The sequence below is a fragment of the Rhipicephalus microplus genome, chromosome 3 (assembly GCF_043290135.1).
Source record: "Rhipicephalus microplus isolate Deutch F79 chromosome 3, USDA_Rmic, whole genome shotgun sequence".
Lineage (NCBI taxonomy): Eukaryota > Metazoa > Arthropoda > Arachnida > Ixodida > Ixodidae > Rhipicephalus > Rhipicephalus microplus.
This window is the reverse complement of record NC_134702.1, coordinates 248,844,984-249,412,590: the sequence shown is the minus strand read 5'-3', so window position 1 is coordinate 249,412,590 and position 567,607 is coordinate 248,844,984. Positions and strand designations below refer to the sequence as shown.

General features: G+C 46.0%; 3 protein-coding genes and 2 long non-coding RNA genes across 7 annotated transcripts in view; 3 read left to right on the top strand and 2 right to left on the bottom strand.

Annotated features, from left to right (window-relative positions):
• Window positions 1–8,998, top strand: part of LOC142803542 (uncharacterized) — a 21,308-nt gene extending 12,310 nt beyond the window's left edge. Inside the window, exon 2 of the long non-coding RNA XR_012894160.1 lies at window positions 8,872–8,998. This is a non-coding gene — a long non-coding RNA (uncharacterized LOC142803542). The remainder of the gene's footprint in view (window positions 1–8,871) is intronic.
• LOC142803543 (neprilysin-1-like) overlaps window positions 1–50,156 on the bottom strand; it is a 153,934-nt gene extending 103,778 nt beyond the window's left edge. Inside the window, exons 1-4 of the mRNA XM_075888670.1 lie at window positions 50,016–50,156; window positions 36,312–36,455; window positions 16,622–16,903; window positions 12,482–12,619 (exon numbers count right to left, since the gene is read on the bottom strand). Coding sequence (XP_075744785.1) covers window positions 12,482–12,619; window positions 16,622–16,903; window positions 36,312–36,455; window positions 50,016–50,018 — 567 coding nt within the window. The 5' untranslated portion in view covers window positions 50,019–50,156. The remainder of the gene's footprint in view (window positions 1–12,481; window positions 12,620–16,621; window positions 16,904–36,311; window positions 36,456–50,015) is intronic.
• Window positions 50,157–81,375: 31,219 nt separating this feature from the next.
• On the bottom strand, window positions 81,376–331,563 carry LOC119159841 (uncharacterized). 3 transcript variants are annotated; one of them, XM_075890890.1, is made up of 7 exons: window positions 331,427–331,563; window positions 263,357–263,399; window positions 226,484–226,557; window positions 184,657–184,764; window positions 182,358–182,396; window positions 105,691–105,741; window positions 81,376–81,530 (listed from the first exon to the last, which is right to left on the bottom strand). In XM_075890890.1, the coding sequence occupies exons 3-7, from the start codon at window positions 226,523–226,525 to the stop codon at window positions 81,477–81,479; spliced, it is 294 nt and encodes a 97-aa protein (XP_075747005.1). In that variant the 5' UTR covers window positions 226,526–226,557; window positions 263,357–263,399; window positions 331,427–331,563; the 3' UTR covers window positions 81,376–81,476. The 3 variants fall into 3 exon arrangements, with proteins under 3 accessions (XP_075747005.1, XP_075747003.1, XP_075747004.1); XM_075890888.1 differs by lacking the exons at window positions 263,357–263,399; window positions 331,427–331,563 and adding an exon at window positions 228,422–228,538; XM_075890889.1 differs by lacking the exons at window positions 182,358–182,396; window positions 184,657–184,764; window positions 226,484–226,557; window positions 263,357–263,399; window positions 331,427–331,563 and adding an exon at window positions 137,585–138,088.
• Window positions 205,387–228,911, top strand: LOC142804210 (uncharacterized). Its single transcript, XR_012894513.1, has 2 exons — window positions 205,387–205,578; window positions 228,398–228,911. It is a non-coding gene; the product is annotated as an uncharacterized LOC142804210 (long non-coding RNA).
• LOC119160982 (glycoprotein-N-acetylgalactosamine 3-beta-galactosyltransferase 1) lies at window positions 331,340–374,325 on the top strand. The gene is made up of 4 exons (XM_037413318.2): window positions 331,340–331,675; window positions 341,645–341,984; window positions 367,767–368,121; window positions 374,070–374,325. The coding sequence occupies exons 1-4, from the start codon at window positions 331,408–331,410 to the stop codon at window positions 374,226–374,228; spliced, it is 1,122 nt and encodes a 373-aa protein (XP_037269215.2). The 5' UTR covers window positions 331,340–331,407; the 3' UTR covers window positions 374,229–374,325.
• The last annotated feature ends 193,282 nt before the right edge of the window (window positions 374,326–567,607 follow it).

The following is a 567,607-nucleotide window of genomic DNA, read 5'->3' as shown; positions in this document are numbered from 1 at the left end:
TGCTGTTAAGCAAGCGGTTGCTAACGCCGTGCTTCTCATTCATCCAGGCAGCAACGCCCCTACTCGATTGATGGTGGACGCATCCAGCGTGGCCGTCGGAGCCGTCTTACAGCAGTGCATTAACTCCGAGTGGAGACCCTTGTCGTTTTACTCTCGGAAGCTACTTCCCGCTGAGACCCGCTACAGCGTCTTTGGCCGGGAATTACTAGCCATCTACGCTGCAATACAGCACTTTCGGCATTTCCTGGAAGGATGCTCGTTTTACGTGCTGACTGATCATAAGCCACTGGCGTATGTTTTCCGCAATAACTCATCCAAGTACGTGCCTCGTGAACGCCGCCATCTGGATTATATATCGGAGTTCACGACTGACATCCGCCACGTGAAAGGAGCTGACAACACCGCCGCAGATGCCCTTTCTCGTATAGCCGCGGTTGACTCTCCACCGCCAACCATCGACTGGGCCTCATTCTCCTCGGCACAGCAGGATGATAGAGAGCTTGCCGCTTTTCGACTACGCCTGGTGCCTCATCCATTATCATCTGAGCGCTTGTGGTGCGATGTCTCAGCTGACCTTCCCCACCCCTTCGTTCTCGCTTCATTACGACGCACCGTTTTCCACTCCTTACACGACATCTGTCACCCTGGCATTCGGGCTACTCAGCGTCTTCTCACCCAGCGCTATGTCTGGCACGGAATCAACGAAGATGTGCGCACTTGGACGCGCATGTGCCTGCCCTGCCCGATGACAAAGGTCTCCTCTCATACTAAGACGCCGCCCCAACCTTTCCTTCCACCCGGCCGTCGTTTCGACCATGTTCATCTAGACATTGTGGGCCCTCTACCAGAGTCTCAGGGGTACCGTTATATATTGACCATGGTCGATCGCTTCACACGCTGGCCAGAGGCTGTTCCAATTCAAGATATCACAGCCGAGACAGTTGCCCGCGTTTTCATTTCTACGTGGGTATCCCGTTTTGGCTGTCCTGGCACCGTGACAACAGACCGTGGACGTCAGTTTGAGTCCTCGCTGTTTACTTGCCTTAATTGCATCCTCAGATCCAGACATTGCCGTACCACGGCTTATCATCCCTGTGCCAACGGCATGGTGGAATGCCTTCACCGACAACTGAAGACCGCCTTGACTACCCGCCCCAATAGAGCCATCTGGGTTGATGCCTTGCCACTGGTGCTCTTAGGTTTACGAGCTGTCATACGGGCAGACCTGCAGTGCTCAACAGCAGAGCTGGTGTATAGCACTTCTTTACGGCTTCCGGGAGACTTCTTCACGTCAACGAAGCTACCAGACCGGCCACAGCAATTCCTACAACGCCTCCTCGACTGCGTTCAAGACCTCCGGCCCACTCCACCCAGACCTTCCGAACACAAGACCATATTCGTCCACCCTGATCTGGCCACTGCAACTCATGTTTTCGTGCGCCACGACGCGGTAAGACCACCTTTGACACCAGCCTACGACGGCCTATTCCGCGTCCTTCACCGCACCCCCAAAACGGCCACTCTACTTCAGAACGGCCGTGAAGAGACAGTCAGCTTGGACCGACTCAAGCTGGCGTACCTGGAGACCGCCCTAGAAAGCCTCTCATCTACGACTAATCTTCCGTTGGAATACCACAAACGGCATGTCACACATTCCGACTTCCAGTCTACACGGGGGGCCCTGTGGCGCCCTCGTTCGGGCGGCGCGCAAACCGGAGAGCGCGCGATGGCGACAGAAGAAAATAAAGAAGGCACTAGGCCGTGGCACGTGAAGCCACTCCTCACGTTCCGGGCTGGCATCGGTTATCGTTCAGGCGTGTCTCTCTTTCGCTCCTGTGGCATAAGCCTACAATACCATTAGCCTGCTGGACAGTGCCATGCGCACTGAGTTTGGCGTGCTCCTGACAACCGCCCGTTCTGCTATCTCTGCGGGGAAGCAAGCCACACCTACTGCTGATGCCAGTATCATCATATGAGCCTGTGTAGATTTGCTGTGAACGCACCCTCTTCCCAGCTTGGCGAGAGACCACATCACATCGTCAACTACCTCGCAGGGGCGCAAGGAACGCCCCGAGGATCTTTACAATCTCCTTCGCTAGGCCACTACGCCTCACCACATCGCAGCCAGCACGCCTCCCCTGCTCGGGGCCGATCTCCAAGCCCTTATTCAGGAAACTAAGGTCAGAAATTGATGAACGTTCCGTTGCTGTACGTCGAACTACCTAAGATCCTCTACCGCTGACAAGAAGGACGTAAGGAAACCCCAAGAAGCTGCCGGAACGCAATAGAAGCTCCGACGTCTAATTTTCACAGCCAGAAGAACTGGCGATGCAACATGGAAGCAGCGGAAAAAAAATTCACATAGCCGTGATCAAAGGCCACGACCCACCCGCAACGCAAGACGATAAACAGGCGATCTCGACGTTCTTATTGACGGTCCCAGCGTCAACGCTCCCATTGACACTGGGGACAACTATTGCATTATCATTGCATCGTTTAGAGAAACTAAAGATTGCTTGAAATTCACCTGAAATCCAGACTGCTGGAGGACACCTCATCATGCCGGTTGGAATTCGCACGGCCAGAGCCTTAATAAACAACGGCATTTATCCTGTGGGCTTTGGTATCCTACAGGGCTACAAATATGCCCCAGGAACGCGCTATTATAATTAGACTTCTTAACTCATTATGGTGCCATCATCAACCTGAGATCTGAAATATTACAGAAACCTTAGACAAAGCGCTGCCATACACGGCGCCAGAGAACAACGCAAGGAATTAAAGAAAAGAGCATCTCATTGTGCCTACTTTCTCAAGCGTTGTCATTTCCGTCAGGACCGATGAAGCTGAATACCTCGAAGGCGTCATCGAGGGTGATCAGTACCCACTTTTAAACAGTCAGATTTGCGCCGCAAAAAGCAGAGCTGAGTTGCGAGGCAAGAAAGCAAAAATGGTGCCGACAAACTTCAGCCGTGAATACATGCACGTCAACGTTGGTACGATAGAAACCTATATCAACAAATTCATGGATCCAAGCAATTCTTTCACCCTCTTCAGCGCTGCCGAATTCGCTTCAACAAATCCAGGTCCCGAACTAGATTTTGACGTGAATCCGAGCCTTTCGAAGTGCCATTAAGACAAGCTCAAGTCCCTGCTCTTGCAATTTAAGGCCTGCTTCTCGTCAACATCGAGAATTTCCCAAACACCAGTCGAGAAACATCGCATCATACCAGAAGAAAGTGCACGATCTGTTCAACAAAGCCTGGGTTACGAGTGAGTTTCGACGCGCGAACGCGACGCCGTGAAGAAACAAGTCGACGAAATGCTACGTGACGACCCCATTCAGCCATCTATTTGTCCGTGGGCGTCACACGTGGTATTATTGAAGAAGAAGAACGGGACACTGCGTTTTTGCGTCAATTGCCGCCACCTGAACAAAATCACGAAACACGTGTGCCCTCTCGCACGCATAGATGAAGCCTTGAACCGACTCCACAGTGCGAAGTACATTTTGTGGAGTGATGTCAAGACCCGCTATTGGCAAATCGAGGTTGACGAAAAAGATTGAGAGAATACTGTCTTCATCAGACCACATGGCCTTTTTGAGTTCAAGGTCATGTCGTTTCGACGTCGCTCGGCACCTGCAACGTTCCAGTTTGGTATGGCTACCATACCGGCTGGATTATAATGGGAGACTTGCCTCGTGTTCTCAGATAACGTCATCGTGTTTTCTTTAAGCTTCAATGAGCATCTCCAGCACCTTGAAGCGTGGCTTCAAGCTATGAAGACCTCTGGACTTACCCTGAAGCCAAAAGGTACTACTTCATGCCGAGGAGCTCTTGTTCGCAGGACAGGTCATTGGCAAGACTCAATACTTTCTCAGTACGTCACACCCCGTGGAAAACAGCCGCCACTGCTGAATTCCCACGGCCCACTGGCAAGATGGCTGTGCACCGATTTTTTGGATTGTGCGCCTAATAGAGGAACTTCGTAAAAATAGTTTCACAGATCATGAACTGCTAACTCACCGCACGAAAACCAGCGTAAAACTCATGTGGGAAGCGGCACAAGAGGAAGCATTGCAGCAATTTAACAGTGCCCCCAGACACCACCGGTACTACTACAGTTTGACGAATACACAAAAAAAGTACACTCTGACGATAGCAGCATAGGACTTCGTGCTCTTCTTGCGCAAAGGACTGACGGATTGGAAGGGGTGATGAGTTATGCTAGCCTGTCGCTATCTAAAGCTGAACCCAACTATTCCACAGCGGGATAGTAGTGGCTTGCTATTGTCACAGGGTCGTGACGTTGACAAAAAAGCAGACAGTACGTTGAAGGTTTAACGGTTCATTTTGACGAACTTATGCCCGGTAAACAGAAAGACGTATCACAGTAGCAGACCTGCACTGATAGCGGTGAACGGGTCGTCAGCCGTCGATCAAGTGACAAGCAGCGAAGCTCGTCAGCATTTATACACTTGCCATGAAATGTTCTAGCGTTATCACTAGCGGTGACGTAGGCTTCATAATAATTTGTATTGTTCGTGGAGTGGGCTGATCCTATAAAAATGACCTACCGCAGTCCTAAAGTTTCTCGAAGACCGAGGGCGCGGTTTGCGCTGAGAATTGCGTAGTGTATTGGGGCGATGACAAAACTCTCGAAAAGGAACGTGGCATTGCCCACCTCTGAAAAAGGCATCGTCCCGATGCTTTACCGGATGATCAAAGTACAACAATAATGCAACAAAGTACAAGCAATAAATACAACACAGCTTTCATACAGCAAAAAATTACACTGTATAAGTTCGTTAACGCGCATGAAACTGTTTGAGGCGTGTGACATGGTCGACTTGAGTTCAGGATCAGCGTTGGTGAGAATTCATGATGCTGTCGGGGACAACCTCAAAATTCAGTGAGCCGAGACGTGAAACCACCCTGTACGGTCCGATGTATTGTCGCAGAAGCTTTTCACTGAGAAGCTTTTCCCTGAGTATCCGCGTCCACACCCAAACACGTTCACCGGGCTGGTATTCCACGAAGCGTCGTCGATGATTTTAACGGCAGCTGTCAGTCATATGTTGGTTCTTGATACGGAGGCGCGCGAGTTCTCAAACTTCTTCGGCGCGGTGAAGGTACTCACTAACATCGACGTTTTCTTCGTCGGTGACGTTGGGTAACATGGCGTGGAGCCTAATTGCCGAGCTCCTTCCGTAAATCAATTTGTATGGTATCTGTGTCGTCTCCTGCACCACCGTGTTGTATGCGAAGGTCACGTACGGAAAAATGGCGTCCCACGTCTTGCGTTCGACATCGACGTACATCGCCAGCATGTCGGCGATGGTCTTATTCAGCCGCTTGGTGAGGCCGTCGGTCTGTGGGTGGTACGCTGTCATCCGGCGGCGGCTTGTCTGGTTGGGTCAACGTGCATGGGTCAAAACAACACAGAGCGATGCGCACCTGCGAGTATTTTTCTTTTTTTATTAAGAATTACCCCTCATCGCGCTTTTGCGTTACAGCAGGGAATTTTACAACAGATACAAATAAATTTTCATATACTCAACAGACTTGTCCTTCAGAGATCTTGTTCCATTCGGCTACACACTTCGGAAAAATTAGAATTCGCAAACATGCACGTCCTGGGCCAGTATTGACGGATTTTGTGTTTGTGATCATTACGTATAGAAACAGAGGTAAGGTGTATTCAAATATTTATCGTTGTCTATGCCTACCTTGTTATTATATATTTAAAAAATTGTTTTAGCCTTAACTTTCATCTTCGCGCAGACAACAATCCCCAATTCAATTCTTTTTTTCATCATTGTGACACTGTCCATCCTACTGTACCTGCCTAGTACGTACCTGACTATTCTGTTTTGGATAGCTTCAATTTGAGAAATGAGACTAACTTCCAATGGATCCCATAGTTGGCAAGCGTACTCAAATATAGGTCTAACACACGTAGTAAATGTATTATTTATCTTGTTTGCATTTGTGACATATTTTTTTCATCAATTGGCGTCACGTAAAACCAACTATGGGATATGTAAGGCTAGCGAAATGGCTTCGAGCGCAACATTAGTGTAGTATGTAGTCATGTTGTTAGATGACAAGCATGCCGTGATTATGATGTTTGTATGTTTATTTACCCGAGTCGTGCGTTCGCGTCACGTATTAACGATTTTGGTACATGTAAAGCTTTTGAAACGGCCGCGAGCACATCATGCGCGTAGCATGTAGTCACGTTGTTACATGACAGGCATATCATGTTCATGAAGTTTGCACCAGTATCATACCTTCGTCATGATGGTGATATGTGGGGTTTAACGTCCAGAACCACCTAATGATTATGAGGGACGTCGTAGTGGAGGGCTCCGTAAATTTTGACCACCTGGGATTCTTTAACGTGCCCCCAAATCTGAGCACACAGACTTACAACATTGCCGCCTCCAACAAAAATGAAGCCGCCGCCACCGGGATTTGTTCCCGCGACCTGCGGGTGTGCAGCCGAGTACATTAGCCACTACACCACCGCGGTGGGGCTACCTTCGTCATGTAATATTGTCCGGTAATAAGAAAATTGGTGCAAGTCAAGCTAGTGACACGGCCGCCAGCGCATCATGAGCGTGACATGTAGTCCTGTTGTTACATGACACGCATCTTATGATTATCATGTTTGCACCAGTCACATGTCGTCGTCATCCATTTACGTACCGTAATACTCAATATGGTATATGTAACACTAGCGAAACGCCCGCGAACGCATCATTGATTGATATGTGGGGTTTAACGTCCCAAAACCACCATATGATTATGAGGGACGCCTTAGTGGAGGGCTCCGTAAATTTTGACCACCTGATATTCTTTAACGTGCCCCCAAATCTGAGCACACAGACTTACAACAATGCCGCCTCCAACGAAAATGAAGCCGCCACCACCGGAATTTGTTCCCGCGACCTGCGGGTGTGCAGCCGAGTACATAAGCCACTACACCACCGTGGTGGGGCTACCTTCGTCATGTAATAATGTCCCGTAATATGAAAATTGGTGCAAGTAAAGCTAGTGACACGGCCGCCAGCGCATCATGAGCGTGACATGTAGTCCTGTTGTTACATGACACGCATCTTATGATTACCATGTTTGCACCAGTCACATGTCGCCGTCTTCCATTCACGTACCGTAATACTGAATATGGTATATGTAACACTAGAGAAACGCCCGCGAACGCATCATTGATTGATATGTGGGATTTAACGTCCCAAATTGACCATATCATCATGATGGACGCCGTAGTGGAGGGCTCCGGAAATTTCGACCACCTAGGGTTCTTTAACGTGCACCCAGATCTGAGCACACGTGCCAACAATATCTCCGCCTCCATCGGAAATGCAGCGCCGCAGCCGGGATTTGAACTAGCGACCTGCGGGTCAGCAGCCGAGTACCATAGCCAGTAGACCATCGTGGCGCGGTGCGAGAGCATTATGAGCCTGCCTTGTAGTCAAGTTGTTACGTGACACGCCTGTCACAATATTCTTGTTAGGGTCTGTCGCTTGCGTTCACCATGCAATCATGTCATACTATACCAGTTTTGAAACAAGACATGTGAACGAAACCACCGCGAGAGCATCAGGATTATGAAATGTAAATTATGACATTCACGACATGTATGTCATAATTTTTATATTATGATTAGTCAAATAAGCTCTTAATACAATCCTGATATGCCATGCCAAGTTTGGTATCAATAACATTATTGAAACGGCCAGGAGAGATAAAAGTAGTAGGCCGATAGATAGATAGATAGATAGATAGATAGATAGATAGATAGATAGATAGATAGATAGATAAATAGATCGATAGATAGATAGATATATAGATAGTTAGATAGATAGATAGATAGATAGATAGATAGATATCTTAGATAGATAGATAGATAGATAGATAGATCGATAGATAGATAGATAGATAGATAGATAGATAGATAGATAGATAGATAGATAGATAGATAGATAGATAGATAGATAGATAGATAGATAGATAGATAGATAGATAGATAGATAGATAGATAGATAGATAGATAGTTCGACGGCTTGGTGCCCTGGATTATGAGGTCGTCACCAACAGCACGAACTCTCAACGGTGGCGTCCGCAACCTGAAATCATTCATGTCGTACGGTTTCCTGCGCGTCCCCAACGACTATATTCTTGGTTCTTGCAGTGATTTATTGCTTGTACCTAAGACTTTTCCTCTTACATTATACTTGCACTTTTTTCATTGCTAAAACATTTGAACGATAGATTTCTCCAATGGGGGCAAGGTCACTTAGAAGTGTGGCAGCTTGGGCTAGTTGGTATGGCACGCCGATAGTTATAGCACGAAAACAAAACGACGACACAGAGACAAGAAGGGCGCGAAGGCCCTTCTTGTCTTTGTGCTCGTGTCCTTCGTGACCTTCTTGTCTCTTTGTCATCGTTTTGTTTTCGTGCTATATATCGTCAGGCAAGGTCACATTCCTTTTTCAAGACTTGTTATCACCTCGTTACAGTGTCACTACCATCATGAGCATGAACACGCCCTCTAAACGCCAAAAGTTAATTTAAAATATCACCAATAATTCTGGTACTGTGCTTGCAGTGGCCACGTTATACATGAATAATTCATGATGTCATCCGCTTGCGTGAGTTTATAATTTCACCAGGCGCATTCGCTTTTTTTAATGCAATGCATTACCCCTCATGATCAGTGAGTATCATGACATCCGATGCACGCGCTGCTCATACTCAAGCGGTATTTACGTTGACTAAAGCATGCGTTTGTCCCTCGACCTTGTTTTTTTTGTCTTAAGGTTTCACCGACCCTCTTTCTTTCCAGTAATTACTGTGGCGTGCTCAATCTACGCTTTGGCCTCTTCGTAAGCCTGGGCGTTTGTGCTGCTTCATAGAGCGCTTTCAAGATACATTGTTGTATACCTTTCTAATAAAAGATATTTGAAGTCCCATACATGACTTGAGACTGTCCGCCAAATTATGCTGGACAATTTCGCCACGTCTCATATAATCTCCGGATTACTAACGGTTACCTATTTGTATGCACTCTGTACCGATAGTTGTACAAAGAGTTAGGGGGGATTCAGCTAACGCCTTTATTGGTGCGGAGGACGTGCGGACGCGCTTTCAAGGGCGTCACCCCATAGGAGCTGCTTCACACTCGCGACGAGCTGAATTGCACATGGAAAAAGACACATGCAGGCAAAGCTAGGACACACACTAGCGCGAACAACTGTTTATTCGATAGAAAGATGGAAATATGTGTATAGAGTGGAAGAGAAAAAAAAAGAAAGAAGGCGTAAACCTGCGCAATGCCCACAATTAGAAAGCAACTGTCTGCGTGACGTTCAATGCAGCCTTGTCAATTATACAAAATTTCCATGTAGAAAAACGAACCCGTCGTCACACAATTGTATAGATGGCTCACTAACACACCTGTCTTCACCAAGTGTGCGCATCGTGAAAGCTTTACTGATTTCTCTTTCCTTCGTGTCCTTGCTCCAGCAAGTGTCACCAAGTAAACAGCAACAATCAGAAGGCAAATTATACATGTTCTTTTAAGCATGTCAACAAGCTTTTACCGTGGAAAAAATGCTGTTTCTTTGTCGTGCAGAAGTTGGAATGCTGTACAAACGGGTAGGTGTCATAACGTTTACGCAAGCAGGATTACAACTACAGCCTTGTAACTTAGCTACCCATTGTAGAAAGTGCCATTGCAAACCAAATTTCGAAAACACCACTGTATCAAGACCTAAAAATACTAAGCAAAAAAATCATTAAAACTTTAAAGATGAGCAGGCTTCAGGAAGACAGGTGCGTTAGTGTGCAATCTATGCATTTGCCGAATGATGAAGTTTCTGTTTTAAATGAAAATTTTAGATAGTGGACAAGGCTTGATTTGATGTCACGCAGATTGTTGCTTTCTTGTTGTGTGTAGTTCGAAGGCTTGCGCTTACTTTCATTTCTTTTTCCTTTCACCCTATACATATTTGTCACGTTTCCATCGAACAAACCGCCGTTAATTTGCACTCGTCTGCGTCGTACCCTTGCACCGAGTGTCTTTCTTCGTCTGCAATTCAGCGCGTTGCTAGTGTCAACCATGTACAACTAACTAGCTCCTACGCTGGCCTTTCATAGCAGCTGTGTTGGTTAGCCTGCTCTTCCAGAGAAGGAGCAGAATTTGAACCAAGGACAAATGCATGACACGCTGTAATAAACGCTAAGTAGTGTAGTAGGGACGCGGAGCACGTGTGCCTGTGCGGCGTCTGTGTCGTATCGCGGGTGAGCCACGCAAAAGTTCAATTTTTTAGCTTTTCAGAAACAGGTTCACAAGGGCACAGGATTGTCTTGAATTATGCACATGCTCCTGTCGCGTCGCCAATCCTGAAACCGGCCAGCGTTCCGTCGCAGTGGGGTTTTGTAGTTAAGCTTCAATGCACAAGGAATGCCTGCCCCCCCCCTCGTACTTATTGGCTTATCTTGTAGATCCGAAGCAGATCGTTGACTAGCCTCTGTAACTCTAAATTCTATCTGTGTGTCCGTGCCGGCGCACCACACCGCGTAGCCTCGTTGTGGTGGTCTAGTGGCTAAGGTACTCGGCTGCTGACCCGCAGGTCGCGGGTTCAAATCCCGGATGCGGTGGCTGCATTTCCGATGGAGGCGGAAATGTTGTAGGCCCGTGTGCTCAGATTTGGGTGCCCGTTAAAAAACCACAGGTGGTCGAAATTTCCGGAGCCCTCCAATACGGCGTCTCTCATAATCATATAGTGGTTTTGGGGCGTTAAACCCTACATATCTATCTACCACACTGCGTACTTCTTGCCAAAGTTGTTGGAACGATGCCAAGTAGGTAAATTCACTGTTGGGAGTTGCCGTCACTCTCTCCCTCACCCACAGCACCTGCTGGCTCCTCCGAACACTCTTAGGTGTTGTTGCTCCTCTGCCCGCTCACAACACACTTCTCTCTCGATTCACCCTCTCCACCGCCCTCAACGCTCGGCCGCACTCCGAGTGGAAACACTTTTTCGGCTCGTTTGTCTGCGATGAACCTTGCACGCAGTACAACCTGCCTCACGTGTATTTGCTCTTCAAAGAAAGGTTTATTCGAGTACAGGCTGAACAAAGTCTCGCTTGAAACCATTCTTTCAGCACCTGCGCCGACACCTGTTTCAGCCAGATCAACAGCGTGCGCGCCGGTGCCGCTTCGAATTCCATGATGGTTATCTTCATTGAAATTGGTCTTAATTTTTATGAAATAGGTTCAGTTTTGCGCTTTTACCGCAAAGTGTGAGTTTCACCTCTAGGGCACATGACTTACTCTTCGCTCACTGCCGTAGCTGCATTTTCGAAATGAGTGAGGTGCGAGGTAAAAGAGCTGAATTAGTGGCTATTCGAAGAAATTTGTTTCCTTTTTTGAAATGATTATCCAATCTAGACTACGTGCATGAGCACGAGATATTTCATGACCAGCAGGAACAAAAAAAACACATCGCAAGCAGCAGTAGGATATGAGATGTAGTGCGTAGGCAGCACTGTGAGGTTTGGAATTGAGCAAATGTTTCTGCTGTTGTTAATCTCGTGGCACAATAAGCAATGCCTTGGCTATATTTCGCGTACTTGTCTACTTGATATGAGCCAAATAATCTATCTCGAAACGCTGGCATTTTCATCATCGAAGCCACTGTATATGCTACACTTTGAACGTACTGCTCCTACACAAGATTCTTGGGTAGTTGTCAGTGCGCATTGTTCTTGTGCATATGTGTGCTGAAGTAAAGTGTGGGATTGGGCTAGTTGGTAGTCCACTATTGAATGTCTTAGCGCAAAAAAACTTCAGACAACAGAAGAGCCTCTTTTGTTCGTTGTCTGAAGTTTTTAGCGCTGAGGAGTTTATTAATATATGTGTGCATTTTACATCAATCTTTGTGTTCTAGGGCCCTGCTACAGTTGGTATGCAATACAACAGTTGCTAATCGGCAACAGTTGCGTTGGTATACATTCATCCTGTGCGTGTTTTTCATGCCTGCTTTCTGATTGAGTAGCTCTTCTTTTGTCAAAGGTCTTCTATTTTTAATAATTCATTGCTGGACGCTTCCTCTAAAACTCATTTCTTTGTTCGGTTCGTGTCACGAGCAAGAATCATCAGCAGCCACCCACAAGCTCATATAACAGATTAAGTCGGCCAATTTAATCGACGGTGCCTTACTACGTGTTTCTTTACATATGTTTTTGGTGTTTATAGCTACAGGCACGCACTCTTTTGTATAAGCAACGACGTGTGTCAAAAAACATTTCAAGATTTCGCATGTTCGCATCAATTGAACGGCCTTCAAAACAAAATAGCATTTAGAACTTGATACTTTCTACCCCTTCTCGCAATGTGGATGGCTCAAACGGTGCACGTCGTTGAAGGGTAAGCTAAGAATCACTCTTACCTGGTGTTGGTATGAGGAGCCGAGAGACATGCAGGATCGGTACATTGCCGCTGCTTTCTGAATCGCAGTTTGATTGGATGATGGTGCATCTAAAGAGACGAAGCTTGTATAATCGCCAAGCCGTGTGGCAGTTTGTAGCTGAAAGGAAAAGAAAATGGCATGACGTGCTGTGTTTACGGAATTCTTCTTCTCATGTGAGTAAGAAGCTGTTTCTCAAGCGAGATTAGTTAATACCATTTATAAGGGCGACTCAAACCTTTTTTTGAATTGCATCGATGTCACATACATGCCAGTTTAGTCACGCCCGAAATGCAGCCATGCTAATTAGTGTGATGCGAATGATTCATTTTTAGTACAGTGTGAATATTTCCCCATTCTTCATAACAATTTTCCAAGACAAAAACACGTGAGTGTCACGCGCGAAATAGTTCAACGAGGAAAAAGAAAAGTGGCAGTGAGCCGAATATTCATAAAAAATATAGGCGGATCTACGAAATACTAAAGAAATTGATAATAAAAGTTGTTGCTTAACGTCCCGAAAGCACAAAATAATTATGAGAGACGCCAGAAAGTTGTTTCAAACTCTAAGTTCACACAATTGCCTATGGCAGATACTGTCATGAATGTAGGGCCGAACTGATAGCGTGTATGACCACTCGGGTGAAGTCAGAGGGCTCTTCAGAACATTACTCTACTTATCCATATACTATAAAGCAGCCAACTTGTCTCCGCTGAGATTTCTTGAGAAGTCATGAAAGACTTCTCGTCCTGGTTGAAAAAAAACCCGTACAGATAAAAACGAAGGCTTCTATAAACTGTAAACTGCCTAATAAAGTCTAGCAGTCATGCGTAGCACAGATTTTGCAAGTGGAGCTCAAAAATAGCCTCCTTCATAATGAAGCATAGAAGAGAGTCTCCGATTTGTTCATTAAGATGACTGCAAAATCTTCACCAAATGCTTCATACAAATGATTGATTATGTTGCCTAATAGCTGGCGTAAAACAAGTATGCCTTTATAATGAGATGCGCTTTTCGCTCCGATCGTTTGCAACGTACCGGACGCCATCTCTGTAGTGAGGTAACATTATGCAGTGGCTACCCTCGCACGTGCAACAACTACAAATGGAGACCTAGATTACATTTCATAATGTGCATGTAACGCAGAAAAGTGGATGACGGCTTCATTTGTGGCAACAATGTCCCACCCGGAAATGAGGTGATGGAAGCACTAGTGCATGCCTAAAAATTCAAGGACGTAGACTTTATTGCTTATCTTGACGCGGGCTAAACATGTGATGACCGACGTGATGCGGTCTGCTCTGGTGGTACGAAGCGCTATGTTTGACATCGGCATCGTAACTTCCATTAGTGAGCGACAGAGTTCAGAACTGATACCTGGAACTGCGGAACCAGTCTCGATAAGCGTGAGTGCCGCAACACTGGTCACACACCTATCAGTAACATTCGTCGAAGAAGGAAGAGGCCTCATTCTTTTCATCGGGTATTGTCGCGGCCTTTGGCACTGCGACAACAAATTTTTCTGCTGCGGTGTATAAGAAAGATGACGCATCGACGATGGCGAGTGGCGTCGAGGTGATGCCGATTATTGCTTAGTGTGAATGCTATAGTCGGCATACGGAGACACCTGGCCGGGGTTCAGAAATGGGGATAACTATTGGTACGGTGATGCATAAGGGTCAGTTCGAAGCTTTGGTGGTAGGGACGTGGTCGACCACGGCAATATCGAGCGACGTGACCAGGAAGCCCACACGCAAAACATATTGGCCAATTGTCACATGTGCGCCCTGAAAGTACATTCCCTGATCGACACGGGGAAATGGCCAAAGTTGCACGGCTGGTGGTAAAGGCGAATCGATTTGAAGTGTTGGCCGCGGAGCAACTGCGGCGTAGCGGAAAAGTGCGTTCACCTTGGCACATAGAAGTCGGCGCCGGTGAAGTTTCCCCGACGGAAGGCACAGCAGCGCAAACATGGTACTGTATCATCTGCAAATGTTCGCTGTCAAAGGCTACGGGGGTCGGCGGGTTGTGAATAGCGTCAAAAGCTGACGAGTTACCTCGGCACGAACTGATTCCTCGACCTGGCAAAGTATCTTATCAAGGTGAGGGGCACTAGCGCGACTCGGGAAAGTCTCGTCCAATACTTGTTGGCGACGCCTAAGAAGACGCTGTTCACGGAGCACATCAAAACACTGGTAGAGACCAATGATCTCTGAGAGAGTGGCAGGTTTAATAGGTGGGCATGTAGAATACCACTCTGAAATGCCCTCAATAATGGGACACACCTTGTCTGCTACCACCATGGTCTGGTTAACTCGCGTCATAAGGAGAGAACGTCATCACTATAGCTTGTGAACGTTTCACCCGCTTCCTGGAACCGGCTTCGTAGACTTTGTTCTGCCCGATGTTTGCGCACAACAGGGCGATTTTGAAGGTTGCCCAGGCAGGTATATCAGTCTTGTGGTTTCTCTACTGCAGCATGGTGGGGTCCCTCAAATAGAACATGACAGTGCCGAGGTTCAAGAAATCATTATTATATTTGGTAACGCCGGCTCTTTCTTGGGGTTCAAGCTATTCTTGACATCTTTTCCATCGGTGCCACGGAAGATGCCAGGTTCTCGCAAGAGTTGGGCACCGGGATTTCCCCTGGGCGGCGAAACCATGGAATAGTCGAGTTGCCGCCGTCAGGCATGACGTGTGGCAGCGTGTAACTCTGTAATTCCAGGGCAGGGAAAACAACGGCAACCTACACAAAAAATACAATGAAAACACTGGGCCGAAACGAATGCTTCGTCTGAACACTAGCAGCAAGCTGGACAGACGCAAGCAGCGTTGCAGGAACCACTGACTAGCAGCTCGTGTGAAGCCACATCGCCAGCGCTGCGCGGGCTTGTGCTCCATGCAGCGCTGGCGATGTGGCTTCAGCACTGGAAATTCTTCACTATACTCGGCAACAACTTTTCTTCGCATTGGAGCGAAGGCTACAAAGCCGAATTGCGGGCATCCTACCGCCATTGAATGTAGTTCCAAAATAGCGCCCATTTTTCACCATGAATTATAGAAGTTCCCCGTTTATTTTCTACGTGAGTCTCTTTGAGACAGGGCGCAGCTCCCTCCATTAAGACAGTTGTGTCTACTTTAAGCTATTCGTTGTGCTTTCTCATTTTTGAACGCACGAGAAAGTGCCGCCTTTTTACGTGCACCTCAAACGCAAAGCGGCGTCTGCGTCCACATGAAACACTGATGATCCACTCCCGTCAATTTACATAGCTTTACTAAAGTTGCGCCAAAATGGACTACTCGCGTTGTGCTACTTGTGCAGAAGCTCCACCTCCGTACCTTTCCCTTCAGTACTAAGGAAAGTTGTCGCCAAGTATACACATACTTATTATAAAAATCACATCATATACATGAAGTAAATGATGATGATTGGGGTGAGGCGTCGACCAGTCTGCCCACGCTTCCGTCCGTGCATCCCTCTGTCTATGCATCCATCCGTCCATGCATCTGTCCATGCGTTCTGCCCTGCATTCGTGCATGCGTCCGTCCACATGTGCATCCGTTCGTATTCTACCAGAAAGCCACCCCAGGTTTTGGAATCAATTTTCGAATAGGCCCTAATATTCGTGAAATGTCTATATGAGTTGCAATGCTGGCTTTCCAATTTTATAACTATTACGTATGTATTCCTTCAATGCAGCTGTCACGCTGGGTCACATCAATAATAGTTAGGCGCCATCAGCTTAATTTTTATTTATGTAGAAGTGTCAAGGGCTACCGTTCTCGCGACCGCCGGCGCTACATATCAGCTTACTGCTTGCGGTGCTGCCGATATCTATGTTTGTTACAATCTTTACACAGCTGTGAACCACTGTTTATATAAAACATATGTGGCTGTTTGACTTGTGTGTATGCGTGCAATAGAACATATCATCAGCACTACTCAATGAAAACTTAGAACACAGTCACCTTGCCAACGCACGTTTTGCATAACATTGATTCTCAAGGTAAGTGGGTCTGCCTAGTTTTGTTCTTTTCGTCCCACTTTCTAGGCAGCTCACTATTAGTAGAAAACAAGAAAGGCAGTGCTAGCTCAGAATTGCCTTGAAAATGCGACGTACGTCTGTGAAGGTGCCCCAGCCTTGGAGTTTGCCGCAGACATACTGGTAGAAATCAACGCAAGGGTCAACATCAGAGGAAAGTTTGGACCGCAGCATATTGGCCACATAGCGGCAAAGAGGTCCAATACATTCATCTCCCTGTAGGTGACGAAATGGAACAAGACCTCTCTGTTCCGGCGGGGTAGTTGAAGTATTCCAAGGCAGCGGTGAACGTTCTCCGGTTGGTCGTGTCACCCTGGATGCCAAAGTTGTCGGGACCTGCAGCGCAGCTAATGTGTCCACCTAGTGGTAAAAAAAGCACAGAATTTAACACAGAAGCAATCACTGTGTTTAGCGATTCTGCACTTCAGGTCTAACGCTGAAAGAACGTTTGAAATAAGTACTGCCTCACGAGAGCAAAGCAACCTGTCCGCCTATCATTTGCGAAGAACCTAAATGCTACACAAGGTTCACGTGGTTGAAGTAGCACGCGTCAGCAACGTGGCATGTTTGCAGCTATCAACATTGACAATTTTCAACTTGACAGGTTGTTCATGCTGTTTTTTTCTTTGCACAAGTTTATGCCTACATTCCTCGATGTGTCAGTTTCGGTACTAACCTGACCCTATTGCTTTACAGTCATTCTCATCATACCCGTAAGCAATTGTTAGGATGTTTTTTTCCCCAAAAAATGTCACGAGTTACATGATAATTTCCTGCACCCCTACAAGCACCCCTTATGGCTATTGAAAAACGCAAAATGTTTCCTAAGAAGATCTTGTTGCTCAATCCTCCACTTTTATTAATTTAAAGATTTTTCGTGTTTCTTCGGAACTACAGCTGACAAACTCAAGCAAAATTGAAATATAGACTTCCGTTTCCCTTCTTTCGCATTACCCAAAATTATGGATGTTTAAAACGTGAAAAATGTTTGTGCTGGCGAAAGTGCGATAGAGCAGTAGTGAGCGTAGTGAGCAGTAGTGAGCAGTAGCGAGCAGTAGTGAGCGATAGAGCAGTAGTGACCATCGCAGCACCATTTTCTTTCTAACGATACAAGTTGTTGCGTTTTATGAAAGCTAGCTAGCCATATGATCTTCTTATCGTTCTTAGTAAGTGTGGCAGCATAATTTAAGCGTAGGATATAGGTAAACTAGGTATGCCAGATAGCACTTTCGACTGAACAATATGCTTCTTACATTTCGCACACTTCCACAGACATATTGCTGTGCATGTTAAACTTTATGCCATCTTCAAGATGGCATAAACTTGAACGGAAGCGCGAACGGACTGATAGATGCTTCGCTCCACTCACCGTCATTCAATTCATGGATATGCTGTGATTTTTATTACTTATCATTATAAAGTAATGTCATCCAGTATCGTACCATTTGCATTTTCAGCGTATATGTATTTCATTATATGTATAAGTACCGCCCTCTACGGACAGTTCAAGAACTAACGAGCGGTGGCTACACACGATTACGACGGGATGCTCAACCCACGCCTTGAGGAGCATCGCTACTAAAAACAAGGTTGGTCCTTGCGTCATTGGAATTGGTACAAATCGAAAATGTATAGTGTCTTTACAAAGGTACGTGCCTCAACTACTTCTGTAATGACAGAAGTAGTTGATGCAATGGCTCATCAGGTCATAATTTAGCATAAAAAGCTACTAATGGCACTTACTTTCCTATATCATAACATTATTTGAACATGCGCTGGTGTCATATAACAGCGTATTTATGGGGCCCGCAAAGCTCCAGGCAAACCTTAAACGTTTTCAAAGTATGCCGTTCGTTGTGTAGACACGTCGTCTCAACAGCTGAGGGATCACCTTGTGAGTAATACTGACAACTGAGACAGTGAGTAATACTCGCTGTCTCAGTTGAGCACTTCGCGATTATAAGGTTGCCCTTTTTTGTTCAGAAAATTATAGGCACTAGCTTTCCCCGCTCCTCCACTCTATTTACAATACCATCGCGAAACACTAGACAAGCATCGAATGGCTATTTTAACTTACCTACAAGCTATAACTTATATGGAAAACGCTTATTGGAATTTCATGGGACTAAAATTTGGAACCGACCACCCTTAGAAGTTAAGGCGGCAGGAAACTTTAAGCACAGTGTGAAAATATTTTGCTTGCAGCATCAAGACATATAAATAGTTTTTTTTTCTTATGTATGTAGTATGTATGTGCATATGTGAATAGTTAAACGTATAAATAATTGTGTATATATGTGTTTATTGCTAAATATGCTCTGCTTAGCTGCTTTTATGTACTCTAATATGGACCGATCACTAGCCAATGTAGGCTAACGGTCCAGGTATCTTGTAGTGTTTTTTTTGGTTTATCAATAAATCAGATTGATTGATAAAAAAATACTCCAGTGTTTTGACAATCTGCCGGTCAGCAAGCCCGTTCATGAAGTCATATTGTAGTTAAAAAAATCGGCAGATCCCACGTACTGTTGCAATCGATGATATGCGAAGCACGAATGAGAAATGTTCATATGTCACTGTAAAATCAGCACAACGTTACAAAGTGGAAGTAAATGATGCCATACATGACTTTTGTGTCGTGATTATCATGTTCGGTTGTGTCATTTACCTTCGTCGTCCATTCACGTCACGTGATACCAAAGTTAGCCTACGTGAAGATAGCAAAACGCGCGCGAGCACATCTTGAAGGGCCTAATTTATTTATTTATTTGCAATACTGTCGACTCCAATGTTGGAGTCATTACAGAGGGCACATTGCAGGTAGTATACATTCATGAAGAACAAACAATAACATTCCAAGTGACATACATAAGCCTCACCCAGTACCTTCTGGCCTGCTACAGCTAGGGTTGCATAACACCCTCGAGGAACTCGTGGAGGCGCAACAAGTTTCCCAGCTCGAGCGCCTATCCAAGACCCGCCCAGGCCGACACCTACTCGAAAAACTTGGCATCACGTACCATACGCAGCACGGCATCAAAGTCGAAATTCCAAGATCGGTACGCGAGCAAGTATACGTACCCCCATTGCCTCGCAACATGCACCCCCAACACCATACGGGACGGCGTAAAGCCAGGGCACAACGCATTACTCAAAGCTACTCCAACGACACTGAAGCGGTTTTCACTGATGCTGCGCGTTATACCAATAAAAAGAGTTTCGTGGCGGTAGTTACCGGCCATCGTGGCAAGTACATCACAAGCCTCACTGTGAACACGGCACACGCTGAAGCGGCAGAGGAAGCGGCTATAGCACTGGCCCTCACACAGACCAATGCCACATACGTGATTAGTGATTCGCAAACAGCAATTCGCAATTTCGCCAACGGACGCATCTCGCAAGAGGCGTTTCACATACTCCAGCGACATCCCATACATCCAGGAGAGGTCGACTTCGATAACCGAAGGCACCTGTTATGGATCCCGGCACATACCGGACTGAGCACCCCCAACGAAGCGGCTCACCGCGTTGCTCGAGGCCTCACTCACCGAGCATCGCCGGAGGACGACGAGCCCCCGCGGGGAACTGCAGACATCTGGGCATGGGAGGATCGTATGACCAGGTTTCACGACATCACCACACATTATCAGTTACAAAGACGCATATACCCATCTCCTCACGAAAGGCTAAACAGAACGCAAGCGGTACACTTCAGACAATTACAAACAGATTCCTACAGAAACCCTAGACTCATGCACGCCATGTACCCAGACATATACACTGCAAACAGATGCACGTCATGTGGCGAAGTTGCCACACTTAGTCACATGCTGTGGGAGTGTCAGGGCCTAATAAACAATTCGAACAGTGCCGATTCGTCTCCCTCTTCCACCGCCAGCCTCCACTCGCGTTGGAAGGCCGCACTGCTCAGCTCGAACCTGACAGCACAACTCTGGGCCGTCCAGCGTGCCGAGGAAGCCGCTTCGAGACAAGGTCTCGGAACCGCATCCGCGGTGGGTGCCCAGGCCCACTAAAAAACGCCGGACTCGAATCGCCTGGATTCGACAAATAAAGTTTATGTTCTTCTTGATAAAAAAATACTCCAGTGTTTTGACAATCTGCCGGTCAGCAAGCCCGTTCATGAAGTCATATTGTAGTTAAAAAAATCGGCAGATCCCACGTACTGTTGCAATCGATGATATGCGAAGCACGAATGAGAAATGTTCATATGTCACTGTAAAATCAGCACAACGTTACAAAGTGGAAGTAAATGATGCCATACATGACTTTTGTGTCGTGATTATTATGTTCGGTTGTGTCATTTACCTTCATCGTCTATTCACGTCACGTGATACCAAAGTTAGCCTACGTGAAGATAGCAAAACGCGCGCGAGCACATCTTGAAGGGCCTAATTTATTTATTTATTTGCAATACTGTCGACTCCAATGTTGGAGTCATTACAGAGGGCACATTGCAGGTAGTATACATTCATGAAGAACAAACAATAACATTCCAAGTGACATACATAAGCCTCACCCAGTACCTTCTGGCCTGCTACAGTGCGCCGTGCAAAAAAGAAAAAGAAAAGAGGAAAATAGCAAAGGTATGTGAAGCATTGAAGCACTACTGTAGATTACGCATGGTTTCTAACACTGCGGTGAATGTGGATAGAGTGTCGGCATTAGTAGCATTTGCATTCAGTTTATTCCATTCGCGTATTGTTAGTGGGAAAAACGATTTTCCAAAGACGTCACTGAGTGAGGAATATTCTTGCAGACTGTATTTGTGCTTATGACGAGTAGGGCGTGACTGAAAATGTGACGTACTTAGACACATCTACTTTGTAGTGGCCATGTAACAACTGGTACAAGAACCTCAGGCGTGCCTCTTTTGCCCTAGTAGCTAGTTTTTCAATGCCAGAAGAAGCCAGAAGGTTAGCGGGAGAATCTGTACGTTTGAACTTGTGTATAAACCGTATGGCTTTGCGTTGTACTCCCTCTAATTTATTAATACCACTTAGCGTATAAGAAAACCAAATTACGGGGGCATATTCTAATACTGCTCTTACGAACATAGTATAAGCCAAGAGTTTTGCGGGCGCTGGTGCAATTCTAAGTCGTCTTTTTAGGTAGAAAAGTTTACACAGTGCGGCCGCAGTGACGTTAGCTATGTGTGTATCCCATCTCAAGTCAGACGTTAATGTAATGCCTAAGTACTTATGCTGCACAACATTAGTCAGTGGTGAACCATGAATGGTGTAGATGAATTGCGATGGATTCTGCTTACGTGTTACCGCCATAGCTGCGGATTTTTTCACATTGATGGACATTTGCCACTTAGCGCACCAATCTGCTAGCTTGGTTAGACATTCATTGAGATTAATGTGGTCTGTGTAGCTGGTTACCTTCTTATAAATAATGCAGTCATCTGCAAACAGTTTGATATTACAGTTATTGTTTGACGTGAGGTCATTTATGAAAATTAAAAATAATAGTGGTCCCAAGACGAAACCTTCCGGGACCCCAGAAGTTACGGGGACTATGTTTGATATATGACCTTCATACTGCATGAACTGTGAGCGATTTGTTAGGAAATTTTCTATCCAAGAAAACAATAACCCCTCTCCTATCGCACTTTTCAGTTTAATAAGTAACTTTCTGTGACATACGCAATCGAAAGCCTTAAAGAAATCAAGTAAAATTATGTCTGTTTGGCCACGATTATTTATTGTAGAAGCTAGATCATGAACTACCTCCGTTAGCTGCGTAACAGTGGACAGGCCACTACGAAATCCGTGTTGATTAGGAGACAAAAATTTTATTGTCTCGAAAAAAACAGTTATGTGTTTGAGGATGATATGCTCTAGTAGCTTACATGAAATGCTAGTGAGGGATATTGGCCGGTAATTTGAAACCAGTGACTGTTCTCCTGATTTATGAATAGGTATTATTTTTGCAATCTTCCATTCATCTGGCAGCTGGGATGAAGTAAGCGACTTTCGAAAGATTAACCCAAGAAACTTGCTACACCATTCCGCGTACCTCTTAAGGAACTCGTTAGGAATATCATCTGGACCACTTGATTTTTTAGGATCTAAGTTAAGAAGCAATTTCAGTATTCCTGTATCTGTGACTTCTAGGTGATCGATGCTTGGCGAATCGAGGGATAATACTGGAGGAGTGGCACCATTATCAGTCGTGAACACTGATTGGAAAAAAATGTTGTATTCGTTAGCCTTTTCCGTTTTTTCCCCTGAATCCGTGTGCGACTGTGTATTATTGCTAGTGCGAAGGTATCTCGAAAATTTGCTTGGATTGCTTTTAATAAAGCTTGGAAGTGTAACACTAAAATAATATTGTCTGGCAGTTTTCTTTTTTTGCTTAAACTCTGATTTTGCACACTGCAGCTTCTGTTGAATGGATGATTTACACTTATGGTTTTTCGCAGCCACACGCAACCTTTTTAACCTAGCTTGGCCTGGATAACCTCACGTGTTATCCAAGGATCATTCCCTGGAGCTTTCTTGTGTTTCTTTGGTATGAAGTTAGTGACACAGTACATAACAGTAGATTTGAAACTTAGCCAAAGTAGATTAGTATCACAAGATGCGTCAAAAGCTAGCTGCAAAAAGTTTTCAAACTCATGTGCGAGATGGGTTAATACGCTGCTATCATCAGCTTTTTTGAAATCAATTACAGTTGATCCACGCTGCTCACATGCAATACTGGAGTCAAGCAGCAGCAAGCATATGACTATGTGATGGTCTGATATGCCGTCAACTACGTCAGTGCGAACACGGTCTTCCGGGAAGTGCTGACTAATCAGTATCAGACCTAATATGCTCTCGGCAGTGTTCTGTAAGCGGGTTGGAGATAACACGATTTGCTGATGGCTAAAGTTCAACATTATGTTTATAAGAGCGTCCGAGACAGATGATGTGTGGTTTAGCGTAGTCCAGTCAATGTCTAGGAGATTAAAATCTCCCATAAGCAGGACACGAGAGTTGCGAACATGACGCTGCATGAAGTCATGAACTGCAGTTATGCATTCGTGTCCGGATGACGGACCTCGATAAACGCATCCAACGAATATAGAAGTGCTATCGCAAAAAATCCGGCAGAAAATTGCCTCAGCATCTGTTACAGCTGGAAGCGATACATATGAATGGCATTTCTTTATAAGTAGAGCGACGCCCCCGCCACGAAAAGGTCTATCCTTACGGATAACGTAATAATTTGGAGGAACAACTTCACTATCGTATATCTCGGAAGAAAGCCATGTTTCAGTGACACCTACTATATCAGGACTGTATTCTAGTAGAAGATTTTCGAGAGCATCTATTTTGTTTAGAACACTTCTTGCGCTAACATTCAATATAGTCAAGGCTTCGATTTTGCGTGTGGATGAGCTTGCCGAGTTTGTGGTCTTGATCGCACCTCGTCCTTTTTTTGGGCGAGAACCTTGTCGTTCTTTTCTTCATCCCAGGTAAAGGCTTGGTTATTAATGAACAATTTGTGAAACACTCTTTTGCGCTGTTCCATAGCTTTCGCCTGATGTCTCGGATTCTAGGCGAAAAGTCTTCTCCGATTGAGAAGCTGGTGTTTTTCAGTTTGTATACGCTTTTAAGTATCGACGATAATATACTGTGATGTAGCGTTGACGCGCACGCACGCTGGGCGCAGCGATGCAGCGTTAGCAAAATGCGAGCACACGCCGATGCGTTACCCAGGCAACACTGCGTCTCCCTCTTTTCGTGATGGAGGGGCGCCGGACATGTTGAAACGCGCATGCGTCAAAGCAACGCAGCGCGGCGCGCGCCTGTGGGTATATGGCAGGACTGGCGCCTGGCATGGCAATACCGGCATCACGCGACGAAATGAACGCCGGATAGCACGCGCACCGCGTCACGTCGAAATGTATGGGCACCTTGACCATGGGTTGTAGTAATGTTCTCACATGACACGCATTTCATTATTATCTTGTGTGCACCAGTCACATACCTTCGTAATCCATTGGCGTCACGTAACACCTAATTTGGCATATGTGCATGGCATATTGCCATGCAAGCTGTCGATGGGAGGTCGCGCCACGTCTTATCGCAGAAGCTTCCGGAAAGGCCACCAGCGTGTCATCAGTATGACATGTAGTCATGTTGTTACATTACACGCATGTCGTGATTGTCATCTTTGCACCAGTATTATACTTTTGTCATCTATTCACGTCCCGTATTAGCAAATTTGGTATAAGTGGAGCTAGCGAAACAGCCGCCAGCGAATCATGAGAGCGGCATGTAATCATTTTGTTACATGACACTCATCTCATGATTATCATGTTTGCACCGGTCGCATACCTTTGTCATCTATTCACAAACTGTAATACCAAATTTGGTATATGTGACACTAGCGAAACGGCCGCGAACGCATCATGGGCGTGACATGTAGTCGTGTTGTTACATTACACGCATGTCATGATTTTCATGTTAGGGTCAGTTGCTTGTGTTCGCCAAGCAATCATGCCATACCATATCAGTTTTGCAACACGCCATGTGAACGAAACCACCTCAAGAGCTGCGGGACCATGAAATGTAACTCATGACATTCATGAGAAACATGTCATGATTTTCATGTTATGACAAGTCAAACACATTCTTCATACAGTGATTTTATGATGCACCAAGTTTGGTATAGACACCGTATTCGAAACGGCTAGGAGAGCTAAAAGTCGTAAGCGGTTAGATAGATAGATAGATAGATAGATAGATAGATAGATAGATAGATAGATAGATAGATAGATAGATAGATAGATAGATAGATAGATAGATAGATAGATAGACAGATAGATAGATAGATAGATAGATAGATACGTTGAAAGTTGTCGAAGTTTACTAGGAAATGCTTCGCATTTAAAAGTGCCTCACGGCTGTTGCCTGCTTAGCGTTATCAATATGACAAATCTAAGGCCGTTTATATCCCATAACCAGAACCTAATTAAAATGGACATCAACCTGGCACTCTCTCACGTCCACAAATAATCACATGATGTGGTTCTCAACAAAAAGGACCTCTACGGAAATGGCACAGGTGTCTGATCAGCAGAAAAGAACCCCACCTCCCCCGTTATTTGTCAATGAATGCAATGTCTTCAAAACACCAGTATACGCTGCGTAGGTCTTACAGATCAGTTCAGAATAAACAATAAACTGTCCACCTAATCTCACGCGTTTCACTTTCATGTGACACTAATTTATATGTTGTAGACATTGATTATGTATTTTGTCAATACTTCTAAAGTGGCGAATGAATATACTGGAATTAAATTCAGTGAACGCGGTCACACTTTTGCTATACACGCGTGATATTCAGTGAAATCAAAACGCTTCATTTTCAGACGTACAGCGTTAGCGAACGTTAATTTCGTATTTTCCATCCCTCTGCGAGAAGCGTCATACGTGTTTTATTGCAGTAATGAGGAAGTCTATGTGGGCGGCGAGAGATTGGTCCGGTGAGCAGGAGGATGGTAAGAGAGGTAACGCGCTATATAACCTTTAAGTGCAACGCTTCTATTGGATTCGCTGTTGAATAGAGCATATGGGAACTTCGTGCAAAACCTGAAAAGGCAATGATTGCACCCCGAAGCGATACCCTCAGTGACACTGAGATCCACCGACGCAACCACCACTGTTTATTTTGCTACATTTTGTGCAAGAATTTCTTAAATGGCGTGGCCAAGCCCTTGGGGATATTTCCAAACAGAAGCGCTAGCTGCGATGTAGTGACTGTATTAGTCAATTCAGACCCAGTTACTTTTGATATTCCAGTAATGCGCGAAATACATGAGAGACATAACTTCAGGGCCACATATCGGCTTTAAACAATCACATTTATTTTAGGAAGGGGTGTCATGGCACCTGCGTTCAGATACAGTGCATTTTCTCGGCTTAATGAACTTGCCAACGTAGCGGTACGTTTGCTGCAGCAACACCGCATTCCTAGATTCTTCATTGTTAAGACGTCAAGATCATCATAACATAACCATTCCACCATCCTCAGAAGCATAGCTTTCAATTAGGCCAGTCAAAGCACCACGAAAAAGCTAGTTGATGTGCTCACACGTGACCACAAGTAGTCACTAGTGACACGTGATTGCATTTGTTCTTCACGCGTATGCTGTAGTTACTATCGGGTCACCTTCTTTCTTAGGGGCGCCTCTGCAACATTGGCCTTAATTGATCTCATATGACGCCATATGCAAGTCTTATGAACGAAATCGTACTAGGTTTATTCAACGCGGTGATTTAGACAGTTTGGTAGGCAATGTACTGATGTGAGTGCTGTAGACAGTTCTCATCCCTATTTTCCGGCTCCTTCCACGAGTTAAAGGACTGAAGTTTCATCACAATTCTATCAGCCCTTATTTCTAATCTAATGGTTGGTTGACACAACGACTAGCAGCGGTCACGCGACTATGTGGGACTGGTCGCAAATGGTCGAGAACGGTCGCAAACGCTCGATTTTCAGTCGCGTGACTGCAGCCGCAAAACTGCTGGAACGAATCAGCGATGCCCAGAAGTGACACTAGCATTTCTTTATATGCAGGCTCATTTTTGTTTTTTTTTGTTTTTACATTGTGCTGACCTCCTGTCGCCGGATACAAACGCGTGCGCCCCTCTAGGTCTGTGGCACCATGACCACCAAGGAGTACTTGGCTTGGAGATGGCAGAACGCAGCAGCTCGAGCAAAGTGCCGAATTTACGTGGCGGCATTCGCAAGAAGCTAAACACCGTAAAATGAAGAGAAAATGAATTGTGCACTATTTTCCCACCTATTCAGAATCATTTTCTGTCTTAAGCTTGAATCGCGACCGCCTTCAATAAAGGGCGTTTGGAATGCCTTTGTGCTTCATACTTTGGCACCGAATAAAGATACCGCGTTCGAAACTCATTTGTGGTCAGTGGAGGCTGAGGCAAGTCAAGTTCAATAGGCCTCTCCCTGTTTGTAAACTGTGTGACGTCATTGAGGGCAACCGCCCACCATAATCTCTCTCGGAGCAGGTGCTGGTTGGCAAGAAAGTTCCGCTGGTAGCAACTTTCTGCATAGCGGAGTTGCGTGTCAAAATTCCCTCGAGGGAAATTTCTACATTGCTCTGGTTTAAAGTCCCTGCTTTTGAAAGAAGGGGGTCGCGGAAGGGTTGCTGCGCATAGTGTGGAAATCGGCTCGTCGTAGATGGATGGATGGATGGATGGATGGAGAAACTTTATTTAGAGTACTGGGAGACGTGACTAGCACGCAGTGTGCTTCAACCAGGTAGATGGCAGCTATAAAACATCTCGTCTTTTTCGAAAGCGAACGCTTTGAATGTACATGGTGACTGGCACTTTGAGAAATATTTGCATCGCATGAATGTAAACTTATTCAATTTGCATCGTGGCATGTGTAATGGAGTTTTAAATGAGGTACATCATTGGCAGCAGCGTGGTTTTGAGCTGCTGTGCGTGACGTCACGGTTATGATTCTCACTCATTGCGCAAAAGTCGGATTGGAGATTAACGAAAAAACAAATGGCAGCATATACACGGAGTGAATGATGGATAGTTGGGCGAAGCATCTGTCCGTCCATCCGTTCTTGCTTCCGTCCATCCATGCATGCGTCTGTGTGGCGGCCCGTGCGTCCATCCGCCCGTCCGTGCGGGCGTCTGCTCGTGCGTCCGCACGTTCATCTGTGCGTCCGTCCCTGCTTTCCTTTATGCATCTGCTCCTGCGTCTGTCTATGCGTTCATCCATCCGTGCAGCCATCCGTGCGTGCGTCCATGCATCTGTCTGTGTGTCAGTTAGTCTACCTATTCAACACTCCAAGTACCGCCACCTCGCATCTTTTAATCCTATATTCCTCATATAGAAGCACCGCCATCCAGCGGACATTACAAGGACTGAACAAGAAGAGGCACACGCACACTTTCTTACGGCTTGCGCTTCGTGTCTCCTTCCCACCTTTAACCACCTCGAGTTCATGGTATATACTAGTTCACTGTATTCATGGCACTGCGGCGCCACGCTCGCTAAACCTTTCTAAAACCTAAGAGGTTACGGCCAGCGAGAATAACGTAGCAACCCTTTCTTGTGTTTTTCGCGTTGTTGAACAATAAAATTTCGCAGCGTGCGCGTTAACTTAAAGCCGAATACTCCTGTCTCTTATTCCCTCTTAGCAGTCATTGGCATGTACATTGAGCAATATTTTTTATTGTTCAACAACGCACAGAAGAAATCTTTCAAAGGCACCATCTTGGAGGTCAAAATGTAATACTTTTTACACACTACTACTACAGCCACGATGGACGAATAGGTGCCGCTATAAGGAGCTGCGCCCCTAAAAACGAAACACTTCTTGCCATGTGTTAGGCTGAGCTTAACATATCCTCGTGAAGGTGGAATTCTGCCGCTGCGTTTCTCAATAACCCAGTGATAATTCATGCGATGTAAAAACCGACAAGTTAACGATATATAATACTATCTGGCCCAGTTACCTTGCTGCATTTGGCACCTATAACGTGTTTTCGTTCCTATTTTGCCCCTTTAGGCTTGATACACAAGCTTCTAATGTGCATTGTCACTTCATAAGGATCAAGTCGTAAAAGTACAAAGTAAATAAACGAAAATCTCTGCTGTGCCCATTACACGTATCAGGTATCTGATAATACGAGTGATAGCCGCGGTGAAGCACCTATGCAGATTCGATAACGCTACAACATGCTTGCACCTCATGCATAGTCGTATATATCACCCAAAGATTATGCACTTTTGTTTTTCTGCACGCCGCGCATACACGGAGATGTACCCACTCGCAGATGATCGCGTCAAATGCATTTTTACTTTGACTGGAAAGTCAGATAGTGAAGTTCCATCGATAACCAGGTACTGGAAGCGGCCCAAAACGAATACCAGTGTTTTCGCAAACAGGACGCATCGCGTTATTCACACTGCACACACCACGCATAATATTCCCAGTTTCACCATCCGTAAAGGCGAACCAATATTGTCGATGCCTTTCAGCGCACACTACACGCCAAAGGCAACACTACACATTTTCGAAGACGATGCCACTGTTCGTCGCACTGGCCGCCACGTGCGTTCACTTATCCGAGATAAACAGCCAGCAAGCGTGGAAAATATTTCATCACTCACTTTACCACACACCTAGTGTTGTCCAACACATACCACAGCTAATGTTGCCCCTGTGAGATGAAGATTAGGCTTCTAAAAAGAAAAAAAAATTGCCCCAATCTCCGAGCGACTGCACTCTACACAGCCACCAGCGGGAGTGTTTTGCCAACCACCGCCTTGCACGATCACCGGTGACGTCATGCTGTAACGTACCCCGGTAGAGGTATATTCAAGGATTTCTATCGAGGAAAGGAGAGAAAAGTAAGCCCTGTGGCTGTCTGCGTCAGAGTACGACACTTCAACATTAGCTCACTAGGGATGGGGGTAAGGAGGGATTAAACGAATAGGATTAAAATGTAAATAGATAGGGAGAGGAAGGAGAGAACGTGGTGCAGAGACAGCGAATGACAGAAAACGACGGAAGTAAGGAGAAGATAGGAAAGAAGGACATGGTGGCAGGAGTCCGCGGGCGGGGCACCACTCAGTTCTTGTCGTCGTCAGCAGATGGCGTAGGGTGAGCCCAGTCAGCCAGAGCTACTCTTTCGTTGGAGATCGCTGGCGCACAACCGGTCGGCACGAAATCTAGAGAGCGAGTCTATTCAAGGAGCGTTTCTGAATACGTACCACTCTCGGGAATATCTATCCCGAGATATTCTATCTATCTATCTATCTATCTATCTATCTATCTATCTATCTATCTATCTATCTATCTATCTATCTATCTATCTATCTATCTATCTATCTATCTATCTATCTATCTATCTGTCTGTCTATCTATCTATCTATCTATCTATCTATCTATCTATCTATCTATCTATCTATCTATCTATCTATCTATCTATCTATCTACCTATCTATCTATCTGTCTATCTATCTATCTATCCATCTATCTATCTGGCTGCCTCAGACATTTAGCTCTCCTAGCTGTTTGAATAATGGTATCGATACCAAAGTTGGTATGGCATAACATCACTGTATGACGGGAATATTTGACTCATCATAGCATTAAAATCATGACATATATGTCATGAATGTTATAATTTACATTTCATGGTCTTGCTGCCCTTGTGGCGGTTTCGTTCACATGACATGAAGCAAAACTGGTATGGTATAACATGATCACATGGCCAATACAAGAGTCGAACCCTAACATGAAAATCATGACATGCGTGTCATTTAACAACATGTATAAATGCCACGCTCATGATGTGCTCATGGCCATTTCGTTAGCGTCACATATACGAAATCGGGTATTACGGTACGTGAATGAATGACGATGGTATGTGACTGCTACAAACATGATAATCATGAGATGCGTGTCATGTATAGCTTATCGTAGAGATCGCGGATCTAGGGGTGGTGGTGTTGCGATTATCTGTAAAAGATCAACTGAGTGCACAGAACGTTCTTTGCCACCTGAAACTGAATTATTGCATGTGACATGACTTTATACGGCAGTTCGTTCACATACATTGCAGTGTATCGTTCTCCCGATTCTTCGGCAGACTACATGCAAGCTTTCAATGACTTTTTACATTGCGAATTTCCGAATTAAAAAAAAAATTTGTAATGACCGGTGATTTTAATCTTCCGCATATTAACTGGGTGTAGTATAAAGCGGGTCAGGTTGATGTATTACCATCCCGAGCTCTCTTAGATGGGGTGTTCTCGCTCAGTATGGTTCAAGTTGTACAGGAGTGCACACGAGTACACGAAAAGGGTGGCTCTTTACTTGATCTTGTATTTTTGAGTCCATCACTGGCTGAACAAAAGTACACTTGTGTAGTGATGGACGGTACTTTAGATCACAGTATGGTGATTGATTGATTGATTTGTGGGGTTTAACGTTCCAAAACCACTATATAATTATGAGAGACGTCGTAGTGGAGGGCTCCGGAAATTTCGACCTAGTGGAATAGTATGGTGATTCTTCAGCTATTGGGCATGCGTCATGAAGCGCAAGCCACAAAGTCTGTACTGGTGCCCAATTACTCTAGAGCTGATGATGTTTTAATTCTGAACTTTTTTGACATTGATTATGAAGATTTTAAGCGCATTGCTGTATGTGATAGTTCAACGGTTGATGATGCGTGGAAAAGGTCTAAAGAAACTGTACACACACTAATAAAAAGTTACATACCTGACCGAACAAAAAAGGTTCAAAGAATGAGTCCATGGGTTTCGCGAAAAATTATTCACATGAAACGACAACTAAGGCGCATGCAGGCAAAACGAAAAAATAGTAAATGAAGTCTCAGATCGGCTGATGTCACGACGCTCTCTTCGTCGTTCAGAGCTGAGCTGGCTTACGCATAAAGGCGAAACATGAATAAATCTTTAACGCAGTTTATTAAAACAGCACCGCAGAAATTTTAGCAATATTTATCGAAAGAAAAATCGAATACTGTGTATTTAAATAAAAAAAACCGGCACTGTTACCAATAGTTTTCAGTTAGCCTGTACTTTTACTGATTATCTGAAATCGGTTTTTACGGGCGATGACGGTGTACTGCCGGAATTCAGCCTCGGTTGTCCTACCTCGCCAATTCCTGATATTGTCGTTACACAGGAAGGAATTTGTAACCTTCTTCTGAACCTTGATGAAAATAAATCAACTGGCTTAGATGGCATTCCTAATGTATTTTTAAAATGTATGCTGAATGGTGCTCTTATTATCTCACTGATATATTTAACAAATCTTTGCGAGGTGGACAGGTTCCTAATGACTGGAAATGTGCTATGGTCATACCGATTCATAAAGAAGGTGCTAAAGACTGTGTAAACAACTACAGGCCTGTGTCTTTAACAAGCACGTGCTGTAAAACACTGGAGCATGTACTTACTAAGCACTTAACAGAATTTCTCGAAGAGCACAAACTAATGCCAGAACAACAACATGATTTCAGGCGAGGTTTCTCGACAGTGACGATTCTCAACGAGGTTTCACATTTCATTAGTCAAATCATAGATGACAGAGGGCAAGTTGAAATTATTTTTCTTGGTTTCAGAAAAACATTCGACAAAATACCACATCCAAAATTGCTGCATAAGCTTAGCATGATCCTGCAGAATGATGAGCTCATAAATTGGATAGCGGCTTACTTGATAAACAGAGAGCAAGTGGTTTGCATTAGGGGCACAAACAGCACGAGCCAGTCGGTAGGTTCAGGAGTTCCACAGGGCTCTGTCATAGGGCCACTGCTGTTCTTACTATATAAAAATGATTTAACAGCGGCTTCTCGCCCGATGTTATCATTAAGCACTATGCTGATGACACAGTCATCTATTCAAAGGCAGAATCAAACTACGACCAGGAAAAGCCTAATGAACATTTGGGCATGATAGGATCTTGATGCAAAAAATGACAAATGGTGTTGAACTCAAGCAAAATAGTTTTTATGCCGATTACAAAAAAACCAAGCCTCTCTTATTTCGTTACGTCATAAATGACGAACCACTCTGCCGTGTGTCCGAATAATAATACCTGGGTGTTTACGTCACAGGTAGCTTGAACTGAAACCGCCATATAGATTATATCTGTGACTAATTGCAAAAAAAGCTTTGGATGCTTCGTCGGAGGCTTGGTGACGCGACACCTGAAGTAAAACTTATAGCACATAAAACCGCAGTACTTTCGTTGCTGGAATATGCATGCCCGATATGGAAGCCATATACGCAAAATAATATCGCTAAATGTGAACAGGTTCAAAATAGAGCCTTAAGATTCATTTTTAATTCCTACCGTAGAACGCAGTCCATATCAAGTCTAAGAACTAGGGCTCAAATTCTTACACTGCCCGAAAGAATGAATATCAACAGCATGAAATTCTTTTTTCAGATATTCCACGGTATCTACAAAACAGAGATAACAAAAAGTTTCACTCTAGACACTTCGCATTCGCGGACAAAGCACACCAAACCCATTAAACCTCTGAAGCATAACACAAAATCGTTCAAGAATTCTTTTATTGTATCCGGTATTGACACATGGAATAAGTTACGAAATGACCTTGCACTGTGTAACAATGTTAAAGACTTCGAATGTGCGTTTCAAATGTTGAACTGAGCTGTGATAAGGCACTCACTTGCTCACCTGTGTTCTGCCGTGCTATGCTGCAGGGTGCGCATTCAATGTTGGATTTTAGATGCGGAGCATCTAATACTCGAGGCTTGTAGTGCGGCGCCGTCCGCAAGCTTCCTCCTCCTTCTTCCATCATCTGTGCATCCCTTCCTCCTCTACACACCGCGCGCGCTTCACTCCTCCACCATCTGTGCACCCTTCCTCCTCTACACACCGCGTGCGCTTCTCCTCTTCACGAACATTCGCTAGCTGTATAATGTAGCGCGCATGCGCCGTCACGCTTCGAGAATATCGGCAGCTGACGCGCGCGCATGCGCCGTCGCGCTTCGAGAACATCGGCAGCTGACGCCCGCGCATGCGCCGTTGCGCTTCTCCCCCTTCTCGAACATTCGACAGCTGACAGTGCATGCGCCGTCGCGCTGTATATATACTCAAGGTCGGCGCTCGCTCGCTAAGTGGCCGCTCGTCGGTTGGTTTGTACGGCGCGTCGACGTCCAAGGTCGCGGTGAAATGAATTCCAACGAATCCACAAACACAATGATCGACGTCCCTTCGACCAGCGCCGCCCTTTCGCATACGTGTGTACGTGTTCACTCATTTAACACCCCCTCCTACAACCACGTTAACCAATTTAGCCATCGACCCAAGTAAGTCGCAATTTACCACCCCATTTCACAACCACGTTAACCAATTTAGCTATCGACCCAAGTAAGTCGCACTTTAACACCCCGTTAACCAATTATATGCTCCGCATCCTCCTCAGTGTTCCCCAGAGGAAAGCTGCGGGCAATTTTTTTATTAATTTTTTGCATGGCTTTTGCTTTGTGTCAAATTGTGAGATGTTCCACTTTTTCATGGACTTTTGAAAATTGTGTGCCCAGATGAGCTACTCCTGTTTTGGCATGTATGCTAACAGTATGAATAAAATAAAATAAAATAAAAAAATGTACCAGCATGGCTGCATGCCACAGTCATAATGTGATCACGGCCGTTTTGCTAGGTTCACTCATGCAGAATTTGGTATTACGTGACATCAATAGATCACGAAGGCATGCGACTGGTGCAAACATGATAATCATGAGATGCGTTTCATGTCATGACTACATGCCTTAGTCAAGGCCCCAATAGTTTTCGACGTGCCACAGTGCTCATGCAAGCTGGCGTTCGTTTCGTCGCGTCACGCCGGCGTTGCGACGCCAGTCCCCGGTCCTGCCACAAGCTCGCACGCACGCGCCACACTGCGTTGCTTTAACGCATACGTGTTTCAGCGCATCCTGCGTCCCTCCTTGAAGAGGCAGACGCAGTGCTGTCTGGGTAACGCAGTGGGTGTGAAATGCAGCATGTCGCATTTCGCGCCAGTTGGCATCGTCCGCGCCGACGGAAGCTGGTCGCGCCAGTCGCGATGGCGTCAGACTATAGAGTTTTCACTTTTTGCCTACGTATAACGTCGCTGTTCCTAGCGTGCGTGCGCGTCAACGTTTCGTAGGAGTATATTGGGCCTTTCATGATGCACTTGCGGCTGTTTCGCTAGTTCCACATATACGAATTTCGGTGTTTCGAGACTTCAAGGGATGATGAAAGTATAGGACTGGTGCAAACATGATAATAGTCACACACGTGTCATGTAAAAATATGACAACATACCACGCTCATAGAGTGCTCACAGCCGTTTCGCTAGGTTCACATATACTAAAGTCGGCATTACGTGACGTGATTAGATGACGAAGGTAACCGACACATCCAAACACGATAATCATGACACGGAAGTCGTATACGGCTTAATTTAGCTCAACCTCGTAACGTTGTGCTGATTTTAAAATGACCTATCAAAACTTTTTATTCGTGCTTTGCATATTATCGATTCCCTCTGTACGTGGGATCTGCCTTTTGTTTTCATTTGGAGGCTTCCGTACTGCCATTATGGCCAGCACAGCACCAGCGCTGACACCATGGCAATCTCGCGTATCAGCGCCATGACAATCTTTTGTTTTTCGCTTGAATCGAACTATTTGAAGCTGCTGGGAACCCTGTGCGAGAAGGGACAAAAACAATAAATGCGGCGCATTCGGGTCGCTGCGCTCACTCAACTGGCGGCGATGAGCTCATCGGCGCCCATCTCCAGAGTTCTTGCTGATAACGAGATCCAGACGTGACTCTAGTTTTGCGATTTGCGGTTGCTCGCATGCAGCCTCTGCCGGTATGAACACCAGTCGCTTTTTGGTCACCAGTCGCAAATGATCGGACGACTGGTGCTAGCAGCCGGTTATCCAGCCTTATGGGACAACCGTTGCCATAGACATTATTCCTCTTTATGCGAGTAAGCGTAAATTTTATGTCATTCGCAAAACGTGGCGAAGCTTTTTGCTTACTGTTGTGTGAACTAGAGACTTGGCGGCAAACGCACCACAGAATGACAGACCGTGCGACAATATAAATGTGAGAATGGCTCTCGATTGTGGTTAATGTTTCCAAAAATGACATTCTCTCCGTTGCAACATGACCTGAATCTTACGTTGTAAGGGTTCTTACCATGGTGTCATCTTTCTCTGTCGACTTATCGGTGACCAAGTAAATGAACAGAAGTGTGCAGCTCAGCAGTCCTAACATTAGAATGATCAGCCCCGTAAGGAAAATGGTGGTCCAGCGGCGATTCTGGCTTCCCGAGCTGTCAACCTGCGGAATTCGGTAGTCGGTAAAGAGAAAGTCAGTGACACCTTGGTCATCCAAGTAAATATCAGGAACCATTGGTTTCGAATCTTTGAGAACTATGTTTGCGTTACTGTGACTTTTGAGTCATCATCAAATAAAATGAGAACATAGGCGTAGATTTACCTCATAATTTAATGAAGTCAGCTCACGAGGAAGCAACTAGGCCCTTTATTAAACCGTTTAGTCATCTCAGCTGTGAGCTGGGACATTCATTTAAAAAATAAGGCGAGCGGTACCTCTGATCGATTCGCTCTCGATGTCGTTACTGTGTGAGCTCGATTGTACTTCGGCGCATTTTATGGAGCCAGAAGCACGCCGACGCAGAGCGCAAGAATAAGAAGCAATAAATGGCCGGCTAGGCAAGGTATCGTCGAAGAAAGCTACATGCCTTCTATCCGTCTATCTATCTATCTATCTATCTATCTATCTATCTATCTATCTATCTATCTATCTATCTATCTATCTATCTATCTATCTATCTATCTATCTATCTATCTATCTATCTATCTATCTATCAACCTCTGTGCTCTAGGTGGTGCAATAAATAGGCATCATAATACTTCATTTAAGAAGTGATGTATATTTGCAAGGTAATGGTAACAAACAATGAGGCGAGTCACCGTATAAATTGATACTTTTGCCCGTAAGAGCTTGAAGTGGCTGAAAAAAAAGTCACAGTTGAGCACATCGTTCTGTATAATATATACATTATTCTCAGACCCCGGTAAATTTGTTGACGCACAGGTGAAAATATAAACACATCTTCGTAATGCACGCTCATAGAGTACTACACAAGAAAATTATGCAACGTTATGGCCAACATCTTTCCCACACCAGTGTGTGCATTATAATGCATAGTGGTTCTTAATGAGCAGGACCACAAGTGTTGATAAAACGAGGTAGTGGAACGAAAGTAAAAAATTCAGACGCTGGTTCAAAACGAAAAAAATGACAGAATATCCACGGAGTGAATTATGGAGAGTGGGGCGAAGAATCCGTCCGTCCATTCGTTCTTGCTTACGTCAGTACATGCGTGCGTCTGTGTCACCGCCCGTGCGTCTGTTCGTGCGTCCGCACGTCCATTTGTGCGTCCATCCCTGCGTTCGTCCATGCATCCGCTCCTGCGTCCGTCCATGCGTCCATTGATCCGTGCACCCTTCCGTGCGTCCGTCGAAGCATCTGTCTGCGTGTCCGTTTGTCCACCTATTCAACACCTCTAGTACCACCATCTTGCATCTTCTCATCATATATTCCCCATATAGAAGCACCGCCATCCGTCGGACATTCCGAGGACTGAACAAGAGGAGGCACGCGCACACATTCCCACGGCTTGCACTTCGTGTATACTTCCCACCTTTAACCACCTCGAGTTCGTTGTATATACTAGTTCACTGTATTCATGGCACCGCGGCCCAACGCATGCTAAACCTTTCCAAAACCAAGGAGGTTACGCCCAGCGAGTTTAACGTAGCAACAATTTCTTGTCGGATAGTGCTCAATGTAGATGTCAATGGCTATTAAAGGGGAATTAGAGACAGGAGAATTCGGCTTTTAGTTAACGCGCACGCTGGTAATTTTTTTATTGTTCAACAACGCGCAGAAGAAATCTCCCACCGGCACCACCTTGGAGGTCAAAATGTAAGACTGGTTACACACTACTACAACTACTACTACTACGAGGGACGAACGGGTGCCGCTTTAAGGAGCTTCGCCCCTAAAAGAAACGGAATGCCGGCAGCTACTGGGCGCGCGCTCTGGTTCTTTTTTTCGTCTTCGCCGCTCTTCAGAAATGAAAAGCCACATTTTCGCCGCAAAGACGGAGCAATAAACGAGATAACAAGAAATTTGAACGTCACGCGACGAATGACAAGTCAAAACGGGCCCCGCGTTGCTAATGCACAAATTACGCACGAAACGTACTCACAGGTACAGATGAACGACTATGCAGCGAATGCACCCATAACCGTTGTGCACCCAGTAACTACAGCAGAATTGTCATGGTGAAAGCCCAAGGCGTTCGATTCTCTCCACCTCGAGCTGCTGCGTCCTGACAATCTGGTGACGCACGCTTATTGCTTCATCTGAATGGTGATGCTGAAAACACAATAGTTTCCCCATGACGGCCATCGCAAGTGGTAAGTGGTTTATATAAATAGCTTGCCGTCTCAACGTTGGAGGTGCTCTTTCGTTGTTCCGTGGCTGACACCACGCCCTCACAAGCGTGAGTTAAGACGAACAATTCCGGATGGCGAAGTATTTTGCTAGATTATTTTTCTGTCTTGTGTTTTCATATATGTAGACATACTTACACACATATGAAGAACAGCCTCGGTCGTCGACGCTGGTGAGGAAATACAGCCAAGAGTGTCCGTACCATTGTTATTGCAATAATATTTAACAGTTCCAGGCCAAACAGCTCGTACGGGTTTTTCTATTTCAAGACAATTCTTCACGAGATATCGACGCTTAATTTGTCCAGCACACGGGTGGGTAAACAACAGTTCTATCGCTCTCTTCACCTTTATGCCACCAGAAGTTAGCACCTCGCAAGACAGAGCTATGTCGTCCTTGTCCTTACGCAATTCCGTAACTGGAGAAGCCTTGCACAATTTTCCCGGCGTGTTTAATTCGTTTACGAGTGCAATGTATCTGTCTTTTTATCCGACTATGTGCTTGTATTTTCATTTACATGAGCTGGACTAAGTCCTTAATTGTATTATCGTCTCCACATGACCCGAGACGACCACAGTGACCGACGCCTTGCGTGGGCGGAAGCCTTGGCTCCCCACTACGGTAACAAATTCGGACTATTCTATGTGGACACCTCCGGCACTTACCACGGAGGTTGGTACACAGCCACAGTCGCTCTCCAAAACACCGGAGAAAACGAACTCACCTTCCAAGCACAAAACAATACGCTCGTGGAGGAGATCGTCATCTAGTTAGCTGTCGCAGATCTAGGCTCGGGGGTCATTATCAGCGACTCCATAGGTTGCCTGCCGCAATATTGAAGAGGGCTGCAATGCTTACTTAGCACATAAAACAATGCAGCACAGCCAGTACCTAGGCGTGCTCATGCACGGAACGGTCATTTCGGCTCCATCTCATACGGGCTCCGATGGTAATGAGTAGAGACAGGAAAATTGGCAAATGCGTATTTTATTTCTTTAATTCCTATCGTGTCATTTTGACATGTGAGCACATATTGAAGGCTAAGAAAAGCTTTCTTAGTGTTTTATAGTGCCAATGAATGACTGTTTTGGACGTTGTTGCCTAAACTCTTATAAGTGTCAATAAATGCCTGTTTTCAAAATTGGTGCCTGTATAAATGCTATTTACCCAGAAATATTGCTTGCAAGTGCCGCTCGAGTCTGGCATTTCTGATAACCTGCAAAATTGAGCTTCGAAACACTACGTGGTGCAACCTATACTCCAACTCACAAGTTACTTTCACCAATGTCAAGTGTACAAGGTTTTTTACACAACAGGAAGGTCGATTAGCCTCTACAGAGGTATTCCTCCGCCCCGCGTCATCTATTCGGCATCTTTACGGCATCAGCTCGCTTGCGTAGAGATGCGGAGGAGTTTTAGTGCAGCAGCAGGGCGATGAAGAACGAATGCGAAACCACGGAGTATCATCAGGGGAAAGTAAAGTGTAGATAGAAAAGGATATTCATGTAGTTTTGTTTTATTTTTCATTTACTTCTTAGATGGCGCTTCACTAGGTCACAAGAGAAACTTTACTTGGACAGTGGAAGTTGTTGCGTGCCGAATGAAAAGCTTTGTATCACTAGAATTTTTTGGATTGGTTCATTACAAGCTGCGAAAACATGATGCGAGGAGGTGAGCTTGAAACCTTCGCCACTCACTCGATGTAGACTTCAAAAGTGAAACTCTTTCCCTGCCCTATTAAGTACCGAAGCAACTCGGACCTGGAGGATCACACGACGTGGACGCATTAGCATGTCATGCACGCGTAATTTACAGCGGTAAGCACTGTTAGAGTGAACCCGACCCAGCGTGCAGCACTGTGTGGAGTGTCAGTGCAGCCAGCGCGGCTGCGCATCGAATCCAAGTTGCGCAGGCGCACACGAGCGTGGCGCTCTTGCTGTGCTACGGACAAGCGAAACCAGCGCTTCAGTATACTACGGAGTGGCTCGCTCAAGCGATGTAGCCGACGACGTAAAGCAGCTACCGTGTGTCCACGTACGCATGCATCATCACGCTTTGATGCGTGGCCACACCAACACACTGGCGCTGCGCAGAGCGCGGCCACGCGCTCGCTTGTTCACCCCAAGAGTGCTCACTGCCGCACATTCGCATAACATGCCTATGCCATGCCATGCACGCAAGCGATGTTCTGTTGTTTCGAGGTTCTCGGTATAGTACGACCTGTTTCTGTGGGATGGATCCCTCTCTGCGCTCTCGTTTGGAGACGATGGCATGAATCACGTATCTTTACCACGATACACAGCATCGCACAGCTAGAACTCCTCTAAGGAACGATGCACCAAAAACACGCGAAGTGTTGTGAATGCTGGCGCCGGCACGATGCACAATGTAAGAGTGGCGACGGCACCAATGCAAACGAAATGAAGGCAGCTTAGTCTCGCATCTCGCAAAAAAAATAAGGATGCACATAGATTCCGTCTGTATGTTTCAATATTTCAGCCGACTTTCATACTTCTATTCAGGCAACACATTGTACAAAATACACATGTCTCAAATAGTTCTCGCAGTGTCACGTACAACTTCAACGTATGCAGGACCATTCCTTGTTGTATACACCACCATGTTCGGGTGCAGACAAGTGAGATGGCCAAGCGGGGTTCAGTCTCACATTTCACCTCAATAAAGCGCGCGTAGCACTGCAAATCTTGGCAGATAAGATCGCGAGTGCCCAGTGTATGCATTTTTGTAGCTTCTCGAAATTTGCAAAGGGCCCTATAAGGTGTTCGAAGACAAAAAAAATTGAGCCTGTGCAGTTAGACCATTTTATTACGAGGCAACAAAAAACTTTTTGCATATTGTGCTCTGACTATTTGCACCTGCGCAGGTCTTCTCAGCTATGCTGAAAAGTGAGACTCGGACGGATATTCATTTGTCGGTGAAAAACTAACTCACCATGCTGGAGTAGAACTAGAGAGACAGTATGCTGCGAACCCTGCGGGAAAAATGCGTTGCTATGTAAAACCATTAGCGCCTCTGTAGTATCATAAATTGAAGCATTTTTGTTTGCTTTCCTGAAGTAGACACAGATCCCAAATTTATTTCTTCGGAAATCCTAATTTGGTCAAAATTTATTGTACCTATAATTACGAATATGGGACCAAAAAACAGTGTTCTGCCTGTCTATTTTTGGCGCCTAAACCTATTTTTTAGTGCCCATAAATTCGGCCTCTAGTCATGAGTCGCTGGTGCCGCTGCTCGTGCGCTCACTATTCAGGCACCATCCGGGCCCCCTTACAATTTCGACCTTGAATCCAATCCCACGTACACATTTAAGGAGGTCACTCAGTTTTATTGATTAGGCCATCAAGTCTATCCCGAACCCTTTAAGGGCCTCACGAAGGTGGAGGAGCGGACCCTCCTTCACCTTTACACCAAAACTTTATTGTGCCCGGCAATTCTGCAACACTTCAACACCGCTTGCACGGGGAAGTGCCCACATTGTGAGGAAAATTTTTGTGGTATTTTCAACATGGTGCGGGCGTGTCAAAGACTCCAAACCTCACCTTTATGTTCAACCCTTCCCGGGAAGACTGAAAGGCAGCCCTGCTCGACCGCTTTAGCCTGTCGGCCCAGCGGGTCTTGGTTGAGGGTGCCCGGGCCGCGGCCAACGCCAGTGGGCTCCCGTAAAGGGGCGCCCACTTAGTGTTTCGACGGGGCGGCCCCTTAAGGACCAATCTCCCCCCTCCCTTCACATAGCTTAAAGACCTAAATGTTTTCCTCCTCCTCCACAATTTCCAAAGATTGTCTAACACTTGCTCTCTGTGCCTGCTTCTTCGATGAAGATTGTTTCATGACGACGAACTTTCTCTGATGGTGTACTCGCACAATCTGTAGGAAGCATTGCCAGTCTTTGTCTTGTGAGAAAATTGCTTGCTGTAAGTGGGGTTCATTCTGATAATTCTGCACACACAAAAGGATTTGGTCACAAATTTATCACTGCTACAACTTGAACGAAGAGAGTCAAAAGTCCTCAATAAAAAATGATTTCGCAGTGTTTTACTTGAAAAAATAATCTAGATTTAACATATCTAATTAGTCATTCCGAAATCATCCCCATGAAGCAGCCTGTTCGGTGATAAATTTCCGGATGACCCCGTGACTAGCGAAATACGATTCTAATTCGACTTGATTAACTCGTGAAGTCGCTTAATCTCCTTTGAGGCCTTCCAAAACATCTTGGCATAGCTTAACTATGCCTCGTCGAGACACAAACCATTTCAAGGCTAGTAGAAAACTGTCTTAAGTAGTACTGGTTTATGAGCTTAAGTTTAGTCAAGCTACTTAGGTCATTGGTCACTGTCAATCTATTTATGTAGCTTATATTTCAACGGAACAGCCAAGCATGTAATTACTGTCAACATAAACAAAATCGAAGAGAATTGAAATAACAATGCCCGAAGTGCGCACACAAAAGATGATATTGAGACTGAGTGTAGACGTTTAAAAGAAACAGCCTATGATAACAAAAACTACTTGCCTATAAGGTAAAATGACGTAATAAAATGATTCTTAAACCCTTCCTGCATATATTTAAACGAGCATTACAATCCAAGCTGCGGCGGCTGCATTTTCGATGGAGGTAATAATGCTGTTGGCTCGTGTGCTCAGATTTCCAGAGTCCTCCTCTATGGCTTCCCTCATAATCACATGGTTCTTTTGGGTACTTTAAACTTCACAGAATAATTTTATTAAACATGAAGAACCTCGTTATTTCGAAGAAAGCGCATAAGCTTCTAAGAAACTATTTCCACGGTTCAACAGTTGCTGAATCGCCGGCTCCTGTGTTCTTTAGACTTCTGCTTCACTCAACCTAACTGAGAAAACGGGCGAAAGACAAGCAATGGTAGAGTTTTAAAAAGACACGACGTACAGGTAGTTGGTTTTGCACAGCTTGAAGCGAAACACAACTAATAAAACAAAAACAAAAAATTAAGAGCACGAAGACTAGTATTACTAATATTAGCGATGTGGAGAGATGTCCTCTAAGTGCATCGCACGATAGCATCGCACGTTTTCTCCTACAACTTAATTTGGCCCATGATACAAGTGCATAAAAGTACAATGAATGTTTTATATGCGCAAACATTAGAAAAAAATTTGGCACAGCCCAGGTACCCTTCGAATCGACTTAATGCGATGCTTGTGGAGGGAAGGTGAGCATGTCGCAATTATGACACGTTATGAAATGACACTAAATATATATACAAATTTCCTACGTACAGACATTTGTTGAAGAGTTGTAGACGTTTAAAAAAATAGTTGTTTGCATTTGTGCAACGATACCAACTGAAATATCCCTATTAGCAACCCCAGAAGCTGATATGAAGCACTGATGCTTGCGAGGATGCTGGCCTGGACACTGTTAAATCATTGAACTTCTGCGCATGGCACCTAACCACATTTGACGTTAACCCCACGTGAGGAATGTATCAAAGCTGTACATATGCAATGGGATAATTAGATAGGCAGCACTGCAACCACTATTCACCCGTCACGAAGATTAGCGTCTGTTTAAAAAGTATCTCTGACACCTGGCATAGCTCTGTGCTTGAATGCTTCATCGCCACGCAGAATGCTTGGGTTCAATTCCAGCGGGAACTATCACATTCATTCTTTACATTAGTCAAGTCGACGCTATGTCACGTATTAACAATCGTGCGTTAAAAATTGCCCATGTGTGTACTCGTAGTTCCTCGGTAGGTACTAAGCGTCAAACACCTGTAGTACAGAGGTGCATAGTAGTGGCACATACACGCCCTTGGGTATGTGCCACTGTCTGGCGGAAAGTGTTTGACGACGTACGCGATGGTAATGTGGCATCATTCCTGTTTTGACCAGCGGGTCATATTTTTCAAACGATCTTACCCTCCCATGCTAATTTTGATTCACGCCAGGTTGAGGGAGTGATCGCGAGAGCACCCAAACGCAAATGGCTAGATAGATGAGAGATACATTAGGGTCGCTGAAGTTTGCTAAGAAATGTTTCGCATTTGAAAAATGTCCCCACCTCCCAAAAGGGAACCATGAGGAAATGTGAATGCATTGCGTGGCATCCACAACAGTGTCTCACACGTGACAACCCACAGTCAAAACAACATTCTATTCTTTTTTTTACACCAAGCAGCCGATAGCGTCCTTGCCTAACGTGGCGTTCTTATGTTGCGAGAAATGCGGTATGCCTTTCCAGCTTTAGAGGGAAAACAGCCTCAAGTTTGCGCAGCGCTGTTCGCCGCCCTAGCGGAGAGAGGGCGAAGCTCCGATCGCTCAGACGGGCCGCACTTGGCATAGACGGGCCGCGCTTGGCCTGGTTTTCCAAAAAACGGGGCGTTTATCCCGCAATGCGCGCGCTATGGGCGTCGCTTCTTCTTCGTCTTGGAAAGCGGGAACATACTCCTGCTGCATTGTGAGCGGCTTCGAAGTTTAAATTGTCTCAGAGCGGAAAAGTGCCCGTAAATTTCTACAATTTGCAATGCAAGTAGTGCCAGCATCAAAGGCGTCAGGAGTAAATTACGGCAGTTCGTCGATATTCCACGGTCTTGTCACATTGGCGAATTTTTCGTGGTGCAGAGCATTACCGACTCTTAACAGGAGAAACGGAATGGTACTTTTGGAAACTTAAGCTACAGCAAAAAGACAGCTGTGGTACATTTCGAGTTTGGCCACCTGCTTTCCGACGCAACCAAGTTGTAATGCTAATGCGGCTGAGCTTGCTAGCTTGATACACCACTGTTAGATTACCGTACCGTGAGCTATGCAAGTGTTTTATTCAGCTGATGGCTGTGCACTTTTCGTCTCCGCTCAGTGCCAATAGATTTATTCTGCTTGTTCGCACTAAGTGTTTAGACGTACAGGTCTCGTAAGCAACACCAACTGGTAAGGTAGCAGTCTTAGGTGTTGCAATGGTAGTATCGAAGTCTTCGATTCCTGCATGAGCCAGTTGCACTTACATGTGAGCAAAACACTGTGCTTAGATTTTAGTGTAAGAATGACAGACAGAGCGTGTTGGTTTTGGATATTTCCAGCGCATGCTGGGATGACGCTCAATGCAAACAGAAGTGGTGCTCAGTGTGGGTGCAACGTCGGTCCGTTGTCCTTGTCGCGCCTTACACATCAAATAGATTTAGGTGAACCATACAAAAAACATTGATGGCTGGAATTATTCTTGCGTCTTACACTACTGCGTGATTCTTAATGATACCATTGTTTTGGCACAAAAAATATTGTATAGCCACATTACCTTCTCCGGTTTTGTTATCGCCTCATTTTACTGCTAGTGATTTTCCGGGCAAACGCCTCGAGTGTTCGAGAAGCTTTAGGACTGCAGCAGATCACTTTGCTAATATTACTCCCACTTCGCGAATATTGCAGATTATTCTGGAACCTACGTCACCTCTCTCTCTCTCTCTCTCTCTAGGCGATTATTATTTAGGTGAAAGGAAAAGTACCACCCGTAATGGTCTATCCTTACGGTGACACCCCAAAATGGTCTGCACGGGGATGGTTTGTGGAGTTAAAGAGTATAGGTAGGGAAGGAAGGAAAAAAAAACTCTGTCTCACAGCCGCAGATCCAAATAATCGCGAGCCGCGAACCGCCCGGAAAGGCTGCCAAGAAGATCAGGAGAGGAAAACCTGCCGAGTAGGAGTAAGTTTAACGGGCCTTCAGGCGCGTAGTTGAAGTGTAAGCGCGGAGGGAAGCAATCGCCCGAGCACATAGCCACACCAAGCTGGTGGAAAAAAAAAAGAGTGTAGATGGCGTCGAATCACCGGGAGAAGTTCGACAAGCCTCTGGGTAGGAGGGAAGAAGGAGGAAAGTTCCAAGGCGCTCAAAGAGCGCGCTGTCCTCAAAGAATCTGCTCAGCGCTCCGAACACACGCTTGATCACACTTCCGCTCGCCCTTGAGAAAAGAAGGTCATCGACGGTGGTAGCGAGCCTCCCGCGATGATAAGCATCCAAGACAGCACAGCGCTCATCCGAGTAGGCATTGCACTGCTGGAGATTGTGTTCGCGAGACTCTGGCCGCATGCAATGGGAGCAGGACGGGCTTTTCTGTGTGGTGAGGGAATGTAGTCACTCCACCGTTCAGGGCCGGCCAATGACAATAACGCTTGAATACTCAATGACACGTATATAAATACTGACGCGCCTCACCACTTGCCAGTTCATCGACGGCCGACGATCTGTTCGCCGCTATCAGTGCCAGTGGGCGTTGCTGTAACCTTACCTTTAATTTGCGGGCCACAACTTTCGCCAAATAAACAGTTTCATCTCGTAATTACAGTCTGCTTCCTTCGTCCACGTAACGACCCCATTACAATATCCTTGCATACACCTGCGATGCGGGCGATATACAGCTGCCGCTATGAAAGTGATTTAAACAGGGGCCAAGGTCGTAATGAAGATTTTTCGATGGTGTCGCGAAATTACACGTGGTTTTATGGGTAAATGTCGGCGTAACCAAAAACATGCTCGATCCTTGTTGGCATTGTGTAGCATGACGAAGACCAACCAAGCTGCCAAAACAACCAAAGTGACATTCGAATCAGTGAGCACGCTGCGTGATCAATGGCAAGTATAATATTAAAGGTGAAACTCCTTATAGCGGCACCCGTTCGTTCCTCGTAGCCGTTGTAGCATGTAACAGGTATAACAAGTCGACCTCCAAGGTGTTGCCCGTGAGAGATTTGTTCTGTGCGTTGTTGAACAATAAAAAATGATGCTCAATGTGCATGCCATTGGCTGCTAATGGGGAATGAGAGACAGGAGCATTCGGCTTTTAGTTAACGCGCACGCTGCAATCCCCATTAGCAGCCAATGGCATGTACATTGAGCACTATCTGACAAGAAAAGGTTGCTACGTTATACTAGCTGGGCGTAACTTCCTTGGTTTTAAAAAGGTTTAGCGAGCGTTGGGCCGCAGAATCATGAATGCAGTGACCTAGTATGTACCATGAACTTGATGTGGTTAAAGGAGGGAAGTAGACCTGAAGCGCAAGCCGTTAGAAAGTGTGCGTGTGCCACCTCTCGCTCAGTCGTTGGAATGTCCGCCGGACGGCGTTACTTCTATATGGGGAATATATGATGAAAAGATGCGAGATGGTGGTACTTGGAGCGTTGAATAGATGAATGAACGGACACACAGAAAGATGCATGGATGAACGCATGAACGGACGCAGAGACGGACGCACGAACAGACGTACGCACAGACGGGCTGATGGACGCATGGACGGTCACACTGACGGACGCATGGACGGATGGAAGCATGAACGAATGGACAGACGAATGTTTCACCCCACTCTCCATCCTTCACTCCCAGAATATGTTGCCATTTTTTAAAAATAAAACCTGCACTGCTGGAAACACGTCTGTTCGAAGTAGCCGTAAAATACTTTATCATTAGGCTTTCAAAGGAGCAGTAAAAAATTCAAGGTGGCATTGAACGTACGATAAGTCATTGTTCAAACACAAAATGAACGTCGGCAAAAGACAAACTCTCATGTAACTTAACAGTGCACATTGCAATAGTGCCAGAAACTCAACAGAGAAAACGCGAGTTTAGTCTCTTCACACTGATGTCCTAACAGATATAAAGCCACGCCAAATACTTGGCTGCCAAGCAATCGAAATTCGAACGCTATTACGAACGCGTGCGAAAGTGTGGTTGTTGTTTGCCGACAACTTTCAGAAGACACGACTGTAAAAAAAAAAGAGCACTGCCGCAGCAAGGGCGCGTTTTACCGTTAACATAGATAGAGAACTCGCTCCGCCACCTCACTTCTAATGTGGTGTGAAAAGTGGCTGTGCACCATTGACTGGCTCACAGCACTCGCTCAAAGAAATTGTGTTTGACTTTCTTGGTACCACAACCGTAGTCAATGAATTGCTCTCGGTTTTGGTGAGATTGGAACCACGAAAGCGTTTTCATAATCTTTTCACACCTTCGGGGCAAGTCACAGGTGACGCTGCCCGAGCAAACACAAGGCGAGAGCGGGGTACTGAGCGACTCGCTTTTGCTGGCAAGGCAGCGAAACGCGCGTGGTGCAGCGCCGCCTGGCTGAGGTTGGGAGGCCGAGTAGCTAGCGTACATGGTTAAAAAAAACTAAGAAGTGAATAATACAGCATCCTGGCTCGACGTTTGCGTTGCAACGCGTTGTCTCGAGCACACATTTCTGGATCATATTGAGAGGCGCCCAGCCAGCAAACAATCCAGAGTGAGGTGTTAGAGGACGGGAAAGTGGGGCACAGGGAGGAGAGAGAGCGAACGCCGAGAGAAGGAGCGACGAAGAACTGCACTTGTAATTGCATCTGACGGCCATATTGTCAGCATTTCATCAACATCAAAAGCTACACAAACGCTGGTAGCACAAATGCTATAAACACGTTGCAAATGCACTGCATTGAGGCGGTGGCAAGTAACGTTCAAGTCAAGGAAGTGGGGTTCTGATTGCTGGGGTCGAGGATCAGCGCACGCGCCCGCAGCCGTTCGTGACAGCTGCCGAAGCCGAAGCATCACGTGGGGGGGGGGGGGGGGGTCAGGTTGCTAGGGACGCACCCGCGTGCAGCCTTGCGATAAAAAAAGGGCGGTAAATGGTTCCCGACGAACTAATAAATGCAAACGGGGACAGTCTTCCCGAACCCTGATTGCTTGCGAAGCAGCTGCGGTGCGCACGGCATTGACCCGGTTTAAACGGGCGCCAACGTGGTGTTAGAAGAACGGTTTCAAGTAGAACTTGGTGTAGCATTTACTCGAGTAAACAACGTCAGTATTGGCGAATGCGCTCGGCTTCGCTAACCCTCGCTACGAAGCCGATCGCCTGGTTAGCTGTAATCGCATCGGCAGAAATTTCAGCGGGTTAAGGTACGGCGTCTTCCGGCGTCTTCTCCATTGCAAATAAATGAGCCGAAAGAGTATTACCAAGTGATGTACGTTCGAGCGTTACGAGTGGTAATGAGGGTGAAGCGAGAGAGTACATGTTTCAACGTGTACGTTTAGGCGCACGTCAGGTTTGTTGAGCATGGACTGGCGAATCGGCTGTGTGGGGAGCGTTGTTTGTAGTAGCGGAGCAAGCTTGCGGCGGGTGAGTGACGCCTGCGCGCACTGCAAGGGAAGCGTGACGTCAATCGTACGGAGGAACAGGGTTACAAAGGCTACTCAAAGAGCTGCTTTTCGTCTAAAGAAAATTCCAAGAACCTCAGCACTACATTGAATTGTTGTAGTGCGGTGTCTGTATTAGCACTTGTGCCTTCGCTGGACATTAGGATAAGTTAGTGAGACAGAAAAGCAGTCACAATACCATGTTCTGTCAGAGTAGGTGTGAACCTTCCAGAAATTAAGCCGGTGACCTTGTACGCAGAAGAGCGAGGAGCCTCCTCAGTCCGAAACGAACGAGCGTTTCCAGCTACTGGTCTTCGAACGACCCTGCTCACGCACCATACGCGCTTTGCAGTTTCTTTTTCTTCACATCAGCAGTGCTGCCCCATTCCAAAGACAAATGCGATGAACTTACTAGAAAAGAGGAAGAAATGATATAGTGGGTCACCCTATGAAATGTTATCTTGCTTTTCTGCCGTAATAGAATAAGTTATGGTGCTCCTCTATAAGGGCGCAAATATCAATTACGAGGCTATGATGCTGAGTCAGCCCAATGATTTTTTTTTTACGTTCGCAGGTCTAGTCTCGTACAGTTACCATTATGCTTTCGCCGCAAAGAAAGCGAATCTAGTCATCATTTCCCCTAACAGGTGTATTATTTGAAAGTCAAAGAATAAGGTTATTAGAAGAACTTCTTTGTAGCATGGCAATAAATATGTTTCTATCGGTGGTCCTCTTTTTTAGAGCAATTGAGAAAAGTTTTAGCCTCAGGAACATGTACGAAGTCTTATGCGATTTTCTAAAGGAAACGAAATGAATAGATTGTTAGGCTTAGACATAAGTTTACTTTATTTTCAACCTTAGTAGCTTGTTTGGTTTTCATATTTTTCATGAATCGTCCTATTTTTCTTCATGTTTGACCAGTGTGTTTTTTTTTTAAATGTCCAACCGTATTCTGCTAGTCAAACAGTTTTATCTTTAAAATAAGCAACCGTCCGCTTGGTGGTCGATGCCCTGTGGGAGGTTGCGCCAGGACTCCAATGAAGAATCATAAAAACAACAACCTAGATTATCATATTCGGTGACAACCTAAGAATAAATACAGTCTCCACCCACGAGGCCTCATCGCCCCTATGTTTCCATGCCTCCACGCTACAAAGGAAGTAGTTGCCAAACAGTGGCCCTAATTTTCACGCTTACAAGTATTACGTTACAATACTTGATTGGTGTGGAAGTACAGAATCTGAAGCTAGATAAATAAACTTGAGAATGCGTGGACTTTCTTGTCAGCATAGTAATATATTTGTTCTTTAAATCGCACCCCCTACTGCGCTCACCTTTGAGTCCACGAAGAAGCAGTGCACATTTCTCCAAGGTGATGTTTCTGTTCGGTAATTAAGGTTCTACTAAACAATCACTGCCACATTTATTGTAATGTTTAAAATTACGAAAATGTTGTTTTGCGGTTTCACTGAACGAAACAGGGGAAATAATCATATTAACTTAGGCTGTTTGCTTTTTTTTTACAAAACTTTCGCTGCCAGGTTTCTTGGCTGTGTTCTGTAACTATGAGAACTATGATGCGAAGCGAAGAATGAAGAAAAAACTTCACAGAAGAATACAGTGGTGTATTCAAGCTAACATTTCTCTTCCAGAACAGATGTTGGCTTCAGACGGCGGCGATGCACCATGGACTGCGTCTTCTACTTACATTTGTAGAACATTAGAGGAGCTGTGGAAGCATGGCTGTTGCGGCATTAATAGATATTAAGAAGGCATTCGACACTGTGAGCCACCTTTCTGTGCTGTACAGGCTTACCTCACTAAGGGTTCATGGTCATATCTTTCAATAGATCGCCAACTTCCTGCGTAACAGACAAATATACGTTTCAACCAATAATAGAGACAGCGATCGCTTCAACTTGAGCAGAGGTGTACCCCAAGGAAGTTTTCTTAGTCCGCTTCTTTTCGATGCTGCAATGGCGGGTATTCCAGAAGTGCTGCCTGAAGTCTTGAACATATTCATGTATGCAGATGACATATGCATATGCACTTCCCACAAATCACTGGAAGTTATCGAACATTGGCTTCAACTAGAACTAAATGCAATAAGTGATTACCTCAAAGAGTGAGGCATGCAGATTTTTCACGCCATATCGGTAGATCTGCCGTTAACGAGAAAGACAGTGAAAAACTTGAAGCTTTTCGTAGATGGCCAGAGAATCAAAATCGTACGAAAGCATTGCTTCCTTGGTGTTACCTTAGATAGCCAACTCAGATGGTGTCAGCTTATTGCTGATCTAGAAAATCTTGTGAACTGCACCATGAATAATATACGTCGCAACCCGGGAACAAAATAGGGCAGTACACCAGCGTCTCTACTCCACGTCAATTGTGCGCTAATCCGACAGAGAATTGCCAACTCTGCACCAGTTCGCCGCAAAATCTCTCAGATGCCTCTACACCGGCTTCAGCTGTTACAAGCACGAAGCATGCGCATATATCTGGGGGTTCCACAGGCAACATCAAGTTCTCTGACATTGGCAGAGGCAAGAGAATCGAACTTTATAGTAGTTAGAAATGTGGGGACATGTCGACAACTCTTTCAAATAGTCACGCAACACCATTCGCATCGGTTCATGTCCAGCATCGTGAACCGTGCTGGAGCGTAAATACACCATGTGCACCAACAGTACATTTCCCTGCTTCCTGTGTCGACACATTGACTACTGGAGCAAAGTAAGTGCCATGCCTGCTTGAACTACCTACTATGTAAATGTCAGTAGAAGGACTTCGCAGCAAACATGAAGTGCGAATCGTTGCCGCACAGCAGATGACATCACATCATCTGTTTGACAGGTACCAAGAATACACTCACGTGTACACTGACGGCTCCGTCACCAAAGAGACAGCGACATCAGCATTTATAATTCCAGAATAGCACTAAGAATAGGCATGTCGGTTGGGCCACCTCTCCTCTTCAACAACGTTGGAACTCGTAGTGAATTTGCTAGCCATAATCTTTTTTAAACTGTCGACGACACCAAGATTATGGGTGGTAATTACAGACTCTCTGGCAGCACTCGCATGTGTGAAAAATGCCACATCAATAAACATTGATGTGCGTATAGTATACGCTATACTTAAAGAGCTTTCAGAAGCTGTGAAGTCGAATCATCGAGTGGCATTTCAGTGGGTTCACAGTCACTGTAAGATTAAGGGAAATGGAATGGCGGATGAGTTGGCGAAAACCGTTCATAATTCTACGCTAAAGTGCCTCATTCCGGTATCTCAATATGGTGTAGATAGAATATTAAGAATAACAAAACATGAACTATGCCTGTCTACGTGCTTTACAGACAACACAAAAAATTGATCCTATATTTTGTTTATCCTAATCTTGAATACCAATTAGATCGTAACCTCCCAAGACATATCGACACACTCATACATCGCCTACGACTCGGAACTGCTTACAAAAAGCACTTCATACTTCTTATTCAGCGTGTAACATCGTCAGCATGTTCATGTGGCCTTGACGACGAGGATATCTGTCACCTCTTGCTCCACTGTCCGAAACACGACACTCACCGAAGGCGACTAGAACAGGAACTCCATATAGGTTAGATCCCGAGCAGCCATTTTCATTGAATAAAATACTATGTCAATGGCCATCTGAAACAAATAGCAAAGCAATGTGGTTGCTACAACACTTCTTCGAAGAAAGGAAGATTTGTGACGACTACTCAGCGGACAAAAGCTAAAAGTGAGCGTGGCGTCTACGTGTTTGTTCTGCCCACAGAACTTCTGCTCTCACCCATGTAGGACTGTACATATGTATATATACTATTGTTTTCTTCTTTTTCTTTATCTGTACCAATCAAGCGAAAAGGGGTAGCCGTGGCCAAGTAATGGTGACAAAAAACTCCTTCGCCTAATTTCTATTTCAATAAAAATAAAAAATAGAGAAGCGATTTGAGATTGATTTCACTAATTTTGATTCTTGTGCTCCCTTAAATAGCGAATGTGCATTTCACGTCGCCGAGCTTTTCATTGTGTTTTAGGAAAACGCCCATGTTTCAATCAATGCTTTCTTTCAACGAAATAAAAGCGCGTAGCGCAGATGGTGCCTAACAGTGGGGATAATTGCACACGTTGTCATTAAGCTAATGGCCAAGGTGATGTACGCGGCTAAAGTGGCGGCGACTGAAAGCCGTAGGTGAAGCTTCTTTTTTTTCTTGTTTCGACAACTTGCGCTTCATGGTGTTTCCATCACCTCTACAGCCTTCCAATATTCAACTTTTTCTAAGCGCGGCCCAGTTTCGCAGCAACAGGGGCCACCACCTTCAATGAATGCGTCTGTTGAAGGTGTGTCTGCGCAGGCAAGGGAATGCCTGCACATCTGGGGAATGCCAGTGAATTGCGTGCCAGACTGCTTTTGCAAGGGAGCTCAATGCATGCATCTTTTCTTTCATGGGGCTCTAATTTATAATAAACAAGTTCTCTCTATGTGTATTGCATGCACGCAATAAAGGCAAAATAAAAAATATATACAAAAAGTAAGACTTCTTAATCTGATATTGGTAAGGATGATACAATGTCCTGAAAACGAGATGTTTATCTTTTTTTTTCACTCAATAATAGTTTTAATGGTGTTGCTTTAGTGACGATCACGATCGATGTAACTGATTGTGATTGATCGTGATCGTTGCATCGATAACGATCGATGCTGCGATATTACAAAGCTCGCGTCATTTCCTTGTTAGAAAAACCTCGCGCGGTATTTTTCATGCAAGGCGTTCGTACTTTAAGCGTGCGATAAGCGCTTGCGCAATAGACACTTTAATCTGTCACGTAATAATGAGCCAGTAGCAATAGACTCCATTCATATGACGCAGCTGTGCGAATTGGCACTAGTAAAAATAAGTACACTAACACACGATGACCACAATTCACTTTTTAATGCATACATCAATGCATATTCTCCCCACCTGGATTGCTTACTCTCGTACTGTGTGACGCCAGCAGGTCCCCTCGGTTGCTTTTTTCTCAAATATCGCCCGCACTTACAACACTCATAACGGTGCACAACACACGCATATCGCAAAGGATCACCAAGATTCTCACATTGCGACACCAAAGTAACACACTCACACACATGCGGCCACGCTGATGCCACATCTATTGCGGGTGGTAAATCACAGACGCACACATTCCACAGAACACAAACACGCACGTTCAAATTTCACTTTCACCTTAGTGCACTCGAATGACCACGATGAGAATCGTTGAGAGTGGTCATCCCAGCGGCGCAGATGATAGGCGCCGTGTTGGTGCTTTACGCTGCAGAACCGACGGAGCGCGGTGAAGCTCTGCCGCTTCAATGCACTTCAAACGCTGCAAGATCATATACTTCAGCATCGAATGAGGGCCGACGAAAATAATGCTGAGGGTGAATGGATGAAATAGCTTCTTTTTGATGAAGCAAACACAACAAGAAACCGAATGAATGCCTGACGATCTCAGTGCAGGGGAACATCGCCTCTCGTCACGAACAGAGCCATGCTGGTTTTGTTATTCGTTCATCGTGACTCTTACGTTATAGTAACTAGGGGCCGCAGTTGGACGCGCATGATATAAATTGAAAGTGGTACGCTTTACTTTTTATTCTTAGCTTGTCACCGAAAACAGTTTGGTGGTCGATAACCTGTGGGTGGTTGCGCCAAGACTGTCAGGAACAACTATCAAAACAACAACCTAAATTAATAACTCTAGGCGTCTGTATGCACCCGTGAACTGACATGCAAGAGACCATCCTGTAAACTGGGTTCACTGCAACCGTGCTATGCCTAGAACTGGTGCGTTGCTGCTAAACCAAATATCGGTCCTCAACCTACTCGTAAAGTCTAATATAACTCATGTACTAATATGCGTGCAGCCAGGCGAAGAAAAATTGAGAGAGTTTGCAGCCTCCTGCCACTGTTCTCATGCATGAAACAAACCGATTTTTGTGTCAATTTGTTAAAAGATGCTCTGAATCAAAACCTTACTTCCATATTAAAACACGAAAATTGGCCGGCATCTGATGTCAGCCTCTGTCGTCGGGGTCCACATGAGCGATGGAAAAATAATCACTTGACGAGTTCACCATGGCATCACAGTTGACAAGAGCTTGTTTTTTGCACATCAAAAAATTTACTCCTTTCGGCTGTGCTCGTCACTGGTCCACTAATGCACTATGACTGCGCAAATAAAAGTCAAAGAGTTCGGTTTGAAATGGCTTATAAACTGCTTTACCGTCAAGAATCGTGGTCATGTGTCTACTACAAGATAAGAAACTTCAGCGCCTTAGTCAATTTCAATGGGACTTTAGCACCGCTTATTAGGCAAACTTAATATTTAGGCAGTAACTACGAACCCTTATGCCATGATAAGCGTAGTAGAAAACAGGGATGACCAAATATACTCAAAAAATTATTTGAGAGTGTAGATATTGAGATGCATAGGTCGAAAGCCTTAATTACAGATACTGAGATACATTTTATTTTGATCCAGCACGTTGTGTTGGTTATATACTTTTTCAAAAAGAAGAAACATGTATTCTGGAATAGCAATGCAGCGATACAGGTCTATTCTGGAGATATTCATACTCCGGAAGAACATCTATTACCGGCAGCTAATTATTGTAAATCTTACAGCGTATAGAAATTTACAGTTTAGGTGCTTATAACTAAACTTCACATCATTAACGTATTTTTCTACTAAGGTACAGCTGCATGTTTAGAATGTATCTCGATGCAGAAATGCAGATACTTAAACGTATTTGAGTATTACTGCGCAGATCTGGTACGAGCTGTTGGCGAGTATTGAAATTCACCGAATTTTTCGCAGGTATGCCTGTTTGTGGTGAACCAGGACGGTGACATGACATGCCGAGAATTCGAGTGGTTGAGGTGCTTCGTCCATAAAATTAGGGCAGCTTCACAGATTAGTCGCCAAGCCTGAAGGAACAGTGTTTCTGGATGGCATTTCTTTGCATACCAGTCAAGAATATCCTACAGATAACCACTTAGGCAGAGATAAGGCCCCTTAGGCTTTTCGAAAAGGACCTAAACCTGGAAAAGTCCATTTGAGCTGGTCTCACTCTTATACTTGGTTCTTCTCTTCCCTTCTATAACTGTGTTACTCTCTGCATACATATTTTATTCTATCTGTTTCTTTTTCTCTTTCGCCCATAGCAATGAATTGTTTTTAGGGGCGAAGCCCCTTATGACGTAACTTGTGCTTCCCCTCTTGTCATGCGTAACCTGTGGCACAACCTCGCATACCAGTGGCGCATACCCACCCTCGGGTATATATCTGCATGTGAACATGTTACGAAAAACGTATCATAGCGTCGTTATCACGCTCTCGGTGTTAACAAAGCGCTGACTGCATAAATGTGGTGCATACTCTCGTTTAACCCTTGAATTGTCCGCTGGATGGTGGTACTTGTATATGATGAGTATATGGTAAAAATAAGCGAGGTGGCGGTACTTTAAGTGTTCACCATATGGACGGACAGATGGATGCACGCGTGGACGGGCAGACCGACAAGCAGACGGAGAGAGAAGGCCACATGGACGGATGGGCGTACGGCCGCATGGACGGATGCACGTACATATGAACTGACGCACAGAAGAAAACAAACGGATTGACGGACGCTTCGCCCCACTGATTATCATTCATTCAGAGGCTATGCTGTGACTTTTGTTCCAATAATGCTTGTTCTGCTATTGTGCCTGGAAAGCCTATAGCTGCGACGTTCGCCTTGGGATCACGGGCACCCGGAATCCAAATTTAACACAAAATGAAATTTTAAATGATTTCATTTAGGGCTCGCCTTATTTCTCTCCATTTCGCTGCCCTAACAGCAGCAATGATCAATTCACTAAGCCTTACTCTCAAGCACCCAACATTCTAACCTCTTTCTTTATTGCTCTATATCCAACTCGTTCGCTTCACTCTTTTATCTCCACGAAAGTCGTTTTATTTTACACCTGTTTTGGATTGTAGCGGGTGTTTTCCTATTCCCCTGGGGCATACCAAACCTAATTTTGGTTTACAAGCTTATGATATGACAGTTAGGTGTTCTTGCGACTTTTACATCCTCGAAATAATCTCTTTTGCATATATTTTCAACAGACCATCACAAAGAGAAGACCGTTCCGAACATTAGTCTGAAAGGATCGGTAGAATATTCAGGCAGTAGTAGTGACAGGCGGTATCTGCTGCAAAAAGCACGGACAATATAATGCAAGCTTATCATTCGCACATACTGGGTATTTTTGGTCTAAGTGGAACTATTGCAAATACTGATCACCGTCACTTGTAGGTAACACATGTACGTTACTCAGGCTTCTTAGTGTAAAGTGAAGTGATGCTCCTTCCTTCAGTGTAATGCGCGCATGACTCTTGACAAGTACGGGCTTCAGAGAGCTGTTTCCTCTATTTTGTGCGTGTACACTCTAAGCCGAAATTCGGCAAAGTTGGAATAACTGGAGTTGTTATACAAATGGACGAATGGTTCGTCCAACAGACACTAAATCCGTGACCATGTGTGTCATGCGCAAACGCCCGGCAATGGAGGGACCAACGGGGAGGGCAACTGTGCCGCGATCGCTTCCTGTCAATGCTGCACTGCAATGCTCGGCGTAGTCGGCGATCATGAAACAAGTTATATAGGTTATACGCCTTCGTGAAAGCGAAGCACTACGAAACGAATACAAGATGTTATGAGAGGCAAGTAGTACAACACACAGTCAGTGCACACAGCAAGCGCTCTTGCATTTCCACCATGCCTGCACGGGCGGGCCGAAACCAAGTGACGCCGAACGCGGGCGATGCAAATAACTCGCTTCAATGTGCTGAATCAGTTTGAACTGCGAAGAACACTGACAACGCTTATAAAAGTAAGCTGTTCTTCAGCGGTCGTGTACCCGCACTGTGACCACAACTTCAAAACAATATATAGAAAAAAATGGCCGCATATTCACGGAGTGAACGAAGGATAGTGCGGCGAAGCATCCGTCCGTCCATTCGTTCTTGCTTCCGTTCATCCATGCGTGCGTCTCTGTAGCCGCCCGTGCGTTCATCCGTACGTCCGTGCGTGAACTGTTCGTGCGTCCGCACGTTCATCTGTGCGTCCGTCCTTGCTTTCGTTCATGCATCTGCTCCTGCGTCTGTCCATGCGTCCATCCGTCCGTGCAGCTATCCATGCGTCCGTCCATGCATCTGTATGTGTGTCCTTTCGTCCACCTATTCAACACTCCAAGTACCACCATCTCGCATTTTTCATCATATATTTCTCATATAGAAGCACCGCCATCCAGTGGACATTCCAAGTACTGAACGAGAGGCGGCACGCGCACACATTCCCACGGCTTGCACTTCGTGTATACTTCCAACCTTTAACCACTTCGAGTTCATTGTATGTACTAGTTCACTGTGTTCATGGCACTGTGGCCCAACGCTGGCTAAAGCTTTCTAAAACATAGGAGGTTACGCCCAGTGAATATAATGCAGCAACCCTTTCTTGTCTTCTGTGCGTTGTTGAACAACAAAAAATTCGCAGCGTGTGCGTTAAATAAAGCCGAATTCTCCTGTCTCTCATTCCCTTTAGCAACCATTCGCATGTATATTGAGTACTATCTTTTATTGTTCAACAAAGCACAGAAGAAATCTCTCACCGGCACCACCTTGGAGATCAAAATGTACTACTGGTTACACACTACTACTATGACTACGAGGGACGAACAAGTGCTGCTATGACAAGCTTCGTCCCTAAATATATGCGATCGTACGTCTTCGGTACCAAGCTGTCCGCCGGTGTGAGTCCATTGCCGGCACTCGCGAAGGAGACGTCACGTACAATTTCTTTCTCAAAACATCTTCCCGCATTGAAGTTCAGACAAACTTATGTCTTTTTCTCCATGCAACAATCGTTATCAAACATCCAGCGTGTAGGCGATCGCGGATACGACTAATCGTGCGGCCGGCGGTACACAGCGAGCGACTTACCAGCATAATTAAAGAATCGCGCCTGCGAACTGTCTCGTTGCTGTAAGTATGCAGATATCTACATCACTCCGTTAGACACCGCGAACATGGGGCACTTACCTACTGTTCATTTGTGACTATAAAATAACGATGACGAAAATTCCACGCGAGCCGGATGTGGCGTTTGCCGGTGGTCGTTTAGCCGTACTCGTCGTAAGCCTAGTGACGCCGTCAGCAAGCCGACATGATATGGCGTCGGCAGGGTGCCTGGCTGATTCACTGTCTTCCCCGCATAAACGCCGCTGCTATATTTGTGTTTGCGGACTCGCGAACCGGGACTGCGAATGCTGGTTCGGCCGGCATGATCGAATTCCAGCTGATAATTCCTATTCTCTGGCTTGAGGGATGTTGAAATTTCGACGAATCCATAATAAAGGATCGGCGCACTTCGATGCTACGAATTACACCATATAAATTTTCACGTTACGGTGTCAATGTTTATTGTTCTTTTAAGTCAAGTAAATGTCGCCCACTGGCACTACATGGGAGGTCAAAATAATGTGCTATATATATCCGACAGCTCATTCTCTGTAATGTAGTGCGGGTGGTCAACATTTGCGGTGTTTTACGACACCAACGCTCCAAATATGACGAATTCGTATGTCACTCGCCTAGTGGAGTACTAAGTACTCATAATCGTTAACCACTTTTTTTAAACACACTTTGAAATACTAGTGCGTATGTATCTATACATGCACATTGGTCATGCAACACACATAGGTGTGTTGCATGACCAATATACCATGTTCTTCATTGCTGAATAAATATAAATAAACATAAAAATACTTCACAAGTTCTGTGTCGCCATTTTTTGCCATTCATCCAGACGGTTCAAGTGTTCGTCTCACTGAAGCATTCTACTGGGACAAGCATTTACACCAAGAGGGTTAAGCGCTAGGGGGTAACAGTTGAGGCCTTGCAGTTGCTGCCGCAGTTAGTCCAAAAATGGTTCAATATCTGTGGCACCACATTTAGTCCCATAAAATACCAATGGTGTACCCCACTTTAGTTCCTTTCGGCTTAGAGTGTAGGATCTCCTTGTGGCTATAAGAAGAATGTAGGACAATCGCACACTAATTTCTGATGCTAGTCTCTTCACTTATCGCAATTAAGCAGATAAATTGTTCCACCAATTATCAGCAGCCATGCAGCGTGGCACAATTTCGCTACTTTGCACCACAGTCTTTACTTTTTCATACAGGTGGCAATAGGAAGGTCATTTGGCTGTTTGGCTATTCTCCGGGTATTTTCGTGTGGCTAGATTTTCACTGAAATATCCATAACACGGGACGTCACAGCCGGTGGTGATCGAGTATAAGGTGTCTAAAATTCGCGACCAAGCTGTGTCTGCAGCTCCCAGAATTAATTTTGGCGCTTGCATTGCACCGAGAAAATGTTGTAGTGACTAGAATTATTATACAGCCTTCGAAACCACTTCTACGTGCTGCTCATCTCTGAGGTCATACACTGATTTTTTTTAACGCGTCATTTGCTTACATCGAGGAGCTTCGTGTAAGCTGCACCGCTAAAGTGGCAAGCACACGATGTCAATGTGTGTCTATGCACAGAATTTAGTTAAAACGTGAGAATCATTGGAGGAGCGAAAACTTCTATTTTCAATTGGTATTTTTGGTGAACACATGTCCACTTTGCTTAACGTTGATAAGCGTGGGAAAAAAGACAGGTTTATTGCACTGCGATACGCAAAAATACAGCAGCCATATAATGATTGTAAATTACAGACAAGAAATAAACATATAGGCAACAATATAACAAGAACCACAGCAAAATAAAACTGCAATAAACACACAACAACTGCACATAAAATGAACAACACGACACAGCAGTAGTTACCTCATCACTTGATCCAGCATAAACCGAAAAAAGAAAAGAAAAATGTTCGCCACGTTTTCTTTCCCACTTGCTGACTAATCTTCTTTTGAACACTGCTTCGCTGTTTTGCGAAAAGCAACCGAGCAGTTGCCGCTGCATAAACAAAGCAATTTTAGTTGTCATGCAAGCCGTTAACGAGGCAGGAGTGTTCACTCAAAGATTACGTCCTAGCTTTAACTAGGAAACACTTTTCTAGATTCAACACTCCTCTTATTGAGCTGACTTGAGCTTCAAGCTACTTGCGAGCGGCACAGATATCAATACTGAGAATAGCTGCACTTTTCACAAACTCTCACTCATGCAGTAACTTTAAACGTAAACATTTTGACAGCAATCTGTCTGGCTGGGTAGAAAAGTTTAGAAAATTGAAATTGCTCCAGCCACAGTTCAAATAGAGTCCGACGTTTCGAGACCGACTCGGTCCCTTCCTCAGGGGGTGACTGTCTTGGTCATGGAAGTGTCGTCGCGTCGTGTTCTCTCACCACGGCTCCGGCTTTCCCTTTCCACCACGTTTCGGAGACCGCGAACGTACACCGAAGGCATTGTTCCCAGCGAGCGGTTCACGTTGGCAGGCGTATGCTGAATGTGCCAAGACTCGAGCAAGAGCCTCTTTCCCAAATTCCGTTCTGTTTCAATAACAGAAGCGCCGTCTAAGTCAATTTTATGATCGTGCTTCTCGCAGTGCTCCGCCAGAGCGCTACGTTGCACTTCCATCTTCCTGACGTCGTTCTTGTGTTGGCGCATTCTTTCCGGGAAACACTTGCTCTCGCCTTTGTAGCAGGCTGGACACCCAGAACACGACACTTTGTAGACAACGCCCGGGTGTAGCTCCCTCGGAGGTCGGTCTTTCGGCCGCGGTAGCAAGCGAGCGAGCGTCGAAACAGGTTTATGGATTACCGTGACCCCGGCTTTTCCTAGGATTCTCGAGAGCTGTTCACTTATGCCCGGCACATATGGAATGGCGACGCGGTTGTTTGGCGTCTTCGTTTCTCTCGTGTGCGGTGGTGTGGCCAGGGCGAAAAGGGGGTCGGGCGGTGTGTCGCTTGCAGGTGTCTTTCCGCGGTGCGGTGGTTGTCGTCTCGACAAACGGCGTGACGCCCGGCGGATGAACGCTTCTGTGTAGCCATTCCTTCGTAGCTCGGCGACAATCCTCTTTTCTTCTTTCTTCCTCTCACATTCCGACGTGCAGATTGCTCGTGCACGTGAAAGGAGTGCCGAAACCACTGAAGCTTTGTGGGCAGTTAGATGACAGGACGCAAAATGCAAATACCTGCCGGTGTGAGTTGGCTTTCTATACACCGAAAAGGTCATGCGCTCGCCTTGTCGTCTAACTAAAACATCGAGAAACGGAAGCGCCCCGTCTCGCTCTCGTTCCACCGTGAAATGTATCGCTTGGTCGATGGAGTTTAGATGTTCGAGGAAGCTGTCTACTGCTGCCTTCTTTATTATGCAAAAACAGTCATCCACGTACCTCACAAATACTTTGGGCCTGTCAATAAAGGAGCCCAGTGCCGTCTCTTCTATGTGTTCCATTGTGAGGTTCGCAGCCGTAACGGAGATCGCCGCTCCCATCGCGGTCCCACTGGCTTGTCTGTAGAAGCTCCCGTTGACGCTGAAATACGTCCCCTTGAGGCAGTATTCCAGTAGGCGACACAGTTCGTCGACGCCCAGGCAGGTTCTTTCATCCAAGAGCTCGTCTTGGTTCAACGCTGCTCGTGCGCTAGATACCGCTAGTGCTACGGGCACACTGGTGAACAGGGATACGACATCGAACGAGACGAAGCACTCATCGCTGCTCACGGTCACATCTCTCATGCGCTCCAAGAAGTGGCTGGCGTCGCGTATGTGGGTTGGTGTTTGCCCCACGAGCGGCGCGAGAGTCCGGTGGAGATACTTGGACAGCGCCCGGAGTGGAGATGTTGTAAAATCCACGATAGGACGGAGCGGAACTGTGGGCTTGTGGGTCTTGGGAAGCCCGTAAAATCCTGGTGCAGAGCCGTTCCGGCAGATGAGCTGGAGGTATGTGTTTCTCGCCTTCGGGTGCGCTTTAAAGATATCCGCCAGGAGCTTGTTCATTTCCCTTTGGACACTTGGTGTGGGGTCCTTCGTCAGCTTTTCGTAGGCCGGACTGTCCAGCAGGTCTCGCACTTTGTCGTTGTATGCCTCCCTGTCGAGCAGGACCATTGCGTTCCCTTTGTCGGCCGGGAGGATGACAACCTTATCATCATTTCAGAGCGCATGGATCGCCTTACACTCCTCTCTCGACAGGTTGTGCTCACGGCGCTTTCCTATTTTTGATAGTACGCCGATAGCCTTGAGACGCACGTTCTCCCGAATGCCGCTGTCGAGTCGCCTTATGCCTTCCTCCGTACAACCAAACAACCGCGTCGCCAAACAACCGCTTCGCCATTCCATATGTGCCGGGCATAAGTGAACAGCTCTCGAGAATCCTAGGAAAAGCCGGGGTCACGGTAATCTATAAACCTGTTTCGACGCTCGCTCGCTTGCTACCGCGGCCGAAAGACCGACCTCCGAGGGAGCTACACCCGGGCGTTGTCTACAAAGTGTCGTGTTCTGGGTGTCCAGCCTGCTACAAAGGCGAGAGCAAGTGTTTCCCGGAAAGAATGCGCCAACACAAGAACGACGTCAGGAAGATGGAAGTGCAACGTAGCGCTCTGGCGGAGCACTGCGAGAAGCACGATCATAAAATTGACTTAGACGGGGCTTCTGTTATTGAAACAGAACGGAATTTGGGAAAGAGGCTCTTGCTCGAGTCTTGGCACATTCAGCATACGCCTGCCAACGTGAACCGCTCGCTGGGAACAATGCCTTCGGTGTACGTTCATGGTCTCCGAAACGTGGTGGAAAGGGAAAGCCGGAGCCGTGGTGAGAGAACACGACGCGACGACACTTCCATGACTAAGACAGTCACCCCCTGAGGAAGGGACCGAGTCGGTCTCGAAACGTCGGACTCTATTTGAACTGTGGCTGGAGCAATTTCAATTTTCTAAAAATGCAGTAAATTGCAATACATGTATAGCGGCACAAAGAAACCTAGAAACGTGAGTGGCTACTCAATTTCTAGAACCAAGAAAGAATGTTCTCGCAAACGTGCTGCGAAGCATTCCACACAATTGTCTTTCGTGTGTAGCGACCCAGGAAAACAGTACGCGAAGTGGAGCGCACGAAAATGATTTCTGCGCCGTCTTTAATAAAGTTATTTCCTCCTCCTCCTACTCCGAACAGTACAATGCCAGAAACGTTGTGTCAACGCTTGAATGACAAATGCAATACGCACTTCTCACGGTATTACCTACCAGTGGCCAAGCTGGTCGGTAATACCTACCAGCGGCCAAGCTGAGAGGGAGCCGAAACAAGCGAAAACCACGACACACGCCAAGCACGTTATCGCACATCTTTTATGGCGTCTCCCTGCTGCTGCCCGTGCTTTTTCATTGCTGCAAATGCCCATGAACACAGAAAGTGACAACATTGCCGTCAAATCGATTTCATGTGCACTTCTCTCACATCCGATTTATGGCTGATCGCAGCCGGACATTATCATACCGTACAATCGCAGACGATAAAGACGGATTCAGGCCACGCTCACATACGCAAGAACACGTATAGACGTATAATGCACCAGAAAAGGTACTGTAGTAAAAAAAGCATCAAGAAGACGCCTGGGAAAAATTTCACGTGTAAGTTCTCGCTTCGTTCTCTGACGATCGCCTGTTTTTTCGCATATGCTGTTAAATTAGAAACAATATGAAAAGTGTGCATGCATGTAGTACACGCGTGTAGCTGTAAAGAAGGTGACTTGAAGCTTTAAATGCTCGCTGATACGAAGTTGTCCATGAATTTAAGGTTTAGGGACGAAGCACTTGCGGTATATGGCTGCACTTATCAAACACTGGAACGAGTAGGACATCTGAATGCCCTTTGAAATACAGGTTTTCTGGTGTTGTCTTACAAGGCAAGACTGACGGCATGCATGAATATTTTTTTATCGAGTGAATAATGAATTTTGTGCATGTTTATCGAGGAATTCGCAAACGTAGAGAATATTTCTTGCCGTGATTGTTTTTGGTACACGTTTCCAAAAAACAGTGTGCTTGTTCTGCTTGGGAACGTGCTATTCGAAGAAATGGTTGGGGGGCTACGAAGGGTGACCGCCTCTGTTTCATTCGTTTCGAAGAATGCGGCTTCGATAAAATGGGGCAGATAACCAGACCGCAGCCTGGCAGTGCACATTCGATTTTTTCTGCTTTACGAGCACATATGCAAATAACTGTTAGTTTTCACCTCCTTGACATAGAATGCAGTCACGAAAATAAGCAATTGCATCTAAAACCATATGAGACACCTTTGAAATCTGTGCTATTTTACCGACAGAATTGAAACCAAAACGACAATAGACAAAGTTGCCAATAGTTAGTGGTGTTATATCAAACATCGAGCTACCTTGTTTCTAAGTTCTGAAGGCTGCGCTTGCCTTGACAAGACGCGTCGCCAACGGAAGTTGATAAATAATATAGAGAACTAATGCCACTGCAATCGTTCTTGTGAACGGTTTATTTGGGGTACGTCTCCTGGAGTTTGTCGGTTGCACGCGACATCAGTGCTTTGGTTTTGGTTCCACTTGCAAATTGCTTAGCATTTGATAACTCTAGAAAAACTACTGGTGACTGCCAAGTTACATAGTTTCCTCTCTTTTCTAACTTTTACTTTGGGTATTTCAACTTCCTTATATATTATCTAGTAATCTGCTAACACACACACAAGTACGTATTTGAAAGAGGCGAGCAAATGTCGCGTTCCCTTTGATCTTGAGTATCTGCAGGCACATATATACTACAACCCTTTTGTACCACAATAATACGCCAGCAAGCTCGACATGCGAAGCATCCCTTAACAACAGATTGATCTGAAAGTGTGTAACTTACAATGGGTCTTCGTGCTTCGTTGGCCAGGGGTAAATCTCTGCTCGCCAGTGCCCGCTTGGACAAGGATCGAGCCTGCTTCGTCGATGCTGCTTCGTACATTCAAGAAGAAGCCTTCTCCTCAGTGGTCGTCGACTGTGATTGCAGAGTCATCAGCTGCGCTACCATTCGCACTTTTAGTTCCAGCGTTGCAGAGCAGGTTGCCATTGCTCTTGCATTGACGGACGGCGTACATGACACAATTTATTCAGACTCCAAGGCCGCTATCAAGGCCTTCCAGATGGGCATGGTGGCTCCCCAGGTCCTACAGATTATTCAAAAAGTCAAAGACCTCAAAAATCACTCATTGGTCTGGTTTCCTGCGCACCTTGGAACCATTGAGGGTGGCTCGCTCAATCCCAACGAGGAGGCGCACTCGGCTGCACGAGGTTTGACTGACCGTGTGCCGGGTAACGCGTCATCTCCTGGGTGACCTGAGCCTCTCTGCTCGTACAACGAGATATGCAAGCACCACTATCTGTCAAGAAGACTGCTGCCTCTACCACACTCCTCGCTATGCAGGGCCCAAGCTGTTACTCTCCGACTGCTACAAACAAACACTTACCCGAGCCCTGCGGCACTCCACACAATGTACCCTGAACGGTTTCCAAGCCCGGACTGCCCCCTGTGTGGTGGTTATGCGGACTTCGAGCATGTACTGTGGGGCTGTGCCTCTGCCGGTCCCCCTTTCTCCCAAGAGGAAATGAAGCGACTCATTAAGGCCCAGGACCAGACCTCTCAAATCCTGGCCGTCCAAAGGGCCCGCGCGAGGGCCGTCAGGTTTAACCTGATGGTCCCCGAGTGGGCCTAGCCAGGTGACGCTGAGTTTACTCGCGTCTATTGTGGACCGAATAAAGTTGTTTCACTCACTCACTCACTTACAATGGGTGCATGAAATAGTTTTTTCATAACAAAGAAGAGGCATTTATTAACCAATGCGCGTATTCCATTGTGTTCTATGGCGGTTGCGCCCTGTTTTTCCTCTGGCCATATGGTCGCCGGCGGCTTCGCTTGCTCCCGTTGGTGGCGGCCGGGACTGCCACTCCATAGGTTCTATAGAACCTTATTGATGGCGAATGATGTAGTGTATGTGCCACCGTAACCGAATTTGGAAGAGCGAACTGTGGAACATGAAAACAGAAAAGAAAAGAGAAATGCATAAAAGCACAGAAAGTTAGGTAGGTTAACGTTGAATAACAATAAAGAGAAGAAAAAAGAATAAAAAAGGCTCGTGATATAGAACGTATGTTGAAACTCCGAAGAAATAAAATTGTAATAAAGGATCATAAAAATTAAATTGGGAGCTTTCCAATTCGGCCAGAGATAGAAGAAAACGATTTTAGGAACAAAGAAATTAGCACGAGCACGCCCGACGCCTTCGCACTAGCCCGCACCCTTTAAATTTGAAGAACCGATAAACTGGACCCTAACAAAAATTCTGATAGAATAAATAATAGGCTATCAGGTTATTGGCAGTTGTATCAGTTTGTAGGTGCGCCAGTCTATTAGTGTATCATTCTATGATTGTATCAGTCTATGAGAGTATTAGTCTATTAGTGTATCAGCCTACCAGTGTACCAGTATAGGTGCACCAGCCTATAAGTGTAGCATTGCACTCTGATAAGCTCACAAGCGAAGCGGTGCATAGCCAGCTGGCAGGTGCACCACTACAGGAGAGCAAGCAGGACACAAACATGAACACAGAAATCAAACAAAATATTTTATTTGATGAGCCATTTTTTGTTAATGTTTTGATTTCATTAGGTCATTCATTCTGTTTGCCAATTCTTTATTGAGAAGCTTCTTTTGCTCAGCCTCTCCAATCGGAATGCTGTGCTTCAAAAAAATGGTTGAAGAAATTTGCATAATCGAAAACACAAGCAAATTATGGGTGTTTGTTAAGCGACAATTACGTACACTCTAAGTAGAAGAGTCAATATGACAAGGAAATAAGTAGTTCTACCAATCTGACTGTCTTTTATCGTTTAAAATTAGTTTGTGGATTCTTCCATGAAAGTACCCCGCTCCAGTAGGCAAAACCTAGACTTGAAGCTTCTATCTATATTTGAAGCTCTCTGAAGATCGATTGATCGATCGATCGATCCATCCATCCATCCATCCATCCGTCTATCTATCTATCTATCTATCTATCTATCTATCTATCTATCTATCTATCTATCTATCTATCTATCTATCTATCTATCTATCTATCTATCTATCTATCTATCTATCTATCTATCTATCTATCTATCTATCAATCTATCAATCTATCTATCTATCTATCTATCTATCTATCAATCTATCTATCTATCTATCTATCTATCTATCTATCTATCTATCTATCTATCTATGTATCTATGGATTAGCCGGTCATGCAATTTCTGCTGTTCATGCAGGTAAGTCACTTACCACACCACAAGAAGTTCGTTCTTTTCCTTTTGCCGGTTCCACCCAAAGTGTTGTATGACTGTGTAAGGTCGCACTCTATTGTACATTGTCGCACAAAACGGCGGTTCCTGTTGTTGAAGCGGTGGAGTTTTTGTTTACTTTTGCTCTTGTTGTGCGGAGATATTGAAGTGAACTCGGGGCCTGATGCGGCAACACTGCAGAAAAGTTTGTACGGACAAAGTGAAAAAAAAGGAACAGCTTAATAGCATGGAAAGTAACGAAACAGCACAAAAATCTGCTCTAAAAGACTGGACGAAGCGCATGTCGTCCTTGGAATCAGCAGTTGCTGGATTTCCAAAAGTAGAAGCAGCAGTAGATGAATGTAAAAAGCTGTGCAGCCATCAAGAACGCAGTATGCAGTCTCTGATGTCAAAAGTACACGACCTGGATAATCGCAGTAGGTGATGTAATCTTACTTTCTACGGCACAGTAAACAGCGATAGCAAGGAACCGTGGTCATAGACGGAATATATGCACAAGCATGCTCAAAATCACACCGTAGTTCATCGAACGAGCGCATAGAATCGGCAAATTCCTCCCGGGAATAAATCGGCCTGTGATCGCTAACTTTGCATCTTACAAAGAAAAACAAGAGCTTTTGAAGAGTCCAAAGAATCTAAAAGGAACTAATATCAGCCTATCAGAAGATTTCTCGCCTCAAAGGCGAACGATAAGGCGACGGCTTTGGAAATTTGCACAGGAACACAAAACTGATAACACACATGCTATAATAAAAAACGACACCCTCTACTTCAACAGAACTAAATATGTTTATGATGAGAGTACTGAAGAAGTCGTACGATGCAGGTGACCATGCAGCGATCTGTCCGGCAAAATATATTTTCTTGTAGTCAATTGCCGCAGTATTAAGAATAAGGTTGATGAACTACGTAAGTAGCCTCTTTGGAACTGTTTAACCGTTAGTCATAATAGGAACAGAGCCGTGGCTTGATGAGAGCGTAGCTGACAGTGAAGTGTTCCCAGCCAACTTTGTATGCTTCAGAAAAGATCAGAACAACGCTGGTGGGGCGTGTCTTTTCTGGTTGACGAAAGCGTTGCGTCATGTCAAACTATAGTGCGGGAAAGCACATGCGAAGCAGTAAGGTGCCAAATAAGTCTTCGAAAAGGTAAATAGTTACCTGTGCGCTCCTTTACCGCCCACCATAGGACTCTGTAGAAACATTATCGGAGCTTACGAGCCAATTAGAAGTAATTAAAACTGATTACATTGTTGTCGCTGGAGATATTAACCTTCCAGATCTAATCGGCACAGCCAGCCTGCTTTTTAAAGAATTTCTGGCAGGCTATATACACCTATGGCCAGTATTGGTAGCTTAGTTTCACTTACGCAGAATGTTCTGAAGCCAACAAAAGAAAATCATGTTCATGATTTATTTTTCACGATTTCACCAGATAAAGTACTGTCCATGGTAGCCATACCAGGAATTAGTGACCACGAAGCTGTTGTGTGTAAAATCAACATGAGCTATTAAAATACTACTGCTACTAACTGACGTATATTTACCTATGCGAATGCAAATACTGATGAAATTGGGGCGGAGCTTGACAATTACTTTGTTGTCTTCGAGACACTTGCAGAATCACTTTCTGTACAGCAGCTTCGGTCAAATTTCAAAGATAAGTTTTTGAAACTCCGTGACGCTCACGTGCCGTCCTCGCTGCTATCTAAAAGGCGTCAAAGAAGCAAGCCATCGTTTACGAAAGAATGACATGCCTTAGCACATATTTGGAAAAGGGCTTATCAGCACCATTTCGCAATCTGTCCATTCAAAATTTTCGTAAGCTTAAGGAAACTGCCTCTCTAATAAATGGTGCTACGACAGCTGCGAAAACTGCATATTTTAAGTCATTTTAATCACGACTTCAGCTAAAAAAATTGAACTATGAAAATATGTGAAAAAAAAGAAAAATGACTCTGTTTCGATCCCTGCGCTGAAACAGAATGGCGTTGTCATTGAAAGTGCTGCTAAAAAATCTGAGAGCTTTAATTCGTAATTTACCTCTGTATTTTCCGTACCAGGTACGAAAACAATTGCGTACCATTTGTCTGTACCTTATTCAGGGGAGACTCAGAATTTATAGCCAAGGAATTGGAACCCTGCTAAAGCGCCTAGGTGTATAAAAGCTTCTGGACCTGACGGACTGCCTAACGCTCTCTTGAAATCCTGTAGGCACATATACACTCTCGGTATTTTGTAATAATATTCAAAAAATCTTTACGCGATTGTGCCTTACCTAGTGATTGGAAATAGGCTGCTGTTGTACCTATTCACAAATCGGGACCACGAGAAATTGTTTCAAATTATCGTCCTATATTGTTAACAGCCGTTTGCTGGAAAATTTTAGAGCATTTCTTGTACTCAACAATAAGGAAGCAATTAGAAGCCAATTCCATGTTAAATGAACGCCAGCATGGCTTTCGCAAGGACCATTCCTGTGTGACCCAGTTATTTGAATTTACTCATCAGGTAGCATGCGCACTGAACAACCAAACCAGTATTTTGACTGCATTTTTTTGGATTTCAGAAAAGCATTCGATTTGGTTCCCCATATTTTATTATTGCAGAAAATGACCCAATACAAAATTAACCCAAAAGTTATTAACTGGATAGCAGAATACTTAAATTCCAGGCAGCAGTACATCGTCGTGAACGGTGAACAGTCATCCACTACCAATTTGACGTCCGGGGTCCCTCAGGGGTCAGTACTGGGCCCATTATTGTTTTTGATGTATATTATAACATCAGCCCGGACGTACAATCATCGATAAGAATGTTTGCAGATGACTGCATCGTTTATAGAGCAATAAACTGCGAAAGTCATCGGGGTGCAGTTCAAGACGACTTGGACGAAATGAATGGATGGCGTAAAAAATGGCAAATGCAACTTAATTTGGAGAAGACAATGTGTATAACGTTTTCTAGAAACAAGAATGAAGCCTCGCGTTCATATACTATAAACAAGAAGGTTTTGAAAATAGTCTATAGGTACAGGTATTTGGGCGTATTTTTCACGCCAACTCTGTGTTGGCCCCATTAAGTTGATTACGCGACAGCTAAGGCTTGTAGATCACCGTAGTTCCTGCGGCAAAACACGCGTGAGTTTTTCTAGTCCACGCGGAAATTACTGTACAAATCATGCGTGTGGTCGATACTTGATTACGCGAGCAGCGTATGGGACCCGCCCACTGCCCTCGATAAAGATAAATTGGAAAAAGTGCAAAACATGGGCGCCCGTTATGTCCTGGGTTAAGAGCCACAAATTCAGCATGACACACTGCAAGCCAGCTTTAGGATGGGAACAGTTGGTCACACGTCGGGCTAAACGGCGTCTGAAGCTTTTCCATGATGTATACTTATCTCGAACTTGTATTCCTCGTGACAGTTACATCTTTCCACCTCATTACGTGTCTGGACGAGTCGATCACATTTACAAAGTGCTGGAGTACCGATGTAAGACAGCAGTGTTCAGTAATCACGGAGGAAGGAAAGGTAAGGAGCGGCCCTGACGTCACTCGTTGTGAAGCCTCGATGAAGCCGGAAGTCGGCCATATTGACTAGGCAAATTCTCCTCTCTTGTTTACATATGAATGCGAAGCAGAAGGCGCCACTCCCTCTCCGGCTCGGAAAGCACGTAGGCTGCGCAGCGCGTGTGTCGTGACGATCCGAAACTAATGGAACTGGGCTCATCACTCTGAGCCAGCGGGACACCTTCAGCGAAATCGCTTTATCCGAGTAATAACAGGGAGTAACAGCTCGCCGACAACGAAGCAAGTACGAGATAACGCGCGCTAGATGCATTGACAACGCCGAGTGCTTTCACGACATTAATTCAGCAACTGTACAGACAACACGATCGGTCGTGCGCCTTCTACGGTTGCATTCCGCCACGCGGCCGACGCAGCGTCCTGCCACTGTGTCCGTGTTCCGCGTGAAACTCACCGGCGTCAGCATTCTGCGACCGTGGTGACTTTGAGCACAGTGCTAGTGACAGTTGAACGTGGTTGCTGTTACGTTGAGATTACATGCAATGCTGCTGGAGAGTGTACTAAGCGGAACAGAAAAGGTGTTTTAATACGCACATGCAAGTTGTTAATGTACACACACAACACGAAACTACGTACGTGCACATGGTCCTCACGGCGTCTTGCTGGGCTGAACAGCGTCGTACGTTGTCACAAGCAGGAGCACTGATCAACCGTCACTGACCTGCAAGGCGTTCGTCGTCATTCAGCTTCGTCATGGTGCCCAACGCAATTTCGCTTCATCCGCGTCATCCGCGTCACTGCTTCATCCGCGTCATCCACCGCACGACACATGAATATGCACTTGTTCTACGCACTGTTGAAACCCCGTGATGGACAAAGGGATTTGTAAACGTTGCTAAGAGTAATGTAACGGAGAGGAGAACACTGCGTAACCAATAACGCGGCGCAGAGCACAGATATTGTCTACCACGGCTCGGCACGAGACCTGGGGAAGCACACATTCCGCCGCCAGCCGCGGCCGCTCACTGCTAGACCAGCTCCACTGCACAACACGTAACCATAACAACGCCGCCATTGTGCCTAGTGAATATGGCCGCCATGATGTCATTTCCGCCACATTTTTTACGCCCTGCGCTGGCTGGGCATGTCCTCTCCTTACCTTTTTCCTTCCTCCGTGTCAGTAACTCTTTTTTCCCTAAAACGATTTCCCAGTGGAATCAATTACCTTCAGCGATCGTTGTCGCTGTTGGTAGCGATTCATTTTTTCCTTTGTTAGAGTCAAGTGAATTGTTCAGTTGATGATGGGTGTTTTGTTGTGTGGTATACATATTGTATTTGTTTTCGTCTTACTGTATATTACCCGCTGACATTTTTCGTACATTTTTGTCAATCTCCGTTACGTTATGTAATCAGTGTACTTCTTACTATCTGGTTAGGCAGTGCTGTGCTTGCGCAAATTGAGCTTGTGTTCTGTCTTGTATTCATGTTGTATTCCCCCCAACTGTAATGCCTTATGGCGCTGTGGGTATCAAATTAATGAAGAAATAAAAATAAAAAGTGTCTTCCTCTAGCCACTTACGTTTGGGTGCTGTCATAGTCACCCCCTTAGCGTGAACGAAAAGTAGCATGGGTGGGTGAGTTTGTTTGACGCGTATAACGCGCTCGTCAAGACATGAATAATGCCACTATCCCGTCGCGTACGTTGTCCAATACTTCCTGCCAGACAGTGGCACGTACCGACGGGCGGGTATATGCCGCAGGTGATTAACAATTAGTATCTACCCAGGAACGATGAGAACACGCATGGGCAATTTTTACGCGTGAGCGTTAAGAAATGTGTGACATCAATAGCGTCGATCCGACGAGTGCAAATAATTAATGTCAGGGTTCCAGTGGGAGTTGAACTCAAGCATTCTGCGTGAAAATGAAGCATTGTATCACAGAGATACGCCAGGTCTCAGAACCACTTTTCAAATAGACTGTAAGATCCTTGAAACGTCAATAGTGGTTGCAGTGCTGCCTCCCAATTTCATAAACCTTACATACGGAGTGACTCGACACTGCCGGAAGGATGCCATGCTTACGGCCTTTGCAGTTTCAGGTCACTGTTGCCTGGGCAACATGCTGTGGGCTGCTGGGCTCCTCCTGGCCTGCTTCGGTTGTTGCTCCTTGCTCCAGTCAAACTTCACCGTGTTCGGCGCCCATTCCTCGCGCAGTGACTGATTTCACCTGCTCGCGAAAGGGAAACGCCTTTTGGCTGACCGACCTCAGCTCTGCTGCGCACAGTGAAGTATCTGGCTTGTCTTGGCTGCCACCCAATTTCTGGCCTCTCGAATGGCGACTGGTCACCCTCGGTTTTCCAAACATGAATGGAAACGACCTTCTCGTCTGGCAACATGGCTTTCCCGTCACGATGTCTAGACAGCGCAGTACTCTATATAAGCGTCAGTCTGCGACTTGCTGGTTTGGGCTCGACACCGCTGGAAGGATGCCATGCTTACGGCCTTTGCTGTTTCAAGTTGATTACTTGAATAATGCTTCTTGCATAAGAAATAGCAACCGTTGCTTCCTTGTGGTGTCGGGCCCACCAGAGCTTAGGAGTGTTTTGAAGCGATTATTATCTTGCATGTACGTATGGGGTGCCATGCGTGAACTTTTATTAATCCTGGCCGGTAATGTGGAATCAAATCCTGGTCCTATGAATAAGACGGAGGCCAACGCATTCGTTCTAGCCCTTACTGAAATACGCAATCTGAAGGAAAGTTACGAAGCTTTGCTCTCAAAACATGCTACCGCCGAGATTGTAATTAAACAGCTATAGCACAAAGTAGAAACGCTTGAAAAAGCCAACGCTTTTCGTATTGCTGATGGGGCTGGTGCGGATGCTGACGCGCTTCGTGCCATGTCGGACAAAATGAAAGCAGCAAACAGCGAAAATAAAAGTTTGAGTACCAAGGTGAATTCACTAAAAGAAATCACCGCTACTCGGTCTGTGACCACCCCTTCTGGCTCTGTTGAAGCTTTGCGCGATGTGACAAACCAACGGTCGAAAATTACGAATAGGTGCGACGATGCAGAAAATAGGTTACGTCGGTCTAACCTTCTATTTGCGGCATTGAAGATGACCCCAATGAGAACTGGGGAGTCTCAGAAGATAAGATAGTGCAGTTTTGTTCAGATCACCTAGGTACTTCCATAACTTCCACAATTAGAGTTCGTGCACAGGCTGGAGAGATTTAACACAGATAGACGAAGGCCAAATATTGTAATGTTCACTTTTTTCAAGGACAAAGAGCTAATTTTGTCAAAATCACGTAAGCCCAAATGAACTAATTTTTACATACGCAAAGATTTTCCCATGAAAACACGACAAGCTCGCCGAAAGCTTCTGGAATACGCAAAGGCTCAAAACAAACGCTTTAAGCTATCCGTTGATAGACTTCGCATTGACACTAACACCTATGTTTTCCATCACTCTAGCAACGTAGCTGTGCTATCTACGAGATACCTAGAGGCTAACATGAGCACGCGTACCGGAGTCAGTTTAAGTCGCCATCTTTATATGTGTCATTTGCTAACATTCGAAGCCAACTTCCGAAGAGGGATGAGTTGTGCTATTCCTTAGATTATAGTGATGCCGACATATCAATACTCACGGAGACTTCGCTCTATCCGGAAGTAACCAACGAGGAACTGTCCACAAATAAAGACAACTTTAACATATATCGACGTGAACGTGTCGATAGAAGAGGAGGAGGCGTCCTAAGAGCAGTAAAAAAGAGAGTGTCATCAGTTCCCCTTGATACTAACCACTCTACAGAGATAACTTGGACTGCATGCTTTACAACTTACGCAACAGTACTTATAGGAGCATGTTATCGTCCACCGGATGCCCATAACTCTTTCCCCAAAGATCTACGCGACAACATAGAACGAGCTACGCAACTCTATTCAGCTGACGTTATATAACCTTTGGCGATTTCAACTACCCGCTCATATATTGGTTTACCATGACTACCTCATGTCACGCCTCATCAAATTTTCTCGAAGTAACCCTTGATTATAACTTATCACAAGTTGTTCACCAATGCACCCCTGGCACTAACATACTTGACCTTGTTTTCACTAATGCACCAGAAACCACTGGAGCGATTTCTTACACAGAAGGATCTAGTGACCACAGGCTCATTAGCTTCCAAATCAACCTACCTCTAACTTTCACAAGCTCATTGACAAAAACAATCCGGGATTATAACCGTGCTAATTTTCATCAATTCAGGACGAACCTGGAAGATTTTTATCAGAAACTTTTTTTGGTGTCGTTTGCCTTTCGAACCGCGAAAGAAAACTGGATTCTTTTCAAAGAAAAATATTAGAGTTAGTTGACCAGCTTGTGCCGCTGATCTCTGCATCCAACGATAAAACTAACCCTTGGTTTACTAAACATCTTCAAACATTACGAAATAAAAAGAAACATTTCCATGATACCGCAAAACGCATTGGCTCTGTGTCCTACTGGCATAAATACAAGGTCTGCTTACAAGACTATTGTAAAGGCTTAGACACAGCTAAGAAGAAATACTATTCGCAGGACTTGCCGGTACTTCTCAAAAATAACCCCAAAAAGTTCTGGCAAATATTTTCACCCTACAACAAGTCTCCTAATCACATTACAATACACGATAATGAACTAATGCCGCTTTCTGATGAAGCTTCCGCTATTGCTTTCATTGAGTACTTCACCTCTCTATTTACACAGGAAGATTGTTCCAATGTACCATTTGTTCGAGATCGAGCTTTCGCTTTAATGGCCCCAATCATTGTCACTGCCAAAGGTATAGCCCATACTCATCACGAATTCTAAGGTTTCTACTTCATCAGGCATTGATAACATTACCTCTAAAATACTGAAGGACACCACAGATATCTCAAGCCGTTTTTTCTGTCTCCTATTTAAGCAGTCGCTATCATCAGGTGAGCTGCCCAAGGATTCAAAGATTGGTAAGGTGAATCCCGTATTTAGGTCCGGTGACAGGCACTTGCCCCGAAATTATCGACCCGTTTCACTTACATGCATATCTTGCAAACTACTTGAACATATCGTGGATTCTCATATCTACGATCACCTTGAATCAAACAACTTCTTCTTCTCCCATCAGCATGGCTTTAGAAAATGCTACTCCTGTGACACCCAGTTATTCGAATTAACGACTGACCTTCACTTTAATATGTACGCTAACGGACAAACCGATTGCCTCTTCCTTGATTTCGCCAAGGCATTCAATACTGTCCCTCATTGCCGTTTAATATCTAAATTGGCCGCACTTCGTATTGATTCATCAATCCTGTCTTGGCTACGAACCTTCCTCGCTTCGCGTGAGCAACTTACGGTGATCAACGATATTTCATCTAACCTTTTCGACGTCACATCCGGTGTTCCCCAAGGCAGTGTAATAGGTCCGTTACTTTTTCTAATATACACTAATGATTTGACCGATAACCTTTCATCTACAGTTAGGTTGTTGGCTGATGATTGCGCCATATACGGCAACATTAAAAGCTGTAATGATCATTCCGCTCTCCAAAATGATCTTGGCCTAACCTTCCAAGGGTGCGAAACTTGGCAGATGTCCTTTAACGCCTCTAAATGCAAGTTAACCTCGTTCACTCGAAAGCATACGAATTCAGCACTTCACTATAAGATTAATAACGCCGCTGTGTCAGCTAGGATCTTTCCAGGACTACGCATATAGCAGCTGTCTCATCGAAAGCCTCTCAATCTCTCGGATATCTCCACAGAAACTTGCGCAACGCTCCTTCTAACGTAGGCGAATTATCATATATTACTTATGTTCACCCACAGCTCTAGTATGCATCGTCCACATGGTGACCATATCAAGATTACCTGGTACGTATGTTGGAAGCCGTCCAGAATAGGGCAGCGAGATTCATCTCCGAAAACTACGACTATCATTCAAGCATTACCCTAATAAACAAGACCTTGCATTTGACTCACTAGAAATGCGCCGCAATATTGCTCTTTTATGTCTGTTTCATAGGTAAATTTATGGTAACGAAATTCGCTGTTTGCCACTTTGATATCCAGCGCGCACTTCCCAGCGCATTCACAATGCCCGTAGTTTTATGCGCATTCATGGTCACAGGCAGGCATTTCACTTATCATTACTACCTCAAGCCATTGCATATTAGAACGGTCTTCCGGATAATGTTGTATTCATTTGTAACCATGAAATTTTTCGTGATAACCTGATTTCGCTGCACTCTAATATTGTATAACGTTTGTGCACCTTGATTTTTGTAATCCTTTACAAGTATATATATATATATATATATATATATATATATATATATATATATATATATATATATATATATATAAATATATATATATATATATATATATAGTCTGTTTTTCTCCTTTATTGTTATTTCGGGTTATTTCGTTTGTATACTGATGCCCCCCTGACTCAATGCCCTTCAGTGGACCTGTAAGGTATTTTGAATAAATAAATAAAAACTTAAATAAATACGGCAGTCACGTCGGGTTAACGTCATTCGTGGTTAGTTGTCATGCGTTTAAGTTTATTTATGTAGCAGGGTCCAGGGCCAGTATAATCACGAGCATCAGCGCTTCATGTTAGCTTCGAGTGTTGCTATTGCTCAGTTTTCAGATGGCATCCTTGCGCTAGTGCAAACAAGTCGTTGTATAAACATCGGCCGCTCTTCAACATGTGTCGGTGCGTGCAACATTTGTACGTATATTTAGCGTAACTTCATAACGTCTCACTCAATAACTAAATTGCAACAATTCACCTTCCATCCGCATGCTTCGCGTAATGTCTATTCCCAGGTACGTGTGATCTACAAAACTTTTTTAGTTCTGTTTGGTTGTAAATGTGTGTGTGAAGGGGGGGGAGGTGGCTTTATACAGAGCTCTACTGGCTATAGCGGTTCTTCTAGCTAGGTCCAGGGTTCCTATTTAGAGAAATCCGTATGGGCGTTCACTATGGAAACACTCTTTCTGCGATGAACTCTGCACACACAAAGAACGCGCCTTCACAGGCTACGAGAGGTGCTCGTGACGCAGCAGGCAGAATCCGCTAGCGAGTTTTGGGTCTCGCGCTGCCGCAGCGTTCACAAGTCACCCTCTATACAGTATCTTTACGGCGTAGGGCCCTTCCTGCGCACCCGGTGCGTCAGTTTCGGTTTGGTCCGCATCAAGCGCTGGAAATTCGATGATGGATCTTTGAAGCTACACGGGTTATTTTTTTTTTAAATTTAGACTGGTCGAAATTTGTGACGTAAAGTGATTTCGCCGTATAAGCAACGAAGATTGAATAATTTTGTCAAATAATCATTTCTGAGGGACTTATTTTTGGGCAAATCTTTCCACTTCGACCTACGACAACAATCGCCCAACTACCATAGTTTTTTTTAATGAAAAACTCTGGATTGATTAAAAAAAAGACACCCTGTATATAGGCACTAGACCGTGACCTGATATGAAGTACCGGTAAGAGATTGCTTATGTGCGTAATTCAATAAATATTTATAGCGTGTTCGTTAACCAAAAGTGGACTCAGCGTTTCTATGTTTAATAGGAGCCTCCCGTTTTGGGGGGCGAATTATCTGAAGGTCTCGGCGTGCTGGTGTGCCTCGTTTGCGGCACAGCATGTGAAATCTGGTATGGTGACGGTTAATCTATTGAATAAAGCTGGTTGCGCCTAACGTAAGGCGCTTGGCATATGGTGAGAGAGAGAGAGAGCAAACTGCACGTTGAAGCACAAGAGGGTCATCTATACCAGAAACACAAAAAGGGGGTAAAGGAGAGAGGCAATAAGTTAACCATATGAACTGAGATAGCTACGTATTGGATGATTGCAAATAAAAATACATTTGCATACAGCTGAAACAAAATCTGTCTTTTGTCTGTCATTGCCCATTTCAAGCGATTGCCATGTTCCAATATAGGAGACCCCAGTTCATCACTGCCTGCATCCCTCTCCAGGTTTCATGCTAATGGAACTCTTTATGGCTTTCTGTTCGAGTAACACGATACTTTGTGTAGCGCTAAAGCGTGATATATCTCACCTCCCCCTCCCTCTAAATATCCAGTGTTGGCGCATCTTAAATCTGTATGCAGGAATGCTTCTTGCGAAGTTGACGGTCGGGCTGATCACTGTCGTAACGATGGCGAATGGTAGAGAACATTTTAATTTTTATTTCGCAGATTGTTTTGTGGCTGAACGGGTGTATTGAAATATTCTCTATCATTGCTGCATCGTTGTTTTTTTTTGTTACTTTCACCTTAGTGCGACGTTAATTTTCTATGTATGATTATTCGAGTCAGAAACACTTATTCGAGTAAAATAACTCCTGCTAAGGGAGTTTACATTTAAGACTTGAGTGGTAAAGGACATGTCGAATGATAAAAACAAAGTATTTTGGCTAAAATGTGTTTACAGTGATCGATGTTGGAGAAGAGATAAAGGTGGTGGCGGCCGAACTAATACAAACCCTCTGAAAACGCAGAAAAGTATTCCGATGTTCCAAAAGTATTTAGAGTCACTTGGAATACTCTCTTCCATCTGGTTCTTCAGAGCAAACGGAGCTTCAAAATGTTTCATTTATTACTGCGGAACAGGAAAAAAAACAATTGTTGAATGGCAATTTCTTAATGAATAACAGCACTCTGTTCTTTTCTAAAGCTACGTCAGGTCTTGCGGCGATTCTTGACAAGGTCCCCGTGGAAATTCTTCAGGCATTTCTGCAGGAAGCAGGAAAGAAAATGAATCGGTTCGGGTGTGCTGTAACAAGGGTCAACGTTAAACTTTTACGGACTTACCATGACATGGAATATGTATTTTTCACACTTATTCTGTGTCGTATATGCCAACCGTGTAACTTTTGCCTTTTAAATAGAACGATGTTCTTTGCGTCCGTCTGCTGTGCTGACGTACATGATGTGGCAAATGCTTGCGCTAGATTTACCCCTGCCTAAATTCCTAGCTACCTGTGGGCAATTGTGTGTAAATGATTACAAGCCAGCGAATTGCCCGATTTCTTCGAAAAATCGTGCCTTTGTGGCCAACATTGTGCTCTAGACATACTCCAAGAGTGAACAGCCGAAATCAGTATTATCGGATGGTTGCAAAGGAGTCAAAAGTGTGGTTACACACTGCGTTCTTCGCGGTCAGTTCAGGAGCCTAACCTAATAACTACTTAAAACTTTGCAATTATTTTTGAGTTGTTCACATGGCATTATCAATAAAAATTTCCACTTCTGGTATTTAAACATCACTCAAAAATACTTGAAGCACTGATATGTGGTATTCACCATTCTTGGGAGCTTCTTGTCGCACTTTACTCCAGTCCTCCTTTGTGACCATCCATTTTCAGCCTTTTAAACTCAATTTTTTGTCGCAATGTTTTTTTCTTTTTTGCCATTATGAGGTGACGGGAGCTAAGACTTATTGCAAACTTAATCCGTTTTAAATGCAAATGCATTTATTAGTCGGGCTATGTCAGGTGTCCGTCGGGGCCCGTACTCCGACATCCTCTTCCATAGCAACAGCTTCGGGTGCGCGCGTGCGCTCGTTTTAGCCACTAGCAACCGGAGCAGGTAGCGCGAGAGAGCGTAGGAGACGGTAGGTGAAGTGCCTCACTGTTTCTTTTTGTCGCCGTTCACTCTCTCCCCTACCTGCTCCACTTCCCCGTCCACTCGCACTTCACTCCCGATCGTTTAATGGCGTGGAGCCTCTTGAGAGCATCTGGTTATGTGTGCTCAAAGCGCCGCTGTGAAACGGCAACGCCGAGCTGAGAAGGCTGTTTTGTTTCTTTCATAGGATTTTCTTAACCATGCACGCTAGCTACTAGAGCTGAAAACGCATATCACGACAGAAAAATGCCACCTGAGGCACAGGCGCTATTGGCTGCAACTTGTAATAATAAAAAAGAAAACAATATTCTTCTAACACTGGGTTTTCACGTGTGAAACCCCTTTATGAATGCTGAGCAATGCCTCCGCATTTTCTCACGATTCCCTTAGGAGAGGTGGGGGCATTTTTTTAACTACGGCGAATTTTAAACGCTTCATTGCAAAAGAATACGACACAACACAAGCACGACAAAAACATATCCATTTTGCTACTATCATCCTGTGTTGTCGTTTGGCGAAGGTCTCATGTTTTGCTCTCGAAATTTGTGTTAGCTTCAGCGTGCCTTGCCAAATATGAAGCTTTATGTATCTAATTTTCTTGTATACATCTTTGCTCGATAACGTAAACAAAGTTATGCAGTGAATGTAATATGGCGTTGGAGGTGTCTTTTCTTATCTCTTGTGTCTGCTTTTGTACTCCCTGCACCTCTTGCACTAGTAGACGTCACACTCTGCCCGTTGCGCTACAAAAATGTCGCCACAAGCGCTCTCACCATTGACCTGAAGCTAACTGGCTAGTGCAAAGAGAGCAGTCTACAATCTAATTTACTAAATAGGCGACGATAGACGCGAGATGTAGTTTCTTGAATGTCATGGACGTGGCAAGCTTGTTCTGTCTATTGACCCTTCCGAAATGGGGAAAGCTAGTGAACAACAAGCAGGTGAAATAAAAAAAAGGCTCTTTTAAAACGAGTGCGCGTTCTCAACAATCATTCACGCTGACAATGGGAGGCCTATAGCTGCCTCTCTATGAATAAGTCATTTTTCTCTTTCGCTCCTCTTGCCCCGCAACGGTGGTCTAGTGGCTAAGGTACTCGGCTGCTGACCCGCCGGTTGCGGGATGAAATTCCGGCTGTGGCGGCTGCATTTCTGATGGTGGCGGAAATGTTGTAGGCCCGTGTACTCACATTTGTGTGCACGTTAGAGTACCCAAGGTGGTGAAAATTTCCGGAGCCCTCCACTACGGCGTCTCTCATAATCAAATAGTGGTTTTGGGACGTTAAACCCAACAAATCAATGAATGTTTGGGTCCTCGTCCGCTTTTCATAGCGTGTATGATTGCAAGAACGTTGCTGGCAGGAATAAACCAAAGAAACATGGCTGCTTCAAGCTCGGGGTGACACATCGATACATGGGGAAGAAAAAAAAAGCAAACAAGGTTAATTCTTTCGTAATAGGAATCGGTATAACACGAAAGGGAAACGTGTCCTTACCAAAGTGGTGAAGTGCTTTCAGTACATCGATATAAGAGAGCTTATACAATGATTGTTGGTGTTCGACAGATACAGCATCGTTTTTCGTAAAGGCATCTACGTTGATGCTTAGTCTGGTTTTGTCGCTAAATCTGATGCTGTCTTGTCATGACAAAAATCTTCTGAAAATTTCTTTGAGTATGATGCCAAACTCTTTCTGCAGATACCTATGGAACACCCCGTATACCAGGGGCCACGGAATGTAGGTATGCATCACAGGTGTCTGACACTTTATATCTACTGAAGAATGGCGAGAACAAACGTTGGCACTTTAAAAGCAAGAGTCTAGAAAATAGATATCTGCAGCGTTCACTGGACTAATTCAAAAAATTTGTGATACTATCTCAGCAGGAATTGAGCCAAAGTAGTCTGCACGGCACTCAAGCCATGCAGAGTCAACTCCTTTCGAATAATCGCCAACGACCATCCTGATTAAACTCGTGCTCTTCAGACCCAACCCGGTATCGCTTACCTTCGACATCTTGGCATTTAAATGTACGCCACCTGCTTCTCCGGCTCTTTGTAACTGCTTCATTATTTAAAAGTAGGCCACCTGCTTCTTCCCTTGTTTGTAATGGCTTTCTTCTTGTGCATCCCATCCGTAGATATTCGGAAACAGGCTTACGCCTTTGTCGTCGGCAACCCTTTGTAGGGGCTGTACGTGGTGACCATCTGCTGGCTTCGAATTTTTAAGCTCTTTCGTTCGTTCCTGTCCGAAGTGGTCACCGCTTTGCAGCATATCGCTCCTACGTTGCGTGTTTTTTTCTTTTCCTTTTTTACCCCTCCTTTCAAGAACACATTGAATCAGTACCGACTAACCGCATATAAATCGAGGACTCCCCTCATCTGCTTTATGATTTTTTTCAGACGGCGATTATCAACAGAGACACGCGCCACCACCAGGAGATGACGTCACTACTAACCTACTTAAAACTAACGCGACAAGGATGACACGGCGCCTTTGACAAAGATAGGTCCTGCTTTCAAAACGTCAGCCAGTTTGTCTGAGGAGCTTCCCGTGTTCACCCTGATTAGCCCACTATTGTTGGGCTTGGCGTCATTCACCTGCTGTACGCAACTGGTTATAAAACATATGTGACCTTGGCACACTTTCGCAGATTTCCTTAACAAAAAAGTACTTTCCTTTTATACACTTTGCATGAAACGATTTCTATGGCACATGAAACCTGGGAATTTTCGGCGATATATTATGAAATCTGCCACCATCATTTCATCCTAAGTTTTTCTCCAATGACTACTATTTGCCACAATATAAAAACATTTGGTACTCAGTCCACTCTCGAAAAAAGCCTTGACCTAATCTTCGGGGTGCAAAACTTCACAGATGTGCCTTAGCTTCTCTAAATGAAAATAATGTCGTTCCCTAGAAAGTGTACTAACTCATAATTTTGATATGAAACTAATAACTCCACTACATATCAGCCACCCATCGTACTAATATCTCCATATTCACTTTTCATTTCATTTTTCCTAGACAAGGCTTATAGCAGATGTCTCATTAAAATCCCCCTATATGTCAGCTGTCTCTGCAGCATTAAGTGATATTTCTGAGAAAGATGGACACACCGTTATTTAACTGCAATCAGGTGCAGCAATCATCTGACATATTGACGGCTACTTCAATTTTTTGTAAGAAAATGTTCTGCAGTGACTTCTGACTGAGTCATAGCACGCAGTCATACTGAAGGCAGGGGTCTTCTGTCGACCTTTCATGTCCAAAAGATTAAAAAACGCAGCCTATAGACGTTTGCCTGTTCATCTAGAAAAGCATATTTACTACCGATATGATCGCCGGTCTGCGATGCCTGCTCTAAATCACTCGTGTGGTCATTCGAAGCTTGTAAAACGTGAAATTATGTGGTTCCATGCCTACGTTGAGCCTTTGATAGATCCTGCCCTAAGTCATGAGCTTCAGAGTGCTCCTGTATATAGTGTACTTAAGGCAGCTCTTAGTTGTTTCATTCTAATTCTCCTCAATCGCATTAGTGTCTGAAATGTTGTTGCGGCAAGTAAAAAATAATGAAAAATGTTCATGTTTTTCTTCTGTATGCACTCAAGAAAACAAATACGTGGTAAATCTTGTACATTCACAAAATTGTGCAAATGTTAAAAATGCTGAAATGTTAGGTAACACATATTCTTACTTCGCGTAGTGTTTAAAATTAGTTTTGAGTTTGAGTGACGATATTGTTTGTCTTCATTTTCTTCCACCTGTTTTGTGGAGGTTTATTCTTCATCCGGTATTTGTTATTACATAGGCTCGCAGACTTTTAGACTAAGCGCAAACGAGGCGTAATGCATCCCTTAGTCAGCCTACAGTGTGGCCCCGCATGAGGACTCGTGATAACTGCTAGCCACTTGATATGATTCATTTCATGCGTATGCCGTAACAAGGAGCAACGTCACGACGTATGGTCTATGCTATCGAAGTGGTCGCGCTGCCTCAAGAGCTGCTGGGATATGTGCCGAGATCAGTCTTGTTGGATAAATTCCAGTTGAGGAAGAGGCCAGTGTGCGATAATCTGAGATTTAATTCCCCCCCTTTGTTTTGCTTTTTGCTAGGAAGGGTGAAATAACTACTACTACACGCACCGCGGAAGCACGGCTTAAGGAGCTTCACACCAAAAACTTTAACTGCGGTGTTGACGCCAAACTTTCGGATGTTACATTATCACAAGTGCCAAAGCGTAAAAAGTCTTACCGGCTTTACCTCTGAACTTTGCTACATTTCTTACAAGTAATTTAAAATGTCGTTGAGAGAGAGAGAGAGAGAGAAAGGAAAAACCGGGAGGTTAACCAGATATTGGCATCTGGTTTGTTACCCAGCGCTGGGGGCGGGGAAATAGGGGCAAGAAAGAGGGGGTATATAGAGAAATAAAAAAAAAAAACACGCGCACTCATGTGAAAACAAAACCGCACACAGGATAGGCATCCTAGCTACAACCGTTCAGTAAAGTCGGTCGATCGCAAAAAGTGTAGTAGCACTTTCAGGGCCTTCCGTGAAGTTGCATCTTGTCGATATTGTAGAATTCCTTGCTCCGACAGAGTTTGAATATCTAATTTGCTGAGTTCCTTGCGAAGGCATAGTCGTTGTTTACTATACTCTAGGCAGTCACAAAGAATAAGTTGGATCGTTTCTTCTTTGCCACAGTGGCCACAGCCCGCGGTGTCGGCCACCCCAATGCGGAAAGCGTACACGTTGGTAAACGCAACGCCCAACCACAGCCTACATAACAGGGTCTGGTCTGCTGGGCAAATCCTCGACGGGACTTGAAGACTTAGCGTAGGGTCAAGCGAGTACAGTCGGGCATGCTTGAAGTGTGGCTGATTTCATTGTGACGTGGTTTGCTGGCGAGCAAGCCTGCGGAGCTTTCGTGCAGCATCTGTCCTGGAAAGTGGTAGTGGTAGTTTATGTTCTTCTGTGGGGGCTGAGCGGGCAGCTTGATCAGTACATCCATTGGCGATGATTGCGCAGTGACTGGGTAACCACTGAAATGTAATTTGGTGCTCTTTCTCAGTCAGGTGGTGCTATCTTTAGTACCAGCGTCTGCTATCTCTGCTATCCAACCTCTGCTATCTCTAGTACCAGCTGCTCGTGTGGTCCACGGCGTAAGGTTGATAGTAGAGACTGCACTGCCGCCTTCGAGTCGCAGAAAATAGTCCACTTGCGTGTAGGTTGATAAACGACAAAATGCAACGTGGCACGAAGTGCTGCCAATTAGGCTGCCGCTGATGTTGTTGCGTGAAATGCCTTGAATTTAATTGTCGTGGCCAACCTTGGTATCACTACTGCTCCTGTAGTGCTGTCCGGCCGAACCGATCCGTCAGTGTATATATGTGTGGAGTCTTGGTATATCTCATACAAGAGAAGTAGTGTGAGCTGTTTAAGATCCGGTGACGACAAATTGGCCTTTTTCTGGACGCCAGGAATGTTAATATTATTCATTGGTTGAGCGAGGCACTATGGCGGAGTCACAGGTCTAGCTGCAGGAGAGAACGAAGTTGGGATCGACTCACCATGTGCAGTCACTGTTTTGCAGTAAGATGTGCATGGTCGGTTCACTGGTAGAGAGGCTAGGCGATGTCGAGAAGTTCGAGCAAGGGGTCGTATATGTGCCCTCAGCACTTCATTAATGTGGGTCTTGATTAAATAGTCCCATGTGATGGCGATAGTTGCCACTGTTGATGCGCTTTGGGGCAAGCCTAAACGAATCCGGAGTGCTTGAGCGTGTACACTTTAAAGCATTCGTGTGCTTGTTTTACTTGCGTTGGTTAACGCATGTAGGCTGTACCGAAGGAATCCAAGGAAAAGAATGCTTTATAGTCGCAACATAGCAGCTGTGGACATTCCCCAGTTTTTTCCAGCGAAAAACTTGAACAAATGACAGATGCCTGTCAGTCGCCTTTTCATGTATGATACATTTGGGCTCCATAATAGGTCTCTGTCAAATATAACACCTAGGACCTTGTATGATCGGAGGTGACGTATCCTTTCGCTGTTCATCAGAACGCTGTAGTTCTGCATTGGTTTGCGCGTAAATGCCACAAATGCACATTTCTAAGAGGAAATTTAAAAACCTCGTTGACGGAGGTAAATAGCAACTTGAGTGGCAGCTCTCGGAATTTGCGCTTGCAGCTGTAGACGTGTTACTGCAGACGTCCAAACGCAGATGTCGTCCGCGTACATTGACAATCTGACAGTACTTGGAAGTTACTCATTGAGAGCTATTAGTGTCAGGTTGAATAGTACAGTGCTAAGTATGCCACCCTGGGGAACACCACGGTGGCTGTAATGTAGCGAAGCGCCACCATTCTCTGTTCTCACGAAAAAGGATCGCTCAGAGAGATAACCGCGTATCCACTGAAACATCCGACCGCCCACTCCTACCTCCTTGAGAGCGGTGAGGACAGCTTCTTGTGTGACGTTATCGGACGCCCCTTTACCATCAAGAAATAAGGAAGCGCAGAGATGCTTACGGCCTTTTTCGTGTTGCACGTAGCTGACCAGGTCTACGATGCTATCAAGTGATGACCGACCGCGGCGAAAACCCGTCATAGCGTCCGGGTAGATGTTGTGATGCTCCAGGAACTATTCTTGACGTCCTAGTACCATCCTCTCCATCCCTTTGCCCAAGCAACTAGCCAGTGCAATCGGTCGGTACGATGTGAGCACCAAGGGTGACTTGCCAGGCTTCAGTAATGGAACCAAACGGCTGGTCTTCCATTTAGGTGGGAATCATTGTACATATGAATCAGTGTATATACGAATCATTGTATAGAATATTGTATATACGAGTCATTGTATATCTCGGGGTGGGCACTCCTCGCACACTCCACACTCACCAAGGTGACACAGTGCTCTGTATGATATTCCATCAGGCCCGGGTGCTGATGTCCGTCTACACAAAGCCAGTGCGGCCTTAAGCTGATGAATAAAAAAATGGGTCCATGTGGATATCGCGTGATGTCGTGCCCCCACTTGAGAGCGGGAAGATGTTGGGTTCTGTGAGCTCACCAGATAAGTTAGCACAGAACTCTTCTACCACGTCGGCCTCCAATCTCTGTTGAGAGAGGGCTAGAGCCTTGAATGGAGACCACTGAATGGGAGCTGTCCGCAGCCCTGTTATTGTCCTCCGCAAGTGTGATAAATGCTTGCGGGGATCTAACGATGCGCAGAAGGCTGCCAAATGTAGTGACTCTAGCTTGTCTATGCGGTGCTGTATCTTCTTCTGAAGACGTTTAGCGATTCGTAAATCGTCAATTGCTTTCGTGCGTTGGTACCTTCGTTCCGCTCGTTGACGGAGAACCCGTAGTCTTTCCAATTTGAGATTAAATTCGGTTACTGTCGAAGAGCATGTGAGGGTGCACCTCGTGTCTTGCACTGTGGACTTGATCTCCTCTTCTAAGTCAAGTGAGGTGTTCTCTTGACAGCGTTTTCCCATGAGTGATTCAAATTTGGTCCAGTCCACTCTTTGGACCGTTTCGCGTACCTTGCAAGGTGATAATCCTCTGATCTTGCAATATGTAGGAACGTGGTCACTTACATGTGTTTCTATGTCCGCAAACCATCCGGCACACCTGACGAGACTTCGAGAAACAAAATCCAAGTCAAGGTAGCTGCTGTATCCCGGGCCACGTAAAAAAGTTGGGCTGCCATCATTTAACAAGCACAGCTCGTTGTCTGAATCAAAATTTATCAGACTTGTACCATTTGCGCTGATCTTCGGGCTCCCCCATAGCGTATGGTTGGTGTTAAAGTCTCCGATGATGACCCATGGGCCAGGAGTGGATGATATGATGTGTCCTAGTCTTCTATGGTCAAATATACTTGATGGCGACAGGTAGGCACCGACAACAGTGACGGTAAGACCCCTTTTCTTCACTGTTAAACATATATATTGGTTATTGTTGTGATGTGGCACAGACCGAAGAATATAAGTCAGGTCACGGCGAATAAACAGCAGGACCTCGCTGTTTTCACTATAACAAGCCGACATAAATGATTCGTATACGGAGAGTCTGATAGCGCTTAAAAAATTTGGCTCGCAGATTATGATGAGGGAAAACCCATTGGCGAAAATGAACCAACGGAAATCTGCATTGCGTGATTTCAGTCCTCGTGAATTCTACTGAAAAATTGTTGATTTTTTTACCTCTTCCCTGAAAGACAGTGGCTGGTGGCCCATTATCTACTCAAGAGCTGCCAGTACTGAACTCAAACATCCAGTACTTGAAGTGCACTTCTGGATGACGTTGTGCGCATGTTGTTTAACACCGTGTGAATGGCATTATTATGGGTCGTAGAAGACCAATCACTTGCATAACCAAGTTCCGCTGCTCCTTTGTTGTCGCAGCTTGCTCTGATGAAGGCGGCTTCTGATGTGGTTCTTCCACAAGTCACGCGCGCGTAAGTGGCGGCCATTCTTCAGTAGAAAGATATCTACTTGTATTCTCTCTTCTATCGACTGCGTTCGCCACGGTGTACCCTGTAGTGGGCGCCGTTCCCAGATGCGTTGACTTACTTCTTGTAGTTGACTGTGTTCTTCGCGAAGACCTTCGATGGTGACGGCGTCGTCTTCGCCGGACTTTTTCCGTGGCCTCTTTGTAGTAGAGCTGTCTCGCACCATTTGTCTAAGAATACTAAACTCCTTCTTTATGCGTGAAAAGTCTTTGGAAGATACACTGTGGGCACCTTGAAAATTAGGACACTTTAGTATGGTTGCGCTGCATTTGTCCTCGGAGTGTGGTTCTGAGCATAGGGGGCACACTTTCGAGTTCCTGCACGCAGCCTGCACATGAGCGATCTTCTGGCACTTATGTCATCGCATAGGTTTTAGAATAAATGGTCGGACCTGATGACTAAAGTGGCCTACCTTCACACGGGAGGGGATATAGTCCCTTTTGAACGTAATTTTCACACAATGTGTGTTAACAAGGCGGCCGACATTCACAATGACGTTATCTTCATTTGCCGGTTTTATCAGCACTGAGAGATCCGAGTTTGGAATTTCAGTGGTGATGTCATAAATGACTCCTGTCGAAGTGGTGCTATTAGCTGGTATTATAGACTTGACATTCATGTTACCCAGTTGCGTTACTTTCTGAAGCGCGTTCAGCGCACGTGGGTTCAACACATCGATAGCCAAGATGTTCTTTCTTGCGTTTAGTCGTACTTCTTTGATCTCATTTGGCGTAATATTCTCGAGATACCTAGAGAGCGCTTGCCTGTTCAGCCCGCGTAGACTGTCGGTAGCCTTCAGTGGCACAACCAGGAAAGAGTGAGGCCATCGCTGAGGGGCAGTTTTTACGGTGGTCGTGCTTGATGCCGAATATGCATAGACGATCTGTCGTTTAGCCTTGCGTTACAGGACGGGTTAGAAGCCGTCGACCGAGGACTCGTCGCTTGATGCGGAGTGCAGCTCAGTGTCCTAACTCTCACTAGCCGCGTTTCCTCTCTTCCTCAAAGCAGTCCCCGCGGTCGAAGCGGACTCGGACGGTGCCCCATGAGGTTGAACATCCATCACAGCGATATAGAGGGCGATAGACCCCACAACTGCAGCGAAAAATTCAGAAAAACACAAAGACGAGTGAGGCGTGTTCTGTAAACGAATCACTTCGCCTTCCTTTTTTGTTGAAATTCTTGTTGCCACCCATACACTTAGGCACAAACTGCGACATCCAATTCTTTATAATTTCACGGTGACTAAACAACTTATTGGCGCCTGCACTGATCTAATGTATGTAGAGTGATGGATTCTTTGGATAGGATGTCCATTGCAGAAACATTGCTTTTGTGGTTATCTGACACTATGCACACGCCCTCAAAGCCCATTTCTTCTGCCTACTCGATGACGTGTCGAATTGATTCAGCTAGGTACAAACTTTGGTGAAGAAGCATGTCACAGGAATCGTAAAGCGGTTGCTTAGGCAACAGAGGGAAAACAAAGTAAAGAATTGATGAGATCGCCATGTTGGGTGACCATAAAACAGTGCAGCGCAGGGCTCTTCTCGACTTGCCTATAAAAGCGGCACGCTGCTTGTCGTATATTAGCCGTTGCTTTACATACCTTTCTACCACGATTAGGCTCTTGATTGAGGAAAAAGTAAAGTCTCCACATCCGATTCAAGCCTGCGTGTCACGACTGGCATGATTACCACTTGCCCGGTCAACATACCAAGGTACCTCTGCAAAGTAGGCCTGCACGTTTAACAAAAGAGGAGCTCGGATCGCATACCTTAATAAGTATTTGTTGAAATGCTACGAAAGCGGGTGGAATATCGCATAGTAGCCTGCGACCACGATGTTCACTACCTTGAATAGTTTTAATACCAAGCAGCTCATTGACTAGCCTGCGTAACTTGGTCCCTCCGCACACCACTCTTCTCACCGCAGGTGTTGAAGAGGTGCCAACTAGCTCACGCCCTTTTAGCCCTGAGCGGTAACGTCTCTCTCAATCGCCTGCCGCGCCTCGCCTCGTGTAATATCTCACTCACTTCACCCTGTTTATCGCTCGCAACGCTCGAGCCCACTACTCACGTGGGCATCATCTCACCCTGGCCACCTCTCTCCTGTCAGTGAGAAACCGTGAGCCGGCGGTTGCACGTGTTGCGCGTTCCTCAAGAATCTCACGGCGCCGAGAATGTGGACAGCGCGCCGTTGCTTACCGCGCGATCGCACCAATGGGCGGGCGCCATCGCGACATGCTTCCCGCTAGTGTGCGCGCACATTTCCCGGCTGTCACCGACGTTGTCAGAACTAGCGAAGCCGATCGCGTTCGTGAATGGCGACGTCAACATCGACGACGCGCTAGCCAGGAAAGCCAAACGCAAGCGTCGAAAATGGAAGACCAGCGACACCAACGACTTGCGAGTAAAGAACACCGATCGCGTTCGAGAACACCAAGGGTGCGCGGGTAACACTGACAAGACGCGAGCCAAGGGAGTTGAGAGCAAGCTTCCCCAACGCGTCCCATCTGCGATGTCTTTGCGTTTCAAAGAAACGTCTACTGGAGTAAGCGCCACACAGCATCTCGCTCTAATCAGTTCTTCCGGCACCCGCATCGAAGCCCGTTTCAACCGGGTCAACGCCGTGTGCATCGCTGCTGCTCCCCATCCCATCAGGGTTCCCTTCAGGGAGATGGTTCATATATAGTCCATAGTTTTAGGAGCGAAGCTCCTTATGACGTGGGTCGTGCGTCCGTGATACATGTAGTAATTATAGTAGTAGTAGTAGTAGTAGTAGTACTGCTAGTAGTAGTAGTAGTAGTAGTAGTAGCAGCAGCCGTTGTAGTAGTCGTAGTAGTAGTAATAATAGTGGCAGTCGTAGTAGCAGCCACCTCTCGTTTAGGCTCTCGTTTAGCCACCTCTCGTTTAGAATGTCCGCTGGGTGGCGTCCCTTTAATACGATAAAAATATGATGAAAAGATGTGAGATGGCGGTACTTGGAGTGTTCACAGGTGGGCAGATGGACGGACGCAAGGGTAATTGCAGGACAGACAAACAGACAGACAAATGCATGGATTGACGCACAGACGGACGCACTGATGAATGAAGGCACGCATGGACGGATGGACAGAGGCACTGATGAACGCATGCACGGGTTGACGCAAGAACGAACGCAGAAATGCACGCATAGATGGACGCACAGATGGACGCACGCACGTACGGATGGACGCATGAATGAAAGGACGCGTGGGCGGATGGACGCACAGACGGCGAATGCACAAACAGACGCACGGACGGTCGCATGGACAGATGGAAGCAAGAACGAACAGACAGACGGAAACGCGGATGCATTCACGGATGCTTCGCCCCACTCATCCTCAATCAGTCTGTAGATATGCTGGGACTTTTTTTATGGGCGAAGCTCTTTTAGGTGTGTGTTGGTCGTCCCGGGTGAATGTACTATGTAGCCACCTCGTTCCAGGATTCACCAACAGCTGACAGTTGTTGGTGGAATAAATTAATAAAGATGTGACAAAGTAGATGGCATCCGTGTAGTTTTATGAGGAACTAGAAAACAAATATGTTATACTTATGCTAATGATTGATTTGTGGGGTTTAACGTCCCAAAACCACTATATGACTATGAGGGACGCCGTAGTGGAGGGCTCCGGAAATTTTGACCACCTGGGGTTCTTTAACGTGCACCCAAATCTGAGCACACGGGCCTACGACATTTCCGCCTCCATCGGAAATGCAGCCGCCGCCGCCGGGATTTGAACCCGCGACCTGCGGGTCAGCAGCCGAGTACCTTAGCCACTAGACCACCGCGGTGGGGCTATACTTATGCTAAGGAGCACAATCAATTTAGGGGCAAAGCATCTTATGCCGTGGTTTGTGCGCGCGCGATGTATGTAGTAGTAGTAGTAGTTGTAGTAGTTGTAGTAGTAGTAGTAGTAGTAGTAGGACTAGTGCTAGTAGTAGCTCTAGTGCTAGTAGTTGCAGGTAGCCACCTTCTTTTAGTACATAGACTGTCCACTGGATGGCGGCACATCGATATGATGAATACTATATGATGAAAAGATGCCTGATGGCTGTACTTGCAGCGGTCACGGCTGGGCTAGACGACCAGCACGGGCGCACTTGTTCACTAGATTTAAGGACTGATGGGCGGACGGACTCGTGGAAGAACGCTGGGGTGGATGCACGAATGAAGGCACGGATGAACAGACGGACGCACGAAAGGAAGCACAGATGGGCAGACGTATGAACGGATGGATGGATGCATAAACGGACACATAAATGGGTGCACGAAAGGTACTGATGGATGAATGGACAGACAGATGGACAGATGCACAACTGCACGGATGGGTGGACGCACGGGCGGTTGCATGGACGCACGAATTAATGGATGGTAGCAAGAACAAACGAACAACGGAAGTGTGGATGGACTGACGTACGCTGCGCCCCACCCATTATCATTCAGTCCGTGGATATGCTGTGATATTTTTTCCTCGTCGTAAAGGAATGCTGCTTGTAGATCATCTCTTTCAGAGGCTTCAACAATGCTCAAGAAGAAGCTTGTGCCAGCGCCCTCTTTCATCTTGCGCATTTCTTTTTTGTAAAGTTCCATCATGGCAATGGGTGCAACAGTGCAAGTTAATGACAGAGAGCACGTGCGAAGTGTCTGATGTGCGTTCTCAGGTCTTTACAACAATGTGAGTTTGCATCGAATAGTCACCAGCAATCGCAATTGTTGCCTCTCTTGACGTACATCTGGGCAGACCAAGGCACACTCTCAGTGCTACGGCTTGTACTGCCAGTAAAACACGAACATTAGTCTTGCAGGTATTGCTAAGCACGGGCAAGCTATGTCTCAGGAAACCGAAAAATAGGGCTCTGTAGAGTTTCATCATTGCGTTTACTGACATCCCCCACGTCTTCTGCACCAGAAACTTCAACGATTGGGAAATAGCGGTCAGGCACTTCTTCATATAAGCTACATGCGAACTGCCACAAAGGTCCTTATCAATAATAATGCCCTGAAACCGGTGAGTTCTGGCGTAAGAAATTGGTCACCCACAGATTAAAATGACATAAGGGATCATTGCTTTGCGAGTGAAGGCCACCAGCGCGCATTTTTCTGGTGATATGCTAAGACCTTGTATTAACAAGTAGTTGGCAATCATAGTTGCTGCTCCTTGAAGCCGAGAATGTATCTGAGGACGTGTGACTACCGAAGACAAGACACAGATGTCGTCTGCGTATATCGAGATTTTAATGCTACTTGGCAAGTATTCAGCAAGGCCAATTAGTGCAAGAATGAATAGCGTCGGGATAAGAACTCCGCTTTGAGGAACACCCTTGGAAGTATAGCATCACGTAGTTGGACTATCTTCTGGTAACACAAAGAATGATCTTTCAGCCAGGTAACTCTAAATCTACCGAAAAACTCGACCACCAAGGCCAACCACTGCAAGAGCACCCAAAATGTCTTCATGTAGCACATTATCATACGCACCTTTCACATCTAGAAACAAAGCTGTAGATTATCGCTCACGGGATTTTTCGTGCTGAACGTACAAAAATAGATCAACGACATTGTCAAAGGAGGAGCTTTTGCGTCGGAAACCAGCCATGGAATTTGTAGAAATCTTGTAGTGTACAAGATAACACTCAAGGCGGCCTTGTATAATCCGTTCCATTGTCTTCCCTACGCAGCTGGCCAGTGCTATTAGGCGCTATGAGGCGAGCTTGAGTGGGGATTTACCCTGCTTCAAGATGGGTAGCAAGCGCCTTATTTTTTAGTGGTCAGGAACGCTGCCATCCTTCCTTGAGACGTAGTAAAGGCTTGACAGTTCTCTCCTTGACCCTTCCCCAAGGTTGCGCAAGGCTCGGTATGGAATACCATCTGGGCCCGGAGAAGTTGAACGCCTGCACAGACCTAGTGCCACCTCGAGCTTCTGCATTGTAAGAGGGACGACCATGTGGTAGTCACGGCAACAGGGGACGTCACCTTTCACTGGAGATTCTGGACGAGTGGCTTGGTTGGTGATCTGCGCACAGAAATCTTCTGCGACATCGATGTCTTGCCTCACTTGAAACAGCGCGAGTGCTTTGAATAGAAAACGCTGTCCCGTAGGGTGACACATACATTGCACCGTTTTCCAAATGTGCGAGAGTGGCTTGCGGTGGTCTAGCGACTGGCGAAACTTTGTCCATCGTAGTGACGCTAATCTATTCATGCGACGCCGAATCATCTTTTGCATCCTCCTTGTTGCCCTAAGGTCCTGAATTGATTTTGTTCGCCGATACCAACACTCTGCCTGGCATCGAAGTGCTCGGAGTCGCTCCAACTCTGTCTGAAAGTCGTTTCGTGTGGAAGATATGGTCACCGTGCGAGTGGCGTTTTGCATTGTGCTCTAAATTGTTTGCTCTAACCCAGATCGTAGGCCATCGCTTCAAGCATCTCCCATGTCAGATTTGAAGTTGGTCTATTGGACGGCTTGAATGGTCGTCCGTGGACCACAACCAGACAAGCCTTTGATGTTAAGGTAGATTGGAAGGTGATAATTTCCTCGTGTCTCAACATTTGGAAACCACTTGACGTATCTCACGAGGGAGTTGGAGACAAGAGCAAGGTCGAGACAGCTGCCGTCTGTCAACCCGCGAAGGAAAGTGGGGCTACCATCGTTTAGGAGAGTAAGGTTATAGTTGTAGGCGATTTTTGCTAACCTGCGTCCTCTTGCATTTGTCCGCGTACTTCACCATGCATGATGGTCCGCATTGAAATCACCTATGATGACCCATGGTGCAGGACACACTCTTAAAATATCAGCTGATCTCCTGGAATTGAGATTATTTGACGGCGATATATAAGCGCCTATGAGAGTAAACATGAGTTTTTTTTTCACAGTGATGCAGACATACTGATTGTCATTGTGAGGCGCAATCGGTTGCACAACATACGTCAGTTCACGACAAAAAATACGATGGTCTTGGTGCAAGCACCTTTTGTTGAAGACATGACAGCTTCGTATCTTGAAATTCCTATTGGTTACGACAAATTGAGTTCACAAATGACGATTAGTGGAAACACGTTCGTGAACACAAACTGACGAAAATCTGAAAGGCGTGATTTTAGTCCTCTGGCGTTCCATTAGATGACAGAAGCAGCCTTGACTACTTCACAGAATGATGAGGTGAGAGTAGCCATCTTCCTAGTTGAGAGATTAAAGCACTGGGCTTAGGGCGTCCAATACACCAAGTGCGCTTCGAGCAGATGCTGCGTTCATGTCGAACAATATCGCTCGGATGGCTTCTATGAGGGAACGCAGCACCGAGATCACTTGACGATCTGTTTTAGGCAAGTCTTTCATGGCTGGAGACGGCTCTGGTGTGGCCGCAACTTGCTGAGGTCCCTTGGCAGAGGAGTGGGTCGGGAGCGTGGGCCATTCCTCCAGACAGGGAGGCTTCTCCGCTTCTTTCGTAAAAGTGGTGGGTCCTTTCGCGGTGCTACTGGGTTGTGCCACTGACGAGTGAGGACTAGCATTTAGAGAATGTGCCTTCTTTGAAGACTTCCGATGATGCCGACATCGATGCCGTCGCTGGACGACTTCGGTTGCCTCCCTGTGTGTCGAGTTGTCTCGGGCCATTTGTCTGAGAACCGCGCGCTCCTTTATGATCCGAGGACAATTTTTCGACAAGGCAGCGTGAGGACCACTGCAGTTGGCGTACTTCAAAGTAGTCGCCTGACAGGCGTCTTCGGCATGAGGTTCAGCGCAACGGAAACACAGTCGTGAGTTCGGGAATACGCCCTTGACTTGTCCTAGCCTGAATCACTGATGACATTGAAGTGGCTTCTGGATGAATGGCCGAACCAGATGTCGGAAATGTCCAACTTTATCGTGGAACGGTATGCAATCTCTTTTGAAAAACACTTTTACGCAGCTCGTTTTTCCAAGGCGCCGCACTTGCTTAATGACAGTTCCCTCTGTTGCAGGCTTGATGAGGGTAGGCAAGCCAACATTAGAAAAGGCAATGTTGATGTCATAAAAACACCGGCAATTGATTTATCATCCATCGGGATAAAGGGGCACATTTTAATGCCACCTAGCTCAGTCGTTTGCTGCAGCTGTCCTAGCGCACTCACATCGTGGACATCAATGGCGAGAGTATTGTTTCTCGTGTTTACTCTTACGTCCCGAATTAGATCGGGCACCACACATTTCAGAGCAACGGAAAAGACGTGGATGTTCAGAATTCGCAAGTTGCTTGAGAAATCTTCCGCCATGAAGATGATAACGTGCGGCCAGCCTGCAGGCCTTGACTGTACAGTCGCTCTACTTGCAGGAGCTGATGCTGATGCTGATGTATTGGTAGTCCTTCTCCTCGCCCTTTTACCCCGGACAGGTATAAAGCCGTCATTGGATGTATCGTCTTCCGACATCGAATACAAATAAGCGTCATTGGTGTCCCTTGGGGAGCCAGCTCGCTTCCTTGTGGTAGAAGGGTGTGAGAACCTCTGATCAGGCGGGCCTCTGGCACGTTCCGTGGCTATCACCGTAAGACGGGGAGGCGAGACACCTCTAAAAACCGACGGTTTTACTAAAAGAGTACATACCGCAGAAATAGGAGTTCTAAAAAGACACTTATTCTTCCTCCTTATCCCATAAATAGGGAGGTTTAGAATAATGTTCGTGGTTGTTGCGGGCATTGCTTTAGTCGCGGGCGCCATATGAGTTTCAAAATAGCGTTTGGTCCCCCTAAAAAGTCTAGGGAGTTTTGCCCGACCGCAAAAATGTACGAAAATTATACACAGCACTTCACGGACCACGATCGCCGCACGCTATTTCGAGCTTTCTGGGGTGGCACGTGAAAAGGCTTCTGGTTCGGGCAGAACACCCCGCAGGCCCTTGTGGTGCGACCGCGGCCGGAGCAACCACCTCCCTTTCAAGGCAATTACGTGAGAGGCCAGCGTTATTTCCTGGATGTGGATGGGGCTGTAATTTTTACGCCAGTTTTATATCACGAAAAATTGGTTGTTTTGCTCGCCACAAGATTACGATTATGGAGGCTGTGGTTGCTATCGCTTCCGCTTGAACACGGTACAAGTAGCGGTCGGAGCGCTCAGGCCACGCGTTCGCGTGTTTCTTTTTATGAACAAATTGGCAGATCCTACGTACCGTAAGAATCGATGATACAAGAAGCACGAATGAGAAAGGTTGATAAGTCATTTTAAAATCACCAACAAGTTACGAGGTGGAGGTAAATGATTCCGTTCATGACTTCTGTGTTAAGATTATCATGTTTGAATATGTTGTTATTTTCGTCATCTCATCACGTCACGTGATACCAAATTTTTTATATGTGGAGCTAGCGAAACGACCACGAGCGTGCTATAAGAGTGGTATGTTGTTACGTTCTTACATGACACGCGTGTCAGGGTTATCATGTTTACACCAGTCTTATATTTCGTCATCCATTGACGTCACGTAGCACCAAATTTGGTATATGTAGAGCTAGCCAAACGGCCGTGAGCGCATCGTTAAGAGGCCATGATACTCCAATGTTGCCTTGACGCGCGCGCATAGTGGGCACAGCGACGCTACGGTAGCACAACGCGAGCTCTCTATAGCCTGACGCCAGGCGTGACCGGTGCGACCAGCGTCCGTCGGCGCGGCCCGACGGCAACCAGTGCGAAATGCGACACGCTGCATTTCGCACCGATGCGTTACCCAGACAACACTGCGTCTCTCTCTTTTCGTGGCGGAGGGACGCCGGACGTGCTTAAACGCGCATGCATCAGAGCAACGCAACGTGGCACGCGCCTGCAAGTATATGGCAGGACCGGCGCCTGGCGTCGCAACGCCAGCGTGGCGCTTTGAAAGGAACGCAGGCGAGCCCACGCACCGCGTCTCGTGGAAATGTCTTGGCGCCTTCACAGTGGCATGTAGTCACGTTATCACATGACACAAATCTAATAATTACTATGTCTGCACCAGTCACATACCTTCATCATTCATTGACGTCACGTAATACCAAATGTTGATTGTGTGAAGCTAGAAAAACGGCCGTGAGCGCATCATGAGTGTGGAATGTAGTCATGTTGTTAGATGACACGCATATTGTGATTATCATGTTTGTATGTGTCATTAACACATGTCGTCCGTTCGCGTCGCGTAACACCAAGTTTGGTACACGTGAAGCTAGCGAAACTGCCGCGAGCGCATCACGAGCGTAGCATGTAGTCATGTTGGTACATGACACGCATCCAATGTTTATGATGTTTGCACTAGTATCATGCCTTCTTCATCTATTCACGTCTTGTAATACCAAATTTGGTATAAGTGAAGCTAGCGAAACGGCCGCCAGCGCATCATGAGCGTAGCATGTAGTCGTGTTGTTACATGGCACGCATCTTATGATTATCATGTTTGCATCCGTCACATACCTTCGTCATTCATTCACGTACCGTGAATTGGTATATGTCAAACTGTTCTGCACTCGACTCGCAGAACAGTTTGGCACGAAACAGCGTGCAGTCACGTCTGCACGAACTAGAAGACGGGTCTAGGCGGCACAATTTATTCGTGTATATTATTCCTGATTCTCGGGAAACATGGGACCAAACCGAGCAAGAAGTTTCAGCAGCTTTATCAACTGTCCTTCACAATGAACTCTTTTGTGAGGCAATAGAACGCACGCATCGTATATGTGCTTACTCTGCATTCAAGTGTCGGCCTATAGTTTAGAGTTATTAGGTTTTCTTCGTAGAAAACAAAATACAACATATTATCTCCGAAATCACAACTGCGGTCTCGCAACGTACCTGTATTCGAAATTTTCTCGCCGAGTACTCCCCTGTCAAGAAAATATTTGCGGGAATTGGAAAAAGTTTTACCCAGTGTCCTCGTTTTCGATTACGATAGAATAAGCTGTTTGTGGACAGGACATACTATGTGTATGATGCCGATATGAATGGTGTGAAAGTTATCAACTGACCTGCTAACAACGGTCTGTTACATGATGCATCAGCTGCTACATCTTTATGTTTCGCTCAAGATATAAATCCCGCCTTATCATAGGGTTTTGCGGGGGGGGGGGGGCGTGATGTATTCTCACTTCATCACAGTGCGTCCTTATTGTTGTCAAATGCTAGAAGCGTAATTAACAAGCGCGATTCATTACATTCCTTATTAGATACTGCTCGCTCTGACATTATCGCCCTAACAGAAACCTGGCTCAACAATGAAGTGCGCGAAGATGAGATATTTATTGATTCATGTCGGTTTTCTATTTATCGCCATGATCACATTGACCGTCATGAAGGAGGTGTTCTACTTGCCATATCCAACACTTTCAAATCATTCCCAATCAATGTTGAGACAGAAATAGAAACCGTCTGGGCATGCGTTGTATTCGGGTATCAGAAAATAATTGTAGGTGTTTGCTATCAACCACCCAATAATTCCCCTACCTTTATTTCAGACTTACACGATGTTCTCGGTTGCATTGTGACACAGTATCCTTCACCACCGATACTAGTACTGGGTGACTGTACCTCCGCGAACATATCATGGACTCTTGATCCACCTGCATTGTCACCATATTTCTCGCAAAGTAAAAAATTTCTGGACTTGTGTTCTTTTTTTTCTCATCTTAACTTGCCCTTCAGCCTACTCGCATAACTAATGAGAGTGCAAATAAACTAGACCTTATTCTTTCTACTCAATCTGATCTTTCTCTGATTGGTCTTACTTGCCTAGATTAAGTGATCATTAGGCTATTTCATTTGCTTTTTTTGTCCCCACTAAGCAAAAAAATAAAACTAACAAAGCGCATTTGGAAAGTTAACAGAGCTAATTTTGATGCGATTAACGCCGAGACGATCCATTATTTCAACTTTTTCACGATTGGTTTTGAAAACGGAAGCGTAATGTCAAATTGAAACCCTTTTCTGAGTAAAATACATAAACTAACGGAGAAGCATACTACACTGCATAAAATTTTATGTCGTTCTGGCTCGCAATGGTACACCAGTCATCTAAAAAGATTGTCTAATAAAAAAGCGACTCTATCACCTTGCAAAGAATTCGTCATTGAGCAATCGGTGCAACAATTATCAAACAGCAAATATCGCCTATGTAATGGTCCTCAAACAACCGAAAGCTAACTTCCAGTAACATATTTTACCATTCATTTTAACCGACAACCCAAAAAAGTTTTGGCGCGTCAATAATTCTAATCACAACAGCATGTTGCATTTAATTGATAAAAATGACATGTCTATTGCCGAATCGGATTGCGCTGAAATATTGAGCAACGTTTGCTGCAACAACTTTACACGGTATACTGACGTGGCAACTACTCATCAACCAAGTTACAACTACTTAATCATGGATCCTATTATTATTTCACCCTCTGGTATCTCTAAGCTTATTGATTCACTGAAGACAACATCATGCCCTAGCTCTGACTCAGTTAGTCCTTAATTTTAAAAGCACCAGTGCCATTTCGTCATTGTTTTTTGCACAGATTTTTCAGCAATTCATCGATAACGGTGCTCCCCCGCAGGACTGGCAGGTCGGAAATGTGGTTCCGATACACAAGTCAGGTAGTAAAATTTCACCCTTAAACTACCGCCTCATATCATTAACCAGTATTCCTTGAAAAATAATAAAGCACATTATTTCCACTAACGTCACATAATTTTTGGAAACACATTCCTTTTTTTTTCAGACGCGCAACGTGGTTTCCTCAAAACTCGATCTTGCGAAACACAACTGTAATTCTTTATTCACCAACTTCAAGTTCCTTTAGATTGTAGGTCACTAACTGATTCTATTTTTATCGACTTCTCTAAGACTTTCGACAAAATAAGTGAAAAAAAAAACTGCTCTTAAAGCTCAAACAACTAAACCTTGATAATAACGTCATCAGACCGATAGAACATTTTCTATTTAACCGCACGCAGTTTGTAATTGCAAACTGGTGTTATTTTTCATCTCGTGCTGTTCACTCTGGAGTACCCAAGGGTTCGGTCTTAGGACCCCTTTTAATTCTAGTTTACATTATGATTTGCCTTCATGTATTTGTTCTAACATAAAACTGTTTGCAGATGACTGCGTTGTGCTCCGCGAAATTAACATGCTAAATTACATCACTGCCCTTCAAAATTACATCGACTCGATTTTTAACTGGTGCACGATTTGGCAAATAGAACTAAATATTTACAAATGCAAGGTATTGCGCATTTTCTGAACATCATCTTCTGCTACTACTTACTCACTTAACAGCATCCCACTCGAATCTATTATCTCTTACCATTACCTAGGCGTACACATCACCACTTATTTAAGCTGGTCACTCCATTTCCGCTACATTGATAATAATGCAAGCCGCACGCTTAGGTACATTAGTCGTAACTTCTTTTCCTCACCTGTCTCACCTAAAATACTATAGTACAAGACGCTGATTCGTAGCAAGATAGAACACGCCACTGCATATGGTATCTGAGTTCAATTAATTTAATCAATGCTCTTGAGCTTATCCAGAACAATTCTGTTCGCTTAATTCTTCACAACAACAGTCGTCACTCTAGCATTTTTGCCATGAAAAGTTCACTCTAACTACCCTCTCTTGCCTCTCGTCGTATGCTCTCCACCTCTGTCTATTTCACAAAATTTATCATTTTACTCTAACTCTTGGCAAGGAACATAATTTTCAGCTTTCTTACGTGTCATATATAATTGATCATACCAATAAAGTTGACGTCTTGTCATGTCTAACCAAAACATGCAGTGATTAATTTATTACCCAAACATCAGTGGACTGGAACTACTTAGCCGGATATGTGTCCATCTTGACTGATAATCACTTGTTTCGTTCTGCGCTAACTAACATTGTATAAACGCCCACACTTACCTACTTGTTCCCTTTGTGCACAACGCCTATATTTTGTTCTTTTCCATTTGTTTTTATTTAATTTATAAACAGCTAACATTGAGTAAAAAACATGTTTCACCCCCTCCATAATGCCTTTGTCCCGTTGGGTATTACGAAATAAATAAATAAATACAGAAATAAATAAATAGGTATGTGACGCTAACGAAATAGCCGCGAGCGCATCATGAGCTTGGCATGTATTGTTGTTACATGACACGCAGCTGAACAGCCATCGAACGCATACAGCCCCAGGCGTGCTTCTTTAGAAGTGGTGCGGCCATGTCTGCGTTTTCCCCGGTAACCTTTCCCTCTACCTAAGTTTTTCAACGCAATCGGCCCGTGAAGTTAGCAGCTGGCTTTTGTTTTGTGAAGCTAAAGCTTCGCTGTTTGCTTATTTTTTAGTGGTGCCTTATATTTCATAGTGAGAACACATTCACGCTATTGGTGTTTTCAATTTATACTATTTACACAGAGAGCCTGTACCTCTCTCAGAATGTACTCTTTTCTTCACGGAGGTTGAAATATCACGTCTGCTTTGGAAATCACCTATGTGTTTCACGTCTATACTCATTTTGCGTACCTTCATTCTGCTTGAGAAATATACTATAATACTGGCACCGGCGCTTCTTCAATCGATGTTGTTTCGTGAGCTATGAGCGCTTGATTGCACCACCACACACATATGTATAATCACATTCTGTAGTAGTCGCAGTAATTTTGTTGCTCTATAAATAGCTAAAAGATACGTTGTTCATTATGTCACTTTTAAGATAAACTACGCAGTCAAAGGTTCTGCGTATCTAAGTCAAGGAAAGTTGAGTACTTACGAATACAAGATCTCCACCTTGTTTGTCTGCAGGAGCAAGGTTCAGCTTTTTCTGTGAGGAAGCAATTACAAAGTTCGCGTCAAGCAAGTTTCTTCTACGCACGCACTATAATTTCAGTAAAGTAGTTTTGAACATTGGTAGACTTGCCACACAATGCGTAGGCGAGAACCATTCAGGCGTAGGAGCACTTATGTGTGCTTATCACACTTATGTGCCTGTCACTTGCAGTCTGAAACTAGAGCACCGTAAGTTATGCATGTGTGTTGCCTGCAGGAAAGGAAGAGGGGGCCGTGGTTTACTGCCAATGCCCCGTGCAAGCTATTTTCGCTATTTTAATTCCACGCTATTCTTGTTGCAAGCTTCGGCACCTACTATGGGCAAACAGCTAAAAAATAATTCACAAACTTAGAAGACTTCTCAACTTTGCCTACAAGCGTAATACGTGGAAGCTCACTTTCAGCGAAATGAGCTTTCTAACACCCTCAGATCATTATCGAACATAAACTGCGATAATGCTTTCGAGGAATGCAGGTTGGCCGTAAACAAATATTGATGTAAATAAACATGGTACAGCAGAAAAATGATTCTCTATTTGAAGATGTAGAATGCGAGGGATAAAATGCTCTTATATGTATTAAAACAGCTTACATCAAAACATTTTCCTGGTGTATAAGCATCACATATTATTCTGGGGTGGCCACAGAAAAGCATGTATTTAATATATTTACGCAGTCACCGCAACTTGAGTTAAAGAACCCTAAACGGCGAGAACAGGATCCACCCACTCCTTGCTTCATCGTCTTCTAGGTATGCGGCAGATAACGTTCCCCTCCGGCGGTGACAGCACCGACTCGGTGCAGTCAGACAAAGATGGTAATGTGAATGTTCATTATATACATGCGTTGGTGCAGTCCGGAGCAAGAGAATGCTTCAGGCGGCCAACGTGAACAATGTCAGAGCGAGATTGAGTCATCGAGGATAAAGACATGAATTTCATACTTAACGCCGGTCACAAAACAGCGCACACGGTATGGTCTGGTGTACGGCGACAGTAGGTTTTCAGGAAGTCCAAGACGGCGTGCTATATCTCACACGAAAACAAGAGATCCAAGAATAAAGTGTTCGTTTCTATGACGGTCGCCATATTGAGATTGTTGGCCCGCTTGTGAGTTGGTTAGATAAACACGGGATAGTTGACGTGCCTGCTCAGGGAAGGATATGTTCTTAGGCGTACTCAGTAAGCGGCTATGTCGAAGGATGCATCATTACGTCTAATAAAAACGTTTCATTTTGTCCGAATAAAATAATTGCGAGTTATAAGCTGTTTCCCACTGGGACGTATTATAGACGAACGCAACTTATAGAAACGCTGCATCACAATTCTATTGGTTGGTGGAAACGTGAATTGCTGGCATGTCAGTATTGGTTCAGTTCATCGGCTCCGAAAGGAGATTCGTCTGCGTAAGGTAAGCCGTGGTAATTCATGTTTGGTGGAGCAACACAATACACTATGAGTGGTGACCCTATAAAGAAACTGCCTGCCTTGCTTCGTTAGGAGCCGAAGATGTGTTGTATGCTGAAAGATGATGTTTGGGAGCAAGAAGTCCGCTACGTCGGTCGTGCTACTGGTTCGACACATGCAGGTAATTACAAACTGAGTCCCGCGGCAATAGCTATCTATCAGTTTTCTGAGACTGACGTAGGTAACTGATCAACAAAGTAGAAGTCAGCCAGGTATAACGGCTCATTGGGGACTTTGAGTGACTTTGGCAGCAGCAGTAACTTCAATTTCAGTGTATGTTAAAGAAAGCCAGATGGTCGAAATTTCTGGAACCTTCTTCTTCGTTACCCCTTATAATCACGTCGTGGCTTTGGGTTGTAACACGCGAACTATTAGTATAAACACTGTTTTCATTATCCTCCATGGCATCGTGTTTTATGTTACAAAGCTGTTTCTTACAATGTTGTATTGCTGACTCTTGTGGTAAAGAAAATATTATATGGGAATTTTTTTGTTTTCTTATCAGTGTATTGCACAATATACTGTATCTTAGGTGCGCCTATGTATAGTGAGGAAAACTATCCCCTCTTTTTTCGTTTGTGGTGGGAGGGGGCGTGTGTGTTATGGATTGTATATTATCAGCAGTTGTGTGCAATGTACTAATACCACCGTAAAATAACGTTGCCTTGTTTTTAGGATCTACTATCCTGCAAGGACTTACTATTCGTTCTCTAAAACCGTTTACAAGAACATTAAATAATAAAATTAAGGCGACATCGAAGATAAATCAACCAACGTACCAAGCAGGATTTTGTACAGGCTACTTTACAATAGACCATACTCATACTACCAATCAGGTAATAGAGAAATCCACGGACTACGATGAACCTCAGTACATAGCCTTTATGTACTGCAAGAAGGCGTTTGCCTCAGTCGATACATAATGAGTGATACAAGCACTAGAACACCAAGGCATCCACGGAAGTAGGTAAGTTTATTTACAGTAAGGCAGAGAGGTCGGCCCGAGCGATAGCTTGCTCTAGCCTGCTACTCTACTCTGGGGGAAGGGAAAGGGGAAAAGAAAGAATAATGAATGACGATGGTGAGATAGAGAGGTGAGTATGTAGTGTTCTTTCTAGCTGAGACACATTTCATAGCCGCGGACATAGTCCAGTTGTTTCCAAAAAGGTTATAACTGCTCTTGTGACCGCAGTTGCACTGTTGGTGTCTGGCCAAGGGCCCAACACGGTCTCATCATTTAATGAACTATTGCGATATAGTTCAGTAGAAGAAATCAGTGTTTGTCGTTCACGTGAGTAGGCTGGGCAGACACAAAATATGTGCTCAAGTGTTTCTGGCACATCACACTGTTCACAATTAGGACCGGTGTCACTGCGACCGATGATATGTGCGTATCGTCTGGTGTACGCTACACCAAGACGAATGCGGTGGATCATACTTGTGAGTTGCCGTTTCAATTTAGGGGGCATGCGGAACCTCAATTCCGGGTCCCATTTGTGAAGTCGCTGGTGTCACCGTTCCGGTTTGGTCCAGTGCTGAAGTGTGTAGCTGCGCATCACGCAGCGAAGCAGGGCGTTCGTGTCAGCGCGTGAAAACGCAATGCGTACTTCAGGGGCACTGCTTAAGGTATTTTTAGCTTCAGCGTCTGCCTCTTCGTTTCCCATCACGCCGCAATGAGCGGGAATCCACTGGAAAGTTATAAGATGACCATTTGTTGAAGCAACTTGAATAGGTTCTGTAATTTCTATTGCTAAGCTGTAATACGGACCTTGCTTCATGATGCAATTAATGGTTTGCAAAGCGGGTTTGGCATCACAGAAAATCGTCCAGGTTCGAGGTTGCTCTCCGCAAATAAATCTTATTGCCTCCCGGATAGCGACAAGCTCTGCGGCAGTTGATGTGGTTTTATGGTCCACTTTGAATCGTCGAGCGATATCTATGTCTGGGATGACAAAGGCTGCGGCGTAGGTGTTTAGCGTGGTGGATCCCTCGGTGTACACGTGCAGAGAATCACTGTACGTTGTGTAAATGTGATATAGGATCAGCTGTCTGAGTCCAACAAAAGAAATGAGCGACTTCTTCGTGATTGCAGGTATCGTAAATGAAACAGATGGTTTAGGCAGGACCCATGGAGGCACTGCAGGGGCAGTTGGCGGAGAAAATCTTGATGGTATAATGTTTTCATGCCGGGATATTACTCTTGAGAAACTGCAATCTGGGTGAGTGGCGGGTAGTACTGACAGTGGGTGCTGTCTGTGTCTGCTCAGCAATCGGAGGTGAACTCTAAATGGCTCGCAGAGTATGTATACACTTTTGGGACAAGCCCGAGCCTCTGCGATTGTCCCATTTGTTGAAGTACAGCGCGGTAGACCCAAGCATCTTCGTAAGCATTGAACTTGAACACTTTCTAACGTCTTCACACAACTAGGTCTCATATTGGAGAGCACCGGCATGCTGTATCGAATGTATCCCACAAATTGAGCATTGTACAATCGAAGTAGCGATGATTCTGACGGGCCCCATCTTACTCCTGCTAGGTGGCGAAGAACGAGAGCAAAGCTCTTCAATTTCGATTTAAGTACAGCGACATGCTTTGTCCACAATAGATCTCTGTGTACGACAACCCCAAGGAACTTCTGGTGTGTTACAGCAGGTATCGCTGTCCCATTAATGAATATCGGGTATTTTGACATATGCTTGCGCGTGAACGCAAGCACTGCGCATTTGTCGGTTGAAAGAGTGAGCCCCTGACGTCGTAGATATTTGTATGTGATCGTCACTGCACGCTGTAGTCGAGCTCGTAATTGCGTACGAGTAGTTCCGAATGCCCATATGCATATGTCATCAGCGTATGCACTGATCTTCACCGTGCTGGGAAGTTCTGCTGCTAGGCCGATCATTGTGACATTGAATAGGATCGGGCTGAGAACTCCTCCTTGGGGGAACACCACGATGAACCTTATATTGATCGGTGTCTCCGTTATTTGTCGTCATGTAAATGGTGCGGTCCCTAAGGTAGCTAAAAATCCAAGCGTACAGTCGTCCACCGATGTCAAAATGTTCCAGTGCGTCAAGGATCGCATAATGCAGCACATTATCGTAGGCACCCTTAATGTCTAAGAAGACCGCCGCCACTAGTCTGCGTCGGCTTCTTTCCTCTTCAACGCTGGTGATCAAGTCGACCACACCATCAATGGCAGATCAGCCTCTTCTGAAGCCGTTCATAAATTTAGGAAAGAAGTTGTTCCTCTCTATAAGCCACTCTAATCTTGACAGTACCATTCTTTCCATCACTTTTCCGACGCAGCTGGCTAAGGCGATTGGTCTGTAGGAGGAAAGTGCATAAGGACACTTCCCCGGCTTAAGCAATGCAATAATGCGACTGCATTTCCAATGAGTTGGGACTTCTCCTGACTCCCTAGAGGTGTTATAATGAGATAACAGGATACGTCGTGCTTCTGTATCAAGATGGTTGAGTGCAGCATACGTGATTCTGTCAGGTCCTGGTGCCGATGATCGGCGGGAGGCAGAATTCGCAGCGTCAAGCTCATGCATTGCAAAACGTACCTCAAGGCGCTCGTCAGACGATGGAGGTGCAACGGTAGTGAGAGGCTCATTAGTGGCAAGACCATCAGTGGTGTCCACGATGAGGCTACAGTATTCACTGGCTATCTCAACTTCTGTCCGTCTCTGATGTGGAGCAACAGCTTGAAATGGTTGATGTTGTTGGGGAGTGGTCCGCAAACTTTGTACCACCCGCCAGATCTTAGATAGAGGTTGCCTGGGGTCCAGAGATCCACAGAACTTTCTCCAGCGTTGCTTGTCAATCTTGTCAAGATGCCGAAGAACATGTCGTTGAGCTCGACGACAGGCGGAAAGGTCTGAAGGTGACTTCGTTCGTCTGTATCGGCATTCGGCACGGCGATGGATTGCACGAAGGGCCTCGTATTGGGAGTCAACTGCTGATCTCTGCATCGGTAGGTTAACCTGTTTGGTTGTGTCACGCAGTGAAGAAGCAATGATGTTCTCTACTTCGGATGGATCAGTAGTGTGCTCACAGCCAGACTTGACAGATGCCTTGAACAGTGTCCAGTTGGTTTGATGGATGTAGCGTGTGTGTGTGCGGCGAAACCACCTGAACTGAACATAGGTTGGAAGGTGGTCACTGCCGCGAGTGTCCCAATCTGTGCACCAACATGCGGAAGACAGGAGGCTTCTGGAAACGAAACAGAGGTCAAGGCAGCTGCTGTAGGACGTGCCACGAACAAATGTAGGTGATCTGTCGTTGAGTACGCTTAGTCCATAGCTGCATATAAAATTGGCCAAGTCCCTTCCGCGATAATTCGTTGTAGTGCTACCCCAGAGAGGATGATGTGCATCAAAATCGCCGATCACAATGTGTGGCCTTTGTGCTGCTTGGAGAATGGTCCCCAGGTGGAAGCAGTCCATCTGTGCGCTTGGGTGTATGTATCCTCCTATTATTGAGAATGTCCGCTTTTTATGTGTTATAGTCAGGCTCACGTAATCGTTGCTGGTATGCGACGCGACTTCATGTCTCAAGAACGTCAAATCACGGCGTATACAAACGAGAACTTTGCTCGTACGTTGATCACTGCGGGACCAAGTCTGGATATATCCAGATATACGAAAAGATGAAACCATATTCGGTTCACATATAACAATAACAGGAAATTGATATTTAAAAACCCATTGCCTGAAGTCTGACAGACGGCCGCGTAGGCCACGAGCATTCCATTGCATAACAAGCGACTGGCGCATGCGTTCTTCGAATATCAATGCCATGTTCACTTACTGAAGAACCAGTAGAAGAGGCTCCAAAACCTCAAGTAGCTGCAGAGCCGCCTTAGCAGCGGGAGTGTTTAGGCTGCTTAGAACCTTACGCATCGAACCCATCAAATTTTTAAGCATAGCCTTGACATCTGCGTTGTCCATCTTCTTGTTTTCTTCATTGGGGGTAGGGGCACTATGTGATGATGGCGCTATCGTAGCTCTTGACAGTAGTGAAGGCCACTGAGTCTCCGACGGGAGGAGAGCCAATGACTGGTTACATTGTACTTGCGTGGACTGTATTGGCATTTGAGCATCCGTATCCTCCTTTCTGGCCGACAAAAGTAGGCTAGTAGGTGGTGAGGGCACGGTTTTGTGTGTAGAATTCGATAAGCTATGAGCACTGCTGCTTCGTTTGCGTCGGTGTCGTGAACGATTTTTACGGCGCCGTACAGCCCTTGCAGCTTCTCTGTGTGTGGAGTGGTCTCGAACCATCTTCTTCAGGATACTAATTTCATTCCTCATTTTGGGACATTCCTTTGATGTTGCGTCATGGGCGCCTGAGCAGTTTGGGCATTTGGCCACAGCATTGCAGTTATCACCATCATGAAGGCCGCCGCAATGCTTGCAGGTTACTGCACCCTTGCAAACTGCACTAACGTGCCAAAATTTCATGCATTAATGACATTGCAGAGGTTTTGGTACGTAAGGACCTACCGAGAGCCTCACGTACCCAACTTTTACACGTGTGGGTAACGTCTTCGACTGAAACACTACTTTAACACATTGCGTGCGTCCAAAGCGGTGGAAACCAAGCACGGGAGCCGACGATGACAGCAGTTTCTCGAGACTCGAGTCTGTTATCTCTTCATCCACATCGTATATAACTCCTGTTGTCGTGTCTTCATCATACGCGGAAAATGCGCGCACCGGAATGTTTCCTAATCGAACAATCGCTTTCAACGTGTCAATAAAGCCTTCGTAGTGACCTCTACGGACAGTATGTTCTTTCGAGTATTTATGCGTATATCTACGACTTTCCCTGGAGTGACGAGTTCAAAGTACTCTGACAGGCTCTGCCTATTTAGAGAGTTCAAATTGTCTGTCATCAATGTCGGTACATACGAAATGGTGTACGACCGCATGCTACTCCCCTTTGTCTGTGCTGGCCGGCCAGTCGGCGATGTCCGGCTGATTTTTCTTTTGAGGCGTCGATTGGTACGACCACGTAGTTGCTGTCCGAAGCCATATCTTCAACGGAGGAGTCATCAGAACTCTCAACGTGGACCACGCTTGGGCCGGGGAGAAAACTTGTTCAGACGCACTATGATGTGGTCGGCCCGGTCCCGGTTGCTGGAGGGGGTTTTGATCCCCCATTCTAAGGGGGAACGCCCCTCCGAGGTGTGTAGATTATTGAAAAGTCTAGGCAAAAGAACTAGAAAACTCACAGAGCTCGAAGCAGAGGCTGTTCTCTGTGACAACTCCACCAATCTTACATAAACATACCGTAAGAAACCTGCAGGGAATCCACCGTCACCGAAATTCTCCATAAAGAAAGCGAAAAAATTCTAATAAAGAAGGGTGTGAGGCAGGAAGACGTGGTCTCTCAAATGCTATCTTTATAGGAGCTTTTCAGGGCCCTAGATTGGGAAAAGTTAGGAAAAAAAGTCTATGGAAAGTTTTTAGTAACCTGCTAATCACTAATAGCATTGGTCTTGGTTGGTAACTCTGGGGACATGATTACTGAACTGTACGAGAAAACCAGAAGGGTATGCCTGAAAACAATATGCACAAAACTAAAGCGATGTGCAACAGTCTCAGCAGAAAACGGCACGTTGCGTTAAGCAGAGAGACGCTGGAAGTTGTAAAGGAGTATGTCTACTTAGAACTGGGAGTAAGTGGGGAACCTAACCATGAGAGGGAAATAACTTGAAGATCTAAAAATGCAGTGGATCCCATTCGGCAAGCATTCTCAAACTATGAGTGGCAGTTTGCCACTAACTTTCAAGAGGAGGATATATAGCAGCTGCGCCTTGCCGGTACCTAATTACGAAGGAGAAACCTGGAGATTTAAAAACCTGGTTCAGCTGAAATTCAGGGTGACCCACCGAGCAATGGAAAGGAAAATTATAAGTATAACCTTATGATACAAGAAAAAGTCAGAGTGGGTTAGTGAAGAAATTGGAGTTAAGGACAAGACAGTTGAAATCAAGAAGAAGAATTGGACATAGCACTTAGTCAGATTAACTTCTGGCCGTTAAGGGTAACCGACTGAATTCTAAGGGAAGACGAACGCAAGAAGCGGAGACAAAAAGTTATGTGGCTCGATGAAATGAAAAAATTCCCAGATATAACGTGCCACAGACAGCACAAGACAGGGTTGATTGGTGACCACGGGAGAGGTCTTTGCCCCTGCAGTGGGCGTAGTCAGGCTGATCACGATGATGATGTCCAAGATGAGAATTGAGGAATCACCAATTGACATATCGACTGAAGAAACATTATTGTGGCTGCATCAAGAGAGGGCTCGATTACAGATCTTGGCTCCCTCTTTTCGTAAATTTGTAATAATCGGAAGTGAGCAGAGACGCTTTCAATATAAACGGCCTTCTATGAGCTAGACTATACATGAATTATTATTTATACACGTAATCGATAAACTTACGTGCAATAATGACTTTAACGGTAAATTTGACGATTTCTGCTTTTGAGGTATGTGAGTAATAAATTGTGAATTCGTTTAGAATGGTTCACAATTTTTGTGTTTTGTGTGTCTCTGTGATTTACCTAGCACAATAATAGTTTACCAACCTTCATTCGGTCTCTTTTCTGACTTTTTCTTTAAAGTAACTTTTGTTTAGGCACATAGTCATCCACACTTTCAGAACCTGTGTTCTACAGCGCTTGTTCAGAAAATTCGAACAATGTCCAATAGTGAAAAATATTTATGACTGCCAATTTTAATTTCACGGTCATGGTAAAAAACTTGTAATTTCGAAAATATTTAATTATGGGTTTCATTTCGGGCAAAGATCTCCCCTTTTCAGACGGTGCCACCGTGTCCTGTTGAACACTTCAAAATCATAAATAGAAAAAGCGCTTTTGGTTTCCAGCAGAGAAGAAATCTGGACGAGTAGCACGTGTGTTGTCACATATGGTGCGCGTTTATGATAGTGCTTTAAGTGAGTTAATAGAATCACACGCGCACAACCCTAGCGGCAAAAGCAAATTACTGCGAATCACCTTTTTACTGGCTGTCATGCGAGACTCACCGTCCTTCATATGCGCAAAGTTACAGCAGTTATGGTATGTTACACATATGACTGTACTTAAGGAGAAGCACGATACTGCTCACCTATTGTATGTAGGGGCTCTACTCACTATAACCACTGTAGCCTTTGTTCACCAACCCTGCTTTCGTGAAATGTCACGTATGTGCCTCTTTGCTCTTTCGGTATTCTTTCTGCGAAGCAGGACACCGCTAGGGGGCCACGGAGTGCGGACGTGTTGCGCGTCGGCTCTGCAACTTTCCTATGTTTTTGGTGGATTGTCGAATTTATCGTGCAAAACGCTTCTCACCATCGATCGGCGGCAGTTTGAAGGACTTCCTTGACACCAAGTTTTACCAGGTGGGACCACTTTTTAGCTACTTATTGGCGCCTTTTATTCCACCACGAAAGCAAGAACGCCAAGTCCAGCGTCTCTACGCACGACGCCATAGGCCGGCCGCTGCGGCGGTGGGGCCTGCAAGCCTAATGTGTCGCCGGACCTCCTCGGAGCTCCCGATCCCCGACGGCAGCGTACAAGGCCTTTGCCAGGGCTAAATGGATGTCGTAGAGGTAGAAGGAGAGGACATTCGGCCGGAAGGTTTCGGCGAGGGAGCAGGATGGTGCAGCGTAAAGAGAACGAAACAGGCCGACGGCGCGTCCGAGTCAGCGCAAGACCAGAAGACTGAGACGCAGCAACAGGCGGCTGCCGCTGACACTACAGGGATTGCCCCGGATACTGACACAGCGGCGCAGAATAAAAAGAAGTGTGCTCGTTACTTGCAGCACCTCGCTAAGGCGAGCCGAATGCCAGAGCTACCGCCCGATGACTACAGGATCATTGTGCGCCCCCGCGGCGGATTCAACGGGGCTGAATACAAGATAGATCGCATTTACTGCTGCCTTCGTAACGCGGCAGGTATCGGTAGAGAAGCGGCTAGAGAGGACAGCATCTCCCTCAACGTTAAACAGAACGTCGTGGTGCTCAGCACTCCGTCCGCGGACAGAGCCAAACGATACGGAGCCATCAGCAAGCTTTGCATCGGGAACCGAGAGTTCGAGGCGAACGCCTATCAGGCCGCCCCGGAGAACACTTCCAAGGGCCTGATTAGGAACATTTCCAAAGACGAGAGCCCGGAGGACATCGTTAACAACCTAGTGACGCAGCGCAACCCCGGCGTGCTGCATGCCAAGCGAATGGGCACCACGGACAACATCATCGTATTGTTCGACGGTTTCCATGTTCCCAGACACGTATACTATGGACCTATGCTTGTGACATGCTCCCTCTACAGAAAGCACATCGACGTGTGCTACGCGTGCGGGAGGCTGGGCCATCGCTCCGACGTGTGTCCCAACCCTGCCGACAAGATTTGCCGTGGCTGCGGAAGCAGTAACCCACCGTCTGACCATCGCTGCGAGCCGCGGTGTCAACTGTGTGGCAAGGATCATCTCACGGGTGACCGCGTCTGCAAGGCGAGATACAAGACTCCTTACATAGTCAAGCGTCGCCGCCTAGAGCGAAAGCGGCGTGAAGAAGAGCAAGCGGCCGCAGCGTCCGACAGCATCTACAACAGCGGCATTAGCACCGAAGGCAACGGAGGTTACTACAATCATTATCCGGCGTTTGACAGTCATTCATCCAACGCCACCCGAAGAGGACGCTCGACAAGCCGAGACGCGAGAGGCGGCGGCGGTAAATCCCGGTCCCGCTCTCGCAGCCGGAAACCAAGGCCGAGAAGCATGTCGAAGACGCGTGGCGGTGCCGTTCCGGGCGCCGCAGCTGTCAACCAAGGCACCCAACAAAGTCAGCAGCATCAGACGTGGCGGCAGCCGCAACAACAAGGACCCATGGGCACATGGCAGCAGGTGAGATGGGCGGATGTAGCCGCCTTTCGCGCCGGCGGCGTTGTTTCGGCGGGACGTCCTGGCGGTCCCGCCGTCGGTGGCGGCGGTGGGAGCGAGCTCAAACTAGCGGTAGAGCGAGCGCTAGAACAACGCCTAGGACCATTACAATCGATAATTTCAGAGCTGAAACGCGAGAACGCCGCCCATAGAGCGGAAAATTCCAAATTGAAAGGAGAGGCTCCACGAATGCAACAACCGCAGCAACAGTCGACGGCGCCGCCACCACCAACGCCTCGGTATTCGACTCTGTCGAGACCCGAGGCGGCGGGGATGGACACGGATGACGAGAGCAGTTCGGGAGAGGGGGCAGGCGGACGCGAAGACCGCCCGTGTATCGCGAAAAGGATAGCACTAGATCCTGCCAGGCACGAATCCACACAGCGATTTGGCCGTTATGATAAGCTACAGAAACAAATCGATACTATCGAGACCAGCCTCGATGAACGTTTTGCTAAACAGGTGGCACAGATGAATGACATGTTCAATAGTGAGATAGCTAAGCCCTCTGAACAAATGACACAAATGCTCACCGCGCACACGGCGCGCATAGAAAACATTGTAGCGCGACTCCCGACATCTGCGGGCAGACCGATTAGAACGGTGAGTAAGCCCTACGCTAGACAGCAACAGAGTCAGCAGCAGCAGAACGCGCTGCCAGACGCCGAGCCGCAGATTCAGCCGCACCCCAGTCACCTCGACGGCGATGGGCTAAATTAAACACAAGCATCACCATGGCTAGACACGCGCACACTCACACTAACACTCACAAACAACAGTACACGATCTGGCAGTGGAACTGCCGGGGATATAGGAGGAAGCGGGGAAATGTCGAGCAATTTATTCGAAGCCGTGAGACGAAAGCGGACATTATCCTTTTGCAGGAAACAAATTTTCCGGCAAAACTAGCTGGTTACAAAGCCATAAATGCGGGCGCGGCGGAAAACAGGCGGCAAGAAAAACGTGCTACACAGCGCTCGGCGCGTGGTGGGGCGCCGGGGGCGGCCGTGGGTTGCCGCGGGTCGCCGAGGGCGGGGCGATCCGCTCTCGTCGTCGGCGCGACCGCGGTCGCTGCCGTAGCCCCCGCCGCGTCCGGCGCCGGTCGCCGCCGTGCTAGTTAGACGTAACATCACGGTGGCGCAGCGCGAACTTGAGTGCGTAAGGATACCGCATGTTTTTGTAGAATTAATTCCTAAGCGCGGCCGAGGCCTGTTTGTACTTAACGTCTACAGTAAACCCACGCTACAGCACCGATTTGGGGAGATGCTCCGGAGAGCAAGCACGGCCGCCAACGGCGCACCTCTGCTAGTTGCGGGTGATTTTAATGCGCCCCATGGGGCCTGGGGATACACGCGTGAAACGCTCAAGGGCAAACACCTTTGGGAAGACTCGCAAGACCAACGGCTTGAACTGATCGCGAACCCCGCCGATCCGACGCGCCGGGGTAACAGCGTGAGCGCAGACACGCTACCGGACCTCGCGTTCGTGTCGAATGTCACAGCGGCGTCTTGGCGAAACACGCAGGAGGACTTAGGGAGTGACTACTCTCTGATAGAGATTACGGTAGACACGGGTCCGAGCGTTCGTAGAACATACTCTGAAAGCACAGGCCGTAAACTCAAATTAGTGCAGTGGGACGCGTTCCGCAAAAAGAGAGCAGAAGGCGGGCGGGGCGACGAGCCGATCACGGATATAGACGAGTGGGCCGCGACGCTCAATCGGGACGTAGACGCGGTAACGTGCCACATCCCGCCCGAAGCGAAGCTCGAAGTAATCGACAGCAGGCTCCTACACATGTGGGAAGCAAAGCACGCCCTACTCAAGAGGTGGAAACGCCAAAGACATAACCGGGCGTTGAGGAAACGCATAGCACGGTTAGACAGAAAAATTGAGGAACATGCGTTCCAAGTCTGTAGGTCACAATGGGAAGACCTGTGCAACGGCCTCGAGCGACAGATGCGCGGGGCGAGTGCTTGGCGCCTTTTCCGGCACCTATTGGATCCGGAAGATACTCGTGCCGCTCAAGGCCATAAAACTCGGAGACTTGTGAACGATCATAAAGGCGATGACTTGCTCGGTGCAATACGTGACCGTTACTTTAAGTCGGCAGAGAGCGTCCAACACCCAGATTATGACGGCGTTGCTAATGAGCAACTAGACGCCGAATTTAGCGAAGCGGAAATTCGGGCAGTCCTTTTTGAACTAAACACCCGATCGGCGTCCGGCCTGGACCGGGTTTCGAACAAGGCTCTCCGAAACTTAGATGACGAGTCAATCTCCCGATTTGTGACTTATATCAACGAGTGCTGGCAACGCGGTTCCCTTCCTGAAGCGTGGAAAAGAGCTCGAGTTATCATGATTCCTAAACCGGACAAGCAGGTTGCGCTTGATAATCTAAGGCCAATTTCGCTCACGTCTTGTGTAGGAAAAGTTCTGGAGCACGCAGTCCTCAAACGCGTGACTGACTTTCTCGAAGTCCGCGATGCATTTCCGCACACCATGCTAGGATTCCGCCGCAATCTCTCCGCACAAGACGCGTTGCTTCAGCTGAAGCACCACATTGTTGATGACATTACCAGCTCAACCAAGGCGATCATTGGCCTAGATATTAAAAAGGCCTTCGACCGCGTTAAACACGAAGCAATTTTAAACAGAGTTCAAACATTAGGACTAGGAAAAAAAACATATAATTACATACGTGACTTCCTTGCCGGCAGACGCGTACGCGTCGTCGTTGGAAATGTGGAACTGCAAGAATTTGAGATGGGCTCGAGGGGCACGCCACAAGGCTCCGTAATTTCGCCATTACTCTTTAATTTAGTGCTATTGGGGCTACCCGAGAAATTATTAGGCATACAAGGATTGTATCACAGTATCTACGCGGATGACATCACCCTCTGGGTTCCCGGCGGAGGTTGTGATGGTCACATCGAGCGTACGCTCCAGGCAGGTGTAGACGAACTTCAGGAGTACTTGCGAGGAACGGGCCTCGAATTCTCGGCAACCAAGTCGGATTTTCTAATCTACAAACCTACAAGTAGAGGTCGCAAAACCCCGCGCGACGAGGAAAGGGAGTGCTACAAAATAAGCGTTCTATTGGCAGATGACACTCCCATTCCACACGTAGACAAAATTAGAATGCTGGGGTTACACCTGCAGGCAAACTGCCATAATGGTGAGACGGTGCGAAGACTACGTCGTTCGGTGGACGACACGATCCGACTCCTACGTCGTATGACGAACAGACGTACTGGTATGCGCGAACACTGCGCGATCTGTCTAGTGCAGGCGTACGCAATAAGCCGTATAACATACGTTGCCCCCTACCTCAACTGCTAGGCTCAGAAAAAAACAAGATCGAATGTATAATACGAAAGGCTTTCAAGAGAGCAATTGGAGTTCCACTGAATGCGAGCACTGAAAAGTTACTAGAACTTGGACTGCACAACTCACTCGACGAGTTAATTGAGGCCCATGTCGTTTCGCAAAACGAACGCTTGTCGGGGTCTAAGACGGGTCGACACATCCTCGAGTCACTTGGCATCCGGTACCACACTCAGCAGGGAGAAAAAGCGGATGTTCCTGCCTCGGTTCGCGACCGCCTAATTGTTCCGCCGCTTCCTAAGAATATGCACCCGACGCACCACGTCGGGCGCCGTAACCAGCGAGCTAGTGACCTTCAAAAGAAGTACGGCACTAGCGACGAAGTTGTGTACGTAGATGCCGCGAGATATGGTGACGGGAGACACGCACACGCCGCTGCGGTCGTTGACCGTGCGGGCAAATGCCTCGCGAGCGCCACGGTGACCACGGGACATACGGAGGCGGCCGAAGAAGCCGCGATAGCCCTAGCAATCGCCACGGTGCCGAACGCTACGATCGTAATCAGCGACTCGCAGGCAGCAATCCGCGGCTTCGCGCGCGGCTGCGTCTCGCGGGAAGCGGCCCGCATCCTTAAGAGGTGCAGTGATGGTGACTCAGCGTCGCGATCGCCACAACAAAATTTAACAGTCTTCCTTCTTTGGACCCCGGCACACACCGATGTCCCGCTTCCGGGCAACGAGGCGGCCCACGCCGCGGCTCGAGGTCTCACTCGCCGAGCCGCGGCACATTCCGTGGCCGCCGCCTCCGCTCTCGAGAACGGGGCTTCTGATCTGCCGGATCGAGACACCTTGACAGCCACGCAGCGACAACACAGACCACAATGGTCGTGGGGTGATCGTCTCATCACGTTCCGAGATATTACGCAACACTACAGACTGGAAAGGCGAAAGTTCCCGCCACCGCATGACAAATTAAACAGACACGATGCCGTAAGCTATCGCTTACTACAAACCCACTCTTACCCCAGCCCGGTCGTCTTACGCCACTGCTACCCGCACTTACACATTACCGATTTATGTAAAGCATGCGGGCACAGAGCAACGCTGCGCCACATGCTCTGGGAATGCGCCGATAACAATGGTCGAGAAACGGCCGCCGTTCGCGATGCGCCTATGGCGGCTGCCAATACCAGGCAACAGGACGCCTCGAGCTCACTCGTTCCCACCGCCGTCCCGTCTGCGGGTGCCGCGGGGGACCTTCTCCGTCGGCGACGCCGCCGCTGGGAGGCGGCGCTCAGAAGCTCGGAGCTCAACGACCAGCTCTGGGCTGTCCGGCAGGCCGAAGATGCCGCCCGAGTTCAGGGACTCAGCGCCGCCATCTGAGGCCACCAAGATCAAGCTGCCGGCCAAGTTCTAATAAAGTTTCCTCTCTCTCTCTCTTCTGCGAAGCATTCCTGTCTGGTAGCTATGCACACATGATCGGCGCAGCCAATTGTCGCCGAGCGAGGGAAGCGTGGCTAGTCGTTTACTGCTTCTTTCTCTGCACGCGTAATATTTCGCACTTCTTTGTGCGGCTGTATGATGCAGCGTACAAATATGTACACAGAGTGAAGAGAACTTTCACGGAGGATGTCATGTGGTGTGGAATTTTCTTAATGCACACGCTAGAGCTGGTGAATAATTCTAAAACATGTCTGCTTGTAGCAGGACAGTTGCAGTACAAGCTTCGCTTGTATTGCAAAGATACAAGCGAAAAGATTTCGTATTTTTTCGTTGAATGAGCAGGAAAAAATAAGAAATAATGTCCTTTAGAGCTCGTTTAGAGCTTGCATGCATCATACGCATTTCACACCTACGACAACAAGCATAAAGTCGTTCACATGTGGTGTGCACCGAATTCGATAATTGAAAAGACCAGGTGTTTAACAATTATTTTTACTTCAAGTTGTGCCATGTGTGTCGGCAAAGTATCCTCTCTTGATCCAAGCTCGAAGAAGCGTTTCTGCGCTTCACTTGTGCTTTCACAAACATTTTAATTCTGTGCATGCATATTTATTATTTACAATTACTGTGTGAGTTTCGATTAATATTTTATAGAAGTAAAGTGAAAAAAGACGAAGGGCAAAACCAGCTGACAGGTGCCAGTCAATACATCCACCCTATTATCGTTTGGAGCCAGTCAGTTGGGTGTGGGCCACAGTGCTATTTTGTCAGCGCTACATAAATTCATTCAGGCAACCGGAAGGATACGCTGCTAGTGGTACTGCCAGATATATCCAACTCTTTCTTCCCCTTCCTCATTCTTGTTAATTTGCTTTATATATTCTGGTTTATCGTATTCTTCTGCAATTTTTTCACGTTTTTTTTTCTAAAGGAACATTATTAGTGTTCCTATCTAATTTCTCTTTATTATTTTTAGCAAGCGTTGTAGAAAATGATCTATTATGAGGTACAGTGTAGCCAATCCCCCATGTGGGTATGAGCCAAGATCTCCTAGGAGAAAAGACAAGACAAGACAAGGTGCGCGGGTGAATCCGCCGACTGCAGTTAAGCCTTAATATTTATAAGTGTGCTATTCTGGTTTTTCGGTTAACGATCCAGTGAGAATATCTCTGACTTACAAGGTGCAGGATATCCCACAAGTGGAATCTTTAAAACACCTCGGAGTGGTATATAACGAACAACTATACTGGCAAGCTCATATTAAATATACCACAACTAAAGGAGCATGGGCAATGGGTCTATTGCGCCGGCTGAGCAGCCGCAGATCGGGTATGAGAAGAAAAGCACTTTTGATGGCCTACAAATTGTATGTACGACCGGTATTGGAATTCGGCTGTGTTCTTTTTCCGGTGCGCCAGCATACCAGCTTCGACCACTAGTCCGATCAGAGTGAGAGGCTTTACGCTGTGCTTAGGCATCCCAAAACGTGTGGTGAATGTAGTATTATACCTGGAAGTGAGAACACCACCCCCGTTAAAATCATTTAACCTACTTACGGTGCAGACTTTTCTAGGGTTCTACGAAACACTCAATAACCATACTCGAGTAATTTTCATCTCCAATCCCGATATCATTTTCTCTGAGCACTGGCCTAGATTCCGCAAGCTACAAATCATATTTGCACAAACATTACTCGATTCCCTGAATGTACAAATCCGTGACGTGCGTCCTTTGACCATAGAACCTAAATTCACAGACATTGTCTACCACAATATTTTTCCGAAACACGCAAAATAATTACCTCACGGAATTTTAAATCGACTATAACAAGAGCATCAAGGTAGTCTGCCGAAGAATGTGGTTATTGCAACGGATGCATCGCAAACTGAGGAAAAATCTGGCATAGTAATATTCTGCCCTCATATTGATAGGTCTTTTTTCTTAGGACTGCAGGATTTCATCCCAGTTTTATAGCTGAATTTATCGCCATAATATTAGCTCTCCAAAAGTTAAGCAGTTTAAATACAGTAGTAGCAATCATCACTAACTCATTATCTGTGTGTTATTCTCTCTCTGCATCTGGTGAAACACCTCTTCTAAATATTTTCAGAATACTAGTTCTCGAGCACCTGCATTGTCTCCACTTAATTTGGGTACCAGGTCACAAAGGTTTGCTTTTAAACGAAAGCGCTGATTCTTTAGCAAAAGCGGCGCCTTTATTGCCAATCATTCCGGTTTTCCCACAAACAACATACATTACGATTTCACGATATCGAACCTTAACTTTAAAAAATGCTTATCGAACCCCGCCTTGACAGCTTCTACAGAAAATAAGCACCTATTATTTCTCTGGAAAAGTGAGTTATCGTGGTCGAAAATAATTGAAGTGACCAAAGTCAAACTTCTACCGGGTACCTCCCTCAACTTTTACCTGCACAGAGCATGTGAAGCGTTGTCTCCACTGTGTATCTTCTGTAAGGAGGAAGAAACAATCAGTCATTACTTTTCTATTTTGTCACCGCTATACGTCATTAAGAAGAAAATTCGTAGCACCACCTCTTCGAAACATGGGTCTGGAAATATCCGAATCAGTTGTTCTATCATTCGGCGCCTCTCTTCTGGGCTACAGTCACAGGGATAGAGACATAGAGGATATAGTCACGCATTAGAGGAATTTATCAGTCAGACTAAAAGAGTATAGAGGTATACTCTTCATTCTTTTAAACTGCAAGATATTATTATTTAGTAATTATTTGTCGTGAAACCTATCCCTAGCACATACGAGTAGTATTGCGAAGAAAAAAAAAGAATTCATCTAACACTCGGCCAATTATGTGCATTCCGTAAGAGCCATGAGATGAGGAGAAGAAGACTAACAGGAATAATAATAAGAAGAAGACGTCAGCGTCTATATCGAACACGGAGTCATCATCGTACGTTTTCACGCCCCTTAAGGATCCCGGTACATCCTGTGGGACTGATAGCGTGGACGTTGGCGATTGGTTGGCCATCTTCGAACGCGTGAGTGGGCCGAACAAATGGAATCTCACACTTCAATGGGATACTGTGCTGTTTTACTTGACAGGCACGGCCAAGGTGGGGTATGAAAACAACAAAGAGCAACTCACAAGCTGAGGCCAATGCGAAAATTTGAGAGGTATTTGGCGAACCCGCTGGTCGTAAGATCGCCACCAAAAAAAAAAGAATTTGGCTGCCATGCGAAATTCCCCGTGGAATCATACCTCTATACATTCAAGACGTGCTGATCCTCTGCAGCAAGCACGAGAGTGACATGCCGGAAGCTGAAATGATCGGGCATGTGCTGGAAAGGATCGCTGACGACGCATTGAATCTCCTGATGTGCAGGGTTTGTTCACCGTGGAGAGAGATCATCTAAGAGTGTCATCAGTTTGAGCAAGTGCAAGTCACCGCATTTTGCAACCATTCACTAGACTGCCGAAATCCGCTGCAAGGTCGACTTGTGAAGACCAGTCCACTCCATGACGTTCACCGCTGCGGGAAGACCTGACACGCACTGTTCGTCGAGAACCGAAAGTAATTGCGCCCCTCATCGTTCTATTCGCGCCACACTGATGCCACTCCTGTTACTGTTCTTGTTCAAGCCATCGTACGCCAGGAGGTTGAAAACATCGGAGTGCATTCCATGCGCCCTGTCACCGCACCCAGATCCAGCTAACGCCCCATTCACGACGCCCTCCTCCACTCGACGGTTTTCTCCACGTACTCGCAACCCGGCTGAGTGGCGACTTGCAGATGACCGCCCCATTTTTTTCAATTACCAGTGCATTGGAAACATTGGTTGCTACTGCCGAAACACAAGGTCCTCGGCACATCACGGAGCAATCAATATGACCCGTTTAGAGAATACCACCAGAACCTTTTCACCTGCCCTTGAGTCCAACTTTATTGACCATTCTCGGAACAATTGGTACAGCCGCTTGCCTGCACCACGCGGGCGCCAATCTAATTCGCCGCAAACACGTCGACCATCGTTCCGTTCGCCGCAGCCACGGCACTTCTCGTCCCCCTTGGCTTCCAACCACCATCTTGGAAAAGTGAGAATTGTAGCCCCGGAGATAGTGCTGCATTGACGACTTCCGCAGCAAATCCTCCCTCTGTTCCCACCACACGAAGTGTAATAAACGTTAAAGTAGACGGTGTACCTGTAGAAGCACTTGTCGACACCAGCGGAAGCATTTTGGTAATGAGTTAAAACCTATGCGCGCGTTTAAAAAAAGTTCTGACACCAGCGGCTGCACAAATGCTCCATGTGTCCAATGGCGGCACGTGGATGAATTTGTTTACTGCCCGCTTAAGTATACATATAGTCGACCACACTACTTCTGTCCTTTTCGCCGTGATTGAAAACTGCCCTCATGACGTTATTCTAGGCTTCATTCTGCTCTTATCAATTGAGCTACCAGCGTCCTTCAGCTAGAGCTGCCTCAGAAAGCCATTGCTGTGTTCTTTTCAGGATGTGCGTCTGCCACCTCAGACAGCCACCCACGTCGTTTTGACCACATAGCCACAAGTTCCCGATGGCCAATATGTCTTTCTTCCTCTCGCCGACGTCATTTTGAGTTGCAAGGTTGACATTCTTCAAGCGCTTGTGGCTATCATTGATAATAGCGCCTCGCTCCCACTTTTACATTTCAGCTCGTGCCCTCAAGTGGTTATTCAGGGTATTTTCTTCGCCAATCTATCCAATGCTGACGAATTGAAAACTGTGTCTCTCACCAGCGGGATTGATTTACTTCAGTCTCCTGTAGCTAAGAGAAACTATTCTCTGCCAGATTGTTTCTCAAAGAGGATTACACCTGACCTCTACCTTGCGCACGCCAAAGTCATTCATCGCCTTCTAGCGTTCTATATCGACATTTTTAATTTGAACGACAGAATTCTTGGGAAAACACCCTCCCTTTAGCACCGAATGAACACTGGTGACGTCAGTTCTATTCGCCGACTCCCCTATTATGTCTTCCATACTGAGCGCAGAGTTTTTCAAATGGAAGTTGACAAAAACTTCAGCCAAAGTGTCATCGAGTTTACGTGCACCCTCAAGCAAACGTTTCATACGCAGAGTTGGATGCAGTGTGTAGATCTGACCATGATCCCACAATTAAATGTAGTGATTTTAACGCACACCATGAATTGTGGGGTAGTGAGCGTTGTAGTGAAAGGGGATCTGCTATAGTAAAAATATGCGAAGATTGTGGTTACACTATACTAAATGATGGTTCTCCAACGTTTCTACGGGGGCATAACTACTGCAGCGTACTAGACACCACTGTGTGCTCCTCTGAATTAGTGGCTTGAGCAGACTTGACTGCAGACGCTGATGCAAGAGAAAGTGACCACTTGCCAGTATTCATATATCACCGAAAGTTGAAGAAAACGAGAAATAACCGCACAACAAGAATTAGAAATTGGGCAATCTTTCGAGAACTACAGAGACAAAATCTTGAACCTTGTTCCGACGCAGAAACGTATGCATCGAAGATAAAAAATTTTCTAGCAAAAGCAACTCGTGCAGTACCCATTCCAGATGGGTATTCGGGTGTTGTCGCTGAGTATGAGAGGCTTCGGGCAATACGACGCCGATCTGAAAGAAGATATTGCAGGTCGGGTAATTTAGAAGATTTCAAGGTTGCACAGAAAGTACATTCTGCAATGCATAACCAACTGCAGAAGCTTTCAACCAAAAGGTGGCAAGATTTATGTGCCTCACTTTCTCCATTTACCTCGGCGCCTCAATTGTGGAACATGGTACGCGCCCTCCGACAGCCAGTAGTCCACTCGAGACCACTGCAGGCTCTAGCGCTGTCTCAAGGCGTTAGCGAACGTGTGATTGCCAAAGAATTTTGCGATCTTGTACTGAGAAATGGAGAGACCGCCCAAACTAGCGACTATAAATCCTCAGCATAATCAGCTTCGGTGGTTGTAACAAAGTTCTCTGTGATCAGTTCATCAGATCTCGATGACAGCTTCACACCAGAGGAGCTCCAATATGTGCTGTCTTCAGTAAAACGAACAAGTTCACCAGGAACAGATGGAGTTACATACGCTGCTCTTGGTAATTTGTGCAAAGGGGAAAATTACACCTGTTGGACATCTCTAATAAAAGTTGGCAAGAAGAAAAAGTTCCGGAAAGTTGGAAGGTATCAAAAGTAGTACCGTTGCTAAAGCCAGGGAAGAGCCCTATGCAGCTGGACTCGTTTAGGCCGGTTAGTTTGACAAGTTGTTTTTCAAAAGTGATGAAAACATTTATCAATGAACAAATTTTATGGTGGCAAGACTTAAAAAAACTACTATTAAAAAGCATAGCTGGCTTCAGAAGAGGTAGATGTGCATTGGACTGTATTCTGGATTTGGTCACAGATGTGGAAAACCAACGAACGCAAGGAAACACCACTGTCGCTGTATTCCTTGATGTCCACCGAGCATACGACACAGTGAGTCACGTTCACGTTCTGGAAGGTCTGGCGTTACAGGGATGCAAGGGCAAGATACTGCGTTGGATCGCTAACTTCCTGAAGCTCCGGAAAATTTTTGTAGTTATGCAGAAGGGCCCAACAGAACAGAAGATTTTATTGTGTTAAATGAAGAAGAATACATGTGCATGATATACAGAAAGAGGTCCCATAGTCAGAGACTGCAAGGGGACCTCTTGTACAATGTACAATTGATAATGATTGTGATGTACATAGCAGGGAGACAGAGCTACAGTAAAATGCAATTGAAACAAATAAAGTAAGAATATACCCTTGTAATATCACAGAAACAAAAAGTAAGAATAACGTGCTAACTTCAATGACAAATGATTACAGAACACAACTCACAATGAACAGGAATCAAACAGGCTAGTTAGTTGACATGATATGATTTTTTAACTTCGATTTAATTTCCTTCAGGGATCGACATACTTTAATGTCGAAAGGCAAACTATTCCAAAAAGAAATTCCGGAAAAATGAATGGTTTGTTTGCCATAATTGGTGCGAACTTTTGGCAGTAGAAAGTTATTGTTAAGGGCAAACCTAGTGACATTGTTATTTGAGAGAATGGTAGTGAAATGTGGAAGTTGGTTATTTATAGTTCTATACATGTAAATACCAAGGTTATATTTAACTAGCTCAGATACAGTTAATATATTGTTTTCGTGAAGTAGTGACTTAGCGTTAGAGAGATATGGGCTTGATGTGAGAATTGTTATCGCTTGGTTTTGAATTGTCTGAACTGAAGTAAGATGAGTGGTGTACGTGTTGCCCCATGAAGTAATACAGTAAGAAATGTGCGAATGAACAAAAGAAAAATACAGTGACATAAGGATTGATGGATTGAAATAAAGACGAGATTTAATCAGTAGTCGAATGCCATACGTCATTTTTTTCCTAATATATGCAACATGTCGGTGATATTTCAAGTTACTGTCGAGTTCAACGCCTAGGAATCTACAGCCGTCGCTCACAGGGATGTCATTGCGCGCAATTATCACAGGAGGGATAGAAGGCAAGGGTTTTTGTGGTGAAGAGAAGACAACAAATTTTGTCTTAGACGTCTTAATTTCTAACATGTTATTACTGCACCACCGATTGAGCTGTGCCAGATCAAAGTTTAGTTTTCCAGTTAAGGATGTAATACTGATAACAGAGTTAAAAATTGTGGTGTCGTCGGCGTATAATATACAACTGGATGAAGAAAGGCTTTTCGGCAAATCGTTAATATAAAGTAAAAACAAAAGGGGCCCCAGAATAGACCCCTGGGGTACACCAATATTAGTTAATTTGGTTGAAGAATATGCATTAGAAATTACCACCTTCTGTGTCCTGTTGCAGAGATAACTACGCAATAATAGTAATGTTGGGCCAGTTATACCAAATGCTTCAAGTTTATTGAAAAGAATGTGATGATTGATTGAATCAAAGGCTTTAGTTAGGTCGATGAAAACACCGCCCGCATAGTAACCGTTGTCAATAGCCTTTTTTAATTGGTCAGTAAGTGAGATTAGCGCAAGGTCACTGGAGTAGCCAGAACGAAAGCCAAATTGACAAGGTGATAGTATATTAAATTTGTTTAGGTAATTTGTGAGACGTGTACAGATCAGTTTTTCAATTACTTTGCTCAAAAAGGGTAAGATGCAAATGGGGCGGTAGTTATTCAATAACGAAGCATTTCCTTTTTTATGTACGGGGATTATTTTACCCTGCTTCAGTTCATGCGGGAAAACACCTGTTCTAAACATTAAATTCACAATTGAAGAGAATACATTTGATATAAGGTGAGCTACCATTTTTACATGGGAGGGGTGAATGCCGTCAAGGCCAGCACTCGTCATTTTTAGGGCCCCTATAACGCTAATTATTTCATCTGGAGTTGTGGGAAACAGAAAGAACGAATGGGGTAAGCGATCTAAGGCCATTTCATTTAATAAAGGTAGGGTGTGCTCGACGTTAAAGAAGAAGTTTGCAAACTGATCGGCGATGTCAGCTGGATCACTATAAGTGACATCATTATGAAGAACTGTAGCTATTTTTTCCGAACGTGGGTTCCTATTTAAAAAGGAATTAATGATGTCCCATTTTTTCCTCGTACTATTTCCGGCCTCAGTTATCTTTTGCGCATAATACTTTCTTTTAGCTTCCTTAAGCTGGGTGTTTATTAGGTTGCAAAATTTTTTATAGCGAACAAGCAAATTCGTATTAAACGGTTGCCTTTTAGTTTTTTTGTAGAGGTTGTCACGTTTGCGCATTTTTGTTAGTAATCCCCCCGTCAGCCAGGGATTTGCTGGTGATGCGATTATTTTTTTGCATTTTTGCTTATCTGTACAAGATTGAACATGTGATAGGAGCAAAGATGAAAAGAGGGTGAAAGCTTCTTGTGCATCATCTTTAAGATAAACTTCAGACCAGTTAGTGTTAGCAACGGTATCTATATATCTCTGCTTGTCCAATATATCACGAATAAAGGAAGGTGAATCACGTTTTGCAGTGGAATCGAAACGCAGAAATATGGGATAGTGGTCAGTAATATTAATTTCTAGCACTCCAGCGTCTGGTGCCGTGAGTAGATTTGAAAATGCATGATCAATGAGGGACCCATTGCTAATGCTGTTTGGTCTAGTTGGAAGACTGATTAAAGATTCATACCCGAAGCTGTTTAGTGCAGCTAGATAGTTGATTGAGTAAGGTGACAAATCGTCTAGTAAATTAATGTTTATGTCACCCATGATAATAGCATTTTTATTTTCAAGGTAAATAACATTTAGGGAGCGTTGCAAGTTTGTGCAAAATTCAGTAACTGGAGAAGACGGTGAGCGGTATATACAGCCTAATATGAATCTTTTGTTATCTATATTAAGAAAAGTATGCTCAAACTCAAGCCAGACCGATTCACAGGAGAGCGTGTTTAATTCGAGATCAAGCCTTCGTTTACAGGAAGCGTTAGAAGATACGTATGTGGCTGCGCCACCATGATTACTTGATAACCTGTGACTGTAATATGACGTATAGGAAGGGAAACCGAACAGATTTCTATCGTCTTCTGATAACCAAGTTTCTGTAACTGCAATTACTGAGAAAGGGTTGGTAAACGTGGAAAGAAGACTTTGAAATTCATCAACATGCTTTCGTAGGCTTCTGGCATTAAAATGAATAAAAGAGCGGGAGTTACTCCCTAAAAACGAGTTTAGTTGCACAGGTGACAGAAGAGCCGACGAGGAAGGCATGGCTGGCGCATGCGCATTAAGTACAATGGGAGCCAATTAGTTTATTTTAGCCAGATCAGCCTCATCGCGTATCCTGTATACTTTACTGTCGGTTGTCTTGCGAGCTTTGATTTGGCAGTTTGTTGTCCACAAAAACATCCATTTTTTCTCTTTCTTTAAAGCCAAAGCCTTAGAAAAGAGAGCCTTGTTCGCAGGGGTCAAATGCTCATTTACGTACACGGGATTGTCAGGTGTCTGTGTTATTTTGATGTCCCTCAGGCAGAGCTTAGCTTGTCGGGCCTTGCTTATGAATTCAGTCTTCTTATCTCTTGAACAAAATCGCGCAAGAAGGTTTTTGTTGCATTCCTTTGCTGTAGGAACACGGTGAACGACGTCAAGGTCAGAAGGTGACACCGGGCATCCGATCTTTTCACCCACCGTTTGCAAGATCGCGACACAGTCCTCCCCTTGTGTGCACGGTACGCCTCTGATCTCGACGTTGTTGAGCCGTGAATATTGTTCGATTTCAGCTAGTTTCTTAGACATCATGCGGTTTTCAGACTTCAGTGATTTGTTTTCGGCCATCAAGGCAGCGTTGTCTTGCCTTAATTCCTCAACAATTTTTTCCGTGAATTTTGCACTAACAACAAGGTCATCAACTTCTTTCTTCATTTGCACCACATCGAAACCAGAATGATTTAGCTTTAACAGAATCCTTGCGAACACCGACTCCACTAAAACCTCGGTTTTCAGCTTCTCCTCGAGTTCCTCTAATCTCTTTGCCAGTTCAGCATTCGTTGGCATTTTGGACACAGTTAGAAGACACTCATACAAGCTCAAAATGCAAACAACGGCAGCAGCGACAGCAAATTAGAAACGAAAGAATCGCAAATGGCGTGAAAACCAACCTGCAGTAAATTATACGGTAATCTCGGTCAGTTGCTCAGTGCGCTGCCGCTGCTGCCAATGACATCCCGTCGACAGTGCCGGTCCTTTATAGCGTTGCTTGACGATTCCAGAGCCGCCCAGTGGTGATATCACCGAAAACGCAGCCGCAGTTAGAGCTGTGCAGTCTCCGAAGGCGCCACTAGCAAGGTAGTCCGTGGCAGCAATCAGGGCGTCCGGCGATGAAGCAGCACTTCGGGAAGCAAGCTTGGACGATCGGGCATCGGCCGAAGTAACTGCAGTAAATTATACGGTAATCTCGGTCAGTTGCTCAGTGCGCTGCCGCTGCTGCCAATGACATCCCGTCGACAGTGCCGGTCCTTTATAGCGTTGCTTGACGATTCCAGAGCCGCCCAGTGGTGATATCACCGAAAACGCAGCCGCAGTTAGAGCTGCGCAGTCTCCGAAGGCGCCACGAGCAAGGTAGTCCGTGGCAGCAATCAGGGCGTCCGGCGATGAAGCAGCACTTCGGGAAGCAAGCTTGGACGATCGGGCATCGGCCGAAGTAACTGCAGTAAATTATACGGTAATCTCGGTCAGTTGCTCAGTGCGCTGCCGCTGCTGCCAACGTCAGAACATGTCGTCAAACAAGGAGTGCCACAGGGCAGCGTGCTAAGCCCTACTCTCTTTAATGCAGTCATGGCGCAGCTCCTGTATAATCTTCCACCTAACATCAGATGTTCAGTGTATGCTGATGATATAAGTATATGGACGTCTGGTCCATCGTTTTTGGATGTACAACAAACTCTACAAGAAGGATTGGATTATGTAGACCGTTTTCCAAAAAAAGAGGTATGGCACTGAGTCTGGCTAAAACAGCCATACTTCCGTTTACATTAAATAGACCTGGAAATTTCCAGATTATCCTGCAAAATCAGCGTATTCAAATGGTTAAAACTCATGAATTCTTGGGAGTAATTTTGGACCGGAGACTAACATGGTCGCCTCATGTCCAGTCCCTGGAACAAAAAAGTGAATCAGGCAATTCGAATCCTCCGGCATATCTGCGGGGCCAAATGGGGTGGTACTACAGAGTCGTTATTAGAGCTACATGTTGCCTGGATACGCCCCATCGTAACTTACTCACTGCCTCTGCTGCACAGACTCCCAGCCTTCACCGAAAGGAGACTTCACTTGTTAATGGCAAGAAGCTTGAGGGTATGTCTGGGTTTACCACGGTCAACTTCCAGTGCTTTAGTGTATGCGGAGTCTCGACAGCCACCTTTGGCAGTGCTCCGAGCTAAATAAACATCTCGAAATTTATTTAGAATTTTCACGCAACATGAAAGTCATTTTTTATCTAGTGCACTAACACAAAGAACAGCAACGAGGCTACAGGATACTATGTCATCATTTCAAGCAGTAGTACCGGAATTTAAACAATGGAAACCTTCAAAACCACCTTGAACGCTGCCACTTCTCAACGTTATCCATGAAGTAGACGGCATAGAGAAGAAAGCAGACATGACACCTCTAGTAGCCGCACAGTTGGTACTTCATCAGCTTCATGTAATGCGTAATGAAAAAACGAAGATATATACAGACGGATCATGCACAGAAGAAGCGTCAGCCTGTGCGGTCTTTATACCCGAAATTCAGAAAAAGATGTACAAATTATCGCACAAATCTTCATCGATGACAGCAGAAATGGTGGCTATCTTTGAAGCAGTTAAACTTATCTGCGAGAATACTGAGCCATGAAAATGGGTGATATGCACTGATAGCAAACCTGCTCTTCAGCTAATCAGAAATGTGAGATCACCTTACAAAAATGGTGAAATAGCACAATGTATCACAGGAACTGTGGAATATGCCTCATCGCAGGGTCACATCTTATTCCAATGGATACCCAGAAACATTGTATAAAGGGAAATTAGGATGCGGATAGTCTCGCGAAGAAAGGATTGAAGGAAGGACGGGATTGCGCAATCCCTATGTTTGGGGTGGATATTCGACATTTTTATCGCAAGGAGCTAACGATTGTTCGATAGAGAAGTGGTTTGAGAGCCCTAAATCAAAGGAAACGGTACTTCATGAAGTTGATCCACACAGAAAATTTTCCATAGCGACAGACCTCCCACGACACCTAGGACATTAATCCACTGACTTAGATTGGAAACAGCATACACAAACATCCTCCTGCACAAGATACATCGATCCAACTCACCGGAATGCCATTGTGGTCATGCAGAAGAAAATGTTCGCCATATTCTTTTGGAGTGCGTTAAATACGCGAATGAAAGAGAAAAATTAAACAACAAATTAGCAAGTTTGGACAGACGGCCCCTCACAATAAATAAACTACTTGGACCATGGCCTGAGATGCATCTCCAGAAAAAGGCAATAATCTTCCTGACAGACTTTTTAGTGGAGACCGGACTGGACAAGGGTCTATGACTGACAGCCAGAGATGGGTATTATATAAAATGTGGTCATGTATATACTGACATTAGATTAGTAAGGTGTGCGTGTAAGTAGTTTATGACTGTGTGAAGTGCGCGAAGAAAACTGTGTATTGGCATGATATTTGAACTAGTTTCAGTGTGCTATTATGTTTTTTTTTCTTTTCCGTATTGTTAACTTTTAGGTACCGTTCTGTATTATTATTTTATTTTTCGCTGCAGAACTTTGTGATATGTAGTAGCTGAGGCAATAGGCACCTCAACCTCTCCACAGCAAAACAGTTAAAACAGAACAGAACAGAACAGCCATCGAGTCATTAAGCAATAATTGGGCCTCCCCTGTCGTCCTCAAGAAGAAAAAAATGGCAGCATATCCACGGAGTGAATGATGGAGAGTTGGGTGAAGAATTCGTCCGTCCATTCACTCTTCGTTCCGTCCGTCCATGCGTCCGTCAATGTGACCGTCCATGCATCCATCATCCCGTCCGTGCGTGCGTCTGTTCGTGCGTCCGTCCGTGCGTTTGTCCATGCAGCCGCCCCTGCGTCCGTTCATGCGTCCATCCATGCATCTGTCTATGTGTCCATTTGTCCATCTATTCAACACACCAAGTACCACCATCTCGAATCTTTTCATCATATATTCCCCATATAGAAGCACCGCCATCCAGCGGACATTCCAAGGACTAAACGAGAGGCGGCACACGCACACTTTTTTTACGGCTTGCGCTTCGGGTCCACTTCCCACCTTTGACCACCTCGAGTTCATGGAATATACTAGTTCACTATATTCATGGCACTGCGGCCGAACGCTCGCTAAACCTTTCGAAAACCAAGGAGGTTACGCTCAGCGAGTATGACATAGCAAATTTTTTCAGTCAGATAGGGCTCAATGTACATGCCAATGGCTGCTAATGAGAAATGAGAGTTGGAGAATTCGGCTTTCACTTTCTTACGGCTTGCGCTTCGTATCTACTTCCCATTTTTAACCACCTCGAATTCATTCATGGTATATACAAGTTCATTGTATTCATGGCACTGCGGCTCAATGCTCGCTGAACTTTTCTAAAGCTAAGGAGGTTACACCCAGCGAGTATAACGTAGCAACCCTTTCTTGTCAGAAAGTGCTCAATGTACATGTCGATGGCTGCTAATGGTGATCGCAGCCTGCGCGTTAACTAAAAGCCGAATGCTCCTGTCTCTCATTCCCCATTAGGAGCCATTGACATGTACATTGAGCACTATGTTTTATTGTTCAACAACGCACAGAAGAAGTCTCTCACCGGCATCACCTTGGAGGTAATAATGGTATACTTGTTACATACTACGGGGGACGAACGGGTGCCGCTATAAGGAGCTTCGCCCCTAAAAAGACGGTACCGGACGCTTCTGCACTTATTATCGCCCCTACAACAATATCTTGCGAGAAGACGCATACCCGCTACCACGCATTGATGACGCGTCCGACAGCCTGAATGGAGCTACATACTTCTCATCTATTGAATTTCGGTTTGGTTACTGGCAGGTTTATGTCGACGAAGTGCACCGCAAGAAAACGGCTTTTGCCACACCTGATGATTGATATCAGTTTAAGGTCAAGCCTTTAGGTCAATAAAACGCCCCTGCGATATTGAGCGGCTGACGAACTCTCTACTGCGCAGTTATACGTGGTTCTCTTGCCTCTCGTACGTAAAAGATGTGATATTCTTTACATTTACAATAACAGCCACCTGATCCGTCTCGCTATTATTTCACAGTATTCACAACAGCTGTACCTTTTTTGAATTAAAAAATGTCAATTTCGCCCCCGTCAAACAAACCGTTCGGCGTCTTTTTCAAACGCTGTTGGCGTCCAACCTGATCCCGAAAAGCTCTACGCCATCCGTAGTATTCTAGTGCCTCGTTCTATATCTGGCGTCCAGTGCTTTCTCGACTTACGCCCGTCGTTCAACTGTTTCGTAAGATATTCGCCGACGATGCTAGGCCACTCACAGGTCTGCTGACGAAGGATACCGCATTCTCATAAGGCCCAAGCAGGTTTTAGCGATCAACGCTCCCATCGGCTGCCTAACTACGCGGCCCATACTTGCTCACTTTCATCGATCTGCTGCCAAAGAAATTCGCACCAATGCGATTGACCGTGGTATTGGCGTAGTTCTCCCTCAGCGACAGCACGGTAGACAACAGATCTTGATAACTTACACCAGACGTCTGCTTCCCCCCTATCCGAAAAGAAATTGCTGCATCATCGAGATAGACGGCTTATCTGTAGTTTTGGCCATCACCAAGTTCCGGCCTTTATATATATATAAATAAATATATATATATATATATCGCCGTATATTATCTACAGGTATTGTCACGAGTATATGCTGAGGCCTGGTTCGCTCGTCGGACGTTGCGAAATGAACCATAGAGGCTGATGGTACCAAACGAACACTACCACTTCATTACCATGAAAATCACAAAACGAAACAACAACACAAACAAGCACACGTTGAAAAACACAGAAAAGAATATGTCTTAATGACGCGCGTTTCAACGTCTGATTCCGTTTGCGTTCTCTAGTTCTCGCGCTTACAGTTGTGGCGTGGCCTCCGGTCTGCTTGGAGTCCCTTTCAGGCGTGATGACACGCCATATCGATGCTCCACGGTGGCGACGATGTTCAAAAACCACTACAGCGGTAGCTCCAGTGGTTTCTCGCTGAGGCAGGTGCTCGGGCGGGATACACTGCAGGCCAGGATCGGCGGTGGTTCCGGGGCTGCTCGCCGAGGTCGGTGCTCGGGCGGGAAACTGCAGCCCAGGATCCGCGGTTGCTCTGTAAGCTGCTGGTTGAGTCATGAGCTCGGGCGAAAAAGTGCCGTCCGCGATCAGCGGTTGCTCCGTGAGCTGCTTGCCGAGTCAGGTGGTCGGGCGAGAACCATTGCCATCCAGGGACAGCGGTACTTCCTTGTGCTGCTCGCCGAGTCAGGTGCTCGGGCGGGAGCCTGGAGCGAAAGCCAGTCCGAACTTCCGCAGCCCTTGGCCCCTCTAACGCCACGTCCCGGCTTTCACGTTCCTCACTCGCCCTGCGCTCTCTTCTTTTTCCTCTTCTTCTCCCTCATTCCAGCATTTTAAATTACCTGTTCAAGACAACTTCTTTCTCTTCCTCTTTCCGTCAACTTGTCATTTATGACAGGTATGTATGTGCGTATCCAGCTGTGCCCTTCATCGGGTGGTAGCTCACGCCACCTAGCCAAAAAGCTAAGCACTATCACTGTGTACGTTATGTTGGGCTACTTGGTACATAATAGGCTAAAATAAGCGACGCAAGGTTGACAAAGAGAAAAAAATACGAGACAGAAAGAGCGCCAACTCACAACTAAGTTTATTTTCATGAAGAATTCACAATATATAGGCTCTTGGGGGACATGCGCCGACCATTTCATTCCCCGTACTTTCAGGCATGAATATTTTGATGATGTAATACCCGATAATTACAATCATGATATCTGGGAACCAGCAAGAAACAGATATGCCTAATGTAAAGCCGTCAAAAAAACCAAACACACCCAATCCTGCGCAAAAAAACGAGGCAAAAAAACAGCAAAAAGGACTGACAGACACTTCGTAACACCCATCTAAAGTACATATAGATCCAACAGTTGGAATTCACTGATATGCAATACAAATGAAGGCACGCTGACGCACGAGTCACCTTTCTTCATTATGTGAAAGGCTTCGAGTAACTCCCGCGCCAGCGCATCCCGGCTCCTTCCAAGTACTCGCGTGCGATTGAACTGTGGCGTGCTGCCACACGAAGCACAGTGAAAGGGCAAATGAGGCCCTGTTCCATTCCTAATTGATAAGGAATGCTCCCTTAGACGGTCATTTGTGCATTGCCCTGTCGAGCTCTATAGACCTTGCCACAGTTCAGGGGAATTTCGTAAACAGTGCCCACAGCACAATGCAGGAACAGATTTACATGCTTCTTATCGCACACCACCTTGGCACCTCTTGAAAAAATGCGGGCACAGAGCTTCGAAAGCTTATTTGGAGCAGAGAAAATCACTGGCACATGGTGCCTATTTGCAACTTTTTTCAGGTTGTGGTAGATTTTGTGCATGTAGGATACAACACGCGGTCTTTTCCTCTGTCTTTGCAATGGCTCTGGCCTCCTGCGTTTTGCCTTCAGCCTCTGCAGCAATGTTTTAGACACACTGACTAAGACCGAATACAGAAACCCGGCTGCAGTGAACCGCGATACCTGAAAGGAAAAACTATCAAACACTGTGTGATGGCATAACTTGGACAGCGTAGAACAAAAACACAAAGCAGCTATAGACCGCTTCACCACCTTAGAATGTGCAGAATCATAAGGAAGAAGTCCTTTTCTCGTTCTAGGGCTGAACTGTCAACAGACATGACCCTCACCCAGAGTCACGTTAATATCTAAATACTGCAAGCTTTCGTCAGCGAACAGTTCATACATAAAAATCAAGCCTTTTCCATGTTGTCGGAACAGGTTCAAAATCAAATCTACCTCGCTAGAGTGCGTGACAGGGTTAGTAGAAGTTAACCCCACGAAGAAATCATCATCATATCTAAAAATCTTAGGGACTTTTCATGGATCAATAGCATTTTCTAAAGTACGGTCAATAGACGCCAAAAAATGCTACAAAGGACAGGTGCAACGCAGAAGCCAATACAAATGCCCTTTCTTTGAATAAACAACCCACTATTAAAAGAGAAAAAGGTGCTACAAAGGTAAAATTGTAAAAGTGACATGAAGTTGTAAACAGATACGCCAAAGGTATTGATAAAAGTTGTGCCCCCATGTTCCTCGATACAGTTCCTTACACAAGATAAAAGTTCATTATGAGGCACTGAATAAAAAATATCCTCAACGTCAATTGAAAAAACATAACCGATGTCACTTCTGCTTTTCAAGAAATCTAAGACGTCTTAGGAGCTTTTCGTTGCAAAAGGATCTACAAACGCTAACGTATTTAAATTTTTCAACAAATAGCGACTCACTTGCAGCTGTCAAGGGCCATTTTCTGTGACAATTGACCTAAACGGCATGTCGATTTTGTGCGTTTTTACATTGAAAAACGCTTCCAAGGAAGTTTTCTTGCATTCCAAAACTGATTTAGCCAGATTGGCTAAATTAAAACTCTTGCACGATTCAACAGCACGACTTTTTACCTTTGACGCTTTTACAGTTGTAGACTCAAAATTCTTCTTAATAGCAGAACTGGCTTTGTCCTGGAAACTGGAAGTAGACATCACCACAAATCCGTCTTCTTTTTCTGTCTGAAGAAGAGAAAGTTCATGCTCCTTGAAGTACGAGACAACTCCGCCTGTGGTCAACTCCGGATGGTCATTTCTACGGTTCCGCAAAAGTGAGTCCGCACACTAAAGCAGGCAGCGCTCGCGATTTTCCTCGTCAGCACTGCGGGAAACGCCTCGGTTCAGGGCAAGCAATTCGTAGGCTGATACCGTAGGAACAACGCTGAACCTTGGTCCATTCTTGAGCACCAAAGCAACCTTCTCAGGAAGAAACCCGTTCCCAAGAACTCTTAAATTGTCCGGCATGGGTCTCTTGGTCTGGAGCTTGGGAAGTCGAAGCAAGATGCACTGCCAAGAGTACTCTGTTGTGTCTGCTGCTGAGCGATGAAAGAACCGCAGTTGTTCTTCAGCTATTATTCCGGGAAACTGGAGAAACACCACAGTCGTAGCAGGTCTAGTTATAGGCGTACCTGCTTCAAAGTTACAATATCTAGGCTCTTGGAGGACATGCGTAGACCATTTCATTCACCGCACGTGCAGGAATGAACGTTTTAATGATGTATTAACCGATAATTGCAGTCATGATATCTGAGAACCAGCAACAAACAGATATGCCTAAGTAAAGACGTCGAAAAACCAAACACTCCCAAGCCTGCGCAAAAAAACGAGGAAAAAACAGCAAAAAAGACTGACAAACACTATGTAGCACCCATCTAAAGTACATCTAGATCCAACAGTTGGAATTCACTGTTATGCAACACAACTGAAGGCACGCTGATGCACGAGTCACCTTTCTTCATTATGTGAAAGGCTTCTAGTAACTCCCGGGCTAGCGCATCCCGGCTCCTTTTAAATACTCGCGTGCGATCGAACTGTGGTGTGCAGCCACACGAAGCACAGTGAAAGGGCAAATGAGACCCTGTTCCATTCCTAATTGATAAGGAATGCTCCCTTAGACGGTCATTTCTGTAGCGCCCTGTCTGGCCTATATAGACCTTGCCACAGCTCAGGGGAATTTCATAAACAGTGCCCACAGCACAACGCAGGAACAGCTTTACTTGCTTCTTATCGCACACCACCTTGGCACCTCTTGAAGAAATGCGGGCACAGAGCCTTGAAAGCTTATTAGCTGGGACCTTAGCTGAAAGCTTAGCTGAAGCCTCTGAAGTATCTGTTTCCAACTTCATGTCACTTTTAGAATTTTACCTTCGTAGCACCTTTGTCTCTTTTAATAGTGGGTTGTTTATTCAAAGAAAGGACATTTGTATTGGCTTCTGCGTTGCACCTGTCCTTTGTAGCATTTTTTGGCGTCTATTGATCGTACTTTAGAAAATGCTATTGATCCATAAAAAGTCCCTAAGATTTTTAGATATGATGATGATTTCTTCGTGGGGTTAACTTCTACTAACCCTGTAACGCACTCTAGCGAGGTAGATTTGATTTTGAACCTGTTCCGACAACATGGAAAAGGCTTGATTTTTACGTATGAACTGTTCGTTGACGAAAGCTTGCAGTATTTAGATATTAACGTGACTCTGGGTGAGGGTCATGTCTGTTGAAAGTTCAGCCCTAGAACGAGAAAAGGACTTCTTCCTTATGATTCTGCACATTCTAAGGTGGTGAAGAGGTCTATAGCTGCTTTGTGTTTTCGTTCTACGCTGTCCAAGTTATGCCATCACACAGTGTTTGATAGTTTTTCCTTTCAGGTATCGCGGTTCACTGCAGCCGGGTTTCTGTATTCGGTCTTAGTCAGTGTGTCTGAAACATTGCTGCAGAGGCTGAAGGCAAAACGCAGGAGGCCAGAGCCATTGCAAAGACAGAGGAAAAGACCGCGTGTTGTATCCTACATGCTACAAAATCTCTCACAACCTGAAAAAGGTTGCAAATCGGCACCATGTGCCAGTGGTTTTTTCTGCTCCAAATAAGCTTTCAAGGCTCTGTGACCGCATTTTTTGAAGAGGTGCCCAGGTGGTGCGCGATAAGAAGCACGTGAATCTGTTCCTAAGTCGTGCTGTGGGCACTGTTTATGAAGTTCCCCTGAGCTGTGGAGAGGTCTATATAGGCCAGACAGGGCGCTGCACAAATGACCGTCTAAGGAAGCATTCCTTATCAAGTACAAATGGAACAGGGTCTAATTTACCCTTTCACTGTGCTTCGTGTGGCTGCACGCTGCAGTTCGATCGCACGCGAGTACTTAGAAGGAGCCGGGATGCGCTAGCGCGGGAGTTACTCGAAGCCTTTCACATAATGAAGAAATGTGACTCGGGCGTCAGCGTGCCTTAGTTGTGTTGCATAACAGTGAATTCAAACTGTTGGATCTAGATGTACTTTAGATGGGTGCTACGAAGTGTCTGTCAGTTCTTTTTTGCTGTTATTTCCTCGTTTTTTTTGCGCAGACTTGGGTGTGTTTGGTTTTTTCGACGCCTTTACATTAGGCATATCTGTTTGTTGCTGGTTCTCAGATATCATGATTTCAATTATCGGTTACTACATCATGAAAATGTTCATGCCTGAAAGTAGGGTGAATGAAATGGTCTGCGCATGTCCTCCAAGAGCCTATATATTGTGAATATTTCATGAAAATACTCTTAGTTGTGAGTTGGCGCTCTTTTTTCTGTTTGTCAACCTTGCACCACGTATTTCAGCTAATCGCTGTGTGTTTAGGCTTTGAAATTCACTCGCACCTCGATTGTAGCCAGCAATCATCAGCTCGTCTTGGTTATTACTACCCGTTTAAAGTCTATTTTGTCTTCACTGTCCCTAAACCCCAATGCTTTGAAAAATACGGCGCCATTATCTTCGACTCTACGGTGGAGCCCTTCACAGAACAATATTAAATGTTCAAAAGCTTTCTCCTCCTCTCCGCACGCAGTACATACCGTGTCTGTGCCTTCGTACTGTGCTCAGTACGCCTTGGTCCGCAATACTCCCGTTCTAGCCTAGAAGAGCAGAGAACTGCCCCGAGAATAATCGTAGATCTTTTCCCTTGCGATTTCCTGTCAAAAGTTCGGTAGGTTTCCAGTAATGGTTTCTTAAGCATTCCAATCTTCCACATGTCCCTCTCTGTTCCCTTCACCTTCTTTTTTACCGATGTTTCCTTTTGGCTTGGTATTCTGCTGTTGTCTATATACATGCTTGAAAGTTTTCAAGTTCGCTTCCTCGATTTAGTATCAAACTTTTTCAGGTACAAGCAGGTGAAAACTTTCTAGCCCAACGCTCCTCTCCCATTTTTCTTAATCCCTCTTCAAAGTCTATCTTGTTGCTAGCTTCGCTGCACTCAAGCGATTTCTTTTCCATGTCACCCTGTACCCCCTGATTTGGGGTATTCCCGTGTGCTCTCAAAGCAAGTCTACTTATGCCACGTTGTTTATTTCCAATCTTGCTTGAACTTCTGATTTCATGCACAAGACCGTATTGCCGAACATCGAACCCGGGACCACGACACCTTTCTAAATCCCTCACACGACACCATGCCTATTGTATTTTCATGGTGCCCTATTCTTCATTACAGCTGCATTTCTGGTGCCGTTTGTCGTTACGCATTTTTCGTGCTCCCTTAGATACTCAATCCCGTTATTTATCCATATGCCCAAATATTTGTACTTATCCACTATTTTTAGGGTGCCTTCCTGTATCTTTTGCTCACTGTCTTTGTTATCATTGAAAATTATGATTGCCGGCTTTTTTTCTGCTGAACTTCAAATAAACCTTATGTCCCTCATTACCACAGATATCAATTCCTGTAGATATTCGTTATGGTCGGCTACATTACTATTTCATCTGGATACATCAAAGCTAGTAATGACTGTTCATTGCGTTTTCCTTGCTTGGAAAGAGAGGCTGAAGCCGAGTCGACTCCCCTCTAATTCGGCTTCCAATCCGTGGAGATACATCATAAATGACAAAGGTGACAAAGCACATCCCTGTCGAAGCCTGTGTTGTATCTTTCTAGGTTCAGATACCTGTTGTTCTCATTTGATAATTATCTTGTTACTTTTAAATAAATTCTTTAGTAGGTTAGTTATTCCATCTTACACACCTATTGTATCTAGTATTCCCCACAAGTCTTCTTGAATCACACTATCGTAAGCTCCCTCGATATCCAGAAATGCCAGCCGAAGGGGCCTGTGTTCTTTTTCCACTACTTCAATAAACTGCATCAATCAAAACAGAATGTCGTCCAACCTCCTTCGTTTACAGAAGCCATTTTGTAGTTTTCCCAGCACCCCTTGACTCTCCTCCCATATTTGCAGTCTTTCTTTTACTATCTGCATCACTATCCTGTAAACTACTGATGTCACTGTTATAGGACGGTAGTTGTTGACATCGGCTTTATCCCCCTTTCCTTTGTAGATTGTGCTCATTCTGCTTGGTTTATACCCATTGGGAGCTTCAACATCCATTATTATTTTGTTCGCTGCCTGTCCTGATAACTATTTAGATTTCGGTCCTACTTTCTTTGTTAGCACAAATGGGATGCCGTCAGGGCCTGATGATGCGCTGTTAGGGACCCTTTTCTCGGCCCATTCCCATTCTCGTTGGCTCAGTAGAGCCACTGAGCTAATTGGTTCATCGTTATCTGGTAAGGTACAAGCAGCGTTTTCTAGGTGTTTAACTTTTCTGTCATTACTGATTTTATATATTCCCATGCCTCATCACCTTCTAGCCTGGCCCCTTGAACTGTGGTTATGAACTTTTGCTTCATGCTTGTCTTTTCACTGAGAGAATTCACATGGTTCCAAATCTTTGGAGCTGCATTTATAACCTTATTCATTACTACCGCCATTCAATGGGCCCCCTTTTTTCTAATCTTGTCACTGATCAAATCAGTAGCTTCCATTTTGTGGCTCAAAATGTTATTCCATTTTCTTCTGATAGCATCTTCTAGTTCACCACTCTGTTTTGCATACCTTTGTTCTCTGGAGGCTTCCTGACGTCTTACTATGGCTCTCTCAGCTTTCTCATCTCACCAGCTTTTGGGTTTGTGTCTGCTTTCCCGGTTGAATTGACTAGTACCTTAGAAAGCTCCAAGTCAAACAACCGAGTTAGATTCGTGTACGTCCACTTTGTTTTAGTAACCTCGATGATTCTTTTCTCAATCTCTTTAGTAGATATTTCAATTTGCCTTCCTCAATGAAAATTACCGTGAGGTTGCTTGTAATGATACCTTTCCAATTTTGTTTCTCTTCGAGAACTCATCTTGATATGTTTGTAATCCCTCCTAAGCTTTTCGACCCATATTCGTCTATGTTCATCACCCTAAGCCGATCATACATCGTATGTGACATTATTACATAATCAATCGTCGGCTTCAGTTTTCCCACCTCCCATGCTGTCTGCCCTTCGCGTTCCTCGGTGCTGTTGCAAATGATTAAATCATGCCATTTACACATATCCATTAGCATTTTGCCTGTTGATTCAGTATATCCATCCATATCTTCTATGTAAGCTTTCCTATATCCTGATATAATTACCTCGCACTTTTCCCTTAGTTCGTCAATGTAATTTTCTATGCACTGCACAATTGTTGGTTTTTCTTTCTTGCTTTTGCTCCTGTCAACAAGTATACGAAACTCAGGAGCGTCATTTGCGCTGCCACTTTTTCTTTTAGCCAAAAAAGTTCCTTGCACTTTTGCTTGACCTTTGCCAGTCTACTTTTGTGAAAGAATGCCCCAATATCACCCCGTTTTCTGCTGTCTTCTGTTCTAATACAATATTTCCATGCGTATCCGGATGGTTAGGTGGTTGTTGCATGTCTCTGAGAAGTTTTTCTACAAAACTATATACCATCGGCCTCTCTTTTCTTAGCGGTTCTTCCATCTCTTTCTACTTCAGCCTATTCCTGCCACTCTGCTTGTTATTATAACCTACGTTTGAATAGGCTCGGCCCTCGTGGCTACGTCAATTTCTGCCCCGGACTTTACGTGTCTTATGATATTGGTGCCACTTTGGAATCGTAACTGTCTATACCACGTGTCGAAGAGTCCCCCTGGTTGTTTTTCTTGCTGCAAGCTATCCTGGACCCGGAAGAACCCATGTGCCCTCTAAAAAAGCTAGTGCGCGTCCTGGAAGTCGCCAACCCACCTCATGACCTAGCCTCCCATCGAAGTGAACTCTGTCTTGATGAAAACCATCCCACCTCTGCACCACTCTGTTTATTTTCACCACCTCAAAGCCTTTATTTCGCCTCATCCGCCATATCTCTTGGTTTGCGTTGACAACCGCTCTTTGCAGGTTGCCACTACGTAGCGGTACCTCCGGTATTGTGAATATCGCTACCTGTACCTGGGTACAAATAGCGCACATGTCATTGACCTCTTTCGCCAGTGTAGTCGCTGGTCCTGCTGTATCTTCATTTAAGACATCGTTTCAACCGCCTGCATACACGACGAAGTATCGTCCATCAGCTGTAGTTTTGACGATAGTTATAGCGCGAGAAAAAAACGACGACACAGAGACAAGAAGGACACGAAAGACACGAGACCTTCTTGTCTCTGTGTCGTCGTTTTGTTCTCGCGCTATAACTATCGTCATGCCATACCAACTAGCCCAAGCTGCCACACTTCTATGTAGTTTTGAGTTTTGCGCTCGCTTGGCTCATGACTGCTTCCATCTTGCGTACTAGGGCGCACCTACTGCAACCTTCTTGTCTCCTCTTACCCTCTCTTTGATTGCTTCTGCGCATTGATTTTATTTCGAGTCCCCGACGATTATCACGTGCTGTGACTTATCAGCTGGAGTGTCCTGCGCCTGGGGGTTACTTGCACTTGTGGCGCCGGCTGCTTTGTCCCCTCCCAAACCTACCACTGCTTCACTGAAGCTTGGTCTCGCAACCATTGAACCAGCTGAACCTGTTTTTTCCTAACTTGTTTGCTCTTTTTTTTCGCCGTTGTAGCTGCCGTTGCCCCACCGTTCTCTCCATTGGCCACTCCTATGTTCATCTTCGCTAGTGCCTCCTCGGTGGACCTGAGTCTTTCTCCCATAGCCTTCATTTTTTTCTTGCTCTGTCGCCAATGCCGTCTCCAGTTCGGTGATTTTTATCAGCAGTTCACTCTGGGCAACCATCAATTTCTTCACTTTTTCCTTGACCTCACATTGCCTACACTTCAAATTAGCCTTCTCTTCATACGCGTCTGCATTTGCGTTCATTTTCAAGCCCACCCCTATCCTGAATATTTTACAGTCTCTTTAAGTATGTCTTTTTGACACCAATCGTCCTCATGAATTGTCCTACTAGATAATTACAAAGCATGTCGTACGACAAATCTTGCCCTACGAAATAAAGTCTAAGCTCTACCACAAAAGGTTGCCTGTTTTTTTGTACGCGCACCTCCCCCATGGAGTGCCCAGAGAAAAAACACAAACAAAACAGACACACAAACAAACAATTAAACACCTGGTGACTGATCCCGCAAAAAGCTGTACAATGTAATAAGTGCTACAGAGGTTTAAACTGCTGCCTTAATAATTATAAAAGCAAGATCGAAACAAGCAAAGCCACTTATCTGTGCTGTAGTTTGGGAGCGCTTGAAAAACACGTCTATCTACCGTGTCATTCCAAACTGAACTCGTCATTATGGACCGCCGCGCTCTCTGCTGGCTGTCTTATTTGAAGGACCTGACAGGAAGTCAGGGTCGCTGGGCTCTGAGCCTCCAGGAAATTTCATTTAGCGTTAGCTACAAGTCTCGTCGTTTGCACAAGGACTCATACTGCCTTTCCAGTTATCCGGTGGGTCCTCCTGATTTCGTTGCGCCTAACCCGAACAGCTGTGTATTGGCGTTTACTGACATAATTGATATCCTTTAGATCACTGCACGATATTGCTGGATTAGGCTTGGGCTTAGACCCATGAGCTTCAGGATGTGGGCGAGTCTAGGCCTAAGTCAGGGCCATATTAGTTTCGAGTCTCATAGACAGGGTGTTTTAAGAAATGGCTCCAATATTTTTAATTACAGAAAATAGGAATGTGCGTGACCCCTGTGGCATTCCCTTTACTTGGCAGAAGCGATCTTTTGATGTATACCAACATTCAATACGGGAGAAATTAAACAAATTAAAACAATGAACTTTTCAATGACTGTGTTGTAGAAATAAATGGTAGATGCCTTTGTGTGGTGCCTCGGTTTCGGTTTCGCCCGCTAAATGAGCAAAATTTCATCGCTCCGCGGTGAGGCCGAGCGGCTACCTTTCCAAAATTTTGAGATGACAATAGACCATGGCAAGAACTTTAGTTCACACATTGACCTCATTGCGTCACCTCATTGCGCCATCTTGCTGGTAATGCGATAGACCCCCTCCCCCCCCCCCCCCCTGAGATGCCCTTTAGAAGAGGTAAGTGGTAGATATAGAAGCTTGTTGTTTGAACGCTAAAGAACGTACTGCTTGGTGGCTCACTGGTTAACGCCTCGCTTTCGGGATTCAGAGGGCCCAAGCTCAATTTCTGGTGCCGGAGTCTTCTTCTGTCTTTTTATTTCTTGCATTTTCTTGTATAGCCCTTTCAGCCCTGGTTTTTTTATCTTAGTTGGATACACTTTTTGTGCGCGTTTTTCTTGTAGTTAGGACCTAAGAAGACCAAAAACGAAATATTGAGCCACTGGTACGAGCATTTTTGGATAATTTAAAGTGTCATCGAATTAGATAATTAAGACACAGTGATTGGAAAATTAAAAAAAATGGCTTCTTTTAGGTGCGGAGCATCTAATACTCGAGGCTTGTAGTGCGGCGCCGTCCGCAAGCTTCCTCCTCCTTCTTCCACCATCTGTGCATCCCTTCCTCCTCTACACTCCGCGCGCGCTTCACTCCTCCACCGTCTGTGCACCCTTCCTCCTCTACACACCGCGTGCGCTTCTCCTCTTCACGAACATTCGCTAGCTGTATAATGTAGCGCGCATGCACCGTCACGCTTCGAGAACATCGGCAGCTGACGCGCGCGCATGCGCCGTTGCGCTTCTCCCCCTTCTCGAACATTCGACAGCTGACAGTGCATGCGCCGTCGCGCTGTATATATACTCAAGGTCGGCGCTCGCTCGCTCAGTTGCCGCTCGTCGGTTGGTTTGTACGGCGCGTCGACGTCCAAGGTCCAAATGAATTCCAACGAATCCACAAACACAATGATGGATGTCCCTTCGACCAGCGCCGCCCTTTCACATACGTGTGTACGTGTTCACTCATTTAACACCCCCTCCTACAACCACGTTAACCAATTTAGCCATCGACCCAAGTAAGTCGCAATTTAACACCCCATTTCACAACCACGTTAACCAATTTAGCCATCGACCCAAGTAAGTCACACTTTAACACCCCGTTAACCAATGATATGCTCCGCATCCTCCTAAGTGTTCCCCCGAGAGAAGCTGCGGGCAATTTTTTTTCTGCTAATCAATGGTGCACACAAAATGAAAACCAACGTCTTACTTTTCAGCCTAATACCCCCTGAAACAGCCTCGATACGTCGTACCAAAAATTGCGCTTACACACCTCCACTTACGCGCCTCGGCTTCACGGAAGACCTCGGTCGCGCTTCTTCTTCATTGTGGCTGCTACCTCCACCAACGTACCGGAATATTGGTGTCACTCGCAGTGGAGATTATTGAAGAACTGTGCCCCCAAGAAAGAGAAGTGTTGGTTACTCTTTTGAGAAATTACGAGAAATGCTGTGCGGTGGTGTCAATTGACACCGCGAGGGCCGAAAGGGATAGAGATGCGTATACATATACGGTGAGTGCCGGCGAACCCACGTTGACGTCTATGCCGATGCTGGCGGCAAAATGTTGCCGAGAAGGGTCCTATGATTGTTAACGTGACTTAAAACAGCACCTAACAAGGAGTCGCTGGCCCGGGCTAGGCCTCCAGGGGCAAACAATATACGTCACCCTCGCCTAGTGACAGTGGGCACTTTCTTTTTTCTTCAAATGCGAAGCTTCTTCAGTGTGATCGCGTACGCACGCGTGGACAAGTGACGCTATATCATAAAGGTCATGATTATAATGTTGATTTACTGCTGTAGGTTCTGAAAAAAAAACGGGGGTGGCGTGTATAGGCAACGGGTGTAATGACACCTATTACCACATATATATAAATGTACAACGACTCCTGTGGCACCCCGAGTTCGGTTACGCTCCACATTTTCTAGCCCACCATTGTCGCCGCTTTGTGCCGTACATCTCCTTCTCGTACATTCTCACTGCCGCAAGCGGAAACCCTGCAAACACAATAGCACTTCGCTGCTCTGCACACCCGGCCGAGCTGGGGCGGGCAGGAGCAGGAAATTTTTGGTCCGGGCAGGGCTGAGCTCCGGCCGGAAACACCAGCCCATCGATTTCTCTCATATGCGCACTGAACGTCGGGATGAGTTAGTGCGTACCATATATCCTTGACGCCATTCAGTATGACAGCCATGACGCGTAATCCCGTATGTTCGTGTTGCATGACAGAATCTTTTACCACTGCAACGTCAGCACTGACGACCCCGAGCTTCTCTTTGTCAATAAAAATATGTTTATTGGGTTTTAACATCTGAAAACCACCATATAAATATGAGAGGTGCCGTAAATTGCGACCAGCTGAGGTTCTTTACCGTGCACCCACATTTGAGCACACGGAACTACAGCATTTTCGCCTTCATCGAAAATGCAGCCGCGGTAGCCGGAATTCAATCCCAGGACCTCCGGGTCAGCAGCCGAGTACCTTTCTGCTTGTAAGTCCTCGTCCTCTAGGCCTGCCATAATTGAACCTCTCGACGACGCACCAACGGTGATTCACCTCGGCGTTTTCCGCACATACCACTGGCCTGGACTGTACCGCAGCGTACGTCGCTATGTCGGCACTGGTGACCTATGCAAGTGCAGGAAAAGGCCTTCTATGCTGCCAGCTGAATATGTTCACCCAATTAAAGTGCCTTCTGAACCTTTTCATCGCGTGCAACTAGACATTGTTGGCCCTTTTTGGACGACGACACTGGGAAATAAATGAATCACCATCGCCACAGATTATGCAACCCGTTACGCGATAAGCTCCGCCACGGTGGTCTAGTGGCTAAGGTACTCGGCTGCTGGCCCGTAAGTCAGGGCATCGAGCTTCCGCTGCAGCGGCTAAATTTTCAATGGATGCGAAAAAACTGTTGGCCCGTGTGCCCAAATTTTGGTGCATAATAAAGAACCGCAGGTAGTCAAAAGTTCTGGAGCCCTCCACTGTGGCTGCTTTGGCAATCGTATGGTGGTTTTGGAATGTTAAACCTCACATATCAATCGATTATTACGCGATAACCGGCCATGGCAGCAGGCTGCGCCCCTGACCTCGCGGATTTTCTTCTTCATGACGTCATCTTACACCACAGTGCACACCGACGACTTCCTATGGACCGCAGCCGCTATCTTTGGTCCAGAGTTGTCGAAGACCTCCTTCCATTGTGTGCCACAGAGCACATGCTGACCAACCGTAAAGTGACGGCCTAACTGAACGTCTCAACCGCACGCTCACAAAGATGCTTAGATGTACGTCTCCCAAGATAATCGAGACTAAGACACCACATCGGCCTATTTGACTTTCGCATACAATTCCTCTCGATAATATAACGTGGGATTTTGACCTTTTCATATTTTGTATGGTCCCAACCTCATATTTCTGTTTCAACCCACCTTGCCTCTCGTGCGATCTGCTACAGTGTAAGCCATTGATCAGGTTTACGTGGCTCATAAAGAAGCCCAGTCTCGTATTGCCAGTTCACAGGTAATGCACAGGTAAAGCCCGCTATACGACTACCGGCATCGTAATATAAAGTTTGCTAAAGGTCATCGCGTTCTCCTCTGGTCACCGGCTCGCCGTGTAGGTCTCGTCGAAAAACTCTTGTCCCGCTACGCAGGACGTTACCTAGTCATATCCCAAATTAGTGAAGTGAGCTGAAAGCTAGCGCCATCACACTCTGGTACGTGACCAAGTTCGTCACTTGTTGACATTGTCTATGTTCCGCGCGTGAAGCCCTACTTTTCTCGCACTTATGTGGACTCACGCAGAGACAGCGCTCCAACGCCCGGGGAGCCTGTTATGGAGATGAAGTGCATAAAGATGAAAGCAAGAAAGAGCTGACAAGTGCGTGAGTGTGTCAATCAGCCATCGTGACTCTTGCCTGTGCTTTTCCTTTGTAAATATACCTTGTACATCTGTAACCAATCCCGTAACACTAACAATAAACACTCGTCTAGCAAACGCAGAGACATACCAGATCAATTTATTGTGTGACAATATCAGATATTTCACTCATTTTTATGAGAAGTATATGCAAATCTGACCTAATGGGGCATATGAAAAGTGGTTTGTATATTGATTCTGTCTACTATTTTCCGCTATGAGAAATGGAATGTATCCGCACAGTTCTTCAAAGCTTTACCAACTTCCCTGACATGTCACGCGTTGTCAGTATCTGACTTTTTAATTGAATATCATGCATTTGTTAAGAAACAAAATGGCAGATAACCCCGTAAAAATTTAGCAACTGGTATATATAATTGCATAACACCTTGCCCGATCACCACAAATCCCACAGTTATTGGAAGTGCTAGAGCAGGAGTGAAATCACGCCGAAGTCATCCTTCAGCTGCGGAAAAGTACGGCCAAGAGAAGACAGCATGACATATACGGCATGACTATGTTACAATCTCTCACATCTTGGTTGATACTGATGTTTCGACCGAATTTATTCGCAATTGTAGTTGAGGCATATTTACTGTAGTGCATGCTAAGTCCACGTCGCACTCGAATGCGGGAATAGTTTTATTTTGTTTCCTTCTTTTAATGTTTGAAAATCACTCGTTTGGCCTCGGTCATGGCGATTCTGTCGTTGTATAGGCAGCTCAGCTATGCACTTGAGCTTTTACACTGCTCCAAAAGTTTTTAGTAATCTCTCACTTGAAAGCCAATATGTGCATTTTAGTAAAATTGAAAATACTGCAGGGTTACAAAATCGCTTTCACTTTGTCGGTGCACAAAGTTGTGAAAATGTGCAGCTTTAGTAAACGTTACCATGCTCAGTGTGTGCGCACGAGTCTGTCACAAGAATCATGCTGCGTGGCTTGAATGTGGCTTCAGTTTATAGCACTTATTATATTGTACGGCTTTTTGGGGGGTCAATTACCAGGTATTTACTTGTTTGGGTGTGTGTTTTCTTCTGCCACTCCGTAGTAGAGGGGCACGTAAACCGACCACGCAAATTTTTGTATTAAAACTGAGACATTGTTGCTTAGCGCCGGGTTCGTCGTTTGCAGTGTTTTGTAACTATCGAGTGGGACGATTCGGAAAGACAATAGCGTAAAAAGACATAGTTAAAAACACTGTAAAACTGTTCGGAATGCCTGTGGGTTTGAAAATCGACGTTATTGTGGACGCATATGCTAGAGAGGCTGACGCCGATGTAGGCAATGTGAGTTCAAGGAAAAAATGGGGGATATGATGGTTGCCCAGAGTGAGCCCAGAGCGGTTGCCCATATGAGAATCGCTGGCCTGGGGACTGGGTCGGCGACTGAGCAAAAAAAAGAGGGTTATATAAGAAAGGCTTAGGTCAGCCGAGGAGGCACTAATGAATGTGAACAAAGGAGTGGTGGATGAATACAATGGTAGGGCCCTGGCAACCGGAACGGCAGAAAAAAAAAGAGAAAACATGTTCGGATAATCAAGCTCAGCCGGTTCAATGGTCAAAATACCTAGCTTGAGCGAAGCAGAGGTAGGAGTAGGAGGAGAAAAAGCAGCCGACATCACATGTGCAACTAACATCCAGGTGCGAGACACTCTAGCTGAAAAGTCACAGCCCATCAATATTGCCGGTGATTTAAATTTAAATCGATGCGCAGAAGCAATCAAAGAGAAGGTGTGAGGTGACAAGAGGGTTTCAGTAGGGACGTTTCGAGGACATAAGCTGGAAGCAGTCATGAGACAAGTGGGCACAAAACTCACAAATAAATCTGATGGACAAAACTTGGTGATTATTGCGAGTGGCTTAAACGATGTCCTAAGTGAAGATTCGGCTGGACAAGTGACCATGATGACGAAAGGAGTCGATGACATACGTGTCAAGTTTCCTCAGGTACAGGTGTTGATATGCACAATACTGGAGGTACTGGTACGTAATGGCAACCTGCAAAAAGGGTTTTTCAGCACAAACAAAAAAATATGGCAGATGAGTTGAGAGAAAGGCTTTGAGGTAGTGGAAACAGAGAAGTGCATAGGTGGGGGGGTTGTCATGAGACAGAATTAACTTCTATAAGAGCCTATGTGTGTTTGGTGGTGTTCAGGACCCACAGAAACGTTTTGGGGGGCACGTGAGCCCATCGGGGTCCAGAATAGCTTGTAACGCGGAAAACGAGGGGTACTATTTGACAGATGGCATAGGCAGATACCATTTCAAAGCGGCACCAATATCTAAGGCACGTTCAGTCCCAGAGAGAATTAGACGTAGACATGATGACCTAGCCAATTGAGACATAGGGTATATCAACATGCAAGGTGGCAAGAATAGGATTAGGTTGGGACAGACAAAAAAACAGCCAAGCAGAGAGAAGCTGATAGTATATGGGTTCGTAGAAACGCATCTTAGGAACATGGAACAACCACCTAGCAATACGGACTACCCATGAGAATATTGTAGTATAACATACGGCAGCAAAAGGGGGGTGGTATAAGGGCACTCATTCATAAAAGTACGGACAGGCAAAGAGTCAAGCAGGAGCGCCAGGAACATTTATGCGTAAAAGGAATAGTGGCAGGGCGGATGACGCTGCTGAGTTTTTTACATTTGTTGACAGGAGCAAACGCCAGAGAGGAAAGACCAAGTAATGATGCAATGCATGGAAAAGGACATTATCAAACTAGGAGAACAGAGTGAGGTAAATATATTTACAGACATGAATGCGCACATAGAAGATATCAATGCATACACTGACTAAACAGGCAAAATGCTAATGTATATATTTAAAATGCGTGATTTATTATTTCGCAACAGTACCGAGAAATGCCAAGGGCAGAAAACAGGGGAGGTAAGAAGGCTACAGTTGACAATAGCTTACACAATGATGTCACGTAGGATGTATGATCGACTAAAGGTGATTATCATAGATAAATATAGGTGCAGAAGCTTAGGTCGTGATCAGAAACGTATTGTCACGACGCAGACACAGCAGGAGTCCGGTATAGTAGTAGTAGTAGTAGTACTTTTATTTACAGTAAGCCGGCTACAGAGCTCACTGCAGGGGCAAAGGGCTAAAGGCGAACAGCCTGACAAAGGCCCTTGTCCTTCCACCGTCCGTGACAGTGCAAAGCTTAGACATCAGAACTGACAAACAATTTATATAATCAATACATTAATTTCAAGCAACTTGCAATTGTAAACACAAAATTCAAACATAAATAGCATAAGAAGTTTACATAACACAATTTAAGAATTAGAGGTCACTCTCGTAAAAATTCACAACTAAACGATATCAATGAAACAACTCAAAAACAGACACAAAATGCATGCGGATACAATGAATTGCGCTGTATACGCTCGTATATTTGTCATAAAAACTTATGAACAATTTAAGCATTTGCAGAGGCATGAGACTCCATCAGGTAGTTTCGATAGTGTAGACTGGTGGTTATGAATAAGTTCTTTATTTGTTTCTTGAAAGTCGCACTACTAGCCCTAAAGTTCAATTGATCTACAAGGGTAATTAAAACCTGAGGTACCTGGTAAGCAACACTTTGTTTTCCATACTTGGTTCTTGTTCTAGGAGCTTGTTTCTTTTGTTCTCGCAGACTGTAGTGTGGTCTTTCGGTGCAACTTTCTTCATATAGCTTAGTCTTTTGTATTAACTGAAGCAATTTAAAATGATCTAACTGATCAATTCTGAGTATGGAATACTTAATGAATAGTAGAGCAGTGCGCAAGTCTTGTGGATTCTCCCTGTATTTTTCAAAGCAGCGCAATATATTCTTTTGTATAGTTAGTAACTTATGGTAATTCCCTTGTGATGTCGTTCCCCAGACTAACATCCCATAAGTTACATTAGAATGGAAGAGTGCATAGTACATACTTATTTTTAACCTCAATGTGATTTAGTGCATTGTTCTAAAAAACAACCAACTATTCATGCTAATGCGGTGATCAGATGATTTACATGTGTGTTCCAGTTTAATTCCTCCTGAAACCATACACCAAGAAACTTTACAGAAAAGCTCACTTTAATTAAAAATGAAAGGCGCTCGTAAAGAGGACCAGGCAAGAGCTTCGTCTTCCTCTCTCGCTGTGCGAGCTTCCCTCTGCAGGTTGAATGTGGCATTTGCCTCCCTCCAGGAAGAGCATCGACCCGATGCTCGGCTACAGAGTACGCGGTGTATGTAGCTGACGTATTACGCAACTGGCTCACTGCAATATATCTTCATCCGCGCAACGTGTACGATTTCAGATTTTTGAGCTCGCGAGGAACTGTCAGGGATGACTTCATAATTCACGTCACTTAGGCGCCGTATAACATTGTAGGGACAAAAGTACTTCTTCAGTAACTTTTCAGAAAGGCCTCTTCGGCGAATAGGGCTCCAGACCCACACTTTCTCGCCTGGTTGATAAGTGACGTATCGTTGTCGCAGGTTATAAAGTTGTGCGTCGTAACTCTGCTGCCGGGCGATTTGCACGCGTGCTAGCTGCCGTGCCTCCTCAGCTCGTTGTGTAAAGGCTTGAACATCGGTGTCTCTATCCTCGCAGTTGTGCAGCAGCATGGCATCAAGCATTGTCGTCCCTTCGCGGCCATAAAAAAGATTAAATGGCGTGCTCCGTGTAGTTTCCTGCGGCGCCGTATTAGAGGCAAACGTCACGTATGGTAGAACGTCTTCCCAATTTTTATGACCCACGTGAATGTACATACTGAGCATAGCAGCAATTGTCTTGTTGAGGTGTTCTGTTAAGCCGTTGGTTTGTGGGTGGTAGGAGGTAGATTTTCGATGCACTGTTCCACTCAACTCAAGCACTAACTTGAGGAGCATGGCCGTGAAAGCGGTACCTCTGTCTCTTATTATGATTCTAGGAGCACCATGCCTCAGAACAATATTTTCAATGAAAAATCGTGCCGCTTCTACTGTGGTTCCACTTGATAAAGCCTTTGTTTCTGCGTAGCGAGTAAGATAGTCCGTAGCGACAATTACCCACTTGTTTCCAGTATACGAAGTCGGAAACGGTCCAAGGAGATCCATTCCGATTTGTGCAAAAGGCATGGTGGGCATTTTAACTGGTTGCAACATTCCGGCTGGTTTTAAAGGTGGCAATTTTCGTCGTTGAAAATCGAGGCACGTGCGGACGTAATGCTGTACACTGCCTGGAAGCTTCGGCCAGTAGTACTTCTGTTGGATTCTGGCCAATGTGTGCGTGTATCCGAGGTGGCCGGTGGTTGGCTCATCGTGGCAAGCACTCAGGATCTCATCGCGAATGGATGTCGGGACGACAAGTAAGTGGGCATTTCCGCTGGGGGCAAAGTTCTTCTTGTATTGGACATCACTGCGAAAGCAGAATGATGGCAGGCTCCTTGCAATTATCTTGGGAACGCTTGTAGACTGGCCGTCAAGAAAATATTAGGAGGGAGCAACTCACTGTCTTCTTTCTGCTTAGACGAAATAGTGACTGTGTCGACCACTCCTAAAAATGCCATGTCATCATCTTCTGAGACATCATCTTGCTTTATAGGCAACCTGGATAAGCAATCAGCATCAGAGTGCTGTCGTCCCGACTTATAGACGACCGTCATATCAAATTCTTGTAGGCGTAAGCTCCAGCGCGCTAGCCGACCGAATGGGTCCTTCAAGTTGGTCAGCCAGCAAAGGGAGTGGTGGCCGCTGACTACGTGGAAGGGACGGCCGTAGAGGTATGGGCGAAACTTCAGAACTGCCCATACTACAGCAAGACATTTCTTTTCCGTTGAGGAATAATGGGACACGGCACAGGAAAGCGTCCAACTTGCATATGCAATCACTCTCTCGGCTGAGTCTTGCCACTGGACGAGTACAGCGCCTAAACCTACGTTGCTGGCATCAGTGTGGATCATGGTTTGAGCGTCCTTCTCAAAGTGAGCAAGCACAGGTGGTGTCTGCAGGCGCTTTCGTAGACCGTCAAATGCTGCTTGTTCCTCTTTGCCCCACAAAAATGGAACATCGCCTCTCGTTATGCGTGTTAAAGGCAACGCTATTTGCGAGAAATTGGCGATAAACCTGCGGTAGTAGGCGCAAAGGCCAAGAAAACGTCTTACGGCCTTCTTTTCTGTTAGCACCGGTAATTTTTGGACGGCGTCGATCTTGTCGGGGTCCGGACGAACACCTCCATGGCTCACGACATGTCCTAAGATTCGTAGTTCCTTCAAACCGGAATGACGATTCTCAGGTTCCAGCGATAAGCCAGCGGACCGTATTGCTCGAAATACTAATAGCAGCCGTCTTAGATGTTTCTCGATTGTTGGTGAGAAAACAATGACGTGGTCGAGGTATACCAGACACGTCTGCCACTTAAGGCCTGATAGGACTGTATCCATCAGTCTCTGAAATGTTGCTGGGGCAGAGCACAATTCGAAGGGCAAGGCTTTACACTCGTAAAGCCCGTCAGGCGTAACAAAAGCAGTCTTTTTTCTGTCCCGCTCATCGACCTAGATTTGCCAATAACCGCTTTTCACGTCCTTCGACGAGAAGAAGCGTGCATGCCTCAGCCTGTCAAGTGAATCGTCAATACGCGGTAGTGCGTATACGTCTTTCTTTGTCACGCGGTTCAGCTTGCGGTAGTCCACACAGAAGCGTAAGCTGCCGTCTTCTTAACTAGCACTACCGGTGATGCCCAAGGGCTTTTTGACGGCTGAATGATGTCATCATTGAGCATTTTCTGGACTTGTTCTTGGATTGCTTCGCGTTCTTTCGGTGCCACGCGGTATATATTTGGTCGAATTGGTCTTGCCGTCTCTTCCGTTATAATTCGGTGCTTTGTCAGTGGCGTTTGATTTACCCTCGAGGTCGACAAAAAACAAACTTCAAACTGGCTGAGAATATCTAGAAGACTCTGCCTCTGCGCTGGCGATAACTCTGTGCTTACGTCGACAGGCAGTGGTGTTGAAGCGGCCGGCGTCTCTGCCTGTTGTACTGCGAAGCGCTCGCGGAAATCTACAATTTCTTCGAAGTATGCAGCTGTGGTACCCTCTGTAATGGGTCGACGCTCGTTGTTGAAGTTTGTAAACAGGACCTCTGCTTGCCCAGACATTACACTGACGAGACTTCTGGCAATAGCGATTCCTCGAGAGAGTAAAAGCGTCGATATTTGTTCCGTGACACCTTCTACAGTATGCTGCGTGTAACACGTGACAGAGACGAGGCGGCATGACAACGGTGGCATGGTCACGTCGTCAATCATGCGCGTGGGCTTGCGCTGCAGCGCTGCGATATGGTCCGCTGAGAAGGTCAGTACACCGTCCGGTATATTTATGATGGCACCGTACTCCTGCAAGAAATACATACCCAAGATGGCCTGTTTACAACACTCAGAAAGAATAGCGAAGGTTGCCACGAATGATGAATCACCGATCTTGATTCGTGCGGTGCACTTGCCGGTAGGCGTCAGCAGCTGGCCTCCGGCTCCTCTAATTTGCAGCCCCGTCCATTCCATTTTTACGTTCTTGAGTTTGTCGGCCAGATTCGCACTCATTATTGAAAAGTCCGCACCAGTGTCGACCAGTGCGGTCACGTCGTGACCGTCAATTGAAAGTGTATTGTCGGCGGTGACAATCTAGTCTTTAGTCGGTTCATTCGAAATGTGCGGCACTTCGTGCGGCGGTAGTGGGGGATTTTAAATCTTCGGCAATTCGTAACCTTCCCCCCTAAGGTCGCTGCTTTTAGTTTCCCCGGCGTGGACTGGGAGATGTTCCTCTCGCCATGTCCATGGTGCTACCTCTATTAGATTGGGGAGAATGACCAGGGGAGGGCGAGCGTGACCGGAACCCAGGAGAAACGTCCCGCGGGATCGTCGTGCTCGTTTCAACGTTGCGTCTTCCGTCAAAATAGCGCCGAGGGATAGTGGACGGAAATCCTTGATACCTGGCAACGCGATGAGGGCGATACCGCACAATGTGGCTTGCTTCCCCACAATGGAAGCACAGGGGCCTGTAGTCAGGGGTACGCCATATGTCGGTTTTGCGGAGTGGGGGTCGCATCGGCGTCGACGTTTCCCTGTAGTACCAAGGCACTGTCGGTGGCTGTTGCTGGTGGTATTGATGAGGTGGCGGCACGTTAGATCTAGGCTGTCGACGGAGAATATCTGCATATGTTGGCCTAACTATTTCAGTGTTCGTCTCGGGAAGTGAAAGCGCTTGCCTTATTTCTTGGCGAACAACTTCTGTGACTGACGCAATCGCGCTGTCATTCGGTGTGGTGGCGACCTTCTTCACCTCTTCTTGCACAATTTCGCGCATCAGGTCACGCAAAGAACGCTCGTCATGTGTCACAGTGGTCACGGCAGTTGCGCTGATTTGTCCGCTGTTGTTTGGACGGTCGTACTGGCGGTGCCGTAGCTGTAGTGCGCGTTCGATGGCGGTCACCTCCTTCGAAAATTCGTCGACGCTTGAAGGTGGGTTCCGGACGAAACCAGCAAACAGCTGCTCTTTAACACATCGCATGAGGTGGCTGATCTTTCTGTTCACGGACATATCAGGATCGGCTCGATGAAAGAGACGAGCCATGGCCTCAACAAACATAGCAACAGACTCGTTGGGCTTTTGAATCCGTGATTCGAGGAGTCGTTGTGCATGCTCCCGCCTTTCGGTGTTTGCGAAGGTGTCCAGGAACTTCCACCGGAACTCGTCCCACGTTGACCTAACGCAATTCGTGAACCACGTGCGAGCATCGTCTTGAAGAGGAAAATACTCGTATCCCAACTTCTGTGCGGCGTTCCACCCGTTAACGTTGGCTGTGCGCTCGAACTCCTCAAGCCAGTCATCTGCGTCCTCATATGTGTTGCCATGGAAGTCCACAGGAGTTTTAGGGGTGAAAACTGTCACCTGTGTCGTGCTTGGGCTCGTCATGGTGCGGCAACTGCTTCCCGGCGCAGTCATGTTTTCCGTCCAAGGACCGAACTCTGGGCTCAGGCCTAATAGGCGGCGGTTGGCTAGGTGAACGGGTGTTTCGACGAGCGAAAGTCTTTGTGGACTAGATCCCGGGCTGTTAGAAGGTGTCCTGTGCATGTACCCAGCGCCTCCACCAGTGTCACGACGCAGAAAACGAGGAGTCCGAAATGGAAGAGCTCACTTTAATTAAAAATGAAAGGCGCTCGTAAAGAGGACCGAGGGAGAGCTTCGTCGTCCTCTCTCGCTGTGCGAGCTCTCCTTTGCAGGTTGAATGCGGCAGTATCAACCTGAGCTTCAAAATAGAAATAAAAAGGGCAAAGAGGCATTATGATCAACCACCCGGAAATATTTATTCGTAAATGCTAACAGAAGTGGCAACTGAAGAGATTGAAACAAATATTTAGCCAAGATACTAAATCAGAGTGGACGTGCGCATATCTAACTTGATTGTTGGGGTTAGAACTTGCTAAGGTACGAGTTCAATCAACCGGAGAAAAGAGACACAACCCCAAGAACCTGGGGGAGGAGGAAGTTAAAAGAGCCATACTAATGCACCAGGACGCTTACAGTGGAGACAGGCATGCTAAACAGAAGGATGATCCGGAAGGTGATGCCAACAGAAAATGGGATACCTTTTTGAGCTGCAGAAGAGAAGCGTCCAATCAGATCAATGAAAATATTAGAAGGGGCCCAATTAATGGCGGAAGTAAACAAAAAGCATAAAAAGACAGCTACAAACTTTTGGAACCATCTCAATTCTCTGAGTAATGAGACAAGCATGGAACAGAAGTTTGTAACTACTGTTCAAGGAGTTAAACTAGAAGGGTAGGATGAAATGTAGTGGAAAAAACAATGGTGACAGAAAACTTTAAACACCAAGAAAACGCTGTATGCACTTTACCAGATGAGGATGAACGAATTAGCTCAGTGGCTCCACTATGACAATAAGAGTGAGAAAGCGCCGAGAAAAGGGTTCCTAATAGCACAACAACAGGCCCTGGCAGCATCTCAGTCATGGTAATAAAGGCCCCGCCATGATGGTCTAGTGGCTAAGGTACTAGAATAATACGGAAAGACGGGCTAGTTGGTACTGCTGCATAATTGAAGTTTTTGCGCACACACACAAGGACACAGAAGAAGGGAACACAAGGACCAGCGCAGGGAGAAAGAGGAAAGAAGCCAAGATACAAGGAAAATTTCGGTAATCCCCTACGAGCATGGTTTCTCTCATAAACTTAAGAAGGTGGCAGCTAAATATGGTGTCAAAGTTGTATTCTCGGCAAAGAACAAACTAGGGGGCGTGTGTCCGGCTGTAAATAATCTGTACGAGGAAAGGACGAGAGATATCGGAGGCAATTGTTCCAAGCGTGCAGGTCATCAGGTGGTTGAGTGCAAAAGAAAGGTAGTTTATAAGACCCCTTTCAGTTGTGGGAACTTTTATGTCGGTCAGACTGGCCGATGCTTAAATGTGAGATTGAAGGAGCACATGACCAACTTGAAAGGGAGGCCGGAAACACATTTAGCACTGCACTGTGCGCGTTGTTCTTTTAGTGCATGTAAGCCGTTGTTTGATCAAACTGAGGTGGTGTATGTACACCCAAATCAGACAACAAGAGAAATAGTAGAAGCGTGGCACATCTCTAGACTTAAAGATATGTGCGTCAGCCATCCGTCGATATCGCTTAGTGAAAAAGAAATTGAATTGCTGAACAACATGTGATATTTGGTTTTTAAGATTGTACGATGCCGTTTTTGCTCATGCGCGGTGATCATGATGAAAAAAAAAAAAAAAAAAAAAAAAAAGACTGCGCTGGTCCTTGTGTTCCCTTCTTCTGTGTCCTTGTGTGTGTGCGCAAAAACTTCAAGTAAGGTACTAGGCTGCTGACCCACAGGTTGCGCGTTGGAATCCCGGTTGCGGCCGCTGCATTTCTGATAGAGGCGAAATGTTGTAGGCCCGTGTGCTCAGATTTGGGTGCACGTGAAAGAACCCCAGGTGGCAGAAACTTACCTAGCCCTCCACTACGGTGCCTCTCATAATATTATGGTGGTTTTTGGACGTTAAACCGTACATATCAATCATGGTAATAAAGAAACTAGGACGAAACTCTAAGCAAACATTAAGGAAGGCAGCGAGCAAAGCAACAATGAATGGTGAAGCTCCAAATGAGTGTAAACTAAGCAGGATGAGCATGATCTCTAAGGAAAAGGGGGACAAAGCTGATATAAAGAACTAAAGTCCTATAGCAGTGGCATCAGTAGTTTACAGGCTGGTGATACAAATAGTAAAGGAAAAACTACAGACATGGACGAAAAATGAGGGGATGCCTAGAGAACGAATAAATGGGTTCCATAAACGAATTAGGTTGGAGGGCAAGCTGCTTTCATCGAAGCAGTGCATTGAAATGGCAGAAAATGACCACAGGCCGCTGTGGCTATCATTTCTAGATACCAAGAGAGCTTATGGTAGTGTGCTTAAAGAAGACTTGTGGAGAATACTGGACACACTAGATCTGGAATATGAATAACCCATTCGAAATCCTGCGTTGGTCGATGCTTAAATGGTTGGTAGATACGGTGGAAATAATAATGAATATGTTTGAAAATGTAGTGGTCCTAATGGCTAATGACGACGAGAGTGAAAATTGTTGTGGTAGATGGTGGTGGTGGTGGCGAGCAAATGTTGGTGTCAGTGGAAAATGCCGGCTGATGACGGCGAGAGTAGAAAAAATGGTGGCAGATGGTGGTGGTGGTGGCGAAGCAATGGTGGTGACTGTGGAAGATGCCGGCTGATAGTGGTGATTCAAAACGTGTTCGGTGGATGGCTTGGTTAACTAGCTGGATGCCGGTGGCATTATGAAAGCATGTTGGATGAAGGTGACGTGATGAAAAAAAACAGATGGTAGTATGCGAAATCACTTAATTATTCGTAGTGTTTCACTCTGGAATGCGCAGACAAATATGTTTGCCATCGAAAGAAACAAACGCGACTCATCGTGTTTTTAGCAGAATTTTTTCTGTGGTGTCAACAACTCTTCAGTTTTTGTAATGCGTAAATTGTGGCCGTGAACGTTTGATTTTGTTGCACGTGTACATCAACTGGACATGCGCGATGTGGTGCTTTGTTGTGATGTTGAGAAGGCGAGAGGCGTCGCTGGCAACAGCTACACTAAAGATGTTACATCCACTTACAGTTGTGAAAAATAAATGACCACCATTTCGCAATTACTCCGTTCAACGGTAGACCAGTATAAAGCGGTTACATCATGCCGCCACGCAAGAAACGCAACTCTGCCTATTCTTGATGACCCACTTACTTGAGCCGTATAATAAAGCTACCCAGTCAAAAAATTTCCTCTGACCAATTGGAAATGTCCATTCGGATCCCATTGAAGCCAATTGAATATTTTTGATTGGACCAATTAGAAGCTTCCAATTGTCTTTTGAGACACCAAGTGGAAAATTGAAAGGCTTCAATTGGTCACCCGGTTGGGTAAGAATGGGTCTGACCAACATAACCAATTGGTAACCCAATCAATACCCAAATGAATTGATCAATTAGACTGAAACGTGAACCCAGGTCACCCATTGGAAACAACTTGGAGTTCCTATTGGATTTATGATTTGTGTGAATAGGTCTAAAGAACTCAAACAATCGGTAGCATAAACACCTAATCCAAATGGTTTGACGAATTATCTTCATTGGTCAGACCAATCTCGCCATTCAGAAATACCGTGTAGCTCTGAGTTATAGATCTGATCTATTTTTCTCCTTGGAGATGCATCAAAATAAGAAACCATATTGTTAGATATCATGAACTTAACATCAGTGAAGGCTACCGTCAAATGAAAAATTTCTCCACATATGTGTTCTTCTCTTCCCATAACCTCACTCGACATGTCAGTTATTTCAACCTAGTGAGTGGTCCTGGTCCCAAGAACAACAGGGCATTTTTGTCGCTGAGTGTAATTTGAACAGATGAAATAAATGACGCACCTAGTATAACGCAGTCAAACGCAAAAAATATTTCATTTCAGTAGTAACATTGTAATCCAAACATATTTATGTGAACTATTTTCTTGTCTTACAGCTTTACTCATTTGTGTGATACCCAATTAAAACTAGTTGGCAATCAGTTAAGTACAATGGAAATCAATTGATGGAATTTCCATTTGAACCATATCTGGTGTAAAGGATCCTTAGCCTATTCCCGTTGAAGGGTTTTACTAGGAAACTCTCTATAATGTTTTGATTAACATAAACCTTGGTGCGTAATTCTCTCGACTGGATGTTAAATATAAATATTATCGAGTCAGATACGTAATGGTTCTACCCACATGTCCTATATAAAGCACCAATTGTACCTCCATCAATCCACAATTGGTTATAACTATATATTTATTTATTTATTCAATACTGCAGACTCGAGGTCCAAGCAGGGTGGTAATACACATACAAATAAAATAATTGCGACACGAAACAATAAAGCGCGAAGAAGGTTGTTTGGTAGGTTAGTTCATTCATCACATGGTATTGAGGGAGGCGGCGCAGACTGGCGACATCGCCGCTCCAAGCGTTACACATGGGGAGGGTACAGGTTTGGGAGCTACATTTCTCACGACTGGAAGCCACAGTGTTTTTCTCTAGGCTTAACATGAGCATGGCTTGGATGAGAAATGACAGTTTCCTTCACATATGGTTCTTGGAAAGTACGTATAAATATATAAATGCCAAATCAAATGCCTAATATCACATGGATATGTATAATGATACGCCAACATTCTGATCAGAATAACAATATTCTAATATGGACTGACTTCAAGTTCACAAGCATTTGGATTATCAAAACTTTTAATAAGGTTGCAAAATAAAAATATTACACGATTTTTCTTGGAAATAATATTTGCGATTGGGCCTTCCCATTGAACTTCAAGTCCAAATTGGTTTTAGCCCATACCAATTGGACCCAATTGGTATGGCCAATTGGACTAAGGGACGTTTTGTTACTTTGTTGGAGGACCAATTTGAGAAGGGTCAATAGGCTTTCATTTCAATTGGAAACTTCAGATCATCCAATTTAAACCTATTGAATGATGGGTCACACCGACTGGAACCAATTGGCTTTCGCAATTGGTGTTATTGTTTTTTTGACCTGGTAACAAAGTGCGTGCGATGCTAAACTACATCAACGTCTACCTTCTAAATACGTCAAGACGAGTTCAAGCGAGTTTGACTTTCACCCTTCTGTTCTAGCACCATGATTTCCACCAAAGTTTAGGCCTACCGACCAAGCACGCACAAATGTTATCGGCACTTGTAGGTTTCAGAATAAGCGATTTCGACGAGTAGGAACCTCAATACAGCACAGCCGTAGTGTAATTTGCCTTAAAAGAAGCATTTTGTTATATAGTGTACAGTGTCTGTGCAAGAAGTGACAAACATCGATGCGACGTGGTGCCAGCACTTCCTGCGAACAAACGCCTCCCTTCACCGATAGCCGTTGGTCGAATTCACAGGCACTTATCTGGCTTTCATCCGAGAACACAACCTTGTCCATTCGAATGCTTACTGAACCACAACAATAGCATATTGTTTCCTGCGCACTGCATTCATTTTGGCCAAGCCGTTATGCAGTTGTTGCTAACGATAGAGCTACAGCAGTGGGCTGGCACGACTGCGCTTTACGTTGCGCTAAAAACATCACATTACTGAATCACTTGTGTGGGCTTACCTAATAAATGACCATAGAGGCGTCATAAAGCCTGAGAAAATGTCGCCCTCTTGTACAAGCGAAAAATGGGTAATAAACAAGAGAGTTACCACCGGTGAACTGTGCCTGCTGCTCAGTACACTTGGTTTATTTTTCTTGCGGTGGCGGATTGTAAGAGAAACGTAGCGCTGTTGATATTATTGCTCTGAAAATCGCTCTAGGCAGCAGTAGTTTGTGTTTAATAAATATGCCAGTTTTAGTAGCAGGTTTTATCCCGTCTATCTGGAAAAAAAACAAATAAAACTGAAGTTGAACGGTCAGTTCGTAAGTTCACTGGCGATTTAACAGCGAAGTTCCTACAAGTCGACATGGCGTAGTTGCTAGCGTGTTCAGTTGAAACTGCGAAAGTTGCGCGTTCGAATCCTTTTGGTGAAGCTTTTGCCTTTTTTACGGGTGATTGCTGCAGCGTTTTCTATAAGATTTTTTTTTATTTTTTAGTGGCAGCTCGTCACGGTGCTTCTGACGCTGTTTCGAACTCCGGCATTGCCGAAACTCCACCATGTGCCACCATACACAATGTGCCACCAATATTTCAGCACTATAATCCACCAAAATGGTGAATAGTGAAGTCACCATTCCTGTGGTGGATGTTTTTTCAATAAGGTAACTCTTCTAAAAGATATCTATAAAAGTAACAAGGTAGTTGAAATGCGAATAACAGGTATCTGAACCTATAGGGATACACCGTGGGCTTTGACAGGGATGTCCCTTGTCATCTTTGTTAATTGTGCTGCCTCCACACGGACTAGAAGCCAAAGTAGAGGGGAGTTGACTTGGTTTCCGCCTCTCTTTTGCTAAGCAAAAAAAAAACACATTCAACAGTCATTAGCAGCATTGATGTATGCAGATGATATGGTTTTACCAGCCGAGAAAAAAAAAGATCTGCAGCAATTGATAGACATATGTGGTAATGAGGGGAATAGGTTAAATTAAAAGTTCAGCAATAAAAAATCCGGAATCATAGTTTTCAATTAAACCAAAGGCAGTGAGCATAAGATACGTGTAGTCTCGCTAGAAATAGTGGATAAATACAATTATCTGGGCGTGTGAATAAATAACAGGGCTGAGTATCTAAAGGAGCTCGAAACATACGTAATGACTCAGGGTAACAGGAATGCAGCTGAATAGAAAAATAGGGCACTGTGCAATTTCAACAAGTATGACGTTGTGAGAGGGACTTGGAAAAGTGTCATGGTCCCGGGTTTGACGTTCAACAATGCGGTCTTGTGCATGGAATCAGAGGTTGCAGCATGATTGGAAATTAACAACGTGACACAGGTAGACTTGCTTTGGGTGCACGCGAGAGTAAGCCGAAATCAGGGGGTACTGGGTGACATGGAATCGACATCGTTATAGTGCAGCGAAGCTAGCAGCATGATAGAATTTGAGGAGTGATTGAGAAAAATGGAAAAGGGTGTTGGGCTAGAAATGTTTTTAGCTACTTGCTCATGAAAATTGTCGATAATAAATAGAAGAAGCGAACCCGAATCTTGTGAAGCAACTATTTGCAGAATAGGACAGCAGAATACCAAGCCAAAAGGAAACATCGGTTAAGAAAAAGTTGAAGGAAACAGAGAGAGAAATGTGTAAGATTAGATTGATTACAAAATCAACACTGGAGACCTACCGAACGTTCAAACAGGAAATTGCAAGGGAAAATATCTACGATAGTTCCAGGAATAGGTCTCTGCTGTTGCAGGCCAGAACCAGAGTATCGGGAAACAAGACGCACTAACTCAAATACGAAGGCACAGACACGGTATGTAGCGCGTGTGGACGGGGTGAAAAAACAGCTAAACATTAGATAATGTTCTATAAATAGCTCCATCTCATAGTCCAAGATAAAGGCACGCAATATTTGAGAGCGTTGGGGTTTCAAAATATTGAAGAATAAATAGACTGTAAATAGATAGAAATAACCAGGAGGAGGCTAACTGATTGGTGGCTACAATCAATGCGCGAGGAAAATTAAATCCTTCGGCAAATAAACTTTATGGCTAGGTGGCATGAGCCAGCTCCTGATTCAAAGGGCACAGCCGGATACATCCATCAATCCATCCACCCAGTTGGCGATGAATTCGACGGAGAAAGTGTATTAGAGAGATGTTTTCAAGAGTACGCAGGTGGCACAGAAACCGCAGATCAGTCGCCATTCTAATGCGCAGGGAGAGCCGCACCTGCTTTGACTAGTACAGTGACCATGCGATTCATCAGCACCTCACGCAGGACACGGCCCTTTTTCCGAAGAGAAACGATTGTGCGGGCCTGCTGTTCCACAGCGCAGGACTGTTCCTAACGCAGGCGCTCGTTTTCTTTGCGTACTTGGGATGCCTGGCAGCTGAGGAACGACATTGCCTCTAACGCACCGAGAGGGAGGCGGCGCAGACTGGCGACATCGCCGCTCCAAGCGTTACACATGGGGAGGGTACAGGTTTGGGAGCTACATTTCTCACGACTGGAAGCCACAGTGTTTTTCTCTAGGCTTAACATGAGCATGGCTTGGATGACAAATTGCAGTAAAGAGAGCGTAACCAACAACTAAAATCTGCAGCTCTTCATCAGGTCAGGTTACACACTTCGAGTCAATACGCTTAGAACAACTTTCACAGCGGAAGAACTGCTGCTTACAGAAAAAGAACAGGAGCACAGCAAGCATTCGTCCTAGGTTGGAGCTATTGTGCGGGACTGATTGCGTAGGGTGTAACATCCCAAAATGACACTATGATTATGAAAGGCGCTGTTTTAGAGGGCCCTGGCAATTTTGACTGCCTGGTATTCTTTAACGTGCACCCAAATTTAAGCACACGGGCGTACAGAATTTTCGCCTCCATCAAAAAGGCAACCCCCACTGGCGGGATTCGATACCGCTACCTGCGGGTCAGCAGCATAGTACTAGACTAATAATATTAATAATAATAATAATAATAATAATAATAATAATAATAATAATAATAATAATAATAATAATAATAATAATAATAATAATAATAATAATAATAATAATAATAATAATAATAATATAAAATAATAAATCATTCATTTAACGTGCCCAGGTACAGCCGCAGAGTCTTTGTGCAGGCAAAGGCAAAAATAAAACAATAAAAATAAACAATACAAGGCAGACAGTCTTCAGAAATATCAAGAGAAAAAACGCGTAGACATAGGGACATGAACACAAAAGTGGAGGAGTAAATAAGACAGGACAAGAAATATTAAAGGGGAACAAAAAATCAGATTGCACATGTACAACTATATATGCAAGACGGAGAAGGGAAAATTTTGTACATTGTACCATACTATGTCAAGACAGTGCGAAGCTCAGATAAAAACAATGACTGTGGACCATGAGAAACGTTAAGATCAAGAAAATTAACAATATAGAGACTTTGTATCCTGTGAACGGTAGAGTGTTGGATGAAGCAGGCGAGTACATGAAATGGCATAATCTCTCTTGTTAACTTACGCGGAATTCGAAAGTTAACAGAATTGAGAAGTACAGGGCAGTATATGATACCAAGGACTAGCTTGTAAAGAAATAACAGGTCAGATAGGTTATGTCGGTAGTGAAGTGATGGCAATGATACTAATCTAGCAGTATTTCAACGAGATCCACAGTGATTTCTAGCAAACCGATTGTTATATATGCTGATGAAGTTTTTCCGGACTCGTTCAATGGTGTTACCGCTGGATTTAGCAATGCCACTCCATGTCACGGACGCACACTCAAGTTGTGGAAGACATATTGCGGTGTACAATTTGTGGAGGGCTATAGGAGAACTGAATTCTTGAGATATTCTGCAAACACATCCGAGAGTACGAAGTCCCCGCATAGCAGCACGCTTAACGTGAGCAGAAAAGTTTAACGTGCTATCAACAACAACACCAAGATCACTGATCTCATAAACCTTGCATAACGACATAGAATTGACAGAGCATTTAAATGACACGCTAGATGTTTTGCGAGTGATAGACATGAATTTTGTCTTTGAGGTATTCAGAGAAAGGTTATTGCAGTTGCACCATTCGGAAAAAGAACAAAAATCTGACTGCAGCAAGCGACAGCCACTAACTGAACGTATTTTTTTTAAATATCTTGATATCATCGGCATACAAGAGGCAACAAAAATTGCGAATGGCAAAAGAAACATCATTACCGTAAACTAAAAATAGAAGTGGGCCTAATACCGACCCCTTAGGGACCCCACTAGTCCCTTTATGCAAAGAAGAGGTTTGGCCATTTCGGGCAACATAACAAGATCTATTGAGCAGATAGCTGTGGAGGAGATTCAGAACCGACAAGGTAACATCCAACTGCGCAAGTTTAAACATAATCAGTGAGTGGCTCTGACTACGTCAAACACCTTGCTCAGGTCACAGTAGACTACGTCAACTCGTCTTCTCTGAGAAATAGGCGTGGAGATCTGCGTCATGAAACTAGCAAGGTTTGTGGTAGTTGAGCGACCAGCAAGAAAACCATGTTGATTTAGAATCAATGAGTTTTTCACACCAAAAGACACTATGTTGTGAAGAGCCAGCTCGAAAATCTTTGATGTGGCACATAGTATAGAAATCGGGCGATAATTTGAAACATATGTTTTAGAGCCCTACTTAAATACTGGGAAAACACGAGCAGTTTTTCACATGCTAGGAAGTGTTGAAGTGTCCAGGCCGTTATTAAATATCGTAGTCAGTACAGGAACAAATATACTACCATGAGATTTTAGTATGTTGAATGGGATGCCAACTGGGCCACATGATAAGGATGGTCATAAGCGCTTAATGCATTAACCGATAAGAGTTTTATCTAGCGACAAAGCGCTGGATGAGCTAACTGCCTTTGGATGTTGTCCAATATCAGTGCTAGAGTCTGTGGCCTTAAAAACGGATGTGAAATGCGTGGCAAAACAGTCAGCGACGGCATGCACTTTTACCCCATTCGAGTCCAGCAGTCTGAAGGACTCTCCGCTTGTGCTAGACCGTTTGCGCAAATTATTCCAAAACTCAGCTGGCCTATCAGAGGCGCTTTTTTCTAATAATTCAATACATGAACTATGATCGCGCTTATATAGGCGTTTAGAGAGAGTTCGAAAAAAGTTGAACTCTTCCTTCCACTCGCTGGATAGAGAACATTTAAATTTCTTGTGTGCGTGATCTTTATGCTTCAGTGCACTGATAAGTTCAGATGAGAACCAGTAGGGATATTTACGTTTTTTAGGTGTATAATGGGGAAAAGATTACCCATGCTGCTCAGTACAAGCTCCGTAAACCGATCAACCTGACCATCGACATTCGGTTTGTCAGCAACCTGTGACCACTCAACAGTGGACAAGTATTGATACAGGCTCGTATAATCACATCGCTTGAAAGCAAATCTGGGGGATTTGTTTACGTAACTGCTGTAGCTCGTTGTTTCGGCTGATGCAGATAATCTTACGTTAAGTGGTGGGTGAAATTGGTCGGGACGTACAAGGGAATTGTCGGAGCGTAAACCTTCAAGGGGTTCATCGTTGGACACACGCAGGTCTAAGGCGTTGCCACGTGAATGAACGACTGAGTTATGTTGCAGTAGGGAATTAAATGCCAGAAAGTCCAGGAGCAGGCTACACTTTTTCTCTATAAAATGATTGTAATGAGAAAAGGTGAGCGTGCTCCAGTCAATTCCAGGTGCATTGAAATCCCCAAGAACAATATTTCTGTGCCCTGTATGAGAAGATATCACAAGTTCTATAAAAGACATGATATTTTGAAACGAGGACGGGGAAATGCTGGGTGGTAAATATAAACATCCAATCAACAATTTTTCACGGCGCTCAAGGTTGATTTCAAGCCAGATCGATTCTTCGATAGATTCTAGGTCTTTCCGTCTAACGGATTTCATTGAATCGTCAATGGCCATCAGCACGCCACCGCCTTTCTCTTTGGTTTCACTGAAATCTGGGTCACTGCAGAAGGTTGTGTAGGTCGGGAAAAAAGGTCAGATGAGGAAATTTCAGTGCCTAGCCAGGTTTTAGAAATAGCGATAATAGAAAAAGAAGACGAAAGAACATTAAAGAAAACCTCTAGTGTCTTGGTACACAGAACCCCAGCATTTTGGTAAAAGATGTCTACGTTACACGGCGCTTTCGATTCCAGCCACAAACTCAGAAGGATGAGCATGTCATCGCGCAGCTTCCCACGAAATGGCTTGAAGAGGCATCCGAGGGGCCACTTCGAAAGGTCATTCAGGCATTGTAGTGTTTGCTCCTCAACTTCGATGTAGAATGAAGAATATGACTGGAATTTTGATTGAAGTCGCCGGCAGGAGATGGTAGACAAATCTACTGAAGCATTATGTTTTTCGATGTCAGCAGCAGTGGTGTTCGGGCTCCGCTTCGTAACAAAAAATGGCCTTTGGCCATCGTGGCCATTGTGGTCGTTGAGCTACAAATATAGTTGATGTTTTCATAGCTCCAAACAAGGCGGGTTTCTTCGTTCTTTCACCCTCAGTAACCGATGCAGAAGAGGCTGTCGCTGGCATCACACTGACACGTTCAGACGTGTCTGCGTCAGCTTGCGGCGAATTTCAGGATGAAAGAATTTTGGACAGAGGTTGTGCAGAGTACGCAGGTTGCTTGGAGGTCACAGATCGGTCAGCGTTCACATGCTCTGGGGGAATCACAGGAGCCATCGCTGCCACGGCGGCCGTGCGGCGCGTCAGCTCCTCACGCAGGAAGCGGACCTCCGTACGAAGGGAGGTGACCACGCGGGCTTGTTGTTCAACACCGCGGGAATGATCCTTACGAAGGCGCTCGTTTTCTTCGCGTAGTTGGGACACCTCGTCGCAGAGGAACGAGATTCCCTCCAATGCGTCGAGGAGGCGACGGCGCAGCCCGGCGAGATCCCCATCCGGAGGGGCACATGTGGAGAGAGAACCGGTTTGAGAGCTTCAATGCTCGTCGCTGCACGCAGCCGAGTCATATTCGTTCGGGTTTACAGAAGCACGGCTCAGATGACATAAATTGCAGTGAAATGAGCGCGATCCTGACTTCAGACGCTGCAGCCTTTCATCAGGCCAGGTCACACACTTCGCATGAACACGTATGGAGCAACTTTCACAGCGGAAAAACTGCTGCTTACTGAAAAACGGGCAGGAGCTTAGCAAGCATGCATCCGGACTGGGAACCATGGTGCGGGATGGATGCTTATAATAATAATAATAATAATAATAATAAAAATAATAATAATAATAATAATAATAATAATAATAATACACTTATTTCTTGTACAAGCTGGCCAGTGGGGTCCTTCTAGGGCCGGTATTTCTACAACTATTCTTTTTAATTTACGTTAACGAAGTTTCTTTCGCAGTTTGTCATTCTTTTTTTCTCTTGCATGCTCATTATATCGAGACATTTAAGTGACCTCACTCAGTTATCTCGTTCCAGCACGTTGGTCAACCCAGGTAACCACCTTTTTGCTACTGCCTTGAAATACGTTAGACCCGCGTGTCGGATTTGAAAGCGCGCATATTTTAAAACACTTGGAAATCTGACAGAGATGTTGTTACTTCGTTCGCACTTCAATATGACATGCTTTGTCTGGTTTGTTCCGCTTCAGTAATTGTCAAGGCACGCTAGGCAGCGAGCATGATATATTCTTACAATATATACTGTTCCTACTGTATTGACAAAGGTTGTATGAGTAGCTAACTCTAGGGACTATAGGAATGAAGTGGTGTACTTTCACCGAAAATACCAGTAGCCCATTAACATGGTGATCAGCTCAGGGGACAACCTCATAATTTTTTAAACTAAAATTGCCTTCTTTTTTCTTTCTGGTGAGAAAATCAATTCCTGGAAAAGATTTTCCTATATTCTTCGAAAAAAATGTTTGCCGCCATAAGCGAAGTTCTGTGCATGGAAGAGTTAACGACTGTCACTTGCTGCAGTCAGAATTGTGTTCCTTCTTCGAATAGTTACATTTCTTCTGAGAATAACATTTCCCTGAATATCTCAAACCCCGAATTCATGAGTACATCTCGCAAAAAAGCCATCGTGTCATTTCCACAGTATGTCATTCTCGTGTTGTTAGGTAAGGTTTATGAGATCACTGAGCTTAGCGTTGTTTTTGACTGCTCACACAAAATGTTCTGTCATGCGAGGCCTTCGTTTTCACGACTGTGTTTGCAGATTGTCTCAAGAATTCAGTTTTTCTGCACTCTTACACAAATTTCACGGAAATACTTAGAAATGAAACAAGAATGGAAACACAACCGAACACCCAGTGCTGCTTCGCATCCTCATACAGTTTCCTTTAGTGGGAGATGGTGTTTTGTCTATTGAAGACAAAGTTTCTGTATTTGTAGCGAGTTCAGGCACTTTGAGCATTTTTATCTATCTATCTATCTATCTATCTATCTATCTATTTTTGTCTATATATCTATCTATCTCTATTTATCTATCTATCTTAACTGGGTGCCTTCGTGATCTTCCATTTACCTTGGTATGTCAGGATACAAAAGTTTGAGTTTTATGACCATCTGGTCACGACACAAATAATGTGAAAATCCTGTCATGTATGTAGTCAAAACCTCTCCTTCAAACTCGTTAGCCCGCACCCACATTCTGCGGATTATAGTACGTGGGTATGCTGCACAGTTAATTGTATGTTAGCCTTATATCTACCCTGGAGTGGTGAATGTAAAGATTAGTATTTGAACTGCGAGAGAGTTACATCGGCAGCGTAAATCCAACGAATGCATTGAAGAAAATCCGGATTTCAGGAGAAATATAAACCAAGAATTCTTTATGAAAATGAGGTATCGTACTACGGAGCTATAACAGTCTTCGAAACTTCTTTGGGAAACAATATTATGTAGGCGTAAGATCGGCACAACTTGAAATAGGGATGCAACTCTGGCAATTCTGGCCAACAAAGTGAAATATACCTTTAAATGTGTAATACTCTGCATAGCCTTCATGACGGGTTAACAATTATTGTGGTTCTAATGTTGCAGCATTATAGCGTGTTGTGTGCAATCAGCTTCAATAAAGGAATGATCGACGTGGTAATGATTCCATTATAGCGTTCAATTTACGTCACAGGTATGTGGTAAGGAAAGACCCACTGGCAAGAAGTCACGTCAAATAGAAAAAAAAACCACAGCATATCCATAGAATGCATGATGATGAGTGGGGCGAAACGTCCATCAGTCCATCCATGCTTCCATTGGTCCGTTTGTTCTTGCTTCCGTCGGTCTGTGCATCTACCTGGACGTGCGTTCATCTGTGGATCCATCCGTCCACCCATCCAGTCATCCGTTCGTCTACTTGTCTGTCAGATCATCCATGCGTCCGTCCGTCCTTCCATCTAATGAACACTCCAAGTACCGCCATCTCACATCTTTCCATCGCGATTGTAATCGCGCGATAGTCTGTCTCCTTCCCCTGTGGCACACACCCACTCTCTTGGGTATGCGCCACAGGCAGTTACGCACATTGACAACGGGGAACGCACAAGGCATGCTATAAAGAGCTTCGCCCCCAAAAATCACCAGGCTAGTAAAACACGGAGCACGGTCATAGTGAAATTTGGAAGTGCCACCTTTCTGAAGGCCGTTCTAGACTGCCTGGGGGCCACTCGTACAAGTGAAATCAAGGTAACCAGCAAGTCATAAGGGATCGCAGCGTTCATGAAAAAGCGAAGCACATATTAAGCTGCAAGTCTTTAAGGCATTATGGGCGCTATGTTTGTGGTGTGGCTGATGACCATGGAGAAATATAGGTCTCTTGTAATTTTCTAGAACCAATGAACAAGGTACTGGTTGCACAGTTCAGATTGTTTGACACCTGCTTGTTACTAACCTATTGGGACGCAATTCTGACATGACTTTTGTAGAGGACATTTTCATGAAGGCTTTTCAAGGACCACCATGGCTCGCTGGTAGAATACTTGAATGCCACGCAGTAGACCTGAGTTGTAATCACGTCTCTGCCTGGAAACTTTTTTCTCGACTCACTTTTGCTTATTTCGCGCAACAATGGTTACGGGCCTCTTCAGCAGCGGTGCCTGTAGTGGGCAACTACGGCACAAAAATCGGCTTGTATTGTGATCTCATAGGACCTATCAATAAAGGATAATATAAGTGGCCAAACACTATCACTGACACCGGACTTACAGTGGAGAGCACGCAGTGGCTAGTTAGGAATAGCAATATAGGTAAGTAGGGGGTGCAAGAAAAGAATTCCACGCAGGGTGACGACTTCGCTTGATCTTAAAAAGCAGAGTTGAGTGCATAAAACCATACCAACTGTTGGAGGTGTTCATGCTTTCATTATAATAAAAGTGACCGACGTTCATGGACATTTTTCTCTACCTTCAATTTTTTATATCGTGCGATGGTTTTTTACAGTCACACATGCAATTTTAATTCTGAACAACAGCCCCTAAGCCACTGCAGGTGTGCCTGATGACAGATTCCTTTGCAAAAAAGGTAAACTGTTCATAAACTGGAGTTCGAATTAGTAGAGCGTAAAAACGCAGGCGAAAACATTCACAGGACAAGTGCTGCCTTAGTCTTCGTTTTTTATGCGTCAATTATTCCAAGTGGTAAAATTATTTACCAGCCTGCCCACTCACCACCCTTGTGAAAGTTGTCATTTCTTCATTGATAGTTGTGTCCGAAATGCAATTACTTCTTTTTATTAAATGCTTTTGCCTTAGACGCTCTAAAGAATGTCGGCATTATCACTGAGTACTACCAGTTCACTTGTCACAAAAATCACTGAACTATTAGAAAGTGAGGTGAGTAAAACGCAACTTAGCGAACTATACCTAGTCATTGAATAGTGCTTGCTCGGATGATTAGTAGATCACTAAATAGTTAGTAACCACACTAGCAACTTGATAACCATAGCAACTCTACTGAACTACTCTTAGTCGCACAGAGGTTTACGCCTACTTTGTTACAAGGGCATGTTCGTTGCCTTATGTCAAGATGGAGGAAGTGAAACAGGAGAGAAAGGAAAGGCAGGGATGTTAGCCAGTCTGGAGCGACCGGTATGCTACCCTGGACTGGAAATAGGGATGAGGGAGTTTGAAAGTTGAAAAAAAATGAAAGAAAGGAGAGCTCGCACACGCGTTAGGGTTCACAAATGCTGATGACTTGGAACATGTTAACGCAAAGTAACTGTAAAAAGTCTGAAAGACGCGGTTTAAGTCCACTGGAGTTGCACTGAATGACGGATGCTTCCTTGACTTCTTAGAAATGATGGTGATGGTTAGCCATATTTCTACTCGAGCGATTCAATACTGGGCTTAAGGCGTCCAGTACTTTGATAGCACATCGAGCAGATGTTGTCCTCATGTCCAACAAGATCTCCCGGATGGCATCCATGAGATAACAAAGCATATTTATGACTGCCATCTTTCTTATGTGTGTCATCAGCGGTTGCTGAAGACCCCTGAGTGGGCGTGGTCTGCTGACGTTCTATGATTAGCGAATGACTTGGAAGGATAGGCCATTGCTCTGTACAGATAGTCCTCTCCTAAATGTTCTATGAATTTGTTGGTCCTCTTGCGGCTTGACTTAATGGTGCAGCAGTAGAGGTGGTGCTCTCGTTTCGGAGTTGCGGAGTCTTTGAGGTCAATCAATGCACCGACGCCGCTGCCGACGCCGGGCTGTTTCGGCAGCATCCCTGTGGGTCGAATTGTCTGTGACCATTTGCTTAACCACCGCGCTCTCCTTATTATTACGAGGGCAGTCTTTCGATGAGGCAGTGTGTGAGGCATTACAGTTACCGCATTTAAGAAATGTGGACTGACACGCATCTTCCAACTGGGGCTCTGCGCACCGGGGGCACCATAGCGAGTTCGCGTATACGGCCTTGATGTGACCTATTTTAAAGCACTGGTGGCATTGAAGTGGCTTTTGTACAAAAGGCTGAACACGATGACGAAAATGTCCAACTTTGACATGAGATGGTGTGCAATCGCCTTTGAAGACCAGTTTCACACAGCGTTACTTCCCAAGGCGGTGTACGTCAGTGATTAAAGTTAACCTCATTTGCCGGTTTGATGATGGTAGGCAAGTCAGAGCCGGGAATCGCAATGTCTACGTCGTATGTCACACCAGCTATGGATGAGTTGTCAATCGGTGTAAAGAGCCGCACGTAGATGCCACCTAGCTCAGTCACTTGTTTGAGTGGTCCAAGCGCACTCGCGTGGAATACATCTACGGCGACTTTATTTTTTCGCGTATTCACTCTGATTTCCTTGATTTCATTTGGTACGACACGTTCCAAAAAAGCAGAGAGTGCTTGCCTGTTTAGTAGTCACAGGTTTCCTGAGCACTCATCTGGTACAAAGATGATGTCATTTGACCAGCGTTTATGCCTTGAATTCATAGTCACTGCACTCGCAGAGGTGGGCGAGGCTGCATTGACGATCTTCCTCTTCGCCCTCTTGCTCCGGACAGAAATGAAACCATCGTCAGATGAGTCGTCTTCCGAGGCGGCTGAGTACAGCTCTGTGTCTTCGCTGTCACTGGGTGAAGTTCTTCCCTTGCTCGCGGTGTTTAGCTGAGGTGACTGCTAGGCAGATGGTCTTCCGGAAGGCTCCGCGTCCATAGGCGCAAGATGCGGAGCCGAGGCACCATACAAAACTAGAGGTTTCAAATAAATGAATTTCAAATAAAGGTATAAAATATGAAAACAAAGTAGCATTGTTCTCATACTAACAACATTCGCCTCTAACTAGTTCATGTAACTACTGCGGTAAGTGCATATCGCAGCAACGTACTCTCAAAAACCGATTGCATACTCTCGTGATAACATCATACAAATAATCGTACTTATTTAATCATATTTGAGTATGTGAGCATATGGTTATATGAGTATGTGAACTCATATGAACGGGTCACAAGTGAGAGCACACACACACACACACACACACGCACACGCCCACGCACACACACACACACACACACACACACACACACGCACACACACACACACACACACACACACACACACACAATTTCCAAACTTGGCGTATGGGCTTCTACTCTAGCAGCAGCAAGAAGGCTATGTGTGCTACTACTTTGGCATTGTACCCCATGTGCTGGTTAGCAACCACACAGTTTAGAAGAATTACTGATGTGTTCTGCACACCATAATGTGCTGATCTGTTTATTTATATATAAGAATATTTGTATACGTGTGACATCACGTGACATGAAACTTCAATTCAGAGGTAGTCTGTAAAAATAGGCTTTGCCTAAAGATTGCCTAAAAAGTCGCGAATACGGCAAAATATACTACGGTGCCTACGAAACGTCAGGTATTAGAGGGGGCTTTTTAGATTTTTAGTCAAAAACGCCAGGAAGGCTTCCCTGGCTAGTAAGGAAAAATGTTACTAGCTTTACTAGCTGTTAGCTATTAAAGTTACGCCATAAAGGTAGTAAATTGCGCTTGAAATAAGTAATTACGTGCGTTTACCAAGTGTTTAGTAAGTTTTCTTCCGAGAGTGCATGCTTCGTCCATTTCGCAGATGTCAGCACTTTCTGCACCGGATATCCACCAAATGTTTTTGTTTTATAATAGCTTAACTCTCAGATCTGGGAAGTGCCGTAATACGGATAGCGATGAAGAAATGGCAACCGAACATTTTTTTGTTTCCCTTAGAACTTTTCCTCGACAGCTTAGCCACATGCCGAACGCTTTGCCTGCTTTTATTTTCTGTGGGATCAAGCGATCAGATGCACTCATTGCAGGCGAGCCTCAAGTTCCTTGTTCTGTGCGTCTGTCTACATTTCGTCAGTTTGTGGACAAATATTTTATAATCTTAAGGGTTGTGTAATGTACATACATATGACTAGCGGCATGCGCAGGGTTCTCCTTCCAGAGGGGGTGAAGGGGGGTCGTTCGCATTGCCCCTTGCTTATTCGGTCAATGTGTAGGCCCAAATTTGGATCCCCCTTATGCTCCCCCTTCCCGTGTGCACTATGATTGTGAAGTTTCACTGATTGTGGTTCAATCTGATAATTATGATGTTTCATGCTCGAGATGCGTATGTAGTTTCATGAAGCACTCGAACAGTTGTATTTTGAGTTACGTCTATAAAATCACAGAAAGACAATCAAAGTAGCGAAGCCTATTCTAGATATAAGGGCACGAATATTACATAAAGAAACCTTTATGGGCATTCTTCCACGTTTTACGAGCAAGCTTTTCCTTTCTGTTCCTAGGAGAACAAGACATTTTTCTCCTGAAGATCACAGTTAAAGTGGCCCTTAATAATGTTACCGGATTATACAATACTCAGACGCGCCCTTTTTAGTCACGGCGTGTACAAAAGGAGCTACCATCTTTATTGGCACGTCACGCACGACGTGTTTTATTAAATGCCTTGAACTTGGTTTGCACAATCGTTCAGGCCTACTGAGGAGACAAGTGGTGATTATTTAACCTAATTAGGCTGCTTATTGTTGCAGAGGATCATCTCTCTGGATGCACTACCATGTTCGAAGATTGCTAAACGTGACTTATTTCAAGGCCATATGAAATTTTTTGCTTCGCCTGAAACAAATACAACCAAAAAAGAAACTGCATGCCCTTCGTGCCTAGTAGTGCATTATTTTTATACAAATACTGAAGCTGACAAAAAACAGAATGAGTAGATACTTATTTAAAGATTCATTACATTTATTACTCCATTACATTTATTATTATAGAAAGTTTCTTCATTTTATTAGTTGCTATATATTACTGAATGCCTTGGAATTATGCCACGCAGAATTCACGTGTTTCTGACAGCGCATCATAATATGTGACGAAAGGGGATAGCTATTCTAGTCATGCTAGCACATGTCGAAGAGTACAACGTGTTGCGTAAAAGTGACGACCTCTTTATTTGTATCAAAGGGATTCAATGTTCCTTTGACTGCTATTCATCTTGCGCTTCTAACCATCATATAGTGACCAAAAACATATATTTACAGAAATTTAATGCTGAAAGGGTGGAAATTCAACACTTCGGAATCCTACTGTGTCGTTTATTGGGATGTCGAAGGCGACGCCTGTTTTGATGCCAAGAAACACAGTTCTTGTCAGGAGCGGCAAGATTTTTAAAGCACATTGCCAATTCGCTGCCTCTTGTCCAAAATTACGAAACACATAATGATAATAAATACAAAAGCTCTTGATTTTATAGAGACTTCTTCCACTCACGAATATTGCCTCTTCTTGGTTGAACATGCAATCAGCCGTCTGCGGGCAGAACATTAAATATTAGAGAACCACAAAAAATCAATATTATGTGTATTTCACCGAAAACAATCAGCTACAGGACTGAGGTTTTAGATCGCTCCCAAAATACAACATTGTGCTACTGAGATGCTACCAAAAAGAAGAAAGCAAGGCAAGTGTTGTCAGAAAAGGTGCCAAAATAGGCAGTGCGACTTGTGCAAAGAAACGCAACAGTGGATCCTTGAGGGGATATTGAATGAAATGAAAAATGCCCTTCTGGTCTGTCTACTGTACCTTACCCTCTTGATGAATTATTTTAGTCTCAAAATATTTTCCAGTACGATCAAAAATATCAGTGAAATACGAAGGAAATATATAAAAATATCTAACCATATGTTAAAGCAAAAGTAGGTGCAAATATGAACAATACAGCACAGTTATACCGTTATCAATGCCTCCAAACTCACATGAATGATTGTTCTCAGTGCACAATAACCAATACTTGATTCTTTTCAATGCACGTTTTACTTGAACACCAAACTGCTAATAGTCATCAACGAACAGGCTAATGGCGAACGATAAACACACTGTTGGGGAATGCGATGATTCCTAAAATAACAATATGTTCTATGAAAATGCCCCCCCCCCCCCCCCCAAAAAAAAATAAAAACGCGACAAGCAACTCGCCAGTGAATCAAAGAACTCAGCAAATAAAGAAGCCTAAGTACGCTTAGTAAGAGGGTACCTCGCCAGTGTGACAAAATTAATAAAAGTGGTAGAGAAGGAAAATAAGCCGATAGCTAAGCTCTAGCACTGTCTAAGTTTTAGAAAATTGTTCACAAATAAAAGAAGCTGAAGTCTCCTCATGTAATGGTAATGGCAAACAACGTAAAACCCGCAGTTATTTATGGGCAGTGTATTCACTGCCACGTTCATATCTGTGGAGAGCGTGCCAGCAAGCCGCCTTTCTCTGCGGCGCATCTTGCGGCGGCTGCAGCTCTGAGATGTTGTGCCCAGAAGCATGCGTGGGCTATTGAACATGCTGACCGAGTGAGAACATGCGCTTGTTTTTCCTAAGGTACATTCACGTTTGCTCGGGGTGCTTGGAGCATCTCGATTACAAAACATGAAACATTTTTACTGGTAACAGGCGCCTAACACGTGTTACCAGTAGCGTGAAGGCGAACACCAAGCTGATGTGACAGAGGAGCGGGGCACAACCTTTCACAAAGGCACTGGGAAAGGAATACCTCTTGGGAGGCTCCTTGCTCACACAAAGAACACACGATTTATTTACATATTTACATGCGTCATGCACACTAGGCCTCGTCACGCTCTTTTACACGCGACATGACCAGCCGTAACGAAGGCCGGAGAGAGCTCTCAGCGCACGCCTGACGCTTATTTTATATCTCCCGGTTCATTCACGCACTTTTTGTCAAACTCCAACTGCGTGTACTAGCGACGCCAATGCACGTTCCCTGTAGCTCACATGGACGCAACGCACGATTCTTCGGGACGCGTACGGCGTTTGGACGGTACGCCAATTGGCGTTCCTAGAGGCCATGTTCTTGCTCTGCTGGTCATTACGGGATGCAACTGCGTGCATCGTGCACAGCGGCTCTGAGCTCTGGGCTAAAATATAAGACGCTTTTAAAAAAGTGATGACGCAAACATACGTACGCAGAAGTGTTGAAAGAAGTGTAAGATTTTGGGTTTTACTAATACTCAGTCAAGAAGCAGTGACGCATTTTTTTCGTATTATACTCCCGCGGCATCAACGAACTCCGGCTGACCGAAGAGCCGGGTTCCTTGACGTACGCACTTCTGTTTCATGCGTCCGCGGGGCCTTCTGCAATTGCTACGTTACGGTCTATGAGTATAGTTTAGATATTAAAGAAACATGTCTATGATAGAGCATGGAACGCGTTACCCGAAGGTTGCACTTCCGGTTCTTCCGGCTGCAAATTGCCTTTTGCTCCACGTTAGTTTGTTCGCATATGTATAATACATACTGCAAATAACAGCCCTTGACTGTCTCTGAATTGATTGTCTGTTGGTGGTCATGATTGTTGCGTATAAAAAACAAAAGTAGTCCTAAACATTGCCTGCTCTCAGTCAAAATTTAATGGTGAGTGCCGCTTCTGTCTCACAGAACCTGTAGCTCTGGTAGCGTGTTGTCTTCACGCCAGGAAAAATGGATGGCAAGCAATTTTCTAACTATTGGGTGTGCGGTGCTTTATATTTATGAAACAGTACAACAAAAAGCTTTTTTTCTTACACCATCCAGGTACTTGGCGTCAGAGCAGGCCATCATGAGGAAAACGAGTGGGTTTGAGCTGCCTGGTTGCTCCCGCTCGGCGCATTGCATCAGGAAGTTCTGCACAGTCTGTGCGTACGAGGGCACAAAAAAAAAAGCGGTCAACTCATTTGTACTTTCAGCAACAGCCTAAATAGTAACAGAATCAGGATTTTCTCCGTTCAATGCATCGTTTATGTTAACAATACAAACAATTAAATTTACATCCTCGTTCATGGGACGAAGGGTTCTCCCAAATAAATTATGAACATCACGAGGGTTACCACCGCTTGGAAGGAATATTGCTGTAGAAAGGTAGAAGGTGGCTCCCGAAAAGCGAAGCTCCAGTGAGTTTTTTTAACAACAAGCGAAATATAAGCACATTGAGTTTACAACCGTAAGGCTCCCAAAAAGCTGGCGAGGCTGCTCTCGTTTTTTTCTCTTTACAGTGAAAACTTGAGAACATAATACACACGAAACAAGACAGTAACAAAGACACGACACCCTATGACCTTCAACGAAAAAACCGCCAGGTTTGCGTGGAACGCGGAGCACTACCACAGCGACTGCTGGAAGAGCGGTCTTTCCGAGTCTTTTTTAACAGTTTTTGGATAGCTGCTGCAAGCACACTTCCAGGGAACCAACTAAGCCATAAATCATTGTATTGTAGGCAGGCATTCAATACGCCATCATTCGTCATTCTTCGAAAAAGCGTGCGCCTGAAACCCGCTGAATATTTGCAAGGAATTTTCTTAAGCTACGGCTGGCGAAGATGAAGAATTATGCCAGAAAGTTTTGTTTCTCTTTCTGCTCGTGCTTATGACGCGAAGGGCGCGACTGTGAAAGTGTGACGTACTTAGGCACATCTTCGTCCTAGTGGGCATGTGGTAACTGGTACAACAATCTCAGGCGTGCTCCTCAATTCCTCACAACGAGTATGCGCCCCTGTTAATAGGTGAACAAAAAGAAGATTTTCTATTCGCAAGTTACGTAGACTGTCACGCCGACCCGCGGCCACCAGCGTAATGTTTTTCAAAGAGTATTGGAGTTGAGGTGGGGCAGCGGCGCTCATAGCATGTGCATGTACGTCTTGGCTGGCGTTGCGCCTTCACTGGAACGTTTCTGTTGTAGTTACTGGGCGTACAAAGGTCGTTGTACAATCTCCGTTTGCGAAAAGGATGCGCTTTCCAGACCCAGCAAAGTAACAACTGAGAGGTTTATTCGCGTTCATCTATAAATCTGTGAGTACATTTCGTGTGCCATTTGTGCGTGGGAAACGGGGAGCTCGTTTCGATGTGATAGCTATTCGGCGCGTTACCTTCAGATTTGTTGCTATCGCGCTCATTGATTCGCCTTTGCGGTAAAGCTGTGACTTTTCTTCAGAAATGCGTCGAAACTATCAACATTGCGATAACCTAACGAAATCTTACAATGGTAAGTATCTGCTCAAAACTGAGGACGTGCAACGAAATACAGAATGTTATAACACTGAGGTTTTGCGGGAAAAACAACGCAATGATCGTGAGGCACGCCTTCAATGGAGGGAAACGTGTAAGGACATCACATGGCACAAGAAGTGATGTGTTTGTTTGTTTCTTTGTAGCCTAAAATTCATGGCTCATACCCACTCTGGGCGATTGGCCAAGAGAACTTATAGCCTCATATGGACGATAACTGCACTATTGCTTACAACAAAAAAAGGGAAAAAAGTTGTAAAATGAAGACAGTATAATAAAGAAAAAGAAAACAAAAATTTAGAGAGGGAGAAAAATCAACAAGAAATAAGACACTAATGAATATACCTTGATTTTGGGAGCCGACCAGACAGCTGGTGTTCCGAAACCCAAATCATTTGGTAGGTCGCGGACTTATCCAGATTCAAAAATTGCTTCTCAACCCACTATTTTTTGTGTATCTGTTAAGGTGGGCTTTATGTTGAAAAACGTTTAGAGCCTTGAATAAAATTAAATACCGCATCGAATGCATCTCTGTGGCAATTTCCTGAAATGGAGGCCTTAAAATTTAGAACATTTTCTGTGGTTAAATTTAAACCTAGCTTCAAAAATGGAAAATGGAAAAGCTAGAAGTATTTTCCTGATCACTGCACAGTTTCGACATGAGCCGAAATGATGTTCAAAAGTTTCTGATTCTTCGCAAAATGGACAAAGGGGGGAAGTAAAAGCTATATGTAAAAAACATTTAATGGGGGAACACGGCACCGGAATCTGGAGATGATAATTTCAAGTTTTTGACGGATTCCAATGGGCTGTTCATGGAAATTTAAGGTGCTGATAATCTGTCCATTTTGTGAAAACTATCTGTAAATATAGCGATATCCTTATATCTAACCCCTGATAAGTATTCTAACTCGGTCAGTACCGAAATAACTGGGCCATCAAGTGATGCTTGCGCCAAGGCATCTGCCAATTCATTTAATTGTAACCCGCAGTGACCTAAAACCTACACTAATTTCCGGAGTTTTGAATGCGGTGGTGCTAGTGTGTGCAATGCTGTTAGGGCACGAGATTTTTTTGAAGTTGTTAGAGCTGCACACACCGAAAGTGAGTCTGTTAAGATGATTGCACTCGTCTTGGTCGTAGGAATTTTTTTAACAGCTAAAATAGCTACTAGCTCAGCTTCAAATACAGGAGTGAAATTTGGAAGCCTCACTGATAAAGCTGCTCCTATAACGGCTAATCCAGAATATTAGCAAATTATTAGCGAGAACAAACTCCTCCGTGAGAGCTTCGCAGAAATAAAACGAGAGTTGGCCTCCCTCAAAGCTAACGGCGGTATGGAATCGAGCCAAACGACACTTTCTAAAGCAACCGGCACATCTGGCCAGGTTACGATTTAGTCTAATTCTACGGAAGGTACACTAAAACAAGCTCTGCGGCAACTGAAATGCATGCGAAGCTTTTAGCAGCAAATGTTTGCCGAATTTCAGAACCCAAAAAATTATGTCGACAAATTCATTGCCAGCATAAGGACCACTGTTCCTAAACGGCCTAAAAGCAGCCCGGGTGCTCTATCTATCCGTCGTTCGAAGCGACTCCCAACTTCGGACAGTGACAGCACTATCCATGGCGAGTGAAACACGAGCGCACACCGAATATCTCGAAGTTTGGCAATGGAATTGCCGCCCCATTCACAAACGTGCGGCCGCTCTACAACAATTTATTAATACGGCGCCAGTCAAACCTGATGTCATTGGCCTACAAGAGGTTGGCTTTAAGCCAGTCTAATTGAGTGGCTACTACACGATATCAAATTCAGACTCCTCTAAAATCGCAACGTTGGTTCTTAAGAAAATAGCGACTAGTATAATATATCTGGTAACTAGCAGCATTAACCACCAAATCATAAGTATACTACCGCACAAGCATAGCTAAGCCAAAACCATAATTACGAATGTGTATAGCTCGTCCCCTAGGGAAAAGAGGGCCACTTTGACGCACTCATTCGGTATGCCAAGAGTAATTTCAGCATCCAGGATCGAACACTGTTTCTCAGGGACTTTAATGCCCCTCACACTACCTGGGGGTACCGAAAAGATACCCCGAAAGGCCGGGAACTCGAGCGAGTTGTTGATGCGCATGGGCTCCAACTTCTCGTACTTCCACAACACCCGGCAAGATTTGGTAATAGCGTCAGCGTAGACAAACTTCCTGATCTTGCATTCATAATGAATGTTGACAAGGAGTTCTGGAGCACCCTAGAAGAGAATTTCGGCAGTGACCATATTTTGAGCGTGTCGATTGCCTCTCACAAAATTCAGCAGCCTCATGGCCATGTTGTATTAACAGATTGGGTAACTTATCGTAAACCCCACTGCCCAAACTTTTATCGAATAGCGTGGATGATTGGGCAACACACATACGAGAGGCTCACAAAGCAACTTCTAAGCGGGTTGCGCTCACAGCGGAAACCCCGGTAGTCGATAGCCATCTCATACATATGTGGGAATCCAGGATAGGGTTGACCAAGCGATGGAAACAACAGTGACTGAATAGAAAATTGCGCCATAAGATAGCTGAGATATCTGAGTGGGCAAACGTTTTAGCGCAGCAGTTGGAGACGGCAAGCTGGGCGAATTTTCGCGACTCACTCCGAGGAACCTTACACACCTCCAAGACATGGGAAATACTGCGCAGCGTAATGGAACCTAGTAAAACCAAAACGGCAGCAAACCGAACTCTTAAGAAGCTCACTAGCTCGCTGTCACAGAATGAACACTCAAAAAGAGCGCGCCGCCAACTCCTCGCGACGAAACGCCGGAGTGACGCCGCGAGGTCAACGATAAAAGAAAAAGAATACAGAAAACAAGCTCCCCGGGCACGCTCCCTCTCCCCGCGGAAGCGTGGCTTCGCCGACGAACCTCCTCACCCCACAACGGCGGCCGAGCAAGCACTCGATTTTTCTAGAAGGAAAGGGGCGTGGTGATACTGATGTGAGTCATCCGCCGCGGAGGGCATTCCAACCGTCTCGCCCTCTCCCCAGCCTTCGCTGCGTATCGCGCCGACGAAATGACAAGAACCTTCTGGAATCTCGCGCGGAAGGTATTTAATCGAGCAGCCGAGACGACGAAGCAGGAGAAGACGGAAGTTAGCGCCAGAGCGCAAAGGGTATACCGCCATGTAGTCGGCGAAGGTTTTGTCCGTGGAGACAAAGCAGGAGAAGATGATTTACACCTGAGGGGTGACGACTCGAGCTACAGGCAAGAGTGTGTGTTTACTGCTATCGAGCGAAGACGCGTGGCAACAGCTGCGTGTGTGAAGCCGACGTGTTTCCGGCGAAGAAGTTTGAAGCTTGGAGGGCGGCCTATTGAAGACGCGAGATTTCCTGGAAGAGAAACTTCGGCGAGGTTTCCTGGAAGAGAAATTTCAGGGGCAGCGGAACGACAACAACGCTGGACTTTGAGTGAGTGATTCTCGGAAGAGTATCATCCCGACTTTTGTTCCAAGAACTTTGGACTGAATAGATTTTCTATCTCTTTAGTCTTTACGTGTCTTGGTTGATCAATGCATGCGACTGCATTGTAGTGTGTATTGTTGTCTGTGTCCGTTGTTTCGAGAGTGGCTGATTGTACTGTGTATTACGTTGTTTGATTGGTTTGATTGGTTACATATTGTGTGCAACTATTGTGGAGTGTGCATTCTTGTGTATTGTTTTCGATCTGCCATTATTGAGAATATAATTTGTTTGTTTATCATCTCTCGGCTCTGACTGGTTCTTTGGACCACAGCCGGCGTCCGCTGGCGCGCCAAAAAGGACCACTTCTAAATTGTCCACGCTTTCGTGGTGCGGTTTGGGGGGCCGATATTTCGGCCCTTGGAATTAGCCCGGCGATCGCCTCCCTAATTAACGGGACCTGTTTCACACTCGCTGGGGAATTCCCAGGAACAGATGATGCCCTCCTCGCTAAGCTCCGAGACAAGTACATAGGCGCGTTCACAACTCCCCTGTGCACTTTGGCATACCAAGGCCAGGAAAACGCAGTGCTGGAAGCACCGATCACCAAGGCAAAACTATTCGCGGCCGTGCAAGCAGCAAAGCGCAATGCTGCCCCCGGACCTGACCAGCTAACAAACGCGATGATTAGGAATCGGAGCGATTAACACCTGGAACAACTTACTCGGTATTTTAATGAACAGGTATGGGAGAAGGGCGTGGTTTCTCATCATTGGAAAGAAGCCAAAATTATTCTTATTCCGAAGCCCGGAAAAACACCCGACCTAAAATCTAAGACCAATATCTTTAACATCGTGTCTTAGCAAATTATTCGAAAACGTGATTTACACATGTCTCACGACTTACATTGAAAATCGGAACCTTTTCCCAACAAGCATGTTTGAATTTAGCCAACATTTGTCAACGCAGGACGTCTTCCTTCTACTTCGGGAAGAGGTACTCTGGAATACCACGGTTGGTGCAGAACATCTCGTCGTAGCTCTTGATTTGAAAAGTGCATTTGACACTATGTCCCTTGAGCTCATCTTATTTAAGCTAAATGACATCGGTTGTGGGCAAAATATATATGACTACGTTCGCTCTTTTCTAACCTCTCGCACTCCTACAATAGGCCTAGGTAATACACGCTCAAATTCGTTTCCTATGCCCAATAGAAGCACACCACAAGGGCTGATACTATCTCCTCTTCTCTTCAACATCGTCATGACACGCTTAGCAAGAAGTCTAGACAGCGTTTTAGGGCTAGGGTACGCGTTCTATGCGGATGATATTACCATATGGGCCAGCAGTGGCTCTTTGAGACAAAAAGAGCAAATCCTACAAGATGCAGTGACCACTGCTGACGACTTCGTTTGTCAGAGCGGAATGAGCTGTGCTCCCGATAAATTTGAATTTATTAGAATCCGAGGCAGAGGCCGCCGCATTCGAGAGCCGGTCAACCTCTTCCTATGAGACCACAAGATAAAAGAGGTACAGAAAATGCGAGTCCTCGAACTGTGGCTACAAAGCAACAGGCGAGTGGACCACACAATGAAAACTCTCAGAACAACGGTGAAGCAGATCTCCCGTATTATTTATATAGTCACGTATCACCGAAAAGGTTTCAAGGAAGCTGAGACACTCCGCCTGGTTCAGGCTTTTGTCCTCAGTTGTAAACATATAGTCTTCCTTTCCAGGAGATCAATAAATCTGATTTAAAGGCCCTAGATGCAATGATACGAACATAGCACAAGGCGGCTCTCAGTCTACCACTTTGAACGTCCACAGAACGTCTCGAAGTCCTCAGTATACACAATCATTATGAGGAGTTACGCGCTGCGGTGCTCATTTCTCAACGGGAGAAGCTTAACCTAACCACTACTGGGAGAAAATTGCTACGCCGTGTAGGTTACCCAGCTCGTCCTCAGTATGCAGGAGAAAACCAGCAGTACATGGCTAAACAGCTACGTGAAAAGATTCTAGTATCCCCTATCCCCAAAAACATGAGCCCCCGACATCACAAAGGTCGTAGGAGTGCACGAGCTAGCAAGTTACAGCGGCAATTCGGGAACAATCCGGACACGGTGTACACAGATGTCGCCCTATGCGGCACGAAGAAGTACGTGCTCGCAGTCGTAGGAGTGGCCCCGGGTCAAGGCCGTATGACTTGCGCCACGGCACGAGCCGCGTCCGTGAATAACGCTGAGGCTTTAGCTATCGCGCTTGCTAATAAAGCTAAAGATATTCTGGGACAATCGTCCCTTGTTCTCACCAATTCTATGGTCGCATGTAGACACTTTCTCAGGGGAAGACTACCACACAACACCATTCGCCTATTTGGACCGGACCTAACGCAGAACCATGCTATCATCTGGTGCCCGGGTCACACAGGACTCGATGGCAATGAGAAAGCGGACGGCGCAGCTCGTGATTTAACCAACCGAGCGGCCTACAACTCCGACGACAGCCCCTTTTTACCGCGAGATATCCTCGAAAACCAACAGCTTGAGCGACAAAGGTACAGTGTACCACACACAGCTTTACCCGGCTGGAATTCTTATGACTGGCGCCGTATACAAACTAACACATATCCAAATCTTTTGTTGAAGCATGCCATTCACCCTGCGATGTACAGCGATAGTGTACAGCGATAGTGGGCAGGTCCACTCTCGCCCACATAACGTGGGATTGTCGGAAAAAGCCAACCGAAATTAACTCTCCGCAAATAGCCGGCAAAATTTCCGCAAGGGATTAGTGGGAGACTTTGCTCGCCATCGAGGATCTGGGAGTGCAACTAGCGCTCCTCGACCAGGCGCAGCGGGCCGCTAAAGCCAGTGCAGCGCTGGAATAGGGCCCCACCCACATGCTCCGAGTATCTAATTTTTCTTTTTTTTAAATAAACGTTTTGAGATATATATATATACATATATATATATATATATATATATATATATATATATATATATATATATATATATATATATATATGATTGATTGATTTGTGGGGTTTAACGTCCCAAAACCACCATTTGATTATGAGAGACGCCGTAGTGGAGGGCTCCGGAAATTTTGACCACCTGGGGTTCTTTAACGTGCACCCAAATCAGAGTACACGGGCCTACAACATTTCCGCCTCCATCCTAAATGCAGCCGCCGCAGCCGGGAATCGAACCCGCGACCTGCGGGTCAGCAGCCGAGTACCTTAGCCACTAGACCACCGCGGCGGGGCTATAAATATATATATATATATATATATATATATATATATATATATATATATATATATATATATATATATTGATATATTGATATATATATGTATATATATATATATCGCTGAAAAAGACCGGCCGAGGAAATGAGACGCAATTTCTACGCCTGCGTTTTCATTGTTGACAGAAGCAACGTTTATAGATACTTTTTCAGTTCCGCAACTCCTCGCGCCGCGCCCAGGGAGAAGGCGGCCGGCCGCCGCACCCGCCACCGCAGCGCTGCAGTCGCGCCTTGCGCTAGGAGAGCGAGAGTCGTCTGCTAGCGCGAAGGGTGTCGCGTGAGCCTTTGCGTGCGCCCGAGTGAGAATTGTGCGAACAGTGTACTTGGTCTTTACTCTCGCTATTTAACAGAGGCCACGCGCTTTAATTCGTGCGCGTTGTATGACTCACGAACTTGAAAAAAAGCCTGTACGTACTTCGCAGGCATCCGTTTTGCGCAGTGACAAAGTGATCGCTTCACCCTGCGCCTTCCTGTGTCCATTGCATCAAGACCACATTAGTAGTTTACAATTCAGCGCGCTAAAAGAAATAGAAATCTTAAACTTATAGCACTCGGGGTTACGTAACATGAGGACTTGGCGACTAGTAAATTTTGTTGGATGAATGAAACACTGCTATTCGTCTTTTTTTTTTTTTGCGGTGGGAAAACGCCTCACGAATAGATCGAAAACTGACGTACACATTTCATTACACGTACACGGCACAGATTTGTCGGCAGGTTTACTGCGAAGTTCGTTAAACTAGCTTTGCCTTCTTGCGCTCTCTCTGTGCCCGAACGGCACTGCTGTTCTCCAAGCATTTGGCTCGTGCGAAGAAGTGCATACGAGTTGTTAAATAAAAGTGAATTGTTTGAGCAGTAAGCTGATTAGCATGCTCGGAACAGCCAACAATATTTGTGCCTCTCTTCACTAGAGCATCCAGCACATCCCAAAATAAGTCACCAAAACATGTGCCTTTGCTAGCATGCTTTATAGTGCGTTCTACCGTGCTCACACACGCAAGCAGTTTTTCTGAAGGGTATGCAAGGCTGCCACAGACGTATTCGCGCTCGATGACCAGTATGGCCTCCTTCGACAGTGAATCACGCCTACCAAGGGCATCTTCTTTGCAGACCTCACAGCGTGTAGTTTTCTTCAACTTGAAAGCCACGTAGCCTGCCAGGTAATACAAGGCGGTCGCTTCTGGTGATGGTGCATTGTATTCATGATCGTCGGCATCACTTGAGAGGGCATGGAATGGTATGGACATCAGCTGCTGCCAAACTTTATCTTTCATTCATGACATCGATAAGAGTGACATCGATAAGAGGGCAACCACGGCAAAATTGTTTTGCGTGCACAATTTGTACAATCGCTTCCACATCTTGCGCAGAAAATATGTTAATCTCTGCATCCCAGCTGCGCAACAGTCTTCCATTTGCATGGATGACGTACGTGAGGTCCTCGTGAATCGCGACGCTCTTCAGGATCGCGTAAACATCGTCCTTCATTCCCGCCTTGTAAAAGATAACCTGCCGAGGTTTACCAGTGTCCTCCTCAAGGTCCGCCATTCTCCAGTTTTTCGGAAGCTTTAAAGATGAGCCGTTTTCGACAATCTGTGCGAAATCAATGTCGTGCACGGGATCAGGAACTTCTTGCTGGTACTCATCTGATGGCGTAGCAACAAGTACGACTTTGTTGGGTAAGCTGGCCCTATCCTTAGGCGACCGCCGCCTCTTTATTGTTTTTGACAAATAGCTTGGAACATTCGGAAATTGACACGGCACGGCTTCAGGCTGTAATGCCCAACAGCCGCGGTCTATTTCAACAACCTGGCCGTCAATGACATGCTTGTAAGTCTTCACAATGTCATGTTGCATAAAATGCACGTCACACACTTTGCATGTCTTGCTCAGAAGTTTATCGGCGCGGGGAATAGCTCTCACCCACCTTTCAAGCAGCTGCGGATCGGACGGCGGTGCAAAAAAGTGCCGCTTTTCTGGATTGCTTTTGTACCCGCTGGTGCAGCCGGGCACGAAGCAAGTTGGCATCGTAAAGCTTGGCAGCTCCGAGACGTCCTGTGGCCGGTAGTGCTAGGTTGTCACAATTCACAGATGATCGAAGTCTTCGAGGATAACCACGTGCGCCGGGAAGCCGGGAATCGCAATGTCTACGTCGTATGTCACACCAGCTATGGATGAGTTGTCAATCGGTGTAAAGAGCCGCACGTAGATGCCACCTAGCTCAGTCACTTGTTTGAGTGGTCCAAGCGCACTCGCGTGGAATACATCTACGGCGACTTTATTTTTTCGCGTATTCACTCTGATTTCCTTGATTTCATTTGGTACGACACGTTCCAAAAAAGCAGAGAGTGCTTGCCTGTTTAGTAGTCACAGGTTTCCTGAGCACTCATCTGGTACAAAGATGATGTCATTTGACCAGCGTTTATGCCTTGAATTCATAGTCACTGCACTCGCAGAGGTGGGCGAGGCTGCATTGACGATCTTCCTCTTCGCCCTCTTGCTCCGGACAGAAATGAAACCATCGTCAGATGAGTCGTCTTCCGAGGCGGCTGAGTACAGCTCTGTGTCTTCGCTGTCACTGGGTGAAGTTCTTCCCTTGCTCGCGGTGTTTAGCTGAGGTGACTGCTAGGCAGATGGTCTTCCGGAAGGCTCCGCGTCCATAGGCGCAAGATGCGGAGCCGAGGCACCATACAAAACTAGAGGTTTCAAATAAATGAATTTCAAATAAAGGTATAAAATATGAAAACAAAGTAGCATTGTTCTCATACTAACAACATTCGCCTCTAACTAGTTCATGTAACTACTGCGGTAAGTGCATATCGCAGCAACGTACTCTCAAAAACCGATTGCATACTCTCGTGATAACATCATACAAATAATCGTACTTATTTAATCATATTTGAGTATGTGAGCATATGGTTATATGAGTATGTGAACTCATATGAACGGGTCACAAGTGAGAGCACACACACACACACACACACACGCACACGCCCACGCACACACACACACACACACACACACACACGCACACACACACACACACACACACACACACACACACAATTTCCAAACTTGGCGTATGGGCTTCTACTCTAGCAGCAGCAAGAAGGCTATGTGTGCTACTACTTTGGCATTGTACCCCATGTGCTGGTTAGCAACCACACAGTTTAGAAGAATTACTGATGTGTTCTGCACACCATAATGTGCTGATCTGTTTATTTATATATAAGAATATTTGTATACGTGTGACATCACGTGACATGAAACTTCAATTCAGAGGTAGTCTGTAAAAATAGGCTTTGCCTAAAGATTGCCTAAAAAGTCGCGAATACGGCAAAATATACTACGGTGCCTACGAAACGTCAGGTATTAGAGGGGGCTTTTTAGATTTTTAGTCAAAAACGCCAGGAAGGCTTCCCTGGCTAGTAAGGAAAAATGTTACTAGCTTTACTAGCTGTTAGCTATTAAAGTTACGCCATAAAGGTAGTAAATTGCGCTTGAAATAAGTAATTACGTGCGTTTACCAAGTGTTTAGTAAGTTTTCTTCCGAGAGTGCATGCTTCGTCCATTTCGCAGATGTCAGCACTTTCTGCACCGGATATCCACCAAATGTTTTTGTTTTATAATAGCTTAACTCTCAGATCTGGGAAGTGCCGTAATACGGATAGCGATGAAGAAATGGCAACCGAACATTTTTTTGTTTCCCTTAGAACTTTTCCTCGACAGCTTAGCCACATGCCGAACGCTTTGCCTGCTTTTATTTTCTGTGGGATCAAGCGATCAGATGCACTCATTGCAGGCGAGCCTCAAGTTCCTTGTTCTGTGCGTCTGTCTACATTTCGTCAGTTTGTGGACAAATATTTTATAATCTTAAGGGTTGTGTAATGTACATACATATGACTAGCGGCATGCGCAGGGTTCTCCTTCCAGAGGGGGTGAAGGGGGGTCGTTCGCATTGCCCCTTGCTTATTCGGTCAATGTGTAGGCCCAAATTTGGATCCCCCTTATGCTCCCCCTTCCCGTGTGCACTATGATTGTGAAGTTTCACTGATTGTGGTTCAATCTGATAATTATGATGTTTCATGCTCGAGATGCGTATGTAGTTTCATGAAGCACTCGAACAGTTGTATTTTGAGTTACGTCTATAAAATCACAGAAAGACAATCAAAGTAGCGAAGCCTATTCTATTCGCCGACGAACCTCCTCACCCCACAACGGCGGCCGAGCAAGCACTCGATTTTTCTAGAAGGAAAGGGGCGTGGTGATACTGATGTGAGTCATCCGCCGCGGAGGGCATTCCAACCGTCTCGCCCTCTCCCCAGCCTTCGCTGCGTATCGCGCCGACGAAATGACAAGAACCTTCTGGAATCTCGCGCGGAAGGTATTTAATCGAGCAGCCGAGACGACGAAGCAGGAGAAGACGGAAGTTAGCGCCAGAGCGCAAAGGGTATACCGCCATGTAGTCGGCGAAGGTTTTGTCCGTGGAGACAAAGCAGGAGAAGATGATTTACACCTGAGGGGTGACGACTCGAGCTACAGGCAAGAGTGTGTGTTTACTGCTATCGAGCGAAGACGCGTGGCAACAGCTGCGTGTGTGAAGCCGACGTGTTTCCGGCGAAGAAGTTTGAAGCTTGGAGGGCGGCCTATTGAAGACGCGAGATTTCCTGGAAGAGAAACTTCGGCGAGGTTTCCTGGAAGAGAAATTTCAGGGGCAGCGGAACGACAACAACGCTGGACTTTGAGTGAGTGATTCTCGGAAGAGTATCATCCCGACTTTTGTTCCAAGAACTTTGGACTGAATAGATTTTCTATCTCTTTAGTCTTTACGTGTCTTGGTTGATCAATGCATGCGACTGCATTGTAGTGTGTATTGTTGTCTGTGTCCGTTGTTTCGAGAGTGGCTGATTGTACTGTGTATTACGTTGTTTGATTGGTTTGATTGGTTACATATTGTGTGCAACTATTGTGGAGTGTGCATTCTTGTGTATTGTTTTCGATCTGCCATTATTGAGAATATAATTTGTTTGTTTATCATCTCTCGGCTCTGACTGGTTCTTTGGACCACAGCCGGCGTCCGCTGGCGCGCCAAAAAGGACCACTTCTAAATTGTCCACGCTTTCGTGGTGCGGTTTGGGGGGCCGATATTTCGGCCCTTGGAATTAGCCCGGCGATCGCCTCCCTAATTAACGGGACCTGTTTCACACTCGCTGGGGAATTCCCAGGAACAGATGATGCCCTCCTCGCTAAGCTCCGAGACAAGTACATAGGCGCGTTCACAACTCCCCTGTGCACTTTGGCATACCAAGGCCAGGAAAACGCAGTGCTGGAAGCACCGATCACCAAGGCAAAACTATTCGCGGCCGTGCAAGCAGCAAAGCGCAATGCTGCCCCCGGACCTGACCAGCTAACAAACGCGATGATTAGGAATCGGAGCGATTAACACCTGGAACAACTTACTCGGTATTTTAATGAACAGGTATGGGAGAAGGGCGTGGTTTCTCATCATTGGAAAGAAGCCAAAATTATTCTTATTCCGAAGCCCGGAAAAACACCCGACCTAAAATCTAAGACCAATATCTTTAACATCGTGTCTTAGCAAATTATTCGAAAACGTGATTTACACATGTCTCACGACTTACATTGAAAATCGGAACCTTTTCCCAACAAGCATGTTTGAATTTAGCCAACATTTGTCAACGCAGGACGTCTTCCTTCTACTTCGGGAAGAGGTACTCTGGAATACCACGGTTGGTGCAGAACATCTCGTCGTAGCTCTTGATTTGAAAAGTGCATTTGACACTATGTCCCTTGAGCTCATCTTATTTAAGCTAAATGACATCGGTTGTGGGCAAAATATATATGACTACGTTCGCTCTTTTCTAACCTCTCGCACTCCTACAATAGGCCTAGGTAATACACGCTCAAATTCGTTTCCTATGCCCAATAGAAGCACACCACAAGGGCTGATACTATCTCCTCTTCTCTTCAACATCGTCATGACACGCTTAGCAAGAAGTCTAGACAGCGTTTTAGGGCTAGGGTACGCGTTCTATGCGGATGATATTACCATATGGGCCAGCAGTGGCTCTTTGAGACAAAAAGAGCAAATCCTACAAGATGCAGTGACCACTGCTGACGACTTCGTTTGTCAGAGCGGAATGAGCTGTGCTCCCGATAAATTTGAATTTATTAGAATCCGAGGCAGAGGCCGCCGCATTCGAGAGCCGGTCAACCTCTTCCTATGAGACCACAAGATAAAAGAGGTACAGAAAATGCGAGTCCTCGAACTGTGGCTACAAAGCAACAGGCGAGTGGACCACACAATGAAAACTCTCAGAACAACGGTGAAGCAGATCTCCCGTATTATTTATATAGTCACGTATCACCGAAAAGGTTTCAAGGAAGCTGAGACACTCCGCCTGGTTCAGGCTTTTGTCCTCAGTTGTAAACATATAGTCTTCCTTTCCAGGAGATCAATAAATCTGATTTAAAGGCCCTAGATGCAATGATACGAACATAGCACAAGGCGGCTCTCAGTCTACCACTTTGAACGTCCACAGAACGTCTCGAAGTCCTCAGTATACACAATCATTATGAGGAGTTACGCGCTGCGGTGCTCATTTCTCAACGGGAGAAGCTTAACCTAACCACTACTGGGAGAAAATTGCTACGCCGTGTAGGTTACCCAGCTCGTCCTCAGTATGCAGGAGAAAACCAGCAGTACATGGCTAAACAGCTACGTGAAAAGATTCTAGTATCCCCTATCCCCAAAAACATGAGCCCCCGACATCACAAAGGTCGTAGGAGTGCACGAGCTAGCAAGTTACAGCGGCAATTCGGGAACAATCCGGACACGGTGTACACAGATGTCGCCCTATGCGGCACGAAGAAGTACGTGCTCGCAGTCGTAGGAGTGGCCCCGGGTCAAGGCCGTATGACTTGCGCCACGGCACGAGCCGCGTCCGTGAATAACGCTGAGGCTTTAGCTATCGCGCTTGCTAATAAAGCTAAAGATATTCTGGGACAATCGTCCCTTGTTCTCACCAATTCTATGGTCGCATGTAGACACTTTCTCAGGGGAAGACTACCACACAACACCATTCGCCTATTTGGACCGGACCTAACGCAGAACCATGCTATCATCTGGTGCCCGGGTCACACAGGACTCGATGGCAATGAGAAAGCGGACGGCGCAGCTCGTGATTTAACCAACCGAGCGGCCTACAACTCCGACGACAGCCCCTTTTTACCGCGAGATATCCTCGAAAACCAACAGCTTGAGCGACAAAGGTACAGTGTACCACACACAGCTTTACCCGGCTGGAATTCTTATGACTGGCGCCGTATACAAACTAACACATATCCAAATCTTTTGTTGAAGCATGCCATTCACCCTGCGATGTACAGCGATAGTGTACAGCGATAGTGGGCAGGTCCACTCTCGCCCACATAACGTGGGATTGTCGGAAAAAGCCAACCGAAATTAACTCTCCGCAAATAGCCGGCAAAATTTCCGCAAGGGATTAGTGGGAGACTTTGCTCGCCATCGAGGATCTGGGAGTGCAACTAGCGCTCCTCGACCAGGCGCAGCGGGCCGCTAAAGCCAGTGCAGCGCTGGAATAGGGCCCCACCCACATGCTCCGAGTATCTAATTTTTCTTTTTTTTAAATAAACGTTTTGAGATATATATATATACATATATATATATATATATATATATATATATATATATATATATATATATATATATATATATATATATGATTGATTGATTTGTGGGGTTTAACGTCCCAAAACCACCATTTGATTATGAGAGACGCCGTAGTGGAGGGCTCCGGAAATTTTGACCACCTGGGGTTCTTTAACGTGCACCCAAATCAGAGTACACGGGCCTACAACATTTCCGCCTCCATCCTAAATGCAGCCGCCGCAGCCGGGAATCGAACCCGCGACCTGCGGGTCAGCAGCCGAGTACCTTAGCCACTAGACCACCGCGGCGGGGCTATAAATATATATATATATATATATATATATATATATATATATATATATATATATATATATATATATATATATATTGATATATTGATATATATATGTATATATATATATATCGCTGAAAAAGACCGGCCGAGGAAATGAGACGCAATTTCTACGCCTGCGTTTTCATTGTTGACAGAAGCAACGTTTATAGATACTTTTTCAGTTCCGCAACTCCTCGCGCCGCGCCCAGGGAGAAGGCGGCCGGCCGCCGCACCCGCCACCGCAGCGCTGCAGTCGCGCCTTGCGCTAGGAGAGCGAGAGTCGTCTGCTAGCGCGAAGGGTGTCGCGTGAGCCTTTGCGTGCGCCCGAGTGAGAATTGTGCGAACAGTGTACTTGGTCTTTACTCTCGCTATTTAACAGAGGCCACGCGCTTTAATTCGTGCGCGTTGTATGACTCACGAACTTGAAAAAAAGCCTGTACGTACTTCGCAGGCATCCGTTTTGCGCAGTGACAAAGTGATCGCTTCACCCTGCGCCTTCCTGTGTCCATTGCATCAAGACCACATTAGTAGTTTACAATTCAGCGCGCTAAAAGAAATAGAAATCTTAAACTTATAGCACTCGGGGTTACGTAACATGAGGACTTGGCGACTAGTAAATTTTGTTGGATGAATGAAACACTGCTATTCGTCTTTTTTTTTTTTTGCGGTGGGAAAACGCCTCACGAATAGATCGAAAACTGACGTACACATTTCATTACACGTACACGGCACAGATTTGTCGGCAGGTTTACTGCGAAGTTCGTTAAACTAGCTTTGCCTTCTTGCGCTCTCTCTGTGCCCGAACGGCACTGCTGTTCTCCAAGCATTTGGCTCGTGCGAAGAAGTGCATACGAGTTGTTAAATAAAAGTGAATTGTTTGAGCAGTAAGCTGATTAGCATGCTCGGAACAGCCAACAATATTTGTGCCTCTCTTCACTAGAGCATCCAGCACATCCCAAAATAAGTCACCAAAACATGTGCCTTTGCTAGCATGCTTTATAGTGCGTTCTACCGTGCTCACACACGCAAGCAGTTTTTCTGAAGGGTATGCAAGGCTGCCACAGACGTATTCGCGCTCGATGACCAGTATGGCCTCCTTCGACAGTGAATCACGCCTACCAAGGGCATCTTCTTTGCAGACCTCACAGCGTGTAGTTTTCTTCAACTTGAAAGCCACGTAGCCTGCCAGGTAATACAAGGCGGTCGCTTCTGGTGATGGTGCATTGTATTCATGATCGTCGGCATCACTTGAGAGGGCATGGAATGGTATGGACATCAGCTGCTGCCAAACTTTATCTTTCATTCATGACATCGATAAGAGTGACATCGATAAGAGGGCAACCACGGCAAAATTGTTTTGCGTGCACAATTTGTACAATCGCTTCCACATCTTGCGCAGAAAATATGTTAATCTCTGCATCCCAGCTGCGCAACAGTCTTCCATTTGCATGGATGACGTACGTGAGGTCCTCGTGAATCGCGACGCTCTTCAGGATCGCGTAAACATCGTCCTTCATTCCCGCCTTGTAAAAGATAACCTGCCGAGGTTTACCAGTGTCCTCCTCAAGGTCCGCCATTCTCCAGTTTTTCGGAAGCTTTAAAGATGAGCCGTTTTCGACAATCTGTGCGAAATCAATGTCGTGCACGGGATCAGGAACTTCTTGCTGGTACTCATCTGATGGCGTAGCAACAAGTACGACTTTGTTGGGTAAGCTGGCCCTATCCTTAGGCGACCGCCGCCTCTTTATTGTTTTTGACAAATAGCTTGGAACATTCGGAAATTGACACGGCACGGCTTCAGGCTGTAATGCCCAACAGCCGCGGTCTATTTCAACAACCTGGCCGTCAATGACATGCTTGTAAGTCTTCACAATGTCATGTTGCATAAAATGCACGTCACACACTTTGCATGTCTTGCTCAGAAGTTTATCGGCGCGGGGAATAGCTCTCACCCACCTTTCAAGCAGCTGCGGATCGGACGGCGGTGCAAAAAAGTGCCGCTTTTCTGGATTGCTTTTGTACCCGCTGGTGCAGCCGGGCACGAAGCAAGTTGGCATCGTAAAGCTTGGCAGCTCCGAGACGTCCTGTGGCCGGTAGTGCTAGGTTGTCACAATTCACAGATGATCGAAGTCTTCGAGGATAACCACGTGCGCGCACGGTCACAACAACGAGAAAAAAAAAGCGCGATGACAGCCGCGCACGCGGCCAAGCAACTGCGGGGAGGAGCAACACCGGCAACACGTGCGCCCGCGACAGCGCAACTCGCGACTGTGGCGCCATCTCACTGCCCGGGTAAAACCGGCGGCCGCCTGCGGCGGCGGAGTTACGGAACTGAAAAAGTATCTATAAACGTTGGACAGAAGCCCCTGTAGCTATTAAATTATTTGTTTCTGCCTGTACCATCTAATCTTTTGATGTAGTAGTCAAAATCTAAGAGATTGCAACTTGGCTTGTGGGGGAAGATTTCACCTACTCTATCCTAATGTTGATGGCCGAGGAATTATTGTTTCAATTACCGTGCTAATGTCTATATTTATGCAATCCAGTTAATTTTTAACACAAATTATCTGAGGGGTATGAAATCAAAGCCAATGTGCCAGAAAGAGTCAGGGTCGCTTATAAATGCATATTCTGATCTTCACACCGGTAAACTGTAGAACTTTAAGAAGGTTTCAATCATTAGGATGTGGAATTGACAGAGGAGTGTTGGCAATGGCGCTTCTTGATACAATACGTTATTCGCCATGAATCTTGGTAGTCCCAGGCATATTAGCCGGGCTTCTCTCTCTAACATTACTAGCAGTTTAATATTATACCTAGTGGCTCCCGAGAATAATACATATCCCAATTCCAATATTGGTCGCACATACAATTTGTATATCATTAAAATTGTGTCTCTTCGCAGCCCGTATTTTCTGTTGCTTAGCCTGCGTAATAAACCTAATGCCTGTTGTGCCTTTGCTGTTATATATTCTATGTGTGGGCTCCAATTGAGCTTTTCATTATAGATCATTCTTAAGTACGTGACTGAATCTACTTGTGGAATAGGTTCTCGATTATATAATACGGAATTGAAACAGAATCTTCTATAGGAAACACAAACAGCGCGCTTTTATTGATGTTCAATGATAAAAGAATGGATTGCAAATAATTTTCTAGAGTAGTAATATGTCTTTGCAATTCCTGGTGTAGTGACTAAATGTCGTTCTCTGCAGCGAAGAACGCGATATCATCTGCATAAATGTAGACACTGATATCCTGAACAATCAAAATACAGCTCACCAGTATATTGAATAATGCTGGAAATAGATCGGACCCTTAGAGAACACCACGTATCTTAAATTTATGCGAACAACATTAATCCTTCACGCAGTAAAATTCCCTTGATTTTAAGAATTCTGCTATCCACTCAATATTATATGCGGAAACTTTAGGCTCTGCAAGGTGTTCAGTAGAATAGAGTGCTTGACACTGTCACATGCTTTAGGTATGTCGATAGTTACTAATGCGGCGTAGTGGTTCCATTTACGGGCAAGCTGTATTCAACTCTCTAAATCCTCATGGGTGCACCAAAATGAGCATTCACTGCAAAAACCAATTTGTTTAGGCTTTAATATGATCTTATTTCTCATGCAGAAGTTTATTCGGCCATTTAGGACCCTCTCTATGAGTTTCACCATGTTGGAAGTTGATGTTAGCGAGATGGGTCTGATATTTTCTATGTTAAAACGTAATCCTTGTTTTTTAATAATAGGATTACCTTAGTTATTTTTCAGTCATACGGTATCCAGGCGTTCTTTAATAAGTTTTTTATAAGATTGAGGACGTCACCGAACGATAGCTTGAATAAAAATTTAATCATAGGAACTGTGATTCCATCTGGACCAGGAGCTGACACGGGTAGATTTCAAATTACTTTTGATGCTTAAGACAGCGTTACGTTTTCGAAGTCAGTGCTTATGCTAGACTTTTGCTAGTTGAAAGATATAATGGAAGAAAATCTAACCTTTAGACCTCTGTCAATTGACTCTAAAAAGTTGTTCGTTTCTTCCAATGATAGTTTTTCATAATCAGTATTTACTGTAGGTGGCAGGATCTTGCGAGATCACATATATCGAAAACAATCTTTTTTATTTTTAGGTTTTGAGAGAAAATAAAAATGTCTTTTATCATATTCTACTTTAGCTTGGGCCCTCATGTTTTTACTTACAGCGGCAATAAATTTATGTTCTGACCAGTTCCTAGGGAAGTGATTAAGTATGAACTTTTTCCAAGCTACCTGTCATCGTCTGTGATCTAGTAAACACTCGGAATTCTACTACGGGCTACAGGGTATCCTCTTCGCCAATTCACCACACACGCTACAGGGTATTCTCTTCGCCACACACGCTCAGCAGCAGTGGCACCGAAAGACCTGTTCGCGGTATCCCTAACGTGACCGTCTCCCAACTTGCAGGAATCGACGCGCAGCAGCTTCACTGGAGCAGGATACGAATGAACACGCGACGACCAAAGGACCACGTGCTGACCTACGTCATCAAGGACCGTCTTCAAAAGCAGTGAACATTGAACGCAATAGCACACACGCTCAGCAGCAGTGGCACCGAAAGGCCTGTTCACGGTATCCCTAACGTGACCGTCTTCCAACTTGCAGGTGGGTGCTTGAACGTATTCTTTTAGACTGTTTTAAACGTTAGCGAGAGACCTGGTTGTCGCTGCTGCTGAATGAAATGGCAAAAAACTGCGTTGCCTGTCACAAGTGTATCCCAACTGATTTTGTGTATTTATCATGTTCAGAGTGCAATTATGAGTATCATCTCGGTTCATGCTCAGGCGTTACCGAAAGCACATACAAAAAGAAATCGTCTGAGGCCAGAACTTCTTGGAAATGTCCGACTTGCAGAACCTCGAATGTTCGAGGCGGCCCGAGTAATGCAAAAGAAAAAAATGGACCGTGAAATAGACCTTGCTAATGAAATTGCTGAAATACACGGTAAACTGAACATACTACTGACAATCAAAGAGAAAGTGGACGCTCTAGAAGGCATTATTGCCACCGTTGATACAATTGAAAAGTTCGTACAAGCAATGTCCGATAAGTACGATGAAGTAATAGCACAAATGAAAAAACAAGGTGCAGATATAGACTGCCTAAAGACACGAGTGAAAAAGCTTGAAGAACGCGCGGAAGTGCAGAAAATTGACAAACTCAAGGAAGAAATGAACGATCTAGGCCAATGCGGCAGAAGACTAAACCTTGAAATTCACGGGCTTCCGCAACAAATGAATGAAAATGTTCTCCGAAAATTGAACATACTGGCAAATGTCTTGAAGCTGCCTAGGCTATCAGAATCGGATGTAGAAGCCGTCCATAGGCTTCCGAAAAGAGCAGGGCAAGACGAGGCTGATAAGCCCGCCCCTATATTGGTACGTTTCACATCTCGACTGACGCGAGATATCTGGCTCAAACAGCGACAAGAACTAAGGAAATCAAAGTCTAAGATCTTTTTCAATGAAAACTTAACTGCACAGAACAAAAAGCTGTTCTGGCTGATGAGGTGTAAAGCCCGTGAGCTGCATTATCAGTTTTAAAAAAGAATGGGAAAATGTTCATGCGACGAAGCCCACGTCCTCAAATTGTTAACATAAGAACTGCTGAAGATCTAGAAGGGCTACGGTAACTAAAAAAAAAAACTAGAGAGTTCTGGCCGACTTAATTCATGGCTTTTTTCACACAGTCTCAGAGTTATTATGATGCCTTTTCTTTTCGGCAATTAAAAGCTACACGAAACGTCAAACACCTATCGTTGTTAAATCTAAATGCCCGTAGTTTAAGGCATAAACAAGAATCTATAAGCCTTTTTTTTCGATACACTCGAACATAATTTTGATATCTTGACATTCACAGAAACCTGGTTTTCTGGTGATAACCTTGATGTACATTTCGCTGGATACAAATGTATTCAAATATCGCGAGAGAACAGAAGAGGAGGTGGCCTGGCGATATATATTAAAAACTCCCTCCAATATGAAAATACTTTAGAATACTCCCATATTGAACTTGACTATGAGTGTTTAATGATCCAATGCATGGGCACAATTGTCGTCCTCATGTACAGACCCCCTTCTGGTTCTGTTACTGTGTTTCTTAATTATCTTGAAATTGTTCTAGAATACTGTTGTCAATCTGGATTTCCTGCGATTTTTTGTGGTGACTTTAATATCGACTTATTGGCAACAACATCTAATAGGCAAAACCTCGTTGATATTTTCTGCTATTTTGGGTATCAAAATGTAATTATTATGCCAACAAGAATTGCAGACATATCTGAAACGCTACTCGACTTATGTTTTACAAACTATCAGCCATGTGAATGCGATGCAGGTGTACTGTTAGCAGACTTAAGCGACCACTTGCCCTTCTTTATTTCCTTCAAGTCATACTTGTCCAGACATGACCAAACTATTCAGAATACAACCATTGAATGCAGAATAATATCTTCGGATAAGATTGCAATTTTTAAACACTTAGTTGAAGGTACAGAGTGGAACTCCGTGACAGAGATCAAAGATCCCGTTGCTTCATACCGCCTCTTTCTAAACAATATCAAAGGTCTCCATGACATTGCATTTCCTAAGACAACGATTAGAAAAACCCGTAGGTCTAGAAAAGCATGGATAGATTCACACCTTTTAAAAAGAATAAAAGAGCGTGATAATCTGTTTAGTGTATTTATCAGAACAAAAAACTTGGACACATTAGCTACATACAAAAAAATTAGAAATAAACTTGGCACTGATAATAAACAAGCGCGTTTCGCGTACTACGAAAATATGTTTGCTGGTATATCTAATGACTCCAAAAAAGTTTGGAAAAAGGTCAATGACCTTATGTGCAAAGATGATAAATTGGTTATATCAGAGCTCGTGATTGACGGTGAACCATGCTCAGGTCCGCCACTTGCAGATAGGTTCAATGAACACTTTCTTAGAGTTGGCGATTGTGGGACTACAGCTGGGGAGATAAGCAATCATACTTATGTAACTAGCAACATTTCATCCTCTGTCTTCTTGTTTCCCACATCCGAATCCGAAACATACAGACTGTTGCAAAAATTAAACAATAATTGTGCATGTGGCGTGGATGACTTAAAACCCCAGCCTAATAAAGCAGTTGCCCATACCATAAGTAAACCGCTTTCACATATCGCTAACACAATTCTTAGTTCAGGTGTTTTTCGTGATGAGCTAAAGATTGCGAAAGTATCTGTCATCTTTAAAGCCGGTAAAAAAATGGCCTTAATAACTGGAGGCCTATCTCATTACTACCTATATTCTCTAAAATATTTGAGCAAGTTATCAACCTACGACTTTTAAATTACTTATTGCAAGAAAATGTGATAATACAACAACAATATGGCGTCCAAAAGAAAAAATCTACTAAAACAGCACTACTGGATATTAAAAAAAATACTTGACAATTTTGAACATAAATTACTTACCATAGGGATTTTTCTTGACTTCAAAAAAGCGTTCGATTCGGTTAAGCACGATATTTTATTACGGAAACTCCCTTCATAGGGAATTAGAGGAAAGGCTCTAGAACTTATAAAAAGTTATCTAAGCGATCGGCAACAGTACACCAGTCTTGGCGACACTAAATCAAACGTAGGTAATATCATTTGTGGCGTTCCACAAAGATCAATCTTAGGGCCTTTGCTATTCTTGATTCATATCAATGATCTACCTAACATACCGCTAACACCCGATGTTGTTCTCTACGCGGACGACACCAATATATTCTTCGCCGGTAATTCCCTCAATCACCTTGAACAACAAGCAAACCTGTGGCTGACACATCTATCCGACTGGCTTCAGTGTAATAGATTAGAATTAAACACCAAAAAAACAAAATATGTTTTATTCTGCCCACGCAATAAGGCTATCACAAGCGAGCCTACAATAATATTTGAAGGGCAGAAAATTGAACGTGTCACAGCGCATAAACTTTTTGGGATACTTTTTCAAGAACACTTAGACTGGTCCTTACACACCAACCACGTTCGTACCAAGATTTCCAGATCCACGGGTATAATCTGCAAATTGCGACAACTCCTCCCTCAGTGGTTGAAAAAACAACTATATTATTCTCTTGTTCACTCACATCTCCATTATTGTCTTCTTGTATGGGGTAATACGACTAAAGCAAACACTGACAAAATTCACACCTTGCAAAAAAAGCTATACGACTAATATCAGGGGTGTCATTCAGGCATCATACCGCGCCTCTCTTTAAGGAACATAAAATACTTACGGTAACCAACGTCATGAAACAAAAATTGGCAATGCTTATTTATAAACAGGTACGAACTGATCGGTCAGGGTTTTATCAGAGGCATCTCCCAAGAGATCACAGTCACAACCTACGGCACAGGGTGTATCCATATGAAAACCACGTACAAATTATGGCACACAAAAACTATTGTATCAACTTTCGAATTTCCTGAACGAACAACCGATTGTAGCTTCTCTAATTGACAATACAGTCTCATATGGCATTTTAAAAAGAAGATACAGGAACACTTCCTCTTTACACAAACATATTCACCGTCACCATCTTTGTCTCATATTCCCTGAAGTATTTTCTTGTATATATCACGTTAACGTTTGCTTATGTTATCCAAACTGTGTTTCATTTATCGGTCAAACATATTCCTTATTGATGTTGCTGTCTCTTGATTGTTGAAACCTTGTATTCAAATTTAAAGTTTCTTCGGGTATTTTACACGTCTTACATTAGTGTTTGTTTACGTCCTCTACAGTTTGCTTCGTTTGTCGGACACGCATATGCTTTATTGATTTCATCGCCTGCGCAAATTGTCGCTCATTTATGTTTTCCTGTACATTTTTTGCATGTAGAAACATATTTATGCTTAATTTCTTATTGACTCTTTACTTTAGACTGAGCACTGTGTTACTTTGGTGGGTTTTGGGTTTACAGGGGGCAGGCGCTTTGTCAGGCTTTTATGCCTTTTTGCCGGTCCCCTAGGCAAATTGTACCTTTCTTCTTTTTTTTGCTTTTGCCTGAAATAAACTTCAACTTCAACAGCAAATTCAGCGTTTTTGTATGCTATTTTAATTACTGCGCTTAATTTCATAGCTTTAGAGTCATCAACGTCTTGAGAGGGAGAGTCTGAAGCAGCTTTTGGGCCGTGTTGAAGTTTTGAATAACTTATATAGGTCCGGGCAGGGAAGCATGATGATTTGACAGGGAAAGCGATCTCAAACATCATAGGAAAGTCGTCGCTGTTGGAGGTGCAATCAAGGGCTGTCCACGACCTAGCAATTCCGAACTTACAAAGCTTAAATCTAAGGCGGAGCGTGAATGACCTCGAATAATTGTGGGAATTCTAGCGTTAAGGCACAGTAAATCGTTGTCTACCGACCAGTCCCACCACCATTGTCCACGTTGATCTGTTCTAAAACCCCAGCAATTATGGTGAGAATTGAGGTCACCGACTATAATTTTCCTTTACAGCCTGAATTAGCAGCCATATCTAACAATCTCGTGTCTTGAACGCCCACAGGAAAGTAGACGTTTATTAGCGAGAAAGGCAAGTATCATGGCAAGGTAATATCTAACGCGAAAAATTCGCATTCAGAAGACATGAGAATTTAACTTTTAAACTAATTTTATTGTTTATAAAGAACGCTAAACCTCTGCCTTTGAATGGACGGTCTAGACGAAAAGTTTCGAAGTTGGGTAGGTGAAATAAGTGTCGTGTTGAAAGTCAAGTTTTGTGTATTGAAATAATAGCCGGATCAAATTTGGAAGACAGGTTCAACAGATCTGTAATGACTGAGTGATGAAATCAGCGCTTCCATTGTGTAAGTTTAAGAGACCATACGATTTCGTTAGAATGGTTTTGGCAGCTATTTTAGCTAAAATACTTTCTTTTAGAAAATCGGTTCTTGAAAGGTTGACCTGGTATTTTTTTTTTGCTTTTTACAAGGTACGGTGATCCAGCTCTTTTCGATAAAGGAGATCCAGAATGCTTTAAGCATTTGAGATCCATGTCCATATCTTGTGTATCCTGAGAAGCTGCCTGTGCACCCTCGCTGTGCCTCTGAACGCCTTTTCCAGAGGGCTCTGTAGACTGTGCATCCGACGGAGTTATCTCACCTTCTGTCAAACTTGTTGGATGTGCAGACCCAGCATTTTCTACAGTCGTATTCATATCTATCTGCGCTCCATAGACTTGTGCGATTTGGTTATTTTTAATATGCAACAGCGACTCACACAGGGTGGTAGCAAGGCGTTGCATAGCCTTATCCACAGCATTCTAGATCATTTCCGCAATTGATAGGGAAAATGATGCTTCCATTGCTATGTTATGGCAGGTATCTTCTCCTGCATACCCTTGGGTTCTGGCTTGATTTTCAGCAATGACATCCTTTCGGGAGCGTGGTCTTGTGTCTACAGTTTCAAAAATTCATATTTCACGTGCCTTGGTTGAGTAATTTGGGTTATCAGCACAGTGTGCTTCATGGCAAAGACAGCACTTTTCTATATTACTTTTGCAGTCGTTTGAGTTCTGCATCTAGGTACTGAACTGCACCCTTTCACTGTGTGCCCATAACGCCAACACTTCATACACTGTAGGGGATGAGGTGATAGTGGCTCCACTCTGTATAATAAAGGCCACACTTCGATTTTGGTTGGGCGATTCGACCCGGCAACTACAATCACGGACTTCCTCCGTTAAGATCTTGTTTTTGTCCACAACTCGACTACATCTGTAGCCAGCTATCACACCTAGCTGCTTCTGAAAACATATCTAATATCTCAGTTGGAGTAAAATTGACATCGAAACCTCGAACAAGGCCTTTGACACAAGCTAGGTGAGGTGGAATGAAGGCACTCGCCTGGTTGGTTGCGAATACCGAGCGTTTTAGTAAGTCTCGAATACAGAGCTGGTCAAACGAGAAGCAGAGAATGCCACCCTTGCCGAACTGCCTGACCTCTGTGATGCTTTGCAGCTCTCTGCTCCCTCTGAATCATTTTTGATTCTTCATCCGTATGATACCATCGTTGCTTGGGAATAATGTCACAGGCACAGATGAGATGCCATTGCGTAGAAACAAGTCAACTGGTAATTCCTGCGGAGAAAGGGAAGCAGAGCCGATGAAAGTCCTTGGTCCAGTTGAGGAAAACAGCATCTGCCTGGTCTTACTATCTGAAAACACAATCGCTAATCAAATAAGACACTATAGAAACGCCTATGAAAAAATAATATTATTAAAAATTAATCACAACTACTAAATCCTTGGCCAAACCCTCAGAGCAGGCGAACATCCACCAGGCCTAAACGCTTGCTGCATTCAGGGTCTTCGTTTTCAACGAGGCATCGTATCCGAGTTTCTCAAGCATCTTGGTGGCGCATAATATGCGCCTGCAAAAAGGGTACAGCCATCACGAAGAAAAAAAAAAGAAAACACTGCAGTGCAGGTGGCATATGTGCTCAGCGACTACGATACTCTATGCTGGTGCCATATTGAACCACCCTGTGCGCCTCCTATAAGCGACAAAACTTGCGAATTAGGTTGGAGCGTTGAATGACTCGCTCGTTTCGCGATTCACTTTATTTGGCACCTGGTTGTACTTTTGCTGTTCTGGAACACTTTATTACTCATATAACCTTTTCTAACCCTTGTCGAAAATGAACTTTGTATTATGCAAACGGAATCACCTGGATGCTTTTAATATGTGTGTTCGTGTGAACATTGTACGAGCGAAGTATCATGTCATCATATTTTTTCTTTAAGCAATTTTAGTACTGAATCCAGGTGAAGAGAAATCGCTCTGTTGATTCTTGAACATGTTTCTGTTTTTCAATGTGTATAAATTTTCTCTTCCTTGAAGTACTTCGCCATATTGTAGGGTAGTTTCTTATTGCTGTAATTTCTTGTTGTGTTTCTTGATGCATATGCCAATATGTCAACCAATGTGTCAACCAAGTCGCTGCATTTATTTTCTTCTGACAACTTTTCTTTACACTAATGTTTTATGCCTTCTTTGATCTGAAATTGTTAAATGATCCGATTCTGTTAGTTTCATTCTGTACTTTATCGCGATGTATGTCTTTATTGTGTACCTATTCAAATTTTTATGTTCACGCCCTTCCTGCTAAAATCCCTGATGGGATTGGCAGTATGTCGCAATAAATAAATAAATAAATAAATAAATAAATAAATAAATAAATAAATAAATAAATAATGACGCCAACCCTTTCTCAACATCAAGCCTGACTAAAGCCAGTTTCCAAAGGAGTGCCAAGCACCAGCGTCACTTTGTGCTATAGGATACTGGGACACGGTATAGAATCACAATGCGTTTAGTGTTTTTTAATTTACTGAGTTTTTTTCTTATGTTGTGCGATACTTGTTACGGACACAGGCGGCGGGAGTGGACGGCTACGCGCACGCGACACTTGTTGTTATATCAAACAGCTCTCGCTGTGAAAGAGCATCTTTCCATTTTATGAAATTGAATATCTATCGATGCTGCAGTTATTTATTTTATCAATTATTCATTTATAATTTTTTATTCTGTCAACTTAGTTTTGCACTCAAATCAAAGGTCATGATTTAGATGATCTTTTTAAAGGAATGAAATTCTAAGTAACATACAAATAAATTGCACTATCAATAGAACACATTAAGTTACAAAAAAACGTCACTGCGGTATGCTCTGCAAATTAACAAAGAAATATTGCATCAAACTATGTTAGACAATGGTAAAAAATATGCATCTCGTGCACCTAAAGTCAGAACCGCCATTATGCGCCAGCAAACTGCACCGCGTTTAAGAGTGCGAGGAAGAAAAAAAAAGAAGCTGAAACGAGAGGCGTAAGTATGAAAGGCTTCATATTTTCCCGTATGCATTATACGGATAGAGCCCGAGAGCGTTGGTGACCGAGTGAACAGTTTGCGCAGTTTTCTAGCAGCCTTCTCGAAAAAACTGTTGACTTGGGCGTTCCAAGCCAGGTATAGTGGCGATGGATTAGGAAAACACATATTTTCTCGCTTTGTTTTGCCGCAACAAGGCGGGAAGGCAGGACTGTCCAAGTATTGTAGTGCACTGTGCTAAACGAAAAGGAGAAAATGTTTAGAAAGTCCACGAAGCGTTCACATACTACTTGAGGCGGCGGATGGTTTGCAACACTGTGCTGTATGCGGATAGTGTGTGCATTAGTAACACTTGCATTTATATTATTCTATTCGCACTTTCTTAGTGGGAATACGATTTCCCAAAGCCGATGCTGTTTGAGGAATATTCCGTCAGACTGTGCTTGTCTTTTTGACGCGAAGGGCGCGACTGTGAAAGTGTGATGTACTTAGGCACATCTCCCTCGTAGTGGACGTGTGGCAACTGCTACAAGAACCTCAGGCGCACCTCTTTTGCCCAGGTAGTTAGTTTATCAATGAAAATGAAAAAAAAAATTGTACGAGAATTTGTAGCGAATAAAATTTGTGAGATATTCTCTACGTGTGAACTTGTGTGCAAATCGTATTGATTTACGTTGTAGTACTTCTAGTTTACAAACATAAACCAGTGAATGAGGAAAAAAAATCACAATGACATATTCTAATACTGGCCTTACCAACATGGTGTATACGCCAGAAGTCTTGCGGGTACAGGAGCTGTTCTCTGACGTCTTCTTAGATACATAAGCTTACGCAATGTGGCCATACTGAGTAGCTTTGTGTGTATCAAATCTCGGATCAAATTTCAGCGTAATGCTTAGGACCTTGAGCAACAAAATGTTAGTCAGTGGTGAACTATGAATGGCGCAACCGAATTGCGACGGATTATGCTTACGCGTTACCATCATAATTGGTCATTTTTCGGCGTTGATAAACTTTCGCCACTCAGCGCACATATCCGCCAGTTTGGTTAGACATTCGTAGAGGTCTTGAGACGTTCATGATGTGGCCTTTGAAGCTGTTAATCTCCTTATAAATGGTTCAATCGTATACAAACAACTTGATATTAGTGTCAATGTGTGGCGTCCGGTTATTTCTGAAAGTTAAATATATTAGCGGTCCCAAGACGTAACCTTGAAGGACGCAAGTAATTACGATGAATATCTTTGATGTTTTACTTTCATACAAAACTAACTGCGAGCTATCTGTGACAAAATATTTAAGGACGAAGATCGTTAATTTTCAGGCTCGTCCGTCCGTGGCGTTAGCGCTCGCCCTAGCCGAGCATATGCACGGCACCCACTATGCGCCATGACGACGATGGCACTATTGATGGTGAAGGACACAGACAACGGCTGGCTTGTGCAGTATATGACATCTAAACATGCTCTGCAATATATGAATGGTAGCAACCAACAACCATCAAAGAAAGGGGTAGAGGCCAACTTTTGGCAACTTCAGGCTAGAGGCTGATACCACGAAGTAGTACATAAAATTGAAGGCAAAACGACACTCACTTATTCACCACTGCATACAATTTAAGACCGCTAATTATGGTATATAGCTGTACACCACTCCCCGCTGCCACTAAATAAATACAAGGTGCGGCCTGTTGCGTCACGTCGCCGTTTTGACAGGGTTGAGAGTTCCGGCCGCTTTTTTTTTTTTTTGAGGGCGCTGACTTTCATTCGATAAACGTGGATGACACTTCGTCTTTAAAGGAGGTTGTGGGAAGATTTGTGCGTGTCCGTGTGCTTTTAAAGACGGTAGTCTTTCTTGAGGACCTTCGACGCAAAATTATTGGTCTGTCTGTCTGTCAGTCAGTCTGTCTGTTTCTCTGTCTGTCTGTCTGTCTGTTTCTCTTTCTGTAGATTTGTCTGTTTTTCCATTCTTAACGGCATGGGGTACTTGAAACGGCTGACCCCATCCGGAGCACCCACCAATCTTGCTGAAGATTTAGCGTTCAATATTGTGTAATTGTCATTTGAAAATCAATTATTACGCATATCTGGTGCACCATAACAACACGTATATTATTACGACGTGTATGTGCCGGATTGATAAGAGGGAATAGAAGTGTGGACTTGGGAAGAAGAAGATCTCTCGGCAGTTTTATCCGGTGCGGCCTCGCCATCCCAGCTTCCGTTCAATAAACCCCCGTACCCCTACTTCAGGCGTAACAGAGTGGTGGAAGGTGCTGGGTACAGTATACGTCGACGAACCACGGAGCCACAGCTGTTCGAACTTCGCCGGAGCCGTCGTATTGCCGGTCTGCCACCGACACCAACTGCCATGGCCGAGAGCGAAGGTCACGCCTTCTCAACCACACAAAGGTCAGTGCCAGCTGCACCTCGATATCACTATATGGAACCCCGCCCGTTCGCGGGAAGAGCAGGAGAAGATGTGGATGCGTGGCTGACACAGTACAAAAGGGTGAGCCGGTACAACTGCTGGGATGCCACCGACCAACTGGGAAATGTCGCGCTGTTTCTCACGGAAACAGCTCTGATGTGGTACGAAAACCACGAAGATTCCTTAACAACGTGGGATCGTTTCACTGAAGAGCTCAAGAAATGCTTCGGCGACTCTGATTCAAAAAAGAAGAGCGCGGAGCGCACGTTGGCTCAAAGAGCTCAGACTCCTGGAGAAACGTGTACCACCTACATAGAGGAGGTCCTGATGCTCTGCAAGATCATAGACCCGTACATGACTGAAGAGGACATGGTCGGCCACCTTCTGAAGGGTATAGCAGAGGACGTCTACAACTTTTTGATAGGCAGGGAAGACCTCACTTCCGTCTCCGCCGTCCAACGTCACTGCCGTACTTTTGAGAAGCTAAAGACCCGTCGTATTGCCCCGAAATTTGGTAGGCTGGCAAATGTAACAACGGTCGCCAGCGTCGACGTGAGCCCGCCCGCCGACCTTGCCGCTACTATCCGGACAATAGTGCGGGAAGAACTACAGCGACAAGACACACTGTTCCACGACACCATCCGCCATACGCCTACCTGTTCATCCTACTACCCGGCCCCGTTCGCTCCTCTGCCACCATCAGTATGTGTGACAGACGTTCGCGAAGCTAGGGCTTCGTGGCCACGCCGAGACTCATTCGCGTCTGACCAGCGGTATGACCAACGTCTTCGTCCCGGCCCCGCCCCACAGAGGCGCGCAGCTCCCGTTCAGCAATCTGCTCCACCCCGTTCGGTTAGGCGACCCTACACAGCCCAGCGCTCTCAGCAGTGGTTCGGCGAGCGACCCCTACCCATCTGCTACAACTGTGGCGTCGAAGGCCACATTGCCAGGTACTGTAACTACCGGCAGCCGCCGAGGTACGACTGGCCACCGAGATCCCACCTGTCCGACTTTGCACAAGCACCAACGTTCCCTGGAAGCGCATCTTACGAGACACCAAGGCCGCTGCGAAACCGTTCTCCAGCCTCTGACCGCAGTCTGACACCCCCGCCAGCCCCTCGCTCCAATCGGTCGCCGTCTCCTAGGCGCCGCTACCCTTCGCCGCCTCCGGAAAACTAGGCAGCGCGGCCGCTGGGGGTGAGGTCGCTGGTGATTCGCTGCAAGAAGAGATACCTCCACCGGTGCTTATGTTTAAAAACAAAGTGCAAGTTTTTGTTGATGGTGTACATACGATGGCTTTGGTGGACACTGGAGCCGCCGTGTCGATCATGAGTGCTGCGTTCAAAGCTCGTTTGGGAAGAAAGGTGACCTTTTTGTTGGAGAAAGCGATAACGTTCTGTGGCGTGGGCGGCAACTCGTTGTGTCCGATTGGTGTTTGTACCGCGGCAGTGTTACTGAGTGATCAAGTGTTTGTGACAGAATTCACGGTTCTTCCGCGGAGCACTCATGACATCATTCTAGGCATAGATTTCTTGCGAATGTGCGGAGCCACTGTAGACTGTCGAAATGGCGAAGTTATCATAAGTGACGCTGTTCCTCATGGACTTATCGAGAATTCGGGTACGGAAAGCGGTGCGCTCCGAGTCTATGAAGATACCGTTATCCCGGCCTTCTGTGCTGTGCGCGTTCCAGTAGCTTCTTCGCATATTAACGACAATAAGACCAGTTTCGATGCGCTAGTGGAGCCTTTCCATCTAAGTTGTATAAAGAAGAACACGTTGGTACCCCACAGCATAGTTTCAGTGAGTGAAGGTCGTTCAGACCTTTGGACAACGAATTATTCAAACGAACCGGTGCTGCTACCAGGAGGACTTAAGCTAGCGTCGTTTAAAGAATACTCGCCAACAACAGTAGCTGTCCTCAGTGACGTTCGACGGGATGAACAAGTGACCGCCTGCTCAGACAGTTCGAAAGTTTTACCTATGGTTGATAAGGCGCTGACTGCCGACAAGCGCAGAATGCTTGTGGACGTTTTGTTAAAGTACTTGCAAGTTTTTGATTTCTCCCAGAGTGACCATACGCCTTCCATTCCTCCATTTCGTATACGCCATAGGATAAATACACAAACAGCACAGCCAATCCGACAAAAACCGTACCGAGTATCGCCGTCCGAGCGCAAGATAATAGACAATCAAGTGCGTGAAATGCTCCAAAAGGGCATCATTCAAGAATCATCGAGCCCTTGGGCAGCTCCTGTGATCCTTGTGAAAAAGAAAGACGGTACCTGGAGATTTTGTGTCGACTATCGCCGTTTGAACTCCATCACGAAGAAAGATGTTTATCCTCTTCCACGAATTGATGACGCCTTGGACTGTCTCCATTCGGCGTCATACTTCTCGTCTATCGATTTACGTTCAGGCTACTGGCAGATTCCCATGCATCCAGCGGACAAGGAAAAGACTGCTTTCATAACTCCAGACGGACTTTATGAATTTAACGTGATGCCGTTTGGATTATGTAATGCTCCTGCCACATTCGAAAGGTTCATGGATACCATTCTGCGTGGCCTAAAATGGAACGTCTGTATGTGCTACCTAGATGACATCGTGATCTTTGGGCGCACATTTCGTGAGCACAACGAACGCGTGGACATTGTTCTGGAATGCATTAGAAACGCTGGCCTTGTTCTTAATTCGAAGAAGTGTCATTTCGGCGAGCGACAAACCTTAGTACTTGGGCACCTTGTGAACAAAGATGGGATCAGGCCTGACCCGAGCAAGACAGCAGCTGTGAAAGCGTGCAAACCACCTCGCTCAACGAAAGAGCTTCGCAGCTTCCTAGGCCTGTGCTCGTACTTTCGCCGATTTATTCCCGCATTCGCCGACGTTGCCTTCCCCTTGACCAGTCTGCTACGTCAAGGTACTAGCTTTGAATGGACACATGACTGTGAGACGTCTTTCAACCAACTCAAGTTCTTACTCACATCGCAGCCCATTCTCCGACACTTCGACCCTTCGGCGCCGACCGAAGTTCATACTGACGCCAGTGGCATTGGCATAGGTGCAGTTCTAGTACAACGACACAGTGGAAAGGAACATGTCATTGCGTATGCCAGCAGAACTTTAAGTAAACCAGAACGGAATTACACAGTGACTGAGCAAGAATGTTTGGCACTCGTCTTCGCTGTACAGCGATTCCGTTCATACCTGTACGGTCGTCCCTTCCAAGTGGTCACAGACCATCATTCCTTGTGCTGGCTTGTAAGCCTCCGAGACCCATCTGGCCGCCTGGCACGCTGGGCCCTCCGCTTGCAAGAGTATGACTTCACGGTGTCATACAAGAGTGGCAGGAAGCACGCTGACGCTGACTGCCTTTCGCGGATGCCGCTTACTACAACACTTTGCGATGCCGACAATTTCGATCACCTAATTGCGTCAGTGACTCCAGTATTCCCGGACAAGACCACCTTTGAAAATGAACAGCGGAAGGATGTCAGCTTGGAGCCATTATTTGCTGAAGCACGAGCGTCCACTTTGGCCGGACGCTTTTGCGTTCGTGAAGGATTACTTTACAAGAGGACCTTCTCGGCCACGGGTTCCCGCTTCTTGCTGGTGGTGCCGCACACACTCCGTTCCTCCATTCTGCGCGCCATGCACGACGACGCAACTTCGGGTCACCTGGGAATGACGCGAACACTCCTTCGTACACAGGAGCGATTTTACTGGCCACGCATGCGCCAGTCAGTTGAGCAGTACGTGGCCAGTTGCACTCAATGCCAGACGCACAAATCAGTCACGACTGCTCCGGCTGGACTTCTACAGCCTGTGACGCCTCCCAGCACTCCCTTTGAGCAAGTTGGCATTGACCTCGTGGGCCCTTTTCCACGCTCGGCAAAAGGCAACCGTTGGATTGTAGTGTGCGCCGATTACCTGACCCGCTACTGCGAAACGGCCGCCCTGCCATCTGCGACTGCTGGCGAAGTATCCTCCTTTCTCCTGCACTCTATCATACTGCGCCACGGACCTCCTCGCGTCATAATAAGCGACCGCGGCCGTCAGTTTACGGCAGACGTTGTTGAGGAACTGCTCCGTATGTGTGGCTCGGAACTTCGTCATTCGACACCTTACCATCCACAGACGAATGGCCTTACTGAACGAACGAACCGGACACTGGTGAATATGCTTTCAATGTACGTGGCGTCCAATCACAAGAACTGGGACGACGTCTTACCGTTCATCACGTATGCCTTCAACACTGCCCAACACGAAACCACCGGCCACAGCCCTTTCTTCCTTCTTTACGTTCGACCCCCTCGTTATACCCTGGACACTATCTTTTCGTTTTATGACAATGACGATCCTTCATTAGCTGAAACACTATGCCTTGCAGAAGAAACTCGGCGTCTTGCCCGCCTGCGTACTATAGCATCGCAAGACCGCTCAAAGCTCCGCTACGACAGCAAGCACCGCCACGTCACATATGAACCGGGAGACCTTGTAATGGTGTGGAAGCCTATCCGCAAGCGTGGCTTGTCCACAAAACTTCTCGCCCACTACACTGGCCCATTCGTTGTCCTTGAGCGCCTCAGTGCAGTAGATTATAAAATAGCACGACTGACAGCTAGTGGGAGACGATCAACCAAGACCGAGGTTACCCATGTGGCTCGCCTCAAAGCTTTTAGACTGCGGGACGATGCATGAAACGCGCGGTGCGCTTCGTCTGCGAAGGGGGAAATATTACGACGTGTATGTGCCGGATTGATAAGAGGGAATAGAAGTGTGGACTTGGGAAGAAGAAGATCTCTCGGCAGTTTTATCCGGTGCGGCCTCGCCATCCCAGCTTCCGTTCAATAAACCCCCGTACCCCTACTTCAGGCGTAACAATATACTCTGCATGTGCGTCTTTTACAGGAAAAGGCATACATAAATAATTTTAAGGACTGTAGCACTTATCACGCTGCGCTGACCATGCAACGCTTTCACGAAAAGGTGAGTGTTTCCAACGCTTCGCTAAAACGAGGTCGTGGTGACACCTTCCCGTCGCCTTGCGTTCTATACCTTATCACCTCTAAGACGGGTGCGCACACGCGTCTCAGAGCCACGCGCTTCGTTTTACAAGAAAACTGCCAGATGACGCTCATGTCTCACGTGTGACGTGATTTGATGCGCTCATTCACCTCCGCTGCTCGCTCGAGGCACTCTAACGCAGCTCATCCAAAATACCAGTCACTAATTTTCTTGCGCAGAACATCAAATAAATGTTTTGTTCACTCTCTCCCCACGCAAGATTATAGTCTTTTGACGTTATTTGCTGATTAGCATGCTGATACGGGGCCAATTCTTTCCGTGTGCTTTCTCGTGCTTTGTTTTTGCTTGCGATCGTCTCTGGGAGCAGTTTGTTACATTTTTTCTGTGATCGCGTGCGATTTTTTGGTGCCCGCTGATGAGGCAGATGGTTCTTTAGTGGTGTGTGTTGTGTGCTGCTGAGCAGCTCGAACGTAGAAAAGAGACGCTACATTGAAGCACAAGGCATTCCTCTGCAATCTACAGAGTTAAGAAGCGTATCATGACGCGTGTTATTCGTCACAGAGCACGTATTTTTGTAGCAAATGAGTACTGAAGCAGACGCATGCCACCGCCCCCGGGAGTCAGATTACCCTGCCAAACGTTCACTTCACGGGCGCATGCAATTAAACAAGAAAACAAGCATCATAAGACGCCTAGGGTGTGCTCTTGGCATCTACACACGCGACAGCCAACCATCACAAATGAACAGAAATCAAGATGTCGAAGCGGGGTCCATTTTGGAGGCGACCGTTTTCGCAGGCGATACGGTGAGATGAAACCCTTACCCCTGGCGGCCGCCCTGGTACAAGCTACGCGCAGTACAATTGTTCCAATTGTTCGCGAATTAAAGAGGGATCCAAACTATACGTGTCGAAGGGTAGGACGGATGGTGAACTCGGCCGCCAAGTTTGATGTACGAGCCGTTCTTAAGTTGTGTAGTTCGGTCAGTCGATGTTGAAGAATCGAGGTATGAGGCCGCTGGAGTACTTTGCTTAAGAGTGTCGCCGTGACAATAACCAGCGCTGGTGTTGGTTTCGGTGTTTTCTTGAAAAGAAATACTGAAGATAAGTTCGAAGAATTCTGCACTACACGCGTGTGGTGAACGTTCGGGGCGCAGAGTGTTATTGTACAGTTTATAGTGCGTGAGATTGCATCTGTAGCACAGGAAGTTTGTTCCCGTTGTTTTAAATATTTTCGAAGTGATTTTGGATACCACCATACCTGGCGTCCGTAACAGCTATGCTATGGTGCGAAACAATAACTGTTATCAGAAGTAAATGTCTTGGAACGCATAACATTTGATCCTGGGATATTTTCATTGTAGTCGATTATTATACCACAGAGCCACGCTGGTTCTTGAAACTCTTGAGCAAAAATGACCAATACTGGTGTCATTGCAGACCAGGAACCGTATTAAAGTTTGTCATAAAGCATCGCAGAAGAAGAAGAGGATAAAAAGAAGGACAGGGGGTTTATTGAGTCCTCAGACAGGCTGGCTACCCTGTACCTCGGAAAGATGTAAGGCGAAAAAAGTTGACAGAAAGGAGACGTAGAACCAGGACAACATTACGACCGATGACCCTGATTGCAGACAGCTCTGAAGCCTCTTACCCGCAAGAACCAGTTACGATGATTTACGAGGTAGAGAATAGCTTAAGGTGTGGTTGCATTGCTCGCCCCATTATTGTCTACAACGAGATCTCGAAAAGACGTTGATCCAGTTTTCGCTGCGACTGCCCTGCGTGTTCTGCGGAGGCGTCGACATTTTTTTCGCCATAGCATACCTAGTACAAAATGACACTCGACTGCATCTGCCTGCCCGGCCCCCACGTCTGATCAAGATGGTGCACCCCCGCCCCCCCCCCCCCCCCCAAAAAAAATAAATGTGCCTACGCCTTGACTGGCTTGTCACGCAATTCACCTATCTTGCCGCCTAGTGCGATTATAAATTCATTTTAAGAGTCCTTGCACTACGACGCATTCTTATAGTGTTTGTTTTCAAGCTAGTTCTATAAAATATTTTGGCTCAATTCTAGAACACTTTTTCGCCACACCGACAGCATGAATTCAGTCTAATTAGGAGCCTACAATCTTTATTATCTCATTTTTGACTGTATTGGTTGTTCGAACGCGGACAAAATATTTCTTCACTCACAACTAACAACGCTAACGCTGGCTCCATTGGATAAATTTTTGCGAAATAAGCTCTTGACGTTATCGCTTTAAATTGCTGTAGAAAGACCATTATTTAGCTTTTTTTATGACGGATGTGCACGTTCCACCCACGTTCGGCGCTAGAACTAAAATTTGCTTGAGCGTCTACTTGATGTAAACTAAAAAAGCGGGTACTTTTTGGCAGTAATGCTGTGCAATACGAGTGTCACTTCCTGCGTAGCGGAAGAGATCTGTTCTTAATCATGAACTAGCATAAACTCTCTTCTTCGTGCTCTTCCTCGCTCCTAGAATACATACCCTGACTTAGCGTGCGTGAGAGGTAATTATTTTCATGGGTGTTAGAACGAGTACACTGAGAGCGAGATTAAAAAACAGGGAGAAAACAGACAGAATTGTTGAGAAAAAAACAGATGTTATTGGAACGAGAATTATTTGAGAGACGATATTCGACCCGTGCACCCACTATACACAGGCGAGTGCCTTGAATCCGCGGTTTTGCTGACATAGCATAGTCTTCTATACTATCGGTACACTTTCTTCCATATAGTACCGGTAGGGTGGTACTGGGGAATGAAGATGAGAATGCAGAGCTAACAAACAGGAGGAGGAGAAAAAAATAGCCACCATATTCACAAAGTGACTGACGTTGCAGGAATTTAAGTAGAGTTGATCTGGTAACGCGCGGATCCTCCATACAATTTCCAACCGTCCTATATAGACGCGACACCGTTGCTGAATACCTGGCATACAAAATATTTGTGATTCACATTAGGATGAAGTATATAATTTCAATGAACTATGTACATTAAAAATACGCAATAGATGTATTTTGCAAAGTACAAGAAGGGCGTCTCCTAATGAGCTCGAGTACTCATTTTCCTTTAAAAATTATTTCTTTATGCCTAGTAATGTATGTTGCCAAGGTACCATCAATGATTGAACGCAATGAAAAGTTTGAGAAGGCAACGTCAATACATGTGCCTCTGATAGTGGTAGGAAGTTTTCAGTCGTACAATACGCATCGCAGAGCCGAAAGTGACAAGGTATTGTTGTTGTAGAGGCACACGTGCCCAAATACCTTGCAAATTTTACGTGCTCGAAGCGCACGTCGGCGCCACCACCTTTACGTCGGGTAGCGACCGCTTTTGGCGCTTGGCCGCGACTTAGCATACACCTTTTCAGGGTTTTCTTGACACCTCTTTCGTATTGCTATTGCTCCGCGACTTCTGAAAACCGAGTTACGCCTGGTACGGCTATGGGGAATGCCAACGCCACCAATGAACAAGTTTCAACCTTAAGCAGCTTCACCCCTAAAACACGGCGTATCCACGATGTAAATCATGATTATATAGTGGGCGAAGCATTGGGATAATTAAATTTTACCATAAATAAACCGTGACGTTGAGCCCTCAGGCATGTAAATTAGTAACAAGCCGTGCACTGTTACATACAATGTTTATTGGTCATAGCTCGATTTTGTTGTGTTGAGTTGTGAATTCTGTTTTTCCTTCAATAATACTGCTTTGTCGTATAGAATCTAGCTTCATGTTGGCAGTGACAAGGTCTGGGCACATTCCCCTAGAGACTATTGGTTATTTACAGTCCTACGAAACGAATCATGAAGTACATCAAGACGTTATCTACTGCACAAGCCTTTCCTTGTCTGTGATCATGCTCATCGTCATTGTCATCATTTATACTGAATTGCATGCATGTGTTATGCCAAGATAGCAGCAAGAGACTGTGTAATCTGGAACGCGCTTTTTCTGCATTGTCAAGAGCGCCATCGGGATCCTCAATACGTATAGTGGGTACCTTGCATGCGCTGTGCCGTAATCAGTGAAATATAATGTGTGTGAAGATATTTTTACCGTGTTTTTAACCCTCCACTTATGTAACGGCTGCGCGATTTCACAGGCGTACCATTATGGAAAGCTCAACAGGCACACCACTCACAAATTCGACTGAATATCGGCACCTATTATACCACTGGTGCCGATCCTCTTGCGACACACGTAAACTAGAAGTCGCAAATACGGGACTGCGCTGTAGAGTGCCCAAATTGAATTTCTACCAAAACAGGTCTGGTGATGCTCTTTCTCTAATGTGCGCTTTTTGTGGCGAGCTAAAAACTATGGGTCAGTACAATTTTTGACATGTAGACGATTCACTACAGCTCGTAGATCCAAGTTAGAAAATACTTTACGTGATATTAGAATGAATTTATCCATACCCGTGATTCTCTCCTTTGGAGCCTCTATGGGTTCGCCAGTGCGAAAGTTTCTGAGGCAGTGCGGAATCATCTAAATGAAACGAAAAGACTAACAAAGTGTTATTATACTTCTGTGTTGACATACGCATAACTTCTCTTTTTTTTCTTTTTTAAAGTTAGATTTTATTTAAGGTTATTATCTATTATTATTACAAAACTTCGTAGTAAGTACAGATCAGGGATTATCAAAATTTCTATCAAAAATTTGTGATGGTTTCAATTGTTAGTTTTTTTACTCTAAAATTGATTTATACTTTATAAGACCACTCAATTATTGGCCGATCCCCCACAGTGGGTATGAGCCACAAGTGAAAGGCAACAAGAACAAGACCATATTGTGTGGTCTGAAACGGCATTGTTATTTATTGTCATCAGCATCGTCGTCAGTGGCAGCTACGGCGCACAGCGCTAACAGACAAGCTTCGACCTTAAGAAGCTTCGCCTCTGAAAATGTCGACATAGCATATAAGAGAAAGCAAGAGGCAAATGAACCGAAGCAAGTGAAACCAATGTAGAAAGGTGCGTAGACACAGTCAGAAATACGTAGGAAGGCGTAAGGAACAATGAGGCACAGCCAGGGGCAAGAAAAACCAAGGCTAGAGTGTAAAAGCCTAGCCCAGATTAGACCAGCTAGGTATCCAACAGCTCTGCTTTGCCCCAGCTATGCGCGTGTTAGTTGAAGCTGCGCGAAGTTCATGTCCACTCACGTCATACTCCTCGTTCTTGATGGGACGGCCCATTTTGGTCATGCAACCATGTGCTTCCACCACAGCATCTGCCACTGGGCCCAAAACAGAGGCAACACTGTTAACACCAATAAATACTTATGTTACAACTGCATGTGATATAAATGATGGAACTATTTTAAACGATATTCATATTCAAGGTGTGTGTGTGTGTTCGAGCCGGCGTTTTTACAAGTGGACTTGTCTTCTTCAATGCGGATAATGATTTCCTTAGCGCTTAAGTACATGCTGTGTGTCCCATTGCTTTTATTTTTAACAAGGGCAATTGTGAAGGGGTCGGGTACGGTCGGGGTCTTTCATTGTGTATTATATCACTCAAAAAAGAGGTGGGTGATTCCACGAAAGGTCGACACGGGTCGGAAAGTTGCTATATCAGAGTTGATTGCTTGTATTGTAATTTTTACACATACCACCCAGTAGCTTGAAACTGATTGATTGATATGTGGGGTTTAACGTCCGAAAACCACCATATTGCCACAAACCATGCATTGGGTTTGTTTATTTGTGTTTTGTTTTTTCGGCCTGGCTGCGCCGGCCTGTGCTATCACTGTTTTCACAGCGTTTCGAACAAACGCTATCACAGCGTTTCGAACAAACGCTATCGAACAGCGCTTCGAGCGTTCCGAACAAACAGCGTTTCGAACAAACGCTATCACAGCAATCTCGATACAATTCGACTATTCGAGAAACCCTCGCGCCGAGGGATATAAATTCTCGCTCAGCCGATGCCGCGACATTCAATCGCCGACGCTCACTAGCGTGCACGTCGTTTTGCCGACCACTGCTTCGCCGCCTGTGTATTCTTTCAGTTGTTAGGGGAGCACAGGTTCGCTCCAATAAACTTGTTTTCCTCATAGACAACTGTGTCGTCCTTTGCAGCGGGACAATATGATTATGAGAGACGCCGTAGTGGAGGGTTCCGGAAATTTCGACCACCTGGGGTTCTTTAACGTGCACCCAAATCTGAGCACACGGGCCTACAACATTTCTGCCTCCATGGGAAATGCAGCCGCCGCAGCTGAGATTTGAACCCGCGACCTGCGGATCAGCAGTCGAGTACCTTAGCCACTAGACCACCGCGGCAGGGCAGCTTGAAACTGAGCTTCATTTTTTGTTAATGGCATAGTTTAGGAAAAAATATATATTGAGCCTATTGTACAGTGAAACCAATTTCGTCCTTTTTGAATTTCGGAAGTTAACGACGATATAAAACACATATACTAGCTCAATGAATAGAATTTTTTAATACATGTACGCGTAACGAGGAGTGAAGCAGCATTGTTTGAAGCTTGTATACTGAAGCAAAGTGTTTCAGAAAAATAACTGAACAGGTGACATTTTCTGAAAATAGCTTTATTAGAGTTTTTTTCTCCTAGGCTAAACCAGCTACTGTTTTATAACTTGGTGACCAGTTGCAACATATTGTTTGCAATATTTCCTGTTGATACTGCGGATGTATCTTAAAAAAATAATTTTATGGATGACCTCAAACTTTCAAATTTGTAGACAATAAAGGCTACTGAAAAATCAGTACTTACAAAATCCATTTTATGTTTTTCTTAAAATTTCATAAATTGTTTCTAACAGATGATAAAAAAACAATATTCAAAAACATACTGCATTTTTTTATTTGCAGCGACAAATTTGCAGGTGGAAATTCCAGCTTTCTCCTTCCGTGTTTTGTCTTTGTGGGTTGCTTCCTTAATATTTTTTCACTTCATGTTGAGGAACACCAGATGGTCTAGATTTTGGGAGCCCTCTGTTACATTGTTCGTCATAATTCTAATGTGGTTTTAGGACGTAGTAACCCAGATAATAATGACAGTACTACTATTTTTTCAAAAAAGAACCTATGATGGCTCCGTGGCTTTGCAGGTACAAAAAACAAGCAGCACTCACATGGTATGGGAATGGACGGGCAGTCCATTCCATTCGCCAGCGTCCAAGCAGCGGCAAGCAGCACCCAAAATAGAGCACGTCCACGCATCACCTTCTAGCACACCACACTGGCTTCAGTGAACCGCGCTTAGTCGATTGCATTTTTATGAGGCAAGGCAACAAGAGGTAATTGCCGCAGATGATCAAATATTCCTTTTCGTGGCCTGACCCAATAATTATATGAAGACTCCTGCTATTCTGTAGTTATTGAAATTGCGGATACAGGTTAGGCTGTATTTTCTGCACTCCTGGCTGAAAAAACAAAAAAAAACTGATTTCTTGTGAGGTCTTATAGGTTGCTGGCTGCCATAGCTGTACATTTATTATTAATTGTTGCCGAAAATAGTATTAAAGTTGTGATTGCTTATTTCTTGTGGTCATCAGCAGTACATGTAATTTTTATTTCCATGCACATATTCCTGTACCCGATTAAAAACGTTGCAACAAGACACATACAGCAGTCATTCGTCCGCGTCAACACACTACACCTACGTCTCAAGATTGAGCCCTTTCCAAACGGCACACAATCTGCTTTTTCTTGCACTGCCTTATTAAAATAATGGATGGTTTTTTGTGTATTTAGTGAAATATACCATTTTAAAAGACGAATCTATGAAAAGCTGTATAAGGGAATTCGAATCGAATATGTCCCCATCGTCACTACCACCTGCAGGCGAATGCGTATCGGAAGTTTCTCTAATCCAGCATGTCCTGTGCGAGTTTCATATGTTATGCACTTGTAAATGTCTTAAATAAGTTGGTACACAAGATCTTTTCCCATCCTCGGCAAATAACGCATCGTTATTAGTAGCAAAGAAAGAAGTGAAAACAGAGATAGGAAAATTTTAATAATTGCTGAATGCACGCTGGACTAGGCTCCCACCTGTAGGTTCGCGAAGGAACCGAGTCTCCCAGCAGCTTCCGCGGCCTCTTTCATGATTTGGAGTTGTTCATCAACGCTCGAACAGTGCAGAATAGTCCGCTAACGTGCCCGACGGTATTCTTCAGAGGCCGTGACCAGTGAATTGCAGAATAATTCAAGAAATGCCCTTGAAAAATGGTCAAAACTGACTCTGGTGGCACAGTACTGGTATAGATTAGTGATATAGACAACATTTCGTAAAAGCATAAAGAATATTTCCTCCTTTTTCAAAAAAAATAATTAAACCGCATAAAAGCAAGCCATGGCACAATTACAATCACTTTTGTGGAACCCAGCAAAGTGGAAAAAAATAGGAAATTGACAGCTACCCGTTTGAAGCACGAAGCCGCACTGAAATCCATCGTGGCACCGTACTACAAACACGCCATTGGCAACCATTCTTTTTGTTGGCGCACTGCGATCAAAGTGTTTCTGCTTATACGCTCATTAGGAGTTATAAAGCAAAAACGAACTGTCTATTTCTCTCGCGAATCAATACGTGCTGCAACTCCACGATTGACAGAAAAAAAGAACTTTCTTCCAATCGCAAAGTGACTTTCAAGCACTGTCATTTGCATCTCCACAGATTTGGGATGTCTTTGTGCAACATATTTGAGAGCTATATTGTGATATTTGTTCATAAGTTGGGAAAGCGGAACATTTGTGTGTAATGCACCACAGAAAAATCTTGCTGAAAAATAGATCACCAAAACCGACCAGACCAGATTCTTTGAACGTCATTCACGCTGGACCCGACGTATGGTATTGGTATGCAAGAAAGAGACGACAAAACTGTCACGGAAGCGTCTTTACTAAACGTTTTCAGCTGGTGGACCAGCCTTCGTCCGAGTATTGTGACAAGAGTTCATACATGGCTTTAAAAGCTCCTTTTAAAAGCTCCTTGATAACCAGTTTTGACGCATCTAACGCAAATACACCTGCAAGGTACCCACTAAGTCCCAAGTAATCGTATTCTTTTAGAACTTAGAAGCGGCCACTGCGGTTATTTCTGCGTACAAGCACGGTACCCGCTACACATCTGCAAGGCGGTATATGCACATTGCACATTGTTTTTGCGGCGGCTCACGATGAATAGGTGGAATATTATATCACAGTGCTTCTAACTTAGGGCTGTTTCACATGTCACGATTGCAGCGAAAAAATTGTTCCGTTCGCTCCAATCACTCTGTTCGCAACCGTCGCTGATGGCGGTGTCGTTTCACATGGCCTCTGAACGGTCCGTGATTTTCGCTTTAAATTCTTGTCACCACTCATTGTGACAGACACGCATTCATTCATTCACAAAACTTTATTTGTGTCCTGAAGCCCGCTCCTTTCAGACCGACGCGAGCCGCGTCCACGTCGGTACCATCAGGCCGAGTTTTGTGGCGTCATCGTGGACCTTCTGGACTGCCCATAGTTGGTCTTGATAAGACGCGCTCGCACCATCGTCTGCCAGTAAAACCATTGTTCTTCGGGGTCGGCGAGAGTCGCGGGACAGCCCTGAAGCATGTGTGTGATCCCAATGATGTCATCGCACGCGTCGCACTTGTATTGAATTTCACTGTCAGGGAGAATTTTATGTAGAAAATACGGAGTGGGCTAAGTTCCGGTTTGCAATAAACGTAGCGTGACTGCCCGAGCCCTGCTCAATTTTGTTTGTGGCAGTGGGAATTGCCTACGCCCCAAGTAATAATATTTTGTTATGTCGTCGTAAGTGATTAAATTATTTTTACAGCCCCCGGAATGGTAGTGGGCGTCGGGTCGGGTCTGACCGGCACGGCAAGCAAGTCCTCGTGCCAGGTCCTTCGTCACCTCAATGAGGTTGACCCGAGTTTCGCCCAGTTGTGCCATATGCCCAGGAAACCATCGAATTTCACTATCGATAGAATTTACTTTGTTCAAAAGTTTAACCACAGTTCCAGTGACATAGCCCTTGTCGAAGCTCGTATTGCTGCTTTGGAGTTGCCACAGACGTATGACCAATTTCTGTTCCTAATAGCTAAAGCAATCGCGGCTTGTTCCGCAACCGCGGAATTCTTAGTAAGTATAGTCAGTACGTCCTGCACCTCTTCCTGGCTGTCGACCACCACAGCCGTGTAGGCCTCTTGGCCTTTCACCAAGGCTGCGTCTACGACGGCCGCCTGTTGTCCTACCTGTTTGACTTCTTTCAATAAAGCTTTCGCTTTCACTCTTCGCCTGCTGACATTGTGTTCCGAATGCATGTTTCTCGGCAGGGGAGATGTTCTAATCACGTCTCTAAGCCTCGCGTTCAGTTCGACCTCGACCTCTTTTGGGTTCTTCGAACTATTGGGGACTGACCCGATTGCCCTGAGTATCAGCCTACCCGCACGTGTCCTCGTTAGTTTTTCCTGCAGCGCGATCTGTTGCGCTTCAGCCATTTCTTGCCTAGTATTGTGCACGCCTAAGCTCATGAGTTGCTCGGTATACCTAGGGCAACTTTCACTAACTTTCTGATAATGGTGTTGAGCTTGTTCAGCTCGGCCTGCGACCATTGGAGGAGACCTGCCACGTAGGCGAAGTGACAGAGAGCGAAGGCGTGTAGTAGCCTTAAAGCGCTGTCCTCACAGAGGCCCCTGTGTCGGTTGGTGATTCTGTTTAGAAGCCTGAGTACTTGGTCGGTTTTTTTGGAAATATGCTGAATGGCAGTGAGGTTGCTACCTCCCGCTTCTATGTAGAAGCCTAGAACTTTAATTTTTTCGACCTGCTTGATCACAGATCCGTCCTGACAGCGCAAGATAATGTTGGAAGATAATGTTGGGTTCCTCACCAGGGACATATCTCTTGGGTCTTCGACCCCTACCTCGATTTTTTTATAAGCAAAAGTTTTCACTTCGCCGCCGAACAATTTCCCCCCATTTCACCGAGAGTGCTTTCCACAATGTCTACACTCTCCTGAAGATTAGTCTCAGTTTGGCCTATGTTTTCGTTGGTGCTTCGTGTGGTTATATCGTCGGCATATATTGCGAAGTGTGTACCTTCATCCCCTACAAATCCCTCGCAACTCTGGTCATTGCTAAATTAAATAACATGGGTGAGAGCACAGCTCCTTGTGGGGTGCCTCTATTGCCCAGTGTACCCAACTTAGATTTTAGCTCTCCTAGTGTGAGGCTCGCTTGTCTACCACTAAGAAACAACTTGACTATGCGGAAAAGCCTCTCGCCCAGACCCAGCGTGGATAGGACTTTGAGGATGGCCTTATGCTCTATGCGGTCAAAAGCTTTTTCGACGTCGAGACCTAGGAGCGCTCTCGTATGCACTGGGCTAACCTGTATGAACTGGTGCTTGATCAGAGCATGGCGTCCTGAGTCGACAGCTCGGGACGGAAACCGATCATGTTATATGGGATTATGTCATGTTGTTCAACGTGGTGCGTAAGTCTGTTGAGAATGACGTGTTCTATAACTTTACCTAGGCATGACGTAAGTGAGATTGGACGGAGGTTATCTAGGCTGAGTGGTTTACGTGGTTTCGGTATGAGAATAGTATTGGCATGCTTCCATTCCTCCGGATATTCTCCTTTTTTCTATAAGTCGGTAAAGTGATCCGTCAAGTAAATGATAGAGTTATCATCATGACTCATTAACAGTTTGTTAGTAATGCCGTCGGGCCCGGCTGCCGATCTGCTAAAAAGACCATGGAGGGCAGCTCGTACTTCAACCTCAGTGAAATCCCGGTCCATTTCCTCGCCCGGTGATCCAGAGTACTCTATGTGTTCATCGCAATACCCCAGTTGTTTCAGCGGGAAATATTTTTCCGCAAGTTCCTGCATGATTACCTCTTGAGTCCTGGACTGGCTCGCCTGATATACCAGTTTCGCTATGGCCGTTCGTTTGTTAGACCTAGTAATGTTTTCGTTTAATAGGTGTTTGAGGAGGTTCCAGCTACCCCCACGTTTGACTCTACCGTCTGTCTGGTTGCAAGCTTCGTCCCACTGCTGTTGTGTGAGGGTTTGTGAGTGCTCCTCTATCTGTCTAATCAGCAACGCTATCTTTTTTCTGAGCTTTCGGTTCAGTCTTTGTGTTTACTATAATTGCAGGATGAATTGCTTGGCCTCGATCAGATGTGCAAGCCTACTATCCATGGTTTCTATGCTGTATTCCGTTGTAATATTTCTAGTGGCCTCCTGTAGGTCTTCTGCGAGCTGTTTAATCCAGGTCTGGAAGGACTGTTTGCCTGTTTCTGTGGATTCTAACTCTAGTCTTTTTGCTGGGCTCTCCTAAAAAGGTGCCAGTCGGTGCTCCGAAAGGTTCTAGTCTGTTGTTTCGGCCTTACTATACCAACGTGTTTGACAAAGTGGTCGCTACCTATATCTGTGCCTGAATTTTCCCAGATAGCTTCGTTTAAGTTCTTCACAAAAGTGAGGTCTGGTGAAGAGTCTCTGCGCGTGGACGTACCATAGCTGGTGGGAAAAGCCGAATTAGTGATCAGGCTCAGTCTGAAATCTGTGGCGAGGTTCCATTGCCCTTTTACTTTCTTTGTATTCCAAGTGTATCCCCATGCCGGGTAGGGGGCAATAAAGTCACCTACTACTATAAGCGGGGAACTCTTTGCGATGTGAGTACCTTGGTGAAAAGTGTCCTGAAGATGTTTCCTGGCGCTGGCACTGCTGTAAATGTTTAAGCAGAAGATGCTGCGCCCCTTGCCCCCCTGCCTTTTAAATGCGACTTCTTCTAAGGTATACTCAATTTTAGTCAATCCGAGCGGGATATCGGGTTCGATAAAAGGTAGCTTTCTGTCAACGGGGGTTGTTATTCTTTTCCCGCAATATTTTCCTCTACATACTAATTTGTAGCCGCTTCGTTTGTCCTCGTCCGATAAAGTTTCCTGCAGCATAATAAATTTTGGTTTGTCCCCCATTAACCTGATTATTTGACACAGCGATGCCTTTTTGTTGAGGAATCCGCGACAATTCCACTGCCACACACGAAAACTGTGTGTGCTAGCCATAACTATTCGATGAGTTTAGCTTGCTGCCACCCGCCGTCGTTCTTTTCGGAGTACTTCCTGACGGTCCAGAAAGTGAATTTAGACTTTTCGTGTCTTATGGCAACAATTTGTCGTCGTCATTTTTCATTTTGACTTTCTTAATTCTTTTTTCTGTCGTCCACCTCCATTTCCATAGTTTGTCTTCTTTAAAAAGAGTCATTTCCGTAGTCTCTTTCAGTTCAGTGAGGACTGAGAAAACCGAATGACTTTCGGGGCTAACTGCTTTTCTTTTAGGAGCGGGGGAGCAGTCCTGTATGATTAAATATTTTGTCTTACTGGCCTGACTATTAGTGTGCTTGCAGGGCATGGTGGCGTCTTTTTTGAGTCCGATTACCTGTTTGCACAGTTCTTCCTTAGCCTTCTTCAAAACGTTTACCTGCTTAATCATTTGATCTATTCTGGCATCATTGCTGTCAGTCACCGCTGTCACAGCAGTGCTACTAGCGACTCTGACGGTACGTTTTAGTTTATCGGCTCAGGTGATCCCAGTAGCCGGCGTGGCACCAGGCGCTCCGACTTCTGAGCTCTCCGGCACTCCTCTCGACTTGGAGCGACTGTTCTTCCTGAGTAATGAGTGGAATCTGGATCTCGAGCAGCGCCGAGAGCGTGAGCGGTTTCTGGGGCTCATGTGTAGGCTCGGCGTCTTTATGGGCGCCTACGTGGCCGATCGCGACCGGTCGCGTTTCCTTCTGCGGGCCCGTACTACGCAGGGTACTTGAAACCGCTTCGTGCACGCTTTGTCTCTGGTGGGGTGGCTTCCTCCGCAGAACTTGCACGTGGGTGTGCAGATGTGTTTGGCTGGTGGGTTGAGGGATCCACATTTTCGACGCTGAACAGAGTTCGGCGTTGGGCACACGTCCGAGTGGTGTCCTACCTTACAAGTGAAACACACATCAAACTGTTTCCTGTAGAGGCAGAATCTCACCAAGATCGCTCCGTACCACACAAACTTTCGCACGCACAGAGGATGATGACTCAGCCCGAAGTCTTGATGCGGTTTACAGCCAAAGCGAGTGGATTGCGCTCATGCACGATATTTGTTGTTTAGTAGACTGGGAGTCCTTGATGTCGACTCGTCTAATCAAACCTTTGCCAGTGGCAGATGGGGCCGTTTGGTACGCAGCGGCTTCATATTTCGTTTCCACAATCTTAAAGTACTTAATTCTCGCATACCTTGCCGCATTTTCTGGTTCAGGCGTGCTAACCAGGACTATATTTTGCGTGAAGTTGGAGCACACCAAGTGTTTATTTGCCTGCCCTGCTGTCAGGTCGGAAGCCTCGATCACTACACTTCAAATAGCCGTTGTGCTCACTTCGCTCAAATTCAGTCCTCCCCGACGCCGAATTATAATCTTTTGATGCTCCTAGGGCACCTGAGGCATCCTCGAGGCTTTCATAATACGATTCTTGAACGTGCCGGTGGCGTTTTCGGCTCCCCTGCCACCTCTGATGGCGGCGTCTCCACTACACGCTTGCGAGTTGCATGGCGCCACTATGGCCTCTGTGCTGCTCTTCTTTACAGCATGACATGAGTGGCCGGCAGCGAGTTGCCAGCCGAAACACTCCTCGTCGTTCTCGGATACGTCGGAAGCCTCATCGTTCTTACAGGAGTCCGTCAAGTACATTGGGTAAGTAAGCCAGCTGGGCCTAGCAGGCCCTACTTTTCGGTATCGGTTGCTCCGCACGCAGTGGGTTGGACAGAAAAGGTCCAGTAATATTGTCAAAAAATGTTGCCCACCTTGAAACTTGTTATCAGTCAATACTCGGAAACATCACAATTTCGATGAAGTGGTAGAAATGGTCTCACCATCAGAAAGTGGCCACTGGAACAACGAAAATGATGGAGCCGATAGTAAGAGAAATAATGAACCGAATATTTTGCGGAACATTATACAAAGAATCAATGATGTCCATACTGAGCTTTTCTAACGGTCGATCAGGCCACAAAACAGGTTCCGAGGGAGCAGATGAATGTTTTCCCGACTTGTCAGCTGCCTGCCATATGTGGCATTCGCAGACTGCCTGTTTGACCTGCATGCCTAAGGCGTGCCACCAGTAATTATCACGAAGGTTCTGTTTAGGGCGAACAATGACAGGATGCGACTCGTGGGCCAGCTGAATAAGCTTGTGCCGGGAATAAGCAGGAAAAATTACCCACTGATCATGAAAAAGCAAGTCCTCGACGTTAGACAGGCCCTGTCTGACACTCAAATAAGGCAACAATGCAGTTGAAAGAGCACTTTTGGAAGGCCATCCTTCATGTACATATGTAATGACTTGAGACAATGTCGGATAAGTCGCAGTGGGAGACTGAAACTGAGCTTTGGTAATGCAAGAGGTAACTATACCCGGGGAGAACATTCTATGACAATGAAGGGAAGGCTACGGAACCAAAGTGGGCTTGTGCGACCACTGAAGAATGTAGTTCCACAAATTGTATGTGTTTTTGCGGGAAGATAATAAAGAACAGCATTACTTTGTTTCTGCGGGATTTTGTTTAAAAAGAAACACTGCGCAAACCAAACAGATACTATCATTTGTTTTACTTCATGACGTGTCATCCTGCGTTTTTGCTCGTCCGAAAACCTCGCACGTTCTGGGTGCACTGCAGTCAGTGTGGCGTTATCATGTAGTTACTGTGAACGGTAACGCAGGGATTGCTTGTGTCGTAATTCTAGTCTAAATTCATTTTGAAATGCACAAGATCGGCCATTACCAAAACAAACACGTCGACTCTATTTCGGCGGCTTGGCCGGACCTGCCCTATTTTGACGGGTCTCGACCAAAAATCGTTCCCGCCGCTGCGATCATAGCGAAAATTTCCAACATGTCGGAACTTCGCCGCGGGCCACTGCGGCGGAATCGAACTGTCCTTTTTTTCGCTGCGAGTGAATTCGCAGCCTGAAAATCGCTACTTTTTGCGTCATGTGAAACGGCCTTCAGGTAGGAGGTCTCCTGATTCTAAGAGTTTTCTGGCCTCAGTGGCTTCATTGGGCCTGTTAAAAAGATGACGTTGTTGGTCCATGTCTTTTCAGGCTACCTTGGCCTTCCACGTTTCGAGGTCTTCGTTTGTTGACTTGTTTTACAGCAATTTTGGGAAGGCTACGTGTCTGTGTTTATATTCTACAGACACGTGACAATCAGGTTGAGCAAGTTGTTAGATACGATAGAAATGAGGATAGTAAATTCATTTAACAATATTAGAGGCTGTGATTGTGAGTAATTGTTGCTCAGTAGTCTTCTATTACTGGTGATGCCAGCTTCATTCAAATATGATGGTGGGTACTGTCCGCGTTCTGAACTTTGATGTCGTCGCATGTTGTAGCTTTGTTGTAATGATACCACTAAAGACAGCCGTGTTTATATTATTGTGCACTCAAGTCACAATTCTGTTTAATCTTGAAACCATTGTAAATCAATATGTACCCCTTCATTTTGTACTCTAGATGCTTGTTGGTGGGTGTGGTAATAGTGTAAGACTACAGCCTTCTATAAAATAGGCCGGAAAGGACGACGATGGCATGCGTGAGAGAGACGCTCACGAAACGTCGCCGGGCAGCGAGAACGTGGCAAGCCAGCCAGAGCGCCGGACGTTCGGTCCGAGAGTCTACAGAGATCGAGCTGGTGCGACCAGACCAGTCGCGACGAGCTTGGTGTGTTCCGGGAACGAGCAAGCGTTACGGGCTAGGTTAGCAGCTGTCCCTGTGAGGCTAGAGCGTGCGGTGCCGATCGTGGCCTTGGTGCCGGCTAGATCGTGGCCTCGGTGCCACGTCGCAAGGTTCCGGCACAGGCCGAGCTGACCCTCTTCTGGAGTCAAGATTGTGGCCTCGGTGCCGCGTCTCAAGGGGCCCGGAAAAACGCGAGCTAAGACCATGGTTGTGGTGACACGCTCGAGTGGGTCGTCGCCAGCGTGGGCCTGTACGTTCCACGATGAGCAGGTCTTAGTCTACTCGAGCTTTTGCGCACGACTTCATCAACGGAACTGTCCATTTCGTGCTGGAATCGTCGTTACCTCTGCGGTACTGTGAGCGACACTCGACAGACCTATAAGTCGGGGCGCACCCATTCTCTCACGTGTGAGTTAGGACTTAACGGATATTTGTATTGTTAAGGGATTCACTGTGTATGTAATTATCCTCTGCCAAGTTGATTAGTATTTTTTTTGTTCATGACTTGGTTTTGCTGCATCTGAGCGCCAAGAATTGATATAGATTTAAATGTGGGGTTTAATGTCCCAAAACCACCATAATAATATGAGAGACGCCATAGTGGAGGGCTCCGAAAATTTCGACCACCTGGGGTTCTTTAACGTGCACCCGAATCTAAGCAAACGGGCATACAGCGTTTCCGCCTCCATCAGAAATGCAGCCGCCGCAGTAGGGATATGATCCCGCGACTCTCGGGTCAGCAGCCGAGTACCTCAGCCACTAGACCGCCGCGGTGGGGCAAGGGCTGTTGAAAATTATAAAGAACACGAGAAGTAGTGATATCATCTCAAATATTAGACTGGCGTTCAGACTAAAGAAAAGGAGGATGGGTTGGCTTTGCCATGGGCATGGTGGTTCGTCCTTTCCTCAACATTTTGGTCCCAAAACACGGGAGGAAAGACTTTTGGAGCTGAGATGAAGTGTACTTCTCGAATTTCGACCATAGTCGTAGCCTCGAGGACTTATGTGAAGCCACCGTCGCTAAAGCTGATGTGCGAGGCCTAACCATCGCTGTGACCTGGGAGTGCGACTCCGGTTGCAACTAAGAGTACTAGGAGCACCCATTGACTGACGTGAGTGCAGGCATCGTCTGGAGATTCACGAGACGGGAGCCCTCAAGCTTACTTCGGCTCCATCCTGACTCGCCCTTCAGGATGGTGGCCCGATATTCACAAGTCAAGGCAGTCTATTTATCAACGACGTGCATCTTTACATTGCAGCCCCGTGAGTGCAGGCATTGTCTGGAGGCTCGTGAGACAGGAGCCCTCACATCTTCTTCGGCTCAGTCCTGACTCTCTCTTCACAATAGTGGTCCGATATGCACAAAATTATGAAGAATGAGAGCCCGACAAGTGAGAAATATTCATTGTGCGAACATTCTATGATAGATTCTGTGCTGAGTGCGACTTCGCCTCGTGACATGGCCGGCTAGTGATCTCTTCCGTTTCCGACACTGGACCGGATCGTGGAGGCCCACTACGAAAGGCGGAGTCAAACACGCAAGGCCGTCACGCAGGTCATCGCAGTTATCAAACTCCTACGTCATATGGACCACTCCTCAATATGTGAGTTGCGCAACATTAACCGAGTTTTGACTAAACAGTACGAGCTTCCCAGAGGAGTTGATCAGGAGATTGAAAACACAGTCAACATCAATCATTTGGAAGCAGTGATGGAGGAAGCAGAGATTTGTGAACACCAGATCATTCTAGCCAAGGTCAGAGTGGAATAGAAGATCGCGGACCTATTAAGTGCTCGACAAGCTCGCTTGGAGGCTATGTGGCAAAGGATTTGGACAGAAATACAAGCTAACGTGCAATCTTCATCTGTGGCACCGCCATCTAGTCTTTGATTTTTCAGCAGCAATCTTGTTCTACGGAAGCCGCCCCGCCATGGTGGCCTAGTGGCTAAGGTACTCGGCTGCTGACCCACAGGTCGTGGGTTCAAATCCTGGCTGCGGCGGCTGCATTTCCGTTGGAGGCGGAAATGTCGTAGGCCCGTGGGCTCAGATTTGGGTGCACGTTAAAGAACCCCAGGAGGTCAAAATTTCCGGAGCACTCCACTACGGCGTCTCTCATAATCATGTGGTAGTGTTGGGACGTTAAACCCCACAAATCAATCATCAATCTACAGAAGCCAGATGACTCAGACTCACGACGTGCCGAACGTGCTGGAAGCTGGAAAGTCGCCAATTTCACCACCATAACAAGTATCCAAGCACGTACAGAACAACCGCTACTTGCAAAGAACAGACGCACTTCTTTATAACTTGCATCAGCGTACACTATCAATAAAGCAAATGACACGACAGTTACAGCAACTCAAGCGCAAATGCTGGAAGAGACTTGTACGAAGGAAAAGCAGCAGGCATCCGGAAATCAAAAAGAGGACACGCTAGAGCCTGAGGATGATTGCACAATAGCTTGAGGATAATGGCAGTCCTCACGTCTGTGTAAGCAAATACCTGTTGAAAAGAATTCAAGGCCCCTTCGCCAAGAAAAAAAAATTGAATGACATGGCATATATTTTCGAAGATTCGAAATGTCAAGACAACGTCAACACCCTGAAGAAGACAATCCAGACCAATTCAAAGTGAAAGGGCTGGGCTACCAAGGCAAGGGCAGCCAAGAGAAAGAAATCAAGAAAAGTTCTGAGGAACAGCTACACCATAAACTTGCAGAAGTGTCTGCATACTGGACGTTTCTGTCTAAGGAAACCAATCCTAGAAAGCAGTTTACCGAAAATGTTGCGTTCACTGGCAAGAGCGTGGAACAAGCGCCGTAAACATTACTGCAAGGGTAGCGCAAAAAGAAATCCGGATGAGTCTATACAAGGACTGACATGGAAGTCGTATTGATTAACAAAGTGTGCTCGGAACCAATGGGCGATTCTGGTGTCTCTGTCATAATTCACCACTGTTGTGGCATGCAGGATGTTGAAAATCATGTAGAGGATGAGTTGTGAGATCAATATTAGGATCAGACTGGCATTCAGAATAAAGAAGAGGTGGATGGGTGGGCTTCACCATGGGCACGGTGATTCGTCCTTTTCTCTACATTTTGGTGCCGAAATCCGAGATCGAGCCAGGACATTTAGGGCCAAGAACGCCACAGCGGATTTGTTTTGCTTTCCTGCCAGAGGGGCACGGAATAGTCAGGCGTTTTCTCAGCCTTTAGTCGTGTCCCTAAAGGAAATAGCACCAATTTTAGATTAAATAAATCAATCAGTCAATACTGCAGAGTAAATTGCGTTTGTTTGTTCACCCAGGTACTGATTACGTTGCAGACTATCGGCCCCACATAATGGCCTAGGGCAGGAAGTGGCATAAATAATTATCACAAATTCCAAAAAATAGAAAGAAAGGAAAAATCTCAGCATAACCACTGAAAGAATGATGTTGGGGCGAAGCAACACCACTTGTTTCATTTTCGCGGAGCAAGCAGTAATATAAAAGAAGAATCTGGACTGCGGTCATTAGTGACAATGACGCGGGCAAGCAGAAGTGGGAATGTGGCCCTTTCGGATTGAAGTCCTGAAGTTGTTCTTCAGTCCGCCCGTGCTTTCGTCCGTCTATACGTCCATCATTTCATCTGCCCATTCGTTCATCTGTCTGTCTGTCTGTCTGTCTGTCTGTCTGTCTGTCTGTCTGTCTGTCTGTCTGTCTGTCTGTCTGTCTGTCTGTCTGTCCGTACGTAGCGTGTTCATGCGGCCATCTCTTCAATTTACCTCAATCCGTCCATCCGTGTGCCCGACCCTCTTTCTCTCTGTGCGCCCGTCCGTTCGTCTATCTAGTAAACAATCTAAGCACACCCATCTCACATCTTTTTATCATGTATTCATCGTATACAAGTGCCGCCATCTAGCGGACATTCTAAGGACCCCGCGCTCGAGTATATGCCACCATAAAATGCAGAAGCCACACGATGAGGAGCTTCGCCCCTAAAAAATAAATTCACAACATAATATACTGTGAAACAGTGACTATGGCAAATATGCAAAAAGAGACAATCAAACAGTATATGTGGGAGTAAGTGCTCACAAAGCCCAAACCACCCACATTACAAATACCCACACAGCTCCAACCACAAACAAGCACTGAACTTGTACTCCCATAGCACAAAAATCACAGCATATACACGGAGTGAATGATGATGAGTGGGGCGAAGCGTGTGTCAGTCCGTCCGGCATCCGTCAGTCCATGCGTGGATCCCTGCATGTGTGCGTCTGTTCGTGCGTCTGTCCTCCGTCTGTCTGTTTATCCGTCCATCTGTCTGTCTGTTCTTCCATCCATCCACCTGTGCGTCTGTCTGTCCGGCCGTCCGTATGTCCTTGCGTGCGTCGGTGCTCTCGCCCGTCCTTACGTACGTACGTTTATCGGTCAGTCCATCCATTCGTGCGTCTGTCTGCCTGCGTGTCTGTCCATCCGTACGCATGTGTGCTTGCCTGTCAGTCTGCTGTAGGGCCAGTCAGTCATTCCGTCTGTTAGTACGTGCGTTCGTACGTACGTCCGTCCATCCATCTGTCTGTATGCCCATTCGTTCGTTCAGGTCTTTGTGTCTGTGCCTGTCTCTCTGTCTGTACTACTGCCTGTTCATCTTGTGAACACCTCAAGTAACGCCATCTCGTAACTTTTCATGATATCCCTATTGCGAAAAAAATGGCAGATCCCACGTATAGTGGTAATTGAGAAAATGCGGAGCACTGAGAGATTACTTTAAAATTAGCACAACGTTACGAGGTTGAGATAAAAGATGCCGTACATGACTTCCGTGTCATGATTTACATGTGTGGATGTTCCGTTTATATTCTTCATGTATTCATGTCACGTGATACGAAATTTATTATATGTGGAGCTAGTAAAATGACTGCGAGCACGCTATGAGCGAGGCACGTGGTCTTGTTCTTACACGACACGCGTGTCAGGATATTCATGTTTGCACTAGTCATATATTTCAATATCCATTAACGTCACGCAACATCACATTTAGTGTATGTGGAGCTAGTAAAACGGCCGCGAGCGCATCATAAAGAGCCCAGTATACTTCAATGTAGCGCTGATGCGCACGCACGCTGAGCACAGCGACGCTACGTTAGCCAAACGCCAGCTTTCTGTAGTCTGACGCCAGGCACGACCGGTGCGACCAGGGTCCGTCAGCACGGCCCTACGGCAACCCGTGTGCAATGCGACATGATGCATTTCGCGCCAATGCATTACCCACACAACACTGCGTCTCTCTCGTTTCGTGAAGGAGGGACGCCGGACGCGCTGAAACGCGCATGCATCAGAGCAACGCAGCGCGGCGTGCGCCTGCAAGTATGTGGCAGGACCGGTTCCTGGTTCCAGAACGCCGGTTTGTCACGTCGAAATGAACGCCAGCGAGCACGCGCTCTGCGCAACGTCGAAATGTATTGGCGCCTTGACTGTTACTTGTAGTAATGTTCCCACATGACACGCACCTCACGATTATCATGTTTGCAACAGTCACATACCTTCGTAATCCACTGACGTCCCGTAATACCAAATTCGACATGTGTGAAGCTAGCGAAACGGCCGCGAGCGCATCATGAAAGTTGCATGTTGTCACATGACATTGCTTGTCGCGATTATTATGTTCGTATGTGTCATTTACCTATGTCGTTCGTTCTCGTCGCGTAACTTGCTACCAAGTTTACTACATGTGAGGCATGTGGACGTTGGCATGTGAGGCATGTCAGAGCATGTAGACGTTGCTGTAATAGCACCTGCACACGAAAAGGCCGATCATCCAGTCGCTGCATTGTGTTGGCAAGTACTTGTCTTTATGAGGCAAATTGAGGATAGTGGCACAGGATATGTTTGATAATTTCGTTGATGCCGCATACATCGCACGTGGCACAGCCAGTAATTCTGATTAAAATGTTATAAGCTTTCGTTAAAGTAACTCCCAGCCAAAGACGATAGAGAAGCGAAGCTTCACGTCGACGTAGGCAGGGTGGAGGCTGGAGTTGTAGTGAAAGGTCAAGCTCGTGCAGTCTTGTACGTCGTATGCTTAGTGTGTTCCACTCAGTCAGTGTAAGACGGCGGGCCAGTTGACGAATCTGCTTCGCCGCGTCCGCTCTTGAAAGCGGAATTGGAACACTGTTTGCTTCTTTATGTGACGTGCGAGCAGAATGAGCTGCAGAATCACCGCCTATACCACAATGCCCAGGTAACCACTGAAAGACGATGTCATGGCCTTTTTGTATTAAAAGGTGGAGAGGTTTTACGGTTTGGTAGGTAAACTAGTCGTGGCATCCGCTTCGGAGAACTGATAGCAGGCAATGTAATGCTAGTTTTGAGTCAGAAAATAGGGCCTATTTACCTGGTCTTTCTTTAGAATTGATGAGTTCCAGTGCACTGCACCGAGCCTCGAGTTCTGCCATCGTGGACGTTGTCACATGTGAAGTGCTAAAACACCGATTTACTCTTTATGATGGTATAACCACTGTTCCACCTTAACTAGATGGCGTAGTTGAGCCGTCCATTGTAAATGTTCACGTAATCACTGTAGTTTTGTTCCAGTAGGAATAGACTCAGTTTTCTCGGGTCATGTGTCGGTAAGTCCAATTTTCTCCTCATTCCTGGAATCAATAAGTGAACTCACGGCCAGCTCAAGCTCCAAGGAGGAAGCAGTGGCTTTGATGCTGCTGCGTACGTCTATATAAACGATTAACGATGCTTGTAGACAGTAGCACCGTATGTCGTGCGGGGCCTTTCAGCATCTAGGCTCACCAGGTGGTGAGAAAGGGTCCTGGCATAATGCCTGAGGTGCATGCGCGTTGTCTCGGTCATAATAAGCGTCTTTATTGAGTGATCTTGAGCGATGGCAAAAGTTTCAGCCATTGAAGTACTGCGGGGCAATCCAAGGCTAATCTTAAGTGCTAAAGCTTGAATGCTCTGAATTGCACTCAGGTTGGTCTTGCCGGTGTTAGATAATGCAGGTAAGCTGTACCATGAGAATCCAATAAACAGCACTCTGTACAGTTGTAGCATGGATGGTATGGACACTCCTCAATTCTTTCCTGCAAGAATTTGGAACATGTGGCATGTTGCGATCAGCCGCTTCTTCACATACTTCACGTGTGGAGTCCCCGACAGGTTTCTGTCTATTATGACTCCCAAGAACCTGTGGCTTCTGCTGAACGATATGTATTCCTAATTAATCGATATGCTGTGCGCAGACATTGGTTTCCACATGAACGCAACTGCTGCACATTTATCGCAGGACACCTCGAGGCCTAGTTTACAAAGGTAGCATGACGTCGTTGTAGCAGCCTTCTGAAGGCGGGCGCGAAGCTGAGGCCTTGTCACACCTGATGTCCAAGTGCAGGTGTGATCAACGTAGATAGAAAGTTCTACAGTGCTAGGTAGCTGCTCGACTAGTCCAATGAGAGTTAGATTCAAAAGTGTAGGGCTTAGCACTCCTCTCTGAGCAACTCCTCGGATGCTGTAATAATGAAGTGTTGGGCCATTCGCTGTCCTCACGAAAAATTATCTCATCTGTAAGTAGCTGTACATACACATATATATCTTGCCATCAAGACCTACTGTTTTCAAAGCACTAAGGATGGCTTCATGGGTGACATTGTCGTAAGCCCCCTTAACGTCTAGATAAAGGGCGGCGCACAGTCTCTTACAGGCTTTCTGGAGTTGAACATAAGTCGCAAGATCAACAACGTCATCGAATAACGAATGGCCGTGCCTGGATCCGGTCATGGATACTGGATAGATTTCGTAGTGCTATAAATACCACTCCATTTGTGTTTGAATCATTCGTTCTATTGTTTTTTCCACACAGCTGGCAAGTGCGATAGGACGGTATGAGGCCATATCTAACGGAGATTTACTAGCCTTTAGAAGTGGAATGAGGCGACTTGACTTCCATGCTTGGGGAACCATACCGGTGTGCTAAGTACAGGCGCAAGAGTGCCTTCTGAGCTTCGTCTCCAAGATTACAAAAGGCACGATAGGTAATGCCGTCAGGTCCGGGTGCTGAAAAACGTCTGCACAGTGCCAGTGCCGCCTCTAGCATATCCAAAGAAAACTGACATTTCATACAGGGATGGTGGTGGGTTGTCGAATGTTTTCATTGTTGATACTGTGAAATCAGAATCACCGGCAACTGTTCTACAACAGAATTCCACGACGTCAATCTCTCTGCATTGTAGGTGAAGTGCCAGAGATTTAAAGGGCGTCGCAGACCCAAAATTGTGCTAAGAACCGGGAAGTTCGTCATATCAGTGATAGGGGCTTTCGCGGATCCAACGACTCGCCGAAGGATGTTCAACGTCGCCAAGCCAGCTTATTCATGTGCCACTGCGTTTTCTTTTGAAAGCATCTAGCCAGTCTGAAATCATCTATGCACTTTGTCCGTCGGTACCTTTGTTCTGCACGACGGCGTATTCTACGAATTTCTCAAGCTCGATGTCGAAATCGGTGCGCTTGGGAGTAGTCAAAAGGAAATGCGTGGTATTCTGCAGGACATCCTTTATCGAGTCCTCTATGTTATATGTTTAACCATCGGTACAGCAGTCTTACAATAACATTTTGAATTTCAGCCAATCGTTGTATTTGAGGTCTCTTGAGGACTTGGAGCTGGTGAAACCTTCTATCCGCAGGTAAGTTGGTTTAAATCGCTGCCCCGCGTTTCCAGATCAGAAAACCAGTGCAATTTTCTGGTAAGTGAGCGAGAAACCAATTTAAGTTCCAGGCAGCTGCTATAGGCTGATGCGCGTAAATATGTAGAGCTTCCGTCATTACAAACGCAGAGTTCATACTCCGAGGCTAAGGAAACCAATTTTCTTTCTCTAGAGTTGACCCTGGATTTTCACCATAGGAAATGGTTGGCATTAAAGTTGCCACTGATCACCCATGTGCTTGGAGTCGATGTCAAAATAACGCATAAGCGCTCCCAGTCAAGGCGGCTTGATGGAGATAAGTAAGCGCCGATAATCGTGAAAGCAACCTTGTCCTTGACAGTAAGGCGCACATGTTGATTCTGTTCATCAGGCAAGCCTCTGTGGTGAACGGAAGTGAGGTCATGGCGCATAAATACAATAACCTTGCAGCCGTCTCTGTGTGTGGAGGACATAAAGCACTCATATCCTGACAGTTTGATTGAAGCAGACAGGTTGGTTACACAAATCACAATAACGGGGAAGCGGTTCACAAATACTAACTATCTGAAGTCAGACATGCATGACTTAAGTCCCCTGGCGTTCCACTGAAAGACAGAAGCATTCTTAACGTCCACTCAAAACAAAGGTGCTTGCTGGACATGGTTTTACCCTAGAGCTTCAAGCACCGGACTCAGGGTGTCCAGCACTGCAGTGCGTTAGGCGCAGACGAAGTCTTCATATTACTCAGTAGGACACGCATGGTACTCATCAGCGATCGCAGCAAGCTTATTATCCCTTGATCTTCATTCATTCCATCATTGGTTTGAGGGGTCGTCGAGGGCGACGAGATTTGATGCAACTCCGAAGTAGGTTGACTGTGTAATAATGAGGGACACTGTTAGGAAGGTGCGACTGCTGTCCCTTTCGTTTGTTTGGCAGTATGCGTCTTCAGTGAGCTCGGTGTTTGTGGGTCAGCCACTTTGACAGAGGATGGCATTTCTCTATCGGTGGAGCAGTCTTTTCATGATGGTCTTCGCCCACGACGCCATTGTCAGCGTGGTGTAGCGGCAGCTTCCCTGTGCGTTGATTTGTCCGGCACCAAACGCCTGAGTACAGCGTGCTCGTTTCGCACCAGCGGGCAATCTTTGGATGAGGCTTCACGAGCGCCGTTGCAGTTTGGATATCGTAACATGGTGGCACCGCAGGCGTCTTTTGAGGGAGCTTCAGCGCACTGCGGACACACAACTTTGTTCCAACAGACACGTTTTACGTGTCCCATCTTGAAACACTTGTAGCATTGCAGAGGCTTCGGTACGTATGAACGCACTGAACGGCAAACATGGCCAACTTTGACATACGAGGGAAGACTGTCTCTCTTGAACACAAGCCTCAAGCAGCGCGAGTTGCCGAGTCTGGTAATGTGCGGGATGCGAGTGCCTTCTGTCGCTGGCTTTATTATTACTGGCAGGTCAATAGCTAGGGTGGAAAGATCCACATTATAAATGATGCCTACAGTGTCATTACAACCTGTAGCGACCAAGGGCCGAACTTTCACGTTGCCGATTTCTGTTTTGTGCCGATTGCTTCACAGCGCACTACGGTGCATAACGACTACAGCAAGGACATTCTTACATTCTTCCGCGCATTGATCCTCACGTCTTTGATCTCATCGGTGTGGTGTCCTCGAGAAGCACAGGAGAACTTGCCTGTTTAGGAGCAGCAAGATAGAGGCAGGGTCTTCGGGCATGAACAACATGATGTGCGGCCACCACTGTAGTGCAGTCTTAACGGTGGAAACACTTGTCGACGATGCCGTCCGCAGCAGTCTTCATTTTGTAGTTCGATTCATGACGACCGTCAAGTCATCAACCCATGACTCGAAGCCATCCGAGTACAAATCGGTTGCCTCGCTGTCCGTGTCGCTTGACGCGTTGCCATGCTTCCTGGACGACGAAGCCCGGCGGGACGGTTGCACGCCAGAAATATTCTCACGTGTGTCCTGAAGCATCAACGCAAAAGAGGGAGCGGCAGCTCCCAGGATTTGCAGGAAAGCAATTGGAAAATACTGAGACACAGGCACAAGCGCTTTATGAGAGAACCATTTTAGGTGCCCGTTAAAGAACACCAAGCGGTAGAAATTCCTCGACATTTTGTCATAATCAGATGGTGGTTTCGGGACTTTAAAACACACATAGCAATTTTTTATGTTGGTCGTTCAGTACTGTGTCCCCAACGACGACTTTTTTGCGGTGACTAGTATTATCAGAACTCATTAAGGAATGAAAGAAGAAAGTTTTTAGTCTCACGTTGTAGAATTGCTCTTATGATTTTTTGATGCCGTTTCCTAGCGTAGCACGCAACGTGATCATATTGTTGCGTACATGCACGAAGAGAAAGAAGCGTATACGGTGAACGCAATTGTCGCCGAGAGCGAAAGAGGAAGAAGAGGATCAGGAGGATCTTTGACCAGTCGGCCGCTTCTGAGCTGCCCCTCGCGACCTAATAAACGGCCCCTTTCAACGTCTACCAGTCTCTCTCAAACGTAACAGAGTGGTGGAGGAGCTGGGTAAGCGCTTCAACTACGGAGCGATCACTGCCACAGCTTCGACGAAGCCGTCGACTTGCCGGTCTCCCACCATCTGCCGTGAGTGACTTCGACATGCCCGGAGAAGCAGGCGTTTCCAGGACGGCACCATCTGGCCCGCTTCCATACTACCGAGTTCCACCGCCCTTCGGAGGAAAAGCCGAAGAAGATGTCGACGCCTGGCTCACCAAGTACAAACGTGTGGGCAAGTCCAACGGTTGGGATGCAGCCGCTATGCTAGCCAACGTAGTGTTCTCGCTGACCGACACCGCACTGGTATGGTACGAGAACCACGAGGACGCACTCACGACGTGGGATCTTTTTGTTGAAGAGCTCAGGGCGTGTTTCGGCGACTCGGTTGCTAGAAAGAAGCGGGCTGAGCAAACACTGTCGCAACGGGCACAGCTACCAGGTGATACATGCACCACTTACATAGAAGAAGTGTTAAGGCTGTGCAAGGTGGTCTGTGCTACCATGTCGGAAGAGGACAAAGTTGGGCATCTGCTCAAGGGGATTGCTGAGGACGTGTATAATTTTCTGATTGGAAAAGAAAGCCTCAGTTCTGTGTCCGACGTCATTCAGCATTGCCGAACGTTTGAAACGCTCAAGATGCGTCGAATTGCGCCCAAGTTTGGTCGGCTGGCTAACGTTACAACTGTTGCCAGTGTGGACACGAATCCTGGCCTCGACCTTTTCTCTACCATTCGACAGATTGTTCGTGAGGAACTGTCCCACCGAGAAATGTCGTGTTCGACAGCTGACCATCGCGAGTTGTGTCTGCCACGTGAGGCTATGGATGTGCCTCCTTTGACCCAATGGCAACCGACGATGAGCGCGGCAACTGTGGAGTACAGCCCAGCCCCACAGTCAAGAATGACAACCAGATTTCCCGCGTCGCGGTATGACCGACGCTCTCAGCGCATGCCTCCTCGACACCCGACGTCTCGGTACGACGCACCCAACCAGTACATCCGTCACACAAGAGCAAATGATGACGCTCGATTCATCGACGAGCGACCAACGTTTCGACCTCGGCCGGTGTGCTATTCCTGTGGTGTGCCAGGCCACATATCGCGGTTTTGCAACCGTCGGGTGACTCCTCGGTATCACCAATCATCCGACTTTTCACGACCCTTCGAACAGTCTCACGGTGCCCGGCGGCCGGCCCACATAGAACCTGATGACAACTTTTGGCCCAGCAGCTTCCGCAACCACTCCCCGGCATCTGACAGGAGTTTAACGCCCCCACCGCGACCTCATGCTCATCGTTCTCCTTCACCGCTGCGTCGCAAACCGCCCTCTTCACCACCGGAAAACTAGCCAGCGCGGCCAATGGGGGTGAGGTCGCTGGAAACGTGCTACTGAGAGAAATACCTCCTGTGTGTATGTTTAAAAACAAAGTGCGTGTTTTGGTGGATCATGTGCCTGTGATGGCCTTGGTGTACACAGGTGCAACGATTTCCGTGATGAGTGGTTCCTTTAAAGACGTGTTAGGGCGGAAAGTTGTTTTTACCTGGAATGAAACTTCGACGTTCTGTGGTGTGAGTGGAGAGCCATTGCGCCCTATGGGTGTGTGTAGTGCTGAGGTATTTTTAGGAGGCCTTATGATAACGACAGAGTTTGCGATTATTCCTCGGTCGACACATGATGTCATTCTCGGCATGGACTTCTTGCGAGAATGTGGTGCCACTGTAGACTGTCGCACGGGCAAAGTGTTTGTGAGTGGCCAGATGCCTTCAGAACTTCTGGAAACTCCAGCGAATGACCCAACTATGCTGTGTGTCTGTGGCGATACGTTCATACCTGCGTTGTCTACCGTACGTGATCCTGTTGTTTGTCGCGGCGCTGATTCTGACAGCTTCGATGCGAGCGTACAACCAATGCACATAAACTGCGTGAAGAAGAATGTGTTGGTTCCCCATTGTTTGGTGTCGATTGATGGCGGAAGAACTGGCCTATGGACTGTAAACTGTTCCTCTGAGCCCGTGACCCTACCCAATGGTTTGAAATTAGCTTCGGTCAGCAAAGAACACGCAACCTTATCAGTGATCGAGCTCACAGACGTGCCGGAAGAACGTGACGGAACTGGTTGTCACAATTTGGACGGGGCGCTTATGGCAACGATAAATAAGTCGCTTAGCTCAAGCGAGCGCCGAACTTTAATGAATGTGCTGTTGAAGCACGTTTCGGTATTTGACTTTGCGCAGAAGGGCAAAGTAATCCCTATCCCCCTGTCTCGAACACGCCATACCATCAACACTGGCGCGGCAAGTCCGATTCGCCAAAAACCATATCGTGTTTCCCCGTCAGAAAGACAAATTATCAGCGACCAAGTGCAGGAAATGATGCAAAAGGGAGTGGTACAAGAGTCAGCCAGTCCATGGGCAGCACCGGTAATCCTTGTTAAGAAGAAAGATGGATCTTGGAGATTTTGCGTCGACTATCGCCGACTGAATGCCGTGACTAAAAAAGACGTATACCCGCTGCCCCGTATAGAGGACGCAATAGACTGCTTACATTCGGCCTCTTATTTTTCCTCCGTAGACTTACGATCCGGTTATTGGCAAATTCCGATGCACCCAGACGACAAGGAAAAGACTGCCTTTGTAACCCCTGATGGGCTCTTTGAATTCAACGTGATGCCATTGGGACTGTGCAATGCACCGGCAACCTTCGAGAGGTTTATGGACACCATTCTGCGTGGCTTGAAGTGGAACATTTGCATGTGCTACCTCGACGACGTCGTCATCTTCGGCCGCACGTTCAGTGAACACAACTCTCGTCTGGATACTGTTTTGAACTGCATCCGAAACGCTGGCCTAATTTTAAACTCGAAGAAATGCCACTTCGGAGACCGCCAGACGCTTGTGCTCGGGCATCTCGTTGACAAGGATGGCATCCGCCCTGACCCCCAGAAGACAGCAGCAGTTGAGGCGTTCAATGCGCCGCGTTCCGTCAAGGAGCTTCGTAGTTTCCTGGGGCTTTGTTCATACTTCCGCCGCTTTATTGCGAAGTTTGCCGACGTGGCGTAGCCTCTCACATGCCTCTTACGAAATGACAATTCATTTGAGTGGACTCCGGAGTGCGATTCTTCATTCCGTCAATTGAAGTTTTTGCTGACGTCACGACCCGTCCTTCAGCACTTCAGCCCTTCTGCTCCGACAGAGCTTCATACGGATGCTAGCGGCATAGGTATTGGAGCCATCCCAGTACAACGTTACGGCGACCGCGAACACGTCATCGCATACGCAAGTCGCTCCCTAAGCAGGCCGGAACAAAACTACACTGTTACGGAACAAGAATGCCTGGCGGTATTATTTGCAATTCAGCGGTTTAGGTCTTACCTTTACGGACGCCCATTCACAGTCGTAACCGACCACCACTCGTTGTGTTGGCTTGTCAACCTTCGTGACCCTTGTGGCCGCCTTGCGCGCTGGGCACTCCGGCTACAAGAATACAGTTTTACCGTCGCTTACAAGAGTGGTCGTCGACATGCTGACGCGGACTGTCTTTCACGTATGCCACTTAGCACAACAGACTGTGAATCCGATGACCTTGACCAGCTTGTAGCGTCTGTGTCGCCTACGTTCCCGGACTATCGCAGTTTCAGAGCAGAACAGCGGAAGGATGCTAAACTGGCACCACTATTCGCCGCTGCATCCACTTCCACTAGTGCCCGCCGTTTCTGTATGCGTGATGGACTGTTGTTCAAAAGTAACCTCTCCAGCAGTGGCGCGCGTTTCCTTCTAGTGGTCCCGGAGAGCCTGCGAACAGTTATTATGAGTGCCATGCACGACGACCCTACATCTGGACATTTAGGTTTGGCGCGGACGCTTCACCGGACTAAAGAGCGCTTTTATTGGCCTGGTATGCAGAAGTCTGTTGAGAGCTATGTGGCAAGCTGCATGCAATGTCAGCGTCACAAACGTCCATCAACTGGTCCAGCTGGTCTTCTACAGCCGATGCCTACTCCAGGCGCACCTTTTGAACAAGTGGGCATTGATTTTCTGGGCCCCTTCCCAAATTCGGCTAAGGGTAACCGATGGATAATTGTTTGCGTCGACTACCACACACGCTACTGCGAGACGGCGGCCGTCCCCTCCGCAACTGCCAGTGAAGTCTCGTCGTTTTTGTTACAGTACGTCATCCTCCGACATGGTCCACCTCGCCTGATTATCAGTGATCGTGGACGACAATTCACAGCGGATGTCGTGGAGGAGCTACTCCGTTTATGTGAATCCCGCCTGCGTCACTCGAAACCATACCACCCCTAAACTAATGGGCTGACGGAGCGTACCAACCGCACCATTATCAACATGTTGTCTATGTATGTCTCCTGCGACCACAAGAACTGGGATGACGTACTACCTTTCATTACTTACGCGTTCAACACCACGAAGCATGAGATTACAGGCTATAGCCCTTTCTTTTTGCTTTATGCACGTTCGCCCCGGTACACAATCGACACAATATTGCCTTTCTGTGACCACGACAACGTCACTGTCGCCGAGACTCTCTGCCTCGCCGAAGAGGCGCGTCGCATAGCTCTACTGCGCACATTGGCATCGCAAGACAAGGCGAAGGCACGCTATGACATTCACCATCGACCAGTGATTTATCGCCGTGGTGATCTGGTGTGGTTGTGGACTCCGATGCGCAAGCGCGGGTTATGCCAAAAGTTTTTGGCCACTTACGATGGACCTTTTGTGATTGTCGACAGACTTACAGACGTCAACTATGTAATAGCTCGTCTCACGGCGAGTGGTCGACGAGCTGCCAAAACTCAAGTGGTTCATGTTGCCCGCCTGAAACTGTACACGCCACGACAACTCGACTGACTCGTCCGGCGGCCTTCGTCTGCGCGGAGAGGAATGTTGCGTACATGCACGAAGAGAAAGAAGCGTATACGGTGAACGCACTTGTCGCCGAGAGCGAAAGAGGAAGAAGAGGATCAGGAGGATCTTTGACCAGTCGGCCGCTTCTGAGCTGCCCCTCGCGACCTAATAAACGGCCCCTTTCAACGTCTACCAGTCTCTCTCAAACGTAACAATATTTTATGCGTTAGCACTTGTTAGACCGTACAATGCAGGCTCCGAGAGCGTTGATGGTGGTCACCCAGTTAAGGGTGTCGTCATCTTCTCGTTGCTGGGCGCGAGAGCCCAAGCTGCGTTGCAACTCATCGTCATTACACTTGGTCATGACTGCAAGCAGGCATAGCTGCCAAACAGACCCCCACGGCACTGGGAGTGCCGTGGGGGACGGCGGTCATCTGTACGCCTCGAGTAGTCCTGTTGAACTGTCCTGTACTCAGGTGGACGACCCTGCTATATCGAGGTGGCCGTTGCAGGTCTCTCCATGCTGCGAAATAACGTAGTCACCTGCAGAATATAAACCCAGTAGGCAATACTGGCTCATGTGGAGAGATCCCATTGCTTGCAGACCATCGTGACGACCACCCCTTCACAGTTTGGACGACATTGCAGTGAATCGAAAACGAAGTACGGCGACTTGCGCACACTGAGCGGGGACGTACGTGGTGTTCAGCCGAGTGAAGATACGACAAGCTATATCAATAGATACCAGTGACACGTGCAATCAAGCCAACTTGGCCAGTTGCCTCGTCATTAGGAGCAACCGTGAACTGCACCGGCATGACTTCGACGATAGTCTCCTCAGGGAGACTAGGCACTTGAATTGTTTAGGCAGACGGCACTCGGCAAGTGACGAACGTCCAAGTGTTCCGCCGTTGGCTGCGAAGGTGGCTGCGGAAGATGTTGTTCCTGACTTTCGAACAAACCGGACGTTGTGACTTGTGCTGCGTCTCCAGCTGGTTGTGAGGGCACTGACGTCATCACGCAGCAGGTCGACAAATCCAAACACTTTGGGGCTGACCAGCTTGAAGTCTGGCTAGCCGGCTGCTGTGGTTCATAGACGGTCCTAAGCGGGGTTAAGGGTGCCATAACCGGCAGTACAAGAAACCGGCATGCAAGGGACGCTCATCGGCGTACCTGCCATACGCTGCCCGCGTTCCTGTGGAACGCGGGCAATTTCTTGGCGTGCTGCGAGGAACGCGCATCGGCAGGCCTGCTGTACGCAGTCGGCGTCTAGCGCGTGCACGGACGGCTATAAAAGGAGCGTGTCGGGAGTGCGCTGGCTCTCTCTCTGGACTTCGCTGGCCCGCTCGTCTCGAGTGCGCTCTGGGCCCTTGTGATGGAAAGGTGCGTCTGTACGCTCTAGTTGCAATGTACTTCTCTTGCAAATATGTAAATTAAACGTATCTTCTACTTGTTCGTGAGACGCGTAGCAAGAGTCGTCCTTTGCCGGATCCTGGGTGGCAGCCTCAACCCCTCCCCGGGCATATCACTGGTTGGCAGCGGCAGGATCGGTTCGTGTTCTTTCCTGGTACCGATGCTGGTCAGTGCTCACTTTCCGTAGAGATTCTGCCAGGTGTTTTGGATAGATGGTGATGTTTATCCAAAAGGGTAGATTAGTCGCTGCTTTGTGAAGGATTGGGTTTATTTGAGGTACCTTCACGGCCGTTTGAGCAACGGAAGTCTGCACGGGGTGACTATGGACTTGAACGAATTGTGGAAACCGGATTTAGTGCTGTTGTGCCAGGAGCTGAGGATTGAGGTGGCGACTATACATAGAAAGCCACGTTTAATACAGGCGGTTAAGGATTCTGGCGCGGATGCGGAGGAGCTCGCCGAGTGCTGGGAGCTAATTCAGGAGAGGATGCAAAGGGCACAAGAAGTCGAAGAGCGAGAGCGACTTATGTTTGAAAAAGAAACCGTCAGGCGCAAAGAAGAAGCGGAAAGCCAAGAAAGGAAGCTTGACTGCTTGCGGTTTCAGCTTAAGATTGCAGAGGCAAAAGGCGCAAGTGATCTGGGAACAGAAAATGCAGAGATTCAGGCAGGCGCACGAGTGAGCATGAGGGACCTCTTGCAGCCTTACAAAGTGAGCGAGGACATAGCGTTGTTCCTTCTAAATTTCGAAAGAACTTTTGTGAGGATGGGGTTTGATCGTGCCACGTGGCCTCAAGAGCTACTAATGGTATTGCCCTGCGAAGCAGCGGACACGCTTGCGCGTTTGCCAGCAACAGACGCGGATGGCTATAACGAAGGGAAGGCTGCCCTCCTAAAGAAATTCTGGCTTTCAGCAGAAGCGTTTCGCCGCCGGTTTAGGGACGCACAAAAGAAAACGGGCGAGACATTTCAGGAATTCGCATTCAACATGAAGGGCGATTTGTTGGAGTGGCTGAAGGGAGAAGGTGTCTACGAGGATCGGAATAAGCTGGTGGACGTGATCTGCCTTGAGCAATTTTACGGGTGCTTGGATGAGGAAATGCGCCTGTGAATTCAAGATAGACCTGGGGAGAGAAACATGGAACGCCCGGCTGAACTAGCTGATGAGTACACCGTCAATCGCCAGTCAGAAAAAGCACGCGTTCGTCCATTCAGCAAACAGCCGCTCAAAGATTGCTCTTTGCGTAAGGGCACCAGCTCTGCATTGAATGCGCCCGAGACCGAAGCAAAGGAAAACTCGGGGAAGGAAAAGAGTTTTGAGGTGAAAAGCCACTTTTGTGTTTCCGGTGCCAAGAGCCAGGACACCTAGCGGCTGGCTGTCAGAAACCGAAGGTAGTGTTTTCTTTTACGGGCAGTGGCGACGAAAATATGCAGCTTTTGAGACCGTACCTTCAAGACTTAGTCGCAAACGGAAAAGAATGTAAGGTCCTTCGTGACTCGGCAGCTACAATGGACATTGTCTATCCTGAATACGTTAAAGCTAAACACTTCACGGATGAGTGTGCGTGCCTCGTATGGGCAATACAGAAACGGCGATGCTATCTGACTGGATCTCATTTTGTGGTCCAGACAGATCATTGTCCTTTAACAAGGCTGCATAGTATGTCGTCGAAAAATGGAAGGCTTTTGCGTTGGAGTTTGGCATTGCAGGAGCATAGCTTTGAGCTCAAGTACCGCAAAGGCAGAGAATGGTAACGTCGATGGCCTTAGCCGAGGTTTTCCGTAGCTGAATAGCTAAGGGAAACGCGGAACTGTACAATTCTGTTGAGTCCTTTGTCAGACGCAATTGCTACTATTTAGCCTTGTGCGTGTGTGCGCGCGTTTTTATTTCTTTGTTCGAGTTCACTTGGTCACCACCATAGTGTAGTCTTATGTTGTGCAATAAATTACGAGCCTAGCAGCAAGTTACAACTGGTGATTCTCGGGAGAGCAGAGTGTTCTCAGTGTGGGTGTCTGGTTTGAGAGCGTCTTCCCCGCTAAAGGCAGGCAGAAGATTGCTATGCCTACCGGTCCAACAGCATGGCATGGAGGACACGACGAACCAGCTATTGCGGACTGTGGCCCTTCGGTAGGGCTTCCTGCTTCCTTCGGCCAGTGGACGACCAGGCAGCGGTGACGGGGCCTTTGCAGCTGTGGACAGTCTCATGCTGTTATTAAGCGTGTGATGTGCTGGGCCTCTTTACGATGTCGAGGTGCGCCTACCGTAAGACCTGCTATGTGGTGAGTGTCTCTGTGTTGTGGTGCACAGTGTTGCGCCTACGGAGACTGACTACGGCCATTTCAGGGAGCAGCGCCACTGCAGCCCTTACGTGACCTCTTCGGACGGCGGACGAGCTGTCATAACCGGCATGCAAGAGACGCTCATCGGCGTACCTGCCATACGCTGTCCGCGTTCCACAGGAACGCGGGAAATCTCTTGGCGCGCTACGAGGAACGCGCATCGGCAGGCCTGCTGTACGCAGTCGGCGTCTAGCGCGTGCACGGACGGCTATAAAAGGAGCGTGTCGGGAGTGCGCTGGCTCTCTCTCTGGATTTCGCTGGCCCACTCGTCTCGAGTGTGTTCTGGGCCCTTGTGATGGAAAGGCGCGTCTGTACGCTCTCGTTGCAATGTACTTCTCTTGCAAATATGTAAATTAAACGCATCTTCTACTTTTTCGTGAGACGCGTCGCAAGAGTCGGCCTACGCCGGATCCTGGGTGGCAGCCTCAACCCCTCCCCGGGCATATCAAGGGTAATTGGGTGCCACATGTAGACGCCGAGTTGGACGTCTGCATGGTGTAATACACGGCAAGCTTGTGCCGACGAGTGCCGCAGGGCACTATGGGAAGCTATATGTGGATTGGGCATAGGGCACAGCTGTACCAGAGAGGCTTGGCGCCTCGTGGTGTTGAACTACGAGGGAGGGAAAGTTGGTACAGGGTACAGCTGCTCGTCGTTGCGCTTCTATAGAGCGTCGTCCTCATTAGTGGCAAGGTTAAAATGAGCGGTAGCAGTGAGGTCGCATTCAATCCGTTAAGCGGAGCGATCAGCTCGGCGCTCCAGTCTGCACAGGACTGCTGCCGCATGCCTTCATACTGGTACCACGCCGCAGCAGCATTCTGAGGGTGAACTATTGCGATGCCCCACTTCTTTTTTTTTCAGACCATATATTTCGGGCTCCGAGAGAGACCCAGTTGTTGACGTCGTCCTGGAAGCCGCAAAAGTGTGGGAGATTGAAGGCAGCGAGGGATGCTGGTACAGCTGACGAAACTCTGGAGCATGTCGACGCGAGCCAGCCGAATCGGTGGAAAGCTCTGTGAGGGTACGCCGGAACATTCTGTGGCCTTCCGGAGATGTCTTATGATGATCTTGGGAGGCTGCTGTGGCCAACGCCTCATCGATAACGTGCAGTCCTGGCAAAGCTTCCGGGAACAGCACCAAAATTGACGCTATTAATGCGCTGACCCAACGCCACCTAGACTAGAAAATGCCTTGCCATTCCCTCCGCTCAACAGGCTGACTTCAACCAGTGAGATTGGTGGCGGATTGAGAGGACGTTATGAAAGGTCGAGAGAGCCAACTAAAACGACGAGAGAGCGACTTGGCTTGTCCCGGCACACAGCAGCAATCTAATGTGTGGCTTTTCACATGCTGTGGTATTTTTTTTTTCATGCAAGTTGGGAGAAACTTGTTCCGGTCATCTCTCTCTTCGCTCAACAGGTTTTTTCTTGCCACTTCACTTCCATTCTATCGTTGTGCCTGATATATTTTACAACAGGCACTGCATTTCAGCTTTTAAAACGTCGGAGTTCTGTTTTAGCGGAAAGTGTGATGTTCTCGGGCAACATAGTGCTAAAACTACGTTGTCGTTTTGGTATAAGTCGCAAGCAAACGAGTTGTCATTATCACGCTACCCAGTATTGCTGTCAGGGTATGTATTTATAACCCAAGGGCTATGCATGGCAGCTGTTGCGTGCCACGTTATATTTCTAATTATGCCAAAGGACTCACCATTCGCATCTATATGTTCCCCGCCAACACCACTGAAAGAGCACCGTGGACGTGTGCCGTGCCACGTAAGGACTTAACGCCATCAAAGTTCACAGTGAAAGTAAGTCTGCCTTTTCTTACCAAACCATTTGTTCTGATAGTTTAATTTGCTATCGCAAGATAAGGCGACTGCCAGGATTTCAGCTATCAATTGTAGCAGTATTTCTGTTTGCAGGTCTGCAAAAAGCACGTCCACCCAAGTCAATTCGCCATCTTGACGTACCACACGGACGTGCTTACTGGCTAGGTGAATAAATTTCCGCCTAAATTTAGGCGTGTGACGCCCGGAACTGTTCCAAGCATCTTTTCTGGCTGCGCTGTGGATCTTTCTCAACACAAAAGTGTGGCTCGCGAAGGCCGAGAAAAAAATGGCCCCGTATCTGCAAGTAATCTGCAAATGTCGTCGAAAGACGATAGTTTTGCGTGGGGAGAGAGGGAACAAGGCATTCATTTGATGGTATGCGCAAGAAAATCGAGGAATGGTATTCTTGAGGTGCTGCGTCAAGTGCCTCGAGCGTGCAGTGGAGGCGAACGAGCACACCAAGTCATGTCACACGTGAGACATAAGCGCCATCTGGCAGTTTTTTTTAGAAAACAAAGCGTGTGGCTCCAAGACGGGTGAGCGCAACCATCTCAGAGGTGATAAGGTGTAGAACACAAGGCGACAGGTAGGTGCTACCACCGTCTCGTTTTAGCAAAGCGTTGCAAACACTCTTGTTTCCGTGCAAGCGTTGCATGGTCAGCCCACCGTGATGAGCGGTATGGTCCTCAAAATTACTAATGTATGCCTTTTCTAGTAAAAGGCTAACATAGAGAATATATACATGTTGTTATGGCGCCCCAAACATGCGCAAGAATTGCTTTTTCAATGGACAATTGCACAAGCATGAATTCTCAACCCTGAGCAAAGTGGGTGGGCGCTGCGGATGGGTGCGGCTGTTTCAAGTACCCAGCGCCACTAAGAGTTGACAAACAGACAAATGTACAGACAGACAGACTAAAATTTTAGTGTCGAAGGTCCCCAAGAAAGACTGGTGTCTTTAAAATCGGGCTGGTATGCAGACCTAAGCATGACAAGATGCAAAACAAGAGTTACTCATCACACTCCCAGAGGAAAAGAACAGCAAAGCAATCTCCTCTTTCGAGAAACTCTTCTGTCACACGAACAAGTTTTTGGTGGGAGACTTCTGGAGCAATGTAATTATGAAAAACAGTGTGCGGTGCTTGAACATTGTGCCTCAAGATGCACCGGTAGTGCATTGTGCTGTTGTCGTATGTGCCGATTGCTGCCTTAAAGTGTACTTTCGAGAAACACAGATTAAAAAGGTAGGAACTGTAGTGTTCCCTGTTTAAACTTCGGAGGTTATACAACTAGGTGTTATGCTTAACCGCGTAGAAGAATGTAAAACTCTCCCAAAATTTTGAGGCTAGTGTTGAGGTTCTTTTTCGCCGTATATTGGCGCAATTAGAACTGTCATGATTGCAGTTTCCTTGTGCCTGGCAGGCAGAAGTGTTGAAGGTTTTGAGGCAGCAAGTTGAGATTGTTTTGGCTAATAAACGATGCATCCAGCCGAATTACTTGTGTTCGCCAGTATTAAGTTCACAATATCACCGCACGCTTAAAAGGTCATGAAAGGTACATAAACGCTTAGGCTTCCACATCCAAACACTACTAGGCGTCGTTGCGCCACATACAGCATTGGTCCTTCATTGATGCAACAAGAATTTGTACTTGTCATTTGCAAAAAACCTGGCGTTAGCACTAAAGGACAATGAACGAAGTGTAACGTTTAAGATATACAAGATTTTCTTATACTCCTACTTTCAATATCAAGGTGGTTTCGTGAAAGGTGCAGCCACGAACATCACATTGCTGCAAAGACTGCGTGTTCATGATGCAGAGCCTTTTGTCATCCAACAAAGATGTGCATAGTGTGCCTGTTGCAAAATCAAGGCAAGAGACTTGCACTGCGTTCTCGAATGCCTCATTAAAGAGCTAGAAGATGCTGGGCTTTCGGGTGATCGCAGTTATTTTTGACAATATTTTCATTACCCGCAACGCAATTCCTTTTTTTATGATCCCCAGAAATTTATTATTGTCTATGCACAGCCATCTGATCCTTCCAGACCTTTATTTTTTGTCTTGGAAAGTGTTCACAGTTACAAGTGTCTCCGTAAGAACTGGCATAATCAACGCAGTCCTGGGACTTGCATGTTTTTCACCGACATAACTGAACAGTGATGGACAAATGGTCACAGCATTATTTCGCATTTTGAGGAAGGCGCACGAAGAAGAAAGTAGTGAGATCTTGCGGATGGCACCCATGTTCTCTGTAAAAGCACTACATCCCTCCAACTTGGAGCACCAAAGCAACAAGCTCGTCCTGATTATCTTCAACCTTTCAAGAATTTTTACAACATTAACTAGTTCAAATTTAGCTCAACTTCAACGTGCCAAAGGCACAGCTGAATTCATTCAGATCTTTACGACGTTGTAGAACATTGTAAACATCAAAACACTTCACAAGTGACAGTGCCTTCGCGACAGCTTTCAAGATCTATTGAGAAGACTATCTTCCCCTCAGATTGACTTCCTCAACAGCGTAATTGACTGACTAGATATTAGAAAAGTTTAAAGCATGACAAGACACCTGACTCGTCAAAGGCACAGTAAATTTGACCACACTTCTCACGTCCTTGTAGATGTTACCGGCTACTGCATTGAAGAGCTCGGCTTCTTGTACCTGTTGCTGGGAAAGTTTGAGACCGACTGCCAACGTTATTGCAAAAAAGCATTCTCAGCGTGATAGCAGTACGCTTTTTCGCACTGGTACACGCTGGAGAAACTGCTATCCCGTGGTAATAACTGGCCCTTCACTGGGCGCACAGGGAAACAGCTGTGTCGCACTGGTAGAGGGCCCTGGCTTAACTGCTGTGAGAGGATGCCCAAGGCGTCACGACGTTGAGTTGTCAACGCTGTCAGTTGCTGGTGCGCTGTGATGTTCTATTAAGGCATACGCCAACGAATCTTGTGCTCCAGAAGTGCGGGGAATGTTTTATCGAGCCACAAGGACCAACGGAATACCACTTATGTGCGGTGACAGCGTAAAATGGTGCTACACAAGCCCATGTTGCGACGAAGCCTAAAAAGCGAATACCGTGTGAGTGGCCGAAGAGACCGCACCAACTTCGATGCATAGGGATACCAACTGCGGACGAGAGGTGGCGCCAGTTCTTGCGCCCGCTTACCGTTCGAGACAACCGAGACCGCGTCGTAAGCACACGAAAATATCGTCACAGCATAGATGAGATCAGTGACTGTCAAGGTCCGGCGACACCCTAGGTGAGCAGTGCTCGATTTCGCCACACCTGACAGCGAGGCGCGAACAGCCGGGGACACTGCGACGACCAGTATCGCAGCCCACGGACGCGGAGGTGTGAGTGAGTGTGACTATCAACGAGAGGTGGCGCCGGCAACATTGCAGTGGCTACACGAGTGTGATAGAGGGTTGGGGTGATGTAAACATTGCCCCAGCTGCTCGCGACGCCGAGTAGGTGACTAGGACCATGTCTGAACTCCGTGTGTCGGACCTACGAAGCGAACTTGATAAGAGAGGTTTGGACAAAACGGGTTTGAAAGCTGCGCTCAGCGATCGACTCTCGCAAGCGATGCGGAATGAAAGCGAGAACACAGACACTTACCAATTTACAGTCCAAGTAGAACCCCCATCGTCAACCTTCGGGTCTGCAAAGACAGCAGCAGTAAACACAGACGCTTAGGATTGTGGAGAACAGCTGGCGAAGAAAGTGAAAAACACTCGCAAGACATAGCCAGAAAAAGAGCCTATCGCCGGATTGGTGATGTGCAATGGATGCTAACTGTAGATCCAGCTCGAACACACGACTTTCGCGACAACCAATGAGGCGGAGGAAGCCGAGACCTATTTGTGCAAGCACTGTGAAATGTTCAGGCTTCACAAAGATGACACGGGGCCACCTGCAGACAATGGAGTGGCAGGTACAGTGCACTATGCGGCAGTACGCACCACCAAAACAAGGCTGGAGCAGTGGTGCCGCGCGACGCAGCGGTAATGATTTATGTGGACAAAATTGAAGTCATGCAGATGCGGGTGTGTACGCATATGGAGTGTTTTGTTTATTTACTTTTTTAGTGTTTTTTTTCTGGCTAGGGCAAATTATTCTGGCTCACCAGATTCAAAGGAATAAGCCTCAAATCATCATTATCATTATAATCATCAACATCACCATCATGTTGATGCACACTGTGAAGCGCTGGAAACGATGGAATTTTCACTGTAAAGCGATGGTGCGTATACTGGAGCACGCACTGTTTCTGCGAGTGCAGTATACACATTTATGTAGCTTTTGCCGTGGTATGTTTTGGTGTCCTTGAGTACAAAACGCTTGATTCGACGGCAGGGATATATGCTAACCCAATAATACGTAATGCTTGCGGTGCACGTACATACTGAAGCAGTTCATGCAAGCTCTTTGCGTGCCCCCGCGTATGCCATATTCGCATCAATTGTGTATTGCTGTAAGCATTGAATGTTTAAGTTTTTATAAGCCTACAGCTGGGCGCTATTCCTAACAGAAACAAGTAATGTTTTACGCCGCCATGTTGACGACACGTAAATGAGCTCTCTCAATCGCTTCGCAAGGTTTCCCAGTGGAGGTGAGAGATAAAGCTGTTGTTCCATGCAGCACACCGTAAATGGATGTCTAGTAATGCTTATCCTTATACTTATTTCAGTTAACAGTTAGAAATTTTGCGAAGCTGAAATGCAGAAACCTAAAGCACCCCATCTCAGCTTCGTCGAGAGCGGCCTTGCCCAGTGCCCGGTCCCCGCTAATATTAGGCCTGTCGTGCCGGCCGCGTCAGCGTACAAGCTACCGGCGAATGTTGCTTTAAGTACACACAATTCTAAAAGGTAAGAATGCTGTAAGTATAATTTCGAGATCCCTGAGTCTAAATCAACCATTTATCCTCGTGTGCGATGCCTGCTCAAAGAGCGACGACGATGGAGGTGTCGTGCTTTGAGCAACGTAGGCTGTCACCGAAAGCTTCCTTCTGGCGCAGTAGCCGGTACTTCTTTGATTCGTATGTAAAAACACGCAAATTTGAGTTGGTAATTTGGTACGCCTTTGTGCACTAACACACCCATACATGCAAATTTTGCTAGAACCAAGCATGGAAAATCATCACTGGCCAAGCTGTTTCTGATTGGAAAGTTATTGGAGGCCAAGCACGTTATATTTTTATTTTATTTATTTATTTTATTTATTTAGGTACCCTAAGGGCCCAAATGGGCATTACATAGGGGGGGGGGGGGGGGGGAATGGGTTGAAAGCCGACACAACATACAATATTGTAAAAAGAAAGAATCAACACAACAAAAGTGACATTACAATATCATAAAGGCAGCAAAAGTACACAATTGCAAAGTACAGCGTAAAACATATAAAAAAAGTGTAAAAGTGACAGAAAATCTGGTATTTGGAAGGCAGGAACCCAAATTTACAGCCTATAAAAGATGAGCATGATGAAGACAAGTTACAGGGTATTTAAATAGCTAGAAAAGCGAGGAGTGCGGTTTGAAAAGAAGAGGTGTCTGTTTGGTCCACTAGGCTGCTAGGTAAAAAATTCCATTCATTGATTGCCAGAACAAGGGGTGAGTTCTGATATTTGTTTGTTCGGGCAAAAATTGGGCCAACTTTGTGAGCGTGGTCAGCGCGTGCTTGGAAGCGCGTGCATGCTTGGAAGGTGTGACAAGCCTACCTTTGGCCGAGCCAAACAAGACCGAGCTTGGAAAATCACTGGAAACACCTCTTGCCATGGTTGTCACTGTGGTTGAGTGCCATGCAACAGCCAAGCTAGTTTTTTGATACAGGAGCCAAGCACTTCAGCTAATGATATGTTTGGCACATTTATTCACTTTTTTACCTTGGCTACAGTTTCGAGCCCAGATGTGTTTGTACTTTTTTGAGAAAATGGCATATTGCTTTTGATCCAGGATGAAAAATTAAATATAAGTGCTAGATATTGAAGTAGCCAATATTCATGGACTAAATCCTGGTAAGAACTCGGGCTAATGCATTATCTAGCACTTTTATTTAGTTTTTCATCTTGGGCACAGCTTCATGCCCGATTTTCTGTGAGGTATTTATCAGTCCCACCAATATATTTCACAAGGCAAAAATTTCTGGTATGTCATGTTTATTTACAATTCAGACCCCTCCTCCCGCCGAGATTTCTCCTTGAGATGATGGAATGCTTCTACAGCTGTTCTGGAATTTCTTATTCATGACAGCATGCCGCCTCTGTGTTCGTTTATCTTCCTGGTCAGCGGCAAACATCAGCCACCGTTTAGTCGTGTCTGCAAAAACTGCATCGGCAGTGTTGAACTATGTGGGTGTTGCACCTGTAAAATACATATACACCAAATACCGTGAGCCCAATTTTTTAGGAACAAAAGGATGTTGAAAGCAAGTTGAACGTCATCATCATCATCATCATCAGCCTGACTACGTCCACTGCTGGACAAAGGCCTCTCCCATGTTCCGCCAGTTAACCCGGTCCTGTGCTTGCTGCTGCCAATTTATACCAGCAAATTTCTTAATCTCATCTGCCCACCTAACCTTCTGTCTCCCTCGAACCCGCTTGTCTTCTCTGAGAATCCAGTTAGCTACCCTTTATGAGCAGCGGTTATCCTGTCTACGCGCTACATGCCCGGCCCAAGTTCTTTTTTTTTTCTTCTTGATTTCAGCTATGATATCCTTAACCTTCCTTTGTTCGCAAATCCACTCTGCTCTCTTCTTGTCTCTTAAGTTTACACCTACCATTTTTTTTAATTTCTCGCTGCGTCGTCATCGTTTAAGATGAACCCTCTTTTCATTTCATTTCATTTATTCAACCTTAAGGACCCGAAGGCATTACATAAGGGGGGGGGGGGGTGTCGTACATCCAGGTTGTAAGTTCCTAAGCAATGTAACAATATTAGGGTACACACTGATTACGATGTATGAGCAAATAAGAACACAAGCGGAAATAACACGTGCAACAAAACATAAAAAATATAATAGGTGTAAAAAGGTTATTGGGCGAACCAAACGGGCAGGTGGGAGATCGGAGATAGCGACAGGACGAGGAAGATGGAGGAGCTCGAGCGCCGATCTCGTGGTGCCTTACTCTGCGATGATGCTTGCTGTTCCCTTTTGTTGTCATCATTCCTTCATTATAATTGCCCCCGTCGAGAAAGATCAAGCCATCCTGGCGATCTAACAAGTGGGAACGAGTGGGTCGAAGTACGGCTTCAAGCTGTCCACGTGAACAATATCGTGTCCACGCCGACGACGGTCACCGGGTGGCGTAAGCGGTTCAATGGCGTAATTGACGGACGATGTGCGCTCTACCACGCGGTATGGGCCATGGTAATTTGAAAGTAGCTTGGTACCCAAACCAGGTGCACAGGGTGGTAAATACAGCCATACAAGGGTTCAAGGGGCGAACTTGGCGGCAGGAGGGTTGTCGTCATCGCTGGCTTTTTTCTAGCGTTGCTGGTCAGCCGTAGTAAACTGCTTCGCTAGTTGGCGGCATTCTTCGGTGTGACGGGTGGCTTCAGACACGGTCGTGCACTCAGATACATCTGGTGCGTATGGCAGCAAAGTGTCGATTGTGTGCGATGGTTGACGTCCGTATAGAAGGTAGAATGGAGAAAAGCCGGTGGTGACTTGGGTAGCGGTGTTGTACGCGTAGGTCGCAAACGGAAGAACCAGGTCCCAGTTCGTTTGGTCAGATGCCACATGCGTCGCGAGCATGTCACCCAGGGTCCGATTAAACCGCTCAATCAGGCCATTCGTCTGAGGGTGGTAAGCAGTACTCATCCGGTGTACAATATGGCACTGACCGAGAAGTGCTTGGATTACGTCGGATAGAAATACACGGCCCTGGTCACTGAGGAGCTCGCGAGGAGGGCCGTGACGCAACACAAACCGATGAAGGATGAAAGATGCGACGTCCTGATTGGTCGCCGTAGGAAGAGCAGCGGTTTCGGTGTACCGTGTCAGGTGATCTACAGCAACGATAGCCCACCGGTTACCTGCTGTGGTCAATGGCAGTGGTCCATGAAGGTCGATTCCGACGCGATCGAATGGGCGGTCAGGGCACGCAAGCGGCTCTAGTGGAGCTGCTCCTGCATTCGGTGGCTGTTTTCGTCGCTGACACTCGTGGCAGCCGTGAACAAACTGTCGAACAAAAGTAAACATCCCATGCCAGTAGTACCGCTTCCTTAAACGCTCGTAGGTATTGAAGACACCGGCGTGAGCGCATTGCGGGTCGGAGTGAAATGATGCACAGATTGTAGAGCGCAGCTTTCGGGGAATAACGAGCAGCCACTTCCTGCCGTCTGGTGAGTAATTGCGCCGGTACAAGAGGCCACCTCGAATGGTGAAGTGCGAAGCCTGGCGACGCATTGCTCGAGTGTTGGGAAGTGTCGGCACCCCAGATAAGACGTCCAGAAGCGAAGTTATCCATGGATTGTCGCGCTGTGCAGAGGTCATTGTGTCGATGTCAAGAACGGACAGCGCGTGTTCCATAGAAGATATAGAGGCAGCCTCAGTCGACAGGGGTGATCGCGAGAGCGCATCAGCATCGGCATGTTGGCGGCCGGAACAGTACACGACGCGGATGTCATACTCTTGAAGCCGCAGAGCCCAACGAGCAAGGCGACCTGATGGATCCTTCAGCGACGACAACCAACATAAGGCATGATGGTCTGTAACTACAGCAAAGGTGCGGTCATATAAGTATGGGCGAAATTTCACAATTGCCCAAAGTATGGCTAAGCACTCTTTTTCGGTAACACTGTAGTTTACCTCAGCCTTGTTGAGCGTTCTGCTGGCGTAGGCGACGACATTCTCAGGGGATCCAGGCTTGCGTTGAGCGAGAACTGCGCCGAGACCGACACCGCTGGCGTCTGTATGGATTTCAGTTGCAGCCGTGGGATCATAGTGGCGCAATATAGGCGGTGATGTCAGGAGACGGCGAAGAGTGGTAAATGCGTGATAACATTCGAAAGACTATGAAGATATGTCGTTGGCACTGCTTAAAAGTTGGGTCAAAGGGGCAATTATGGAGGCAAAGTTGCGCACAAACCGACGAAAGTAAGAGCACAATCCTACGAAGCTGCGTAACCGTTTTACAGTCGTTGGTTTTGGGAATTCAGCAACAGCGCGTAGTTTAGCCGGGTCGGGAAGAACACCATCCTTTCATACGACGTGACCGAGAATAGTGAGCGTCCGAGCAGCGAAGTGGCATTTCTTGAGATTCAGTTGGAGCTGCGCATTCTTCAGACACGTGAGGACATGTTTCAGGTGTACAAGGTGTGTTGCGAAATCGGGTGAAGACGACGATATCGTCGAGGTAGCGGAGGCATATGTTCCATTTCAAACCCCGCAGAACCGAGTCCATCATGCGCTCGAATGTGGTCAGCGCGTTGCAGAGGCCGAAGGGCGGCATGACATTGAACTCATATAGCCCGTCCGGTGTCACGAATGCTGTTTTTGGACGATAACCGTCTGCTAAGGGCACCTGCCAATACCCCGAACGCAAATCTACCGACGAAAAAAACTCGGCACCTTGTAAGCAATCAAGGGCGTCATCAATCCTGGGCAAAGGGTATACGCCTTTGCGAGTGATCTTATTTAAGCGCCTGTAATCAACGCAGAAGCGAATTGTACCATCCTTCTTCTTAACAAGAACGACAGGTGATGCCCATGGACTTTGGGAAGGTCGGAGAACGTCGCGCTTGAGCATATCGTCAACGTGTTCGGTGATAACCTGACGTTCCGTGGCGGAAATACGGTATGGTCGCTGTCGTACTGGCGCGTTGGAACCTGTGTCGATGCAGTGGAAAAAACTGGGAGTTCGGCCAAGGGTAGGTTGAGCAATGTCTAAGGATTCACGAAACTGGTAGAGCAGCTGAAGGAGCTCAGAGCGTTCAGATGGCGATAGTCCGTCGGCAATCGATGAATCGAGAAGCTCGCAAGGTAGTATATTGGAAGGGTTGACGGCACTGATGGCGTCGTAGTCACCGGAACAATCTGGCAGCATGGTAAAAATTTGTTCTTTATCAATGGCATGCACGTGTCCAAGAGATTCACCTTGGAACAGTTCAACGGGATACGGAAGGGGATTGATGAGACAAAGAGCACTGTTTCCTTCAGAAATAGAGAAGGTTGAATAAGGCAGAAGAAGTGATCTTCGACTAAGGAAGAGGCTTGATGGCTCAAAGAATGCAGCTTCGTTCCTAATGCCGTCACAGGACACGGGGAGCAACACAGCTGCTGTCGGAGGAATTTCAGGGCCTTCTTTGACGACGAGTTTGTGTACGGTGGGCTGAATGCGGCTGGTTGGTTGGTCGTAAAACGGGAAAAGTTCAAGCTCCGATCTTGCACAATCAATAACGGCATGGTTACGCGATAAAAAATCCCATCCAAGTATGATGTCGTGTGAGCATGACGAAAAGACAATAAACTAAACAGTGTAGTGGTCCTTCGCGATCATCAGTCGGACAGTACAGGCGGCTACAGGCTGAACCGGGTCCTCATTCGCTGTTTGCAAGGACATCATATTAAGAGGCGTCGTCACTTTTCGGAGCTTGCGGCAAAGTTTAGCGTCTATCACGGAAACGGCAGGACCAGTATCCACTAGAGCATATGCTCGAGTACCTTCTACAAAAACTTCGACAATATTCGACGGCATTGTCCGAGGACTTGTGCATTTTTACAGCGCAGTTATTGCCTCCTGAACTGCGGCGGTTTGTTTCCCTCGTGTTCAGGAGCTGGCCGACGACGCATGGGTGACAGGGGGCGACGACGGGGTGAAGGTGAGCGACCAGACATAGTACGCGGACATTCCCGTGAAGACGAGCTTGACTGAGGGTCAGAATTTTCCAGACGGGACGGATAAAGGTCTATGAAGCTGTTCTGTGTCCGGGCGTCTGTGTATCCTGGCACGCGACGACGGCAGTAACGGGCAATATGGCCAGGGCCGCCGCACGCAAAACAGATGGGCCGGTTATCGCGCGTTCTCCAAGTATTGGCGACGAGGGGACCAGTCCATGCGGCAGACGGGTGAGTCGAGGCTGTGGTGGCAATGGGAGGAACCCAGGCGATGGACGGCTGAGTCGGGGCTGAGGTATACGGCAGTCCCTGGAACGGCGGGGGGTGGTGTCGCTGCTGCCACTTTAGTGCCTCAGCGTAAGTAAGAGGCGCGGTGACGGGGGGCTGCTGCAAGGGCACCGGCATAGCCTCGGAAATCTGCTCCTGGACCACATGTCGGAGCATGAAAGCCAATCGTGATGGGTGTCGCAGTGGCTGTTGGTGCGAGAGCTCCTGGCGTTGAGCAAAAGGCAGCAGAGAAAGCTGCCGAGCCACTTCCTCTCGCACAAAGTCTTTCATTTGTGCGAGAAGATTTGTCTGGTCAGTCATAACGTCCAGTGCGGTCACTGGTTGGATTGTCTAGAATGAGCGTCGCGTCTGAGCTCGTTGCCTCCACAGTTCATCATAGCTTTGGCACAAAGTCACTACTTCTGCCACAGTGCTAGGAGACTTCGCGAGAAGCATCTGGAAAACGTCATCGTCGATGCCCTTCATATTGTGCTGTATCTTCGCACTCTCGCTCATGGAAGCATCGATGCGCCGGCAGAGATCGATCACATCTTCTATATATAATGTAAAAGTTTCACCTGGCTCCTGTGCCCGTGTGCGCAGACGTTGTTCGGCGCGTAACTTCCGTAAGGCAGGACGACCGAAAACGGCACACATTGCCTCCTTGAAGGCAGACCAATTCGGGAACTCGGTTTCGTGGTTCGTATACCACAGCTTAGCCACGTCGGTGAGATAAAAATTGACAGTGCCTAACTTAGCGGCGTCATCCCACTTGTTGGGTCCACTGACTTTCTCGTATGACGACAGCCAATACTCGACGTCCTGGTCTTCGGTGCCGGCAAAGGTCGGGGGGTCTCGCTGATGAACCGGGTCGGGGCAAGTAGCGGCCGCGAGAGGTATTGTTTGTTGGGCAGCGTCAACTTGCATGGTCGTCGGCAGGGTGCGAGATCGGAGTTCCAGGTTGTAGGCGATGTGGTTACCCAGCACGATCCACCAAATGTAAACAGGTTTATTGGGTGAACCAAACGGGCAGGTGGGAGATTGGAGATAGCGACAGGACGAGGAAGATGGAGGAGCTCGAGCGCCCATCTTGTGGTGCCTTACTCTGCGATGATGCTTGCTGTTCTCTTTTGTTGTCATCATTTCTTCAATATATAGGTAATAAAAAAATTTTTGGAATACAGTAAAACAACTATAAACGCAAGAGGTAATGCGCTGTTAGGACATCATATTTGGATTTTGGAAAAGAGTTAGTTTTTCGTGAAATGTTGGGCGGTCCCTGCAAAAAACAATGTTATCTGGCAGTGCGTTCCAGAGTGTTACGGCATGGGGGAAATTGAGCTGCTCATCGCCGTCGTCCGGCATTTTATGCTCATCAGAAGGTGCGTGTAGGACAGGCGAAAGGACGTTCCTAATGGTCGTTTTAGGAGAGGGTGTCCCGACCTGCTAAAGTAAAAGAATGTGTGAACGAGGCAGATATGAGAGGTTATGCGAGGTGAAGCGAGCGATGCAAATGACAACGTTTGTTTTAGTGCGGTTACACTAATTTTCCTTGAATATTGTGACGTAATAAAACGAGCTGCGTGATTTTGAACGGCTTCCAAATCATCGGTGAGACAAGCTTGTGAAGGATGCCAGATGGAGGACGCATACTCGAGTTTTGGTCACACGTATGTCAGATATGCGAGTTTCTTTATGTGAGGAGATGCAGATCGCAGGTTACGTCGTAAGTAGCCTAATGTGCCGGAAGCTTCAGAACGAATGGTTTCAATTTGTTTCACCCATGATAGTGATGATGTCAAATGAACTCCTAGATACTTGTAAGTTCGCGTGTGATCAATGGAAACCGAAATAATGCAGTAGGTTTCATGTGAGGTCTTGTGTTTTCGTGTGAAGGACATGAGCTTACATTTAGCGAGTTTTAGGGGCATATGCCATTTTTTGCACCATGACTCGATGGTGTCAAGGTGGTGTTGTAGGGTGATTGTGTCGTTAAAAGAGTGAAGAGGGTTATAAAAAACGCAGTCGTCTGGAAATAGGCGTAGCTGTGATTTAATGTTACTAGGTAGTCTCGAGGTTTTCTGCTCCGTAGCTAAGTACCGGCAAGATACAGCTGTTATATACCTTCGTCTTGTGGGATAGTGGCAATCTACCTGTCATATTTTAAGAGTGCTTGCCAAATGTGCTCCACCCCATTCTTATTCTTCTAGTTACTTCAATCTCGTAGTTTGGCTCCGCGGTTATTACCTGCCCTTAGTAGACATAGTCTTCTACAACTTGGAGTGCACTATTACCTATCTCGAAGCGCTGCTCTTTTCCGGGGTTGTTGTACATTACTTTCGATTTCTGCAGATTATTTTCAAGACCCACGTTTCTGCTCTACTTGTCTAACTCCGTAATTATGAGTTGCAAGTTGAACATATCTTCCTCCAACAAAATGCACAGCAGAAATATTTGCTGAAATGCTAGTTGCTTATGCAAAATCATGAGGATGACAGCTCATGCGAGGAACTAAAAAAAGAAGAGCTGATGAAGCAATGTGCTGAATTGCTTCATTACTTTCCCCAACCGACATTTTACTGGGGATAGCTTACACATTTGTGTGAGAACCTCAAGAATATGAAAGAAAACATTGGACAACATATGGAGAAAGCAAAAAAAGGTCCACCTAAAGGGTCCCTGCAATAGCTTTTAGGAATGATTAGAAAATGGCGGCGATCGGTAGTGGAACCTCCAGAAAGCAGCTGAGTTATACGTGGTAGCGCAGCAGCCGGCCTCTATTTTGCATGCAATTTTATTCTCTCGCAACTTGTTTCTAGGCCTGCTAGAGCTGGCAGTACTCCATCAAGTACTGTTGACCTGGCGCTCTTCGATAACGCTAACATAAAACATTCATTGATTGGTTTACCGGAAATAATTTCCTAGTCTGTAAGAAGTCGTGCACCTCGCTCTTGACGAATGACACCGTAAACCGAAAGTCTGCAGCCATTCGCAGATTTGAGCATCTAGAGCTGTATAGATACTCCAGCCACGGTGAGATGCAGCCACGTATCTATGCGTATGCTTGCAATCACACAGAATGTAAGCCGCGTGTTCAGAAAAAGTGACGCGCACAATGTCTTCTTGCCCCCTTGTCACTTCCCTCAACAGAGTACCTTTCAGTACGCTAGCTGCTGCAAAAGAAGAGAAATCGCAGGTGACAAATAGCTGTAACTCCACTCATACTCGGTGGATTGTGAAATTTTTTCAGTGGTCAATTTGTGATGCGCTGTATTAATGAAGCGATTTGACGATTGCCAAGAAAATCGTTACAGGGCCTCTGTAATGTTCTACATTGTCAACTTTTTGCAGAACAAGATCTTCCGTTATGTGACGAATAGCCGCATTCTTTTCCTGAAAGAACAATTGGAGGAGCATTGGGGCATGATCACTCTGTCCTGTCTTGTTTTTTCTGTGTGTATGCTCTCTTATTTTTACTGAAATTTTTGGACTGCTGATACACCATTATTACTATAACTGAATTCGCTGTGTAGCTTTTGCAGTCCTCACAATGTCATCAGTTCACATTGGGGTTGATCAGCTGTGCATCTGACTAATAATTCATGAAATTGGTTAAGTGCTGCAGTTCTCACCTTTTAAGAGATGAAAACGAAATAAAGCATAAACTAAGGTAATCAAACACTGAACTAGTCAATTAGGTTATTCTAGCGAGACTGGTTGTCATTGCTCACTTGAGCTACAGTAGGCAGAGGTAAGTAATGCTCATAAAGCCTGTGTACGTAAATTTAAGAATAAACTGAATAAGTAAGGCAAGCTGTCGAACAAAGATCACTGTTACATTAAAAGTCTCGAAAATTGTGTCAAACAACTGAAACCACATTATCGCAGAATAACAGAATTCTACTCAACAATAAATCTCATACTGTACATGTTGCGAGAAAAAGCTGCAGCATGAGAAAATTGTCCAATTTATATGAGTTATGCTAACCAAGAATAAGCACCAGAACTTTGAAGAGACTCTTGAACGGAAACTTGTGTTCGGACAACCCAGCCAAACTACACTGCACCGCAACAGCCTTTGATATTATGTGACGTAGCACCCGTCGTACTGCACGTTTGGAGTCGCTGCCTCCTTTCAGTGACAAATACTTCGTCTGCAACAAAAGAGCCATACATTAACAGGTTCATCAAAGTTATATCCTGCTTGAAATCCCTTTCAAATGTCTGCATTTTATCTGAGATTGTGGTGCCAATGAAAACATCATCTTGCAGAGATAAAACGAACCTCATTTATACTACAATGTTACGATACTGAGCGAACCCGCAAAATATTTCGTTTCACCAAGAAGGTAAACAATATATGGGCAGCTCTGGGGGAAGTGCTCATTTGTACGAATATACACATCATTCGAAAATCAAGTGTTATCTTGAGATTATTGCCTGAAATATGTACTAAACATTCCATAAATACCTGCACGGCCTGACTAAACGTTTGCCTTTAGGATAAAAACTTGTGATCATCGTAACACTCATTAACCATATAGGCCTCGTTTTACTCTTAAAACACTACTTTTTCTTGTAAACTTACAGAAGTTTATTTTGCTTTGTTAAGAAATGTGTTTGTGCAAATTGTAAATAAATTTATATAGAATAAACCGGTGCCGTAACCGCCAACTGCACTGACTGGTTAAATGTTGCAACCTAACCAACAACACTACATTGAATACAAACATTCATTAAAGCTAATTTTCTCCAAATCATAAGTATCTGCGCTTTTGAATTATCCACGTTGGTCACAACAGTTACAGTGTACTCACTTCGTATGACTGAATAACAATATATCCAATGTCACTCAATCCACCAAATCGCGTAAGGTACACAGGGTGGAAAATGGCGACATGCTAGACCTGCAGAGTTATCATGAATAACTGAATTCTATCGTACCTGGCTGCAAATAAGTACTAGAGGAGCCCGACAACCGGAATTGTTCACTGGCCACATGCTCTGTGCTCATTAGGCTCTCAAATGGACAGGGAAGCATTAATTCACTTGAGCACAAGATGGTTGATGTTGGTTAGTGGTATTGGAGCAGGTGGTAATATTGAAGCAGGTGGAAACTTTGAAGCTTTTGACAAACCTGGTTCCTTGAAAATTTTGACACTAAATTTCTGATCGAAACATGCAGGTATCCTCTAATAAGCAGACATGTCATAGGTACTGTAAAGTGAGTTGCATAATTTGTCAAATACTGAATACAAAAGAAATGTGCTTTTGCTGCGACGCGATGACCAAGAGTGGTGACCTTGATTGGTACATTAACGTCATCGGTATCTGAGGTGTCATATTGTATTTTCCGTCTCCTGAACTTTCTAGTTTTTCTTTTTTCATCTGGATCGTATTTCCTAAAGTGTAATGAGTCGGCCGAATCGTTCAGTTTGTCTGAAGCTTCCTTTGGGGTATATTCAAAGAACAACAGCACGCCATGTACAGGCATATTTGCACAAGATGAAATAGTGAAGAATTAGAGCATGAAGAGCCTTAATAAACATTGCTTGATACCTCAGTGGCCAATCATCTTCACGTCTTGAAGTCTTCATGAAGCATCGACAGCTTTTTAGAAGTCATCGCCTTCACAATGTGCAACTTGGTCGACGCTGGAGACCAGAAGGCATAAGGTTTGTCATTTCTTCAACTATATATGTTGAAGGCACGACATAGCTAGCGTTTTCGTTTAGAAAATCAACTACTAGATTCCTAAAAATGAAGATATTCATAAAACCACGGCCCTTAAGAAGGAATCTGAGCCTGAAAACATTTTTAAATTTTTATGGATTTAAGTCAAACTTTTTTAGTTCATGTATATTTATGTGCGAATTTCAAATATGCAATTATTTTTAGGGGAGAAAGTAGTTTTTGAATTCCATCTATTCTCGTTTAATTGCATCCTAAACTCATTCAAGGTGATTCAGAAGTGCCTATTTACAATGTAAATCTCTCAGTTTAGACAAACTATAGCCCCCAAAAGTATAATGAATGTCTCATATTCAAAAACTGCTCAATTTAGTCAAAAATGATTGAATAGTTAAAATCTGCACACAATTGTACATAAGCTCATGAAGTTACATCTCAATCGATGAAGAATTCAAATAAATTCAGAATTCATGTCCTTCCTTCTTCTGTAAAAGTTGTGGAGCATCTGTTGACGGTGGCAGTCAGACTCGCAGAGCAGCAGAGGATGCTTGCAATCACTGGAAACAAAGAGGCTGTCATTGAAAACTGAACCAACAAACATTTCATGCACCAACCCTCTCAGATAAAGTTTGACTGCCCGAGCTGCTTGAAGCACAATCTGAAATATCATTAGCTTTAAGTTGAAAAATCGGGGAAATGCACTGCTAATCAATAGAACATGAATTGCTCTAGAGCAGGTCTTAGAACGAAGGATAGCATGGAGTTTGTAATATATAAGTATGTTACTATCAACATTGATAAATTATCATGTGGCAGTGGCAAACAATGTGGTAATACTAAACAAGAGATAAGATCAGAGTTACACAAAGGTATGGTTTATTGGGCACTTTAAACCTCACACTGAATATTTAAAACAAGTGAGAAAGTTGACATGATTACAAGAGATTGTTGCTTTCGCAAAAGATGATCGCTGTAGCGGAGCCGTTGTTGTGCTACTCGCCTGATAACTCGAAGGTCGTGGGAATATTTCTAGCTGCTATGATTGCATTTCAATGGTGTAAAAATGAGCAATGCCTATAGAGAGTGTGATGTCAGTGCACATTAAAAACACCAGATGGTCCAAATTCCTAGAACCCTCCACTACGCAGGGTAATATATCATAGGTTTGGTACATAAAACCCTGCATATCATCTTGCAAAGACAACCTTCTTGCAAAATGTTGGCCTTATCAGCGATCCTTTTTGCATTACCCTAATAACACAAAAAAGTTGTATGTCTACTTTTATTATCAGAACTAAAAAACGAAGCTAAATGTGGCCTTAGACAACTAAACAGAATGCATGTGAAAAAGTGGAAAAAAAGCAGGTTTGCGTTCCACATTTAAAAAGCATTCCTTTGCAAGCAATGTTGGAAGCCCTCAAACTAGACAAATGCCGCTTACCACCACGAACAGAAAACACAGAAACAAGCGATGAATAACAGAGATTGGAGTAGATATCTTCAATTTGCTCCTGTTACTGGCCCACAACAAAAACCTCGTCGTCACAAAGAAGGAAGTTGTTGAATAACAGCGCACGACCATCTTTCACGAACACAGACCTGTCTGGGCTCTCAGTTCGTAGAGCTGTAGTCCCAAAGTGAACATTATGGTACTGTGCCTTCCAAAGCAGCCCACAAGTAAAACCATTTGAATGCTGTGACAGAGGATCTACATGGCACTCTGAAATATTTTCAATGACAGACACCTTAAAAGATGTGACTCTACGAGTCTCCTCAATTCGTTTCGCCAGCTGTTCAAACGGCCTGCTGCCTGTGCGCGCAAGATATTTAACTTTCTGCAAATAGTTCTGAAAAGGAAAGGCACTAAGACTGTAAGGAGGACCAAATCGCAGGCAGTACTTAGCAAAGTGTAATAGGCAATGCCATATTCCTTACCATATAACTCGACTACACATTCGAGGAAAAACTTCAACAACTGCTCAGCATACCTAATACGCTCGTCAGAGGAATAATTCGGAAGTATGGAAGCTGCTACAAGTAATGTGAGGAAATGATCATACAACTGCTTCGACAAAACAGCTTTCAGCTTAACAGGAACACTATAAAGCAAAAAAAAAACAATTTCAGCTGCCTTCCATCTGTTCACTTCACGTACCCCACGACCCCTTTTGGGAAAGTCTGCCCTAGGAATCTGAAGCTTCATTCTACAAAACAGTCCTGAAAACTGTTCTACAATAACTGACGGCTGTATTACTGAAAGGCTGCTGTTTAGCCAAGTTAGCAACAATTTCCTTGTTAATCCTAGGCACACATAGTGCATATACTCAAGAGGAAAATATGAAACTTTTCCTAGTTCAGGAGACGTCAGGGGTGAATGGCTTTTGTGATGGTCATCATCAGTCTCTTCGGAAAACTTGTAGTCAGTGCGAGAAGGAGCTTTGATGTCTGGAAATGTCATTCACCCTTAATAAACACCTTCAGTTGGACACAATTCACAAGGAAACTTTGCATTGTGTCCTCTCACTAGCTCTATGGAGGATCTGGCTGGGGCATCACATATGAAAGCTCTTACTGACACAACAAAGTGCTTTCTCCTATGCACTAGCTATCCCTCAAAACTTCAGCTAGCTCACCTACAAAGCGATTAATAAACTCATCTAGAAGAGGCTTGGAGTTTCCACAGTAAGCCCCTACTGTCCTCTCTACGATGTTTTGGGTGGTGCAGTTCGACAAGTATGCACCGAAACTTTGTTCCACTGCTTTCGAAGGGTAGACGCAAATCAACTGTCATAATATGTGCTGCGCGGGCGCGAAACAGAAACTAAAAAAACGACAATAGTGTGCCGTGCGGTGGCGAAGAGGATGTGATGTGTGCGTGTATGTGCCGGGCGGTGCCTACGAGGAAGACGACAGCTCGTGAGGCGCGGCCTCGAGCGTGGGTGACCCGTGCCTTCGGCAGTGCGAGAGGTACGTCGTTCGAGGCAGGACTACCTCGTTGGGCGTCTGGCCCATAGGTACGACCCAGGCCACGTCGCGACACTCGTACTAGCCGAGTGGACAGCTCAGCCTCCGCTAGACGACCGGTCTAGGAGAGCTGGCGCCAGGTTCCTGAACCTGTCCTTGTCCCGCTGGTCGTGGAGAGCTGGCGCCGGGTGCCTGAACCTGCCCTTGCGCCGCTGTTCCAGGAGGGCTGGCGTGGGTTTCCGAGGCGGACTACAGGTGCTCAAGGGCACAACTCCCTGCCGCCGGAACACGTGAGTCGTCGGCTCCAGTTCGTCGACAGTGGCGCTGAGCCACTGGAGTTCGACGCGGCGACCCTGCGTCTCCCGACTTCGTCACTGCAGGTGACGACGCCGCCCAACGTCGACTTCGCCACTGAATGTTGCCGACGGGGCATCAACGACGGCCCAGGCTACTACCCCGACGACCTGAACTGTAGGCCGAACGTTCTACTTATTCATTTAGTTTAGCCGCGTGTTTTTGTGTTAGGAATTTCGTAATGTGTGGGTTGTCCATGTGTGAAGGGTACAATAGAAGTTGGACGTGTGTTTGTGCACTGGCGTGCTGTCTGATTCTTTCTGGAGCGGTTCTGCCCCAATAACATCACAAACTGGCGAGCCTGCCAGGATCCGCTCGTTAAACCAGGGAAAGAAGACAGTTTCGCTCGAGGCAGACACACGTTCAGACTGCACCATGGACTTGGAAAAACTCGCCGCTATAGGGCTCCAACTAGGGTTCTCGGGTGCAGAGCTAAACAAGTGGATTGAGGCCCAACAGGCTAAGCTAAGGGATGAGAGAGCTGCAGAGCGAGAGGCAGCCAAAGAAGCTGACGAGAGGCAGCGTGAAATTCTGCAGCTTAAGCTAAAGCTTCAGGAAGGAGCTCAGAATATGCCTGTAGCAGCTAATGACGCTTTGACTGCGCCCAGCACCTCCTCACCCCTCAATCCGCAGAAGTTACTGCCTGTATTTGACGAGAAACGCGATGATCTGCACGCGTATCTGCAGCGATTCGAGCGCGTAGCCACAGGACAGGATTGGCCGCAAGAAAAATGGGGTCTCGCTGTTAGCCTGTGCCTAACGGGTGACGCGTTAACCGTGATAGGCCGAATGACTGCCGCTGATTCGCTGGACTACCAAAAAGTAAAGAAAGCGCTACTGCAGAGATTTCAGTTTACGGCTCAAGGCTACCAAGATAAGTTTCGGAAAGCACGAGCAGCAGATGGTGAAACTGGACGACAGTTAGCAGCAAGAATTACCAGTTATTTCGACCATTGGATAGACATGGCAAACGTATCCCAAACCTATGAAGGTCTAAGGGATCACGTAATCTCTGAGCAATTCTTGCGTTGTTGCCATCCAAAGCTGGTTGTTTTCTTAAAAGAGCGAGAGTGCAAGTCACTAGATGAACTCGCTAATTTGACGGATCGCTTCCTTGAGGCGCAGAATTTGACTAATATAGGAAAAGGTCCTGACCCCGCGAAAGAATCCAGTGGAAAGCCTACCGAAGCGTCGCGGAAACCGCAACTCAAGTGTATCCTGTGTCATCGTTTCGGACATTTGGCTCCTGACTGCCGCAATCCACCTAAGCAGATGCTGAAATGCAAGTTGTGCGGTAAAACGGGACATGTCACAGAAACTTGCCGAAACCAGCATGGGAACAACAAACTGAGTTCTTCGTGCGCATTTAGCGAACCTGACTCTGCCCGGGTTGGTGCTAGAAAAACAGCCAAGCGTCCAGGAGGGAAGATTCCTTGCTCAAGTCACCACGACGACAAGAACGTGCAGGGTACAATACGTTTCCTGGCCGACGGGATGCCAGTGGTCGAAGGTCTGCTGTTAGGAAGAGAGGTTCGAGTCTTACGCGATACGGGATGCAACACGGCAATCGTCCGACGGGAGCTCGTTCCTGATGTGTGCCTGACAGGCAAGAAAATCAGTGTCGTTCTCCTAGACAGGTCAACTAGCCATCTCCCGGAAGCTATTGTACAAGTCAACACGCCGTACTTCACAGGGATGCTGAAAGTGGCTTGTATGGATCAACCCCTCTATGACCTTGTGCTGGGAAATCTTCCAGGCGTCAGAGGACCATACGATCCAGATTCTGACTGTAAGCAGGCGACTCATACCCAGGTGGATGAGTTACCTGCGCAAGCACACCCGACCAAGTCACCTGTCACCTCAAGATTTGCTTCTTCAAGCGTGGCAAAAACCAAAGCCAATCAACAAGGTCAAGAAAATATCAGGCCTTTGTACGTGTCAACAACGCTCTTACCTGACGTTACCAGAGCCCAACTCGCCGAGGAACAGCGAAATGACCCGACACTCAAAGCTGTCTTTGCTAAAGTGAATAAAGAGTTCAAATCGGGAAAGGGCCACTGTTACGATTTCATCGAAGATAAAGGATTGCTTTATCGACGCTACCGCCTTACCACTGGCAGGACGTTTAAACAGCTGGTCACTCCGAAAGCGTTCCGGGTAGGCATACTGGACATTGCTCATGGCAGTATCATGGCGGGACACCAAGGCATCAAAAGAACTACTGATCGTGTCCTAGAAGAATTTTATTGGCCTGACCTGAACGGAGACGTAAAGCGCTTTGTCAAGTCTTGCGACAAGTGCCAGAGAACTACCCCTAAAGGAAAAGTTGGAGTCGCACCACTAGGCAACATGCCTCTTATCCGGACACCTTTTGAAAGGGTCGCGGTTGATTTAATCGGACCATTTTCACCAAGATCGGACCGTGGGAACCGATATGTTCTGACACTTATCGATTTTGCGACTCGCTACCCTGACGCTGTAGCATTGCCCGCAATCGATGCAGTTCACATTGCGGAAGCACTCATCGAGATTTTTTCCCGCATCGGCTTGCCAAAGGAAATCGTCACCGACCAAGGGGCAAGTTTTACCTCAGAATTAATGAACGAGGTTAGCAGGCTTCTCTCCGTGAAGATGCTAAAGACAACCCCATATCATGCGATGGCGAACGGTCTCGTGGAGAAATATAATGGCACCCTGAAGACAATGCTAAAGAGAATGTGCCAAGAGAGACCTCGATCTTGGGACAGGTACCTAGCTCCGCTACTCTTTGCATATAGGGAAGTTCCACAGACAAGCCTCGGGTTCTCTCCGTTTCAGCTCATTTACGGCCGCCACCTCCGAGGACCGCTAACCGTGCTGAGAGAACTGTGGACAAATGAGGGGCTAGACGCAGAAACGCGGACGACTTACACCTACGTCTTTGATTTGCGCAATCGCCTAGAGGAGACTTGCAAGATAGCCCATGAACAGCTGGAGAAGGCTCGTGTGAAGCAGAAAACCTATTATGACAGGAAAAGTCGCCCTAGAAAATTATGCCCAGGCAACAAGGTTTTAATTCTGCTCCCGACTGACTCCAACAAGCTGTTAATGCAGTGGAAAGGGCCGTTCCAAGTCATCGAACGGAAAAATGATGTCGACTACGTCATCGATGTGTTTGGGAAAAACAAGATTTTCCATATCAACATGCTCAAAAAATACGAAGAGCGCATAACTGCCGTTTAGGTAGCAACGTGGTTCTTAATACTACTAGCCCTCAGTCGTGAATAGTTGACTCCTAGTTGCGACATAGCAACCCTACTTGTACGGTAGTTTTCCAACCGAACTGTAAGCAGCCTTCTGTGAACATTCTGCTACTATGTACATGCGACCCCTAAGACAATGCAGTGCAGTGCAGGGACCGTGCAGTGACCGTGCAGTGCAGTGACCATTCGTTCGCCCCGCGCCCTTGTAGTAGAATAGTTGCAAACAACTTTCTCGGAAAAGGGGGTGATGTCATAATATGTGCTGCGCGGGCGCGAAACAGAAACTAAAAAAACGACAATAGTGTGCCGTGCGGTGGCGAAGAGGATGTGATGTGTGCGTGTATGTGCCGGGCGGTGCCTACGAGGAAGACGACAGCTCGTGAGGCGCGGCCTCGAGCGTGGGTGACCCGTGCCTTCGGCAGTGCGAGAGGTACGTCGTTCGAGGCAGGACTACCTCGTTGGGCGTCTGGCCCATAGGTACGACCCAGGCCACGTCGCGACACTCGTACTAGCCGAGTGGACAGCTCAGCCTCCGCTAGACGACCGGTCTAGGAGAGCTGGCGCCAGGTTCCTGAACCTGTCCTTGTCCCGCTGGTCGTGGAGAGCTGGTGCCGGGTGCCTGAACCTGCCCTTGCGCCGCTGTTCCAGGAGGGCTGGCGTGGGTTTCCGAGGCGGACTACAGGTGCTCAAGGGCACAACTCCCTGCCGCCGGAACACGTGAGTCGTCGGCTCCAGTTCGTCGACAGTGGCGCTGAGCCACTGGAGTTCGACGCGGCGACCCTGCGTCTCCCGACTTCGTCACTGCAGGTGACGACGCCGCCCAACGTCGACTTCGCCACTGAATGTTGCCGACGGGGCATCAACGACGGCCCAGGCTACTACCCCGACGACCTGAACTGTAGGCCGAACGTTCTACTTATTCATTTAGTTTAGCCGCGTGTTTTTGTGTTAGAAATTTCGTAATGTGTGGGTTGTCCATGTGTGAAGGGTACAATAGAAGTTGGACGTGTGTTTGTGCACTGGCGTGCTGTCTGATTCTTTCTGGAGCGGTCCTGCCCCAATAACATCACATCAACATTGAAGCTAACTGGAAATGCTAAACCTGACAGACGTTGCAAACTATCAACCAGAGTGCTAAGGCTCCTCTTTATTACGAAATTATAATATTGTAGAGTACTCAATTTACTAAGCGTAACGACCGATGGCGTTGCTAGATGTGTGCGCGATGGACTAAGCAAATGTGGCGAACGAGGTTTCAGAATACGCAGAAGGCTATGAAGACTTTCATGCGTTATGTTTTCATCAAGTGACCATCACATGAATGAAGAAACGATGCAATGGGGCCTCTTAACAACCATGGATTCATCATCAGAAGTACTCGCAGGTGAACTCGCAGATAAACTTGAATAAGCACCCAGTTCCCAATTTGTGTTGGCCATTGCAAGGTTGCTAGGTTCAACAGGCTGTTGCTCATGTGCAACGTTTTCATGTGCACTAAAAGAGGTTTTTTCGATGGGAACATGATAAGCCTTGTTGCAAAGTCTCTTACACTCTTCAGTAAACTCATCATGTGTGTAGCTGGACGCACGGTGCGCCAAGGTTTTAATGCAGGAAATGCTTTTGGTGGCATCACCAAAGATTTCATACCACTCGTTGCGCCGCGTACTTTCGGCTTCACTAACCTGATCGTGTCAATCATATGACAACACGAGGATTCATCATCACCTTTTGTGGTCCTGTGAAGATGGCTCCATGCTCATTTTGAACCTGAAGACAGGAGCCTGTACTGAAAACGATAGCCAAAACGCACAACAGCAACACTCCGAAAGGTCACATGGACAGCATTTCAGTTTAATCAACCGTTACTCTTGTCAGCTTGAAACCATTAAAAGGTAGATGGTTTAGGTAGACAACCAATGGTTTTATTTTTATGCCGAGCACACTGTTTAATGTTATCCATGAGCACTAAGTGAACTGCAGATATATCTGCACGCATTTACCCCCTTTGGTGTCAAATCTCACTTCGTTGGTTTATATTATGTTGCTTTAATGTAGCAGTGTTATTTTTTTACATTGAACAAGTAATCAATAGAGCACATAGTCAAAAGATCACGGCAAAATTTGCCAAAACAATTTATTACACATGAACCTTTAGAACCTAAATGAAATCTCTGCTGTGCGACACTTCTTTCCAGCAAAAAAATCTTCGATAGGTTCTTTTTATTATAAGGAAAAAGCGACAAGACCAGCAATGCGACGCTCAGCTTCACGCCGGCTCATAGCAGCACGATTTCACAGATAACGCTGACACGGCGGGTGCATTCGATCATCTCTAAGCAAACAGTGAGACGAAGTGCGTGCTTCACACATACGTGTTTTTAGAGCTTGCACATCGTACAGCGTCGCAATCATTGTTTCTCGCCAATAATAATCACTGCGATATCCTGTGGCCAACAGACTCGACACTTGCGCAATAGTAATAAACATTGCACGAGTGTACAAGAGCGACGACATTCCGCGTAGCCGACGCATTCATCTGCATGTAGTACACATGGCCCGTACGTCCACATGGCCTGAACAGGAGGACATCGTTCGTTGAATTGAGATGATCTCATATAGCTGATTTTTATCCCCAAAACAGCGAATCGATCACTACAAATTAGGGCTAACTGAATAGATCCTCGTATGCCACACCTAAGAATGTTTCGCACGTTTTCACCGTCAACATAACAGCCTGTGCAATGCAATTAAAAAAGATCTAGGAATAAACCTAAAACTTGAGGGATTTCTATCGCAGTACCTCGCCATAAACTTGCACGCTCACGGAGGTAAAAGAGCAACGAGAAAGACAGTTCAAATTTGCTCACCTTCAATTTTGGCAAAAGCTTTGGGGAACAACCTCACCGAGAGACCAAGAGGTGAAGAAGGGTAGACACATGTAGGAGTCGCGGGAGAAGTGGGGTGAAAACCATGCGCGCTGTCATGCAATTATGTGCATGCCAAACATGCTTAAAGACGCATCAAATGCAATATATTTCATGAATTATGTATTATTACGTGAACGCTTAACAGCTGCTGCGCTTTGTGAGTTCTCGAAAATACCTGTTTGAATCGTTGTGTGAACTATTTTTTTTAGCGAAGTACGGCTGTACATAAGCCGGAGTGCTCGAAGCGCGGAAAAAGGTACAATATTCAAACATCGCGAATGGTATGCGCGCACTTGTAGGCCCGATTTTCTGGATGAAAAAGAAAGTGAGGCATTCGTTAGAGCAGCCACATGTGAACTGAATTATTTACTGCTAACATACACGGTTCTGTTTGTTCGGGTACAGTTATCTGTACGACCTCATCGTATCACAGACACGTACAGCCGCGCTTCCACGTCTTTTTTATTTCACCGTCGGCACATGCATGTTACTGTGTTAGAAATTCATGTATGGCATATATAATACGCAGAATTGTGTGTACTTGATCACCAAGCATATTTTGAAAAGATTGGCCTGCGACCACGGTATGTCGCAGAATAGTTCTTGGCCAGAACGATTTTACAGAACGATTTCCGAAACCTCGTTTCATTCTGATATGTGGCGACTGCCCACAATTGGGGGAAATACACACTTAAATAGACGCAATTGCCGCCATTACCATCTACTTGCCCATATTGAGGACGTAGGCAATGCCCTTTTCCATCACCCAGTGCGGGCATTGGCCAATGACAACGGAAGCCGATGGGAATCCAATGTGCGTCCAATCATAGGCCATTGGCCACTGCTGGTAGGGACTGACATACGTTTCAGCGGATCGCATTAGTATTTTCCTGGGTGGTTTTTTAGTTGCAGGTATCAATATTACTTCAAGTCTGTACACTGTCACAGCGGCAGCATACTACTATATCGTCGCTTGCACCAGAAAACTACTCAATAACACAATCAATCGTCTGCGCTAATATGTACCGAACAAGTCACTATAAAGCATCTGTATGTGTATACCAGTAGCAACTGCTATAAGTGTTTATCAAAGGAGAAAACATCGGCAGCAACAGCCGAGAATCTTTGGCTGCTGCCCCAGTCAATTTGAGATTTTTCAGAGCTACTATGTGGATTCTTCAAAAACTTTTGCACTCTTGCCAATATCCGGAGGTCTTTGGGTGCCCCGATGGTATTCGTCACTGTCAAATTTCCAAAATGATATCTCATCAATCTTGTAAGCTGGACCTAAAAACATGAAGATAAACGGTGTGTTTTTTGAATAAGTAGTCAATTTAAAACCCAGCCAATAAGTTTTGGAATGGCGTAGTGCGAAGAGGACTTGGTTAGAAATCAGAAAGTTGAGCGTTCCAAACAATGTGTGGACAATTTTTATGTGAATTCGTGCGATATCGTTTATTTTACTTATAATTTTTGGAATTTATTAATGGGAGATGGGCACAGTGGTTTCAACTCTGTCAAGACATTTTGCGCAGAGTGTATCCAGCACCTCCCATAAAATGCCGCTCTAGCGTACTAGTACCAGCGCGAAACTGGGCCCATATAGAGGCATGGCTCTGGACGTTAGCACCCAGTGGCACTGAGTTTTGCAATGAGGTAGAGAAAAGATTTGCGAAATATTGGCGATTGTGCTCCTGAAAAACTGTGCTCCTGAAAGAAAGTGTTCACTCCGGCTCCTATCACTGTAGGCCGAGTACCAAATGGGACAGCATCATCTGTAACTGGAATGAGTGCCACCCGCGTCACTGTGGCTGGATGTCATACTTCTACGTTATTATACGTACTGGACCATCGCCCAGATAAAATCATTCTGGGATTAAATTTTTATCTACTAATATTGTGTCAAAACACGCAAACGCGAGCCCTTAAGTATACACTTCTTTCCCTTTTTCATTACGAGGGTCTGGTACTGGCAGGCTTGGTGCCTTTAGGTTGTATACGAGGAACTATTGGACAGCTGCCATTTGGTAATGAGTTCACGCGCTACGTGACGCCACACAGGCTCATAACGAGTGTGCCACACTCGCCGCTATGGCTACTGTTGGCGCTGGCTGACACTCGCACGTTTAAATTCACATATATGCAATAAAGTGGCTGGGGGATAGCTGCTGTGGTAGCTCCGTGGTAGAGCATCGAACGTGTTATTCTAAGGTCGGAGGTTTGTTTCCTGCCCATGGCAAGTTATCTTTTCAACCACTTTTTTTTCTTAATATTTACAGTAAAATTAGGTCTAATAACTTTCCCTACACCTTCCTTGGCATCTTTGTCTGTTAGATCTCATAATATTGTGTTAAAACACGGAAACGCGAGCCCTTAAGTATACACTTCTTTTCCTTATTCATGTCTAGGGTCTCGTAATGGCAGACTTGGTGCCTTTAGGTTGTATACGGGGAACTATTGATCAGCTGCCATTTAGTAATAAATTCACATGCTACGTGACGCCACACAGGCTCATAAAGAGTGTGCCACACTCACCGCCATGGCTACTGGTGGCGCTGACTGACACTTCCGTGTTTAAATTCACATATATAACCAATAAAGTGGCTGGAGAGATAGTTGTCGTGGTAGCTCAGGGGTAGAGCCTCGAACGCGTTATACGAAGGTCGCAAGTTCATTTCCTGCCCACCGCAAGTTATCTTTTCACCCAGTTTTCTTTATTCATATTTACAATACAGTAACGTCCATTAACTTCCCGTATACTTTCCTTGAAATCTTTGTCTGTTAAATCTCCTATATATATATATATATATATATATATATATATATATATATATATATATAAGTATATATATATATATATATATATATATATATATATATATATATATATATATATATATATATATATATATATATGTTATAAACTTCGAGGAGAGTATAAGGAAACAAAGCAATAAAATATTTATTCCTAACACTTTCGGCTGGAGGACCAGCCTTCTTCTGAGGATATAAGCGAAATGATACAAGTTCTCGTAGCAGAGGTCTACCGTCTAAGTTTGGAGACCCCCAAAACAAAGAAAGGAAAAAGAATGATGATTTGAAATATGAACAAACAAAAACATAAAAAACTAAAGTGTACGTAAAAATAAAACCAAAATCATATAATACTAACACAAGCCGGTGGATGCACGTAGCATTGAATTCGTTTATTTTCACGCGCTATACTGATCATCTTATGTGTGCGACTTCACGTATGTATAAATAAATTGATTGAGTGATTCACTTTCTGTGTTTCACGAAACTTCGCGAAGGCATCACAGTCGCCCAGGGCTCTCGTTGATTCCGTAGGTGTGTGATCTGAATTTCTTTGTGAAGTATGACTCCCGCTGTTCGCACTCCTGTGCATTCTGGAAGCCCGATTGTAGGAGTATCACAATTACGCGTTCGAAAAAACGACGAGGGAGGTTGATATTTTTGGAGAACGGCAAATTGGGGAGGCTTTTTACGTGTGCCCTGTGCTTGTTGAAACGCAAACGGAACACGCTTTCCGTTTGTCCAATATATTCCTGTTGCGTTATATATTCCAGTGTTACCTCACAGCGAATTTTGTATACCACATTGGCTCAGTCACAGCTAAGGTCATCTTTATTTTGAAAACATTGTTTGAACAGGAGGCTTCGGCCGTATCTGTGGTCACTCTGTGTGTGCACACACTGCAGCGAGCTTTACCGCGTGGTCTACAGCCCTGATGATGGTCGGTTTGTATGTTTTCGCCCTGACCAATAATTGTCTCAGGTTTTATTTCTTCGGTAAACCAGCTTGCGCGGAGTCTGAAAAGCGGCAGAGAGGCGACTGCTCTATTTAGGTACGTTGTAGTGGCGGCTTAGTATAGAATTCACCCGAGGGGCGGCGGTGGAGTATGTGAGGATTAAATTTGCCTGTGAAGTTACATATTTATTTTCGCCTTTTTCTCCCATAGTTGATTCTCGTTCCAAAGAGCGAGTGCCCTCAATTGCATTGTCAATTATTTTTTTGGGGTACTTTTGACGCCAGAAGACTGCTCTCAATTCCTGTGCATGGGTGACAAATTGCGCGATTTCAGAGCAAAGTCTTCTGTGTCTGTGGGCTTGATGAGAGTAAGGAACACTGTTTTACAGTGATGGGGGTGGCTGCTGTGGAAATGAATATTCTTCTTCTTCTTCTTCTTCTTCTTCTTCTTCTTCTTCTTCTTCTTCTTCTTCTTCTTCTTCTTCTTCTTGAGCGTATCTATCTATTGAGTGACTTTGAGCGTATCTATCTATCTATCTATCTATCTATATATATATATATATCTATCTATCTATCCGCTGGCGACTTTAACTGTCCTGGCCGTTTGGATAAAGGTATCAGTACCAAACTTGGTATGACATAACATGACTGTATGACGAGCTTAACTGGCAAGTCACAACATGAACATTATGATATGTATGTCATGAATGTCACGATTTACTTTTCGTAATCTTGCTGCTCTTGCGGTGGTTTTATTCACAAGACATGTTGCAAAACTGGTATGGTAACACATGTCTTCATGGCAAACACAAGCAACAGATCCTAACATTAAAATCATGTCATGCGCGTCATGTAACAACATAAATACATGCCACGCCCTTGATGCTCTCCCAACCATTTCGCTAGCTTCATATATACCAAATTTGGTACTATGGGACGTCAATGGATGCCGAAGGTACGTCACTGGTAGAAACATGACAATCATGAGATGCGTGTCATGTAAAAACATGACTACATGCTATGCTAATGATCTGCTCTCGGCCGTTTCGCAGGCTTCACATGTACCAAATTTGGTATCACGTGACGCGAACCAACGACATAGGTAAATGACATGTCCAAACACAATGATCATAACATGCGTGTCATGTAGCAACATGACTACTTCCCCCACTGGTTATGCGTTCATGGCCGATTCGCTAGCTTCACATATGCCAAATTTGCTATTACATCACATGAATGGATGACAAAGGTATGTGACTGCTGCAAACATGATAATCAAGAAATACGTGTCATGTTAGAACATGTCTACATGCCACACTTAAGGCACCTATACACTTCGACGTAACCCTGTGCGCGTGCGCACCAGCGTTCGTTTCATTGCATCAAGCCGGAAATGCTACGCCAGGCACCGATGTCCCCCTAGTATGTTTCAGTGGATCTGCCCCCTCACCTTCATTGTGGATGTGCCTGCCATACACTCGCAGGCGCGCGCTGCGTTGCTCGGACGCATGCTCGTTTGAGCACACACGGCGTCCCTCCGTCACGGATAGAGGCAGACGCGATGCCATCTAAGTAACGTCATCGGTGCGAAATGCCGCATGTCGGATCAGGCCGGTCGCCGCCGGGCCGCACTGACAGACGCTGGTCGCGCCGGTCACGTCTAGCTAGCATAGTGTTGCTGCGCCCAGCCTGCGCGCGCGTCTACGTTGCGTCGGAGGACATTGCGCCCTTCACGACGCACTCGCCGCCGTTTCGCTAGCTCCAGTTGTACCAACTTTGGTATCACAGCAAGTGATTAGACGACGAAGGTAAACGGCACGTGCAAACCTGATAATCATAATATGCGTTTTATGTAAAACATGACTGCCTGGTACGCTCATAGCACGCTCGCGACCGTTTCGCTAGCTTCATATATACCAAAGTTGGTATCAGGTGAAGTTATCAATGACGAAAGTAAACGAAACGTCCAAACATGATAATCGTGACATGGAACTTATGTACGGCATAACTTACTTCCGTCTCGTAACGTCGTGCGGATTTCGAAGTGAACTATCAACCTTCCTCCTTCGTGCTTCGCATATCATCGATTCTCACTGTACGTGGGATCTGCCATCTTTTTCTTTTTTTCGTTTTGGGGGTCTCCAAACTGTGAGAGCGTCCCTGTGCTACGGGAACTTCTATAATTTCGCTTAGATCCTGCAAAGAAGGCTGGTACACCAGCTGAATCTCTTAAGATGAAATAAATATTTTATTGTTTTGTTTCCTATACGGTACTACTCTCGAAGTGTATCATTTTTATTATGGTGGCCAGAAGAAACTCTGACCATATATATATATATATATATATATATATATATATATATATATATAGCTTGGTGCCAGTGCATGGAGATGAAGAAGAAAAGCATATAGACTGGCGCGAGCTAATCTCTGTGGCTGACGCTGCTCGCTTAACAGGCTGATAGCACATATGCGACTACCCCTTCGAGTCGGTCTCCTTCTCGTAACATATTTGGTGGAGTTGTGCGATCCCCGTCCACGTCACGGAAGCTCGAAGCGGACGCTTCCTTGCGGCTTTCAACATGACCACTCAATACTGGTCTACATCCTCCCCGGTCACCCGTCATTCTACCCGGCCTGTCAACACAGCTCCCACAACAACTTTTGTAACGCTTCCCGCCCTCGAAGACCCTGGCGTGTTCTTGGAGTACGAGAGTTCCCACGTCGACAAGTGGCTACGCTTCTACGAACGCGTCATTGCCACTTACAGGTGGAATCCCACACCTATGCTCGCGAACGTCTTCTTTTATCTCGACGGAACCCCTCGTGTTTGGTTTGACAACCACAAGCATGAGATTACAAGCTGGGACAGCTTCACGGAAAAGATCTTTGAGCTTTTTCGGAACCCCTTTAGTTGTCGTCAAGCTGCGAAGAATGAGTTGTCGACTCGCGCACAATCTTCGACGGAGTCCTACATCAGTTGCATTCAGGCTATCCTCTCACTATGCTGCCAAGCTGACGAAAACATTTCTGAGCCTCACAGAGTTGCGCATATACTAAAGGGTATCGCCGAGCATGTGTTCAACCTGTTGGTATTGAACAATGTGTCATCTGTTTATGCGATTATTCAAGAATGCCACCGGTTCCAACAAGCTAAAAGCAAGCGCATCTCTCATCAGTTCTAACGCCTTCTAAACACCGCTGCGACGTCCTCGTGTCTGGACGCATATCATCCACCAGACACCTGCGACAACTTGACGCCACTCATCAGGCGAGAACTTGAAGCAGCTGCTCCAGCTAATGTGGGACCAACCCCCTGATCCCTCTCCTGCAATAACGTTGCCCTTCATTCAAGCAGTCGTCCGGCAGGAAATCGCCAGCTTAGGAATTCACCCTATTTCACCGCCTCCCCGCACCGACTTCCAGTCCCAATACATGCCTGCACGTCCCTTTCCGACCGGCTCTCTCACAACGTTCCGTAGTCCGTCCGCATGGCGAACACATGATGACAAGCCGATCTTTTTATTGTCTCACCGAATCGGGCATATTTCTCGCCATTGCAGAAGTCGCTATGGTTCTCCTGCACAAGCTCCTTTCGTCACTTCCATGCACATTCTGTCTATTGCCATGAGACCAGCCGCGAACATTTTGCCCAAGAACATGCTACTGAACACCACACAGTCCCGCCGACCATCTTCCCCCACCTTCCCACGAGGTTCTTCGATAGAAAACTAAGTGTTGCAGTCCCCGGAGGTGGTGCTTCATCACTCGGACTGACAGAAAATCCTCTCTTGACAATACGCACAAACCAGAACCTTATAGACGTACAAGTAGACGGCGTACTTGTCACTGCTCTTGTCGACACTGGCGCACAACTTTCCGCGATGACGACTGATTTTCGTCGCAAGCTCAAGAAGGTTCTCACACCTGCGACCACTCATATCATTCATGTTGCAGATGGTGGAATAGCATCTATCGTTGGAATGCGCTCCGCTCGTGTAAGCATTGCGGATCTACACACAGTTGTTCTCTTCACCGTCCTTGATAAATTCCCCCACGACGTAATCTTAGGCCTAGACTTCCTGTCCGCGCATTTAGCCCTTATAGACTGTTCGACCAGTACGCTCTGTTTACACCTGCCCGCAACAGAACCTCTTGCACAACGTCCCAGTCGCCTCTGCACAACGGGACATGCGCGCCTCCCTCCAGAGACACTGATCTCGTCTCAATACCACCAGTTCCCGACGATGACGATGTTCTGACCCCTATCGCCGATGTCCTCATAAACCGTGGTATTACATTACCGCACTACATTCTGTCTATCGCAGGAAATTCCACGTGTCTCCCTGTTGTCAACTTTAGCTTGACTCCTCAAGTGCTGCCACAAGGGATCTCTTTGGCGTTGCTCTGCACCTTAGAAGACAATGCTGTAGATTTTTTCACGATTGCCGAACCCCACACTCAACATCAATCTGATACTTGCTCCGACAGCGCTATTACGTCGATGATCGCTTCCAACTTAACCCCGCAGCAGACTGACGAGCTCCACCGGGTTCTGATGTCCTACATCGACGCTTTTGACCTCAGTGGCTGTCCGTTGGGGAAAGCTACTGGTATGACTCACCGCGCAAACACTGGTAATGAGCATCCTATTCATAGGCGTTCATATCGGGTGTCGGTGGCCGAGCGTCTCATTATCCAAAATGAGGTCGACAAAATGCTCGCCAAGGAGATCATTGAGCCATCTTGCAGTCCTTGGTCTTCTCCTGTAGTGCTAGTCCGCAAGAAGGACTGTGCATGGAGTTTCTGCGTTGATTTATTGACATCTCAACAAAATTATTAAAAAAGACGTGTATTTTCTGCCACGAATAGATGATGCGGTTGATTGCCTCTATGGGTCCCACTATTTTTTCTCTATAGACCTTCGTTCCGGCTACAGGCTGATAGAGGTAGATGAAATGGACCATGAAAAGATGGCATTCATCACCCCCGATGGCCTATATCAGTTCAAGGTCATGCCCCTCGGCTTTTGTAACGCTCCATTCACCGTCGAACGAATGATGGGCTCTCTGATCACAGGATTCAAATGGTCTACCTGTTTGTGCTACTTGGACGACGTCATCGTTTTTTCACCAATATTTGAAACTCATATAGAGCGCCTATCAGCCACCTTAGACACTTCCGTCGTTCTGACCTGCTGCTCAACTCGTCGAAGTGTCACTTTGGATGCCATCAAATCACACTACTTGTCCAATTAGTAGACGCCAACGGTGTACAAAGTGACCCGGGAAAAATCAGCGCCGTCAAAAAATTTCCTGTACCATGATCTGCGAAGGATGCACGCCGCTTCATGTTCCTATTTCCGATGCTTCGTCAATAATTTTGTGCACATGGCGAGGCCGCTTACGCAGCTCCTCAAGAAAGACGTCCCGTTTTCATGGGTCTCAGAAGAGGCTTCTGCGTTCTCGACCCTCATCGCAGTTCTCACTACTCCTCCGATTATGGCACACTTCAACCCTGTTGCCCCTATGGAAATCTATACAGATGCAAGTGGACATGGCATTGGTGCAGTGCTGGCTCAGACACAACATGGCCATGATTGCGTTATTGCATATGGCAGCCGCCTTCTATCCACACCTGAACGTAACTATTCAATCACAGAGCGTGAGTGCTTGCCTCTTGTATAGGGGGTGGCAAAATTCCAACCTTATCTATACGGACACACATTTTCGTTAGTTACCGACCACCACTCGCTCTGCTGGCTCAACTCTCTGAAAGATCCATCAGGGCGCCTTGGTCGCTGGGTTTTGCGCCTGCAAGAGTTTTCATATTCGGTGGTCTACAAATCTGGCCGTGTACACCATGATGCCGATTGCCTCTACCGGTACCATGTCGACCATCATGAGGACATTGACGAGCCCACGAAGAACTCTATCCTGTCAGTGTCCGACTTCCTTAACAATGAGGAAGAACAGAAGCGCGATCCAGTGCTGCTTGTCATCATCAGCTTCTCGGAATCCTCCCCAATTGATGCTTCCGTCCGCTACTTGGTCATTCAAAAAGGTTTCGCAGAAGCCGTCTTTGTCGGCGGAGGAGGCGACATGACGCCATTGGATAAGAGCGAGACTGCTACGCTCTCGCCAGTAGCAGAAAGTTGGTGTGAGCTGTCGAGGGTAGATCGAGAAACGCTCATTGCAGAGCAGCGTGAAGACCTCTCGATTAAAGTGCTAATGAAAAACGTAAAGTTGAAGACAAAAAAATGGCCCCATATCTGCATATAATTTGCAAATATCGTCGAAAGACGATAGTCTTGCGTGGGGAGAGAGTGAACAAAACATTTATTTCATGTTTTGCACAAGAAAATTGGTGAATGGTATTCCGCAGGCGCTGCCTTAGAGTGCCCCGAGCATGGAGGAAGGAAAGGTAGGAGAGGCCCTGACGTCACTCGTTGTGAAGCCGCCATGAATCCGGAAGTCGGCCATAATGACTGGGCAAATTCTCCTCTCTTGTGTACATCCGAATGCAAAGCAGAAGGCACGACTCTCTGTCTGGCTTGGAAAGCACGTGAGCTGCGCAGCGTGCATGTCGTGACGATCCGAAACTAATGAACGATGCTCACCACTCTGGGTCAGCTCGACACCTTCGGCGAAATCATTTCGTCCGAGTATTAACAGCGAGTAACAGCTCACCGACAACGAAGGAAGTGCACGAAAACTCGCGCTAGATGAACTGACAACAGCGCGTGTTTTCACATCATTATTTCAGCAACTGTACAGACAACAGGTTCGTCCGTGCGCCTTGTACGGTTGCATTCCGCCACGTTGCCGACGCAGCGTCCGGTCACTGTGTCCTTGTTTCGCGTAAAACTCGCCGGCTTCAGCATTCTGCGCGACCATGGTGACTTTGAGCAGGGTACAAGTGACACTTGAACGCGGTTGCTGTTACGTTGAGATTACATGCAGCGCTGGGGGAGAGTATATGAAGTGGAACAGAAAAGGTGTTTTATACACACATGCAAATTGTTACTGCAAGCACACAACACGAAACTATGTGTGTGCACATAGTACTCATTGCGTCTTGCTGGGTTCAACAGCGTCATCCGTTGTCACAAGCAGGAGCACTGCCCAACTGTCACTGACCTGCAAGGCGTTCGTCCTCGTTCCGCTTCGTCATGGGGCCCAACGCTATTTCGCTGAACACTAATTGCTTCATCCGTGTCATTCGCCGCACGACACATGAATATGCACTCGTTCTCAACACTGTTTAAACCCCGTGATGGGCAAAAGGATTTGTAAACGTTGCTAAGAGTACAGTAACTGCCAGAACACTGCGTAACCAATAGGGCTGCGCAGAGAGCACGGATATTGTCCGCCGCGGCTCAGCTCGAGACCTGAGGAGGCACACGTGCCGCCGCCAGCCGCGGCACGCTCACTGCTAGACCAGCTCCACTGCACAACACGTAACCATAGCAACGCCGCCATTGTGTCTAGTAAATATAGCTGCCATGATGTCATTTCCTCCACACTTTTCACTACCGTGCCGGCTGGGCATGCCCCATTTTTTCTTTCCTTCCTCCATGTCCTCGAGCGTGCAGCGGAGGTGAACGAGCACATCAAGTCACGTCAAACATGAGACATGAGCGCCATCTGGCAGTTTTTTTTTGGAAAACAAAGCGTATGGCCATGCGCGCCCGTCACAGAGGCGATAAGCTGTAGTCTTAGCAAAGCGTTTGAAACACTGCCTGTTCCGTGCAAGCGTTGCATGGTAAGCGCAGCGTGATAAGCGCTACAGTCCTTAAAATTACTTATGTATGCGTTTTCTAGTAAGAGATGAATATGGAGAATATAAGCATGTTGTTATGGTGCCCCACAAATGCGCAATATTTGCTTTTTAAATTGACAATTGCACAGGCATGAACGCTCAACCTTGAGCAACTTTGGAGGTCGCTACGGATGGGGTCGGCCGTTTCAAGTACCCGATGTCGGTAAGAGTGGAAAAAAAGACAAGTGTACAGACAGACAGACAGGCAGACAGACAAACAAAAAATTTTCGTCTTTAAAAAATATTCGTTTTTTTAAGAGAAAGGGCTCCTGTATTGCAGCTACACAAATGTAGCTTCAATACTTGAGCAATACAGGAGAAATACGCAGCAGAATGAGGAAACAGTCTTGCGCTTGTTTCACCAGTCCCTGGACCTTACCTTGTCTGGTGATAACATTGCGTGCGCACTTATAATTCGCCGTTTATCCGGCAATAAAGTTTGTCGGATTATAGTCAAATTTTCTACGTACAAAGTGGAAGAAATGGTTTTTTTCAAAACGTCACAAGCTTTAAGGAAGCAAAGTGGTTATGCGTGAAGATTTTTCTATCAATACTCGCCGTGCCAGAGTGGTGCTGACCAACTTCGCCAAAAAGCTTTATTGTCCTTTTCACCTGCGTTACAAGAAACTTTTTGCTAACGAGAAATGCTAGGCCTATGACTGCATTACTGATATTGTGCATGAAATTGAACCATCCAGATCCATAACTAATACCGCTAGTGTCGCAAACTTCTCTTCGCGGCAACTTCGTTCGTGTAGTCAATTATTTGCTTCTTTGGGGAGCTAGGAAAAAGTAGGGGGCGAGGGCACTTGTGATAACCCCAGAAATTTGATCACGCTTTTTACCAACGTTCGCCGCCTCTTGTCCATGAAGGATGAAATTTGTGCAGCGGTTAATGATTCTGACGCTGATATTATTGCGTTAACTGAAACGTGGCTTTCCGACACAATTCGGAACGAAGAATCGCCGTGCTTCAATATATATATATATATATATATATATATATATATATATATATATATATATATATATATATATATATATATATATATATATATCGTTGTGACAGACGTGATAGATGCGGTGGTGGTGTTCTTGCAGTGAATGAGAGAATCGAAAGCTACGTTGTTGCAATGGACTCGGTATTAGAGGCAACTTGGTGTGTCCTCAACGTGGCTTTGAAGAAAGTTGTCATTGGCTTTCAAGTTTGTCCTTGTTAGCGCCGATTCCTAAAGCGCCCACTGTGTAGCGAGCGCTCAGTTGAAGTTGCGAATAAAAAATGCATCTCTTGTCGCCTAGACTATCTTCTAGGCGGCAAGACATGCATTTCCGAACACTGTGCCATCATTTCGTGTTAATTCGGGCTCTGTTGACGTCTGTTCCACGGCATAAACGTGAGAAACCAACTTTTCTGCTTTGATTACGTTTGCTTTTCGTAGTGCATGTCCAGCTGGGATATTTTTTTTTCAAGCAACGCATTGCACGAAACTGCAAGTGCCCTGCACGTACCCGGAAACAAGGGGCAGCGTGGCGGAGAGAAGGTAAACACTCGACGTACGTCCACAGTTCCTATTTAACTGACACAGAGGGCGGTGCCTTCCCAGAGTTGCTGTGACACCAATCGGAGGTTTGGGACCCCATGACTTGCTGTGTCGCATTCATATATTCACCACAAAAGCGTATCACCAATAATCCTCTTTCCATTTGGAACAGGCGGATGCGCCAAGCATTGGCTAGCTGTTAACCAAAGACGTATCTTATTCCTCGCATATAAAATCTACAGAGAGAAAAATAGAGAAGGAAAGGCAGAAAAATAAGATGTACAAAAAGTTATTCAATCAATGAGAGGCAGATGAAGAGCTAGAGAGTGAGCAACAGAGAGAAAAGTGGAAGTGAAAAATACCGAGAAAGGAAGAAATGGCAGGAAGTAGAACAAAAATAGAATGATGAAGAAAGAAAAAGGAATGTAGAGACCCACCGACAGAGTAAGGAACAGGGAAGCTTGAAGTAGGGGAACGCTACCAAATTCACTACTACTTCAGCCCTTGAACCACTGCGTTGGGGCTGTCTTAATTATTGTCATGTAATTTCACATTTATGCTTTCTCTAATTTTCTCTAGTGCCCATGTCTTCGCTATTTTCGAGAGCTCAGTAACCTGAACCTGGGAATTGTCTGGGTATATGAATCTTCCTGGACGTATGAATGCCCAAATCCGGCAGTGTGCACGTTCTCTTGTAGTACTTATGATAATAGTGGATAGAATTAAATATGGATAAAGCCCAAGAGTCAGTAGCGAGCTCAAACACGTCTACCATGTTTAAACATTTATATCACTTGCCCAGAATATACTTTTCATAGAGCAACAATACTTTATGTATACATTATCAATGAGTCAATTTTATAGCCACCCTTACTCTAACAGTTTACAAAACCACTCATTTCTTGGTGAATCCCCTACAACAGATTCAAGCCACAGTCGAAGGTGAAGAAGACGTAGACGTCTGCCGCACATCATTTTAGCGTTCTCGTTCAGGGATCCTGTCAACATCTTCCTGATCTTTGGCACAGAGCAGATTCCCCATGCGGATTCACTCAACAACTTAGGCATCATATTGCCCTGTTCCATTTTCGAAGTTTTGTTATCGCCCCAAAACACTACACAATTCTCAGCACAAACCACGCCTGCAGTTTTCGAGAAGCTTCCAGACTGTAGTAGATCATTTCGATAAGATCACGCCTACTCAGCGAACTGTACAGATTATTCTGGAACCTACGCCACCGCCAGCGATAATGCTAGAACATTCGACGGCAAGGGTGCAAATGCCGACGCGCTTGACTGCTTGTCAGTAGTTGATCGACAGCCGGCGCTCCGTTCGCCGCTATCAGTCCAAGACTGCTACTCTATTCAGACTTTCGGTTTACCGGGCACAGGTTCGTCCAAATAAACAGTTAAATTACAACGCAGTGTCTCCTGTCTTCAGTCACGTCATGACCGCGTGACATCTGGTGGAGGTGCTGCTTCTTTGATGTTCCAAACGCCCTCTTCAAGCCGCAATCCTAGCCCAAGCGGCAAAGAAGACACGGACGCTAACCCTGAACAGCGAACAAGCCGCAGGCAGAGGGGACTACGACCAGAGTACGGCCCCCTTCCTGAAGCAGCCAGGCAGACCCGGATCCCGACAACAACTACCTCAACCATGACAGGCCCCGTGCAGCTTCCCCACTCCTGCTCCGGCAACTCAAAGAGCTGACAACTTTCCATGCTTCAACTCTGGAAGACCCGGAAAGCTGGATCGAAAGGATCGACCGCGTCGCCGCCTTCAATGACTGGACAGACGATGACAAGCTCCGGCATGTGTATTTCGCCTTAGAAGATGCTGCCCGGACCTGGTTCGAGAATCAAGAGCGAAGCCTTACAACGTGGGACGTGTTTCGCACCAAGATCCTCACTACTTTCGCAAGTGTGGTGCGCAAGGAGAAGGCCGCAGCTCTTTTTGAAACCCGCATACAAATGCCAAACGATAACGTGGCGCTATTCACGGAAGATAGGATTAAACTTTTCCGCCACGCTGACTTCGACATGTCCGAGGAGAAGAAGGTCCGTCTGCTGATGTGAGGAGTAAAGCACGAACTCTTCGCCGGCCTCATCAGAAACCCGCCAAAGACGGTGGCCGAATTCATTTCAGAAGCATCTACGATAGAGAAGGCGCTAGAGATGCGCACGCGGCAATACAACCGCAGCTTCCCGTCTACAAGATACGCTGGCATTCAAGCGCTTGGAACCACGGACTTGCGTGAGACGATCCGAGCGATCGTGCAAGAAGAGCTGCGAAAATTACTTGCTTCAGCGCAGCCTCACGTGGAATTTATCACGGACGTCGTACGCCAGGAAATCCAGCAATCGCTTGGCGTATCTCAGCCTCAAGAGCCTCAGCTTCAAGCCATGAGCTATGCTGCTGCAGCCCACCGCCACGCCCCTCCTCCACGCGCACGCCAAAACACTGCCCCATCGCACTTTCGTCACCAGACGCCACCGCCGCCATCACCCCCACTGACGTCCTACCATTTGCCAGCGGCCCAGCGCAGTGCGCCGAGGAAGACTGACGTCTGGCGCACCCCTGACCACCGCCCGCTCTGCTACCACTGCGGCGAGGCCGGACACACATACCGCCGTTGCCTCTACCGACAGATGAAACTGCATGGCTTCGCCGTCAACGCACCGCGTCCAGAGCCAGGAGAACGACCACGTGACATCGCCGACTACCTGACAGGAACTCAGTGGACACCACGAAGTCCTTCCCGTTCACCGTCGCCCAGCCGCCGCACGTCACCGCACCACCGGCAGTACTCTGGCCCAACGCGGGGCCGGGCTCTTAGCCCGAAAACTAAGGGCAACAACTAATGTAGGAGTGGTTGCTGTGCGACAAACTACCGAAGATCCTCCGACGTCGACGACGCCGCGACGGAGCTTTCCGAACACAACGCCAAACAGGCAAAGCCCTGATGGCGAAACCTCACTTACCGAAGGTGACCTGACGACGACACATGAAAGCAGCGGAACAAGCCGACGCAGCCGTGACCCGACACCACGCCCTAACTGTAATGCGAGACGGCGAACTAGTGACCTCGACGTTCTTATCGACGGCCACAGTGTGACCGCTCTCGTCGATACTGGAGCCGACTACTCCGTCATCAGTGCGTCGATCGCCGTGAAGTTAAAGAAAGTTAGGACAGCTTGGGAAGGCCCTAAAATCCGCACAGCTGGAGGTCATCTCGTAACGCCTGCAGGAATCTGCACAACGAGCGTCACCATTAACGGCTGTATTTATCCTATAGACTTCGTTGTCCTACAGCGTTGCTCGAGAGATGTCATCCTTGGCATGGACTTCTTAGGCCTCCATGGTGTTGTCATCAACCTAAAAACAAACTCGATAACGTTATCCACAGAAGAAGCACTACCGCCGCGAACGCCGTCAGGAAACCATGCCTTGAATGTGCTGGAAGAACAAGTCACCATTCCGCCTCGCTGAAGCGTCATTATGTCAGTCAGTGCTCCTAAATCACCTGACTTGGAAGGCGTCGTTAAAGGCAGTCAGCATCTGTTGGTCACCCGTAATCTTTGTGCCGCAAGAGAAATTACAGAGCTGTTCGGAGGCAAAGCAACGGTTATGCTCATGAATTTCAGCAATGAGTACAGACATGTGAACAAAGGAACAACTGTCGCATACATCGAAGAAATTGTCGAAGCCACCAGTAATTCGCCTTCGCCGATTCTGCGGAACCTGCTCAGAGGAACCAAGCCCCTCCCATTGCTTTCGATGGCAATCCCAGACTTTCGAACCATAAGCAAGAACAGCTCAAGGCCCTGCTCCTGCAGTACGAAGATTGCTTTTTGTCGTCATCAAAAATTCGGCAGACCCCAATCACGAAACATTGGATTGATTGATATGTGGGGTTTAACGTCCCAAAACCACTATATGATTACGAAGCATTGCATCATAAGAGAAGAAAATGCCAGACCACTCCGTCAGAGTTCGTACAGGGTTTCGACGCGAGAACCTGAGGCCATGAAGAGACAAGTTGTTGAAATGCTGCGGGATGACATTATCCAGCCGTCCAAGAGTACATGGGCATCCCCTGTGGTGTTAGTGAAGAAAAAGAATGGGACCCTACGTTTCTGCGTCAATTATCGCCGCCTGATCAAAATCACAAGAAAGGACGTATATCCTCTCACACGAATAGACGACGCACTTGATTGGCTCCATAACGCCAAGTACTTTTCGTCAATGGACCTCAAGAGTGGTTATTGGCAAATCAAAGTCGACGAAAGACACTGAAAGAAGACGGCATTTATAACACCGGACGGCCTCTTCGAGTTTAGGGTGATGCCCTTCGGTCTTTCCTCAGCACCTGCAACTTTTCAACGCGTTATGGATACAGTACTGGCAGGATTGAAGTGGCAGACTTGCCTTGTGTACTTGGACGACGTCATCGTGTTTTCCTCAAGTTTCGACGAGCATCTTCGGCGCCTTGAAGTTGTACTTCAAGCCATAAATACGTCCAGACTCACACTAAAGCCAGAAAAGTGCAGGTTTGCGTACGAGGAGCTGTTGTTTCTGGGGCACGTTATTAGCAAGTCTGGAGTTGGTCCCGATCCACGGAAAACAGCCGCCATTGCCGACTTCCCGCCACCCACTGACAAGAAGGTGGTGCGCCGATTTTCGGGCCTGTGCGCCTAATATAGGCGGTTCGTAAAAAACTTCACCCGCATCGCCGATCCTCTCACTAACCTTGCTAAGGCCGACGTGGAGTTCAAGTGGGAAACGCCGCAGAAACACGCTTTCCAGGATCTTAAACATTGCCTCCAGACGCCTCCGTTACTTGCCCGTTTCGACGAATTCGCCGAGACAGAAATAGACACTGACGCAAGCAGCGTAGGTCTTCACGCGCTTCTTGTGCAGTGGGCTGACGGACTTGAAAGGGTTAGAAGTTACGCCAGCCGATCGTTATCCAAAGCAGAAGCCAATTATTCCACAAGAGAAAAAGAGTGCCTCGCCATCATCCTGGCTACGTCGAAATTCCGCCTCTACCTCTACGGCAGGCCCTTCAAAGTGTTGAGCGACCACCACGCCTTGAGTTGGCTAGCCACCTTGAAGGACTCTTCAGGTCACCTCGCACGATGGAGCCTGATAGTTTAAGAATATGACATTACTGTCATTTACAAGTCCGGCAAGAAACACTCAAGCGCCGACGGTCCCTCTCATGCACCTGTCGACTAACCACCACCCGACGACCCGGATGACGATTACTTTTGAGAACGATAACTACCGACGACTTCGCTGAACGACAGCGGGCCGACCCGGAACTTATGGCCCTGATAGAATACCTCAAAGGCAGGACCGCCGAAGTCCCGAAGGTATTCAAGCACGCACTTGCGTCGTTCTTCCTGCGCAACGGTCTTCTACAAAAGAAAAACTTTTCACAGCTTCGAGCTAAGTACCTCCTTGTGGTGCCTTCAGCTCTGCGACCAGAACTACTGCAGGCCCTGCACGACGATCCGACGGCAGGGCACCTTGGTGTTTCTCGCACCCTCGCGAGTGTAAAAGAAAGGTACCTCTGGCCACGTCTTACCACCGACGTCACTCGTTATGCGAGGACATGCCGGGACTGTCAGCGACGCAAGACACCGCCAACAAGGCCAGCGGGACTTCTGCAGCCAATTGATCCACCTTGCCGACCTTTCCAGCAGATTGGTATTGACCTACTGAGGCCGTTCCCGATGTCGGCTTTCGGAAACAAGTGAATCGTGGTAGCTACCGACTACCTCACCCGCTACGCCGAGACAAAAAGCCCTTCCCAAAGGCAGTTCATCCGAGGTAGCTAAGTTCTTCGGCGAAAATATTGTCCTACGTCACGGCGCCCCAAAGGTCCTTATCACCGACAGAGGAATGGCATTTACTGCCAACTTAACTCAAGTGATCTTGGCATACAGTCAGACAAACCACCGCTGGACAACAGCGTACCACCCACAGATCAACGGCCCCACCGAGCGGCTTTACAAGACGATCGCCGACAGGCTGGCAATGTACTTCGATGTCGCACACAAGACGTGGGACGCCATTCTTCCGTACGTGACCTTCGCATACAACAAGGCAGTGCAGGAGACGTCGCAGATATCTCCATACAAATTGGTCTACGGAAGGAGCTCGGCAACGACGCTCGATGCCATGTTACCGAACGCCACCGTCGAAGAAAACCTCGATGTGAGTGAGTACCTTCAACGCGCCGAAGAAGCCCGACAACTCGCGCGTCTTCGTATCAAGAATCAACAGACGACCGACAGCCGCCGTTACAATGTTCGACGACGCTTCGTGGAATACCAGCCTGGTGAACGTGTTTGGGTGTGGACGCCGATAAGCCGACGTGGACTAAGTGAAAAGCTTCTGCGACGGTACTTCGGACCGTACAAGGTGGTTCGACGTCTCGGCCCACTTGATTACGAGGTTGTCCCCGACGGCATCACGAACTCTCAACGGCGCCGATCGCGACCTGAAAGCGTCCATGTCGTGCGCTTCAAGCCGTTTTATGCGCGTTAACAAATCGAAACAGTGTTTTTTGTATTATTATTTTATCGTAATTTATTCATTGTACTTTCTTGCATTATTCTTGTTCCTTCATCTTTATTTAAAGCATCGGGACGATGCCTTCTTCAGAGGGGGGCAATACCACGTTTCATTTTCCAAGTTTCGTTATCGCCCCAAAACACTACACAATTCTCAGTGCAAACCACACCTGCAGTTTTCGAGAAGCTTCCGGACTCTAGTAGATCATTTCGATAGGATCACGCCTACTCTGTGAACTGTACAGATTATTCTGGAACCTACGCTACCACCAGCTATAACGCTAGAACGTTCGACGGCAAGAGTATAAATGCCGACCCACTTCGCCACTTGTCAGTAGTTGATCGACGGCCGACGCTTTGTTCAGTTTCAGACTTTGTAGAGCGCCCAGCCGCGGTGGTCTAGTGGCTAAGGTACTCGGCTGCTGACCCGCAGGTCGCGGGTTCAAATCCCGGCTGCGGCGGCTGCATTTCCGATGGAGGCGGAAATTGTGTAGGCCCGTGTGCTCAGATTTGGGTGCACGTTAAAGAACCCTAGGTGGTCGAAATTTCCGGAGCGTTCCACTACGGCGTCTCTCATAATCATATGGTGGTTTTGGGACGTTAAACCCCACAAATCAATCAGACTTTGTAGAGCCGATGCTGTACAAAGTCTCCTGTCTTCAGCCGCGTCACGACCCCGTGATTATATAGAAAACAGCTCGTTAAATTTAAAGAGTCACATTGATCACAATGGGTCCAAAGTAACACGAGCACGGCATGGGGTGGTTACGCACGCTCAGTAATAGAAAAGTGGGGCTGCGAAGAATTATATTTGTAATGATCTATAAAATGTACATGCGTCCTATCGTGGAAATCAGCTGGGTCTTATTTTCAGGCAGTGCAACCGCTAATACTATCAGAAAGGAAAGCTTTACGTTTGTGCTTTGTACTACCCAAGTTTGTTGCTTACGATGTGCCATACAAGGGAGTGCGTCTACCGTCATTGTTGAATAAATTCAAAATGCTTACTATCCAAACAAGTTCGAAACTACGCACTTTGCCCCAAAGAGAATCGTTTTATGCTTTTATTAAAGAGCCAAGCTTATTTTTGAAACTTGGTGGTCGTGGTTCCACTGCCCACAGATCATGTTCGTTCAAGCGCTTCTATAACCAATAAACGTTTAAGTCATGTTGTAGGTCCGTGTACTCAGATTTGGGTGCATGTTAAAGACCCCAGGTGGTCAAAATTTCCGGAGCCCTCCACTACGGCGTCTCTCATAATCAAATAGTGGTTTCGGGACGCTAAATCCCACAAATCAATCATCAAACGTCAAAATCAAACATATTTTATCAACAAGTAACTTTAATTTAGATCTTCAGATGAAATTTGAGAATATTTAGCTCTCTAACGCAAAGCGAATGCCGTTTCATTATTTAAATGGTCGGCTTCAGGATTGCTTTGCACACGTCAACATGAACAACATAATTGCGACTTATGCATCCGCATCAAAAGAAAAGGCTTGCGCATGTATCTTCTCACGTTCTCTTGACAGTTCCTTTTCGTTTATACTTCCAGATTACACACCAATATGCATAGCAGAATTATTTGCTATTGTACTGGCACTGCGGAAACTTCCTTTGGGCGAATTAGAAGCAGTCGTAATTACAGATTCTTTTTTCATTATGTGCTGCTTTGTCTTCAGGAACCGACTTAACACTTATGCACATGTTTCGACAACTTATACCGACAAACTTGCAAACACTGCAGCTCTTATGCGTATCAGGCCACCGTGGCTTATATCTCAATGAGATAGCGGATGCACTAGCCACACTATCTTTTGGCGGTCCCCTTATCCCGATTTTGCCTGATACGGCTTACGAGACAGCAATAAGGTTTAGAAAACTCTGCTAGCGTGAATCTAACTGCTACTCATTGGATAAATTTTTAGATTTTGCACATTTAGGATGCTGCTGGAATAGACATTGGTGCGCAACACGGCAATTGGAAGTTACTTATACAAGATTGTGTTGTGGAATTCCGCAACTAAATTATGATTTGCATAAAGTTGGTCTAAACGCGTCACTTTTATTTCAGGTATGCGAAGAAATGGAAACGATAGATCATTTCTTATTAGTGAAAAAGATACCTGGTAGCTCCCCTTGAAAAATTAGGATTATAATTAAATGTGGCAGTAACTTTACCGTTTGGCAGCAGTTGACTGCTCTGCGGTAGTTAACAACATAATTGAAACAAAGCGACTGCCGTATATATATATATATATATATATATATATATTTATATATCTATATATATATATATATTTGTTTCAGATTCACCATTACCTCTGTCTCAAGTCGAATCTGACAGCCTGCATTGATCCCTGCTCAGATATACTCCTTTTTTGATTTTTGGCTTTTCTTTCTATATAATTTTTTGCTTCAGTCCAAAATTACTTTGTGTTTGAAAGATTATAAGCCTTCTAACTTAAGATCCTGCCACCCAATTCTTGGCCGATCCCCCTTTTTTGGTGTGCGCCAGAGTAACAAGGATCATCATCATCATCATCATCATAGATATCAGACGAGCCACGCAAGAAGTTGTATGAGGTAAATCTAGATTATGCGTGTAGTATACTGAAGAAAATGCTGAGGAGTTTCACATAATACAGGACCAATTCCCTTCTAGATTTTAGGAGTAATAAACTAAAGAAAATATTGAAAAAATACACGTCCTACTCGACCAATTCCTTCCATTACGTATGACCCTATGAGCCATGAGGGGACAAGATGAAGAAGAAGAAGAAGAGAAGGCGAACGAGAACAAGACGGCTTCCCTTTACGTAGACTAAAAAGGCGGCTGGCTGTACGTAGCTCAGCGGGTCCCGGCTCAGACAACCTTCGGTAAGTGCTTTTTGCACGAGGAAGGCGAGTCAGTAATTCAAAACTTACTATTTATGAAGCGCACTGCTTTTTTTGAACCCGTTCTTGTTCTGAAATATCACTTTCATTGTGAGAATCCCATGCAATTGAAGCATAATTGAATTCAGTTCTAACGCAAGTATTATAAGCTAAAAGCTTAAAGCTAGGAGGTGCGGTTTTCTGTTTCGTTTTCAGAAACCACAACTTCTGCAGCACACGGGTACAATTATCCGATATATGTGTTGACGTGGTTAGTTTGTTGTTGGTGGTGACACCAAGATACCTACGTTTGTCTACCTCCTATATATCACCCTTCTTGATACGTTAGGTGAACGTACTAGGCTTTCGATTTGTAATACGCAGAAGTATAATATTTTCCGTGTGAAACTCCATGCCCCATTGAACCCGCCTATCCCCAACAACCAGAAGCTATTGTAATAGTAAGTGATCATTAGGAGAACAATTTCTTTGAAAACAACACAGTTATCAGTGAACATTCGAATGCAAACATCATTAAAATTAAGTCTGTCAAATCAATATAACTAATTAAAAGTAACAAAGGTGACAAAACACTTCCCTGGGGCACTCCAGAAGTCACACACAGCAGGTCTTAGCTTTGACCCGATACTTGTATAAATTGCTGCCTGTCCCTAAGGGAGGCACCAATTCTATTTATTAATACTTTCCTGAAACCAAAATACTCAAGCTTCTGTAATAGCTTCCCATGAGGCACTTTATCGAATTAATTTGCGAAGTCTCAAAACAAGGCATCAATCTGTCCAGCCGTGTCAAGCATATGTGAAAAATCATGTACTGTTTTCACAAGCTGTGTAACTGTAGACAATTTCTTTCAAAAACCGTGCTTAAACGGCAAAAATGCATTGCGCTTTTCAAGAAAATATATGAGTTATTTTGAAACGACATGTTTCAACAACTTACTGCATGTGCCTATAATAGAGATTGAACGACAAATATTTACATATAAACTATCATATTTCTTGTGAATGAGAATTATGCTTACTAAACGCCAGTTGTAAGAAATGCCGCCTTCGGTAATTGACTAACTAAACAAATCTATCAGAAAAAGAGATACCTGTTCGGCATAGCGATGAATGAAAGCAATATGGAAGCCATCCGGACCAGACATTTTTTTAATAACAATAAGTAGCATAGACACCACGCCTTCGTACAACACTGTTAAATCATCAGCTAAAGATGAATCAGCGCCCTCGGGTATATAATTACCACTTTTTGAAAAAAAACTTTCGAAGTATCACTTGAAGTTCCTTGAGATCTGCCGGGCATCAGTACATATCTCACCAACATTTTTTTATTTTCGAAACATCCTGCCTACTTTCCTTTGAAAACCAGCAGAATTTTCGCTGTCGTAATTATTTACTTGGAAAGACAATTTTGAACTAAGCGTTTTGAGACTCTTTTCGTTCAATTATTAGATTTTGTTTCTGTTCAAGACGAAAAGATCATGACAATTTTTGTTTGCTTGCGGAGTGGTTTCATTTTACGTTTTGTGTGAAGGACATCCCTAGTTATTGAAAGGCTTACATGCCGTTTGTTGAGGATTTTGTTAGGCGTAAATTTTGTGACGCAAAACTTTATCGAATCTCAGAACCTCACCAGGAGTTCTCGATATTATCAAGTAGAAAGTCAAGATGTACCTCTAGGTAATCGAGTACTGAAACGTCATCAGCGTTTTGAAAGTCCCGAACTTGAGAAGAATTTTTTGCTGACTTCAGCCCATTTTTTGTCACTGCCAACGAAAAAAAAGTTACATTATCATCTGAAATGCCTGGCTTCACTAATGCCGTAGCACCATTAAATATTTCTGTTTTAAATAGCTGATCTAGGACGAACTTACCACGCGTCCACTGACGCACTCTCTGCTATAAATTCAAAGAAAATATCACATCAAATGAAACATCAATTGTTTTGAAATATCAATATTTTATTGATCTCAGTTAATTTCAAGAAGGTTAGAATCACCCGTCAAGATTATATTTCTATCACGTAGGCTAAGTAAATGCTCACGCAGTTTTGACAAATAAACGTAATTTGCGTCAGACAGGCGGTATAGTGCACAAAGAAAGAAAGGAATTTCACAAAACGCCACTTAGCAGCAAAATTTTATGGTCCATGATTGATTTGTGGGGTTTAACGTCCCAAAACCACCATATGATTATGAGAGACGTCGTAGTAAAGGGCTCCGGAATTTTCGACCAACTGGGGTTCTTGAACCTGCACCCAAATCTGAGCACACGGGCCTACAACATTTCCGCCTTCATCGGAAAGGCAGCCGCCGCAGCCGGGATGTGAACCCGCGACCTGCGGGTCAGCAGCCGAGTACCTTAGCCACTAGACTATCACGGCGGGGCAAAAAAAAAATTTCATGGTCAGCAATTTAACCTCCGATGGTTATGTCAACAAGATGTCTTGGAAGAACATCCACGCCTCCTCCTCGAGAACCCCTATCTTGCCGATACAAGCAGTAACCGGGTGGCGGAATTTCCTGTTTGCGAATGTTGTCATGAGGCCAAATTTCAGTGATAACGCAGACATGCGGGTCGTATAAGAGTAACAAGGATTCAAGCACATACATTTTATTTACCACGCTTCTAGCGTTGAGAGAAATGAGACGTAGCTGTTGCGTCTTTTCTTGCTAGCTCTGAGACAGTGGGGTGTTTTTGTTTGATACCGTATGCGTATCATAGTCGCATTGCGCCATGCGTACAACTGGTCTTAGATGCGCAACTTATCATGTACCGAACATATTTTTTTCTCTTCGCCGTCTGTTAGCACAAGATTTACCAAGCCCATGAATGCGACAAACAGAAGTGCAATTCACGGGTTCTATGCAGGATCGGCCGAGTTACGCCCGAGTTCGCAAAGCTCGGCATCTTTCCGAGCTCTGGCGACACCCCCTTATGAACGAGCCAACAGTACGAAAAAGTCAAATCCACCGCTGAGCACGCTGCGGTTCATTGGGTATACGATGGAACCAGTCATAGCGTTAAGGACGGTCGACTAAGTTGGGCGGTGTTGTCGAGCCAGATGCTTCTTTCATTCTTTTGTCGTTCCACTGAGTGCAGAAGTGCAGCCGTGAAATAAAATCATCCGGAACAATTTGTGATAGTATTGTTTTGGTGGCATGGGGTGTTTAATTTACTTTTGAGGCTTTTGATGCCTGCACTAAGTCTGTTTTAGAATAATCAGCACGGCAGTCTCTAAGATCACTACCGGCCGAGCGTCTTACAACATCGTAACCACAGCTAAACACGAGGCCACGTGGTAATCACCATGGCCAGCCTGTCCATTCCAGCGTGCTGCTCGGCCGGTGCGCGTCATCTTCTTTGTCATTGATAACTACCACCCGAGCACGTGTGGCCGGCTAATTAGCTATATTAGGGGTGAAGCTCCTAAAGCCATGGGTCTGTCCCTCGTAGCTCGTGGTACGTGACCGCCTAGTTCGGTGAATCACTCAGCAGGTGTGGACGGACGGACGGATGGATTTACGAATGAACATACATACATACATACATACATACATACATACATACATACATACATACATACATACATACATACATACATACATACATACATACATACATACATACATACAGACAGACAGACAGACAGACGATTCACAGTTTATACCAATAAATCTTCCGAAGCTTCACCCCAGCCATCATCATTCCCTCCGTGTGTATGCTGTGATTGTTTTTGGCGAGATGGTATACCTAAGTAGTTATGGCAGGGCATGCTATGACCAAGCTAAATATGCCAAGTCATAGTAGTGGTTAGCCACGTCTTCAGACCATGCTATTCAAGTTACGTAAAGCTAGAAGTAGACGCACATTAACAGACAGCCAACTTAAAAAGCTGCGAGAAGCTAGGTTATCACAACTCTTTCATGCCTTGCTCATGTAGTGTAGGCTCAGCAAATTATTTCATGTGCAAGGAAGCTGCCGCTTAGCGTTCACCACATGAAACGCTTGACAGTCATACTGGCACCATCACAGTCCCGAATTGAACTTGGGCCTTTTCAGAATCTACGAGCTTAAATCAGAGTTCACGCGTCTTTCAGTTTAATTCAGTTCGATGCCCGTGGCGAAAATCGGGTAGGCCCATCACGTATGCTCAAGCCGAGGAGCAGTACTCATGTCGAGTGGCACAATTATTCTATCAGCTTTATCTCTCAGACAATGTACACACGCACGCAGAAGCAAAAGGGATATCACTACGTGTTACAATGTTTCGCAATCAATTTCAGCGCGTTTATGGCTTATTCAATTGAAGCCACGTTGCCGACAAGATGCGAGTGCTCCTGGTGACGACCTGTTCTTATACTGTTCTGCAATGTGTGATAGAAGCGAAACGAGCAGCGCGAGAGTGCTGTGTGTGCACCCTTGCTTCATTCGATGGTGTAATTTTTTTGCTGCAGATGGAACGACAGAACCTGCACAAAAAAAAAAGATACACCCACGAACGCGCCTGCGGGAGGTGCACGTTGACTTGGCAAAAAGACAGCACGACAATCACGCTTACGTTGCTGCACCGCTAAAATTTTGAGCGAGTGGTGGCGCTGACGTGCTCGCACGTGGTGTGTTTTTGATAACCACCGCAAATGTCCCACATGCGTATGCAACTCTTTTTGTCGTCGTTGGTATCACGCTGTCTGCACTGTCTTCATGCCGCAGCCATCGCAAGTGAGCTCGGAGCAAACTGGGCTGCCCGCGAAGCTCAGGCCCTCCTGCATAGCACCCCACGCCGAGCTTTTTTGTAAACCTTTTCTTGATTACATCCGGACTCATTTGGAACGCTCGCTTTACCAAAACCTTTCAAGGTCGACCTTCTGCAACGGTTTTCCAAGTGAACTAGCTTAACATATGCTGACTTCTGAGTCCCCTGAATTTTGATTGATTCGTGGGGTTTAGCGTCCCGAACCACCATTAGATTATGAGAGATGCTTTCCTGAATTTTGGAAATATCTGACCATAACTAGCCAACTGCATTACTTGTGCGGTATGACGGCTCAACGTTTTCTTCTACTTTGGTCAGGCGAGTTTTTATACTTGCTATCCTTTTTTCTGCTTTCTGAAGACAGCTCCTCAAGTCAGCAATGTCAGCCCTTAAAGCCTGTTGACCATCAGTAAGCGTTTGAAACATCACAATAGATGGCCCGAGATTTTCCTCAATGTCGCCACATAGCAACAGCATTCAAGAACAAACACACTCATTCGCATAGGCATATAAGCCGGTGGGGGCAAGGAGGACAACGTTTCCCTTCCCCCCACTGCAAAAAGTTTTGGGGGCGGGGCTTCCTCCCCATTTTAGAGAGTGGTCACTCTTGGCTGCACGCTGGGGACACAAACAAGTAAGGCGCAGCTTTTCGTCACAACAGTGATCACTCAAATATGTTTTTACGGGAGGATGAAAATGTTACGAGGATATGTTACAACAATGTGAAATTTTGTGAAAAATTTCCTGTGACAATTTTTCTTGTAGGCTCTTTGCGGTGCGGGTCGCCTATGCGGTGCTCATGCGTCTTGTGCTAAATTATTACATTGTAGGCAAGCGCTGAACAAGGGCCCTATAATATTACATCACTCGTTCATACTTTTATTCTACCTTGGCTTGTTGATGCAGTTATGAACGGGAAAGCAAAAACTTATTGCAGACCACTCGAAGCATTTGCTGCTTTTGGAAAATAATATTCTTCGAAAAAGCTATATCATCACCGCTGCTCTGTCCAAGTTTTTGGGAGCCGATGAGTGTGATGAATCGTTTTAGATCTTTAAGTTTTTCTCTGCTGAAACACGAATAATTGTTTCCGCTTTAGTCTGTGATAAACCTGAGCAGCCTTGCTTTTGGTAACATGGAGCCACAGCAGCAGCTTGCAAAGTGACCGCAAATAAAGCAGTGGACTCGAGCTCAGTTGCAAGCTCAGCTTTTAAGCTCACCCCAAGCTTGACCCACCGGACCAGGAATAAGGTGAAAGATCGTGGTTTTTATACTTTGGAGGCTTAGTTAGGATTCCGGCTAGCTAGTTTCATTCAACCTAAATGGTATTTTACAGCTTAAAATACATGTCGGACAGCAAAGCATACACGTGCAGTGCTGCCTTTACTCTCTATTCCTCTTTCTCTCAGCAAGTATGAGCTAACATAGATGTACACGCACACTAACTACTAATCACCGTTATGCTGCAAGCGGAAATATTTCATTATACTTAAAATACCTCTCGCCATTTATATGATTGATATGGGGAGTTTAACGTCCCATAACTACCATATGATTATGAGAGGCGCCTTAGTGGAGGGCTACGGAAATTTCGACCACCTGGGGCTCTTTAACATTCACCCAAGTCTGAGTACACGGGCCTACAACATTTCCGCCTCCATCAGAAATGCAGCCGCCGCAGCCGGGATTCGATCCCGCGACCTGCGGGTCAGCAGCCGAGTACCTTAGCCACTAGACCACCGCGGCGGGGCATTCCTCTCGCCAGCTTCTATAAGTAGCCGGTGCATATGTCATTGGCAGCTACCCTACTTGAATAACATTTAGAAGGAGATGCTTTCAGGCTTCGTGACAATATGTAACAAGCAGGCAATTTTATGGCAAACAGAATTTTTTAAATGCCAAAGGATCATTGGCTAAGAATACGCCATATCTAAAATAGTTTATTCCTCTACTTTTTACGTGGCCGTGCATACGTGGTCATTACGCGATGAATCATTCTCGCGTCATTTGTTGCCTTGCGTAAGAAGCTGGTGCTGTGTGCAAAATAAATACTGTTTACACCAATCATAAACAGCTAACTACCATGTCAAAAGGAAGCAAAAAGTGATAGTGTAACGTTATATTCGCCCACATTTTGTTCTTTCAAAGCAAAAGTCGCTTACACCATTTGTAGTGGCGTACTTATGCAGGTGCCTGGGGGCTCCTCAAAAAAACTATTGATACAAACACAATGAGTTTAAACAATGTGCCATGCCTGTGGCATCAGAAATTACACATTTTAAAGAAAACGGCTGAGAACATGATAATAAGTTAATATCGGTAATATAACAATAGCAATAATATTACTAATTGCACGCTCCAGATGCAGTGTTCAGACGATTACCAAACATGGCGTACTACAAAACACACAATCCTGAATGTATGCAAGGAAGTGTAATGGTTATTATGAAAACATATAACAGCAATCATTCGTTGAAAAATCAAGGTTGATCACCCCGTCATGCGAATTGGCTTACAACACGTAAGTAAAACGCCGCTTTACGGGGCTAATTAACTGTTCACTGTACATAGATAAAGGAGGGTTTGCCTAATGTATGTTTTGGTGTTTGCCAGCTGCAGCCCCGCTCAACGTGGATGTATTCTCGTTGAAGCATGGTACATCTCCATCCCGACGACTAACAATCATCATAAACTTAATAAATATACTATTGTGGTATCTGGAGATGTTAACCTCAAAAGCACAATCAGAGAAACAGGCGTGAGAGCGAGATGAGCGTCGCATATTGGACGCAGAAATTGGCTAAGGAAGCCATTCCTCGAACTGTTAGAGTTTGATTGAACTTTGTGGTACCCAAGAAAGTGCGTCGTGTCACCTCTGTGTATGCAAAGTCAAAAAGTCATATCAAAGTACGAGCGCGTCGATGAAGTTCTCTGTAGTGATATATATATATATATATATATATATATATATATATATATATATATATATATATATATATATATATATATATATCCTGGCTTCCGGGTTAGGTAGGTTTCCCTCCCTCCCTCGCATAAGAATCGGTACGCCAGTGTTCATGTGTTACGGTAATGCAGGTTTGTGGGCACGGCCAAATAACTGAAATCCATCATCGCTACATAAAGAGTAGGGGTAAATAACCTGTGCGAATGAAATAATAAGTAAAATTGCTCGCCCTAAGTTTTAGCCTAAAATTGTCGAAAGTAGTAGTAGTAGTAGTAGTAGTTGTAGTATTTTTATTTACAGTAAGCCGGATACAGAGCTCACTGCAGGGGCAAAGGCCTAAAGGCGAACAGCCTGACAAAGGCCCTTGTCCCTCCGCAGTCCGTGACAGTGCAAAGCTTAGACATCAGCGCTGACAAACAATATATATATTCAATACATTGGTTTCAAGCAACCTGAAATTGTAAAGTCATTTACATAGCCGAAATGTAACTATATTTCTTTTTCCAGGGGGTATTCTCCAAAAGTAAGACAACTGAGCTCGCTAGTTTCACTTATTTCCAAGAGCAATATTTTGATATATTTTTCAGAGTGCAGGGCTCCGGAAATTTCAACCGCTGGGGGTTCTTAACGTGTACGTAAATCTGAGAACACGGGCCTCAAATTATTTCGCCTGCATCAAAATTCAGCCGCCACTGCCGGAATTAGATCACGTGACCTTCGGAATAGGAGACGATTGCCATGACCACTAGACCACCGTGGTGGGGCAGCGTAATTCTAAGAAGGGGACATAAAAAGCCCTAATGGTCAAAATAAGACCAAATAAGAAGTGGCTCTGTTCGGTCGCTGTTTTTGTGCAGTGTTCCATTTGCTCTCTTTACTTGGACTACTACGCTGACACCCATTTTTCCGCGGTGTACCAACAAGACGATAGTTATAGCGCGAGAACAAAACGACGACACAGAGAAGAGAAGGACTTGTCTCTTTGTCGTCGTTTTGTTCTCGCGCTATAACTATCGTCATGCCATACCAACTAGCCCAAGCTGCCACACTTCTAAGTACCAACAAGACGTCGGGTGAAGACTTCGAGAGCTCGGCGCCTTACACGTAGAAGGTTTCTTTATCAAAGACTTGGCTAGTACGAGGCCACTACGTTGGTTGGTAGTCATCGCCACGAGCACTATGCTCGTCCAAGCGCGTTAACCCACATGAGTGATACTGCAGGACACAATGAAAAGACTGGTGGCTTACAGGCGCGCCCAAACGTCATAAAGCCGGCCCGTTTGCTCATTCACAACCGCGAAATGGCTCCAGCGAGCACAGTAGCAACGGAACATGTCGAAGTTGAGAGCAAGAAGCCTCGCTTAGAAGAGCATCCTTTCGACGATAAAACATCAACTTATCACCTAAGTGACGAAGAAGACATCGGCGAAGATGAACCACTTACGTTGGCTGTGTATAAGAAGAAACGAGCAGAGGGTATCCCAAACGTCTTTCGTCTAAACGCTGAAGGTGCTAGCTTCTGGAAAGTGAACCCCAATGGAGTGTCAGTCGAAGTAGTTTCCGCGGCTAAAGAAAACGTGCAGTCATTCAGAACGACCAGAGATGGAAGCTTCAGTGTCAGCGTTGCTTCCTTAGCTTCAGCCAAGCGTCTTCTGATGCTTTCGAATGTAGGCGGCCTGGAAGTTAAGCCTTTCATCTCAGAGTCATACAATCGGAACTTTGGGAAAGTGAAACATGTTCCTCTGTGGTGTTCAGATGAACAACTCCCAGAAAACTTGAGAGACACAGGGGTTATATCGGCGCGACAGCAAATGAAATACTACCACCAGGAAGATGGAGGAGTAACGTCACGTCCCCATCACTCAGCGATTCTGACTTTTCGAAATGACCGCCCGATTCCAGCAAGAATCTACTTTGGATTCACCAGGCACCCAGTGGAAGAATATTTTGGTCTAAGGAGCACTTCGGTGCTATAACTGCCAGTGATTCGGACACATGGCGAAAAGTTACCCTACCGCACGCTGGTGTACGATCTGCTCAAAAGAACACCACAATAAGGAGTGCAAGTCAGTTCTTCAACCTAAGTGCGCAAACTGTGCAAGTAATCACGCTGCCTCATAATTAGGCCACCCGCAAACTAAAGCTGCTACAAAAATGCGTCGGCATGAGCTTATCCATGAAAAAAAACCGTGCCCCAATGAACCCTCTACACACCTTGAGATTGTTCATCCTGTACGTGATCTATGTCAGCGCACACCACAACAACGACCGCCCACAAACACGCCAAGAGAACCGCCAAGAGATTCGCTAAGAGCACACCCAAGAGACCACTCAAGAGAAGTACATTCAAGTAACCCAACTTACGCATTAATGCTGTGAACGCCCACGTGACCTCAGCCGGAAAGTAGCGGAACCGACAGTGCCCGTGTTCGCCCCAACTACAACATCGAAACGTCACGTCATTCTCAACAGGCGTCAGAAACTGAAACATTCAATGGGGACCTTGCCTCTGCATCAGTCATGCAATTGATTCTACCAATGCTTTTCGCAGCACTTAAGGCGATCCCATCTGCTCTGCCGGAAGTAAAGAACCTGCCAGAAGTAATAGCCTTCCTGCCTCTGGAAGCACTATTGTGTCAACAATTCGGATCAAACCTGCGACAAGTAACACATGAATAAGCTCTATAAAGATGTCTCCATATACCAGTGGAATGCCAAAAGTCTTCGAAGGAAGTGAGCTGACTTCTGTAAACTCATTTTGCAATAACACTTTCCAATACTTTGCATCTAAGAGGCAGGAATGAATGATGATTTCCGTCTCTCCAACTACGTGATATAAGTCATCTCGTCGAAGTGGTCCTCGCAGAGTGCATTTGTGCGTCAGAAAGGACCTACCTTCTGACAAAGTTCACTCAAGTTAGTCGGACTTCCCAGAATTCGTCGCTTGCGAAGTATCTTTTGGTGAGCAGCGCATAACAGTGATCAATATATACCTGCAACCTTCAAGCTGCATTTCGGTGGAAGAGCTAACAAATACCTTCAATATTTATAATTCATATGCATTTATACGTAGAGACTTTAATGCACACAACATAATCTGGCGTAGTGATTGATGTGATGCACGTGGGAACATTGTTGAGTGTGGCGCAGATCGCTCCCCAACTTTTCTCCGAGGACATAATTACTCGAGTTGCATCGATGTAACCATGTATTCCGAAGATCTAGTGAGTGGTGTGGGATGGATAATGGATGTAGAAACATTTGGGAGGGACCATTTCTGTATACCTATAATTCACCCCTATTTGCGAAATAACGACATTAGACGCTACAGCAAACTGACGAACTGGAAAACTTTTCGGTACTGCCTAGCAAACCAAAATAGTGAAATCACGACAGTTGAAAGCTTTACTGACTTTCTTAGAGATAATGCGAATAAACGTACAAAGAAAGTCCCGATTCCAAAAGACTATGGTGCAGTCGATGGAAAGTATGAACATCTAAGAGCCATCAGACGATGTTAAGAAATGGCATATCGACGTAGCGGAAGTTTAGAACCATACAAAAATGCACAAAAGGTTCAAGCGCAGACGACTAGAAAATTAGGTAAATAACGCTGTTGTGATTTTTGTGGCACGCTCTCTCCCCACACACCTGTTCCAAGAATTTGGCTGGTAATTCGATAATTTTGTGGCCCTGTATCATAGAGCTTCCCAATTCGTGCTCTTTCTGTAGCCTTGGACAAAGAAGAAGTTGTGGTAGCAGACGAATTTTGTCAACTTATCAGTAGGCCCGCCGCATCACATTGTGCCTTATTTGTTCACATTGTGCCTTATTTGATCACATTGTGCCTTATCTGCCAGCCAGAAAATTAATGCTTGCTTTTGGGCTGAGCATCCTCAACTAGACCCTGCATGTACGTTAAGAGAGTTGCATTGTGCTGTAGCATCAATTCGTCAAAAATCGGCCTCTGGTCCGGACGGCATTACGTACAATATGCTAAACAACCTTGGGCTCACAGGCACAACTATTTTTTTAGATATTTACAACATTCTATGGATGCGTGAAATTGTAAACGAGTCTTGGAAGCTTGCTCGCATCATTCCGATCTTAAAACCGGCTAAGACGTCCTTGAAACTTCAATCCTTCCGCCCAATTAGTCTGACAAGCTGTCTATGTAAGGTAATGAAAAAAATTATTGATGCATCACTTCAATGGTGGTGCAACAAAACTAGTGTATACTCCAACTACTTAACAGATTTTAGGAAACAGAGATGCACAATGGATGCAATACCGGGCATAGAACGTAAGTGGAGCATGAACGCGCCTGTGGTAGCTTGACGGTCGCAGTGTTCTTAGACATCAAAAGGGCATTTGACACAGTCAGTCACACTCATGTTCTGCTGAGTATGTTGGAACTCGAACTGTCCGGCAGGTCTTTGTGGTGGATATCTAAATTTTTATCAGGTCGCAAAATATTCATTCAGAGGAGCGGAGGAAAAAAAGTGGAACATGACGTCAGACAGGAAGTGCCACAAGGAAGCGTACTGGGCCCTTTTCTTTTCAGCTGTGTTATGGCTGATTTGGCTAAAAGAGTGCCTTCCAGGTTGAAATACTCTTTATATGCCGATGATGTGTGCATTTGGGCATCTGGCACAGACATAATGTTAATTCAGATTGCATTGCGAGATGGCATAGTTATTATCAACAACTTTTTGAAAAAAAGATGATTGATTCTATCGCACGCAAAGACAGCTGTATTGCCCTTCACCCGTAAGAAGGTAAATAAATTCAATCTCAATTTAGAAGGAGAACCACTAATGATTGTGACAGAGCATCAGTTTCTCGGAGTAATAGTTTACAGGCAGCTATCTTGGGTACCTCGCATAAACAAACTCGAAAACGAGGTCAATACGCTAGTGAATATACTTTGCAGAATTGCTGGGACATCATCGGGCTGATCTGTATTATCCATGCTCGCTGTTCACAATGCTTTAATACGACCAAAAGTTGCATATTCTGCGACAGTCTTGCACGGTCTTTTCCGCACTTATAGGAGCGACTTCAAAGACTATTAGCTAGGGGACTGCGCGTCTGCATAGGTGCTCCACGAGCGACTTCCAGCAGCATTGTCATAGCAGAGACTCGACAACCACCCTTTCCAGTCATGAGGACAATTGAAACATGGCGCCATTTTTTTCGCTTAATGACGCAACACAAGGACCACCCATTGGCACTGGAGATTTTACGAAGGGATAAAAGCAATGCTCATAAATATATAGAAAATAATGTACATATATTACCAAAAAATGAATTTTGGAGCTCTGAAATGGACTATCATTCATGGCTATTTGCAATTCCAAGCATTGAATTCTCAGTGGATGACATAATCAGAGAGACAAGTTAATCCAAGCTGCTCAACAACTAGCACTTTATTGGATACACATGCGGTATGCAGGGTACATACACGTTTACACAGATGGCTCAAGTATTACTATGTCTTAAAAATCGGCATTTATCATACCACAGCTAAATATTCAGCAATCGTTTAAATTATGTCGCAAGACGTCATCTACTACAGCAGAGCTCTTCGCTATTCTGTATGCTCTAAAAATTATAAACTCGGCAGCAGACGCCAGAAAATGGGTACTTTTAAGTGACTCACAGGCCACATTAAAATCACTCTCCAGTACAAACAAGACAGTAATAAGTGATAGTATGACATACGAAATGCTGAAAGAGCTCACCAAAGCAAACAAGGCGCAACATGAGAAGATCAAATTCCAGTGAATACCTGGTCATTGCAACATTCTTGGAAACACAACTGCCAATGAAGCAGCACGACAAGCACATCATAAAGACGTGACCGTTTCTTTACCAATTTCGAAAACTTAATTGCGTAGTATTATAAAGACTACAACTTTCAGAATGAGCAAAACTGCTTGGTTTGACCAAAGTACAAAGAGCTGCGATTTATATCACATCGATTCATTTATCGAATTCAAAATTACTCTGGCATTAGATAGAAGTATAGAAACTCTAATTCACCGTTTGAGGCTGGGCACCGCATACTCAAAACATTTTTCGCACAGAATCGGCAGAGCTCAAACTCCCGAATGCGAATGCAGATTTGTAGATGAAGACGTAGGTCACCTTCTCCTAGAATGTCCAGATCATTATACGTCGAGACGCCGTCTTAAATCCAAACTGTTGGCATTAGACTGCAGACCGTTTAGCATGAAGAAACTTCAGGGCCCGTGGCCAACTAGAGTTTTACCGTCCCACGCTTTAAAAGCATTAACACGTTTTTTTACAAGACAACAGAACTGCTGACAAGTACTAAAAAATAACGAAATTTCATTTGTATAACACATGTACCAATTATGTGCAGTATCATGTGACACCCATTATGTGAGTTTTGTGAAAAGAATGACGTGTCGACTATGTGTACACACGAGCGAATACATCTTCAGAAGGACCAGACGTGTGCTCTGCTGCATTGTGCTTGGTGGACCAAATAGTAACGAGGGACATTATCAAAGACCTCATTAACCTTCGAACACTTACTTATCATTATGTTGGAATTTGTGCGTATAAGTGTGTCTTTGCATGTCTGTGCCTGAGTGTTCTTTTTCCATGCACTGCTTTTCATGTTTTACTTCAAAATACGTGTTTAAGTTTCACTCAACCGCTAAGAAGTAGCCGGTGCCATAATGGTGCGCCAACATCTTTTTATATAATATATAAAATAAAGAAATATTATAAATAGGCCGATGTCGTCAGATTTGGTTGCACCTTGAAAGAACCCCAGGTAGTCGAAGTTTTCTGAGTCCTCCATTGCGGCGTCTCTTATAATCATATGATGGCTTTGGGACGTTAAACCCACATAACAATGAAAAACAGCAGCAGTGTCAAAAGCGCGGAAAAGAGACTTTTTTAGATTTTAGATACTGCACTTTTTCTTCAACATTTTTGCAGCATCATACATAATAGAAGAACACAACAGAAAAGTAATCATGGGAAACGAACATATGCAGTTCTTTATACACGAGCTTTCAAAAAAAAGGGAAAGCGACGTTATTCTAACACTTTTAAAATCTAACAGAGAATAAGCACAAGTAAAAAAAAAGAAAAAAAACAGCACAAGAAAACTGCTTGCTAGTGAAGTTGTGTCTCAAAGTGTGATAGTAAGTCCTGTGTAATAGTTTTATCAGGCAATTTGTTCCAATCGACTATCGTTCTAGGAAAGGAAGAGTACTTGTGCAGTGAATGGAGTAACAGCTAGCCAGTGTGTTTGCCTGGTAGGGTAACCTGTCGTACATGCAAGATGTGACGTGTCTATCTTGTACAGACCTATTATCAACTGAAAAAAATGATAAAATACATGACATCGATTACTTATAGCAGGTAGGCCACTTTGAAATACGGGGTTAGTTACTGAAGTGCGACCATGCGTATTGTACATGAGCCTTACAGCTTTCTAGCCTTTCTAATTTTGCTAAGGCGGTTTTAGTGAACGGGTATCATATCATGACGGCGTATTCTAAAACAGTACCGACGAGTGTCTTATATGCAAACAAACGTACTGTTGGTGTGGACGATATTATTACACGCCTTAAAGAGATTAACCTACGCCTGCGATTTGCTAGAACTTTGCAAGGTAGTTTGACAACGAGATATCCCATGCTAAGTGGAGGCCTAAATATTTATTTGGCGTAACTTCCGATAAGGGAAAGTCTTCCGTGCCATAACTATATATATGCGGCTTTTTTAACGTTACCCGCATCTACGCCGTCTTTATAAAATTTATGCACACTTGCCATTGCTCACACAAATGAGCTATGTTCTATTAAAATCCCCGTCTGCGTAAAGTCTGATGTTTACGGATAAGGTAGCAATGATATCGCTGATATATAACAAAAAGAAAAGTGGTGCAGCAACAGATGCCTGCGGGACGCCAGACTTGACAGGAACTATAACATACACTGTTCTATCTACATCAACTAACTGACGGTGGCTGGTTGGGTAGGCTGTATCCAAAACTACCATTTTATCATTTTTAACACAGTGCGTAGACTACGAAGAAATTTAGCGTGAGAGACCTTATCCAATGATTTGCTATAATCTATAAATATAGTATCTGTTAGTTTTCCAGTGTCCATAGTGCTAGCGTAGTCATGCGCGTTCTCAACAATCGGCGTGATTGTCCAGCGGTCATTTCTGAAAATATGCTGCATGTCTGTCAACACTTTATGGTCATCGAGAATACAATAATAGGTTTGCAATAATATGCTCCAGGAGATACAGAAAGTTGAAGTTAATGAAATTGACATGTAATGTTTTATCCATGCTTTGTCCCCTGATTTACGCAAAGACTTCACCCTAGCAACTTTCCAGTGTTCTGTTCATGTTCCTTCGTTAACAAATCTTGAAACAGAACATGCAAATATTGCGCAAACTATTTTGCGTAACGCTTTAAAAACAGTTTGCGATATCATCGGGTTCTCGTAATTTCTTTATATCAAACTTTAATGGTAAATTTAGAACGCCATGTTCCAAAAAAGCAAGGTCAGAAAGGGAAGGCAGTTTTGTAGAGAAGAATGGTAGACAACCGTAATCATTTCTAAATAAACTTTTGAAATGGTCAATAAACTGAGCCCACACCCTTTTCTTATGACGCACATCTTTACCACTTACAAAAAGGAGTCGGGAAGAAAACAATCACACATATACACAAAGTGTATGATGACGAGGGGGGTAAAACATGCGTCACTCCATCCACGCTTCCGTCCATCCGTTCGTTCTTGCTTCTGTGCGCGCCCCGCCGCGGTGGTCTAGTGGCTAAGGTACTCGGCTGCTGACCCGCAGGTCGCGGGTTCAAATCCCAGCTGCGGCGGCTGCATTTCCAATGGAGGCGGAAATGTTGTAGGCCCGTGTGCTCAGATTTGAGTGCACGTTAAACAACCCCAGGTGGTCTAAATTTCCGGAGCCCTCCACTACGGCGTCACTCATAATCATATGGTGGTTTTGGGACGTTAAACCCCACATATCGATCAATCAATCAATGCTTCTGTGCGTGCACGCATCTGTCTCTGCGACCGCCCGTCCGTAAGTGCATCCGTCCGTCAATGCGTCCCTCCACGTGTCCTTCCGCCTGTCTGTGCATTTGTTCGTCTGTATATCCATCCGTTCATCCGCCCGTGCCTCTGCCCCTTCGTGCGTTCGTTCGTGCGTTTATTCGTCTGTGCGTCTATCCGTACGTCCATCCATCCGTTCGTTCGTGTGTCCGTTAATCCATGCGTCCGCCTGTGCCCTCTTCCATGCGTCCGTCTAGGCATCTGTTCATCTGTCCGTTCATCTAGAGAACACTTCTACTACCGCCATCTGACATCTTTTTATCACATATTCATCATATAGAAGTACCAACATGAAGCGGACATTCCAAAGACTAAACACGATCTGGCGCAGCGGGACTAAGAAGCGGAACGTGTGCGCTTTCTTACAGCTCACACTTCATGCCTAGTTCCAACCTTTCACCGCCGTCAGTTCATGGCACTGCAGCCTAACCCTCGATAAACCTCGCTAAAACCAAAAAGGTTAGGTCCAGCGAGTTTAACATGGCAAGCCTTTCTGGTCAGATAGTGCTCGAAGTGCGTCCATCTGATACTAGTTTTTTTTTAGTAATCGTCCGATACATCTGCAAATTTCAATGGAGATTAAGTCAACCGTACTTTTCTCTATAGGTTATGTATTCAGACACAACTATGTTTTTCTTTGTGAATAACAAGCGTGGGTTTCCTACTCAATTAAACAAAGTTCACGCGTGCTGCTCTTCTAGTCTTGCCGTGAAGGTAACAACCTAATACTATTACTACTATGATGACGACGATGACGACGACGACTACTACATATATCGCTGACGCAGAAACCATGGCTTAAGAAGCTTCGGCCCTAACAATACCGCCTGTGTGTTCTCATGTGGGGAACTCTAGTAAATGCGTCGTGTAGTGGTGGGGTATCGCGTGAATGCTGCGCAACTGGGCATGGTTTGTAAATGCATAATCAGTATTTCACCTTCAATATTCTTGTTTATTCAGTGAAGAATTGTTGCCTTCAACGTCAACTGATACACAAGTAAAGTCACCCTTGACTTAATTCCAATTGTGGGATCCGGTGCCTAGCAGTCGTTTTTTTTTTTACTAGCAGGCACTGCCTGCATCGGCCTTGCGAGGGGAGAGGGGGTGAGGGGATTGACAGTTTCGCGGTTGTCTTCCTAGGCGGGCACGACACGTGAACGTGCGCACTGGGGGTGTGAATGGCTCCACCACCAACGCCGAAGCGCGGCATGAAGCGATTAAGAAGTGCTCTGCTTTTAATGCATGCTCTCTGCTATACATACAATCTGCTATATTAAAATAACACAGCTCTGAATACATCTACAGATGTGCTATAAATTGTATTTATAGCACATCTGCTATGAATACAATCCACGATCCAAGAAAGGCTTGTTGCTAGTTGAAAGCGCGCACTCGAAGTTAATTAAAAGTGGCATTGTGCTGTCAGCTCGTGCAGTAGCCCTTGACAAGTCATGCCAGCATAATATGCTAGAAAGCTTTGTGAATCATGCAGTTCCTCTCAGCGTAGCTGGGTACCTAACACAGTTTATAATTAATGCTTGCGAAAACCTTCTCAAAAATACAAGGGCGGTGATCTACTTGCCAAGGAAAAGGAGAGGAGGCATGTGTATGTTATGCCGTATCCACATAATGCTTCCACAATATGAAAAGTTGGCTAATAGGCATGGTGTTGATTTAGCGTTTGCCGCACCTACAAAGTTGGGCAGATCTGTTCGTTAATGACTAAATAGACAAAAGACGAATGCTCTAAAAGCATGCAAGCGTGTTATGCTCTAGGTGTGTTTTTGCTGTTGTTTATCAGATCTCTTTGTCGTATGGTAGGGTGGACATAGGGCAGACAGGGTGGTGCCTCAACGGTCGCATGAGTGAGCACAGTCTCGCGGAAAAAAAAAACGGTGGCTATTTAGATTTTCCCAGTACAACTTGTGGATGCCTCCCCCCCCCCCCCACTCCCGATTTAAGATTGTGTCAGCCTTAACTAAGGCACGTCAACACACCGAAATACAGATTATTGAACCACATTTCATCTGGCAATTCAATGATAAATGCATAAGCATGCATTCGATCTCACTTTCGGACAAAAAAATTGACTTCCTACACGGTTATGTTTAAAGTTGTAGGTAACACCTTACAAGAAGTTCCTTTCGATTTCTCGTTTTCTTTTTTTGTCGACCTATTTGTGAGTGCGCTGTCGTTTCTCCTGTTTCATTTCCCATGTGATGCTAAGTAAAGCGTCATAAGGTTTTTGTTTCTGGACTCTCTCGACGTACTGCTTGATAGTTTTTTGCACTTGGTGCTGATTAGGATGATTAAAAAATTGTTCTTTCATAGCTTCATTTGGTGCTAAGCGGTATTTAAAAGTTTTTTAAACAGTTTTAAAGTACGTTTTCATGTGTTTACGCATTGGATGATGCTTGGGGAAATAAAAGTTCAAAAAGATAACTAGATAGATGAACTAGGAGAGCAGGTGTACCTTCTGAATACGCAGTTTAGATTGTGGTGTTTGCTGCAATGAAATGTTTCGTGAGTGTTCTAAGTGTTTAGTTCTAAGTACTTTGTTTGCGGCATTTTTGATTTTGTGCGCATCGTGAAAGCACAGCTTACCGTGCCTATATATTGGTTTCATGAAACGACAACAAACAGTTGGTTGTCTGCCCTTTTTTCTGTTTTTCTTCTTCTTTTCCTTCAAGCTTGCGCAGCAAGTCAATTTTTCAAGTATAAACCAACTAGTGTGCAAAGAAGTATTGTTGAAACTGCTACAGTGCGAGGAAACGAGAATCAAGGCTGACGAAGGATGACTTAGAAACCTACGATTTGCATATGACATTGTTTCATCAGTAAGAATAGCGACAAACTCGACAACATTGATTGAGGAATTAGGCTAAAAAAATTAAACGCGAGCCTCAAATCTTGACTGCGCTGGCGAAACAAAAAAATATGACAGATAACCACGCATACGAGTATATGCGAGAATGTGTATACTGAGGACTCACGGGAAAACCTAATCACAAAAAGGAAATTCACCGAAAAATACCAATAGGCTGGAGCGCATTTGTCAGGCACTCCTAAATAATGTCATAAAAGCTGTCAATATATATTAAAGCGAAGAGTATACAATCACTGCATCTGGCAGTTTCTGATGTATAGTGCTGAATCTTGAATAAGAAAGCAATTAGAGCAAAAGCTGAGAACCATGTAGCGTACAATATTTCACGTTCCTGCTACCAGGAATGGGTATGGTAGAGCCCCAATTGCATATCGCACCCAGCACCTACTAAATTATTTAGGTGAACAATTATATTTTAAGCTCTCAGTAACACAATTCAAATATTACACAAAAGGTCTCGTCAATGGATTGAAGTAAACATCATGTTTTCACCTAATTCCTAGCTAGGTTCCACAATAATATACTGTCTGATCTCTAGGTACAAAATGCGTGTATATACAGAATTATGTGCGTACAAATGTGGAGATGTATGTATGAATATATGAGTGTATGATATGAATGTATGAATATATAATACAATACCGTATGTGTGTAGCTTTTGAACGAAAACAGCCTCGATGCTTTATTCTGTATGTCTTGTAGCCGATTTTTGTATGTCCACGTCGCCTATTTTTGCGCTTATGCTATTGATGTGTTGTGCTATTTTGCTGCTTCTTGTATTTTAACAATTACTAGTAAATGTAGCACTGTTTTCTGAACGTTCAACATTTTGCGTAGCGAAGCTACGTCAGGCCGATTGGCTTCTAGCTTCGCTTCATTTTTCTGTAACTCTCCAGAAAGAAAATCTATTCATTCATTCCTTCAAAACGTAGAGTGATAGAACTAAATTGAGAGATTTAATCAGAGCAAAATTACTAATAAGGAAGGCAGGAGTAGCAAATTATTTAGATGACAGCAAGCGAAGAAAGATAGATCTGGTCTGGTTATGTATTAAACAATTTTGACTTCATGCCTGTGAATTCATGAATTTGGGTAAATTGGTGTGATAGGGTCGCCATGATATTTCCCATGGGGTCGTTATCACGTGAATGTGAATTCTTAAAATAATTTGTGGCTTGTGCGTATATGCAGTGTGTTCAAAATATAATACAGTTGCCTTGAAAAAAATTGGTTCGCTCATTGTTGTGTTCCCTTTTTGTTCGTCCCGTCTTTAGCACCATTTTAGCTTTCGCATACTACGTAGAACAGACAGCTGGTGGACGATAAGAGCAACAAAATGGTTACCATGGGAAGAAAAACGCAATCGGGGAAGGCAGAAAGTTAGACAGAGAGGTAAAGTTCGGAAGTACATAGGGAATAGCGTAATGAGTTCGCAAATGATAGGCTTAGCTGAAGATCATAAGGTGAGGCCCCCGTCCTACAGTCGACTAACACAGGCTGAGCATGATGATTGATTGACTTGCTTGACTGCTCTGTAAGAAAAAAAAAAACTACCATATGAATATGAGAGAAGTCGTAGTGGAAGGGTCTGGAAGTTTTGACAACTTGGGGTGCTTTAACGTGCACCCAAATCTGAGCACATGAGCCTACAGCATTTTCGTCTCCATCGATATTGCAGCCGCCACAGCCGGCATTCGATTCCACGACCTTGAGCATGATGATGAGGAGAAATAATGATGAAAAAACAGTGGTTAACACTGATAAATTTCAAACTCTCTTTGAATTGTAACCCTGATGTATTTATTTTGTACTACTAAAAGCTAATCTGCATTACGTTTTTCAGTGCAAAATCGGACATTTCATGATCTTATAGCCTGCTGAATGATTTTAAATATTCTGAATGAATTGTGCAAGTGTACAGAAACTATGTAGTATGTTCAGTGCCACCTAGCTAGAATTCATTGGGGTTAGCAGCATTGCAAATAAATGAATAAGGAAAAATGAAGCAGGCTATACAGCGGGTGTTGATTCTATGCAGGACCAAAGTGGCCTTATAGCTGCTGTGAAGGTCTTGTCCGGCTATTGCTTTGCATGCTCCCTGTCATTCTGAGGATCAAAATTGATATGTTTATTGAGTTCCGACGCCCAATCCCTCTTAGAAATGGCTTTTATATGAGATACCGGAAAAGCGTGCTTTCAAATGGAAACCTTACACCGCATTTTGTTCAATACATTCCTTCCCGCTCCCGCCTTCTTTTATTCTACTGGACTTTTCCGCGCTGAATGTTCGACTGAACTCGGCTAGCTGCTGTATGTTTGTATTCTGGATATCATGATGCTTTGTAGTAGTTTTGATTACATCACAATTTGTTATTACAAAAAATTTAATTATGTCCTCCCTACTTTATAATGTACTTACGTATCATGACAAATGTGATAGCCTAAGCTCCCTAGAAAGAGCTCATTGGCCTTGTCTAGTTGTCTATAAAGAGCGTTAAAACAGTAATCCTCGGCACAACATACTTATTTCTGAGAAGTAAAATGGTTTAATTTCTTTGGATCTGGTACGACAGCTAAGTTGAAAAAAAAGGTAACACTAAATTTTTTACTACTCAGCGTAACCTCTGTTTTCTTCTCTTCGTACGCTAGTTATCCCCATTTTACAACTGAAGTGTGATATCAGTGTCTAGTTCCATTTACGTTGCCCCAAAAGTTTGGGGTCCCCTTAGGAATTTAGTGAAAGTGCTTCAGCTGCCAAGAGAGACTGCTACTAAGTTTGCTTGTCGTATTTAGGCATGCCCCTCTACGTTTACGCGGCATTTGCAGTGAATAAGCTGCAATTGCTCTGGTTACTTTTATCCACCACTTGTACCTAATGAACGCTATCAGGCGTTTGCGTTCTCATTTAACCCAGCTCATACTATCCTGTTTGTAACACCAATCTTTTGTTTTTAGCAGTGTCGACTCAGTCTGAAAAACTAGGAAGGGCTACTGCTTCGAGTGTGTCGAACCTGGGTCGACAAAATCCTTTATGGCGTGGGAAGGCTTACCAGGCCGCGGAAGAGGTCGTTGCCTCTCACGTCGCAGCGCACCAGGCGGGGTGGTGTGCAGAAGAGCAGCGTTCTTCGTCACTGGCCTCTTCCTTGGACTTGCGCTGACTTCTTGGCTGCCAGAGACGAGGATGCTGGACGGCGCCTTTTCGCAGCAATCACAGACTATCCGACAGCAGCCCGCACTGCCCTTTGCCATTCCACGCACTCCGATCCTGTACGACTTGAACAGCTCGATTTATGGCGCAGGTACGTGCGATTATAGCAATGCTATCGGGGTCGAGCACTTGTGTGATTAAGCGAGGGCGTTAGCTGGACAAATCAGCATTGCATTTGCACAATACCTATCTATGTAACTCAGACAATGAGGAAGGAACAAGCAACATTATTTGTGTCCCCTTGTCTCTGCGCCCCCGTCTATGTTATCTTCCGCTGGCTCCTTCAAGCTTCCAGCTTATAATAGCTTATAGGTTGATGAAAAATTTGTGAAGTGATAACATGCCTTAATAATGATATTTTAAAGGTGTTTTGGGTTAGGTACTTCTGAGACGCAGGGAACACAAAGAATAGTGGTCGTGTTTTCCGCCAGTATATTCAAATCACGGTTGCTTCTATTGAAAGTGCACATTTTCAGAAATTTGTGTACGTATAAAATGCGAGTTATCGACTACCATTAGAAAAATATATTCTCAATAAAAATACACTTACCTATAGATTATAAGATTCGGAAATAACATTTCGTACTCGTTCAGCGTATGGAGCATTCTCTCATAAAAGTACAGCTTACCTCGTACAGTACACGCTATACGTTTACACAAAATGGCTTGCGAAAGATTTTAAAAGGCCATCACTCCGAGCTGCGTCTTTTGTCGCCTCTTTTTTCTTCGACATATGCCAAGAAGTTATACACATTGCAAGCTTCAGGCAGCCAGGTTTGTGGCAACAACGCTAGCAACTATTCTCACGCTTGCTCACTTCTTGCTAGAGCATGCTTTGTGTTTTTTATGCTTCCGTGTGCCATTTTAATACACCGTCTATATAGGTACGCCAATAACTGCAAACCTTTGCGGATGACGTCACATGACAGGTGCTTCTCGGAATGTACGAATTCATGCATTGTAATAATTCAAGTACATGGCTGTTTATACAACGTGACAATTGCATGGACGTACTGCCATTCATGTCGTACGCCTTTAGGGCGGCCCAACAGGAGACCACCGTCTACACACCTTTGTTTCTCCTATGTGTCCTACCGCAAGGTTATACATTATGATATCTTCCTTTGCTGGCCGTGGAGATGCTCATTAGGCAGCTACTTGGTTTTCGCTAAAGACGCTCACCACCTTCCCGTTTGCACATAGGTGCCTCACAAGACAGGTAAAATACGTTACGATAGCAACCACCAGCACTAATATGACCCGTGAGACCTCGTGTTGATGTGGAAGCTTCTGCGCAAGCATGGCGTTGGGCCTAAACCTGCTCGCCCGTTACACCACACATTTTGTTGTTTTGGACCGTTGGAGTGCATTGGCCTATCGTATAGGACGCCTCAGAGCTAGTTGGAGACGCTCCACCAAAACGAAGGTCACGCATGTGGCTCGCCAGAAGCCTCTCAGTCGGCGAGAAGCTACACGAAAAGGATGGCACGCTTACTCTGCAAGGGAGGAAGTAATACGTGGTGCTTTTGCCAGTCGCAGAAGAGCAGGAAGAAGTGATTAGAGTGAGAATAAATCTTTAAAGAGTTATGTCGTGTGCACGCTCACCATTCTAGCCTTCTGCCAAGGAGTCCGAACTGCATACTCTGGAAGTGACACACGGATCCGCCTTGATCGCCATCAAAGTGCCGTGTAATAGCGATATTGCGATGGTGAGTTGTCTGCTATATGACAACTCATCTTCGCTGTGCAAGCATTTTCGCGCGGAGGTTGTATATTGCATATTTTCTTTCCGCAGATGCACATTTCTGACTCCCCCAATATGCGTTGGATGGAATATATATGAGTTGCCTGTGTTTCTTCATTCGTTTCTTCTTCCACGCCGTATTATCCTTGCAGTATCTGTTGGCACTTAGACTGAATGTTTGAAGAGTGGCTTGTCAAGGCACCACTATTTTTCCAACTTGCTCTAATGCGAGTGACTTACAAGAAAGTAATGCAGGTCGTGAAAAAAAAACTCACCGAGTTTCTTATGCATTCACTTGAGACAACTTAAAAGCAAAAGACATGTTCTTTTATTTTTATCTCAGCTAATAATTTCATGCAATCCCATCACCCTTCGAAAGCTTTCTGTACAGAACGTGGCTTCACACTGCCTCCAAGACCAGAGGAACTTCACCTGGCTTTCTATTGCTTCCGTGATTGGGCCACATGTCATGCAACTACGATGTGGTGTGATGACATTCTTGTGCAAAGTTACATCAAGAGAAGGGACTATGACCTTAAATGGCGTCGCAAATTTCGGCATCTGTGACGCCATTGATGACGCCATAAACTCTCGTAATCTTTTTAGGAGCGAAGCTCCTGAAGCTGTGGAACTCTACATGAATGTCTCTCTCGGTACGCGACCGCCTTGTTCTACGACTCACTCTGCAGGTGCGGATGCACAGACAGATGAACGTACTAACAGACAGACGGACAGACAGACAGACAGACAGACAGACAGGAGGATGGATGAATGGACAGGCAGACATGCAGACGGACGGACAACGCCTAGTTTTATGGCTCACTCAGCTGAATGAGACGAACGGACGGATAGACAGAAGATTTATGGTTTACTGATAAACCCTACGAAGCATCGCCCCACTCCTCATTCATTCCGTGGACACACTCTAACGCTTTTTTCGTCACTTCTCCCCGAAAACATGGTACGCGGGACACCATCAACAGCCGAACTTCATGTTGGACAAGCCACCGAAGGCTTAGAATTAATACAGAGAAGCAGGCACGAGATATCACAGGTGAGCAGCGCGAGCCAGCAAATTTTGCAGTATTTATATCTGATTGTCGATTCGCTTAGAATTAGGATGCTTTGCATGCTTGATTGGGGGACGATAATTAGTCATTTTAGATGCGAAGCAGCTTTTTGACCAGTCTTAGGAACGCTGTCCCTCCGTGCGTCCGTGTATGAACGCGCCGCCACTCGCTCTCTTGTCGCAGATGTTGAAGCGGTGGCAAGTAGGTCACGCCACAACTGCGCATCGACGCCATGCTTCCTAGCAGTGTGCGCTGACCTCACTCTCTTCCTGGCGTGCCACGTGCTCACCGCCGCACCCGCAGTTGTTGCCTCATCCGCTCGCTCGCAAGATCTGCCGCTACCGCCGCTCGCTTCTCTCCTGCACTACACCGATCGCAAGGCCGTGGAAGTCGAGGCGAAACGCGTGCCAGCTGTGGTCTAGCGCCCGTGTAAACTCTGAAGAAACAAGGCTTGCGCCAGCCATCGGTTCATATAAATCTTCCAGCACTGATCGGCGCACCTGCGTTTGCGCCGTTCAACCCGTGGCGTCCCCCTGCGCAGCGGTGCTGCTTCGTATTCCATCAGGGTTTCTTTTGCGAAAATGGTGGGACGTTGAAGCCAGAGTGTGCGAAGACCATTTATTCCAAGTTTGTCTATATTCTGCACTAATAAGAAGCTGGGGCATGAATCTGCTGTGAATAATATATCGATATATAAATTGTCGGGCAGGGGCACCTTGCAACTATACCATAGGAACACGTGGGCGAAATCTAACTGCCATACACGATGAGTGCCAGCCATTGGACCCATAGTTAGGAAGTTTTGAATTAGCGCCCCGCGAGCCCTTTAGGTGGGGTACCTGCCACTGCGCATGCGTTGTAACATTAGTCAGCGTTTGCGTTCGCGGCCCACATGCAGAAAATCCTAAATAGCGTGTGGCGATCGCCACCCGCGAACACTGGATTCGAGGCTACGGTGTCACTGCGATCGTGCGTTGGGGTTTGCAGCAGGACAAACGCAATTCTAAAACTCATATGACGCCCGCAACGCCCGTGGCGTTTGCAAATGGTATTCTAAAACCCCCTTATATGACAAAAGACAGGAAACCTTAACTCAAGAAGATAAGTTTACACGAAACGCAGGACAAACTCGTTTGCGTTTATCTTAGCGAAACTGTTTGCCAGGACGGCACACATACGAAGAACTGTGTTAAACATGCGCAGAATTTTGATTCTTCGGTGCCGTCTATACCTCCGAGTGTTGTTTATTTGCTGCCATGCCGCGCAGCTTATAGCACGTTGCATCTCCTAGCGCACTGAAGGCTAGAAAAAAAAAGGTATCTCAACGCACTCGATAAATGCTGCGCTTAGTGCTGATTGGCTGACAATGTCTGCCGAAGCAGCGATACCGAAATGAACATTTAGCACATTACTACAGTCATCACCATCCCCCGCCATCTTTACAACAGCGATTTTTTTAACGTATGCAATGAAAACTATCGTCTGTATAAACTGTTCTGCTAGCCAAACTGACAGTACTCCCGAGCAACATAAAAGCATTGCAGATAATTTTGGTGCGATAAAAAAGTTTCCTTACAGTTCATAGCTTTCGTAGCTTATCATTGTCGCAATCAAGGTAAGCAGAAACAAAAAAAAGGAATTTCTAAAGCACTGACATTGCACGGAGAGGTGCTTTTTTTCAACGAAGCGGTAAAAAATGTTCGTGTGCCACTGATAGCCCGCGTGGTGCGTCGAACGGGAAGCCGCCATATCCCACAGTTCCCCGCGATTGCCCATTTTACCGGCCTACTATTTCACCACGCTAACGACAATGTGAGGGCTCCTGGTGACCGCCAGTCCTCTAATATATCTGCAATACTTGATAGAAGTGAAACGAGCAGAACGAGATGGCTGCATGTGCACTCTTGCTGAATTCGAGAGTGGAAATTTCCTTGCTGCAGGTGGAATGAAAGAACCTGTCCGAAAGAGGAAATACGCCAATGAACACGCCTGTGGGAGGCACGTGTTGATTTGGCGAAAAGATAGCACGACAATGAGGCTGACACTGTGACAATCACGTCCTGTTACACTGCTAGTACTTCTAAGAGCAAATGCAGCCTGTTAGCGTTCGAGAAGCTTCAGGTCTGTAGTAAATAGTCTATGTGAAGATTACGCCCACTTCATGAACATTACAGATTATTCTGGAACCTACGAGGAGGCTAGCGATAACGCTAGAACATTTGACGACACGTGTATATAAATGCCGACGCACGTCACGCCTTGTCAGTTTATCCATAGAGAAACATACTATATAAAGAGTGGCCACTCGAGCCTCTTCGTGGCTCAGCAAGATAGGCTCTGACCAACCGCTAGATGGCGCGCCCACTCTTACTTCCACTCTTCTTTCACGGCATATAATAGCCGCCTCAGGAGGTTAATGAACACAGAAGTGTGACTTCAATTTTTTGAAAAGAAGAAACTTCATTGATTTCTGCAGTTTTCCACATCCACTTTACAACGTGTCCCATTGAGGACATTTAATGCATTGCCACAAAGATCAGTAAAATTTGACTAGAAAGTGTTGCATTTTGCATTTATTTTGCACAAAGGGTACAAATTCATGTGGTTTAGATGTGCTGTAGATGTATTCCTTACGTGCACGGATGGGTGTGTAGCCTAGTGGTGAATACACTCGTTTTCGGAGAATGAGGTTGAAATACCAACATCAGAAAGAAAATATTTTGTTAATTTATTTAGCAAAAGACATTATCGGGTCTGACCAGCCGCTCGTGGCGCTGAAAGCAGCGCAGTAGCCCGGCCGTAGGACCCTACGGGAGTGTCTGCCCTTTATAAAAGTATGTTTCTCTATGGTTGATCGATTTCCAAAGCTCTGTTCGCCGCTATCAATAGACCATTTGCCACGAAGTTGACGAAAGTGAAGACCACTTGGGAAGGCCAGCTTATGAACGGTGGCAGGAATAATCCTGCACAGTGTCTCCATCAACAACGCTGATTTACTCCGCATGCTTCGTAGCTCTACAACATTGCTCGAAAGACGTCATTTTCAATATGGACTCGATGTTTTGATATGGAGTCGATATTTCTATCGGGCGAAACAGCGATGCCGCCACACACGCCATCAGGGAAGCACGCCTTCAATGTGCTGGAACACCAAGTCACTTTTTCCCCTAGCTCCAGCGTCAGCATTTGCATCTATACACAAAAGTAAACAAGCATGTAGGGCGTCGTAAAGGTGACCAGTACTTGATGATCAACCGCGAGATTTGCGTTTCCAGAGGCATAGCCTAACTGCGAGGATGAAAAGCTATAGTGATGCTATCGATCCTAAGCAACGAGCATAAGCACGTGAGCACCACGGTTGGCGACATCGTAGACATCTTAGAACACCGCAATGCCATGAGAGACGCTGTAGTGGAGGGTTCCGCAAAATTTTCACCATCAGATGTTCGTCAACGTTCAATGGCATCATTTACGTACACAGAACTCTACTTTTTCGCCTACCTCAAAAGGCGACCACCACGGCTGGGATCGTACCCACGACCTTTGGGTCAGCCTCGAAGCATCTTATCCACCAATCCATCATGGCGCACATGTGCATATAGGCAGGCCTACCTAAAGCACACAAAGTTATTATTATTCATTCTGTACTTTATATCTGCCCGAATAATTCCTTTGTTATCTGTTTATTCATGACCGTGCAATTATTTTCTTCATAGAGGGACTATGAAAAAAGTGGCAGTAACTCTGGCGAAAATAAAACACACTAATAATTGAGCTTCCGCCAAGAAAACTATAGCTAATTCAAAGTGCAAGCAAAGCGTGATGTACTCCGATAGCGGCAAAAGGTGTCGTCGGGCTTCGGTAATCTGACCATCGGCAGAACGCGTCTAGTAGTTATGCAGCAGCGATCGCACCTTCCAGCATTAGCGCTCATGCATGCAAGCTCGCGAAATAACAAGAGTACGCGTATTACGCGTATCACGGGTATTGCGCGTAATCTTTATCACGCGTATTGCGCGTGATCAGTATGATAATTTGTGAAATTTTACGTACTAAATTTACGACATGATTATGAGGACCGCAGAATTGAAGGGCTCCAGAAATTTCGACCACCTGGCCTTCTTAATGAGTAATCGAAAAGGCGCCTCTAGCATTTCACCTCCTTCGATGTGTGGCCACCGCAGCAGAATTTGCGTGCAATATTTTCAGCACAATCTGAAAACATGTCAAAGTTCACGAGACCTTGTGGCCTATACTTGGGCCGTGAGTTCATAACTTTTTGTGGCTTACTTAATTACAACAAAATGAAAGAAAAACAATAAAAACACTAATCGCCAAGGAACACCGCCGATTTTCACGCTATTGCCGCCTATAGCTACAATTACCTAGTATTTATTCTAAAAAATACGGGAGGGCTAAAGTAAAGGAAATATAACTAAAATAAAAAACCCGATCTATATCAAGCATTCTTGGTGGATAATTGAGATGCTCAATACGGGTGGCATTCCTAACAGCTATTGATATTAAACCTGAACTATCGGTATATTACCTGTTGAAGTGCAATAAAAAAATCAGTGCCTATGAAAAATTCCCGGACATGCCTGACTGAGCCGCTCATACAAAAAATTGCCACATCCCACGTAAAGTGGGAAGCGATGATATGCAAAGCACGAATAAGAAAGATTGATATGTCACTTTAATATCAGCACAACGTTACGAAGAAAAGGTAAATTATGCCCTACGTAGCTTCCGTGTCATGACAATTATGTTTGGATGTGTAGTTTGCTTTCGTCATCTACTCACGTCACATGACACCAAATTTAGTATACGTGCAGCTGGGGAAACGGCCGTGAGCGCATCATGAGCGGAGCATGTGGTCATGTTGTTACATGACACGCATCTCATGTTTATTATGTCTGCACCAGTATTACGCCTTCGCCACCCATTCACGTCCCGTAACACCAAATTTGGTATAAGTGAAGCTAGCGAAACGGCCACCAGCGCATCATGAGCGTGGCATGTAGTCATGTTGTTTAATGACACGCATCTAAATATTACCATGTTTGCACCAGTCACATACATTCGTCATCCTATCGCTAACCGTAATACCAAAGTTGGTACATGTGACGATAGCGAAACGGCCACAATCACATCATGAGCATGGCGTGGCATGTAGTCATGTTGTTACATGGCACGCATGTCATGATTTTCATGTTAGGGTCGGTCGCTTGCCCCGCCGCGGTGGTCTAGTGGCTAAGGTACTCGGCTGCTGACCCGCAGGTCGCGGGTTCGATTCCCGGCTGCGGCGGCTGCATTTCCGATGGAGGCGGAAATGTTGTAGGCCCGTGTGCTCAGATTTGGGCGCACGTTAAAGAACCCCAGGTGGTCAAAATTTCCGGAGCCCTCCACTACGGCGTCTCTCATAATCATATAGTGGTTTTGGGACGTTAAACCCCACAAATCAATCAATCAATCAATCAATCAATCAGGGTCGGTCGCTTCTGTTCGCCATGCAATCATGTCATATCATACCAGTTTCGCAACGTTCCATGTGAACGAAACCACCACAACAGCTGCAGGACCATGAAATGTAAATCATGACATTCATGGCATACATGTCAAGATTTTTATGTCCTGACTAGTCAAATATCTTCTTCACACAGCCATGTTTTGCCATACCAAGCTTGGTATTGATAGCATATTCGAAACAGACAGGAGAGCTAAAAATCGTAGGCGGCTAGATAGATAGATAGATAGATAGATAGATAGATAGATAGATAGATAGATAGATACGCTCAAAGTCGCCGAAGTTCCCTAAGAATTGTTTCGCATTTAAAACTGACAATTTTAAATACCCATGTTTCTGGGATTAATCTCCTTGTAAGTCTTTAAGATGGCCTCTAATTATGCTTTTTATTGTGATGCCAAATAAGCTTGGTCGTTTTATCACGCAGTAAGCAGAAAATTTGTTGCTGTATATTCAACACGTGCCTACATAATGACATAATTGTTTCCAAATTCCTCTCTGCAGAATAGTGAACTCAAGCGTATATGAGTTTGGAATTAACAGAAAAAATAAAGCCGATAATGAAGGCTAGACATAAAAGAGAGACATTGTTTTGGCAATACTTTACAAAAGAGATATCGCATTCAGAAGAACGAAAAAAAACCCCTGTTCAGAGCACTTGGTGATGTATGGGATGCAAGATAAGGCAACTGAGGAATCACTTCTGCTAACAGTAATCCTATACATTGAGGATCTCTTTGATTCTAAGCAGCAGGAAGAAAGCGGAAAGTACGCCGCAATATCGTTTTATAGGAAAGTACTTGGTAAACAAGGTACACCTCAGTACCGGTGGTAGTGTAGTTACACGCTGAAATATTGCATCAAAATGTGTGTTGGTAACGCTACACATATTGTGGCACGCGGCACTTGCAAGTGGATAAGAGTAAGTTTAATAGCTCTTATATATCTAAAAAGGCAGAAATCTCGAAAACCAAAAGCAAATGAGCAAGCATGCGAACGTAGTTTTGGTCGATACTTCGCTTTCTATTTCGTGTATGTCTGCTTCACCGAAAGTGACACGCACGCTTCATCGCCTGTCATCATTGGTGAAGTCAGACGAAAAAATAAATGATGTCACTGTCCTTACTTTCATTCAGGTGGCTTAGTGACACCAGTAATATCCTTAGCAGGAGGATTCAGTCAGCAACTAATGTTTCGCACGGTACAGCGTTGTGACCAAAGTATCTTGTATCTTACCCGTTGCGGTCCATCAAAATTTCTCACGTGATAAACAAAATCATACGAGAAGAATTCCTAGATAGCGGGTTTAGAAATTGTTTGGTGCGAATTTTACCAAATATGACCAATTGTTTACGAGAAAAAGTGCTACATATGTGTCCCATTGGCCCATGAAGTGTACTTGAGGAAGTGCGACAACAGCTGTCGCACTATCTCAAGAGGGCAGTAACCTGTAACCCTTTGCTAACATTTTATAAAAAAAGGTCTGATGCCAGTGTTACAGAGGGTCATTTAAAAACTGTGTGAAGGAAAATTTGTGGGGTATGTTATTTCTAGATGTAGTACAAAATCTGCGCCGCTGCCTGTTGTAATTCATCGACAGCTGCTGACATTGTTCAGTAGCACTTGCATTGCACTATATTTGTCCTTCCAACCACCACTTGCGCCATCCATTCAGAGTACTCTATATAGGTCTTTAGGTAACATTGAAATACCACGCAGTGTCTTGGAGCAACTGGGTGTCGCGCGATCTCTTGCGCCGACGAGTCCGCGTGCTGTGCTGGGTGCTGACAAACCCGAACAACACGGAAACCAAGGCGCGTCACGTAGCCGCCACGTGGGGTCGCCGCTGCAACCGGCTGATGTTCATGAGCACAAGCCGCAGCCACGAAGACGAATTGCAGCCGTCGGTGGTGCTGAACTTGAGCGTCGCCGAGCGCCGCAATGCCCTGTGGGCAAAGACCAAGGCGTCGCTCGTAGAGTTGTACAACAACCACATCAACGACTACGACTGGTTCTACAAGGCTGATGACGACACATACGTGGTGATCGAGAACCTAAGGTGAGCAAATGACGCTCGTTATTCAGATCCCCAAAAATAGCTCACACAGGGTGGCCTTGAAGAAACTAAAAGATGCGATGAAATTTCTTGGACACGATGGCCATAGCATAAAGAAAGTTAGGCCACCGATACTCTTAATAATGCGTGTAACGAAGTTGACAGCAAAATGACGCTCTTATTACGCCAGCAGAACCACAACAAATGTTAGTTATTTTTCAAAATTTTTCACGAAGACGTGCTGACTCAGGTACTTTTGGCAATAATGGATGCCCTAATGTTCACTGCTGTCTCATCATTTGCCCGTAATGCCGGGACCAAAGTTAGGACAAACACGGCAATGCAACCGCACTGACCACAGTGCTAAGAAAGCGAATCGTCAGCAAGCCCTCGGTTGCCTTAACTCCGGAAGCACTGGCATATCTTGACTGCGAAATCTGTTGTACACGCCTTCGTCTTCTTTTTCATGCTTTAACCTTCCGTTTTTGCATGTTTTGTGCTTAGTTACATTAGATACATTTTTATTCTCTTTTTTTAGCACTTGTTACACGGCCGTTATTGTGCATCCACGTGATGTCGTATGCCAGCGTTTACGTATGCGAACTCTTCAATAAGTCGTCATTTTGAAGTGAGCCGCTGTCTCAAACCCTTTCCTTCTACTCTACTGCCCTGTTTTTGGCTGATGGGTTGCCAACTAGCCGAATCTGAAGCCTTACTTCTATCCGCACCACCGTGGACCTCCTGCACCTATCCACGAACACTAATCAAGAACACGTCACCTCAGAGCCAGTGCTGACGTCATAAGGGCGTCTAATTGGCAATGCGATGATGAAGTTGTTAATCGACCTTATGGAACAGTGGAAAACAGGCAGATTCTAGCAGCAGTGCAACTGGTGCTACTGATCGGCAAATGCCGAAGACTGCGGAAAGCCTAAGGGGAGTGGTACGCCTTCAGTGCGTGTTCTATAGAGAAAGTCAAATATACGCGCTGCGTTGGCACTGCCATGCTCGGGAAGTATTGCTTTACTGTTCATTTTCACATGACCACTGAACGAAAATAAGGTGCAACCTGCCAAACGTTTTTCTGTGCTTGTCATACGAAGCATTCTGATAATCCACTTACCTATGAAGCCAGCCAGCGTGCATTCATTTTATAGCTAGTATGGTCGTCTCACCTTTTCATTATTTTGGCTAATAATGTGCAAGGCACATACGGCAGTTCATTTACCAGTGAGGCATTTTCATCGCAATGCTCATGAGATTTTCTGAAGGCTCTTGCAGACCTTAAACCTAAAAGAAATGTTTCTAGACAAACAATAAATGTCGCACAGCAGGTTCATCAACGCCTGCGAAACACAATGACAACTAAATGTTGACGTGACTGCGCGAGAGCGTGTGCTATTTAGCGAGCTTTGAAGTGTGTTTTGACTGTGCGGTCATTCTTCATCCTTATTTGATTGTCGTGGCTCTGCCCACTTCAGCAACGTGACACCGCGTCAGCGATTGACGCCATCGGTGAACTAGATCAATCGCAACGCACTTCCGCTTCCTGCGAAGCGTAGTTGTTTTTTTACCGTTTGCCGCACCAGCCGTGGGTCAGCCGCACCAGCCGTGGGTCAGCCGCATAAGCGTCAGGTGGAAGTGTCGACCAGAAACGATCAGGTCTCCGACGTACGTCGCAAGATGGCTGATTCGCTTCAGCCATGCAGCACGCAGGGCCCCATTATGAGGCACCCGGTTCCGATGCTTCTCCGCTGTTCAGTCGCTCGATTTGCAGCCGACGACAGAGCAATGCTTTTTACCCATGTTGCTCATGTCAATAGCGAAATACGTTCATATGTGCGCACAGGCGCTGTAGTTGAGCGAGGAGTGTACATGTGCACGCGACAACTGCGAGGCGGGTTCTTTCACCGCAGTGCCAAGAAAGAAGAGGCAGTTTTGTAGCTAAGGGTGGGAACAGGAACTGACATTGACTTCACTAGTGCTTTTTCACACCTTATTTACACCAATCGGCGAGCTGCGTGCTACGTCACGTCGCCGATCGCCGAGTTGACATCACTGCGCATGCAAGGGGGTCCGTCAGGCGTAGGAAAGATGCGCGGGCATTGTTTTTCGAAATAAAGGCTCTGCGCGGTGCGCAGTGCTGTACTCTTCAGACAATGTAAGCGCTGCGGTTTAAACTACGAACTGCCGGGCTTTTATGGAGGGTGTAAAAAATAAAGTTGGAGCTGTTTACTGGCCCTTTAAGGACAGGAAACTACCGTAGGGTCGTAGTAAGGCTTGAGCCAGTCTAGATGCGTAGTCTCATGTCAGAGGCGTCGTTGATCAGGAGACGCCACAAGCGGCTCAACAATATGATTGACTAGTGACAAATGCTGGACTACACGGTAAAAGCTTTGAGAGAAGTTTTGATGACTGAACAGGGTTGGTGAAAGGGATCCTGAGGCACACAAGTGAACCAGAGATATAGGACGCTGGAGCCTTCGAGCTGTCGAGGTGTTTCTGGCGTTGCTGAGCAGAAGTGGTGAGGAATCGAGCAAGCTGGTGACACTCTTCCGCGTACTTAGCTGCTTCGGAAAGGGTGATCGACTCAGTTTTGTCTGGGCGGTACGAAAGAATTGTGTGAAGCATGCAGAATGGCTCGCGTCCATAAATGAGAAAGAATGGAAGATTCCCGTGGTGGTCTGAGTCACAGTATTGCGTGTGAATGTCACAAAGGTGAGAAGGAGACCCAGTTTGAGTGAGATATATTGATGTAGATTTCCAGCATGCCACCTGGTGTTCGGTTAAATGGTACTGTCAGGCCATTAGCTTGAGGGTGGTATGCAGTAGTGGTGCGGTGAATGATGCAGAATTCCTTTAAAAGTGATTTGGCGGCTTCGGAGAGAAATACACGCCCTCGGTCGCTGAACAGTTCACGTGGTGCGCCATGACATAAAACGAGGTGGTGTAAAATAAAGTAACCAATGTCACTCTCCCACGCAGACGGAAGAGATGAAGTTTCTGCGTAGCACGTCAAATGATTGATTGCGATGTATATATAGCGGTTCCCAGCAGGAGGTATGGCCAACAATCCATAAAGATCAATGCCCACACATTTCAAAGGCCGGGAAGGACAAGGTAGAGGCTGCAAAGGAGTAGGTGAACGAAGAAAGGTATCTTTGCGCTGTTGACAAGCGAGACAAGAATGCAGGTAGCGGTGAAGAAAGCCATATATTCCATGCAAATAGTAGTGGTGGCGCAGGCTTGTGTAAGTTTTCAGTACTCTCGCATGTCCTCAGTGGGAATTACCATAAAATGATGCGTATATAGCTGACCGAAGGTGTCGGGGAATAACAAAGAGCCATCTGCGCTCATCGGAGAGGTATTTCCGACGATACAGCGAACCATCGGATGCGAAATTGATGGATTCGCCTCTGCAGTTGTCGAAGGATTGGGTGGGATAGAGGCCGGCACAATAAATCTATAAAAGAGCCTTCTGTTGCTCCAGAGGCATGTCAGTGACACATAGTGATGACACGTCATAGAACAATGTAGATGGGGAGGAATGGTCAGCTGAAAAAGGTGACCAGGACACAACGCCAACATCAGAATGTTTATGTCCACACTGGTAAACGACGCCATGTCTGCAGGAATGCCCCTGCAGACATGGCGCTCAGCGGGCAAGTCGGCCGGGGGGATCTTTAAGGAAAGAAAGCCAGCCTAATGTGTGGTGATCTGTGACCACGCTAAATGGGCGTCTGTAAAGGTAGAGTCGAAACTTGTAGAGAGTGAGGGTAGAGACGTGAGAAGACTTCAAAGTTGGCCGACGTGGCGTGCCAATCCCGTTACTTTATTTGTTAGGGCTGACGCGGAGTGACGGCGTCTGCCAGCGCCCGTTTAGCTAGGCGCATGTACTGGTTCTGTAGCTCGCTCAGCTCGAGCTAGGCATGAAAGGCTTGCCGGCTAAGAAAAAGAGGATGTTGATGAATGGCGATGATGATGACGCTAAACTTGTCTATAGCCCATATGAATGCTAAGCATTTCAGTCCTTTTCCTTCTCGGTCACGGAGTAGTTGATTTCGGCTTTGGTGAGCACTTGGCTGGCATAAAAGATGACGTACTCATGAAATCCAGGTTTCCGCTTTGCAAGCACAGCGCTGAGACCAACACTTCTAGCGTCCGTGTGCATTTCAGTCGGGGCGAGTAGGTCAGAATGTCGCAGTATTAGAGGTGAAGTTAGAAGGCGTCGAAGGTGAATGAATGAATCGTCAAATGATGATTATCACCCCGTGAAGTCAAGCTCACCGCCAAGTAGTTCAGTTAAAGGTGCTATGATGGATGCGAATTTGCGGATAAAACAGAGAAAGTAATAACAACTTGCAATAAAACTCCGAACTTCTTTTCATGGCGTTGCTTCAGGGAACTCGGCAACCGCACGAAGTTCAGTTGGGGTGGGGGCAAGGAAGTCACGCGAAGAACGACAAGCAGCTTGGGACTTGCAGGGTGCACCTGGAGAGGACGTGGCCTAAAATAAGAAACTTTCGTTCACCAAGGCAAGACTTCTTCAAATTCAGCTGCACACCAGCAGACTGGAGGTAGTGAAGACTACTTCCAAGCGTTTAAGATGCGTCGAGAGGTCAGGCGTAAGTACTACAATGTCATCCAGGTAGCGCAGTCATTCCTGCCATTTCAAGCCATGGGGGATTTTATCAATCTTGCGCTCGAACGTGTCAGGCGCATTTTAGAGCATGAACGGCAAAACATTAAATTCATACAAGCCATCGGGAGTAACAAAAGCTGTTTTGTGGGTCGTTAGCCCCCACTATAGGACCTGCCAGTAAACATAGCGCAGGTTTAATGAAGGGAAGAACTTGGCTCCTTGGAAGCAATCGAGAGCATCGCTTATGCGAGGTAACGGGTATACATCTCTGCGTGTTATGTTTTTCAGCCGCCGGTAGTCAGCGCGAAAACGTATTGAGCAGTCTTGATTGTTCGCCAGAACTACCGTTGACTTCCAAGGTCTAGTACTGGCTCAATAACTACATACTTAATGCCATGCCCTCTGCCTTCCGGAACCGCACTGATCTTCTTCATTACACCACTTAGTTGTATGACTTACTCAGCAAGGGGCGCTAGTGTGAGAGACAGATGGGTGAAGTGAAGCACGGATGGACGCTTCCCCTTACTCATCACCATTCACTCCGTAGATATGCTGTGTTTTTTTGCTTGTGCGCGAAGAACGCCAAGCAGCAAGGCAATCTAAGGGCGCGCCTGAAGCAGAAAAAATTCACGAGATGAGCATACACAGGACGAGAGCAGACTAGCAACTGTGCCAGTTCCATGCTTAAAGCGTGCCGTTCTAACATAATGACTGACGCGCGAAACGAACAGACAAGTATACACAAGACAAGCTCAGTCAACTCTCACAATTCTTACTTCTTCATGTGTGAACAAAGTGCTGCTTCTGTAAAAACGGCTGTGGCAGCAAGCAAGCGACACTTTTGTGATCTCCCGAACTACGAGTCTGATAAGCGCGCACGCAGGAGAGACCAGACTGCGTCGAATGGGCGTGAAGCCGAATGCGAGAGGCGGTGATCTTTAAAGCGCGCCCAACGTAAGCCCCTCTCGTCAACTGCCTACTTATGATGAAAGTGCACTGAAAGTGCAGATGTCAGAGAACTGTTGAAAAGTGTATAATGCCACGTTCCATTTCCCAAGTTTTTGTTATCGTCCCAAAACACCATACGATTCTCAGCGCAAACCGCGCCTGCAGTTTTCGAGAGGGTTCCGGACTGTAATAGATCATTTCGATAAGATCACGCCCACTGTGCGAATGGTACAGATTGTTCTGGAACGTACGCCGCCGCCAGCGATAGCGCTAGAACATTCGACGGCGGGAGTATAAATGCCGACGCGCTTCGCCGCTTGTCAGTAGTTGATCGAAGGCCGACGCTCCGTTCGCCGCTATCAGTCCGAGACTGCTATCTGTGCGAGACTGCTGCTGTAATTGGACCCTCTGTTTGCCGGGCACAGATTCGCCCAAATAAACAGTTAAATCCCAACAAGAAGTCTCCTGTCTTCGGCCACGTCACGACCCCGTGACAATATAGGTGGCTTGCAGTTATAAATTCTATCAATTTATGCTCAGTGGCATAATGGCTAGCGCCGCGCAGTACTTATCGAAGGGCAGTTTATCAGATGCTCCGCAACAGAACCTTTCTTTTTCGTTTTTTTCTTTCCCTGCAATTCCTCAGTGTATACTTTGAAACGTCATATCCCCAACAGATACACATCGGTGGAGCCGTCGTGCACCCTGCCATACAACACTTGTGTGTTCAAAACACTTCGTTCCGCTTCTGGGATCGCTAGTTGAATACAGGCATGGTTTTCTTTTCATTTTCACGTGAACCTCGCCCATTCATAACATAGGAAATGGTGACGTCCACGCACGACATGCTGCTAAGGCTACGACACCAATTACCTTACAGAATTCACTGCAAAGAAGAAGTACAAGAAATTGCCGACAATCTGAGCCGAACTATCAGGCTTTAAAGCCGAGTCCAAGAACCGCTTTTTGCTTTTTTTACGTTGGTACATGCACAGATATTCTGTGTCAGCTCTATCAATTGGTAAGTACGCGCGTCTTTTTTTGATAAATGTGTGTTTTTATGGCAAGCCACTTGTTTGGCAAGTGACAATGTGCTACTGCAGCAGCCATGTCAGGGTGTACTGATTTTCACCTGTAAACCGACAGCTGCAACTTCAAAGCCGATTGCTTCAACCCAAATTGAACGTGGACAAAAGTATCACATCGTGGTCAGTATGAAGTATCGTATCATGTTCCACCACGTGTACCGAGTGACAAGCCTGTGTTTTATCTGTGAGTCGGCGAAGTGCCGGAAAGAGCGCCCGGTGACTTTCAGTGGCGGTCTGTGAGCGCTGGCAGCAAGCGTGTCGGTTCCATTGTCATCACCCCTATTGTGGACATCGCACGCAAGCAAAAATAAATTGTTCAGGTTTACAAATGTAAAATATCTACTGTGCAGTCATTTTCATTGCTCGGACTCTTGTATCGCTACACCCAGAAGCACCGATGACATGCAGACGGACAGGGCTGGCACGCTCGGCCTACATTTGCTGGCAATCGTACAGGTGATGTTAGGTGTGACCAATCTTGGCGCAGGTAGTTCGAGAAAGTTGAAATTCGAGCATTTATCAGTGATCTCGCAGAATACTGCACTAGCATGAGCCATAAATATACGACGTAACTTGGCTCTTATACACGGAAAGCAGCTGCACGAAAAGGCAATAAGAGTCCTGCTAAATCCAAAACCCTGGTAACAGGCGCACAGCTGGAAGGCTGCCGAGTTTATATGTGCGAGGGGAATGGGGGTATTATCATGGGAGGAGGCAAGTGAAAGAGGAGTAATATTGCCATACAGCTGCAAGTTTCCCTCGTTGGTGGAAGTTCACTCACTCGTTTTATAAAAAATCTTCGAAATCTCGCGGGGTTACAGCGTTTAATAACGTAATAGCTTCTTAGCTTTCGTGACACCACTTGCATTGTCTCTCAAGGCGTCAGCTGCCCCACCGTTAGGAGACGATTTTACCATGCTATACGCCTGTGCTATCTACTTGCCGTTAGGTCGTCGGGATTATCGAACTATAGCGTTTCTTTAAAAAATGAGCCCCGCCGCAGTGGTCTAGTGACTAAGGTACTCGGCTGCTGACCCGCAGGTCACGGGATTGAATCCCGGCTGCGGCGGCTGCATTTCCGAAGGAGGCTAAAATATTGTAGGCCCGTGTGCTCAGATTTGGGTGCACGTTCAAGAACCCGAGGTGGTCGAAATTCCTGGAGCCCTCCACTACGGCGTCTCTCATATACATGTGGTGATTTTGGGACGTTAGACCCCACATATCAATCAATCAACCTTTAAAAAACGAGCAACATAACTAATAAAAACCACGAGTGGTGAACAAAAAACGCGTGATAGCAAAAGCGCAGGAAATGCTGTTTTGCAGTAAACGACGTACCCAGCATCCCATGAGTGGCGTCACGATGTAGGTCACACCACACTATTTCCTCGAAGCGAACAGAAACACTGAAACGACGTACATAGCTTAAACGCTGCACAAAACGCTCTAGTAGAACACTGCGAAAAGATGTACCATCCCATAAACTTCAACACCGCCTTGAACTTAGACACGGAAGGAACCCGCACAAAAAGTAAATTCTTGTAGTCGGGGCTTATAAAAGCAACGCCTTGAAATATTAACCGCTCAACTGAGAACCTGACGAGTGTGTATGTACATGACTGCTGAAATAGTGGAGAAAACGACGCAGTAACAAGAACGGTGAGAAGGACTACGGTGGAGAGGGGCACACCACCAAGAAAAGTCGACAGCTTCGGAACTAGCGGAAGAGCACCACTGACGGAAAAAGACCGTCCCTACCGAGAAAGAATACGCGCGACGCGCATCTCACGGACCACGACATCACATTGCATTACCACCTCTCTCGCCTCACCTCCACCCACCACACCGATCCCTTTCCCAGCACTAACAACACCTGTTGCCCCAACTTCAGACAAGCACCTTCCATACTCCCACGCGTCTTACCCTCTCCAACTCGGAACGTGCTCGCCGGCCTGCCGCTTATCGTCAACTATGAACACATATTTTATTCCTGTCCGGCACACTTGCCCCCTGCCTCTTGGTACCTCAGAAGTCCACAGCAGTGGGAGGCTCCTTTGTATACCACAAGGCCAGGCCAACGTTTACAGGCAATTTTTAAGTTCCGCAACTTCTCGGGCCGCGCTTAGGGAGGAAGCGGCCAGTCGCGGCACCCGCCCCCACAGCCGCGCCTTGCGCTAGGAGAGCGAGAGTCGTCTTCCAGCGCAAAGGATGTCGCTTGAGCTTTTGCGTGCACCCGAGTGAGAATTGTGCGAACATTGTGCTTGTTTACTCTCGATATTTAACAGAAGCCACGTGCTTTGAATCGTGCGCGTTGTATGACTCACGAACTAGAAAAAACATCTGTTAGTACTTAGCAGGCATTCGTTTCGCGCAGTGACAAAGTGCTCGCTTCGCCCTGTGCTTTTGCAGTGTCCATTGCATCAAGACCACATTAGTCGTTTGCAACTCAGCCAGCTAAAAAATACGAATTTTGAATTTGTAGCACTCGGGGTTACGTAACATGTGAATTTGGCGACTAGTTAATTTAGTGATATGATTGAAACAGTGCTTTTCATTGTCTGTTTTTTTCTGCTTCAGGAAAACGCATCACAAATTAATTGAGAACTGACGTACATATAACATTACAGCAATTACAGTGCATTCAATAACCCAGAAATAATATTTAGTCAAGAGAACAGTCCCATACATAATATGTGCTACATCAAAAAAGTGACGTTTTTGTAAACCTTGCGCTGTACTGATCGATATTACAGACTCAGGCTATTTAAAAACGCCAAGCAACCATTTTTATAATTTAATCAAACAGGGCGAAAAGAATAGCTCATTACATAGTAAAAGCAAACACAGAAACTTGAGGTTCAAAATCTATAGTAGAACTTCTTTTACTCATATGTACTTCAGCACAGAATTGTCGGTAGGTTTCCTGAAAATAAGTTCGTAAACTAGCTGCACCTTCTTGCGCTCTTTTTGTGCCCAAACGGCACTGTTGTTCTCCAAGCATTTGGTTTGTGCGAGGTGCATATGAGCTGTTAAATCAAAGTGAATTCTTGAGCAGTACACTGATTGGAATGCTTTGAACAGCCAACAAGACTTCCCTTAATAGAGCATCTAGCACATTCGAAAGTAAGTCACAAAAGAAAGCTGCCACGGGCACCTTTCTCTTTGATCGTGTAGACGTTGCCTTTTGCTTTAAACTTTTCGTCAACTTGGCAAATGCAGTACACCAAATATTATCTGTGCCAGATGTGGAAGCAAATAGACAAATTGAATATGCAAAACTATGTTACTCCCTGCATCCCAGCGCTGAACAGCCTTCCATTTGCATGTATGAAGTATGTGAGGTCCTCATGAATCACGACACCCCTTGGATTGCGTAAACATCATCCTTAATTCCCACATTGTAAAAGACAACCAGCCGAAGTTTACCAGTGTCCTCCTCAAGAAATCCGCTATTCTCCCGTTTTTCTGAAGCTTCGTGCAAAATCGACAGTGTGCTCCGAATCAGGAACCTCTTGCTGGTGGCGTAGCAACAAGTACGACTTTGTTCAGTAAGCTGACCTATATATTGTTAGGCGGCCGCCGCTTCCTAATCGTTCGTGACAAAGAGCTTGGAAGATTCGGAAATTGGCACGGCACGGCTTCAGTTTGTAATGCTTAACTGCCGCGGTCTATTTCGTCAACCTGGCCGTCAATAACATGCTTGTAATTCTTTATACGTCATGTTGCATAATATGCACATCACACACCTTGCATGTCTTGATCAAAAGTTTCTCGGTGCGGGAAATAACTCTCACCAACATCTCAAGCAGCTGCGGCTAGGATGATTGTGCAAAAAAGTGGCACTTTTCTAGACTGTTTTCTTACTAGCTGGTGCAGCTGGGCACTAAGCAAGATGCAATCGTAAATCTTGGCAGCTCCTAGACGTCCCTGTAGTTGGTAGTGACAGGTTGTTACAATTGGCAGTTAATCAATTTCGTCGTTGATGACCCCGTGCGCGCACGGTGAAAACACCGCGAGGAAAAAGTTGGTCTAGTATCTGCATGTATTCTACAAATGTTGCCGAAAGGCGATAGCCTTGCGTGTGGAGAGAGTGAAAAAAAACAATTATTTGATGTTTCGCGCAAGAAAATTCGTGGATGGAATACTGGAGGCGCTGCGTTAGATTGCCTCGAGCGTGCAGCGGAGGCAAACAAGCACATCAAGTCACGTCACACGTGAGGCATGAGCGCCATCTGGCAGTTTTTTTGGAAAACGTAGCACATGGCTCTGAGACGGGTGTGCGCGCCCGTCTCAGAGGTGATAAGGCGTAGAACGCAAGACGACGTGAAGATGGCACCACCGTCTCGTTTTAGTAAAGCGTTGGAAACACTTGTCTTTTCATGCTAGCGTTGCACGATTAGCGCAGTATGATAAGCACTACGGTCCCTAAAATTACTTATGTGTGCATTTTCTAGTAAAAATGCACACACAGTATATATACGTGTTGTTATGGTGTCCGAGACAAGAGCAATGATTGCTTAATAATTGATAACTGCACAAGTATGAACGCTAAATCTTGAGCAACATCGGTGGGCGCTGCGAATGAAATCGGCCGTTTCAAGTACCCGGTGCTATGAGGAGTTGACAAAGAGACAAATCTACAGACAGACAGACAGAAAGATGGACAAGCAGACAGACAGACCAAAATTTTTGCGTCGAGGCTTGGTCCCCAAGAAAGACTATTGTCTTTAAAAAACGCGACGAGATCCGCACACGCGGCCAAACTGCGAGGAGGGGCAACACCAGCAGCTCTACTCGCGACTGCGGCACCCCCTCACTGCTCTGGTGAAACCCGCGACTGCCTTCAGCGGCGGAGCTACAGAACTCAAAGAGTACCATAGATGTTGGGCCGGACCTGCAACTTCGGCTGGTGACTAGGGCGGACGACGTCGCGGCTAGGCACTGCCAGGATGCCACAACCGGCAGCCTCAACGCCAACTACAACGCTGCTTTCTATTTTTATTAATATTTTACTTTTTGGCCTTAAAAAGCATTAAGTTTTTCACCACCACCGTTTATACATCCGGGACGGCTCCGAACGTCCTCGGACACCAGCGCCGCATTCGGTTTTCTTATGGACCACCCAATAGCACCGCGTACTGATCCGAAGACGCTGGGATGCATGTTTGTTTTCGAGAACCTGGCGGCCAGCAGACGGCCTGGGACTGCCCGAATGAGGGCTTTCTGCCATTTTAATGACGACAGCGTGCACGGAGCGCTACTCATGGAGCCACTTAGAGCTGAACAAGAGAAATTTTCGTAGTGCTCTTGTTCATCTTTGCTTTTCTGCCCTTGTCTCATAAATTTCGTATTCTCGCGCTGTTTGAACACTCAATTTTTGTTGTCGTCCGCGTCGTGAGCCTCATAGATTATGTGCGTGTTTCTTGAGGTTAAGGAACCACGCATGGTGCTCGTAATAAGAAACGTTGAATGAAGTTCCCCACGTTCATACACGATTTCGACGAGTAAGATTGACAATACAACAGAGCCATGGCATCAACTAACCTAAATGAAGCATTTTTATTTGCATAAATAGCGACAAACATCGATGCGACTCGGTTCTTGCAATTCCAGAGAACGTGCGTCTCCCCTCACCGACAGCCGCTGGTCGCACTCGCCGGCACTTCTCTAGCTCTTATGCGAGAACACTGACTTGGCAAATTGCATGCTTGCTGAACCAATGTCATAACATAATGTTTCCATTGCATTGCATTCGTTTTGGCGAAGCCGCTATGTAGTTATTGCAATCGATAAAGTTGCAGCACTGTGCTGGCACAACTGCGCTCTATACGTTGCACGAAAAAGATCGCCATACTCAATACTCAAATGTGCGCGTATCTATCGAATTAAACTAGAGGCTTCATAAAGCCTGATCAGACGTAACCCTTTTAAAACAGCGAGAAACAGATTTTGAACTTGACAGTACGCTGGTAAACTGTGCCTGCTTAGGAAAATGCAAAGTATTTCTTAGCGAACTTCGATTTTGAGCGTATCTATCTATCTATCTATCTATCTATCTATCTATCTATCTATCTATCTATCTATCTATCTATCTATCTATCTATCTATCTATCTGTCTATCTATCTAATCTATCTATCTATCTATCTATTTATCTATCTATCTATTTATCTATCTACCTATCTATCTATCTAGCCGCCTACGACTTCTAGCTCTCCTGGCCATTTCGGGGTTCATATCACTACCAAACTTGATATGGCATAACATGACTGTATGAAGAACGTGTTTGACTAATCATAGCATGAAAATCAGGATATGTATGTCATGAATGTAATAACTTTTATTTCATTGATTGATTTGCGGCGTTTAAAACCACCATATGATATGAGACACGCCGTAGTGGAGGGCTCCGGAAATTTTGACCACCTGGGGTTATTTAACGTGCACCGAAATCTGAGCACACGGGCCTACAAGAATTCTGTCTCGATCGGGAATGCAGCCGTCGCAGCCGGGATTCAATCCCGTGAACTGCGGGTTAGCAGCAGAGTACCTTAGCCACTAGACCACCACGGCGGGGCAATTTACATTTCATAGTCCTGCAGCTCTTGTGGGGGTTTCGTTCACATGGCATGTTGCAAAACTGGTGTGGTTTGTCATGACTGCATGGCGAACTCAAGTGTCAGACCCTAACATGAATATCATGTTATGCGTGTCATGTAACAGCTTGACCACATGCCACGCTCATGATGCACTCGCGGCCGTTTTGCTAGCGTCACATATACCAAATTTGGTATTACAGTACGTGAATGGTTGACAAGGGTATGTGACTGGTGCAAACTTTCTAAACATGAGGGTGGTGGTGGTGAAAACATTTAATAACCATTAAATGGTTACAGAGAGGTGATTGGGTTGGGGCCTTATTGGCCTCCTACCCTCACAGCACTAGGTGGAACCCCTATTCCGGGGCTACATTGGCAAGCAACGCCACCCGCGCCCGTTGAACCAGAGCCTGTTGGGCCTTCAGGTCTTGACAGCCGAGCAAGGGCGCCTCCCAGTCCTCTCTCGTGGGATTGGGGTTGGGGGGGATAGATGGATTAGACTGGCACGCCCAGACGATGTGAAAGGTGTCAGCCACCTCACCACAGAACTGGCACGTGCCATCAAAGGATGAATTGAAATGTTTTAGCACTGCCGGGCACAGTACAGTATTGGTAAACAATTTTAAAAGGAGGCGCTCGTCAGCACGATGCAGTCCCTTACAAGGGTCTGGATAGCGCCGGTTCTCCTCTTTGTAGTAATTGGTAATATCTTTGAATGAAAGAGCCGAATGGTCTGATTGCGAGTAGGCTTCCAAAGACAGGGAGATAGCCCGGGAAGAGAGTGCGCGGACGGCCTGATCGGCCTGTTCGTTACCCCCGAGTCCTTGGTGACCGGGTGCCCAAACCAGATTTCGCGGATTTGGATTAACGTATCGGCAGCTAGGTTCCAGTATGCGCTGAGCAAGCGGTGAAGCCCACCCTAGCTGATAGTTCCGACAGGCCCCTCGTGAGTCGGTGATGATATGTTTAGAAGAGGGATAGGTGAGAGCCAGAGCGATGGCAATCTCCTCCGCGTGTGTTGCGCTGTAGGCTTTGAAAGTGAGCCCGTTTACGGTGTTTGCGTTGTGTATGACTGCGGCAGTATACCACCCCCCATGGTGCGGGCCGGCAACGTCCACGTAGCACACATGTTCCTCTTGACCAAACTGTCGCTGCAACGCTTGCGCGCGCGCCTGGCGGCGACCACTGTGGTTTTCTTTGGACATGTTGCGGGGAAGGGGTCGGACCCGGAGGGCGCGTCTCCAAGGTTCTGGCACTTTCACCCTTTCCTCAATATAGTAATCGTGTTTGATGTGTATTTGGTCCAAGAAGCGGCGACCGGAATGGGTCTGTGCAAGGCGCGTGTATTGGTTAACGAGGTGGGCTTCTCGAAGTTCCCGGTAGGTATTCAGCACGCCTAGGACCAGAAGTCTCTGGTTGGACGTGGTGATAGGGAGGTCGAGAGCCCGCTTGATAACTTTACGGTGGATGACCTCGAGTTGATCATCCTCGTGTTTGCGTAGGTGCAAGTAGGGAGTCAAGTAGAGTATTCTACTCGTTACGAAAGCATGGGCAAGCCGCATTGCATCCCTGCTTCGTAATCCGCCCCACTTGTTGGAGACCCGGCGGACTATACGGCCCACCTGGTCTCCCACCGTGCGAAGTTTGGCTATTGTGGTGTCAGCCTTGCGTTGGTGGTGTATGAAGAGGCCAAGGACGCGGATCTCCTTGGCCTCACGGATCGGTCCCGAGGAAGACTGATATGGAGCTGAGTTGTGTCCTGAGGGGAGGGACGTACGTGCACAAATTCTGATTTAGCCGGGGCACACTGGAGTCCGCAGTAGGTTGCGTAGTCGTCGACTACAGTCGCTGCTGCTTGCAGGCATGACTCCATGTGACCCAGGTTACCTTGCGTGGCCCAAATCGTGATATCATCCGCGTAAAGAGCGTGATGTATCCCTGGTAAAGAAGCCAATTTGGGGGGAAGATGAAGCATGGCTATATTAAATAGGAGGGGAGAGAGGACCGCGCCTTGAGGAGTTCCCCTCGAGCCGATGACGTAAGGCCCATGTTCCTCATCTTGTATGCGTATGTAGGCTTGTCGGTCTGTAAGAAACTGTCTAACATAATTGAATGTTTTATAGCCACAGTTGGCCTGACTGATGTGGTCAAAGATTACCTCATGCTTCACGTTGTCGAATGCCCCTTTAAGATCCAAGGCCAGGACTACCTTGTCATTGTGGGGGCATTCAACAGGATCTAATATGTCATGGTAGAGCTGTAGAGGTATATCCTGGGCTGAATTCTGAGGGCGGAATCCAAACATGGTGTCCGCAAAAGTCTGCTGTGTTTCTAGAAACTCGGAGAGTCTGTCGCGCACCATAGTTTCCATCAGCTTGCCGACACAAGACGTGAGGGAGATGGGGCGAAGGTTCTCCACCTCAATAGGTTTACATGCCTTCGGGATGAAGGTCATGAGAGCTGATTTCCATTCAAGAGGGAGAGGAGTTTCTCCGTCCCAAATGCTATCGATGTATTTTAGGAGCGTGGCGTAGGCTGCGTCGGGAAGATTGGCCAACAGTTTGACCGTAACCTGGTCACGCCCTGGTGCAGTGCCACGCTTCATCTTGCGTAAGGCCGCCTGGAGGTCGTGGAGCTGGAACAGGGTGTCCAACTGCGTGTTCTTTTTGCCTGCGTAGGAGTATGCGGTCGTCCGGGGGTCCTTGGTGGTGCACAGGTATCGGTCCCTGAGCGTGTTTGGCAGCTGTGTTGTCGTTCCTGTAGTTGTGCATGACCTTATGTAAGTGATGTTGAGTTTCCGTGCGTGTATGTGTTGGATCGATGAGAGCGCGAAACAGGCGCCACGTGTTGCGACGAGACATCTGGCGTGCAGCCGTGTTGCACCTGTCCACCCAGTTAGTGTCGGCTAGCTGAGCAGCGTATTCCGCAGCTTGCTCCGTGAGTTCTGGGATGCGTTTCTTGAGGCGTCTGTTATGTTCCTGTTTTTTCCATCGTTTGGTGAGGCTGCGGCGGCCCTGCCAAAGATGGAGGAGGTGGTTGTCTACGTCCGTTTGAGTTTCCGTGAGCTGTATCAGCTGTTCGTGTTGTTTCAGTGTAGACGTCAGTGATTTAGACCAGGTGTTGTATCCCGACTGGAGAGGGTCTACAATAGGTAGAGTGGTGCGGAAAGTTGTCCAGTCTGGGATACGAGCTTGTGTAAGTGGGCGTTTTAAGGGACGCATGTACACGGTTGTGTTTAATACACAATGATCACTACCGAGAGTGTCCTGTGTGTTCAGCCAGTCGGCATGGCGTATGTTGCGTGTAATTGTGAGGTCCGGGCAAGTATCTCGTTGAACAGAGTTGCCTACACGTGTTGGGCTGGCGGGATCAGTGTGGAGGGTGAGTCCAAGTGTAGAAAGAAGTTCCGCAAGCTTCCTTCCACGCGTGTCCTCTCGTGGGTAACCCCATAACCTGCTTGGGGCATTGAAGTCGCCGACGATCAGGAGGGGGTCCCGTCCTGCCACCTGCATAGCTTGTGTGAAAGTTGCGCTGACCGTGACGTTCTTAAGCTTTGGGGGACAGTAAATGTTTAAAATATGAAGAGGTGGGTCATATCGCCTTATAGGCAGCACCGTCACCATCGTGTATGGGAAAGGCGGTGTTGTGGGGAGTGTGACCTCCTGGGCGGTATATTGCTTGTGAACAAGTATACATGTCTCCGGTTTGTGTTGAAATGAAGTGTAATTTGTGAGTTTGACGTCCGTGCTGGATTCCTGAAGGGCAACCACGGCAACGAGAAACTCAAAGGTCTCAAGATAGAGGCGGAAATGAGCCCGCTTCTTGTGGTTCTTGAGACCTCCGCAGTTCCACTGTGTTAGTAACAACGGCTGAGTTGCTCTGGCTCGCGACCTAGGTTTGGAGGCCATGTTCGGAGATAGAGGGTGGGGTTGTGTTGTTAAAATTACTGAGTTCACTAGCACCCTGTGCTGACGTACTGGAGTCTTCAGAAAAGTCCGACTCATCTGGAGTCACTCTGTTAAATTTTGAGGGGCGATTAACGTCCCTAATTGGCCCTACGCGCTTGAGGACGCGTGGATTGTCTTGTATTCACTTTTGGATAATGTGAGTTACTGTTTGCGTCACCTGTGCGATGACAGTCTCCATATGACGCGCGATGGTGTCGTGGATAATTTTGGGGAGGTCGGCCAATTGTGTTTCTATTGCATTCACCTGGGTCTCCAGGGCCGCGACGCGACTCTCTACAGTAGTAGGAATCTCCCTGTCTGTTATATTTTCCTCTTCGTCGCTCAACGAGGGCTTAGTAGTGAGATTGGTTCTGAGCGAGTCAAGTTCGCTGGCTAGTTTTTCATTCTGAGATCGCAAAAGTGCGAGCTCATGCCTGAGTTTTTGTGTTTCGGTAGTGCTTGTGGCAGTAGAATGTGGAGAGGAGAGAGAGGAGGCGACCTCCACCCAAGTGCCTACCTTGGGTTGGTTGCGTGCAGCGTTGCTAGATGGAGCGCCGAAAGCTGGAGATTCCGCCGCGCCAGGTGGTAGCGTTGCCGTTGCTGCTTTGCCAGGAATTGGCGCTTTGCCAGTTGACCGGCGCTTTGGTTTTGTTGGGGTCCCCGATGTCCTGGACCCTGGTTGCTGAAGCCTGATGAATTTTTCAGTGCATTCGCGGGAGCTGGTGAGGTGCGGACCCCCGCAAACTATGCACGTTGGGTTGCATTCGTGGGGGGCCATCCCCTCAGGACCAGCGCCCACGTTTTGGCCACAAAGGCTGCATCTTTCGGTGACCGGGTTGGGACAGATATCCGCCTGGTGCCCCAGTGCATGATGAGTTGGGAAATGGCAGCGCCGAGCTCACCTTGTTGAAACGCTGCCTTGAGGGCTACTGTGATGCGTGGCTTGAGCACGATCACGTAGTCGCCAGGATTCATCCTGACCGTTGCTTTCGGCGTTCACTTGGAGACTGGTGAAGTCTTTTGTGGAGCTTTAGGAGATGGAGCGCGAGCGTCTCCAGTGGCTGAATTGTTGAGAGGAGTTTTCAGTGCAGACGCTCCTTCCACGTTTCTTCGGCGGCGACGCCGACCCTCGACGAGTTGAAAAAGGTCAGCTCGCTCCGCCGAAACGGTGGATGGGCCGTCGTCTGATGGATTTGTCGGGATATACGACCACGAGAGAGTCGTAGGGTCGTAGCCACGTTGTTCAGGCAGCGCCATGTTGAGGAGTTGACCGAGCGGCGTCTCCGCATCCAGCAGCGGCGGAGCCGCAGCCGTGAGGCTTAGCTCGTTCGCTACGTTGTGATGCAAAGTTGCTCGAAGTGGCCAAACATTGGGCGTACCTGGGTAAGATCGGTGTCTCCAGGATCTTGCTGATTTGGCAGATGCAGTCACACAAGTTTTAGAGCAGCCACATTGAAAAAAGCACGGTTTCAGCCGAAAATCGACGGAGCCGATGAGCGTCGCGTCCGATCACTTCGCGAAGCGCCCGCGTCTCCCCATAAACATGAGAGGCGTGTCATGTAACAACATGACTACAAGCTACGCTCGTGATGCGCTCGCGGCCGTTTCGCTAGATTCGCATATGCCAAAATTGGTATTACGTACATACTGGTGAAAGCATGCTAGTCATGAGATGCGTGTCATGATACAACATGACCACATGCCATAGTCAAGGCGCCATTACATTTCGACGTGACGCGGTGCGCGTGCTCGCTGGCGTTCATTTCGTCGCGTGACGCCGGCGTTGCCACGCCAGGTCCCGGTCCTGCCATATACTCGCAGGCGCGCGCCACGCTGCGTTGTTTTGACGCATGCTCGTTTCAGTGCGTCCGGCGTTTCTCCGTCACTGAAAGAGGGGGACGTAGTGTTTTCTGGGTAACGCATTTTGCTAACGTAGTGTCACTGTGCCCAGTGTGCGCGCGCGTCAACGGTACATTGAAGTATATTGGGCCCTTCATCAGAGGCTCGCGTTCGTTTTTCTAGCTCCGCATATACCAAATGTGGTGTTACGTGACGTAAAGAGATGTAAAAATATATGATTGGTGCAAACATGATAATCCTGACACGCGCGTCTTGTAAGAACATGACAACATACTCCGCTCACAACGTGCTCGCGGCCATTTCGCTATCTCCACATATAAAAAATTTGGTATTACGTGACGTGAATAGATGACAAAGGTGTAGGAAAAATTCAAACATAATAATCATGACACTGAATTCATGTACGACATCATTTACCTCCATCTCGTAACGTTGTGCTGATTTTAAAGTGACATATCAATATTTCTCATTCGTGCTTTGCATATTATCAATTCGTACTGAACGTGGGATCTGCCAATTTTTTTTTCTCCACGGAGATCCTTGAAAGAGGCCCTATCAAATATATTTTCGAGAACCCCTTGAAAAAGCGGGCATGCTTAAGGCTGTCAGTGGTATAGGTGTGTTCCAGATGAATCATGTCTGGCTTGTCAAGTGTCGCACGCGACAGGCAAGTGACACTGCAGTTGGCAAAAGTGGATTACGTGTGAAAAGTGGATATTGTGGAATCATTGATCCTTGTAAGCAGGAAATTACGCTGAAGTTTCACTGGGTGCCTTTCCGCATCCCAGGAGAGGCTGTTCGAAAGACTCTCAGTGAGTTTGGTGAAATGAAGGACGTGCGTCTTGACGAGTGGCATGTTCCTGGATTTGAGTTCGCAGAATTGACTTTGCGAGTTGTAGGGATGGTCCTCAAAGAAGGCGTGACAGCGGAGGAACTACCACATCTGTTCAAGTTTTACAACGGTTCTGTATTTTTCGTTGAGTCTAGACGAGCACCAGTTTGCCTGAGGTGCCGAAGGCGTGGGCATATCAGACGTGATTGTTAGACGCCGCGCTGCACAGGGTTTCATTCTTTTGGACACATCAGGGAGGACTGTGCTATAACGTACGCCAGCGTTATCGATGCGTCTCCTGCTGTGGACGACAGCCACGAGAACATTACGGACGCTGACGAGGCAGAGGCTGCAGCGCCAATGACGGAAGACGGTTGTCCACAACGTGGACCAAGCGGACAACCTGAGTGCTCTGTAAGATCGCCGACAGAGCCTGATGTCACCGACTAGAAGACGACTGAAGAGCAGAACGCGGCGGAGCAACACGAATGGGGTGAGCACCGTGTCTGTGACCTGTTGGAGGATAGTGCCACGCCGACGAAGCGTCAGAGAACGGACGCTACCTTGGCAAGCGAGAGGGCATCCGACTGCAAGCAGCAACACCGGGAGCGTCCATCGCCCAAGGCCGGTAGGCAAAAGGGCAATACATCCCCAAAGTCTCGATTGGCGTCCTGGTCACCTGCGCACGGTGAACGGAACAGAAAGTGAGCGTTCTGGCCTTAAGCCTGGACGCGCACTGGTGGTGTTGAGATAATCATGTAAATCTGTTTACATGTGTTGAAATCGATGCATCTGACTGCGCTGATTCGCGTAGCCACGCTTAACGTGCGTGGATTGTCTGCAAGGCGTAAACAGTGTCAGGTTAGGCATCTCATTGAAGAAAAAACCTTGGACATACTTGCAGTCCAAAAGACAAAAGATAGAAGCGAAAGTGGAACCGAACATTTTGTTGCTCTTTTCAACACGCGTTATAACGTGCGTGTTAGCCATGCAATAGGTACTTCTGCAGGGTGTGCTATATGAATTAACAAATGTTTAGGAGTTGTTGAGGAAACACTGCTTACCTCTTTGTACGGAAGGTTTATTTTGTGTGATTTTACCTATGAAGATGCGAAATTCAGAATAATTTGCGTGTACACTCCAACAGATCCTCGTGATCGCTTATCTTTTTTTTTCCAAGAACTCTGTCTTTATTTTGAAACTAGTTGGCTACTCGTTCTTCTTGATGATTTTAACTGTGTGTTCAGTGCAGATGATCGATCTAGCTGGTTAGGTAAAAAAGATGACACTGCTAGTTACCTAACTACCTAGAAGAAAGTATTGACAAGTATTATCTTCAGGGCGTTGCTTTCTTTGCTAAAGACGAATTGCACCGTAATTATATCAATTTTCAGGGATGTGGCCACGCAAGATTGGACAGAGCTTACGTGGTATTAGAGCTGGCAAACGTTTGTGATGATTATGGTGTTGAACAAGTCTCATTCAGCGATCACTCACTTGTTATAGTTTCCTTAGGCCAAAAAGAAGCTCCTAAATGTGCACTAATATGGGACCTTTGGAAGGTAGATGCTACTTAGTGATGCTAAATATTTCAGTTGTATCAAAAAGAATTACACAAACTTAGCACCCTTGCATTCAGTAACTCGTCGGAAAATTGGGAATCGTTTATATCTGCTGTGAAAATATGCACCACGAAAAAGGCTGCAAAGATACGGTACAAGATACGAGTAGAAGAGAATAGTTTGAAGAAGTTACTTGTGGAATACAGCAAGGCATAAACAAAAAACCCTGGTTTTACGACGAAGTTATTAGAGATAATTGAAACAAACTGAGGCCATTGACGTCACTAAATTCAAAGGTGCGGTTTTAAGGGCGCGAGCAGACAGTTCACTCGCTGATGAAATGCCTAATCAGTGATTTCTTGATATGAAAAAATGTACGCGCGTGATAAAGACATCACAAAAATTGATAATGGTCAGTGAACGACTAAACCAGAAGCTATTAAGAATGCAGTTACAGAATATTATCGCAAATTATTTTCCAATCGTATGCCTAAAGAAGCCACTCTTGAAAAAGATTTTTCTAGCTTTTTGCCGACGCTAGATCGCCAAGATACAGAAGGTATATCCGTTGATATAACTGCGGCAGAAACAGAAATGGTTATAGACCAATTGCATAACGGGAAAGTTCCTGGACCCGACGAGATAACGGCAATATTCTACGAGGCTTTCAAGGCAGAGTTAGCCACTATTAAACAAAAGGTTTTCGCTGAATCTTTTAACCGGTGTAGCCTACTGCCTTCATTCAAGAAAGCACACACTGTTCTGATCCTGAAAAGTAAACATCCTGTAAAACAGAAGTATGTGTCAGGCTATAGGCCGATAACATTGACGATTGTGGACTACAAAATACTAATTAAAGTTCTGGTAATGCGGTTGCAAACATTCATATGTACCCTGGTAGGCCCACACAAAACCTGTGGAATAAAAGGAAGATCAATTTTTACGAACATTCATGCAACACGAAGCATATTGAAGTGCTGAGACGCTGACTTCAGAAGACTTGCAATGTTTCAAATCGATCTAGCGAAAGCTTTTGATGTAGTTTGTCATAGCATTTTGTTTAAATTGTTAGAACATGTTGGCGTTGGCTCTGTGATATTAGTGAACCGCGAATCAACAAGAATTATTAAAGTACGTTCCTATCTAAGGCTAAGATGCCCACTTTCGCCTTTATTATTTGCTTTGTACCTAGAACCTCTGTGCGTGGCTATTACAAAAAATTAAAGCATACAGGCTTTTCATTTAGGCGCGGGTGAGGTGAAGATATTGGCAAATGCTGATAATGTTGCAATATTTTGTACCTATCAGAGGAGCATACCCACCTCCATGGGCATTGTACAAGGGTATTGCGATGCTACTACTAGCATTGTAAACATAGACAAATGTGCTTGGCTGTGGCATTGAAATAGGGAAACGTTCCCAGCGGTGTATGAACGAATCAAATGATCAAGCAAGCCTAACACATAATTCGGTGTTCTGCTAGACCAATAGTAGAACAACAATGATCTGTGGGCCTACAAAACCAAAGGGCTATCTGTTCTAACAGAGAAATGGGTAGGCCGTGATCTGCCCGTCTTCGCTCGCGCGATAACATGCAACGTCTTCTTAGTATCGCGGCTGGTTTATTTGCTGCAAGTACTCTCGTGTTCCAGGATCACTATTCAGAAGATTCATAAGTTTCTTGCTGTTTTCATGTGGCGATCCCAGCATCAACGAACAAGCCGAAACAACCTCTTCTGAAGACTAAAACAGGCGGCTTAGCCTTGCCACACTTATTTATACGGCAGGTTGTATCAATTTTTCCCGTTTCTATTTCTACAAGATCAACGAGATCTGTTTTTTACGGACATTCCTTCAAGTCAGGCTAGCATCGGCTATGCCGAACTTTATTCTTACCTCGATTGATGAATTACGTTATGGTATCAGTAGCTTTCTTCGAGAAGGTGTTGCAGCTTTTTGATTTCTTAGTGCTAGATTTAGTTAGAAGTATTTATCTAATGTCACTCGGGAGCGTTTGTCGAGAGATTTGATTGAAACAATTTTTCTGTTCCTTTGTATCGTTCTATGTCTAGTGGAAGCCAAAGAGCGCGTTTTGTAAAGAGGTGAAAAGATTATCGTACCAGCTGGAGGTAAAACATTCTTTTTCAAGCTGCACAGGAATACACTGCCGGTTAAAACGTGGTTAGAACAAAAAGGCACTTTTTTACCGTGGGAATCCGACTGCTTTTTGTCCCGAAAGTGTGAGTCGGTAGAGCATGTTTTTATCAATTGTTGGGACGCATTTTTGTTTTGTGATGTTCTACAGAGAACACCTAAGAAATATATACCTCTCACTTCACATGGAATTTGATTTTAGCAATAGAACCTGGCCTACTAAAATACAATTTGTTCTTTCTCCTTGGCTTACACAGCATTTGGCTGGGCCACATGGCAGTCTGACAATGTGATATAGACGCGCGGCCAGTACTTATTTATTTTATTAAACATATGGGTAAGTTGCGAGAAGTTTTTGCAAAACTTTGCTGCAATGATGAGTTGCTATATGTTATGGATAAATTATGTCAAATGAAACCATTTTAAGCATGTGTGGCAAATGGCTCATCTGCTTTGAAGCCATGGCATTGAGCTAGAATCTTAGTCATAGTGCGTTTTCTGTTGTTTGAATGTTACATGCTGTAGTAAAGAAAAAAAGATTGGCATGGCGCAGTGCCTAGTGTCTTGGATTGAGAATCCACAGGTTGCACGTTCAAATCTACACGATGGCTTTTGGTGTTATACGGGTGCTTTTTACGTCATTTTTTATACAATTCTTTTTATTTTTTGTGGCAACTCTTAACGGTGATGCTGATGCCATTTCGCGCTGAAGCGTTGCTGGCACTGCAACATACCCCATGTGCACGGTGGACGCTTTTCCAGCATTCACCCACTACATCAATCCGCGATAATGGTGGGTGGTGGTTTACACCATGCCCACCATTCGTTTTTTTTTTCTTCAAATGATGGTGTGTTTGATACGCGTGCGTTCCAGTAAATTACTCGTTGTGCGGCAGATACCAATGCGGATGTGGTCAGCATTTCAAGCGAACATTGCGCCGTCAATGCGAGCCCACTTAGGACTTATGGATCACGTAATGTTGGCTTTATATAACGTAGTAACTTCTAAGCCGAAGCGCAAATCGAAGAAGCTCATTGCCGCGACTTCATGCAGTACACGTGGCGCTGGCGCTGTGTGTACATTATCTGTGCCACCTACTTGAGAATGATCACTCGCGGGCGCTCCCTCAACCCACTGCCCAGTATATTATTGCGATAGCAATTATATGGGCCCTCTCTCTCGGTTTGCTTTTGCTGTCGGCGTCAATGTCATGCTTCTTATATATATATATATATATATATATATATATATATATATATATGAAAACGCAAAAAGAAACAAATTTCAGAAAAAAAAGACTCCATTGCGCGGAATCGAACGTAGAACCTCCACATCATTAATGTTAGGCGTTAATTAATTACTCAGCCACCGATAGATACTTTCTTCTACATTCAAACGGCAAGCTATATATATCTAGCACTTACAGCTGTTGGCGGGCATCTTAGGGGGGGGGGGGGGGCTATTCAGTTTTCAGCATTATCGGCAAGATGGCTCTATGAGCGCGCGGTGGCTGCGGCGGGTCTCATCTCTCACGCGTACTTTGACCCGTGGAGAGGAGGAAAGTGGAGTTAATTTGACGATCCCTCGAGCGACCTTATCTCCAAGTGGAGAGAATCATACGTCTTGGCTGGCGTCGGGTTTGACTAGAACGATTCTGTTGTAAGTACGGGATGCAAAAAAGTTACTTCAAAGTTGCACAGCCTTCGTTTACGAAAAGGGCGCGCTTTTCAGACACACCGAACTGAGACGCTTATTTGCGTTCATCTGCGTACCTGTGAGTTCGTTTCGTGCATCATTGGTGCGTGAGAAACGTGGGGCACGTTTCGACCTGCTCCCCATTCTGCGCGTGACCTTCCAATAAATTGCTATCGCGTTCAATACTTCGCCTTTGCGACAAAGCTGTGACTTTTTTGTGAACTGTAGTCTGAAATCGTTGTCTCGTCTTTATTCATTTTTGATCAGTGGCATTGATAGTACATAGGATTTGGTTATCACTGGTGCACTAGAGTGCGTGGGGTCTCTTCACGTGATCTCCAGAAGGCTGCGCAGAACCTTTCGTGGGTTTTTTTTTGCAAGTTCAAACCTTGGTATTTACAGACAATGTCGCTCTAAACGAACAAAACTTCCTGCTTAAGGGAAAACTTGCCATTCCAGGTACTTCTTGTTGGACAAGGACCCAACTCGCGCGCTCTACTTTGGCTATCCGTTCCGCATGCACATACCCAATGGATACACGAGTGGTGGCTCCGGCTACGTGCTGAGCCGCGGGGCACTACTGCGCCTTGTCGAGCAAGGCATGATGCAGGGCAAGTGTCGATCTGACGGGGCGGGCAGCGAGGACGCCGAGCTGGGCCGCTGCCTAATGAAGGTCGGCGTGTCGCCTGGCGACACGCGCGATGCCCTCGGTCGAGACCGTTTCTTCCCGCTGCGACTTGAACACTATTTCTGGCAGGATACGCTTCCTCTACACTGGTGGATTTGGCGGTACGCTAAGTACCCCGTGCGACCGGTATGTATGCAGGCTCCAAAAGTAGGCGAGCAAAATAAACAACGCTGAAACTTCAATTGCGGAGAAATTGGTGGTGAGCGAAATGGGTGTGACAAGTCAAGAAACTCTGCAGCGCTACAGTGGTCTTTGCTTCATATAAATTCACAATTTACTTATTTGTGGGATCCATGTTTCTATAATACTGGTATTTCTTTATCCAGGCCCTCAAAAACGTGGCCTCCGGAGCCTTTATTTCATACATTTTTCTTTATTTTTTGTAATCCACACAGGTGTCCGTGTTTGCAACCTTCAGTGCCGAGGTTAGCATCTGCTTAAAAGCCATCGCAAAGCAAAAAGAAGCTTCTTGCGGAATAGGTGTAAAGATATTGCTTATACTCAATATCGGTTTCTGTATGCTGTTTGAATCCTAGCACTTTATTCCCTTCACAAAAAATACATATACAAGATATGAAAAAGTTTGCCTTCAAAATGACATCTTATGCTGGAATTGTGTACAAACTTGTCTCATGACAGGCGGACTGAAAGCAGGGTCAGTTGGTGATAATATTTGAACATTTCTTAACACAGCGCACGACTACGTTACCTTAGTGTGGTCACATGGGTGTGACGATTGAAGTGTTCTTTTTAGTTCACGTTTTTCAAATCAAAACACAGTTGCGAGTCATTGCTGTGGTTTGTCTTTTCTTCTCTTGTGTCCGCGTAGCCGTGCGCTGTGTTAGGATATGATCAAGAAGTCTAATGGTTTTGTGAATGCATTAGCACTCCTCTTAGCAACTGTTGTGTCGGCAACTTACCTGAATGTCACCGACGACTTTGAGCGCGGCAGCAGAACATTATTGTTACCTCGCTAAATACCGTTGCACAATAAGCTAAGCTCAAACTTCTGTACAGTGTTGTGTTTTGCTGATTTGTTTTCATTGCGTGTCTCCAAAGTGCAGTGCGATAACTTGCCTTTTACCTATGCTTGTGTGAGTTTCCAGAACTGTGGCTTTCCTACAAAAACTGTTGTTTAGTTAAGATAACATCCAGAAATTTCGTGAATGGCATATCACAGCATTTCAGAGAAGCATCCGCTGTAACGAAACCTCGTAATCAGGAGGTGTATATGCAGGATCCATGGTTGGCTGCAGCAGAAAAACCACGAGCTGTTAAGTGATAGTTGTTCGCTGGGCTTACTTTGCTGAGCGCGTTTTGTTTTTGCGCTGTGAATTTCAATTCAGATATAAATAGCTGTGCTGTGGACGCACCAGACACATTATTGCCTTTGGCGCTGCCCCTTTCATAATGTTGTGTTGTCCACGGCGCCTGTACATTCGCACGTGTTGATTAATATTAGTGTCTGCAAGTGAGCTGGTTGGTACATACTGATTTTGAAAGAAGAATTAGCGCTGGAACAAGACGCACACGAGAAGACACAAACATGGCGCTGACTACGAACTTGCACATACTGGCGCTTTTTTGGGGTCTCAGAGGCGCGGAGAAAGGCTCTCGCAAAAGCAATGAGGCTGAAAGAATCGCGAGACTTGCGGTTCTCATGGCTACTAGATAAAGCCTATAGAACTCCAGGGGTCTGAGAAACCTGACTTGGAGAGCACTGCCATTAGTACACTCATCTCACCTATAAATGCACAAATTGGAACCACCAAGCATAGCGGTGTTTGACGTGAATAAAACAAAATTTTACAACAAATTACGCATTCTCGGCCTTTGGGGCTGTTGCTGCGCCAAGCTGGTTACGCTATACAATCTCAAAGGATATCCCAGAGGTTCACGTCTTTCAAAACTCCAGTATGTTCAGAAGATCAACTAAATGTATGTGTTGAGTGAATTCCTTACGCCGCTGCCCTGTCTTTCTTCTTTCAAGTGACGTGCGTAAACGGATTACTACTAAAGTTCCTAAGGCGAAAGTCTATCTAAAATATCACTTGGAATTACAAAGCGTATCCTATTAAGCTTTCCGCTTAAGTACACCTCAGTTAATTTGTAGTTGCGATGCATTCAGAACAGATAAATGTAAATTTGGGATGATGACAATGTATAGGAAAACTTCGTTCAAGAAGTATTCGCCATGGTATACACTTGAATTCACACAAATGAACTGGCGAGAAAACTTATGAAATATAGAGTTTACTTTCGGGATGGCCTGTTTGAGCTGAGCCTAGCATGCGGCCGAGGACTTATATTTATTTTCTTTAAAAAGGGGCTTACTACAACGCTCAATGAAGGTGCCATAGTTCACTGGTTTGCTTCAGAGGTTGTATGGACGTTGCTGGGTGTGACAGAAAGCACGGGAAAGTTCAATTTGTGCTGAACGTAAGGTACCGTGTCTAGACAGGATAAAAAGTTACAAGAAGAACATTTACACGTGTCTTTGAAACGCAGTACACTGCAAAAGGTATCTAAGTTTGTCGACCGCTATCTTCTTATTCAAAAAGTGCTAAAAGACATAAATATGGTGCCGACGACATTCTTCGAGTTTTTGCAGAAAACGAGGGGACATCATACTCATAGAAGAAGTACCCCTAGAAATCCAAATACAAATTTGAGTGCAAATCATTAGCGCTCGAAATATGCACCTCACTTGAGACCAGCACGTTCAAAGCTTGTCAAGCGGTGAGTGGCTACGTCTGCCCTCAAGAGTTTGTTTAGCACATCCCTTCACAGGTCATCTGCGCCTGGTAAGTTATCCGGATACGCTCTATTGCAGCATAACCTAGGAGCTTTTGACGCAGTACCGAAGTGCGCCGCTTCGATAGAAGAGAAAACGGCAGTCGTCCGTGACATTCATGGCGTTAGCTAGAGGCGCAACAAGCTAAGCAGCCTTTGACGAGGGCTGAATTGCAGTCTGCCTGCTCGAAAAATTTGCCCCAAGAAGCACACTTGAAAAAAAATTGTGACTGTGCTAAAGAGGAGACACAAGAAACGAAGAGAACAGGACGATGTTGTGTTGTCTCGTGTTTTGCGGAGTTATATCTTTTAAAGCATGCATTACCTACTAGCCCCCCAACAAACGCTTCTGAAAAAGCTCAAAAGGTTGTTTGTGGCGAGCAAGGATGTTGTTTATGTGAACTCACTGTCCTGCATACGCTCGTACGTACGTCTGAAATTTACGGGGAGCACCTAAGCTGAGCATGTTGCTGACTGCGCATGTCAACGTTCGTTCGAAGAGTGCAAAGTCATAAGCTGGTATGTAGAGAGGGGGAGACGAGAGCTTCAGGAAGCCTTAGTTGCGTTTTCGCAAAAAGAGATATGTTTTCTCGAAGGTGGGGTGCACGTGTAGAGTTAAACAACCTGGTTCACGATGCCCATGGGCTATATGTGGCCCATCGTGAAATCGAAGGTAGTTGCGGGAGGATGGTCAACCCGTGAACTCAAATAGGAAAAGATTTGACGCATGAACGCACTCCCCATGCCACTTCACTTGATGAACTCTTGATCGCCAAATGTATATCGCACCAGAGCACTCTCCTAAAAAATAGGAACTGCGAAATGTTTGCTACCTTGTTGTTGTTTTTTTGCCGCTGTGCAAAACGTGGTGGCGTCAGCTGAACGACCGTCCATCAACAACGCCTTGCGTATACCCGCACGTGCTACCGAAAACAGTGCGTGCTACAAAAAACAATTGGCGCATGAACTGAACGGCACTCTGAGGTGATTGGTACCGAGCCTTTTTGAAGAATCTGCCGCAGAAGTAGGTCGCTAGCGAGTAGCGCGCCATCGCGGCTGCACGGGACCACATGTTTACCGTATCATTGGTTTGCGAACCTATTACGCTGTCGTCATCCCTTGAGCTTGTGTTCCGTTGAAGAAGCAACTCCGTTCCGTTGAAGAAGTCATCCGTACATCCGTTTGGCTGTCTGTCTATCAGTCTGTCTGTCCATCTGTCTGTTTGTCCGTTTGTTCATCTAGTGAACACTGAAGCACCGCCATCTCACATCTTTTCATCATACATTTGCCATTTAGAAGTAGCGCCATACAGCAGGCATTTTAAGGAGTAAATGAGAGATGGCTACTACTACATACTACAAACACGGAACGCACAGCCCGTGGCGTAAGGAGCTTCGCTCCTAAAAGAAGAGCAGAAGGTACTGGTTGTTGGACGCTGTCGGGTGACCAGCCCGAGTGACAAAGCTCTTCGACACGATTGACGGGTAGAAGCTTTGGCCTTGACGTGGCCGCTGACGTCCTCCTCCTCCGACGCTTTGTTAGGCAAGACGCCCGTTCTTGTGCAGCCTTTAACAGACGCCGCTCACCTCTTCGAAGCTTTCAGTGTCGCACGCGTCCTCGCATCACCAAGCGTTTGACTGTACGACGGGTGAGCCTAAGTTGATGAGGACTGACTTCTTATTGAAAGTCATTAGAGACTGCTATTAAGTAGTTTTTCTATTTTTCTTTGGGTCTCTACACTTTAATTTGTGCGTTAGTGTGCATTTTACATGTATTCATAAAGTGTTATTGTTCTCAAACCTACAAGAAGCCTCGTCGTTTCTTGGGACCAATCGCGCTCCAAACCACACATATTTTAAGAACCACACGTATGTCATTGCAGTCTTTTTTATTTTGTTTTTTCCCTTTCTCTTTTCACGTCTCATGAAAATGAATTTAGTTGTTATTCAGCGCTGTGTATGTCTGTTTCTTATCCCGTATAAGCGCACTGTTTCCCGTTCAGTATGTACCAACTGCCCTGCCAGCGATCTCAGGGGCAAGAGCACCCGCTGTCATTAAATAATGGTTAATACAGCACGCGCTGTCATTTAAAGGGGCCCTGCTACACTTCTTTAGCACAGTCGGATAACTGACGATCAGCGGTAGAGGCTCTTGACAACACGTGAGTCAAATATTGTAACGTAGCACGTGGTCTGGAATCCACATTAAATGATTGAAGTGAGCTAAAAATGGATTTCTCTTCTCTCAACAGATGACGGAAGACGCTGAAAAATCACTCGTAGAAGGCAATATATCAGCTATTGGCTAATTTGAACATGGCGCACTCTCTAGTTACAGAATCACCACGGGAGGCCGCGACTTGTCCACGCGATCACGCTAAAAAAGCCTTGTAGTTGCAGAGAAAGAAAAGCAAAATGTTACCAAAGTCCCGAGGTGCGCCTGACTTTTTTTTTTGCTCCAGCCATTTCTTTCTGCTTAGCTTTTTATGCCAGTTGGTTTTATGCATATCTATTCTAGCAAATTTGGTCGTGTTTTACAATCCTATTTTGCTGGCGCTTCCTGAAGCTTTAGGTTTTGTTATCGAAATTTCTTGCTGTCCTTTTCTTGTTTTTCTATGCACCCACAGATCGTTCAGGTATTGTATTCATTTTCGTGTTACACCTCGTTTGAGGGAAAGAAATGTTTTTGTTCTTTGTTTCTGTTTGCTTATGCTCAGAAGTCTCCACGTGTCATCTATAGTGACGAACTGCTTAGACAGTAAAAAGATTATTGATTATTTTCTACTTTCTGTTCAACCAGAACCATTATGATTTCAAAATGTGCAAGCATTTTTATTGCTTTCTTTTGTTCTTTATTCTTTTCTCCAGTACAATCTGATTCGCAGTCTGCTAAACATGCGTGCAACCGCCATAATTGTGTCTCGTATTTGTGATGCAATATTTGAGATAACATCTTTTGCTGACTTTCGGTTTCGGGTTTGATTATTGCGAGGGTGATGCCACTTGCTGCTGTGTGTTGTGTATGAAAGTACGTAAGTTTTTTCTGTAAACATAGTTTAAAGTGAGCGCCAATCTCGTGGTTTCTGCCTGTGCGTGTGTCGCTTTCCGCTAAAATGTTTTTTACTTCAAAATTCGTGAACCAACTAGCGAAAGTAAGGGCTTCGTTTAGCCACTTTTAGAGAATGACCAGTCATATACACCTGAATGACTGGTTGCTTGCAAGCTTCCAGTTGCCCTGCTGGCATGCTTCAGTGATAATCACGGCGCTTCAATTGTTCGCAGGGCTGGAATTGCTGCAGCGACACGGCTGTGGCCTTTCACTACACGAAGCCTGATATGATGTACGTGTATGAGTTCTTCGTGTACCACGTGCGGGTGTTGGGCGGCCTCGATGAGCGGGTACACCCAAGGCATCCGCCTATTCCCGAGCTCACTTTATAACTCGGCCTCTTCGTCGTCGAAGTTATTTCCCTTGTAATACTTTCGACCTTCAACAGCCACTAATAGGTTTACGTTGTACCAAAGTAGTGGTGCTACAAAATAAAACCACTGTCAACAGATTTGTTTCATAGCACCAAACCTTCTTTACCCCAAAACTGTGTTATGCCGGGAACCACCAAGATGACAATGACGTACATCCGTCACGGAAACTACATTTAACTAAACACTTTCAGAAGACAAACAAAAAGTGCCGTGAACAGGAGTAGAACCACGACCTCTGGGCCGGCGACAACTGCTGCCGGGTGCCGGGCACGTTTGCTACCAACTGCTCCTCGGTCACATACTCTGTAGACTTTAAAAACGCGCCCTCTCACTGTACTCTAGAAATGTGTAATAATGCATCATGATCATGGAATCACTGATTAGCTCCTTCAACACACCGTTTCACGCATCCGTCTTATTGGTGTGTTTCCAATTTCCATTAGGAGAAGTGCTATTTCGTTACCACCTCAACACAATGGCTGGTGGCGACCTCACTCAAAGTGTCGGTGTGGATCATAGCATCCAACCCCATCGAAAACAGTTCTGCAACGCATAGAGCAATGGGCTGGCTTTGCCTGGAATAAACTCCGCGTGCACCGCTTTCGCTTGCCAAGCGACATCCTCGCCAGGTAAACAACACGCGTTGCGTCTCCCTTTAATCGAGAAGTGCGTTTCAATCACTCTAACATGCCGCGAGTAGGCGGCCTTAGCCCAAGTGTACCTGTGTGTGTGTGTGTAGTCTAAGCACTCATGTGAAGCCATGGAGCTTTTTCTGCTCCTGGCGTAAATTCAATCACGCTCTTCTGGTTGTCACACCGCTTTTTATGGTTTCCGCTCTGACCGTTCACTACTAGAGCTACTATAGGCATCCACGACAACGATATGTTAATCATTAATCAATCAATCATCAATCATGAACGTTTGTTGTCGGGGTCACAAAGAGACAGCGCAGATGCACATACGAAAAACGGTGCCGAAATTTAGCAGTACAACGCCAACCGACGTCGTATAAGCTATCTTTTATCAATGTACAGTAAGCACTAAACTTCAGTAAGCAGACGTTTTACTTTCGTGTTACACCAATTACTCAGACGGAGAGATGAGCCACCTTTTTTATTTATCTTCCGCCGTGCAAGTCGTGTTGCACTGACGTGATAACACAGTTTCACCAATAGACAGTTTTCCGTAGCAGCGAGCGGGCACTTACACGTTTGAACACGTGTACTGACGGCTTCTCTTTTCCCCTTCTTCATTCACCGCAACCGCTCTCGGGTTGAAGGCCAGCAAAGTGGGCGCAACGGTTAGGATTAGGTGTTTCACATACTCTCACATCGTCGCCCGGCTGTGCACAGGGCCCCGCAAAATGCAAACAAAACATATTTTTTTGCGCCTGTGCCCACATAGTCTGCAGCGCCTGTTTCTCGCCGTAGGCTGCAGCGCTACGTGCGCCACACGCGACATCAAAGCCGAGTCGCCGAGGAGAAGGCCGTGGTGCGTCGCTGCGGTGATGCCAGCTAGTGTCGCTTACTTAAAAGAACTAGCTTCTGAAAATAGTCTATACTACCGACCCTAGATGACCCTGGCAGCCCTAGTTTAGCATTGCCAATCGCTACAAGCTATGTCGGAAATTCAAGACTCTATTGTGCCTTGAACTCAACTCACTTGACGCGTAGTTATACCAAATTTTTACGGAACGTTGATTCTAAAGACTATACGGCCCGACAAACGTCTTAAACTTCTCTTTCCATTGCGGCAAGCAGGCGATTAACACAGTTGAGACAAGACAGGCATCCAGGAATAAAGGGAAGACACATTGAACATAATGAACTAATATAAAACGTAAGACAAGAACAACATCCCTAGGTGTCTAAACTGAATGTCATAGCAAGGCAACATAAACTTCATTATAAAATTACAATCAGAATCTGATTCGCGCAAAAAAATAACGAATTCTTTAGATGTTTTCAAACGCCGAAAGTTCCATGCTGGTATTAATGCAGGCCCAAATTCGATTTTTCGTCCCTTCATTCGGATCTCTATAAAAGTGAAAACAGGAAAGCTTTGTAGTTTACCTAGCTACAGGTTAAAAAAAACACTGTGGCAAGCTTGCGTTGGGTGGTGCAAAGTTAGCACAGAGAAGCAGTACATCATTTCCACTCACTTCCTGGAGAGCTAGGCAGCCTTTTTAGGGTTGTAGCTCCTTAAAGCGCCGCCCGTTCGTCCCTCGTAGTTGTGCGTAACATGTCTTACGCTTTGACCTGCAAGGTGGTGCCGGTGGGAGATTTCTGTGCATTGTTGAACAATAAGAAATTCGCAGCGTACGCCTTAACTGAGAGCCGAATTCTCCTATCTCTCATTCCCCATTTGCAGCCATTGGCATGTACATTGAACACTATCTGACAACAAAGGGTGGCTAGGTTATACTCGCTGGGCGTAACCTCTTTGGTTTTAGAAAGGTTAAGCGAGCGTTGGGCCGCAGTGCCATGAATACAGTTAACTAGTATATACCATGAACCTGAGGGGGTAAAAGGTGGGAAGTAGACACGAAGCGCAAGCCGTAAAAAAATGTGGATGTCCACCTCTCGTTTAGTCCTTAGAATGTCCGCTGGACGGCGGTGCTTCTATATGTGGAATACATGATGAAAAGATGCGAGATGGTGGTACTTGGAGTGTAGGCTAGATGGACGAACGGACACACAGACAGATGCATGGACGGACGCACGGATGGTAGCATGGACGGATGGACGCATGAACGGACGCAGGGGCGGATGCATGGACGAACGCAGAGGTAGACGCACGGATGTACTTGCGGACGTAAGAACAGACGCACGCACGGACAGTTGGATGGACGCATGGAGGGTCACAGAGACAGATACATGGACGGAGGAAAGCAAGAACGAATGGACGGACGAATGCTTCGCCCCACTCTCCATCATTCATCCCGTGGATATGCAGGGTCTTGAAGGAGCACATTCAAGTAGCTGAACTAGAACGACGTTAACTAAAGAAGGCAATTACGCAGTACTTAGGTACTTACCGCTTTTCTGGTCAGGCAACTACGGGATCGTCTTCCACGATGTTGATTCCTAAGCGTTAACTTCGCACAGCGGTTGACATAACTGATCTGTTATCCGTCTACTTTGCTGTCATTTTCGGGCTATACCATAAGGACGTGTGTTTTTCGTAGGCAGAATTATATAAAGAATTATGTCGATCAGAAGCGTGGAGCCGAACCTTCATTCGTTCAGGTTGGCCAAAGAGTCAAAGTACACGTTCTAGGGAAAAACACACGTAAAGAGGTCCGTTTACCGTTATGTCGACAGTGCAATCCCAAGTATTTAGGCTCGGTGACGAATCGGTTTGGAGTGTTTTCAAACTTGTGATCGTACAATCCGAAAGGGAACCACGTTAACGCTTGCCCTCTTCAATACCTTTGCGCAGCCAGTCGCAATACTCTGCCTCGGTTCTACGACTGGTTTCTATCCCTATTCCTGCAGCATCACCATCTTTCCCTGGGGAAAATGGTATTCAGGCACTGGTTTCAAATCCGGCTATAGCGCCCAGCCACCATGAAGTTTTACCATGCACCACGCACGCTTCAGAGTCCTCGGACTCTTCTCAGCCTCGCATCAATACTTGACTGACGAGGCCTGTCCCCATGCAAGTATACTTTCTAATATTAATGGACTTGCTTCTAGACCTTCAGGTTACCACGTTTCGCGTCAGGGTTCTCCGTCCCCAGCTACAGCTGAGGGACGCTTAAGTGAGTCGTCAGACTCTCCAATGCTCTCAGCTATGCCTGAGCAGCGCGTAAGTGAGCCAGTAGGCTCATACTTGCATACCCAACTTGCTGCTCTGCAAGGAATCACGGCAGAGCGCAATGAGCTTCGGCGATCTCAGCGTTCAGTCTTAAAAAATGGGGTGACGTTCTCTCCATTTAGAGAGAAATGGTGATGTCCCCAATGTTCGTCTTTAAATGAAGAAACGTTGCTCCTTTTGCCACGGAGAAATATATTCCTCCCTATGAAAATCAAGGTGGCTGAACCCAGGTTAGCAAAGCGAGTAGGCTTAGGAAATGCATCGATTCTCGGCGGATACAGAGTACACGGCACTGACAGTTACAAAAAACGGTGCCACTGAGCTTGATATTGAATGAAATGATTATAAAAACAAGCAGACAAACCTTTGATGATAAAAACAGTTTTGCATTCGCACTGTGGATTTTTGTGCGCAAGTATCCACAGTACGAATGCAAAACTGAAGTATAGTACGTTAAAATGAATTTCACAATGTGTTTGTCGATAAAAATACGGGAGGTGTAATCTTTGTCCGTACTTTGAACCATATAATCTAAAGCATTGCCTCCGAGATTCGCCGCACAGCAATTCATCTGTAGAGCAGATGACGGATGACAACTTGCCCTAAAGCGTGTTCTTCACTCTAATGCGGCAGTCTTCATGCCCCAAATGATAAAAATTTGTTATGAATCGTTTATGAACTAATTTAATATTCAGTTCTCTTACCCAACGTGTTGCAAACAGATGGCCGTTACAGCAGCTCCATCTGTGTGTTAGTAATGGAGAGGCACCACATATTAGAAGTCTCAGTGCTCTACGTATAAGAGTGAATTCAGATACTGTAGAATACCGTGTTCAAAAGAGTTACTCCTATCTGCTAAAACTGCCTTTCTTCACCAAATGCGGTCACGTCTAGTCGTGTTTGAAGCTTATTGCCGCTTTTTCGTTGCGATTTCTAGATTTTTCAAATTATCAGCGCATTCTCGAAAAGTTCTGATTTGTACCACGAATATTGTCACTAAAAACAAAATAATGCAACATGTTTCTCCATATTACTGTATGGTGGCTCTCGGTTGTCTATTTACGAGATTTTAAGAAAAATAGAAGACGGGGTTTATTATTATTCAAATTTCAGTGGAGTACACTTTTGCCAATATGAGAATGTTGAGGCAATATATAAAAAATTACATTTGCCCTACGGCAGCAATAATTTATGTACCTAATGAACACACTATACTCTTAAAACGTGTCAAGTTTGAAAACGCTGCTTGCTTTACTTTCGGAGAAAAAACTGGGGAATACGTAACTTAGTTTAAACTGTCGAAAAATTTTAAAAAGTTTTTAGACATTTTAAAAAGCTATTTTCTTAAGGTCTACAAACTTGAAACCATATGAATTCTTTCTTCATTAGACATGCATTTCGGGTGAAAAATATCTTGCTAGAAACAAAAATATTTGTCTTTTTATAGCATCTGCACTTTTCGAAAATGACAGGTGACGAAATTGGTCCGTCCGTGTTGGTGAAGTTTGGTATTATCTTCTTGTAAGTTATGCCGTTAATCATAAAATGAAGTTGACTTTTGGGCTACCTGGTGAGGGGTGCACAAAATATAAAATACTCAACGAAATCTAAAATATCAACTTTTGGACCCGTGTTGATCTCTCGTGGAATCACCCTGCATTTATTTCTGGCAGATTTACATAGTGTAGCGACGTCATTCAGGCGTTTACGGGGCCGCAGGTCATGAGATGTGCCTCTAAACCATAGACTAGATCGCCGTGATACCATTACGACTCAGTAGTGCAATTTTGATAGATAGATATGTTCAACCTTATAGGAGTAGATGGACCTGTGAGAGGACCACAGCTGCGAAGTAGGCGGTAGCTGGCGCCATCTCGAGGGACTGAACGATACTAAAAAAAGATTGCCTGCGGTGACGTACGATGTCATATCCAGCATCACGGCTCTCTTGCGGATGGTTCGCGACTCAGCCCATTCATGTATTCACTGACACTGGACGCCTAATATATGATGATGCAATGCATATAGCTAAACATGCACAGAAGGACATGTGTTATACATAGTACGCATATAGAGTGAACTCAATGAACAAGAGTACAATCAACAATTCTCCACAGCGGCACACACTTCGACGTATTTACTTTTTTTCCTTATTACCAGTTTTGCACCAAATACACTCATCAATATAAGTCACTGTAAACAATAACATACACAACAGAAGCGATGACAAAACAGTCGCGGAACTATTAGTGGTTACAGTGCTAAAATTCCTTCAGGTTCACCAGGGGTTCAACACTGGAGAGCCATTCAGGAACAAAATCTTGTTGTTTGAGTATATCAGTGTACTGAGCAATGCTTTCACGGAAAAGCACACGCGCCGTACGCCTGTCAAGGTCACAGTAGTAACCGGCCATTTTTGCCCACCATAGAAAATGGAGGCCAAGCAGCATTATAAGATGAAAAGGCAGTCCCTCCTTTTTTTCTACTGTTTAAAACCTGATACTCACTGAATGAAAGGGAAGTTCCTTTTTTAGAGTTCTCAGTAAAGCATCCCAGAAATAAACACCTTACCAAAAAATGCAAAAAAAAAACGTGATCTATTGTCTACGGCTTTCGGGAGATCAAACAGTTTGAACCCCATGGCATATAAACTCCTTTATCTTTTAAAAAAGTCTTAACCAGTATTGTTCCGGGGTGTAATTTAAAGAAAAAGCTCTTTGCACTAGGCTGAATTTGCATTTTCTTAACACGCTTAAGAACATCATTGCCTTCTCCCCCGCTATTGATTAAACTATACATAGGAACTGGAAAAATGATGTCGCACATGTCTTTATGCAATTTCTTTCGTCCGACCGAAACAAAAGTATTATTGGGAAAACCGAAATGACCAAAACCGGACGCTGTCCATAACTACCTTAAAGAAACCTCGCGTAGCTCCGCGCATGCTTGCGGTGCTAACCACAAAGTTAGGCAGAACACGAAAAAGGCGTAACTGGCATACGGTTCTTAAGAAGGGGTGTTGAACATCTTGAAAGAAAATAAAACGATTAACTAGTTGTCGCACGAACAGACGCTTTCTTTTATTTGTTCAGTCCAGTAGTCACTAGTGTCTTTGTAGTGCTTGAAAGGGACGCCTAGATATTTTACTGAAGTATTACACCAGTGAACGTTAGCATAGGTATCTGGGGTTGATGTCCAGTCTCCGTGCAACAACCCCAGACACTTTCCCCCATTAACCCGGCTTCCTGTATTTTTTCCAAAATTTTTAACAACGGCAACTGTTTCTTGTACACTTTCTTTGGTGGTGCAACACATTGCTGCATCATCAGCATATGCCAAAGCTTTTACCTCGGCGTCAAGCAGTCTGAAACCACGGATGGTCTCGTTTTCTAATATGGCCAAGCGCAAGCTCTCTTTGTACAATGCAAGCAAGAGTAGACTTGCCGGACATCACTGGCGTACAGAACGTTCCAGCCTAATGGGAGACCCCGGGATCTCGTTAATAATTAGTCGCGTAGTAGAGTTCTTATACGCCAAAACTATGCCCTCCGTAATCACCGATCCGACATTGACACGTTCAAGTATGGAGAATAGCACCTCTTGCGGGACGCAGTCAAAAGCCTTTTCTAAATCAAGCTGGAGAATAGCAACATGAGAATTAAAAGCATCGCAACTTTGAAGGACACATCGCGTTGTGTGTGTGTGTTCAGCAATATTGAGCGCCCCTTGATGCCACACGTTTGGTGCTCCCAAATTATTTCGGTGATCACGGACTGCAATCTACCTGCCAATACTTTCATGAGTATTATTAGTCAGTGTTGGTTAGCGAAATGGGCTTATGTGACGAAACTAGTTTTAATTTTGCTTTGTCATCCGTCTTAGGTATTACAATAGCGTGCGTCTCGGCAAATGAAGGTGGTAATGCTATGATTGCCTAGGCTTCCTTGAAGACCGCTTGTCACTCTGGAGGAACTTCTGTTTTAAAAGCTTTATACCACATCGCACCGAGACCGTCAGGCCCCAGTGACTTCCCAGCGGCGATATTATCTATTACATATTCAATTTCAGAAACGGTTATAGGCCTCTCTAACGCTTCTTTCGTTTCGAGGGATAATTGCGGCATCCGGCTCAAGAAAGTGTCCTTGAACTTCGTAAAATCTACTTATGCGGCTGTGAAGGGACCCTTAAATACCGAAAGAAAGCTTCAGCGCTAGTGCTGTTAGTATTTAGCAGAGTTCCATTTTCCTCTATTTCGTCGATGTGATTACGACGCGCTTGTGATTTCTCGATTCCAAGCACGCACTTGGTAGGAGTCTCCCATATAGCCCATGCCTCTGCTTTCGCTCGAATAAGGGCTCCTCTGCAGCGTTCCTGCTCTACAAGCTCAATTTGTTGTTTCACCGTTCGAATATCTTGCTTGTATGCACCGGGCTCCTTGCTTTCTAATGCTATCAATTTCTTGAGCGTTGTTCTGAGTTCACTTTCTTTCATTCTTTATTGATGTTTTAAAGCACTAGATCTCGATATGGCTTTCATTTTAACGCTTTGCTTCAAAAGCTCCCATTCATTGCCAACATTACAGGCTCCGGTCACTTTAATGTTCTTAATTCCCCCAATCACAAAATTATTAAAGATGTCATCCAGGAGTAGTTTCGCGTTAAACTTCCATAAATCTCAACTAAATTTGTTTTCTTTTCGTTTAAGTCCCATGTTACATTGTACAATGGTCAGAGAATGAGACAGGTAAGACTAACTATTGCTTTTAGCTAACGTCTCCCCTGCCATGTATATCCTATCAAGACGTGCGTGACTGGTTCCCTGAAAATGCGTAAAACGAACTTCGCGACCTGCTTCAAGGCACTCCGCAACATCATCCAGGTCAGATTCATTCAGCGAGTCATAGAGCACTTCAACAATTCTGTCTCGCACATGGCGGTTATTAATTCTATCCTTTGCGCTCAATACACAATTGAAATCCACCAATAAAACAAGCTGTTTTTGTGTCCGTAAGTATTGCTTATTTAACAAAAAGAAAGTTTTTCGGTCTGCCTACACGTTCGGCGCAGAGACACAAATGACGCGCCATCCAATTTCGCTAGTACTAAAATCACAAGTCACTATTCTACCATAGTCACGTGAAAAGTGACTTTAGAAAATTGATCCCGGAATATTTTTAACAAAAAGCACACAACTGGCCAAAGTTCCATTTGCGTGACTAACGATGGCATATTAGACGTAAACCGCAGCATCATGCTCCGAGTCTACTCCTCACCTTCCACTTTTTTCTCCTGCACGGCTAACACGTCAATATCTCGGTCAATTAACAAGCGATACACTTGAGCCTGCTTTTTCTTGGAGGCCAAACCTCGGGCATAGAAGGTTGCAAAGCTCAGTGCCCAGTGATTAGCCATCGTTACTCACTAAAAAAGAGGGGGTAGGCCCGGAGCAGGGTGCTTATGTTGTACGTCTACCTCCTTGCTAGACGACTCCGGGGCCATCCGGTGGTCCGGCATCAGTTTGCTGCTGGTCCCTTGGAGGGCTAACCGGTCGGTCCACAGGTAGATTGGACCTCGCTCTGAGGCCCGAGCACCGCGCCGGTGTCGCCTTCACTGGTGGTCCCTCAACTTTGCTCTCGTGAGCAGTGCTCGCAGATTGCTCCAGCGAACGCTTGGCCGCCGAGTTCGTGTTGATCCCGCGGGTCGTTCCGTGCGCTGGCATGTCGCGTCTTGTCGCCGCTTGCATTGACATCTCCACCAGTTGGCTTTGTGCGTCTTCAGTGGAATGCTCTTGGCTGGTGTCCGCCTTAGCCGCTTCTTTCTCCTCGGGTTGCGACGCTGTGTCGTAATCTTAAGGCGAAACCAGCCCACGTTCAACCAAAGAACTAGCCGCGTGTCCTGCCCCCTTAACCGCGTCTTCCGCCTCAGCGGCGTTGACTGTCTGCTCTTCGAACTCATCGCACGTTGCAGCGCTCGTAACTGCTGCATATGACGGGACGCACTGAGCGTCTAAATGTCCAAATCGCCGACAAATTGAACACCGTGGCACCTTGCAGTCCCGCCGTACAGGACCAGTCCTTTTGCACCGCAAGCATTGCATAGGCCTGCCAGGCGCCACAACTAGGGCCAATTCCCCTGCAACGCACACTTGGCGCGGAAGGTCCTCCACCGTAACTCCACTCTTTATCTTGAGTAGCACGGTTCTCGTCGTCGACGCTTTGGCGATGACGCCATCGACTCTCCAGCGCTCTCGATTCACTTCGACAACATTGCCGAAGGCCGCGAACGCCATCCGCACATCCTCATTGGCGACTCCGTAAAGCAGCCAATGAAGCCGCAGTTTTATCTGCCGGTCCTGGAGATCGACGATGAGACACCGGTGTCCCTTCACCTGAAGTTCCTTGAAGGCCAGCAGTTTCTTCGTCGCGTCTTCTCCGTTCAGTGTAACAGCCCAGACGTGATTAATCTGGTACGCTCCGAGTGCTATGACGTCCGTTAGCACTCCAGTGGGGCTCAACGCGTCTCTGAAGTCTTCAATTCTGTAGGGTGTTGCTCAAACGTCTCCTTGCAAAAACACAGTATGTAAGGCAACGCGTCCTGTTGGCAGATCAGGCAGACACACATGGTACTCTTCAGTTTGCCTGTTACCACGGCCCTCAAGGGCCACTGAAGCCGCTCCGAAGGAGCCCTGCGTCCTGCGTCCGTTCACTACCGTAGATGAAAGCAGAATCCCTTTGACGTATTTACTCACACCCTACTACGAAAGCACACAAGCTTATATAGCAATGAATTTCGACTGACTGTAGTGGCGAAAGTCACAAGTTTTGGTGAACTTTTTTTCACGTTTTGGGCCATACCACAACATGGGCCCACGTAAACATGCTGTATCTGTTGCTTAGGCAAACGGAAGTTAATAACGGTTGCACAGTGATCAACTGAATAATTAATTACTAGAGCTTATCAGGTTGTCGCGAAAACAATCACCCCAAGCCATGCATAGAATGCCAATGGCGTTTCGAACACTGCGCCATCTTTCGACCACTGCCAAAGTTATATTTTTTCTCGAAGCCTCCGAGAACGCAAACGTTTGCGCGCGCTTGCCATTTCGAAGTTCACGTCTTTTTTTATTCTTGCACTTGTTACTCACAGAGGGCGCAGCATGCAGGCCAGACTTTGTCTCCATCGTGGTAGGTGTTCTGCGGTCGCGTCTACCTCGTTTAGTTGTTTCGTGTTAACGTTTGCTCATATTCTTTTTACGTGGTTACCACAAGTGTGACCGTTAGCCATGGATACAGTACACCGCTAGCCCTTCAATGACAATGTTTTTGATGCGGTAATGACCATCTTAGCAGTATATACGCAAGTTACAACACGGGTCTTGCGAGAGAAATAAAAGATGACCTCGCGCCCGATGGTATTCCTTCGTGAGCGGTGGCAGTGGCTGTTGGCGTCGTGCCAGCTCGATTACTTGTGTGGAGGAACTAGCGCTGCAATGCGCTAATTTACTATAACGTTGTCGCATGCTGTGTCTACATACTTTTCTGTTTCAGATGCCTCTCGCGATTCGCCTCGCGTGTCCACTTGCCATCATAGTGCGTGCCACAATTTTTTGTTTGCGCTGTGGCTGTGGTGATCACTATGACTCTGAATTGGGAATACTCTTTTCACATAGGTCAGTGAGTTTTAGTACTTACCTGCTGTGCACAGCTGTTACTAGAAGTGTATTTTGTGCTGAGTTTCTCACGACAAGGGGGAATCATGGACGATAAAGGCATACTGCACGCGTGCATAATTCCTTATTACCTCTCACTGCTGGCATGGGCAATTCAAAAGGCATGCGATTGAGAATTTGGTTCAACTGACAGAAGTCATTGGTTTACTTTTCACTAAAGTGTAGTTAGGATGATTAAAACGTTTCTGATGGCTGTAACCTCGTCTGGCAAATAAACGCTCAGTGAAACTTCGCAGCCTGATTCTCTTTGGGCTTCCACCTGCCGTTGCACCATAGCCTCGTGGGGTGTCGTGTGACTATGCTGGAGGACGCAGGTTACACTTTCGGCCATGGCGGCGTATTCGAATGGGGAGGAGCTGCAAAAAAAAACCCATATGACGATAGCGGCACGTATAACTCCATCAAATGTATATGAGCGTGCTTTCACGCATGGACTGTAAAGTGATACAGAGTCCTAGAAGGTTGAAAATATAGATGGGATGCTTTTTAATGCACATCGTTGAATTCATGAGTGCCGCTGGTGCCGTGTAAAATAAATAATACGTATGCTTACCAAGTATGTCGACACCAAAAAAAAAATCCAGTATTTGTGTACAGTTTAAGGTAATCGAAGAAGCAAGACTGCTTGGGACGCGAAGCTCCTTTCATTCGTGGCAAATTGATAGCATGAAACAACGCGAGACACACACGGAAGTGTGCACAGCATCGTGCGAGTGCCTGGCGATGAAAATAGAGGTTTTTACTCTATACCAATAAAACAAAAAAGAATGTTACTTTTGCATTGCTTGCGTCATTCTTAGGTAAAAGTAATCACTCGCGACTGGCTGCAGCTGGCTTGGCTCGGCGTGGGCATGCGCGTGGGCAAGACCACCGTGATTTAGGAGAAACTTGAACACCGAAAGAGCGAAGTTCCTTCTTTGGTCCTTGCCGCAAGAGGGCGCTACGGGTAAAGCGCCCGATAGGGAGAAAGTCGATTTGCCGAAGCTCCGTTTCCCCATTCTCGGTTCTTTTTTTAGATTATTCGCGTAAGAAATCGTCCAGGCTCAAGGACTTCGTGTCCTAAATTCTTTCTTACTCGTGTGTTGGAATCGTATTATACGTGTGAATTGTTGTGTGTATGCTGTACATTTATTTGTTCTATAAGGTCACAAGGGATACAGTGGAATGCTGTGATTTTGTGTTGTATGTTGTCTAGCCATGGTGAGCTGTGTACATAAGCTATGTTTTTTCTCTTTCTGGTGCCGTTTCTCTCTTCTTCAATTGGGTATTTTACGACAAAAATAGGGGGGGATATAAAGGGTGTAAATACGGAAGTTCTATGTGTCATAAGATTATTTTAAAATTGTATAAGGTTAATAAAGCTACTTATGTGCCAATAATCATTGTATGAAGATCTCAGAGCCACATGTCATTTTCATTCTAGGGGGGAGTGGTATAGTGTGTTTCTGTTTCTGTTTCATGGTGGCCAGTTTAGGTTTCTTGTAAAAGTAATTTCACCCTCAGGGAGTTCCACCCTGTGTATATGTGCGCAGCATTGTATATATCACAGGTGTTCCTGCTCGGTTACCGGCTGCGGCGTACTTCTTGTCGGTCGGCGCTTCAGCGCCGTGCCCTGTGTTCTCCGTGCAGCGCATCCGCCGCATGATACTACAATTACCCCAACTTGCTTTTTTCTTCCCTTTGCTTTAGACCAGAGCATGCTTATCTCGCTCCGTGTGACTGGGCTTTCGCCGGCCTACTCCCACAATCCGACAGTCGGACCACCTTTTGTTGTGAACTGCCAGGCATATATAAGATGTGGCTGCTCTGAGACTTTAAAAATTGAAAAACCACCTTCGATGTCACCCCCGCCTGCACAAGTTGCCTGGGCACCATTGCGCTGCCTGTGGAAGCGAAAAACTAGTTTAACTTAAGGAGCAAAAAAAAAAAAAACAAGTGAGGAGTCGGCCCAAAGCGCCCTTACCAACAGACGCTTGTGGCACTTTGTCTCGTGACCTGTCTAATGTTTCAGTCTATTTTCGCGCCCTAAATTCTATCATGAAGGTAGACCAACTCGCCCAACAAAGCGTTATTCGATGCAAACGCATCAGCGCAAGAGGAATGTATTATACAATGATAACGCTGCCGGCGAAGATCACACACGACGCGGGAATCGTGCTGGTGCAATGTTTCAAGACTGTACAGAATTCCACCCACAACAGAAAAAAAAACGTTAAGCTGCGCCACCAGCTGATGATTGCAATCAACTGGAAAAACTGCGAGCCCCATAATTTTTTACTGGTAAGTACACTTACTGCGTTTATTCTGGCATGACAGCCTCTATTTTACTGTAGAGCAGTATTTGCGTGCAGTATAGCTGTAGTACGTGGCAACAAACCATTTATGCATTTATGTATTTGCACATTTATCTATTTATTTATTTTACCATAGGGCAGCCCGGAAGGGCTATCGCAGGAAGGGCTCTAATGCAATAGAATAAAAAGCATGTCAACATTTTCTGAGCATGATTGCTTAGTACTATACAACAAGAAGTAATCAAGTGATGCAGATTTAACATACCCAGGCAGAACATTCCACGATTCTGCATGTTCAACAGAGAAAAAAAATACTACATATAAACGCCACCATAAGATGAGAAAAAGTAGGCATGTTGACTCATGGTAATGTCACGTAGTTATTGGCATAGCGGGTGAAATGTACTTGCTTAGTAAGGGAAATCGTGGAGCGAGAACTAAATTACATATAAACTAGAAATATTCTACGTGACGGGGAGAAGAGACTGGTAAGCTGTAGAATGGGAAGAAAGAAATTAAGTAAAAAAATATCTGTCATGGCGACGATAAATAGAGTGTACAGCTGTCTTCTGAGCAGACTATATTTCGTTGATATCGGTAATTTTGTGTGGGTTCCAGACAACAGACGTACATTCAAACATTGCACGAACCATGGTTTCGTAAGTCAGCGGTTAAATGAGGAGAGCTTAACGTAATGGGTGTAACTTTCGTAGCCTAGCTTCCGTAGCCTAACTTTCTAAGCGCATGGTTACATACAATACCAATGTCATGAGACCAAGACTAATCCCGAGTCAAAATATGACGAAGATATATATATTTGACAAACTATTCCAAAAGAGCAACTATTAAACGAATAATTCAATGGACAGAGGGAAGAACACCTCTTATGTGATATAGATAGCTTTTCTGGAAGTTGATTTGCCCTTTTCAAGAGTCCCACCATGATAGCAAAGTTGCAAAGTAATTGTTAAGGATGGTCTCATCCTGAGCAGTTTTATTCGTATGATACAAAGCAGATTTATTGGAAGAGGCCGAATATATAGGCACTAAAATATCGAGTTATAGGTGCCAAAAATAGGCAAGAAAACAGCTTTAGGCTTCTAAATTGTTATTGTTGGCACAATACTTTTTTATAGAACATAACATATTTGAAGAAATATGTATAAGACCTAAATAATGTCTACGACAGGAAAGCAAATAAATCTCCTGTGACATGGGGCAGAGCACGACGTTTTCACTTTGTTGACCTCTGTAGTTATTACCATATGCGTTTTGCTTTCCTTTTTAGTTCTCTGATAAGTACTGGTAGTTGTCTACCTCTTTTTATGTGTAAATATTTATCACTGCACACAGTATTCGCGTGAAAAATTTACGCGGCTGGGGTCAATGTGTTTATGACCCACCAAAAAGGGGCGAAATTCTGTTTGCCCTAGTTTTTGGATCGGTGCTTGAAGTACTTACTCCTACGCCAGTGCGAGAACTTACGTATTTATCTTGTTACTTCATAATACTAGCTACATACCACTAAACGTTTGGTTCATTTGGTACACAGTTTCAAAACAAAGATATTTTCTAGACTGGACAAGCGGGAGGGGCCAAACGCGAGAAAAAGGCACCGAAATGTCTTACAGAGTGCCTTATGAAGTGAACCATCTACTCATAATAATTATACATCATAATTTTTTTTGTTTGCGATGGTTGTGACATACAACATAATATTATATAGAGCTTTCTGGGTGTAAACCGGCATGAAAAGGCACTGAGTGCTGTTGAAGACAGGGCTCACTTCATTCATGCTATATCGAATCTATATCTTGTTCCCAAAGATGCTCTCAAGAGGTGCACGAAAAATTTTAAACCATTTCTAAGTCAAGCCATTCATAAACACGTCTAAGAATTGAGTTTCAATAATATTTTTCATACCGCCGTTTAAAAATAACGAGAGAGAGAGAAAATTCCAAATTTGTCGCCTCACAAACCTGGTAGATGAAGTTGAAAACCACAAAATGCCTGTGCAGTTCTGCATCGATACGCCAAAAAGAGGCGAAGAAGATGCGACAAAATACATCAAGCCGCCCGGTTATTGGCCGATCACCCTTTGTGGGTGTGCGCCAGAGCAACAAGCATCAGCATACTCATGATCATCCAATCAATCAATAATCTAATAAAGTTCAAGCGTTCAATGAAATACACCATTAGCACAAATGCTTGTTCTGCCAGCAGTTTGGCAGCAACACAATGACGGGTTCTGTCAAGATTCATTGCGTTTTGTGCAAGAAGTGGGCTGAAGAAGACTGCGTGGTGGCCCATGGAGTGAATTTTCTGTGTTTCTACTGCAAAATCCCAAGGAATAATTTTTTCTCGCACATTCTCTCTTTACCCCCCCCCCCCCCCCCCGCTGAGTCGCGTTTTGCTCCTCAGGTTGGGATAATATTAGACATCTGGTGCATCTTCTATTTATTTTTAAAACACGCCTTTATCTGTGGCATCATGATCAAATTTACGCAGCACATATCTTGAGCCTAAAGGAAATTTTCTGCTTTGCCATAAAAACTGTGAAATAAAAATAATATTCGCTATATTGAGCTTTTTGTTGCGTTTTACCCCACCATAACCTGATTTCTGCAATCTCTTCTTTGAATAGAAGCATAGAGTTTGATAGAAATATTGAAACATAAAGAGCACATCTGTGTGCATTAGTCATTATTTTTTAAACTTCATGTCAAGCAAGACGCGAGACTATCCCGCCTACATTTTGTTTGCGTTGGCGTTCTCGCCGTTCTTGCATTTTGCTGGTGCCAGCATACACAACGCATGGCTTATTCTTGGTACATCGTCCCTTCGAGCAGTTAGAGCGGTGCAACGCTATGTCTCGTGGTAAAAATGCATCATCCATTCCAGCCTCTCCAAATGTGCAAGCATAAAGAGATTAATCCGACGTAAATAGGCAGTACAATACAGAGAACGCCGAAAGGACAAAATGCCACTTTCGTGCGTGACCTGGCTTAGGCATGCCATGCCAACGTGACCTTGAGCGCACATGACGTGTTGATGAGTCACCGTCATGAGATATTCAAGCTCTGAGTTGCTCCGACGCCGAAGAGGTTGGGGAAGGAATCTGCCTTGCGAAGTCTACAACGCACGAATGCGCAGGTTCCGAGCTGATCTCCTCCCATCATTCTTTGGCGGCTCGTAACCAACCAATTGAAAATTTCTTGTACAATGCCTTTCATTCGCCACACAACATCTAACTAAATTTACTGGTCTGACATCGTGCATTGCCCTTTAGAAAGCAAATGACAAACAAAGAAAACGGACGCGTGGAAACCTGAGTTTTTTAGGTTACTTACACTCCACGGTTTCGCTTTCGGCTCCATCGTCCTGCGGCTGCACTGAAGCACCTCCTGTTCAGTACAAGTGCGAGCAGACGCTGGGGAGATGCCGAGCAGACGACGCGACGTGGATGATTACAGGTGTAGAGGCTGCTGAGATCGCTGGGCCTCGCTTCATTGCGGCGCACCTTAACCGAACAAAGCAGGCAGCCGCGTGCACTTGGCAGCAAAAAGAAAAGCGCGAAGGCTCGCTCTATAGTTTTGCGCGAGGGGTCGAACACGGCTCAGCATTGCACCATTGTCACTGGTACAGAGCTTAAACGTGACTCTCCGAGCCTCTGTGCCCCAATTACGGCCACGGCACCGAGTGCCCAAATAAATGGAAGTGAGGCTTCCGACTGTGGCTATGGGTCTCCGGCTGACAGGATGCCTGCTCACGAACCAGCGCCAGCTGCCCTGACCCCATGCTCTGGGGCAAGGCCAAACCATGCCTGCGGCACCCATTCGACACCACGGGTGGTCACCGAGCTCCCAGAAGTCACACTAGCCCTATCCAGCATGCTGAACGTATGTGTCCAACGTGAAAATATACATAGGCTAATTCGTAAAAAGACGATTTCGCGAGAATATTACAAGTGTGCGTGCGTGTAGTTGGGGGAGGGGCCAGCAGAGTGACAGGTGAGACTCACCGGCTAATTGGACGACGTCGTCTCCCCCGGTTTTGCTAGACTTGGACTTAAGGGATATTGTGGCGGTAAAACGCAAGGAGATGCCTGAAAAAGGAGATCTGGAACCAATTTTCAAACTGTAAAAACGTAGGCAAATCTCTTCTATTCCTTTTCAGAACTAGAATCTGGTTCTCTCAAACAGCAGCTCGTCTGACAGACGATGTCTTCGACCACCTGCCTGGACGCGAGGAAAACAGGGAAATCAGCGGAGCCTCAAAACTCTAAGGGTCTTTGTACACTGTAAGCCGAAACTGACTAAAGTTGGGTACGCCATTGGTCCTTTAGGGGAATAAAAGGGCTTCCACAGATTTTGAACCAGTTTTGGACTAACTGCGGGAGCAACTGCAAAGGCTCAACTGTTATTCCCTAGCACTTTCTCCGCTTGGTTTTCAATGGTGGTCAAGTAGAAAGCTCCAGCGGGACAAACAGTTGAACCATCTAGATGAACGGTAAAAAATGGCGAACCCGCACTTGTGGAGTATATTTTATGTTCATTCTAATTTATACAGCACTGACGAATGTAGTATATTGGTCATGCAATACACACATATATATACACATACGTACTACTATTTCAGTGTAAAACACTGGAAACACTCACTGCCCGCGCTACACTACAAAAGCGATCCTATCGGATATATAGTGCACAGTCTTTTGACCTTCCATGTAGTGCTAGGGGGCGACTTCTACTCAGCTTAAAAAACAATAAACATTGACACTGTAACGTGAAAATTTACATGGGCTAATTCGTAGCATCGAAGTGCACCGATCGTTTAAAATGAAACCATCTAATTTTCAACATTCCTCCAGTCAGAGAATAAAAATTATCAGCTGGCATTCGATCATGTCGGCTGATCCTGGTGCACGAGTCCGCAAACACAAACACGGCAGCGGCGTTCATGAAGGAAAGCCGGCGAAGCAGCCAGGCTTCCCGCCGATGCCATACCGTGTCGGCTTACCGACGGCGTCGCTAGGCTTACGAGGAGTACGGCTAAACGACCAGCAGTGATAACAACATGCGGCTCGCGTAGAATTTTCGTCGTCTTTGTTTGATAGTCACAAATGAACAATAAGTAGGTGCCCATATTCACGGTGTCTTACGGAGTGATGCAGATAACTGTATACTTACAGCGACGAGACCATTCGAATGCACGTTTCTTTCATCATGCTGGTAAGTCGCTTGCTGTGCACCACCGGCCGCACGATTAGTAGTTTACGCGATCGCCTTCACGCTTGTTGTTTGCAACGATTATTGCATTGAGAAAAAGGCATGAGTTTATTTGAGCTCGAATGCAGGAGATACTATTTTCTGCGAAAAAAATGTGTTTGACGTTTCCTTCGCGTGTGCTCGCAATGCACAAACACCAGCAGCCCACTTAATACCGATGACGTGCGAAGCCTACTTTTTTATAAATCGCTTTGAAGTTGTGGCCATTGACTGTGCGGTTACACGACCGCTGACGAAAGGCTCACTTTTATCAGCATTGTCAGTGTTCTTCGTAGTTCAAACTAATTCAATACATTGAAGCGAGTTATCCGCATTACCCATGATCGCGGAGACTTTTTACTTGGTTTCGGCCTGCCCATACCCGCACGGTGGAAACGCGAGGACGCTTGCTGTGTGCACTTTGCGTGTTGTACTTGCCTCTCATAACATCGTTTGTTCGTTTCATAGTGCTTCGCTTTCACAGTGGCGTATAGCCGATATAACTTGTTTTCGTAACGACCGACCGCGCCAAGTTTGCAGTGCAGCATCGTCAGAAGGTGATCGCGGCGCAGTTACCTTCTCCATTGGTCCTTTAACTGCCAGGCATTCGTGCAAGACACGCACTGTCACGAATTTAGTTCCTCCTGGATGAACCAGTCGACCGTTGGTTTAACGACTGCAGTTAGTCCAATTTTGCTGAATTTCGGCTTAGAGTGTAGCCTTCACAGTGCTGAATTAAACTTCTCAGATGAGGTATTACTTTTACCCAATAGAGTTCCAAAAGATCAATAGACCACCCTGAAGCACTCCCAGAAACCGCCTGCAGGTGCGCGAAGCACTGTGAGAAAAACGTGTACGTCAAACCGGTTGAACGCGCCAGATGTTTTCTGTCTCCCGGTACTCGTTGGTGCCATGGCCGCGCCACGGTGGTCGAGTGGCTAATGTACTTACGGCTGCTGACCCGCTGGTCTCGGGATCGAATCCCGGTCACGGCTGCTGCAATTTAGAGAGAGAGAATTTATTTACCGAAAGGTAGAGAGGTCGGACTGAGCTATAGTTTGCTCTGGCCTGCTACTCTACACTGGGGAAGGGTGACTAGGGAGTGAAAGAGTGATGAATGACGGTGGTAAGGTAGAGATGATATTGCCGCATGTTGTTAGGCACCTACCGAAGTCTTGCACCGCTTCCGGCTCTTATGAATTCTGCCACACCAACTGACAAGCCAAACGCGCCAAGCTAAACGCGCCATGCAACGCTGGCTGCACGTGTCATGACATCACGCGCTGGACAAGGAACGCTGGCGGTTTTTCGAGGAGCAGCTCGAGGCGAGACGCAGAAAAAGTTGACGAGGTTTTGACCAGTGAGCTCACAACCTTTGTGTATTTAGTTGACGGGCACAATGTTTAGTTGACGGGCACAAGTTCGCCACTAATAAATAGCTGTTTTAGCTTCCGGCACTGTATTTGTTCGTTACAAGTTGTTCTTATTAGGCTGGGTAATTTAATCGAGGTGAAAGCACTGCAGGTCTGTGTGCTCAGATTCAGGTGCACGTTAAACAACCCCAGGCGGTCGAAGTTTCCGAAGCCCTCCACTACGGTGTCTCTCATAGTAATACGATAGTTTGCGGTTGTTAAATCCGTCATATCAATCATTTGTTGCCGCCGTGGAGCACAAAACGAAAAAAAACAGAAAACACGTCCCCGCTTGCTGAATATTATTACATCCTAAATTCTATACATGCCTTAACGTCCCTGCATGTATACACATGAAATGCAGAAGGAATGAGGAAGGCAGTGTATGTAATACCGAGTGAATGTAGCAGTTGAGTGGCATGCGAATTATCAAGTTTCTATACGTGCAGTGAAAACGTGCTATCATGAGCAAGATGAAAGCTTGAACACCGAATTCTTAATTATTCAATGATGACTTGCTGACAAGGCAAACAATTATTAGATGCGGAGCATCTTATAGTCGCGCCTTGTAGTGCGCCGTCCGCGCCGTCCGCACCGCTTCTCGAACATTCGACAGCTGACGCGCGCGCATGCGCCGTCGCGCCGTCGCCCACTCTTCCACCATCTGTGCATCCCTTCCTCCTCTACACACCACGCGCGCTTCACTCCTCCACCATCTGTGCACCCTTCCTCCTCTACACACCGCGTTCGACATCTACAATTCTCCAGTGGACGCGCATGTGGCGTCGCGCTTCGAGAACATTCAACAGCTGACAGTGCATGCGCCGTCGTGCTGTATATATACTCAAGGTCGGCGCTCGCTCGCTCAGTTGCCGCTCGTCGGTTGGTTTGTACGGCGCGTCGACGTCCAAGGTCGCGGTGAAATGAATTCCAACGAATCCACAAACACAATGATCGACGTCCCTTCGACCAGCGCCGCCCTTTCGCATACGTGTGTACGTGTTCACTCATTTAACACCCCCTCCTACAACCACGTTAACCAATTTAGCCATCGACCCAAGTAAGTCGCAATTTAACACCCCATTTCACAACCACGTTAACCAATTTAGCCATCGACCCAAGTAAGTCGCACTTTAACACCCCGTTAACCAATTATATGGTCCGCATCCTCCTCAGTGTTCCCCCGAGGGAAGCTGCGGGCAATTTTTTTTGTCCGCTATAGTCCCTTTTCGTAAAAGGGTGCCCCAAGCACCCAATACCTGAACTACTCATTGCCGCCATGTATAGGGCACCGGAGCAGACGACACCAACCACGTTTCATGTAGATGCAGACGCCGCTCAGCGTTTGAGGTGCACTTATGCAGGCGGGACTTTCTCGCGCGCTCAGAAACGTGAAGTCACAACGAGTAAATAAAAATAAATACGCATATCTTACTATTGTGAGCTGCGTTCTCTCTCAAATACCTCCACGAAGAAAAAAAAGAGAAATTCTTATATTTCACGTTGGAAAAATGGGCGCTATTTGTGAACTACTTTAACTGACGGTAGGGTGCACGTACGAAGCGAACGCACACGCAACCTGCCCTGTACATGGCGGCTCCTATCCCAGAACGCTTTGCAAAATTGAAACTGACGAAAAGCTCACCGTCAGGTGGCGCGTATATGAAAGGGTCTATCGGGTGTAACCAAAGTGCAAGAAGGTGTTACACTGCTCAGGCGATCATTTCATAATTTAATTATAATTGAAAAGCATTTTAGAAAGACCTGAGCACATTTTAAACGTGTTTTAACAAAACTAATGGGACTATATATTTCATTTGAGAGATTTCTTGCTCTCATAATTTGTAGTTTCTTGTTACATGTTTTAAATTCCAATGCTGGTTCAGCGAAGCCGAAGTTCAATTTCGCATTGGTGCATTCGAATACTGGTAAACGACGAAATGTGATGTCATAAGTAGGGCATCGAAAAAAACAAAACAAGTCTTGGGCACGCACCAAGTATTTACAGCCACAAATTGATCGCGTCAAACAGGCGGTGTGTTCTGCGCAATATTGCATCGGTTTGCAAAAAGCGTAGCAAAGAAATGTTCGTTCGGACGTCCTTCACCTATGAATACTGAAAAAGTTAGAAATATCGAAATTATATAACAAATGTATAAGAAGTCGTATGGTCTAAGGAGTGCGAGGAAGTGACGTCAGGCGAGGGTTGTGTTTCTCGCCACAAATAAGATTAGGCTTATTTGTTCCGCATGCACAAAATGTCAAAATAGTCTGCAGTGGGCAACAAAAAATGTGGTGAGATGGATGTCAATTGTTTTGGCAGTATTCTGTGTGAATGTAACTAAAAATTTAAGTTCTTTTGCAGCCTTATGCACATTGAGCAGACAGGTCAGTGTATTAACATGCACCCCAGAGAGCATAAAAATTCATTGAGTGGAGTCGTCTCATATCTCCTCACTATATCAGCCATGCAAATCTAATCTACTCTTCGAAATCACTGTACATTTGTACCACAATCTAATCAGACATCACGAGAAAATGTGGAAACACGTCATGTCACAAATAACGCCGCACTTCGGACAAGTTGACCTTCAGTGTTGTAACAAGACAAATAATTCGACTTTATTATAAAACGGCAAACAAGCGCCTTCCTTGATGGAATTTCGGTTCGCTGCACCTCCGCTTATGGAGATTTTTGTTAGCGCGTGTTACAAGCTTTCATTTATGAATGAGCGCTTATATGTTCGCGTATTCCCTTTCTTGTCCTACTTTTTTTTGCTCTAAGTGTAATTCCAACCTGAAGTTGTAGTGCTAGCGAAGGTTAGTAGGCATTTATTGTTTGTTGCGTATATGGTGCATCGATGCGCGAATGTGTTTCATCTTATTAAATGCCAACTATAAGATACTTACTATTACTCTTCAAAAATCAGAACCTCTCAGTATACTTGCCCCGCCGCGGTGGTCTAGTGGCTAAGGTACACGGCTGCAAGCCCGCAGGTCGCGGGATCGAATCTCGGCTGCAGCGTCTGCATTTCCAATGGAGGCGGAAATGTTGCAGGTCCGTGTGCTCGGATTTGGGTGCACGTTGAAGAACATCAGGTGGTCAAAATTTCCAGAACCCTCTACTACGGCATCTCTCATAATCGTATGGTGGTTCTGGGACGTCAAACACCACATATAAATCAATCAATCTCAATGTACTTGTCAAGAACGTCAATAAATACCGGTTTCAAATGAATCTGCGAATCTAAGACTATTTGTGCGCTTTATAGGCATTTGAGTTTTATCTCTTTTTTATTTCATTTTTACCGTAAGAAACTAGCGCAAAAAAAAAAGGGTGACGCTTCTAAGCCATTCAGCTGATTTTATTGTGGGACCAGTGGAAATCGTTGCGAGGCCATCGTCGTAGCTAAGCACTGAGGCTCGTGATTTATATTAACAGTTGCACTTTGTAAAAATCACGGTGTTTAAGAAGTCCTGGAACGGCTTGAGAACAAATGTAAAGCAGGAGGCCCGCGTTCTCGCCGAGGCAGCTGCAGTGAAGCAAACACTTTTCCCATGAGCGCTTGCACTCCCGTTGGTAGCACTGGGCTGCTTGAAAATGGTCAGTGGTATTTGGGTGGTATCAGGGTGGTATTGGGGCATTCATTCATAAAAGTACAGAATGGCAAAGATTCAAGCAGGAGTGCAAGAAACATTTATGGCTGAGAGAAAAAGTGGCAGGGTAAATGACACTCCTTGGTTTCGTGTACTTGTGGACGGCAGCAGAGGCCAGAGAGGAAAACCAGGCAATGGTAAAGTGTATATCAAAGGACAATCAGGAGTTAGGAAGAGAGTGCGAGATAATTATAGTAGGAGATATGAATGTGCACATAGAAGATATAGATGGGTATACCGATCCGACACGCAGAATGATCACAGATATGTGTGAAAGGCTTGATTTGATAATTTGCAACAGTACCGAGAAGTGTGAAGGCAAATGACATGGGATGTAGGAAGGGTTCAGTCGACCATAGATGACGCACTGATGTCACATAGGATGTATGAAAAGCTCAGGGGAATGCACATAGATGAAGGCGGCTCTAGAAGTCTGGCTAGTGATCACAAACGTATCAAGCTAAGTTTTGAAAGAGCAGTAAAAGTGTGAAGGAGACAAGATGAGCAAATACAGGAAAAAAAATTTTTATGCCTCGCCGCGGTGGTCTAGTGGCTAAGGTACTCGGCTGCTGACCCGCAGGTTGCGGGATCAAATCCCGGCTGCGGCGGCTGCGTTTCCGATAGAGGCGGAAACGTTGTAGGCCCGTGTGCTCAGATTTGGGCGCACGTTAAAGAACCCCAGGTGGTCAAAATTTCTGGAGCCCTCCACTACGGCGTCTCTAAAAATCTTATGGTGGTTTTGGGACGTTAAACCCCACATCACATATCAATCAATCAAAATTTTCATTCAGAAAGGCAAATTGAAATAGCCACTAAACAAATTGAGAAAGTAATCACGAAGGATAATAAAAGAGTGTGGACATACGCGAATCTAGTGGGACGGTTTGAGCTACAGATTGCTAAGGGACGTGACAAGTCACGCCGGAAAAGAAGACGCAAACTCAAAAGTTGGTGAGTTGAGGAAGTTAAGAGAGCCATAGCAAAATGTCAGGAAGCCTCTAGGGAACACAGACATACTAAGAAGCGGGGTGAACCAACAGATGATGTTGAAAGAAAATGGGAAATCTTTCTAAGCTGTACAAGGCATGCATCCCTTCTGATCAATGAAAAGATTAGAAGAAACGAAGCTCGGTGGCTGGCAGAAGTACATAAAAAAGATAGAAAGGCAGCTGCGAATTTTCGGAACCATATAAACTCCCTAAGAAATGAGATGAGCGTAGAGCAGAGATTTATAACTACAGCTCAAGGTGCTAGGCTTGGAGGGGACGAAGCTATTGAATATATAAGAACAAGGGTGACAGAAAAATTTCAACAAAGAAGTGTTTTATGCACCACAATAGACAAGGATGAATGAGGTGGCGTAATGGCTCCATTTTCACAACGAGAGTGGGAAAGGGCTGAGAAAAGGGTTCCTAGTAGTACATCAACAGGCCCAGATGGTATTCCAATTCTGCTGATAAAGACATTAGATCCGAAGTCTAAGCAGGCTTTGAGAGAGGCCGCGAACAAAATAATAATCGAGGGAGAAGTTCCCGATGGATGGAAACTTAGCAGGATGAGCATGATCTCTAAAGGAAAGGGGGACAAAGCTGACATAAACAACTACTGTCCTATAACAGTGGCATCAGTGGTCTACAGGCTGGCAATGCAGATTATAAAGGAAAGACTGCAGGCATGGATAGAGGATGAGGGGGTGCTGAGGGAACTGCAGAATGGGTTTCAGAAACACAGGAGGTTGGAAGACAATCTGTTCTCACTGACGCAGTGCATCGAAATAGCAGAAAACGAACACAGGCCCCTGTGGCTAGCATTTTTTTATATCAAGGGAGCGTACGATAGCGTGGTTAAAGAGGAATTGTGGGGAATACTGGACACACTAGGCGTGGAAGATGTAGTCACTAATCTTTTAAAGGATATCTATAAAGGTAGTAAGGTAGTTAAAAACAGGTATCCAAGCCTGCAGAGGTGAAACGGGGGCTTAGGCAGGGGTGTCCCCTATCACCCTTATTATTCATGATGTACCTACAAGAATTAGAGGCCGAATTAGAGGGAAGTGGACTGGGCTTCAACCTCTCTTTCGTCAAACAAGGAAAACTCATTGCACAGGCACTACCAGCATTGATGTACGCAGATGATATAGTGCTAATGGCCGACAACAAGGAAGATTTGCAGAGATTAGTGGACATCTGCGGTAATGAGGGAGATCGGTTAGATTTCAGATTCAGTAAGAAAAAATCAGCAGTCATAATTTTTAATAACATTGAAGGTAGCTTAGTAGAATACAGGTAATCACGCTAGAGATAACAGATAAGCACAAATATCTGGGCGTATGGATAAGCAATGGGGCCGAGTACCTAAGGGAACACGAAACGTACATGACGACTAAAGGGAACAGGAATGCAGTGGTTATGAAAAACAGGGTACTGTGGAATTACAATAGGTATGATGTTGTAAGAGGAATATGGAAAGGGGTCATAATTCCTGGTCTGACGTTCGGTAATGCGGTCTTGTGCATCAGATCAGAAGTTCAAGCAAGATTAGAAATTAAGCAATGTGGAATAGGTAGGCTTGCCTTAGGAGCTCACGGGAATACACCAAATCAAGGAGTATAAGGTGATATTTGATGGACATCGTTTGAGGGCAGGGAAACTAGCAGCAAGATGAAATTTGAGAAGCGATTGAGAGAAATGGGGGAGGAGCGTTGGGCTAGGAAGGTTTTCAGCTACTTGTACATGAAGATTGTCGATACAAAATGGAGGAAGCAAATCAGGAAATTGACTGGTAAATACTTAGAAAACAGCCGGTGGCCAAACCAAAAAGAACTATCGGTTAAGAACAAAGTGAAGGAAGCTGAGACTGACATGTGGAGAATTGGCATGATTAAGAAGTCCGCAGTAGAGATCTATCGAACTTTTAAGCAGGAAATTACCAAGGAAAGGATCCATGATTAAACTCGGGGTAGTTCTCTACTGTTTGAGGCGAGGACGGGAGTATTGCGAACCAAGACATATCGGGCCAAATACGAAGGGGTAGACACAGTATGCAGTGCGTGTGGAGAGGAAGAAGAAACTACCGAACACTTGATAATGTTCTGTAAAGGGCTTCGCCCTATAGTTCAGGATGATGGCGCAGAGTTTTTCAAAGCACCGGGGTTTAGGGACAGGGAGGGCAAGATAGACTTTAAGCGGGTGGCCTTAACTAGAAGGAGGTTATTTGATTGGTGGCTTAAGTCAAGGCACGAGTGAAAATTAAACCCTCCACTGCAAAGTACGAATTCTCAACTCACTACTTAAAGGAAAAAAAGATAAATATTTTGATAAGTTCACTAAGTATTACGGCTAGGTGGCGTTAACCGCCACCTCATCTAAAGAGTACAGCCACATCCATCCATCCATCCACCCTTGGTCTATTTCGTCCGTTAACATAACTACCAGTCTTCAACTGTACAGGAAAAATATTTAGCCTAAGTTGTGTTCATATGAGCACAGATTTTGAAATTCGGCAATTACGGGCACTTATAGTATTTAGGCACAATTATCAAAATTACGCAATTTTAGTCCCTATATTAACACTATAACAGCTCTTCTTGATAAGTCATATTGAAACGACATTATATGAACGCAAAAAACAAATTAGGCACTTGCCTATTATGCGGTCTCTAGTTATGAGCATACATGCGCGTTTCAACCGGAAAATTACTTGGCCAATTCATAATAAAAATCAAAAGGTGAGTTAGCCTAGAATTGAGCACTGGGGCACACCAGAAGTAACAGTGAAGTGTAAGAATATGAGAACCTGAAGAGTACGTGCTGAGACCTATTAGATACGTAAGAAGAGGTTCAAGTAACTAGTTTTTCGTTTTTACTATTAACAGTGACCCTACTTTTCCTAGCGAAAAACACATTTAGTTTTGAAACTGCTTTTACCATTTACAGGCATGTGCAATGCGATGGAAGATGTCGAAGAAACTTTGCTTCTTGAGAGCATTCTGTGTTTAGCTGGGTACATCCTCGGTTTTGGTTGACGAGCTCTGGCTTGATACTTACGTGTGAAGTTCTTGGTACCTTGACTTTCAGTAGTTTTGGGGGTGACCAGCTGCGAAATTATGCCCCACGCTGACCTTTTTACACTAGCAGAGCGTCAAGAGACCGCCTCATAATCCGACAATTACATGTCTGAAGGGTCGCTGCTGGTTCTCTCATCAAGAACAATTTGTGCTTCTTTATCACATATTACTAGAAAAAAGAAACGCCAAAGCCTAATGCCAAACAGCTTAATGTAAATTACATGAGACTGGTTGACGTACGCAGAGAAATGCACCCATTCAATCAGGGTGTGAATTTTATAGCACATTTTATTAAAATAGCTTTTGATAACAAAATTATTCGCAATTACGTAAAGAACACAAGTGGAAATCACTTCTAAACACTTCTGAGATTGAAAAAAACAACACTTAGGAAACATACCTGGATTGTCATATAATGCCGGCAATAGAACTTTCAAGGCAAGAATTTCACCCTATTTGAAAGCGGGAAAACATGGGTTCTACTGAAGAGGGTTTTTCGCAATGCCAACCAGGTGGCACTACATGATAGAGAATTTGTTCTCACCACAATTGATAGCTCTGATAGTAGCGAGAATTTCAAAAACCACGAGAAACAATAATGGAGTTTAGTGCATGCGGGGTCTGAAGAGGATGTATGTGCCTAAATTGCATTTTGTTTAAAACTTACGCATGTCCAAGCTCATGAGCAGCCGTAGAAAGAACCAACTTGAAGTCTCTATTCCCTGAGATAACGACAACATTCCTTTTTGTGCAAGCTGAATTCACAGCGGTTATATCTGTTTCGAAGAACATGAAAGACACTTGCGGTGAAAATGTACCGGTTGTTTCTTTTGTATATTCCTCAAGCTAATTTGACTATAGCGGCACAGCAACTGCTGTAAGCTTAGGAGCACAATCAACAATGAAGCTGTATAAAACTGCTTGAAACAGTTTTTAGTAACACGGCTGATATGGTATCTGTTAAATTACTCAGTATTTTTAGATGCGGAGCATCTTATACTCGCGCCTTGTAGTGCGCCGTCCGCACCGCTTCTCGAACATTCGACAGCTGACGCGCGCGCATGCGCCGTCGCGCCGTCGCCCACTCTTCCACCATCTGTGCATCCCTTCCTCCTCTACACACCGCGCGCGCTTCACTCCTCCACCATCTGTGCACCCTTCCTCCTCTACACACCGCGTTCGACATCTACAATTCTCCTGATTCTCCAGTGGACGCGCATGTGGCGTCGCGCTTCGAGAACATTCAACAGCTGACAGTGCATGCGCCGTCGTGCTGTATAATATACTCAAGGTCGGCGCTCGCTCGCTCAGTTGCCGCTCGTCGGTTGGTTTGTACAGCGCGTCGACGTCCAAGGTCGCGGTGAAATGAATTCCAACGAATCCACAAACACAATGATCGACGTCCCTTCGACCAGCGCCGCCCTTTCGCATACGTGTGTACGTGTTCACTCATTTAACACCCCCTCCTACAACCACGTTAACCAATTTAGCCATCGACCCAAGTAAGTCGCAATTTAACACCCCATTTCACAACCACGTTAACCAATTTAGCCATCGACCCAAGTAAGTCGCACTATAACACCCCGTTAACCAATTATATGGTCCGCATCCTCCTCAGTGTTCCCCCGAGGGAAGCTGCGGGCAATTTTTTTACAATTGCTCTTCTTGCAAAGTATATTTGTGTTTCGATTTTTTATGGGGTGTGGTAACAGCCTTTCAAGAAATGCGCAGAACGCGAATAGAACCACGTATTTTTAAGCATTCGGCCTCTTGTTATTTTTTTTTATTTTATTATACCCTCAAGGCCATGGGCATGGAAGAGGGGAGTGGGAGTAACAAGATGTACAAAACAGAAAAAACAGAGCATGTGTTTAAATAGAAAAAACATAGATTATCCTGATTATACAATATTAGCTAATGCTTGATGAAACAGGTGATTAACGCTTACGGAAACAACATCGGCGGGAAGGTGGTTCCACTCTCGGGATGTTTTTGGAATGAAAGACTCAGCAAAATATTTAGTGTTAGATGAAACAACTCCAACTTTATGATTATGGTCAATTCGACATGATATGTACTGAGGTTGTGAAAGCAGTTCAGCATGGAGAGAAGCATGGTAATAAACCTTACGAAAAAAAGTTAGGCGAAAAATGCGACGTCGTGATGCTAAAGATGGGAGGTTAATACTACTTTTCCTTGCCGTTACACTTGCCGTTCTATTGTAATTTGATAGAATGAAACGGGCTGAATTATTCTGAACAAGTTCAAGTGCGGTGAGTAAGTTGTCGTGGCAAGGATCCCATACTGGTGTTGCGTACTCTAGTTTTGATCTGATTAGTGTTTTGTATAGAAGAAGTTTTAAAGAAGACGGGGCTGAAAAAAAGTTTCGACGTAAATAACCTAGCATGCGGTTTGCCTTGTTAATAATGTATTCGATGTGTTTCGTCCAAGTTAAATTGTTGGTAATATGAACACCTAAGTACTTGTAAGAGGAAACGATTTCAAGTGGTGTATTGTTCAGGTAATATATAGGCATACAACTAGTAGTTCTCGATACACGCATTACTTTACATTTAGTGACATTAAGTTCCATTAACCATTCTTTGCACCAGTTGCTTACACTAGTTAGATCTGATTGGAGAGAGTAGGAGTCGTTGTCAGCAGTTATTTCCCGAAAAATTACGCAGTCGTCGGCAAACAAATGAACATTAGAGGATATAAGAGAAGGCAGATCGTTAATGTAAATAAGAAACAAAAGAGGTCCAAGAACAGATCCCTGGGGGACACCAGAGGAAACCTGGCTTAGTGAAAAGTTATGATTAATAGCTGAAACAAATTGCGAGCAATTTTTAAGGAAACATACAATCAACTTCATTATGGTGTCATCAAGTTGGAGTTTGCTTAGTTTGAGTAGTAGCAGCTTGTGGCATACCTTGTCAAAGGCTTTGGAAAAGTCTAAATAAACACAGTCAGCTTTTGATGATTGGTCTAAAATTCGATGTAGCTTGTGAGTAAAAGATATTAACTGTGTTTCGCATGAGAGCGATTTGCGAAAACCGTGCTGTGCAGATGTAAAAAACGAATTTGATTCAAGGAAATTGACTAGATGTGAGAATATGATATGTTCCAGTAATTTACAGCAGGTACTAGTTAAAGATATAGGGCGGTAATTTGCGGGGGATGTTTTTTGGCCAGATTTGAAGAGTGGAACCACCTTACCTATTTTCCATTGTATGGGTAGCGTAGATGTATCAAGTGATTGCTGGAATATTTTTGTTAAAATATTAGAACTAAACGAACTTGTATTCTTCAAAAACTTCGAGTCTATTAAATCGTAACCTGGTGAAGAATGGTATTTAAGTCCAGAAATCAACTTAGCCCCACCTGGCGCTTCGATACAGATGGAGGACATTACAGGAAAATTATATGTCTGCACGCTAGGAGCATTAATTGTAGAAGGAACAGAAAAGTTTTTCGTGAATGTATCATTGAGCACAGCCGCGCAATCACTCAAGGAAATGAAATTGCCCGATGCGTCTTCTAAGTAAATACTGTTATCGTGTGGCGGATTTATGACTTTCCAAAACTTTCTAACGTTATTATTAAGCATGGATGGCAAGGTTTGGGATAAAAATGAAGATTTAGCAGCTTTTAGTGCAGATATGTAAGCGTTCGATGCTAATCTGTAAGCTTCCCATCGGGAATCAGTTGGCGATTTCCTGGCAGAACGATAAAGGCGCTTCTTACAGTTAGACAGCCTTTTCAAGTGGGCGTTGTACCACGGGGCGCGCTGATTACACGTGATAGTGCGTTTCGGTATGAATTTTTCTGTTAGATCGTAAACTTTACACGCAAATATGTCCCAGTTAGTTTGAACAGAATGATCATCGAAGTTTGCCAAAAAAGTATCAAGAAAGATGGATAACTCGTGAGTAATAGCCTGAAAGTTCGCCTTTTTGTAGTCACGAATTACTTTTTTGTTGTTTGAAACTTTTGGGAATGATGCATTAAAAGAAAAACTGAGAAGAGAATGATCGCTGATTCCGGGCAAGTACGTTATGTCGGAAATGAAATCGGGCCGCGTAGTTAGGATTAAGTCAAGAGTGTTAGCTGCGTGAGATGATATTCTAGTTGAATGATCTACTAATTGTGTTAAAGAAAAGATAGAGCAAAAGTTAAAAAACTCAGAAGCTTGTTTCGAAAAAGGAGAAATGGAAGCTGGTTGTGTAGTCCAATTTATGTTCGGAAAGTTAAAGTCGCCGAGTAAAAATAAGGGATAACTGGGGAAACGTGTTACGATGTGGTTCATAACGTCGTGGAGTTCGTTAACAAATGTTGAGGACGACGAAGGGGAACAATAGCATGCGCCTCGGACGATTTTTTGATGGCCAATAGTGAGCAAAGCCCAGATAGTTTCAAGAGTGGTGGTAATGTGTATGGAAGAAGAAGATATGTTTTTGGATATCGCTAACAGAACACCGCCACCCCGATGCGCAGTTCGATCACAACGATAAATTGCAAAATGACTCGCTTGATTAAAAATTTCTGAGTCCTGTACATGCGCACGGAGCCACGTTTTGGTTAGCACAATTATTTGTGCATCGCAGCATCGCAGGTATCTATTGCGGAAGATAAAGAATCATATTTGTTAAGAAGGCTTATTATGTTCGTGAACAGAACAGAGATCCTTGGGTTAGATTTAGGACCACTACCCCTCGCGCGTTCCTAGGAAGAGACACGTGCCTGGATGTTACTTTCGAAACCTCGACCAGGCCGTTCTACTTCAATAACCTGTCCAGCGTTAGTATCAAACATGTAGCATTTTAGATGCGGAAGCATCTTATACTCGCGCCTTGTAGTGCGCCGTCCGCACCGCTTCTCGAACATTCGACAGCTGACGCGCGCGCATGCGCCGTCGCGCCGTCGCCCACTCTTCCACCATCTGTGCATCCCTTCCTCCTCTACACACCGCGCGCGCTTCACTCCTCCACCATCTGTGCACCCTTCCTCCTCTACACACCGCGTTCGACATCTACAATTCTCCTGATTCTCCAGTGGACGCGCATGTGGCGTCGCGCTTCGAGAACATTCAACAGCTGACAGTGCATGCGCCGTAGTGCTGTATATATACTCAAGGTCGGCGCTCGCTCGCTCAGTTGCCGCTCGTCGGTTGGTTTGTACGGCGCGTCGACGTCCAAGGTCGCGGTGAAATAAATTCCAACGAATCACAAACACAATGATCGACGTCCCTTCGACCAGCGCCGCCCTTTCGCATACGTGTGTACGTGTTCACTCATTTAACACCCCCTCCTACAACCACGTTAACCAATTTAGCCATCGACCCAAGTAAGTCGCAATTTAACACCCCATTTCACAACCACGTTAACCAATTTAGCCATCGACCCAAGTAAGTCGCACTTTAACACCCCGTTAACCAATTATATGGTCCGCATCCTCCTCAGTGTTCCCCCGAGGGAAGCTGCGGGCAATTTTTTTGTTAACATATAGCTTGTTGTAACGTAAGTTAAATTGGGGGGATTCTGGCAGATTTTTTGCGAAATCAGTGAGCTTTTTTCGGATGATGCGCGTAGCGGGCGAGAAGTCTTCGCTAATGCCTATGTCTTTTATTTTAAACTGGGAGTGTGCAGACAATATTTTATCTTTAGTTTTGATGTCGATAAACTTTACAATGATGGGACGGCATCGGTTTTGCGAAAATGAGCCTAGTCGGTGTGCGCGATGAATCGAGTTTGGCGAAAATGACCCTATGACGGACGTAATTTCAGTGACCACCTTTGCTTCAGTTTCTTCCCAAGATTCTTTGACATCTGGAAACCCATGAAAAATTAAATTGTCACGTCGAGACCTATCTTCAAGCTCGTCCAGGCGAGCCTGTAACAAGCTGTTTTGAGCAGTAGTTTCTGATACCTTACTACGCATGCTTGATAGCTCACTTTTGAAGTTTTCGACAATCTTAGATTTGTTTTCTAGTTTATCTAGTCTTTTTAGTATTTCGCTTACTTTCGTCTCGATGTCCTTTTGACCGTTTTTATGGTTTTTACGTCAGCAGCTAGATCAGCATGATTCTTCGAACTTTGAACAGAACGCGCATGAACGTCTTTAAGGAGCTGAAATAGCACACTCATTTGTTCAGCGGGGTTCTCGGGTAGCGTTTCAAGTTGCAATAGCGCTTCAGAACGCGCAGGATTAGCTTCAATATCCCCACAACACAATAATAGGAAGGCAGTAGAAAAGCAGTCACAAATGGTATCAAACAAAACCCGTGGGCACGGGAACAGCAAAAGGCAGGTATTATTCGATTTTGTAGCATAAAGAGAATATTTTCTACACACCTTTATTGGAAAAACACGCAGATCAGGCATCATGCTTGATGCGCTGCTCCCGTGCCCACTGAGGAACAGGTTGGTCCGCAAGCTGCTTTTGTGGCTTCCGGGGAGCGATGTCATTGTCGATGCTGTTGGCAGATGATGGTCGAGCTTCGCCGATGAGGTTGCATTGAAGAATATACCACTGCTTGTGGTTTTGAATCAGGGCGTAGATGAAGTATATATAAACATTCTGGAAGAAATCTACAGGGGATCAACTGCTACCATAGTGCTTCATAAAGAAAGCAACAGAATACCAATCAAGAAGGGTGTAAGGCAGGGGGACACAATTTCCCCAATGCTATTTACCGCGTGCTTACACGAGGTTTTCAGAAGCCTAGAATGGGAGCAGTTAGGGATAAGAGTCAATGGAGAATACCTTAGTAACCTGCGCTTCGCCGATGACATTGCATTGCTGAGTAACTCGGGGGACGAATTGCAACTCATGATTACGGAGTTAGACAAGGAGAGCAGAAAGGTGGGTCTTAAAATTAATCTGCAGAAAACGAAAGTAATGTACAACAACCTCGGCAAGGAGCAGTGCTTCGAGATAGGTAATAGTGCACTTGAAGTTGTAAAAGACTATGTCTACTTAGGGCAGGTAATAACCGCAGAGCCGAACCACGAGATTGAAGTAACTAGAAGAATAAGAATGGGGTGGAGCACATTCGGCAAGCACTCTCAAATTATGACAGGTAGATTGCCACTATCCCTCAAGAGGAAGGTATATAACAGCTGTATCTTGCCGGTACTTAGCTACGGAGCAGAAACCTGGAGACTTACAAAGAGGGTTCAGCTTAAATTGAGGACGACGCAGCGAGCAATGGAAAGAAAAATGGTAGGTGTAACCTTAAGAGACAAGAAGAGAGCAGAGTGGATTAGGGAACAAACGGGGGTTAAGGATATCATAGCTGAAATCAAGATGGAGAAATGGACATGGGCATGGCATGTAGCGCGTAGACAGGATAACCGCTGGTCACTAAGGGTAACTGACTGGATTCCCAGAGAAGGGAAGCGGGCTAGAGGGAGACAGAAGGTTAGGTGGGCAGATGAGATTAAGAAGTTTGCGGGTATAAATTGGCAGCAGCAAGCACAGGACCAGTTTAACTGGCGGAACATGGGAGAGGCCTTTGTCCTGCAGTGGACGTAGTCAGGCTGATGATGATGATGATGATGATGTGGTTTTGACGCCAGAAGAATGCACCTGCCAGAGCAGATGCGAACACGCCGAGTCAGAAGAGACAGCCGGTAGCCAGACCACCAACAGCGCAAGCGCAGCCTGAATTGGAAAAACACGCAGATCAGGCATCATGCTTGATGCGCTGCTCCCGTGCCCACTGAGGAACAGGTTGGTCCGCAAGCTGCTTTTGTGGTTTCCGGGGAGCGATGTCATTGTCGGTGCTGTTGGCAGATGATGGTCGAGCTTCGCCGATGAGGTTGCATTGAAGAATATACCACTGCTTGTGGTTTTGACGCCAGAAGAATGCACCTGCCAGAGCAGATGCGAACACGCCGAGTCAGAAGAGACAGCCGGTAGCCAGACCACCAACAGCGCAAGCGCAGCCTGCATTGGAAAAACACGCAGATCAGGCATCATGCTTGATGCGCTGCTCCCGTGCCCACTCTTTTGGCTGTATGCGAGGAGGCAGGTAAAGTTCATAAGCACTAGAGCTGAGCAGAATTGCCATGCAAGGGTAATGCTCGCGGTATTTTTGTTAGGTTCACTTATAATAAAATTGACTGTAACGTGGCATGAGTGAAAACGATGGTGTACGGCAGGTCCAAGCATGATAATCATGACATGTGTGTCATGTAAAACATGGCAATGTACCACGCTCTTGACTCGTTACTGCATTTTCCAATGTTTCAGATGTACCAATTTTGGCATTAGGTGTACTGTATGGATGACGAAGGTAAATGACAGCTCCAAGCCTGATAATCATGACATGCGTGTCATGTTAAACATGACTTCATGGTACGCTGATAGTGCGCTCGCGGCCGTTTCGCCAGCTCCACATATGCAAAGTTTGCTCTCGCGTGACGTGAATAGACGAAGGTAAACGTCATGTCCAAACATAATACTCATGACATGCGTGTCTTGTAAAACATGACTACATGCTACGCTCATAACGTGCTCGCAGCCGTTTCGCTAGCCTCACAAATAAAATATTTGGTATTACGTAGCCGTGGGTTTTTAAAAAGTGGTGAGCAATTGGTAGTACTCAGTACTCTACTATGTAAGGGCTGAAAGCAGTCCCGTGGGCCTCACACTTGATGAGTCTGCATGGACAAAAGTTATGTGCCCGGGCGATAGGCTACGTGCAATCACTAGGCCGTACGTGAAAGGACGACGAACACAAATGCTACGAGCAAACATAATAATCATGGCACTGAGGTAATGAAAAGCATAAATTAAGTCCACCTGGTAACGTTGCGCTGACTTTAAAGTCGCCGACGAACCTTCCTCATTTGTGCTTCGCATATCATCGACTCTCACTATACGTGGTATCGGCCACTTTTTGTGTATTTTGTAACGCGACACTGAGCTACAGTGCATTTTGTTTTTTTTTTGGAAAATAAGCTTAGGTATTAAAAATTTCAAAAAGAAGGCTTCTTTTCTTTACCACGCACTGCGTGTGAGTCATACACGTTCGCTAAATGCCCGGAATGGCTAACGTGAAAGCGGGAGGTTCCGCTACCTAAATAATTTGAGAAGACACACCACCAAACTTCAGCACTTTCATGCCGCGAAACCAGCATGGTTTCGTTGTTTTTCCGGCGTGTGTTCGTCTGCAGTGGTGTACGGACTTTTTTTTTTGATGACTCTACTTGCCAGACCAAACAGACGTAACTTACCAAGAAGCATAATAGAGATTTTACATTTGCTTAAGCACAATGAAGGCAGCAGTCTTGTTAGGCATACCAATATATTTTGCAAAGTGACTGTACACTTTTAATTTAGTAATAGTTTCTTGGAAGACTTTTGACATGCAACTCATCTTGAGTGGCAACAGTACTGACAAAATTTGCGGGACTCTGTCCTTCATAAATATCTTAGCGCCATATCAGCGTCACTGCAAAAAAGTGCGTGTTTCCTCTGTTAGCTCTGTACGCATGTATCTATCTATAACTCACTCCATTCTCGGCCCATGTTTACCTATTCTATTAAATTAACAATTATATTGTTGCAGTGCACTCAATAGCTTTTGAATTAGGGGAAAAAGATGTAGGAGGTACCGCAGAAATAGTTCTTATTGGTTGTTGCGCTATCTGCTGAGGACCACTTGTTGCGGGAGTAATGAGCAATATGACCAAAGTGGTGGCAGTTAAAATATATTTGGTGGTCATTGGCAGTTCTTTACTCAGCCGAATAGTGCGAACAGGAACAAGCCGTCGACGCTCGTAAATAGAACGCTGAGGGCACCATTGCTTCTAGTTAACGACGAACAATGCATGTAAAGGTCTTCCCGCTGCGATGGGCGTTGCGACACCGAATATCTTGCACAAGTCGACGTTGCAGTGGTGATCAGGATTCTGACTAATTTTTACCAAATGCGGTGGCTTTTTCTTGCTCCAACTGAGGACACCCTTAGACGATTGCACCTACGGTATACAACCCTTGCACATCAAGAGATTAAAGAGTTACAGTGTACAAGACTTAGCGGTTTTGAGGGCGTACCGTGATAGCGGGATTGGTGTGCGCATGCGAATATAGGTACGTTGCCCGTGTCCCTTACCGTACGCGCGCTATTTTTTTAAGATTTACATCACTGTTAATGTGGTGTGCGTAAACATGGCGGCACTTTCGGACGCACGCTTTGAACTGTTTTCAGCGTAATTGTTAAAAGAGTCACTTTGATCGCAGCAAGCGACTCTTTAGAATAGGGTCACTTGCCTTCAGTAAGCTTCATTGACCGAGTATTACAATAATCTAGCGCAATCTTTGAGAAAATTTCACATTTCAAACATCTCTAGGCTTAACTAAAAGATAACTGTAAACGAATTGGGAACATGACAGTTTTTGCGTTTGGTGCGTTGTACATGATTATTAAAATTTAATAATACTAAAATAAACTTCCTACAATGCTTCGGGTGGCAAGACAGGCAGAGATTCTTCGTTTCATTTCCTAATCACTGTTTTTTTCAATTTGTCTATTCTCCGATAAATGGCGTCCGCATCCCAGTCGAGGCACGTAAAGTATGTTAACGCATTATCGCTTAACTATAGGACGCTGTCCGCAACGAACATTTTCTGCTAACGCCAATATCTTAGCCTCCGCTATAACGCTAACGGTAAACTATATCTGTCTGTTGAATGCATCGTCGGTGAACCCTTTCAGCAAATGCCCGACCTTGTCACCCTTTATTATGCCGGGGCTGGCATTACGGTACAGATCCCGTGCATTCTGAATGTATCAGGGGTGTAATTCCACAGAAAATTGGGCATGGACGGTTCATTCTTTCTTGGCAGTGGTTTCAAGACCGACTGAGTTGCCAAATATAGCTCGCATGTTTTGTTTGCACTGATGCCAACTTGTAGGATCCTCTCTGTTGTTTTCGTACCACACGTTGGCTGCGCCTCTTAGGTCAAAGAACACATAAGCCAAGTGACGTGTGGGAGTGCGGCCTTTAAGTACCTTCACGCGTTCAAACTTGGCCATACCATCTTCAACCTCGACGCCATCAGTCCCAGAGAATTTACCAGAATCACAAAATTTACCAGAATGTTTAGGTGGTACGAAAACGTGTTGTGGTGATGGCGTGCTCCATGGAGACGGTGACGATGATGCGGAGGACTGAATGTTAGTCTTGGCTGGGGCAATAACAGGACGTCCATTGCAAAGCTCCTTCGCCTACTGTTGTACCCAGCACTTTCAACAATACATTATGGGATTGGTAGCGCATACAGCATATGTGTGAAGAGGTTTTGAACACCCCGGCCTGGCCACATTGTGGATCTTCGTAAAAAGAGGCGCATACTTGTGATCGTAAAATTCGTGGAATGACCAGTAGCCACCGGCGGCTATCGGGAGCGTAGTTGCGTCGATGAAGAAGTTGATCATGAATGGCAAAATGGAAAGCTTGACGTGGGAGGAATTGAGATACCGAAAGGTTGGGCGAGCAGGATAGATATTCCAGAAAAGATGCGATTCACGGGTGACGACGTTGTTCGGTGGCAATCGAGTCAAGATTTAGCGATGACAAGGTCTAGAGGCAAGTGTTTCTGCACGTCGGATCTGGTGGTAAAGGTGATCGGGACAGAGCATCAGCGTCAGAGTGTTTGCCTGCCAAGTGGTATACGACGTGAATGTCGTACTCCTGAATGCGGAGTGCTCATCGCGCAAGGTGGCCAGAAGGGTCTTTCAACGTGGAGAACCAGCAAAGCGCGTGGTGATCCGTTACTAGATCGAACGGGCGGCCGTATAAGTATGACCGGAACTTTCCAAACATCCACACCAGAGCCAAACACTCTTTTTCTATCGCGCTGTTGTTAGTTTTGGCTTTCGTCAGAGTGGGGTTAGCGTAGGCTACAACGTATTCTTAATAGCCGGGCTTTCGTTGAGCGAGGACAGCACCTAGCCCGACGCCACTGGCGTCGGTGTGCACTTCGGTAGGAGCCGTCGGGTCGAAGTGGTGAAGAATATGTGGAGAGGTGAGCAGACAGCGCAGAGTATAGTGAACGCAACGTCACATGCAGGGGACCAGGAGGAGAGGTTCATATCATCGCAAAGAATCTGGGTTAATGGTGTCATGATGTATGCAAAATTGCAAACAAAGCGCCGGAAATAGGAGCATAGGCCTACAAAACTGCCAAGTTCCTTCATGGTCGTCAGCTTGGGAAATTCCGCGACTGCACGAAGTTTTGCTCGGTCAGGTATTACGCCGTGCTTGGACACGATGTGGCCTTGGATGTGGCCTTAGAGATTAAGCTGCAGGCCAGCGTTGGTCAGACAAGTCAAAACATGCCTGAGGCGAAGGAGGTGCGTAGGAAAGTGATGCGAGAAAACCACGACATCGTCAAGGTAGCAGAGGCACATATTCCACCTGAGGCCTTATATCGTATTATCCATAAGCCGTTCAAATGTGGCAGGCGCGTTACAAAGCCCAAAAGGCATGACGTTAAACTCGTATATTCCGTCAGGTGTAATAAATGCAGTTTTCTGGTGATCGGCTTCAGCCATTGGGACTTGCCAGTAGCCAGACCACTAATCTAGGGACGAGAAGAACTCCGCCCTGTGAAGGGTGTCAATGGCGTCATCAATGCGCGGCAAAGGATAGACGTCTTTGCGGGTAATCATATTCAAACGACGATAGTCCACACAAAATCGGATAGATCCGTCTTTCTTACACACCAGGATGACAGGAGGCACCCAGGGACTGCGAGATGGTCGAATGACGTCTCTCGAAAGCATATCTTCGACTTGATTGTTGATGACGCAGTGCTCTTCAGTGGAGACACGGTATAGTTTCTGACGCAGTGGCTGGTGTAGGCCGGTGTCAACATGATGTTTGACTTATGACGTGTGGCCTAGTTGAGGTTGCGACGCATCGAAAGAATTCTGGAACTCATGCAGAAGATCAAGCAGGTTTGCTGTTCGGTGGAGTGAGAGTGTCGGCGATGGCGCTGAAAAACGTACACCCTTGGACGACTCCTCGAGTGCCGACAGTGCTGTGGGTGGTCGCAGTAGTCATCCGAGACATTATCCAAAGAGAAAATGTCGGGATCCTGCACGCGGCCCAGACATTCCCCCGCAAGCAAAGCGGAAAGCGGAGTGAGTATGAACTTAGTGCTTCTTCCGGCGGAAAGGTCTATGGTTGCGAAAGGAAGAAGCAGAGTTCGATGACTCGTGAAGATATCGGAAGACATAAAAAAGACTGTAGCATCACTGTAGGGGTTGCATGAAACGGGAACAAGTACGAAATTTTCAGGTCGATTATTGGTATCTTCATGAACGAACAACTTCGGCAGTCGATGAAGAGCGTCAAGTAATGGGACATCACACAAGGGCGAAAACTAAACTTCAGCGCATGCGCAGTCGATGACGGTATTACGGCTGGATAGAAAGTATCACCCGATGATGTCGTCTTGCGAACAGACAGCGAGGACAAGAAACTCCACGATATAAGGAATGCCTTTGTTGGACACTTGCAGTGCAGGCTGCGAGAGCCGTTAGTTGCTGTGCGATTGCGGTGTGGAGCGACAGTCCGAAAAGCGGCGTCGTAACATTGCGTTATAAATGGCAGGAATTAGCGGCACTACAGAAGCAGCGGCGCCAGTGTACACAAGGGCGAAAGTACAATAACCTTTAACAGTTACTGCATGCACGCAAGCAGGAGAAGGGCAAGGGCTTAGACAGTTCGAAAACGGCTGAGTTCTTACCTCTTGAACTGCGGGGCTTAGTTTTCCTGGTCAAAGGGTCCGAGCCGGCAACGCATGGGGGAGGGTGACTGCTGACAAGTAGAGGGTGAGCGCGACGTCACGAAGTCATAGCCGTTAGGAGGGGCATAGTGAGGTGACGAGACCGGCCCGTATTGGGCGAAGAGTTGGCTGCCGGATGGCGACGATTGGGCATAGTCGTCGAACGGCTGAGGTCGACGGCGGCAGTAGCGGGCAACGTGTCCGGGAGTGAAGCAGGCGTAGAATATTGGTCGGTTATCGGGCGTCCTCCAAGAATTGGCGAATGGTGGTGCCGCCCAAAAATACAGTATATGCAACCGGGTGTACGGGCTGTGAGCGCGTGATGCAGGGTGGTTGCGGAATCCTACGCACAGCGTCTGCATATGTGAGCGGCACTGCTACAGGGTGCATCTTTTGTGAACAGGAGACAGGAGGAGCCACAGGCTGCGCTGCATACGTTAGGGTCGTGGCCACAGGCTGCACAGCTGGCGGATAGGCGACAGGAGCGCCTACCGGATGCGAGAGACGCGGGCAGTAAACAGGGCTAGATGGAGGCGGCTCGTGGTGCGCAAGAAGAACAGCTTGGGCAACGACTTCTCAAATAGCAGTGCGAAGCGTGGCAGGTAGACGAGTGGTGGTCTCCTGAGTAAAGGGCACTAGGGAAAGTTGGCGGGCGACTACCGACGACGACTGGGACTTGCTGAAACAACGGTGAATTGTCGAGAATGGTGTCAAAACTGGACAGTGATTCACGACCACGCTGAGGCTGCCGAGTCAGAGTGCGTTGCTTGTTCAACTTGTTGCAGCTCTGACACAAGTTGAAGACTCTGGAAACTGTGCTCGGATTCCTAGCCACGAGCATATGAAATACACCATCGTCGATGCCCTGCAGGATGTGTTTGAACTTGTAATAATCAGGCATGGTGTCATTCGCACGTCGTCAAAGATCGACGACGTCCTAAATGTATCTGGTAAACCTTTCGCTTGTCTGCTGAGAGCGGACGTGCAAGCGCTGTTCTGCCCGCTGCTTGCGGACAGCTGGCCGACCAAGCACTTCAGTACATGACGGGTTGAAGACGCTGTATGTGTAGATGTTGTGTTTGCGGTTGTTAAACCGCAATTCGGTGACGCCATTGAAAACATATCACTTGGCCCAGCTTGTGGGCTTCATCACACTTATTATTGGCACTCACCAGTCTACAGTGCTCGAGCCAGTCTCCGACAGCAGTCCCATTCGCACTACTTAAGACCTTCGGGTCCAGTAGCCTAGGTTGGCCAGGGCAGTTGAACTGAGGCGAAGGCCCCGATGGGTTGGCGTTGTCAGTTATGACGGGTGCTAGCCTGCGGCTTCGCAGCTCCAGGGTGTAGCGACGGGGATAAACAGCACCCTTCACCAAATGTGAAAAGGTTTATTAGTCGTTATTAAAGACAGCGGCGAAACAGCGTGAAGAACCATCCAGAGATCGGCACACCAACGAACCGAAGCACGAGATGAGAGAGCCGGGCGTTGGCGATGCTGCTCGCTGCAGGCACATCTTTTTCATCACATGAGTATTTACTAGAAAAACAGGCAAGGGTCAGCATGGCGAACACACTCATGTGCATGTCAGCTAATTTGACGCTCGTATTCCTCCAGTTTATCTCCGTAGCAATATCCTCACACATGCTTGTTTCCTCGTTCAATGTGCAGTCTTCTTGTCTCCTAAGGTTATACCTATTAGCGGCAAAGCTTCTCAAGGTTGAGCCACGTCCCCCCACCTGTCGTCTCCGTATTTTTATAGAGTTCGTTGGACGCACAGCGGGGCCCAAGAGTGTCTTACCACCACTCGCTCTCTTTCTCTTTTTGTTCACGTACCGATGACATCACACTCCTTATGAACAATGACGAAAACAGGAATGCCCGAGTGGCAGCTCAGCAACAAGTGCAGCTAGGTGCTCATAAAGCCGCCGCAGCATGGCGACGCCGGCAATTGGACCCTGACGTGTTGAGAGCGTGGAAAATGGGGGCGAAACGCTGAAAGCATTCGCTACTATAAGTTGGTAGCGCTGACACTTGCATAGAGTGTGATTTTCTTGACCGGAGTTTCGGGCACAGTTGCAAGATACAATCGCGAACATTTAAAATGAATAGTTTCTGACAAAGCCACTGCTTCGCGGCAGTGAATGTTGGCCAGCGTTAAGAATTACATTTGTATTTAGCTTGTTCTACGTGTAAAACGAAGTCGGTGCCTCAATATCAATAACAACTAATAAAAAAACAGCGTGTATAAAGTACACACGCATCGCCGCTTATTTCTGCATTCTTGCTAATTATGTACGGGGGACACATGTCTTCTGTTTAAATTGAGTACTTTTTATAAGCCTTCTAGTTTGTGGTCCGTAGGTATAAGGTGCAGCTGCTATATGAATTTCTCTTATCGGATAGTTTTAAGCCACTATTCATGATTGTAGAACGCTTAGCTAAAGTACGCCACCTATTCTTACTTGAGTTATTTAGTTCTCGTGGTTTGGCTCTGCGCTTTTTAGCTACCTGTCAGAAGTAAACGTATTTGTATACAGCTTCCGGTGCCTGGCATCCTATCACAAATCGCTGCTCTCTCGAATATCGCCTTTGGTAAAAGACAAATATTTCTCACTCTCTTATATTTTAGGCCTGTAATATATGTATTTTGCTATGTTGCTGTATTCCGCAATGAATTACAATCCGAGTATTTATGCTCAGCACCGATAAGAACGCACGACGTCATTAGGTAATTGTGAGCTTCCAATTTCCTTTTGGCATGGTACTTAGCAGCAGGTTTCATTGCCATATATCTGGCAGGCAAGCTTTGCATTGTCGCCAATATAGAACAGCAGCACATCCGTAGTCGAGATGATCTGTCTACATACCCCTACGGTCCTACAAAAAACATGCCTGTTTAACGTCAACTTTTCTGTTTTGTAAAAACAATGATTTGCGAGAAAACATTTCAGGTGCTTCCGGGCACTCAGCGCTAACGCAACAAAAACATGTCTTGCGATGAGCTGTGGTACATGTTTAACATACGTGCATAACGTTGTTGGGTCATGTACTCAGTAAACTTATAAATACCATATTCGAGTTGGAGTTGGACCATCTCACTCAAGTTGCATAGGTCAGTGAACTCACTGATGAGTCGACTCACTCTAACTCAGATGAAGCCATGAGTCTGAGTCTAAGTCCGGGGGCGTGTGCTCAGATTTGGGTGCACGTTAAAGAACCCCAGGTGGTCTAAATTTCCGGAGCCCTCCACTACGGCGTCTCTCATAATCATATAGTGGTTTTGGGACGTTAAACCCCAGATATCAATCAATAAGTCCGGGGGAGTATTATTTTTGTGAGTGTGAGTCCTAGTGTGTTCGGCCCAGGAAAATTTTGGTGAGTGTGAGTCTAAGTGAGTACAAAGCATACTATAATACAGGTGTTGATTGAGGCTCATTGAGGTATACTTTTTTATATGTCTCACGTCTATGGGTATTTAATATGAGTGTTTTATGGCGGGCTCTATGAAGACTTCATTGATGTATTTCCTTCGTGGATACGACATTGTTAAAGAATACATGAGTAGCGGAGGTCCAGGAATCAAGCCAACCACCTCTTGATTGGCGACAACAGGAAGCACGTGCTCAGCAGACTGAGCTATCGAAGCATCGCGTAGGCATGATTCGGACGCGCTTTATATCAATCAAACAATCAATCAATCAATCATTTTATTTGCTTTTGATAAGGTCGAGTACAGGACTAAAAGCTCAAGAGCTTGACGAGGTCCTGACCCCGTTCACAAGTTGACAAAGCAGCAGGAATGGCAGACAACCATGCACAACAAATATGAAATAAACATACAGGTATACCATCACAAGAAAGTAATACAAAAAGTTTATGAAAACAGTGCTAAGATAAAAGAGAATAGTTCAAATGTATGGTCATGAAGTGGCATGAACATGAAAAGCAAGAATAAAAAGGAAAGAATGGGCATAAATTCTGAGAAATATATCATTGAGAAAAAAGTATCAGTTGGGTGAAGTGTTTAATCTGACAGTTATGTTTAGAGGAAGGATCGAAATCTCGATTTAAAAAGTGTAACAAAGAAGGTAGTCTGTAAGACAATGATTGTTTGTCATAAAAAGTTCTTGGGGTGGATACAGTCCAAATTTTTTGTTCCTGGTGAGTCGAACACGTGTGTTTATGCTAAGTTTAGCAAGATTTATTGTGGTATTGGTACCATGTTTGACAGAATGTTTATAGCATATCATCAGCTTGCTTGTACAAAAAGAAAATTGGAAGAATGTCACATTGTAGAAAAAGAAGTTTTGTAGAGGACAGATAGTGTTCAGCCGCAATATGTCGTACGGCCCTTTTCTGTATTAACTGCAACTTACGCAGATTCGTCTCACCGGTTGTGCACCACACTAATCTACATTGATTAATTGACATGTGAGGTTTAACGTCACAAAACCACCATATGATTATGAGAAACGCCTTAGTGGAAGGCTCCGGAAATTTCGACTATCGGCGCTTCTTTAACATGCACCCAAATCTAAGAACATGGGCCTACAACATTTCCGCCTCCATCGGAATTGCAGCCGCCGCAGCCGGGATTCGAACCCGCGACCTGCGGGTCAGCAGCCGAGTACCTTAGCCACTAGACCACCGCGGCGGGGCACACTAAGCTACAGTACTGTAACAAAGGTAATACCAGTGCATTGTTTGTCATAACTTTCACCTTAGTGGGAAGAAGAGATTGCATACGAGCAAGGACACCAATGGCCGATGACATCTTAGAGTATAGAATATCAACATGTACATTTCACGTAACGGGCCGTGAAAAATATACACCCAGAATACTAACAGAATCAACCATGTCTAACTGCTGAGAGCCCAGAAATAAGCTCATCTTATTCACTGAAGCCCAGGTATCTATAGCAGACAGTGTTTTATTAGCCATTTCTTCTATCTCTGTTCCTATGCTTCCTGTAATAAAACCTGTTGTGTCATCGGCGTAAGAGACAAATGTTGCGTTGTTTGTGCAGTGTAGAATGTCAATTATATAAATAAAAAAAAGTGGCCCTAAAATATTTCCTTGTGGCACACCTTCAACGACCGGCATTCTTGCAGATATTTCATTGTTGGCATCTACGAATTGTGTCCTGCTTGAAAAATAGGATTTTAAGAGAGCATGCGCTGTCCCACGCACACCAGAATTTTCTAGTTTGCTGAGAAGGATGGATATGTATCAAGCTGCTTCGCTCCGTACCCACGCTCTTCGTTTGCCGAGGTGGTGCCGCTAACTAGGAACGTGGAATAAAAGTAGGGCAGTATGACGGCACCTAACACAGGTAGAGGACGCTGCGGTAGTCACCGCACTTCGGCGCCTTCATACCACCATTCGAATGGGCGCTGCGGCATCGAAGCCTTCAAACACTACATAGGTGGCGTTGACCTTACTGGAAACAAAGTGTAGCGTTGCTTCCGTAATCAACTCCGATAAGATTTCTTGAGCTGATGTTGCCAGCCACAAACGCGGTGTGTAATGGCGCCGCGCAGTACGCTCTAATTCAACTCAGTGACGACGCTGTTGCGTGCGGCGTCTTTTGAGTTGTAGTCATGTTGATTACGTGCTTAGTCTTTCACGTTGAGCGTGCGTTTGCAGCGTAGTGCAGGTTCGAAATGCAAGAGTCATGTATCTCCACCATCTGCTAATACTAGTGGGATGGTACCGACTAGTACAACTGTCGGAATAACCGCCGATGAAACACAATGGTGTCGACGGGAGAATGTCATGCAAGTGAGATTGCTGCAGTGATAGACATGACGAGAGAGAGAGGGGGAGTAATTCATGTAATCGTGGCACAAGCTGAGAACTCTGTTTCTCGCGTTTCTGACGTGAAGTACATCGTGACCGAACAAGCTGCCGTACAGACGTCGATGCACGACGAAAAAGATCATACCATCAACGAAGCGACCTATCATGGACGCTGATTCTGAACACGACGCCGCATGCCACGCACATATTTGCAGGATGGTCGCTGACCAATGAATCACGCTCTTTCGTTAAAGCAGACTATGAGTTCAAGTACGATTGAGTAAAAGTTCACTTTCGCCAGCATGGTTTACGAACGCTGTAGTTATTGTGATTGGCACAATGCTAAGGTACGTAAAGTGTCTCTAGAATTTCTATACCGATTGTGACTCCTTTATTCTCATCGTGCAGAAGACGTGGCACGAAGTATGAAATGGGTGCATCGACAACTAATGGTGCAGTAGCCCCTAAACGTCAATATACAATAATTCTACATGCATGTGCCAGTGGCAAGGACAAAGAAGCAGCGGGAGAACACTAGGTACAGGCAAGTACGATGAAGACGTGGCTGCCTTTTTGCAGTCTGATAAAGACTCTTTGTCAGTCGTCCCACGTAGCCAAGCTTCGTTTCCTATTGATGTACCACGTCTGAGCGTTGTCCTTTAGTGGACACTCGAAAGCGTGCCTTCTCGATTGGCCCACTGTTTGTACTTGGCACACCGTTCGAACTGGTCCAGCCATCTTGGACATATTCATGGGCTTCACCACGGAAGCAGTCGGGAATCGTATGATTCTGCAGTGTAAAGTGTAATGGAGCTAAAGGGGCCATGGTCGTTGGAGGATAATAGCTGGAACCTTCCAGCAGTGCATTAAGTTTGGTCGCCAGGCCTAGTAGACGCCGACTGAAAAGATACAAAGGTGCTTTGACGTGTACTGGTAATTCCGGGCTTGACGATCGGCTCCACGAAGAAGTGCCAAACATGAAGCTTACCCATCACCAGTGTGAGAACGCAAGAGCAACGATGAAGCGGAGGACAACAGACAAAGAGACTTTATCAGAGTCTGCAAAAAAAGCAGCCACATCATCTTTGTCCTTCACCCGACTGAATGTTCTCACGCTGTATATTTGTCCTCGCCACTGGCATATACGCGTGGCAATAACAATTTGTGATGTACATTGAAGTGATTCTGTGATTATGCATTTCACGTCCTCGTGTTATAAGGATTATAATATCAGAGACTCAATCACTTTTTAAAAGCGAAGTATTTCTTAGCGAACTTCGGCGACTTTAAGCGAATCAGTCTATCTATCTAGCCACCTGCGACTTTTAGCTCTCCTGGCTGTTTCGATAATAGTATCAATACCAAACTTGGTATGGCATAACATGGCTCTATGAATAACATATTTGACTAGTCATGACATGAAAATCATGACATGTATGTCATTATTGTCATGATTTACTTTTCATGGTTCTGCAGCTCTTGCGGCGCTTTCGTTCACATGGCTTGTTGAAAAACTGGTATGGTATGACATGATTGCATGGCGAACACAAGCGACCAACCCTAACATAAAAATCATGGCATGCGTGTCATGTAACAACATGACTACATACCACGCTTGTGATGCGCTCGCAGACGTTTTGCTAGCGTCATGTATACCAAATTTGATATCAAAGTACATGAATGGGTTACAGAGGATGTGACTGGTGCAAACATGATAACCATGAGATGCGTGTTATGTAGCAACATCACTACATGCCACGCTCATGATGCACTGGCGGCCGTTTCGCTAGCTTTACTTATACCAAATTGGGTATTACGGGACGTGAATTGATGACACAAATACTATATTGGTGTAAACATGATAAACCTAAGATGCGTGTCATGTAACAACATGACTACATGCTACGTTCATGATGCGCTCGCGTCCGTTTCGCTAGCTTCACATGTACTAAACTCTGTATTACGCGATGCAATCGGAAGACATAGGTAAATGGCACATTTAAACATAATAATCATGACATGCGTGTCATGTAACAACATGACTACATGCCACACTTATGATGCGCTTGCGGCTGTTTTGCTAGCTTGACATATGCCAAATTTGTTAATATGGGATGTCAATGTGACTGGTGCAAACATGATAATCATGAGATGCGTGTTGCGTGAAAACATGGCTGCATGCCACAGTCAAGGTGCCAATACATTTCGACGTGACGCGGTGTGCGTGCTCACCGGCGTTAATTTTGTCGCGTCATGCTGGCGTTCCCACGCCAGGCACTGGTCCTGCCACATACTCGCAGGCGCGCGCTGCCCTTGGTCGCTTCGACGCATGCGCGTTTTAGCGCGTCCAGCACCCCTCCGTCACGAAAAAAGGAAGACACAGTGCTGTCTGGGTTGGAGAGCCTTCATGTACACGCGTCTCCGTGTTTTAGGGTGGTGACAACTCCGATCACGGTTGCTTACAACTGGCTAAAACGGCCCCCATACTTGAAGGGCCGCCATGTTGGTTCTGAGTGGTAGCTCATTTACATTAACGGCAGCGTGGGTTTCAACGAGAAGGTTTTTTTTTCTATAATCAAGTGCTGAAGGCTGAAGAGTTGTTTTCTGAAGTTAGGCGTGGTTTGGTAGAACAGAAAAGACATGTTCGTGACTCGAGTTTGTATAAATAATTGTTAAAACAGTTATTTCTCCCACCTGGTAGACCCACCACATTGGCGGAGTGAGGTTATTTAGGCAGCCTATATTTGCAAGGGGGGAAACTTCGATGGCACTATGAATGAACTTCAATGTCTGCGCGCCATTAATGAAGCATATTCACCTTAGCACTGAAATACCTCAAAGGCCTCTTATTGCGAGGCTCGAAACCATGCTGTTTATATGATGGAACTCGTAACGACTAGGAAGGCAGAACAAACAACCGTGTAGCTCGCGATGTTCTCAGCAAACGGAATAGCTCAGCTAGCCTGTCTCTCATACCCTAAGCATTGCGTTTCTCCGTTTCATAGTTTCCTACAGCAAGTTTAGTTCCTGCGAACGAATCTGTACAATTACTGCTCAAAACCTCACAAGCTGTAAGAATTGCCCGAAAAAGTAGGGCATTCAATCACATTGCACCGCCCTCCCCCTATTCCCACAAGCCTGTATATTTGGCTAGAAGAAAAGCAAAGGGGAGCAATGAGCGACAAATCAAGTTTTTTCAGGTCAGATTTTACTGCAAACAGCATCCAAATGGCATCTGGCCTTGTGTCTTCAAACTATCCTGCCTCATTTGCTAGAAGCTTGTGGCCTCGCAGTGGGCCTAGAGCAAATCAAGAAGACAAAAAATCACATACGGCTCTGACCACACATACGGAGTCCATGCACATTTTCTCTACAAGCACTAAATAAAAGCGGAGTTTACGATATCAAATCATCAGTGTGTCTGGTTATGGCACAAAAGGACGACACAAATAACGATGCACCACATAGAGCATATTTGAGTTATGGGCTGACAACCAACTTGCTTAGTGCATATATACTGCTCCGTTCAGGACCGACAGAGAGACAGAAGGATGGACGGACACGAACAGTAAATCTGTCGCATTCTATGTTATTAAAGAGAAGTCCTGTTTGCAATTATTGGGCGAGTTTTGCTGTGGTTGCGCGTGTCATTGAAGCGAAGAACGAATACCCCGTGGCAAGCCACACAAAAAGTTAGTTGCTTTGCAACTGTGCAAGACAAGCGCTTACAGGCAACGCGTTCATCGGCTCATCTGTCTATCTCTCCAAATGACCTTCCTCAGCAACCGAGGTAAAATTGCAGGAATGCGCACATCTGCCAGAAAAGGAAGAAGTGAACGGCAGCGTCTGTAGGTGGTTTACGAGCCTGACGTTTTCTGCGACGAATGCAGTGACGGCTTCGGAAACAGACAAAGTGCAGTTAGTGAATGCATGCAGGACCACACATTCGACTAGTCATATCATACGACTGGTAACTGCGATTCGACTACAAGAATAAACAAGTATACTCCACCATCTTCCGCTCACACAGCGTAGCCGAACGAAGCCTAATTCATTATTATACTGTGCACGTTGTCGTACTTACTTTGCACAAACTGCTGTTCGTTCCTTGGCTAAGTCAGCCCTTTCACGAAATGTGTGGTGATATACTCAATCCACTCGCAATACAAAGGATACTCACCTCACAAACACGGCGAGAAGCAGTCGCCTCCAAGCAGTCTCTCTTCACTTGTGTAGCCCAGCGTTTCCGTTGGCTAGAGCAAGTCGGCAAGCTGAAAGGTCTCCAGATGGTTTTGCATTGTGGCACGCAGCACCCTGGCATATAGACTTCAAAGTTCTTTTATGTGTGGTTAGCACGAGGATGGTGTCGTAGTGGAAGCTACGTCTATGGGGTAATCAAACGCAGCTCATACCGCTGCTTGCACACCCGCGCCAACATGCAGCTGGTGCAGTGCGACGGAGCAGGAACGCCTGGCTGCAAGAACCAACATGGCACCTGTTGCCACGGAAACCGGGACTGGCAACATTGTGTTTTAGCGGGTGGCGGCAAGTGGTGGGTCAAAGGCTGACACCACCCTAAAACACGGAGATGCGCGCTCATGAAGGCTCCCTAGTCTGGGTAACGCATCAGCGCGAATTGCAGCATGTCGCATCCGCGCCGACTGCCGTCTGGCCGCACCGACGAACGCTGGTCGCGTCGGTCAAACCTGGCGTCAGACTATATATAGAGTGCTTGTGTTTTGTTGACGTAACGTCGCTCTGCCCAGTGTGCACGCGCGTCAGCGCTACATTAAACTATATTGGCTCCTTGATAATGCGCTCGCGGTCGTTTTGCTAGCTCCGCGTATTCCAAATTTGGTGTTACGTGACGTGAATAGATTACGAATATAGGACTGATGGAAACATGATAATCTTGACTGGCGTGTCATGTAAGAACATGACACATAACATGCTAATAGCGTGCTCGCGGCCGTTTCGCTAGCTCTACATTTACTAAATTTGGATCGAGTGGCGTGAATACATGATGAAGGTAAACGACACATCCAAATATGATAATCATGATACGGAAGTCATGTAGGGCATCATTTACCTCCACCTGGAAATTTGTAGTGTTTTTAAAGTGACATATCGAGCTTTCTTAATCGTGCTTCGCATATCATCGAGTCCCACTGTACGTGGCGTCTGCCAATTTTTGCACACAATGTGATTTGTATTAGGTCTCTTTCTCTCGGTCGATGTCAGAAAGTTTTTTTTTCGGCGGAAGGGGGCTAATCATGCACATAGCGGGAGTAGTAGTACTGAACTATGCATTACTGGCCCTCGCAGGCGACGTCGCAAATAGTATTCTGCGAGGGACCTCTAAACTTTATGTGTTTAGTCGGAAAAAGAGTGACACAATCAAGAAATTTGGTAATCGGTATTGGTGTGAAGTGGTCAGTAAGTAATTTTCTACGCTGCTTTTTTTGAGCTCTGAGCCTAGCTTTCAGAAAAGAATCGACGTATTTTTGTAAAGGTAGTAATGTGTCCCCGTTGTGGGCTTTAAACGAATTTGCACAGCACTGTAGTTTAGTTGGTTCCCTATGGTCTGACGTAAGGTTAAAGTGAAGGCTAAAGTGCACTCTTCAGTATTATAAAATTGATGGAATTACAATGCTATTATGTTGATGTCTTACATATTTATTATCAGCGCATTCCTTCAGGACGAGAAACACTTCAAGTTAGGTTGCGGAGCCATGCAAAGGCGGAAATCATTTCTATTAGACGTACGAAAACCGGAGCTGACACATTTTGCCTGCATCAGAGGAGTAGATATGTAATGCTGATGGTTATATTTTAAATCTACATCGCCAGGACTGCAATCACAATTACTTTTGCACAGACATTACACGGGGAAAGTGTTTCTTTCAAAAGCAGTTTTAAAGCTTGGCTTGGCTGTGTGGTTGTCGCAAGACTTTCTCGCAAAATCGTTCATGCTGCTATCCTAATTTTTATTCGTTACATTAGTCGGGTGAACGTTGTGATGCCGGTCTGTCAATGCGAAATTTTACAAACTTTGTGCCTTGTACTCTCCTTGGTGTTTTGCTAAAGGGATGCATACCGAAGTTGGCACCAATATCTCCAAAAAAAATCAATCAATCAATCAATCATTTTTTTCTTTAGATAAGGTGGAGTACAGGACTAAAAGCTCAAGAGCTTGACGAGGTCCTGACCCCGTTCACAAGTTGACAAAGCAGCAGGATGGCAGACAGTCATGTACAACAAATACGAAATAAACATACAGGTGTAACATCACAAAAAAGTAATACAAAAAGTTTATGAAAACAGTGCTAAGATAAGAAGAGAGAAGAGAGATAAGAGAGAAGAAAATGCCCCTATATCTTATAAAAAAATCACGAGGAAATGGAAATGTATTTCTTGCGCCGAGATGGAGTATCGTTGCGGTCAGACATTCGCTTTCACCGACTTCTTCCTTGAAAGGCGCCCAACCAGCGAACGGTAGAGATTGACGAACAAGCGGACGGAAGAGTGGGACGCCAGTGTTCTCCGCTCGGCCTTGGAGTTTCACAACGGCGTCTCGAGCAAACATTTCCCGATGTTCCTGATAGGCGGACTCAATAGCGAGACGAAGCGAGCGCTGGAAGTGATCGGACGCGTCCGCAACGAGATCTGGTGTTTTCCGATGCTTCAGTAGGAAGACGTGCCCATAGCTCAACGTTACTTATACGCTTGATTCCGCAAGTCATACCAGTTCCGGGGATAAAACTTTCTGATAGATATAGGTCACCAATATCAAGTTAGCTTTTCATCTTTTCACGCCACGCCGGTAAGCGCCGGCACAGGACGCCTTGACCTAGCGACGCTGCACCGGACGCTGCTCTCGCGGCCGCCGGGACACCAGCAGACATGAAAATCGAGGTCGACGGCATCGAAATCTATCTCGAGGAACGGTCAGACGATTCCTAGACACAACTTCAAGGTTTCCGAGCCCAGGCAAAATGTCACCAGGCACTTAAGCAACAAGCCCAAATGAACGACGCGCAAGCAAGCAAAGCCCCCAAAACTCCTCTAACACCCCGGCCACCGCCGGAACTGAAACGCCATTTTTTGCCAAGACTGCCGTCGCACACGTACCACATCGTGGGAGGCCCTAAGACACCCATTGACCTCACGCGCACATCACCTGGAGACTTGCAAAGAGCACTACTTAAATAAAGCGGCATCTCTGCGTGACCTGTACCCCGTGAAGCGTGACCAAATACGCATACACCCAAGGAATAACACTTTCACCGTTATTGTGGCTACCACCAACCGATGCATCACGTCATCGCGTACCAAAGACATCACGTCAATCCTTCTCGGAGAAGACCGACAGATTGAGCTACACATGTACGCACCGCCACCCGACGACGCGATACGAGGCATTGATTTTTACGCCCACACGTTCCCCACCGATGATGAGACGCTGAAGGACCTTCAAGAAACCAACCCTGACCACCAAATAGTAGGTGGCAGACGCATGGGAAAGCGAAGAACTTTTCATAACGCTGCTCGGGGACCACCTGCCTAGATGGCTTCAACACAGTGGAGGTCTCATCTGAGTATACCCTTTCTATCCCAATGTAGACGCATGCTTCAACTGAAGGAAGACTGGGCACCGCTCCGATCTGTGCCCTCAACCTAGGCACCGACGTTGCCCACGTTGCGGGGAAGACCACGAGCCACTGCCGCAAGAAACGCCATCAACACGCCAAGAACGCTGTACCGTCTGTCAAGGAGGACACATGACAAACAGCTGAAAATGCCAGTACCGCTTCGCCAAAAAGCTTGAACCCCTTAACGCAACACAAGTAGAAAAGACTCTACGAACCGAGTCACTATCGACGGAGTCAACTTCAAATGACAATAGCCCGCCTGCCTTGGACGAGTGTAACTACCCCAGTCTCGGGACATCACAAACGCCGACGAAACGAGACAGCCGATCGAAATCACGATCTCGTCAGCGTCGAGCAACCTCTCACCCAAGGTCTAAATCAAGAACCCGATCATCAAGTGACATTCGGCATGCCTATTTATCAAAAGCGTCACCAAGCAACCCTTGTGTGGAATGGGCGCAAAGCACACCGTCTCCGCTTCCATCATCTCACCGGCAGCCATCTAAATTGAGCACCTCGACGCATGACCCGCTCGTCAAAGAACTTAAGCAAACACTCAGCGTCTTGAAATCTCAAATGGCGACGCAACAAGCTCAGATTGAAACGCTGCTTGCGCAGAACCGCTCTCTAGAAAGCAGACTGGCAAAAGCCAGTCGGTCCATGCACAACTCAACTGCACAGCCCCAACCAGCCGCAGTAACCAAACGTAAAGCAACGACTTCCACGGAAACACTGCGATTCGAAGAGGACACGATGGCGAAATTTATTCAAACAATCAACGCATCCGTTGCCGAAGCTCTCCGCACGACAGTCCATGCTACGGTCGCCGATGCCCTTTGCGCCACCGTTACAGAAAGAAGCCTTCGCGACCGTAGACTCACGCTTAACGGATATGGAGACACGATTTTCAAACATGGAAGCCACGGTAAACAACACGGTAGCCGGATTAGAAGCACTCAGAGCTGCCACAGACACCAGTTATGCAGTAATTGAACAAAGCTTGGCCAGAACACCAGCTATCATGCGCAACAGAGTGCCCTCTCACTCTTCCGCCCTGCCCAGCGAACTCACGACTTACTTAAGTAATTCTCCAGCTGATACATCATGGCCAGCATCCACTTGACTATTTGGCAGTGTAACTGCAGGGGCTTCCGTAAAAAGAAAGCCCACCTGCAGCTACTCGTACAAGAAACACAACTGTCGAATTGCCAAACGCCTCCAGATGTCATCGCACTACAGGAAACAACAGCTGCTATCTCACTCCGGGGTTACATCGCTTGCCAACAATCCACCGACCTGCACAACCAAGAAGCGCCAAGTACAGGTACGCTCGTCCACAAGAGCCTCATAGCGAAACAACACGACTTAGAATTGCGGGACCTTCCAAACTCGGTTGTGGAAAATATTCTCTAGAGAGAACTCCGGCACTAGCGTCTATAGGAGCTTCAACGCATGACACTTCAGTGAGCAAGGCAATGATAGGTAGTACAAGGTATTTGTGTAATCTTCGTACTCATGACTGTATGTGTGCTCTTGTGGCTTGGAGCTGTTCTGTCACAAAACAAAAATCAGCGGATTTTCAGCGGTTGTGCTTCACCCTCTTACTTTTTCAGGCTTACCATTTCAAATCACGTCACAAATTACAAAACAGTTCGTTCTCACCTCCCGCAAGTGCAAAAACAAGGCCAGTCCGTGTACCCATAATTCTAATGGTGGCTGAATGATTGCAGCGCCACTGTCCCCTCTTGTTAATTTTAGGAAACTCTGTGCATATAAAACTCATTATAGTGTTTTCTATATATCCACCAGAGAGAACTCTGATGCAAGTGTCTATAGGAGCAGCATGGCATGGCGCTTCATCTAGCATGAAGATGATGGGTAGTACACGAATTCACCTAGTGTTCGTACTTTACGTCCCTTTTGGCTTCTCGTAGGTTGAAGGTGCTTTGGGAAGAAATAGTAATCGGTAATTGATAAGCAGTTGCGCTTCAGCACCTTAAATAATCTTTTAGGCTTACCATTTTCAATCGGGTCACAAAGTTTGAAAGGATTGGTTCTTTCCTCCCAAACAAAACCGAGACAATGTAAATAAATAACGCACAAATACGTATCGCCACCCTCAAATAAGAAGACTAGGCGAATCCGTCTATTTCTAATGTCGATTAATAGTGGCAGCGCCAGAGTACCCTCAACATACTATAAGAAACTCTATGAAACCGACGACATGCCCCACCCTTTTCCACGCTGGTGGTGCACCCCAATCACTTTCCACAGACGTGCACCGAATTGTACTACTTCACGTAGTGCTACATGTGCAGGTGCTCCCTCCATAGCTTTCGCTTCAGTGCCAAGAATAGCTGTCACCGACATATAAAAAGTCACCGCTTTGCCGTAACGACGAAGCTTGATAAACCTGATAGCAACAAATGTGAAGGTCATGCGCAGAATGGCAAGCAGATCGAAACGCACCCCGCATTTTTCACGCACGAATGACGCATGAAACGTACTCATAGGTACCGATTAACGTGAATAAGCGAATAATCGAAGTTGTTACTTCGATGTGTCTGAAAAGTGTGCCCTTTTCGCAAACGGATGCTGTGCAACGACTGCACTAAACTTTGTGCGCCTGGTAACCATACAAACAAATGGTTCCGACAAAACAAAGGCAGCCAAGACGTACGATTCTCCCCACTGGAATATAAGGACGCACGATGGAACGTACGCCCCCTTATTTGTTATGTGGACCAAATTACGGATAAGAGATGAGAGCCGCCACTCGCTCACTGCGCCATCTTGCTGATAATGCTGAAAGCACGATGGTTCCCACACCACCCCACCCCCCACCTCTGAGATGTCTGACAACAGCAGTAAGTGGTAGGTACGAAAAGCTTGCTGTTTGAACGTTGAATGGTTACATTCAATTGAACGTTGCACGGTTGAATTGAACGTTGAATGGCTCAATGGTTAACGCCTCGCATTCGCGACGCGCAGGTCCCACGTTCAATTCCACACTCCGGAGTCTTTTTTTTTGGGGGGGGGGGGGGGGGATATTTCTTTCTGGCGATTTCGTTGAAATAGATACATATATATATTCGGTACATGACGTCGACGCCGACGCCGGCGGTGAAACCCAGCCGAGAATGTCAATATATTTGCTATCGGAATAAAGATGTTGGCGTTGCGCATATATGTTTTTAGAGCTGATATCGCTTGATGGCGTTAGTGGTTTCGTAGGTTGACGGTCGGACGAATAGACGGACGAACGAACGAACGGACAGACAGACAGACGGAATAATGGACGGATGCTTTGTCTTAAGCATAATTATTTACTTCGTGGATATGGTGTCAGTTTGTTTCGTACACCGTGTTATGACAAAAGTGAATGACAGGTGGTGACTTAAAAAGGTGACATGCATGCAGTGTATTCCAGGACTTACAAGTTTACGCACACATTGACCTCAGCACTGTCATTGACTGGATTGATATCCACAAAACGATTTTTAATTCATGGTACTATATGATGAATATTCATGGCTGGGGAATACACGAAATTAAGGAGATCAATGTCACGAGCACGATTGCCACTCACGTTGAGCTCGCGTCCACATCACTCGCGACAAATACAGAAAAAGTAGTATTTCGTGACGTGTCAGCGTGACAAACATGTATGAAAGGTGGTGCATTGAAAAACGCTATGCATGTAATGTAAGCTGTGACTTGAATGTCACGCTCATTGTGAACACGCACCCGTTTTGCTAGGTTGGTAAACAATAAAAAATCGGCAGAACCCACGTACCTGTTAATCGGCGTTATGCGAAGCAGGTTGAGGGAAGGCGACCGTGTGGCGATTTTTAATTCAGCGACACGCAATGAAATGACGCTAAATATATGTACAAATGTTGCACGCACAGACATATGTTGCAAAGTTGGAGATGTTTATATAACCAGTTGTTTGAACTCGCGCAACGGTGCCAACTGGAACATGCGTATTAGCAACACCAGAAGCTGATATGAGGCGCTGATGCTCGCGAGGGTGCTGGCCCTGGACTCTGCTACATGAATAACTTCAACGAATTGCAAATAACCACAGTACATGTTAACCCGATGTGACGGCTGTACCAAAGGAGTACATAAGGAAACTTTTTCGGTTAACCATGCTACATAAAATATATTATCATTCCTTCCTGCGCAACGAGCTCTTACCCCAACCACTATACATTTCCCATCGCATTGACCACCGTCACAAGTTTGGCATTAACTATTATCATACAAAATCTGCCACTCAGTCATTCTTGCCCCGTTCGTCCCGGAAATGGAACCAACTTCCCGCTGAAATTGCGGGTATCACCGATAACCAACTGTTCCGTGCTGCCTTAGCCAATATTGTATATGCAGAAATATCTGATGTTTATTACTGTGTTTGTGTGACCACATTGTTGCGATAATACTAATTTGTTTTGTCTTTCCTTTTCCTTTTTATGTACACTACGTTTTTTGTAACCATGCTACCTCATGTTATGCCTTTGTTCTGTACCACTCCCCTCTGTAATGCCTCTGGCCCTGAGGGTATAATAAATAAATAAATAAATAAAAATAAATATATAATGTTTTGAAAATTGGGTCGGCAGCACTGCAAGCACTATTGGCGTTTCACGAAGATTAGTGTCTATTTGAAAAGTAGTTACGAGATATGGCGTAGCTCTGGTAAAATACTTCATTGCCACGCAGAATGCTTACGTTCAATTCAAGCTCGAACCCCGACTTTCATTCTTTGCATTTGTTGGGTCCGTGCTAGCGATGTCGAATATTTATTAAAACTCACGCGTTAAAAGGTCCATATGTGTTCTCGTCGTTTCTGGGTAGATGCTAGGTGTCAATCATCTGAGGCAAATACCCGCATACGATCAGGACATACCCACCCATAGTTCTGTGCTACTGCCTGGAGGCCAGTGTTTAACGACGTACACGACGGGATTGTGGCATTATTCATGTCTTGACCAGAGCATCATATTCGTCAAACCATCCCAACTTCCCATCCTAATTTTGGATCACGTCAAGTTAAGGGGGTGACCACGAGAGCTCAAAACTTAAGCGGATAAATAGATGGATATGCTTCGCATTTAAAAGCGGTATTCCATGAGTACGGTGTGCAACAGAGAAAAATATAGGTCCGCACTGAAAATAGTCACTTGCGCATTATGTATGCGATGAAATTCACGCCATAGTCGTGGTCATGCCACAGTCGTGGCCGTTTTTTAAATGCGAAGCATGTCTTAGCGAACTTCGGCGACTTTGAGAGTATCTATCTATCTATCTATCTATCTATCTATCTATCTATCTATCTATCTATCTATCTATCTATCTATCTATCTATCTATCTATCTATCTATCTATCTATCTATCTATCTATCTATCACGTGAAAATCATGACATGTATGTCACTCAAGTCATGAGTTACACTTCATGGTCTTGCAGAGGTTTTGTCCACATGAAAAGTTGCAAAACTGGTATGTTAAGACATGACTGCGACAGACCCTAACATGAAAATTATGACATGCGTGTCATGTAGCAACATGACAACATGCCACACTAATGATACGCTCGTGGCTATTATTTCAGTAGCTCCGCATGTACCAAACTTTGTATTACTGGACGTGAATGAATGATAAAGCTATGCGAGTGGTGCAAACGTGATAATCATGAGATGTGTGTCATGTAAAAACATGACCACATGTCAAACTCATAGTGCCAATACACTTCGGCGTGAACTGGTTCGCGTGCGTGCTCACGTTCAATTCGTCGCGTCACACCGGCGATACCACGCGAGGCACCGATCCGCGTGGCATATACCAACAGGCACGTGCCGCGACGCGTTGCTTAGACGCACGCCCACCTGAGCGCCCGGCGTGACTCCGTGACGAAGAGAAGCAGGTGCCGTGCTGTCTAGGTAACCTCAATTGCACGAAACTGCAGCATGTTGAATTTTGCGCCGGTTGCCGCAGGGCCGCGCCGACGGACGCTGGTCGTGCCTGAGGCGCCTGGTGTCAGAATAAGGAGTGCTCGCGTTTTGCTATAGCATAGCGCCTCTGCGCCCAGCATGTGGGCGCGTCAACGTCACGTCGGAGTATATTGTGCCATTCATGATGCGCTCGCCGCCGTTTCGATAGCTTTAGATATAGGAAATTTTGTATTACGAGACGTGAATGAACGACTGGTGATAAGGTATGTGACTGGTGATAACCTGATAATGATGAGATGCGTGTAATGACACAACATGGCTACATGCCACGCTCATGATGCACTCGCGGCCGTTTCGCTAGCTCCATATATACCAAGTTTTGTATTTCGTGATGTCTATGAATGACGAAGGTATATGACTGGTGCAAACATGATAATCACGACACGCATGTCACGTAAGATTAGGACGACATACCACGCTCATGATGTGCTCGTGGCTGTTTCGCTAGCTTCACATATACCAAATTGGGTAACACCTGACGTGAATAGACTAGGAAGGTCAATGACACGTCGAAATATAATAATCATGATGTGCGTGTCATGTTAAGCATGCCTACATGCTACGCATTTAGCGCGCTTGCGGCCGTTTAGTTAGCTCAACATATACCCAATTTGGTATTACGTGACGTGAATAGACGACGAAGGTAAATGACGCGTCCAAACATTATAATAATGGCATGCAAATTATGTAAAAGTTGACTGCATGCAACGCTCAGAGCACGCTCGCGGCCGTTTCGCTAGCTCCACATGTACAAAATTTGATATAAGGTGACGCGAATGGACGACGAAGGTAAATAGCACGTCCAAACGTTATAATTATGACATAAAAGCCATGTACGGCATAATTTACCCCCACCTCATAATACAGTGCTGTATTTGAAGTGCCATATCAAATTTCCTCATTCGTGCTTCGCATATAATCGATTTCCACTGTAGGTGGGATGTGCCATTTTTTTATGTTCATATGTACCAAACTTCGTATTGCATGCTTTCGGTGTACAACAAACATGTCAAAGGTGATGACATGAAAATAATCATATGCGTGTCATGCATGCCACGCCATACATGCTTCACTCATAGTGAGCTTCCAGCGGTATTGCGAAGTTTTTGTAACTAAAACTATAATTGCATTATTTAGATATAGAAAAACATAAATGAAAGGTAGTAACATAAAAATAAAGACATGCATGTCATGTATGAGTGACTTGCACGCGACCCTAATGGTCTTTCACGCATATATCTCTAGATTGCGAGTAAGGGAGAGAGATGCAAGGAAAGATAAGAAGGTAATTCTAACGCACGACCGGTTTGCTACCCTGCACTGCCGAATAAGATAAAGATGAGAAAATAAATAGAAGAGAAGGAAGAAACATACACATATACATGAGCATACTTGGGGGAGCGAAAGCAGTTTAAAGGTGGTCGCATGAGTTTCTTGAGTTCAGGTGCGGCTGGTGTGCTAGATTGAGATATGCCAAAGTGTGTATTGCGTGAATTAACACGTTGAGAGGTACACATGATGGGTGACAGGAAAATGGTGACATACATGCACATTATGCAATCACCTGGATGCGACGCTGTTGGTGCACTGACAGCTGTTTAGCCCGCTCGATATGCACCAAAATGAAAAATTTTGTCCGATTCACCTAGCGTTGGAATTGATATCGTGAGAAGCATGCCGTGTGATGGTGACTGCGGTGTAATTTTTATATTGAGGGAAACTTTACGAAATGGCTATAAAAATATATACAAACGTTTCACACACAGAAACATTTATTGAACAGTTCCATCTGTTTGGTATACCTGTTTTTTAAGGCTGCGCAATATTAATGCGAAAACGAAATTTCGCATTAGCAACACCGAAAGCTGGAAGCATAAATGTAGAGCCTCTGCGTGCGAGCACAGTAGCATATACGAGAACCAGCCTGAGTAGGCAGCGCCTAAGTAGAAATGACAGCTAACCAGATATGACATCTGTATCACTGGAATAATTTTACAAGGTATACGAACTTAAATAAACAAACATTACGCCTATATAGGCTTTTTAGGGGCGAAGCTCTTTATGACGTGGCTTGTGCATCCCTCGTAGTACGTAACTACCAGTCGCACATACCCGAAATAGGTATAACATTTGACCTCCAAGGTGGTGCCAGTGAGAGATTTCTTCTGTGCGTTGTTTAACAATAAAAAATAGTGCTGAATGTATATGCCAATGGCGGCTAATGGGGAATGAGAGACAGTAGCGTTCGGCTTTTAGTCAACGCGCACGCTGCGATCCCCATTAGCAGCCATTGGCATGTACATTGAGCACTGTCGGACAAAAAAGGGTTGCTACATTATACTCGCTGGGTGTAACCTCCTTAGTTTTAAAAAGGTTTAGCGAGCGTTGAGCCGCATGGCCATGAATACAATGAACTAGTATATACCATGAATGAATTCGAGGTGGTTAAAGGGCGGAAGCAGATACGAAGCGCAAGCCGTAAGAAATTAAAAGCTGAATCCTTCTGTCTCTCATTTCACATTAGCAGCCACTGGCATGTACACTGAGCACTATGTGACAGGAAAAGGTTGCTACGTTATACTCGCTGGGCGTAACCTACTTGATTTTAGAGAGGTTTAGCGAGCATTGGGCCGCAGTGCCATGAATACAGTGAACTAGTATATATCATGAACTCAAGGTGGTTGAAGGTGGGAAGTAGACCCGAAGCGCAAGCCGTAAGAAAGTGTGCGTGTGCCTCCTCTAGTTTAGTCCTTGGAATGTCCACTGAATGGCGGTGCTTCTATATGGGGAATATATGATAAAAAGATGCGAGATGGTGGGACTTGGAGTGTTGAATAGATGAACGAACGGACACACAGACAGATGCATGGATGGACGCATGAACGGACGCAGCGGCGGATGCATGAACGAACGCAGGGACGGGCGCACGAACAGACGCATGGACGGTCACACAGACGGACGCATGGACGGACGCATGGACGGACGCATGGACGGACGAATGCTTCGCCCCACTTTCCATCATTCACTCGGTGGATATGCTGCCATTTTTCTTCCAAGGTCTTCCATGTGATGAAGTAGCAATCTATACACCTAGTTTTTTTTTTTTTCAAAGCAGTTTTAGGAACTGGCGTGGTTCTGTGGTCGATTACCTGAAGGCCATACAGAATACTTGAGTTCTATTCTTGCTGGGACTGTAAAAAATAATATTTGCGTTCGTAAGCCCAACATTGCTGATTCCACTTTTATTAAAGCTCTCGCATTTAAATTACCAATGTTCGTTTTCGGAGTTTCACGCTTCATATAAGCTGCCAAACATATCCGGCTTATACCCGCCTAAAAGACCCCTGTATACACTGGTTCGTCCCATACATACTTCGAGAAAAAAGTTTGAGGTCGAATGCGACGGGGCTTGTGCATTATTCATATCATTACCAGACAGTAATATTCATCAAGTCCTCTAAAACGCCTATAATAATATCGATCTACCGCAAGTAACGGTTGTAACGAGACCACCCAGACGCAGGCAGGTAAATAGATAGATAGATAGATAGATAGATAGATAGATAGATAGATAGATAGATAGATAGATAGATAGATAAATAGATAGATAGAAACACTCAAAGTGTGTACATTGCGCAAAGAAAAGCCTCGTGACAGTATGTATTTTATAACGTAATAATGGGAAACCATACCATTGACAATTACTTGCCTCCGTTCAACATACCCATACATCGTCCATCTGAAAAGGAACAGAAGAAGCAGATAATCAATGTGTGGCACGTTCTAATTGTTTTTTTCTTCGTGATGGGTTATCTCATACGCAGTGCACGGGATATTAGCCATAGTATTATTAGTAATATGTCAGGTTTATGTCCCAAAACTACAATATGACTACGAGAGACGCCGTGGTTGATGGTTCCGTAAATTTCCAACATCTGGTGTTCCTTAACATTCACTGACCTCGCCCTGTACACGGGCTTTTACCATTTCGCTTCCATCAAAATGTGACCACCAGTGCCGCGATCGAACCCGCAATCTTCGTTTCAGCAGCACAGCACCCTAGCCACTGATCCGCCGAGACAGATGAGATATTTTTCGTGGATACTTTCATGGTGTGATGTATTATGTATATTTTGCGTAGATCTGCACTTTGAAAAGGCCTGTTAATTATGGCATAGAGCGCCAAAGCAAGTCAGGGTGTAGCAGGGGTCATAAATACGTGTTAGGATGCATTGCTATCAGCTTGCGTTGTTTTGCGTGCACCGGCACCGCACTTTACGTACACATGGCTGTAGTTCAGGCCTACATAAAAATGCTAGCGCTGACACAGGCGATAAACGTGCGTCGTTTGCCTCAGTAGCCGAGCACGATAACTACTTATTAGCCAAACTGGCCTAATTTTAAAACTCAATTTCCGAAAGATGCTACTCTTCTAAATGTAGAGAAGCAGAGAGCGCGAATTTTTATCCGTAGAACGACAAATCTATGAGGTCGCTTTCGAACACTCAGTTTGACCATAGGTTAACATGAAAATAACAAGAGTGGTCCCTTGGGCCAAAAAGCGGCTGAGCTACGCAGCTTCACCCCAGCCGTAAGATGGCAACACATCACTTACTGCTTCAGGGAAACACGCGTTCTAGTTGTTTACTACAGTACCTTTTCTAGTGCATTATATGTCTACGTGTTTTTTCGTGTATGATAGGGGTCTGAATCCGTCTTTATTGTCTGCTATTGCACGTTGCGATAACATCGGGCTGGGATCAGGCATGAAACGGACGCGAGAGAAGTGCACATGGGCTCGACGCCACGGCAACGTTGTCACGCTCCGTGGTCATGAGCATTAGCATGAATGAAGCAGTACGGACAGCAGCAGGAAGACGCCATAAAATATGTGCGATAACGTGCCTGGCATGCGTCGTGGCCTTCGCTTGTTTCGTCTGCCTCTCAGCTTGGCTGCTGCTACGTACGAACACCATCAGTACTATGTTAGGTGCGTATTGCATTTGTGATTGAAGCCTGAAACTAATATTTCTGGCATTGCGCTGTTCTGGCATTGCGCACAATTATTGTTTGTGCTCTTCTCTTTGCATACTGTTTTTGTGGATTGCTTCACACGAAAGAAAACTGTCTGGAATGCTGTGCAGCACGTTTGCGACAACATTTTTCCTTAGCTCTAGAAATGAAACCACAACTCGCGCTGTTAGGATTTCTTTGTGCTGCTAAATTTATGCGAACTCACTGCATGAGTGAGACTTTGTAGAAAGTGCAGCTATGCTCAACATCGTTATCTGTGTCGTTCGCAAATTGCTTGAACCTCGAGCGAGTGCAATAAGAGAAGTGGTGAATCTGGAGAAAGCTTTGCTAGCTAAAGATAGCACATAATCTTTGAGTAAACACTCCTGCCTTGTGCACGGCTTGCGTGACACCTAAAATTGCTTTGGTTTCGCTGCCCCAATTGCTTGTGGCTGTTTTTCGCGCAAGAGCAATGTAAAGTGTGCACAAGGAAATCAGTGCGAATGTGGGAAAGAAAACGTATCCAACAACTTTTTTTTCTTTTTCTTCGGTCCATGTCAATGTCAATGGTGACTCGCGTTATGCGCTGTATGTGCAGTTGTGTGTGTATTGCAGTTTTATTCTGCTACACTACCTGTTAAATTGTTGCCTATATGTTTATTTCTTGTGTGTATTTTATAATCATGATGTAGCAGCTGTATTTTCACGTCTCGCAGTGCAATGAACCTCTCTTTAAGCTTGCGTTTATCAAACATTACCAAAGCGACCATGTGCTTACCAAGAATAATACTTGAAAATAAAAGTTATCGCTCCTCTAATGCTTCTCATGATTTAATTAAATTGTGTGCATAGACGCGCATTGACGTCATGTGCTTGCCGCTTTACCGGTGCAGCTTACACGAAGCTCATCTACGCATGCAAACAACGTGTTAAAAAAATTTTGGCCCCATAGATGAACACGCAGGTAGAAGTGGTCTCGGAAGCTGTGTAATATTCTTAATCACTACAAAATAGCCTTCGAGACAGTCCTTCCTGCGGTCTGCCACTTCCGCGGCTGCAAAGTTTTACCAGACCCGTTTGGCGCGCTGCGAACCCAAATCAGCCACAGGGGCCCTGGAAGTATCCTCTCTTGGCTTTTTATATTACTCTATAATTTGACAGCGAAAATGTGATACGCCTACCTTGGAGCAATAAGGAGTGAAATGTGTATTTGTTTATAACTCACTCAATTGGAACATTAGAAAGCCGCAAACAACAGACGAGTAAATATGTATGCTATACCAGACAAAACTTGCTGCAAAGACAAAAATATATATATAAATACGTGCGCGTCGTTCCAGTGATGCATCTCGCGACACCACCCCGAGCCCTCACACGGTGATAATCTGCGCCGCAGTGGGGTCAGGGAACGGAAACTTCCTATACCTCAAAAGTATTCGCTCTGACATGCTGATATTCAGCGTCAGCGCTGCTTTCATTATTGGCGGCTGCCGGGCATCCTACTAGCAATAATTCATTAGCAAAATATTTCTTCTATGACATCGATGGTGAGGTCACTAAATAAAGAAAAAGGCAAAAATATCGAGAAAGGGTTGCCGGGTAAGCACCTCTTACGCACTTCGCATGCAAGCGGAATGCACTCTTGCTTTCTTTCAGGTCCGCTGGTTGCTTGGGCGATGCGGCCATTTGTGAAATTTTGTTAACCATATATTTTTGAAAAACTGGTGTTCGCGTGTTCTAAAGTGGCGAAACTGAAGCTGAATTGTTTCAAGATCCGACTAAACACGATCGGCATAAATCAACTGAGCTTTTTGTTGCACGTTTTGTATGAAAAAAAACAGATATATACACGTATTGTGAAAGTTTCACTCTATATTAGCAGATTTATTTAACAACTGGCACACGGACATAATAAGCAAACATTGAAACTGTAAGAATACTTTTAGATGCTCAGGTAAAGCAACCGTTCAATTTGCCGGACAGCAACGATACAGCAGCCAGTCATTTCGGCAGAAGCAGCACGAGCCTCAGCCACAACAAACGTCGTCTTTGTCATTGCTCCTACAGTGCCCGTATTTGTCACTACAACAAATTCCCGGTTGAAAAAAGAGCCATCCTGTCGACCTATGGTAAAGGAAGGACTGGTGGGTCGTAATGAGGTTTCAAACGGTTGACGTGAAGTTTCGTGCTCGCGCCATTGTTCATCTGTGGGTGGCTGAATGGGCTCAACAATGTAGTTGACTGGTGATGTCTGGCGCAGGACTCCGTACGGATGATCATCCTTGCGTATGAAATTTGAAGAAAGGCTGAGTGCAGATGATGACACGCGGAGCCATGATTTGATTGATTTGTGGGGTTTAACGTCCCAAAACCACTATTTGATTATGAGAGACGCAGAGACGCCGTAGTGGAGGGCTCCGGAAATTTTGTCCACCTGGGGTTCTTTAACGTGCACCCAAATCTGAGTACACGGGCCTATAACATTTCCGCCTCCATCGGAAATGCAGCCGCGGCATCCGGGAGTCGATCCCACGACCTGCGGGACAGCAGAACGGCACGCGGAGCCATGCAATCATTCCAAGGGCATATGACGAAAGGGATGAGCGTCGGTTATGAGTGTGCTTCTGACGTGCCTGATCATGCGTGGTAAGCGAACGTGCGAGCTGCCGACATTCTTCGACATAGCTGGTGGGTTCGGCTAAAGTCGTCATAAAGAAGGAAGAACGGGGAAAATCCAGTGGTAGATTGAATGGCGCTGTAATAAATGGCAGTATCGAATGGCATCAGTAACGAATGTAACGAATGGCATCAGTAACGAATGGCAGTATGCGGTCCAAATTCGTGTGGTCATCGGAAACATACATGGAGGGCACATCACCTAGCGTGTGATTAAGTCGCTCGGTCATCCCGTTTGTTTGGGCGTGATACTCGTTGGTTTTTCGATGCATGATGTTGCATTCACACAGGAGAGCTTCTACAGCTTCGGAAAAAAATGAACGCCCATGATCACTGAGAAGCTCGTGGGGGGCACTATGCCGAAGGATGAGGTTGCGCAGAATGAACAAGCCAACTTCACGCGTGGTGGCCTCGGGAAGTACCGAAGTTTGAGCGTGCAGCGTAAGGTGGTACACGGCTACAATGACCCGGTGGTTTCCATTTGGTGTATATGGTACGGAATCGTACAAATCGATTCTAATGTGGTCGAAAGACCGCGAATGACAAGGCAGTGGCTGGAGTTGCGTTTTGGTTGTGTGTGGAGAGCTCTTCCATTGTTGGCACTAGGAACATGAAAGGACGCACTGCCGAACAAAGCGGTACATTCCGTGCCAGTAGTATCGAATCCTTAGACGAGTATACCTCTTCATCACACCAGCATGGGTACGTTGAGGATCCGCATGTAAGGAGGTACAGACGTCAGAACGTTGGTGGCGAGAGATTACCAGAAACCATTTTCAGCCATCAGATAAGTGGTTTCGCCGGTACAGAAGGCCTTTACGGATTGTAAAATGGTGGGTAATTCATTGAATTGAACGATTGTCAGTACTTGGACACGTCTGAGATAGGTACTTTACGAGAGACGCTATTCATGAATCCTGTTGTTGTTCAGAGGACATGTCGATATGTTCAGGTGAAGAACATTTGGAGCTAGAAACAGACGCTGTAATGTAATCGCGGGAAAGTGGCGAGTGAGAAGGGGCGTCAGCATCCAAATGCTTGCGGCCTGACCGATAGACTACAAGGATACTGTATTATTGAAGACGTAACACCCAGCGAGCTAGGCGACCAGATGGATATTTTAATGACGACAACCAACAGAATGCGCGGTGATCAGTCATGATGTCGAATGGGTGGCCACATACGTAAGTTCGAAATTTTTGGATTGACCAAACGATGTGAAGAAATTCTTTTTCTGTGTCTGAGTAGTTCTTTTCTGCTTTAGAGAGGGTGCGACTAGCGTAGGAAACAACAAACTCATCAAAACCAGATTTACGCTGGGCAAGAATAGCGCCAAGGCCTACTCCACTAGCAGCCGCATGGATTTCGGTTGGAGCATCTGGATCAAAGTAGTGTCGGATACGTGGCGATGTGAGAATATTGCGTAAAGGGGCGAATGCTTCGTCGCATACGGGGGACCACGCCGAGATGTCTTGGTTGTCGGCAAGTAGCTGTGTCAGCAGTGCGATTATGGTGGCGAAATTGCGCACAAAACGGCAAGAATATAAACAGAGGCCGATGAAGCAGCGGATTTCTTTCTGCGTAGACGGCTTGGGAAAGTGTGCGACAGTGCGAAGCTTGGCTGGATCAGGACGGACACCATGCTTTCTAACAAAATGCCCCAGGATGGTAAGCTGGCGCGTGGAGAAGTGGCATTCCTTAATTCACCTGCCGTCCAGCGTTCGTAAGACAAGTAAGGACAATTGCCAAGCGGCTGAGGTGGGAGTTAACGTCCTTGGAGAACACGACGACGTCATCCAAATAGTACAGGAATGTGTGTTATTCAAAGCCTCTGAAGATGTTCATGAGACGTTTGAAGGTGGCAGGCGCATTACAGAAGCCGAACTGCATCACGTTGGACTCGCACAATCCCCCAGGTGTTACAAGTGCAGTCTTGTAGCGGTCGGCTTTATTCGTAGGGACCTGTCAGTTACCAGATCGAAGGTCTAAAGAAAAAAAGAACTCTACCTCTTGCAGGCAATTGAGGGCGTCCTCGATTCTGGGTAGCGGATAAAAGTTATTTCGCGTGATCCTATTAAGACGCCTATAATAAACGCAGAATCTGATGCTGCCATCCTTCTTTTTCACCAGTAAAACCGGAGAGGCCCAAGGGCTGTTTGAAGACTGTATTACGCCATGTCGAAGCATATCGTTCACGCGATCGTCTAAGACACGGCGTTCAGTGTGAGAAACTCGATATAGGCACAGGTGCAAAAGTGCATGGCTACCGGTGTCGATGTGGTGAACGATGGCAGATGTGCGACCTAAAGAAGGTTGGCTAAGGTCAAATGACATCTTGAGCACTCGAGTAGAGCCAGGAGTTGGACACACTGAGCAGCGGGAAGTTCAGGGTAAATCTACGGGGAAAAGATATCTGGAGATGAAGTGGGAGTAATGCCAGGAGCAGTGGTGCTTACGTGAGATAACGGTATATCATCAAGTAGGTGACCGGATGAAACAGAATCAATTTCGTCAGGGTGACCGATGACATGACCACAAAATAAGATGGCTGGGCAAAGAAGCGAGTTCACTATATAGATGAAGCCACGTAAGTTGTCTATGGTGATAACTGCAAACGGGAGAAGGAAGCTTTTGCGAGAGCCTAAGGCGTCGAAGGGGATAAAGAGGGTGGTGACAGAGGGTGCACTCCTGCAGAACAGTGGCACAAGAACACAGGATAGGGGAGGGTTTTGAGATTCTGTGGCGACAATGACTCGATATGATTACGGCTGGAAAGAGGGTCTATCAGACGTCGGCTCTTCACACAGGGGCAGTTCACACATCATCGACAACTCTAGTTCAGCACGTGCGCAGTAAATGACGGCCTGATGAGAGCAAAGGAAGTCTTAGACCAAGGTGACCAGCGAACATGGGGAAAACATAACGAATTCAAATACACGCAAAATAATATGTATGAGCAGTCGAGCTGAGTTCACTCCAGAACGTTCCATCTGTTGTGCAGTTGCCGTGAGGAGAGAGACGTCTGAAAGCGGCAGAGTAAGCTTCTTGAACTGGCAGCACAGTTCATTACTAAGCACGGACACTGCAGCACCAGTATCAAGAAGCGATTGCGCAGGTACACCATCAATATGCACGACAATTCATTAGCGTGTAAAATAGGGGGCCTTGAAGTTTTTGATATGTGCGCAGCTCTTGTCTCGAGAACTGCGATAGTTGGTTTCGCGCTTGGGGGGGGGGGGGGGGCAATCGAGAATGCATAGGAGAAATAGAATGACGCCATGGTGAGGGCAACCGATTCTTGTCGAAGCTGCGGTCACGTGATGGCGATCGATACGACGTGGAGAGGAACGAAGACAACTATGGTGGCTCGGGATAATAGGAGCCGTAACTTGCCTCACCAGCGCTTGAGTTGTAATCACGACAACGGCAGTAGCGTACTACATGGCCGGGGAGATGGCAGTAGTAGCAAATTGTCCTGCTGCCTAGTGTGCACTGTTGCCTTGTGTGGGTTAGTTGACGGCTGTGCGGGATAGCGAAAAGGAGGTGGGTGTGGACGGATAGGCGGACTCGCTGCGTATAGAGGACGGGGATGTCGAGCAGGATCCAAGGTGCCTCGATGCACGCGCCCACGCGCAGAGTGCTGCTACCTTTTGTACTGCTCCCTCTGCCATTTCAGCTCCTCCAGCGTCTTCGCAAAGCTGTAGGGCTTACGTACCGACTTTCTTCGGCATGTTTTGTCTAGATTTTGAGTTCCTCAGGGCTACAACCATTCGCGGCAAGCTAGGGACCACTATGCGACCAAGAAAAGCCTGCATTCAGCGGGAGTGATAATGGCGGCTGCCGCAGATGTCTTCCCTCTGAGCAGAGAAGCGAATATCGAGGCAATCTATCAGGATTCGTTATGATTGGTAGCGACGGTGACGATCGTCTTGCGGCCTCAGCGTAAGTCAGAGGTGCGGAAATGGGCGATGAACGGTATGTGGGAAGCAGGGCGTGAGAAACTTGCTCTTCGATCGCTTTGCAGAACGTTGCGGCCAGCTGTGTGCACTGGTCGGAACGTAGAGCACAACAGACAATTGGCCTGCCAGTTCTTCTCGGACAGACTGCTGGATTTTCTGCATTAGCGTGGTTTGTTCGGAGGAAACAGCGCCAATGGTTAACGCAGATGTGCTGGCCGTGTTGAAATTTATGTGTCGCGTATAAATGCGCTCTCTCCTCAGCTCGACATAACTTTGACAGTGCTGAATCAGCTGCGCGGCAGTTTGGGGATTTTCGCAACAAGCAAATGAAAGGCATCGTCCTTGATATCTTTCATGATGAGTGGTATTTTGTCAGTGTCGGACATGTCGGGATTGATTCGACGGCAGAGGTCCAGAACATCCTCAACATACGAGGTAAAGGTCTCGCCAGAGCGCTGTGCGCAGTCGCGCAAGCGCTGTTCAGCACGGAGCTTGCGAACAGCGGGTTGGCGGAAGACTTCCGCAAAGCGTGTTCTAAAGGTTGACTGAGAGAGAATTTAAGCTTTATGGTTGTAAAACGACAGCTGTGCCACACCCGCGAGATACATATAAATGTAACCTTGTATTTGTCCCCCACTTATTGTGAGCGCTTACCGATTCATCCGGGGAGGGCCAGTCTTCAGCGTCTTGGTCATCGGTCGCGACGAAAATCAGCGGGTCTTGCTGTCGTGGCATTCCGGTACAGGTAACAGATGGGGTTAAAATTTCAGGTGGCTGGGTCATCTCGTCAGGTATTGGGGAGGCGGGACGTTGAGGTAGAGTCCGAAACGAAGTTCTAGGTTAAAAATCCAGCACTCTCCGCCAAATGTAAGAATACAATTAGACGCCGAGGTAAGGCAACCCTTTAATGTGCCGGAGAGCAGGAGACAGCAGCCAGAAGTTTCAGCAGAGGCAGTTGGAGCCTCATCCTGGATACAAAAAACATCGTCTTCACTGTTGCTTCAGCAGTGCCCATATATTGTGACTACAAAACCAGTATAAGCGAACCAATGCGACAATTGTCACTGATCGTGAGTAGGACACGTCGTATTTCACTCAGTCACGTTTGTTATGACGGCACGTGTAGCTTTTTTACAAAACATGAACACCAAACGGAACTGAAGTTCAGAGGGATAGAGAGGCTTGAAGCCACCAGATGTTTTTTTTTTTTTAAAAGAACGTCGCCGGAACTTGTGCTTCGGCAAGTTGACTTTTCCTCGTCAGCGAAACAGCATTGCCTTGTCGAAGAAAAGCTCGATTGTCAAAACGTTGGCTCCATTGACATTCACTGTAATGATTTTCAGAACCATTTAGTCGATCACATGTATTACACATGTGGTACTAGAACCAAAATCTCGAACCCCGGCTAAATAATTTTCATGAACAACAAAGAGCCAATAAATACTTGGTAACATTTGAACTACATGCAAAAAGTAAAAGAAGCAAAAATTATTCAGCTGAGCCAACGCAAATTCTACCATTTAATCAAACGCTTTTTGCCGACAGTAACTTGGCTGCTGGTTTGACCAATAAGTCTAGCGACACTGCAACTCTGTCAAAACAGTTAGGCTTGAAGAGAACTGGGTTCACTCATGTACACTTGCAAAATCAATTCCTACTCAAGTAATGACTCCAGAATTTTGTGCTCACTCGTGCCACTAGGAAACCTCAAAGCTTTTGCTGGTATGGAAATACCAGGGTTAAAACTGTAGAGCTGTGCTAAGCACGTGATGCCCTGATTTAGCCACCTTCGTCTAATGCGTGGCTGACCTGATTCACCAGGCCTACTGCGGCTTCTGTACGCTGCACGCTACAGCAAAAGCCTTGTCTTTGCCGTAATCATACTTGGTACGCTAACTGAGCATAACTTGTGATAGGAGCGTCCCGTGCACCGCACGTGTAATAACTCATGAAGTAGAGAATAAAATAGGCAAATAAACAAACAATGACTGCTTTACAGTTGGTTCAAACTTACTAATGCAAAAAATGGCGGCTTCCCTCTGAGCGGAGAAGCGAATATCGAGGCAATCTATCAGGATTCGTTATGATTGGTAGCGACGGTGACGATCGTCTTGCGGCCTCAGCGTAAGTCAGAGGTGCGGAAATGGGCGATGAACGGTATGTGGGAAGCAGGGCGTGAGAAACTTGTTTCTCACGCCCTGCTTCCCACATACCGTTTCTTGCAAACATCCACGTTTCTCTAACGTGGATGTTTGCATTTGATGAAAGACATCAAATGCAAACATCCACGTTAACTTCACTTCGTTCCACGAGATATTACTATGCCCGGCAGCTGCTACAAGCACACATGTGCCCTAAAAAGGAAACTATATAACACTGAGTATCTGGGGCCTGGTTTGTTGTCCGGCCTCGCAGTAGTCATGGACGCGTCTTCAAACTCTGCGACGCTGACGCGGTGTGACGGACCCTTGCTGACGCTCGTTTGCAGGCAGAGCTAGAGGGCTTTAGGCAATGGAATTAGACGCTGACCTCGGTGTCTGTGAATGATCTGACGTCGTGGCGAATGATAGAAAATTTTAAAGGCAAAGCGTGTCTCAGTCTTATCTTGTCCTCCATCAGGCGTAAATGGCAGTACCAGACAAGCAGGAAGAACAAGAGAAAGACAAACAGACAGACAAACAGATAAAGAGACAGACAGACAGACAGACAGACAGACAGGCAGACAGACAGACAGACAGACAGACAGACAGACAGACAGACAGACAGACAGACAGACAGGTAAGCAGACAGACACTCGGAGGGACAGGCTGACGCACGATGAACGACTGGACGCACTGATGGACGGGCAGAAAGATAAACGAACAGACTGACAGATGGACAGGCAGATAGACTGACGGATGGACAAATGGACGCTTTGCCCCATTCATCGTCATTCACTCCGTGTATATATATATCTACTGTGATTTTTTTCGAGGTGAAGCTCCTTAAACCATGGATCATTTGTCCGTGATATATGTAGTAGTAGCAGCAGTAGTCGTCGTCATCGCAGTAGTAGGTAGCCACCTTCACGGCTGGACTGGAGGAGTAGCACGCGCGCATCTTTTTGAATTGAGGAGCAACCCGCGCACGTTAATCATAAATGAAAGACTGATTTTTTTCTGCTGAACTAACCTACGAAGACGTGTATCGGTGACTTAATCCCTACTAAACTTTTTCTTGAATTGGATGCTTGCTAAAGACACTAGTAACAATAGGATGCACTTTCAACACTCTCTGACCTGAAAATGTTGCCACATTAAACTCGCTGGGCGGAACCTGCATGGCTTTAAGCAAGGTTTAGCAAGGTTGAGCCGCAGTGCCTTGAAGTTAGCGGTGTTGAGAGATGGCAACTAGGCGCGAAGCGCAGGCTGTACGAAAATGCGCGCTTGCCGCTCCTCTAGTCCGGCTGTGCCACCTCTCATTTAGTCTTTGGAATGTCGGCTGGATAGTGGTTCTTCTGTGTGATGAGTATATAACGAAGATATGCGAGATGGCAGTACATGGAGTGTTTACTAGATTAATGAAGGAATGGGCAGACAAAAAGACGCACGGAGGGATGGATGGGCGCACAAACGGATGGACGCATGAATGCACGCACGAAGAAATGGACGGCCGTACAGACGGATGGAAGCACGGATGCGAGGACGGTCGCACAGACAGACACACGGACGAATGGAAGCACGAACGATTTGACGGACGGAGACGCGGACTGACTGATAAACGCTTCGCACCTCTCATGATTGTGCAGTCCGTGAATATGTTGTGATTGTTTGTTAGTTAGGCGGCCACAGCAGATCTGGGCACGCGGGTTGCTAATAATTCGCAAGGCACGCTGTGTCAGAGCTGCTGTGACGCCCGAGAAAGTCTGTTTGATGTGAGCGGCATTGAGAATCGCGTCGCCTTTTTTCAACCATCCCTGCATCTCGTTAGCAGATAAAGTATGGTCTGCTGCGGAAATGGAGGGTCTGACGTCTTTTGCTACTCGAGACGTCCATGCTTGCCAGATCACCTCATCACCGTCTCGTCCACCATTCTGACATACTGTCGCACCGTCTACATTCGCTACAATGATCGAATATAAAAGTGCAGATTGATTTAAGGGTGATTACATAATTAAGGAATGACAACCATGTTGCAGTCCAAAAAACTCACAAATCACTCAGAACCTAGAACAATGCAACAGTCGAAATATTATTCACAAAGGCTGTGCTATAGTGTAAGTACTACTTTAAACGTTGCCCTCTAAGAAATATTAGTACCTTAGAAGTGCTATACAGTAGAGTGTGTTCTAAAAAAGTCTGAACTTCTTGGGCTGTACAAAAAGTTGTCAGGAAACAGTCCATTGCAAACAATGCTTGCGGTAGCAGGAAATGCTTGTCAACACTTGTCAGGTGCTTTCCTCCACAGTTAGCGTGTTTGATTTTACGTGAAAGTGTCTTATAAGAGTGATGGGCTTGCTAGGTGTGGACTCAGTCAGAGGTCGATAAGTCAACAACAAAATCACAGCATATCCACGGAGAGCACGATGATGAGCGGGGCGAAGCGTTCATCAGTGCGTCCGCGCTCCTGTTCGTTCGTTCGTTCTTGCTTTCGTTCATCTGCGCGGCTGTAGGTCCGTCCATGCATCTGTCCTTATGTGCATCCGTCCGTCCCTGCGTCCATCCAATGCATCCATTCGTCCGTGCGTACGTCCATTCATGCGTCCGTCTTTGCGTCCACCCATCCACCTGTCCATGCATCTGTCTGTCTATCCATCCAGCTGTCTGTTCGTCGGGCCATCCGTCCGTCTATGTAGTGAACAGTCACCCGCTGACGATCGGCATCGCGGGCCCTTCGCCGTGCTGCCTTGTCTTCAACTGGCGCGACATCTTCAACGACGCGTGCAGTGCTTGCATTCGATTGCGTTGTACTCGCTGTTGGAGGTATTGCAGTCGAGGTTGATGCCTGCGATGAATTCTTACCTATGACGACTTGCCGATCTCGAGCAGTCCTGTCTGCACGGACGCGCGCAGCCACGCAGCGGAGGGCGGAGCGCGCGCAATCCCGTGGTGTGTGACATCACTTCGCCGTTGTTACAGATGCTCCTCTCCGCTCCTCGCGCCGTCGGTAGGGGAGAGGAGGAGGCGCACCGCGGACGGCGGATTCAGGGTCACTTATAAAGTGCATTCGCACTTAAAATAACTCTGGTGGTTATACTGTCAATGGCTTTTAAAACATAATTTCTTTGCATACTGCAACCACTTTGAGTATCTATCTATCTATCTATCTATCTATCTCTCTATCTATCTATCTATCTATCTATCTATCTATCTATCTATCTATCTATCTGTCTATCTATCTATCTGTCCGTTTGTCTGTCTGTCTGCCTGTCTGTCTGTCCATCCATCTGTCTGTACATCCGTCCTTCCGCCCATCTGTCCGTTCGTACGTTCATTCGTCCGCCTGTCTAACCGTCTGTTTGTCTGTCTAGCTGTCCATCCGTCCGTCTGTCTGTCCATTCGTCGGTCTGTCTGTCTGTCCGTCTATCTATCTATCTATCTATCTATCTATCTATCTATCTATCTATCTATCTATCTATCTATCTATCTATCTATCAAATCGCCTACGTCTGGGCGCCGTCACGATATCACCTCCACCCCCTTAACTTAGGGTGAACCAAAATTAGTGAGGGTGGCGGGTAAGATGGTTTGATGCTTATGACTCGCTGGTCCTGACATGAATAATTTACCAATCAAGTCACGTACGCCATCAAACCCTTTCCGCCACATCTTTTTTAACACGTGAGCATTAGGATGGCATTAGCAACGTTGACCCTATATATGCAAATAATAAAAGTTTGTGTCCTAGCAGAGGAATCGAAGCCGAGCAATCTGCGTGGAAACCAAGTATTCTATTACAGAGCCACGCCAGGTCTTCGAAATACTTTGCAAGAAGAGCCAAATGTTCTTAAAACCCCAATGCTGGTTCCAGTGTTGACTACCGCTAATTTCTCGCCTATATTCAGCAGCACTTCATAATGTTTCACTTAATAAAAAATTACAGCTTAGTCAATTTGAACCGCAGTGATTCCCAAGTTACATGGGACCTGGCACTTTTTTTTGCAGGCAGTAGCGGATGACAAAATGTATGCCACAAAATGATGTTCATTCGGTATTGCAAGGTGACAGTACTGTGAATGCAATCGAGTAGTTCTTATAAAATAAAGCATTATGTAAAAATGCTCCGAAAATGCAGGAAATAATAGTTGGCGCGGCTCGACCTCCTGAAAGCTTTACAGCGCTTGCAGAGCGCAAGGATTGAACGCAAATGCACCCACTTAAGGTCCCTAGATGAAACAGGTTTCTAAGGTAGCGACACCTTTCCCTTTCCTCTTCGCCTATGTTCCTGAAGCGCCACCTACAAGGTTTAAAACTTTCATCCAAAAGCGAATGTTTGGGTTCTGTTGCTACGGTGAATAGATGTCAATGAAACAAAATGGAACGGAATAAGACGTAGAATAAACAGTTACCTTTATGAACATAAACGGCACAACACAAGAGCAAGCGAGATGTGCGTTACTCAACCGGCAACGTTGTGCAGTACTATACTTTACACCACTAGCTATGGCGTCGCGCGTAGTACATTTTAGTTCCACGGCCGCGGTATTTCGTCCAGTTCTAACTAGTCCACTTCTCCGATTGTGTTTTGTTCGTGCTGTGACACAGTGAACGTGCTTCTTGCTGGATTCTGTAAGTGGCCACAGAGCGTGACGTTGTGAGGATTGATTACAACCGGCTTGTGCACACGCAAGAAAGAAAACTAAGACCAGACTGGTACGAACACTCGTCCAGCAGCACTGCGAGGACGTTTTTTTTTAATGTACCCATTTGGACAATCGTGATGCCAAGTGATTCTGATGCGGTGCTGGGAACTTCCTGAAAAGTGAGAGTTCTACAGGTGAGGTGTCTCGAAGCAGCGCTTTTCGGCTCAAGCGGGAACTGGTTAAGAGTGAAATGTTTCTGAAGGTGCGTTGATTACAACCTAGAGCTGCTCTGTATACGTGCATACTCACATGTATTTGTACCAACTGGCATGCACTAGACACGCATTAGACGCACGCCTGGCGTTTCAATAAAAACCGACAAGTGAACTCGCTTCGCAGATCCGCGTCGACCTACGTCGACGGAGTTGCACGAAAGCATTCGCGTGAAATGGTTCATAGTTGCACTTCATGGTGCGCTTCATCTCGGAAAGCACGAGGTAAGTTAAAGAGAGCGAAACCATTTTCTGTTGTTTACGGCAACGCAGCATTGCTGATAAACGCAGATGTTGCATTGCACGAGCATGGCGAAACAATCTTGGTCGACTTAGCGCACACCGAAACGCTCCTTCTCTTCAGTTTATGTTCTGGCTACGATTTTGTCTTTGGTCACGGCGAGAATCCTGCTGGAGCCATATGCGCATGCGTACTCGTTTTGAAACTTTTGCATAATAATAAATAACACCACCAGCTATTTGCAAGATCACGTGCAAGTAATGCACCAATTACAGACGCGGATGGCAGAGAAAAAGAGGAGTAATCGAGAGAGTGAGAAGGACGGCTCGAGAACAATGAGTGACGCTACCTCGTTTCATCTAGGGACCTTACACCCACTCGCACAGCAGCGCACCATGCAGTCGCCACCGGCATTCATCAGCTGCGGGCAATCTCCCAGCCCGCGCTCAGCACACTAGGCACTATATTTCTCGACACTGTATAATAGAGAGTGCATTTCGGCTCATGATGATGATTGCTGTTGGCGACTAACAAGAATTCTTGAAGATTAGACAACTTCAAGGCTAAAAATATAAGTCCTTCTCCTATTAGAAAAATGCGGCCCAGAAGTCTTGGTGCATGTGCAGCGGGACGTGTCATATTTCCTATTTTGTGTTAATACCACCTAGAACAATACTTCCACCACCCAGCTACGGTGGTCTAGTGGCTAAGGTATTTGGCTGCTGACCCTCAGGTCGTGGAATCAAATCCCGGCTGTGGCGGCTGCATTTTCGATGGAGGCGGTAATGTTGTAGGCCCGTGTACTCAGAACCCCAGGTGGACGAAATTTCTGGAGCCCTCCACTACGGCGTATCTCATAATCATATGGCGGTTTCGGGACGTTAAACCCCACAAATCAATCGACAATGCTATTTCCTTTATCTTTTTTTTTATGCCGGGATAGTGGGCTTCGCCCTCGTGCTTATAGCAATTGAACGCTTCTATTGCTACAAGTGATAGTGATAGTCTTAGAACAAACGAAAAGTACAGATGGAAGGCAGCAATAAAATTTTGATGACCTAACATGTGGGCGCAATAAAACAACAAGTCGCCTTATAACTCAAGCGTGGTCCTCGACGAGTATACAATCGAGATTCATCGACTATGGGAGAACCGTACATAAAAACAGGCATGTGTCCGCCGTACAAACCGCGGGTGAGTTACAGGTGGGATGTTACTGTTGGGAAGCAAGGACATTTATGTGCATTCGCTACCGCAATTTTTTGGGGGGAGCTGTCGTTCGGTTAGCGAAATCACTTTTTCCTAGGAGCTTTGCGTAAAAATGTACACATTCAGCTAGCGTTCACATACAAAGTATTCACTTCTGGAGATAAACAGGGCGTTCCTTATCACGCAGAATAATTGAAAAAGAGGAATGATGTTACGTGAAATAAACTCAGTGCTTATAATTCCCTATATACTGAAGTAGCCACTACTAATTTTGTCAATAATAAATATAAATACTTTTAATTATAAAGATAACTTAAAAAGTACTCGCCTAAATATAAAATTTCAATGAGGCAAATGCGCACCTGTAGAAACGACACCTGTATGTGCTACTTCCAACGACGTCCTAGTTGCGAGCTTATTTCTTTTTTGTAAATAAAAAAAGGCCCGCAAAATAAAAAAAAACATGTGATGGAAGTGAAATTTTCGAAAGAGAGCAGCGCCATCAATAATTTTACTAAAAACAACCACCTTGCCTCTTTTATGTTGCCTAAAAACAGCGTTTTGCATGTCCGCAAAGGTACAAGTCAGCTGCGAATAGCATGTGTCACCATTTTGTAAGGATTCATTCCAGTTGATTGTACGTCGCCATAACAATTATTATCTTAGGGCCAACTGTTCACGGCCGGATCAGTGTTCTGAATAGAGTGACTACAGCTTGGCTGTGTTAGATGAAGGCGACGCATTTATTTGGACAGAAAGCGGAATATAGCCGGTTCAGTATTGTTTTCTTTCTACAGTTTCTTCATTGCTGCTGGCTATATAAAAGTGAGCTTGTTAGATGGCACTTGCATTTGCTGCGCACAGTGGTCTCGTCTCGTGTTATTTTAGGATTTTGCTAGCTTTTTTTATTAACAGAGAAAAAATGAGCTCGGGAACGGTACGTTGCTCAGACAGATGTCGTTTCAACATACGCACATCTGCTTTCTGTTTCTTCGATGGTGTGATAAATATAAGTATTTCTTTGACTAAAAGTATAGATATGCCTAATTATTGAATTCTATTTTACGAAATTATTAATAGCGGCTTCTACAGTACACCGGGAACAGTATGCACAAGGTTTGCGTCACGTGACGCCGTTTCAATTGTTTTATTGCACTGTGTGATAATTCAGATGCTTTGAATACTATCAGCAGTCGAGAAGGAGCACAAAGGCATTATACTTTAAACAGCCGAGAAATTATGCCTCGAAAACAAAAGCTTACACAATAATAACAAGGCCGACATTGGCAACTGTGCTAATGTTTTTCTTTAAACTACACAAAGCAGCTTCTGCTGAAAATGGACCTGCATGGTGAGCTTCCATCCCTGCTGAACTACAGTTTCCGGGCCCGGCCGCGTTCATCGGCGTCTTGTGCTCCGGCGGCCGTCTGCTCTTTTGTTCTTGGTCGTAGGCTTCCCGGTCTCCTGAGGCGTTCTTTGCTCTCTTTTGTCCACGTAGGGTGCGCTTCCTTGCATAGCGCGCACTGGGGCTCACTGGTGTGTACGTCCTCTACGACTGGCTCGGTGCAATTTCAGCAGACAACGGCGCCTGGTGTCGGGCATACGTCTGCCCTATGCCCAGGCTTGAAGCTTATATAGCAAACTTGCCGCAATGATCCATAGAGGTAGCAACGTGTCTCACCACCGTAGTAGTAAACATAGCGCAGGACGATCTTGCCCTCGAAGGTAATGACGGCACTTTGGGATTTTTTAGGCATTCTCGCATAAATTATTTTTATCCTTGGGTACGCATCACTAGATGGGCTTGAAATTCGGTTGGCGTGGTCCCAGCGTCCAGTCCGTGAAGCACACCCTTGCACAAGTTGATTGGCGTGAATACTAAGCCATCACTGCATAGTCGTTTGCACCAAAACATAGACTTCGAAGGCTCTGCACAACGTTTGCGGTCTTCATGCTTGGTGTACTGATTATGGCAATGTTAGATCCATGCGCAGCCGTATAAGGATGTTGTCTTCGTTGCAGATGTCTAGTTTACCACATACCTTAGTCGTAGCGCGCGCCATCTGATGTGTGCTTAATTGACTGATGTTGAGCCCATCCCTCGGTCTAATGATGACCTTGAAGTGAGTTTTCAGCAGTGGAGGCAGTTTCTCTTTTTGGAGAGGATTCCCTTTCTGTTTAGGTTGGCTCGACGCTCATTTGTCTACCGCTTCGGCCCCGGTCTCCAGAACGGCGATACGCCTTGAGTGTGGTACGTTGCAGTAAACCATCCCCCGTTGTCAAAAGGCTTCTTTTGCGACACGCTGGTAGCATCTTCTCCGCCTTGAGTTTTCTCTTCGATCGAGGTCGTGGCTCCGGTTGACGCAGCCGCGTCGTCGTCAGCCATTCTCGCGCGTTGCGCGGTAATGCGAGCAGCGTTTTCTTGGGCCAACGGCCCGACGCCGCTTATGCTTAGAGCAGCGTTCTTCGCCTTGAATCTTTAAACAAGCAGACTTTCAGAAAATACAGTTTGGCGGTTAAGAACTGGTTATCTTCCGACTGCGCTCGATTAGTAGAAAACGGTCCAGTGCTTTATAGGTGGAGGCGATGAGGTTTTCTGGGTTAGATGAGGCGTCGAGGCGGGAGCTCATGCGAAGCACGTTTGCTTCGACTGGCCCCCTAGCGTGTTCTCCTCTTAAGTTATCATGGAAGCAGCACCGCAAGCACATACCTCGAAAATCATGAGAGACCGTTTGACAGGCAGCTCGTTCATCAATGAATGTCGCACCTGAAGTCGTGCATTTTTTCTTTGTGTTTGAGGGGTGCACACAAAAATTGTACTATTTGTAAGAAGACACAAGAATTGAAACTTTTGGGAGATGACCATGTATGAGGCTTATCAATACGTCGTGGGAAGCCTTAGCAGAATCCCACAGTGTTCATGCGGAACTACAGCGAAGTCTAGAGCACCCACGTCAGCACGTGCCATGAACCACAAGTGCACCGCGTCGTCGCCTTTCTTTTTTGACTCGTCCTTCAAGCGCCTCTACCACAATGCACCCGCTCTTGCTACTTATAGGTGATGGAACCTGCCTGTGGATATTTACTGCGACGACACCGCTATCGGGTCTAACACCTTGAGGGCTGGTGCACAAACACAAGGACTAGAGAATCACAGCAGATCACGCACAACAGCTCTGGATTCGAGGTCCTTCAACCAGCTGCAGGATGTAATCCTTTCAACATCTCCCATGATACCCCACGTGTTCTGCCATACAAGCCTGCAACCACCACCTGGTAGATAATATTGTTCTTGTTCAGAGGGATCGGTCGCCCGTTGCCGGTAAGGTACAGCCACGATCTCTCGGTATTCTACCACAGCAAACGAAACCATCCGCCATAGGTGTGCACCCTATGAAAAGGTGTAAGAGACGTCTGACGCCTGTTTGTTCACGAATCAACTCCTCGCCAGCCAGTGAATATCCACTGATATTCCGTTTTCCTTCTTGCCATTTGTCTCATCTTTGTTATTGTGTGGGTGTTTCTCTTCGAATTCGTAGTCCTCTGTGCCGCTAATTCGTATTATCCTCGCCAGCATCGCCAACTTGGATGCCACAGGAAGTAATTATTTGTCCGAACTCGGAATACGGTTCAGACAGGGTTCTTAATGGCGAAGCTAAGTCGGGTTTATTGCTTCGCGAAGACGATCCCCGCTGTCTTTGTGACTTTTACATGGAAGGAAGACGCCTTCACCGCAAGACGCTTTAAAAATAGAACACTATGTGGAAAACTATTTACAATGCAGAGATTTCAGCAAAATTATCACTTGCCGTGGGGCTTAAGGTGGTAGTGCAAGTGTCTACCCGGCAAGCACTTCTAATTGCAAAAGACCCCTCGTCTTTTCCCGAGCGCTCCTTTTATCCATCCAGCCTCGTCTTCCATTGCCCTTGTCGACATCGAACAGACAGTTTTATGGAAGAAAAAGGAGAGGCAGAAGAAGCTGCTGGGCGCCGTTTCACAGTAACGCGCCGGGCAAGCGAAGAAGGCGTTGCCACGCTGAGCTGATTCACTTTCCTGGGAAGACGTGTTACCAAGAAGGAAGGAGCGAGGATGTCACGCCAAGTGCGATCTTCTGACTTCCACCCAAGATCTGTTAATTGGTAGGAGAATGTAACGAAATAAATGAAAAAAAGTCTGTGCCAAAGGCTGCACCACCTAGAGAAAAGAAAAAAACTAATCCACGTGCGCGCTCAACTTGCCGGGAGGCAGGACACGCATTAAGTTTGAGACCACGTGACTGCAGTCGGACCGATGGGCCAAATTTCACATTGCAACACACGGCCTGCATGGAAGGACCAAGGAACCATCGCTGTCACAAGAGTGTAAGACCCCGGTGGGGTCTAGCATTCTGTAAGACTGCAAGAGTGTAAGACCCCCAGAAGATGCTGCATGTAAGATAGAGAGCGGGCACTGGTTCGCGTTGACGGTTGCCCTAGCTATAAAACAACATGCCTGAATTGCCTTTGAGGCCCAAATTATTGTGGATGCTTCCCGCTGTGTCTGCGTCGGCTGTAAACCGATCTCTATCAATGACGATAGCCTCGGAGCCATCATCTTGAATTTGCGCCAAGCACGCACCTACAGCTACACTGAATGTATCTGTGGAGAGAACGTTCGGTGTTTGAAGGCTTTGAGTGGCCAGAGATGTCACCGCCCTAGTGTCTTGTGTCTCCCGCATTTCGGGGGTGCGAACAGGAGACGCGCGGTGATCGAACGCGACGCTTTTCGGCTGGAACTGTGCTCTTTTTAATGTGGCTGCTCTAAAACTAGTGCGACTGCATCTGCAAAGTCAGCAGGATTCTGGAGACACTGATCTTACGTAAGCGTGCCCAATTTTCGGCCACTTCGAGCAACTTCGCATCACAACGTAACGAACAAGCTAAGTCCCACGGCTGCGGCTCCACCGCTACTGGAGGCGGAGACGGCCCTCGCTCGACCCCTCAACATGGCACTGCCTGAACAACGTGGCTACGACCCTACGAATCCGTAGTGGTCATGCATCCCAACAAATCAATCAGACGACGGCCCGTCCACCATTTCGGCGGAGCAAGCCGACACTTTTCAGCTCGTCGAGGAACGGCGTCGCCGCCGAAGAAGCGCGGAAGGAGCGTCTGCACTGAAAACTGCACTGAAAACAATCCAACCACTGGAGACGCTCGCACTCCATCTCCTAAACCTCCACAAAAGACTTCACCAGTCTCCAAATGGACCCCTTAACAAACGGTCAGGATGAATCCTGGCCGACTACGTGCTCAAGCCACGCATCACAGTAGCCCTCAAGACAGCATTTCAACAAGGTGAGCTCGGCGCTGCCGTTTCCCAACTCATCGGAAGGCAGCACATGAATGACATCACCCTCCCAATCGTGAGCAAAACATCATCATCTGTGGCACGCAGAATAACGAGGTGGTTCAGAAACTGCTGTCGGACTTTCAAAGTCACACCAGCAAAGGACCGCTGCCACTTTGCGGTCACCTCAAGCTCACCGGTGATGTGTGTCCATCGTGATTTCTGTGCACAACCTTGAAACCAGTGGGTCCCTGAAACATAGTGTGCAGTGGAGTGGCGGTGAACTAGTCTATGCGTGCAAGCTGGGAACTCCAACGTACCTGTGTTCACTTTCGCGGGAAAGAACGTTCCGCGTTTCGTCCACTATAATGCAGAACTGACTCCCGTCAGGGAATACAAGAAGACAGAGCCAGCGTGCTACCGCTGTGGGGCTTTGGGGCACCGGGCGGATATCTGTCTCAACCCGGTCACCGAAAGATGCAGCCTTTGTGGCCAAAACGTGGGCGCTAGTCCTGAGGGGATGGCCCCCCATGAATGCAACCCAACGGGCATAGTTTGCGGCGGTCCGCACCTCATGAGCTCCGGGAATGCACCGAAAAATTCATCAGGCTTCAGCAACCAGGGTCCAGGACATCGGGGACCCCAACAAAACTGAAGCGCCGGTCAACTGGCAAGGCGCCAACCCCTGACAAAGCAGCAACGGCAACGCTACCACCTGACGCGGCGGAATTTCCAGCTCTCGGCGCTCCATCTGGCAACGCATCTGGCAATTGGGCGAAGATCGCCTCCTCTCCCTCCACTCCACCTTCTTCTCTCACAAGCACTACCTAAACACAAAAACTCAGACACGAGCTCACTCTTTTGCGATCTCAGAACGAAAAACCAGCCACCGAACTTGACTCGCTCCGAACCAATTCCACAACTCAGCCCTCGTTGAGCGACGAAGAGGATAATATAACAGACAGGGAGATTCACAGTACTGTAGAGAGTCGCGTCACGGCCCTGTAGACACAGGTGAATGCAATATAAATACAATTGGCTGACCTCCCCAAAATTATCCGCGACACCATCACACAACAGATAGAGACTGTCATCACACAGGTGACACAAAGTGCAATGCACATTATCCAAAAGTGGATACAAGACAATCCACGCGTCCTTAAGGGCATAGGACCCATTAGGGACGTTAATCGCCTCTCGAAATTTAACAGAGTGACTCCAGACAATTCTGACTTTTCTGAAGACTCCAGCACGTCAGCACAGGGTGCTAGTGAACTATTAATCTTAACAACACAATTCCACCCTCCATCTCCGAACATGGCCCCCAACCCTAGGTCGCTAGCCAGAGCAACTCAGCCGTTGTTACTACCAGTAAAAATGCAGAGGTCTCAATAACCACGAGAAGCGGGCTCATTTCCGCCTCTATCTTGAGACCTTTGAGATTCTCGTTGCCGTGGTTGTTCTTCAGGAACCCGGCACGGACGTCAAGCTCACATATTACACTACCTTTCAACACTAGCCAGAGAAATTTATACTTGTTCACAAGCATTATACCACCCAGGGAGTCACACTCCCCACTACACCACGTTTCCCATACGCGATAGTGTAAGTGCTGCCCATAAGACAATCTGACCAACCTGTTCATATGTTAAAGATTTACTGTCCCCCAAAGATTACCAACGTCACGTTCAGCGAAACTTTCACACAAGCTATGCAGGTGGCAGGAAGGGACCTCCTCCTGATCGTCGCCGAATTCAATGCCCCAAACAGGTTATAGGGTTACCCGTGAGAGGATACGCGTGGAAGGAAGCTTGCAGAACTTCTTTCTACACTTGGACTCACCCTCAACACTGATCCCGCCAGCCCAACACGTGTAGGCAAATCTGTTCAACGAGATACTTGCCCGGACCTCACAATTACACGCAACATAAGCCATGCCGACTGGCTGAACATACAGGACACTCTAGGTAGTGATCATTGTCTAATTAACACAACCGTGTACAAGTGTCCCTTAAAACGCCCACTTACACAAGCCCAGACTGGACCACTTTCCGCACCTCTCTATCTATTGTAGACACTTTCCAGTCGGGATACGGCACCTGGTCTAAATCACTGACGTCTACACTGAAACAACACGAACGGCTGATCCAGCTCACGCGAAATCAAACGGACGTGGAAAACCACCTCCTCTATTTTTGGCGGGCCCGCCGCAGCCTAACCAAACGATGAATAAACAGAAACATAACAGACGCCTCAAGAAACGCATCCTGGAAATCACAGAGCAAGCTGCGGAATATGCTGCTCAGCTAGCTGACACTAACTGGGTGGACAGGTGCAACACGGCTGCACGCCAGATGTCTGGTCGCAACACGTGGCGCTATTTCGCGCTCTCATGGAACCAACACAAACATGCGCAGAAACTCAACGTCACTTACATAAGGTCATGCACAACTTTACAGGAACAACACAGCTGGCAGACACGCTCATGGACCGATAGCTGTGCACCACCAAGGACCTGCGGACGGCCGCATACTGTTACGCAGGCAAAAAGAACATGCAATTGGACATCCCGTTCCAGCTTCACCACCTCCAGGCGGCCTTACGCAAGATGAAGCGTGGCACTGGACCCGAGCCTGACCAGGTTACGGTCAAACTGTTGGCCAACCTTTCCGACGCAGCCTACGCCCCGCTGCTCAAACACATCAATAACATTTGGAACGGAGAAACTCCTCTCCCTCTTGAATGGAAATCAGCTCTCGTGACCTTCATCCCGAAGGCAGGTAAACCTATTGACGTGTAGAACCTTTGCCCCATCTCCTTCACGTCTTGTGTCGGCAAGCTGATGAAAACAATGGTGCGCGAACGACTCTCCGAGTTTCTAGAAACACAGCACACTTTTGCGGACACCATGTTTGGTTTCCGCCTTCAGAAGTCAGCCCAACACATACTTCTACAGCTCCACCATGACATATTAGATCCTGTTGAATGCCCCCACAATGACAAGGTAGTCCCGGCCTTGAATCTTAAAGGGGCATTCGACAACGTGAAGCATGAGGTAATCCTTGACCACCTCAGTCAGATCAACTGAGGTTATAAAACATTCAATTATGTTAGTTTCTTACAGACCATCAAGCCTACATTCGCATACAAGATGAGGAAATGGACCTTCGTCATTGGCTCGAGGGGAACTCCTCAATGCGCGGTCCTCTCTTCCCTCCTATTTAACATAGCCATGCTTCATCTTCCCCCCAAATCAGCTTCTCTACCAGGGATACATCACGCTCTTTTTGCGGTTTATATCACGATCTGGGCCACGCAAGGTAACCTGGGTCACATGGAGTCATGCCTGCAACCAGCAGCGACTGCAGTCGACGACTACACAACCAACTCCGGACTCCAGTGTGCCCCAGCTAAGTCAGAATTTGTGCACATACGTCCCTCCCCTCAGGACACAACTCAGCTCCATATCAGTCTTCCCTCGGGACCGATCCGTGAGGCCAAGGAGATCCGCGTCCTTGGCCTCTTCATGCTCTTCATACACCACCAACGCAAGGCCGACACGACAATAGCGAAACTTCGCATGGTGGGAGACCAGGTGGGCCGTATGGTCCACTGGGTCTCCAAAGCGGGGCGGATTGCGAAGCAGGGATGCAATGCGGCGTGCCCATGCTTTCGTAACGAGTATAATACTCAACTCGACCCCCTACTTGCACCTACGCAAACACGAGAATGATCAACTCGAGGTCATCCACCGTAAAGCTATCAAGCGGGCTCTCGACCTCCCTATCACCACGTCCAACCAGAGACTTCTGGCCCTAGGCGTCGTGAATACCTACCGGGAACTTCGAGAAGCCCACCTCGTTAACCAATACACGCGCCTTGCACAGACCCATTCCGGTCGCCGCCTCTTGGACCGAATACACATCAAACACGATTACTATATTGAGGAAAGAGTGAAAGTGCCAGAACCTTGGAGACGCGCCCTCCGGATCCGACCCTTTCCCGGCCACATGTCCAAAGAAAACCACAGTGGTCGCCGCCAGGCGCACGCAGAAGCGTTCCAGCGGCACTTTGGTCAAGAGGAACACGTGTGCTACGTGGACGTTGCCGGCCCGCACCTAGGGGGTGGTACACGGCTGCAGTCATACACAACTCAAACACCGTAAACGGGCTCACTTTCAAAGCCTATAGCGCAACACACGCGGAAGAGATTGCCATCGCTCTGGCTCTCACCTATCCCTCTTCTAAACATATGATCACCGACTCACGAGGGGCCCGTCGGAATTATCAGCTAGGGTGGGCTTCGCCGCTTGCTCAGCGCATATTGGAACCTAGCTGCCGATACGTTAATTCAACTCCGCGAAATCTGGTTTGGGCACCCGGTCACCAAGGACTCAGGGGTAACGAATAGGCCGATCAGGCCGCCGGCGCACTCTCTTCCCGGGCCATGTCCCTGTCTTTTGAAGCCTACTCCCAATCAGACAACTCGGCCATTTTATTCAAAGATATTACCAATCACAACAAGGAGGAGCACCGGCGCTATCCAGACCCTTGTAAGGGACTGCATTGCGCTGACGAGCGCCTCCTTTTTAAACTGTTTACCAGTACTTTAGTGTGCCCGGTGGTACTAAAACATTTCAATTCCTCCTTTGATGGCACGTGTAAGATCTGTGGTGAGGCGACTGACACTTTTCACATCGTCTGGGCGTGCCAGTCTAATCCCTCTATCCCCCCGACCCCAACCCCATAGGAGAGGACTGGGAGGTGGCCCTGCTCGGCTGTCAAGACTTGAAGGCCCAAAAGGCCCTGGTTCAACGGGCGCGGGCGGCGTTGCATGCCAAGGGAGCTCCAGAACAGGGGTTTCACCTAGTGCTGTGAGGGTAGGAGGCCAATAAGACCCCAACCCAATCACCAGTCTGTAACCAATTAATGGTTATTGAATGTTTCCCCACCACCCCATCCCGCATTTCGCCCGACATTACACAGCTTTTCTTCGCTGGCATTTTGTTGGGCATAAATCTCTTCTGCGACCCCCATGTTTTCCTTGTGAGGGTCGCGCAGCTATTTCCATGCGTCAGCGGATAATAAGCAGTCCGTGTCTGCCTATCTGTTTGATATCGCACACGTTACCGGCGTCGCGGTGTCGATGTCATGGATCGGGGAACCCCACCCCTGTATCGCGAGAAGAACGACGGTGAGGTTCATTTTTACTTTCTCGCCAAAGGTTGGTACTAGATTTATTATACCTTGGGGTTTGACGAGGTGATCCGATAAACTGCTTTCCCGCAGAACTGTGATGTCAGCGCCTGTGTCGACTGTCACGTTTATAGCCACCTCTCCTCGCAGTTCAACTGCACCGCCTAGAGTGTTTAAAGCTCCAGTTAACCGCCGCCGACTGAGATGCGGGCTGTTATTTTCTTTGAACGCTTATCATCTTCGGCTTTGCATGTGTCCTCGCCCGCGAACTGATGGCGGTCTCCGTGATTCCGCTAGCCACCGTAACATGGGCACTTTTGCGAGGGTGACTGGTTCTTGCCGCCCCAGAAAGGCCTACCTCTTTTGCACCTTCGCGCCGGTGTCTCGGCGCATTGGGGGAACATTTGTTTCCTCAACTCCTTGAACCTTTCATGAATCGTTTCTTCTCTGTTCGCCAATCCAGCTTTTCTGCAGGCACAAACTTCCGCTGTAGCCTACTTTAACGTCTGATTGATTGATATAGAGGTTGAACGTCCCAAAACCACCATATGTATATTAGAGACGCCGTTATAGAGGGCTTCAAAACTTTTGAGCACCTGGGGTTCTTTAACGTGCACCCAAATCTGAGCCTACAACATTTACGCCTCCATCGGAAATGAAACCGCCGCAGCCAGGATTCGAACCCGCGACCTGCGGGTCAGCATTCGAGTACCTTAGCCACTATAGACCAATGCGGTGGGGCTACTTGAACGTCTGAAGTAAATGAGCTAGCTCAGTGGCTGTCAGACAGGCTTCACCATCCAAATCAAAGTCGGGTTAGACCGGCTTTGATTTGGTCGGCGACCAAGAGCTTGACTAGGTGTCCGAAAGTGGAGACGCTACAGGCCTCTGTGTAGCAGTGCAAATAACTCTCTACGTGAGGTACGAAAGCCCTCCATGCTTCCCGGCGGCAAGGGGCACACTCTGCATATTTTTTTCATTCTTGTTCTGTCAACAATAACCCAAAGACTTATCAGTTCTGCGGTCTCTCTGGTCCTTCTGAAACATGGTGCCGTGACCAGGAGATCTGATGACACACGCAAAGACCTCAACCCTATTCGCAACAATGGGTTGAAGAACGAAGCAGCGGCGTCTGGCTCAAGGACGAACTGTCGAGGGAAAGGCTATGACCGACGACTGTTGGCGACGCACATAAACAGGCAAGAGCTCTTTCAACACGTTTTAAGTATGAATAAAGAGGTCCTATTGAAGAAGCTGAAGACGCCTCAAGCAAATGTGACGACGCTTACGAGCGAAATTATTGAGAAGATAGAAGAAGACGCTGATCGAGTGCAACTTATGGCGCTTCTAAACCAGCTGAAGAGCGTGTCACAGACGCTAAGACAATTTAACAAACCGATTGAACCGCTCATCGAAGAGGAAGACACGGAGGTAGAATTTGAAAGAGTTCTGCGTTATGAAATGAAGATCGTCGCCGCCGCAACTGCACAGATAGAGGAGCAATTACGCGAGTTAGAGCAAGCGACGCAACTGACTAGGAGAATAGTAACAGAACAGGCGAGATCAGTGCAAGGTACTAACCAAATCTTGGAGACACAAGAGCTTGTTAAGTTGCCACGTCTTGAGACGATCAGTTTGATGGGGAAAAATAGCATAGCCAAGGTTTTGGCATCAGTTCGAGACATCGGTGCATAAGAGATTGAACAAGCTGAAGAATCGAAAATTTAATTATCTTCTGTCGTCTCTGAGCGAGGAGCCTGCGTCCCTCACAGAAGGTTTGCAGTTTTCTGATCAGAATTACGAACATGCAGTCGCTCTTTTGAAAGAGACATTCGGACGACAAGATCATTTAATAGAGACCTACATAAAAGAGCTAGCAAACGTGGAAGCAGTGAAAAATCTTAAAGATGCAGACGGATTGAAGAAACTCTTCCAAAAGTTGCAAGTGAGTACACGAGCATTGGAGTCATTGGGATAGTGGAAATGAATAGTCATGCCACAGTGATAGCTCCTTTTGTAAAATCTGTGCCACAGGTGGATATGAGGTTCGAGATGAAGATGAAGGAGATAGAGAAAGGTGACAACGGGCCAGTAACTACGGAATCGAACTCAGCGTCAAGAGACAGCACGAGCAGATTGAAAAAATTATGGAGTTTTTAAAGATATATATGCGCAGCATAGAAGAAACTCGAGAGAAAAAATACGACGTGACCCAGTCACCACACAGTATGAGGTCGACTAGAAAATCTACGCTTCAAAGCACCTCGATTAAACAATGCGTCTTTGGTGAGATGACTGGACACTACTGGCAAGATTGCAGAAGAAGCATTACTATGCAAGGGAAGAATAAAGCCTTGCAACGGGAGCGAAGATGCTACAGATGCACCAGACCTCACCACATGGCGAAGATATGCCGCGCTAACGTACGCTGCAAAACACGCAAGGGAAGGCACGCAAAATTTATGTGTCGTCTACGTACACCTTCAGAAAAGTCAGCACAGCAGCAAAGCGGTGATGATGTTGAGCAAGTGCGTAAAAGCGCGCAACCTGACCGGTTATACACCAGCAAGTCCTGCAAGATGCACGCACAGCAGTCTAGGGAACACAAGTGCATACTACTGCAGACAGCCTCTCCGTGGATGGAGGGAGAAGACAGTGGGTGCTACGCAAGGATTCTGCTGGACAATGGGAGCCAGAGGACATTCATCCTCAAAGGACTGTCAAGAAAACAAGCGTGCAAGGTAACAAGATCCGAAAGGCTTACCGTAGGATCATTTGGAGAAGAAGAGATGAAACTAGACATGAAAGTCGTCGAGGTCAGCGTGAGGAAGGACACCACATCGGAGCCAGTCACGATTGAGGCGCTAGAGATAGAAGTTATATCCTGTGACGTGCTATCAGCGCCAATGTTGACAATACACAAAAGAGCAAGATCGATTAAAATTGATTTGGCTGATGACAGTGAGAACACTGAAAAAAAGAAAAAAATATGGAAACTTCGACATTAATTGGAGCAGAGTCATAATGAAGCGTAGTCACTGGTCGCATTCGCGAGATTCATGCAAAAGTAATGGCAATAGAAACGGTGTTGGGATGAACGGTCCAACGTTCTGTAGGACTTCATTGTGTGCCAATGAAATCATGGACGGTTATTGTACTCAAGGTCAGTGCCAAGTCAGACATGACTGTGGACGAACTGCGGCGATTCTGGGACTTAGAAAACAAGGGCATCAAGGAGAAACCAGCAATAAAGATGAGTGATGAACATGTGCTGGACTACGTCCGACAAACAATGGAGATCAAGGCAGGAAGACATCAAGTGCGGCTACCATGAAAAGAAAGCGTAACATTGAGCGACAACAACACCATTGCAGAGAAGAGGCTTATCCAGGTGACAAAAAAATTATACAAGGATAAAGATGAGCTCCTAGCCTATGACAAAGCTACACGAGAGTACTTCGAGCAAGAAATAGCAGAAAACGTCGAAGAAGATGCTGGATCAGATATGCAGAACAAATTTGTATGCTACCTGCCACATCAAGCGGTAATCAAGAAGGACCAAACAACGACAAAAATAGGGATTGTCTTTGACGCATCGTCAAGCCAGAATCCAGGCAAATCCTTTAATGACAACTTGGAAAATGGGCCAAACCTAAACCCCGACATCACAAGCTTGCTGATGAACTTTCGACATCACAAGAGCGCTATGTCAGCCGACGTGGAAAAAGCATTTTTGCAGATCAAGAGACATGAAAATGACCGAGACGCACTGCGAATAATGTGGCAGGAAAGAATACCCAGCGAAGATATGCGAACCCCGAAGATGAAAACGTGGAGGATGACGAGGTTTACTTTCGGAACTACGCCAAGTAGCTTCTTTCTAGCGGCCACAATTCTTAGACATTTGTATAAATTTGAAAAAATATATCCCGCAGTTGTGGCGCAACTCCGGAAAGGAATCTACGTCGATGACATTTTACTAGAAGCCGAAGAATACTCAACATCGACAAAGATATACAAAGAAGCACGAGACATTTTTCCCGATGCGGGAAGGAATTTAAGGAAATGGATTTCAAGTGACGCCAAACTAAGAGAACTATTTGATGAAGAAGGATTTGACCTGAACCGAGGGATAAGTCTCAAATCAAGATTTTGGGACTGAAATTACTTTCGTAGATGACGTATTGAGCTTTCCCGACACTACATGGCGTAATGACAAGGACAAGAGACAACTCTCAAGAAGACAAGTTTTGCAAGCCACGACAAGGCTATATGACCCTTTAGGTTTCGTTACACCATTTTCAGTCAGAGCAATAATATTGCTCCAAAAATTTGGATGGATAAACTGAAATGGGACGACCCGCTACCAAGCCAGCATCGATCAGCTTGGAAGGACAGGCTGGAGGAGCAGGTGACTACACTGTCAACAGATGCTATGACAACAGGCAAGCTGAAGTAAAAGTATCGACTCTACACGTGTTCTCCGATGCAAGTCCAATGGCGTATGGAGCAGCAGCATACATTGTAAAACAATACTCCGATGGAAGCAATGAAGCCAATTTAATCATTGCAAAAGGTAGAGTCGCTCCAATCAAAACGATTACACTAGACAGAATGGAGCTGTTGACTGCCACAATATCAGTCAAATTCGTCGTTCATATAACTGAGAATTTCATCAGGAACTAAAGAGTGTGAAATTATGGATGGACTCTCAAATTGTATTATGCTGAATAAAGAGAAACAAGACGAAATACATGTTTGTTCGCAACCGCGAAGCATAAATAAAGAGCAAGTCCAAGGACAGTCAAAGGGGTTATGCTAAAAGTGATGAAAATTCTGCGGATTTGATGACACGGGGGATGAAGATGAAACGTTTGCTAAACAGTGAAATAAGGTGGAAAGGCCCCACGTGGATCAAGAATTAAAAACAGAGGCCTGATTATGACATCCCGCAAGAATCGGGCAGTAATGACAACAATGACGAAGACCGTGGCCAGCTTAACTACCACCACGAGTCAAGAAAAGATAATTGATGTGAACAGGTTTGGATCATACAGGAAAGCGTTACGAGTTACCGCGTGGGTGATGCGTTATATAGGAAACCGATGAAAAGCAAAGAAAACAGGTTCGCTCACAGGAGAAGAATTGAACAAGTCAGAGTTTGTGCTGATAAAGCAGGAGCAGAAAATGTTACAAAATGCAGTGACACGAATATATGACAATATGAATCTGTACAGCGCGAACATCTCCGAAGATGATCAAGGGGTCCTCAAAATAAAAAAGAGGCTTCAGTGAAGTGATTTGAGTTTTGATGAGAAGCATCCCATTGTTTTACCCAGAGAAAGCCACTTTTCAGAACTAGTTCTGAACGTGCATCAAGTGACAATGCACGGTGGCCTTGAGGCAACATTGACACATCTACGAACGCGGGTTTGGATTGTGCGTGGCTGACAGATGGTGAAATATGTGATAAATAAATGCATCACATGTAGGAGGTTTAATTCTAGACCAACGGCGCAAGAAATATCACCACTGCCAGCTGACAGGATAACACAAACCGCGCCATTCGACACAGTTGGTATAGACTATGCTGGACTGCTAAATGCTCGAGAGGAGAAAGGCGACAAAATTACAAGGTTTTAAATTGTGATATTTACGTGCGCAGTAACAAAAGCCATGCAACTGGAGTTGGTCAAGAGGATGTCATCAGAAGCATTTATGCGAGCATTGCGAAGATTCGTTGCTAGAAAATTATTGTGTACAGGTATTTACAGTGATAATGCAAGAGCGTTCCAGAAATTTGAGAAAGAGATGAACAAAATATTAAATATGGAAGACGAAAGTGTGCAACAGTACACCAGTAACCTGAAAATAAAATGGAAATTTATTGTACAGTTAGCTCGATGGGGGAGAGGGATTTTATGAAAGACCGATCAGAAGCTTTAAGACATCCATGGCAAAAACTATAGGTGCTCGACTTTTGGATCAAGAAGAACTACGGACTGTGGTTGTTGAAACAGAAGGAGTAAATAACAACCGGCCTCTTACTTAGGTGTATGACGATCCAAATGAGCCAGATACCTTCACACCAGCGGACGTTATAGGAGGCAGGCAAGCAATGAACAAGCAGGCAAAAACAGACTCGGAGAATACAGTTTGCTGAATTATTGGAGTGCAAGAAAACAGGCGATGATGACATGGTGAAACAAATGGAGCTGAAGTGTGCCAGCAGAAAAATAGAGGGTCACACAAATATACAAGAAGGAGATGTACTTCTGCTTGGAGAAGCGCAAAAAAGAACACAGTGGAAACTTTGCAATGTCGAAAAGATTTTCCCGGGCAAGAATGGACTAGTGAGAACATGCTTGCTACGTACACCTGAAGGCAAATCAGTCAAGAGGCCGATTCACCTGTTGTAGTCGCTCGAAGGGCGCTTCGATTGAATCTGGCCGGCGGGAAGATGTAAAAAACACGAGGAAGAAGAAGTGGCCAGGGGCATGCTCTGCATTATTTTTTATTCTTGTTCTGTCAACATTAAACCGAAGACTTATCGGTTCTGTGGTCTCTCTGGTCCTTCTGAAACAGTGAATATAAGGAATAACCTCTGGCATTCTGCTGCTGACTGTTTCAGCTCCTCAAGTACGGCACTTTCGAATGTGTAATAATCCCGATGTTGCTCGGGTGTGAGTTGCGTGGAAAGGTAGGACACGCGTTGGGCGATGAGTGGGAAAATAATCCGACCCCAGATTTCTATCGGCCCACTGTACGCCTCCAACGAGCTCTCAACTGACTCGAACCAGACGGGTACTCCCAAGTCGGCAGAAAATTTTGGGAATGCCCTTGACAGCATTTGTGCATGGTGCCCGAGGAGCTTCATTTGATCGCTCCGTGACAGTGAAGCGCTCCTGACGTCTTGCGTCTGCGGCGGAATATCTCTTTGAAGTTGGGCGATCTGCAATTTATTCGCAAGCGATCGCCGTTCTTCGGTGAGCTTGAGCTTGTACTCCATTTCCTTCTTGGAAATAGATAGGGCGGGCGTGTCATGATTTTTGTCACCTTCACCACTCCCGCTCTCATTACCCATTTTGCTTTCGTGGCGATTGTCGGGGTTTAAACGCCCGTATATAGTCAGCATATAAGCAGGCCAGCCCAAACAACACAGAGATCATCAGAATTGCAGTAGAAGAGGCTCACCTTGACACTTTGTTGTTCGTGGTGTTCACCGCTGTGCCTAACTTAAATCACTGGTCCTCTCAGCGCTGGCGTCCTGGCTGGATAGCTGGCCTGTGTCGCGTCGGTAATCGGTGCTTTGATGTCTGCTTGAAAAGCCTTTTGGTGAGGTCTTGACGGGACGGCTAGTTGCTCGCCGCTTTTGCTGCTCCAGAGATTGCATCAACTTTGTTGTGACATCCTTGAGGTTGCCTTGTCCCAAGGGCTCGTCAAGTGCTTATTCAGGAAGCGGTTAAGCTGCGTGACTGCGCCATTAAATTTTGTCCGAACTCGGAATATGGTTTTGACCAGGTTCTTGGTGACGAAGCAAAGCCGGGTTCGTTGCTGCGCGAGAGTGATCAATGCAGCCTTGGTGACTGTTCCCTGGATGAAGACGCCTTCACCACTGGACGCTTTCAAAATCGAACTTTATGTACAAAGCCTTTACAACGCAGAGATGTCTGCAAAAGTATGAACCGCAATGGCACCTATGGTGGTCGTGCTGGTACTTAGCCGCCAAACACTCCTAGTAGCAAAATACCCCTCGTCTTTTTTCGGGCGCTCCTTTTATCCCTGTGGCCTCGTTGCCCATGGGCCTCGTCGACACCAGACAGGCAGTTTAATGGAAGGAGCAGGATAGGCAGTGGAAGCTGCCAGGTGCCGTTTCTCGGAAACGCGCCGGGCAAGCGAGGAAGGGGTTGCCACGCTGAGCCGGTTCACTTTCCTGGGAAGACGTGTTATTAAGAAGGAAGAGGACGGGGGATGTCACGCCGAGCACGACCTTACACAGAAGCCATGCATTTAAAGGTGACGAGGTCATCAGCCGTCATCTGTTTGGCCTCTCCTTCCCACCCTTCAAAGATACCTCTTTGCCTTCGAATTATCCCCGCTTATTGCGTCATTTTTCTTCTGGCTATTCACCTTCTTCTATTTTTCTAGTTTTTTATCCTTTTTTCCTCTCCAACATCCTTGTATCAGCCGTTTTTCTCGTGGTCAGTGCCAGTCTTGTGAACCCAGTCATCGTCCTTCTCAGACATTTCGGTTAAAGTCTGCTCTGGTGGAGAAAGCAGACCGCTGGCGTTTTCCCCAGCTTTTTTTAGGAGCGAAGCTTCTTATAGCGGCACCCGTTCGTCCCTCGTAGCCGTTGTATTGTGTACGAGTATAACATATTGACCTCCAAGGTGGTGCTGGTGTGAGATTCCTTTGATGCGTTTTTGAACAATAAAAATAGAGCTCAATGTACATGCCAATGGCTGCTAATGGGGAATGAGAGACAGGAGCGTTCGGCTCTCTGTTAACGCACACGCTGCAATCCCAATTAGCAGCCGTCGGCATGTACATTGAGCACTATCTGACAAGAAAGGATTGCTACGTTATACTCGCTGGGCGTAACCTCCTTAGTTTTAGAAAGGTTTGGCGAGCGTTGAGCCGCAGGGCCATGAATACAATGAAGTAGTATATACCATGAACTCGAGGTGGTTAAAGGTGGGAAGTAGATACGAAGTGCAAGCCGTAAGAAAGTAAAAGTCTAACTCTTTTGTCTCTCATTTCCAATTAGCAGCCATCGGCATGCACAATGAGCACTATCTGAGAGGCAATTGTTGCTACATTAAACTCGCTGGGCGTAACTTCCTTCGCTTTAGAATGGTTGAACGAGCATTGGGCCGCAGTGCCATGAATACAGTGAACTAGTATATACCATAAGCTCGAGGTGGTTAAAGGTGGGAAGTAGACCCGAAGCGCAAGCCGTAAGAAACTGTGTATGTGCCACCTCTCGTTTATTTCTTGGAATGTCCGCTGGATTGCGGTGCTTCTATATGGCGAATATATGACGAAAAGATGCGAGATAAAGCTACTTGGAGTGTTGAATAGATGGACGAACGGACACACAGACAGATGCACGGATGGACGCATGACCAGAACCGACACTTTACTTCGTTGGTGGCTATGGTAATTTATCTCTAACCTATCGAGGCTACTCTGCCCTGCGCGCGTGTTTTCTAGTCTCTCCAACTGGGAAATCTATTGGGCTTCTATTAGCTTTTCTAAAGTGTTGTGTAAACCCAGTTAAAACAGGTTCTTGGTGCTGGTGCTGTCAGAAAGACCTGAAGCTTGTTTGTACGCCTTTCGTACGAGTACGTTGGTCTTGAGTTTTTTTGTTTCTGTACCGGTTCAGATATGCTGTTACGTATTTTATATGACTTATGACGAACGAATAATTAAGCCTGATGACGTTAGCCTCTTTCATGTCCTCGTGTTTGTTCGTGACCCTCTCAATTACCGGTATTGCGTTGGTGACTTTGGTTACAAACATACTGACGGTTTCGCGGTTTGTACCCTTAGTCTCGATTTTGCGTCCAAGGACTCTCATTTGTTGCACTATAGAAATTTTCCTGATATTTTTATGTGAATTGGATCAATTTGTAAGCACGGTCCCGGCTGTATCTCTTGGGGGGTCTCCCTTTAGGCGTGGGGAGATAGAGGAGGACTTCAAATTTATCTGGCGAACACTCCAGGCAGCTTCCTGGAGCCTCTGCTTGGTCTTTCCTTCAGTACCTTGACACGCCCAGATGGTGATATAATTTGCCGATATTGAATGGTGTATTTCGTATGTTGTGTTAAGCTGGCAGTCCTATTAATGTGAGATTGAACAGCATTGGTGATATGACTGTACCCTGTGGGGTACCAGCACTCCCCATAAGCTGTTCCTCAGACCTAAGTCCTCCCATTACGATGGATGCCGTTCTGTCAGCTAGGAAGTCCTTGACATAGTTACACGCTCTCGATCTTAAGCTTAATTGGCAGATCTGAAGTAATATTTCCATATGTGATGCTTTGTCGAAAGATTTCGTAAGGTGTCATCTAAAGATCGTTCGGGTAGATCTTGTTTCGTTGTCTCTAATCTGCTGCTTAATTTGCAGCATGGCGTCTTGTGCAGAGAGCCGTGCGCGGAACTGGAACATGGAGTCTTGGTAGATTTCGTTCTCCTCAACATAGTTGTTGACTCTTTCTAGAAAAGCGTGTTCCATCAGCTTCACTGCACAAAACGCTAGGGTTATGGGTCGTAAGTTTGATAGACCGGGAGGTTTCCGGGGCCTCGAATGAGGATTACTTCAGCCTTTTTCCACTGTCGCGGTATAGTGGCCTCGTTGCAGCACTCGTAAATATATTGCGTAATTTTTTCTGTGTGGCTTGGTCGTCAACGTTCTGTAGTGTTCTGTTGGTGATCCCGTCTGGTACAGGTGCAGATATGGTGTTTAGCTTCTGTAGCATAGCCCTGAATTCAGCCACTGTAAACACCTCAACACGGAGCTTGTTCCGGCCTCCTGTATATGGTCTGTGCTCTACGACGAGCAAAACAGGAATGTACGCGTTGCTAGCCTCAGCAATAAAGTGCTCCTCACTGCATTTATACCGGTGCACCACTTTACGCAAAGATTGCTTGTGTGCCTATTTGGAGTTATCTAGGTGTAGCAGGTGTTTGAGAATATGCCATGTCTGGCCAGTGTTCATTTGGCCAGCGAGACTATAACAAACTTGGTCCCAGTGCTACTTACTTAGCTGCTCACAATGTTCTTCAATCTGTTTGTGAAGCTTGGCTGGGCACTTGCGCAAAGGTCTGTTATGTTTCTATCTCCGCCTTCTATTTTGCAGTAATTCTTCGGCCTCCCACTTGTGTCCGAGACGGATATAAGTCTGCTCTAGGATTTTGAAGTGAGAGTTCGCATTGCCACGCGGGTGTCGTTAGTGACATCTTTTTCCAAATCCTAAATATTGCTGATAGGGTCTTCTTTTTTAACATACCGGACTCTTCCAAACTTATCCCAGACGGTCCATCTAATCTTTCTCTGAAGTTCTGTAGCAGCCATTGTTTCTATCCTGATTTCTAATACTCGATGATCACTTCCCAGATCACCGAATATGTTTTTCTATTTAGCGGTGCTCGTGGTACGAACTAACGTTAGGTATGGAGAGGTGTCCCTTGCAAACCCAGTTCCCACATGCGTAGGGGAGTCGGGGTCGGCAATGAGAATTAAGCCTCTTTCTTGACCATCCTGCCGTAGCGTTTTTCCTTTGGCTCTTGCGTATTCGCACCTCCAAGCACTGTGCGGAGCTTTGAAGTCTCCACCTATGACGAGTGCATTGAATCCCGCTATTTCTACAGCCTTCTTAAAGAAAAGAACGAAGCGTTGCCATATGTGTGTTGGAATGCTGTACGATATCACAATAAAATGCTCAGAGATTTTTTAGGGGCAAGTTCTACGAGTATATGCTCAATTTCTGTAAAGTTGGCGTCATGCCAGATTGATTCGACTCCATTTATTACAAGAGTATTTAGCGATCTATTATCCCATGTTGTGAGCGTATCGCTTCATATCCCGGTAGCATAGATAAGCCATAAGTTTTCTGCGACTTTAAAACATCTGGTTTCGTTCTGTCTCTAAGGTGTTGCAGAACAACCCTCTTCCCCTCACGGCTCCTGCAATTCTACTGCCAAATGATCAATCTTTTTTCCTGGGCTTTCCTATTTGAGTTGGCTATTGAACAGGTAGGGGGATGAAAGGAGGCAGGCCTCATGAGATTAGTTGATATAGCTGCTGATGTGGCGCCCTGAGATAAGTTTGTATTACCTGCAGTTCTCATCGCAAGGTTTGTAGCTGCAAGTACCAGAGGCATCCTAGGGTTGAGATTGGCTACATTAGCTTCGAGTTCATCTAGTCTATGCATGATCACGGATATTGGAAGCGAGAGGTTGTTGGTTGCATTTGCCTATCCTTGAACTGTTTTCGGTATTTAAGAGATTGTTTGATTAAGGTTCCAGGATTTCAGCGTGGTTTTGTCATCAGACACCTGAGTTTTTCTTTTAAGAGGTGGCGGGGTATTGTTTTCGTCCATTCGGTTATTTGACATTTCTTCGCGGCGCTTTTGGGCCGCGGAACACATTTGACTAGAAGCTTTATCGCTGCAGTTCTTAATACTTTGAATTTTCTGAGTATGCTGCATTATTACCTGTCTAAGCTCAGCATTTTCTTTTCTCGGCTAAGCTAAATCGCTGATGTTATGCGCAGTCTCCCCCGAAGGCTCAGAGCGCGTCCCTTTAGCCACGTCTGACCAGCTCACCGCGAATGCCGAGTTCTCTTCACGGCCACTGCCACCCTTTGTTTTAGACCGGGATCTGGAGTGGGATGGAGCACGCCTTCTCGTTCTCGAAGACTTGTAGGCGTGGCCGCGTGGCGTTATGCAGGACAAGGATCTAGATCTGGAACCAGGCGTCTTCCTCGTCCGGAATTTCGACCTCCTGCGTTTAGTTAGCTTGGTGGTAGGGAGGTAGTTCTCCTCGTGCGCCTGTTGCAGTTGTCAGAACCACTGACGTTGCTGTATGACGTAGGGTGTGTTGTAGTTGGCCTTGCAGATTTTGTCGGGCGTGGGATGATCCTTGCCGCACAGCTGACATCGTGGGTGACAATGGTGGCCCTTGCTCGGATCAGGCGTTCCACAACGCGCACATAACTTGTCGTTTGGCTTTGAACACTCGCCACTCCTGTGCCCAAGTCTGTCACACTGTTTGCATAGCGAACAGCGCGTGAGCACTCCTCTGTAGATCATGTGCGTCGGAACTCTACTGCAGTCAAAAAGAGCTCTCACTGTCGTAGTGTTCCCAAGACATTTCGCTGTGATCTCTGAAGGTCTTCGGGTTGTAATAGGCGCTGCGGGAATGTCCCGTGGGGTGTAGTTCAAAATAAATCCTTTGACTACACATATGGCAGTGAGTCTTGGGGCCGTTTCGTATGCTCCCAACTCATACAACTAGTCGTTGGCTTTGATGCGCTTGATACCTTGATATTTGTTTGCATGGTCATGGTTTGGGGTGCTGACGACCAAGATGTTTTGGGAGTTATTTGATCAAGTCGTGTCCGTCTGTCTTTCTTCATAAGGGATCTCGGCTGCTCCGTACACAGCTTTGTCCAGCTCTGTTAAGCTGAGCTTTGATAGCTGTAGACCTCCGCTTGGCCTTATGACTATCTTGTAGTCGCCTGTCGGCAGTCTTGGCATTTTGCTGGCTCTGCACGGTTACTCAGGATATCTGATTTCCACCGCACGTTGTGGGCGTCCGGGTAGGGCAAGGGCTACCATGGCATTGTTGGCTCCCTTCGTTACCACGTTTTCTGTTTCAAACTTCTCTCTATCCATTGGGTATGTCGTCTTTCCATTAGAGGACGCCTTCGGTCTGCTGGAATATATTTATTATTGATGATTATGGCCTGCACGGTTCCATCGCCGAGGCCTGGTTACCGTAAGGTGACCCCAGTCGACGCGGAGCGTTGGCGGTGGACGCTTCCACCACCGTAGACGGAGATAGAAGCAACTGTACTTGCAAATAGGTGCAACTACAGCGTACGAAAGAACAACTGAGCTAAACTATAAACATATTTAAGCAATTAACACTCAGAAAAAGAGCTACGAATATCTCTCCGCTAATCGGACGCGTCAACGAACCGCCGTGAAGTGCTTGCTGGTTCACTCGCCTGAACGACGGCGAAAACGAGGCCAGGCGTAAAAGCTCCGCGCTCTAAGAAATAAGACCCCCGACTGCGCTACTGTTTCCTGTGAATTGCTAAGGACGTAAGTGACTTCAGTTTTAGTGATTTCCACAGCCTTCGCAAAGCAGAATGGTGAGATTGCGAAATACAGGCCGTTGCGAACGTGTTGGGTAAGCGTATCACTCGCGTTCTTCACAGCCTTTCGTTTGAGTAAGTGAATAGGTCTCCTGTTACGGTTTTGGGTAGACTTGCCTTAGAATCGTCATAACTTTGATTATGAAGCGTAACAAACCCTCTGACTGCGGTGCGCGACGTGCAACGGTAGACAGGTTACGCCCACAATAAATATCGCACATGCCATGACCACTGTTAACCTGAAGTAGTCACCACCACACAACATTAGGCACGTAGGGCTTTGAAGGCTCCTAGGGTCCCGGATTTACCTAGGAATTCCGAACACTTGCGCCATAAAGGTAGATCTCATTATTATCGTGACCAAAATCAGTTCTTTTTTTTCACCATTGGTCGTGGTTACCGAAGCTATACTGGAGGCATCGCTTTTGCTTTTTGTTGTAGACTGATAAAGTATACACGCAGGTATACTCATTTGCAGTATATACAAACAGAATACAACCGCCCACAAAACACTCGAGCATGCGTAATAAAACATTTAAATGCACAGGAAGTGAGGAATTGATGGTAAATCGAACTGCAAAGTGAAAATTACCTGAGGAATTTGTGCCGAATAAAGCGAGCTTAGTATCACTGCTCACATGGGATGCTCGTGCATTCACTTAATCGCTTTGAAATCAAGTGTATGCCCAAGTTTAACGCATTTAGGCGTTGCACTCTTAATCAGGTGCTGCATAAAGTTGGCGAAAGATGGGCGAAAAAAATCTCGTTTTTTGCTAGCATATGCACGCACCTGTCGCGTTTCCCACTCGAATGCTGAAGAAGAGCACTAGGAGTCAAAAGAGCTGACTAATGCAGCGTAGCAAAGGAAACGCGTGGAATTGCACTAGCGTTCACTACAGACTCGGGCACAACTGCGAAGCAACATCTTCATTTCTGCATATGGCTGGTTTACGGACCCTTTAAATGAAAAGTGAACTGCGGTTCTATGTTTGCAGTCGCAGTCGTCTGTCTCTCATTTTTCAGTAGCGGCAATTCGTGTGTTATGGTGGCCCATGTGCTCAGATTTGGGTGCACGTTAAAGAACCCCAGGTGGTCAAAATTTCCAGAGCCCTCCACTACGGCGTCTCTCATAATCATATCATGGTTTTGGGACGTTAAACCCCACAAATCAATCGATCGATCGATCGTGTGTTATGGTAGGAAACACCGGACCAACACTGCATGCTTTGCGCCTCCCTAAGTTTCTCTTATGCTCAACGACGAGATCGGCGCAAACGTTACCGCCCAATGCTTCGCATTTAAACATTTTTCCGTTTGGCGGGAGATGATGTAAATGTTTCTGCGTAAACTTTTTCCGAACATTCTAGCTCATGCTAACGACGCATGAGCTGCCGCGCACCATCAGACTTCAACTCACCATTTCGAGAGATTAAAGATCTTCGCTTTAGCAATAATTATTTTGTCATCCTAACACCACTTTCCCATGATTGGGCTTTATGCGAGAAAAAAGTCATTCTGTCCCAGGTCAGATAATTAGGATCAGAAAGGCCGATCTTTTAATGCATGTGTCACCCTAACGTGTGTTGAGTGTGCCCGACGTCCCCGCTGGGTGTTACAAATTTGTTTCGCCTCCCAAATACCTTTCAGCTGTACTGTAATGAGCATAGCTAACCAGGCACACATACAAAGATTCGTGCTTATCCGATTCGTGCTTATCCGAAATGTTGTAGGCCTGTGTCCTCAGATTTGGGTGCACGTTAAAGAACCCCAGATGGTCGAAATTTCCGGAGCCCTCCACTACGGCGTCTTTCATAATCATATGGAGGTTTTCGGACGTTAACCCCCACATATCGAAGTTTCGTGCTTATTATGTTTGCCTTTTTGAATCTAGCAGGCATATCCAACAGTTAATAGGAATTTTCAGCTGACGGTATTTTGCCTACCGCTCCGTTCAGCCAGTTCCGGAGCCCTCCACTACGGCGTCTCTCATAATCATATAGTGGTTTTGGGACGTTAAACCCCACATATCAATCAATCAATCAATCCGTTCAGCCAGTCGGTTGTTACGCCACTGCGCATGCGCTATACGGTCACCTGCCGTGCGTGTCAGTGGACCGTCGTAGCGAGCGAAGGATCGCGTGAAGTAAGAAGAAACGACCGAAATGACAGCCTCCTGTGCCGCGAGTCCACGCTGCTCGGGAAACGCAGTGGTTGTACCGCAAACACTCAAGCACCGACGGCACTTCAAGACGCCCAACTCGCAATTCTGCTTCAGCATGCTTCTAGTACACAGGGATTTTTTTACTTCTACTAAATCCAGTTCGGTGCTGTGTTCCTTCTCTGTATGTTCTAACCCATTGCGCTGCAAAATGTTCTACGAAGAACACGCAAAAATGTGAGCCTCTTCCGAGAAGTTTTCGCAACCTATCCCTTCGAGAATCAGCGCATGTTGGGGGAAGTTCCACGAAATGGTCTAGAGCCGACACTTGGAATGATAAAGGAGCGTTTTGAGATGCTTCTTTATTATTGCTGTCAGAAGGACTCCGCGAATCTTCGATAGAAGTGATTTTATGTAACAATACTAGCAGTTTAGTACTTAAGAACAGTGACTCTTACACCTAATGAAAAAGGGTCTTGAGTGCGAAGCATTTCTCAGCGAACTTCGGTGACATTGAGCGTATCTATCTATCTATCTATCTATCTATCTATCTATCTATCTATCTATCTATCTATCTATCTATCTATCTATCTATCTATCTATCTATCTATCTATCTATCTATCTATCTATCTATCTATCTATCTATCTATCTATCTATTTATATATCTATCTATCTACCTATCTATCTACCTATCTATCTAGCTGCCTACGACATTGAGCTCTCCTACCGATTTCAATAATGGTGTAAATACAAAATTTGGTATAGCATGAGAGTTTGGCCAGGATAAGTGACTAGTCATTGCATGACTATCATAATATTTATTTCATGAATGTGAAAATATACATTTCATGGTTTGGCTGTTTTTTCGGTGGTTTTATTCACATGAAATGTTGCGAAATCGGCATACCATGGCATGACCGCATGGCGAACACTAGTGACAGACCGTGACTTGGAAATCATCACGTGCATGTCATGTCAGTCATGAAACATGATTACACACCGCGCTCAAGGTACACTCCCAGTCGTTTCGCTAGCTCCACATGTACCAAATTTGGTTTTAAGGAAAGTGAATGCATTACAAAGGAAGGTGACAGGTGAAAATATGATAATCATGAGATGCGTGTCCGGTAACTTCAATACATGCCACACTAATGATGCGCTCGTGGCCGTCCCGCTAGCTTCACTTGTACCGAATTCGGTATTACGCCACGTGAACGAATGACATATGTAAATTACACCTCCAAACATGATAATTATGATATGCGTGTCATGTAACAACATGACGACGTGCCACGCTCAAGGCGCCAATACTCTTCGACGTGACCCGACGCGCGTTCACGCCGGCGTTCGTTTCATCAACTCACGCCGGTAATGCCTAGTATATGCTGGCATAACACGCCGGCAATGCCTGGTATATCAAGGCACCGATCTGCCTGGCATATGCTCGCAGACTCGCGCCGTACTCCGTCGCTTTCACGCATGCGCGTTTAAGCACGCCCAGCGTCACTCCGTCACGAAGCTATAGGCAGACGCGGTGCTCTCTAGGTAAAGTCTTTGGCGTGAAATGCAGCGTGTTGCATTTCGCGCCGGTTGCCACTGGGCCTCGCCGACAGACGCTGGTCGCACCTAGCGTCAGACTATAAAGTACTAAAGGTTTGCTAGCGTAGCGTCGCTGCGCCCAGCGTGCGCGCGCATCAACGCTGCGTGTGCTCGCCGCCGTTTCGTTAGCTCCACATACACCAAATTTCGTATAACATGCCGTAAGTAGATGATGAAGGCAAAGGATACGTCCGAACATGATATTCATGACTACATGCTACGCTCATAGCGTGCTCGCAGCCGTTTCACTAGTTACTCGTATACCAAATTTGGTATCACTTGATGTGAATAGACGACAAATGCAAGTGACACGTTCAAATATAATAATCATGACATACGTGTCATGTGAGACATGACTACATGCCGCGTTCATAGTACGCTTGCAGCCGTCTCGCTGCTAGCTCCACGTATAACAAATTGGATATAAGGTGACGTAAATAGATTTCGAAGGTAATTGGTCAGCTAAAACTCTCTAATACTAACCTGATAAATTTGCTTCCAAACGCACCCACTCAGTGCACCTTACAGCAGTGAACTGACAGTAAGGCGAAATTTTTTGGTGCCTACGTCAATGATGGCCATCTCAATAGTTGCACGAGACTCGGTAAGCTCCGAGAAACAAAGTCACGTGACCTTCAAAAAGCGAGCCATAGCCTTACATTATTACAACTTAATGGGGCGTCGTCACAAAGTTTTCAACCGCAACTTTGTGGAATCATAATGACGTCAAAATATAACGTCACCTTGCATCGGTCATATGTGTGAACAATTGCGAAGGCAGTGCGACGCCTAGTGGTGATCACAAAGCTTCGGTGGATGGGAGCGTAATATTGCACTCTGTGAAGGTCGTCAAAGTAATAATATTAGCGGTACCTCACACTGTGCCTCCTACATTGCAAGTAATCTTGTTCTTGCCAGCTTAAATATTGTGTAGGCTAGATATATTTTTTGTTTTGCATTTATGTCTTAAGAGGTTTCTCTGCAGGCAACTTTTTGTGCATATTATAGAGAGCGCTCATTTGGTCAGATAGCAAGAGACTTAGTCGGCAACAGGTGCTTTTGATCTTGGAGTTTCTTTCAGCGCTAACGTTCAGTACGCTTACTCAGGAAAACTGCTGAAATCGTGGGTTTTTTGTACTTGCCTGTCTTGCTAACTGAAGCGAAAATAGCTCCACTGTACTTCTTGCGGCTCTGAGGTGGTGATGAAATACGCTGTCGACAATGACGTACGCCTCAATTGTGAAATGACGTTGCGGTTGTCTGCAATCTGTACACACAATAAACGATTGCCGTTACTGAATAGAACACAAATAGAATGAAGAATATTTTCTAACACTTTTTAACACTGTCATTAGCAGCGTTTTCAGATGGTAACACTAACATCACGGATTCTCACTTTGTGCGGCATGGGTCGATGCCGCTTCTGCGCCTGCGTGCCACGTCGACGCTACCCGAACGAGCAGCGGTTGAAAAGAACACTCTCGCCCACGATGGAGATGTTCGCGTCTCCATTGACCGCCTGAGGCCAACATACATTCTCTCAGAGGGAACTACGAACTCTGGCGCGCATCCTGTAAATCAACCAGAACAGCCTCCAACGCTTCGACTCCTGCCCTACACACGTCGCCCTACTTCACGCCCTCTTGACGACAGGAGCGCGTCCACAATGCTCACTCTTTAAACCTGACAGCATCACTCTGCATAGAGGTTGGGGGCGTGGCGGCACAGTGCAACGCCGTTTGTGTGCCTGCGTGCAGCGTCATTGTTACCCAACCGAGTGCCGCGTAATAAGAACACTCTCGCCCACCAGAAGACAGAAATATTGTGCGTGCTGCCACGATCAACTAGTTGTTGCTGTGCCGTCTTTTCTTGCGCATGCCTTACAGTTATGCGTACCCACATGTCCATACTTCTGTTGTGTGCTGTTTTGTTAATGTATGCAATGTCCAGTTAGCGAGCTTAATTATAGTTTGAAGCGTAAGCGCACAAAATACCATCTCGACGTCCGCACTCTCAGTTGCACAATATGTGTAATAATTCTGATTCATATCGTATTCTGGTAACGGGACCGTATCCAGGTTCTGTGGTGGTTGATTTTATAGCAGAGCAGATTTGAGAACAGGCGAAATAGTATCAATGCCAACATGAATATGAAGTGCTGTTTTGTCAACGTCATTTTATTATCAAAATGATGTCGCATATGGTTCCTGAATTCCAAATCTTATCGGCTGCGGGAATCAACAAGGGTCGAGGATTTTAAATGCGAATGCACTTCTTAATCGGGCTATGTCAGACATCCGGCGTTGTCCTCGTCAATGTCCGTGCGCTGGCAGGTGTTACTTCTTGGCTCTCACTCCCTTCTTATTGCAATGTCTGGAAGCACGCGTGCTTATCCTTGCCCCTAGAAACCAGAGCATGTGATGCGAGAGAGTATAGGAGAGGGTAGCTGCAGATGCTAACGTTATGGCCGTCACGTTGAGGGACATGTGCAGTGCTACGCTAATCTTTCTGCCACCATTCGTTCAGTCTCCTCACTGCGCCTTTCTTTCCCGTCCTATCACACCTCACTCTCGACCGTTTGTTGGCTGGGTGCCTCTCCAAAACATCCGGCAATGTGTGCTCGAGGCGCCGCTGTGAAACGCCAACACCAAGATGAGAACACTGTTTGTTCACTTCGTAGTATTTTTAAAAGAGCACAATAGCTACCGGAGCTTGATGACAATAAAAATATTTTATTATAAAATACCAAAGAAAACCAAGAGGGTTTCTATTCCAGGATACCTATCGTAACATCCCCGAAAGCCTGGGCCCTGTGAATCAGGGCCCGGCAGACCTCCGGGGCACCATCGCGAAGGGTGCCTTCCCAGTGCTCTGGGGTAAAGGTGGACCAACGGAGTGGAGAAAGAAAAGAGGAGTAAGTGGCGGAGCCCTCTATGATCACGTGAAAAGTTTTGGGGGTAGCGCCACAGCCTGCACAGCTTTAACGAGTTTGGTAAGTTTTACTCATGAAGTGAAGGTTCGGGAAAATTCGGGTGTGCAGTTGTCGAATCGCGAAAGGCTCCTCGTGTGTAAAGCAGTCTGGTGGGAGTTGGTATTGCTGTCGTTTGCGTATGTAGTGTGCGTAACATCGTGATATGTGAGAAGTGGGCTACCTGGCTCTGTGACGGCCGCCTAACTTTGCGGGACCGCTCGGAGGGTGAGTTCTTGAGCAGCCGCATGAGCGTGTTCGTTACCCGACAGTGAGGCATTACCAAGAGTGCAGAGTGAGTGTATGATGTGGCTGTTTTGTGAGGGCTTTGGATGTGTGTAAGAGAAGATAACGGGAGCTTTTGGGAATGCCGCGACCTGTTAGGAAAGCCTGACATGCCACTTGCGAATCGGCCAGTATGTAGCATGTTTCCACGGAGAGGTACACGGTGTGTTGAATCGCCAAGGTAACCGCTAGGATCTCGCCCGAATCAATGGCTGAAGTTGGGGAAGAGATTGAGGCAGCACTTAGGACAGTGGCGTACAATGTTCACAATATATATATATATATATATATATATATATATATATATATATATATATACATATATATATATATATATATATATATATATATATGTATATATATGTGTGTAGATGCGCTCTCACATAACAACTTCTTTATTCAGCCGCCGTTTCAACGGGAGCCCCTTCTTTATCAAGGCATTGTGCCTTGAAAAAGACGGGCCTCTCGACGAAACGTCAACTGAATAAACAAATTGTTATGTGAAAGCGCATCTACTTTTATACTTATAAACTTGGGACAACTGAAGGTCTTCTTATATATATATATATATATATATATATATATATATATATATATATATATATATATATATATATATATATATATATATAGTGTTACGCAAAATTTAGCTGGTTTAAAAATAACTATTGTGGGGCTAACATGTGCTTGAAAAGTAAAGAAAAATGTAGCAGCGTTTCTAACACGACATCCGCAAAAGGAATCAATCTCCGAGAAGACCTCGAGTGGTGCACCACTTCTTTCTCGTCAAAATCTTGTGCTGAGAAGGGGCGCCTTCACTGCCTTTTCTTGTCTCATCATCGGGCCGCTAGTTTCTTGGGGGGAAGGGGCTAACGAACTAGCGCGCGTAGTTTGAATACTGCGTCTGTCTTGCTTCGTTATCCCTCCCTCAAGAACGCATCGTCCCGATGCGTAAAAGCAGTGTTGCTGACACCGTCTGAATGGATAGTCTCCATCGGAGAAATAGGTATTCCTTATGATTGGGTGTGTGTAGTTCGATGTTCATTGCCTGCCATAGTGTGGCTTCATTCTGATCACATGCACAATTTTTGTGCTCTTTCGGCATTTGGATGAGCTCACTTGTCCTACAAGTTACACCTTGTAGTTCAGGGAGCTGACTCAACGAAGAAGTCAGTAAGGGCCGAAATGGCGGCACATAAGCTTTTCAGAGAAGCCAGGCGTCACACGGGAGTCCAAATTCAAACTCGGTCTCCTGGTGCATAGTCGACTCCTCTCCGCCGAAGGTTGTAACGGTTTGCATCAATGCGTTGTTGTTTTATGTGATGTCACGCCACCTGCCGTGCTTCCTCGGCTCGCTGAATAAACTCGCTGATGTCAGGCTTGTGCTCTGTATTGCCGTTTAAAGGCAGCATTGCATGTAATGGTGTGGTAAACTATTGGACCGTTGACTAGCTGGAATGGCGTCATTTCGTGCACAGCAGTATTATGAGCGAAAGTGGCGTCCGGCAGTATCTTGTTCCGCGTATGCAGCTCCAAGTCAACGTAAATAGACAACATATCGGTCAGAGTTCCGTTAGGTCTCTTGGTTAGCCCATTTGTTTGGGGGTGTAAGTTGTTGTTTTCTTGTGACATGCATGGGTAAGTTTTATAATGGACTGTGCCAGATCGGCTTTGAATACAGTTCCTCGATCCGTGATAACCAAGTTTGGGGCACAATGATTTAGTACAATGTTAGTGACGAAAAATTCAGGGACTTCTATAGCCGTGCCCCTGGTGAGAGAGGCTGTCTCGGCATACCAGGTTAACTAGTTTGTCGCCACTACTATCCATTTATCGCCCATTGATGACGTAGGAAATAAACCAAGTAGATCCGTTCCTACTTGTTCAAACAGAGATTTCGGGGGTTCTATTAGTTGGAGAAACCCTGCAGGCTTCAAAGGAGGCGTTTTCCGTCCCTGGTTATTTCTCCATGGCCTCACATAGTGGTGTGAAGCATCCAGTAACTTTGTCCAGTAGTACTTGGTGCAGAAGCGAGCCAATGTTCTACTCAGTCCGAGGTGTCCTGCTGCTGGTTCATCGTGGGAGGCTTCCAGGATTTTGTATCGCAAAGCCGAAGGAACGACCGGTAGGAAAATCTCCCGGCTGTGCTTGAAGTTTTTCTTGTATAAAACGTTGTTTCTCATCAGGTACTACGGCAATCTCCGGATGAAAATTCAAGTAACACGCACGGGTTGCCCCTCTAGATGCTTGATCAGCTGAAGCAACTCCGCGTCAGATCGCTGATATTCAGTCATGTCTCTGGTGCTACATCGAAACCGGCGTTTAAACCGGCTGTGCTAGTGATTGCTGCTCACAGACTGCCCATCTCACGTCCTCCCGAACAACTTCTGCTAACGACGACACCGTTGGGGGGTTGCCATTGAGCTTCTGGTGCTCTTCTCGAACCACCGATCGAATGAGTTCTCGTAACATGCCGGTGCCATTCCCGAAAACTGGGGACACCACGTAGACATATGTGACGTTCACATCTTGATTGTAGTGCCTCACTCGCTGTAGCAGAGTCTTTTCAACCGCTGTCGCCTCGGCGCGAAATTTAACGACGTTCCGCGGGGGGCATCGGAGCAAATCAGCGAAAATCTCCTGCACTACCCCACGCATCAGGTGCCGAAGTTTTTCATTCCCAGTCATATTTAGATCAGACCAGCGAAATAAGCGGCACATGTCTTCGACATTCAGTGCGACGCTTTCATTGTTGCGCTGGTTTCTTGCTTGCAAGGGAGCTTAAGCTCTTTCCTTGCGGTCTGTACTCGGGTTTGTGGCCAGTAGCTGCCACCGGAAGTGATCCCAAGACTGAGTAGCACCTTCATGGTTTTCGAATCACATTCGCGCGCTGTCCTGCAACGCGAAATAAACGCGGTGGAACTTCCTTTCTTCGGTCCATCCGTTGCAGTTGGCCACGCGCTCAGAACCCCCCAGCCGATCCTCGGCGTCTTCATGAGGATCGCCATGAAAAGGGTCGGGCGTTCATGGCTCATCGACAATGACGTGCGTGGCAGCGGTTGAAGACAACACTTTGGTACTCTCACCGGAGACAGCTGGAGACACTCTAGGCTCTGGTGGCAAGGGAAAATCCGGCGGCTCACCACGTAGACGATGCCTGGCGCACTGATGGACTGGCGTGAGCTCGGTTGGTTCGACTTGTCGTAGTTCCGAGCTGCTTCCTCGAACTCGAACTGGGATTGGGATCAGTATTTGGCTCCTCCACTAGAATTGTTACGCACAATCCAGGTGGTGTAATAATACCTATTTATTGGAGCTAACTTGTGCCCGAAAAGTAAAGGAAAATGTAGCAGAGTTTCTAACAGGTGATCCGCAAAAGGAATCAATCTCCGAGAAGACCTCGAGTGGTGCACCACTTCTTTCTCGTCAAAATTCCGTGCTGAGGAGCCGCGCGCAGTCACAGTTTTTTCTTGTCTCATCATCAGCCCGCTGGTCTCTTGGGGGGCGCAAGATCTGGCACGCCTACTTTTAATACTGCGTCTGTCTTGCACCCATAAACACACACACACACACACACACACACACACACACATATATATATATATATATATATATATATATATATATATGAGATCCAACAGGCAATATTGCTATATCTCAATATTATCGTGCAAAAACCACGGAAAAACAAGCTCCTAAGTATACACTTTTTTCCCTAATATATGAATATATATATATATATATCTATATATATATATTTGTATATATAATAAATAAAGAGAGCTTTATTGATTTATTGACACGCTTGCACTTTGATAGAATTCGAATACACAGATGTGACACGACGCGCTTGCTTAGATACCATGAAGTTCAATCACACTGTAAAAGGCCAGGCCAGAGGAATGTCGGCTTAGCCCAATTTCGGCGTCCAATATGCGACGCTCATCTTGCTGTCATGCCTCTCTCTCTCAAATTATGCTTAGGCGGTTAACAATCACAGATAACTCAATTGGTTCCTAATAAAGTTATCATGGATATCAGTCGTCCGGATGTACTGGTACCAAGCGTCAACAAAGATGCATGCAGAAATATTAAACAGGGCTACAGCTGCCAAACTCTAAAACATACATTCAGCGAACTCTCGTTCGTGAAAGTACAGAAAATATCCCACACCCTCTGTAAAGGTATTGAATTGAAATACCTATAGATATTATAAAGGTACTGAAGGTAAAGGTATTGAATGTAAGTATATACAAAAGGGTATTGAATATTGAAAATATTCAATACCCTCTGTAAAGGCCGCTATAGCTCGAATTTCGAAGTTAAAGCAAGGCTGATTGGGTTAATCAGAGACGAAAGCGGAAACAATTCCTCGAATTTCATTGCGTAAAATGTTAAACATCAAAAACGATTCGTTCCTTTCATCAGCTCGCGAAAGAGCAGGGGTGATGATACGCCATTTTCAAAGAACTTTATTTTTCGGAAGACGCAAATTATTAGACTGCTCCATAAAAAGTTTGCTTGTCCCAATGCGTAACAGCATCAACATGTCAACAGTAACATCATCAGCAGAATCAACAGCAAAATGAAAGCATGAAGAATTAATGTTACATTGTAGGGCTCCTGTTCAGCGCTCGCCTGCTCTGCAATACTACAGCGCAAGACGCAGAAACGTCGCAAAGCGGCCCGCACTGCAAGCAATCAATAAGAAAAATCACCACAGCGGAAATGTCGCCAAACTTTCACTAAGTTATAAGATTGCCTCGTAACTGTTTCATTTTACCTTAAGAACGTAAGTCAGTTATTACTTTTGTGGCGGAAAACTTCGCCTTACTTGTTGGTTTTCCCAGCATGCAGCCAAGAAGGACCACGGTGAAAAGTGTTGGGGGGCTCAGCCCCTCCAACTTTTTCCAGTGAGGGGGGGGGGGGGGCTTGCACCTCTCTTGCCCCCACCCCGACTGATACACTTATGACTTAGAATCTCATGAGTGCCGCTATCGACCGCTAGTGTGTGTCCCTTTGTGGCGCGAGCCGCGTCCGCGCAATAGACCCTATTCTCCTCAACGTCACTGAGAGTGTGAGTCAGCTCACCCGTGCGCGCCGACGACCAATGTTACGTTAAGGGTGCATGTTGCGTGGCAGGGGATGTACGTGAAGCGCTCAAGCTAGTTCGTGTGGCACGAAAGCACCCTGCGTTTTCAGAGGTTCAGGAAGGATCGGTGGCCCCGATTGTGGAGGACGTGTTTACCCGCTGGTTTGAGAAGGTGTTGGCTCTGAGTCATCCAGTGGGCCTCGAGTACTTCATTCAGGGAATCGTGCACTCCTAGTGCAAAAGCCGCTGCGTAGAAGTATAGGGTGGAACGCCCAGAGCGACCTTGATGGCCTGATGGATGTGTTTGTCCACCCAATCATGTTGTCTTTGCATTCGAAATAGAAGCTGATAACTGAAGTAGCCAATAGTACACAAATCCACTAGTCGAAGCATATTGCGCTTCCCAAGTCCCGAGCGTTTATTACGAACGCGTCGGAACATGGCGATGATCTGCTCCATCTAACGGGAGAGTATGGAGATGGTGTGTCATGCCCTGCCATCAGCTTCAACGTAAAATTTAAGGGTGAATGCTCGCTCTACCTTTGGGATAGGTCTCCCTTTGACGACTACATTGATGTGGGATGGGGTATTTTTACTGCAGCTGCGAAAGACAAGACGCTCAAACTTGTTGATAGCATAACTTTGGCCACCCCGTCAAGCATAGTCTGACACAAACTCTAGCGTTATTGAATCTGGTCTTGTCTTTTGCCGTCGAAACTCCAAAATCTCAAGCGGTTCACGTACACAATTTGATATCATGTGCACAACGTTTACAACGTATCAATCAACGTAATATCACGTGCACAATGTGATATTTTCGCATGTTTTCGCGTGGCTTTGGGTGAAAGAAGACGAAGAAGTTCAGACTGAGCCACTTATTGGACTAGCTCAAAGAGCAGTACTACGCAAGGTGGCCTTCAGTGTGACACGATTGGTGGAGCTGTTGGGTACTACGACTCACGATGCACCCCATGAAGAAGAGCCCACCCAGAGACCGTAACGCAAGCCCTGTGCCCGTCAACACATCAGTTCATAGAAGAAGCCGTTGCCAATATAGCCCACCACCAGAGACAGCAGAAGAGCTTGCAGCTTGCCGACAGAGTAACTATGACCTCACCTCAAGGCACCATGGAAACTCCTAGATCGTCTACACCATATATATATATATATATATATATATATATATATATATATATATATATATATATAATGAATTCCTGGTTTAGATTACCTTTATTAGGCCCGAGGAACCGGCAGCCGACAGCTACGATGAATGAGCCAAGATGATGATGCTACGCGACAACGATGAGGATGTATGAGCCACACATGACAATGATGATAATGTGCCGGTGAAGAGGATGCGTATACTAATTGCCCACACCAAGGGTCTATTGCACTGTCCAGAACTCCCTGATGCCTAGACCCTTTCACGAAGAGCTGTTTGAGGATGTGGACAAGTGGCTGAGCGAGTTAGAACATGTCGCAGCGATCAACTACTAAGACGAAGCCACCAAACTCTTCAACGTCTACGCCTGCCTGAAAGACGGTGATCGAACGTGGTTTCCGAGCAGAGGTGATGTTTTGACCTCCTGGCGCGAGTTCCAGCATCACCTCTTGGAGACCTACCGGAGCCCCGACCACCACAAACCTGCTGAACGTGCGTTGCACTCACGCATCTAGATGCCAAACGAGCCCGTCACCATGTACGTGGAAGACATGACGCAGCTTTTTAGGCGAGCGGATCCGGCAATGCCCGAAGAAAAAAAGCTGCGCTATCTGATGCCAGGCGTGAAGGAGAAGCTTTTTTCTGGTTTAGTGCGGAGTCCTCCGAAGAGTGTATTGGAGTTTCTGACTGAAGCCACTACAACGGAGAAGGTACTTCATGAACGGCCTGCCCTATTTGACCGGCAAGTGAATGCTGCATCCGAACGCCACCTGAATGTTCCGCCACCTTCGGTAGCAGCAGCATTGAATAGATTCGTGAAATCGTTCACTTCGTCGTCCACAAAGAAATGGCGAAACTACACGTGGCGAGACAGCAGGAGGTAAGCAGCATCACCAGTATTATGCGGGACGAGGTCTCGCAGATGCTTCACAGCCGTCGCTTTCCACTGATAGATACCAATCTAGAACCACCTTCTACGTCCACTGATGTTGGGAACCGCACATATGCCGAAGCCTCGCGCACTTCCATGCAGGTCTCAATCCCTGCAGTCCCAATCCAGACGATATCGCCAGTTGCAATTCAATCAGCACATGCTGGTTTGAAAATTGATGGTCGCCTTGCTCCTTCGCGGAAGTCCGATATGTGGCGTACATTGGATAGAAGACGCCACGGCTTCCATTGCGTTGAAGCCAGTCACATCTATCGGGAATGCCCGTACCAACAACTTGTCCTGCGTGGTTTCTCTATCCGTTCACCTCGTCCGCTAGTTGGTCAGAGGCCAAGAGAAACTGTGGACTTTCTCGCGCTGCAACGCCCACCTTTCTCACGGAGTCACTTGTAGTCACCAACTCCACGGCGACGCGCAGCCTTTGGGCCACGTTTCGGTATGGTGGCACGGGGATGCTCCCGGAACGCTCAGCGGGAAACATAAGGCAGCGACTTTCAAGGGCGAGCGGCTGGAACTCAATGTACGGAAGACCCCCCATCGACGCTTGCACAAAACGCTGGAGACATCGAATTGATGTCTGAGTGGAGTGCGAGAGAAACGCCGGATTGCGCGTTAGAACTCTGTGACCGAGTCTCGCTCAAATTCCCATGCGGATAGACGGTCTTCAGATCAGCGCCTTGGTAGACAGGTGCAGATTGTTCTATAATGAGTGCAAAATTAGCAACCAGTCTTGAGAAAGTGATGACATCTTAGAATGGGATGACGTATTGTTGCTGTATTTCTTAGAATGGGACACAGGGCTGGAAGGCACGTTGTTACTCCATTGAGTCGCTGTACCGCAAGAGTGAAAATACGCAACTCAACTCTTGTGTTCACCTGCCTCGTACTACGCGACTGTTCTTGTCAGCTCATCCTTGGTATGGAGTTCCTTCGAAAGAACGGCACGATCATAAATCTACGCGAGGGAATGGTCACTTTCTCGACGCAACGTGCAACCGATCGCGGCGCCAATAACCGTCGTAGACCAGCTCTGCGTTTTGCCGACGAAAGCGTGACGCTGCCTCCCCGTGCAACTGCTTTCGTTAGGTCACCTGTGAAGACCTCGGATACAGTGGCGTGGTCGCTGAGCGCAACGTATACTTTTTGCTGCTCCAAGTTGCGTGCGCAGTGCGAAGCATTTTGCGTGTGCCTGACAAACGGAGCAGATACTCCGGAGCAGATACGGAGCAGATACGAATTTCAACTTTGAGCACCGACATCTTTTTCGCAGCACCACCGTGGCCTTTGGAGACGGTGTAATAGACGTCACCGAGTGGCTGACGTCCGAGGAAATGGCTGATGGAGACAAGTTTCTGGATCACACCGACATCAATTCGAAACTTTCGGGCGAGAAGGCCACACTTCACACCCTTTTGAAGGTATTTCAATCTTGCTTTCCTCTTTATCTAGAGTCGGTCAAACACCCCTCACGAATCACCGAATTATTACCGACAATGATGTTCACCCAATCCACCAGCAAAGTTGCCGTGTGTCGGCTAAAGAACGCGAGACTATACAGACTCAGGTAAAGGAGATGCTTGACGACAGTGCGATCCAACCGTCCAGCAGCCCGTGGTCCTCACCAGTCTTTCTAGTGAAATAGAAAAACGGAACGCTGCGATTCTGTATTTATTACCCAAAGCTCAGTAGCATGACCAAGAACAACGTTTACCTGCTTCCACTGCTTTATGATTCTTTCGACAGGCTGCGACACGCGAAGTATTTTTCGTGGATCAATTTGATGAGCGGCTAATCGCAGATAGACGTCGATGAGTGTGACCAAGAGAAGACAGCGTTTGTAACTGCCGATGGGGTTCGTGAATTCAGAGCTCTTCCTTTTGGCCTGTTTGGCTCCAACAACCTTCCAGCGGATGATGGATATCGTTCTCGCTGGCTTGAAGTGGCAAAGCTGCCTTGTATATCTTGACAATTTTTTAAACTCTGAAAGTTCGGAAGAACATCTGTAGCGACTAAGAAGAGCTCTAGAAGCTATCCGTTTGGCCGCATTTATGCTAAAACCCCAGAAGTGCTATTCCAGCTACGATGAGCTGAGATTTCTGAGGCATGTAGTGAGTGCGGATGGAGTTCGGCCTCACCCAGACAAAACTGCAGCAGTCACCACCTACCTTGTTCCGTCAGCCAAAAAAGCAGTGCGGCGTTTCCTCGGCTTGTGTGCTTACTATCGCCGATTCATTAAGAACTTCTCGACGATAGCCGAACCGCTCACGCGACTCACCCAACATGATGTATTGCTTGCCTGGACTACAGAGCAAGAGGCAGCTTTCGCATAGTCACGGTAGTGAATACAACCTGCACCACTCTTGCGCAATTTGATGTGGACGCTGCTTTTGAAGTGCACACAGATAGCACCAACGCCGGACTAGGAGCTTTCCTTGTATACCTGCACAACGCAACTGAATATATTATAGCTTACGCAAGTTGTTCTCTTTCTCGAGGCAAGGCCATCTACTCTACTTCAGATAAGGAATGCCTCAGAGTCGTGTGGGCAACGGCAAAGTTTCGATCCTACTTCTACGGCCGTTCCCTCAAGGTGGTGACTGATCACCCTTAGCTGTGCTGGCTGGCCAATCTTCATGATCCGCATGGCTGTCTCACTTAGTGGAGTCTGCGCTTGCAGGAGTTTGACAAATGAATATTGTGAAGAGGTCTGTGCACAAGCAATAAGATGCCGACGCGCTTTCTAGAGCACCTGTAGGCCATTCTGATATTGCCTCGAAAGATGCTGATGGCTTTCTCGGATTCCTTAGTCATTCTGACTTCATGTCTAGACAGCGAGCAGCTCAGAAATTGCGCCCTGTTATTGATCCCTTAGAAAGTCAAAACTGTCTCGTTCCTTGGCCCAATCATGACTCCTTTGCGCAAACACGTACACGGACACAAGGAAAAGAGGCAAACAACACCTTCCTTGTGTCCGTATACGTATTTGCGCAAAGAAGTCATGAATGAGTACCAACTCGCCCAACTTTCAGTACTCTTGGCCCATTGATCGCTATATTTGATCATTTTGCCTAAGAAGAGGCATTCTTCGAAAAAAATGCTTGATGCAGCAACAATGCCTTCCTAATCGTTGCGTTAGCTGACATGCGTTATAATACCCTCCTCGCGTGCCACAACGAGCCCACGTAAAGACACGGGCTACTCGCAGACTCTCGCCAGAGTGCGCCAGCAGTACTATTGACAATGACTTTATACCAGTAATTACCGCTACGTGCAAGGCTTCCACGACGGCCATGACGGCGGACCTTCTCCACACAACTGCACCTCAATGGACACCCTTCCACCTTCTGGGAATTAACCTTCTGGGTCCATTCTGTTCGTCGGTCCTTGGATACAAATGAATTTTAGCGGCAACTGATTACTTCTGCTTTTGCACTGAGGCGAAAGCGCTACTCCGTGATGCAGAGTCTGAAGTTGCGACGTTATTCATGCGCCACAGTTTCCTACGGTACAGCGCACCATCAAGTGTAATCATGAATGAGGAAGTCATTCACGGCACAAACCTCTCAGGACATTTTCAGACCAAGCTGCAAAAGTCACCCAAAAAGAACCACTTACCATTCACAAACAAGTGAACTTACGGAGAGGCTCACCAAGACCATCGCAGACATGTCTGTTTATGTAGACCTGCAGCACAAAACCTGCGATATTATGCTATACGTCCTATTTGCCTACAATACGGCAAAGCAGAAAACAACGCGAATTTTACCTTTAAACTATTTTATGAACGCAACGTACAAACCATGATTGATGGTATGCGGCCGTACGCTAACAAAGATAACTTTGCTCCAGAAGCCAAACAGTGCACACAAGTACGCCGAAGAAGCTCGTCAACTGGTTCACGTAAACATCGGTCACCAACAAGACGCAGATGCGCGACGTTATAACCTTCGTCGTCGAAACGTCACATACCACCCTGGCGAACGAGTGTGGGTGTGGACCCTTATCCGAGGACCAGGCTTGTATCTGAGCGTTTTTTTGAGACCATACAAGCTTATTTTTTGTGTGAGTGATTTTACAGAAGGTACAGTGTGTTCAAGTCGACAATATCGACCCCAAACTGTGCATGTAGTACGACTCAAGCCGTACTACATAAAATAGCCTCTCTTAGTTTGATAACATGTGACAGTGACCTCATGTGGTGGTATTTTGCTTATTTATTGGTGTTTTCATGCTTGCGCAAGGTGCAGATGCTGGTGCGTCCTCTTTGTTTTTCTGGTGCCCATTCTGTGATTATATGTGTCAGTGCGTGTTGTATTTATGGTTTTTTCATTCTTTTATTTACAAGCATCGAGTCGATGCTTTTCCAAGGGGGACTAATGCCGCATGGTCTCGCGTGAATTTTTGTGGAAGAGGACGGAGAAAATCGGACTGAGCCGCCTCTTGGCCTAGCTCAACTAGCAGTTCTACGCAAGGTAACCTTGAGCGTAACAATATTATCGGCATAAATGGCATGATGCAAGTCCTCAATTTGATGAAATTGTTTAGGAAGACCTAACATAGCAATATTCAATAATTCTGGTGAAATCAGAGCTACATGAGGGGTACCTCTGCCTGGAAGATGGACGACACTCGAGTGATGCGGGTCTACACCAATTGTTGTGGTGGAACCTTGAAGAAAGGTTCTGAGTTAGTTATAAAGGCGAAAGCCGCCGCGTGATTCGAGGAGGTTGCTGAGAATGAAGTCGTGCTTGACATTTTCAAAGGCCGACTTCAGGTCCAGCACAAGCAGAGTGTCCAGCACAAGCAGGACACCGCGCGATGAACCCAAGACCTGCTCTTTCAACTGGAGCAACACATCTTGCGTTGATAAGTGAGAGCGAACATCGAACTGCATATGCGAGAAAAAATATTTCCTCTCGAAATATTTCCTCTCTGGCTGCAAGCGCAGCTGGAAAACATATTCCATGATTTTGCATACACATGACAAAATTGGTCGCAACTTTTCGATGGAGATGGGTTTTCTTGGTTTTGGAATGAGACAAATTTTCGCATGTCGCCATGCTTGGAGTAGCGTGCTGTTACGCCAATGCTCGTTAAACGTGTACGCCAGGTACGCAAGATCTGCGTCGTTGAGATTTGGAAATGTGGTTTGCCGGAAGCGGTCGCTACCCGGCGCTGAATTCTCGCGGATACCTTCTAACGTGGAGTGGACCTCTTGATTTGTGATTTTGGCATCTAGAGCAGTGGGCGAATCTGTGTCATATGGGTATGAGTAATACTGCGGACTTGCGCTATAAGGGTTATAATGCGTTTTTTTTCCTGTAGAAGGTGGTCAGGAGAATCTCTAAACAAATGAGTGAGGACATGCAACCACGTTTGAGTCTGCGTCTTTGTGCCCGATGCGTCTATAAAAGCTCGGAGAATGTTTCATTTCTTAGCAGTACTCACAGTGCCAGTAATATGATTACAAAATCCCCTCCAGCTGTTTCTCGTGAGAGTCTCGGCGTATTCCTGGGCTTTTTGAGTGACACGCGCAATCCAAAAGTGCCATTTTATGATTTGGGCGCTGGCGATTGCAACCCTTTCTCAGTCCCCTTCTAGCGTCCCATAAGTGGAGCAGGTGCGGGTGGAAGTCGGGATTTAAGGTGGGAGTGGTGATCGGCTGCGTGGTGGCATCGACGTCAACCTTAAGGGCTGTGAGCCAGTCGTCATAGCCATCTACTTCTGCACTGGCCGTCTGCAGCTATTGAAAATTAGCGCAGTTCTTTATATGAACCCAATGTTCAGGCCAGCACATACTGGCAAGACGAAGAGTGGTTGTAATAGTATTGTGGTCACTCCCAAGAGTTTTGTCTGAGGGCCCACTAGAGATAACGGCGCCTGTACCATGAATCATCGTGAGATCAGGACACGCATCTCGCGAGACGCTATTTTTGACGCGGCTTGGTTGTGTGGGTTCAGTAAGCAACGTGAAGCGCATATACATATGATTTTCCACAATTTTGTTCCTTTTTCGGTGCTCTTAATATAACCCCAAAACAAGTTCGCTGCATTGAAACCTCCAAAGACCAACAACGTATTAAAAAAGTTACTCAATTCTCTAACTAGGTAATGGTAAATTGTGCGGGCAGGCACAAGTTGAACAGTAAAGATTTAGAATCAAAAGACCATCACTGAGTTTGGTATGTGTGATTACTTGTGTAATTTGATGCGGAATGTCAGTGGCAACCGAATGTAGGATGATGATTTGATATGTAGGGTTTTACGTCCCAAAACCACCATATGATTATGATAGACGGTGTAGTGGAGGGCTCCAGAAATTTCGACCACCTGGGGTTTTTTACCGTGCACCCAAATCTGAGCACACGGGCCTACAACATTTACGCCTCCATCGGAAATGCAGCCACCGTAGCCGATATCTGAACCCGCGACCTGCGGGTCAGCAGCCGAGACTTTAGCCACTAGACCACCGCGGCGGGGCAACCGAATGTAGGCGTACTGTGAAACGGCTAGACAAAAGTGCCTCTATGAGACCCGAATCATAACCGTATGTTTCGAAACCTGCAACGGAAGAGACGCAGTTGGGCTCCTGAAGAAGTATGACATCGGGGGCCATTGAGGTCATGGCCATGTACTTTCGCCAGGGGCCCCATTTGCGCAGGAGCCCCCTGCAGTTACATTGCCAGGCCACAAGGTGATCCAGGTTACGCGTCGCCATCTTCACTCCGAAGAAACGCAGGACGCGTGTATGGGTGGGAGGGCTTTGTGTTCGGTGTGAGTGTTAGTGCACTGGTGAACTCCTGGCGCATTGGTTGCATCTTTTGCTCAGTTTATTGCTGTATCTTGGTAGACAAAGGCGATATACTCTTATTGATTAAGCTTTGGAGCGGTGCTATTGTATTGCTGAGTGTGTCCTAGAGCGCGGACACCACCAGATTGAGCCTATTGCGGAAATCTTGCCTAAAAGTAGCATACGTGGTCTATATCTCGCGTCGAAGTCGAGCATCTAGATTACACAATTGTGCCTCCATTTCTGCATGAAACTAATGAAACGCATTTGGGTCTGAATTATGTGTCCCGTGTGAAGGTTGAGCTGAGGTTGGAGACGGAGCAGCGGAGAAATGTGAGAGCAGGGGAGGCTCCTTCGTCTAGATTAACTCCCGAGGTTTTGCTGGGCATTCTTTGGCTCGGGCTCATTGACCCTTGTTTGGCTGGTTGCAATCTTTACACTGAAGGGAAGACTCGTCCATCGGCTGTGAGAAGCGTCTTTCAAAGCGGTCCCCCGCTTTACAGGTGGTGATTGTGAACTCTTCCTGGAGTGGGCACGAGAGGAGGTCTTGCTCCATGACCCCTGCCTGCACTGAGACCGTGAGCCGGATTTCCTACCCGGAGTTGAACCTCCTGCTCACAAGTCGCCCAGTGACAACGATGATGTTGCGGGGTGATGTTCCTCGTGTCGCTGTTGCTGTTGCTGCTGAAGTGCTTTACGGACCCGTTGCTGGTTGAAGGGAGGCCGAAAGCGGGCGGGACAGCCCTTGTTAGTGGTGCGGTGATCACCTCCGCATGAACAGCACCTTAGCTAGCATGACTGCCCCGTTTTCGGGCTCTCAAGAACACACGTATTGTATGTTACCCAATTTGGTGTATGGCAGTTGTCAGAACAATGTCGCAACCGGAAAGAAACCATTAAAACTGTCTTGCGGGGGCGATGACCATAGCACCGGTAATCAGCGCTGTAATAACGTATGTATCGTGGCGCCCGCAGTCCTGGAAAAGTAATGAGAGCCGTGCTCATTTTACTCATCATTCTTGCCTGTAGAACGGTATGTCCAGGAGTAACAAGATGATCGATAGGTTCGGAGGGGCTCGTTTCCAGGACCACGCCATAGACAACGCCTTTACACTAATTGTCGGGAGCGGCAATATAGAAGGCCACTGGATAGGTATACAAGCCTAGGTGGAGGTGCTGGACACCGTAGAGGTTTAGGGCGATGTGCTCATGTGGCGTGCTTGCAACACACTACTTTGTGCTGGGCGCAAACGAAAAACTAGTCGGTTGACTTCGGCAGGTGGTAGGCTTGCGGCAACTCCAATAGCCCACGGCAGTGTGGGGCAAGTCTATTGGTCCCACTGTAGGCCTTTCAGAGGGCGTAGGATGGTTTGTGGTCATGAAGAGGGAAAGATGGTGGCCGCGATCTTGTTGACTTACTTTGAGTGGCCCCGTCGTGGTGGTCTAGTGGCTAAGGTTGCTGATCTGCAGGTCGCAGGTTCGAATCCCGGTTGCGGTGGCTGCATTTTCGATGGAGGCGAAAATGTTGTAGGCCCGTGTGCTCAGATTTGGGTGCACGTTAAAGAACCTCAGTTGGTTGAAATTTCCGGAGCCTCCACTGTGGAATCTCTCATAATTATATAGTGATTTTGGCTCGTAAAACCCCAAAAATCTATCAATCGCTAGCTTTACATATGCAGACTTTGGTATTACGTGACGTAAATGGATGACGAAGGTCACATATTCAATCATTCAAAGCCCGGTGACTAGTCATCTTGCACCAACCACCACCCTCTCGTTAACCACAGCTCGCCATCATTAATGTGTCGTCGTTATTCATGGCCGGGCGAAGAAAACTGTTTCACAATCAGGAACAGCATCAGTGCTGAAAAGAACAAGTCTAATGTTCATGACGCGTATGTGAACGGCGTTGCTGCATTCGTACTTTTCGGCACTGGTGCTGCTGTTTCAGTTATCACTGTGAAATTGGGCTGCTTGCCAAAAATTGTTACGATGCCACAAGCAAGAATTTCGCTTCGTACGTCTTGTGCAGAGCGATTAATTCTGGCCGCTGCTTGCGCTGCTCGCGTTGTGATTGACGGTCTTCTCTGCATTGTCGTACTGCAAGTGTTGGGTTCCTGTTCCGACGAATTCATTTCGGGTTGGGTCTTTCTCTCTGCTAATAGGGCTGTCAACCACTTCTCTTGCGCTGAAGTGGCATATGAAGTGAATTGCAAGGCCTCGTTATTTGATGCATTTACACCGGACACAAGCTATATGTTAGGAAAGATGTTACCATACCACCGTACTTTCTTGCCCTTGACATAGTAAGCTGCACACTATCTCTTGGTCAACCACCCCTTTCACGCCATTTGCCGTTTCCCTTCGTCGCAAGTGTTCACTGCTGCCAAAAGCACTCTTATAAACTCGATGTTGTCACCAGGTCGTGAATCTGTAGTCATTCCAAATAACACTGCTCCGTGGTGAGTGCGTTGAGCTTGTTGACAGTACTGACCAATATTCAATCATCAACATGCCGACTGATCCTCCCACCAAACAGAAAGCCACCGGAGGGACGTGTCCCACCTCACCGAAAGGGTCCCATGACTTAATTTCAGGTTTCGTCTTTCTGTCCGCCAATAAGAGGATGTCATCAACTGCTCTTCTGCTGAGATTGTATTTCAAGTGCTTTGCAAGGCCCCGTTATTTGATGCCTTTACCCTGGAGACAAGCTTTATATCAGAGGAGATGTTACCATACCACCGTACTTTCTGGCCCTTGTCATGGTAAGCTGCACACTATGGCTGGGTTAAGCAACCTTTTTACACCACCTGCCGTTTTCCTTCGTCGCAAGTGTTCACCACTGCCATACGCACTTTCACAAACTTGATTTTGTCATCAGGCTGCTAAACGTGAATCTGTTGTCATTCAAATTGAAACTGCTTCGTAGTGAGTGCGTTCGGTTTGTTGACAGTATCGACGATTATACAATCGTTGACATGCCGACTGGTCCTCCCACCAAACACCATGTCACCAGAGGAAAATGTGCCAACTCGCCGCAAGGGTCACAGGCTAGGGACACCTCCAAGAGTTTCTAAAGGGTCGGACTATAAGACTGCCCTAATCTCTTACTGATAAACAGTTGAAATAAACGTTTTTCAGCAACACCAACCCCTCACCGCGGAGTGTTTTGCACGGCGTACTGAGTAGCTCCACTGCCGACACATTGACGGGATCACAACGCGCTCAGCTTCATTGACACTTTGACGAGTTTCATTTTTCCGTCATATGCCAGCATGCTTCCTATAGCAACATGTCAGCTGTATGTCACCCCATCAACACAGGTACCAGTGCGCCACTGCGACTCAACCCTACCGTGCGTCTGCGAGAAAAGAACACGTTGTTGACGACCAAGTAACTGACGTGCTCAAGCGTGACGTAAAGGAGCCTTCGAATAGCCCCTGTATCTCCCCAGTCATTCTTGTTAGCAAGAAGCACGAGTGATTTTACTTCAGTTTTGATGACGGTCACCTTAAGCAATGAACTCAAGAATTGTTCACGCCTTACCGAGTATTAGCATTGTCCTAGACGGCCACGAAAATTCAGAGATTTTTTTCTTCCATGTTTTTCCGAATCGGCCATTGGCAAGTGCCGATGGAACCTAAAGACGAATCTAAAGCAGTCATAATGACACTTGATGACTTTTACATATTCTACGTCGTTTGTTTTGGCATTTTCAACGCTGCCGCAACAATCAATTGATTGATGGACAATACTTTGCGTCGTTGGAAGTGGAAAACGTGCCCGTGTGACTTTGAGGAAGGGTTTTAAATTCACCACATTTTCCGCGCATCTTTACAGAATAGAGGAAGCACGGAAGTGCCTAACTGACACTGGCCATCATCTCAACTTAAAAAAATGCCGCTTAGGTGCAACTCAGCTCACCATACCCGGCCATGTGGTCTCCGAAAGCAGTAATCTTCTCGACATCGATAAGTTTCGGGCAGTTGCAGACTTTTTTCTACCTGCGTCTCTAGAAAAATTGAAGGTTTTCAGCCTCTGTTTGTGATTTCACCGCTTTGTTCGGAATTTGCGATGACCACATCACTTTTGAAGTGACTCAAAAAGTTACGCTTGGTCACCTGCCTGTGACCTTGCGTTCAATAAGTCGCACCACCAGGTAACCTCACTTCCAATTCTACATCACTTCAACCCCAATGCACTGATGAAGGTGCACAAGGATACCGTCGGTGTTTGCCACACTCTGCTCACTTAGCGTGATTCGGGATAACAAGAGTACGTTGTCCTGTACGCAAGCCATAGCCTTAATAAAGCAGATAAGAATTACTTTGTTATAGAGCTTGAGGCACAGGCTATCAACTGGGCCTAAATAAATTTGAACTTCATCTATACGGCCAACCTTTAGCCGTACTCACAGATCACGCGTTTTGTTGTCTATTCATTTTAAAGGACCCCTCCGGCCGTTCAGATTAATGGGCTTTGTAATAGCAATATTTCATTCTGAGTGTTTTCAACATGTCTTGACGAAGTCACACCTATACCGATGGTCTATCACTCTTGCCTGTATTAATCTAAAGTGCCTGCCATTGACGAAATGCTTTCGTTCCCACAAGGCTGCGACATGGCATCTCAGCAACATAGACGACTGGATCAGCGTTCTTCTGCATTTATTTTCGAACTCGTCAACTTCTCCTGCATCCCATAGAACATTCTACCGTCAAGCAGCTCAATTTGAGATCCGTGTTGGTCTCCTTTATTGCAGGCACTGCATGTCTGATGGACGAAAGTGTTTACTGGTCACACCTCATTATTATTGTACTAAGAGAGGCTCTGCTTTTCATGCTGGCCCACAATGCGCACATGCGGGTGTCTGAACATACGTCCCATTTTTCCCTATTATCTTGGTGAGGCAGGTAGCGTAGGATGTAGCAAAATGCGAAAAATATTCATTACAGTGAATATTTTCTATTGAAAAAAAAACGTTCACTACTGCGGTTGATTATGGTGCGGGTAATAATGGTGGCACAAAGTATGTGGTGGCGTATGGTGGATGATGGAGTGCCGGCAAAGCTGGAGCGCGAAACGGCGTCAAAACAACCGTGATGAGCTGCCACTAAAAAAGAAAATAATTGTTTAGAAAGCAGCGCAAAAAGCACCCGTAAAAAAACTTGCGATCATGAGTATTCGAACACCAAACCTTCTGATACCCAACATAACACACTATCTACTGTGGTACGCTGACATATGCAAAGTTTACTGAAAAATCAGTAGTCAGCTTACTAACAGGCTATTCAACTTAAGTTTTGTTGGTCGAGTACTGGAGATAGACGGGCCGTGCACATGCTACTAAACTAAGCAAAGATTTCAAACACAAACTACTGCCGCCTGTAACAATTTTCATTCCTTTAATGGCAAAAACGCTATTTGTGCGCTACAATTTACAAACGAAACAAAAAAATTGAATGGACTGAGGAGGAGGTACAGTTTACCGAGGGTTACAGTTAGGTTTATTATTTCTTTCTCGCGTGTTCCAAAGAGCGACATCTGCTCAGGCTTTATGACGCCTCTAGGCTCACTTGATAGATACGCCTTCAGATGTGATTGAGTACTTCGACATTTTTCGCGCAACCTACAGCGCAATCATGCGAGCGCACTGCTGTAGCTCTACCGTTGGCAAGAAATACACAACAGCTTGACCAAAAACAAATGCAATGTGCCGGAAACATTATGCCATTATATTGGTTCAGTAAGCACACGAACTGACAACTCTGTTCTCGCAGAAGAGTCAGAAAAGTCCCGGGAAGTGTGACCGGTGGCAGTCAGTGAGCAGATGCGTACGTTTTCTACAAGTGCCCAAACTGCGTCACATCGATGTTCGCCTCTTCTTGAGCAGACTCTGTAGACATAATTTACTCTTCATTTGGACTAAATTATGCCCCGGCTGTGCTGAGTTGTCATTCTTACTTGTCGAAAAAATGCATTCTGAAACTCAGAAGTGCCGACTACACTTGTACGGTGTCGGTCAGTAGGCGTAACATTTGGTGGAAATCATGGTGGTAGAGCAGAAGGGCACAAGTTACACTCACTAGGGCTCATCTCGACTCACGTCAAATGTAAAAGTTTATGTATTTTAGCGTTGCATGCACATTGTTAACTAAAAATCAAAGCTCAAGTAATTGAGTGTGCAAACAATGTGAGCATCGCGTTTATAGCGTGACGACATCAAGTGACCATTGTATTCTGCTCTACCATTGAAAGAGGCAATGTCGATATAGAGCTCATTCATTTCTCGACAACCACGTGGCGATTTAACATATTTACTGTCACTGTTCACAGCCACACCTCTAGTCTTTTGAACATCACAACAAAGAAACGCATCGCACATGTCAAACCCATGTAAGTACGTGACGAAGTGTGAACATTTACGGCCTTACTCTACGCTCCACGAAAATTGAAGCGTTGCTGACACTGCAGGAAAAAATGATTGCCAGAAAGTGTAATGAGCGGCGTTGGCTTCTTTTGACCGTAAACGCAATTCTCTGCCTAATAAAGAGAGAAACACTACAAATAAGTGACTTTGCATATGGTCAACTACATTTTCATCATGCCACTTGTTGAAAAATTATTCACGATGAAGAGAACATAGAGTTCTGCATTTGAGATTTACGAGCTCCAGCAGCCACCCACGGAATCGGGCTGTGTTTTATTGAAAAATAAAACACTCCTTTTCTACGCAACGGGAATCTTAATTTTCTACAAGTAGTGCCAAAACCTGGGAATCTTGAAAGCCTGAATTGACGTTGTCAAATTGACGTTGAAGAAGTGCATAAAATAGCGTATCTTATAGAGAAACAGCTAAAGACTACCTTAAATAAAGTGGAAGAAGTCATCAATTCTCGACCAATCACATATGTTTATAACGACTGTCGAGAGATTAAAACACTTTCTCCGGCTCACTTGCTCTTTGGAAGGTAAATATCTGCGCTTTCCGACCTAACTATCACCGAGATCACAGTTGATAGTCGTAAAATGTTATCTATGTGGCAACAAATTAAAAGCACTCGCAGAATTTTCTGGTAGTGTGGGTCAAAAGAGTACCTCACGGAGTTGAAAGCAATGCCTTGTCCCAAATCGGTGACATCAACTGACCAAATCAAGTAAAACGACCTTATTCTTCTTCAAGAAACCAGTAGGCCCCGACAACTATGGAACATCGTTTGAATAGAAGAGCTCTATAAAGAACAGGATGGCAAGGTCAGATTCTGTACATTGAGGCTTAGTGGAACTACTACCATTGAACGAGCAGTTCACCACCTTTATTTACCCTTTGGAATCAAACCTTGGATCATCTTCTACGGAAGGGGCAATTTGTTGAAAAAGGATCAACAATAAAACGGACGAAGAGTTCTGGCTTTTGGGTTCCCTCACTGCATCAGCAACCCATGGAGTCGGCTGGTGGTTTATTGGAAATAAACCCCTTTTTCTACGCAAAGGGTGGCTCGAATTTCTACACCACTGTCATCCACCAAGCTTCCGTCACGCCACTGGCATCCAGCTTGTTCATCAAGTGAACTAATAATAATAATAATAATAATAATATAATAATACTAATAATAGGGAAAATAATGTTTATTTTTCATCAATAGTTTCAAGAAGCATAATTGCAGGTAAAAGGTGTTCTTCAAAAGAGGCAGCTTGACAAATGCCCACAGCCACTTTTTGTACGACAGCAGTGGCAAACAGTCTAAATAAGAAGTAACAAAAAATCAAGTCCAAATTTCAGAAATAAAAATAGCAACTCTGATAATTATACAGCAACTGCAAAGACATAATAAAAACTAAACCTGTGCATATCAAGCAATTGAGTCTGCGTACAGTGTAAGAACTCTATGCCAGCTTTCTCATGTAAAATAACATAGGAACTATATCGTATAACTTATCTGTGGAGTAGTTTGTTCTTGAACTATTTATTTTGCATGTTTCTTTACCTCGTGTTTCAAAAAATTTATTATTTGACTGTAGCTTTGAAAGGTCGTACAAAAAATCTCGACTTCTTTCAAATACTAAACACGTTTCGCATCATCACCACCAACAGGCATTTTAGACTGCCACCACTATTGGCTCACCACCACCACCAACTTCTGCCACCAATTTCACAGCAAATTGTGATCAAAACTCTGGTAGCGCGCAGCGACGCAGTTGTCCGCCGTTGCCGCCGGTGCCATCACCACTGCCACCATTGGTGTCCGTAAACACATCGCACGAAGTTAAAAAAACCCAGTACCAATGACACAGTGGAGCTCAAATTCTGGTCCGCTTGGTCAAAGCTTAGTGTGCCACCCCTCAGCTATGCTGGTGCTTGGGTCTTGATGGCAAATTTGCTTTATGCAGGCTTGGTGCCGTGAAAGCAATCGCATGAATACGACCCATAGGTAGTTTGAAAACAGCGGAACAACCAGTCGTCGCACATTGCGAAGAGTGTAACGAGTGGGTCGTACAATGCTCCTTTCTATTACAAAAGCTTGTTCTGGTTCACCTAATAATTGTGGCGCATACCTACTTCCAGCCTAATTCCATATCGTCGTCAGCCTCCGCACGAAAAATTGGCACAAAATTGCTTGCAAGTGTTTAGGGGGTATAACGCTTCTCAGAATTAAAAAAAAAATATTGCGAATGCTGGCCTACTACCTAAAACTTTCATTATGATTGCTGTAGTGGGTATCAAGCAACTGTACCCACAGCAGTTACCTAATGAGCGTTTAGAAAATGCTCTGAAAGCCCGCTCTTCTAGCTTATGCTGTGACTGCGCTGCGCCTTCCGCACATGTCTAGCGTTTTTTCACCCTCACTCTCATCAGCCATTATGACTTATATAGCTTCCACCATATACACTCTTAAAACTTCACCGTATTCAGTACTGTTCCCACCACATCCATCAACGACTCCAGCATTCACCAACTTAGGATTTTCAATAGGGAGGGGGTTAAAATATTAGGAGACCCCACGGTATAATGCAGGCAACTTCAACGAAACTTGGGACTGACCTGCAGGAAGTTGGTCATGCTTTGTAAGTTCACTCTTAGCCATCAGTGTGAATGCTGTAAAGAAGGTACCCATATTAAAGCAGACGTTTTCACAACCACCCAGCAGCAAGATATCCAAATTCTGAAAAAATAGGAGAATGTTTTCACTTAGGAACCACATTTATACAGTTACCGACAATGGAGATGCATGTTAAGAAGGCCTTCAACAACAAAAAAAAAACACCAGGCAGAGAAGGTAGCTCATTATTATCTTGACTGGCACGAACTATTTCAACCACTGTTAAAACAAGTGTGCCTGAAAAGAATGGATAAAGCTATTATTCAGGGTTTTCTTCCTCGATACCAATCAATTATTCAGTTTTACACCATGTGCTAAGGAACTGAGATAAGCAAAAAGGACAGCAAGGCATGCTTGCTATGAATAATTGATATCCAATATTCTAAAATCTATCTCTATAGCCTTCCACTTGATATCTCTCCAATGCATTGAACAGTATTTTGTTTCTTTTTTGCAAATATTTTAGATTGGCTATGATCCAGTGCTGCAAAGTTTACTAGTTATCGTGTCACTGTTACAAATTCAGTTGAGTAGTTGACAATACCACATCTTTGTCATCCGAATTAACACGCTTCTAATCTTGAATTTTCTTTCGAGAACAATACAGTTAGAAGATGGACATTCGAAATGAATTGATGTGGGCATCACACATAGGAATTAAAAGCAAGAAGCCTTTTCCGTTTGCCTAAGATGGCTCGAAGGCGCAATTTACGCATCTTCTTCTCAATATAGTATTCATGCCTCGACTTTTGCCATCGTTTGAAAGCCGTCATCAAATAATATCTTTTCAGGGCTGCTGAGCTTGACACAGAAAACGCTGGATAAATCTATTGTTCGCGCTCACTTCCATCATACGTGTAATTTAGTTAGCATACCCCACGTGTGTTAATAAAATTGAACGAATAGCAAAAAACACTACAAGTAATAACTAGAATGAATATTTCATATCAAATAATCTAATAAGGTTCATTACTACGGCCGTACACTTCTTGTAGGTGCACTGTAATAAAATCTTGTCTTTTTAATAATTTTTTACGGCAGCCATGAGCCGGCGCTGTAGATCGTCGTCGTCATCATCATCAAATCTCAATTACGACTCCATTGAGATGTTGCTGATATTGCGTCTTTGTCTTCGCAAATGTCACGCATGTAAGCTGTCATTCTCAGTCAAAGACAATGCAGTCAGAAATTGTGTCTTCTGAATGTGTCATAGCGAACGTCACACACTGCTAATAAATGAAAGTATCTGCGTAGGATGGCTGAAGTGCAGAGCGATTGCTCTTCAATAGAGTCCATTGCATTTATGCAATGGACTCTATTTTCCGTTTCCTTAGAGCGGTCTCTGTTTCCCCCCTTTTTCGTTTCCTTAGAGCGGTCTTCAAGGCATGTAATTTTGAAGTGTCGCCGTAGCAGACCCATTTTAACTAAAATAGGATGTCGTATGATCAAGTCGTCACGTCACTTAAGGCTAGGTGCTTTATGATGGCGTCTTGAATTTTCGCAATCTGTAACGAATCGTAACGTCATATGCTTTTGTGGTAATTACTAATTTCATAATAGAGAACACCAGTAGCGAACACCAACGTTGTATTAGATATAACAATATAACTTCATATAAAATGCCGTCGTACTCAGCAATGTTCATATTCCGTTGCATAGTCACCTTGTTATTAGCATGATCAGCTGCTTTGGTCTTCAAGCCAGACTTCTTTTTTTTTTTGACGAGTGTCATAGGGCCCCTTTAACACCGATGTAAAAGTATTTTTTTAATTTACTCGATATCCAAGAGTGTGTAAATATGTGTTGAAAATTTTATAACGTGCGACAAAATATTTTGTGGCAGCGTAAACGCCTCGTGGATGATTTTGCTGAGGCTTCTCAAAAAAGCCCGTCTACTAAAAAATGAAGCCACAAGAGCTCATTGATGAAGTACCGTACAGCAGCGCTTTGAACCATCTTGAAAGCGAAAGACCCGCGATGATACAGCTTATCATGGGATATGGCGTTACCTTGTAGTGTACATTCATCGAAATGGCTGTCGCACTGGGATGCTTATGCCTGCAGTCATGGCCGCTCAATTTCCTACAGTTCATATGCCTATTTCTCTGAAAGTTCATTTCAGTCGATACATTGTAGTTGTTATTAGTTTTACTATTTCAACTGGTTTACACATTCTTATTAGCGTTTTATAGTTGCTTTTATGGCACATGGTGCGATGATTTACACCATTATTACCTGTAGGTATGTTGCTTCCACAAAATTACAAGCACTTGTGTTTGTCTTACCTCCCTAGAGTCGCTTCTTCACAGGAAGCACAAACAGCCTTGAAAAAATTCTAGTAGCAACTTCCGCACAGCGTTCACCCTTCGCTCAACCGAGCCAGTCACTCTTTTCTCGCAAACAGCCTGTGCCGGACGCTCTTTCCGTCGAGCCTACTTTCACCGGTCTCACCACTACTTTCATTAGTTCAACCTCTCTACTGAGCTCCACAGTCTTTCCTATTTGACCACCTTCAGCAAGTTGCTCCTCTCCACCAAGCTTTTCTGCAGCTCATATCGGCAAAAGGACTCCTTACCCCTATTAGATAAGCCTTTCTCGACACTGCACAGCCATTCCTCTTCCTCTAGGTTGATACAGCACACTCGATATGACGGAGAAGAATAGCAAACAAACCCATCGAGGCCAAGGTGTATGAGATCTATTAGCATGCGGTAGTACTTACACTGGCCCAAGCTGGAGATTCATCAAGGTTCAAACTCGGGATCACTACAGCTCATTATCAGAGGCAAAAATAATTTCTCTCGGCCTTTAATATCACGAATGCGGCGGCGCACACTTCTTCTATGACACAATAATACTTCTGTATCATAAAGATTACCTAGCAAGGAACTTGACTGACGTCCTTCCACATCTAAAGGAAAACGAATATGTCTGAGCAAGCCGACAAGTTCGCTGAGTGACGCAGAGTCCATGTATCTTTGCTAGGCGTGCAAGTATGATACATGCGCATATCTTTATCTTTATTTCCTTCTTTGATGCATGTTTCAACAGTTTGCTGTTCGCAATTTTTCGTACTTTTGGTAACTTGTACGCCAATCATATCTTTGCTTGTTACTTTTTCCAAAATTATTTTAACTTTTCAGCTCAGCGCCTGTTTGTGTTCATCATTCTACGTCGTCGTCTTGTGTACGCTGTATTAACCGAAATGAACGCATATCGACTCGGTCAAGCTTCCGTCCCTATCCCTCTTCCTCTCTATATACAGTGAAATGTATTCTCGTATTTTCTCAATTTCTTTAGTGTGTACTGTGAAATGTGCCAATTACTCCACCATTTCCTTGTTTTTGTGATCCCTATACGACATTGTAATCTTGAAAAAGGCAGTATTACAGGCATGTTGCGCCTTTGTGTGAGGTTTTATTATTTAAGCATGGAAGAAGCTTGATTCTTGCACGTGCACTGCCCGCTCCGGTGGTCTTTTTCTTATGGTGCTCAACTATTGACCTTCAAGTCGCAGGATCGAATACTGGTCGTTCACGGCGGCCATATTTTTGATGGAGGCAAATTTGTTCGACACACATGTGTGATTAGACTTAGGTGCATCTCAAAGAACCCCAGGTTGTTTAAAATTCCGGAAGATTTCAGTACAGCGTCTATCATCATATTATGACAGCTTTGGGAGGCTAAGCCGAATTATTATTATCCAATTATAGTTATACGCTTTTCATCTCTTCCACTAACATTGTCATGGACAGCATAATAACAGCCTTTTCTTAAGGTCTACAAGTAGAGAAAAGGGCGTTAAATTTTCACTTAAATTTAGTTAAGTTATTCAACCTTTCAAACATTCAAATACTAATATTTAGTGAAATATTTTTTATTACCTATCCAGAGCTTAAACGAGAAGTGTTGCGGGGAAGCACAAACAAATCACCTAACACTCGGCCAATCTCCTGCATTGAGTAAAAGCAATGAGAAGAAGAGAAGAAGAAGAAGGACGTCAGTCAGACTAAATAAGTATTGAGCTAAATGCTTCATTCCTTATACATTTAAATGCTAATACTGAGTAATTAAGTTTATTGTAATAACTATTCCTAGTTTATACGAGAATTAATGCGATCAACAACTCAAAAACAAATTCATCTAACACTGCGAAAATTTCTGCGAGAAGAAGAAGGAGAAGAAGAAGAAGAGGGACGTGCTGTTCGCACTTGCTCGCATTGAGGTTCTTCGTCTGAGCAGTCTCTAAACTGCGGCGTCTCCCCGCCCCTCAGTGGATCCGCTGTGTCACCTTGGTCATGTATTCGAACGAGGAGGAGACGCAAATGGTATGTGACTTTCGAAGTGTGAGCCATATTTCCACAAATGCTCTTTGCGGTTAACGGTGAAAGGCTCTTAATCAGGAGCACGTAGCTACCAGCACGATTAAACAATTTCAGATATCTCTGAGGCACTTTCCGAAGTTCGACGCCGGTCATATTAGACCTACTGCCCTAGCAGGACGTGGAATTTGAATTCGATGCCTTATTTGTGAGTTTAATTTGCATTCCCAATTTTCGATGAGCTCGATTATAAATGCACTCATGGTGGTCCTTAGACGAACTAGTCAGCATAGAAAAAACAAGCTATGCAGTTGCTACTTTTATATTTCATTATTTGCTATAAGTTCGCATATATTGCGCATGCATTGTTATGCGTAATGACATGATGACAACGCTATCACGCCATCACACCCACACAGAAAAAACACGCACACACTACTGAGGCAAAACATTCAGGCTAAGGTCAGCTTTTTCATAACGCGCCTGCATGAAAACAACCCAGGTGCGTTGACGCTGTCCCTCGGAAGACACACTGTCAGTTACCTGTGGCACATACCCGCAATCCCGTGCCACGTTCCCACCTACCGGTTTGTGCCGCTGTCCTGCGAATAGTGTTTAACAAAATACGTGACCGCATTGCGTCATAATTATGACATCACCAGGAAATTGTATTCATGAAACCATCTTACCCTTCTATGCTGATTTGGGGGACCCCAAGTTAGGGCAACGATCGCCAAAGGAGCAGGCAGGCGGGCAGGCAGGCAGGCAGGCGCTTGATGTGCCTGCACTATGCAAAGAAATGTTTGACCAGAGTATAAAGTTGGCCGTGTTTATAAGGCATGAATAATGACGTAGTACGTAAAATAGGAGAAACACAGGACAAGGGAAGAGACAGAGGGGACCACTTCCCTTTGTTCCTTCCCTTGTCCCGCGTTTTTCCTATTTTACGCACTACGTCATAAATAAAATGCTTGGCGTTTAGTATAAGAACGTGTGGTAGTGTACTACAAGATTATTCTGTTCTTAGAACATAAAATGATCGAAGGTCATCGTGTCCCATACTACAGAAAGGCTGTTGCGATTTCTGGTCTCTCCTGGGAGTAACTAGGTGCGTCATGGAGAACGCAGACGCCGAGCTACTGCATGGTGCCCGCCGCGTCGCAGAAGCGAACGCGCGATTACTCGATTTGTGTTGGCAGGCTTTTGTTTTTTTACGGGCGAAGCTCCTTAAAGCGGCACCCGTTTGTCCCTCGTAGTCGTAGTCGTAGTGTCTAACAAGTGTTACATTTTGATCTGCAAGGTGGTGCCGGTTTGAGATTTCTCCTGTGCTTTGTTGAACAATAAAAAGTTCGCGGCATGCGCATTAACTAAAAGCCGAATGCTCCTGTCTCTCATTCCCCCATTAGCAGCCATTGGCAAGTACATTGAGCACCATCTGACAATAGGGGGTTGCTACGTTATACTCGCTGGGTGTAACCTCTTTAGTTTTCGTAAGGTTTAGCGAGCGTTGAGCCGCAGTGCCACGAATACAATGAACTAATACACACCATGAACTCGGGATGGTTAAAGGTGGGAAGTAGATACGAAGCGCAAGTCGTAAGAAAGGAAAATCCGAATTCTCCTGTCTCTCATATTCCATTAGCAGCCATTGGCATGTACATTGAGCACAATCTGACAGGAAAAGGTTGCAATGTTATACTCACTGGGCGTAACCTCCTTGGTTTTAGAAAGATTTAGCGAGCGTTGGGCCGCAGTGCCATAAATGCAGTGAACTAGTATACACCATGAACTCGAGGTGGTTAAAGGTGGAAAGTAGACCCGAAGCGCAAGCTGCAGGAAAGTGTGCGTGTGCCACCTCTCGTTTAGTCCTTGGAATGTCTGCTGGTTGGCGGTACTTCTATATGGGGAATATATGATGAAACGATGCGTGATGGCTGTACTTGGAGTTTTGAATCGATGGATGAACGGACACACGGACAGATGCCTGGATGGACGCATGAACAGACGCAGGGCGGATGCATGGAAGAACGCAGGTACGGACGCACGAACAGATGCACACACGGACGTGCGGATGGACGCATGGGTGGTCACACAAACGGACGCGTGGACTGACGGAAGCAAGAACGAATGGACGGATGAATGCTTCACGCCACTCTCCATCACTCACTCCGTGGATATGCTGCCAATGTTTTTTTAATTTACTGAAGTCATACTGGTCTGTCACTCCGCAAACTGCACTGCTTCACTAGGAATGTGTTCTGGACCAGAAAAACGTCGCAGACGAAAACAACTGAAAATATTTTATTACTGCTAGTTTTGGCTCGTGTTACCAGAAAATAGCAGTGACATATGATGAGTAGGCAAGGGTATCGCCTGCGCGTTCTTAAGCTCCTGTTCAAAAGTTAGCTTCGAGAAAAGACTGAGCGTCTGCTTTCACTGTTATCATACGTTGTAGATCTAGCTGGCTCACTTTGGACATTGCGGAGACGCATGTTCCTATGCGAAATCTCACTGGTGAGAGAGATATATGTGGGATTTAATGTTCCAAACCGCCCTATGGTCTCATGAACTACATTGTATTTTACATCACACATCATCTGCTAACGGAGTGCTTTTAAATTTCAGTAAAGCATTTGAAAAAGTTTGCCGTCAACTACTTCTTTGCAAACTAAGTCTTTAAAAAATTGATAGTAACATATTTAAACAGATCGAACAATTTTTTTGTGACCACCATCAGTTTGTTACTGCTAATAATTGTGACTCACCTTTCACTGAAGTTCTTTCCGGCATGCCACAAATATCAATACTCGGACCGCTTCTTTTTCTAATCTATAATAACGATTTGGCATCTACATGTCATTTCACGTTCCGCTATTTGCTGACGATTATGTAACATATCGTGATATAATCGATATTTATGATTTTATTGCTCTTCAATTAGATCAAAAGTATATAAGTTGATGGTGTAACACCTGGTGACTGCAGCTAAATGTTAACAAATGTTGAACTTTGCGTGTTCATAAAAATTATACCGTCATGCCGTTCTTCTATATGAATACTGTACCCTTAGATCCTGTGAATTTATATAAATACTTAGGCGGTAATCAAGCTTCAAGCCTGGTCTCTTCATATTGGTTGCATAATCATGTTGAATACATAATCAGTATGGCTAACAGCACTCTTGGCTATTTACGTCAAAGATTTTCTAACACCCCATCATCCCCCGTTTTTTTAACTTTTTGTGTCTTTGCATGCTTGTGAAAGGCTGGTGGGGCGTTTCCTCTCGATTTGAGCATGCGATGGCTGGTCTCACATTCCGTGGAATCCTATTAGACGCACCATGACGGAGTTGGGCTGGATCGTTTGATCTCTGCTTCAGCGGCGTTCGTCGGCTCCACCAGCACCGGTAGAATTTAGGATGTGCTGGGTGATCTTATGAACTTACAATTCATACAGGACATGACGGCGACAGTGACTGCGAAATCTTCAGGACAGTCCTTATAATTAAAAACGCAATATTAATAATGTGGATGCTTTCATGCAATGGACGCCTTCACGATGGCTGCTGATTTCGATTGTCATCCTCCACGCCAATAGAAAGTTGCTTCCAGCTTAACACCGCAGCAGACGGAAGGGCTCCACTGGGTTTTACGGTCTTGCATCGTCGTTCGTGATATCTGCGGCTCTTCGTTGCGGAAAACAACTGGTGTAGCGAAGCCTCCGAAATCTGGAATGGGTCTACTTCTTGAGTATCTTTCAGTAGGGCTACCCAACAAGGACGCCTCTCGCTCTGTGAGTCTGTCCTCAGCCTTGACTGTCGTCATGTCGTATGATCGCAGGTTGCCGGCCATTAAACGCCTTAATGAATTCGTGGAGAGTGCTGCGATCCCTTTCCATGCCCTTGGAGCTTCGATCACGTACCCTACCATCTACTATGCCCCACGACGCCTTTGAGCAAACGCTTCCTCCCATGCCACCCCTTGTCCCCAGTGTCCCTAGAATCCGCGATTCACCCATTTTCACTGGCGCCGATGGCACTGACGTGCAGGACTGGCTCTCAATCTACGAGCATGTGAGCGTCCCCAACAAACGGGACGAGGACGGTAAGTTGATGAACTTGGTGTTCTACCTTGCGAGCGTAGCCAGTTTCCGGTACAACACCACGCGTCGCATTTTGCAACCTGGTTCGATTTTAAGACTACTGTAATCAACGTCTTTGGCTCCCTGCCGTTCGTAAGCTGCAAGCCGAGCAGTGCCTACGTGAACGTGCAGGCTAGTGAGTCATTCATCAGCGGTATTGAATATGTGCTGGGCTTATGCAACAAATCCAATAACACAACTTCCAAATCTGACAAGATCCGAAACATCATGACAGGCCTTCACGATGATGCCTTCGCGTTGCTGCTCGCCAGAAACCCCGGCGCAGTGGCTGAGGTCATCACACTGTGCCAGGGCTACGAGGAGCTCCACCGGAAGCATTCGATGACTCGTCGCTCTCCACCACGAGTTGCAACGCTTGCTGGCTTGGAGGCCAGTGTGATGCAAGGTTCTTGTTGCTGATTTGTTTTTCTCCCGGGCTGAGCCTCAGAGAGTTTTGTTAATAAGGACAAAGCCGTTCGGTTTCCAAGAAACACACAAAAAGTTTAATTGAAAAGTAAAAAGGCAAAGATTCCTCACAAAACAAAACACTTAATAAACAGTTGACTGGACATGACGAAACACATCTGTAAACACCCAACAAGAACGTTCAAAGTCAGTAACTAAACCTAACGTTCGAAAGGGGCTGAGTGATGGGAGTAGCGCAAGAGTATCGGTGCAGTCTCACCCACAAGTTGGTTTTCGGCGGTGATGAGAAACCGGAACGCCGTGACTCCTGCGTCAGTGCGTGGGCTGGACGAGGACGAGGGAACGCTGGCTGCTGGCGACACGTCGAAAAGCCCTACCAAATCGTGATGGTTTCGGCTTGAGGAGCGTGGACACGTCGGAGACGGGAGAACGCAGGCTGGTGGCGACGCGTCCGGGAACTAGGGTCGACCTAGTCAAGCAGCTGGGCGCACAGCTCGGGCCCGGAGCCCGACGGCTGTAGCTCGCCTGCCGGAACCGAAGTCCGCAGGCTCTGGAAAGGAGTTCAGGACCGGATGGCCACGGTCCTTTGGAGCGGGTCAAGCAGCTGGGCGCACAGCTCGGGCCCGGAGCCCGACGGCTGTAGCTCGCCTGCCGGAACCAAAGTCCGCAGGCCCTGGAAAGGAGTTCAGGACCGGATGGCCACGGTCCTTTGGAGCGGGAACACGACGGCAGGAGGCCCCGGCCGGTTGAAGACCTGCAGGCTCGGGTCCTACGCCCGACGGCCCATCTTCAGCGCCCGGTCTGGTGACGACCTTCCGCTTGCCCCGTCTTCTTCGAACTCCCCTTGCTCTGGTCTGCTCAGGCTCCTGCTTCAGCTCTGGCCCACTTGTCTCGTTCTCATTGGAGATTCTGTACTTTCGTGGTACCCAGCCATTGGGCCTTGAAATCTCCGTGGTCTATGATCATTGGTTACCTTATCTTTTATTTTGTTCACGGGATGCCACGCGTCCTCATGCACGCGACATCTTCACTGTCGTCGTCTTCGTCGTTGTCTAGGCAGCACCGCGCGTGCACTCTGTTCTCTTCTGTTTTTGTGACGCGCACTTTCCAAAGGCGCGCACTTTGAACGCGCACCACACATCACATACGCCCCCCTTTTATTCAAGTTTTTTTTTTTAGAAAAAAAAACTGCCGATGAGTGCGCGTTCTGCACTACGTCACAATTAAACCACATATTTGCACCACGCAGTTCAACACATCACCGGGCTACAGTTCGCTACATCGTCCAAATGTCCACACTTAAACTTTAGATTCACCCAATTGCATTTAAAAGTTCTGAAACCCGGAATAAACCTTTTTACTACAAAATCGACTATGGACAAAGCTACTTGTGTCCGCATCTAAAAGTCGAAGTCCAGAAAGAGCTACCGGTTTTCTAACCCTACACTCAGGTTATCGCGTCCCAAACCAGACGCACTGCCCTTCTCGCACGTTTCGAAAGTAACTGTGGCAAACATGCTTTTATGCACTTTCGCTGAAACGCGTGTCTGCGCCCCCGCCGGCCACATGAACGCTTACCGGTCACAGAGGAACAGGGCGCGGTCTCGAGCCGTCGGCGTCGACACGAAACGCACTGAGACACGAATGTCCAAATGCCACAATCTCTCACACAAATGCTTTCTTTTAATTCACCATCTAATGAACACAAGCTCGGGGTGCCCTCAGCAAGCCCAAACGCTCCGACAAGCGTGTGAGGTTCCTGGATTCTTGAGAAGGGATGCCGTTGTGCTCGGTCATTATACAGCTCATCTTGAGTGGACTTAATTATAGGTTCAAAACCAATCACGTTCTCAGGTTCAAGACCCTGTCTGGCATTCTCCATACCTACTATCGAGCCCACCTCCGATTCGATACTGTTTATTTTGAAGAGTGCTTCAGCACTCCCATCGTGTTTTCTCGGACAAATAGCAGTTACGCTATCCTGTGAACTAGAATCCCCTCTCTCTCTGAGTGAGATATATGTATGGTCTAGGACCATTGACGTGGTGCCTGCTGCTACCTCTGTCGGTACAAAACAATCAGTGGCCACTATATCAGAGCCTTCATGGCATTCGCTGCCATCTTCCCAATGACGTTCTAGCGCTCCTTCCATGGAGCTATTGAGAGGTAGCCCTACCCCTTCCCGAAATGTGCTCGGCCTCTGAGACGTTCTGATACACACCTCATTCTGAATGGAGCTTCTTCGTTCCCTGCTATCGAAGCTTTGCTCCACAACATTTTCCACAGCTTCTAGGTCGCCCATATCCAGGCGCTCTTCTTCATAGGTGCTTGGCCTCTCAGAGGTCCCCAAGCAGCTAACGGGAGTAATATGTTCCCAGCCAGAGAAGCTTTCCGTCGCTTCAACAAACTCCTCATGACTCCTGCCTTCTTGGCTGTCCACCTCTCTGCCTTCCTCTATCTGAGCTTCTCGCTCCGAAGTAAGGCTGTCGCGAGGCTCGAGGCCAACCTTGCAGGAATCGACTTCCCTCCAGCAAACGCTGCTATCGGAGCAAACATTCACCGCTTGCTCGACCTTCTGCATCGCCAGCTGCCCCCTTTTCGCCATCGCAAGCTCGAGTCGCCGCTCGAAGTCCACCCTCTCTAATTGGAGCTGCTGCTTCAGTATGCGTGTCTGACGCTCTAGCAACACTTTATTTTCACGCGTTACGCGCTCTAGCTCCTCCTTCTTAGCTCTAAGCACCAATTCAAGCTTTTCCTTCGCCGCCTTTCGTTCTGCAGCCCGTTGCTCACGCTCCCTCTCCATCCGCTCCTCGTACCATACTCTAAACTCCGCTCCCGTCAGTCCCATTTTATCCGCCAACTCAATTAACTCCCACGTGTTCGTCATCGTGTTAACCGCGTCAAAAAATCTACTGGAAAAACAAACGACTTTGTCCTGTCGCGGACGCCAATTTGTGATGCAAGGTTCTTGTTGCTGATTTGTTTTTCTCCCGGGCTGAGCCTCAGAGAGTTTTGTTAATAAGGACAAAGCCGTTCGGTTTCCAAGAAACACACAAAAAGTTTAATTGAAAAGTAAAAAGGCAAAGATTCCTCACAAAACAAAACACTTAATAAACAGTTGACTGGACATGACGAAACACATCTGTAAACACCCAACAAGAACGTTCAAAGTCAGTAACTAAACCTAACGTTCGAAAGGGGCTGAGTGATGGGAGTAGCGCAAGAGTATCGGTGCAGTCTCACCCACAAGTTGGTTTTCGGCGGTGATGAGAAACCGGAACGCCGTGACTCCTGCGTCAGTGCGTGGGCTGGACGAGGACGAGGGAACGCTGGCTGCTGGCGACACGTCGAAAAGCCCTACCAAATCGTGATGGTTTCGGCTTGAGGAGCGTGGACACGTCGGAGACGGGAGAACGCAGGCTGGTGGCGACGCGTCCGGGAACTAGGGTCGACCTAGTCAAGCAGCTGGGCGCACAGCTCGGGCCCGGAGCCCGACGGCTGTAGCTCGCCTGCCGGAACCGAAGTCCGCAGGCTCTGGAAAGGAGTTCAGGACCGGATGGCCACGGTCCTTTGGAGCGGGTCAAGCAGCTGGGCGCACAGCTCGGGCCCGGAGCCCGACGGCTGTAGCTCGCCTGCCGGAACCAAAGTCCGCAGGCCCTGGAAAGGAGTTCAGGACCGGATGGCCACGGTCCTTTGGAGCGGGAACACGACGGCAGGAGGCCCCGGCCGGTTGAAGACCTGCAGGCTCGGGTCCTACGCCCGACGGCCCATCTTCAGCGCCCGGTCTGGTGACGACCTTCCGCTTGCCCCGTCTTCTTCGAACTCCCCTTGCTCTGGTCTGCTCAGGCTCCTGCTTCAGCTCTGGCCCACTTGTCTCGTTCTCATTGGAGATTCTGTACTTTCGTGGTACCCAGCCATTGGGCCTTGAAATCTCCGTGGTCTATGATCATTGGTTACCTTATCTTTTATTTTGTTCACGGGATGCCACGCGTCCTCATGCACGCGACATCTTCACTGTCGTCGTCTTCGTCGTTGTCTAGGCAGCACCGCGCGTGCACTCTGTTCTCTTCTGTTTTTGTGACGCGCACTTTCCAAAGGCGCGCACTTTGAACGCGCACCACACATCACAGCCAGTTGTGACCAAGTGGCGTTGATGGCAGACCTCAAGTCCTTCATCCGTGAGAAAATCGCGTGCTAGTTCTCTCTTCTGCCCTTTGCCCACACACCGGCTCTTCAAGAATCAGCCACTCCCCTTCTTCCTCACATACTTCGAGCGATTGAGCAGGAAATAGCGGAGATCATGCCTGCGTATAACCCTCCAAAACGTACGGCTCCTGCGCCCCTGAGTTACGCCCAAGTGCTGGCTAGGCCACCTCAAGTCGTTCCAGCACCCGCACCTCTGTGTTACGCCGAAGCTGGCACTCGACCTCGATCCTCTGCAGCGGATATGCCCTATTAGTATGTTGTTGCAGCCTCTCAGCTTTAGCTTGAGCCCACCATGCACCCTTTCCAGCCACGGTTCCGTTCATCGGCTCTTGCGACATAGGTGAGACCTAGCCCGGCGAACCGATGGCGCACACCCGACAACTGGCCGTTACGTTTGCCAGCGGTTACGCCGGTCACGTAGCGCGTTATTGCCCTCGCGCAGAGCCGGCGCCCATTTCTTCGCCTGTTGCTGGCCAGCTCAGCCGTCCATATCACGACTAACCACCGTCTATGCCACCAACGCCTCGCCCATGTGCATCTCCTCGAAGGTCGCTGTCTCCGCGACATCGTTGCTTGTCCCCCATGAGTCTAAGCTTGGCTGCTCATGAGCAGGAAAACTAGTCGTCACAGTCCCCGAGGCAAGAAATGCGACGCTATTGCAATGTGAAAACCCTCAGAGCAGCCTCTCGAATGTCATTGACGTGTTCGTGGACGGTGTTCGTGCATCGACTTCTATTGACATTGGAGCTGCCATATCAGTTATGGACGAAAAACTTTCCCGCTTACTTGGAATATTGATGACGCCACTTTCTAGGTTGTCCCTCCGTAGTGCTAGTACGCATTGTATTCATCCTACAGCAGGTTGCACAGCTCGCGTTGTCATTCAGGGCGTTCTGTATGTCACCCTGTCCATCATCATTCCGGCATGCTCTCATGACGTCATCCTGGGATGAAATTTTCTCTCCCGCCACGACGCCGTCATCCATTAAGCCTACATCAAAATTTACCCCTGACCCTTTTCGCATTTGATGCCAGATGACAGTCCCTCAACACTGAGCGAGCTTCTCATAAAAGACGATACAACAGTGCCGCCAAACTCGATGACGGCTGTGTCGGTCTACTGCGCCGGTCTCTCCGGCACAATTGCACTCGTTTCACCATCCGACCGCTCTTATAGCAGGAAGAGGTTGCTAGTACCTTTCGCGGCTGTGCAAGTCATCCAGGGCAATGCCGCTATTTTAGTAACCAACCCATCCCCGTATACTGTTACCTTGCTTTGAGGGGAATGTCTCGGTAGAGTGGAACCAGTCGATGACGCACAAGCCCTCGACGTACCCGATGACTCGCGCTGTCCTAGTTCACATACCATTCATGCTGTTTCCACTTCTGATCCGTGATCTGCTTTTGTATTTGGCCCCTCTATTGCCAACAATGTTACGGTGGTACAGCGTTCTCAGCTTCTGGATCTGCTGCAGGAACATCGTTCTGCTTTCGATGTCGGGCGAAGTTCTCTCGGTCGCACTTCTGCTGTTACGCATCGTATCGACACTGGTGTCCATATATTTTACGGCAACGTCCATGTACTGGAACGTCCATATAGCGTGTCGCCTGCTGAACGTCGGGTAATTAACGAGCAGCTTGACGATATGCTCCAACGCGACGTTATTCGGCCCTTGGACAGTCCATGGGCATCTCCGGTTCTTCTTGTCGCGAAAAAAGACGGTTCTTTGCGGTTCTGTGTGAACTACAGACGGGTCAATAGGATCACTCGCAAGGATGTTTATCCACTGCTGTGTATCAATGACGCAATCGACAACCTCCACGGAGCCGAATTTTTTTTTCTTCTCTCGAACAGCGCTCGGGGTACTGGCCAATGCCCATGGCTGACGACGTTCTACCGAAGGCCGACTTCGTCACACCCGACGGCTAGTACGAATTCAACGTCATGCCGTTTGGTCTATACAATGCCCCTGTGACTTTTGAGTGCATGATTGACATCGTTCTGCGCAACTTGAAAAGGAACACGTGCTTGTGTTACCTCGACCATTTCGTTGTTTTCGCTCCGGGATTCTCCACGCATCTCCAAAGTCCGAAAGAAGTTTTCCCACGTGTGAGCAATGCCGGCTTGCAACTCAATCTCAAGGGCCACTTTGCAGTAAAGCAACTCACCATTATATGGTACATCGTGTCCAAAAACAGCATTTTTCCTAATCCGGCCAAGCTTCGGATCATAGCCGAATTTTCCAAACCTGCGTTCGGTAAAGAACTACGTCGTTTTCTGGGCCTGTGCTCATACTTCCAATGCTTCATACAAAAATTTGCCACAGTTGTATCACCGCTCACGAGGCTCCTTGGATGTAACAGGCCCCTCCATTCGTGGTCATCAGAGTGTGACGACGCGTTCGCAAAGCTCTGCCATTTGTTGGCGTCTCCTCCCATCCTACGCCACTGCCACCCTACGGCCTCAGCGGACGTCTACAAGGACGCCAGCGCTGAAGGCTTTGGCGCTGTCCTGGTGCAGCGCAAACCCGGATTCCCTGAATATGTCATAGCACATACAAGCCGTATGCTCACGAAAGCCGAGACAAGCTACGCCGTCACGGAGAAAGAGTGCCAGACGATCGTCAGGGCCCTCACAAAGTTTCCACCTTATTTGTATGGTCGCCCATTTCACGCCACTGACCATCATGCACTATGGTGGCGTTGATCAATGAAGGATCCCTCAGGCGGTCTCATGCCTTGGACTCTTCGCTTACAAAACTACGAAATCCGCGTGCTGTACCGCAACGAACGCCAGAATGCTGACGCCAGTGCCCTCTCGCGCTCTCCTCTGCCTGAAGTCGAGTGCCTTGCTCAGTAACCTCAATTGCAGTTTCTGCCATTGATCTCGACATCCTCGGTACCGAACAGCGAAAGGATAATTAGATCACCCCGAATATGGACTTGCTCTCTTATCCGTCTGCAACACCATGCAAGCGTGCCTTGCATCGTAGAGCTCACCATTTTGCCATCCGTGACGGCTTCCTACACTGACGCAATTACGACGCCGATGACCGGTAGTGGTTACTCGTTATACCCCGTAGTCTGCGGTCAAAGATATGAGAATCTTTTCATTGTGATCCGCAATGCGCGCACTCTGGTGTATTCAAAACCTACAATCGAATTCGACAACGCTACTTCTGGCGCGGTATGTACCGCAACGTGAAGCAGTTCATTCACTCCTGCCTCGCTTGCCAACGCCGCAAAGCGTCAAAACACATGTCGCCAGCCGGTCTGCAACCGTTACTTTGCCCTGACCGTCTGTTTGGGCGCATAGGTATCCATTTGTATGAACCAATTTCTCTGACGTCAGCTGGTAACTGCTGGGCCATCGTCGCCGTAGATCATTTAACGCGGTACGCCAAAAGCACCGCTCTCTCAGCGGCTAGTGCACGCAATGTTGCGTCCTTCCTGCTGCGTCAATTCATACTGCGCCACGGGACATCCCAAGAGCTTCTTAGTGATCGAGGCCGTGTCTTCTTGTTGGAAGTCGTCGAAGCCATTTTGATGGAGTGCTATTCTTTCCACCGCAAAACTACTGCTTACCACCCGCACACGAATGGCCTCACCGAACGCTTTGACTGCACCCTTGGCGACATGCTTTCCATGTACGTCGCCGCCTATCACACGGATTGGGATAATTGATAACCTTAAAGTTATCAATTGGGTAAAGAACTATCTAAATGATCGACAGCAAAACGTAGTGCTTAACGGATCAAAATCTGTGGTAACCGTTACGTCTGGTGCACCACGGGGGAGCGTATTAGGACCTTTGCTTTTGCTGATTTATATTATTAGCATAGTCGAAGGTATTACCTCTCACATTAGGTTATTCGCAGATGATTTTGTAGTGTTTAGAGTGATTAAATTGCACAAGGACGCTGAAATTCTGTAGCATGATCTGTACCAAATATCAACGTGGTGCAAAAAATGGAAAATGAGTCTAAATGGCCGTGAATGTTGCTGTGTATCATCCACCAGCCGGATTAGTAAACTATACACAACATACAAAATAAATAATTCTTAAGTTAGCAATAAATCCTATTATAAGTACTTGGGCGTCTATTGTTCCGACAATTTCAAGTGGAATAAACACACTGACATAACTGTGACCAAGGCAGGCCGGATTCTATACTTTATACGCAGAAATTTTAGGCAAGCTTCACAGACCGTGAAACAAACCCTTTATCTCATGTATGTAAGACCTTTTCTAGAGTATGCTTGCGTAATCTGGGATCCCCATGTAGCAATACTTGATTGACGCATTAGACAAAGTTCAAAACCAAGCAGCCAGATTTGTTAGCAAAAACTATAATTCCTTTGCAAGCATCACAGAAATGAAACGAGCATTGAAATAGGAGAACTGATGGTAAGGAGGCAGAAACTCAGGCTTAAATTTCTTCATTGTATATATTATAATGGAAATGCCATTAACCCTCTTGATTATCTGTTCACACCAACGTACGTCTCGAATTGTCAAGACCATTCACGAAAAATATTAGAATACCGTTACAAAACCCACTCTTACGGTAGCTCTTTTTTCGTAAAAACAATACAGAAATGAAACCGTCTACTGGATGATCTCGTCAATGAAACTGATAATGAATCCTTTTTTTACATTGTAACAACTCCTACAATATCACTGCCCCTAAGAATGGTTTGCTGTCTCGAAGCGTGTGGGTGTTTACAAATGCATGACTGTGAAGTTGTTTTCACTCACCAATATTCGAGTCTTTTTGTCTTCTCTTAAAATATTTTGAGTGCTGTTTTATTTGTTGAATCTATTGTTTCGATTGAAAACTATGTAGTCAAATAATTATGTGTACCTCCCCTACGTAACGCCTCACGGCGATGTAGGTGAACTGTAAATAAATAAATAAATAAATAAATATACTGCCCTTCCTCACCTACTCCTAAAACACTGCCCCTCAGAGCACAACCGGTTTTTCACCTTTCTTCTTGCTGTACATGGAAGGCACCCGTCGCGAACCATGGACACAATGCCCTCGTACACGCCAGAGCCATCTGAGTGTGGTTCTGAGACAGCCAGGCTTGCTGAAGAGTGTCGCGAGCTTGCCAATACTTTTACGACGCATGAAAAAGAGTGGCCGAAGTGTATTTGCGATGGCTCCACCCCTTTTGAGCCCATCTTTCTTCCTGGTCTGCTTGTACAGCTCTCTATCATGACCTCTGTAGCTGGCCTCTCTTCCAAACTACTTCACAAATACAAAGGCCCCTACCGTGCCATCGAGCGCACATCTCCGGTCAACTATCTAATCGAACCCGTCATAAAATCTTGGGACAAGCGCCGCCGTGGGGGCTACGTCTTCAACGTGGAGCGCCGGAAGGCTTATCATGACTCGATCGTAGTAACAAGCTGTTAGGTCGCCAGGCAGCTCCCACTTCGGCCATGGGGTAATTGTAGCAAAGCCTCCGAACTCTGGAATGGGTCGAACACTTGAGTACCTTCTAGTGGGGCTTCCCAACTAGGACGCTCCTCGCGCTGCCAGTCCGTGCTTGGCCGTGACTGTAGCCTTGGAGTATTATCGCTGGTTGCCGGCTAATTAACGCCTTAACACTGATTTGGCTCACCGCATCAACACTGGCGACGAGCCCCCAATTCATAGACGTCCATATTGCGTGTCCACCATTGGGCGTCTAATTATGCAATGTAAGGTGAACAAAATGCTGGCCAAACACAACACTGAGCCATTTTGCAGTTCTCAGACATTCCCCTTCGTGAGAGTCCAGAGGAAATACGGCATATGGCATTACTGCGTCGACTATAGACACCTAAATAGAAATAGGAAAAGACGACGTGCATTCTGCCCCAAATAGATGACTCACCTAATTGCCTCTATGATGCCTGATATTTTTCTTTCATTGACTTACGTTCGGAGAACTGGCAGCTGAGGTAGACAATATGAACCTTGAAAATGTGGTAATTATTGCTCCCTTTGGCTTATATCATTTCAAAGTCATGTTCCTCGGTCTTCGTTACCCTCTTCCCAAGTTTTAATGAATGACAGATTGCCATTAGTAAAGAGAGGCACGAGGCAATTGCCGAATGTGGAAGTGCCGTGGCGGCGCACGGAGAGAAAAGAGTAACCTGAGAACACGTGCACAAGCCACGTAGACGCAAGAGAGTGGTCGGAAAAAGGCTCGTGCCATGAGACCCGGGCCGTGAGGAAAACTCCCACATGGTTAGTTCGCACTGTATGAAAGGACACCGAGGTGTGAAGACGCGGAAGACGAGCTTAGCTACTACGAGCAAAGCTGTATATTCACCCAGTTCTGAGAGGTGTCGCCGTAAGAGGCCAGGAAAGTGGCCGTCAACCTCGCACGTTCCGAGTGAGACTGCCCGTTCTTGCTGCACCCTTGCACAGCAGCTCCTGGTCGACTTGCAGCTCTCCCACTTCGCGGCAGGACGGCGACAACTCACACCAGTCAGCAGAGTGGTCTTGCCATCAAGGAAGTCCATGACAAGGCTAAGACTAGCTTAGCGAGGCCGAAGAAAGTGCAAAGTCCGAGACACTGGTGACGACGACGACCGGTTTCTTCAACGGGACCATCCGACGACGACATAGGAGGTTGAGAAGAAAGTCGACACGGCAACAAACCTCGACACGGCAACGGAGGAAAGCCGATATGAACTGTAAGATCGTTCGATTGTTCACACGCCATATTGGATGAGGAGCACTGGCTAAGGCTAAGAGCGAATTTAGACTGGCTTTGGCATTGTTTCGCTGGTGCTGTTTTAGGGAAATATTGTGTCCGCGACAGTTGCATTTGTTTTCACTTTCAGTTTTGTGTGTCACTTTTATCATTTGGGTTGTCAAGTGTGTTTACTTTGGTGTCAGTAAGCGCTACGCTGTTAGGAGGAAATATTTAAAGAGCGAATTTCTAGCGAAGAATCCGAATTTAACCAGGGTTGGGATCAAATCCCGGCTGTGGCGGCTGCATTTCCGATGGAGGCGGAAACGTTGTAGGCCCGTGTACTCTGATTTGGGTGCACGTTAAAGAATACCAGGTGGTCGAAATTTCTGGAGCCCTCCACTACGGCGTCTCTTATAATCATATAGTGGTTTTGGGACGATAAACCCCACAAATCAGTCAATCAATCACTTTATTTTGGAACCTTTGCATGGCCGTGGGTTATTCAAAGAGACATGCTGGTTGTTCAAACTCCTTCGCTAAAACACGCTATGCAGAAGCCATGGATGTCGGATCCTGCATAGCGTGTTTTAGCAACAGAGTCCCGGGTCCAGCCAACATACAATGCTATTGCGCAATTAGTAGGTGATGGAATGTTCCGAAGTCATTGAGAAGACCCAGCGATGGTCCTTCACCATGATCAGCCTCAGTGCAAATGAAGTGCGCACAATGCCTTACTTATCTCTTGCCTATCCACAGAATAATGAATAGTGGCATAGTGCGTGCTTCCCGACTTTCTGACTGTTACGGTGCTTCATGACTTAGTGGGTACCTTGCATGTGTACTTGTATTACTTGTCCTAAGATTGTCTACAAAAGGCTCTCAAGAGAATGGTGTTCCAGCTTTAGCTTTGGCGGTGCTTCGCCTTCCACGCAAGCCTGGCAGTTTTTCTACGGTGAATGAAAACTCACATAGAGTGCCTGTCAGCAATCCTAGACATAGTTCTTAATGCGGGTGTGCAGCTCAATTGCTTGAAGTGTGACTTTGGCAGCCACCAAATCACAGTACTTGGCCATTTAGTGGACGCTTACGGTGTAAATCCCGATCCGGCACCATAATCGTCAAATCAAGCTTTCCTGTGCCATGATCGGCAAATGTTGTTGGCAGCTCTGTCGAAATTTGTTCTTACCTCCGAAGCTGCGTGAACGTTTTTGCGAATATACCGAGACCAAGCCAAGTTTCGTGTGCCTGAGAAGAAGCTTCCGCTTTTTTGACTCTCTTAGCGCTCTTCACTATTCCTCCTATTTCCTCCCACTTTAAATTTGTTGGCCCTGGTGAAATTTGTACGGATACAAGTGACTATGACATCGGTGCAGTGCTAGCTCTTTGAAACCGTGGCCCCAACTGAGTTACCGCTAACGCCAGCCATCTGCTGCTCACCCCTGAGCGCAACTATTCCAACACAGGGCGCGAGTGCTAGGCTAGGCTCACTTGTGTGGTTGTGTAATTCAGGCCTTATATATACAGGCTTCCATTTTTGCAGTTATTCACCACCACGCGCTTTTCCAGCTGAACTCTTCTCAAGATCGCTCTGGGTGGCTTGGTCGCTCAGCTTTGCTCCAGAAGAATTTTTTAATCGGTTGACAACGAATCCGGGTGCCTGCTTCTCGATGCTGACTGCATCTCCCAGTACCCTCTTCAATCTCCTAATGGCAGTGGCGCGAACGCTGTGTACTCCATAATTTCTTCGTCCTAACTCATTCACCTAGCGGAAGAACAGAAATAAGATTAAATACTAGTTGAAGTGATCATCCGCATGCTGTCTATTCAAAACAACGCCTCCATCTCTTACCGCGTGCTTCAAAAGGGCATCTTACACCACCCTAAATTAAACTCTGATGGGAGTGTCTGACCTTCTTATTGTCTCGCCTCAGCGTTTAACACGTAGTGTCTTAGATGAACGTTATAATGCGCCCCAAGCTTGACACAGTGGTGTGCATCGCATGCATGATCGTATACAGTGCCCTTTTTTTCTGGGCAGACCTTACTTGCTCATACGCCAATATATCGTCATGTGTCAGTTGTGTTGACATTATATAACACTGTAACTACTACGCGCTGGCCGTCTTTAGCAACCGAATTATTTATCTGTGTTGGGCTAGACCTGCTTGGTTCTTTTCCGGCATCAACATTGGGAAACAAATTGATAGCCAAGGTTATGAATTGCGCTACACACTACGCTGTTTCTTGCGTGGTGCAAGCGCGTTTAGTTGAGTTGAGTTGAATAAACTTTATTTGCCCAACGGTTGTTTCTGTGCCCGGGGCTTGGCTCCCAGAGACACATCGTTCAAGGAACATCTTTTGAGGTCCTCGGCGACGGCCCTGGCCCGCTAGACGGCCCACACAAGGTCTTCGAGGGCCTCGCTGAGAAGGGCTGCTTGCCATCGCTCAGCAAGGCGCCCCATTTCGGTGGGTCCCTCAGTTGACGTTGTAGGCTTATGCCACAGGAGTGAAAGAGAGACACGCCTGAACGATAACTGATGCCAGCCCCGGAACGTGAGCCGTGGCTTCACGTGCCACGGCCTAGCGCCTTCTTTATTTTCTTCTGTCGCCATCGCGCGCTCTCCGGTTTTCGCGCCGCCCGAACGAGGGTGCTACAGGGCCCCCGTGTAGACTGGAAGTCGGAATGTGACATGCCGTTTGTGGTATTCCAACGGAAGATCAGTCGTAGATGAGGGGCTTTCTAGGGCGGTCTCCAGGTACGCCGGCTTGAGTCGGTCGAAGCTGACTGTCTCTTTACGGCCGTTCTGAAGTAAAGTGGCAGTTTTGGGGGTGCGGTGAAGGACGCGGAATGGTCCGTCGTAGGCTGGTGTCAAAGGTGGTCCGACCACGTCGTGGCGCACGAAAACATGAGTTGCAGTGGCCAGATCAGGGTGGACGAATATGGTCTTGTGTTCGGAAGGTCTGGGTGGAGTGGGCCGGAGGTCTTGAACGTAGTCGAGGAGGCGTTGTAGGAATTGCTGTGGCTGGTCTGGTAGCTTCGTTGACGTGAAGAAGTCTCCCGGAAGCCGTAGAGAAGTGCCATACACCAGCTCTGCTGTTGAGCACTGCAGGTCTGCCCGGATGACAGCTCGTAAACCTAAGAGCGCCAGTGGCAAGGCATCAACCCAGGTGGCTCTAATGAGGCGGGTAGTCAAGGCGGTCTTCAGTTGTCGGTGAAGGCGTTCCACCATGCCGTTGGCGCAGGGATGATAAGCCGTGGTATGGCATTGTCTGGCTCCGAGGATGCGATTAAGGCAAGTAAACAGCGACAACTCAAACTGACGTCCACGGTCTGTTGTCACGGTGCCAGGACAGCCAAAGCGGGATACCCACGTAGAAATGAAAACGCGGGCAACTGTCTCGGCTGTGATATCTTGAATTGGAACAGCCTCTGGCCAGCATGTGAAGCGATCGACCATGGTCAATATATAACGGTACCCCTGAGACACTGGTAGAGGGCCCACAATGTCTAGATGAACATAGTCGAAACGACGGCCGGGTGGAAGGAAAGGTTGGGGCAGCGTCTTAGTATGACGGGAGACCTTTGTAATCTGGCAGGGCAGGCACATGCGCGTCCAAGCGCGCACATCACCGTTGATTCCGGGCCAGACATAGCGCTGGGTGAGAAGATGCTGAGTAGCCCGAATGCCAGGATGACAGATGTCGTGTAAGGAGTGGAAAACGGTGCGTCGTAATGAAGCGGGAACTAAAGGGCGGGGAAGGTCAGCTGAGACATCGCACCACAAGCGCTCAGATGATAATGAATGAGGCACCAGGCGTAGTCGGAGAGAACGGGGGTTCTCCCGAAAAGCGGCAAGCTCTCTATCATCCTGCTGTGCCGATGAGGATTATTGGTGGTGGAAAGTCAACCGCAGCTATACGAGAAAGGGCATCTGCGGCGGTGTTGTCAGCTCCTTTCACGTGGCGGATGTCAGTCGTGAACTCCGATATATAAGCCAGATGGCGGAGTTCACGGGGCACGTACTTGGATGAGTTAGTACGGAAAACATACGCCAGTGGCTTATGGTCAGTCAGCACGTAAAACGAGCATCCTTCCAGGAAATGCCGAAAGTGCTGTATTGCAGCGTAGATGGCTAGTAATTCCTGGCCAAAGACGCTGTAGCGGGTATCAGCAGGAAGTAGCTTCCGAGAGTAAAAGGACAAGGGTCTCCACTCGGAGTTAATGCACTGCTGTAAGACGGCTCCGACGGCCACGCTGGATGCGTCCGCCATCAGCCGAGTAGGGGCGTTGCTGCGTGGATGAATGAGAAGCACGGCGTTAGCGACCGCTTGCTTAGCAGCAGCAAAGGCGGCCTGGGCCTCTGACGACCAAGGAATGGCGGAGGATGGGCCGGCGGTCGACCGAAGGAGGTCGGTGAGCAGTCGTAGCAGTTCGCCACAGTGTGGTATGAAGCGCCTGGAAAAATTCACAAACCCCAGGAATTGGCGTAATTGGCGCAGTGTTGTAGGCTGAGGATAATCCTGAATTGCTTTAACATGGGACCGGAGAGGGCGTATTCCTTTGGATGATATGTGATGGCCCAAGAACTCGAGCTCAGATGCGCCGAAAGTACACTTAGAGGCGTTCACAACGAGGCCGTACTGCTGAAGACGTTGGAACAGAGCGCGTAGATGGTGCTCATGATCTTCAGGTGTGCGGCTGGCGATGAGGACATCGTCAAGGTACGCAAACACAGTAGGAAGACCCCGTGTGACCTCAGAAATGAATCGCTGGAAAGTTTGAGCTGAATTGCGGAGTCCAAAAGGCATCTGCACGTATTCAAACAACCCAAAGGGCGTCGTGATGGCGGTCTTAGGTATGTCGGCGGGCTCCACAGGAATCTGGTGGTACGCCTTAACAAGGTCCACTTTGCTGAAAATTGTGCAGCCGTCGAGGCGCGATGTAAAATCCTGGATGTGAGGTAGAGGATAGCTGTCGTGGACAGTCTTGGCGTTCAACGCTCGATAGTCCCCACAAGGACGCCAGTCACCAGGATCACGCTTTGGCGCCAAATGCAGCGGGGAAGCCCAAGCGCTTGACAACGGGCGGATAATGCCGAGTTGCAGCATGTGGTCAAACTCCCGTTTAGCAATAGCTAGGCGGTCTCCGAACAGGCGGCGTGTTCGAGCGGCTGCCGGTGGACCCCGGGTGACGATGTGGTGTGTCACCGTATGTTTAGGTGGCTGAGTGAGGTTGCACGGTTTAGTTAACTCCGGGAAACTCGCCAAGATTTTTTCGAACGGTGAGGAAGGTATCAGCGTGCGGATGGCCATTGGAGCGATGTCGGACAGGACTCCCGAGATGGAGAGACAAGTCTTACCATCTATGAGGCGGCGCCGCCGCACGCTGACGTCCATATCTAAGTATGATAGGAAGTCCGAGCCGATGACCGGGTGAACCACGTCTGCGATGACGAAAACCCACCGGAAAATGCAGCGAAGGCCGAAGTCGAGGGTGAGAGATCGGAGCCCATACGTTGATATAGACGAGGCGTTGGCAGCACGAAGCACTTGCCCCTGTGACTTTGAACGATGAGCCTTAGTCGGGGGCACAACGCTAATTTCCGCGCCCGTATCTATAAGGAACCTGGCGCCCGATAGCTGGTCCGTGACCATGAAAAGGCGGCTGGGACGAGAAGGGAGATCACACGCCGCCGTCAGTGATCCCGGCAGGCGTTTCCCTGCCACGAACATGGGGGTGTACACTTCGTGGCTAGGTGTCGGAAACGCCGGTGGTACCAGCAGAGGGGTGGAGGGCTGGGACTCCGAGCATCTCGTGTGCGTGGAAGAGCTCGACGACCGGAACGAGGCGAACGAGTCTCCTGCAGGGGGCTCCGGAGTGCGGCAATGGAGGCGGCGAGTTCGTCGATGCGGGCCTCAAGGCGCGAAATCGCTGTGTCTGCTGGTGGTAAGACAGCGTTGACAGATGGCGAGGTCGCTTCATGAACCTATCGGCGAGCTGCGCCAGGCGGTCGAGATTGACGTCGCCGGCCGCCGCGAGGACGAGGCGGATTGGCTGAGAAAGGCGTTGGAGGAAGAGCTCGCAAAGCAACGCTGAGTGGGCCGAGACGTCATGTTTCCCAAGAAGCTGTCGCATTCGGCGCAGTAGTTGGGAGGGGCGCCTGTCGCCAAGGTCCCCCTCTGCAAGGAGCTGCTGTAGGCGGACGCGTTCCGAAGGCATGAATCGTTCCAGCACCTTGGTTTTAAGGTGCTGATATGGCGTAGTGTCCGAGGGGTTGGAGAGGACGTCGGAGAGCTCGCTGGCAACGTCAGGAGGAAGGACGGAGGCTACGCGGTAGTAGCGTGTCGTTTCCGAGGCGATGCGGTACAGGAAGAATTGCGCCTCGACCTGATGAAACCAAACTTGCGGGTCCTGTGGCCAGAAAGATGGGAGACGCAGTTGCACGGCCTAGACGTCCTGCGGACGTGAGGCTTGTTCGGTTGAGGGTGCATTCGAGTCAGTCATTGTCTTCGTCCGAGGTCACCACTTGTAGGCTTATGCCACAGGAGCGAAAGAGAGACACGCCTGAACGATAACCGATGCCAGCCCCGGAACGTGAGCCATGGCTTCACGTGCCACGGCCTAGCGCCTTCTTTATTTTCTTCTGTCGCCATCGCGCGCTCTCTGGTTTGCGCGCCGCCCGAACGAGGGTGCTACAACGTCTTTTTTCTCGCGGCCTATCTTCGCCTTTTTTGCATTGCCAGATAGGCGCGTTTAGCACCTATCTATCTATCTATCTATCTATCTATCTATCTATCTATCTATCTATCTATCTATATCTGGGTGCTCTGGTGATTCCTCCACAACTTGGTGAGAACCAAAGTTAGTACAAAAGGATAACATTGTTTGATGAACATGAACCTTGGTATCGACATAAACCTTGCCACAATGGTGCCACGTACATCGTCAAGCACTTCGCACCAGACAGTGACACATATGACACATATCCGCTTACGGGTATGTGCCACTGGTTTGGGGTATGCGCCACAAGACATTGAAGGTTATAAGTACCAAGGAACGGCTACAGCGTATATTTACAACAGACATTTAATTTACTTATTTGAATGCCAGTGGCCATTTATTGAATGAACATCTTTATTTATCCCTCGATAAAACGAAAGAGACACTAGGAAAAGGTGTGCTAGGGAGGCACTACTTCAAGTAGTCCTCCTCTACCCTCTCAGTCCACTCCACAATGGCCTCCTGAATGTCGAGCCTCGAGCTACGTGAGGCAGCCTCCCACTGCTCCTCACTAGAAATTAGGCGTTTCAGAAAAGGGTGACGAGGGTGCTTAGGGCAAGGCCACAGGGTGCGGTTCGAGTCTGCTGTGAAAGAGACACAGAATTTACAAGAGAGGGAAGAGTAACAAGATGGATAGATGCCATATAGGAGGTAAGGAGAAGGACAGGTGCTAGTCTACAGATGTCGCCACGGAATTTCGCAACTGCGTGAAGATTTGCGCGTGAGTGGCGGGAAGGTTATGCGCTCTAATAGGTAGTGGGTGTATAAGTCATGATATGAAATAAGGCGATTCCGCGAGTGGCGTCTCTTCCGTAGTGATTCGCAGCACATCAAATGTGATTCGTCGGGCACTAGCATGAGCCCCCTCGTTGCTGGCAAGGTCTGCATGCATGGCAGTCCAGCTTCGTGCTTCAAGTCAATCGAGGGGTTGATGCAAATGTAGGGAAAGGGCTGGCTTAGACACCCTGCCCGCTCCGACATTATATATAGCTGTTTTGGAGTCACTGATTATACCGGATGAACCAGGTACTGTGAGAGCAAGGGTTATGGCCGCCTCTTCGACTTCCTCCAAAGAAGAGGCAGGAATGAACGTGGCAGAAGTGACCTGGCCATGACGGTTGATTATCAATATTGCATAATGATGCCCGTTTCTGTAGTCGCCGGCGTCAACCTAGAGCACATGATTTGAGGAGGAGAATTGCTTTTGAGAGCCTTCGCACGCTGCCTCTTGCGCTGTTTCTGGTGCTCAGGTTACATGTTTTTTTGGATGTGGGTGACTCTATAGGTTCTCGTGTATGTGGTGCGGAATGGTGTACTTGACCTTCGTGATTCGAACCGGAGTGACAGAAAGGTTTTGTGAATATGTCGGCTCATCATGACCTTATAAAGTCTGTTATACTGAGATGCAATATGAGCTTCTCCGAGTTCAGCAAGGGTGCTGATGGTGCCAGTACGCGTAAGTATTTCCATGCAGGTCCTTATAAGCCCCTAAAGTGAACCTTTACGTTTTGAGTAAAATGACAATAAGATCGAAAATGAGTGGTTAAGGCGTCGTAAATGTTATTTTACTGGTAAGGAAGGTCTGACCCAGGCTGAAAAGTTCGGCCTCTATAGTGCGCCATGTTTACCACTGACGCAACCCAGAAGGCGCAAGGTGTGATCAACGATGGTGTAAAGTGTTTTTAGTGTGTATGTGCTGAGCCGATTGATTTGAATGTGTTAGCCGAGCAGACAAATTCTACCCACTCGAATAACTGGAACGTCGTTTGGAATTTCCTTTATATTGGATACGTGTTTTTGCCTCCTCTGTGAGATGGTAGGAGAAGTAGCACAGATTTGTTAGGGGAACATGAAAGATTCATAGACACAGCAGGTTCCACGACCGTGTTTGCCGCAGCTTGCATGGTGTCTTGAATTTCTCCATCGGAGCAGCCAGTTATTCAAAGAGTGATGTCGTCGGCGTAGAGTGAAAACTTCTGAACAGGAATAGATCTCAATGCTTGCGCCAGCGGCATCATACATACATTAAAAAGGAATGGTGACAGCACAGACCCTTGGGGCGTGCCTTAGCACTCCCAAAGCATAAGACTGGTATTGGTCTGCGCGTATGTGTATGGTTGCGCTACAGTTGGCTACAAAAGTAGCTATATAGTCATATATCTTTTCACCAACCCCTATGAAACCAGGCTGTCTGAAGATGGTGGAATGAGCGATGTCATTAAAAGCTCCATGGAGGTCCAGACTCAAGAGTGCTTGCGTATGTAGGCTGTTGTTGGGTGTAATGATGTTATGCTTCATTCGAATGATGACATTTTTGCATAACAGACTTTTGAAAACCCCCCTGTTATGGTGAATAAAGATTGTTGTCTTTCTTGTATTTTATTGAGACGATTGAGTGTAATGTGTTCAAGTGTTTTACTGACACAAGCGGTTAGTGAAATAGGCCTGAGATTAGAAGTGTGCACAGGTTTGTTTTGCTTTAAAACCAAAATCAGCCTGGCATCTTTCCAGCAACTTGGAAGGGGGCCAGTGTCAAAGCAATGTTTGAAATAATGTGTGATGGCCGTCACAGAGTTGTCGTATTGATTGCGAAGTACTTTGTTGGTAATTGGTCTGGGCTTGGTGCTCATGTTCTACCTGAGCGACCAGGGCATGCTCAGCTTTTGCTGCTGTGATAGCGGCGCTTAATGACTCGTTGGCTTTTCCAGTGTACTTTGAGTGGGTTGCAGATGTTTATCGTGAAGTTCATCGAAGAGTCTATTCAGATCGTATTTGTGTATAAAAGATTTATGCTGTGGTTTTGATGTGTGCATGATGTGGTAGGGTCTAAAAGGTGGCGCAGCAGTTGCCACGTGCGTTTGCTATCAAGGTTTTCCTGCATGCTGACACACACCTGGCCCCACTGCTGGCAGGCCAGTTGTGTGGCGTACTCCTGGACCTAACTTGGCTATTCAGAGCTATAGCTTTTGGTTGTTGCGTCCTTTTATCAATCTCTTTAAAAGAGACTGTTTGGCTTCCCACATATAGAGAAGCTTGGCATCAAGTTTTGTGAGGGTGGTTTCAATGGGCAAAGAGATCGTATGCGCCCTGGCATCAGAATCAACTTGCTTCACCTATTTTGAGACATCTGGGATGTTTCTGGGAGCTCATATCTGTTGGGTCTCTCGAAAAATGTCCCAATCGGTATGACAGACTGATTTAAGTGCGAATGTTGATTGATTTGTGGGGTTTAACGTCCGAAAACCACTATTTTATTATGAGAGACGCCGAAGTGGAGGGCTCCGAAAATTTTGACCACCTTGGGTTCTTTAACGTGCACCCAAATAGGTGCGAATGTTGTTTGCTTGAATTGTACTGTGGTGGTAAAGATGTATTGATCGATAACGAGAATAACTTGCAAGTTGCTTCATGTAAGGTGATAAATCGGGCGTTTCAACGCTGCTGCTTTTGTTTTTTTCACATCGCGCTGGTAAGATACCTCTCCTGATCTTAATAGTACGTTAGGAAAAATAAAATCGGCAGTATTGACCTGATGAACATCAGGGTCTCAGCAGCAATTGAAATAAAGGAATTAACGTGGCAACCAAGTATTGTACCGCACAGCCACTCGACGTTTCGGTATTGCTTTGTGAAAATGCACTCTTCACGTGCATTGTTCGTGAAACGCCAATGGTGGTTGCAGTGCTTGCTGTCCAATTTTATAAACATTACATATGCACTCCTATGATACAACCGTCTCGTCCGATTCACGTCTGTTAAAGTTCAGTGCCGTCCACTCAAGTTTCCACTGCAGTGGACTAGTGGCTAAGGTACTCGGCTGCTGACCCGCAGGTCACGGGACCAAATCCCGGCGGCGGCGGCTGCATTTCAGATGGAGGGGGAAATGTTGTATGCCCGTGTGCTCAGATTTGGTACAGGTTAAATAACCTTATGTAGTCAAAATTTCCGGAGCCCGCCACTACGGCGTCTCTCCTAATCACATAGTGGTTTCGGGACGCTAAATCTCACATATCAATCAATCAATTCATACATCCGTCCACTCAAGTTAGTTTAATTAGCAGTGTCCAGAGCTACGAGCGTCGCAATCACAAGCGCTATATATTAGCTCACCACTTGTTGTAGTGCTTACACTCATGTTGCAGTTGGCAACGTTGCGCAGGCGTAGGCAACTGGTACTATTATGCATGTGCGACTGTTAAGCGTATGTCTGTGTGCAAATTGTTTTACACATAACTAGCGTCATTTCGTAACGTGTCACTCATTAGCAAAATTAGAACACGGTTAATTTTTCTCTGCATGCTTCAAATAACGTTCATTTCCAATGTATGTGGCATCTGCCAAATATTTTACTCAAGCTTTCCCACAACTTGTTACACCGACCATGCGGACTTCCTGTGATGGGACGTTATATTCATTCACGGTGCCCTTTAAAAATCTAGGCCGTGCATTTATATTCCAGGTCATCGCCGATATCCTGCTTTGCTCTTCCACTCAATACAAACGGACCACTGCTTGCCACCCTGAAACCTGTAGCATGAGAGGAGACTAGACGATGTCTTGAAGGAAGGCGACATGGCCGTGCCAGTCTGCCCACTTTATTCTAGGGCTGGAGGGAAGAAAAAGTGGCGGCCAGCGTCTGACACGCCAGGCGCGTGAACCCGCTCTCTTCTCGTGCAGCTCGAGCTAGGTGGGAGCTGTGCGAGAGGCGCGGTGTGGTGGATAAAGAAATGGTGATGATGATCAAGACATACAGGCTCCGCACATCCCCGAAAGCATGATGTGAAAGGCACATACAAAAGAAAGACCAGTAAAGATAATATATACATGAGCGACAATTTGTAGGGTGTCCGTTGGGAAGTTCACATTGTCCATTTTGACGGGTCGTCGGGAACGAATGGGTCTCTGGCGGGTGGCTCTGGGAGAAACGCAATGGAGAAGAAGTAAGTGCCGGGTCGCTATGGTCGTAGACGAGGGGGTTCCACAATGACCCCATTGGGTTGATGGAGAATGGACCGTGTGTCGCAAGGTTAGACCGATATTGTTGGCAAAGGGTAGACAGTAATGGTGCTGACGTCGGTGTCTACGCAACACAGACCTCAAAAATGGTCGCGCCTGGCGCGCTGGCGCGGCTACGCCTGTCGAAGAACGCGGATTGCGTCCAAAAACGACGCGACGTGCACTGCGGGTTGTCAGGCGTGCGACAAGTGGTTGGTCATTGCGTCGGGCAGATGGAGTAAGCGCGCGCGCCTGCTTGAGGGCTGTGAATGCAACTCGTACCTGCGAAGCGGGGTGGCTCGAAATAGGCCGCAATGTTTTTCGCCAAGCGCGTTGAATTTGTCGACCTTGTATCACGAGCCATGGACATGCAGGAAGAATGGGTGTTCTCGCTGTTGTGAACAACGAGCCTGCGTTGGGGACATGCGTCCGGTGCTTGACGCACGGCGTTAAATGTTTCGGGGAATTGTGGTTGTGGAACTCAGTTAGCCTGGGATTTGCCAGAAGATCAAGCGGGACACCTGTCCTCGTGGAACGACCTTCGCTTGTCCGCGCAAGAGGGTTGGCGTGCAGGTGTACATATTTGCTGGCAGCACGCATGGCAGACGTGGCATATGTGGTGTGCACAGTCGTAAGTGGACCAGGTATGTCGTCCTTAAAGGAGCACTGACATTAAATTTACTCATGCCGAAATGTTTGCGTTGGCGAAAAGCTATAGACGCCATAGCAGGAATTTGCGACCTAAAACGCAGCTGATGGATCAATGATGATCATTTTTATTGATGGATATCACCGGTATCTAGCACTACTCCAAAAGGCTGGCAATCCCACCATTTCTAATGCTGGGAGCACCAGCAGTGGCGCAACCTCACGGTCCCCTCCAGATCACGCCACAGCTGACCACTTCTGCACAGAAAAGCGTGACGTCAAACTCAGCTGCTCCGCAAACAATTCGACTGCTAGGTGGACACATTCAGTCATGCTTTGTCACCTGCATTGCTTTAATCACTGTACAAAGTGTCGACTCGGGTCTATACGATAGTCTGGAGCTCGGAATCTCCGTGATTTGCGACGTCGCGAAATATTTTTGCTCGATCGGCATTTTACAGTATAGTGATTCCGAAATGAACGCCGTTTCAAGCAGCACAGCAGAAGTGCCTGGGGATGCACGTTTCAGCCATGATCGCTCGTGTGTCACAGTTAGCTATATTGGTGTGTTTAGGGGAGCAAATCATTCAGGTATACGCAGAGGGGACAATGCAATATAGCTATCACGAATGAGCATCAGTGGAGAACGAGAATAGGTTTTATGCATACCAGGTTCTTTTTTGCGCCTCCAGATGGCCCCACCTATCCTGCCTCTCGCTGTTAACGTGGTGTCATCACTTTTACGTGGTCACAAAGTCTACAGAGGAACTAAAATTCAACAATACCTGGATACCTGCGTGTTACTTGTTAGCGATGATATCTGGCAATACACTGTTCCGCTTCTGATAGCTTGTAGTCATGTTGATGTGTGAAATGTACGTGATATGAAAAGACATCCTCGTTGCCCTTTTTCCGTGCTTCGAACTAGATGACTGCAACTGACCTGCAACTCACAACAATTCCCCGACATGCTCACTTACAAGCACACGTTTAATCATGCTTTTTTCTTTCGCCGTTCTTCCAAAGGTGATTTTTATATTGACAACTTAACGAAATCATTCAAACCGCTGCGACGAAGATCAGACGTGACGAGCGAGTGCGTTTATGCACTTCAGCGCAAGTCGATGCCACAATAAAAACACTCGTATCGTACACGCCATCGCTACTAGGGCGTCGTCACTCAAGATGGTATATGTGGAATGTATCACACCGAACACGTAGGACTAGTGCCGATGTCGCAGGGCAGTGTATTTTCCGTGTTTTCTCTTTAGTATTTCTACGCAGTTTGAAATCGAAATAAAATACCTTCCACGCGACGGATGTCGTTCAAACTTGGCCAAGACGACCTATGCATACCAAGCGATCAAACGATGGGCACATCTGGATCTTGAAATTTGATGTCCGTGATCCTTTAAGCGCGTCAGTCATAGTCACAGTGTTGCTGAAGTTTGGCCGTAGTTCAACGAAATGTGTAACTTCCGGGAACTTGAAGACTGAGAGGGCACTCTTTCTTCTCCCCCTCGCATCGGGGTAGAAGAATGAGCGAGTGTCAATATGCGGCCTCGAAGCGAAGTGTCTAAATTGACAGTTGATAACGGTGAGGGAAATACTGTCGTCGCTGAGGCCTTTATCGAATCATAGACGCATGTTTCCAAACTCGGTTTCAGTTTCCCCAGCTAAATTAGGCTTATTTCAATGCGACGCTATGATTACCATCGGCCGCTTTTCCAACACTTCAAAGTAGCTATGAACAATTCGCGCGAAGTGCTTCAATTCAGCCCTTTGACTCGACCGGCTATCAACACTGGTTTAAATATTTTTTGTTATTTTTATGAAAACTGCCCAAAATATTGATATTACGCATTTGCAGATGCATTCTGCCACAAGAAATCAACGCTGCAAGTAGCACGCAGATATCTATATTCTATAATTTTTAAAGAAGATTCGACAGATCTCTTGAAACACCATATATATTGCCACCTGTAAGTAATGAGTCGACGGAAAGAGCGAAGAGAGGCTCTCACCCTAGAAAAGTTCGCGTGCTTCTTCGCTCGAGAGCCAGGTGCGACGGCCGCTTTTTTTCAGAGCTGGCTGCACTGTGGCTATTATACAGACACCCGCATTTCTCAAATATCGTTACGTTCAATAAAAGGCACAAAGAAAATAAACCACACAAAAACCTCTAAGGAACCCACCGGGAATCGGAAGCAGTGATGCCTCGCTCCCCAGCACGCTGGATTAACCAACGTGGTCACGCCACGCAATTTTGTCAGCTCACTAATAGCGACTTTTATATATAAACTAGAGCACGGGACCGGACTTACTGCTGCAGGCTAGTGCTTGACACTGCAGGCCGGACTGAATTCAGAGGCACTCAAATAAAGGGCAAAGGTCAAAGTAGAGCCTTTAAGCACAAGGGAACGTTAAGCATTGCATTTTATAAGGTATTGTGTGTGAAACGACAGTGACACGCACCAAGACTAGCAGAAATTTGAAACTTCCTATGATCAAGTTCGTGCTAACTCATCGAAATGCAACAGAGAACCATCTGTATTCAAGGAGAAGTCTACACTTACAAGATGTTCATACGATCATGTTTACAGAACAGCTTTTTTCTCCGCTAATCAATACGCGGAGATGGCGAGAGAAGGCCGCAAGAACGTTGCTATTTTGCACAGGTCTTATTTTGGGAAGTTTTATTTAAAGAAATGCTAGCGTCCTGGACTGCAGCTTGCCCACTTCTCGTGAGTCTGTCAAAGAAGCAGTAACGAGCTTCTTCGGTTTTAGATAGTATATCAATACAAGGGGCACCACTACTACTTTGTCTTGCTCAAGCTTTCGACAGGCCTTCTTGAAGAACTGGGCGAATTGCTTGGAAGCAACGCGCTCAGCAATGTTCAGGTGGTGACACTGAATGCGAGAAATGAGAACATTAAAGGTTATACATTTCGGCTTGAAATGTTCTGCCTTCAACAGTAGCACCCGTTTTTCCATTGGCAAGAAGATTCACTGGTATACATTTCCACCGTTTCCGTTCATGTGCCGGTAAAATCGCACTTGCCCAGTATCTTAAGGTGTGCGTGGAACGTTTCGCCTTTGTGATTGCACCCCTAGGGAAGGCTTGTAGGTTCTGTTGCGTTGTAATTCCATACCACAAGCGTGAACGAACACAGATGTGTTGATGCCAGGAGTAGAAATCCAGTGCCACGCATAAGAATGCCCGAAACAGACAACCGTCAGGCACGGATGATGCAGAGTACAGCGTAAGCAAACTCGTGTTTCATGCACTGGCAGTTGTCTTCAGCGTTAACGGGTTCTGATAAATCGATTAGGTTGCACGATGCTCTGAAAAAGACCGGAGGTAATATTTTCATCACTAGTGAACCGATCATTCGCGATTTCGGTTGGTATGAGGCTGGTCCTCTTCGCACTGACGTAAGGTCTCTAAACGTAATTAGTTAGAACAGTGGCACATCTGCTGTGTGGTGAAATATATTTTACATGAATGTAAACATTTGACAGATGTCTGTACGTCTGTCTGGTTGGGTATGAAACTGAGAAATGAATTAAACTCCAACCAAATTGTTTGCGAAGAAACCCGATGTTTCGGAACCGACTTGGTTTCTTCGTTAGCGGGGACTGAGACTACGTAGCAGCGGCGTCTTCAAAGCACTCGCGGAGTGGTAAATGCCCCGTTCTCCCTCTGTGTATCACTCGTTTCGCCGTGGAGCGCAGACTGTGTGCATACACTGAGGAAACGGTTCCGAGAGAGCGGTTGATGTTTCGGGTCGTTCGCTGTATATGCCATGACTCGAGTAGTACCCTTAAAATCTATCGAGTAGTAACCTAAGAACATGGAATCTCTAGAGAACAGTGCTGCTCGTTTCATTTGTTATGACTAGTTCCTCTTCACTAGCGTCACTGCCAGAAAATCTGATTGATATGTGGGGTTTACTTTCCAAAAGCACCGTAGCATCATGAAAGATGAGGTAGTGGAGGTCTCCGGCAATTTCGACCACCTGCGGTTTTTTAACGTGCACCCAAATCTGACCGCACGGGCCTACAGCAATTTCGCCTCCATTGAAAATACAGCCGCCACAGCTGGGTTTCGATCCCGCGATCAGTGGGTCAGCAGCCGGGTACCTTAGCCACAAGACCACCGCAATGGCGCTGCGTTAAAGCTTGTGCTGGTCTCGCTAACCTTCTCGTCGTCAAAAACTTGCTCGATTATCTCTTTTTAATAAAATCTATCATCATTCGTTTCTTCATAACGAAATTTTTCAGTCACTCTTATTGATCTTTTAATACGGCTGGCGCCATATGAAGGTCACACGCATCACGAGCCGTACCTCCTCTTTCGCCAATTCGTTCTCACTAAAAACCATCTTACCACAAACGAAGCAGCTGCCTCGATCTATCGCAATAAAAATATTTCAAAATTTAGTGAAGTTTTCAAAATGACAAACAAGTTGAGCTTTTTGCACTCTTATCAATAGGTTCTTCTCAATAGGTTTTTTGTTCGCAATTTTTCATGATTGATGGGTATCTATTGCATTAGATTTTTTCACCCCCTTGCTCTCTATAAAACCATTTAAGTGAGGGTCTTTAGGAGTTTATTAAAATTAATAAACGCATAAATAAAACAACAAAGCACAATAAACGACACGCACAAGCGAGGAAGTACAACAACAAAAAGCATAGTCCTCAAGTCCACTGACGTGCGTGATCCGGTGTGAGGTGCACCACACAGACGACTTCAGGTTGCACACAGCTCGGTTGGGAGTTCGTAATGCCATCCGGGTTAACCTCGTAGTCGAGATCGCGAAGACGTCGAAGCACCTTGTATGAATCAATGCATTTCCAAAGAAGTTTTATTGCCTTAGTAAATATGTAGAACTCTGGGCTGATTTTTGCTGTAGCCTTCATGTCTAAGATGTGTATATGCATGTATATATTTATAAAAGCAGGAATAAAAATAATTCAGAAGAAATGAATTTAAGGCATCCACCGAACATTCGAAGCAATGACTCCTCGTTGCTCAGCGCGCTGCAATAACCAACGAGGCCACGTCGTCTCGCACTTCAGATATTACTAACGGCGAGCTATGTACAGGGTTTTTGAAGAAATGTATCTAATATTCTTAAAAATCAGGACCAGGCACCCTTTTCTAGCTGTCTTCACTGTTGCCCTTTCTATAGTGGCAGGCATCTTAGGAAAGGTGAAGTTAATGTTTGTAATAATATTTTAAAATTTCAAATAATTAACTTTTTTATTATGGAAGCTAAGCAGTTGTGCCAAAAGGGAGAATTGAAGTTCTTAATGTGGAAAAGCGATTGCCACTTCAGGATTTAGGGAGAAGCGGCCTTTAGCAATAACTGCAAATCATTAAATTTTTTCCTTAGTCTACGGCGAAACCGAAACCGAAAACACAAAAGTGCGCAACTGAAATGAGGGAGCACTGTTTCTTAAACCGTCAACTGAATTCATTTTGCAGGTGTGTGCGCTGTGTTCGCAATTACAGCACACTTGATGCCCATGCGTTATCAAACGTGGAAAAACTGCGACCCGGAAACCACTGTGTTGTACAGTGACGCCATTGTAGTTGTCTGCTTGTTGCGCTCTTTGGTCCGTTGGTTTCAGTTTTGCGGTAGAGCTTAGAAAATTTCATTATTTAGTAGTTGATATGGTAGGCCGTTTTTCTGAAATCTCAAAGCGGCAATGGGTTTTTCGCATCGAGTACTTTAATTATTCCATTTCAAGCTTTTGCCACACTCCGTTTTTTAGGAACTTTTTATTTATCTTTTCTATTTAGCGTTCCTAATGACGTATTCAACCTTCTAAAGATGCGCGATGCTACAGAAAACCAACTGTGGAAATAGCGAGAAAATAGCGTCTTTTGCTTATTTTTAAACTGTATTGAACACCTTTTTTGACATAATATATATATATATATATATATATATATATATATATATATATATATATATATGTGACGAACCACACGAGAACGGTGTGGTGGAATGGTAGAGAAGGAGGAAGACGAAGACAAATAAATGGTTCATCGTACAGCCATCACGCCTCCTGCGTCACACTAGTCGACAGGATCTACCGTGCCCTTCATCATGGCCACATCCAAGAAAGTCATCAACATCCTCGGGAGCATCTACGGACGTCCCCTTTGACAAGTACTCGGGAGCATCTACGGACGTCCCCTTTGACAAGTGGCTCCAACTCTTTGAGGTGAGGACTGCGGCCGCAGCATGGACGGAGCGAGACAAGCTGTGCTACTTCTCCGATTACCTTGGAGGTAAGGCTTTCCGATGGTTTCTCACCGAGGTTTTCGACACAGACGCGTCTTGGGAGAGCTTATGTGAACGCATGAAGGGACGCTTTACGAGTGGCGTCGCGGATCCTTTTCGCCAATTCATTCATTGCCGGTTGCAAACAGGCCAGAGCTTGCAGGAATACTATAATGAAAAAATGTCTCCCGGACGCCTCACCGACTTAAAGGACACGCACCTTATATCAGGGCTTATCGACGGCCTTCCTGTGCATATGAAGATGGCGCTTGCTGGGCTTATCTCGTCTACACCAGAGGCATGGCTTACAGCTGCACTTCGTGTAGAGTCAACCATGCAGAGAATGAAGTTACATCGCTTTCCACCAGCTCGGAATACACAGATTAAAGTAACAAGTGACAGAACTAGTCAGCGTCCACGTAGTTCCCCGGTACGAACACCCGTGCGTGAGTGCAAACACTGCGCGATGGATGGCTTACCCCGACAGATGCACTGGCATAATGAATGCCCACGACGCGCAAGCATTTCCGCCCTCTCCACCAACCAGGGAAACGAGGAGGGCGACCCAGAGTTCATGTAATTCAGTTTGATGCCCTCATTAACGGGTACCCTGTCAGCGCTACACTTGATACCGGAGCGACAATTACCTGTATCAACGAAGCAGTGCTGAAGGCACTTCACCTGCAAATAATGAGGAATTCATGCATCTCAGTTCAGCAAGTCACATCATCTACCAAAACTTTGGGTCGCGTTAATCTAAAAGTACAGATAGGAAAAGTGACAAGAGAAATTCAGGCTCATGTTCTACAAGGCATGAAGAGCAACTTACTTCTTGGCTTGGATAGTGCTTGCCTCTTTAACTTGTCGCTGGACCTTGACACTATGACTCTACGTCAAGGGAAAGACATCCTCCATTCTCGTACACAGAACCAAACCACGGTTAACAAGGGCGCGTCTTTGCAAGGTGTTGAAGTTTGTGATGTACTACATCTAAATAAAACTCAACAGTTGGCATTGAAGCAGCTTATCCACAAGTACGATGACATTTTTTCCAAGTCACAGACAGACATTGGGTGCATCAACGGCGAAATGCATCGCATTCATCTCAACAACACTGTTCCCATTCGTAGAGCTTCCTATCGATGCTCAGAAACTGACAGCGTTGAAATGGACAGACAGATCAATGAGCTTCTCAAGCAAGGTGTCATACGACTATCTACCTCCCCATACGCTGCGCCAGCACTTCTGGCAGAGAAAAAAGGGGAAGGACGCACGCGCTTCTGCATCGACTACCGCAAGCTGAACGAATTGACGGTGCCTGATTATCAGCCCATCCCTCGCATCGATGACGTTCTCGATTCTCTGGGGAAATCTACGTACTTTTCGACGTTAGACATAACGTCAGGTTACTGGCACGTGAAGATTCACCCTGATGACATTCCGAAAACGGCGTTTGTCACACGTACCGGTCACTACGAGTGGCTCGTCATGCCTTTTGGCCTTTGGAATGCTCCGGCCACCTTCGAACGGACTGTCAAATTCGTATTGGCAAAACACCGTTTGCAGAACGTCACAAATTACTTCGATGACATTGTTGTCTACTCTGACACGCTTCCAGACCATCTGAGGCATCTGGAGGGCGTTTTGAAAGCTTTCAAAAGCGAAGGCGTCAAGCTGAAATTAAAGAAATGTCAATTCGCTCGAACCTCCATTGAGTACCTGGGACACAAGGTTTCGCATGGCACCGTCACTCCAAAGCAAAGCAACGTGGACGCAATCTTACTGTTTCCGACACCATCACGCCCTAAAGAGTTGCAGAGTTTTCTCGGCACTGTCAATGTTTACCGGCGATACATCGACCACTTCAGTCAAATCGCTCACCCACTGACGCGCCTGCTCAGCAAAGACGCCACCTGGAACTGGGATGCGGAGTGTGAACTGGCTTTCACTCAGCTCAAGAAATGCGTGACGGAAGAGCCAATCCTTAACATCTACGATGCCACTAAGCCTTGTGTGCTATACTGTGATGCATCCAACCGAGGTATCGGCGCCGTCTTGAAGCAGGCTGATGATGAAGGTAGAGAGCACCCAATCGCATACCATTCACGGAAGCTACTAAAACACGAAATTAATTACGCCATCACAGAACTCGAATGTTTGGCAATTATTGACGCCATCGATAAATGGCACTGCTATCTACACGGGAAACCTTTCACTGTGATCACAGATCACGCAGCGTTGCAATGGCTTAAAAGCATCAAGAATCCCCGAGGCCGACTTTTCCGGTGGTCCTTGAAACTCTGCATGTACGACGTGAACATCAAACACCAAAAGGGCATTGACAACATTGAAGCTGATGCACTATCTCGAAGCCCGGTAGTTCAACTCCTATCTGCTGAGCAACTGCGAGAGCATGACAACGACAAACCACCCGGAAAGCATACCATTGAGAACGGACTGAGTATAGTGACACGCAGGGGAATACGAAAAGTCTATGTGCCTTTTGCCCTCCGGTCTTATCTTCTCCAAAAAGCTCATGACGCTTTCGGTCATGTCGGGGTAAAGAAAACGCTGCGGCTTCTCTCTCCACAGTACTATTGGCCCGACATCATCACCGACGTGAGCGAGTACATAAGCCACTGCGATACCTGCCAGCGCTGCAAGAAACCGAAGAACAAACGATTTGGTTCATTGGAGTCTTTGCCACCAGCGGAACAACCGTTTGATCTTCTGGCCATGGACACTATCGGAGGTTTTGGCAACTACGGCTCATCCAAAAGATTCATTCACTTAGCCGTTGATCATGCCACCCGTTATGTCTGGGCTTTCGCACACATGAATGAGACTTGCGACGCGTACATCTCTTGCCTGAAGAGTATCTTCGCTGCTGGAAAGCCGCGGAAGTTCCTTTCTGACCACGGCACAGGATTCACTGCCGGCAAATTTAAGCAGTTCCTCAAGCACAACAATATTCTTCAGCTTTTAACAAGCTCACAACGCCCGCACTGTAATGGCCTAAACGAGCGCACTAATCAGACGATCGTTACTCGCCTCCGGTGCAAGATCAACGATGAACCCCGAAAACCGTGGCCGCGTCTCCTCTCGGACGTTGTCGACGAGTACAATAGAACCCCTCACGAAGTCACAGGCTACCCACCCTGCTTTCTTATGTATGGCACACCATCGTATCCCTATCTTCTTCCAGGCGTTGCCGAAAATCTGCAGGAAGCTCGTACAAACGCAGTCCGCAATTCAGTAGCATATCACGAGAAAAACAAGATCATATATGACAAGAAGTTCCTTCCATTAGAGCTTCAAGTGGGAGACTTTGTTCTATATGAAACACCCTGGCACCCGAACCGCGGCAAACTCAGCGCAATCATGGAAGGACCCTATACGATCATACGCAAGATTTCGGCAGTTAACTACGAGATCGACCGCAGCGTGGCTCCACTTGGTCGCCAGACTGACATCGTTCATGTCGGGAGACTTAAACGATATCATCCACCCCTGCACCTACGTCTCTCTCGGGGGAGGGTGGAAGCGTTTGACGAACCACACGAGAACGGTGTGGTGGAATGGTAGAGAAGGAGGAAGACGAAGACAAATAAATGGTTCATCGTACAGCCATCACGCCTCCTGCGTCACATATACATCAATTATCTCTGGCGCACTGTCAGTGGCCTTAAAATAAACATTTTTGAACAAAGCAAACCATGCATTTCCAAACTGTTTCTGGCTCCACATTCACTCTGAAGCAACAATAAAATTGCTCCCATCATGTCCAGGACAATTCGCAGAGTTCCTAATCCTGTTGTTCGGTTATCACTAAAATTCGAACCACTACTATCACTTTATACCGACAAACGTAACTCGCTGCGCCAGATGAAATATGATATGACGCCTGCACCGTTAAAACGTCGCAGAGCCTCGTCTTTGTGACAGTGCGCATCTCACCAAAAACCTGGCGGACTGACGTCATGAACTTCTCATTGCGCAACCTCCGTGCGGTGTACATACAGTATGTGACGGTATAGTCGCTGAAGACTTCAAATTTATTGTACTTTGACGTGGAAACCAGTGGTTTGTTACGTTCCTCATTGTCTAACATGGACTTCACCTGCTGTCAGACATCGCACAGTCAACTATTCACAAAACCACGAGTTAAGATATTACGGTTACTGCACAAGTGTCAATTCAAGCATAATCGTCCGTATTGACTGCAAAATTAATCGTTCTTAAATCCCCTAGCCTTGCCTCGTATTGAAGCCAAATGTGTTACTATCGCCTTCATGGTGTTGACCTTGTTATAAAACTAACTTTTTTTTACTAAGCCCACGTCGTCGTATCGGCACCCAGACCCAAACTCGGTCACCGAGATGGTATTCCGCCAACCGCCGATGAACCGTCGTCAAAGGTTGTAACGGTGACTGCCTTTCATCATCTGCTGATTCTTGATGCATATGCGTGCGAGTTGTCTGTCTTGTAAGGCGTGATAAAGGTAGACACTCACGTCGAGGTTTTCTTCTTCAATTAACTTCGACAACGTAGACTTCAGCGTTGTGGCTGGATTCCTTCCGTAGACCAACTTTCAAGGCGTGAACGGCGTTTTTTTTTGCACGGCCGTGTTGTGTGCGAAAGTTACGCACGATAAGATTTCGTGCCACGTTCTGTGTTTGATTTTGACGTACATGGTGGGCATGTCGCCGATGGTTAAACCCTCGGTAAGGGCATAAGTCTGTGGGTGATAGGTGGCCATCCAGCCGTGTTAGTGACTACCACCTCAGGATCACCTGAGTTGTATCTGCAGTACTTCTGTTGGTGTTGAGGACCTCAGGGGCAGCATTACAGAGAACGAAATTTTCGACGGAGAGCTTTGCTATCTTGGCGGCACTGCCTTTGGGCAGTGCCCTTGTCTCGGCGTAGCAGTTGAAGGTAGTCAGTTGCTACAACGAATCATTTTTTTTCTGGAATTCGACGTCGCTAATGGCCCCAGTAATTATAAACTAATTTGCTTAAATGGCCTGCGAGATAGCTTGATGGGCTGCAGATGTTCAGCGGGTCTAGTCAACAGTTTCTTCTGTCACTGACAGCCTGGGCAGGTTCCTATGAAGTGAGTGACGGCGGCAGTGAGGTGGGGCCAGCAGTACTTTTTCTGTCTCCCGTGAGCACACAAGAAAACCCAAGGGGCCCAGCCATCAGGTCGTCATGCATAGTATTCAGAACATCATCACGCATAGGCCGAAGGTACCACAACATAGTAGTTCACCCAATGTCACGATTTTGTTTTCGCTGGGATGCCGTTACACAACAAAAAACGACACCAGTCCTCGCTTGAATACATTTAGAAGATTTGCTGCCTTGCCGTCGAGGTATTGCACAACATCCTTTTGTTTCGGATTGGCTCAATGTTGTTCGGCGAAGTCATTGATGCCTAAAGTTCGCAAGAAGCATCCTCGTTATTCTGCTGCACTCAGTCAATACGGACATAGGACAGACTGTCAGCGTCCTGGTGCGTTCTGCCGGATTTGTACACGATGGTGATGTCGAATTCCTTATGTCGCGCTCTCCACTATTGCGAGAAGACTTGAAGGGCCCTTCAATATAGCTAGCTGTGGTTGCTCACAACTTTGAATGGCCTGTCTTAGTGATAGGGGTGAAACTACGATGTAGCCTAGATGATGGCAAGACATCCTTTTCTGTTGCGAAATAGTTGCCTTGCGCCTTCGATAGTGACCGTCTCACGTAACTGATGAACCTTTCATGTCCATCAAGCTTCTGCACTAGAACGGCCCAGAAACCTACGGTTTTTGCGTTGATGTGTGGGCAATGTTGCTGACGGAACGCCTGTAATAGGCTCAGAGGCCGAGAAATTGATGCACAGCCTTCTTGTGGGTCGGTGGGTGGCGGGCACGCAGCGATCGCAGTTGTTTTCTGCAGGTCGGGGCGTACACCGGATTTTCTTATTGCGTGGCCCAAGAACGAGAATTCTTCGTTTGCAAAGCTGCACTTTTCTGCCCTCAGGGTGAGTTCGGAGGTCTTGATTGCTTGAAGTACACCTTCAAGGCACCGAAGGTGCTCGTAGAGGCTCGAGCAAAGACTACGATATCGTCCGAGTACTTGAGAAAAGTCTGCCACTTCAATCCAGCCTGCACGATGCCCATAACACGCTGAAACGCTGTAGGAGCCGAAAGAAGACCAAACGGCATACTTTTAAGTTTGAAAGAGCCCTCTAGCGATAAAAATGCAGTCTTTTTTGGTCTCTCTCATCTACTTCAATTTTCGAGTACCCTATCTTGAGGTCAATCATTGAAAAGTATTTTGCGTTGTGTAATCCCTCGAGGGCATCATCAACACTAGGGAAAGCATATGCGTACTCGTTCGTGATCTTCTCAGGCGGCAACAGTCAAATCTGAAGCGTCGTGTTTCATACTTCACTTTTTTCATTTTTTTATTTTCTTTACCCTAAAGGCCCGAAGGCATCACATAGGGTAGGGGGGGCAAGATATGTTTTTACAGAACATTTCACATAAAAACAAGATTAGCAGCGGTGTTAAATCCTTCGTGCACATAGACATGCATGTGCAGTTTGTCAAGAATATGCAAGAAAACAAGAAATACTCACGAAAAATGAACTGCTGAACAACATACGTACAATTTATCCATAAATACGGGAAAACAATAAAAGAAAAAAACGTTTACAATGAGCACTCGCGGAACAAAGATGAAACACAATATACATAAAAACGTGGAGAAGGCAGGCAGAAAGTAGAAGTATTTACAAAAAAGCAATGCAATGATTAGGACATATATGCAATAATATGTTAGATAATTTCTGGTACGGACTGGTATACCCTTTGACGAAGTTAAAATGTAGCAGAATTTGTAAGAGTGTGGTTGATCTTCTCAAAGAATAGTGTTTGGCATTAAGAACTGTTTAACTTTTCTGATTATTTGTCAGCTTTTATTCCTCAGCAATACATCTCGTCAATTGATTCTACTCCTGAATAGCCAAAGAAAGATAGGATAAACGAAGTATATCAGTACGGGGGATTATTGACGAACTTTAAATGAATGATCGACGCGTGGAAAGTTTGCATTTGGCGTCGTTATCCTAGAGGTACCAAAAGGTGAACCATTATGATGTCACTTGTGGAAGAAAATTAAACAAGACACCTTTCGTCTGCATTGTAGTGTAGCAACGTCAAGGGTCTGTATGAATTTAGATGCACTTAAATAGGGAGAATATTTGGAAGTGATAAACCTGGCAACTTTGTTTTGTAATGATTCTACCCTCCTAATGAGGTATGATTGGCAAGGTCTCCAAGTAATTGAACAGTGCTCAAGTTGAGATCGAACTAATGAGTTGTAGGCAAGTAGTTTTGTGTCTTTATTAGCTTGGCGAAGTGTGCGTCGAAGGAAACCAAGAGTATGGATTGGTTTCCCAATACGCAGTCAATATAAGTGTTCTAGGTCAAATTCGAAGTTAAATAAACTGTAACAAGGGCAGTGGACATGGAGTTCGTGTAGAGCAAGAAGAAGACATCCTGTGATCGCAGGCTTGCATTCAGTCAGCCCCTGCGATAAATAATGCTCTTGTTCGCCGAGTCAACTCCTGCTTGTTCAACAACCCGTTTCAAGCGGGGAAAGTACTGGGACACATCTGGTCCTCACCCTGGAACTTCGCAGCCGTACATTCCAACGACCTTCTGCAATGACTGATCCGGGGCCGTCTCAGGCCGCTACGTCAAATCTCACACCTGTGCCTGTCTTTTGCCTTCGCACTCTCCGGCAGCGCGACCGTCCCCCGCATATTCGGTGGCACAGAGTACCAAGATGTGGTCAACTGGATTGCCCAGTATGAACTGGTGAGCGCATACAATAAGTGGAACGCAGCCAATAAGCTTACAAATGTGAGTTTTTACCTGAGCAACATGGCAAAACTATGGTATAGGAATCATCAAAGTGATTTCAGTACCTGGTCGGAATTGGCTAAAACTCTCTCGGATGTCTTTCGCCGTCCTGCTGTCCGCCGCCTTCGTGCTGAACAGCACTTGTGAGGCAGAGTATAGAGAGCAGAGGAAACTTTCGCGAGCTACTTCGAAGATGTGCTCTTTCTCTGCAAGCTCGTAAATTTGACTCTGGACGAGGAAGGCAAGGTTAAGAACAACATGAAAGAAATCGATGACGGTGCATTCCAAATGCTTGCTGCGAAGAGTCCCCAGACGATCACCGAGGTGATTCAGCTCTGCCAAAGCTATGATAAGCTGCGTAGGCAGCGCGCACACGTTGCTCTGCTCAAGACTCCACGGACATCTCATCCTTCCACTATCACAAAGACACTGCCGACCACTCTGCGTTCATGGCACTCATAAAGCAATTCATACAAGATAAGGTCGCCCGGCAGCTATCTTTATTGACAAGAGCTACCGAGCCGATGTAACCCTTGTTGCCTTCGCTTCGCCAGGTCATTCACTCGCATGTTGCCGAAGCATTGCCGCCAGCTCAGGCTCCACCATTTTTTACCGCACCACTAACGTATGCAGCCGCTGTTGCTCGGCCACGTGCACCAGCGTCTTCGGCCATCTACGAAGCTCCTCGCCACGTTTATTTGTCGACGCCACCTGCCCGCCCATTGACCGTCCCGTCTCCGTCTGTATACAAAACAGCTCAGAGCCTTTATATGACGCCGCCGCCTGCACGACCATTTGCGGTACCTTATTCAGCGAACAGTGCCCTTACCGTCAGCCAATGGCGCACTCCGGATAATCGGCCGACATGTTTTTCATGTGGCATCCCGTGCAACATAGCTCATCACTGCCGTCGTCGCAGCTTCCCTTCTCATGACATTGCCGGGGCCTCACATTGCATGCCCACCCTGCCCACTCAGCCTCGATATCCCGTTGCTGCCGATCCACCTCTAGACGTACGTTCCGGTCGCCGACCATCCGGCTCAAGCCATTTGCCTTCTCCTCGTCGTCGATCTATTTCTCCACTGTTACGTCGCAACAGCCCACTGCGAGGAACAAATTGACGGGCGCAGTTCTGGAGGCAAGAACTGCGTTGGCAGTGAAAATTTCAAGACATAACTGCTGTCTCCCGAATAAAATTAAACTCTATATTGATGGCAATAAGGTGCACGAACTTGTTGACACTGGAGTTGCCGTATCTGTAATTAGCGAGAAATTGTGCCGACACTTGAAGAAAGTGACCACTCAACTTACCGACCTAGCTACGTCTCATCTCGTTCAGCCTCCAGCTTTGTGCACTGCACGAGTGGTGAATCAATGTGCGATATACGTCGTCGCATTTGTAGTTTTATTCCGTTCTTCGCATGATGACGTTATCCTTGGGTGGAACTTTCTTTCGCCAAATTCTGTTTTGTTCGACTGTGCTTATTCTGAACTCGCGTTATCTGTGCAGTTCTATTACCCCGACGATGGCGCTTCGTGTAGAGTGTTTGCTCCTTCTGACGTTGACATTACGTTTTTGTAATCTGTTGTCTCGAGGTCATGTGCCTCTTCTCCAAAATCGCCTGTGTTCTTTATGCCATCGGTCACATCTGCGTGCCGTTGTAATTGCATGCTTCCGTTTGACGTCGTCGCTTTTCGCAACGGTCACACTTCCATTTATGTGTGCAATCCCTCGGACAGCCCGTCATCCCTACTACGTGGAGAATGCCTGGGAAGCTTTCGTACTTTACGAGTGCATTCTTCCAGCTACTATACCCGATTCTATGGTTTCGTTCCCGATTTGTGCTGTCACGCCTACCAACGAGCCTAATAATAACCTGGACGTCATCTCGAATGCCATCGACTCTGAGCTCACACCAACTCAGCGCCAAGAGATTATAAATCTTCTACTCCGTTTTCCCTTTTCATTCGATCATGACCAGTCAGGCTTAGCCTCAAAAGCTGCCGTCATTCATCGAAGTGACGCCGGTCAACAAGCCCCGCTAAGACAGCGTCTGTATCGTGTGTGATCGTCTGAACGCCGTATCATCGACGAACAAGGTGACCACATGTTGAAACGTGGCATCATCAAGCGCTCCAACAGTCCGTGGGCTTCACGGGTAGTTCTCGTCAAGGAAAAAAGATGGATCCATCCAGTTTTGCATGACTACCGCCGACTCAACAAGATACCTCGCATAGACGTATACCCTGTGCCACGTGTCGATGATGCTTTGGACTGCCTACAAGGTGCAGAGTTCTTTTCTTTGTTAAATTTACACTCCGGCTACCGACAGGTGTTCATGGCATAGGGTGACCGCCCGAAGACAGCCTTTGTAACAAAGGTGACTACAATAATTCACTGCTATGTACTTTTGCCTCTGCAATGCGCCTGCCACTTTCGAAAGGATGATGGATACCATCCTGCGAGGTCTGAAATGAAAAACATGCCTCTGTTATTTGGGCGAGATTGTGGTAAACATAAGAGACTTTGCGACCCGCCTCAGCTGCCTCGAGCAAGTTCTTAAGTGCCTTTCCACGGCGGGACTTCAACTTAACTTGAAGAAATGCCACTTCAGCGCTCACAAGCTTGTAATCCACGGCCATGTGGTTTCTAAGGACGGCATTCTCCCGGATCCTACAAAACCTAATGCAGTCGCGGTGTTCTCAAAACCAACAACTATCAAGGAGCTCCGAAGCTTCTTCGGCCTATGTTCGTACTTCCGGTGCTACGTCCACAATTTTGCCTCCATTATCGCCCCCTTGACTAATAGTCTTGCCGGAAGTTCTAATTTGTCAGCCTGGTCGCGGGCATGTGATGAGGCATTTCAGGAACTCTGACGGCTCCTCACTACGTCTCCCATACTACGACATTTTGATCCGTCTGCTCCAATGGAGCTTTATACGGACGCTAGTGGTGTCGGGCTAGGCGCCATACTGGCCCAACGCAAGGATGGCTTTGACGAGTACGTCATTGCCTCTGCCAGCCGCACCCTCAGTAAAGCCACGAAGAATTACTGTGTAACTAAAAAGTAGTGCCTCGCCATTATTTGGGCAATCGGAAAATTTCGGCCCTATTTATATGGACGTCCGTTTGATATTGTGACAGACCATTATGCGCTTCGCTGGTTATCTGCACTAAAAGATCCTACTGGTCGGCTCGCTCGTTCGGCATTGCGGTTACAGGAGTTCAATATGCCTGTTATCTACCGTTCTGACCGGAAGCATTTTGACGCTGATGCCCGGTCACGTTCGCCATTGGCTTCAGATCCTGTTGGCTCACCTATCTCCACCAGTGCTGCCTTAGCCATCAGCATTTCAGACATGCCTTCAGAGCAACGCAAAGACGCTTGGATTTCTTTCCTTTTAGAGTTTCTCTCAAACCAGACGCCCGCTCCCGTTTCCAGGACGCTTCACCGTCAAGCACAACACTTCTCTATTCGGGATAACCTGCTTTACCGCCAAAACTACAGCTCGATCGGCCGTAAGTGGTTGCTCGTCATTCCCCGACATACTGCGCTCTGACATCTGCGCCACGTTCCAAGATGATCCTCAATGTGGCCACGCTGGTGTGTTAAAAACATGCACTCGCTTGCAGCTGCTGTACTACTGGTGCGGTATGTACGTTTTTTTTCGCTGTTACGTAAGGTCTTGCCACACGTGCCAGTGACGCAAAATGCCCGCTCAGCGTGCCACAGGTTCCTTGCAGCCATTGCCGTGGCGAACACGAGCTTTCGATCGCGTCGGAATCGACGGTCCGCTTCCCTAAACTTAGAGTAGCAACCGCTGGGTCATTGTCCTATCGACCACCTAACGCGGTACACTGAAACAGCTGCGTTACCTTCTGCTACCGCAAGAGACGTTTCATGCTTTATACTGCGAAACCTGTTTTTAAGGTATGGAGCACCTCGTGAGTTATTAAGTGACCGCGGCCGCGTTTTTCTCTCCGATGCCATCAAAGGATTGTTAAGTGAGTGTCGCACCATACACCGCAATACCACACTCTATCACCCGCATACTGATGGGAAGACAGAGTGTTTTATTCGTACACTTGGAGATATGGTGGACGTGTACGCTTCATCCGAGCAGTCAAACTGGGATAGCATACTGCTTTTTATGACATATGCCTACAACACTGCAACGCAAAGCACCACTGGATTTTCGCCTTTCTTCTTTCTTTATGGGCGCGAGCTATCATCATAAATGGATCCCATTCTTCCTTATCGACCTACCCCTTCAGAGTTGACAACCATCTCTCTAGCAGCAGCACACGCTGAAGAATGCCGAAAGCTTGCCCGTGCATTCACGTCACACAACCAGACGCACCAAAAACATCGCCACGACGCGTTAACCACGCCTACGAGCTTTGCTCTGAACTTACTGGCGTGGCTATGGATTCCTCCTACTCCTCCAGGACTCTCCCACAAGCTTTCGTTCAGGTATCATGGTCCCTATCTAGTTGTACGCCAAACATCTTCTGCCAACTACCTTGTCGAGCCACTCGACGCATCTCTGGACAAGTTCCGCCGGGGACAAGAAACCGTACACATCTCTCGGCTCAAGTCATACCATGACTCTTCTGTGTACACCTGTCCTTAGGTCGCCAGGATGGCGCCCTCATCCCCCGGGGGTGATTGTAACGAGGGCAGTGGACACGTAGCTCAAGTAGAGGAAGAAGAAGACGTGATGTAATAGCCGGTTTGCATTCAGTTAGCCCTTGCGCTAAATAAAGCTCTCGTTCGCCGAGTCAGCTCCTGCTTGTTCAAGAACCCGTTTCAAAAACGTACGTATTTATAAGACTGAGCTGCATCAACGGTCTCATTATTTTTTGTGCAGGCGTGCAATACCAATTGATTGCCAGTAGTAAACCGCCTAGGGTTTTGTTTTCTTAACGGTAATACTCATCTGCCAGTCATTACTCAGCCCTTAACCATATATAATCAATCTCATTTTTTCTAAAGGTTCTTTTCCTGACTCATTAAAACGTGCAAAAATTATACCAATTTTCAAGAAAGGCGATAAAGATGATATTAAAAATTATAGGCCTATCTCTATTCTTCCATCATTAAGTAAACTAATTGAACAACTGTTTGTAAAGCGTCTTAGTTCTTACCTTTCGAAATTTAATGTTATAAAACCTTCCCAGTTTGGTTTTCGTCATGGAAGCTCCACTAACCTTGCTCTGCTTTCTTTGACAGACTTCATCAAACATTCCATTGATACTGGTAACTTCTCGGGTTCAGTCTTTTTGGATTTAACTAAAGCCTTTGACACGCTCAATCACTCCATTCTTTTCAATAAGTTAGATTCTTATGGTATTACTGGACCAGCTTTAAATTTTCTGAAAAGTTACCTGTTTAACCGAAAAAATGTGGTCTTTACAGGTGGCTCTTACTCTAACATTAAGATTACCAATCAAGGTGTTCCGCAGGGGTCCATTCTTGGCCCCCTCCTATTCATTATTTATATTAATGATCTCCCTGACGTCATTTGCTCTGCACATTGTGTTTTGTACGCTGACGACACCACAGTATCATGTAAGGCCAAAACAGTTCCATCTTTAATATCAAAACTAAACTCTGTACTCAGCGATGTAGTTTTATGGTGCAACAACAATGATCTAACGATAAACCCCTCTAAAACTCAGTTCATGGTTTTCAGGTCTGCTCATAAACATTTGTTAACTTCTGCTGCTATAACTATGGGTCCTAATACTATCCATGCTTGTGATACTGTTTCTTTTCTCGGTGTACGTTTAGACATAACCCTTAATTTTGGTCTACACTTATTAGACATAAAGAAAAAGACTGCTTTTGGTATTCGTGCATTGATTAAAGCTAGGCCATATTTTTCCACTAATGCATTACTATCGCTCTACTTCTCATTTATTCATAGTCATTTTAACTATGGCATAATTACCTGGGCCAACACCTATCACTCGTACATCTCATCTGTACAACATATACAGAACCAAGCAATCCGCATTATCACTTTCAGCCCTCGTCGTTCGAACGCTATTTCTTTGCTTAGACAATACAATATTCTGAGTATTAGTAGGTTATTTGAATTTCATTGTACTTGTTTGTTCTTTAATATAATTCACCGTCGGCTACCCTTCAACCTCATCAACTGTGACTTATTGATAAACACTAACCGCACTCGCTTCGCATTGGAGCGAAATTTATTACTACCCCGAGTTTGCACTAATTACGGCATAAAGTCTTTGTCATTCACAGCTATTTCATTATGGAACTCTATTCCACCAAATATAAAGTCTCTATCCAACTTGTATACATTCAAAAAAACTTTGAAATTATATCTTCTATCACTATAAATTATTCTATGTTGTCCTTTTTGCATTTTGACTTAGCGATTGTATTTGTTGAAGTTGTGATTATTACTATGTTTTATCGCTTCGTTATTTTTCTATAGTTGCTTTATAGCATTGTTTTGTTAATATTACATTGTCTTGCCATTTGCCCTTGCACTTGTTTACATGCTTTCTTCATCGTGGGTCCCCCTACAGTCTTCGGACTATGGGACCCTAGTCTGTAAAACGTCTTCTTCATTTTATGTATCGCCAGTCTGTTAATAATAATAAACTTCAAACTTCAAACTACACCACACACCCGATTTCCACAAGTGATTATTTAGTTTTTAACAATCCTTCTGGCCAGAAACAACACGATAAATAACGCAATCGTCAGCAAATAGACGAATTCTTGAGTTTACACTCATGTGAATATTGATAATAAAAATTAAGAACAAGGTTGGTCCCAAAACTGAACCCTGGCGTACACCGGACATGACAGGTCTGAAGCCGGAAACAACACTCTCAATCAAGACAGCTTAACTCCTATCACGCAAATACTCTTGAAGCGAGTCAATTACCTGTGTATCTATTTGACAAGTCTTCATTTTATGTATCAAACGCATGTGACTTACCCTGTCAAAGGCTTTTTTCAAATTCAATGATGACTGCATCAGTTTGCATTAGTTCATGCAAATCGGTATGAGTTTCGGTAGTTAGTTTAAAAAGCTGTCTCGCAAGAGCGTCCCTGTTGAAAACCATGTTGACTGAAAAATAAAAGAATACTTTCAGCCATGTATTTCATTATCTGAGAGGACAGAGTATGTTCAAGTAATTTGCAAGTGATAGATGTTAATTATACAGGGCGATAATTTGCCAATTGATTCTTATCACCCTTTTGAAATATCGGCACTTCATGAGCAAGTTTCCCGTCATCAGGAATTTGGGTAGTTTCTAATGATTGTTGGAAAAAAAGTGCAAGTGTAAGAGCTGAATAAACCTTAGTGAGCTTCAGCAATTTCGTGCCAATACCAGCGACACCAGGACATCAGTATGGCGGCAAACGATCGATAGCTTTTTCAACTCCATTAGATACTATAATTATGTGAGACATTGGAGAAGTGTCACAATCTGGTGCAGCATTATTCCTCATACAGTCAGTGTTAAGGGGTTTTTCTTTGACAAAACACTACAAAAGTATCAATTGAAAGCTTGCGACAAATCACATGCGCTCAAGGGAGATGCACCTGGTAAACATTGATGGGGCAATTCCTTCGAAGGCTCAAGAAAATCACCTTCCAGAGATTTTTTGGGTTGTCTCTTAGAAAGTTGGGCATGTCCGTGTCAAAAAACTTATCTTTTGCATCTTTGATCTTTTGCTTACAGGTGTTCGTCATGTTAAAGTATTTAGTCTAATCATTGTCTCCTTTGGTGCGATTAGCTTTAGCATACAAGCGCTTTTTCTTATTCAGAGAAGATTTCACATCTCTATTGAACCATTGTTTGAGTTTACTTTCAATAATAAGCCCTTCTGAAACTTGTATTTCCTGCGCCTTTTCACATGATTCTGAAACGTTCTCCAGCTTTCGTGAACAAGTCATTCAGCGTATGTCAACAAAATTGTGCGTAGAATGTTTTCATTTCATTTTCTACCTTATCTAGGTCGACATTAGAAAAGTCGTGAATCTCTTCAGTACGGAACTTTTGTTTTTTCATTCTTGTTTTATTCACACAGTGACTGCCTCTGTGGTCACTGACCTATTCCAGGACAGTTGCAGTAGCTTTATCGGCATGTGTTGTAATCAACAAGTCAAGAATCGAATCCCCACGTGTAGGCGTATTTATCAAGTGTGTCATTTCAAAAATGATAACATGTCAGTGAGAACTTCGCATTCCCAAGTTAATTGATTGTGATAATAGCGAATTTATTCTGGGGTAGTTCAAATCATCTGCCATTAGAATGTGAACATCCCATTTGCTTTGAATGTAAGCAATGACATCGGTAAATTTTTCAACATAGTTGTCGTGATAATTAGGGGGTCTATAACAAGTACCTATGAGAAGCGTTACGTGGTTCAAATAACACACGACCCATGTGGTTTCTAAAGGGCTGTTAATGAGAATAGGCTGTGATCTAAAATGTTTTTACAGCTATAAGCAAGCCAACTCCCTTTCCGCAGACTCTGTCCTTGCGCGACACGGAAAACCTGTTGGATATATGCAGTTCGCTGGTTTCAATGTCAAGGTTTAGCCACGTTTCTGTACTGATAATAACATAAGCTGAGCACGTGTGGATAACGTCCTCAAGCTGGTTATCCCTTTGCACCATACTGCAGAAATTAGCATAGAATATTGAGCAGTTTTGCACCTGAGTTGCTTGATATTGGTCAGGTTGTCAGGGGGATCTTTTTTCTGAAGGTGTCGTGCATACCTTGTCAGCATAGTTATCATAATGGTAGCGTCTGCCTGCTAGAAGGAGTGTATCGAAGTTAAGCTTTATTTTTGCGTTTTGGCCATGATTTGCGCGCACGTAATCACGAAGCGTCTTCCTGGCTAACTGAGTGCGTGGTTAATAGTCTTTTTCAATCCAGTCTAATCTGGATTTAACAATTTTTAGTCTGAAGGCGTTGCCAAATATTTGGGTTTTTGATTTGTAAACCTTCTCGACGGGGGCCAAAGCTATGGGCTCGCTAAATGTTACTGATTTGAAGGCCCAAAAGACCCTTGCAAAAATCTACAACCAGCGATTCCAATGCTTCGTACGTTTCTTTTTTTTTCTTTTCTTATATCCCTTTGCATATCAAGTTCTTCTGCCGCATCCTAATATTCATGTCGTCGACAAGCTGATCAAAAATTCGCTTGAGTACCATTGCTATTTGAAAAAGACGGAAGGTCGTTCTTTATGAAATTGAATTCTGTGACGGCCGGTATAAAGTCGTGTTGTTTCCCAACTCACCAAGCACAGTTTCCGCTTTCGTAGGTCTTTTTTTGATGTCGATGATACCCGAGTGAATGTGTTTAACTCTGCCTGACATTTCCTTCTGAAGCTTTTCCCGTGCTAAGTTAGCCTCCTTAACAGCATCAAGAGTCTGGTCTATCATATCACGCCCTGTATTCGTTTCAATGTCACCAGCACACACAAGAAGCTGACCAAGACAAAACAGTGCAACAATAATTCGCCCGTGAGGGCACCCCTTCAAGAGCAAGGCAGCAACATTGCGAAATCGCGGACGCACCTTGTCCTCCAGAAGCACCTCAGGGCTGAAGGAGCCTATGCGACATTGGTACTGAGCTATATCGATACCTATTTAGTCACAATGTCATGGCAAAAAAAGCATACCAGGCCGATTTGCGGCAAGAAATGACACCCAAATCTAAAGTGTGAAAAGCTACTGCCTTTCCGCTCACCTACGAAGAACGCAGATTTTGTTTGAGAGCATGCACAGGCCGCGAAATCTCGTTGTGTGCAATCAGCAGGCCGTTTTCGTAGCTGGACTGACGTTGGAAGCTGGTGCTCTCCCTTGTGGCCAATTTCAGAATAGATGAGGCACTCCAACGATGCCAGGGGACGCAGTCCATGTCGAGTAAACCGCCTTGAGACAGATCAGCGAGGAATCGCAGATATCGCAACTCACAACAGCTGTGAATGAACCCTCTAGCGAAGGGCCAAACACGGAGATCGCTGGTGCGTCAGGCAGATCACAGACACCTACGAAGAACGCAGACTTTTTTTAGAGCATGCACAGATTATAATATCCTCTTATTGAACAACTACACGGGAAAATGCCATGAACATCTTGCGTAGCTGAACGGTGTCGTCACGTACTATTTCGTACAGCTTCTTCTGTACAGCCTCGCACTCGTGCGTTCAAACTCTGTCTCGCACTTTACTCCGTCATGATGCGATGTTTGGCGACAAGGGTCTTCCGTATTCTTCACTACCACGCAAAGCAGTCATTTAATAACAGAAACCAGGCTTTCAGCTCGTATTGCTTGCAGAAAGGGAAGGACAGGTTAACAACAAAACCTGCTTGAGGAAGTTGGATTTGTGAATTTGGATCAGTAGACTCATCGAGGGCCAAAACAAGGTGGCCTTCCAAATTTTCTCAATATAAGCGGCCTTGTTGAGGTGGTTGTACTCACTGTGATAATTCGCGGGAATCACTTTTGCTTTCATTCTACAAGGCCTAATATTCTACAAGGCGATTATTCTTGCGATGCAAGTATTGCAGCTTGCCGACAGTTGATGATTGCCTTCTATAGTCGCCGTCCTCAACTTGGAAGCCTTCTGGTTTTGCAGTGGCCACGGAAATTGACAGTGGAAAGAGGCAGAACGACGGCTTGTTCTTCCCGCACATAAAAGCATGGTTTCTT

Excerpts from the sequence above, each read along its gene's own strand:
- LOC119159841 (XM_075890888.1), bottom strand. The coding sequence starts at position 228,509 with ATGCGTGGACGTGCTCTATTTTGGGTGCTGCTTGCCGCTGCTTGGACG. Across the intron at positions 184,765-226,483 it reads TCAAGAACGAGGAGTATGAC|ACTGTGCAGAACTTCCTGAT; the intron begins GTGAGTGGACAT and ends TCGTACGCACAG. Across the intron at positions 182,397-184,656 it reads ACGCCAAGTACCTGGATGGT|ACGGCTGATTGCATGTTCAA; the intron begins GTAAGAAAAAAA and ends TTCTGCCCGCAG.
- LOC119160982 (XM_037413318.2), top strand. The coding sequence starts at position 331,408 with ATGGCGTGGGAAGGCTTACCAGGCCGCGGAAGAGGTCGTTGCCTCTCA. Across the intron at positions 331,676-341,644 it reads CAGCTCGATTTATGGCGCAG|TGTCTTGGAGCAACTGGGTG; the intron begins GTACGTGCGATT and ends AATACCACGCAG. Across the intron at positions 341,985-367,766 it reads GTGGTGATCGAGAACCTAAG|GTACTTCTTGTTGGACAAGG; the intron begins GTGAGCAAATGA and ends TTGCCATTCCAG.